The 576,716-nt window shown below is 41.7% G+C and overlaps 5 protein-coding genes, 1 long non-coding RNA gene and 2 pseudogenes across 38 annotated transcripts; 2 read left to right on the top strand and 6 right to left on the bottom strand.

The window, feature by feature from the left end:
- Positions 1-4,443: 4,443 nt before the first annotated feature.
- SLC15A1 (solute carrier family 15 member 1) lies at positions 4,444-48,589 on the bottom strand. 4 transcript variants are annotated; one of them, XM_036300245.1, is made up of 23 exons: positions 48,209-48,587; positions 31,572-31,588; positions 30,859-30,940; positions 30,616-30,757; positions 29,576-29,695; positions 26,931-27,030; positions 26,606-26,696; positions 24,811-24,894; positions 21,990-22,072; positions 18,957-19,043; positions 18,309-18,398; positions 16,637-16,681; positions 16,459-16,491; positions 16,286-16,374; positions 14,688-14,769; positions 12,893-13,012; positions 11,442-11,588; positions 10,020-10,069; positions 8,757-8,864; positions 8,524-8,629; positions 7,547-7,690; positions 6,351-6,458; positions 4,444-5,383 (listed from the first exon to the last, which is right to left on the bottom strand). In XM_036300245.1, the coding sequence occupies exons 1-23, from the start codon at positions 48,210-48,212 to the stop codon at positions 5,189-5,191; spliced, it is 2,127 nt and encodes a 708-aa protein (XP_036156138.1). In that variant the 5' UTR covers positions 48,213-48,587; the 3' UTR covers positions 4,444-5,188. The 4 variants fall into 4 exon arrangements, with proteins under 4 accessions (XP_036156138.1, XP_036156141.1, XP_036156139.1 ...); XM_036300248.1 differs by lacking the exon at positions 12,893-13,012 and having other exon boundaries at positions 48,209-48,589; XM_036300246.1 differs by lacking the exon at positions 18,309-18,398 and having other exon boundaries at positions 48,209-48,588.
- A 40,853-nt stretch (positions 48,590-89,442) lies between these two features.
- On the top strand, positions 89,443-90,615 carry LOC118650116. Its single transcript, XR_004965872.1, has 2 exons — positions 89,443-89,513; positions 90,411-90,615. It is a non-coding gene; the product is annotated as an uncharacterized LOC118650116 (long non-coding RNA).
- Positions 90,616-95,083: 4,468 nt separating this feature from the next.
- On the bottom strand, positions 95,084-357,333 carry DOCK9 (dedicator of cytokinesis 9). Of its 27 annotated transcripts, none has more exons than XM_036301868.1 (56): positions 356,918-357,333; positions 232,213-232,329; positions 213,685-213,774; positions 210,079-210,161; positions 208,370-208,439; positions 206,217-206,312; positions 205,102-205,236; positions 199,147-199,321; positions 198,065-198,132; positions 188,217-188,291; positions 186,805-186,945; positions 186,318-186,521; positions 185,878-186,000; positions 182,348-182,430; positions 181,590-181,712; positions 178,515-178,594; positions 178,243-178,430; positions 178,043-178,108; positions 176,776-176,868; positions 175,089-175,212; positions 174,626-174,747; positions 173,433-173,519; positions 172,955-173,044; positions 171,547-171,662; positions 171,234-171,303; positions 170,248-170,373; positions 169,604-169,675; positions 162,642-162,788; positions 162,337-162,420; positions 161,594-161,705; positions 157,938-158,116; positions 157,615-157,728; positions 155,392-155,512; positions 148,724-148,857; positions 146,584-146,698; positions 142,869-142,935; positions 141,198-141,245; positions 138,281-138,417; positions 132,051-132,166; positions 129,950-130,087; positions 129,651-129,833; positions 127,576-127,689; positions 127,241-127,456; positions 125,964-126,021; positions 124,869-124,943; positions 123,478-123,584; positions 113,734-113,856; positions 112,923-113,036; positions 112,707-112,712; positions 112,219-112,254; positions 111,267-111,413; positions 107,478-107,688; positions 102,235-102,425; positions 98,670-98,770; positions 98,396-98,534; positions 95,084-96,379 (listed from the first exon to the last, which is right to left on the bottom strand). In XM_036301868.1, exons 1-56 carry the CDS (start codon positions 357,044-357,046, stop codon positions 96,257-96,259), a joined length of 6,402 nt encoding a protein of 2,133 aa, XP_036157761.1. In that variant the 5' UTR covers positions 357,047-357,333; the 3' UTR covers positions 95,084-96,256. The 27 variants fall into 27 exon arrangements, with proteins under 27 accessions (XP_036157761.1, XP_036157767.1, XP_036157758.1 ...); XM_036301874.1 differs by having other exon boundaries at positions 138,281-138,348; XM_036301865.1 differs by lacking the exon at positions 356,918-357,333 and adding an exon at positions 286,356-286,691.
- Positions 357,334-397,632: 40,299 nt separating this feature from the next.
- Positions 397,633-399,517, bottom strand: LOC118649879 (annotated as a pseudogene).
- Positions 399,518-429,015: 29,498 nt separating this feature from the next.
- On the top strand, positions 429,016-576,210 carry UBAC2 (UBA domain containing 2). The gene is given in 13 exon segments (XM_036296846.1): positions 429,016-429,239; positions 463,332-463,459; positions 467,064-467,183; positions 468,367-468,476; positions 548,821-548,944; positions 552,527-552,574; positions 556,568-556,639; positions 572,749-572,994; positions 573,164-574,432; positions 574,434-574,554; positions 574,557-575,393; positions 575,396-575,464; positions 575,467-576,210. Coding segments are annotated over 13 exon segments (3,393 nt in total). The 5' UTR covers positions 429,016-429,208; the 3' UTR covers positions 575,685-576,210.
- LOC118649601 lies at positions 435,721-436,654 on the bottom strand (annotated as a pseudogene).
- Positions 473,888-477,719, bottom strand: GPR18 (G protein-coupled receptor 18). The gene is made up of 2 exons (XM_036296847.1): positions 477,441-477,719; positions 473,888-475,054 (listed from the first exon to the last, which is right to left on the bottom strand). The coding sequence occupies exon 2, from the start codon at positions 475,022-475,024 to the stop codon at positions 474,029-474,031; it is 996 nt and encodes a 331-aa protein (XP_036152740.1). The 5' UTR covers positions 475,025-475,054; positions 477,441-477,719; the 3' UTR covers positions 473,888-474,028.
- Positions 530,518-543,406, bottom strand: GPR183 (G protein-coupled receptor 183). 4 transcript variants are annotated; one of them, XM_036296848.1, is made up of 4 exons: positions 543,267-543,406; positions 540,357-540,520; positions 532,614-532,637; positions 530,518-532,150 (listed from the first exon to the last, which is right to left on the bottom strand). In XM_036296848.1, the coding sequence occupies exon 4, from the start codon at positions 532,130-532,132 to the stop codon at positions 531,047-531,049; it is 1,086 nt and encodes a 361-aa protein (XP_036152741.1). In that variant the 5' UTR covers positions 532,133-532,150; positions 532,614-532,637; positions 540,357-540,520; positions 543,267-543,406; the 3' UTR covers positions 530,518-531,046. The 4 variants fall into 4 exon arrangements, with proteins under 4 accessions (XP_036152741.1, XP_036152742.1, XP_036152744.1 ...); XM_036296849.1 differs by lacking the exon at positions 532,614-532,637 and having other exon boundaries at positions 530,518-532,148; XM_036296851.1 differs by lacking the exon at positions 540,357-540,520 and having other exon boundaries at positions 543,267-543,386.
- Positions 576,211-576,716: the final 506 nt, after the last annotated feature.

Here is a 576,716-nt window from a genome sequence, read left to right as displayed (position 1 = left end):
GCTCATTAAGGAGCTCGTTAACTCAAATTACTCTATCAACTGTTGTAGGAGCCTCCTATGAAATGGAGACCTACGGGAAACTTCACTGACCCAGTGCGTAGGATGAGGCAGTGCCCAGGCACAGCGGCCTGCAGTGGGGACCAATCCTCTGCCTCCCCCACAAGTAGGAAGCTCTTAGGGCCCCACACTGGCCTCCAGAACATTCAGCCTTAAGAAATACAAGGCTCGTTGTTCCAGGATCACCAGGATGGTGACCTAGCAGATCTGACCCCTGTTCCTTTTGAGCCTTTAAACACATGTGTGGATTCTGCAAGTCTCCTTAGAACAAGCCAGGTGTTCCATCAATAAAATCTCTGGTGGCTTTCATTGCCAGAGGTTAGTAGAATACAGGAAAGGGAGATGGGCAGCCATCCTGGTCACACTGCAGTGGATGGAGTAAACTGGGGACCTTACTCACATACCTCAGGGCCCCGAGAGGCCTGGGCTCTCTCGTTTATTGCCTTTGATCAGGTTGGAGATGGAGCCCCGGACACACAGGGCTCCCTTTGACATCACATGATGAAGGCAACTGGAAGGAGAAGTGCTTCTTGTTTCTCTGGAGGCCCGGGGTAGGGGAGGTGGGGGCGCAAAGGGAATGGGGAGTTGGTATGAAGTTTCAGGTTTGCAAGATGAAAACAGTTCTGGAGATGGATAGAGGTGATGGTTGCATAGCAACGTGAAGGCTCTTAATGCCACTGAACTGCACACTGAAAAAATGGCTACATGGTCAGTTTTGTTATGTATATTTCACCACAATTAAAAACAAAATGAAAGGGCTTGCACTTCTCTGCTGTCCTGTGCGGGGGACCTCCTGCCTCCTTCCTTCTCCTGCACTGCCATGGCCACTCCTCCTCACACCCACCCCTGCCCTCAGCCAACTGCCCCTCAAGGTGAGACACTGGCCTCTGCATGGCAAGCGTCAGAGCGAATCACCTTTAAGGAGCCAGCACTGGGACTCCCATTGGCAATGGGGATGTGCAAACCTCAGACCCGTGGGGCGGGGCTCCACCATTGTCAGGACGTCAGAGGTCCTTACAGGAGGCCCTGGCTCCTTCTAACATGGTAAATGTGTTGAATCTTTTCTGTTTAATCCAAAGAGCAGGACTTACAGCCTCTCCTCCCTACACACAGCTCCTCTTGTCCATCTAGGCCAGCCCTGGGGTGTCCACCATCGCCTCTCTGAGGCCCTCCAGCATCCATTTTGCTCTTGGTCCCTTTACCTCACTCCCACCATCACATGTTTGCCTTTCACTGTACGAAAGGAGACAGTATAGCCTGGTGGTTAAGAGACAGGCCCTTCTGTTCAGACATGCTTAGGTTCAAATCCTGCCTCAGCCAACTACTAGGTATATGGCTTTAGGTAAGTTGCTTAAGCTAGGTGTTTCTCAGTCTTCATATCTTTAAGACGGGGGTAATAAGACCTCCTTAGTGTTATAAGGATACAATGGGGTTAAACCACACTGGCAATTAAACATTGGCATCAGGAGGCAGGTTTGTGGAGTGACTGGCAGCCTGGGCTCGGGACCTAGAGCAGTGATGGCGAACCTTTTGAGCTCGGCGTGTCAGCATTTTGAAAAACCCTAACTTAACTCTGGTGCCGTGTCACATAGAGAAATTTTTTGATATTTGCAACCATAGTAAAAGAAAGACTTATATTTTTGATATTTATTTTATATATTTAAATGCCATTTAACAAAGAAAAATCAACCAAAAAAAGTGAGTTCACGTGTCACCTCTGACACACGTGTCATAGGTTCGCCATCACTGCCCTAGACACTACTTGGTTTCTCTGTGCCTGCTTTCTCCTCTGTGGGATGAGGATAATAATAATGATAGTGATCTATATTGCAGAGCTGTTACAAGGGTTATATGCTTATAAACTTCATGCAACAGAGTGTGTAACATGCTATCTACACATACTCAGTATCCAATAAGTGCTAACTACTATTGTTTGTCATTAAAAAAATGAAGCTGCAAAAAAAAAAAAAATCCCAGAATGCATGGCAAAATCTATGGCTAAAATGTCAACAAAAATCAAACTTGAACATACATTTAATAAAGTCATTTTATGATGCCTAAGATAGACTGCAAAGCAAATATTTTATTACCCGGAAAGAACTAAAGAACACCCACAAAATTAAAAAAAAACTTATAGAGAAATGTGGAATCAAAACAAGAACAGGTTGATATGAAAATGACTCATATGAACATTATAAACACTTCTCACAATGCTCTGGCTTTTTGGTATAAGCAATGAAGCCCTGCTATTTTCAATGAAAGCATTTCAATTCTCTCCAACCCATGTTGAATTGTACTTCAACAGTCAGCCAGTCTTTCACGTGTACTATTTTTGTTATACACTGATCAGCCCAGAACTTAGAGAAAGGCATCAAACACCAAAAAATGGGGGCTGAGGAAAGGGAAGAAGACCAGAAGTTATTGACCTGGCCTCACGCGTCCCTTCCACCACCCCTACCCCATGACATTTGCCATTGTCTTATGTCTCACATCTAGAGCACCCATGTTGGCACCCATCAATCTTAATTATGCTTGGAAGTGGTCAAATAATAGCCAGAGGGAAGATTACTCTGAAAACTCTACCCTCATGACCTAAGTGCCCCAGTTCTCCTCTGTGCCTTTATCATATCGTTTAAAGGCCTATGAAGATGATATAGGAGTCATTCCCATCCATATGCAAAGCACTCTATAGTGTTAACGTCAGAGTCCATACAGGGGCGGGCCTTCATTCAAATATTTGGAAGCCCATTGTGTGCCAGAAACCCTCAAACAAAGGATTTTTGAAACTCAGATCATCTAGGGTTCTGTTTCATAGAAGAAAATGAGATCTAAGAGGTCCAGAGGTGCTCAAAGTTACCCTGAGGCTGCAAGAAGAGTTAGAAGTAGCATATCTTTCAATTACTGACAAGGAAAGAAATGAAAATTGAGTGCTCATCACTGTTAGCTTCCCCCATCAAAGGCATAAAATAGAAGCTAAAGAACAGAAATCATCAGAGAGGCAAAATTAGCCGTCCTGTATACCCAGTCTTTGACACTGGACTTCATTAATTAGGCTCATTCAAATCAGTACTGAATGTTAAGTTCTTCATCTCTTCCATCTCATTCCTCCAGCCCGAGGTTCACATTTACTTGACAGATAGAGGCCTACTGTGTTCTGGAGAATGAAAGCAGAACAGGGTGCATGCAGAAAGCTTTAGTCTAGGGAAAGCTAGATAGTTACAATACAGTGGGGGGGTGTGCTGAGAGACACCTAAAGGAGACACAACCCAATGCAGGGGAATGGGGGCAGGGAAACTCTTGGAGAAAGTAGCCTGAATCCTGAAAATGAAGAGGACCGAGCCAGACGGAGAGGTTGAGTGAACAGTAGGTAGAGATTAAGTGTCTCAGGATTTGATTTTTCTTTAGCCTTTGACCTGGAAGTGAGAACCTGATGCATTCCTGATGCATTGAAGAAACTCAATGTTGGTTAGATCATAGTGAACAGAGAGTAGAGAGCTATGTCCAGAGAAAAAAAAGCCTCATGGGCCCAGTTAAGGAATGAGCACTTGATCCTAAGGGTGGAGAAGGTCTTCAGTGAGGTGTGATCATCTCATGTGCATTTCTCTCTGGATTTTGAGTCCTCCCCACTTCCCCCACCAGCTTCAACCTGTGCCCACAGTGCAATGACAAGCCTCAGGGATCCAGCATGGGCTCTTCCTGCCAATCCAGAAACCAGTTCCAGCATTCAGGGCTGTGTACAAGTTTGTGTAAGAACAGTGGCTTGTTTTTATAAGAGTGCTAATGTAGACTTGCTTTGGGTCTGAAACCTGGGAATGATTAAATGAAATATATCTATAGAATGAATTAGGCATTCAGTGTTTATAATGGTTTAGAAGAATTTTTATTTAAGCAAAAAATGCTTTAGTATTGAGAAAATCACTTTGAGATGGTACATAAATATGCACATAGAAAGATCTTAGTAATAAAAGAGAAAAAAATATATATACTAATAAAAAGGTAATATGCTAATTAGACTGGACATCTTCTGGACATCCTTCCGGACAAAGGCATGGTGGCGGGGGCCGAGGCAGAGGCAGTTAGGGGCAACCAGGCTGGTGGGGGAGTGCAGTTAGGGGCAATCAGGGAGGCAGAGTGGTTAGGGGTGATCAGGCAGGCAGGCAGGTAAGCAGTTAGGAACCAGTGGTTCTGGATTGTGAGAGGGGTGTCCAACTGCCGATTCGAGCCTAAACCAGCAGTTGGACATCCCCCCAAAGGTCTCTATTTGGAGAGGGTGCAGGCCAGGCTGAGGGACCCCCTACTCCATGCATGAGTTTTGTGCATGCATGGAGATCGATAGATATCTATCTATCTCCCTGGGGAGAATAAAACCAGGAAGAAACAAACCTCCATATTTCATGTTCCTTTCATTTATTAATGTGGTCATTTCTTTTGTTCATGCTTTTATCAACCTCTGATGAAATTTTAACATGTGTATAGCTTTAATACTCAGGAAACATGTTAAGGATTACTCTACCCAAAGACATGCAGACATTTATTCTTAAGAACAGGAATTTATTTCATACCATTGAGACTCTAAAAATCATTATTGACTTTTACCTGAGTGGTTTTTTAAGTTACACATAATTTAAAAAGAGGTAGGGACTGGAAAAACAAAACAAAACAAAAAACAAAAGGTAAAGGTATCAGTTAATACTAGCTTATCATATACCATTCATAAGCCTATAAATTCACTTTCACATTGTCTCTGGACTCGTTTAACATTGTTTCCATATAGTGTTAGAATGCAAACCATATGGAACTTGGTCACTTTTTCCAACAATTAAGTTAGTCCCAAATAACTTCATTTGTGTGACAGGAAAAGAGTTGAATGCAGGGAATGCTCATAGTGCTGTAAAAATGTGTATGTGCACACATGCACACCTTAAATAAGATTTCTCTTTAAAAAAAAAAAAAAAAGGCTTCTTCCAGAGTTTTAGGTTCATTGAGGACTGCTTAGAAAATTGCTTTCTTGGTGTGGTTCATAATGCTGACATCGTCCCCATTAGAGGCCACCCAACAGCATCCTGCCACCTGGAGACACAAGTCAGGGCATACTCTGGGCCCAATTCGTCCTCCACTGGCTTCCTGACATTCACATCTTTGTCTGCAACGTCTGTGAGGCGGAATCTATTTCGGCATATACGGTTTCCGGCTTCTTCTTTTTTTCATCCTGATCAAACTGAGCTTCAATTTCCGCTGGATTGATGTAAGTGTACAATCGAGCCATGATGGCAAAGATGATGCAGACAACCAGAAGCAACGAAGCAAACAGAATGTACTCGGCCCACTTTGAAGGAATTGGAGTTGGAGCAAGGAAAAAAAACAAAAACAATCCCGGTTATAGTAGTGGATATAGCGCATGTATATTTTCTTGCTATGCCCAGATGGGAGGTACTTTGAAATTAAATTGTGAGGGAAAATCGGTAGGCTTCTGCCATAGACATAGAATGGCCAGCAATTGTCACAGATACAGAAGGGCCAGCTTTCGTGAATGCTCAAGTATCAAGATAACATTCTTTCTTATAGCACCAGAAAGTAGAAACACAAGACTTGGGGAAGATGAGGGAAAATTTCTGAAAAACCCAAGTCATAAGGCACATAGCTGGGCCCTGGGAGACCAAAGAAACACCAGGCAGTACTCTTGAAAGAAACAGAATATGCCAAGCTGTTTGAGGGAAGAACCCCATGCTATCCTTTGCAGTACTTCGAGCCCATGAGCTCGCAGCAGTAGCGCATGCTCTGAGGGGACCGGGTAGGGGAAGTAATGAAACGGATGGGGCAGGGTACGGGACAACCCCCTTATGAGGATATGCTGATGTGCTGAAGGAGGGAGTTTACTAGTAAGTATCATAGAAAGCCCTTACTTTATTTTAGCCGGAGAAATTACAACCACTTTTAGGATGCCTTTAACTTTAGGAATAATGCCAGTTTCTGGATAACATGCCTAGTTTGGGGCCATTTCGTTGCATTCACTGAAGCCAGGACAGAACTTTTCTTTGATAGTAAACGGCATCAGGGTGTATGTATGTGAACTCAATCTGGTGATTTTTGTTGTTCCTTTTCAACTGTATAGCCCAGTGGACGTAAGAAGGATCAGCACACACTTGGCCATAAGACCATTTGGTAACCGCCCCATCTGGCCGGCCTGGCAGTTTATCCAGCCGCTCACTGAGATGACCGTGTATATCTAGGAAGGGTCACCGTGATGACCACTGATGGGTGAGACAAAGGTAGCTCTCCTCTCCCACCCCTACCTGTTCCTTGATCTGGCCTGCTCCTGCCACGATGAGCACGATGATGTTGCCCACAGCCACTGTCAGCAGCCATCCTGCCTGCAGCACCGACTTCATGTTGGAAGGAGCCTGAGGAAGCAGAGAAAAGAGGATGCCAATCTGGACCTCAGCCTCAGCAAGAGAACACAGCCAGCGATTTCTGTATGTAAGCAGTCACCCTAAACATGCACATGACAGGTCAGGCTGGTTTGAATGTAAAAGGGATAATTGCTTGGGTAGCAAGATACCCCAAATCTTCAAGTGGCACAAACATACAAGGAAGCCTTGTTTTTCACTCTCAAAGTTGCCATCCTAGTTAGACAGACAAATGTACAGGCGAATGGATCCTATTTCTACAGAAGGGCTTCCAAGCAAAGCCATCCAGCACAACACCTTCACGCCCCCCACCCCCTTCCCCCATGGAGGCTGCGCTCTGGGCGGTGAGCTTGCTCTCCTGTGAGCTTCTCTGCCACGTCACCAAAGGCTCTCTTCTAACTTTTGTCACCTATGTTATATCATCTCCTGTGAGGTCACCACAGAAAGGGATCATCCAGCTCATATTAACGATTGTTACTGCAAGACTTGAAGGTACTAGACATGATGGGCATACCCTGACTATAACTGTAGCTTTGATAAAATCATTCAGAAATTAAGTTCTGAGTCAGGTATCGGCAAACTTTGCCTCATTAATACACTAAGCAATGTTTGTTTGTTTTTTTTAATTTTTAAAAGCTAGGCCCTAATCTGTGTGTTTACTAGGAGCTATAGAGAGACCACGACTGAACCATAAAGATAATGAGGACACAGGCCTGGAAGTGAGCACTTTTATGAATCATTGATACCATTGGTTTGTTTCAGAAAGAAGAGCCTTCTCACTCTCATGACCCTGGTGACCGTTGTTAATATAGTTTTTCCTACTTAGGACTCTAAACCTCTGAGTATGACTGTGGGAATATAGACACAGGTGATATACACACTCACAAAGCTAAACAGTAATGCTACCAGTCAATAAAGACAAGGCGTGGTGACCTCAACAACCTGGTTTGGTGGAATATACCAGAATGCTTTCTAGAGCTTTTTAAAACTATAAATGTATAGCTAACACAGATTGAAATGAAGTCCCAGCAGTGTTTTGAAGGCAGGGTAGAGGAAGAGTGGTAAGAAAATGAACAAGAAACCTGAGAATATGAGAACTCCAGTCCGGTGACAGAGAAAACCACCTCGCCGCAGGTCATGAGGAAATACTGTGGGATTTGCAGGGCCATGTTAACGGTGTTGGGTGGAATATCTTCAAATGCATCCAGTTTAGGGCATCTACCACTCTAAACCAATAAGGCAAAAGTGAGAAAAATAAATGAAAATCAAGACTGCTGCTAAAGTAAAAATTGCTCAAATTGGAAAATTAAGTTTTGACTTCTAGAGTTACGTCAAATGATTTACCAAGTAAGTACACATTTTCTTTTCTTTAAAAATTTATCTATCTGTCTATCTATCTATCTTTATTTATTTACTAATCCTCAACTGAGGATGTTTTTTTCCCATTGAATTTTAGAGAGAGTGGAAGGGAGGGGGAAAGACACAGAGAGAGAAACATTGATGTGAGAGAGACATCAATTGGTTGCCTCTCGCACGCTTGGGGATCAAACCTACAACAGAGGTACATGCCCTTGACTGGAATTGAACCTGAGACCCTTCTGTCCACAGGCCAATTCTCTAACCACTGGGAAAACAGGCTAGGGCAACTAAGTACACATTTTCAATGAAAATATGCAGCATTGTAATTTGTACTCATGATGAGATAGCTATGGTGGGATTTGGAAATATGTTCCCTAGTGTATTCCTTTTAAATAAGAGAGTAGATTGGGAGTCAGATTTGTTTCAAAGATTGCCATCTCTGTGCACTAAGAGCATCAGATACTGGTCAATGTGAAGTTTTGGTGAGAGTATGTCAGTCTGCTCAATGTTATTCTAACAGTGGACTTAAGTCAATGACAAGTTAAAGACTTGGTGGTGAACGTGATTAATTCTAAGCCCATTTAAAAATACAGATCCTAATATTACTCTGGTTAAAACATGACTATGTCCTAAGTGTCTGTGAGACTCAGATGAGGACGGTTTGAGAGGCGCTTCTGGCTTGATGGAATGGGCTACTAACCTTGGTGATTACATATGTATATGCACTACCGAATCCAAAGTCAAATGATTTAAAAGAGTTATTGCAGCCTTCTGGAATCTCTAGTGAGCTCAGTGTGATGTTTTTTCTATGGAAAGAAAGAATAATATAGGTTAACATTCTGGGTATTAGAAGAGAAGTTTCAATGTACTGTTTAAAGAATAAGACTTGGAATCCATAAACTTTGGAACAAAGTATTCAGTATAGGTACTTACGTGCCATAAGAAAAAAACTGATATTTGCTGGCATTGTAACTGGTAATGTCTTCATATAGGACCCCATCCACTGTGACGTTCAAGCTCTCACCAAAAGCATTTACAAATCTGAAACAGAAAACCATCTGTCTTGTGGCGGGACTAGGGAATGATTTGCTCTCAGTCACAGCATTTTGCACCTGAAACTGGTCTATGCTCCCTATCAGAGGGAACTGAAGATTTCTAGAGTAAAGGCAGAAGGTAAGCAATCCCAGGCTCACCCACTCACAAGGACACACCTAAAGCAATTTATTTAATACAGTTAAATGCCAGGAACTGTTCTAAGTAAGTTTTAATGAGGAACAATTTCAGTGATGTTTGGGATATTAGGGACAGGCTGAAATAGGTGCCGATCCCTTCCCCTTTAAGAAGGTAGCTATGCCTTTGCATTCCTTGCTTCAGAAGCTTTAGAGCTAACGCGGTGAAAGACCAAAAGCAGAAGTTGCTGAGAATGTATGAATTAAACTCAGGTCTGACATCCTTAAGCATTCCACTTGGTGTAGTTTGATAGGTGATTAATATAGAAAGTGGCAGCTGGTGTGTGTCACCAGGAGCCTAATAGATAGAATGAATACTGCTCCAAATTGTCAAAGCTGCTTTTATCAAAGATTAAGATGAACCATTCAAAAGCGAGACAGTGGGCAAAATATAAAGTTAGGAAGTGGACACTTGGGTCTGGGTAAGAAAGTTCCCTTCATAGTTTGCTGGGAATTTTTCTCAGAAATGGATACTGAATTTTTTTTTTAATATATTTTTTATTGATTAAGATATTACATATGTGTCCTTGTCCCCACGTTACCCTCTACCCCCCACCCCCCCCCACCCCCGCTCATGCCCTCACCCCCCCGCTGTCCATGTCCATTGGTTAGGCCTATATGCTTGCATATAAGTCCTTTGGTTGATCTTTCCCCCTTACCCCCACCCTCCCCTACCTTCCCTCCAAGTCCCGACAGTCCAATCAATGCCTCTCCGTCTCTGGATACTGAATTTTATCAAATGCTTTTTTTCTGCATCAATTGATATGATTTTATGGATTTTCCTCTCTAGTTTATTAAGATAATAAATTATATTGGTTAATTTTTTAAAAAATTTTGAACCAGCATACCCTCTTGGGATAAATCCATATTCTCATTTTATATCCTTGTTACAGTTGGACATTACTATGGGTATACATTACTTCCATAAGAAGCTGATACAACTTAATTTTTAAAGGCATACACATACCTGATTCCATTTTGTCCTTTTTCTGGCTTCTTGTTAAGGCCATCCTTTATCTGAGAAAGAAAACATGTTAAAATCGAATCCATTAGAATACATTTAGATGACCATTTTAGCCTCTGAGAGGAATGATGTTGACATTGATCCTGGGAGCTAAGGGCATGATGATTACATTTGCAGGGCTCCATCCTTCAGTCCTAGTTTTCCTTGAAGTTAACATGTGTCTCTACAAGTTTTTTTTTTTTTTTTTTCTCTCTACAAGTTTTGATGCTTGCTTCCCAGTGGTTCTGCAGAACACTGTGCTCCAAGAATTCAGAACAATCCATTCAACAGCTCCCCAATTAAACACATGACTCAGAGGTCTTAATTCAATATTGCAGTTCTATAGAAGCTCACTTACATGCACCTTGCAGAATATCTACAACTCCCTCATTTAGTTCAATGACACCTTCACAGCTTCTTTATATGCTAAATGGCATATCTAGATCCTATACTTTGTCATAAAATATTTTATATGATTTTTATTGCTTTTACTTGATGTATTCACTATACTTTTTTTTTATAGAAACTGCACCAATTTTTCAATTATTCAGGGCAAGATTTTAAAATTAATACAATTAAAGATATATTTTAAACTTTATTTCAAAAAGTCACTGAGAATGCACACACATACTCTGTGTGTCTTATGTACACACACACACACACGCACACACACCATGCTCAAAGGTTCTTTTTTAAAAAAATCCTCACCCAAGGATATATTTCTATTGAGAGAGAGAGAGAGAGAGAGAGAGAGAGAGAGAGAGAGAGAGAAGAGAGAAACATTAAATTGCCTCTCATATATGCCCCAACTGGGGATCAAACCCACAACCTGGGTATGTGCACTGATTGGGAATCGAACCTGCAACATTCCGGTGTATGGGATGATGCTCCAACCAACCAAGCCACCTGGCCAAGGCACTAAAAAGTTCTTTATACATTATTTAATATTAACCATTCACATCCACCAGTCAAACTTTTATTGGAAGGCAAATGACTTGTGTGATTGAAGAAGCAAGAAATTGAGGGCTAGCCCTGGCTGGTTTGGCTCAGTGGATGGAGCGTCGGCCTGCGGACTCGGGGGTCCCGGGTTTGATTCTGGTCAGGGGCATGTGCCTTGGTTGCGGGCACGTCCCCGGTGGGGAGTGTGCAGGAGGAGGCTGATCGATGTTTCTCTCTCATCGATGTTTCTGGCTCTCTATCCCTTTCCCTTCCTCTCTGTAAAAAAATCAATAAAATATATCTTTGAAAAAAAGAAAAGAAAGAAATTGAGGGCTCTCTAATATATTATGACATAGAAGTAAAAGTCACACCACTAAAAGACCATGTAGACCATGTCTCTAATAGCACATCTAGTAAAGAGTCAGCTGCAGGTGTCCAGCTACTTACCACTCGATAATCATTGGGGCCCCACACTAGAAGGGTATGGCGATGGCTCTGCTGAAAATCAGGAGTTACTGGAGTGACTGGTGATCCCGGAGAAGAAATGTTTATGCTTGTCAATTTGTCCAAATCAAAAGTCCTAAATTCATTTGTCTGTAGCAGGGGGAAAGGAGTCATAGTTAGCACCTCAGAGTCTTGCTCTGCACTGTGTAACTGAACACTGTCGTGGCATATTACTTGACATTCCCAGTGCACATTCATACACATCAAAAAGTGCCTTGGGGGAGCTGGCATGTCTCAGGCCCCATCCTTACAGACTCTACCATGAAGTTGTTTAGTATTACCAAAGGAGTTACACTTTTCATCCAGCATTTTACTATCGTTTTCATTTATGAAGATACATGCTATAGAAATCATTTCTATCATTGGGCAAAGAACAGCATCAGCCCTGGAGATCATCAATACTGGGTTGCCCCAAGCATTAGGAGTCAAACTTTTTTTTTTTTTTTTTTACTTCAAGATTATTAATTTGGCAAGATCTAAGGTAGTGTTTCTCAATGGTGTCTAAATAGGAATGAACAAGTTCAATCAAAATCTATGGAGGTGGGACCCAGATATCAGAATTTTCAAAGCTCTCCAGGTGACCAAATAAGGACTCAAGATTGACAACTTTAATCCAGACCAATGAATGTCCACATTAGGGTTTTCTAACCTTGGCACTATTGACATGTGGAGCTAGGTAATTCTTTGTTGGGGGGAGGGACTGTGTGGTGGCACCCTGGCTTCTACATAGGAGAATAGCACACTTCCAGTTGTGATAATACAAAAATGTCTTCAGAGATTGTCAAATGTCCCTTAACTACAGAACACCTGATTTCTAGGACCTGATCTTAGACTAAAGGCATTAGGAGTCAGTGTGGCTCCAGTGTGGGTTCAACAGGCATGTGAATTAGCTTAGAAACTAACCATTATTAGAAGAGTTAGAATACAAAAGGGAAGAAGTCCATAAAAAAGATAATTTACACACTTTTGAAGTATTTTGTGAGTGCCGAATTTCTTTTAACTAGATATTTTAGGAGTTCATAAAAGAACAAGTTTTATAAGCTTCTCTCCCATTATATTGCCCCTGGTGGAGGACCACCGACGCAGATCTTGCTATTTAAAGTGTGGTTCATGCACCAGCAGAGCAATATCACTTAAAAGCTTGTTAAAATGGAAGGTTTCAGACCTACTGATCAAGAGTCTTCGTTTTAACAAGCTCCCCAGGTGATTCATGTGCACATTAAAGTTTAATGTGCACTGGTCCAGATCGAAACCAAAAGGAGATCATGATATTAAGACATTTCCCTTCTGGCTTATCTTGGAATTTATACCAGGACCAAGAAGATCAGATTCTGGAAATCCTATTATCACTCAGGCCAGATGATAAAAAATAAATTTCTGTTTCTTCTACTTACTGCAGATATTTGGCCAACGTGCACCGTCTCTCCAGGAAAATATATAGTCATGTTATTGCTTCCTACATTCAATACTTTAATTTGGACTTGGTTTCCTTCGGGGAAGACTGGAAGAGTTTTCTGAACAAAATAAAAGACAATTGGCGGTGAGGTCTTCAGTTTGTATGGAATATACCTTAACCAGAGGCATAGAGTCCCCTTCCCCAGCCACGGAAAGCTGTGCTGGCTGAGGCACACCACGTACTTAACTAGCCCCCAAAGCCTCTAATCACTCCCTTCATGGCACCCATAGAAAATGATGTTTGTACAGAACATGGAAGTAATCAGAAAGAGGCTTTCTTGCTCTTACCGCCAGGCCAAGGGATAGTAGGTTACGAGGCCTAATAACTGAGGGGGTCAGAGAAACCATAGCTTAAATGAATGCGTGTCTTGAGGCACCTGAGAGCTGCTTGCTCGGGTGCCTCCCCTCCAACTCTGGACGTCCAGACCTCAGCCCTGGACATGGTGCTCTAAACAGCCGCTCACAAATGTTTTATGCCCTCCTGCCTCCACACCTTTCTCAGGGTTTCTGCCTTTCCCCTACATGTCCTCTCCCAAACTCCACTGTCACTGAAGTGATCCATTTCTACTTCAGCTCCACAAAGCTAGCTATGTTCAAGAGAAACTGAGTACACCCATGTTCATAATAGCATTATTCATAATAGCCAAGAGGTGGACAACCTAAGTGTCCATCAACAGATGAATGGATAAGCAAAATGTGCTATATCCATAAAACAGAATATTATTCAGCCTTCAAGGGCATTCTGACACATGCTCCGCATCGATAAACCTTGAGGCATTATGCCAAATAAAATAAGTCAGTCACAAAAAGATAAATATTGTGCGATTCCACTAGAATATTCAAAATCATAGAGACAGGAAGTAGAATGGTGGCTACCAGGGGTTGGGGGTTGGGGAGGAGGAATGGGGAGTTGTTGTTGAATGGATGTAAGGTTTCAGTTTGGGAAAATGAAAGCATTCTAAAGATTGTGTGCACAATAATGTGAATATACTAGTATTTAGCACTGCTGAACCGTACACTTAGAAATGACTAAGATGGTAAATTTTGTTATGTATATTTTTATCATAATTAAAAATATAAATTAAAAAAGAGAGAAGGAAGGAGTGAGGAAGAGAGAGAGAGAGAGAGAGAGAGAGAGAGAGAGAGAGAGAGAGAGCTCTTCTACCTCTTATTTTACGTACTACATAACACCAGGTTCCTAGGACCTGATCTTAGACTAAGGGCATTAGGAGTTTAGTTTAGCCCCATTGTGGGTCCAATAGACATGTGAATTAGCTTGGAAACTAATCATTATTAGAAAAGTTGGAATACAAAAGGGCAGAAGCCCATTAAGAAGACAATTGACAGAGTTTTGAAATACTTTTGAGTGCTGAACTTCCTTTCACTGGCTCTTTAAGGAGTTCATGAAAGTACTAGTCTCATGAACTTATCTCCCATTATAAAAACTGCAAAGGAAGTTCCTTATGTAAATGTGGTCCAGCTTTTCTCCTAATTAAGTGTACCTATCGACCCTATTCCTAGCTGCATCCTTTGCAGAGATAACACCCAGCAGTCCATGCTGTCAGAAAGGGACTATTTTGCCCCTGGGTGCATTGTCCATAGTTCCAGGACAGTTTATTAGCAAAGATCCTGGCCTCCCCTAATCCTTTCACTCTTGGAGAAAGAAGACTTCTGAACACCCCACCAGAATGCCTGAGCCAGGAAAGGCCACTGGAGAATCAGAGGACAACTCACATCAATTTCCAACTGCACAAATGCAGCCACCACGAAAGACATGGAAGCCAGGAACATGCCGACTGTCATCTTCTTCAAAGGGCTGATGGGATAAGCAAGAGAGTGACTCCCAACCAGTCTCATACAAACAAGCTAATTCTATGCCCCCCAAAGACGCACTCCTCTCCCACCATCCCCAAACAGACTAACTTCCCTTCCAAAACACATGCGATTGAAAGCATCTCTTCATTTGTTATTCATGACCAAGACTAGGGACTCTAAATGTAATAGCCTCATTTGTGTTTTTACATTTACTTTATAGAAATTATAATTCGGGTGATACTCCGCATGATAGTTAACATTTTATCATCTAGATAAGCGGTTCTCAACCTGTGGGTCGTGACCCCTTTGGGGGTCGAACGACCCTTTCACAGGGGTCGCCTAAGACCATTGGAAAACACATATATAATTACATATTGTTTTTGTGATGAATCACTATGCTTTAATTATGTTCAATTTGTAACAATGAAAATACATCCTGCATATCAGGTATTTACATTACGATTCATAACAGTAGCAAAATTACAGTTATGAAGTAGCAACGAAAACAATTTTATGGTTGGGGGTCACCACAACATGAGAAACTGTATTAAAGGGTCACGGCATTAGGAAGGTTGAGAACCACTGATCTAGATTATGGGGGAGGAAGAGATTTTCCTCTACCCTTCTAGGTTCTTTCTGTTGGTCTGATAATTAAATTGACATGAGATAGATTAACAAGCGAAAGTAACCAAATTTAATTGCATATATATGGATGGAAGCCCCACATACATGAGAGGTTCAGAGACAGAAAGGGAAAGTGGGCTATAGATAGCATCCTTAGTCAAGATGCCTTGGGCTTCAGAGGGGAGGAGGGCAGCTTGTAAGATAACAAGAAAAGCAGTTGTTCAGTAACGTGGATGTTTACCCTGCCATTTAGATAAGTCATAATAAGTTATTTCTGGTAATGACTCATTATAGGCAAGCCCCCCCATTTAAGTTCTCCAAGGGAGAAACAGGCAGTTTTTTTTCGTGAGCCCACAGGGTCTAGATTGGGTTCAGCTCAAAATACAAAATACTCTCTGAGCCAGAGTGGCACATCCTGGGGACACCTGTTCTGAACAACCTTCAGCATATCTGAGAGAGCCTTCCTCAGAGGCCATTTCAGGCTGCTGGTAATAACATTGTATTTTAAGGGAAAGTTTTCAGGAACAGCACACCGACATCTAATTCAAATGTACTTCTTTTTTTTTTTAATCCTCACCTGAGGATATGTTTTTATTGATTCTAGAGAAGGAGGAAGGGGGAGAGAGAGAGAACATTGGTCGGTTTGCCTCCTGCATGTGCCCCAACTGGGTATTGAACCCACAATCTTTTGGTGCATGGGATGACACTGCAACCAACTGAGCCACTTGGCCAGGGCTCAAATGTATGTCTTTAAAAGCCCCATCACATAGATGGTGTTGTGGGAGGGGAGACAGGTTCTTTTTTCCATGGAGGCCTGGAAGCTGAGGGAGTGTAGCCTAGTTGCAAAGTCCTAGGACTAACGGAGCCTCCACCCCACCCTGCCGGTCACCTACGTGAAGTTGAAGCCACATTTTGCAATCAGGGGATACACCACAGCGTCTACGATGGGGACCATGACAACGATCAAGATGGCATTCACGGTCTGCAGACGAAGTGGAGATGGACTGTTACCACTGGCTCACAGGTGACTTGGATCTCTGAAAGCAACTTAAATGTTGTCTCTTACCTGCATCTGATCTGGCTGAATGTCAAGAAGTCCCTAAAACAGAGAAGGGGGAGAAGTCTCATTGATAAGTTCCCACAGGTGATCAACTGGGGGGTTGGGAATGTCATGAAAACGAAGGAGAAAGGGGGCAAAGGGACTAAAACAAAGGAACAGTGACCAGGGGATGTCTTAAACTTACAATTTTCCCATTCATCGTTGTTGCTTGCAGCGTCCACCTTGAGCCCTTAAAAACAAATAAATTCATTGCATCATTTGGGACCATGGGTTTTCAAACATTTGACAAGTCAATGTTGATTTTTTTTTTCCAAATCAGGAATGAGGTCTGAAATGTTATGGGATTTAAAATTTTTTCAAAGCCGAGTTCATCTCCCAGCTCCATGTAATACTGGGTCAGGAGAAACAACTTGGATTTCTGCTCTGCAAGTTAACATAACATATAATACCCTGACCCCAACAGAGCACCTACACAGCTCTGCTCTGAGATATAGCTGCCCTGAGGAAAGACAAAAATGCATTTCTGAGGTTGGTGAGACATTAGCTGCCAGGTGAAAGCAGCTTCACAGCCTGAGGATAGTCTATATTCACTAGCACCACAGTTTTGAGAGCATTGTTATGGCTCAGAGCCATTTTGACAGCCCAAGCTGTCCCAAAATGTGCTTCCATGAAGAGAGTGACAAATTTAAACCTGAGCGGCTTCGTTATGTTAAACCTATTTCATAGGAAAAGGTGACTCAGGACTGTACAAGTATCATTATTCCCACAGAGGACTAAAGATGTACATGTTTCAACGTAACCGATCCCCTCCACTAGGAGGACATCAGAGTAAGTCAGGAATATGGCACCGTTCTAATTCTTAATACAGGGGTATATGCCCTAGTTCTCCATGTTGATCCCCACAGCCTTGCCGCGGGTTACTATCCTTTTAGCAGGGCTAAGGGATCACCTCAAGACACACAGCTACAAGGTGGTGAGTGTATTTCTAGTGCAAGTCCACATCCAGTAGCAGGTTTGAATCAATGTGCAAAACTGCCTTCTTGGTGTTTCAAATGCTGTTCTCGATTTCACGCTTACCAATAAGGAGGTTAAATGTGTACACTCAGCTTTCTTACAAGAGATGGTTTACCCATACAGTAATCCTCCCTGAACCATACAATTACACATGTCTGTGAACTTTTTAAAAACTTCAGTTTCTAAAAGGAATAATAACTTATTCCTTTGACTAATAGGCATCACGCATTCAATTATCTAACTCAACGCTGAAACATTCCTAGGCCAGCATCTTACAGCTGTGGGAGAAAGAGCAGGTGACAAGGCAATGACCGGGGTCTAGTTCCTGCTCCAGAACGACTTCGGGCGTCATCGTGCATCCCTGGATGGTGCTTCTAAACCACGTATCCCATATAGATGGAAAGATGTCAAGTGCCTGTCAGGTACAATATTCTGTGGATCCCATAAAAGGGACTGCATCTGTTTACCATGATGCATCAATGGGAAAACGCTTTATTCTCAGTGTTTAGTTTTCTTTTTTTCCTCAGTTTTTCTTTTCTCAATTTTTCTTTATTCTCAGTTTTGATTCGAAAGAGTGTTGGACACTCTGATCCAGTTTTTCCTAAGTCTCCTTTACTTGATCACACCTAATTTCTTCTTGTTTTGCAACAGAGATGAGGCTAGAACCATCTAGAGTTGGTTTTTTAAAAAGAAACTCAAATGTGATTAAGTGATCAAATAAATGAATAAAAGAGAAACTGGAAGAGAACGTTTTAAAGAACCAGATCCTATGGCTTGGTACATGGTAGCACCCAAAGAACGTTTGCTACATGAAGATGTACGAACACATAGTTTCCCATTACCTGCTGGTCGAACAAGGCCCAGAACATGGGGAGTGGGATATACAGGAACATCACCTTCGTCACCATCTTAATTTGAGAGATAAGCCGCTCCTGTGGTTGGAGTGAGGGAGGGACTAATCAGGCAGGATTATGTCATAGTCATCAGCAATGTTAGCTTCAGTGAGGACTTATCTGCATCTGGAGACAAGCTGGGAGGTGATGAACAATTCCAAAGAACCCTACCCCAGTTTCCTTTTGAAAACGAAAACTTCCTAAGCTATTTAAAATATGAGTGAAAACGTCTGTGTAGGAGGTAAATGGCTCAAACTTATATAAACTATTAAATGTACACTCCACCACCATCACCATTTAACTCTTCTAGATTCAAACTAAAGTTATGTGATCACAATTTCATATATTAATTGGCAGATTGTACCAAATGAAAATCTATGACAAGATAATATTGTTCCGAGGTACATTATATCTATTGTTAATCAAGTTTGTCTCAATACGAAACAATCACACTCCCAGAGTCTTAGTTAACACGCGTTAAAGGTTCTGAGGACACAGTTGGTGATCTCATCCATGAAGCCTTAAGAAGATGAGTTGTAACTGTGGGCGCTCACTAGAGAAAGGTTCCTGGGACACTGCAGCAATATGATCACTTACGTCATACTTCTCCTGGGCCCAGTCCAGCCAGTGCTCCCTTTTGGGAAATTCCTTACTCCGGTGCCTAAACCTATTCTTGATGGCAAACTGAAGGAGGGAAGAAAAAGCAAATTTCAGAACAGAACTGGTTACTTTATCAGGGAAACACATTTCAATTAAACTCCTTTTAATGGAAGACTTGTGAGACACGCAAAATATAAAATTGTATACACTAGTATAATGACATTGCTAAAAGGCATGATGCATTTATTTCTAAACTCTTGCTATCTTCAAGTGAGTTGGGGTAAACAAAGTCACACTGTTACTACTGTACTCTACAAAGTGGCAGTCAATAGAAACATAACCTGTAACATTTATATTTTCCCATAGCCATATTAAAAAGCAATGGTGATTTATTTCAATAAATAAATAAATAAATAAATAAATAAATAAATAAATAGCTCCAGAGGTGTGATTCAAAGAAAAGAAAGAAAAGCAAAAGGGAAACAGGTAAAATTAATTTTAAATATATATTTTTAACCCCACAAACCTAAAACATGATCTTAATATGTAATCAATATTTTAAAAATTCATAAAAAGTTTTACATTCTTTTTTATACTAAGCCTTTGAAATCCAGGGTATACTTTACTCTTACAGCACATTTTAATTTGAGTGCTACATTTTTATCAGGAATATTTGATCTGCATTTATATTTCATAAAATTTATGTTTGAAAAATTAGAGTTAAATACTTAAGTTGTTTCAAAGATACTTAAAAATTTTCCAATAACTGAATTAAGTATTGGTTTTTAGATTTAAAAGGACCCACTCCATAGAAATACATATATAAGGAATTATATAATTTAAATTACTTTAAGGGAAATTTAAAATTCTGTTCCCCAGTTGAACTTGCCACCTTTTATTTTACTTTTTTAAAATAATTATTTTTATTGATTTTTTTTTTTTAACGGAGAGGAAGGGAGAGGGATAGAAATATCGATGAGAGAGAAACATCAATTAGCTGGCTCCTGCACACCTCCTACTGGGGATGTGCCGGCAACCAAGGTACATGCCCTTGACCGGAATCGAACTGGGACCCTTGAGTCCGCAGGCTGATGCTCTATCCACTGAGCCAAACCACTTAGGACAAACTTGCCCCATTTTAAATGTTCAATAGCCTCATGTGGCTGGTGGCCACCATATTATACTGAAGGTCTATAATAAATGGTACAGCCATATAAAGGACAGTGAGAACCCACTACACAGAAATGGGTTTATAAAAAGTAATGGCTACAGTTAAACATATTTTAAAACACGGTAACCCTGATTAGAAAATATGCTGACCCACCATCATACAATTAGGGGCTTTTAGGATTCCTTGTCAGTAAGAGGCCTTCCGGAAAAGCCAAGTGCACTGTAACTATGCAGCAGCAGAGAAGCTGGTGGTGGGGAAAGTTGGGGACATGCATGACTGAAAGGCAGTAACTCAAAGCTGTGGGCTGGTTTTGGATGCAGGGTAATACAAGTCTCATGATTCTAAATAGCATGAAGTTGTTTTGGAGTTTGAACTAAGTTGTCAGTTACTTGGGAAGGAAGGACTTGGAGAGAGCATTGGTAAGATCCCCTCCTGGCTTGGAAACAAATGTGTGATGGGGATCGATGTCATTAATGTTAGAGGAAAGTATGGAAGGAAGAAGGAATAGCTGAAAGGGAAGAGAACAAAAACGATTCTGAGAGGACACGTTAATTTCACAAAGTAAAGTGCCCATATGTATTTTAATGCAATAAAGCCAGGCAAAGAGAAAGAAAGTGACCCAACATTATCTTTGAGGATTTTTTTTTTTACTGATGTTATTTAGAGAGAGAAGAAGAAAGGGAGAGGGAGAGGAAGAGGGAAAGGGAGAGGGAGGGAGAGAGAGAGAGAGAGAGAGAGAGAGAGAGAGAGAGAGAGAGAGAGAGACATCAATTGGTTGCCTCCTGCACAAATCCTGACCTGGGATGGAACTAGCAACCTTTTGGTGTATAGGACGACCCTCCCACCCACTAAGCTACTCAGCCGGGGCCTAACTTTATCTTAAGGCTGCCTTTACATCCAAAAAACTATTCACAATTATTTTTTTATAAAGTGACACATTTCCCCCTGATTATACAATGTACATAGTCACTAAAAACATGGGGCGTAAATAGGGGAATCAAGTTATTTGACTCCATCACTTATATCCTGACTTTAAATGTGCCCGTATGTGCAAAGGCCATGTAGCTATATGTGGAAGAAACCATGTTCTGCATGTTCTCATCACCAAACAGTCTCTGAAGACGAGACTTCTGAGGGCTGCGTAACGCGGCACAGACGCCAGTTAGCCGCTGTCCTCCCATTTTTGGTGGACTTATATGTTTGCTGCTGCAAATATTTGTTTTGTTTTGTTGTTTCTGCTGTTGTAAACATTACATTGATAATCTTCACATGTGAATTTGTGCTGGTTTTTAGCCTTGATTTGTGTCCAATTGTCAGACTCCTGACACGCAGCACCAAACCACGCCTCTTTGCTGTCACACTGCTGCCCAACAAACATCAGACACTGCCTGCCATTTTGATAGGTGAGGGGTTGCTTGGATTTGATTTTTCATGTCCACTGATCTCATTTTGTAAGTTCAAGAGTCATTTCCATCCCTCTTTAGTTGAGTTCTGTTTTGTGTCCTTTTCCATGTGATGAATTTTATAAGAAAATTCAATTTGTCAAAATACAGGGGTGGGCAAACATAGGTTTACAGTTGTGAGCATGCAAAACACAGTTTATCCTTGTATTATATTTATTAATTATTGTACTGTTTATTTGTGTTATTATTATTGTTTTTATTTCGTATCCTTACTTGTGATTTACCTTTTAGGTAATGGTGGCTGGTAATTTAGCCCACTTCTGCCCACCCCTGTAGTAAAGAACACTAATACAACGCTCAAAGGAAAGTCGACACTTCATCGAATTCTAATTTGAAGGAAGTGAAAGGTCCTGGGGTGACCCAAGGCCACTGAGAGAGAGCGACTGAGATACTTACCCCAATGCACTTGGCCACGTCACCCATGATGTTCCCCTGGGGCTGGTACTTCGTGTACATGCTGCTGCCAGCGATAAATACAACTGCAGGGCAAAAGGAGATGGGTAACAGGGTGTTGTCAGAACGACCTGGGACCCAGAAGATGTGTTTTTATTTGAGTTATAACCTTGTTTTGGATACACCAGGGTTACTCTTAGAATGGGGGTACCGCCCTCTCTCCCAGTGAAGAAAGTGGTTTTGATTCTAACAAGCGGAGGAGCTTCTGAGTCTGTTATATCTGTGTTCTCACGTACAAACAGTGACGTCTACTACTATCTACTTCCCAAAACTTGGGGCCGCTCAAAGACTTATAAAGTGACACATTTCTTAGTTCAGCTATTTAGGCACAAGTTCTATCACTATGTAAAGGGAGACAAAGAAATAAGTGCTTTTACATATTAGGTTAATGTATTACTCTATAAAGACGAAAATTAGCTTTAATTTTTCAGTTGCAATGACAAGAAAAAGTTCTTTTTTAAAAAATATAGTTTTATTGATTTCTGAGAGGGAGAGAGAGAGATGATAGAAACATCAATGATGAGAGAGAAGCATTGATTGGTTGCCTCCTGCATGGCCCCTACTGAGGATTGAGCCCCCAACCCGGGCATGTGCCCTGATGGAATCAAACCATGACCTCTTGGTTCATAGATCCATTCTCAACCACTGAGCTACACTGACTGGGTAAGCTCTTCTTTTAATCATCAGAAAAAAAATAAGGACTATCTGTTGGAACTTTTACTTACTCACATTAACAGAATTTATTCTGTGGTCATTGTACAGAATCACGGTTACAATTATTTGTATCTGCAGCTCCAGTTTTACACAAGTAAAAGCACTTTTACAATGAAGCAACTCTTAGGAAAGACATATTGTAAAAATAATGCAGGGGAAAACAGCATTTCTGGAAGAAACTCCGAAAACACAATCCCTATACTAGGATTTCTGATTATCCAATATCAGAATTAAAAAATTTTTAAAACACTAATTGATCATCTGAATTACACTTTTTCCCTCAATTAAGAGAGGGCCTAAGATTTTTGATAGGTGCCAACTCTCAAGCATTATCTCCAAGTATGTGCCTTATTATAGGTGTTCTTTATAATTAAAGAAAGGAGAATTTACTTATATTTTAACCCAATGCCAATTGTCCTTAATCAAACATGGATGGAAGAAGTGCCCAACAGACTAAGTCTACACTTTTTAAAAATATATTTTTCATTGATTTCAAAGAGGAAAGGAGAGGGAGAGAGATAGAAACATCAATGATAAGAGAATCATTTATTAGCTGCCTCCTGCACACCCCTTACTGGGGATTGAGCCCACAACCCGGGCTTGTGCTCTGATGGGAAATCCAGCCGACCTCCTGGTTCGTAGGTCAATGCTAAATCACCGAGCCACACTGGCCAGGCCAGTACATTTTTTTAATTAGCTAATATTTTAATATTTAAGCTTCTGATTAACTGAAGCCTAAGTCAAGCATAAGATTGCTGCAGATAGAAGCTTCTAGAGAGGGTGTTGATACACAGGATTTGGCTTGTTCTCAATTCCTCCACAAGAAAAAGCATAATCTTTGATGTAAGAATGACTCATACAGACTAAATGACCATTTACCTAATGACAACTTATAGTGTCCAGCCTAAAACAACAGTTTCTGAAGTCCTCTCTACCTCCATTTCCTCACGCAGAATTAGAGAGAAAAGGTCTACATGAGCCTTTCAGGGGAGTGTGGCTGTAGTTAAACAATTATGGGAGGAAATGGACATATCCGAAGGGGAGAATTCTGAGCCTGAGATGGCAATTGGGCTCTGTTTCCTTCTTGTACCCAAAGATGTTGAAGTCCTCACCCCCAGGACCTCAGAATATGGCTTATTTGGAAATAAAATCGTTGCAGACAATCAAGGTAAGGTGAGGTCATTATGGTGGCCCTACTCCAATACGACCGGTATCCCTATAAAAAGGGGACATTTGGACACAGATGTACATACAGAGGGAAGGCCATGGGCAGACTGACATTATGTTGCCACAAGCCTGGGTACCACAAGAGGGAGAGAGAGGCCTGGAAGAGATCCTCCCCAGGGCCTTACGTGGGAGCATACTCTTCTGACACTTGATTTTGGACTCCCAGCCTCCAGAACTGTGAGACAATAAATAAATTTCTGTTGGTGAAGCCATTCAGTCTGTGGTATTTTGTTATCGCAGTTCTAGGAAACGAAGACCCTCATCATCTCTCAAGCCAAACTATCCCATGTAGAAATCTCTTCACACTTCCTAAAAAGCCAGTGCCAAGAACTCATGTGTGAATGAATGCATCTAGCACACATATATTCATCCTAGAGGGGAGATATTCTAGTAGAAACATTTTGAGATGCTACACTATGGAACTCTAGATGGAATTGGAAGTATTTAAACAACTGGACCAGGTTGTCATATCTTCAAGTTGTAGGTGAGCACATGTTGGTAAGAAGGAAAGCCTTCAGCTATGGGTTCAGCTAGTCCAGCAGATTCGCCATCTTCATCTCAATCTGCCTAAATAGTATCACATGTTTAGATGTCCAACTCAGTTGATCCCTTTTCCTGCAAACACTTTTCTGGTCTTATTCCTTCTGAAAAATGCCAAGTCTACATTCTTTGACTTCTCATAGCATGTTTAACATGGGTTGGCAAGTCTTCATACTATTTACCATTACAATTTGTTACATGACTTTTTAAAAAGTGGTCACAGTGATTAAGTAAAGACTTGATCTGATCATAGGATTGAGTTAATTCAACTGATTCTACTTACTCAGAGCAACAGCCATGAGAGCAGCAGGAACCCCAAACGCCAGTGGGTAACAAGCTTGCTTACTGTGAATTCCACATTCTTGAACTGGGGAGAAATTACCAGATTAAAATTCATTATGGCATTGGTAATGCCCATACAGTTCCCATTTTCTAAAAATCCCTAACTGGTTATTACGTATTGTTTTTCACTTAATGTTTGAGACATGTCCATTTGCCTCACTGATATCAATGCCAGAGGAGCAAAGCAGCTTTGTAGTAGAAAGAGCAGGAGGTGGAGACAGGTTTAACCCCCGCCCCTGTGTAGATCTCTGATACCGGTCATGCCAAAATCAGTTCTTACATTCAGTGGGTTTTCTTAGTGGGGGAGATAAAAATGACCTGAATACTCAGTAAATAAAATCAAGAGTGGCTTGGAAAATTAATCTCGTATGTCCCTGAATTTAGGCTAATTTGAAAATACTTAGATAACACAGGGCAGGGGTCAACAGACTTTTCTGTGAAGAGCCAGAGAGCAAATATTTCAGGCTCTGTGGACCATTCAGTCTTTGTCCTAGTGACTCAAGCCGGCTTCTGTAGGATGAAAGCAGCCATAGACAGCACACAAATGGGTAGTCTTCTCTACATTTCTGGATTGGGTTTAGAGGCCAGACTTTGCTAGCTCTCAAATCCTAGGGTTGGTATACAAAAAATTAAGACATTAAGGGGCAACAGAGAATTCTGGAAATCCTCTTAATGGAATGCTGGAGCCTCCAGGAATCTGATCCTAAAGGGGTTTTAACTTTGTCTTTGACCAGTTATTTCACAGTTCTGTAGAGAAAGAAGTTAACTAGTAGAAAACATGCAATGACTTCTGTTCATGGCAAAGCAAAATAAATTCCTGTTAGTCAAATCCCTATTGGCACTGACTTGTAGCTTCCAGTTTCCTCATTTATTATTAAGTTATATAAAATCATTGTCACATTCTCATTTCATATTTGTGTGAGAATCATGATTTCACCTTTAAAGATGTTATCCTGTAACACATTCTCTAATGCACCACATGCATAGTAGATATTCTAGTAGGTGGGGGAGGTGAGAAAACATAACATAAGAATGAAAACTACTAAATTTTTATACAAAACAAGTTGGAATGTGTTTTAAGTATCATCTCCAAACTACTAGTCTATGCAGAAATACAGAAACCCCCACAAAATATTTTATGTCATAATTTAATCTGATCCCATGGTCTAATTTGACCCCAAATATTCCCTTCGATGTGGGAAATCCACAAACTCTCAATGGATCCTTAGCAAGCACAAAGATCTGAGTGCTGTTGACAGTTGCTGTCTCATTCTCTTTCTTGGGGAGTTCTTTTTGAAATATCTGAGATGATAGGAAAGCAAAAAGTAAAACCTTGCCCACAAAATTCTCCCTAACTCACTGACCATTACCCGGGAGCAAAGCTGGAAGGCAAAAGTGTGTGTTTTTCAGAGCTTCTACTGTCTTATCTCCTACATGAATAAGGACTTTGCATTAGTGATCATTTAGAAAAAGTGGCTGCTGTGCTAAGGATGCTATAGATCCTCCAGTGGTCATTAGGATAAGGGATTCTAATAAGATTGAAGAGGAGATAAAACTGGAAGGAAAAGAAGCTCATACTCTGGATGTCAATGTGTCCTCTGTTATTTGTCTGGTGGCTGAAGTATAATGGAGGAACAGAGGACAGAACAAGCAAAGCAAGGACAAACTTTCCACGTGATTTTTCTCCCCACAATTAAATAAAGAAAAACAGAAGCCCCCCTCTGACATTTTTTTACCTCTGAGGATGGGAGTGATGATAGTAGAGAGCAAACTTCCAGCATTAATGGCCAAATAAAAGATGGAAAAGAATCGGTTTCTTTGTTTTTCCTATAATAAGAAGGATAAAATTAAAGTACAATGAAGTTGTCTATATATCAACTGATTGAACCTGATTATATAGCTGATAATCTGACCTTGCTTCAAACTTAGTTTTGGTCAGTATCTCACTTTCAAGTCTACTTGAAAAGAATCCAGTGGCGCACAGGCCTTGTGTCGGTGGAATTTGATTCCCAGAAGTTTAGAGTCCATTTATGTGGTTTCTGTGAAGGCATGAGCTCTTACCTGGCCCTCTTCAAACTGATCTCCACCAAATGCAGACACACAGGGCTTGATTCCTCCAGTGCCGAGAGCTATCAGGCCCAGGCCGATCATGCACAGCGCCCTAGAGGAAGAAGGGGGTGAAGGTATTGCTGAAATGTGAGATCTCAAAAGCAGGAACCTCCTGTTTCTTAGCTTCCCTCAGCAGAACAGGTGCAGCGGTAAGCACAGAGAAGGGACAGCAACCTCTATAAAGTGGTTCTCAACCTTCCTAATGCCGCGACCCTTTAATACAGTTCCTCATGTTGTGGTGACCCCCAACCATAAAATTATTTTCGTTGCTACTTCATAACTGTAATTTTGCTATTGTTATGAATCATAATGTAAATATCTGATATGCAGGATGTATTTAGGCAACCCCTGTGAAAGGGTCGTTCGACCCCCAAAGGGGTCATGACCCACAGGTTGAGAACCGCTGCTCTCTGAGAAGATAATGGGCAGGAATGCAGTCTTGGCAGGTGAAGGGGACTTGATCTCATGGGCTTCCATGTGTATACTGTTATCTAATAACTTACTAGCTAGAAAATGTAAAGCAATAGCTTGAATACTGAACAAGGATTTTTGTATGGGGTTCTTCTGCAGCCTTATGATTGTTAGCAAAAGACTAGGTAAGTGGTATGTTTAAGCATTGTCTCTGTATAATCTTAATAGACTCATAACAGTCATTAAAAGACATTAGAAAAAATGATTTAATGGCAAAGCAGAATATCAGGTTAGTTAATATGATCTTAACTTATTTACAGAAGACTGGAAAGTAAAGGAAAATGTTTATTATAATCTTTTACAATATTAAAAAAGATTATTTATAATAATTAGAAGGGATTAAGGATCATTTATTTGTATTTACTTTTGCATTATCCAAGTTATCTGTGTTTTATTTTCTGAATTGAAAAAAAAAATCACTCATAGAATTTGCCAACCCTCATTTGTAGTTTTGTTAAATGATAGCAGGTACTACAAATTTTAGGTTTTATGTGTGCATTTTTCCATATTGCTTGATTGCTATGTTGCTTTAAAGTGCTAAACAATATTTTCTGAAACAAAATCTAGAACTACTATGTGTAGAAAGAATCCTTTAAAAAATCACATTCATCTAGCTGAATTAGCTGGTTGAAGCACCTCTTTCCTTGTTTGCTTCTTAAGAACTTAAATGCTGTCACTCTAAGCATTTTAAAAGACAACAAAACATGGCCAGTTGCATATAACACACCCAGCAATCTTGTGAGAATTGTGGGTATGCCCTAACACAGTGATGGCGAACCTATGACACGCGTGTCAGAGGTGACACACGAACTCATTTTTTTGGTTGATTTTTCTTTGTTAAATGGCATTTAAATATGTAAAATAAATTTCAAAAATATAAGCCTTTGTTTTACTATGGTTGCAAATATCAAAAAATTTCTCTATGTGACACGGCACCAGAGTTAAGTGAGGGTTTTTCAAAATGCTGACACGCCGAGCTCAGGTTCGCCATCACTGCCTAACAGGACCCCCATGAGAAAGAAAAGTAGCTAAGCTTTCCTGAGCCCTCGTCACTTGCCAGGCAATGCTCCAGGTGCTCCATCTGGATGAACACACACAGTCCTATCTGAGGGAGGTGCTATCACAAATGAGGAAACTCAGGCCCAGAGGTTAAGAAACAGCTAGTAAGGAGCCCAGCCAGAGTTTGAACCCACAAAGTCCATGTTCTTAATCAATATTGTAGATTAGGAAATTGAGGCGTGGAGAAGATAAGTTGCCCCAAGCCCTACAGCTGCTCTGTGGAAGGGCTGGGGGTCAGAAGCTGCCAGGCTGAGCTTATAGCCACTGTCCTCGACCAGCAAAGTTTCCTGTGGGCACCATGGGCGTTACAACAAAGGGCCTCGTCTGGGCAGCAACCTGACTGATGAACAAACCAGAAACTCGGGGGCTGCAGATAGGAATTTAAATGTCTTTCTTTTTTAAAAAATATATTTTTATTGATTTCAGAGAGGAAAGGAGTGGGAGAGAGAGACATTTCAATTATGTTTTCCCAACCGATAAGGTAGTTTACTTAGAGACCAAGGAATCGAAGCACACGAAGAGGAGACTAAATAAATCTTGGTAACTTGTCTACTAGACCAGACTGCAGGGAAGGGAAATCAGTCTCACAGAGGAGTACTTGTCAATGGCAGCGTCAATGGCAGCGTCCATCAAGGACTCAGAACGTAGGGCTCGAACAGATATTTATGAAACTGAGTTAATGGGAACTCAGTAAAAGTGTAGTACCAGACAGAAAACCAAAGGTACAGGGTCTTGAGGAAACCGGCCCAATTGAGGATCAAGGTCAGTGGCAGTACCGTCTGTCCCTCCAGGGAAGATGACGATTAACATAAGTATCCCATGCACTGACCATGCGCCACATGACATGTACCTCAGACAGCAAGCCTTCGAGTGAGCAATGACTCCAGACAACTGTTAGGATGGCGACATACCAGTAATGAAGACCCAACACTTAAGTCAATTAAACGGCTTTCTCTCTATCGCTGTAAAGGCCTCCTTACACTTACGGTGAAGTTCAAGGTGAAACATTGGAGCACCAAATAAGCAACCAGTGGGAGGGGGTAGGGTAGCAGGTAACATCAACTCACACATGTAAAGGAAGATTGTTGGGGGTTCCATCGTGGTCAAAGTCTGAGAGGTCATGAATGGAGCTTACTGCGGTGACTGCCTGCCCAATTGTGTAGACGATGGATAGTGACACGATGGTCCTGTGTTTGGAGGGGTTAAGAAAAATCCAAGTTAATTGTACAGTCCGCTTCCTACTCCACCACAAAAAGGCCCCGGCTTCAAACTTTTGAGAGCCTGGTCATGAATGTACTTGTTTCTCAAATTGAGTAAAACTGGTAACTCTTAGAAAGGCAACCTGCTGACGAACCTGTTGCCCAGCCTGCAAGCCCAGAGCAAAGACTTGCCCAGAGGAGCCGGAGCAAGGGGGGAGATGCGTTTTATCTTCGAGCTCTTTGTAAGACCCAGTGTTTTTTGTTACCTAACTGCTGAAATCGGTACTTGTCTCTTTAGACAACGAGAGATTCTTACCTGATGCCTGGTAACAACATTTGGCCAGGAGTGGACCACTGCTTGCTTGTGTATTGAGTTATTTTGAGAGAGTGAATTTTCCTGCTTCTGTCCACATCATGCCTTGGCCTGGCAGAACCTTCACTTCTTTGCTGATTAAATCCTGGGGACTTCCCGATAACCCCCTCTCGAGTGCACTTGACCAAGGGCTGGGCGGGTGCCCCGTGTCCTCTCTGGCCATGGAGCAGTGTGAGCCTTTTGGCTGCTGGGACATCAGTTGGGGAGCTTCTTTGTTCTCCCTGCCCTTAACTCAATGCTTCCCACATCATTAATGATAGATGGTGTCCCTGCTACTATTTCAAGATGAGACAAAGATGTTATTGCTGCTTGAAGGAGGAAAGGAGAACCTACAAACGCCACTTGCACTCACTGCTAAATGCCAGGCACTGTGCCACGCTCTGGGGGTACGCGGAAGAGCAGAAACAGGGCCTAGCATGCTCTCCTAAGAGTTTTAGGTTTCTGATTCTTTGCTCCCCGAGTCCACCATCTCAAACCATTAAGCCAATAATTACTTTTTGGCTTGCCTGGGAACAAGGAAGTTGCAACTACTCACGAGAATTTTCCCAGCCAGGAGTCGGCAATGAGAGCACCAAGGATAGGCGTCAGGTAGCAGAGGGCCACAAAGGTGTGGTAGATGGCGGTGGACAGGTTGTCGTCCCATTTAAAGAACCGTGTGAAGTACAGAATCAGGAGTGCTTTCCGCAGCAGACAGGGCAAGGGAGGGAAAAGCACAGTTAGGAGTGGCCGCGGCAACTGGCGCTCTGCACGCGAGGGGGTGGGTGTCGAAAATAGTTACCTTTCATGCCATAGTAGGAAAATCTTTCGCAGAACTCATTGATCACGATGAAGAAGATGCTCAGGGGATAACCAAAGCAACTCTGACAAAAACAAAACAGTCCAGGGTTAAAATATGCTCCCTGCCGGCCCATTTTCACAAATGAGTGCTAACGGCATGAAAAGTAACCTGTGCCTATTAGTAACTTGTCAGTGACTATCCAGAGGTAGAATCTTAGAATTAAACATTTTTTAGAATTAAAAATTAAAATTTTTTTGTTCCCTTACATTCCACACAGAGACAACGATGAAGCATCTAGTTTTGTTAGCCTGAGAAGGGCTGCACAAAGCATTTCCTAAAGAGAAGGAACGTCTCATACTCAGGACTGCCCTCTCATGAATGATAGATGCATGATGCACATTTGTTATGAGAATGAAGCACAAATGTGAACATTTTGGAGCAAAACAGACTAGAGTCTATAACAGCTGTGGGCAAACTACTGCCCGCGGGCCGGATCCGACCCGTTTGAAATGAATAAAACTATTGAAAAAAAAGACCTTTTATGTAATGATGTTTACTTTGAATTTATATTAGTTCACTCAAACACTCCATCCATGCTTTTGTTCCGGCCCTCTGGTCCAGTTTAAGAACCCATTGTGGCCCTCGAGTCAAAAAGCTTGCCCACCCCTGGTTTATAAGGTGAAGCTACACAGAAAAGAAAAAGGGATACTTACATATGATTTGGACGTCCCTGAAAGAAAAACAAAAATGCCACTATTAAAGTCAAATAATTCAAATGCTTTCTGCTGAGTCTAAACTCAGGCCCTGTGACTTTTCCTGACAGTCAGATGTGTTACCCAGACCGCTGCAGCCATCTCCAGGATCCCAGCCCTAGCCATGCCTCCTGTCCAGAGTCAGGCCTGGAAGCTGCATCTGCTTTAATCAGCTCCAGACAATTCTCCTGTGGGTCAGAGTAGAGAACCAGAGGCACAGAGAACGGTGCCAAACCCCTTTCCTCCTTAAAGCACTTCAAAGGCTGCCCGCTGCCCACAGGCTAAAATCCAAACTTTTAGCATGTTCTTTGCTATCTCACAAGGTCAGCAGATTTGGTGAGGATTAAATCATGGAAATATAAAATGCTTAAGGGTACTTAAAACACAGTGAGGGTTCAACCAGAATTCTCGCCACCTGGGCCCACCCTCCTTCCAGCCTCTTCTCTAGGCAGAGAGGGCTCCACCATACCCAGCCATTTGTTCACTGAACCGGTAAGTACCCCCCCAAAGTCCTTCGTGCACAAAACAGCAAATCCTTTGCCAGGAATGCTCCTTGTATGCCCTCCTTTCCTTCATGAAGCCTTCTCTGACCTCCTATGCTGCCTCAATGCCATAACAGCTTATATTTCTGCCTCCACTTTATCGGAAGAATCACCACGTGCTGTTCATCTCCACTTTTCCAATACCTACCAGTGCAGGGCCCATTGTTAGAAGAGCAAAAAGACAAAGGGCCAGAATCCAAGTGAGTTGGTACAAACCACGTGCCATTGACCATCTTCTAAACTTAGTGCCCTTCACCCCTGTTGCCAGTCTCTGCTCCTCTGTCTCCCCTGAATTTTGACAAGATTTCACCCAAAGTCTTGTCTCAAGTCTTAACATTTTCTCATGCTTCTTTCTATACTAACACATTGCCCAGTGTTAGTATAGAAAGAAGTCTGTGTCTGTTACATGCTAGGCCCCTTGCCATGGGGAATCATCTCCCTCCTCCTCTCAGTCCCCATTGACCACATCTTAGAGTTCTTTGCTATTAGGGTCCCCTGAGCAGTCCCCTCCTCCTCTATTAGGAATCAGTGACCCCCCCAGTAGTGGTTCTCAAACTGAAGTGTGCCTCAGCATGACCCTGATGGCTATGAGAACTGGTTGCTGGATCCCACGCCCAGAGTTGCTGTCTCTGTAGGTCTGGGATGGCCCATTGAGTCTGCATTTCTAACAAGTTCTAAGGTGATGTTGCTACTCGGGTCCAGGGACCCCACTTTGAGAACCACAGGTGAGCTGTGATGTTGAGTTGCCCGATGGATCTGCACAAATAAGTTTTGCCACTTCTCTGGCCCTGAGACCCAGACAGATCCTTCTGTGCCAGTTCAGAGCAGGAACTGAATACAGAAGCTGCTCAACACGCAGACGTCTCCACCAAGCCTCCCCACCTCACACTCTCACACAGTTCCCCATTCAGGGCCCTTCCTCTCCCATCTGCCACCTTGTATTCTCATTATGTGCAAATCCAGGGCCCGTCCCACAAGAAACATAACTGTGGATTCTGCCCTTGGCCCAGACCCACGTGGTCTTGCAGACCTTCCCCCGCTCATCTGGGGGGGCCTTCCTTCCCCATTCTGGTCATGCTGTGCTGTGGGCATTTGCACTTCTCCAGGTCAGCACGGCCGCACACCAGATGGTCTCACTTTTGCCCACATAAGAACGGTGATGCTATTTTAGTCCTTGTCCCGAGACGGGAAATAAACTGTCTGGTCTCATGGGACTCCAATTCCGAGCTCTTCTTGCCCATAACCGTTCTGGAAGGAGATTCCTCAAACCCAAAAGACTGTTTTTTTCTCCTCAGTTAGACTTCCCTGTGGGGATGGGCTGCTTTGAGGGGCATCGTGTGAAGAATGCGGGCATGGGGCCAGACGTGATTGAATCTCTGTCCTGTTGCTTTCCAGCTGTGACTTTGGGCGAGCCCGTCTTTCCTCAGACAGGCTGCCTATCAGATGAAGATAAGGCCACCCACCTTACAGGACTGCTGTGAGTGCTCGCCGGAAAGCCCCAGCCAGGCTTGACTCGACATTCAGCAGGAGATGCTACTACCTAGGAATCCTTAGCACCTCGCGTGCTGCTTTCCAGGGTGGATATTAAATGTTTGTTGAATGAATATGTCCCCCAAAGAACCAGTAGTATCGCGCATCAAGCACCATGTTCAGATCCTGGCTCTGCCACTCGCTCGTTCCATTGGCCCCTCCAGGCCCGCTAGCCACCCTCTGCCCATGAGGCTGACCTGCACGGATTTCATCCGTGTCCCCCCATCCTCCTGCTTCCCCCATATGGTTTGGCCCGTGGGGAGCCCCAGCAGGAGATCAGAAGATCAGGTGTTCCTTTTCCTGGCTTCTTCCCGGAAAGGTCACCTGAGACTGCTGTGTCCTCAAGCGACCAATACTGCTCCTCTGCAGTTGACACTTCCCACGTGGCTCTCTCCTTCCAGGGCTTGGTCACTGTTTTGACTTTCCAGGGGTGGTAGCAATGGGGTCATGACTCTGGGTTCCTGCACTATCATGTATGGTCCCCACAATCAGTCTTTTCTAATCAGTCTTTTTAAACAAATGCTCCTATTTTGAGAATGCCATTTGTTTCCTGATGGGACCATGACTGACACAGCCCACAAGTCAGATTTCATCACCAGACTGGGGAGAGCGCCACTCCCCAGGGAAATGAAAGGACCGGTGCTTCTGTAAAGCCCTCTGGCCGTACTCGGAGCCCAGTTTCATTGCAGTGGTGCCCGGTCTGCTCGAGGACTTGGACGCGGACGTGGCAGGACCGTACCATGCTCCGCCTACTTAGACCTCATAGAATGTGGTCTCCCCACGGTCTCCCACAGACCAGGCATGGCAGGGAGTGACACCACATGGGCTCCAACCTTCTCTAGAAAAGCAGGAGGGAGGTATGAACCCAAACTCAGCAGAGAGAGCCTGGGGCTCCCCTGCAGTCCTTCCTTTTGCAGATTTCTCAGAATTTTGGTTTCCAGGGAAAGACTTTGCTAAATATTATTTAACACTGATTACTGCTAAATAATACTGGCAAAGATTTTGTTTACTTCAAACATAAATAGTGTTAGAGAAAAAAGACGAAACAATCAGAGGGCTTAGGTCTTGTTGCAACCACTGCACCAGAACTACATGATGGAAAATGGAATTCCTAAAGCCACACAAGAGAAAATCTGAGTCCCCAGTCATCGCTTGGGAGGCTTTTCATTCCCTGGCAGGTGTGCATTCCAAAGGTGCGCACTGCCGGGCAGAGGTTGGCAAACTCTTCTTCTGCAGAATCCGGGACTGTTTACTGGATGTGATACTGCAGTCAGCATTTTTTTTTTTTTTTATATCTTTATTCACCTGAGTCAACAGGATTGCTCTCTTAGAAAGTGGACGTCGTGCGTAGGGTGAGTCTTAAGTCTGGACTCAAATTTCAACTCAGCCACAAGAGTCTGTTTACTTTGGTACAATTGTGTCTGTTCTTGGCATCAAATCAGCAGAGTGGAGTGGTCTGATGTTTCTAGCATCATTCACGGGTCACCTGGATTTAACTGCTGGTCTGAGGAAAACAGTTTAGAATCAGGCTCGCCATGAGCTCGCTTGGTCAGCACGGGGCACAGAGCAATCGCCGAGTCAAGGCCTGTTCTTATTGTTTCTAGGCCCAGCAGTGCCTTTGTCTTTTTCCTTTGGCTAAAGAATCTAATAAAATAAATGTACACGATGGATTTCTATGATTACTGACTTGGGGGGAACAGTAGGAAAAAAACAAGAAAGACAGTCTAATCACTTTCCATTACTTAATAAAATCTCTCATTACGGTGAGTATTTCCTACTGTCTAACAAAGCACATGCCATATTTTGAACCATTTAGGGATGGAAATACGAACTTATGGTTTGTTACCTAGACATTAAGAACACCTTCAGCACCACGATGGGTGTAAACAGTGGGTTTCTAGCCCTTGGACGTGGGAAGAGAAGGGATGAAGCACTTTGCTAAAGTCTAAGCGAGGAGAAAAGTGTTCCCTATCGTTACCAGCAATGAAACGGAGGGAATCCTGTAAGCGTTGCTGGGTGTGTTAGAGATGGTGTTTCTGAAGTTGTAGGGTGTGGTAGGCAGAGCAGTGGTGCCCCCGAGCTGTCCATGTCCTACTCCCTTAAACTTGTGGCCCTGTTACCTTCATGGCAAAGGGACTTTGCAGATGTGACTCGTTAAAGACCTTGAGATGGGGGTTCATCCTGGGCTGGCTGGGTGGCCCCAGTGCGATCATGAGGGTCCTTGAAAGAGTCAGAGGAGGAGATGTGAGGAAGGAAGCCGAGGCTGAGCGGTGGCCATTGCTGGCAGGCCACCACGACAAGGAATGTGGCGCCTCCAGAAGCTAAAAAAGACAGGGAAATGGATTCTCCCCTGGAGCCTCCCGAGGGAACTCAGCCCTGCTGACGCCTTGGTTTTAGCTCAGTGAGACCCATGTCGGCTTCTGACCTCCACAACCGTAAGATAATAAATCTGTGTCATTTTAAGCCACCAACTTTGTGCTAATTTGTTACAACAACAATTGCAAATAGCACATGGGTTTGCCTTAAGCTTTGTAAACAGGTTTTTAATCACTATTTACAAAGAACCAAGACTCAGACTTCCGAGCAGTTTTATTTGTTGGCAGGATGCCCTTTTAGTAATCCTACCGCCCCCTCTCCCGCCCCCCCAGCTACATTTTCTATCTGGGGCCTTGGAAGTCCCTATCTGGCGACTGCCTTGTTGATGCGATTTGGCAGAACCTGTATGGGCGCTGCTACCTTCTGCAGGTTACTGACTGTCCGCTCTCCATCTCTAATGCGGGGCTGCTGCCAAGCAGGAGTGGTCTGCAAACGGTTCCATCAACCGGGATTAAAATAGGTTGATCATTGTTCCTTTAGGGCAGGGGTGGGGAACCTTTTTTCTGCCAAGAGCCATTTGGATACTTATAACATCATTCTCGGGCCATACCAAATGATCAACTTAAAAGTTAGCCTGCTATGTTTGGTCAAACATCTAGTTAACTCACCCCTAACGCCTTGGCAGGGCCAGACCAAATGATTTTGTGGGCCTCATACAGCCTGGGGGCTGGACATCCCCCACCCCTGCTTTAGGCCACGCAAGTGCCTTACAAAGTAGGTTATGTGAGAGCCCAGAGAATGCGGTGGCTTCTGCTAGAATATAGCCTCGCTCTTGGCCTGAGTGGTTTCCGTTAGACACATTGCCCCTGTGTCTCAGAGGAGGAAGGACATGGGCCTTGGAGACAGGCAGGCTGAACCGCAGCTTGGAGACATTCTTCCTAGTCACGTGGCTTTGTTCAAAGCACTTAACCAGGGGACCCCCACTCCTTCACCCAGAGAGGCCAGCACCTTCTTTGCAAGTGGATTTATCAGGCAGAGCCTACATGAGGTTTGTTATTCACCGAGTGCCATCAAGACCGCTGGGTAGGATGGATGGGTGTTTGGAATGAATTGACTTAAAATGAAAACATGGCCCCGACCGGTTTGGCTCTGTGGATAGAGCATTGGCCTGCGAACTGAAGGGTCCCAGGTTCGATTCCGGTCAAGGGCATATGCCTGGGTTGCGGGCACATCCCCAGTAGCAGGGGTGCAGGAGGCAGCTGATCGATGTTTCTCTCTCATTGATGTTTCTAACTCTCTATCCCTCTCCCTTCCTCTCTGTAAAAAAAATCAATAAAATATATTTAAAATGAAAACATGGACAAGAATTTCCCATGGAGAGGCTTGGCTGGGGTGAGAAGGCTCTCCAAGAAAGATGCAGTCCCCTCCAGGGTTGCTCACCTTCAAAAGCAGAAGGCCCTCCTGATGTCACCTAGGGAACTTCAGGCATGGAGATTAGGACAGAGAAAAGCCAGTCTTCTCAAGTACAAGCCATAGCATCAGGCGCAGCTTCTCTCAATCCAGCTGCTTTTCTGATGGGCAGACCACAGCCTGTAGCTCCTGGGTAGCTGGAGGGGCTTAAGGGTCATTTTTAATTCCCAGGGCAGTGGTTCTCAGAGTGGGGTCTCTGGACCAGCAGCTATACCTGGGAACTCATCAGAAATGCAAACTCTCAGGTCCGTCCCAAACCCTCCTAATTAGAAACTCAGAGGGCGAGCCTGCCGATCTGCATGCTATCAAGCCCTCCCGGTGCCGCCCCACGGGCTGTGGTTGGGCGTTTGGGAGGACTCACTGCTCTGGAGTGACACTGGGGTGTAAAGAAAAGGGCCTGAAGTGAAGGTGTGCACACCAAGCGGGGACTCCTATCCAGGTGATCAGCTCCTCTGAAGTGATTCTGCTATTCCGTCCTGCTTTCCGAGGCTCTGTCTTATCTTACCTTCCGGTCTCCTGTCCACCCTGAGCTTCCCAAGATGGAGCCCTCCAGGACTGCCCTATAACCTGGCTGGCTCCCTGCTGCCTGCAGGGTCAGACCTGCTGCTCATCACAGCAGGTGAAGCCCTTCGGCTTCTGCCTTCCGCCTCCCTGCGCCCCACACGGAGGAAGGCACAGGACTTCCCGCTCCACGCAGGCTCTTCACAGCTGTCTGCACCACAGGGCAGTCAGCACCCCCCGCCCCCTCAGCCTCCCAGATACTCTCTCCCCACTCTTGGGTCTCTTTAGCCTCTTTACAACTGCCCCGGCAAAGCTAGTGGTTCTGATTTTTGAAAAATGTTACAGAGCTGGGTATACTATTTTTCTTTTTTTGAGAAAATAGTGTGTACCACTTCAAAAAGAGCCTACCAGGATATGCCCGAGGCGTGCCTGTGGCTGACCTGAGGCGAAGTGACTGGACAGGGGGAAGAGGAAGGAGCTTGGGTGCCTTGTGCTGCACACTTGGTTGGATTCCTGCTCCCTTCCCAGCCCAAACACACACACACACACACACACACACACACACACACACACACACACACACGATCAGCTTTGATTAAAAGGAGAAATGTGCTTTTCCCCCCTCAGATCAGTAGTCAGGTTAACTCAAGAGCCAGTTCTGGGCTTGTCACCAGCCCCTCGTTCTGCAGTGGCTCTCCTTGAAGCTGTTTCTTGCCTGACTTGGTGAGTTTCCGCCCTTATGTGAATACTTCGCCGCATTTCCCACCCCCAGGGTTCCTGCTAGTCCATATGGCACTTTTCTATGCATTAGGAAACTGTGATCTTGCAGGCCAGCTGCTGCCCTGGGAGGTGGGGCTGACGAGTGGACAGTGGCTTGGCGCCAAGAAGCAAAAGTGCCCCGGGTGGATGCATTGCTTGGCAATGGAGCAAGGACTGCATCCCAGGCTGTGCTGGGCTGCATATCTGGCGCTTCGGCCAGGCGGGGCACGCTGTGCTCTCTGTTCCTACAACACATAGATAGGAAGGTGCTGGCGCTTCGGCCAGGCGGGGCACGCTGTGCTCTCTGTTCCTACAACACATAGATAGGAAGGTGCTGGCGCTTCGGCCAGGCGGGGCACGCTGCGCTCTCTGTTCCTAGAACACATAGATAGGAAGGTGCTGGCGCTTCGGCCAGGCGGGGCACGCTGTGCTCTCTGTTCCTAGAACACATAGATAGGAAGGTGGTCACTGTACTGATGCTGTACTGTGTCAGGAACAAATTGTGTAAACACGGCTTTGTAAGTAACTTTGTGGTTTTTGCAAATAAAAACGCTGTAATCCTGTAGTCGGCACTGCAGCTCAGCCTTTGCTTCGGCAGGGTGCTGTAACTGTAGTCGCTGGCCAGCTTAATAAAGGCTCCTAAATCTTGATCTGAGTCCCTGGTGGTCGTCTCCGCGGGTCACCCCATTACAAGGTCCTGGGGCCCCTCTATGGACCGTGACCCTGCCCATCTTTCAATTGTGAGTATGTGATTTTTTAAAAAAAATAGAAATAAACCCCTTTCCTCAACTACCTTCTTCCCCACCACAAGAGAATCTATTTTTTCCTTGATACATCAACAAGTAGCTACATACACAGGGAACACACTGGTGTAGGGTCATCAGAATGCCCCACTAATCCGGCCATGGGCTGTCTTACTGCACCATGGCTGAAAGCAAATGAATGATCAGTCCTTTGAGAACGAAGAGTGTCAGCTAAACCCCAACAGCGTGAAGCTACTTTAGAAACGTGGGGAAATCAGTGTTAATGGGACAGCACAGGTTTTATTATTGACTTTGGCATGGTGCCACTGCAGGGAGTGGCTGGGCTCTGGGGCACTGGTGACCTTGCTTTACCCACGCAGGCCATGCGGGCAAAGGGCGCGCCCTGCTGAGGAGGACAGGGCTCTCTGTCTTGCACCCTGAGAAGACAGATACAGAATATAAATCCATTTGGCTACAGTCTGGCATAGGCTTCTCAGCAATGGGGTATCTCATGATGTGTGCCGCCATTGTCCTTAGCCGTTGTTCTGGTGTTGCCCTTTTGTTGTGGGAATAGGGCCCACAGGGAGGTGGCACCATTGCCCAGCCTTCCATTGCCGTGTGAGTAACAAGCTGCCTGAGTGTCTTTCGCCATCCATCGGCCAGGCCTGGCCCTTGTCTTGTCCTGCGTGTGTCTGGCAGCCATGCCTTTGCTTTTCTTTAACCCACCTCGTCCCTCAGCTTGGGGCCCACTGGGCAGGACTGAGGGAGGCAGCTCTTGGTCGGCACATGAGTTTGCTGGGGCTGCCATAACAACGTACCACAAATGGAGTGACTGAATACAATGGAAATTTATCGGCCCACAGTTCTAGAGGCTGGAAACCCAAGGTCAAGGTGTGCGCAGGGCTGGTTCCTTCCGAGGGCTGTGAGGGAGAATCTGTTCCAGGCCTCTTCCCTGGCTTCCGGGGCTTACTGGAGAACTTTGACGTTCCTTGACATGGAGGAACATCGCCCTATCTCTGCCTTCATCCGCACAGGCCTTCTCTCGTGTGCCTGTCAGTGTCCAAATTTCCCCTTTTCGCGAGGACACCAGTCACATTGAATTACCGGCCCACCAGTCACATCTGAATTACTTCAGAATGACCTCATCTAAATCGATTATATCTACGATGACCTTATTTTCAAACAAGGTCACATTCTGAGGTACCAGGAGCTAGAACTTCAGCACATGAATTTGGGAGGCTGAGGGTGGGGGGCATAATTCAACCCATAATAGTCAGAGAGCACCTGTAGTGCTCAATATATGGCTGTGGTTATAGATATTCTCCTTTTAAAAAGATTTCTACACAATTGTCCAAAGTGATAGGCTTAGAGGCCCATATAGCCACCTCTGATAGTTTTATAAATAACTATGACTTTTATCATTGCTTCCGTAACCAAAGGTGTGCATCACTGACCGCCATATCTGTTCTCTTTCAGAAAGAAATGATCCTTACGGGCCTCAGGATCCGACTGGCTTCGGACATGCCTAGAGATGGTTTGTTCCTCAATTCAGGGAAAGGGCAGCCAGGCTAGAGGGTGCTAGGAGTTCATATGCAATAAGCTGTCATGCAAAACAGAAAGATCCAGGCACAGGCTTAAGCTCTGCCTCAGTTACTTCAGCGAGATGGGTGTTAGGAAGGCAGCCCTCACTCTCCAAGTTATGTCCTTTATCTACACCTGGACATTCCTTCATTCAGAAGAACATCCTTTATTCTGAACTTCCAGCTAGTCTCACTCTAAATGCTGTGACTGCTGGGAGCGAATAAACAAATCTACTCTCAGGTTAAGGAGAAGCCAGACATCCTCAGAGCAGGCTCTGAAAGGGAATGAACGAACAGAACAAGAAGGGAAGCAGCTGTCAGCCTCCCGAACAACACCCTCCCGCCACAGCCAGCTGCACACACCCAACACACAGTACGAGCAAGGGAATTATAGCAGCCCTGGTAATATTGTTTATTGGCAGAGAAAACAATACCAAGATGTCACTAAATCAAAAGGAACGGCTCTCTTGGTCCTTTGAGGGGAGGGGTTGTTTTGGAAGCAATTCAGTTGGAAACCCTAAATATTAGAGACAAAGATTTTTTTTACACTTAGATGTGAAATCGTGGCTAGAAAATTTGCTTTATGATCACAGTAAGGGGGAAGTTAGCTACAAAGCTATGCACGAAATGTACATTTCTCCCTAGCTGATATTTAGACTGCACATGCCTCCTTCCTATCATGAGTCTTCCTATAAGACATTTCTAGAAGCAGAATGCATATTTTATTTTGTTACATATTACCTAACAACTCTCCATAGAAGTATTAGGTGACTAATTTTTTCCAGTCTTGTAATTTTAAAATGAGCATACGTAGAAGAAAAAGCTATAAAAAAGTTTAAATATTATCCATAGCTAAGTGTTGCCTGGAAACTTTATCCACAGATGCGCACTACAATTCCAATGGAGCGTGCACATAAGTTTTAGAATTAATTTGAGGTAAATTACCTGAGTCTATGACATCGTTGTGAGCATTTCTGATTCACCTACTATTACACATGGTGGGGGGAGTGTTTTCCACACACTTATTATGTCATTAAACGGATTGTTGTTTAGGATGGATCAGAACTATGAGCAGACAAGTCCATCTGCCGTGCCGGGGGAGACACCAGGCACCAAACGTAGCCCCAAAGCAGAGGGTGCTGCCGCAATGCGCTCATCCTTACACACTAAGAATGTTCCCTACCTAAAGTTACGTGTAGGTGATGCACGTATTTCAGAGAGAACCTTTCTATTACCATGTGTATGGGTTGGAGAGGATGTCCCCCCAAAACTCACCTCCTTCTCAGAATCTCAGAACATGACCTTATTTGAAATGCGGTCATTTCAGGCAAAGTGAGTTAAAATGAGGTCATCCCGGAGTAGAGTGGGTCTTTAATCCAATAGGACTGGTGTCCTCCTAAGAAGACAGCCATATGAAGGCAGCTATGCATGGAGGGGAGACGAGGTGAAGACACAGGGACAGGAGAAGACACAGGGACGGAGGCAGGGATCAGAGTGGTGTATCTACAAGCCAAGGAATGCCAAGGATGGGCAGCAACCCCAGAGGCCAAGAGGAAGGCCTGGGAACTGATTCTCCCCTGGAGCTTTCGGAGCCAGTGCGGCCCTGCCAACACCTGGATTTCGGACTTCCAACCTTCAGAATTACGAGAGAATACATTTCTATTGTCTTAAGCCACTCCATTTGTGGTACAATTCTTACAGTAGCCTCAGGAAACACCACTTGAGCTTATGTGTGTTGACTAATTGGGAAAAAGGTTTGTTCCTCCGAGAACGTCTCAGATATACCTCCTATGTCCTACTCGCTTTTATAACAAAATTGTCCCACCTGAGGCAGATTGTAGGCGTTTTAAATGCTTGGCCCGAGAGCTTCCAATGACTTGTGTTATGTAAGTACGTTTTGCGAATTTTCCGATCTCAAGTCTGATTCTCAAACCACATTTTCCTTTGGTTATGTGCTCAGTTTCACAAGCCCCACACATTAACCGATGGCTTTACACCCTCACCCAATGACAAGCTCCTTTCAGCAGCCCAGTGGGAGGCCTTGGCTGGTTTCCAATCTGGAGTAATTAAATCTTCCTCTCATTTTAGGAGCATCTGTGAAGATCCGATCCCTTCCCCTTGACGGTGGTTACTTCCGACCGCTGAGACCGTCCTTTATCTCTGTGCTGCCTGTGGACTGTAGCTGCACTTGCACCCAATCTCGGCAGTGAGCAGAAGCATGGCCCAGCCCGGCCCGTGTGACACAGCCCTGTTCGCATCAACCGCATGAGGCGACCCCGTGGTTTCCTCAGTGATATATTTCTGGCCTCTGAAGCCAAGGCATGAAGTTGCAAAACAATGATTCTCTGGTTCTTTGTGTTGCAACCCCACTCTGAGTCAACGTTCTCATCTGCTGACAATACTGCTTTCCTTCTTTCATCACCCTCACGGAGGAACGTGGAACGTTCCTCGGATTTCACCCTTGTTTTTATTTCCCTATCAGCTCACCTGGGACACCTACCTACTTTCTCTCCTGCCAGGGCTGAAATCAAGATGCAACTGTGTCCTAGAGCTCCCCCGAGAGGGGACCCAGCCGGCTGTGGAGTCCCAGTCCCGTGCTTCCATTCATTCCCTGTCAGCCGTCCCTCTCACTAGCGAGCTTTCCTGCTGGCTCAGCTAGCCCATTGACTAACCTCGCCATCTGTTCTCTGCTTTTCAGAAACTCAAAGGGCAGCAGGAAAATCATTCATCAAAAAATCTGAGTAAAGCAAAAATGGAATAATTCCACCCAGGACATTGTGCAGAGGTATGAAGGACTATGGAAAAATTTAGCATTAAGGAGGCAAATCCTCCAACTCTGGCAAGCCACTATTAGCTGCTGCTTTCTCTGGTCTTATGATACGTCATGCACCTCAACTGTAACACAGTGTGGAAAAATGTGTATGGGCGAGGGTGTTCCTACGCCTGAGGATATGCGTTTCTACAAGGCAGGACTATTTTATACCTGCACATGACAATTAAATACCTGCACACATATTTAAGGAATGTAGGCCTGCCCCCTGCAGCCTGTGCTGGGCCACATGATTCATCACCTCTATGCTTTTCTACCCTATGTTCTTAGCCTCTGCAAGCTAATTTTCAAATTCTAGCTGCTCATTTACCCCAAACTTGATCACCCTGGGCAAGCCAGGGGCCAGGCTGCACGAGCCATGATTTCATTTGGGGGCACCGTGGCAACGTTTGGATGTGGGGAGAGCCTGTCATTTAGAGCAGTGATTCTCAAAGCGCGGTCCTGGCCCAGCAGCAGCTCCTGGGAACTTGTGCAAACACTAACCCTTAAGCCCTGCCCTAGACCTACCGACGCAGACTGTCTAGGGCAGTGGTTGGCAAACTGCGGCTCACAAGCCACATGCGGCTCTTTGGCCCATTGAGTGTGGCTCTTCCACAAAATACCACGTGCGGGCACGCACGTACAGTGCGATTGAAACTTCGTGGCCCATGCGCAGAAGTCGGTATTTTGTGGAAGAGCCACACTCAAAGTGCCAAAGAGCCGCATGTGGCTTACGAGCCGCAGTTTGCCGATTAGTGGTCTAGGGATAAGGCCGGGCAACCTGTCAGAATAAGACCTTACTCAGGGGATCCTGATGCATGCTGCAGTTTGAAAACCACGGACAGTCATACCAGCATGGGGGAAACAATGCCAGTCCTCTCTTTGTGTGTCTGGGAGGGAGGTTCTCCCAGGGATCAGAGGCCCAAGGCCACCTTTGGCGTGGCGCTATCTCAGCGTCTAGCTGTACATGTGCCACCTGTATAGGAGTGCCAGCTCCCCTGTGACCTCAGCATTGTTCTTCGGTTTACCCAAGAGCCTCTGGGAAGAGGAGAGAATGCGGAAGGATTTATAAATGACCAGGTTCACAGCACCCTTCCGGTTAGTCCATCATTTTATGCTCAGGCAGGAGGCCCCTTCGCAAAACTCACCAGAATCCCATGCAAGGCCAGCAGGAGGCTGGGGGTTAGGGGGACAAGGGGTGCGAGGGGCAGGAACATAACAAAGTATCCTTCATTAACTGAGAGGATTTCTCAAATCAGCCTGGAGGCCCTGGGAGAGGGAGACAGGAGTTTGCTTCATAGAACTAGAGTCCTCCTCATATTTAATTTTCAAAGTTAAATATGTGTCAATGGTTTTTCAGACCAAAGTAATTTGCTATAGCAACAACTTGAACTCTGGGTAAGGGAGTGGGGTGGGGTGAGAGGAGGGATCGAATATTCGAAATCTTCAATCAAAGCATCTCAACGCCCACAAAGGTCTGCTAGGTGGCTCTCAGTCACTGGAGAGGTTCTCAGCCATTCTGAGACCTGACTGCACAAGACAGCCCTTGGGAGACGGACCCTCTCTCCACCCTCAGCTCCGATCAGCACACCCATACTTTATTTTTTTTAAATATTTTATTGATTTTTTACAGAGAGGAAGGGAGAGGGATAGAGAGTTAGAAACATCGATGAGAGAGAAGCATCAATCAGCTGCCTCCTGCACACTCCCCACTGGGGATGCGTCCGCAACCAAGGTACATGCCCCTGACCGGAATCGAACCTGGGACGCTTGAGGACGACGCTCTATCCACTGAGCCAAGCCAGTCAGGGCCCCATACTTTATTTTTTTTTTAAATATGTTTTTATTGATTTCAGAGAGGAAGGGAGAGGGAGAGAGAGATAAACATCAATGATAAGAGAGAATCATTGATCAGTCGCCTCCTGCACGCCCCCTACTGGGGATGAGCCCGCAACCTGGGCATGTGCCCTTGACTGGAATCGAACCCGGGACCCTTTAGTCTGCAGGCTGATGCTCTATCCACTGAGCCAAACCAGCAAGGGCTGCACATCCATACTTTAAAGCAAGGGTCGGCACACTATCGTTTACGGGCCAAATCCAGCTCACCACCTGCTTTTGTACGCTTGCAAACTAAGAATGGTTTCTACATTTTTAAATGATGAAGAAACAGTTTTTAAAGGCTATATTGTGACACATGAAAATTACATAAAATTCAAATTTCCGTACCCATAAAGTTTTATTAGAACACAGCTCCTCCCATTTGTTTACATATTTCGAACTACAAGGGTGGAGTTGAGTAGTTGCCATGGAGACTGTAAGGTCCCCAAAGCCGAAAATATTGACTCCTGGCCCTTTCCAAGAACGGTCTGCCGACAAAGCGTTGGTTGGCAGTTTAAGATTCTAACCAGATCCTGCAGCCAGGTTTAGCTATGTATCCTCACCCCCAAAGCAACTTTCTATCCAGTTTATTTTTGTGTATCCCTGTGCTTATGTTACTAAGTCTAACGAATGCCTCAATGGTACAGTTCTGACTCTCTTCGCATCCCTCACTTTCCTATTCGGTCATAACTCCTGCCCCTCCATTTCCAGGGCGAGTGAAAGAACTTGGTGTCAAAATTGTTCCAATGACAGGAGAGGACATCAGCTCGAAGCAAACATTTTTCTCTGCACCGTTTCCTGCTTCTCTCCCTGGGGCGCTCACCAACTCTTCCAGCTCTTCCCCTTTCGGTCACCAGGGGATCTGAAACAACGTGGCGCAACCGAAGCACCAAAGATCTGTTCTTAAGAGGGGAAGTTACTGCTAGCTCTTTACTAAAACCATTTTCGAATGATCTGTGTCACTTACTAAACCCAGATACTGAAAATTTAGGACTTGAGTAAACTGGTGTCTGCATGCCAACATTTTGTAGCTGCTCACACACTATGCCAGACTCAGTTGCAAAAAACACCCACTTAAGGACCAATTTGCAAACTGGAAAGAGTCCATTCACTGGGGCTACACGTCAAAAGCTGCGTTTATCCCCCAACAATCAGCTCTCCTGATGGGAACTCTTAGGGAAGTTGTCCTGCAGAACAGACGCTTCGCAGGTAGTAGCCATCTACAGATGGAAACAAACGCTCAGAGCCACTCCCAGAAAAGTTTACACGGACTGGACTGACGAGCGAATGGTGATTCAGTTGGGATCCAGAACTCTAGCCCAGGAGGCAGCGGCCTGGGAAGTGCACCGGCTGACGGCCTGCACCTGAGAGCCACAGCCTCTGGACCAGATGTCAGCCACAACCCCACGCCCCACGCGGGAAGCGCTCGGTGCTGCTACTGCAGAACCATGGCACTGCCCGGACAGTGCGCCTCTGGGAGCCCACGCCGGTGCTACGCTCTTACACACCTCAACACAGCCATGGGGGCGGCACTGATGCTTCTATTTGATGGCTGAAAATTTCGGCCCAGAGAGCTTACTTGACTGATGCAAAGTCACAGAGGTAGCAAGTGGTAGAAGGAGAACATTGGCGCAGGCAGGTGGAAGTCCGACTCCCAAAGCCCCCCTGTCTGCCTGGGCCCTCGCACGGCCCCACTTAGGGGCCATCACTCGACTTGCTCCCCATGTTGGAGGGAGAAGGGGGCTGGCTGATGTCTGGCCTCTTCCAGAACCTGCGCTCTCGCGCCTGCAATAGTTCCAGAGCGCTTTGTTCTGAAGCCGGCAGCGGGAACTTGTTTGCTAGCTGTTCTGCTGACACTCGGTGCCTATGGAGAAAAGCCTCCCTCCTCGGTGCCTTCCCTTGGAGCTTAAGGAGGGTGGCAGGGTGCTAAGAGGGGCCCCAAAGGGCCAGCCCCAGTTCCTCTCCGGCCAGGCAGCACTCCCGGGGGATAAGAGAAGAAAAGCATATTCTATCGCCTGAGCGCCCACAGCGGATGAAGTTTCTGCGCGCCCGATCGAGCGCACCACCCAGTCAAGCCCGCGCGGAAACCCAAGGACTGAGATTCCCAACCCGCGCGGGCTGGCAAAGTGACTGCATTCATTCCAGCAACCTCTAAGTCTGGGCGCGCGGGACCCTCGGCCTCTGCAGCGAGGAGACCGCCCGGCAGAGCGACGCCTCGCCCGTCCGGTAGCTTCCCCGGAGCCACGGACTCCCGGGTCGCTCGCAGCCCGGGCGCCGCGTCCCTGCCCCGCGCCCCGTGCCCGCCCGCGGTGCCCGCCCTCCGGCTCTGCGCGCAGGTCCGCGAGCCGCCGACAACTGCGGGGACCAGCGTCGCAGCCCGGCTGGACCCCTGACATCCCCTTGGCAGCGCCCCGATCGCGCAGCCCATGCTCCCCGACGACCCCGCCCCAGCCCGGTCACCCTCGCCTACCCATGGTGGCGGCTCCGAGGGCTTCCAGCGACCGGCGAGCGAGGAGTCCAGGCGGGAGGGACTCCTGTCCTCTGACAGCAGCCCTGCCTTCTTCGCTCACTTCTGGCTCCTATGACTTGGTTTCCAGGCCCTGCCCAGCCACCTGCGCAGCTGGAGGTGTGCAGACTGGGCGGCCGGACTCCACCCTCGGGGCCGGGCGGTAGGATAGCAGGGAGCAGAGGTCAGCGCCCCTTGCGCCGCCGCTGAGAGGCACCTGTCCGCTGTCCGTGTCCAGCCCGGGACTCCTCAGTTGCGCCGAGGCCCTCGGGGGAGGGCCGGGGGCAGGGCCGCGGGCGGCAGCGAGAGACCTGGACTAGGGACGCTCCACCGTGAGCACTCATCCGAGTCACCTGGAGGGCTTCTTAAAACGCAGGTTCACCGCCTCTCCCCTACTGGCTGAGCTGCTAGGCTGGGGGTGGGGCCCGAGAATTTGCATTTCTAAGGTGCTGCTGCTGCTTCCCCGGGTCACCACCTTGGAAACCACTGCGCAGAGAAAACACACTGCGGGAGGGGGAAGCAAAAGTGGGCGGGACGTTGACCAGTTTCACGTGCGTGCACGTGAGGCTTTACCTGGAGCCTGAGCCCAGGAAAGCATTTCTGGAGGGAGGATTCTACCTACCATTTGAGGGAGGTGAGTGAGAAGCTAGGAAAGTTGCTTGGCATGTGGAATGGGGAAACTGAGGCAGACAGCTGCAGAAACTGGTTGAGCCATTTATAGCGGATACAGAAGGTCACCAGCGCGGCAAGCCCAGTGCCTAACAGCAGGCAAAACTGGTGTGGGACCTCCCCCCAGGTGGCCTTTCCTCCATGGCAGATCGCTGGCCACGTGATTTAGACCCCCCTGTCCTGGTGCCGGCCAATCAGAGGAGACCACAACCCTGGAAGGGCAGGCCTGGAAAAGCTGGTGAATCTTCTCAGATCCTCACCTGAGACTTCTTCCCCTAAACTCACCGTCTCTAAAACCTTCCAGATGAAGGGCCCAGGGCCTGCTCTCTCCACCCCCAGACACACCCAGGCCTTTCCCTCCTCCTTCTTATTTCCCCAATGCTGTGCATCCCCTAAACTCTAGGGGACCCAGGAGACTTGCAATCAGGGGAGCAATGGGCAGCGGCAGCTCTTCTGGGGTAGCCCCCGAACCTGTCCCCAAGGCCCCTTTCCTCTGACAGCAGCCCTGCCTTAGCTCACTTCTTTCCCATAACGTTTCTGGAGCGAAAGCAGCCCAGCTAATGTGGAACAACAAACGGATGTTTCTCTCTCCGCCCACCCCTTCCTCTTTCTCTAAACATCAATCAATAAATTTTGAAAAAATAAACAACAAAAGCAGCCCAACCTAGATTCATTTCCCCACCTGGTCCCTCTCCAGTTGCTTCTTCTGTCCTGAGCCCTTCCTTGTTCCATCTTTAATGAATGTACTTTCAAAATCACCTGGACTTAATGTTATGCAATCTTTCCTACATGAAGTCAAGAGCCTACACACTGCTCTGGGCCTAGTCCCCTTTCCAGTAACACTTTCTTTAAAATAACAAAAACAGCCCTGGCCCATGTGGCTCAGTTAGTTGAGCACTGTCTCAGGAACCAAAAGGTCCTTGGTTCAATTCCCCATCAGGGCACATGCCCAGGTTGCCAGGCAACCCATCACTCTCTCTCTTTCTCCCTCTCCCTTCCTCTTTCTCTCTAAAATCAATATAAATATATTTTAAACACAAGAAAATAAAAATAACAGTGATATAACAATTATCTCCAGATAATTTGTGTTTTTTTTTTTTGTCTGACTTGATTTGTGCTCTACAAAAACTGAGAGGAACATTAAAAATGGAAATGAAGGTGAGTTTCTATTGCCTTAAGAAAATTGTGGTAAAATATACATAACATAAAATTTACCATCTTAACTATAAGTGTTCATTAAGTGCCATTAAGTATATTCATATTGTTGGGCAACCATCACCTCCACTCATTTCCAGAACTTTTTCATCTTTTCAAATAAACTACCCATTAACCACTAAGTCTCCACTCCCTTCTATTTCCTGTCTTCATGAATTTGACTACTCCAGGTACCTCATATAGCTGGAATCAAAAAGTATTTGTCCTTTTGTGTCTGGCTTTTTTCACTTAGCATAATACCTTCAAGGTCCATCTATGTTGTAGTGTGCATCAGAATTTCCTTCTTTTTTAAGGCTGAGTATTATTCCATTGAATGCACCTACCACATTTTGTGAGTATCCATTCACCTGTCTGTATTAACTTTCGAGTCTTAGCAATTCCCCCAGCCTGACTGGAAGACTGTGGTGTGGAGGGAGAAACCCGGGCAGCTCTCGACAGGAGTGCCTGGACCTGCCCTCCTCAGGTTTTCTTCAGGAGGAGAAACCTCATCATGCAGTGGCTTCATTGATACACCCAGGGCTGCAGCTGATGTTACCTAAAGGCATGGGGCTACAAGTAGAAAGGCTGCATCAAGTAGAAAAGTGCAGCATTGACTGAAGGAAAGAAAACTTGCTCTTGAAGGGTTGGAAGCATGCTTCATAGTTGTTCTGCTATCAGATAAGCCAGCGGGTAGAAAGGGAAAGTTTGTGCCCAGCTGGTGTGGCTCAGTGGTTGAGAGTCAACCTACAAACCAGGAGATCATGGTTCAATTCCCGGTCCCCAGTGTGGTGTGTGCAGGAGGCAGCCAATTGATGATTCTCTCATCATTGATATTTCTATCTCTTTCTTCCTCTCCCTTCCTCTCTGAAATCAATCTCTTTATATAAAAGCCTAAGCAACCATTATGACTGAATGACCAGAATGACCGGTTGACCAGTCGCTATGACGTGCACTGACCATTAGGGGGTAGGTGCTCAACGCAGGAGCTGCCCCCTGGTGGTCAGTGCACTCCCACAGCCAACCTCCCACGGTGGGCCGGTGGCGTTGGCATCCAGCATCCGTTTCTTCCGTGCCCAGTCTGGCGACCGTTGCCTCCCCTCCTGACCCCTTTGGGCCCCAGGCTGAGACATGGAACCGGGGGTGGGTGGTGGCGGACATGGTCCTTTCCCAGGGGGGCTGAGGGCCGGCTCCCTCCTTGGGGCCAGCAGCCAACCTCCCACGTCCTTTCCCTCCTCCCGGATGGCAGGCCCCAATCGGCCCAGCCCTGATCAGCCCTGATCGCCCAGCCAGGCCTAGGGACCCCACCCGTGCATGAATTCATGCACTGGGCCTCTAGTAAGGATATATTAAAAAATAATAATAATAAAGGAAAGAAAGGGAAAGCTTGTGATAGTTTCTTTTGATTAAAGTTTTTGCTACAAGGTGATATTTCTGTTGTTGAGCTCATGAAGCTTCGAATCCTGGCACTCTTGTTCTAGGCCAGTGGTTCTCAGCCTTCTGGCCCTTTAAATACAGTTCCTCATGTTGTGACCCAACCATAAAATTATTTTCGTTGCTACTTCATAACTGTAATTTTGCTACTGTTATGAATCGTAAATATCTGATATGCAGGATGGTCTTAGGCGACCCCTGTGAAAGGGTTGTTTGACCGCCAAAGGGGTCGAGACCCACAGGTTGAGAACCGCTGTTCTAGGCCATGTTATCCCTAAAATAAAAGGTGTCTTTCAAAGTGAGAGACACCAAGCATTTATTTGAGGTCAAACAGCTATGGGGAAGCACTGATTCAGATAGAAGCCCAAATACTGTTCTGATTATCAGACAAAGGCAATGGGTATTTGAGAAAGGGAAGGGGAACAATTACATCAATAGAAGGAAGGCATTTCTGTTGGTGCAAATGAACTAACTAACACAGCAATGCTAATTCCAAACAATGTTTTAACTTTCACTCCAGTAGTCAAAATAACTGCTGTCTTGTTATCTTTGCAAATGGTCTTTGAGGCACAATGTTGCTTTAGGTTCAGTCCAAAGGCCCTGCCCCGCTTTGACATTCTAAAGACTTGAGGCCTAAGACCTGCAAGGTAGTTCCTCTGGGGTGACAGCTCCAGCTCCATTTTAAGTGGTTCTCAAAGTGAGGTCCCCAGACCAGCAGCATCAGTATTACCTGGGACTTTGTAACAAAAGAAATTCTCAGGCTCCACCCAGATCTACTGAATCAGAAACTCCCTGGTGGGGTGTAGCCCACTTTTCAGTGGTCAAGAGGGAAATGCTATTTCTTCCATAGGTTTATTCAAATTCTTTGTTACTGGCTCTGAGTGGGTCTGCCTAGGACAGGAGTGGGTAACCCCTGGCACACATGCCAAACATGGCACGCCAGTAACTTTTGCTGGCACGCGAAACCCTCTCTTATAATCTTCCATTTACAATTTTTTTCTTAATATCGACTTTTTTATTTTTCAGATAAATTCAGTGTAGGTGCATCTTAGATAAATAAATAATTTTACATAACATGTATACATTAAAAAATAAATGTATTTTTCATCATCATATACTGTGTTTTTGTCGCTCGAATGAATTTTATTATTTCTTCAAGGTTCTTCACATATGTACATCTTAAGAGATATCAAGTGGGGGTAATATGTTCTCAAAAAATTAGGGTTGGCACGCAGAAGAATTTTGAGTCAGAGATTTTGCTGGTTTTGGCACGCACTGTTGGAAGGTAATTGTTTATTAGTTGAATCATGACCACAAAAAGGTTGCCCACCCCTGGCCTAGGGCCTGGCAGTAGGGTGTAGGTTCTTGATTTCATGCAGGAAGGATTTCACAACACGAATCCAGATGATTTTGAGAGGACATTTATAAAAGCTGGGGCAGTGAGACAAGGATAGGCCTAGAGTAGAAGAAGCAACAGGAGAGAGACTAGGGGGGGAAATGAGCCTAGGCTGGGCTGCTTTGGCTCACTAAGAAGTCAGAGAAAAAGGGGCCTTGGGGACAGGTCAGGGGTCAGCCCAGGAGGAGCTGCCGCTGCCCATTGCTCCCCTGAGATGGGTGTTTGTGGAGGAAGAGGGAGGGGGAGAAGAAGGGGGAGGGAATGGCAGGAACACGCCTCCTCAGAGGGAGAGGCACAGAGTCCTTTGTCTGGAGGGCTTTATCCCTTTCAGGAGGGAATCTTAGGGGAGGCCTCAGGGGAGGGTTTTTGCAGAATATTCATCAGTTTCCCAGGTGTGCTCTTTCAGGGTCATGGTCTGTACTGATTGGTCAGAACGCATCGCAGCTTGTCATGGCATGTTGTCCTCCTGGTTTTGCTGCTTTTCTGGGCCTGGAGCTGAAATACAATTGAGGCCTAAATGTTATCTCTAGGGAAGTGACCTTCTGTATCTGCTATAAACTGCTCAGCCAGTTTGTTCAGCTGTCTCAGTTTCCCCATTCCACTTGCCAAGTAATTTTTCTAGCTTCTTATTCTCTTGCCTTACCTTCATTCAGCCACTATTTATCACCTCCAAAGGCGAAGTATTGTGCTAGCGACAGTATTGTGCTGTCACTGTTGGAAGGTAATTGTTTATGATTTGAATCATGACCACAAAGGCTCATATTGGCTTGTTCTTGTCTGTCCCAGCTCTGCATTCACAGAGCTTATAGTTGTTATTTTTTAAGCACGACAAGAAGAAGCATGTTACTCAAGATGGAGAAGCAAAAATGAAGAACAAAAACTGAGGGTACAGAGACAGCTCTGCTGACCCTGAGTCCATCGGCCAATCCCTCGAGCCCACTGGAATTCCCAGGGTTTTCTGGACTATGAGGCGGTGCTCTCACCGGATGCACCCTTGTCTGTGGTGTATGTAGGGAGTACCTTGGACTTGGTGCTTCCACCTACTCACCTGTCTTGAGTGAGTAACACTCTGTCAGCCTCTATTTAATTCCTCCCTTCCCCTCAGCCCTCTATGTCCTGACTTCCTGAGGCTGCCATGAACAAATGACCACAAATTGGCGGCTTAACATACAGATATTTATTCTCTCACATTCTAGAGGCCAGAGGTCTGAAATCAAGATGGTGACAGTGCACTCCCACTGAAGGCTCAAGGGGAAGACCCTTCCCTGCCTCTTCCAGCTTCTGGTGGCTCCAAGTGTCCTTGGCTTGTGGCTGCATCACTCCAATTTCTGTCTCTGTCTTCATTTCCTCTTATGCTCTGTGTCTCCTTAGGGCACTTGTCATTAGATTTAGGGCCCACCCTAATCCAGGAGGATCTCACCTCAAGATCCCTAACTCCATCTGCAAAGCCTCTTTTTCCAAATAAGGTGAGGTTCTCAGGTTCCAGGAGGACGGGTCTGGGGCAGTGGTGGGGTGGGGCATCAGTGACCCCACTACACATCGCCGAAGTGCCCCATATGCGGAACTTGAATGTGCAGAACTGGCAAGCTTGTCCTGGGTACACAAAACTGTCACTTGGCCTCAGAAGACTGTCCTCGAAAAACTACTGGGGAAGAAGTGAATGTTAGTGATAACGATGAGATCAGCACAAAATGGTTGCATTAAGATCATTCAATCTTAGACCTTTTGCCGGAACCAGTTTGGCTCAGTGGATAGAGCGTCGGCCTGCGGACTGAAAGGTCCCAGGTTTGATTCCGGTCAAGGGCATGTACCTGGGTTGCGGGCACATCCCCAATAGGAGATGTGCAGGAGGCAGCTGATCGATGTTTCTCTCTCATCGATGTTTCTAACTCTCTCTATCTCTCTCCCTTCCTCTCTGTAAAAAAATCAATAATATATATAAAAAAAAAAAACAAAAAAAAAACTTAGACCTTTCATTATTATCTTTTCCCAAAGGCATGGACAGAGGTTTCACGGAGTTTATTTCAGTAAGAATGCTACCTGGGAAGGTGGCTTGTGAGCTTTTTGGAGTGATAAGAGTATCATTATCTCCAGCGCTGTCCCTCAGATTTCTTGTAAAGACCTTTCAATTTGGTCTCAGAAAAAAATTGAGTAGAAGTTTTGCTAATAAAGCAACTGGAATCAAAACAGAAATAAACAACAACCACAAAAAAGTGGGTCCCACTGCTACCTATTTGAGAAGAGCCGGAGATTCTGCGAAGTGGCCTGGGATGGGGGAAGGAAGAATTTGAGGTCTGAGGGTACACTAAGGGTCATTTGGAAAACAGGTTCCAGGAAAAGAGAATCAGCAACCAGCTCCTATTGATTCAAAGATTCTTGTTGGGTTTCGTGACTCTTACCATTTCTGCACACGGCTGCTGGGACTGTTCTGCGGAGCACCTTGCTGGCAGCATGGGAGGCATGCACAGATGTACCAGATTTCCTCTTTAGACTTTAGCTACATATATTTGTATCTGACCAAACTCGGTTTTTTTCTTTGTTAATCCTCACCTGAGGATATTCTTTTCATTGATTTAGAGAAAATGAAGGAAGGGATGGGGGGTGGGGGGAAGAGAGAGAGAGAGAGAGAGAGAGAGAGAGAGAGAGAGAGAGAGAGAGAGAGAGAGAGACATTGATGTGGGGAAGTATATAAGGCATTTCCCCCTGATCTGAGGGGGCTCACACCCAGTGTGCCCATCCACCCTGACTGTCATATAGAACCCCTTAGCACCTGCCATGCGGTGCAGGGGATATCTACACGGTTTTGGCACCGCCCAAGATGCACCTCGTAGGTAAGTTTCCTTAAACTCTTAATGTAACCAACCATGGAGTTGTCAGCCTCTTTCTCTTGGCCCCAGGAAATTTTACATAAAAGTCCTAAGTGTACATAGGCCTTCAAATGCAGAGGACCAACACTTCATTACTTTCCTCATGTGGTTAGAAGGAGTACACATCTCACTAGGAAAGAAGTAAGGGAGAAACTGGGGAATATTTAAAAATTGTGGTATGAATATTTACAAGTTAGATCCTTTGTTATTATTGGAGTCATTACCTAACCACCTTAGAAACCCTTTGGGAATGTTAAGAAATCGGTAGCCAATAGAAATGAGCAACCAAAAAACACTGCATCTAGTTTTAGTTTAAAATGTCTCTCCAGGGCATTTATCACAAAAGGAAAAGCAGCCCTAACCAGTTTGGCTCAGTGGATAGAGCGTCGGCCTGGGGACTCAAGGGTCCCAGGTTCGATTCCGATCAAGGGCATATACCTTGGTTGCGGGCACATCCCCAGTAGGGAGTGTGCAGGAGGCAGCTGATCGATGTTTCTCACTCATCGATGTTTCTAGCTCTCTATCCCTCTCCCTTCCTCTCTGTAAAAAATCAATAAAATATATTTAAAAAACAAACAAACAAACAAACAAACAAAAGGAAAAGTAGTAACTGCACAGTAGAGCAATGCCACACATACCACCTTGACCACGTGATCAAGGTCAACATGCACCAAGAAGACATGTCAACATCATGAACCCCCAATATGATGCACTGAGATGAGCAGGACATCACTTCTGTAGAATTCTTGCAAAGAATGCATGACTTTATGATGAGAAAACATCAGACAAACCCAAACTGAGTGACATGTTACACAATAAGTGACCAGCATGCTTCAAAAATGCGGAGGCTCTAGAGAACAAGGAGGACTGAGGAACTGCCATAGATGAGAGGAGGCTGCAGGCTCAGATGACTGAATGCAATGTGCGATCCCGGGACAGAAAACGGGTGTTAGTGAAAAGCCAGTGAAATTCCAATAGGTCTATAGTTTTAATTAATAGTCTTGTATCATTGCTGATGTCCTGATGTCACTCTACCATCCTACATAATAAAAGGCTAATATGCAAATAGGCCGAACAGCAGAACAACCGGAACAACCAAACAGCCGGTCGCTTTGACGTGCGCTGACCACCAGGGGGCGTGTGTGGAATATGGCAGGCATTGGCTGCGGCAGGATGGTGAGCAGGGGTGCCAGAACAAGGCAGGGTGCTGGTCACTATCATTGGGGTGAGCCTCTGGTGGTTACTGAAAATTCTTTGCTCCCGCACACTGCATTCCCACCCAGTGCTCGCACCCACTGCCAGCGCCGGCCCCACTCGCACCTGCAGCTGGCACTGGAGTCACTGCTCGCACCTGCTGCTGGTGCCTGGTGCTGGTCCCAATCACTCAGCGCCATCAGTGGGTGTGAGCACTCAGCGCCATCAGTGGGTGTGAGCGGCGGCAGCTGGCCCTGATCGCCCCTGAGGGCTTCTCCACCTCCCCCTGCTCCTGAGGGGCAATTGGGGCAGCAGCCGCTGCTCACACCCACTGACAGCGCTGGCCCCACTTGCACCTGCTGCTGGCGCCTGCCCCAATCGCTCTGCACCGTCAGCGGGTGTGAGTGGGGCCAGTGCTGTCAGCACGTGGGAGTGGCGGAGGTGAGAGTGGGATTACTGGTAGACAGGGGACGTGGGGGCATGGAGAATGGGTCAAGACCTGCCCCTGGGCCTACCACAGCCTCTCGGCCCACAGTTCCTTTCAATGCGCATGAATTTGTGCACTGGGCCCCTATTGGTTATATAAGATGTTAACATTAGGGGAAATGGGGTAATAGTATATGGGAACTCTCTGTATTATTTTAGCAATTTTCCCATAAGTCTAAAATTATTTTAAAGTAAAAATATTTTGAAGATATGACATCTAAATTATATATTTTTGATAGATGGTGGCAATTTAGATATTTATGTACTATAAAATACATTTTTTCTTTTATATTACATTGCCTCAGCACTCCGGGAGATTTCTTTATCTTTCATCCTTAAATTCTTATTTAGCAAAAAGTATTTTTTTAAATTCTAAGAGCTCTTTTTATTACATTTAAAAGTGGACTGTCTTCTTGAATCTCGCTGAAGATACATATTGAAATTTCAAAATCAAATCCCCTCCTGTCTCTAAATCATCCCAGCCCCCATCCAGGGTCTTGTCCACTCATCCAGGGCTCCTCCTTCAAGCTGCTGGATTTCTTCCTCCGTTCGGCGAGCCTTCTTTTTTTGTCCCTTAAAAGAATGAAGGAATAGGTAGTCAATTGTAGGCATCTGGCATGGGTTTCCCCTGCACTTGGGCCGGTAGATGCATGTCCTCAATGGGCCTTCCCTCGGAACAGAGAGGCTGAGGGTGGCAGCTCTGGAGTGTGAGCAGCAGTGGTGCACTGGGCTGGACCCTGAACTGATTGCGCGTATCTCTTCCCAACTCCACCTTTAGACTTCAGATGGGTAGCTTGATATCAGCCATGGTGGGAGCATTTACACCAAAGAAATTGGCAAATGCTACTCAGGACTGTCCCCTGTCCAGAGAGCTGATTTTTATCATTCTACATGATTTATATCATTATAAATACCAATTACACAGTTTTTATGTATCAGATTATCTTAAGACCATATGTTTTTCTGTTTCCTTTGTTTTGTTTCAAATGATATAAAATCTATTATTCATATTGAATTATACACATATCTATAAAAACCTACTATATTTAATATTGTTCTCTATTATCTGCTTAGACTTTATTATGTAAATTTATTTCTTGAAAAGGAAAACAGAAAGTGAATGATATGAACCTAACAAGGGTACAAAGCACTCACAATTGCTGTATGAATCAGCTTCCCAAAGCTGCAACTTTACATATCAAGCAGAAAGAAAACTGTATGTAAGGTTGTAAATGAGTAATGTGAGAGGTGGTGCTATTTTGTTACAAGGGTCATGATACACGTTTCTTGCTAATGATTATACAAATCCCATGGTCACAAAATTATTTATGAAAATGTGTTCTTTATAAAAACTATGTCCTTCCAAAATACCAATGTGCTTTAATAAATGTTTTGGAGCCTTTCATTGTGATGACACGTTATCAAGGATAGATTAATATGACTGCATAAAATTGGGTTTTGATTCTCAGCTTCTGCTACATGTAGTCCATGGACTTGGGCAGGAAGAGAGGAGGCAAGACTATTGTTAATTAGGTTTTTCAGTCTTCTTAAAGCCTTTAAAGAATTTCCTTTAACTCTTCTGAATGTGAGAAACTGTCCTTACAGTCTTTTTTCTTTTTTAAATAATTTTATTGATTTCAGAGAGAGGAAGGGAGAGGGGGAGAGAGAGATAGAAACATCAATGAAGAAAGAGAATCACTGATTGGCTGCTTCCTGTACACCCTATACTGGGGACTGAGCCGCAATCCGGGCATGTGCCCTCACTAGGAATGGAACCGTGGCCTCCTGGTTCATAGGTCGATGCTCAACCACTGAGCCACACCAGCCGGGCTGCCCTTACAGTCTTAATTTTCTACCTTATGAGCAAGGCTTTGTTTTGTATTTCCTTTGTTTGTTTTGTTTTTCTTTGAAAGAGTATGTTAATTACCACAACTCGGTGGCTTAAAACAATCGAAATTTATTCTCTCACAGTTTTGGAGATCAGAAGTCTGAAATCAAAGTGTCAACAGGGCCATGCTCCTGGAGGCCTAGGGCAGAAGCCTTCCTTCCTCTTCTAACTCTGGTGGCCCCAGGAGTCCTTGCCTTGTGATCACATTACTCCAATCTCTGCCTCTGTCTTCACATCACCTTCTCTTCTGTGTGTCCTCAACTCTCTCTCTGCCCCTTTTTATAAGGATACTAGAGGACCAATGCACGAAGACTCATGCAAGAATGGGCCTTCCTTCCCCTGGCTGCCGGCACCACCTTTGTTCCGTCTGGAGCCGCCTTTCTGCCTTCATTCCAGCCCAGAGCCGCCTTTCCGCCTTCCCACTTTGCCCAGAGGCCCAGAGCAGCTGGGGCGGTGTGGAACGCAAATTAACCCACCATCTTTGTTGGGTTAATTTGCATACTCATGCCTGATTGGCTGGTGGGCATCATGAAGGTATGGTCGATTTGCATCTTTCTCTTTTATTAGTGTAGATATGTGATTGCATTTAGGGCTTACCCTATAAACCAGGCCCATCTTAACCTAATCACACCTACAAGGAGCCTGTTTCCATATACTTAACATTTACAAGGTCCAGGGATTAGGACCTATCCTTGGGGAGGCCATTCGTCAACCTACCACATTTACGGGTCTATTTTCTTTTTTACTGTTGCTGGTCAACCTCTAAGACCCTCTCCTCCTTTGGGCAAGGTCATTGGTAGAACATATTTCACCTCAATGAAACGTGAGAGAGGTTGCCACATCTGGCATGATGGATATGGTCTCAGAGTCAGTCCATGGCAAGGAAAAATCATCCTTAGTGCAAAACTGTGTGATTGGAATTGAATTGAACTGATGAACTGATCTTTCTTTGAAACTGGAGATGCTCCTGAAATTTCCAAATCCCAAAATATTTACAATATAAGTATATTGATAAACTGGACAGTTGCTCATCAAAAGCTCATGTTTACACATTTGCAAGTATGTGTGTGTATGTGTGTGTGTGTGTGTGTGTGTGTGTGTGTTTGTGTATACTTCATTCAGGTCTGGCTACTTAATTTGTGGATGTGGGTCCAGTGTAAAATGAAAACAGAGGCCTGCCTCTTGTTCAAAAAGCAGGACAAATGTGCCATTGAAGGTGCTAAAATACATAGTTTTTTCTTTCCTCCAGTTTCTCTCTTGACTTGTCATACTGTTCATTTGCTATTTAATGTCATTTTAAGTAAAGAAAAAATGTAAATTATTAGCCTCAATTTTACTGTTCATCTTTATATTCTGTGATGCTCGTTTAAATGCAAGTATAAGTACATATAACCCATATTCAAAATCATCAAAATTGTATAATTCATATTCCATAGCTCACACATGCATGGGTGCTTTGTTCTCACCAGAAGAGTAGAAACACTGGGAGAAACTAACTTACTGTTTTTTTTAAAAAATATATTTTATTGATTTTTTACAGAGAGGAAGGGAGAGGGATAGAGAGTTAGAAACATCGATGTGAGAGAAACATCGACCAGCTGCCTCCTGCACACTCCCCACTGGGCATGTGCCCACAACCCAGGCACATGCCCTTGACCGGAATCGAACCCGGGACCCTTGAGTCCGCAGGCCGACGCTCTATCCACTGAGCCAAACCGGTCAGGGACGGACTTACTGTTTTTATTTCAATTCTTGCCACACACATATTCTACCAACACTCTTGAACTTTGGTTTACTGATGAGTGAGGAGATCAGAAAGGAAAGGGAACTGAGTTACCCTATCTTCCTTTTTCCTTCTATGTCATCATTTTCAGTATAAGGCAAGGGCTAACAGAAAGTAAGAATACAAGTATGCGGGATGATATGAGAGAGTACCTTGGCTGTGTTTCTTTTTTTCTGTTTTTTTTTTTTAAATAAATCTTTATTGTTCAGGTTATTACAGTTGTTCCTCTTTTTCCCCCCATAGCTCCCCTCCACCTGGTTCCCATCCCACCCTCTGCCCTTACCACCCCCCGCTGTCCTTGTCCATAGGTGTACAATTTTTGTCCAGTCTCTTCCCGCACCCCCCACACTCCCTTCCCCCCGAGAATTGTCAGTCCACTCCCTTTCTATGCTCCTGATTCTATTCTATTCACCAGTTTATTCTGTTAGATTTTTTTATTCACTTGATTTTTAGATTCACTTGTTGATAGATATGTATTTGTTGTCACTTTGTTGTTCATAATTTTTATCTTTACCTTTTTCTTCTTCCTCTTCTTAAAGAAAGCCCTTCAGCATTTCATATAATACTGGTTTGGCGGTGATGAACCCCTTTAGCTTTTTCTTATCTGTGAAGCTTTTTATCTGACCTTCAATTCTAAATGATAGCTTTGCTGGGTACAGTAATCTTGGTTGTAGGTTCTTGCTATTCATCACTTTGAATATTTCTTGCCACTCCCTTCTGGCCTGCAAAGTTTCTGTTGAGAAATCAGCTGACAGTCGTTTGGGTACTCCCTTATAGGTAACTGTTTTTCTCTTGCTGCTTTTAATATTCTCTCTTTGTCTTTTGCCCTTGGCATTTTAATTATGATGTGTCTTGGTGTGGTCCTCTTTGGATTCCTTTTGTTTGGGGTTCTTTGCACTTCCTGGACTTATAAGTCTATTTCTTTCACCAGGTAAGGGAAGTTTTCTGTCATGATTTCTTCAAATAGGTTTTTAATATCTTGCCCTCTCTCTTCTTCTGGCGCCCCTATAATTCTGATGTTGGTACGCTTGAAGTTGTCCCCGAGGCTCCTTACACTATCTTCATAATTTTTATTCTTTTTTCCTTTTGCTTTTCTGGTTGGGTGTTTTTTGCTTCTTCGTATTTCAAATCTTTGACTTGATTCTTGCGATCTTCTAGTCTGCTGCTGGATCTCTGTATATTATTCTTTATTTCAGTCAGTGTATGCTTAATTTCTAATTGGTCCTTTTTCATATCCCTGAAGGTCTCACTATATTTCTCGGAGGTTTCTTAAAGATTCTTGAATAACCTTATAACCGTGGTTTTGAACTCTATCCAGTAGTTTGCTTTCCTCCATTTCTGTCATTTGTGACCTGTTTCTTTGTCTCCGCATTTTGGCTGCTTCCCTGTGTTGATGGAGTGGCTTTCTGGGCTAGGTGTCCTATAGGGCCCAGTGGCTCAGCCTCCCCAATTACCTGAGGTGGACACTCTTGGTGCACTCCTTTGTGGGCTGTGTGCAGTCTTGTTGTAGTTAAGCCTTGATTGATGTTGGTATCACTGGGGTGAACTGACCTCCAGGTCAATTGGCTGTGAGAATCAGCTGTATCTACAGTGGGAGAACTTCTGTGCTGGAGATACCCTTATGGGGCAGGACTTGCTTCAGTGGGGCTTTGGCACTCACTGAGTCTGCCCTCTGAATGTGTCTCTTATGGATGTGAAGAGTTGTAATCTTGATGGTCTCACTCTGACTACTGGGGTGACTGGTTCTTGGATCTCCAAGGAGGTGCAAAGTCAGCCACTGCCTGAGGCCACCCAGCAGGAGCTACAGAGAAATCTGCAGATTCCTTCTCTTTGTTTGGGGTTTGGAGGTGCCCAGATGAGGCGCAGCTGTGAAGTAATGCAGGCTGCTGACGAGCCTTAGGCCTACTTTTAGAAGTTCTCTGACCCAGCTACAGTTTGACAGGTTTTTAGGAGGAGAAAGGCCAGGCCATTGGTATGCAAAAGCCTCGGCGTACAGCTTGGGTGGGGTTGTAAATTGGGTGGGGTCTCAGGGAATCACCAGGGCAGAGCAAACCACAATGGCTGCCAGTCTGCTTTCCCTCGGAGAGATCCTGGGGTCTGTGTCCCATGGCCCCGGTCAGGAACAATGAACGCTGCAAGCACCTCTGTGAGAAAGCTGCCCTCACGTTCTGGCCTGATGACAGACAGGACAGTTTCTCTCCGTATGAGTCTGGGTCACCAGATTCTCACCTGGAACTGGATTTCAGAACTGGATTCGGGAGCTTGTTTCTCCCTCCCAATTGAAAAAGATAGCAGTGTACCCAGCTGCCAGCCCCTTTCGCACGCATCTCCATACTCCACACTTCCACACCTCTGCACCTCCTACCGGACTCAATACGCTTTTCTCTTTCCTTCTAGTTGTAGAATTTCCACTCAGCCAGCCTTCCCATGGTTCTGGATGCTATTCATTTTGTCTTTTAGTTGTAGTTTTAATGTGGTTGTGTGCGGCAGCAAGTTCAGGTGTTTACGCATGCCGCCATCTTGGTTGTCTCCCTTGGCTGTGTTTCTTGGAAAATCATTGCCTTCTTTCTGCATTGGAAGCAACTTCTAGGTAGTTGGAGTGGAAAGTGTGATCTCTCATGGACATCAGTGCCCCTGCTTACTAAGTTGTAGATATAACTCTTTGCCTTGCACTCGCTCTGGATCTTGCTGAACTCACACACATCACAGGTCTATTGGGATCTCATGGACCACTGTGAACGCAATAGGCCAATGAGGCAGTGGGGAAGGACAGAAGACGGTACTTATGAGCATATCGCCACTGCTCATGCTCCAGTGTTTCATCAAACTTCACTTACAAAACATAAATGCAAGGATAATATTATTAGGAGTTTCAAGATGGTGACACAGAGTATTAAATGAGTACAGGGCCCTTCTGAGCTCGTGACCCTGGGTGACTGTATGGGTTGTTGGCCCATAAAGCCAGCCTTTGCAAAGTATAAAAAATGTTTAAGGATTGCTGGTTCAGTTTAAGTTCTTTTATACTCTCCTAGCCCCAGATTTTACTAATGTCCCTGTTAGTGACACACTGGAAATCCCTCAAGCTCTGGAGTCAGACGTACCTGATTTGAGATCTCAGTTTTGTTGCTTATCTTGTGTATAATTGGGCAGGTTGCTTAACAAAAATGAAAAAATGCAGATAATGATACTTAACTGATGGTGATGTTGTGGGGATTTAGGGCATATAAAATGTATAGTCCCAGGAGTCCCATAAAACAAGGAATCACTCACAATTGGAAGCACTATGGGTAATAATAAAAGTGTAATATGCTAATTAGACCAGACATCCTTCCGGACAATCTCCTGGATGAAGCGGGGGCTGTGAGGGAAGCCTGAGTCCCGGATGCTGGAGGAAAGCCTGGATTCCGGGTGCCAGAGGGAAGCTGGTGCTGGCAGCTGGGGGAAGGAAGGCCTACTCTTGCACGAATTTCATGCATCGGGCCTCTAGTTTCTTATAAAGAGAGAATAATTTGCATAAGTATACCTACAATCTGCTCCCTCTTAGTTCTTCCTGAGAAAACACAGTGTTGAGGAAATGCATGGAATGAGTAAATCTGAAAACCGAGGACTGATTTCTGCTCAATTAAATGGTAGCTATGTGAACTTGGGTAAGTCCCCATTAAGTTTCATGTATGGGTTCCCTTTTTGTAAAAGAGTAATAAAATTACCTTTCTCACAGGAAGCTTAATTAAGATAGCATACATATAAAGTAAAATAAGCATCCAATCTTATTGTTGAGGGTGATGGATGAGGATCATTTAATAGAAGCTGGACTGAAGAGAGACACTTTGCTCATCCTTTTATTTCCCATCTTTCTCAATCACTTTGTTTTGCACATGTCTCCTGCAAACAGCATAGAGTTGAGATTTGCTTTGTGAGCCAAACTGAAACACTTTTATTTAATAGGTGAGTTAATCCATTTATGGATGTTTGATTTTAGTTCTGTCATATTATTTCATTTCATATTTTATGTTTTCATAGTTTAAGACTTTCATTACGTGGTCAATTTCTTTGCAGTTTTAATTTTATAGAGATATAATTTATACAACAAGATCTGTCCATTCTAATGTGCAGTTTGTTGAATTTTAGATCTTTGTATTTTGGAAACTCAGTTTTTCCTGACATTTAGGGAAGAAGACTTGTATTTTTGTACAAGTGATCAGCTTATAATTATAATCTTATGTAATACCCTTAATTATCTATTTCTTTAGATATTATCAAGTGTTCCCTACTATGAGAAATAACATGAAAATATTTCTCTTCCTCTTGAATTCCTTTCCTTCTCTTTACCACCCAACTTAAGGGAGTTCTCTTTCTTGGTGTTTGTGTTTGTACTTTTACTTGATTTGTCAGCTGAAGGAATGTTTTTGACTCCCAGCTAGTATAGATGAGGCAACCAACAAACCTACTCTCCTCTCCACCCCCATCCCATCCCTCTTTCCCCAGCAAGTTTTATCAGTTGTGTCCTTTCTAGCTTCCCAAGGCTCAAAACATTTACACTACGACCTGTTACATTTTTTCCCCCCACATTTGTTTTCATCTTAATTTTATTTTTAAATATATGCAGTGCTCCCCACTGGTCCCTTTACCAGAATTTCCCAGTTATCTTTTGGTGAATACATTTCATTCATTCATAGCTCCTGTATGGTTCATGGGGACAATATTGCCTGAAAAAATATTCTTTGAGCAAGGTGAACTGTATCACTTTAGTGGGGGCAATATGAAATCAGAAAGCATACTTTTCCTTTCATGCAAGAGTCTGCAATTAGACAAGAAAAGCAGCTTCAATGAACTGAATGTGCTACTGATCTCTGAAAGTAAGGTTTTCTGGGACAAACATTAGTGTCGTATCACTTTGGGGGTCCTACTTTCTAAAAGCTGACCGACAAGCAACAGGGCCAACACAGTGGCCAGCAACTCAAAGAATAAGTTCACTGATTTTATTGAGCAGGCAAGCCCGGAGGAAAAGAAGTAATTCTCTGCAGGGAAGTTTTCTTATCTGTAAAACAGACTAATAATGCTTTCTCATCGTCCAGGAGAGTGTGTCCTAAGATCACCGTGTGTCCTTTAGTGAGAACAGACTGGATCTGCAGAGATTAGATATGCTTTAACCCTCCCTACCTCAGTCATTCAGTAAGGAAAGTTTGCTCTCTGCAGTAAATGTACTGGGGAATTTTTGTTTTAATCATAGTTTCTTTAAACCTACTCACCGAGAAGAGCTAACATTCTTCCTGAAGATAAGAAAGTTATTCCCATTGTTGTAATGTACCCCAATAATCACAGAAGGACACCTCAAGAAGTCGAATTAAAGAGTCACATTTATTGCAATCCGGGACTATGAGGGGCCATTTTGCTTTCCCAAATCTCATAGTGATAAGATGGTGGCAAAACCAAACTAATATAGGCAAAGATCACAAAAGTATTGATTACGTCTCAAGGTTTGGAATGAGGAACCTGGTTTGCAAAAAAGCAGTTTACAGAAGCAGAAGCAGCATGTTAATTATAGTTTGGGGGTCACAGAGTTGCCACGAACACATTATCTAGAGCCCTCGGGTCTTGAGACCACTGAATTGCCAGGAGCACATTGTCTAGAGCCCTCGGGTCTGGAATGAGGAACCTGGTCAGACTTAAGCATGTTATCTAAATTACAGTTTTTGTTTTGGGTCTCCGGAACACTGAGTCAACAGGGACACGTTAACTGGAGCCCTCTGACCTTGGGATAATTGTGCTGTCCTTCCCAGGTAAGGGAAAATGTGCTTTCTAAGACTAGTATAACCACAACCCATGGGATATTCACATAATCAATAGGGTATTTAATCAAATGGGATGATTTATATAATTCAGAAAATCAAAATAACCTGTCTATTGTTAAACAAAGCAAATAGGTACATAATCCAAACAGCAGGGTTAAAGGTAAACTATAGTTTCTACCTGAGATGGTTGCTACCATACTTCACCATGATATCAACAAAATCAAGGAGACGATTTTTTATTTCTTCTTTACACTCTGAATATAAAAGTAATACATCTTCACTATAAAATTTGTTGGAAAGTTCTTAAAAGTGTGTCCAAAAAATCTATATATAGTTAAAACTAATATTTATTGTACTTTTCTGTAGACTTTTTCTTTGTACATAAATTAATAAACTCGGCGACACTGGATCGTATTATGCATGTTGTTTATAACCTTCTATTTTCACTCAACCTTATCTCCTGGACGCTTGCCCATGGAGTCTTAAATTATTATTGTTTTTAATGGCTGTATTTTATTTTAAGTAGATACCAAAAATAATTTACATTTTTCCCTTTTATTTGGGCCTCTAAGTTGGTTTCTGATTGGGGCTTTTTTTTTTAACAACACTGCAATAAAGACTCTAGTACTGAAATAGTTGTGTGTCTCTGCAACGCTTTCCCAGTATAAATTCCTAGAAATTGGAATTTCTTGGTCAGAGGGTATGGCAACAATTTTAGGCTCTCTCTAAACACATCGCCACGTTGCCTTCCAGAAATACTCTTCTCTCCTCAGCAGTGTATGAAAGTAATGGGCCAAATGTATTGAATGTGGGGGAAAATCTCATAAACATAAGGAGAATATTTAACGTCATTGCTTCTTTAGAGGATCTGTTTCCAAGACTGCTGCGGGCACCTCCGGATGGGGACTGCCTGTGCCGCATTTTATAGGCACCTGGCCAGTGGTTCGCCCACTCACTCAGGTTAGAATCCCTCCGCAGCCAGGTGCGGCTCTGCGACCATCTGCCTGCTTCTTCCTTCCTCCTGCTCAGCCTCGGGCATCTGCTCTGCGCCTACCGGCCTCCCTCTGCTCCCCCCCCGCCCCCCCCAGCCTCCCCCAGCCGCACCCCCCCCCCCCCCATATGCAGCCCACACCGAATGTTAATGAGTTGTGCACAGCACACAGCTGTAGCTACATGTGTCCTCAGATTCGGCTCTCAAGCTGGTAACCTCAGGACAGGTGGTAAATTAGTCATTACTTGCTGCAATAATATATGACTAAGGCTGAGGAAGGGAGGACTCTGGTGGGAGGACTTCAGAGGGAGCCCAGGTGTACCCTTGGGCCTCAGGAAAATGTTTTAAAATAAGACGGAGAAGGGCAGACGAATGGTACGTTTGGCTGGAAGGGGAGCACATAAGCAAGGCCTTTTTACCTCATCTCTCTAACCCTTAGTTTCTCTGTTCTGTAACCAGAAAATTACCTTCTTGGTTGTTATAAAGAGGAGAGGCAGTCTATGTTCGGTGTGTGGCCCAGTGCATGAAAATCTATAATAAGAGCTCGATCGGTACTGTTTTGAAGAATTGTCATTAGTTGAGTGACACGAATATCCAGAGACCCGAGTGTGTAGAATCTGAATTGAGCTGAGCATCAGTTTTTGGAGGAACTGACCTTCTGAAGGCCTGTCCTTTTGCCGGCTGGATTTCACCAAATCTAAGATGCCAACTATCAGGAGCAGCTCCATGAATTACTAAGGAAGAAAAAACCACAGCTAACTGATGACACAGGCTTTCTTACTGGCTATCGGAGACATCTGATTTCAGAGATGTTTACATGGGAACACACATCTTAGACTCAGTGAATGATGGTTTGCTGTGCTTCATCAGATAAGCTCTGTGACCCCTGGACTCTACCTGGGCAGGGAGCAGGGGAAGGACTGGGCACGGGCACAGGCAGGTGAAGAGCCTCTGAGAGTACAGTCAGGACCAGAGGGTGGGGCCCGGGAGGACTGGGTGACTTGTAACCCTTCGCACGTGCATGGATGTGCCTGGGCACAGGCCGAGGATACACAGGTTACTTAGACACTAGCTACACTTCCCAGTGACACACCTCAGAGAAGGCTGTGTGCTCAGAGATGGAAGCAAGAAGCTGTCAGACAACTTCTGGAGATCAGAACATTTTGTCTCAAACTTCCTGACTCTTAAACCATCAAATAGGGTCTCTAACCTTGTGAATGTGTTTTATGTCATTTTTCAGGGTGACCTGAGGAAATACAGATTTTACAGCACAGTGCAAAGAGAAAATATTCTGAGGAGAATTAACTCTTTTGTTCAAACGTATTTACTGAGCACCTATCATGTGTATCCTATTAAAAATTAGAAGCTCTTCCTCTCATAAGATTTCCAGTCTTGTGGGACAGGCTATGCACACTAACAAGTGACCTTTCTTTTTTAAAAAATCTGTTTCTTTTATTGATTTCAGAGAGGAAGGGAGAGGGAGAGCGATAGAAACATCAATGATGAGAGAGAATCATTGATCGGCTGTCTTCTGAATGCCCTACACTGGGGATCGCTCAAGACCACAACCTGGGCATGTGCCCTAACCAGGAATTGAACTGTGACCTCCTGGTTCATAGGTCGACACTCAACCACTGAGGCACTATGTTTTACTGGCATTGTCAGTATTGTGTCTGTTGCAATTTCTAAAGCAAGCTCTTAGAAAATAATTTAAAATACGTAGTTAAAAAATCAACAGGAGTTAAAATGATATGTTATAACATACTAGAGGCCCGGTGCATGAAAATTATGCACTGGGGCGGGGGGGTGGGGACCCTCAGCCCCGCCTGTGCCCTCTCGCAGTCCGGGAGCCCTCAGGGGATGTATGGCTGCTGCGCTCACCCAGCTTCTGGCTGAACCTGACCACCAGGGGGCAGCTCCTGCATTGAGCATCTGCCCCTGGTGGTCAGTGCGTGTCATAGTGACCAGTTGTTCTGGTCGTTCTGCCATAACCGTTGCTGGGCTTTTATATATATAGATTTGTTTAACATGAAAGAAGGCAGTGATGATTAGAAAGAGGAATAAAAAAGGACATGAGATATACAGAAAACAAAAGCAAAATGGCAGATGGAAATCCAATCGTATCAATAAGCACATTAATGGGAACTGAATATCAACACTCCAATCAAAGACCAGAGATGGTCAGATTGAATTTTAAAAACAGGATCCTCCTGTATTTTGTCTACAAAGGACACATTTTAGATTAAAATCACAAGTAACTTCAGAGTGAAAAATGAAAAGAATATATGTCTTGGAAAATGGAAAAAATATAAGAAAGCCCAAGTTGCTATGTAAATATCAGACAAAATAAGTTTTATGACAAGAACTATTTCTAGAGGCAAAGAGGGACACTTCATGATGAGAAAAGGCTCAATACATTAGGAACATATGTATAACGATTATAAATATATGCACCTGTAATAATGGAGTTCCAAAATATATGAAGAAGAAAACCAACAAAGTTCAATACAAAATAGATAATTTAACAATTGTCGATGAAGACTTCAATATCCCACTCTCAATCACTTATGGAACAAAGTTAGTAAAGATATAGAAGATATGAACAACACTGCCAATCGACTAGACTTAATTGACATAGAAATAACACTACACCTAAAGGCAGAATATCAATTGTTTTAAAGAGCACAGGGAACACAACACACTGAAGGTTATGGGATGCAGCTAAAGCATTTCTTAGAGGGAAATTTTGTAGCTGTGAATTTCTATATTTAAAAAGTGGAAAGATTTCAAATCAATAATTTAAACTTACACTTTAAGAAATTAAAAAGAGAGCAAACTGAATCCAAAGCAAGAAGGAAGAAAGGAAATATTAAAACCAAAGTGGGAAAAAAATGAAATATAGAAAAACAATAGAGAAAATAAATGAAAACAAAGTTTATTCTTTAAAAAAAGAAACAAAATTGACAAATCTTTAGACAGAGAGAAAGGGGACAGGGGAGAGAGAGAGAGCGAGAGAGCGAGAGAGAAACTCAAATTACTAAGATCAGGAATAAAAGAGAGAAGAACCCTGGCTGAGTAGGTCAGTTGGGAAGAGCATTGTCCCGATACACCAAGGGTGTAGGTTCGATCTCCAGTCAGGGCACATACATGAATCAATGAATGAATGCATAAATAAGTGGAACAACAAATCAATGTTTCTCTCTCTCTCTCTCTCTCTCAAAATCTATAATAATAAAAGCATAATATGCTAATTAGACCAGATGTTCTTCCGGAAGAAGCTGGGGCTGCAAGGGAAGCCTGGGTCCCAGATGCCAGAGGGAAGCTGGTGCCGGTAGCAGGAGGGTGGGGGGTGGGGGGGGGGAAGGCCTATTCTTGCACAAATCTTCTGCATTAGGCCTCTAGTCAATAATAAAAAAAGAATAAAAGAGAGAGAGCATCACGATTGACCTTACAGAAATTAAAAGGATTATACGGAAATAACATACAATTTATTAGAACCAGCTTGATAATCTCAATGAAAAGGACAAAGTCCTAGAAAGACACAAAATGCTGCTACTGATTTAAAAAAAAAAAATCTGCATAGACTTATAACAAATGAAAAGGTTGAATTAGAAAATAAAAATCTTCCCCCAAAGAAAAGCCTAAGTCCAGATAACCTCGTGAGTAAATTCTACCGAACACTTAAAGAAGAATTAATGCCAAACCTTTATAAACCCTTTGAAAAAATGTAAGAGGAGGAAACACTTTGCAATTCGTTGTATGAGGCCAGCATTTCCCTCATGCCAAAACTAAAAACATTGCAAGAAAAGGTCAGCATGCCTTATGAATAGAAGGAATTTCTCAACAAAATACTAACAAACTGAATCTACCAATATAGAAAAAGCATGATAGGACATAACTAAGTCGGATTTATCCCAAAATGCAAGGTTTAACTTAGAAAAATCAACATAACATGCTATACTAATGGACTCAAAGACAAAACCACATAATCATTCCAATAGACACAGAAAAAGCATTAAACAAAACCCAACATCTTTTCAGGTTAAAAACACTCAACAAACTAGAAATAGCAGGGAACTCCTTCAGTTTGATAAAGACTACATTTCCCCTAAGATCAGAAACAAGGCGAGGATGTCTGCCCTAGACACATCTACTCAACAGGCATCCAGCAATTCTACTACTAGTTAAATCAGGAGAGAACTGAAAACACAAACACTTGTGCTCAAATATGCACAGCAGCATCATTCACAAAAGACCAAAAGTGAAACAACCCAAGTGTCCATCACCTGGTAAAGGATAAACAAAATATGGTAAATCCAGGCAGTGGAATATTACTCAGCCATAACAAGGAGTGAAGTAATGACACAGGCTACAACATGGATGAGCCTTGAAAACGTTATGCTAGGTGAAGGAAGCCAGATACAAAAGACCACATAGTGTATAAATCCATTTAAATAAATGTCCAGAATAGACAACTCCATAGAGAGAGTAAATAGATTAACAGCTGCCAGAAACAGGGAGGAGAGGAGCTGGGAGTGAGAGTTAATGGGTACAGGGTTTCTTTTTGGAGGGATAGAAATGTTCTGGAATTAGATCACGGTGATAGTTGTTCAATAAATATACTAACTAATGAATTATTTATTTTAAAGGGTGAATATAATGTATGTGCATTATATCTCAATTTTAAAATCCATGAGTTAAAAAAATTGTGCCTGCCGAAACCGGTTTGGCTCAGTGGATAGAGCGTCAGCCTGCGGACTGAGAGGTCCCGGGTTCGATTCCGGTCAAGGGCATGTACCTGGGTTGCGGGCACATCCCCGGTGGGGGATGTGCAGGAGGCAGCTGATCGATGTTTCTCTCTCATCGATGTTTCTAACTCTCTCTATCTCTCTCCCTTCCTCTCTGTGAAAAATCAATAAAATATATTTTTAAAAAAAAATTGTGCCTGAGATTCTAACCAGATCATAAGCTTGAGGAATTTTCACCCACATGAGTGCATCCACGTAACCATCACCTAAGTAAAAATAAACAGCCCCACATTCCCAGAAGCATGCCTGTGCCCCCTCTCATCACTACCCCACCCCAAAGTGACCACTCTTCTACCTGCTAATACCAAAGGTGAATTTTGAACTTCATACAGATGGATCATACGATACATACTCTCCGTGTCTGGCCTCCTTCATCGAACATTACATTAATGAGATTCATACATCTGGTTGTGAACTTGAACAAAGGGCATCACCTGCCTGGAACCATGTGGACCACACCTCCCTCCTTCGGCCTCTGCAGTTGACCGTGTCATTGTGAAGACAGACTTCCAGGTCTTCTCCTGATATTAAATATTTTTGTGTTAGCTGTGTCGGTAGGTAGTATTTCTTATGTAGGATATTCTCACTGTGTTCAGTTAATCTCCCCGTGTTTATGGGGCCCTGTTTGTTTTGATTTTAGCACCATGTTAGGAACCATGAATGATCCAGGAGGGGTCAGATGACATTTCACCCTTGGGACTAGCAGCAAGTTGTGATCAGGAGAGCTGGCTGGCAGAGATTAAGTAGCCTGTGGATGGTGATCCAGTCCCAAGTGTCCCAGGAGAGCTGTCTGACTGGAATTTCTATGTGGGCCACATCCCTGCCCTGTTCTCTAGAGATGGAGAGCAGACAGAAAATGCCACTCTCCAAATAGGTGTAAATGAAGGCGAACCAGATGCATAGACAGAGAAACATTTATAAATGTGCACTGGTCCAAACAATCTGAAAACTTCTTAGGGAGGAAATGGTGATGTCTTTTGAGAGTCCACCTGGGCCAGGTGCTAGGGAGGTGGCTTCACAGACTCACATGAGCTGCGTGTGGGGCGGGAGCTACCACCTCCATCTTCCAGGTGAGCACATGGAGGGCAAGGACTGTTAGAATAGCCAGTTGGGACTCCTCAAAAGAGGACATTGTCCTCCCCCACCCTCACCCCAGCTTTACTGATGCCAAATTTACACACAACAAAATTCTCCCATTGTAAGTGTGCAGTATGATGACTTCTAGAAATTCTGCTCTAGGCTTCCCGGATAGCCATGCCAAAGAAATGTGCACGAGATTAACTTTCTTTTTTAGACCTCACACATTTATTGAAGGGCAATTACATGCCAGGCACTTGCATAGGCTCTGAGAGTACAGATGCGAACAAATAAAAATGGGGTTAATATCTCTTGCAGTTCACGTGTAATTTTAAGAAATACATGAGACTCTGTGCAAAATACCTCACAGAACCCTGGCACATTCCAGGCCCTCAGGAGGTGCTGGTGGAATTGAAATTTGAAGAAAAGTGAGAAAGGCCCATAAAAAATGTAAATGACCTGGCAAAGGCAGTGGATAGTACCCAGTGACTTCCCCTCTTCCTTGGGCACACTGCTGCCCGGAATAAAGACTACATTTCCCAGCCTCCCTTGCAGCTGGGTGTGAGCATGTGACTAAGTTGTAGGGGGGCTGTATGTGGATGCATGTGGTGGTGGTGGTGGGGGAGTGAATAATAGTGGAGGTGGGGTAATAAACATCTATTTTAGTCATCTATTTAAGCAGTTACATCTTGAATAAACAGCAGATCTTGGGAGAGCAGGGACTCTAAATAAAATACTTGAAAAACGAATTTTCCTTGATGCACTGTCTATTACAATAGTTGAACTAGGGAACCTCTTGAAGACAGAATTGCCTGGTCAGGGGACCAAGTGAATACTCTGCAACTGGTAGCCTCCAGTTAAATTAATTAGAAGAAATATTTTAATATCACATCCAGTTCAAGGGTTCACTGACCTTTGAACCCTTCTGTTTTGATACTTAACAGTGTTACATTTGCTGTAACATTTCAGTCACTCAATTCAAGACCTTCTTTTCAAGTGTAAAGCTTAGGCCTCAGTTTTCATTTTCAATCATAAAGCTGGACTATTTCTTCATCTGATAGTCAATTTACAGGATGAGAGCTCTCTAGAATCCTAAAAGGCATACTCAGGGGTCAGTTAGTCTGAAAATAAACTCTAGAACAGAAGTATTTTACTTTTTAGATGACCATAACGTCTTTTGGGATGGTTATTACAACTAATCCATTCCATAAAATGACTCAGGTGAAATTATTTGAAAGTCATGATGGATCCAGCCCACAACCCCTCTCCAATCCCTCCTTTGATCTGCTACTCAAGTTATGTTTCAGACCTCAGAGCTGGTCATGTCTCCCTCTTCCCCATCCACCCACCACCTAACAAGACCTTCTGGGACTTCTCACGGGATAAATTCCAAATTCTAATCCTATATAATAAAAGGCTAATATGCAAATTGTCTCCTTGACTGGGAGTTCGACCAGGGGGCAGGGCCAGCTGGCGAACCACTCGAGGCCCCTTCCCCTGTCGGGCCCTGCCCCCATCAGCCCACCTCACCCTGATGGGGGCGGGGCTGGCCGGCCAACTGCCTGTGGCCCCTCCCCCTGGCTGGCCCCACCCCCAATTGGCCCTCTCACCCTGATTGGGGATGGGGCCGGCCTACCAACCTCCAGCATCCCCTCCCCCCAGCTGCCCAGCCTGATGGCCCCAATTGGGGTGGGCTGGCCGAACCTCACCCATGCATGAATTTGTGCACCGGGCCTCTAGTCTATATATATAAAAGGCTAAGTGATCATCCAACTGGCTGACCGGCCAGTACCTATGATGTGCACTGACCACCAGGGGGCAGATGCTCAACGCAGGAGCTGCCACGCTGTGGTGACTTGGCAGCAGCGGTTCTCGGGTGTCGCACCCCGGAACCAGAGAGGAGGAAGCCTGATATTAAAATATTTCTTCTAATTAATTTCCTTTCAATGTGCACAAATCTGTGCACTAGGCCACTGGTAGGCACATAAGAACCTTCAACTCCAACGCCAACTTTGTTTCCAGCACTGGTTCCTGTCATCTCAAACTCCATGTGTGAAGTTTCCCAAACACAACTGTGTTTCCTAGATCCTTATAAGAACACAGGCTGCTCTTTCTGCCCGAAATACCCTCCTCTACTTTGAAATGTCTGCCTTTGTTAAGTTGGCCCAACTCTCCCTTGGTGCTGTATACATTGTTTTGTTTCAACACTGATGACATGGTATTGCCATGAGGGTTCCCCATAATGCAGCACAGGGCATGGCACTCAGGGTTTGGCCAGCATGTGCTAGTGTAATGAGTAAGAGGACCAGAGGGAGATTTCTGTCAACTTTTGGTCAACTTGTGACCGCTTTAGTATGGGTGGTTCAATTTTACAAGGACTCAGGTTTGCTTCTCCTAGCTTCCTTGTTTGCTTTGTGAGAGGGTAGAAAGACAGGAGAGATGCCAGAACAGAATGCATTGATTTCAGAAGTGTTCCTCTGGCCTTGATCACAGAATCATGCTTTCCCAAATTACCAAAAATGGTGAAAACTTTCTGGGTTAGTTACCACTCATTAACGATAAGGTGTGTCTCATAGCTGCCCAAGGAACTATGAGCTACTCAAATAGCATGACTTAAAGTAAATGAGTTCACATCCAAAGTCACAAATTCAATGACCACGATGGCCTATAGCCCTGCCAAAGTTTTACTGGGTTACCTATTATTTATGCAAGCCCAAGTAAACAGAAGATTACACACAGTGCCATGTGCTAAGATGGGGAAGTCCAAATGCATTGGTGGCCTATCAGAGGAGCGCCTAGCACAGACTCATGAGTCAGGAATTTCTGTTCAGGAGAAGCAACATTTACATGACATATACTTTCAAGAGAAGGAAAAGTGGCCAGGCACCCAGTGACACAGCTGTGTGGGGCATGAGGGCTCTGTGTGAGGAGGTAAGGAAACCAAGGGCAGAATGGAAGATGTTGCCTATTTCCTTAAAGCTGTTAATAAGGAGTCAGCTTTTCTAAAAAACCAGGACACAGCATGGTCATATTCACATCTTAGAAAACAAAGGCAGCTATTTACAGAATGACCTGGACAGAGGCAGCTTGGAGATAGGGAACAATTGTAATATTTCAAGAAAGTGGTGGGGAGACTAAAAACAAAAGTAGGGTTCATGAGAAGGAAGAAGAGGGATTCTGGAAATATAAACGAGACAGAAACGACTCGATGGGATAATCAGGGAGAGGAGGACTACGGAGCCATGGACAGGGAGGTGATCCAGTCTTGCTAAATCTTTGTTTCTCTGCTACTGATCTTATTAATTTGGTTACTTTGGGCAACAGGTGACAGAGACCTAGACTGAAATGGACTTAAACAATGAGGACATTTATTTTCTTGCATCAAAAGGAGTCCAGACAGAGGGGCTGGTGGTTCTCAGGGCTCGGCCCCACTTCTCTGCATCTCCTGGCTCTGCAGGCATCTTGGAGAACTTGCCCCTCAGTCTGGGATCAGGCCAATGGCAGCTATTCCAGATGAACAGGAAACTTTTCTGGAATCTCCCAGCAGCCTTTCTCTTGGGTTTTACTGGACAGAATTGGGTCACATGCCCGTGCCTGAAGTCCTCACTGGCCAGAAGCCTGGCATTGGTATGAGCAGTGTAGACTAATCATGATCCTCCACCCAACCAGGAACAGGGGTGGTGGTCCTGTTTGGAGGTAGACCTTTGGTGATTCAGGTCTACACGTGAAATGAACCAGACCTGCAGGGATATGTGCCAGACTGTGTGGTGGTGCCCTTTGTAGAACTGCTTTATTGAATTGCCCTTCCATATGCCACCCTTGGCTTTTTGATATGAGGTCTACTGGAAGCTTGTTGTCAAAATGACCATTTTTTAGGGACCCTAAGGAGAAGTTCATGTTCTATCTCCGTTTCAAAACCACTTATGTTTTCCTTCAGCAATTGTCTTAGTCATCTATTGAAAACTGAATTTCTTTTTCACTGACAACTAAAGATCCAAATGTGTGCTTTCCTGTGGATAAATATCTGGGTCTTTAATTATACACATTTTTGTCTCAGTCCCACTTCTTGCCTCTATTTTATATTCCTGGCCTGGTTTTCTTTTTTCCACACACCTTCCACTTTCCACTGAAGTTATTTAAGGGACAATGTGAAATACAAATAAATTAGTTAAACATGTTAGTTTTAATATTACTAAGAAAAGGGGAGCTCTCTTTTTCTGCCTTATCATCTCTTCAGCAGCTCTATGAGCCTCTGCTGTTTGTTCTGGCGCAGGGAACGCTGGCATCAGGGACTTGGAGTTTTGGTCCTGACTCTGCCAGCAAATCACTGTACCCTTTGAGCCTCCTTTTCCTGTTATGGAGCTCACTGGGAAGTGGTGAAGAATAATAAGATAAGCACCAGACACATGGGCCAGGTGCTTTATCAGCACAGTAACAGGCATAATTGTGGTGAGAGTTCTTCTGCTGAAACGGAACAGCCCTTGGGTTTCAATGGGCAAAGAAGGGCAATCAAGAGAGGGCAGACAGCTCAAGGGGCAGGTCCAAATTCTTGCTAGACCATGAACTCCTGGCCAGTCAGGGAGATTATTATTCCGGAAGTGATGTGTTGTTGTGGGTAGAGAAGGAGAAAGCAAAGGCTTCAAACTGATGACTTTCTGGTAGAAGAATATCTGGAAGCGATTCTGAAGCCGGAGAGGGGACTGGTGGGAGTTGACAGGCTCTGGTATCTCACTGCTTTCCTCAGCCGCCCTTTGATTGGTCAGGCTGACCGCCATGAGAGTTATACTTCAGGGAGTTTCATTCTCCTGGACTTACAATTCTAGTCCCGAGTGTCTTGTGGAGGTGACCTCTCTCTCTCCTCCCTTCCTTCCTTCCTTCCTTCCTTCCTTCCTTCCTTCCTTCCTTCCTTCCTTCCTTCCCAAATTTAACCAACCATGATTGGATTGAAAATATTCAGAAAAAAAGTTGCATTGTTGCTAGACCTACGATGGTTGCTGGGTTCATTTGTACTGAACATTATTGACTGTTTTCTTGTCATCATCCCCTAAACAACACATATAACAATTATTTACATAGCAATTATATCGTATTAGGTATTATAAGTAATCTAGAGATGATTTAAAGTATATAGGAAGATGTGCACAAGTTATATGCAAATACTATGCCATTTTATATAAAGGACTTGAGAATTGGCAGGTTTTGGTATCTGAGGGGCTCCTGGAACCAATCCCCTGCAAATACCGAGGGAAGATCATATTTACTAATTGCCCAGCACTGTGCTTGGCAACTTCCTTGTGAAGCCATTTTCTGGGCAGGTTATTCTGATACTTAGGAAATAACAGGGGGTGGGAGAGTGAATGGAGGGTTTCAAGACTGCACCCTCTGTAAATGACCAGCAGCTACTCAGACCAAGAGCCTTATGGGAGCTTCACAGCACTGGAACATGCAATTGAAATGTTTGTGGGATCTTCTTATTTTGAGATTAAAAATCAAAATTATTGGACATAGACAATAGGGTGGTGAAGGCATGGGGACAGGCTAGAAGGGTCAATGGGGGGGAAAAGGGGACATATGTAATACTTTCAATAATAAAGATTAAAAAATAAAATCAAAATTATGGTGGCATCTGTCTTCACACATTATACAGTATATATATATATATATATATATATATATATATATATATATATATATAATCTATCTCCATTAGGCTAAATCCGTGGTTGGCAAACTGCGGCTCGAGAGCCACATGTGGCTCTTTGGCCCCTTGAGTGTGGCTCTTCCTAAGCCTTAGGAGTACCCTAATTAAGTTAATAACAATGTGCTTACCTATATAGTTTAAGTTTAAAAAATTTGGCTCTCAAAAGAAATTTCAATCGTTGTACTGTTGATATTTGGCTCTGTTGACTAATGAGTTTGCCAACCACTGGACTATATCATTCCTTAAAAAAACACCTTGAATTTGTTAGAAAGAACTGGCTATTTGGACAAAACTGTCTACATTTTTGTAGGAGATTTGACTTTTGCTATCAGATCCCTCTTGGCACTAGGCTAGAGATTGGAGATCATGTAGAGCAGTGATTCCTAAACTTTAACAGGTCTTGTTGCAATGTAGGTTCTGATTCAGGAGGTCTGGGGTAGAGGCCAAGACCCTCTATTTAACAAGCGTGTGCACTGTCTGCTTGAGGCTGCTGGTCTGTAGACGACATCTTGACCAAGGGTGGATTAATTAGATCAAGGCCTCTCAACTGTGGCACCACTGACATTCTGGGCCTGGCAATTATATGTTGAGGGGACTGCCCTGTAACATTAGAGACCATTAGCAGCATCCCTGGCCTCTGCCCACTAGATTCCAGTAGCACCCATACCCCGAAGTGTAACAACCAAAAATTGTCTCCAAACAATGCCAAATGTCCCCTGAGGGCAAAATCATTCCCAGTTGAGAACCACTGAATTCGATGACTTTCAAAGATGCTCCCAAGTCCACGTTTCTATAATCAAAAGTCCCTATCAAAACTTCTCACTTTGAAAACACACGTGTCACTAAGCCTGGAAAAGATGCCCCCAGGGCTGGTCTCATTGTCCTTATAAAGGTATAAGGTCACAGAGAAAACTGTCTTCATCACAGCCACATGCAGCAGCAAACCCCCACCCCGACCCCCAAGCACAGGCTGGGCGAAGTGGCACTTGCACCCTGGTGTGTGGTGTGAGTGTGTGGGGGTGGCAGGGAAGGCATGCCTGTTTTACCTGCACAGATGCTCCCTGACCAGGACAGATGTAAGCCTACCTACTGGAACAAGTGCCCTTCACCCTGCTCAGCAATGGAGCTCTTCCTCAAGAGGCAAGAAGGCAATTCATCTAAATCAGCAGAATGCGTTCCTTTCTTTACAAGGGGACTTTGCTCCCATTATCTGAGGGACCTAGCGGGTGTGTGAGGGCTTTAAATGGGACTGGATGAGCGGCCGATTGCTCAATGCACATCAGGATCCTGGCAGAGGTCCAACAGTAATTGAAAGACAGGCACTTGGGTCCCGCCCAGGATGGTGGAGAGCCTGGAGATTGAAAACCACAGCAAGAGTGAGCAGAGAGGATGATTATGAATGGCTATTGTTTAATTGAAAATGCGCTATTAGCTTTTATTGCTCTGAAGGAAAGATGAGACAGGATTTCAACAGCTGGATAAACTACTGTGCTTCCCACGTAACGAAAACAAGTCTTCAGGTGGCAAGTTCCCTGTACAATAATAGAGGAAGCTTCACAGAGAGCCCCAAGTGGGAATAGTGTGCGTGTGTGTTACGCTGAAAAAAATGGGAGGATGATCTCAAAGGCTTAAAAGGGTGTTCTTGAAGGAGAAGGAAAGACTAGAAGGGACAAGCATAGAAGCTAGACTTCTTTAAATATGTCTCTTTTTTTTCTTAGATATTTGACCTTGGAACTGTGTGAATTAAAAAGATAACAGACTTTTAAAAAATATATATTTTATTGATTTTTTTACAGAGAGGAAGGGAGAGGGATAGAGAGTTTGAAACATCGATGAGAGAGAAACATCGATCAGCTGCCTCCTGCACATCCCCCACTGGGGATGTGCCCGCAACCAAGGTACATGCCCTTGACCGGAATCAAACCTGAGATCCTTCAGTCCGCAGGCCAACGCTCTATCCACTGAGCCAAACCGGTTAGGGCCAGACTTTATTTTTTAGAGTAGTTTTATGTTCACAGCAAAACTGAGGTGAAAGCAGAGAGTTTTCACATACTTCCCACCCACTCCACACAAGTACAGCCTCCCCCATTTTGGACATCCTGCGCCAGAGTGGGACAACTGTCACACGCCATGATCCAACATGTCATTATCACCCAAAATGTACAGTTCAGAGTGGGGTTCACTCTTAGTGTTGTATGTTCTATGGCTTCTGATAAATGTAAAATGACATGTATCCATCATTATAGTATCATACAGGATAGCTTCACTGCCCTAAAATGCTGCTATGTTCTGCCTATTCATCCCTCCCAGCCCTGGCAACCACTGGTGTTTGTCCAGAATGTAAAATAGTTGGAATCACACAGTATGTATGCAGTCTATCAGGTTGGTTCCTTTCACTTATCAATGTGCATTAAAGTTTCTTCCATGTCTTCTGTTGCCATGTAAATATTTTACCAAGTCATCAACAAGATTAAATTTGAAAGGAGAAATCTTTACAAAATGAACAAACAAAATGGTACCAATGAACTTAACTTTCCAAGTGACTTTAAAGCACAGCAACTTGACTGGACATCCCAAGTTGGACAAACCCTAAGGACAAAATAACTGCAAAAAATTGTTTTTAACAATTTTCAACACTTGCTATTATATAGTGTGTGTTTTTTTTTTTTTTTTGAGGTAGTGTTGGTACTGTTATTCGGAGGTTGTCAGGTATAGAATGTGGAGTAAAGCAAACAGGTTATTAGTGATAGTCTATCCTTCCTGATGTTCTGAAAGCCAGGATTGTCAGTGTGGAAGAGAGGGGGTAGAAGTAGAAGATAGGCGAGACTAAGTAAACAATTGCAATTCCGGATATAAGTTGACAGTAGCATTAGGAGCTCATGGGTTAGGAAGTATTTTATAGATGTGTATTTCCTAGCTGTCCCACCATAAAAGCCTAAAGCCAGTGACCAACTCAGAGCAATGAGCATCCCTGGTGTCGACACTATGATTTGCAAACTTCTAACAAAACAAAACAAAAACCAGCCCAGGGATCCTTGGAGAATGGGCTGATTCCACATCTGTCCCAGGGAATGTACAAGGTGAGTCTGGAACATGTCATTATAGCAAATAGGGAGAAGTTACCAAGTTTGAGGTCATGACAACAGGGCTCTGGTGCAGCCCAAGGAGGCACCACTTGCCGAGGTGGGGCAAGCTGAACATCAATAAGAGTAATTACTGCAGTGCAACATCAATTACGTTTGAATCTGTGCATTCAGAATGGCACTAAAACAACAAAAAACTGGTCACTGTAGGAGGATGGAGGCAAGTGATCTAAGTCATTATTTTGAAATATTGTAATTAAAGAAGAAGAGTGAAGTATTTAACCACTTTTCTTATATGAACTGTACTGAGGGCTAATGAAATGGTGGATGAGGAGCAGTGTTTCTTATTAGAGGAATTCCTGTGTGTAAATAAAGAACATCACCATTTTGCAGACTCTAATCAAGTAATGGAATTCTCAATAGGCCCACAAGACATTATCTACCTCAGGATGAAAGAACACACTGCCACCTGCAAAACAGTCTCACCAAAAAATAAAAATAATCCATATTATAAATTGATCAAGGCTCTGGATCTCAATTCCTACTGATGGGCCACACAACGGACAGAGGAACACATTAAGGGACATTATAGGAATGCAATCTGTAAAACCTAGTGGGAAACTTCACGGGACAAATGCCCTCTTTCTTCAACAACTACATTTCAAGGTAGAGGAGAAACCTACCAATGAAAAAGGCTCGAAAGAAATGTCTACTTCTCAAAATGTGGATAACACTATAAAAACTACTTTAAGAAAGCCTGACATTAATGAGACAATGGGAAATAACACTGACTGGGTATTTGATGATATTCAGGAATAATTGTTAATGTTGAGGTATAATAGTGGGACCTTTATCTTTTAGAGATACATCCTGAAATACCTGGGGATGAAAGGAGACGTGCCTGGACTGTGTTTCTAAATAACACAGGAGGGGAAAGCGGTGGGGGGTGAAGTGGGGGGTGAAAGTGAAACAAGATTCGCTGTGAGTTGGTTCATCGTTGCTAAAGCTGGGAGAGAGTTCATGGGGAGTCACTGAACTGGTTTGTCTCTTGTATATGTTTGAAGCTCTCCATGACAAAAAAAGGGAGGGGGGGAATAAATGTGTAGGTGTGGGCAACATAGGTCTACAGTTGTAATACAAATAAAGAAGACAATGATTAATAAATAATAATACAAGAATAAACTCCGTGTTTGGCACACTCACAAATGTAAGCCTACCTTTGCCCACCCCTGCACGTCAGAGTCCAGTGCATATGGAAACCACAGGCCCCAAAGGAAGAGGTGTCTTTGCCTCTATATTCCATTTGCTTTCAGGCTCTCACCATTCAGTACCTGATCTGTAACGGGGGTCTGGATGGAGCCTTGAGGATCATTAGTAATGGTTCTCGTTCCGCAGAACAGCATGATGGTTAAGAGTGTGGACTTGAGCCGGGTACATTGCTCCAAACACCAGATCTGCCATTCCCTCACTGCGTCATGTTGCACCAATTAGTCATCCTCTCTTACCCTCAGTTCCCTCCTCTGGGAAGTGAGGCTAATAGAAATACCACTGTATTGTTGGTTGTCGGGCAGATTAAATAAGCTCACATTTGTCAATCACTAAGGCAGTGCCTGCCACATAGTAAGCACTGAATGTGTGTTAGCTTCCTCTCTTGTTCTTTCACTATTTCTTCAGCTCCAGCTCAGGGCGAGGAGAGTAGAATAAACAAGCGCTAATTAAGCACAGAGCACTATGTGGGTGTACCTCTGCTAGTGCAGGGAGTGGGGGTGGGCCACACCCTAAAGGATGCAACAACTAACCAGCACCCACAGTATGGAAAACTGACCCACAAAGAGGGCTGTGTTGGGGCAGGGCCTCCCAGGCCAATGCTATTTCATGTGCAAAGGTGCAGAACCCTGCAAGGCTGGGGCAGAGCTCAGTGGGCCATAGCGGGACAGAGCGGAATTCCATGGGTCCCCAGGGTGTTTCTGAAACTGCACCCTCTGGGCAGTGCAGGGACAGATGAAAAGGCACCTTTCCTAAGAAATTACTGGGTGCCAGGCCCTGTTCGCATGGGACTGCAGCAGCCCTGTGATGTCGGCAGGGTAAAAGAGCATGAGTCATCGGCCCAAAGCTATGCGGTTAGTAAGTGGCTAAGCTGGAATTAGAACGCACAGGCCTGTGTGATTCCAAAACCTTCTAGAGCAGTGGTTCTCAACCTTCCTAATGCCACGACCCTTTAATACAGTTCCTCATTTTGTGGTGACCCCCAATTTCATTGTTACAAATTGAGCATAATTAAAGCATAGTGATTAATCACAAAAACAATATGTAATTATATATGTGTTTTCCGATGGTCTTAGGCGACCCCTGTGAAAGGGTCATTCAACCCCCAAAGGGGTCCTGACCCACAGGTTCAGAACCGCTGTTCTAGAGGTTTGACTTCTATCGGATTCTCCCTGGCTCTGGGAAAGTAAAAAACAAACAAACAAAAAAACGTTGATGGCAGTGATCTGCAAGGAGCAGGAAGGACTACAGCTATTTTGATTCTCATTTATATTTTTCAGTATTTTATACATTTTCTACTAGGAGCAAGTATTGCTTTCATACTTAGAAAAAAAAAAAGAATAACTACATTTTTAATAAAGAGAGGAGAAAAAAGTTTGTTGGATTTGCCTTCACATGAGACTGTGAAGAGATTAGAGATTCATTCATCTCTTCTAAGCTAAATAAGTTTAGAACATTTAAAAATGTTTAGAAATGTAGGAAATTTGAGTTTAGAACCTAGGTGGATTCTGTTTTTCATGACTGCACATTGAGATAAATTATCATTTTAAATACTGTATAAAAGAGTTTTTAAAAATACTTTAAAAGAGTACAACAACTGAAAAAGCAGTATCTTAAACTTTATAGTTTTCTTTTCCCTACTGTTAAAATTCTCTTTGATTGATTTTTAGAGAGAGAGAGGAAGGGAGGGATGGAGAGAGGGAGGGAAGGAAGGAAAGAGGGAGAGAGAGAAACATCGATTTGTTGTTCCACTTATTTATGCATTCATTGGTTGATTCTTGTATGTGCCCTGACCAGGGATTGAACTTGCTATCTTAGGGTATCGGGATGACACTCTAACCAACTGAGCTCCCCAACCAGAGTCATTTTCCTACTTTTGAAAGTGTTGTACTTTTTCTTTTGGCCGCCAAGATGCTCAAAGCTAAAAGTTTAGGCTTAGTCCATGTTGTGTAGTACAGACATATCTTGGATATAGTACGGCTTTGGTTCCAGACCACTGCAATAAAGCAAAGTATTGCAATAAAGCAAGTCATAAAGTTTTTGCTGGTGGAGGGTCTTGCCTTCAATTTGTAAAAATATACAACATCTGTGAAGTACAATAAAGTGCAATAAAATGAGGTATCCCTGTAAATATCTCCTCCCTCTATTCCTTAATTGCCAGTATGGTATGCTTGCTTGGATGGTTTTGTTTAGTATGTCTTTATAATAATTTTCCTACTATCCTTTTGGAGAGGGTATGGGTATAATATTAATGATTGCTCTGATTTGAGGGGAAACCTCTGTGAAGTCAAGAGGACCAGGATTTTTCTCATTTACAGATGATGAGACTGATGCTCAGAGATGGTGATATAACCTACACTTACTGCACTTGAACTAGAACCCAACTTTTCAGACTCCTCATCCAGTACTCCATCACTGTGCCAAGGTAACTAATGGGGCATTAAGATGGCTCCCTGGGACACTTGTCAGGGATGGTGACAGGAAGGGCTATATGCTGCCCACTCCTGGTAACTCCCTATCTGAAAAGGTGCAAACTAGACCAGGTGACATACCCACATTGCTGTTTATCGACTCCTAGGAAGCACATTAGGAACCAGTCAAACAAGACTGCCAAAGTCAATGGTGACAATTAATATTTCCCAATCTTGGTTTCAGAGCAAGGGTTAGTTCCTCCAAACACTTACTGCCCTCATTTTTGTCCTGTTTCAGTGACATTTTGTATTCAAACTGCTGGCCCTCTATAGGTCCCAAGTCTCTGGTACATGTCCCTGGGGAAGCCTTTGCTCTGTGTTCCCCCATGGACCGGTATCTTGCTGCGCTAGTACCACAGACTGGGGCTTATGCAACAGAAATTTATTCTCTCACAGTTCTGGAAGCTGGAAGTCCGAGATCAAGATGTCAGCAGGGTTAGTTTCTTCTGTGGTCCATCTCCTTGGCTCATAGATGCCATTTCTCCTTGTGTCTTCACACTGTCTTCCTTCTGTCCAAATTTCCTCTCGTTATGAGGAAGTGCATCATACTGGATTCAGGCCCACCCTAATGACCTCATTTTAACTTGATTATCTCTGTAAAATAGGTCACATTCTGAGGTGCTGGGGGTTATGACTTCAACATGAGAATACTGGGGGATACATTCAGTCCATAACACCTGCCCTTCTGAGGTTTGGGCCATAGCTTCTGCAGAGGTCTGCATTGCCAGGTGGCCCCAGGCTGGCCAGGGTATACCCACTCTTCTTCTTCTTCTTTTTTTTATACCCACTCTTCTTGAGCCAATAGCTGACCAGCCAGCCAGTCAGACAAATTAGAACCCCAGCTCCACCACTTGCTAGTGGTGTGACCTTTGGCAATATCCTCCACCTGTCTGAGGTTTGGTTTCTTCATATGAAACCACCACCTACTTCACAGGATTGTTGTTAGGATTAAGAGTGACACGTCTGTAAAGTGCTGGTACCTGGGAGGAGCTTGCTGAGAGGAGGCTATGGTTGATACTTAAGCAAATCACCAGCTTTTGCAAGGAGATGCCAGGCCTGTTCTACCTCTGAGCTGGTGGGTCAGTCACACATAAAACAAAATTTGTCCAAAACAGTCTTTGGGCCTCCTCCTCCAACATTCTCCAAGTTTCAGAGCTCAGTCCAATGTCTATGTTCAAAGAAAGAAGTTCTCCGCCAACTTCTCTCCTGCCTAGTGACTTCAAATCCTAATAGTGGGTTTAGGCCCGGAATCAGGAGTAATGCTGCTCCGATGTCTAAGGCTTAGTTAGCAACTCAGTCTCATTTCTTCACCATGGTTCCCTTCACAGACCATAGGTGTGATGGTTGATTTGTGTGTGTGTCGTTCCAGTTTCACTGAGCCATAGGACGCCCAGATACTTGGTCTAACATTCCCCGGAATGTTTCTCTAAGGGTGTCTGGATGAGATTAACATTTGAAGCAGTAGACTGAGTAAAGCAGGTTGCCCGCCCTAATGTGGGTGGGCCTCATCCAATCGCTTGAAGGCCTGAGTGGCACAAAAGGCTGACCTCCCCTGAATAAGAGAGAATTCTTCCTGCCTGACAGCCTTTGAACTGGGACATTGGCTTTTTTCCTGCCTTTGGACTCAAATTGAAACATGTCTCGAGCCTGCTGACCTTCACACAGAACTACACCATTGACTCTGCTGGGTCTCCTGCTTTCTGACTCACCTGAGATCTTGGGACTTGCCAGCTTCCATAATCTGTGAGCCAGTTCCTTAAAATAAATCTTTATACTCTCTCTTCTCTCTCTTCCTCCCTCTCTCTCTCTCTCTCTCTCTCTCTCTCTCTCTCTCTCTCTCTCTTCTCTCTCTCTCTCTCTCTCTCTCTCTCTCTCTCTCTCTCTCTCTCTCTCTCTCTCTCTCTCTCTCTCTCTCTCTCTCATGAACCCTATTGGTCCTGTTTCTCTGGAGAACCCTAATACAACAGGCAAACTCCAGGTGACTACCTCCAGCATACCTGTAGGTGCCACCACCTCCATCTCAAGCAGTGAGTCCACATTCCAGCAAATTCTAATTGACAATGACTTTAAGGAACTATTGTAGATATTGTTCTCATTTCTTCCAAACAAGAGGAGGGTGCTCCTTCTCAGCCTTGATGGTCCCCTGTAATATGCACAGCACCCCCATCTGACGTGGGAGATGACATGGCTTTCCCTTGACTTATAGAGGGCAGTGCAGAGTGAAAGATGAATTTGCTCAAGTTACATGCAGACAAGGAAGGAGCATGCTCCAGACTTTTGTTCCAAACCTTTAGCTCTTCAACGTCCGTGCAGCATGACAAGCCCCAGACCCTTGCTGGACATCAGGCTGGTCTGTGACATGCCCCTTCATAGATCAAGAGCAAGGCTCAGCTAGTCTGGGGCGGGGGGGGGGGGGGGAATGGCAGGCAACCCTCTTCCTCTTCTGCCAATGTGAGTCTTACCTCACTGCATGGGCCAAGGGCAGCAGCACATGACTGCCTAGGTAGAGAAGTGACGCTGCACCTGTGCTCCTGACTAGAGCCTAAACAAGCATCTCAGAGCCACTTCTCCACATGGATCTGGGAGAGAGAGCAGGGCAGAAGATGATTTCATGTGGTCAAAAGGAGCAGTCTCAGAGTACTGAAGGCATGGCCTTGGGTCCATCAGTTGGTGAAGAGGGAATGGGAAATGATGGGCGGGCTGGCCAAGGGAACTGTATGGTTGACAGCAGGACTCAAGGCCAGGCTCCTCAGGCTCTGTCCCAAGGTGTGCATTACCCAGAAACCTGGGAGGTCAGATGGGACTGACATGGTCTCAAACTATACAAGTGCCAAGAGAATGACGAATGTGCACTCCAAACTCTGTGGGGAACCCCCTTCCAGATTCGTCACCATGGGGACATGCATACAGTTACGAGGAAGAAGACTAGAGAGTGAGTCAGGAAAAGGAAACTTCATTATTTTCACACCATGTGAGACCAGCTTGCTTAAAGTGGCATTACACTTCACTGAAACACTGGACAGGTATTTATGACACTTTCAGCCGAGCCCGGTCACACCCACTCTGCTTGATGCTCAGCTGTGGTCTTGGCTCAGACAATCCCCCTAAAGGCGACACAGGCCGTCCCAGCAGTAGGAGCATTTGGCTGGCAGGACAAGACAGGCAGCTTCGGGTAAACATCATGCTACCTTTTTACAGCCCCTGGTTTCCTCCCATCCTGTCTCCTCTCTAATCCCTGACAGCAGTAACCTCTCAATTTCTATAATCTGTCATTTCAAGAATGGAATCATACCGTAGATAACCTTTTAGGACTGGCTCTTCTCACGCAGCATCATTCTCCAGTCACAGGTCGTCGCGAGCACTGGCTGTTCCTCCTACCTTTCTGCTGAGCAGCACTGCGGGGCCTGGATGCACCACCAATCGGTTTGCCTGCTGGAGAGCATCCAGGCTGTTTCCAGTCTTGGGCTACTGTGTATAAAGTTGCTATGAACATTGATGAATAGGTTTCTGAGTGGATATAAATCTTCCTTTCTCTGGGACAAATGACCAAGAGTGCAAATTCTGAGTCACATGGTTTTTACATGCTTAGCTTTTTAAGAAACCGTCCAAGTTTTTTTGCAGAGTGGCTGTGCCACTTTACTTTCCCAGGAGCAATGGACGAGTGATCCAGTTTCTCTCGCCAGCGTTTGATGGTGTCACTCTGTGTGATGTTAGTCATCCTGACCAGTGTGTGTGTATGACCTCTCATGTAGTTCTTTTTTTAAAATTTTTTTTATTTTATTGATTTTTTACAGAGAGGAAGGGAGAGGGATAGAGAGTGAGAAACATCGATGAGAGAGAAACATCATCGATCAGCTGCCTCCTGCACACCCGCTACTGGGGATGTGCCCGCAACCCAGGTACATGCCCTTGACCGGAATCGAACCTGGGACCTTTCAGTCCTCAGGCCAACGCTCTATCCTCTGAGCCAAACCGGTTTCAGCTCTCATGTGGTTCTGATCTGCCTTGCCTTCATGGCGAATGATGTTGAGTACCTTTTCATTATGTGCCACCTGTCTTTCCTTTCCAGTGAAATGTTCAAGTCGCTTGCCCGTGTTCTGAGTGGATTGTCCAGAGAATTATGCTGAGAAAGGAGAGCCAGTCCTAAAAGTAAACATTTTTTCTCTGAGAAGACCCTGTTAAGAGGATGAACAAGCTACTGAGAGAAAATTTTTGCAAACCAATATATCCAACAGAGGATGAGTTACCATATTAAAGTGTACAGTTCTATGTCATTAAGTGTATATACATTATTGTGTAACCAGCACCACCATCCATCCCTACATTTTCATCTTATCCAACTGAAACTGTGCACCAGCTAAACACTAACTCCCCATTTCCCTCTCCTCACACCCTGCAACCACCCTGCTGCTACGACTGTAACTGCTTGAAGTGCTTCCTATGAGTAGGATCATGCAGTCTTTATCCTTTTGTGTCTGGCTCACCACACTGAGCACAATGTCCTTAAAGTTCATTCATGTTGTAGCATGTGCCAGAATCTCCTTCTTTTTTAAGGCCGAATAATATTCTGTTGTATGTACACACATTTTGCTTTTCATTCATCCACCCATGGACACTTGGGTTATTTCCATCCTTTGGCTACTGTGAATATTGCTGCTATGAACATGGGTGTACAAATATCTGTTTAAGTCCCTACATCCATTTCTTTGGGGCATAGCCCCAAAGTGGAATTGCCAGACCCTGGATGTCTGGTAAGAAAAGATGCTCCAGACTCATTTTGGACACCTGTTGTCCTAAATCTCGACACAGCCATCCTCCAGGGAGCCCTGGATGCTTTTGGTAGGAAGGTATTTAGAGAATAGGATTTGGACATATAGGGGTGGTCATTAGCTACTGGCTTGGTCATTGTTTTTAGGCCTTTTCAGTGAACCAAGTTAAGAAATAGTGTAGATGTTTAAGAAAAACTTATGAGTTCAAATTGGTATTTCCGCATCAAATTCAAAACTAAAGGGCTTTAATTTAACTTTTTTGGTCTTATAATAAATTATTTTTTTAATATATATTTTATTGATTTTTTTTACAGAGAGGAAGGGAGAGGGATAGAGAGTTAGAAACATCGATGAGAGAGAAACATCGATCAGCTGCCTCCTACACACCTCCTACTGGGGATGTGCCCACAATCAAGGTACATGGCCTTGACCGGAATCGAACCTGGGACCCTTCAGTCCGTAGGCCAACTCTCTATCCACTGAGCCAAACTGCTTAAGGCTTTTTTGGTCTTATAGATGCAACTTTGTTTTCTCCCATGACAAAAACTTGATTTCCAATGATATCAACCTAATTACTCACTTACTTTCTCCAGCAATAAACATATAACAGTCTCAGAATAATAATACAATCTCACAAAAACAAAACACTACTTCCACAAACAAAATGATTACTGAAAATGGTTTTATTACTCGTTGGTTTATTTCCACTACTTTTGTCCTTAGGGTACATCCCACTGGGATGCACAGAGAAATTCCTATAAAGTCATTCGAAAAAATTCTTGTGTATTTGTCACCAATCTTCTATTGGCTTATGTTCATTTATTTCATCTGCCTTCAATTTTTAGGAATTAAAAATAAATATTATGGAAATATTCGCATGATTCTAAAGGTAAGTATATAAAGCAAATTATATTTGGACAGGTTTATCTTCTAACCCTGTCTCCTATATCTCATTCTCTATCCCCCTATAGGTAAGAACTTAAAACTTTTTTTTTTCTCTTCCATCTAACAAAATAAATGTAGCCTGGCCAGCATGGCTCAATGATTGAGCGTTGACCTGTGAACCAAGAGGCTGCAGTTTGATTCCTGATTAGGGCACATGCCCAGGTTATGGGCTTGATCCCCAATGCAGGGTGTGCAGGAGGCAGCCGATCAATGATTCTCTCTCATCACTGATGTTTCTATCTCTCCCTCTCCCTTCTTCTCTGAAATCAATAAAAATATATTTTAAAAATTTTAAAAAACCAAATGTGTTTATTTCTATATCCCTCCTTTCTTAAATAATGGGGAGCACGCTATTCACACTTTTCTTAGTTTTGTGTTTTTCACTTACAGTTTCTTGAAGATCACTCCAAGCAGTATACAGAGATGTCAATTCCTTTTTATAGCTACACAATCCTCCACTGGGTAGATGTACCATAGTTTATGCGAACGATCCCCTGTTGATGGAAATCAAGTATTTTTTTGAATGGTGTTTTTATACAGAGTAACTGTCACATGGTTAAACAAATCCTCCTGGTCATTTCATAAGTTACCTTTCAATGTTCCATCCTTAGTCTCCGCAGCTTTCTCCCTGCCAGGGGCTGGCTCTGTTTATGTGTACTACCTAGAATTAGTTAGTTCCCAGGTAGCAGATATGCCTGATGAGGTACTAACTGGAGTTTTATTATTTGTATCTTTATTTCTATTGTTGACACTGTTACAGATGTTCCCATTCACCCTCCCTTTGCCCACCTTCACCCAGCCCATGCCCCACCTTCCCTCTGACCATCACCACACTGTTGTCTGTGTCTATGGGTTATAAATACACATTCTTTGGCTGGCTACTAACTAGAGTTTTAATTTCAAAGTTATTTCAAAAACAATTTTCCCAAAGGGGGAATAGGCAGTTATTGTTTAATGAATATGAAGTTTCTGTTTGGTATGATGAAAAGTTTTGTGGATGGATGGTGGTGATGGTTGCACACAATGAGAATGTACTTAATGCCACTGCACTGTGCACTTAAAAGTTATTAAAATGGTAAATTTTATGTTATGTATACTTACCTCAATTTAAAACAGAATAAGGCTTATGGGAAACACTAAAGAAATTACTGAAAAACAGCCATAAATATTGTTTTAAAAAAATATTTTTATTGATTTTAGAGAGGAAGGGAGAAGGAGAGATAGAAACATCAATGATGACAGACTCATTGATTGGCTACCTTCTACACACCCCACACTGGGGATCGGGCCCACAACCCAGGCATGTGCCCTGACTGGGGATCGAACCACAGCTCCTGTTTCATGGGTCAATGCTCAACCACTGAGCTACACCAGCCGAACATAAATATTCTTTAATGTTAAAAAATTTCTCCAGTACATTGTTACTTTAATATATAACTTTATATTGAAATTAAATTTCAATACAAAAACTAAATGAGTTTTTTTTCTTGTTGTTGTTAATCCTCACCTGAGTATATATTTTTTTCATTGATTTTTAGAGTGGAAGGGTGGGGGGGGGGGAAGAAAGGGAGGGAGAGAGAGTGAAACATGGTTGTGAGAGAGCCACATCAATTGGTTGCCTCCTAAATGTGCCCTGACCAGGAGCTGGGGAATCAACCCTGCAACCCAGGTATATGCTTTGACCGAGAGAATCAAATCCATGACCCTTTGGTACACGGGGCTGATGCTCTAACCACTGGGAAACACCGACCAGGGCTAAATGAGGTTTTTAATTGATATGAATGTGTGTCATTGAAGTCAATAGTAGATGTCCTCAACTTAGAGATGGCTCCTTTCTCCACTGGTATAATAAATGAGGGTTGGTCACCTTCCAAGCGGAATCTTATCTGACAATGACATTGGTACAGATTACTCTCCAAGTTTAATGATGAGATAGCAAGTTAGCTCTGCCTAGACTTTTATTTATGTTACTACATGGTGACTTGAGTTTTATGGCTTCTATATGAGGCATTTATGAGTAGGAAATCCAGCTCAGTGACAAAGGAGATAATATCTTATATCTATTCCTGTTGATGTCAGAGTCCAGGGTGGGGATGTTAGACCCTCAGGGCAAACGAATATAGAAAAATTTCTTAGGCCCTAGATCTTGATCCACCAATGAAGGGGCTGTAGCCTCTGGTGAGTTCCTATAACACTTCACCTTCTCTTCATGACCTGTCTCCATCTGTGAAATATAGCCTTACCACAGAGAGAGAACATTTCAAAGACATCAAAGGATCCTGGGCATCTGGGTGCTCGAGATGTACACACCATCACATTTCCTCAGCTGGTTATGGACAAGGACAGCCTTTAAAACCCTTCAAGTAGGAAAGCCAGCCATTTCACTTCTTGTGGGAAGAACCCTCTTCCTCCACCGCTGGAGCCACATGGGGCCGAGTGACAGGGCGCTGACTCACCTGCTGGGCCACCGGGCACGAGAGGCAGGCCTGGCCCCTGCAATCTGAGCCATCACTTGACTTGGGTTCAGTGTTTGTGATAACACAGGGCACAGGGAGTGTGAGCACATGTGGCCAGCGAAGCACGGCCGGGGCAAAGGACCGCCTTGTCCCAGAGTATGCATCTTGAAGCAGCAAGGGTGATGACACAGGTGAGGCCTGGATACAGTTGAAGGGGAAAAGCCAGAGGTAATACGGTGTCTACGTACACGTGGGGAACGACAGAGCCAGACCACGGTGCGACAAAGCGTTTATCCAAATTCTCCGGGAGGTCTGTTCCTCACACCTACCTGCCTCTTGACATCTGTATTTCGGAAACTTACACAAAGGCAGAGAAACCGGTATAAAGATTTCCCGTATACCCAACCTCTGCCTCAAGAATTACCAACATTTGTCAGTCTTGTTTCATGTACTTACCCTCTTTTTCCCCCACTTAGGTATTTTAAAACAAAGTTCATATACCACCTTTTTTCACTCCTGAGTATTTCAATATCCTGTCCCTCCCACGGCTGTTAAACAATAAATACCCAATATTCACTACCAGAAAATCAGCATATTTTTAATACAGATGTGGTACAGAATGTTTAATTACAGCAGGGCAGAGATTCCAGTTAAATAAAATTAAAAACCTTTATTTTCCCCAATATAAAATTACTAAATTAATGTCTCAAAAGAAAATATAACATGGTGAAAGCTTTAAACCACACCATTGTTCACCACAGGATTTATGATTTACCAATGACATACTCCACCACTTTGGCAAAAGGATGAACTTTTCAAAAACAGTTTAAAAACCTAACATAGCAAAGACTGTGTACATCTCCATATTGCACTTTTTTATGTACAAGAATAAAACAGTAAAGTCAAGTGTCTTGCATATACTAAGAACAGCACAAATCTGTCACAATTAAATTTAATGCAGAAGCTCATGTGAGGAGTATTAAAAATGTAGAAACGTAACACACGTATGTACAGAACGCCGAGACTGTATTAACAAACTTTATGTACATGACAATACACTGCATTACTTTAAACTTTTTAGCATAGTTGTGTTTATTAATAGAGGCCTTTGGTTCTAAACTGCTTGACTAGTTTGAAGCTCACATAGTTTCTTAAGCGTTTCTGGTTTTTTTTAGACGCAAGTAAGTAAGTATAAAAGCACTAAACCTTCTTCTGGTTCACTGGTACAAAAATTACAGCGGTCAGATCCCTCAAGTCATCAAAAACTAGTCACAAAAATAGCTCTTGTATTCAACCTGAATGTGCCACAGGAAAAAATATTTTCAAGATTTCCCAGCTTAGCCTAGAGGCAAAGGACTACCCCAGCCTCAATTTCAGTGCTATGTCCCTGCTATGTTCATTCCAGAACACTCGTTTTCTCTAGGCCATTTATCTTAATACTACTCTGTAAGGAAGAATAAAATCTAGCTTCAGTGTATGAGGGTCCACCACACGCCTCTGTTAAGACATCATGAAAACTTGGAATATTGCCAGAGAGACTTAAAAAAAAATATGTGCCCTCTCCTGACTCCTCTAGAAAATCTGCTATGAAAGAACAGTTCTCTGTTTCCTCCCTCTCCCATTCCCCTGATTTCTCCTTGTGCTCGGTCTCCCCGTGTCCTGCACGAGCCCAGTGATTAGCTTTGGAAATCATCCTGAGTTTGCAAATGACAAAGCAGGTCCCCACACGCGGTCCATGAGGCGGATCACAGAACTGAGGACGAGCTGGTCATCCCGTGAACCATTGTGCTTGTTGGAGTCCCACTGATGGCATTGAAGATGTGAAGGGAATTCGGCAAAACGCTCGTCTTCTCCTCCAGGGGGCAAATCTTGAGGCACAGAAACACAACATTACCCAAGTGCAATGCCCTGAACAGCATTTTCCAAAATGGTGCGTTTCATGCAACCCACAGGGCTTATCTCATCCAGTGGTAAGTGTTCCTGCGAATGATGGTCTGCTTAGATAGATAGCTTGGTTTTGGCAGTTTTCAGAAGGATTGTGTCGGCTCATCTAGTGAATGATGTTTTTCAGATGAGGATTATAAGGAGAAAGTCCAGAACAAACATGTTTTTGTCTCCTTTACAAGTTAATAAATGGAGAGCCTTCTAGACTCACCAGATGATAAGGTGGCTTGAAGTTTATCTTACACATACTTGATGGGGACATGACCTAGCCTTGTTCCCTGGAAAAGTCTTTTAAGATGAATCTGGAGCATCTATGTTTCTCTACTGGCTCCTTTTCTCGGGGTCCTATAGATAGGGGCTGCCACTTTGACCCTGAGCTCGTCTCTTTTTGCGTTCAGTAATACAGGGAAGGACCCTAAGGGCGGGAAGTGACCTACTGCTAGACAGAAACTGAGAAGGTCATACACACTCAGAGGCTCCCCTGGAAAAGCCAAAAGCAAGTCTACTCCAGGTTATGACCCTTTTTCTTTAAGCGTTCAAAGGAGTTTAATCTTCATAGTTGTTGAGATAATGGAAAGTTCAAGTTTAGAGCACAGCACTGCATCAAATGTCCATACATACAATCTAGGAGTTTATTTTAATATTTTCAGCCCATAATTTTTTTCCTACTTTCATCTTTTCTAGTGCCAAATGCTGGCACCCACTGATCAAGCTCTCCATTCTACAGGAATCTGGAGGCCCATGGAAAAGACCCTGAGTGTTTTCCAAACACGTGTGCTCCTGAGGCCCTCACATTCTGGTTAGTTATTCACACTTATTTCTTTAATCGTTTCCTACTTTTCCAAGTGCCCAGAAGAGGGTTGCCTTCTTTTGCACATGCATTTGTCCTTATGCCAACATCTGCAGCTGCCCAAACTCAGGAATAACTTTATGTGAGTCAGTAAATCAAGTTTTAGAAAAATAAAATTAAAAAAATGACATTACCATCCCATCTGATGTGTGAGCATGAAGGAGAAAAAAAAAAGCAAGTTAAAGCTCAGACATTTGCTTTCCTACAACAGAAATTTCCTAAGTAAATCATCACATGACATGTTAACTGACACAAATGGTCCTGGCTTCGGTTTTGCCAGGCTGAGGCAACAATGCGGGGAAGAGACAGAAGCAGTTCTGTGTTAGCAAGGTGCTAGCACTACCTATAAAGATGGCTCTGCGACTCGGAAGGAGTCACTATGGTTGAAGGAGAGCGGACCTCTCTGCAATTATGTGGAAGCTGTTCTTTGACATTTACTGGGTTCCCTGGGCAACTGTCCTCTCTGATGACTACTGGGCCCTCATCCACAATTCTCCTGAAAGGAATCCATACAGGAAGGCAATGATAGCAGTACAATCAGAAAAGATCCCATAATGACAAGGAATATAGAAACAGCCAGGGATAATCTACTGGGGCACCCAAGTCAGCTTTAAATAGTTAAAAACTGAATCACCCTATTTTTGTAAATGGCCAAAGACATTTAATACAACAGGTAATTCCTTAAACTGATGGGTAAACCCTGTTCTTTCAAAGGACTGGGTGAATAAAGAAAATTCTACCAACAGTATGGGTATTTCTTCTTTATGTGAGAGGTTTTTTGTTTTATTTTGTTTTGTTGTTGTCACTGTTGTTTTACGCTAGATTGGGGTGGGGGAGGGGCCACCCCCAAGAGTGTGGAAGAGGAGGTAGGAGCTGCTCTCCTCTGGTCACATTAGGTACTAATAGGTAGGCAACCTGTTCCTCGAGCTATTCCTCAATAAACTGTGGTTAGACAGTGGCAGCGGCGTAGAGTGCGACATTACTCTCCAAATCCTGGAAGGTTGTCAGAAGGCGTAGGCCATCACAGGGTGTACTGAAGACCCCAACCAACGCCTGCTTCCCAAGCATGAGAACTCCAGGTGGCACTTACCTGCTCATGCATGATTTCAGAAAGCTCTTTTGCCATTTCCCTGTAGTTGGCCTTCATTTCTTCCTGATACTCTAACTGGTCTTCCTTAATCAGACGTTCATTTACCACTAAGGCTTGACCGCAAGCTTCCACAAATTGCCTGAAGTGGTAAAGGAGAGGAAAAAAAGGATGTTGAGGACAAAGAATGAGTCCAAGTGGCAGTGACTCTTCCTTGATTGAGCTCTGAAGGTGTTCATACTTGAAGAGAAAAAGACATTTCTAGTGTGTGCTTTACCTGAAAACTTCTTTAAGCAACTTCACTTTATTGTCCGGATATCTCTTTGTGTTTGTGTCATCTAAGAAAGCTCGGGCATATGCCAGTGGACCAGCATTGACCTAAATAAAGAACAAAGTTTTAAAATTATGTTATAAAGAAAATGGCCTTTAATTTCAGTTAGTATGTGCTAAAAATGATGCCTGTAGTCATGACCCCTACCCTCCAGGAACTTACAACCCAAAAGAGGAAACCATGAAGAAAGCTACATGTCATTTAATTTTACCACCTCAGCCATCCTCAGGGCACTGCTGATGGTGGTTCATTTTATGTAGGAAGAACCAAAGCTTGCAAAACATAAGGGCCTATTCAGCGTTGAACATCCAATAAGCAAAATACCTGAGATCAGAGCCCAAGTCTTCCTATTGATAACTGGCTACACTATACTCAACCTGATTAGTTCAGTGAAAAACTGGAAAAAAAAAAAGTATGTATGCCAATTGTTTAAAAACCAACTGTTCACCTCACTGAATTATATAGACAGCCATGGACAAACTGATTTGCTATCCTTGAATGGAGTAACCATCGGAGGTATGCGGCAAGTGCCAAACATTAGGGGCATTTAGCAATAGGGTATGTGAACCAGAACCCTGCATATCTCAATTAGCCAAGAAGACTTCTCGGTTGGGAAGGTCAACGTGGGAATGTAGATAAAAAGAAAGTTAGACATACTGGATGGGAAGGAAAAAGTCCCAGGCATCCGAGACAGCTTGGGAAAGGACTTTACCACGTGATTCCTGCATAACTTCTCCTGGAAGATCTAGTGGGCTTGGGGGGTAATTAAGTAGGGAGGGCTGTTTATCTTTTTTGTTGCTGTTGGTGAAAGAATGGGCTATGGTTCTGATCCATGGTGTTCAGGACTTACACGGCAACGGCAGGAGATCTGCAGTGTGGGAATTCACACCAGAGGTGGGGAGCACTTTGAGACAGGAACCGCTAGCTAACCTTCTGTGATGACTATGTCATCACCCTGGATGTGTGTGTGTGTGTGTGTGTGTGTGTGTGTGTGTCTGTGTGAAGATGACCAAAATGACTGATTATCCAAAATGATACAATTGGCTTTCTGTGTCCGATAGTTCTGCATCTGCAAACTCAACTACCCACGAATAAAAAATATAGTTAAATAAATTACAGTTTGGTTGGAGCACTGTCCCATGCACTAAAAGATTGTGGGTTTGATGCCTCATCTGGATGCGTACGTAAGGCAACTGATGTTTTTCTCTCACATCAATGCCCCCCCCCACCAACATATCCTTGGGTGAGGATTAAACAAAACATTACATTGTTGTTGATATGTACTATGTAGTTAAGCCTAAGATGGTTGTTACTGTTCTGAACATGCACAGACTTTTTTCTTGCCATTATATCCTAAATAATACAGTATAACAATTTACATAGTATTGGGTATTATAAGTAATCTGGAGATGATTTAGAGCAGGGGTCCTCAAACTACGGCCCGTGGGCCACATGCAAATACAAATATTGTATTTGTTCCCGTTTTGTTTTTTTTTACTTCAAAATAAGATATGTGCAGTGTGCACAGGAATTTGTTCATAGTTTTTTTTTAAACTATAGTCTGGCCCTCCAACGGTCTGAGGGACAGTGAACTGGTCCCCTGTTTAAAAAGTTTGAGGACCCCTGATTTAGAGTATACAGGAGGATGTATGTAGGTTATATGAATGAAAATACTACCCCATTTTATGTAAGGGACTTGAGCATCCATGGATTCTGGTACCCTGTGGGTTCCTGGAACCAATCCCCCAAAGATACTGAGGGACGACTCATTCAATTTTAAGAAAATGCAAAGGGGAAAGTTGATGAAACGTCCTAAGGTCTAATGTAACAGGGTCTTGGAGTGCAGCGCCATGGAGCCAGCCAGATGGCTCTGTCTGCACAGCAGCAGCCCCCGTGAGGCTCTCGGTGAAAGAATTAGAGAAACGCACAGATAAATCGATACAGCGCATATCCTCCGGCTCTAACGCTGTGTTAACGTTGGTGGGTACACATGTATGAAGTTCATCTTACTTCATCATGCAATTCTTTGCTTTTTAAGATGATTGAGCATCTGTAAACTCTAAGGTCACAGTCGAATGGCAGGGTACATTTTGTTCTTTAGAAAGCTCAACCAGTCCAGCCCCACCTTTTACTGGCGCCCACACCCTTCTGCTGGCCTTTCGATAGAGGCTGGAGGCTCCTGGGTCACGTTGCTGAGTGGTTTTGTTGCTAGCTGCAGAAACTGGCCTCTGGCCCCGTTATGTAATCACTCACGTTGCTGGAATGATTATCATATTCACTTGATAACTTATTTTTGGCGCATAAGTCTTTTGGGCCATAAGAAAAGAGGTTGAAAACATCTATAAATACTTTTGTGGTGAATGACATTTAGAAAAATGTTAGGCAGCAGCTCAACATGAATCTCATAAAAAGCTGACAAAAAATGATTTCAGAAAATGAACCAAGGAAACTCCAAAATCTATATGTTACAATCTACATGTAACTTTCATAAACACCCTCCTTGAAAGTGAAAAAATATTACAGATACATATAAACACACACACATAAAACATGTGTTTGAATTACTTATATACACTTAAAAATATCAGTGCAGTAACAGGCATACTGCTCACTGGAAGGAGGTGATTTAGCATTTACCAATTTCATAGGAAACTATGTAAGAAACCTTTTAAAAATGTATTTTTGAAGTGTAATATACACAGAGAAAAGTATACATAATGTAAGTGTATAGCTTGATGAATTTTCATACACTGAATATATTTGTATAATCATCCCCTAAATCAAGGGTGATCTTTTTCATAAATGGTGCACACCACTTGGATAGCTATATGGAAAAAAATGTGTTTTGACCCCTGTCTGCTACCACATACAGAAATCTAGATGGACTGCAGGTCTATATAGGAAGGTTAAGCAAAGAAGGAAAATATAAGTATGTTTCAAAGATGTTCTTTTAAAAACAGATTTCTTCAAGTGGACATAGAAAAAGGCTACCAGTAAAGAATAAATTAATCTATTGGGCTATATTAAAATCAAGATTTTTTATATTAATCAAAAAATACCATTAAGAGAGTAAACTTAAGGTACTTTTTCAGATAACAAATGTTATAGAAATCAGACAACAATAGTTTTATAAGAAAATCTAGAGCTATTCTTTATATTTAGAAGAGTCTTAATGGTTCCAATTAGGCACCCAGAATCCCCCAAATTACAAACAAAAACCCAGATTAGTGTGGAGACCTGTCTCCTGCCCCGGGCAGACAGTTTAGTGAGAATGATACTCTTGCAGATGGGGGAGAGTGGAGATTGAGGGGTAGGGTGGGGTACCCTATGGTTACTGGTATTAGGAGAAACTGCACAGACACTGGGGGCAGGTTACGGGAATCACCTGGTAAAGCCAGAGATCTACACTAGACCTTGCTGGTGCAAATGACCTGAAATATTCCCAAGGTCTTCAGTAAGGAGTCTTCCCCTCGGTTGCCCTGTGGTTTGCTCTGCCCGGCGCCTGGCTCACCTGAACACTCACGCTGCCCTGGAGTTTCAGCTGGAGTTTGATCATGTCCACGTCAGCCGAGGAGCACAGCTGCCGCAGCTCAGCCACCTTCTTACTCATCTCGTCAATGGCCACTTCGATGGGGTTCAGGTCGGTGTGGTGCTGGTACATGATGGGGATCCGCTTCTTCACGTAAGGGAAGCAGTGTATCGCTGCGGAGGAACGGGTCCCAGAATTACTCCACGGTCTGCATGATCTCTACTGCTATCGAGGTAGACGTCACTATTATTCCCATTTTACAGAGGAGGAACGAAAGCCTGCCAAAGTCATACGTCAGTACTTCATGGAACCAGAATACGTATTGTCCTTCTGTATCACTGTGGATGTCTGATGACAGGCTGTATCATATAAAGCAACGGGAGTCGGGTGTTTGTTAACGTTTACTGTGAGAAGTGTATCTTTGAAGAAATTGCTATATTGTTCCCTCCTCAAGTTTCTCATCCATGACTGCCTTGCCTTCCTTGGAAGTTGAGAGATCTGAGTGCACTAGCAGATATAAGGTGGCTTTGGAAATATAAAAAAAGACGGAATAGTTTAAAGATATCACATACAGCTTAAGTCCAGAAAAAATATAAGAAAATTCATTTTTATCCACAGAACAACTTTGAATCAAAGTCTGCATAAATCAGAAAAATGAAAAATAAGAAGTGAAGATATATTTCCAAGCAAAATATTTTATGAGCCAGAATGGCAAAAACTGTTGAAGTAGCAATAATAGAGATATTTTAAAACAAATAAAAAAACATAAGTAAAAATATTTACTATTTTTTATACATTTTTAAACCAAAAAAATCAATACTGTTTTCATTTATCTTAATAAGACACCAAAGAGTTAAGTTTAAAAATGAGCAGAGAAACAGCTGGATCTACTTTGGGTTGTTTCATGTTTCTACTTTGCTGCTTTATATGGTATATAAATACCTGGACTATTCTCATTTAACACAGATGTACTAATAGATCTTTAGATATATGCTTTCTTATTTTTTAGTAAGCAAAAATAAGGCAAGGAGAGTGTGAGTTTGGATTCATTATTATTTATTAAGTGGCTGGGGGTGGGGAATTACTCAGAAAGGACTGGTCACAAGATGAGAAAAAGGCCAGCGACACGGAGTTCCCATGGGCCACGTCTGGACAAGGCTGGAGAGGGTGTTCAACCTGACCAACCTCCTCTGTCACACACAGGCCTGTTCTAGTCTCTACATGTTCTATCAACCTTAGTCCAAGAGTCTGTGTCTCCTGTTTCTTTTGTGTTCCTCGCGGGCAGTTTCTAAGTCGCAGCACTGGGATGGGTAAATCCGATTAGAACCAAAGGCTCCTCTGAGAAGGTGACCTGACCTGGGCGCTGCTGCTTGCCGGCCAAGGACACGGGAAACGATCCTGGGAGCAGAGGTGCACCTGGATGGGGCAGACTGACAGGTGTATGGGGAACGACAGCTTTCTCATTTGTAAGGAAGAAGCACGTGTGGAAACGTCTATGCAGCCACGGCCATGTTAAAACACAGGCCGTTGTTCCGTCACAGTGCTGAGGGCTATGGTGTGGTGGCACCACCATTTCCGAGAGAAAAGCCAGCTCCGAGGATGTGTATATGTCCATGGATTATACTGATTTCGCGTAGCATAAGAGTCCTGAGTCACTGCTTCTTGCTTCTTGCAATGATAACTGGAGACTTAAAGAGGCGAAGAAGAGTACAGTGTGGGGCAAAAGTAGGCTTACCGTTGTGAGTATGTGAAACACAGTTTATTCTCGTATTATTATTTATTAATTATTGCCTTATTTTTCCGTATGAACAACTGTAAACCTACTTTTGCTCACATATATAATGATACAGAAAACTCAGTCTGTGCAGGAGCCTACCAGTTCCATGTGATCTGGGACTTCCCCCCCCCCCCCCCCCCCCATGCCCTGCCTTACTTGCTGGCCTCATCTCTCCTCCTCTTCCTCAGCTCCATCACAGCCCCCTGCTGGCCGTCCCCTGAATATGCAGGGCATGAAGACACCTGCCCTTGGCCTTGGACTCAAAACGTCACCTCCTCAATGAGGTCTACCCCATCACCCTACATAAACCACAGCCCACCCCCTAAGCCCCACATTTCCAATCTCCTTTTCCTTTTGTCTGGAACACATACCACCTTCCAACATGGGTATATTTATGCATTGCTTTCTGTTTATCATTTGTCTCCTGCTAGCATCTCATCTGCACAGCCGGAGCTTGGTTTTGTTACCATGCCGACGTGGAACACCACCTGTACGCAATCAGTTTTGATGGGTTAATGACTGTATTGCTGCCAAAATGGCTAAGTGAAAGCGCAAAGTGACTCCGAAGGTGGAAAATTGACAGACTCAGCGAGCCATCTCTAGTGATCTGCAGCTCTTTAATAAGGAAGGTGAGGAAGAGATGGCTGAGAAGTGACTGTCCATCTGCTTAGACTGAGTAGAAGATTCCAACCTGAGTGGGAATCTAAGCATGATTTAAGAAAATATGGAATAGTGATTGGAAGGAAACTCCAGTGATTGGGTAAAAATCATTCCTAATATAATTCTGTATTTGTTAGGAAGTTCTATGAAAAAAGAAATAAAGGGGATCATGCTGGGAGGGAGGCTCAGAAATGCACAACAAAGGAGCCAGGTGGGTGATCACTGGGTTTTTTTTGAATGATCACAAATGTCAGTTGACTGGACTATCCTGAAAAGTGAGTGTTTGCTGGATTCAGAGGGCAGGGCGGCCTAGGGCTCTCCCGTATCTTGGCAGGCTAAAGGTCAGGTTTGAAGCAATGCAATGACAGAACCTAAGAGATTAATAACATGAGGGAAAACTCTCAAGTTCAAAGTCTTTCAGGATATTCTTTATCTAAAGGTTGTATAGAATTTACATGTTTTTAGTAGCATTTTTATCTTTTTTAAAAGTATTTTTTATTGATTTTAGAGAGGAAGGGAGAAGGAGAGAGATAGAAACATCAATGATGAGAATCATTGATAAGCTGCCTCTTGCACACTCCCCACTGGGGATCAAACCTGAGCATGTGCCCTTGACCGGAATCAAACCTGGGACCCTTCAGTCGGCAGGCTGACACTCTATCCACTGAGCCAAACAGGCTAGGGCTTTAGTAGCATTTTTATGCTACTAAATCTCTAAATCTTTACACTGCCCAGTAACTATCTTTTCAATATTCTTAAGACTTTTCATGGCAACTATTGCACTCTTGTTTTTGTGCTTTATTTACTGCAATCCCCTTTTAGTCATCATCAACCTCAGAGGCAAAGTGAGATTTAGTAAAATGAAGTTCATTCTTTCCCCTCCTGGGCATGATATACAAAATGTTTAATATGAGATGGAAAGTATAACTTTCCTTTTACAGAGGAAGAAACCAAGGCACAGAGAGGTGAAGTGACCTGCCCAAGGTCACACAACGAGGATGTGACCCGGTCTGCAGGACTCAGGCTTTGCACTGCCCACACTTTCCAGCCTCCAGCTGTGTAAGGTGGTTATTTCCCAAGCCAGCAGCACACGTGTCTCCTCTGCCTCTCCTGCAGTGGAGTTACTCTTGGTCCCCTCTGTTCCTGCAGGTACAGAGCTTTGCTCCCTTTGTTTATCTAATCTAAAATACTTCTGTGGCCAAGTGGTAACCCTCGAGGAAATCTGCCCAAGGAAAACACCTGGTAATAACTTTATGAATCAGAATGCCACCTGAGCGGAATAATCATAATAAAAATCCTGACCCTGACTCATCAGGGAATGAGGTTTATTTAAAGCAGCAGTTCTCAAACTTGAGTGGCATCAGAATCACCTGAAGGGCTTGTTCACCACAACTCGCTGGGCCCCACCCCCACAGTGTCTGAGTCATAGGTCTGGGTGGGGCAGGAGGATTTGCATTTCTAACAAGTTCCCAGGCAATGCTGATGATGGAGACCCAGGAACAACCTTTGATAAGCACTGATTTTTCACAACAACAGTGACAAACAACCTAAGTTGATAATTCCCATAAAATGACTCCGTTTGGAAATGTAGTTATCTTGTTTACTAAGAAGCATGTGCTACTGTGTCCCTTAGAAAAACAATTCATGACATATGGGAAGAGACAATATTGTTTGTGCTTTACATGTTAAGTTATTATTCTAAGAGCCGGGGTAGAAACCCTTTCTTTAAGAAAGCAGATTTAAAAAATTTTTTTTAAACTTTTATCCCAGGTCCCTTGTAGAAAGAGTGAAAAATTCTCTGCAATATGCTGTTCTGAGCTGTTTTGTAATGAGCTGTATTCTTTCTTTAACGGCTTTACTGAGATATCAATCATATCCCACAGAATTCACCCACTTAAAGTGTACACTCCAGTGGTGGGGGCGGAGCCTCACCCGCGATGCAGCACCGTACAGTGCTCTTCCATTATTACTGCAATGTGCACGAGCTCGCCCAGGTGGGGCACTGGGCAACACTGACTCTACACACAAAAAGTGGGTGCTTCCTGGCTCAGTTGAACTACGGCCACCCTTTGGAAAACGTGCCTCGGCAGTGGACACAGACATACCTGGCCTTCTGAAAGGGCCTCCCCACTGATTTCTTTTAAAAGTCAAGAAAGTGTTTATTTTAGGTTACTGCAGTCATGTTGCTGACACTAACCTAAGAAGGGATGAGTCAAGCTCCCTCAAAGAAGGTAAAAATCATTCCTAATATGATTCTACGCTTGTTAGGAACTTGGAAATGGTGCAAAACACATTTTTGAGAATGGGTTATGGGTGGTAAACAGCACCAAAGGATTAATTAAAACTCGGCAACAGCTGAACAGGCGGCCTCTGACTGCAGCGAGGACCCTGGAACTGGAGCTACCCAAGCGGAAGCTGACCAACGACTCTCAGAGGCCAGGTGGGAGGGATGCAGCCTCAAGTCCCATTTATTCACTCAGCTATACATCTCTGAGCAGGTCCATGCTGGGACCTGTGCGACCGAGATCACGGGGGTCTCTTCCCGTGAGGAAGAAACGGTCCTGAGTGCAGAGGTTCTTGACCTGGGTGCCATGGGCCCAAGAGGGGTCCATGTGGGTTTCAGAAGGAGTCTGTAAATCTCCTAAAATGGTGTGCAAAAGCATCCTAAGGAGGGAGGGGCCCACTGTTTTCATCAGAGTCTAAGAAGGGAAGTGACCTGACATTGGATATAAACTTGTGGTCTGGGAGAAGTAGAATCATGTAACTAGAAAAATGCCATGAGCCATACCTGTCAATATGGTGCGCCGTTTGCACTGCTCCTCGACCCCGCCCTGCCTCTTCCCAGCCTGCGTGAAGGGCATCTCAAACATGAAGCGGCGAATGTTATGAGATCTTTCAAACTCCGTTTTCCTTTCTTGCAATTCTTTTTCATCAAAGAATGGGGTGACGTGAGTCACCTGGATATACGCATACTTGGAATCCAGATCCTTGGGGTTGACCTTTAAATGAATCATGAAATGGAATATTGGTGCTAGTTGTCAAAGCATGCCTATGTTGTATTTTCCCACTTTCTATTAGTAAAAGTTTTGGAAAAATTCAGAAAAGTTGGAAAAAAATAGTACAAAGAATACCCACATACCCATCAATTAGAGCAACTGCTAATACTCTGCTGTATTTGTTTTAAATATACACACACATACACACATACATATAGACTTTTTTTTACCTAAGCCATTTCAAAGTAAGTGGTATACATCATTATACTTCAGCCAACATCCCCTAAACATGAGGACATTGTCTTCCTAACCAATATACATTATCATATCCAACAAAATTAACACTAATTCCCTAATGTCACCCAATACCCAGTCTGTATCAAAATGTCTCAAATGTCCCCAGAATGTTATTTATAGCTATTTGTGTTTGAACCAGAAACTTATCAACAATTACATTTTATATTTAATGTTATGTCTCTTTAGTTTTGTTTAACCTAGAATTTTAATTTCCCACTATTTTTTTATGACATTAAATGTTTATTTTACTAAAAAGATTTAAAACCTAGGTCCCCAACTGCCTTGTCTGGGCGGCTCAGTTGGTTAGAGTGTTGTCCCAATTGGACAAGGTTGTGTGTGGGTTTGATCCCAGGTCAGGGCACACATGAGAATCAACCAATGAATATATAAGTAAGTGGGACAACAAATCGACGTTTCCCTCTCTATTCTCTTTCTCTCTGTCCTCCGCTCTCTCTCTCTCTGTAAAGTCAATAAATAAAAATAAAAAAACCCAAACAAACTAGTTCCTGAAATTATAATTAATCTGGAGGTAGATTAGATGCAAACAGATGTAGATGAATCAATTTAATACAGGCACAGATTAATCTAAAACTAATCTAACCATAAGTTTAGTTCCTGATCAACTTAGCACATAACTAGTTTCACAACAGTTCTGGAATTAGTGGTGCTCCAACTTCTGGGACATGCTACAAAATTAAACATGGGCATTTTCCATAGACAATCAACAGCTAATTTATTAGGGAGTCAAATCAATTTTGCACATATCAATTGTATCCAAGCTTCTTAGAAAAATAAAAGGGGACATGACAGAAAGGCATAGAACTTGGAGACTATACTGGAAGCAGGGCAGGCAAACGAATATGGCCAAGATAGTATTACTGGTCTCAAATTATCATCCCCACTGTTCTCCTGGGGATGTTTGTGAAGAGAAACGAAAACCAGGTGTGAAAGCGCCTTAACCTTTGGAAGTTAAGGAAATACAGAGTTGTGAGTTACTTCTATTTTAGAAAAGGCCATCTGGCCAATCACTACACTAATTGCATTCAAACCTATTAAACTTACCTTCCTTTAGCAGAAACCAGTTAGAGCAGGGGAAACAAACACTCCTGACCATTGTTTTAGTGGTGTTTCCCTGGTCTGCATTTTCAAAGTTGCACATAAGTTCCTGCAGAAGGAACGGAGGCCTGGTGTTTAGGGAAGAGAAGATCTAGAAAGTCTCTCAGCCGGTACATCAGGGACTACATGTGACAAGGGGAAGAATGCATGAGAACCTTGAGAAAAGGCTTTAATGTTCAAGTCGCAACTTGGCCCAGACAAAGGTTTCAGTTCCAGAAAGAAAGGCAAATTGGGCCTGAGTAATTTGGCCTAGGAAGGAAGTAGGCCTTAATACGGTTGTATTGACGTTCCTGGTTAAAAGTGGACCAACAACATGTGTTTATCCCTTTCACTTTGTGCAATCTGTTAAAATGACAGTACAGAATTAACAGGAGAGGACCAAGAAAAGAGGATGGCAGACAGCAGTGAAGTGGAGGGTTTACAATTTCTGGAAGGTAGGCGAGCAGAGGTGTGCTATCTGATTCAGCAGGGCGAAGAAGTTCTAATCCAAGTTCCGACAGAGAAGGGTAACAGGTGACTCAGAGCACCCCTGAGAAGCTTGCTGCTATAGACTGTATGTCTGTGTCCCCCAGAATTCACAGGCTGAAAGCCTAACTTCCAATGTGGTGACATTAGTGGGATGGAGGTGATTAGGTCATGAGGGTAGAACACTTATGATGGGACTAGTGCCCCTTATAAAAGAGACCTCACAGAGCTCCCTCGCCCCTCCCACCCTTAAGGACATCACCAGATAATGAATCTCCTGGCACCTGACCTTGGATTTCCCAGCCCCCAGAACTGTGAGAAATAAATCTCCGTCGGGTATAAGCCACCCAGTCTATGGTGTTTGCTACAGCAGCCTGAACGGACTGATATTGTAGAGCACCAGCACTAGGATTGGGGTGACCAAGAGAGGGGTGGGGCAGAAACTAGGGCGGTGGCCCAAGTCTATCTGGAGTGGAGGAACCCCAGGTTCCTTCCCTAGTCCTTGCCCCACAAGAGGAAAATGCTCCTTGGAGAAACTGGTCTGGAAAAAGTCTAAGTGGGGCCACCAGTGTCAGCGGAAAACAGGAGTGAGGTACAGAGTAGAACTCAGGGCGAGCAGGTGAAAGGTTGCAGGCCAAACTCGGATGTCAGCTTGTGCCTGTCTCTTGCATCTAGAAGCCAGAATCGCGCCCCCCCCCCCCCCGCCCCACCCCTTTTCGTTTCCCCTCCCTAGCACTGGGCAGGAGACTGGAAGATTATTTTCTGGAGAAAACAAAGGGCCCCAAGATTCCAGACACTGGGGCTCAGGACAGAAACTGCACTAGGGAGCCTCCTAAAGGGCTTAGGAAGAGGGAGAGCTTGTCATTGCTGCAAACTGGGCCGGGGAAGCATTTTTAATGCCAAGAACAGGAGCTCTACCCTGGCCTGAGTTTCAGGAAGCAAAGTGATAGCCCACTTCCTGGAGACATCCTGAACCAGTGGGACACATAAATGTACCGGGAAAACAAAGCAGGTTCAGAAAGGGTCTTCATGAGAGCGATATGGCAGAGGACAGCCTCTCTAGACAGAAGGTAGGTCTCATTCCTATAAACGTGCTGGCTAGTTAGTCCATTCCTTGATGTGTCCGTCTGCTGGTCCATCTGTCCCTACATCCACCAATCAGAGTGTCAGCTAATAGATAACCCAGTGTGGGGTGCAGGGGAAAGTGCTACGAGAAACAGAGCCTCAGGCCCTCCTCTTACAGAGTTTCTAACTTTCTGGACTAAAAAAGTTATATTCTTTCAGTGTTATTTTGTAAATGAATGTCTCTTTAAAATTATAAAAAAAATCTGCTTAATAAAGAATTTCTAGAAAGCAAACGAAGGTATTAAGAAGAAAAGAAAGAAAAAAATACACACACTTGCCACTCAAGGCCAACCATTCTTAATTTTTCTTGGGTCTTTTTTTTTTTCTATACACACTTATGAATATACTAGAGGCCTGATGCACAAAATTCATGCAAGAGTAGGCCTTCCTTCCCCCAGCTGCCGGCACCGGCTTCCCTCTGGCACCCGGGACACGGGCTTCCCTCACAGCCCCGGCTTCATCCGGAAAGTCATCCGGAAGGACGTGGGGTCTAATTATTAGTATTATATGATATGATCCATTATGCATAACCAAAACAATATTATATTGCCATAAAATGTTTCCAAACATGGTCCTACCTTTCCAGAATCCTGTATCATTCTGACATTTTCAGAACCAAATTTATCTGAGTAAAGTTTAAGGAGTCTCTGAGAAATTTCGGATAGAGGTGTGAGTTTGGGTTCTTTGTAAATATACTCCTTCCCGTCTTCATCTTCAAAGAATCCCTGTGACATAGAGCGCAATTAGAGAGCTATCACTGAATACAACCCCACAGCTACCACCCAGGAAGGATTATAAGGGTTAAAAAAAATAAAATATTCTAAAATAAAATCCTAATTAAACAGGCTTTTCAAACAGGAAGGAAAATGATAATAATATGAAGTCTGGGTGCAAAGATAAAGTTAAAACACAAAACTGCAAACGCGTTCAAGAATGCTGTCATTAAGTGCTGAGTGAAATGAGAGACTGAGGATTCAAGACTGTGTTCTCTCGGTGAAGTCTGATGATGGGCTTCAAGCCTGTTTCACATTCCCAAGAAACAAATCAACGGGGAGAGACTCATACAGCACTTTAGGGCACACGAGGAAGCTGTTAGGTCCGGGGTAGGTTCAGCAAAAACTAAGTAAAGTTTGTGTAAATTCTATTTTGTTTTACTGATGGAAACATATTAAAGGGCTGTAGCATGATATCAGAAAATATTTTCATTATCACCAGTCATATCTCCAATATTTCCATTATCATAATATTTTAGCACCAATCATGCCTGAATAAAACAAGGCTTAGAATTGCATGGGAAGTGAAAAAGGTTGAACATTTGAAAGTCCAGATTGGGGTTAATATTTGAAATAAATTAAAACAAAACATTTTTCATCTAAAATAGAGAATGCCAAAAACATAGTATATATATATATATATATGTAAAAAAAATATACAGGCTAACATGAAACAGAAAACATCCACATCAAACTAGGAGTTTAGATGCAGTACTTTCACTACATAATTTGCTTATTAAGCTTTTACTGTAATTACCTCCACATCTGTTTCACTGTCTGTAAACTGGTATTGCTATAAAGTTATAAAAGACAATAACAGGATAAATTGAAGGTTATATAATGTTCATAGAAAAACCACATGACCTAAATAAATGGATTATAATTTATATCATCTAATCATGTTAGAGTCTTGGGAGGTTAAACATTCAGTTAAATTTAAGTGAACCCTTTTATACGGGGTTTCTGAAATATTACAATGGTAAATATACTGTGGAGATGATATATTACAAGAGGTAGAGATACACATAGACAAAAGAAACCAGGAAGTCTTAATTTTTGTTTAAAACATGCAGTATAAATGTATGAGCAAACAGATGATTTACTTCTGTAAATGACATAAAATGTTAATGTTTTTGGAGTCTGTGATGACTGGACAGATATACATATAGACTTGAAAAGGAAACTTGCAAATCATATGAAGTACCAAAGATGCCACTAAGAAAGTCTTATGGAGGGAGAACTTACCGCTGCCTTAAGAAAGTAATAAATAAAAAACAGGAAGAAGGAAAAAAAAAGAAAAGCAGAAAGTTTACTACTGAGGAAGAATCATACTAAACATGACAAATTCATCAAATTAGCATTTATAGAGAGCAGAAAATTGACAAAATACAATTTTATAGAGTTAAGAAAAAAAATAAAAAAGGGACTGGGGCCAGCCTACAGAACAGAGAAGAGGCTCACCTGCCCGAAGAAGGCCACTCGGAAGTAGGTGCCCAGGAGCCTGCGGCCCGAGTGCATGACCTCGGTCACCTTGCTGTAGGCCCGGTGGAGAGTATCGTACAGATGGGCTAGCCTCTGGAAAGCAGAACAAAACCCAGTTCTCTCTACTTGCAACGCGTACAACCAGTTTAAAAAAGCAAATGAGATCACGTGGGTGAAAAATCCTTGGACTTGAGTTTTTAAAACAATCAAGACTATATTTGGATTGCACAACTGGTAGTGATCCTTTTTGAATTGTAGTGTTTCCTTCCCAAAGGACCAGTGTGCATATGAGAACCCATCAAATTTTCACAATGCAGTAAGCAAATTCTGCCTTCAAGTTAACATGAAATGTCAGAGATGATAAAGTCCTATGTTGATGTTTTCAGTCCTTGATCTCCCCACTCCATCTGATATGCTAAGAGAAACTGGACGGCTTCCCAGGCCAGGAAGCATGGAAGGGACCCTTTTTTCCCAGGTAGGGGGAGCAGCTAAGCGTCCTGAGAAAAAAAGGCACCTGGTGATTATAAAACTGTTCCAGGCACCTTTCAAAAGTGGAGTGTCAGAACTAATTATATTTATAAAACGAGATTTGGGGTCTGCCTAGAGGTGGGGTCTGGGTGTGGGATGCCTGATGGCTTAGGGTGGTGACCCGCCAGCCCCACGTGGAGGGTCAGAGGCCACATGCTCATCTCTGACCATGGCCTGCTTGCTCTCTTTGCATGTAAGGAAACCTGGGGTATATGTCAGTTCACTGTCCTCTACATTGGAAAAAAACAAATAACTCAGATACCTCAAAATCTCTCCGCTTCTCATAAATGGGGATGATGAGTTTATAGATGTCGGCGATCAGCTCGTAGCGTTCGGCCTTCCAGAGTCCATCGGCACACTGCTCAAGGAGCTCCATGAGCACATCCTGACCAAAGAAGGCGGCCATGGGCCAGAAAGGAGTGTTACTAAGGAACAAAACAGCGTGTCTTTGCAGAATGCATAGCTGGTTAAGATGGCTAGGAGGAAAATGTTAAAACATGGAATATTTTTATTTATTTATTTATTAAATTTATTGATTTTAGAGAGGGAGAGAAAAAGAGAGAGATAAAAAGAGAGAGAAGGAGAGGGGAGAGAGAGAGAAACATCGATGTGTTGTTCCACTTATTTATGCATTCATTTGTTTATTCTTCTATGTGTCCTGACCAGGGATTGAACCTGAAACCTTGGTGAATTGGGACAATGCTTTAACCAACTAGGCTACCTGGTCAGGGCCAAAACATGGAATATTTTTAGACACTAACATACATGCTTGTAAATGGCTCATTAAAAAATACCAGGCATGTTTGCAAGCAGAAACGAAGGGTCACACATTGTATGACTCTGTAGTGAATTGCAAGGAAGAAACTGACACTAATAGCCTCTCATAGGCTCTCAATTTTTGTTCTTAGTTCTCTTTTTATAAATATAATTAGAAATTTTTTTTCCTTTTTGAGGAATGATAACAATGCTGACACATGGGGAATTACTAAGCATGACTTTAACCCAAATTAAACATCTCAGAACAATTCAGCAATGACATGTAGTAGGCATTATGCCTGCTTCACCAGCATCCTTTCCACCTTCCCTTGGAGATTTCTATTTGCTGAAGTTTGCGTAGTTATCTTACCTCCTTAAAATTTTTAAACTTTTGAGGAAGCTAATACTATCCATGACAGGGTTGGGGCATGTGGCTCAGGTTTAAAGTAATCAGCATAAATCTATTACCTGGCCGAAACTGGTTTGGTTCAGTGGATAGAGCGTCGGCCTGCAGACTGAAAGGTCCCAGGTTCGATTCCGGTCAAGGGCATGTACCTGGGTTGCGAGCACATCCCCAGTAGGAGGTGTGCAGGAGGCAGCTGATCGATGTTTCTCTCTCATTGATGTTTCTAACTATCTCTCTCCTTTCCTCTCTGTAAAAAATCAATAAAATATATTTTAAAAAATCTATTACCTGGCCACAGGCATTGTTCCATCATGGGTGGACATGTGACCTAAATCAGCCAATCAGGGTAAATTATTGGATAGCTTGGGATTTGGGGACAGAAGTGCTCTCACCAGACTGGACATAAGAGAGGCAGCATGGAGTGTGATTGGGGCTGACATCCACCTCATGAAGAGTCAGGGGCCTGTCACCCTTAGTAACAGAGTGGAGGGCTCCCCCTACCTCCCAAAGCAATAGCGTTATTAAATGCTTGGATTGATTGCTGCCAACCTCTCTGTGGAATTTCTGAACGGGAGCCAATTTATTTGACCTTTCCTGTTTAAGCCCATTTGAGTGGGTTCACGAATGGTGCTGAGTAAATTTTCACGTGCTTACTTGCCATCTGTGCCGCTTTGGTGAGGTGTCCACTCAAACCTCTTGCTCAGTTCTCCACTGGGTTGTTGACTTTCTTACGATTGGGTTTTGAGAGTTCTTTATCTATTTTACATAAAATTCTTTTTTTTTTTTTTTTTTTTTTTTTTTTTTTAGGAGAGAATATTTCCTCTTTTTTTTTATTTTTATTTTTTTTTATTTTTTTTATTGCTTAAAGTATTACAAAGGGTATTACATATGTGTCCATTTTATCCCCCCGCCCTAGAGAGTCTGCTAGCCTCCCCTATCCCCCAATGTCTTATGTCCACTGGTTATGCTTATATATTTTACATAAAATTCTTGACCAGACATGTGAGTTGTAATTTTCTCCCAATCTGTAGCTTGTCTCTGAATTTTCTTAACAGTGTCGTTTGAAGAGCAAGAGTTTTCAATTTTGAATTAGTTCAATTTACCAAGTTATTACTTTCTGGATTGTCCTGTCTATATTATATCTATTTAAGAAATCTTTATTTAACCCAAGTTCACATATATTTTTTCCTATGTTTTCTTCCAGAAGTTTTATATTTTACATTTAAGTCTATGATTCATTGAGTTATTTCTGAATAGTGTAAAGTATGTGTCCACATATATTTTTTCCATATGTAGGTCTAATTTTTCCAATGCTATTTGATGAAAGACTGTCTTCTTTCCATTGCATTGCTTTTAAATCTTATTAAAAAATTAATTGACCATTGTGTGCAGGTCAATTTTTGGCTTCTCTATTGATATATGTCTATCTTTGTGCCAATACCCCACTGTTTTGATTACTACGGTAGCTCTGCAGCGACATTTCTGACATTTTGGGCCAGACAACTCTTTGCTCCTGTGCATTACAGAATGTTTAGCAGCATCCTTGGCCTCTACCCACTAGATGTCAGTAGCAGGAGCAACTCCTGCCCCCACCCCCAAACAAAAACAAAAAACACCTGTGACAATAAAAAATGTTTTCTGATTTGTCAAATGTCCCCGGGGGGAGAAAGGGGCAAAATCAACCCCGGTTGAGAACCACTGCTTGAAATCAGGTGGTGTGACTCTTCCAACTTTTTCAAAATTGTTTTGGCTAGTCTAGTTCCTTTGCCTTTCCATTTAAATGTTAGAGTCAGTTTGTCCATTTCTACCAAAAGTCCAGACGGAGTTTGACTGGGACTGCTTTGAATCTATAAATCAATTTAGGAACAATTGGCATCTTAACAACATTGAGTCATCACTTCATTTATTTACATTTTCTTTGATTTCCCTCATCAGTGTCTTGTTTTGACCATACAGATGTACACAGATTTATACCCAAGTTTCATGTTTTTGATGTTTTTATAAATAGTAGTGTCTTTGAATTCTAATAATTTATTCTTTTCAAGGAAATAAAAGTTTGGAATAAGACTGAAAGTCATCCAGTGTATTTGTTTGTAAAAACTATATAAGGTAATCATTAACGATATAGTAAAACTATGGCATAAGGGTCTCTAAAAAGAAGGTTGATTGATTTTGTATATTGATCTTTTATTTTATAATTTTGCTAAATTCACTTATTAGTTTTAGTATTTTCTTCCATAAATTCTTTGGTATTTTCTCTGTCACAGAGACAACTGCATCTTAGGTTAAAATAGACAGTATTATTTCTTTTTCTTGCCTTACTACATTGGCTAGAACCTCCAGCACAATGTTGAAAAGGAGTGTTGAAAACATTTATTCTTGTCTTGTTCCCAATTTTAGGGGGAAAGCATTCAGTCTTTCACCACTAAGTGTAATATCAGCTCTAGATTTTTTGTAGATCATCTTTTTCAGGTAAGGAAGTTCCTTTCTACTAGTTTTTTTTTTTTTTTTTAAATCATGAATGGATGTTGATTTTTTCAAATGATTTTTCTGCATCTATTGAGATTATCATATGGTTTTCCTTATTTATTCTGTTAATAGTTATATTTATTGGCTTTCCCATGTTGAACCAATGGGGTGCTTCCAGGGTAAATCCCATGTGGTCATGATGCATTCCTCTTTTTTGTATACTCTCAGATTCAATTTGCTAATATAATTTGGAAGGGTTTTAATAGTTGCTTTTTAACATGTTTGATCCTCTGTCGTAGCGTCAATGAAGGGTAGACACTGAATTAAGAGCAGCAGGGTTTTTTTTATGTAACAGTAGTCAGTGTGTCTCTGGGTGAGTACTGGGGAGGCCAACCATCAGGTAAATGAAGCATTTCCTGCTCTCACTGAGCTGAGGCTATTGTGGAGACAGCTCCATAAAGAGATTATAAAAGATGGTGGCAAGTGTGTTGACAAACACATGTGCAGGGAATCAGGGATGCAGAGCGGTTGGGCATCCATCCAGTGATGAGAAAAGGGGTGGGCAAGGCAGGTTGCAGAAGGTGACCACTGACTGAGTGGTCAGGAGTTAGTGAGGTGAAGGAGAAAGGTGGGAGTGGACGTCAGAAGGATGAGAGGGGAGACATCCCAGGGAGAGGGAACCGCAAAGGAAGACACAGGAGAGGGCAGCAGGTGTAGCAGGAATTTACAAGCAATATGAGGGGCTGGAGTATAAAAGCTGAAACAGAGAATGGCAAGAGATGAGGCCGGGGAGGTGAAAAGGATTAATTAAACAAAGGCTATACAGTAGGGCCTTGACTTACGAGTGTCCTGACTAACGAGTTTTTTGAGATACCAGCTGTCCCTTGGCTGATTTTTTGCATTGAGTTGATAGAGCAATTTGAGTTAACGAGCTCGTTCTGGGAACGAATTAAACTCGTAAGTCAAGGCCCCACTGTATTGCCACACTCCAAGTTTTCTATGTCAAACATAAATTAATAATTAAATGTCGATAATTTTATGAGACATGAAAATGCATACAGACATACATCAACTACCACAACAATGAAGTAATATACAAGACAGATGTTAGTTGATTTTGAAATGATGTTCTGTCACCCTAGCTGGTTTGGCTCAGTGGATAGAGCATCGGCCTGAGGACTGAAGGGTCCTGGGTTCGATTTTGGTCAAGGGCACATGGCTGGTTGCAAGCTCGATCCCCAGTAGGGGGTGTGCAGGAGGCAGCCGATCAATGAATCTCATCAATGATGTTTCTATTTCTCTCTCCCTCTCCCTTCTTCTCTGATATCAATAAAAAATATTAAAATAAAATAAAATGATGTTTTGTCTTTCCAGGTAAGGCATCTGTGTATGGCAGCCTTTCAGGTATATTTTTAAATGGCCCTAGATTTAGTCACTTAATGAATATATATAAAACAGAGTTTATGTGGGTAATCTCCTGGGCCAAATTCTCCTAAATGGGAGACTAAGATTTGAATACTATTTTTACTCTTGTTTAGTCAAATCAAGAACAAATGGGAAGTTTAATAACAGTGAAGCCTGAATTTAAGTAGCAGATCAACACTATAGACAATTGAGCTCATTATGCAAAAACTCTGCCATATTTGGTACAAAAAGATGAACTTCAACCAGGGAAACTGCTCAGAACGGTTGGAAAATGGGAAAGTTTGATAAAGTGAACTGAGCTTAGCAAATAACTTTGCAATAATTATTATGATATGATGGTAATCAAAACTTGGGAAATGACACATCATCAACTTTCATATAATACTGGACATTATTTTTATCTTTTTTTCTAATTCAGGAGGCATTTCTAGAATCTATGGTTTATCAGTCTGAATTCACAATGAATACTATAAACAGCAGAGTCCATGCAGATTTTATCCAATAACAAACTAAAGATGGCTTTTATAAAAAGGCAAGTCCTTCTCTCAGAAAAGTAGAGTATAGGTTACTGAATATCAAAGCTAAATTTGGTAAGGTACGTTATTCAAGATAACATCAATGCTACACCTAGACTTTTAAGGCTGGTGAAATCAAGTAACAATTCTTTGAACAGAAAGAACCAGTGATCACAGGTAAGTTAGAAAGACCATATGTCAACAACACAAAATTTTTAAGTGTCATAAAAACTAAGACATCATAGTAACTAAATAATGGAGCACAGAAATCAGTAGGAATTCCATGTATTAGCTGACTTTGAATTCTTAGCAATCACTGCACCTGAAAACCAGAACTAATCCAGACAATGGTCAGATAGTAATGACTTCAAAAGGCAATCATACAGAAAGACTGATGGTTTTACCACCTTGTTCAAAAGTTAAATGCCAAGATTTTGTTTTTCTAAATTGTTGATATACACTAGGAACTGTAAGTAATTATTCATGGGGGGGGGATCCCTCAACAAACTCTATGTATTGGAAAAGTATGTATTTTATGACTAGTCTTACAAAGACCTCAGTGCACTGAGCTCATGAGCCAGCCATTGCGGAAGCTGTTTAAGACGCAATCAGCCAGCCCCATGTGTAAGTGTGCCACGGTGATGCGGCTGAGGGCACTCACAGTCTCTCTGTGGCAACAGCACACTAGTGCTGTGTGTGTGCAGCTTATTCAAAACGTTTGTATTTAAATGCCATTTGCTCCATTTTAGAATTAATTTAACTTTACCTTTCCTATGAAGCTAGTTACTAGTATTGTCTCTATTATCGGCCACTTGGGAATAACTGTGAATGGGTGACTTCGCTTGGACAATGTTGTACTTTATGACATAATCCCTATTACCAACTATGTTATTATTTCTCAAGATACAGTTGAAAACTCCTTGCATTAGAAAAATCACCTGGGATGCTTGTTAAATACAGATTCCCAGGTGCCACATCTACCCAGCTGTGTGTGTGTGTGTGTGTGTGTGTGTGTGTGTGTGTGTAGAATGGGAATCTACTAGTACACTTGTAACAAGAATACAAGTAATTTCTAAGCACACTAATGTTTGATGACTACTGCACTGAGTGAAACTTTCTGAGGCAGGCAATTCACTTGTATATCCCAAAGTTAGCACATGGCACACAGCTAGTTTATGGAATGAATACAGAAATTTCCAGGTCACAAAGAACTCAGACACCTTGCAATTCATATTCTAAGGGACAGTGGCTTAGGTGTTTCTCGTCAATGGGCAGAAAGCATCAAAAGCAGTAGAGCTGCTCGGACAGGGACAACATCTTGCTCACCCTTGTATCTCCAGCACCTAGCTCAGTGCCGACGAAGCTCAGCAAGTATTTGCACAATGAAGCAGGGGCATATCTCCAGATATGAGTCAAGGGTAGAGCATTAGACAAGCCCCACGGGTCAACACTCTACTCCTACTGCTATTGTTTTTGCGGAATCATTATAACTTTTATGGTTCTAAGAGCACTCTGGGTCAAGGAAAAGTGGATGGTAAGACAAATTTATTGGTTACAGACAATCAGCAAGCTTGGATGAGGTGTAAATAGAGGAATCATCCAATATGTTGTTAATGTATTTATCTCTTGAGATGCTCTACAGATGTAAACATTTTATGTTGGTTACTGGCAGCTATTTCTGAATAGAAACAGTTCGGTTGATATAAGCCAGAGACTTGTCTGGTTAACTTCATGTTTGCTATACCCAGTGGTGATAGTTGCTACTCTGTGAAACAACAGCTGAGTGTGCTAGATACAGTTGATTCTCATTCTCATGATTCATGGTAATGACACTGTATAAAGCCACCATGATCAATGAATTAGTGAAGACTGAACCACCCCTCCTTCGGGAAATACAGGGTTAGGTTCCCAAGAGCCTCTGGCTACAAAATTTTTGAGAACCAATCAGTACGTAACCTTGTTTTACAAGTGTTTCTGTGTCAAGACACCTACTGTAGTATATATTGTTGATTCATTAACATTGGACTCATGAGCCAAAAGTACTCACGCCTGAAAAAAGCTCATTGTCCACAAGCATTTTCTCTATAAGGTACATCACAGATGTCCTGTGCCCAGAAACACGAGACAGCACTACACTTGGGGGCCATTTGAAACAGCAAAATCACAAACTAAAAGAACAAAGATGTGCAAAACATGGCACTGAGTAGAATAGGACACCTGTTTAAAGCACGAGAGCCAGACCAAGAGGCAGAAGGTTACCCTCTGCCTCCTCAGCTAGGAACAGGCAAGCTCAAATTTTTTGCTGCTCTATGCATGTCCCCAATGACCACACAAGCACCTCGATGAATACTGATTTTGAGGGTTACAAAGAAATTTTAGCAACTGGACTGCAATTTCCACTCTCCCCTCTAGAGTCCCGGTCAGCCTTGCCCTCCCTCGCTCTGTGTTCTGGGAGGTGGATGCACTAGAACGTCTGGCTTGCTCCCTGTCTTCTAGCTCCTGGCTGACTCGGCCAATGGAAGGCTCAGGTGCAAACTGGAGGTCAGGAGGAGAGTGAGGGTGGGGTGGCTACTTGATGGCTCCCTCCCTGCAAGGGTGCCGGGACTGTGCCCGCCCCTAAATAAAGCCCACAGTTCTATCAGGCAGTCCCTTGGTGTAGTTTCTCTTTCTCTCCAACCTTAGTCCATAGGTTGAGAGATAGTAACCCAGCTGCTGCTAATCTCAGGGAATTGCAATATTCCTTGTTGGTCTCCCTAAATCCTGTCCAAACTTTCAAAATAAGTCCCTTTATTAGACTTTTCACAATTTCCTCCTAGCATGCCCCCTACTAGTATTTCCTTCCAGAACCCTGCCTGTCTGGCATAATGCCGGAGGGATTGCAAAACCACATGGGCTGTGAGGAATTTTGACACCATAGAGGATTCAGAATTCTGTAGTCTGCACAGAATCCAACTTGTGAAACAAAATTACAAACAGAAATGGGATGTTCCTTCCTTTTTATCTAATCAAAAGTAGCCGGGAGGGGGCGGGGGGGTCTGCCCTGGCGATCAAAGTCAGGAAACATGAACTGTGACCAACAAAAACTCATCGGAGGCCTGCTGGGAGGAGCATTATGTATTTTTAGGTAACTTCTCTAAAATCATTTAGGAGATCATTAAAGGCATTCAAATATATCTAATAATGCAGCTTAAAAGGACAATGATTTTTAAACTATGTGTTATACACCTATTCCCTTCTCCGGTAGAGATTTTCAACTTTCTCTTTTTCCGAAAACATCCCGATAGCTAAAGGAGAAAGGTAAGTGGCAATGTCTGTTTTCCTGGCTTTTCGAACACATTATCCTTTCCGTTCCTGACTAGCTTCAATCTAGATGTGCCCGGCTTGCGCAGGACTTTATGATCCTGATGTGTCACATCCTAATCATCACAGATCATGCCCTATGGACCTTGTTAAAGATTTACCAACTGCATGCTTCAAGGACAGGGTGGGCAATCCATATTCTGAAACTGACTGATAAAGCTATCCCTATCACGTGTTTGGCTCTTGTGCAGAGTAGGTGCCATTCACAAATTTCCCCAATAAAACCTGTACTTTATTTCACTGGGTAATTCTCTAGGCAGTAGTGATTATTCCAGCCTCGTATTTAATCAGATGAGCAAACTTGAGCTTTACTGTATCATCCCTGCGGGACAGGTTCCTGAGAATTGTTTACTTTCAAATCTTTCATTGTTGTTGACATCACTGTTTTCCTTACTGAATTCTAAACGAAAGGCTGCACCCCAAAGGTCTGACTTGGCATGGGGGACAAGGGTGATTTCTACAAGGGGAAAATCCATTCAAGCTTCTTCTCTGGGAAAAACCCAGTTAAAACTTGCCTTGAAGTGAGTTCAAAGCCAAGAACACATGGGCCCTGTAACCACAGTGATTTCAAAGTAAAAAATTAACATCTATCCAGGCATTTCAAGGTGTGGAGACTGCTGAACAGTTAATGCCATGTAATAACCAGCTTGCTTTTTTATTTCAGGATGCTAATAAAACTTTATCTATTTTGGTTAAAATTATTTTAATATTTAAATATGAAAAACACTCAATATATTATCCTCCTTCCTCATGTGTTAAGTTAGAGCGTTGAAACTAGACATTTTAGGATAGTGATTTTTAAACTTTCTTCACAGAGTTTGACCTCTCAGCCTCACTTCACTACTAACCAGCTCCTCAAACTCTCCTTCGGGAGTCCAGGGTGGATTCCCAGGAAGGGAGATGGAATGGTAGAGCTGTCCGCTGCTCTGTTCCGGGTGTCTGGAGCATTACATTAGTTAGACAAAGTGTGTCAACAGCAGCTACAGAGAGAAGGGCCTTTGTCCCACGCACTGGCAGGGTAAACCACAGGGCGGAGGTTCTCGTCATTGCAAACCGCACGGGCCGGGACGCTCACCTCGTTGAAGTGGACATCCTGCATGCCAACGTCTTCCATCATGGAGGCCTCCTCCTCTATGTTTGGGGTGATCACCCTGAAGGCTGTGCACCCCTGTCTAAACATGCCTAGAATCGAGACAGCAGGGAGAGAGTGAGTTGTTAACCCGTAAGTGGATGAACCGTGAGGGTTCCTCCTGCCCTGAATGTTTCTGTATTGAATGAAAGAACCGACTCTGAAATCCCCTGGGTCTCGGGCCAGCACTCCCGTGGGAGCCTGGGGAACACTGTGTGCTTTTCTTCACTCGCTTCCTCGATGTTTCTTTTTCTCACCCTGTTTTATTTTTCACCCACCTTTACTAAAATGTGTGCAATCTTTAAACTGTAAATGAACTGAACTAGGTATTGAATCAAATTAACTATAAAATGATGACCAATAAACAATAAATTTGATTTGGTAAGATGATATATGCTCAGATACCAAGAAAAATAAAGAAGCCAAAGCCAATCAAGGAAAAATATTGGATTCAAAGATAACTATATTTCCGTCAAGCTGCCATCTCACCCACTCTGGCTGGGGGTAATCCAGAACCTGCCCTTCCTGCATGAAGCAGTCTATAAAACCAAGATGTAACTCAGCAGCCACAGTGATGAGCCGAGAGGCTGTCTTAGCTGGTTCCACATGGGCTGTCTAGGGTAAGGAGAGGCCTCTTTCCCCCACAGCTGGAGAGCAAGAGCACAGAAAGCATGAGTGCTTCAGGGGCCTAGGCACTCAGCTCTCTAAGGGGGGATGGAATAAGGTTGCAGCTGGGATAAGGTAATAGTAAAAATGACCCATTTGGGGTCTCTGCAAACATAATCAAATGAAGGACTTGAAATGTCTTTTACTCTATTTTGTGATCATTGTTTTCAATAAACCAAAACAGAAGTCAAAACTTGAACTCAGACCTTCCATATTTTGGGAACAGGAGGAACACAGAGAATTTTGAAATCAAGTCTTAAAGGAGTAGGACCTAAAGCCAGAGATTTTCCTACTGGTCATCGTTTCCACATGAGACTCTGCCCCTATCCTAGTCTAGACCTGCTTTTGTTTAATGGAGACAAATGAAAGCCCTAATCCAGGAGCTTCAGATACATTAACGTACAAAAAGCAAAACTGCAAAAGCCAACCACCCACTTTTAGGTGACAGGGTACACTGGAAGGTACAATTTAACTCCAGTGGGACAACTACAGTGGTGGCCAGAGGACTTTCCTCTCCTTGCCCACTGAACGGAGAGGCAGGAACAGAAGGAGAAAGGAGAGCCAAGGCCAAGGCCGTCCAGGCAGAGTTGAAAAAGAAAGTCCCCACACCTCTGAGTGTCATGTGGATGGGACGGCTGGGGCCCCATGGACCGGGCCGACCCCGGGCTCACCTCCCTGGCGCCTCCTCTGGCAGGTGCTGTAGCTGTGGGGGGAGAGGGTTGGCTCCCGTCGGACTATGTCTGCTTCTAAACATGAGGAAATGTATTACCTGACAATAGGTCTCAAAAGGAAAGCGTGCTGGTAGTAAGAGAATATGGAGCTCTTCTTGAATTTATTTCTCTCTCAGGCTCTGATGTATGGCAAGCCTAAGACTCACTTAAATTTCATTCCAAATAGCCAGCTGCACCAGAAATATAGACATTCGCTGGCCAGGCATCTGTGACTTCCTATCATTTCTCACTCTGTAAACACTCTCCTCATTAGCCAGACCTGGAACTGCCCGTGCTTGTCACGTGCACACACGGCCAGATTTTCTAAGATCCTCGTGCTCCAAAAATAAACGCCGCCATTGGAGGCTGCACTGATTTTGCAATGGAAATGAGCAACTGGTGTTCAACCAAAAGGAACACACGAGAGGATTCATGGCCTGCTAATCTGGGAACAGATATGAAATGCACAAATGGGCACCATTCACTCATTGCCCTTTCCTTCCACGGGGAGGCAAGGTTTCCAGCCAGCAAGCTGCCTCCTCACACAATAAAGCCAACTGGGCCCTGGTCCAGAAAACGCTGTCCGATGAGCTCCCGTTACAACTGTCTTTTGATAGATAAATAGTTCCAGTGGGAACTATCTTAAGAGGAAAATAAAATCTTTTCAGCTCAAGATTGGCCTCACTTCACTGCAAAGCTCATTAACTAGTCTTTGGGTGACGGAGCCATTAGCAAGAGATGTCACCCACTTGTCTTTTTGATGTTGGCATTTCTGCTGTGCCTACCAAGTCAAGCAAATGTCACCCCCCACAAACAAAACAATGAATAGCGTACACACGTACACACACACACGTACACACTCACACACACATACACACACCACACAACCCCCCACCTCCAAATCTTTCTCAACAGCTCCTGCTTATCTTTGCTGGTTTGTACAGTTTTATCACACCATACAACCCCCACCTCCAAATCTTTCTCAACGGCTCCTGCTTATCTTTGCTGGTTTGTACAGTTTTATGTTCATTTCACAAAACACAGGAAACTCCTCACCTTTCCGTGTGAGATATTCTGCCACCAGGGCTGTGACATGGACATAGCACATTGCCGCCTGCAACAAGAGACACATGCCTCAGAATCACCATTTATACAGCATGTCAAAATGCTCGTAGACAGAAATCTAATGACTGTGTGTTCTTATGTTAGATCCCAAGGCACCAACTCATGTTCCTAATAGTTGACAAATTTACCTTTGGAAAGAAGTGGAACAATTGTCAAACAGAATGGACTCCATAAAAAAGTTACAAACTTTTTTTCAGATACGGAACGTAATTTTACTAATTTAAGCAATTACAGAAGTTTAAAAATAAAAGCATGCTTCTTTGTTAATTCCATTGATCATGCCTACATGCCTTAGCACAACCCTAAACACAGTTTTCATGGGAATAAGAGCATGCCTTATAGCGTACTGTTTTCCTTATTCCATTTTACAGATGTTATCGACACACAGGGGTTAAAAACTGGCTCAGTGTTACAGAGTCAGTAAATGTTGGATCTAGGATTTGGCACTTTCCCGGAGCACACACCCAACTGCTCCCCACACTATCTGCTTACTGAGACATGGCAGCTCTGGACACGAGGGGGCGCTCTAGCATCTACCAAGGCCACAGATGGCAATGAACAACCTCAAAAGGGGTAAAACCTATGCCCTGTCAATACTTTAATAATAGGAAAATTTAATTTTCTCATAAATAGAGGAATTTTAGAACTATAGGGGATGTTGGATGCAGACACTGAGTGCACTTGAAATAGTAGGCATCTGCATGAACATGGATGTTTTCTAAGAGCTTTCAAACAATGCCCTTTTGTGACATACATATCCCTTTACAATTTGGTAAATTATTAAAATGCTTACATGACTATGAAGTAACCCTGAGCCTACACTGTTTAAAGTATCCCATATTTTTAATTGGCTTCTTTTTTATTTTATTTTTGTTAATCCTCACCCGTGGATATTCTTTCCAGTTTTTTAGAGAGAGTGGAAGGGAGGGTGGGAGGAGTGAGAGAGAAACATCGATGTGAGACACATTGATTGGTTGCCTCCCCCAGACACCCTAACCTGGAAGGAGACTGAACAACGGGGTTGCCCTTGATCGGGAATCAAACCTGAAACCCTTAGGTGTGCGGGCCAATGCTCTAATCACTGAACACACTGGCTAGGGCTAATTGGCTTCTTTTAATTACTGGGAAATTTTTCTCAAAATTGGCTTTTTTAGTGAATGGGGCACACTTTTCTCAAAAAAAGCCAGTGGGAAGGCTTGCAGGGCTACCTCGGAGAGATCCCCGTTTTTGACGTGGATCCTGGCCATGCTGTCCAGCCACGTCTTCCGGAGCTCTGGGGTGCTGGCGTAGGACTTGGCCAGACTGTACTGGAGGTCCACCAGCATCTCAGGGTCGTTCTCGTGCTCCTTCATCTGGGCCGTGGCCATCAGGACCGTGCGTATCCTTTTGGTCAAGTCCTTCACGTCTGAGGAGAAGGTGGTGTGCTGAAACAGGAGTGGGAGAAGGACACGTGGTTTTCAGCTGTGTTCGGCCTGTCCACGTACATGGTAGAGAGGAGGCAGAGTCTTGGGGGTAAGAAAGACAAAGGGACCAGACCACCCACCTTGATGAGCCTGTCGCTGTTGGCACAGTTGTTGATGATAGACAAGGACTGCTGGAATCTGGTTCCCCCAATCCCCACAACATCTGCTATCAGCTGGCTGACGGAAATAATGACCTTAGGGACACACAAATGTGAGCAAATCAATTCACCTTCAAGTGACTCCTCACCTGGGATCAGCTCCTGCCTTCAGGTAGGTTGTGCATGAAGTCAGGGCAAAGGGGTAGTTCCGAGCGGGGATCACTCCAATGTAGGAAATGATGGCTGAGTGAGTTTTCAAGAAGTATTCCAGAAGGGGATTATGCTATCATTAAGTATTTTATTTGCACAGAAAAATGGTAATAAGAGAGTGTAGAGCAGTGGTTCTCAACCTGTGGGTCGCGACCCCTTTGGCGGTTGAACGACCCTTTCACAGGGGTCACCTAAGACCATCCTGTATATCAGATATTTACATTATGACTCATAACAGTAGCAACATGACAGTTATGAAGTAGCAACGAAAATAATTTTATGGTTGGGTCACAACATGAGGAACTGTATTTAAAGGGCCAGAAGGTTGAGAACCACTGGTGTAGAGGCATGAGAGGGCAGGGGCAGGGGAGTGGTTTGGAGAGGTTAACTGGGGAATTTATATGCATACATGCCTACCCCATGGACACAGACAATAGTGTGGTGAAGGTCTGGGGATGGTGGATGTGTGGTGGAGGGAGTCCATGGGGAAAATAAAAAGGGGGACGTCTGTAATACTTTAAAAAATAAAGGTAATTTTTAAAAAAAGAGAGAATCAGATAAGCCCATACCATTTGGACGGTTACCTATCACTTTCTCTAATAAAAAGAGAGACCTTAGATAAATACTATGCCTTGGTTTTTGGTATGAACTTTCAATAAGTGGACTGTCCTTTGCATTTTTTGTTAAAAGGTATACATATTAGCTATGCAATAGGGAAATCTTTCTTTTTCGGGGGTCAGTGAATAGCACTGGCTTTACCCAGTTACTCAAGCTAAAATGCATGGATGCCATCCTCAGTCCCTCCTTTTCCTTCACCGCACCCAAGCGCAGCCAATCACAAAGTGCTGTCACCTCTACCTCCTCTTCCTTCTCACCTCACCACGACTGGTCCAGAACACCAGCCTCTCTGGCCTATATCGGACTGTGGTTTCCCCACGGTCTCCCCAGATAAGGTCTTGACTCCCCCAATCCACTCTCAGCACTGGGGTCTGGGCAACCCCTCCAAATAGGCAATGATGCCTCCTCAACTTGTTCTCACCCACATTCTCACTTCACTGAGGACCTTCTCCAGTTCCCTGGATGGGTCCTTTCCCCTGGGTTGCTAAGCAGCGTTCCTCCTTCACACCCTCTGGGAGCTTCTTCCCCTCCTCGCCCCGGGTCTCCAGCCAGATGCCCCTCCTTGGGGCACTAACATGCCTCTATTATAGCCCAGGGCACACTGCACTCCGAGGGTGTTGGGGATCCAGCGGGACGCATACTCCGTGGGGGCCAAGCGGGGGTTCTGTTTTGTCCATGGATCCTTGTGTGTAGTTTGCAAACAATAAATACTTGTTTAAATAAAAGAATAAATACAGGGATGAAGAGGGCATTCCTCTATATGTTTGCAGAAAAAGAGTCTCTAACAAAAATACGCATGACTTTTCAGTATCTGGCATGGTTCCCAGAGCAGAGAACTTGAGACATTTTAATACTTGAGAGACAGGAGTATATTAGTAGCTGGAAGACAGACAGGAACAACTTTGGACGTTTTGTGTCTTACCTAAGATGGTTACCATGAGGCATCCTCACAGGGATTCTAATAAATCTCCATTCAATGGAATTTAGGTCAGTCTCACGTTGATTCAACATGTAAATATTAATTCACTAATAGAAACACATCCTGGGCCTAAATCTTACAATGTGCAGGATGAAATAAACCACACCTGTCAATGTGACTTTGAATATACCGCCTCCAGGCTGACCTCACAGTACTGACGCAGAGGTAATTCAGCACACGTGACACACAGTTTCCCTGCCGGAACAGAACTTCAGAGTACGCTTGTATGGGAAAGCTAAACTATACTCACTTGCAAATGCGTCCGGACAAAGGACTTCTTCCCAGTGTAGTCAAAGTTGTTCCTCATCAGGAAGTAGAGCAGCTGGGAGGCCTCGTTTCTGATGGAGCTCAGCTTGGAGTTGCAGAACTTCAGGATCTCGTAGCACAGAGCGGCACACATGTCAGCCCTCCCTTCGTAGAACGTCGAGGGAAACTAGGTGGAGCACGAGAGAGCAAGCAGCCAAGTCACGGTCAGTGTGCCCCGCCCCTCCGGGTGCAAGAGGAAAACGCAGGACAGTCGATGATGACCTCCCCAGTGAAACAGCTTACCTTATAAATTAACGACCTCAAGGCAGTGAAGACGTTTTTCAAAGCCGTTTCAGACTGATGTTTTTGAAGAAAGCACAGGTAGACGTCAAAAACTTTTTTCATGAGAGGATTATGTCCATGGTCAGCCAGGAGCTGGTTCTAAAACACACAAGGACGGCTGCATCAGTGAGGCGCACCAGGCACCCAGGAGGTCTCACACCATTTTGAGGCTCAAAGGTTCAGTTTTCCAGGTACTAAGGAAGACAACTTTAACTCTGCCATGAATCCTCTAAGAAAGCACAGAATCCTCTTGTCTTATTATAAATAAGCCTGTTAATAAATTTATGTTTCGGAGAGTTTATTTTTTTCTATAAAAAGAGGAATTATAAAACTTCCCAGCAAACTGTTACCACATCTTATTGTTGGAAAAAATGTAAGGGATGTTTGTTTTGTGTGTTTTTTTTAGTGATTCACAGATGCACCCACAGCTGGTAGGACACCTGGAAATCACAATGATCTTTATATTATGCAACACCAAAGCACAGTATTGAATTCCATCATGAGAAGAAGAAGCAATCTAATGAGCAGGAAGCGTGTTTTAATTAACTGAATATTATGTAATTCTCAGCCATGAGCAACTGTTCAGCAACCAAAAATAAAAAGGCTGCTTCCAGCGTTCGGGGAACTGCTTACATGGTTTGTTGTCTGCGAGCACCACTTTCCCAGGAACCACAGTCCTTCCTAATTATGGGTGGAGTAAGGTCTGGGCGAATCTGGATGTGAGCTTTTATTTTCTCAGCGCTCTTTGCGCTGAGGGATCCAGAGGAAATGGTTCACAAACATTGCTGAGACCCCGTTCCTGCTGTCCGAATTGTTCCCGTCTCTAAGTTGCTCCCTCCGGAGTTGAATTATTTTCCCTTCACTCTCTCCGGTCAAGGTGCTGCTTCCCGTTTTCAGGATTTAGTCTTCTTAGGTTCTGATCTCAAAAGTCGCTTGTGAGAGTGGAATTAAAGCCCACTTACACAAGATATAAATAAGCCCTCACTTAAGGGGAAAAAGGACCTTTTATCCTAGGAACACCCCCCCCCCCCCAACCCCGCCCCCACCACCAGCAGCTGCCTTCCTTAATTTTCTAATCAATTTCTGCCTCTCTCTCATTAATTAGAAAGTCATAGACACTAAACATAAAGAGTCTGGAACATTCACTAAGGCCCACAGGAACGGAGGCTCCCTGTGAAAAGACACTTATTCTGTTAGGATCTTTACATGTATTACTTCATTTAATCCTTCTACAGCCCTATGAAATATGTACATTATTAAACCCCCTTTGCAGATAAGGAAATGGAGGACCGGAAAGGCTAAACAAATATTTTTACTCTAAGAAAGAAACGAGCTTTTATGAGAAGTGGAGATAAGCAAAGCAGAGAGTGATTTAGGTTCTGTCTTCCAAACACCCTTGCAAATAAACTGTTTCGAGATTCACAGCATATTAATATTCATGCAGTTTCTCCTTTCTGTGCTGGAAATGGAAGCCATCATTTAGCAAGAATGGGAAGCATTTGGTTCCTAAAAACAAGAGAATGCCTGAAGAGACCCTCTTCATCTGCCTGAATATTATTTCCCAAAACCCAAACATCAGACCAAAACAACCTTTTCTATCCCTGAAATGCTCCTACTATTTAATTGAGTAACAGATTTTTTTAAATTTAAGAAGGTGAATGCGTTTGTACTCTCATGCTTCTTTATGGATAAATAACTCGTTTCAACCGCTACCACACTGAGACTGGTTTAAGGAGGGGAGAGGCAGAGATGCCTGGTACGTGCTCACGTTTATCACCCTGGAGGGCACAGCAAAAGCCTGTTTCCCAGGTACACGGCGCTGTTTCCACCGCTCACACACCTGTGGCACGCCCTGACCAGGTAAGCTGTATTATAGTTCGGGGAACTCACGTCATTAACTGGGGAGCAATTTCATTCAGGGCATTGAAGGATGAACGGTTTCCTTGCAGGGGCAACAACAGTGAAGTAAAAAGACAACACAGAAGGCCTCGCTGGCCCAGCTGCAGCAGCACACGAATGTAAAAGGTGGCGTTCTGACCACGAACAGCCGTTCAATACCAACCTTAAACGCCAGTGTAAACAGAGAGAGAGTGTCCAGAGTCGTGAGGCACACCTCAGTGGCGATGTTGGCTTCAAGTAACGACTGGTGAAGCACGTCTGCGTCCGAATGGCCGTAGCCTGCGTGAATTACAGCACAAGGTCACTGCGGGGGCTGCGCAGAGCAGCGCGGCTGGCGGGATGGTGCAGTCAGTCAACTTTTGATTATTTATAGAAGGCTTACTTTTTTGGGGGTGTGGGGGGGGCTGGTAGTTAATACTGTTTGCATTCAATTATAAGTCCTTTTCAACTCCAGAAGGGAAGTAATAGCAGCAAGCATCTATTGTGTGCTTGCTATATGGCAGCCATAATTCTATGAACTTTACATGTATTACTTCATTTAATCCTTCGACAGCCCTGTGAAATATGTACATTATTAAACCCCCTTTGCAGATAAGGAAAATGGAAGACCGGAAAGGCTAAACAACTTGTCTTAAGTCACACAGTTAGTAAACAGTGGAGCCAGGAAGGCCCCCGGACCGGACTCCATCAATCTAGCCACTTGGCTGAGCTGAAGGACGGCGAGAGTGGTGAGGGAGGTGCAGATGTCCAAAGCTTCCCACACAGACACAGGCAGCGCACAGCACGGGGGGTAAGAAGATGAGCCGGGCTGCTGGTCCCTGAGTCCAGCTTGGCCACCTGCTAGCTGTGTGACCTTGGGCAAGTCATTTGACCTCTTTATCCTCATCTGTAGAATGGGGATAATAACAGTATGTATCTCAGAGGCTGTGGTGAGTATTAAATTCGTTAATATTTGTGAAGCTCTGAAGACAGTGCCTGGCACAGAGTGAATGCTATGTAAGCGTTAAGTCAATCATGTAAAGAGCTGTGTTATCAGCTAGAACCATGCTTCATAATCAAGAGTTGACTGTACTGCTAATAGTATTCTACTTGCTTTAATGAAAAGCACAAAAGCCAGTGTGTCTGAAAGAAATGTTTAAGAAAAGGAAAGAACTTGAAGAATCATAATTTAAGTACAAACTGATATCTTCTTATGTGGCTGTAAAATCAATTTAGTACCAATAAAAATGGAGGTCGACATACAATTTGAGATATTAAATTATGAATGGTATGCATTAGCAGAAAATATAGAGATGCAAAGATGTTACAGTATTGATCTAGATTACAAGGAAAGATGGCAATATAATAAAACATCATGTAATGTCTTTCTCCAAGGAGCAAAAACAAATCAACACTTACTGTGTAGGTAATTTTCTTAATACTCCAGAGAGGAGGACATTTTGTACATGGATCAGGAAAATGAAGTACAGAAAACTTATAGAATTCTCTTGAGGCCAGAAGTGGGGGAGAAACAGAAACTACACTGCAAATTCCTTATGGAGGTCACTGTATCATACTACACATTATGAGGGTAAAATAAGGTAACTAGCATGATGTTATTCTGACTTTCATAAATGTCAGCTACAGGATAATTTTTAAAAGGTACAAAAAAAAAAAAAGCTTTTCAAAGCTACCGGTTGCTTTTCAAAACATGATAAGAATACTACTGTGTGCTTTCATCCGAATCTGCTTGGCTTTTCAAAGGTGGAGTCCTGTGTTTGTGGACTGCATTGTTTTCACACTGCGGCACAGTCCATGTGCCCTTAGGGACCCCATGTAACACACCTGGCACCATGCTAGTTCTGCTTCTTTTTATTTCTGCATTTTCGGTAAGGAATCTCCCAGAGACAAGGAAGATGGCTATTTTGGGGACTAATATGTATTGTACTGCCTCCGTAAGCCAAGGCATGCCCTCATTCAGTGAGGTTTGTTTGGAAAGATTCAGAGACAATGAAAGAGGAAAACAGAATGATCACAAACTGGGGCAAGAAGGAGCAAAAAATTACACTTTTTATTAGACCAACCAAAACTATCACAGCCCAGAAGGGCCCTTTACTGAGGGCTGCCATTTACCCCACATAAAGTTTTACAGAGTCTGGGTTAATCTATAACAAGAAGCTTGCTTTGGTGATTATTTTCATTCTTTCTCTGCATGGAATTGTTTTTTTTCTTTCTTTCTTTCTTTCTTTCTTTTTTTTTTTTTTTTTTGAGGTAGATATAATATTAAATCCTACAGATAAATAGCAATCACACTAAAGGTAAATGGCACTTTGCCAAATGGATGTATTCTCCAAAATGCATTGGGAAGTTACAAATCTTTTGTAAAAGTCATCATTTTTTAATTTAAATGTTTAATTGAATTTATTGGTGTCCTTTCTCTTTCCAGATAACACTGGCTAAGGGTATCCAGGTGATGATTATAGATGAGGTGGCCTACACACTTGAAGAGTCCACACAGAATTTACCTAATTTTGAAAATGCTGGCAAATGTGCAAAATTACATTTCCAAATCAAAGTAACATCTCAGAACCCAGGAAATGTGACTTTATAGTATTTTATTTGCTATCTCGAGTATAGACATTTAAAGTATCCAGCCCATTTCACCTATTTTTAAATATATATTGTCCATGCTTAGACTTTTGAAAAATACTAATTTTACTTCAGAGAATATGCATTCTCTGCATTTTTCATATTACTTCAATACTCTGTGTAAGAAAGAAATTTAATGATCATGTATTCATTTCCCTATTCTCAATTCATAAATATCAAAGAATTTTGGGGTAAGATGAGTTCCCATATGATCAGGTGCTCACCCTGTCTCTGTTTTCACACCTGCCCACACTGGCTAATGGGCATTTCAGGTAGAAAATGCTTTCCCATGTTGACCTGAAATCTAAACTCTGCAACTAAATCCAGCGATCTTAAACTCTTACGCTGAATTACAGGAAATACAGGTTTTCTTCAAGCATTCCTACCGCTTGGCTGCTCTTTCCCACCCCAGTGGGGAATATGAATTAGCATGCAAGTTAATTTAATATATTCCTCGAATACTGTGGAACATCAAAATAAATACAAAGTTTATTTTCTATTATTTCTGCAAATGTATCTCTTATTTGCAAACATGTTTCACGTCGTTTCTCCCTCATTACCTGGTTTATATAAAGTATTCTACATATAGCCATCACTCTCAACTTGTTACTTGGCACAAATCTCTTCTACTGACACACAATGAGTGCACTTTACAGTAAACCAGTCAATGTCTTAATGTTGTAAACATTTACCTTTCATGTACCTGGGCAATGACCCAAAAAACAAGCCTCTATCCTTTGAATGTTTTTAAAAGTTAAAAGTATTGTCCATCAGGGGATTTTCCATTTTCATTATATTCTCTTAGAATCTGAGAGTAAAGTTAAGTCCCGGCTAGAGTGACATGTGTAGTGCCTATGATGTCTTTTCTTATGTTCTAGTGATGGGTGATGGGAAGGTATAACTTGGCCCCATTGGATTAGTTTCTACAGTCCTCTGCTGCTCCCTGCTGGTCATGCTGAGGGCTGACAAAACCTTTCCTAGCAGGACAGAAGAGAAAATAATAAATACAAGTGTAGAGGGGACTCTTCCTGTTTTAATTCTTCTCTAAAATAAATTCATTTTATACTCTGGCATCCTAGAAAATATCTCACATATTATATATACTTCATATTGATTGGCCCAACAGAAAGTACTGTATTCACTGTTAAATAAGATTATTTTTTAAGAGACATATATGGCTATAAATTTCCCATAAAATGTCTAGGTATAGATGTAAACAATCATGTGTGTGCATATACATATACATGATCACACACATACACATGCATACATATGGTACATACTCCCTTCTCTTTGGTTTTTGGCCGACTTAATCATTTGAATCTCAAAAAGCTAAAAAGGGAAGGGCGAAAGCCACCCAAATACATATAACCAGGATTAGAGCTATAATGAAGACTGAGACCCAGGGGAAGATGCAAGGACTATGAGACATCCACTTGGGAATGAGCAGGAATTGTAGGAACACAGGCAAAAGGTAAAAGAATCGCTACACGCTGTGTATTGGGAAGGCAGAAGAAGAAACTGATTGAGGATTAATGTCACTGAAAACGGACTAAAGAAAGAACTCCAGGGTGAAGAAGAAGAAAGGCAAGAAGGCCAGGCTCTCTGTGGGCAGCAGGAGGACAGAACAGAGATCAACTGTGTTAACAATGTGTTTTTTGGCAGCAGAACCCAGCCAGCTGTCTCTGGGTTCAAGCCACCACCAGAAAGTCCATTCATAGTGGGAGGGGCTGCTGCACATCTTAGCGGATTAGTTATTCGCCTGTTGATCTCTTATTTTTGTTTGTTTTCTGCGTTTCCTAAATGATTATCTCTGGAGGTGGGGCCTTCGTCTGCTTATGATTCTTTTTAAGACATGTGTTAACGGTTAAATATTTATGTCAGCTGACAGGGAGGCAGTCCCTGTGTTATAAATGGTCGGGGCTAAGGCAGTGGAGCAGGTCCTGCAGCTTAGTGGAACTTTAATTTCTGTTTGTTAACTAGGAAATGAAAACCGAACATAACAAAACTCCGTGTTTTGTTCGTTCCAATCCCTTGTCTGCAGAGCTAGGGAAGCCCGAACAGGCACGATGTTGGACCGTCAAGGACGGCAGCTGTAGCCGTGTCACTAATGCACTCTCGACAGGTCAGAACGCAGAACTAGCGTTTGCAAGCTACCAATGCAGTATGTGGCAGACACAATCCCGACTTAAATTAAGCCTAGACTTTTATAAAGAGAGACAATGCCCATTACATTTAATGTGGTCAGGGGAGGAAGAATGGGAAGCTGCTGTATTTTGATTGCTCAGCTTTCTTACTTTCACCTACAGCTGTTCCTGGAACAATACGGGTTTGACCTGCATGGATCCACTTATAGGAAGATTTTTTTTTCCCCAATAAGCACTGTAAATGCATTTTCTCTTTCTTACGATTCTCTTAATAACATTATTTTCTCTAGATAACTTATTGTAAGAATACAGCATATGCTATATAAAATACGTGTTAATGAACTGTTTGTGTTACCGATAAGGCTCCCAGTCAACCCATTTAACTACTAATAGGCTATTAGTAGTTAATTTGGGCGGAATCAAAAGTTATATGAGGATTTTTGACGGTGAGGGTGATTGTGCTCCTGGCTCCCATGTTGTTCTAGGGTCAGCTGTATTATCAATGTGATGTGATGGGAATGTTGTCTTTACTCCTGGCCTACATTAAGAAAGAGGTATGGAAGTCACAGTGAATGGAGCTCCTATGATTAGAAATGATGAGGAGATATTAATAACCATGTATTAAAGACGTTACTTAAAATGAGCACAAACATGGTCCAGATAGAACAATAACTAGCTATGTCATGCTTGAAGAAAAGATGGAACAATTCAGAGAACACACCACTAACGGAAATGGTATTTATCATAAATGATCACGTTAGTTTTCAAAGTGCTGCATGGTTGATATCTTTTAGGTTTTCTGCTTTGAGAAACCCTTAAGAAGATGAAACACTTAAATTTTAGGAACAGCACATCCCCTCTGGTGACGGAAGAAAGTAAAAAATAGGGGCCCACATTTTGGCAGAGTCTCTACTGTGCAGTTAGAAAGCACCAAAGTTAGGAAGGCAAGATGAACAAAAGGTCTCGATTTGCAAGTGAAGCAGCCTTTGGAAAGCAGACTTCAACCTGATTAAATCTTACCATTGTCTACAGAAATTCCAAGCACACTTGATATCTTTCTCACACTGAAAACACAGAAAAAGTCACTTTGTTATTGGCTTTTCCACACCCTCACAAATTGATTCACCGGCTTTATGGTTTCACAGCAGTTAAACATACATTCTAAGCTGGAATGTCAGAATGTGGACGCTGATCAATTACATGCGTGGGATCAGGGCGAACAACATCTGTCCCAGATGTTCTCAGACATTGCGGGGGTTGGGGGCGAAGGGGGAGATCAATGATAAATTGGTGACAGGCAATGAATCCGAATATTAAATTAAAAATATCATAGAATGTTTGGCTATTGAACCTGCCAAATGTTGTTTTAAAAACACAACCAGAGAGGTTGGGGCCAAGGGGCTATCTCTTTTAGGTCTGGTGTCGTAGTTGACCGTGGTCCACATTGTGTCATTCTCCTCCGAGGAAGGGAACTGCGCCTTGAGCTCTTCATCCTACTTGCTCTGAGCTGGAAGAAAAGTCAGGTTGGTGATGTGGTGTGTGGTGTGGCCTGGGGCTCTCCCCTCTGAGCTGTCACATGAGATGGCTGGCTGTTACGATGGTATGTCATGGGACTTACTGTGGTTAAAAGTGAGAGAGTTATCCAGGCTGCCCAGCTGCTGCAATCTGGCATGCATCATTCCTGTTCTGTTATGGGAAACAGGCAATGTCTGAGACTTTCGATCATGAACTATGGGTCCCAACCCTTCCTGGTTCCTGCAACATGAGTGAAATGGGATAGAAGCAAAAGTTAGACTTGTTACACTGCAGAGAGACCGGGAGCGTTAGTGAGGCGAGGACACAGTGGAGAGCAGGCAGGCCACGCGAGAACCAAGCACAGAGAGCCTGTCTGTGAGCCAGAGACACAGAGGGCTCACAGCAAAGCACCAATGACAACGGAGACGCGAAAACCAAGCCAAAGCAGAGAACTTCTCAGTTTTAGAAAGTACTTTAGAGATGCTACTTAAAAAGAAAAAAATGGAGCCCAGCCAGTATGGCTCAGTGGTTGAGCATCGGCCCATGCAGCAAGAGGTCACAGGTTCGATTCCCAGTAGGCGTACAGGAGACAGTTGAGTGATGATGTTTCTCTCTCATTGATGTTTCTATCTTTTTCTCCCTCTCCCTTCCTGTCTCTCTAAAAAAATCAATTAAAAAAACACATTAAAAATATTTTTAAAAAAGAAAAAAATTGAGCACCAGTCCAACATGGTGCTAAAGTCAGCGTTCTGTCAACTGCCAAAACACCACAAATCTTTTTGAATTATATATGCTGTTAAAGAACAAAAAAAACTTTTTAAAATTAAAATAATGCATTGGAAGAAACAGAGAACAAACATGCAATGGGAAGGGTTATATGAAGCAGTTTTAACACCTTTATTCTTACCCAGGCAGGAAGGAGAAGAGCCACACACTTTGTTAAACTTGTCAGCAGTCAAGTAAAGAAAATAGAAAAGTGATCTGGGTTAGCAATCAAACAGCTAAATTCCTGTTGTGTACCACCACCAGAGCAGAAGAAAAATGAGACCAGTGCTGGAATGACGCCTGTCCCCATCCCTTAGCCAGCCGTCTCCCTCATTGTGTTATCGTGTGGAGTAGAACAGGGCATGCATGGGATCTCATCGGGCAGCATGCTGCTGGTTGATTTCAAGGTGACACAATGAGAAGGCGCAGTACTCATTAAACCAGACCACCGTGAACAGCAAACACTGATGACGTTTAAATCACCGCTCAGAATCGTTTTCCCATGCAGAGACCGTGGTGATTTTCTACAAAGCATGGTGTGTCTTTCCACAGAGCACGTGACAAAGCGCCACACCCCCCCCCACCCCCGCCCCCAGCCCTCCACTATCCCCTGCTCATCCATTTTTAAGGTGGTCAAAAGATGCATACTTTTATATGCAAGTATATACAAGGTACTTATGAAGTTGGAGGATTTTCTTTTAAAAAATCAAATGTGTAGTCACTGAAAAATAAGTTAACAGTTTCACAAAACCCAATTTTAAAATATTTTGTTGGGGCAGAAAAATGTCAGCTTCCCACATTCACCATGTTCAGCTCTGAGGCATTTTATTCTATTTTGCACATTTTCCTAATGTCATCTTGTGACGTAGGTCACAGTTAGTGCAGGAAGGGTGGGAAGCTTGCCTGGTTCAGTGCCTTTTTGTTACAAATACACTGCCCATCTCCACGGGACAAAGTCAAAGGGGATATACTGTATGTGGATACCTTGTGTATACTTGCATTTGGTACTCAAAATCTCAAATGTAAAAATTACTGTTATGATAAAAATAAAAGAATTAAGATTAGAGAACTTTAAGTGCCAACCTATTTCTATTAAAAATAGAAAATATTATAGGAGGAAAGCATAAAATATTCTCTCTAAATTTGGCCTTTTTAAAAGAAAACATGTACTTTTACTTAACATAAAACGTAATTCTGAAAATTTCTCAAATATCCCAAGAGAAGAACAACATTAACATAAAAAGCAAAATTTTCATGCAGACAGAAAACATATTAAAAATCTCTTTCCTATTTCATTACTACTAAACAAAATTATAAGTAAGAGAAAAATAACTCAATTACAACTAAATTTTAAAGATTTTCTTAAAACAAATGTTTACTGATAATTAAACTATTAAAAACAATAGCATTAGAAAAATATGATATTTAGACCAGGACCCCGTAAGTACATTATCACAGAACACACAGCATGGAATGAAACACAGACACACTGAATGGCTACAGGGCAGGGGTAAGAGCTTGGTAAGAACAAGATGTGCTCCGGGAAGTACCTCCCAAGAAGGAGCTGCCTGGGTCCCGTCAGCAATGGGTTTCTAGCTCTCCCCAAACTCAGGGCAGAACCAAGCGCTTATTGTGGGACAGGGCAGTGTGGGTTTATGATACTCCACACAGGGCTCTGGTTGGGTAAAAACGAAAGGCCCGGGGAGCTCACTCAGAAGCAGAGGAGAAAGGCTCAATTTTAGAGTTTGTGCGCAAGTCCAAACACATTTGAGATGGACCGAAAACATTCTCTCATTAAGGAAAAAGGAATGTGGTTAGATGAGAAATTAGTGTCTTTGAAGTTGGAAGACGGAATGGTTAAAAAAAAAAAATCTTTGAAAGTAAAACAGGGAAAGAGAAATAATTGGGGAAGGAGAAAAGAGCCAGAAGACACGCCAGGAGGAAGTGGGAGAGGAGAAAAAGAAGACAGAAGGAACAGGACGTGAGGGAGAACTTGGAAGCGAGGCTAGAAGTGTAGCAACAGGCCACAAAGGAGGATCTTTCCAAGAGATATGCATGAGAAAAACGAAACAGGAGGAATGTAGGCGAAAGATGCAAACAGATTTTATGGTAGCAGTCCAAAGACCTGCCAACTGCCTTCATGGCTGTTTATGAGAATCCCAACTGCCAATCACCACAGATGACAATTCCCACACATTCAGATCCAAGTAATACAGAAAATGACATAATACTTGAAACTGAAACCCCCACAGTACCTGGCTATATATCGCTTCCCCATGTACTGGAACTGGTGCAAGCAGACTCTGCAGACAGGATGAAAGATTATCAGGGAAACACGAAGATAAAATTATTTTCAATGCATTGGTTTATTTAAGCCCATCAACAATAACACATTCAATAAATTCTTACTAGCCCAGTGGTCGGCAAACTGCGGCTCGGCAAACCGTGGCTCAAGAGCCACATGCGGCTCTTTGGCCCTTTCAGTGTGGCTCTTCCACAAAATACCGGCTCTTCCACAAAACACCGACTTCTGCGCATGGGCCACGAAGTTTCAATAGCACTGAACGAGCGCGCCCGCACGTGGTATTTTGTGGAAGAGCCACACTGAAGGGGCCAAAGAGCCGCATGTGGCTTGAGAGCCGTGATTTGCTGACCACGATACTAGCCCCTTACTTCGGGTTGTCAGAAATTCTCTGGAAGGCCCCTCTAAACCAAGATAAAATTTCTAACCTGCAACAGAGGCCCCATATTATGCTGCTGCCAGAATTGTGGTGGGCGGTGAAAGCCACACAGAAGAAAGGCTTAAGACCCATAGGCCTGTCCATCCACTCAGGGCTCAGATGTTGACCCAGGCAGTGTGCCTTAGAAACCACCATGGAAACTATGCCTTACTGCACTGCTCTGAGTTGCTTATCCGTGCTCATTCAAGTCTATGTAAGGAGCTCTCTCTTTTGGCTTAAGTAAATAGACTGGCCCCTTACAGACATCATTTTTTGTTTTGTTTTAATATACCCACAATATTGATTTTTAAAAAAGCATATAATTAATAAGAAGCAGTTAAAATAATGTCCAGTAAGTTCTTCTGATGCTGAATTCCATCTCACCAAGTGACAACTCCCACCTTTAATCATCAGAGAGAATAGTCATGAGACTATGAACCAAACGCACAAAGCTCAGAGCACCATAGGGTTCCAACTGAGTTTGTGCAAATTCATTTGGCCGTGAATCAGGACCCCATTAACAAACATAAAACTACTTATAGTTATGATTTACCCAATGGTTATGAATAATGACAGTACTGAGGAATAATTTTTAACTGCAGAAACAGTAATGTGTTTGACCGTGGGTGTTGCCTGAGACCCTGCTGAGGTCTTATGGAGTTTACTCTATATGCAAATTTTTCAAAAATCCAAAAAATTCTGAATTTGGAAAATCATCTGGCCCCAGCAGTTCTGGATAATGGATTATGGATTCGTGTAATGATCTTAAAGAAACCAGAAACTTAAACTAAAGAGAAAAAATGAGATAACATATGTAATATGTAAGATTTTACTTATCTTACATTTAAAAATTATAGCAATTTTTCTATCTCAGTTTCTGCATCTATTGAGATAGGTTAGACTCAACTTAATGCAGCATCCACCCAACTCAGCTAATACATTTTCTATTATTTTATTAAAATGGCTTATACTCAAGAGTACTAGTAGTTACCTCTTATAACAACCTCATGTCTAATAATTTAAGGTTGGTCACTGACCACTGAGTCATAAGCTCATAAGAGCAGGTGCTGGGATCAGGTCCAGGAGAAATAGCTTAAGAGTATGGATATGAATATCTGCATTCCTGGTTCAACTACACAGTATTCTTCACACCTCCTTACTGGCCAGGGAAAATCAAGAGGCAATTAACAAAACAAAACTACTCACTCAGATATTGTAAAAAAGTCCATAAGTTCAGATGTTGAAGCCTTGTTCCAATACGTAAACAAAGCATCTAGAAAATAAACATTTATCAGGTCAGAATCATGATGCGCATTCTGTACATTTTGAGATGGGACGAGATCTCAGAGTATAGGCCTCCAAACCCTGCCCCCTTTTACAGCTAATCAGAGGACGAACCACAGTGACCCATCTGGATAACACATACAACGGGCTTATTCAATCTAAAGAAGCTATGTTTGAACCTTGAGGTTTAATTTCTTTGTACATCATCTAGTGCTATCCTATATAATAAAAGCCCAATATGATAAGTGTCTGGTTGTCTGGTTCAACCAATCAAAGCATAATATGCTAATGATACGCTAAGGCTGCTCAACCATTGCTGTGATGTGCACTGACCAACAGGGGGCAGACAGCTGACTGGTCGACCAGTTGCTATGATGTGCCACCAGGGGGCAGATGCTCCGACCAGTAGGTTAGCTTGCTGCTGGGGTCTGGCCAATGGGGACTGAGGGAGCCAGGCGGGACATGCCCTGGAGTCCTCCTACAGTCCCTCCCTGGCCCCAATCTTGCACTGGTGGGGTCCCTTGGCCTGGCCTGCGCCCTCTCGCAATCCGGGACCCCTTGGGGGATGTCAGAAAGCCAGTTTCGGCCCAACAGCGGAATGACCGGTCGCTATGACGTGCACTGACGGGGGGTGAGGGGGGGGGTGGGGAGGGGGCGGGGAGAGGGGGAAGAGGCAGGGGTCAGATGCTCAATGCAGGAGCTGCCCCCTGGTGGTCAGTGTGCTCCCACAGGGGGACTGCCACTCAGCCAGAAGCCAGGCTCACAGCTGCCGAGTGCAGCAATGATGGCAGGAGCCTTTCAGTCAGACATCCCCCGAGAGCTCCTGGACTGGGAGAGGCCACAGGTCAGGCTGAGGGACCCCCCCACCCCCACCCCCCAAGTGCATGAATTTTGTGCATCGGGCCTCCACACACACACATAGAAGCATGCATAGTATACTACACACACTGTTTTGCCCTTTGAGTTTTAATTCAATAATATGGCCTAGATCTATTTCAATGTTTTTCAAGCTGCATAATATTCCACTATAACTGATTTAGCCAGGCTCTTACTGATAGACACTTACTTGTTTCCCCCCTAATCTTATGCTATTATGAATTGTGCTTCAACGAACATCCTTTCGCATGGGTGTCTGCACACCTGTCCAACTACGTCTACAGGACAGATTCTTAGACGTGAACTAGCTCTGTCAAATGGTATGTGCATTTTCAGCTTCCACAGCTACTGCTAAATAGACCTCCGAACAAGCAGTGCCTGCTCCCCCACACAATGCCGCACTCCGCTCCTAATGGAGAACCCACACTTACTCTCCATTGAGACCACCTGTACACTGTAATTAAGGCAAATTCTACAAATTTATTCGCAGGAAGTATGTTCTGTGTATGACCCTTAACCATTTAGCACACTCCACAGACTGTTACCATTTGATAGTTAAATATTCGTACATTCTTATAGTACTTTACATTGAGGTGAAGAGATTTCTCTCTGAGACATTGACTTGGGAGCCTGAGGTTGAGTGAGAAGGTGGCTGTAGAGAATGCCAGTGGCGCAGGAAGATGCATGGCCTGTTCCTCTGCATTGCCAGGAACAGTGACATATGGGGAAGCCAGGGGATACAGATTGAGAATCTGTTATGTGCGGGCACTGTGCTAGGTGGTCTCATGATGTCACATACAGTATACCACCAAATTCTCACCACAATCAGAGGCAGAAAGTTCCAATTTACAGAGAAGCTAATGAAGGCTCAGGAAGTTAAGTTATTCTCCAATTTAGTACACCTGATTTTAAAAGCTGTATTTGGCCTATTGGGCCAGTGACAAGGGTGGGTCAGGGAGCTTCCATTTTTCAGGGGTTTTGAGTTTAGATTCCAGAGTGACAGACTCTGGTTATTTGAACCTGGTCATCCTGGTGTTGTGAGAACCCAGGGAGCCAACTGAGTGCTGGTGGGCCTCTCCAGGTCAACTTGCAGACATGTGTGGCCAGTCAGTGGCCAGGCTACTGGCTGAGAAGAGGGGGAAGAGCAAGCCAAGCTCCATGAAGAAGGGAGGAGGCACAAGAAGGTGCAGAGCGTGAGGGCCCAGCATGTGGAAGGTGCTCATTAAGTGTGGAATAAAGGAAAGAATAGACACAGAGTTACACAATCGATTTTTGTTGTCTGTCTGGTCAACTATGCTGAAGAGTATTTCTCCCCTACCCCACTCCATACACGAAAATCCATTCTCGGTAGTTAAGCTTTAAATGTGAAAATTTAAATAATAGAGCTTTTAAAGAAAATATAGGAGAATATCTTCATGATCCTAGAGATAGTTGAAGATTTCTGAAACATGACACACAAAAAACTCTAATTATAAAGGAAAGAAATGAATAACTTCAGGTAATTTAAAAAATACTATAAAACTCTTTTGAAGAGGTTGTTGTATCTTAAAATCTGTGCATGGCCTTCCAAAGGGCCGACTTTAAAGGATAACTTTCACTTGGATGAAAAATTTCTGGTATTTGTCTTTAAAAAGCAATTATGTTATAAACCATATTTATTATTTGAAACTTAAAATATTTTAAAAAATCATTCAACATAGGAAAAATAGGATCATAGCTGGCTAAAAGTCACTACCATAATCGAAAGTTTAGAACTTTTGACTTAATGAAAAGAATTTCAACTTTATAACCCAAATATCAGAATAAGTGCCCAGTGCTCTTGCATTTGGTCATCAAAGAAAATCTTGTTTGTTCTTTTTTTTAACTAGTTATTTAAAGGTAACAAACTGACGGAATAATGAAACAATCCAGTTCTGAAGCACTTTAAGGACAGGTATGCTATTCCTAACATCTGAGTTGTAAGATCAGGCTGTATTGCTGCTAAAATGGAAGCTTGATATAAAAGGCACACCCTGGCCGTTGTGGCTTAGTTGTTAGAGCATCAGCCCACAGACCTACGAGTCTCAGGGCTGATTCCTGGTCAAGGGCATGTGTCTGGATTTCGGGTTTGCCCCCTGCCTCTGAAGGGGCACGTGCGCGAGGCAACCAATCAATGTATCTCTCTCACATCAGTGTTTCTTTCTTTCTCTCTCTCTCTCTCTCTCTCTCTCTCTCTCTCTCTCTCTCTCTCTCTGTCTCCTCCCTTCCTCCTCTCTGCTCTCTCTGAAGGGCAATGGAAAAACTATCCTCAGGAGAGGATATTTCAATAACACGATTTGCTTCCGGTAAAGCCAGCAATGTCACACCCTCTAAATGGAAGAGATGCTGAGGTTCCCCAACACTGTATTTTCTAATTCAAGAAACAGACTAATCAAGTTGTGTAAGTTGCCAGTATGTTTGTTTAAACAATAACATTTAAAACAAAATCAAAAGGCTGCTTTGCTTCTCTGCAGCTGCCTCCTTTAGTTAAGATGGTAGGTCTGAGTTAACCATAAATGTATAAAATAGTCCCATTCACATTTTAGGACTCATTCTCTAGAATAAAACAATAAAAATACTTTTCCAAATTAAGACTTTTATTTCTACTCCACTTAGAAAATCAACATGTATTTCAAACAAGGAGGAAAATTGTTTTAAATCCTTTCAACCAATTATAATCTTTAAAAAATAACCCAAACACCGAAACAAGGAAAGTAAAGCAGATATCTCCATTTTTACCTACCATCAGACATGCTTTTCAAGATGTAGAGGAAACACATCAGCAGGCTCTTAATCTCAGACTGGTCCAGTTTGTCACAGCGAACCATGGCGTTCCCCAAAGTGCCACTCTGTTGGTGCTAAAGAAAGGAAATATGGGTGGGTTTTTCTCCTTCAACAGCAGGTAACACAAAATCAGCTTCACTTTTCTACCTTGGAAGAGAAAGGTTCTTAGAATTGAGCCCAATCATTCCGACTGGAAGGCAGAGATAATTTGTCAACACACATCAGGCGCCTTCCCCGAATACACACACATGCTGATCCACACAAGCTCTGGCTCGTCTCCTGCGCACACTCTTCTAAGGGACAAGCCAGAGGCGCCAGCCTTTCCCACTGGATGGCCATCGTGGAGCTACCAGCTTAGTTCTGAAATGCCAAGTAAAACCTCATGCAGAAAAGCAGGAAAGATGATTCAGACGACACTGCAGAACCAACCACATCCTCAGGAAAGTGTCCGTGGCTGAGACAGCAGAAGTCTATGGTGCTGCTGAGTGCCAGCCACAAAAGCCTGGGGCTGGGTTGCTGCCATTCAGTTACCTCATGGGGCACCCTTGGGGAAAACCAGGGGCAGGCGCCCGACAGGAAAAACTGGGGTCACCTCAGCACAGCACGGCCAAAGACCCTAAGCTGATGAGGTCACTCCATCATCAGCTTAGCTCAACACCGCAAATGCCAGAAAACTCAGGATGCAGGGCGAGGGCAGTTTTGCCACTAGACAGCAGGTTCACAAGTTCAAAGGGTTCACATTAAAAAAAAAAAAAGAAAGAAAGAACAAGAATCGCATCTCATGTTAAAAAACACAGAAGATTTAAAAATCCTCAAAGTTACATTTCTAACTGAAGTCAGGGAAATTTTTTTGCCAAATACCAAAGCAGAAAGATCAGTGAAAAACTATCTCTCATTCAAGGTATCAGTGGGCAATTAAAAAAAAATATGATAAATAGGTCTAATTCATAACATCCATGAATATTTGTAGACAAGGAAGAAATATGGGAGCTGTTAGTGGCAAAACCGGGGTGCAGATGCATCACCTGGCCCACCCACTTCCTCAGAGCCGCTGGGAGGACTCCGCGCTTCCTGCAGCGGGAGGGAAGGTGCCGCAGGCAAGGTTTCCTCTGGCAGAGGCGGGATGGTGAGAAGGGAGAAGTCCACAGTGACCCGGTGTTTCCTGGCTGACTGGCCACTCTCCTCCTCCTCCTCCTCCTCCTCCTGGCCAGCGCTGCGTAGGACGCAGGCGGAGTGCCTCCTGAGCAGCTTCTCCCTCTACACGCGAAGGCATGTCAGGGTCAAGGGAGAAGTTCGACAGGTCATGACACACCCCACACTGCGATGCACACACCTCTACACACAGCGGTTACAGACAGCCATGTCAATGCCAGCCACAGAAACGCGCGATGAGATGACAAAGCTGGTGCCGAGGAAGGATGTGTCCCATGTTTCTGAGAGCTAGGAACACATCCCTAAATGGTTCACATGTTTATTCAAGCTTATTACATGTGCTTGCCTATACCTTGAAATAAATTAGGACAACAGTGGCCAAGTGAGACCAACCTGTCACGGTCTCACGTTTAAATCCAAGCTTTATCTATTCCCACAAAGTCCCAAATAGTCAGCCTTAGTCATTTCAAGACAGAAGGTTTAATATGAGGAAGATCTGCTGGGCTGGGGTTGGGCAGTGTGAAAAAGTGATTTGAAATGAAGCCTTACCCTGGAATCACCCGTATGGTCAATTCATCTTTTCTGGAGCTGGCTTTGGAACCAATGCCCGTGTGTATGGACAGCTGTGTTATAAATGGTGTTCTCCGGCATACAGACCACAGGGGTTCTAAATGAGTGGCATTCTGATTTCCCTAGTTGTCCAACCTACCAGAACCACTTGCCAAACTGTAAACACTGCCCGAATCTGGTATTCTGGAAACAGGAAGCAGGGGGTTCCAGGGAATGGGCCCCATTCTTAATTACTACTCTGATGATCTACTCCAGATTAACTGAGGTTTCTGTGGTTTTGTTTTAAAGGTCACACAATGAACACTAGAACATGAAGTATGTTTACTTTGGGCTAAATCTATTTGTTATAAGAAACACATTATCTGAAAAGAAATTACCTTATCCAGGGAATTGCTCTTCTCAATATTCCTTTCTGGAAAGCTGTTCCCTGAATCGGTGCTAATGAGGGATCCTCTCGAATCAGCATTTTTCACACTGTTGATGTTTGGAGTCGAAGTTGTATACGGAGAAGCTAAATGAGAATTAAGCCAAGAACAAAGTTTAGGTGAGACAGAACAAAGTACAGATAAGCACTAAACAAAGAAAAATTACTTTTATGGCACTTATTTTTTTTCTGTTAGGCATTTGGCCCAAGAGTTGCATTCAATCACCTATCAAGTAGATAAAAACTAACTTTAATCAGAAACATTCAGCCATAGCTACCAATTCACTTATGAGAAACCACCTTTGATGACGAAGACTAAAGGAGCACATACTGTTTCAGAATGGGAGAGAATGAAGACTTTTAAAAATATTTAAGAGATAAAACCACCTACAACTATCAAATAAAAAAAAAATTAAATCATGCAACACACCCACCGTGTTCAAACTGTGTGCTGAGGTGCCCTAGAAAACTTAGAGGGGTGTCCTGGGATAGTTTACAACGATACCTGACATCTGTCGGAAACTGTAGTTTCAGCATTAGATCATGCTACATTCCTTTCGATGATGTCATATATTTGTGAAGCGGGGTATTTTTGGCGGCTGCTATGATAAAAAGCAAGTACCGGGCAAAAATCAATGTGGAACAAAACGAGGAGGGCTATGAGCAGCCTGATTCAAAACTGGAGAAGCTGGGCAGTGCCCAACAGACACACACATCCCATTAGTAAGAGTTGTGGTTATTAAAAATAATACAGATGGTTTTCTTTAAATTTATGGGTATTTTTTTTTCAAATGCCTACTAAGCTGTTAGCATATAAGTACTTAGGTTACTTGGTTCTAAGTACTTAATAAACAGTCCTTAGGTGTTTCTTTTGGCCTGAGGACTCCATGAAAAAATTACCGTGACAATATGAGTGATGTGAACTGAGGATTTGTGGGAAGCTCTGCAATAAACAGTGACAAGCAGACAGGAAATCTAACTTGGACATAAAATTCGTGACATCCGATAAAAACAGCATTTGAAGGCAGAAATCAGCACCCACCACGGTGCTGTGCAATTTTTCAATGTGACTGATTGACTTCCTGCTTAGATAAGATGTGTGTAAATCACATAATTAAAACTGACTCTGAGACTCGTACATCCTGTGCTGAACCAAAACGCACGCCTCCATCGGAAAGGCCTGGCTGGCTGTGCAGGGGCACGAGGAGCCTTTTGGCACCACTCTAGCAAGCTGTAAGCACGGCCTCCCATGCCCAAGCTGAGGATGCCTCTACCTGGTACCTCACATGGGCTGGCCATTTCAGGTTTCAGCATGCAAACTAGCTGCCATGGACTAAGACACTTCTAAATTAATCCCTCCCCCGACCTAACACTCGGGTTTATCCACCACCATCCCCGAAACCGAATCAGTGTATTAAAAACAAGAAAAGAAGAGCCAGAGGAATTAAAAGATGTAAGTGAAGGATGGAACATGTGAACCCCTGCCACAGGAGGCTCCCCAGAATAGAAACGATGTGACTGATTGTCACAAGGAGCAGGTGAAAACCCTATGAAAAAACTATGAGCCCTTTTCTAGAGTGAGAGAGAAAAGAAACACACATTATGGCCAAATTATTATTATAGTCCTCCTGATATACTTGGGCTTCATATATAATGTAGAACACAGAACTCAGGAGAAAGAGGTCCTCAGTAAAATTAGGTCCTAAATTCTCAGAGTTTTAAGCTCAATTCCAGAACTACCGTCCTAATCTGAGGAAAACAGATGGAAATGCAATAAATCTAAATCAACACGCTTAGTAGAATTATGTTCCTATATGTTATGTGTGTGTGTTTATACTTTCTATCCTGGCCCAGTGCATAACTTTTAAAAATCTTATACAACATGTAAGTAAAATAAAAAGAGGTATAGTCCACCTCTCTCCCTCTATACAGACATCCCAGGGCAATACACTGAGTAGGTGATAAAAGGAACCCTGAGCCTAAGAAGGTGTGCCTTTTAAAATCTCAGAGCAGGGGTCCTCAAACTTTTTAAACAGGGGGCCAGTTCACTGTCCCTCAGACTGTTGGAGGGCCGGACTATAGTTTAAAAAAAAAACTATGAACAAATTCCTATGCACACAGCGGCAGCAAAAACACCCAGCAGGCCGGAAAACTAAGATGGCGGCATAGGTAAACACCGGGAAATTGTCGCCTCACACAACAATTGAAAATTACCGCAAAGGACTGAGCAAACATCATCCAGAACAACAGGAAGGCTGGCTGAGTGTAAATTCTACAACTAGAAGGAAAGAAAAGCACGCTGAGAGCCAGAGGCGCTGCGGAGGTGAAGTGCAGAGGTACGGGGGCTCGTGCGCGCGAGGAAAGGGGGTGGCGCCTGAGGACGCGGCTGTCTTTTTGAATCACAAGCTCCCGACTGCTCTGAACTCCGGTTCCGGGAAGTCTCTGGGGACCCAGGACTCATACGGGGAGAGGCTGGTCTGTCCGGCAGCGGGCGAACTTGAGGGCGGCTTTCCCTCAGAGGTGCTTGCAGCCGTTACCAGGACACTGAGACGCGCGACTCCGGGCGGAGAATCGGCCATAGCTGCTTTCTCCGCCCTTTGATTCCCTGAGACCCCGCCCCACCCAGGCTGCGGCAGAGGCTTTTGCATGTGAATGTACCTAACTGCAGCCGAACCAGGCAGACCCGGAACTTCCAAGAGAAGGCCCAAGGCCCTGAAGCGGCTTGCATTGCTTCACAGCTGAGCCTCTTCGTGGCTCCTGCTGTGTGGCCTCAGGCAGAGGCTGAATTAGCACCTCCTTAGATCCAGGAGCCACTGTACCCAGTGGTCAGAGGGGGACCATCCAGACTGCAACTCCTCAGATCCATAAGGGACACACTCAGGGAGCAGACTCAGTGAGCACCAAAGCCCCACTGAAGCAAGTCTTGCCCCAGAAGGGTGTCTTCAGCACAGAAGTTCTCCCACTTTAGACACAGCTGATTCTCACAGCCAATTGTCCTGGAGATCAATTCCTCCCAGTGATTCTACAACAACCAAGGCACCAAGAGTGCACCAAGAGTGTCCACCCCAGGTAACTGGGGAGGCTGAGCTACTGGGCCCTACAGGACACCTGGTGCACAGGGCCACTCTATCAACACAGGGAAGCTGCCAAAATGCGGAGACAAAGAAACAGGTCACAAATGGCAGAAATGGAGGAAAGCAAACGATTGGATATAGAGTTCAAGGCCACGTTTATAAGGTTTTTCAAGAATTTTATGGAAACCGCCGATAAATTTAATGAATCCCTCAATAAGTATAGTGAGACCATGGAGGACATGAAAAAGGACCAACTAGAAATTAAGCATACACTGACTGAAATAAAGAATAATTTACAGAGATCCAGCAGCAGACAAGAGGATCCCAAGAATCAAGTCAAAGATTTGAAATACAAAGAAACAAAAAATACCCAACCGAAAAAGAAAAAAGAAAAGAGATTCCAAAAATATGAAGATAGTGTAAGGAACCTCTGGGACAACTTCAAGCGTACCAACATCAGAATTATAGGGGTACCAGAAGGAGAGAGAGGGCAAGATATTGAAAACCTTTTTGAAGAAATAATGACAGAAAACTTCCCCTACCTGGTGAAAGAAATGGACTTACAAGTCCAGGAAGCGCAGAGAACCCCAAACAAAAGGAATCCAAGGAGGACCACACCAAGACACATCATAATTAAAATGCCAAGAGCAAAAGATAAAGAGAGAATCTTAAAAGCAGCAAGAGAAAGACAGTCAGTTACCTACAAGGGAGTACCCATACGACTGTCAGCTGATTTCTCAACAGAAACCATGCAGGCCAGAAGAGACTGGCAAGAAATATTCAAAGTGATGAATAGCAAGAACCTGCAACCAAGATTACTTTATCCAGCAAAGCTATCATTCAGAATAGAAGGTCAGATAAAGAGCTTCACGGATAAGAAAAAGCTAAAGGAGTTCATCACCACCAAACCAGCATTATATGAAATGCTGAAAGGTATTCTTTAAGAAGAGGAAGAAGAAAAAGGAACTCTTACCATTTGCCACAGCATGGATGGAACTGGAGAGCGGATAAATACCACATGATCTCACTCATTTGTGGAATATAATGAACAACATAAGCTGATGAACAAGGACTGATCCAGAGACGGAGAGGCATTGATTGGACAGTCGGGACTTGGAGGGAAGGTAGGGGAGGGTGGGGGTAAGGGGGAAAGATCAACCAAAGGACTTATATGCAAGCATATAGGCCTAATCAATGGACATGGACAACGGGGGGGTGAGGGCATGAGCGGGGGGGGAGGGGGGGGTTAGAGGGTAACGTGGGGACAAGGACACATATGTAATATCTTAATCAATAAAAAATATATTAAAAAAAACAAAAAACCAAAAAAAAACACCCAGCAGGCCAGATAAATGTTTTTGGCGGGCCACATGTGGCCCGCGGGCCGTAGTTTGAGGACCCCTGTCTCAGAGTGTCTGTATCCAGCAATAAATCAGTTTTAGAATTTTCATGCAGCATATTTCAAAGACATCAACAAACACTGCTGAAGGAGCATTCTCAATATTCATGAAAACAGGATTTCTTCTAAATGGAAAAGTAAGGAGAAAGTCTGCTCTTAAAGGATAGGCACTAGATCTAAAGTTAACTGCAAACTCCTTGACGACTAAAAGAAGAGCTGCTAAAGCTACCAGAAAACAACTGGTAAACCCAGCTCATAGGTGGGGCTTCCCTGAAAGGCATTCCTTGGGAACAAGAATTTAAATCTTTAAAGATGAGGGATGGGGGGTGGGGGATAGATAAAGCCTGGATTTAAATAAGTCTGTTGTGGTGAATTCCTATGAAAAGTGGATTCAGGTCTTGAAATGCAAGAAAAAGTGAAAAGACACTAAATCAGTAACTTCACCATGAGCACAGAGTACTGAAGGCCATTTATGCCATTTGAGTCATGCTGAAGACACCCAATGGTTCATCTTTACATGCTCAGTGCATCCCAAACCTAACAAGGTGCATGGGGAACTGGAGAATAAAGACAGGGTCAAAACAACACCTCATTCTAATCTGACCATTCCCACAGTTCCATGTAAGTGAAAGATGGAACAAGAATCCTACAGAGTACTGGTCAGGGAATTAAAATTTCAACCCACTCCTAGGCCCTAGGAAACTGAGAGTATATCACAAAGCATTAATAATGCTAAAGAACTGTGCTTATTATAACAGCAGTCAAATGTTCACACTATGCCTACCACGCCAAGCACTGCGCACATCGTATTAGCTCTTTATCCCTCACCGTGACTCTGTTTTGGAGATGTGGACACTGGGTAAAGAGACGAGAGATACTGCTTGTGGTAATTAGTAAACGGTGGAGTCTGGATCCAACACCACATCTGTCTAACTTAAAGCCACTTCTGTGAACCACCACAGACAAGACCCTCTGAAGAGAGCCCCTTCTCCAGCCTGGAGCAGCGGCTGGTGTGTGCGCAGAGCAAGGCACAGACAGAGCGGAGGTCCCAGGAGAATGGCTGACGGGAACACTGTGTGCAGGCTCTGCTCTGTGTGCATGAACTAACGCATTTACTCTCTGATGCCAAATGAGGTTAAGTATAACTATGAAAAACATACATGAACATAAGTAAGAATAAGGATTGGTACTGGTATTGTAGGATAAATTCCAGCATTAATATGAGGTTTCCAGTTCTGTATTCTGTGCAGTTTCATCACCTACATGAAATAGCATGTTAACAAGAACAACACAAAATGAAAGGACATAAACTCAGAATGAACAACAGTCCTGCAGATCACTCAGCTAAAAGGACTGCCCTTCATCCTGCCCTGAGAGTTAGTCCCGTTATTGGGTGGTCTAGGCACTCGCCATGGCAAGATGTTTCATTTATTCCCAGTGTGGTATGAGAGAAAGGGATAAAGACAGACCAGGAATGTGTCTGTGACAATTCTGTGAAGACGTACACTTTTTGTATCATTTTCTGTATGAAGGAGCTGGCACGGGGGCTCAATTGTTCAGAATATTAACAAGCACATTTCTCAGGCATTTTCTTTTGGAGAAACGACTCCATTTGGATCTTGATTTATGCCATCTGTTTTCCTCCTCATGGGGGCTGCTGTTACATTATTTCAGATAGAAATATATTCCAGGAAAAGAAGATTTAGAAAACCACTCTCAGGATCGTTCTCTAGCCATAAACCACTCGCCCCTGCGGGAATTATCCTGTCACATTTCATCTAAATTGCTAACACTACAAATAAATCCTACCACTCCTCTCGCACGCACCTGCAGAGATTTTCCTTTTCTAAAAGCATAAACACTCCAATTTACAGATTTAAAATGATAAATTAACTTAGGCATTAGCAAAAAGCCAACAGTACGAATATGTGATCAAGTGCACCAAATTCAGAATTCACGAGACGCTGGGATCTCTTTTTCAGTGCGGAGGTGGGGGGGTTCAATCATTAACTATTCAAACCAGGAAAAACAATATCCAAAGCAGAAACACAGACTTCAGAGTTCTAATCTGAAAGCTCACTAACGACTGGATTAAAGGCACCTTCGGAATTAAACCAGAGTGAAGCCCAGGAGAGCGCCGAGCATTACCGATGCCAGAGATGGCGCCAAAGAGATCTTTGTGCAGGGTGTTGTCCAAGGTGTTTCCAGACTTCTGTGGTGTCACCAACGGGTTCACAGTGGGCAAGGTGAGCGTCTCCTCTTTCGCAGTCTGCCAAAGGGGAGAAAGAGAAGAAATCATCAAAGACGATTTAAAAAGAGTCACCAGCTGATCTTGAAAGTGTGAGGGCAGGTGTTAGAACGAGACGGCACAGCCTGACAAGTGACATGTGCCCGAGTGGGAGGAGCAGCCACACGGGACCCCAGAGAGAGAGGGAGGTGGCGGGTGGATCACGGAAAGAGCAGGGAGAAGGGAGCACAGACTATTTAATGGGGGGCGAGGGGCAGAGAAGTCTTGGCTCATAGAGTCATTTCTCTCCCCAGGAGGTCTGGCACCCTGCCCGATCCAGAGCGCTGATGTCCAACAGTGCTTTACATTATTTGGTATGTTCTTTCCTTCAGAAAAAGCCTCATGTGCTCTTTCCGAAGGGAACACCGGCTCTTCTCTCATGTCGGAAACTCTCCCACACGAGCAACAGGGACTCACAGGAGCACCAGCGAGACGCCTCTGCCAGCTCGGAGCTGCATGTGCACCCTCGGTCAGGGGAGAATCTGCGTTAATGCTGAAGTGAGGTCTCCAAGGGATTTTACTTGCTGCAAGCCAAGGAGAGACCTGTGTTCTTTTTTCTCAGGACTGAAGCATTACAGAAAGGGTAGCATTATACCCTGAATTACTTATTCTGATTAGTGAAGGTTTAGAGAATACACCTGTGAAATACAATTTGTATAGATAGGGTGAGATTAGCGTGGTGCAGTTTATGTAAGGACAGTGAAAGTTTAAGCCCTTTAGAACTATAAAAAACATTCTATAAGTATGGCTCTTCTCAGGGCACCATTATTTAGCTGTATTTGGAGGTGAAGAGTAAAAAAGTGCAACAATGTATCACTATTTGGGGAAAAGGGACAGAAAGATCAAAAGAAACTCCCCAAGTGTACACTGGATGACGAAGTGGCAAGATGAACATCTGAGCTGGTTGAGGAGTCCAGAATGAAGAGGAAAAGGAAATTGCTGAACTCTGCCCAAATGAATGGCAGTTGGCTTCCAATTATAAAGCTTTGAGATAATTTCTGGGATCACCCTTCAGTCAACTTAATTTCCAATCTACAGATTTAAAATGATAAGTTAACTTAAGCCCTTTTAAATGAATGGACGAAGATAATATAAATTAAGGTGGTCAGTTCTTGGCGGTGGGGCCTGGACTCTCTGACATCGGCTTGACTTACTGATTTTACAGACAGAGACTTTAGCCCAGCCGTGGGCAAACTACAGCCCGCGGGCCGGATCCGGCCCGTTTGAAATGAATAAAACGAAAAAAAAAAAAAAGACCGTACCCTTTTATGTACTGATGTTTACTTTGAATTTATATTAGTTCACACAAACACTCCATCCATGCTTTTGTTCCGGCCCTCCGGTCCAGTTTAAGAACCCATTGTGGCCCTTGAGTCAAAAAGTTTGCCCACCCCTGGGTTAGAACTATGCCTCTTTTTCTAACCTCCCTCCTCTGTAAAGATTTGTTGACAACACAAAGAAGATCTTAATGTTTTTACAAGATATCAGGGCACTAAGAAAGCATGATTTTTATAATGATTTTTAACAAGACAGGTTTACTGACCCCCATCTTAGCCAGAAATGCAATTTACTAAGTACTGTGTATCATTATTGTTTTAGTGGCAAAAAGAGAGAACAGGTATGTACTGGGTTGAATTGGGGAACTCCCAAGTTCATATCCATCCAGAACCTCAGAATGTGATCTTATGTGGAAATGTAATTAAGATTTAAGGCGAGACGAGGTCCCTAAATACAATCCATCACTGGTGTCCTTATAAGAAAAGGAGAGGACACCAGGCACCAGAGACACAGACACACCAAGGAGGAGGCCACGCAAAGATGGATTAAGGCCAGAATGATGCGGCCACAAGCCAAAGGCCATGGGATTTCAGGAACCACCAGACGCTAGGAGAGAGGCAGGGCTCAGACTCTCCACCCGGGGCCTCCAGAGGAACCCGCCCTGCTGACACCGTGATTTTGGACGTATGGCCTCCTGACTGTGAGAGTAAATTTCTGTTGCTTTGGGCCACCCAGTCTGTGGCACTTTGTCAGGGCAGCCATAGGAAACAGGCGCGGGCTGCGCATATGTGAATATGCTCACGTACACTGCCGGGGTTCACGGGGAAGGGCGACACCTCTCTCACGTTGATCCGCTGGACATTTTCAATCAGCAGACCAAACAGAGGCAGGTAGAGCGTGGCTATCCGTGCTTGATGGCTCTGAAACAAAGACACGCAGCACATGTTTACCCCAAGGTCTGAGCCGGCACTAGCCGCTTTCCTGAAAAGACCACCATGAGATTTTACTGCACAAACAGGGAAAAGTCTTAATGCTGTTGCACTAATTTTATAGTTGGTTACTTTCCTTGTAGTACTTAAAATAAAGGACATTTATCAATTCATGTTTTCTTTCATTGGCGACCCCTCACCCTGGAAGCGTATCTGTCATCAAACGAATGCTTTATCAGCAGGTTCTTGAGCACGCTGATGGCGATCAGCCGGACCTCCCGGAACTCCTGGAGGGCGGTCCCCACCTCCCTCAGTAACAGGCCCACCAAGAAGTGGTTTCTGCAGAACTCATCGGTTAAAGAGTAGTCGAGCTGGAGATCTGAAATGAGGACAGAAATTGCTTTCGTTAGCAAGAATGTGCCGCTCTTTGAATAAAATAAAAACCAAACCCCACCCTCTACATTCAGCCCACTCTGGGTGTGGCTTCCAATGGGAAAAGCTTGATTATCTAAAATACTGCTCTACTTCCTAACACCCAGGGCTCTTATATGAAAACAAAATTTAAATACAGATAATTGCACTGAATTTTTATTTTCAAGCATATTACACCTATATAATTCAGTAAGTGAATAGTTTTAGTGCCAATTTTTATAATATAGAACAACATATATTATGTTACAGATGTAATATTGTTATTGACATGAAGTTAAAAAAGTTATCGTGCTAATGACAGTCTTATAAAAGAGTGGTCTACGGATAACAAATATGTAATTAAAGAAAGAATAAATACACATGGTTTATTTAAATGTTCTTTACTAAATGAGTTCATTTACCCATTTCCTAGTCATTAATGCCTATATATGCCCATTAAAATCCAATGTGTTTAAAATGAACAAGTTAGAATATAACCTATTTATTTTGCTATCACTAAATGAAGAACTTATTTAATGCAGGATTTTAAAAATATACTCTTAATACTTCTGCACCTTTAAAGGTGAATAAACTAAAACAAAAGGGACAAAACACCAACCCAGACTCATAAATCATCAGCAGGCTAAATGACAACACTAAAAGCTCGTCTGGAAAAGAGATAGAAGCAAATGTGAAATCTCCTCAGACAGGGCAAATAAAAGCAGCCAAGCATCACTCAGAAGCTGAAACACACCTTTTCAGTAAGCTGCAGTAGGATTTTAATTCTCATCCTTAATCTATTATTAGAGGAAAATCTATTGACCCCTCCTTTGACTTTAGTTTCATATGAGCTACTCCTAAACCTATCCAAAATACTAACCCAAGTCCTATGAAGCCCTTTAGCAGATGCAAGAGAAAGATTATTTGTCTTTTCAGAATAATCATGTCCACTCTTTACATTAAGCCCCATATATCCAAATGACAGTTTACAGCTTAAATTCACAAAACCCCTTAGAAGAAACCTATGGGTTAACTGTGTGTGTGTGTGTGTGTGTGTGTGTGTGTGTGTGTGTGTGTGTGTGTCAGTGAAAAGGGAGAGAGAAAAAAACACTCATTCCTGTCAATGCAAGGTAAACTATCTATAGGTGACCCACCCCTATCTGCCTGGGCAGTTGCTCTTGTCACCAAATACCCAGCACTCCGCTGTGAGTTTGTGCCAATCTGCTGGGCACCTGAAGGGTTTCCACTTTGCTCAGTTCTGCAGGATAAGCAATTGGACCTGCTGGGCCAGAGCGGAAGGCAGGCATCAGCACACGGTCCCCGCCCAACCATTGGGTCTGAAGAGCTGCCCTTACAGGGGAAAGGAAAAGACAGTCACGGTCCCCAAGTCCGGGGGGGGGGGGGGGCTGGCAACAGACTGTGAGGTGAGGGAGGGTGTGATGAGGCTTTAAGTGCAGGATGGAGAACAGTCAATTCCAGTTGGGTGCTGGGAGAGGGTGAGGAGGGGACCTGGCAGGCACCATGAAGGAGGTGCTGAGTGACTGGCTGGGGAGGCCGATGAGGACTCCCCCAGGGAGGTGGCTATTTGAGGTGCAGGGGGAGTTGGGGGTAGGCGTGTCACGGTTGAGGAGCTGGGAGTAGCAAGTGTGTCTGAAATATGGGACCAGTGGGAGGCGAGACCAGACAGCTGGCAGGGTGGGATCAAGGGATGCTGAGTAACCGGCTGCTACCTCAGCCCAGAATGTTTTCCCCGGTGTATGCACAGCCCCCTCACTTTCCTCAGATTCCATTTCCTGGTCACCCTGTCTCAAATGTCACCCCGTTTCACACCCTTTTCTTGCTTTGTTTTTCTCTCTTAGCAATTATCACTCTCTAACATTTTATATATAAATCTCCCTTAGGTAAAACAGCCGGGGATTATCATCCTTGTATGCATGAAAAAGGGGTTCTGGGGAAACCTCACAGGGTGATCTGATCACAAATTCCCAGGTCATGGTGGGTAGTGATGCCCAGGCCTATCACTAGTTTAGTAAAAGGTTTATCTTTGTCTTAAGCAAGACCTATTGTTTTTGCGCATTTAGATTACATTCCTTCAAAATAAGAGTAACTACCCTCAAAAAGAGCACATATTCTTGTTAACTATCCTATAATATCCCCACCTTGCTTTCTCCTACCTTCATGGAATCTTCCTTAGGTTCCCTTCTTAATAATTCAAAATGCATAAAGGAAGCTGCTGACTGCCATTCCAAGAAGTGTTTGAGGTCTTGCTTCCTGGCAATTGTCATCAGTTTTGCTCAAATAAAATCTTACAAAAATTCTTCACAGGTCCAGACATTTGTACATGGACACTTGTCCACAACTGTATCCTGAGGCTAAACATAGTTGGTGCTGGATAAATATTTGGAGAACCCCTGAATGGCCAACTCTAGGGCCACAATCCCTCTTCTCATTCCTTCAAAATCAGTCTGAGTCTGTTTGGGGGGAAGGTATTTATGTCTCTGAATGAATGCCTTTGTGTATTTCTCTCTGAATTTCAGAGTCAGTTGATTTAGGTGTTATTAATAGTTTGATGGCATCCTTCCACTTTCTTCTTTCCTTTAGTGTAAATAATCCTGAACAAATACAGGCACCAAACCTAGTAAAGATCACCCGACAGACCTGGCAGGCTTCATTGATTTATTCAGTGAAGATAAAGAAATCAATGTGAGCTGAACTGAAAGAGGACACAGGACAATGAGTACAGACCCAACATGCAAACGTAAAAGCATGTGGAAAGCCATGTGGCTTGTGACTTCGGCGACTGCCACCACTATGGGCAAGGTCTGTGAAAATGGTGGAATAATACACTTTTGGAGTGAGCAGGCTCTTTGTTTTATCCAGGAGCAAAAAGCAAGATGCCTCCCTGGGATGTTACAGCAATGTCTTAGCAACAGTGAGAAGACATTCACTGGTTTATCATGAGTTAAGAACTGACAGAAGTATATGAGAAATGCCTGGATGAACTGCATGTGCAAGCATTTCAGCAATCACTTGCATTCTTTATCTATTAAAGGAGGAAAATGCAAGACAGCAAGCGTCACACCCCACACCTACCTACAGGAGTGTCATTTGACTCCACAGCTGGTGAAAGAAAAGCTAATTCATGAGAAAAAAGGAAAAGTGAAACCAATAAAAATAAACTACAGTAAGTAAAATGGATTTCTAGTGTTTAAGCAAAGGAATGTTTCAATGAAAAAGAGTTACACTAACATGATATAGTCTGGTAAGTTTGCGGAAAAGTAAGTTCCCATAGAATATTTTATCAATATTTTAAAATGGAAATTTTACTAGAAAATTTTTTTAAAAAAATTCGAATGTCATGTTGGATTCAGTTCTCTCAGCGTATTAAAAATAAATGACTCTAATAGTGAAAAAGCTAAGTAAATAAATATAAAGGTAAGATTACCTTGGTATCTTTGAATTCTGCCTTTTCCAAAGGGCATTGGTAAATTCAATGGGATATAGTGTTCATGATTGCACACCACACGGAGAAATTCAAACTTGTATTCAAAGAGGGTCTGCAGGGGAAAAATATGTTAGTCCTAAGTTAAATACCTCACTGGATACTTTATCCAGCATCCTAAAAAGCCTGTAAGAAATAACAGACCCAGTCTTTAGCTTCTTGACCTTCTTGGAACAGCAAGCTCTGTGCTATTTTAGATTTCAGAATGACTGCAGGGATTTGTTTGAAAATTGAGAACACATTTCATTAAATGATGTTCTCCACTGACTTTTAGGGCATTTATGGCTTATGCTCCTCCTACTTCAATAAAGGATTTCAGGCAGCTTACAGTTATAGACACAGACTGAATACAATCAAAAAGTTGAGTGAGAGAAAAGGCCTCGGTCACTTCTATTACCTTGCTAAATAAACTGTGACTCCCAACACGCATACTTTCAGTTTTGCAGTGAAGTCATTTCACGTGTTTATGAGAAAATCAAATAGATATGTTTATTTCACATTTGGAGTTCCTGTGTCCCTAACATCTCACACATTAATGCAAACGAGTGCTATTTAGTATCTTCAAGAGGGGAGTGAGTCATGCCTCTGGGACTGAAAGAAAATTCTGATGTGAACCAAGAGAAACAGGTGAGTTTCTGGAAGTGAGTCAGCGAGCAAAAAAGAACAGGGTGGAGCACACACACTACCTTCGGGTCTCCGGGAGCAAAGCAGCTGGTGTAGTTGTTGATCTGCTTGAAGACGAAGCCCCGGTCCATGAAGGTGAAACATCTCTGTGGACGAAACAACCCATAACGTCAAGCATCTAGGCCCAAACATTTTGGAAAGTTGGGTTCTAATCTGTCTTTACTGTTAATAAGTCTGTCCTTCAGCATACAAACATGCCACTGATGCTCACTGAGCAACTAACTGTGAACTACTACAATACTAGTGACTCCTCTAGAAAGGACATTTCAGTCACTTAGCAGACGCCCTCTCGCCTGGCGCTCCCCACCTTGATGAAGACAGCAAGGCTATGATTCGCATTCTTAGATGCCTCTGGGTTATCTCGAAATTTCTGAGTGATGTGTGGCATCAGCATATTCACAACTGTTTCCACTGCATGATGATAGGACGCAGGAAATCTCTGGTTTCGTAATACCTGGAAAGAATTTAGAGCGAACGTTTATTAGTTTTTAAGTTGCAACCCTTTGGGGGAAATCTCTCATCTGTGAGTCCATTTAAATAACCCAGCATTCTAATCTTATTTATCTGAAATTAGATAAGTTATTCTTTCTTCTCTCAAGGCACTGTACAAGTATTCTAATCCTCCAAAGAAGTTCTGTGGATTAGACCTGAGGTTTCAGACTTGGGCGAGATAAAGGCCTGCCTGGAGATGTTGACAGAAATGTGGAGATGTGCCTGCAGTCAGACACTGATGAGGAGCTGCGCTTTTACCCAGTACTTCTGGTGATCCTAGCCTGAACCTCTCAGGGAGCCCCTCAGAAAACACCGCACGCATTAGGTTTAAGCTTCAAGTATTCAAGCTGCCAAGACCAGTTGAAACTGCTTAGAAGCAGTCCTCTTCGAATTAATTTTAAATTCTAATTTTTCCCTACCGGGAATGCTTACCTAAGAAATCACACTCAGACCATTCAACAATTAGCTACCACTTGCTGTAGATCTTTGACATGTCAGGAACTGCACTAGACATTTTTATGTACTTTTCATTGAATTATTATAAGATCCCTTATGAGTTTAAACCTCATTTCACAGGGGGTCATGTTAAGCAAATGTGTCCTCAGCCACACAACTATCACCCAACAAAGATTCAAATCCAGGTCGACCATAAGGAAACAGTCAGGTATTGCATGCTGAAAAGTCGCTGTATTAGTCAATACTGTCCTAACTAAAAGTGGGACAACCTGATATTGTATGCCGCCTGGTGTGGTGCAGTAGTGCACGAAGCATCCTTGGCAAAAAGCAAATCAATCCTGCATGGGGCTGAGCCTCTAGATATCACTACAAGTTCACAGGAAAGAGGGGATACAGAACCATGTCACAGAAAACTGTGACATTACCATCAGCCAAATCTAGAGTGTGGGAAACTCTGATAAACTTTGTGGAACAGAACCCCTATAACTAGCTTGGACTTTCATGTGGAAGAAATAAACTTTTTTCTTAGGTTACTGTTATTTTAGATCTCTGTCACGTGGCTGAACCCTCGGCCCTGAAGCTTAAGATATCCCAAGCATAACTCATCATGTCCTGTCTTTCCTGGTAAACCATGTCCTAATTATCTCTCAAAAGCTCCATTCTTCTATGCTCTCAAACGTAATATCTAAGTGTCCCCCACCCCCCAAAAAAACCCTGACTTTACTATGTTCTGTTTAAATCAGGCTGTGTAAGGTTTAATTTACATATACTAAAATTCACCGTTTTAAGGTATACAGTTTGCTAAGTCTTGACCAGTGTATACAGTTGTGTAACTATCACCACAACCATTTCTTTCACCATAAAAGTTCCCTCGGGTCCCTCTGAATCCCTTCCCTCCACCTCAGCCCCTGGAGACCACTGCCCTCTGTTCTATCCCTGTAGTTTTTCTTTTCCTAGAATGTCATAAAATGGGCTCATTCACACTGCGTGAAGTCTGCATGATCATCACAGTGACTTCCTGCACTTAACATAATGCCCTTGAGATCCATCCATGTTGTTGCAAGAATTAGTAGTTTGTTCTTTCTTATTACTAGGTAGTATTCCATTGTATGGAGTTACCACTATTTGTTTATCCATTCACCAGTTAATGGACATTTGGTTGTTTCCAGTTTTTGGCTATTATGAGTAAAGTTGCTATGAACATTTACATGCAGGTCTCTCTGAGAATATGTTTTTTAAATTTTATTTATTTTTAGAGAGAGAAGGAGGAAGAGAAACATCAGTTTGTTATTTAATATATTTATAAATTCATTGGTTGATTCTTGTGTGTGCCCTGACCAGAGATTGAACCTGCAACCTTGGTCTATGGCAGTGATGGCGAACCTATGACACGCGTGTCAGAGGTGACACGCGAACTCATTTTTTTGGTTGATTTTTCTTTGTTAAATGGCATTTAAATATATAAAATAAATATCAAAAATAGAAGTGTTTGTTTTACTATGGTTGCAAATATCAAAAAATTTCTATATGTGACACGGCACCAGAGTTAAGTTAGGGTTTTTCAAAATGCTGACATGCCGAGCTCAAAAGGTTCGCCATCACTGGCCTGTGGGGACAATGCTCTAATCAACTGAGCTACCCAGCCAGAGCCTCTGTGAATGTTTTTATTTCTTTTCACTAAATACGTATAAGTAGAATTGCTGTATCAAATAATTAGTTGATTTAATATTCTCTCTTATGTATTTATAATGCTTTCCATCCTTATCCTCAATCCCACCTCATTCCCTCCAATGCTGGATCTTCGTCAGCATCACCCTAAAATGTCATTTCATATTATTGCAGTTAGAGAGCTAACATGACAGGTATGTTCATCTGCTCCATAGGCTAAACTCCAGGGGGACGATGCACTCATTGATATAAAAGTTTCCAAGCCTCTCTGCTGACATTTATACGCTCTTCCGTCTTGTCATTTCTGCTCAAGAACCTACCTACCTCTCTATGGGCTTTACCGAATCATCGGCTGCCTGGCCTCAAAGCCCCTCAGAACCTCACTGTTGTTTCTGGGTGGATCTTGTTTTTCACCCTTTCCCTCTACCCTCAGCCTGAGCTCCGCCACAGAGGCCTTTCCTGGGCATGAGCTCTTCCCTGTGCCCCTGCTCGTGCTCTTCTCGCTAACGCTGGCCTTTCTAGGCCCAGGGAAGGCTCCCTCTCTGTCTCCACACTCATCTCCTGTCATTCTGGAGCTCACACATACACCTTCCTGCACTCTCCTCCGACTGTTCCAAGCTGAATGTCTTCATCAGCTTCCAGGCTGAGGATGTGTCCCCTACTCCGCGTGCATGTCTGCTCAATGCTCTCCACAGAGCAAACAACTGTTCAAAGCATTTATTCATGGATGAAAGCACGGATATAAACATCCTGCCATCGCCTGGGTACAGGGTTAACAAATATGGTTTAGGGGAAGTCCGAACAGTCCATTTAGAACATGAACCATACCCTCCTCCTTCCACTTTTCAAATGAAAGCTCTTGCCTTGCTCAATTAAGCCTGAAAATGGTTGAAGGTTAAATAAGTAACATTTAACGGCATATAGTCATCCTATCCTATGCCAGGTTTTCCAAGTACACCTGTGGAATGCCAGCAATTTGCTGGATTCGATGTGGGAGGAAAGGAAATGCAAAATGAGTCTGCTGAAATTATAGCTGCTAAATATAAATGATAGAAAAAAAAAAACCTACCTAAAATATGTTGCCCATTGAGGCACAGTGGGGTTGGGGGTTTCAAACTTAGTAGGTCTCAGACGTCTATTCAAAAGCCACTTATTAAAATTCCAAGCGCATGCCACCTACGAAATACTCGAGTCTAGCAAAGAAATTGCTTACTTTAGATGCTTGTTCAAAGACAGGCTGTGATCCACAGCCTTCCTCGGCAAATGTAACAAAGAGTAGTTGATTGGCTGGGGGTGGGAGGGTGGGCACATGTGGCCACCTCCATCTTCAGAAAGACTGTGGCATCAGAAGCAGGCAGAGCAGCGTGCAAACTTCTCCCTCCACATAAATGTGCACAACCCCAATGACACAGGGAGTGTGCACTGAAGGCCTCGGCTAACATACGCCCTGTCCCCAGGGGCCGATTAATGCCAGGTACTTTCAACACCAAAAGCATGATCTGGCTCTGACACGGATCATGGCCCAGGCGTGTGCCTGGTCATGACATTTGAAGAAAAACTTGCCAATGAGGAAGGAAATCAGCTTAGAGTTATAAATATATTGGATGATATTAATAATCTTCAGTCAAAAATAGAAAAACTCTGAGGGGATTTGATCATGATTTTGGAAATCATCAGTGGTACAGGAATGGCAGTCATGAACTTGTTCCTCAAATTCAGAACACTGGGACCAGGGACTCGGATAAACAATTCTTAAGATGTAAGTATAAGACAAACATAAAAATAACTAATCCAAACACATAAAACTCATTAATCCTAAAATATAAGGCAACTGAATGAAGGCTTCAAAAAATGAGAGAAAAGCCAGCACCGGTTTGGCTCAGTGGATAGAGCGTCGGACTGCGGACTGAAGGGTCCCGGGTTCAATTCTGGTCAAGGGCATGTACTTTGGTTGCGGGCACATCCCCAGTGGGGGGTGTGCAGGAGGCAGCTGATCGATGTTTCTCTCTCATTGATGTTTCTAACTCTCTATTCCTCTCCCTTCCTCTCTGTAAAAAATCAATAAAATATATTTTTTAAAAAATGAGAGAAAAGTTTCTAGATTAACAGAGAAGGTCAGAGGAGAGCCTTCCAGAATGAAAATGTTCAGCTCTCCCAGGTGGTAAGCAGGCATTTGGGACTCTTTTTATAGTAAATTATGTTATAGTTAAGTTTTCTCCTTTAGGATGCTAGTGTTTATTTTTTAAGCTGGATAACAATTTTAAAATAAGCTACTTCCAAAACTCTCTGAATATTGTTTTAGGACCAAGACGCAATTAACTTCTGGAAAAGCGTGTGCCTGGTGACCTTTGAGTGGTTTGTTCCACAGAGTTCCAAAAACAAACGATGTCCCAGGGGCCCTGGAGAACTAGGTTATGAGGCGGGACATGGCGGAGCATCTGGGAAAGACTGATTCTGACTCCAGCGTAAGTCAGCTCTTGGCTCTGCTCAGCTGGGTAGCCCTGGGCAGGCTACTTCATGGGTCTGTACTTCATCTCACCCGCTGTGACATAAGGGAGAAGCTGGACCAGAAGGGAGCTCTCAGGTCTCTACCATCCCTAAAGGTCCATGGTTTAATTTGGCCTCTGGAGTAAAGAGCACATACAATTGAGTTTCTTTATTAACCTATCACAGGTCTCAGAAAGAGATCATGGACACTTGATTTTAAATATACTTCTGTGAGTGTTTTCAAACTGTTCATTACCTCCCTGACCATCGCTGCCATGGTCTAGTTGTACACTTTCCCACCTAAATTCGTGAGGGCACAAACCACACTACATCTAACTTCGTAACCCTTGAGTCTGCATATAATAAAGGGCTCAAAATATAACAAATCAGTTATATTTTTAAACATAAGCAAGTCATCAATCTTTCTGAAGTGATTATATTGATTTAGAGCAAAAAATAATAAAATATCAAGTGGGACCTTGTTATGGACTGAACTGTGTTCCCTGAAAACTCCTATGTTCATGTCCTGCACCTCAGAATACGAGGGAATTTGGAGACAGAGTCTTGAAAGAGGTAATTAAGTTAAAGCAAGGTCATTCAGTGGCCTTGCTCTAACAGAGCTGGTGTCCTTATAAGAAAGGAGCAGATTAGAACACAGAAGGATAGTATAAAGACGCAGGAAGCCATCCACAAGCCAAGAAGAGAGGACTCAGAAGAAACCAAACCTACAGACATCTTGATCTCGAACTTTCAGCCTCCAGAATTGTGAGAAAATAAATTTCTATCGTTTAAGCTGCCCAGGCTGTGGTAGTTACAATGGCAGCCCGAGCAAACTAAAATAGGCTTAAAGCCCATCCTGCATATGACAACATTTTTATTTATTTTTTTAAATTTATTTAACGACAACATTTTTAAGAGAAAGGTAATATATCCAAATAACCTGCCCACGTGTGTGTGCGTGCACATGGGTGTATGCATGCGTATATAAGCACGTATACTAGCAGCACACTGCCAAGTAGACAGTCTGCTGGAGTTTTTCCTTGGAAGGCTGTCCTGGCATGATTCGGATGGTGCGTTACTCGGTGGAAGGCAGGGCCCACCTCCATCTGGCATCTCCCTGTGTGCTAAAGCTGGATTTAAAAGGAAACCATCTGGTCAGGCACCCGCGCTGGCACTACTAGAGGAAACTACAGCTTTAGGGTCTGAACCACCAACCTTCTGCCTGACAAAACCCACCAGCCTTTCCCAAGGCTTCCTCCTGGAGTCCAGATGGCCCAGATCCTGACCCTCCCTGCCTGGGACTCCGCCCTCCTCCCCATATTCATTTAGAGAGACTTCCTGGCACCACAATGGCTGCTCCCTGCATAAGCACCTTGGGCTCTCACCCAGACCTCTCCAGCTCCCACTTCTGCGACGATGTGGCAAGAACTCACAGTCACAGCAGCAACTGCAAGACTGTGCATTTCAGGAGCTCTGCAGCATGCCACCTGTGCTTACTGCCTTAGGACTTTATAAAAATTCATCTGTGCTCACACAGGCAGCAACCAGTCATACCTCGGCAGGCAAAAGTCCAGACGTGAGCCTGGGACAGCACGGAGACCCAGAGAGTCTTACAGGCACACACACAGCACCTCGGAGAGGTAGGCCTGGGGGAGACTATGTTATCTGAGTCCATTCATTGGCTACAGAGGACGTGAAGTAGCATCAGACATGCTTCTAAATCCCTGAGAAATGTCTAGGATGTGCAAGACACTTAAGAAACACCAGGTAAATGTATTTTAAATGAATTCTTAAACTACTATTCCCATTTCAACAAACTGGGAGATTTCTAAGCTAGTCAAAGGAAAGGATTTAAGAACACAGTGCTTGAGGAGAATGGGCCTGAGCCAGAGTGATCTCAAAACCTGGCTCCCTCCATCCACCAGCAGCATGGCCTTGGGCAGGTAACGCAAGCACCCAGGCCTCAGTTTCTGCACCTGTAAAATGGGGGTCAGACTAATACTCCCCTCGCCCACATTAGGATTGTAATAAAGCTAAAAGGCTTTATCACCCGAAAGTAATTAGAGCAGTACTGTAAGCAGCACACAGGAAGCTTAATAAATGTTAGCCACAAACACAATGAAAGATACCTTTCCCTAAGAACCACCACACGATGGAGCGACATACCTTAACCTTGGAGTTCTCTATCAAGTGCTGAGCCATGGATTTTATCAAAACATCGAAGAAAAACCATGAGTACTGAAAGAAAAAGAAGGATTCCAGTAAGCAAAACAACCAGTGGGAAGAGACGTTCATTCTCTTAGGCCAGCAAAGTCACTGACATAAATCAAATGTGACCAAAACACCACGGCTGAACCTCTTGGCAAATTATTACCGGGCCAGAGGTTCTGGCAGGTGTTCTCCTGCTTTCACATGTCTGACAATAAGTGACTCCATCCCGCCAGGGAACAGGGTACATAAGCTCAGCAGCCCACCAAGAGGCACCGCTCGATGACATACGCAACCTTTCCTCTCGCCTGCTGACACTTGCCTGTAAAAGCCCTAACTCACGGTCCTCCAATTATTCAAATATGACTTACTAATACCTAAGAGGCCATGAAGCGTTGAGTATAATAATAATTTGCAGCTTTAATAGGAGCACCGGTACAAGGGGCAATGTAGGTACTGAAGAGCTAACTCTGTCACTGCTTTTTAGGAGGTGATGATCATCTCTAAAAGCACACAAAAAGGGTGAATTGGTCTAGCGGAGGAGTCTGAAGTTTCCTTAATCAGTTTCCATACTGCAGAGTCACACTGGCCTCCCACCGTACCTTAAGTAGTTTGTTGCTGGTGAGAAAATCGGCAGAAGGCTTGAGAATTGCGGTCATGGATTTGGCCAGTTCTTCATGCACTGTCTTATATTCGGCGGCAATATACGGCTCAGCCTTGTACGCGTACTTTGAAGAAAAGGGAAAGATGCTTTAAGGCACTGGTTCTCCAAGCTGAGCTGAAAGCTGAAGAGGCCCCAGAGGAGGAGGATCAGGGACCCAGGTACAATCACATGGGTGGGGGAGGAAGGTGTGGAAATGGAAGGTGGGAAGGGTTGTTGTCATGTGACAGAAAGAGGGAGCTCAGGCTGTCTTCGGGGACCCACCTAAATAAGTGAATCACCTGACTCAAGTCAGTGGTCCTCCAGCCCACAGCTCCACCTCCTAAGGACTTCAGGAAACGTGTCACATGACACTGGGGAACTGATTCCCTGAACAACCCAAACTTCACTTTTTAAATGAACACATAGCTAAAATTCATACTATCAAAGATTAAATGGAACATGTGCAACTGTTTAGAACAATCACAGCCACCATGTTTACTGAATATTGTCCATAAATGAAGACCTTGTTGATATTTATCCCAGCATGTAGATGGAGGCGAGAGCTAACCTTCCTATCTTGGGAGAAGCAGTATTCCTGGGAATTTTAGGCTTGAAAAAGAAAAATGAAGGCAAGAAGCCATGCCAGAGGCCTAGCTAGGAGTGAGTTAATACTCTTCTTTAAACTTCCACATCATGTGCAGCACCCATAAAAGAAGAAATGTAGTTGACAAAATGATACTAAGTAAATAAATGAAAGGCTGCCCTCTTTGGACTTCCCCTCGTCTAGGTGGGAGCACTGGCTATGTGATACAGAAGAGAAAGCAGAGGTATTAAGTTTCATCCCCAAATATACCCCCAAATAACTAGATTTTTTAAAAATAAGTTCTTAGAAGGAAAATTGGAGAGCCACAGATTTAAATGATTGGGACAGTTTATTTTACATACCTTAACATATGACCTCAAGTGGCTCTCCAATTCTTCCTCATGGCACTGGGCAACCACATGAATAATGACCCTACACACCATAGGAATGAATAAAGCAATGAATAGTAATGTGAAAATGGAAACATTTCATTATTATCACAGTAGAACAATGATGATGCTATTGGCACCACAGGAAACAAAGAATTAGATGAAACCTCTACATACGCCTTAAATATAATGTTTAACACACACTAGCATCCGGATATGTATGATTATGCTCCAGATGTGGATAGACCGAAGGGGAAGGAGAGTATCCACCTTACACCTCTCTCACCGTGTCACGTTGACGGCGACTTCCTCATGAGTTGCTCTGGTGAGGACACGGAACAGCTGGTTTAGGATGGTGGGCAAGAAGGCGATCATCACGTGGCCTTCCATTGCATGCAGGCTCTACAGGCATGGAATACCAAAGTCCGAGTTATCCTTTGACATTAAACCAATTTTCACTGAGCAACTTTCACTCAGTTTCAAGTAAGGATGGAAGAAGTGCATCTAAAGCAAAAGGGAGGCAGTAGCAGGCGGGATAAGGGACAAAGAAGTCCATGTCTGTGAACATGTTACATGGCAAGGGGAATTAAGGATGCTAACCAGCTGGCCTTAAGATAGGGGACGCTCCTGGATTTAGTCAGGTGGGCCTGATGTAACCACAGAGGTCCTTAAAAGTGGAAGAGGGAGGCAAAAGAGGAGAGTCGGGGGAGATGTGTCTAAGGAAGAATGGTCAGTGGTGCAACCTGTTGGCTTTGAGATGGACGAAGTGGCCACAAGCCAAGGAATGAAGGCAGCATTTAGGATAAGAACCCAGATTCACCCCTAGTTTCCAGAAAGGAAACTCATGATTAATAACACCTTGGTTTCAGCCCAGTGAGGCTCATACCAGACTTCTGACCTACAGAAGTGTAAGATAATAAATTTGTGCTATTCTAGGCCACTGAGTTTGTGGTAATTTCTTATAGAAACAATAGGAAACCTATACAAAGGTTCTTCTTCAAGTCACATGGCTCTCTCTGAGGCAGCCCAAAGGTGATTGGGCACAGCAGTGATTTCAGGATTACCCAGTCCAATTTCTTTGCTTAATCCAAACAAACTTCTGCAGTCAGAAGTTTGTCACCTTTCTTACATTTTGTCCCCATGCCTAGAATGCCCTTTTAGTTACTTTCCTTTTAAAAATGTTTCTCTAGAATCATGTTCTGGATGTAACTCCCTAGAGAAACCCTGCTTGCTCCCATGTGCAAGGACTCTAGGAGGGTCCCTGGCCCTGCACAAGGCTGGGGTTGCTGGCATGTGTTATCTGTTTTGTTTTGAACCCACCTGCTATGCATTCTCGAAGCTTGTGTTATCTCCTACAATGAACCAGAAGTTCCTTAATGGTAAGACTACAGTCACTGCTTCTACGTGCCTGATTCTGCGCTGTGAGCCCAGTGAGTGCTCAACACAAGCGGCCTCTGTAAGGGAGGGGTTTCCTATGCAGGGAGCAGTGTGTTTCAGGTCTGGCCGGAGAAAAGTATGCGTGGGAGTAGGACGAAGGTAGGAGGAGCGCTATTTCTGAGTGCCCTTCTTAGCACTATCTCAAACCATACAGAAGCTGATGGTGCGAGAGTACCTAGCTAAGAGCACCACCAAACAGAAAATCCAATCAACTCCAAACTCATTAAAAAAGGGTCACTAAGAAAGCTATCTGATACCTTAAGGTACTTCACAAGTTCATTCCCTAGGGCTTGGGCTCCAGATTCAGTTTTCTGACAGTACTGGAAAAAATTATGCAAATGCTGATCCTGGGAAGGAGAAAAAAAAAATTTATTAGCATATCTGCTATAGAAATAGAAGTATTTGCTTCTTACAGCATGCATGTTTCATTTAGACTATGAAAACTGATCATATAAAAATGCAAATATCAAAGAGATAAAAATGAAAACAAATTTTAAAGAACGTTTCCAAAGATCCTCCAACAAAAGAGGAAAACTGTTAAAAAATGTTACTTGTGTTCTTCATTTATTTCAGTACCAATGAGCACCTTATCTGTACTTCCTTTCTTCAAAAGAGGACTTACAGAGTAAAAATATATCCATAGAACATGTCAATTAGACTTTTGTTTTGAAAAAAAAAATTATACCAACTCATTCAGAGAGCAATCACTGCTAATTTTAATGGACTAGCGCATACCTGAGTATACACCGTAGAAACCAGATGAGTTGAAACTTTCAGCAGTGGCTTGCTTCCATCGACCCATTTAATTTCTGGACCACAATGCTGAAAAATATGCGGGGGGGGGGATATCCCAACAGATGAGTGATCTTGGCTTCAATCACCATCCTGAATAAGGGCCCTGATGAGGTGCGGAAGCCCCAACAGCTCTGGTGACTTGAGAGTCATGCCTATGCCTGGCTAACAACAGGATGAAACCAACACTAATTCCTGCCCGCTTTCTTTCCCCAAGTACAATGTTCTTCTTCCTGGATTTTATAAGTTATCTTTCCTCTTGAGCTGCAGCTGTAAGGATTACTGTCCATTTGAGAGGGAAAGAATCCTATTCCACCAATGACTTAACCAAACTCGAGCTCAGGACTCTGAACGTGATGGCACAAGGTACCAGATAAAGCGAATAGGACAGGAAGTGCTCCTGGCACAGTCAAAGGGTCAGTATCTGTTTGTGCCTATTTTTAGTTTCAGAACCCTTCATTTTTCTCATGTTCAGATTAGGAACTATAACTGAATGTTACATGATTTAACCTTATTTTGGAATATTTTAACTATCTGCTCATAATATGGGCCCACACTTGTCTCCATTTAAAATGCAGAGAAACATTAAAAGCCATTCAAAAATGAAAGGAAACAAATACCTTTTCTGAGCATCTTATAAAACTGAAGTCTGTATAATCTAAGACAGCTTGAAAAAATGCAAAACCAACACACCAATAGGAGGAATCTGAGACAATTCAGGCATTAATGAATCAGAACGAGCTACCATGTGGATGAGATATTTGCTTACTGGACTTATTACATTATGTTGGAAGATAATTCCTAACCATTTGCATGACCCTAAGAATGCATCTTTATTTGAGCATGGCTAGTTCGCAGAGATTTTCTTCCTTATCCAATATCTCCAAGTCTTCATGTCCTTGCTGAGGCATTGCTACTTCTGGGCTTATACTAAAATGCCCGAACTATAATTCTACATTGTGACACTGTTAATATCACTGTTTCCCAATGGCCTAAGTTTACTTGAAAATGAATAACGAAAACCAAGATGCCAAGACTGGGAAAAATACTATGTGCTTTTTTTGTGTCATGGTTGCTTTAGCTGATCTTTAATGTTTTGTGAAGGAATGGGATAAATCAATCTTAAATTCCGATACCCTGCCCATCCCAAGCTCCTGGTAGCCAAGGTAGCCAGATGGGAGATTGGCTGAGACAGGAACGTGCTGCTCATTGGTCACCACCCTTCCATCTTTCAGAAGAGGAAGCCAGGAATATCCAACTGTTGAAACAAAGAACAAAACAGATTCACTGTAAGTGTACGAAAACTGGTGAAAGAAAGCCAATCTTACTAAATTACCCGATCTTCAGGAACTGTTAATATCAATCAGGGTTAAGAAATTGAAGAGACCCTGAAAACAATCTCTGTAGAATATTGACTGCTTTGGGATTAGAATTCTAAAGTGACCTTTTATAGAAACTTACATATACAAACCAGGCATGCTGCCTTCACGAGCATCATCTAAAAACTCCTTTGCAAAAGAATGCAAATTCATATCAAAATAAAATCTAAGAACCTAATGTTAAGTTATCAAAAATCAAAGGGATAATGAAATTTCAAACCTTGTGTTTCAACAACATCCTTCTTCTTTGTGCTTCCTTTGTTTGAATTATCACAGCTGACATGGAAAAACGTGAACAACAAGTGGTGCTTTTCATGTAGCTGGGTGGGCAATTCTATTTTAATCTGCAAGGAAAACAAAGCAACAACTTTTCTAATATTCCTGAACAACAACATTTCTTGGTGACAGCAGCCACACAACGTGTCACCCAATGCCTAAGGGTGCATTTGGTCTCCAAACTAATAGTAACATTTGTAGTTAAAGAAATCTGAGACTGTAAATTGTGCTAAGGAAGAAATGGATCCTTGATACAATGTTATACTGTTATGGGCTGAATGTTTGTGTGTCCTCCCCTCTCCCCACAACCCCTTCCCAAATTCACATGTTGAAATTCTAACCCCCAAAGGTGATGGTATTAATAGGGGCTTTTGGAGGTGATGATGTCATGAGTGTGGAGCCCTCATATATAGGATTAATGCTCTCATATAAAAGAGATCCTACAGTGCTCCCGAGCCCTTTCCACCATGCGAGAATACACCTGAGAACCTGCGACACTGACATGCTGGCACTCTGACCTCGGACTCCCAGCCTCCGGAACTATAAGCTATAAATATTTGCTGTTTATAAGCCAGTTAGTCTGTGGTATTTCGTTATAACAGCACAAACAGGCTAAGACATGACTGACCCAAACTAGAAGAGTCCATATTTAAATTCCAGAAGGAGCTGGAAAACACATGAGAGAAACCACTACATTAACTTAACACCAGCCAGGCATGGTGAAAAACCAGGGTAGAACATTTACCAGTAGAATTCATATAGTAGTTTTAATGACCTACATATAATTTTACATAAGGAAACCCAACAATAAGGTCCAACAGATGTAACTATACTTAAGTATGAATTTGAAAAAAACTATATCAGAATTATTAATTGTGGTAGTGATAGAGGAGGGATTTTTAAGTTTTTCTTTTCTACATTATCTGCATTTTCCATGTTTTAATTTTTTACAATAAATACATTACTTTTATAATTAGAAAACATTATGGAAAATAGATAATTCAACATTTATTTTTTTTAAATCTTTAAATTCTTTATTAGTTAAGGAATTACAAATGTGTCCTCATTTCCCCCCCCTCCCCAACTCATGCTCTCATCCCCCTGTTGTCCATGTCCATTGGTTTGGCTTATATGCATGCATACAAGTCCTTTGGTTGATCTCTTCCCCTTACCCCCACCCTCCCCTACTTTCCCTCTGGGGATCAATAGTCTGATTGCTGTTTCTCTGTCTTTGGATCTGTCCCTGTTCATCAGTCTATGTTGTTCTCTATATTCCACAAATGAGTGAGATCATGTGGTATTTATCTTTCTCTGACTGGCTTATTTCACTTAGCATAATGCTCTCCAGTCCCATCCAAGCTGTTGCAAAAGGCAAGAGTTCCTTCTTTTTTACCGAAGCATAGTATTCCATTGTGTATATGTACCACAGTTTTTTACTCCACTCATCTGCTGATGAGCACTTAGGCTATTTCCAGATCTTAGCTATGGTGAATTGTGCTGCTATGAACATTTAGTTCTATCACTGTCATTTCAGTATAGTATGCACCTCCCCTTGAATTTTGCTTTACTAAGCAAAGAACTTGAGTTTTCCTTAAAATGGGTTAAACTGGGTTTTCCCTTGAAAATCTTACCTCATCATAAAATTCTGGGTTTTGATGATGGTGTAAAACGGCAGCAAAGGCGCTTCTTGTGAACACGGGCCCACCAGGCCTGCCGTAAATGCACTGAAATCAGAGTTAGCAAGGGAAACACCAGCATTCAATTAATAGAGTAAGAAATCAAACTCAGATGTGTTGTAAAGAGCACTCTCACAGCACAGCTTAGCCCTCTCTGATGGATTTCTTCTGCCTGTGAGACTCCAGACCCACAAGCCCCTTTAGTCCTGGGCCCAACTCACCCTCCAGCTCCCCTCCCACCCACTGAGCTATCTCGGAACCAGACGTTGCTCACGGCTCCCTTTCCCACTGCCATGCCTCTGCTTATGCCATCCTCTCTCCCAGGGATCTTCCCTTCTCTGTGCCCCAAGCAAACTCTCATGCATCCTTCCAGAAATGAGGAACTCCTTCCTCTGTGTCCCTTCAGCATTTTTCTGTTCTAATTACTTAGTTTTGTAAAATAAACCCTTTCAGTACCTTCTGTATGCCAGGAGCTTTTTTCCCCCCTAACTGTCTTTTCCCACCAAACTACACAATTTCTTGAGGGTGAAACTAAACTACATTGTTCTCTGCAACTTTGTCTCCTTCCCCTCTTGCAAAGTCATTTTCATAAAGTTTCAGTAAGGAATTTGGGCTCTGGGGCCAGACTGCCTGGGTTTGAACATCAGTTCCCCTAATGTATGACCCTAAGCAATTTATTTAAATTCTGTGCATTAATCTCCTCATCTAAAAAATGCAGATATTCATAGTACCGAACTCAAAAGACTGTTATGAGAATTACAGGGGTTTAGTACCTATAAGGCTCTAAGAGCAGAGCCTGGAATATAATGAACACTCAGTAAGCATCAATAATATACTACTATTATTATCATCACACTATAATAAACATTTAATAAATGTCAATCTATTATTATTATTATTATTTATATTATCAATGTTATTAATATAATTCTTAGCATCCATACAATGCCTGCCTCATAGCAGGCGCACAATGTGCTTACTGAATTGAACATGCATAACAACCCTTCACCCCTAAAATGTATAACAAAAAAGAAATAGTGAATTAGGAATAAGAACTCAATTATTCCATATTCCATAAGGTTCAGCATGTGTGGTTATATGTTGTGATGTCATGTATTTGTGTGTTTGTGTCAATTAAAATGTGCCATATTCCTTTAGTTGTGCCATAGACGCAACTGCATTATTAAAGTGGGAAAATGGGAATATACATAAAAAAACAAACCTTCAAAGGCTGAGAGTCTTCTTCATCTGAATCTTTGAATTCAATGCAAATAGCAATATTTCTGGCCTGCAGTATATTTAAAGAAAAATGGGGAAGAGGGGACAAAAAGCCAGGATATATAAATATTTATAAAAGAACATGAGAAGCCAAAACCCAAGAGAATTTAATACCAAAAATGAAACCTCATTCTTTATACTCACCTTGGCAAAAGACTTCTGACTGTCATATTTCAAGTACTTGGGATAAACATAAAGGTGGTTATTGTAGGTGGTGTACGGCTGAGTATATTTTGCTAGGCAGGGCACAAATTCCTCTACTTCAAACATGATTGGAGTTTTAGTACAGGTTTCAAATTGCTTTGTGGGAATGTATGATGAATTGACATAATCTGAAAAATTAAAAACAAGCAAATTTGAAGTAAAAAACAAACAAACAAAATTTTGTCTGTTTATTACACAGAACTTACACTTACTGGGAAAGTCTGAGGAAACATTATCGATTGTAATGTCTAGATTGCCCAGTATCACTGGGAGCTTAGCCATCTTCTCAGGTCTACAAACAAAGAAGAGAAAAATCGAACATTTATAAGTTAGATGAGCTCCAAAACTTAAATTATAGAGAGCACTTCCCAGAGAAATATAATGCAAGCCACAAAAGTAGTTTTAAACTTTCCAGTAGGCACATTTAAAAAAGTAACAGGTAAAATTAGTTTTAAGAATATAGTTATTTAACCCATTATGTCCAAAATATTATATTTAAATATATAATCACTATAAAAAGTGCATTCGAATTATTCAAAATCAGATGTGTATTTCCATTACACCTCATTTCAGTTTGGACTTGCTATTTTTCAAATGCTAAACAGCCACATGTGGTAGTGGGTACTGCGTTGGACAGCAAAAGTCTAGTTAAGAACATCAGCAAAATGTTAAAGTTTTCCTGAACCATTCCACCCTCACCATACATTCTTCGCTCATTTAGAATCATGAAAATTCAGAAGCAGAAGTCATCTTAGTCTCTGGTGTCTAGCAAAACGCTGGGTACGAAGCAAGTACTCAATGAAATGTACGGTGTCTGTATTTGGTCTGATTCAATCCATTACAGGAATCTCCTCTACAATGTGCCTGACAAGCACTGCCAATGCTTCACCCTTTCTAGTCGCAGGAAACTTTCAGCACTCAGACTGCTCTTCCGCATAGCAAGGGAAAGGCAGCTCTCTGAAACTTCCACTCATCAAGGGGCTTGGTTATGCTTCCCTATGGAACACCTTTCAACCATCTAGAAACAGCCTTCGGAAGTCTTCCATTCTCGGCCCTTCTGCACCTTCCTCCAATGCCATTTCTCTCCTTGAAGAAGGTCCCATTTATATTGTTGCACCCAGAACTGCATAGATCAGGCCCAATGGCCTGAGCAGTGAGGGTAGGATAGCTGTCTGTTTTTACTTTATCTTTTATTGATTGATTGAGAGAGAGAGAGAGAGAGAGAGAGAGAGAGAGAGAGAGAGAGAGAGAGAGAGCAGAGAAAGAGAGGGAGAGAAACACTGGTTCGTGCACTCATTGGTTTATTCTTGTATATTCCCTGACAGGGAACTGAACCTGCAAACTTGGCATATCGGATGACGCTCTAACCAACTGAACAACCCAGCCAGGGGCATAGCTATCTGGTTTTGAATAATACACTCATCTATTGATGCTATTACTTTTAGGTAGCCACGCCTAGTGATTCAAATGAAATTTACAACCACCTAAAAGCCCTAAATCTTTGTTCACATGCTTTACTATCATGCCAATCTCTCCATTCCGGATTTATACAATTATGTTTTTGGAACTCAGAACAGGATTTGATTTTTGTCTTGATGAAATTTCATTTCTTTATATATTTTGAGGCATTTCTAGTTTATCAAACCCCCCCTAAATCCAGGTATTAACATCTAATGTATTAGATATTCCTCACGGCTTTGTGTTGCGAAGACATTTCACCAGCATGTTTTAGTCTCTTATAAAAGTCACTGATGAAGATACTGCACAGATATTGCCATGAACAGGTTCCTCTCAACCCTCTCGATGCCCATCGCCAGACTGACACTAGCCTATGCATCACCCTTCTTGGCATCCGGTTACTCCAGCCGTTGAACATCTGTCCACTCAAGTGTACTACACTTCTCTGACTTGCTCATGGGACATCTTGGGATATACACTTGTCAAAGGCTTTGCATTCCTGTTGTACCAGCTTAGCAGCCCAATTAAAGAGAGAAGCAGAAATGTGATTAGAATGACTAGTTTGACATGACATGACTTATTCCTAGAAAACAGAACAGTTTCGTGGTTCTTCATACGCCACCTGTTTAATAATGTCGTTTAGATACTGCCAAGAAACATCAAAGCTCACTGGTCAACAGATGAAGCATTTGGTTTTGTCCCCATTTGTTAAAAGTTCCTAACTCCTGCTTTTAAGATTCCTTTGTCAGGAAGGCAAATCAATAATTTTTCACACATCCTGCCTCCTGTCAAAAAAACTTATGGCCAAAAGATGCCCAGCAAAGGAAATCAGTTTTTATAAGTTCAGAAATGAACTCTTCAGATTCTCAGCCAGACTGACTTCTACCATTGACCAACCTCTCTTTATCACATTGTTATGGGCTGAGTTGTAGTCCCAAAAAGATATGTTTAAATCTTAACCCTAGTATCTGTGACTGTGACCTTATTTGGAAATGGAGTATTTGCAGATGTAATCAAGTGAAGATGAGGTCACTAGGGTGAGCCAATATGACGTATTCTTGTAAGAGGAAGGATGTTAATCAGACACACAGGAAGACAGCCATGTGAAGACAGGGGCAGAGTTTGGGGTTATGCTGCCACAAACCAAGGAGGACTCCAGCTGCAGAATTGTGAGAGCTAACTTCCACTGTTTTAAGTCATCCAGTTTGTGGTACTTTGTTATGGCAGCCATAGGAAATTAATACACTCATTAATAGATATAAAGCATTTAGGACTATAAACAATAAGTACGATATAAGTTATCCTCCCTCCCCCGCTACCCAAATCACCCATTCAGTTAATAGTACCAGGAGCACTCCACTGTGTAAGTCAGAAACCTGGATTTATTTATCTGCGACTACCAACCATTTTTTTCTCTTTCCACCCTAATGTCCAATCAGGAAACCAAGACCCAGTAATTGGGCCTCTCTGACATAACTTGAATTAGTTTCATTCTTCCTGTTTCCACTTGTAGTGGCTTTGCTGAAGCCCCTCCCACTTCTTACAAGGTTCCTCAACTGCCTCCTTCTTCCCCAGGTTCATCTCTGCCCTCAACCCACCCTTAACGGACCCACCAATAACATCCTTTACAGAATTCAAATCAACTAGGTCACTCTTCCAATTTTAAACCCTCTCTTCCTTCCCAAGGACTTGAGGTAAAGTTCCATGCTCACCCAGCATGCCCCGGGATGTCTGAGTGGAGCAATTTAAAAGACTGCTCCTGCTTCCTCCCTCCCCACCAAACAATTTCAGTTCTCAGAAGTGGAAATAAGCAAGGCCTGGAGACTCACTTCCGAAAGTCCGCCAGGAACTTGAGCATGTCGTCATTGGAGAGCTTATTGCTGTCTTGCTTGTAGAGAGCAGAGAATCTGGCATTCTTGTCAAGGTTTCCAGATGTATCCCTAAACAACGTCCTGAAATAGCAAAACAACACTTCCAAACTGAATTTCCAAAAGACCAAAATAAACCCACGACTTAACTCTGGTTTCTATGTGAAGACTAATTATTATTCCATTGGCTGTAGCCAACAGAAATCTCATTACCTAAAAACCTGGAAGATATTTATGAGGATGAACAAAACTAACTCAATTTACATAGGCAACATTTCCAGCAAATGGCCTGTGCTTGGGAAACAACATACACAGTCGAGTTCTTAAGAAGCAGAGATCGAAAAATAAAGAGGACCGGCAGACCACACGGGAAGTCGCCCATGCCCAACGGGAGACACGTGGCTGGGACCTGGAATACCATCTCTGCAACACAAATTCCTGCTCATCCTGCCAATGCCACACAGCTACCCTCCAACCAGCATCTTTCCTTTCTGTGACTCTAATAAATGATTATTCAGATACAGGGCTTACTTACTTTTCAACTTTACACATTTAAATCCTATTCATCTCTGGGCAATAAAGAGAATAGGTTGGTCGATCTATAATTCTGTCTGTCTGTCTATCTATCTATCTATCTATCTATCTATCTATCTATCATCTATCTATCTATCTCCATATATCTACACCTATATCAAAGATATAAAAGATGTTCCCCTTACCTTGCTGCCCAAGCAAATGGCATCCTGTACTGTCCAAGCCTTTGGCATGCCTGCTTGGCATTCTTCAGCACCTTCTGAGCAACCTTGAAGACATCAGAATAAAGCCATGAGATGCCGAATCCCACTGACAGAAGAATTATCATCTAAAGAGCTTGTGCAGAATCCCATAATTTGGGGATAAATATTCATTATTAAAACATGATAGGTGTTGTTAGGGCAAAGTTTTAATTTTTATATTTTTGCTTTCTAAGTATAAATTCTGCTATTTTCACTTCCTAATAACTAATTTTGGCTTTTTGTGGGTTAACTGATTAACCCTATAATACAGAGTGAAGCAGATTTGCTTTTAGCTTATTATGTACACATGGCAGGTCTATGAATCAACTATACACCATCGCTAAAGCAGATGACACTTTATTTTCCAAAATTTGCTTGTACTGGGATATGGCATTGTTACCAATGCAAAGTCTGATTCATTCAGAGTGATGTGTCGAAGGGCTTTTCACATTAGTTAAGTACATCCAAGACAAACCAAGTTTAGGAGAACTAATCTAGTTCCTGTGAACCGGTGTGTGCTCTGCAGACTGCAGCATCAGCATCAGGGGGAAGCTGTGAGGGATGCAGAGCCCCAGGCCCCACCCCAGGCCTCCTGGGTCAGAACCTGCATCTGACCAGACCTCTGGTGGCCTGTGTGCACTGGGACTGGGTTTGAGAAGTGCTCATCTAGAAGGCTCAGAAGTAGAATGATAGAGCTGTCTGTCTCTAAGTCAAATTGAAACCAGCTGTTTGAATCTATAGGCCATTACACCTCTCTAGGTTCCACTTTCCATACCTTAAAAATGAAGGGCTTAGTTTATACTTTTCATTACAGAACATTATGATTCTGCCATAATCAGGCTGTGGGAATTGCTGCCTTCATGAGTGAACTGGAAAACACATCTTGATTCAAACAGATGCCAGAAGCTCAATTAGGCCCTCCCTTTCTTCTTCAAGAGGGGTGTATTCATGTGGGGACTCAGGGGGACACAGTCGCAGGGTAAAATGGCCTACTTTCCTGGGATGGCAATTTGGGGAGAAACTATTATTTTTCGGTTTAACAATAATGACTATATTGTGGAGTAAAATGCAACATCTGCATAAAACTTAAAGCTAAAACACAAGGCTTCAAGTAAGTTTCACTCTTCCCTGCAGTGAATGAGGACTGAGTGCTCAGACTTCCCAAAAGTGCAAATGGATCATAATGTAGCGAAAGTCAGAGTGAAAAATTCATATTTTCCCTTTCGGTTTGTTTCTTTATTCCTTTTCTTTATTCCTACCTTCCTTCCTTTCTTTCAAATCTGTTTGTGATGGGCCTACAGAGACTTCTCATAAAAATTTTCTCCAAAACAAAAATTTACTCCAAAAGATGTTCTACACCATATTGGAAAACACAAAGAGACCATTTTTATATACAGGAAAAAAAAATAATCCCTCTGTCATCTCTGCCAAACCTTTCATGCGGATGTAACACAGTTGAATGTTAATCTCTGCTTTACTTCGCTACCTCGGAGGTGTGACTAAATGGGACAATGTGCACGTGGTGGAGCTTTTCGTCGTAAGTGATGAAGACAGACATCAGCAGATGCTCAGTGGACACTGGGACGTGTGGAGTGTAACGGCCAGCCCACAATGATACGGCTTTTGCACCAACATGGGCAGCCACGTTTCAAACGGTGCGTGTGGCAGACAGAAGTAGCAATGGTGCGTATGGGCCTTGGAAATGTGTCGCATGCACAGTCAGGGAGTAGATCTTATCTTGGGCCTTCGCTGATTATCAATCAAAGCATCAAAGAGCTAAAAGCGCTCTCATCCTCATTTTTACAGATTTGATTTAAAAAATAAAATAGTTTCTCTCTAGAGACCAAACTTTACTCAGCTTTTATCAGCCAGAAGCACATGCCGTCTGAAGCAATGCACCTGGTAAATGGGCTTTTACTTGACTGGGGCTGTCATAAATGATAACGAGGTCCTACATGGGTCAGTGGTTTGTGGAGTCCATATCAGCACTGTCTTTTACATTGTTTGATCCTAGCACTGTCCCCGAGAGAAAGGTATGAGCAGGGAGAAACATTATCCTTTAACTACAGGATTAAATATCTGCGGCTCAGAGAGGTGATATGATTTGTCCAAAGTGCCCAGGCTAGTTAGGTGCTCAGCACTTGCGTGTCTGACTCCTAGGACCTGTTCTTTGAGGGCCACCCTGCGTCCTGGTGGACACACTTGTGATGTATGGGTGTGGCCACTGAGAGGGAGAGAGGAAACTGAGTCAGCTCAGCAAACCTGTTGGAGCCTCTGGGTGTCCCCTCCTCCTGCTGACCAGTCCTTGGTCAGTATATTAGGGCAATCTTCAAATGACCGTGTATAAAACATTTTTAAAATAAAAATACTATAAAACTGGCAGGACAGCACTCAACAGCTTACTCTAACCGGGTAGCTCAGAGTGCAAGCAAGTGACAGTCAAGTGTCCTTTGGCCCCTCTAGCTGTGGGACACTAAGGCGGTAACTAACCCTTTGAAAACCTTAGTTTTCTGAATAGGAAAGGAGGTCTTGAACTAGATGACTTCTAATAAACAATAAGTCTATGGTATGTCTGCATCTACACATTCCCCAGGTAATAAACATTACTTTGCACAAACACCAAACATATATCTTCTTGTTCCCCTTCCTTATTCAACCTAAGGTCGTACTACCTCTGCCACCACAACCCTGTCCCCCCTGACAAAACACAAATAGACCTGAATCACCAATCCTACTGGCCATACCACCTGAGCAAGACTGTCTCCCAGTCTTGTCTCATTTTTAAGTATAAATGGACCCAAATATAATTCCAGAACCTGAGAGAGACACCAACAAGTGAAATAACCTATCTATATATATAAAAGCCTAAGTGGCTGTTAAGATCAAATGACTGGATGACTGGCCGGTAGTTATGATGCACACTGACCCAGACCTTGCTGCTGTGGCCCTGACAGCCCTGAATCTGGTTCACCCACACCCCAGACCCAGACAAAAGGGAAGAGGGAGCCTGATTCCTTGTGGAATCAGCCGTTGATTAGCTTGCTGCTGGGGCCAACCTCCCGTAGTCCCTCCCCCCAGCAGGCTGCAGGCCCCCCCCCCCCCAATTGGCCCCAATCGCCAGCCAGGCCAAGGGACCCCACCCATGCACAAATTCGTGTACCGGGCCTCTAGTTTGAATATAATATGTGAACTTTATAAGGACACAAATCTTACTATTAAGCTGGTAATTCCTCTGCAAATTGTTTCATGATGTTAGGATCGTCCAGCCAAATGAAGCATTTTATTTACACATAGGACTACTTTTCATTGAAAATTGAACATATAAAGTTAAATATAAATCTATGTACAGCAGTCTACATCTTTTGAAATATAAATATGGTTCAACTTTGACTTCTTTAAGCATCTCTACTTCAATGGAAAGCCTTCTTTTCCGATTGCTATTTATCTTCACAAAGCACACAAGTCATCCCTACCTTAGAAGAGTCTGAACTTTTCATGTATGGCTCCGCGCCGTGCGTGATGCTCCCCTGGAGGACCTTTTCGATTCTAGCCACGAGAAATATATCTGGATGAGGACAGGTGACTGAAAATATTCCCTAGGGGACAAAACATTTTCTTTAGTAAATAGAATTCTCAGCCACATTACACAAATCCCATGAATATTAAAGGTTCTAAAGCAGCAAAGAAGGGTGAACCTGTTTAGCTATTAAGAAGCACCCAGTGCCAAACTGGCTAACTGATCAATAGTTCATCAACTGCTCAAATAGGCTTTTGGTGGGGGAGGCAGTTTAGAAAAAAGAACTGAGAAATCCAAAGCCACTTCTCTCAGCTTGCTTTTACAAAGTCTCTATGTGTTTACATAGCATGTGCAAGCTACGGCTTGGTATCATGACCGCTGGGCTCAGGTCCCCACCTGCTTCGGATACTGCATGGCGGCTTCATGGAGGATGTCCGGAAGGGTGGGCGAGCTCTGCCCGCTGCCATTCATCAGAGCCGAGGACGGAGTGGCCAGCATCTGCCTCACTGAGAAATGGTTCAGGTCCACGTGGAAATCGGCAGAAATCTTCCGGTTGCACTTTATGTCAAACAGGGATAGAGTGACAAAGAAAGGCTCTACCTGAGCAAAACAAAACAAAACAGTCCAGACCATCACTCAGGCTCAAAGAAGAAATGGCTGAACTTATTTATGATTGTGGCTATAAATTCCCGCTAAAGAGAAACAGACTCGATCTCCATCCTTTGTGACAAATATTTTGTCCCCACAGGCTGAACAAGCCCCCACATCCTAACCTAAACATTGTATCTCCTTGATACCAAGACCTAGAATTTCATGTCTGCACTGTAATGGGAATAACTGAAACCTCTGGGTTTTTTTTAAGGAAATCTTTTTTAAAAATTACATTTGTAGTGGGTCCTTCTTCATTTTCGGCAACACAGCATTGCAAATTGAAAGACAGATCATTGCACTTGACAAGAATTCTTTTTCCAAACTTCTCTTCAAATGGCTTCACTTCTGGTTCAGCTGATGGTAAATCAAGCTTCTTAAAAAAAAAAAAAAAAGAAAGAAAAAAAAAAGCAAACATGTAAATACATTGCGCTTGCAATAAAAAAATCCCATAATAATTGTACCCTAAAGAAACTGCCATATGGAAAAGCCATATACATGATTACTCACAATAGTGTTACTATTTTATAAGTTTATACAGTTTATAAAAATGGTCAAAAATGATGGTATATCTACTTGATGGATTATCATGCAGAGTTTAAAAATTATGGTTATGAGCAACTCAGTGTCCATCAACAGATGAATGGATAAACAAAATGTCATATATACATACAATGGAATAGCATTCAGCCATAAAAAGAAATAAAATTCTGACACAATCTACAACATGGACGGATCATAAAACATTAAGCTACGTGGAATAAGCCAGACACAGAAGGATAAATATTGTATGGTTTCACATAAAAGAGGTTCCTAAAATATGCAAGTTCACAAAGACAGAAGGTAAAACAGAGGTTACTAGGGGTGAGGGGAAGGAGGCCTGGGGAAGTCATTGCTTAAAGGATAAAGAGTTTCTGTTTGGGATGATGAAAAAGTTCTGGAAATGGATAGTGGTGACAGTTGCACAGCACTATAAATGTTCTTAACCCTAAACTGCACATTTAAAAAGGGTCAAAATGGTAAATTTCATGTTAGGTATACTTTATCACAACAAGTAAAATATTGTCAAAATATATATGGTTATGAAGCCTGTGAAGAAACACAGAAAAACATTTATTATTAAAGTTAAGTGGGGGGAAAGAAGTTATATAAAAAGACTATCAATGAAGAGGGGGAAATATAGAAGGAAATACTGCAGAACCATTGCCCCCCAGAGCCACCCTACTGTGGGCAGCCCTGTGGTCCTCGCCACACTGTGCCCTGGATTTTGCTGGGACACCGATGTGGATCACACGCACTACAACTTGGGGTTGAGCTTCAGCAAGTCAGGAAATATCACTGTCTGCTGGGCATCTGCAGTGATACCTGTTCTTTTCTGACTATTATTTTGTGGGGTGAATCACATGTTCTTTGTGGACCTGAGAATGTCTTTGATAACTCTCAATTTTCAACAATCAATTGAATATCAAATATTCACAATGGTTGGGCTACACAATGAGATTACAGCCTGTTTTTATTTTTCCTTTTCCCCTTGAATTTTCTATATTGTTGTTATATTGCTTGTCAATCCAAAATAAACAAATAAATAAACAACCTGTCAAAGGCTTTATTTTCGAACTTGGTTTTAAACATTAAAATAGTTCCTACCTGGGCATCCGGGTCCAAGTAAAAAAGTTTAACTCTGCTTTCACTTTTCAGTTTGATTTCTGCTTCTCGGGTACTCTGGTAACAAGATAAACAAAAAAATATAAATTACATTTAAAAATAGCCCTTTTCTGACAGGGGTGTCCAAGTTTGTTTGAAAGCCACCCCCTCCTGAAGCGCCAGGCTGCCAGACGACTCTGCCCTCAGCTTGGAGAGTCTGCCTGTCAAGGAACCAGGATGGAGCACACAGTGAGAGTGCGGCGGGGGAGAAGGGGTGTCAATATCTGATCCCTGACCTTATGAAGCTGACAATCAAATGGAGAGCCAAAAACAATACAAAGAAAGCAAAAGAGAATAATTAAGCATTCCTATCAAGCAAGGCTTCACAATGTAATTGAATAGGGGCTGGGCTTTGAACATAGCGGTGGAATTTAGATAGCAAAAGGGAGGACAACAAACATTTCCGGCTGAATGAAGAGGATGCACAACATGGATAGACAGATCCTGTCTGTGAAAATGAGCCCAGGTGGCGGAAAAATTTAGGGCGCACTTAAGACCGAGGGTACAAGCAACGGAAGAGAAAGGAATGCGTTTTGAACGGCAGGATGGGGAACACGATGGCAGATACTGAGGGGCAGCCACAGGTGTTTGTGGCAGGGAGGGGGCACTGTTGATTCATTAAATAAATATTTATTGAGCACCTATTGTGTGCCAGGGACTACGGACACAAATACGAATGAAACAAAGTCCCTGCCCCTAAGGAACACTAGCTGGGAAGACAGGATACACATAGGCAATAAAAATGGCAAAAGAAAGCATAGGGACAGTGAAATCTAGCCTGGACTGGGAGGAGGCAGTCAGGAAAAAGCTCCCGGAGGAGGACCCATCTTGAAGGACCAGAACATTTGGGTAGGAAAAGACGGAGGAGCATTCTAGGAGGAGGTACTGCAAGTACAAAGGTGCAAGTCATAACTGCGCAGTTACCAAACCATCTGTTATGACGGAATGCGGGGATTTGTATGTTAAAGACTGGAGACTCCATTCAAAATCCAAATAAATCCCATAGCATTTTAAGCAAAGAAATAAAATAACCAGTTCTGCATTTCAGAAGCATCCCTCGGGGAGGGCTGAGGAAATGGACTAAAGAGGGAAAGACCAGGAAGCCACATGATCTTTCCTGAGCATCACAGCCGCCCCTCAGTTGCACAGCAAGGCCCATAACCAACTCCAAGATCCTAGCCTGAGAAGCCAGTAACTAAGATGGATAATTCAAGAGGAAGAGCAAGTCTGTGGAGAAGGAGATGAATTAGAGTTCGAAGATGTATCTGGGATTTCCAACTGGAAATACCCAGCAGACAGCTAGAGATGAAACTTGAGTACAAGGTCGGGATAAAGGCTGGAATCACAGACTTGGAGAAGTGGCCATTGAGACATACGGTGGCAGAGGTGGGGACTGCAGAAGTGGGAGTGGGAACAGAAAGAAGAAAACTCTAACATTATCACAAGACCTACGTCATCTCCAGCCACATTATTTCTCACACCTGGTGCCTCTAATCTGTATTCTGTTCTTTTTGTTACTCTGAATCTCAATGGTTAAATCTATACATTTACAGAGTCAGAATAGGATGTCCTCTCTCACGTGCTCCTTTCTGCAAAAACCACAAGTCACATCGTCACACCTCAGCATGGGAGGGGAACAGAAAGAAGAAAACAGGATGCAGACATATAAAAGAAGAAAATCAACAACCTGCCCAAAATAGACTCAAAGCATTCTAATGTTGCCACTAATATCCAAGAGATAGAGTCTCCACTGGAGAAACCACTGAAAGAAGGGACCACTTTAGAGGTAAAAATAACCTAAGAGTTTATAATCCACCTTACATACACTGACAGCTCTGCTATGAGACAGATGAAAGCAAACTCGGCTTCTTAAAGTGCCTCCCATCCCTCCCAAAGCCCAGGATGTGTTAAACAGAAAAGATGCCCGATGAATAGTGTTGGAAGAAATTACCAAGTAAAGCCTAGACCGTAAGAAAATGAGGCTTGGGAGCAGCAGGGCTTTTCCCCTGAGCCAGGGAATAATAAGTATCTGGAAGCATCATAATGATAAAATGCGTATTTATTGATAATAGCAAACATCTCTATACTGGGTATCATTCTAAGTGCACATTTAAATTGTTTTTTTAATATATTTTATTGATTTTTTACAGAGAGGAAGTGAGAGGGATAGAGAGTTAGAAACATCGATGAGAGAGAAACATCGATCAGCTGCCTCCTGCACACCCCCTACTGGGGATGTGCCCGCAACCAAGGTACATGCCCTTGACCGGAATCGAACCTGGGGCCCTTGAGTCTGCAGGCTGACGCTCTATCCACTGAGCCAAACCGGCCAGGGCCACATTTAACTTTGGTACAAACTTAGGAGGCGGGCGCTATTACTGTCCTTGTTTGAAAGAGAAGACGCCGAGGCTTCTGTGGTAAACGCTCTGCCTTGGAACTCACAACATCGAAGGAAGCCGGATTCCGAGGCTGACTGGCTTCAGAGCTCAGACTCTCAATAGACAAGAAAAAAAAAACCACACAGATAAAGAATATGAACAGGCCCGTCAGAAAATAATGTCAAGAAATAAATATATGAAAATATGAATAACATCGCTACCAAGCAGTGAAATACAAATCAGAGCAGTGAAACATCGTTTTTCACTTTCTCTGGTGAGGATGCAGAAAAGTGGGAATGTGACTTATTTCAGCCTACGGGGAAAGTAACCTGTCAATACTTAAAGTCTTAAAGATACAATAACCTCTGACCCAGAAATCCCACTTTGGGGAATTTCTCCTACTGAAATAAGAGTGCATGTATTTAAGCTCATAAATATATTATAATGTTTATTGTGTACTGTCTGTAGAGGCTAAAAACTGAAAGTAACCTAAATGTTCGTAAATAGGGAGATGGTGAAATGAAGTGAGCAATATCCATATCTGGAATATCACGCAGCTATGAAAATAAGTAAACTAGATTCAGGGGTAGCGATGAAATGTTTCTAAGTGATACAACAAGTTGCAGAGTAACATATAGATCATGAGCATATTTTTAAAAATAATTAAAAACACTACCCGGGGGGCAGAAAGGGAGAAAAATGTGAGACATCTGTAAAACTGTCAACAATAAAAAAAAATAAAAACACTATGTTTATGTGTATGTTTCTATGAGCAACTGGTTTGGTGAAAGGAATTACGACAGGTTAATAACATCGGTGTTCTCAGGAATGTGGCAATGGAGGACGAGGGAAAAAGTTATCTTTTCTTTATATAACTTTGGATATTTTTATTTATGATGGCAAGCACAGTTATTTTTACTTAAATTTTTGGTAAAGACAAAATAAATTCCTGTCATGTACTCTTACAATATAAAGGCCTACAAAATATAGCTATAAACAACAACAACAACAACTTATCCCACAGACTATGCCATCCTGCACTTCTCAAAGGGACAGAAACCAGCTCTGCTCTTAAAATAACCTGTGGTTAGCTCCTACTGTGAGGTAGGAAGAACTGGACTGGCACTTCCCCAAACCCTGTCGCTGCCATCCTACCCAGAGCCCATCTAATATTCAGTCTAGAGGAAAAGGAGAGGAAAATGAAGAAAATGGACAATGACAGAGCTGTTCTCTGTAAAAACTGACCCTTGCTCAGAAGTCAAAGAAGAGAATGATTCCTCTATTCTTCCCACTTCTGTATACCCTAAGTTTAATCACTAATGACACCCTGACAATGTCCTCCCCCCGCCCCCGGCCCTTGTCCTAAGAAATAATTATGGACCAAACATAATTATGGATCAAACATTTCAGAGTTTCAGGGACTGCTGTAGGCCTACTTTATGCCCTCAGTTTACCTCTGAGCAGACAAAACAATCGGAGGTCAAAGACTATGGCCAACAGCGTTTCATTTTCAGAATTAGTTATCAGAATTATACTGTGTTGACTGTTGGCTCATTTAACCAAAATGGATTGGAATAGGAAAATTTAGCAAAATCCCTGGAGACCAGACTATATACTTTTAATTTAAAGAGCTGTCATGATTTGTTTCCACTACTTCCAAGATAGCCAACTCCCTGGGACCATCACCTGGTCCTGGGTCACAAAGCTGCAGGGGAGCATTTTAGAACAAGGAGGCCCAAGAAACGAACGCCAGCTGACCTCACAAACACAACCCTGGCCGAGTCCTTTGCATCATAATACAATCACACCGTTTTCTGGATTCGGAGGCAGAGAAGGCAGCATCTGTCACTGACCTTAGCCAAGGTGTCTGTGAAACTGTCTGGATTCTGACATGGACTGCTGCTTGGCCACCTGACCCTTACTCAAACTCGATGAGACTGTAGAGTCTGAGACACTATACTTTATTCTGTGCTCAACTGTGGAAGATTTATCCAGAAAGGTAAGTTCATTGGCTAAGAAGAAGCTATACGGTATTTGGATATGAACAATTTTGGGTTAACATGAAACAATACTTCTCTTTCAGAACCATATGGGGAGATCAAATTAAGATGAGTTGCTGTTCTCTGAGGGGGGAAAAAAGATCAAAAATAGGAAAGCTGTGGAGGAGAGAAATATAAGGTGGAAGCATGAGGATTTTCTTCATTCTGTCTTTACACAAGGCGGGATATATGTCCCTATGTCACCTAAGAAAAATATAACCAGAGAAAGAAATTATTAAATAAATAGTAAGCAGGTTTACTAATCTCAGCATATTAACCCTAGACTTTGAAGGGTTAGCTAACTTTATGTTTATATAATCAATAAAAATCTTTAAAAGAGTAGGTACTCTGATACTATAAATGCCGTTATATTTACAACAAAGATGTTTGGTGCCATATTAGACAACAGGAAGAAAAGAACAGGTATTGGGGTAAATGCAGCATGCCGCCTAGTAAAACAAGAATAATGTTTTATTCTTGTTCTAGTCCCCCATTGTTCTAGTCCTTTCTCTGAAATCTAAACTGTGTCCTGATCCCCTGCTGGGCCCTTTCTTGCACCTTCCTTCCCTGGTACTAATTGTCTAAACAACGTAAGGGCCAAGAATACACAAAATATTCTGAAAACCTAAGTTCATATCGTCACTACCACATGCAAAAGGCCCCTCCATTATATTCCAGAAGAGACTTCAGTTGTTTTTGTACTAGAACAACTTCCTGTCACTCACATCCTCTTTGGTCATGTCTCAGTCACAGTGGAAACAAAAGCCGGGGCAACACGATAAATGAAACAGAAAGAGGAGTTGACCAGAGAGGACCTGCCATTAAGTTACACCTTTAAGGGCCTTCTGCCTGCCCCCATTGTTCTAGTCCTTTCTCTGAAATCTAAACTGTGTCCTGATCCCCTGCTGGGCCCTTTCTTGCACCTTCCTTCCCTGGTACTGACCTCTTTCCTTCTTCAGCTCCTGATTAAACTCCCCTCCTTGCTCAGCTCTGCTTTCCGGCCTCTCTATCCTTCCCACTCCGTACTTTCATCTCAGATTCTCCCCTATGGAATCCATTCTTTCTAAAATTAGTTATTGGCTAACTTCCCTGCCTTTTTTAACAGGTATGAATGATCACACACACACACTGAAGGAGGTTGCGAACAGCCAAAACCACACTCACACTCGGGGCCCTGGGCTGTAAAGGAGCTGTGAGCGGGCACAGTGGGTGCCTGGGCCCCTCTCACTGTGCACCACAGAGGCACCACCTTGGACCCTGCCGCCTGCGAGCATGATGGCAGCACAATGAGTGAATGATAATACATTTCAATCTTCTTTATTTTCCTCTAAAACAGCTGTTCTCAACCTGTGGGTCACCAGCCTGTGGGTCGTGAACCCTTTGGGGGTCGAACAACCCTTTCACAGGGGTCGCCTAAGACCATCGGAAAACACATCTATAATTACATATTGTTTTTGTGATTAATCACTATGCTTTAATTATGTTCAATTTGTAACAATGAAAATACATCCTGCATATCAGATATTTACATTACGATTCAAAACAGCAGCAACATTACAGCTATGAAGTAGCAACGAAAATAATTTTATGGTTGGGGGTCACCACAACATGAGGAACTGTATGAAAGGGTCGCGGCATCAGGAAGGTTGAGAACCACTGCTCTAAAAAGTTACCTTTTGCCTCTTTCTCCCTTCTTACATCAAAATAGCTTTAAAACACTTGAGAGCCGTGGGGGAGAGGAGGAAGCAATTAAGCCCGTTACGCTGCTGCATTTTTCAGGCTTTGACCATGACCCACAGTAAAAAATACATTTGCATCACAACCCAATGCACACACAACATCTGTATCTATACCTATAGCTATAAAGTAATGTCTATCATCATGAAGGGAAGTGTACTTCCATATTCTCTATTCAATTCTACCCTTTAGAAAAAAGAAAAATCTGGGTCACAAATTCTGAGCTGAAGAAGCCTGACACAAAGCTGCACACTGTAGGATTCCATTCCTAGGACGGTCTAGAGTAGCTGAGACCAGCCTCCAATGACAGAGGTCAAAAGAATGAGAAAGCCAGCTGGGAGGGGTTACAAGGCAGCCTGCTGGGTGCTGGAAATGTTCTCTGTATTGAGATCTGGGCGGTGGTTATGTGTGTGCACAAACAGGAAGTTCATCAAGCTGTATAACTATACTTGAGAATTTTACTGTATGTAAGTTCTACTTCAATAAAAGAAAATTAAAAATACAAATAAAACAAATTGTAAGTAAGAAATGGAGGGAAGTTGAAACCAATTAAATTGATTTTAGCAACTAAAATAGCTTCAGTGAGGATGGTTTTTACCCACAGTTTGAAAATAGCTCCAAATATGCTATACACATATTCTAAAAAGAATACATATGTATTTTCATGTCAGACTTTTTTCTTTCTTTTTTATTTTATTTTTTTAAATATATTTTTATTGATTTCAGAGAGGGATGGAGAGGGAGAGAAAGATAGAAACATCAATGATGAGAGAGTCATTGATCAGCTGCCTCCTTCCTGCATGCCCCACACGGGGGATCAAGCCTGCAACCAGGGCATCTGCCTGACCAGGAATAGAACCCTGACCTTCTGGTTCATAGGCTGATGCTCAACCACTGAGCCATAGCAGCTGGGCCATGGCAGACTTCTTTAGCTCAACATTATGTGACCCAGATTTTTAAAAAAATGTACATATGTATTTTATTTTTTTAAAAATCTCCCTAGGTCTTAGGACCAAGGCATTCTAAATTGTGCTGGCTAGGTAGTAGTATGCAATGAGAGAAGAATGGAGAGCACAACTCCTGTATGTCTTCACAGGAAACGATACAGATTTCTAATTAATCAACATTAGGCTCAAATAATATGAGTCTGCTCCTAGGGATCAATTGTGTTCACCCAGTAAGTGTAGAAAGTTGTGTTTTGAATTCTAGATTGCATTGCATACATTATCTGTTTCCACAAAGGTTTTGCTTTGAGAAATTATGAACCTCCAAACATTTAGAAATAAAATAGCTAATCTCAATGTGAAAAATATGATACATAGAAATTCATAACTCAAAAAAGCAAACACACACACCAAACTCTTTCCAGCCTAAAAGGTGGTTACAATGGTGGCACTAAAATTAGCTTTAATAGGCAGGTGCTAAAAAGATACTGTGGTAACAGTCAAGTCCTAAGAAAAACAATATTCTAAAATCCTAGCCAGGGAGGGAGGTTTTAACATTTTAAAAGAACCATGTTGTCTGAAGTAAAGGTCAGTGCTGAATGCTAGTCTATTTATAATTGTATATAGATAAACCACGTTTTCTATTATAGTGTTTAAGATGTGGGTGTGTGCAGTCTCTGTTTCATTGTATTTGAGAAAAAAAGAATAGAAAGCCAGTAACAGAGTAACAATATAAAGAGTTAGAGAAAACAAAGATAGTTCTCTCATTTAAAAAAGAAATCATTTGTAGATGCACACAAGGAGACAAATACAAGAATACTCACAGTAACACTGAATTAGAAAAACTGGAAATAATAGAACAGCTATGATAAATGCTTACGCAATACAATAAAAAAATGAACTAGAGCTATACATCAACTTGGATGGATCTCAAAACAATGCTGAATTGAAAATAAAAGCAAGGGCAGAATAATACATTACCATTTATATAACATTTTTAAACACACAACCATATATATCATTATAACAGATACTAGTGGCCCGGTGCATGAAACTCATGCACATTAAAAGGGAATTAATTAGAGGAAATATTTTAATTGCTATTTGCCCTTTCTCTATAATAGAAGTGTCAGAGATGAAAGAACATTAGTAAAATGTATATGAAAATCTCGCTCCGGTCAGAGTCTGAGGCGCGCCGCAGGACCCAGAGTCAAGTCCCCACCCACCCACCCCACCCACCCACGTGAGCCTCGAAATTGCACGAGGCCCAGACCCGGCCGGCCCCACCCCCATCAAGCCCCACAGTGCAAGGTCACAGCCTCAAGTGCCCTGGCCCGGCACCAGGCAGGGGGTGCAGCCTCAGGTCCCCTGGCACCAGGGCAGGGGGCACGGCCTCAGGTCCCCTGGCCCCGGCGCAAGGGTGTGAGGGTGTGATGACCGTTTGCATATTAGCTCTTTATTATCTAGGATATTGGTAAAGATATGAAAGTAAACCCAGAAAACTCTTAATAGTGGTTGTTTCCGGTTGAGGTTGCAGGAGAAGAAGGGAATGAAATAAGTATAATGTTTTAAAAAAACCTTTATAATGTATTTTTTTTCTTTAAAAATATGGAAGCTAAAATTATAGTCACAGGTATTGAATCTGAGAGGTGGGAATACAGTTGTTTTGTTCTTTGTGCTTTTCAGTAACTTGTAAGTTTCTCAAAATTATAAAAAACAGGTGTAACTTCTTTTCTTTCAGAAAAACCCATGAACAATTAATAGAACACAGGCAACCCCTCTTTGGTTTGGTGACAAGATTCACATGGAACCATCATCTTTGGAATTGTGTCTATTAACACATTGTTTGCGGGTAGTTTTTATCGCGCACTAACAGGTGGCGCGGGCCATTTTTGCTAATTTTTTGCGCAAATGGCAATGTTCAGTAAAATTACGATAACTTTAGTTTACGTATTTATACGTTACCCGCATTCTACTGCTGGTCTATAAAAAAAAAACAAAACGTATTAATACGTGTCCCGCGCTCTACTACACTGCTAGAACGTATAAATACGTAAAACATATAAATACGTTTCCCGCATACAATGTGTTAACCTGAATAAGAGCTGCATAAGTACTTTGTTCCCTTGGGAACATTTACCTGTGTATTTCTTCAATGCTTGTAATACGATATTAAATATTATGGAGGGGAAAAAGACTTAAAGCAGTGATTTTCAACCTTTTTCATCGCATGGCACACAGAAACTAATTACTAAAATTCTACCGCACACCAAAAAATGTTATATTTTTCTGTCGATGTGACAAAAAAAAAGGGGGTATAATTTGATTCAGTCACACCAGAGAGCTATTTTGTATTGGCTGTTGGAGATCAGTGCCCCTGACTAAACAGTCAGGTATTGGATGTTTTAAAAGTTCTTGCGGCACACCAGTTGAAAATCACTGACAAAGAGTAATAAAAAAAGAAAATTTTTTTAAGGCACTTTGTAAGGCACTTTCTGGAAAACAGACTGAAATCAACTCAGGTGAGCAGTGTCTTTCACCTCAGCAAATATTCAAGTTAGAAAAGAGCGAGCAGTAACTACAATGCCATTTTAATGACTGCCTATAATGTAACTGCTAATCATTTCAACAGATGCAGTGAGAATCACTCCAGTGTCATTCTATGAAGAGCAGAAGACTTAAGATGATGTTACCTTGACAAGTTCAGGCAGGTAGCTATCTAGACCGGAACCAGAACCTTCCAATTTGCTTTGTTCATCATCTGAAATGGCAAAACAGATAACCTGAGTCACTTGTAGTTGAACATACATATTTTTTAAAATAGGAGGAGGAAGGCCATTTTTCTACATGCCCTGGAACACACTGAATTTCAACCCTGGATGCCCGTTAGAGACACTTTGGAGCTTAAAACACACACACAACTCTGATGCCCAGGCCCACTGGTGAGAGTTCAAGATTTGACAGCTGGTACAGCATGGGCACTCTCTGATTAGAACAGATACTAGAACAGATAAAAGCCATGAACAGCCCACACGCCACTCCCATGAGGCATGCTAAAAGTCAGGCCTCCCGGCACCACCCCAGGCCAGCTAAGTCAGAATCTTTGGTGGGACAAAGGAAAGAATATATTTTAAGAGTTCCCAGGAATTTTTAAGACATAAACAGGTTGAGAATCACCTGTCTAAAGAACAACAACAACAAAAAAAAACAACTGAACATATGAATTGTCAAGAAAATAGATTTCCCCCATCAATTTAATCAGAGGCTTCTCTGCCCATCCTAACCTAGTCTTGGAAGTTCCAAACAATATGATTAATGATCATGGTAACAACTATAGCTAGGATTTTAAGTGCTGACTCTATGCTAGGTACTAGACATACATTATCTTATTTAATCTTCCCATTAACCAACAAATTCCATTTTTTATTCCCATTTCACAGGTGAGTAAAGCAACACTCAGAAAATGTAAGCAGCTTGCCCAAGGTCTCACAGCTGAAAAACTGTATATATTGCTGGGATTCAAACTCAAGTCTTCCTTTCTGCTTCCAAAGCTGTGGTTCTTCCAATCACATGATTTCCTTATAAAAATAATGCCAGGGTAATAAGTTGCAATGTGACAAAAACCTTTTTTTGGATAGGCCGTCTGTAAAAAGCTCACATCTGTCTGACCTGTCATTATGGATGCAAAATATCTGTCTACTTTCCACACCTTCTGTCAAAAATACAGGACACTCACAGAGTGTGCCTGTGCCCGGGGGAAGCTGGATCTGCCTACCTTCATGAGAGTCTCCGTTTCGCCTTTCTTGCATCGCAGCTTCGAAGTTGAGCTGGAGAATCTTGTTTAGAATTGTGATCCATTCTTCCATTTCCACTTCACTGTCTGCTGCCAAAAGATAACTACTTTTGTCCTGCATCTTCAGCTCAAAAGCAAAACGCCTGACTTTGTTGTTCTGAAATGGAAAAAAAAAGGGTAACGAGACATATGTTAAAAGAACTGGAACGGCCTTTGTGGGGCGCGGCTACAGTGTTTTGGCCAGGTTCAAGCCTCGGACTAATGAAAGGACAGGGTCCTCTCATTGCCACGTGCAAGTCCCAGATGGAGGGCAGGGCCCTCCCAGCACAATCATAGCCAACGGCTGTGGTTGTAAGCTTGAAACTATGGTCCGAACACGTGGCGCACGTGCCTTGTGACAGAGTTCGGGTGCATGTAGTTAAGTGAGGATGAAACTCACGAGAATGCTGTAAACAACGTGATCACGCCCCCACTTTGCCTCGTGGCATCTGCTATAAAATAAAGACACGGCTTGTGGGCGCTGGCGCTGTCTCCTCATCAGGGAGCAGCGTCCCACCGAGACCCAGCTTTCATTCTCTTGTCTGTCTTTTCTCAATCCTTTCACCCTCCCACTCGGGGTCACTGAACCAGGCTGAGCTGGCATGGCACATAAGGCGCCCTGGGGCTGAGTGTGCCATGGCCGTGCCGGCTCCCCACAGGCCTTAATAAGTTTTCTCTTTCTTATTTGCTGGTGGATGCTATCACATTGGCATTTGCGGACAAGCCTCCTCCCCATAAAACCCCTACTATCCACCTTCCCTGCTTTCTTTCCTCCATAGCTCTGCTTTTCCATCTGACACATTCCCTAGTTCACACAGTCATCTGATTTGCTGTCTGTTCCCTCCAATGAATGGAAGCTCCTCAGGGCAGAGATTTCTTTTGCTCAGGGCTACATCCCCATTTCTAGAATACTGCCTGGCAAATAATATAGGCTCTTGAAAGATATTTGAACGAATGAAATTTCACTGAAAGTTTTCAATTCCCTTAGCTCCTATTTTTTTTTTTTAAATGAACTAGTGGGTGGTATTACATTTTTAAAATCAAGCCATTACCTATCAATATGCTCGATTTCCTTATCTGGAACTTTCTCATCACTGATGAGTCCCAAAAAGTATTGGGGCACTTCCCCTTCCTTCATGCCTGTGGTTTTATGCCTCTGAAAGGGTGTCTGACTCTAAGTATAAAAACAGTAGTCCATGTGCATTAAATGATGAAGGATGAACATGCCAGGGTTTTTCCAGCTCTGCACTACTGATGTTTGGGGCTGATCATTCTTGTGTGGGAGCGTCCTACACATTGTAGGTGTTTTATTAAACGTCCCTATTCGATGCCAGTGGCATTCCCCTCTAGTTGTCAAGATCAGAACATGGCTCTAGATATTACCAAACACCCCCTGGGGGTGACTGCATTAGATAGCGATCAAGCTCTAAGGACCATGGCACAAGATTCCTTGTGGGTCCAGGCTGAGAGAAATCACAAACTCCTGCCACCTGTTCAGGGCAGAGCCGACCCCTCACTCACTAAAATTCTAGCTGGTTAGCTGCAGTCCCTGTGGGGGCTCCTGAATGCAGGTCTCAGGGACAGGGCCACCATTCCAAAGGCATCTTTGTGCAGTTCTCAGAAATATGAAGGAGAGAGCCGCTCCCGGCAAAGCCACACAAAATACTGTGCACAGACTGCACACTGTGGGCGCCCTAATTGCTGCCCTGGACCTCACTTACACTTCACTTCAAGGCAAGAATCAGAGTCCAAGTCTGGAAGAGAAACGAGTTTTCTTTCCCCTACATTCCTCACATACTCACAATTATGAAAAGTTAAAAGGGGGGCGGGAGGAGACATTAGGCCTTGATCCTGGATTATTCCTGTTTCCTTATCTATAAAACAACTATAATCACTCCAAGCTTCTAAAATACTTTTAGGGCTTAACATTCTAACCTGGATTCCATTCAGGTCCATTTTAAAAAATTATTTTAGGCATTTCTTTGAATCATGGCATTAATCAACTAATTTTGCAATAATATCCAATAGCAATATATTCTTTTAAAACCCCAACACACTTAAACCACAACTTTTGGAGCTTAGTTTACAATAAATGTGAATGAAAACAAGCGCTTTTAAATTTTTGAAGCCTTAGATACAATTCATTAAATGAAAAACACCATCAGCCATTTCTGCAAAAAGAGTATGAAGGATGAGATGTCCACTGAAATCAGAACCTTCGATTCTAAAATGACTCCATAATGAATGATATAGCCCAGCGTGCTGTGCTTATAAATAAATCATTTATGCACTGCGGAAGACGGGCACCAAAACTCCTATAAAACCAAGTAATTACTTCCTCCTTTCCAAATACCAGAAAATTCAACTAAAAAGTAACTTGAAAAGTCTCTCAACTTAAAAATATAAATCAAACTCCTACTTGGGAGTCCCACACAAGAAGGTAATTTGCTATCACTGGCGATTTTCTCTGGCACTTCTTACTATACACTCTGATTAAACATACTTTGATATAATTTGGTTTCTACAGTGGCAGCTTTTAGGTGAAGGTTGGGTTACCAGCCAGGAGATATCCACATGCCAATTAGCTGATGGCGTACAATAATTTTCAGTGAACGTTGAGTGATGCTATCCTCTTGAACCAGGGCCCAAATACCCTTTCGCGTATTCCACCCCATCCCATTTTATTATTTTTTTATTTTTTATTTTTGCAGTTTTTGTTTTTTAAATTAGTTAGCAATAATTAAGAGCACCAAGGTTTAACTAAAATTCTGTATTTTTGCCCTTCTTGAAAAAACCCAATGGCATGGCAACCCTGAGCTGGTATTTCCACCCAGCAGTATCAGTCCTCTTTAAATGGGACCACCTGCCCCCAGTTTGTCACAGTCCCAGTATTCCCTATTGCAGTGATGGCGAACCTAGGACACGCGTGTCAGAGGTGACACGCGAACTCATTGTTTTGGTTGATTTTTCTTTGTTAAGTGGCATTTAAATATATAAAATAAATATCAAAAATATAAGTCTTTGTTTTACTATGGTTGCAAATATCAAAAAATTTCTATATGTGACACGGCATCAGAGTTAAGTTAGGGTTTTTCAAAATGCTGACATGCCGAGCTCAAAAGGTTCGCCATCACTGCCCTATTGCTTCACAATCAGGCCTCTTCTTTCACTTAATTACCTGCTTAGCCCCTGAAAACATCTGAGTTTAGGCCACCAACTTCTACTGCTGGCCATGATGAAGTAACAGAGTCTGGACGTACTCTCCCATTATAACTACTAGAAAACTGGACAGAATAGAGGGAACAACTGTTTTCAGATATTTGACAACAGGGAGGGCAGGCCTAGGGTCCCTGAGAGAAAGGAAATAAATGAAGTGAGCCTCAGCACCACCTCACCTTTCTGCACGCGTACCTAGAAGTTAATGAAGTGCCTTCAAATTCTAAGATAAAATTTACCTTGAAAATCTTCATCCAGCCAAACTATTAGTCAAGTATAAATGCAAAAATAAAGATAGTTGCAGATATGCTAACCCTCAAAAAATTAACATCTTACACACGATTCCTCAGGAAACTACTGGAGGATGTATTCCTCCAAAACAAGAAAGTAAATCAAGAAAGAAGACAACATAGGATTCTCAAAACAGGGACTCCAATATAGGGACGGAGGTAAAGGGAATTTTCAGGATGGTAGCTGTGCAGAAGCTAAAAAAGCAATTACATTTGATGCTTCATTAACATGGGTTTGAACTGCACCAGTCCACTTACATGCGATATTTGGGACAATGTGAAAAAACTTGCAGATGAGCTGCATATCCTAAAATATGGAAAGTTAAGAAAAAGGTAGCTATATCATAAATGAATAAATTATATATAGATATTAGTCTATTTTCTAATTTACTACTATTGAATATTCAGAAATCTATTATACAAAGTTAAAATTTATAAAAAATTCTGCACACGCTTAGAGACCATACATGGCACCATTCGTAGTTGAGCAAAATGTAAACAAACATAAAGATGCAGTATATATGTATAACACACAAATATGTGTTAATCAACTGTCTGTGTTATTGGTAAGGCTTCTGGTCAACAGCAGGCTATCACTAAATATTGAGGGAGTCAAAAGCTATGCATAGATTTTAGACCCTACAGGCGGTCGGCGCCCATAAACCCAGTGCTATTCAAGGGTCAACTGTAGTCCAGATTAGAGCAGAAAGGAGGGTGGCAGGAGCTACAATCTCATCACTAGCACATAATGTCCACAACTGATGAATGAAGAATACAAACACTCCTTACCTAGCAATATAAAGACAAATCCAGAAAAACTAATGAAAAGAGTTGAAAATGATCATTTTAGGAGAGTGGAGAACGGGGGAGTAGGGCTGATGCAGGCAGGAATGTGGCTTTAGTGTTACCTTTCTGCACTGTCTGACTGTTTACATCAGATGAACAATTACTTAGATGAAAATGTAATTTAATTTTAAGTAAACAAGTATACCTGAGGGTCAGACCAGAGAGCTATGTGTCTAACCTTAACCACACTGGTTCCACAAAACAACCTTTCTTATAGAACTGAGATTCAGGCTGATGTCATTAGGCAACACTGAGTCATTTTAAGGAAGACTCCTCTGATAATGGTGACTGTATCTATTGTGAGGAGTTGTCAAGGAGACTGTTCATTAATCCCACAGTGTGCCCTCTGTATGAGCGCCCCCAAGAGAAATGCCTGAATGATCTTCATTCTGAGGCTGCTCAGGCAGCTTCTGACTAATTAGATTGTATCTATGGGTGCTGTGCGACTGCATGGGTCTCCTCGCTGGGAAGTATAGGGTCCAGTTGGTTGCCCACCTAATTAGGTCTTTGTAACATACTTTTTCCTTAATTCCACTTTATCTCCTCCCTACCCTGACTCTTTGTTTACCTTTCTGCTTTCAAACCCACTTGAAATTGATGGTGTTCTGTGTTTTATGAATCCTTGTAAGTTGCTGCCTGAAAAATGGCAGGGGGATGGCTGGATGGATGGATAGATGGGAAAACTTCCAAAGACAATTCTATAAAGGTATGGAAGGAGAATGCCAAATTGGTAAAAGCAGGTCTTTGGAAAAGGGAAAAATTGGGGTCAATGAGGACTTCCACATTATCTGTATTGCCTGATATTTATAATATGTACATATTCATATGTTATATATAATTTAAAAATTCTAAGAATAATTCTACAAGTGCAGCAGAACTAGGATAAAAATATCTAATACTAGCTGCTGACTGTTTGCCATGTGCCAGCACTGTCCTAAGCTCATACATCTATTAATTAATCCTCTCAGAAACCATATTCAATACTATTAACATCCCTATTTAACAAGTGAGGAAACTGAGGCACAGAGAGGTTACGTAGTATCTCCAAGGTTACAGAGTGGGTAAGTGGGAGAGCAGGGATTTGAATGCAGTTTGAATCTTAAACTAATCTCTTGACCAATACACTACTCTGCCATTGGAACTACGATAAAAGTCATCACTGAAGTGCTAAGAACTGTTCTAAATATTTTCAAGGTTGCTCATCCAATCCTCCAATTTACCCTATTCAGGAAACATTATCACTACTTGAATTTTGCAAATGAAACAACAGGTAACAGCTGCCCAAGATCACACAACTAAAAAGTGGCTGAGCCAGGTTTAGACACAAGAACTCATGCACAAGAGCATTTGTGGCTACTATAACGTAATTCTGCCTCCATGTTACACCTGCCGCCTGTTAAAGTGAGGAAAACAAGCCTTTTCTCATTTAAAGTCAGCTATTTCTGCCACAAAACTGCCATTTTTGGAAGTGTTTGCTTCGATCTGCTAATTCACAGATGGCACCTATACAAATAAGAAAACTTGATAAAACTCTTTTCATATTTACCTGAACCACACCCATACAGGAATCCAAAAATATCGATCCTTTTGGCTCTTTGGAGATCTTTTCATCTTTGTAAAAATTCAAATTGTAGGATCCATCACCAAGTTGAATCAGGTGGAAAAACCGTCTTTTAAATGACTGAAAGAAAAACACATACACAGCTATTGCTTCAAAATGAAAAGAATCAAAATCTCTCGCAATTACTCACAATTCAACACATAGATTAAAACCAGTTCAATTCTCCCAAAATCAAATCTCATTCTGGCCAATGCCCCCAGGTAACTGGGTGAGTGAAGATTCTCCTTTACATCTAGTAATTTCACCTGTAGATGTTAGGAGGTGGTTCACCTCACATCTACAGGTCATTTTTCTCACCCACAGAATTTGGGATTTTTATATAACCATCCAAAAGCAGTGCAGTGAGTTCCGAATTGGGATGCAGCCCAGAGGGATGGAAACTTTCTCAAATCCCCAGGGTTTCTGCTCACACAGCACAGAAACCATTCTCTGCCTCGTGCCTCTGAGCGATTTCCCAGCCTCAGGACTGAGACAGTCGGCATTTCCCCCGATTTGATATCTCCCTGTCTATCCTACACCCACCCCGTTTCCAGTGCTTCTTTTCTCCTTATTATTATCCAGGTCTTTCTCTGGCCCTATTTCTGTCCTGGGTAGTTTTTTACTCTGGTTTTACTGTCCTCTTTGCAACCTTCTCCCAATGTAACCATTTTGCCTTTAGTCCTCAATTTCCACTTCACTTGACTTTGTCACAGTAGACCTCTGAAAAAGTGCTTAGGTTTAGCTTCTCAGTGACGTTCTCTGAGGTATCAAGTATCATTTTTGTAGTCAATACAGAGAAAAAAGCCTGTGTTAGCCCATCACACCTTCATACCAGGTCAATGATCTCTTCACACTGGTGGTGAGAGGGTGACGGGTAAGTGGGTGGAAGGGGCTGTACGAATGGGGGTCAATCTTACTAACCAAAGGGAGGCATCTTACTAACCAGACAACGTCACTTTTGTCAGAAAGAACAGCAAGCTCATTCATCTTGGGCATTATTCCTAAGACCTACAGCAAAAAACGTTTAATCAGAGGGGACAACAGGGCGTGGGCCTCCTTACCCTCATGGTCACGCTTATTGCACTGTTCATGTTGCCTTTGTACAGCCACCCGTGCTTGGTGATCCCGCCCTTCTGAGAGCCGAGGGAGGCAGCATCCTGGGAGCGAAGGAAAACATTGCGATCAATCTCTGTTATTTGCTGTGAGTCTGGTCAGTGGAACAATCATTCATTTGGTTGCCCCCTGCCCCTTTACTGGAGTCACCATCTGACACTAACACCTACAAGGCACTCTAGAGTCCACTTAACAGGGAAAGAGAGGGGCAAGCATACATTTCTGAAAGCCCTAGCCCATGAAAAGGCAAAGCTAGTTCCACTACAAATTTTTATTTTTTAAGTGTTTAATGAGCCACAGAAAGTACATACCATACTTGACCACTCAAGTTCTAAGGTCTTGACTGGTTTCATGAAAAATGTTTTCAAATGACACTCCCCTATGACTGAAGGACAAAAGCAAATTCCTGGAAAACTTCCCAGAGGCTTAGTTCAGGGGAAGGTGAATAAAGAAAGGAAGGAAGGAAGGAAATGTGAGGCAATAAAGAAATAACAGGTAACACGGTGGGGCAACCAGAAAAACAAGGAAAGAGGGAAGAATGCAACAGGGATAGAAGAAAGAAGGAGTTAGAAAAGGGAAAGGAAACAGCTAGAAAAGTAAAGAAGCAAGTTCTGACCCCAAGCTCTGAGATCCGGGTTTAAGGGGGTGGCTGCTAAACATATAGGCATATATTTGTACACATAATAAACAGACCGATGAAATATATACACACAAATACACAATCCAGCAAGTCTTCCACCACACCCTCGCACACTCTTGAAGAGGGCTCCCTTATGGCTTCTTTCCCCCTTTAAGGCTGTGCTCAGTGTACCCTTCAGGAGGTCCTCTGGGAAGAGAAGGCCACATAGGGTCAGCCTGCCCAGCTCACACCTCCTAAAACTAGTCTCTAATTACGATCCTCATTTCTGTACAAGCAGACGACTGCATAAAGGCCCATTTTATGCCATGTGTTAGACCAGCTCAATATTAATATTAATATTGGTGGTTTTACTGTTGTTATTATTAGCAATAATAGAAATAACTTATCTGTCTAGGATTTTACAGTTTGTTTTGTGTGTCCTTGCATGCATTATTTTACTTGGTCCTCCTCTTTCTATTAATCAGCACCACATTCTTAATATCTTGCTTTTCACTTTGAATGACTACCTCCTCTTCTCAGAATTATTTTTTAAAACGCAGTTTCTAAAATAATTTGCTACCAAGGACATTGTTAAAGTTCATGAGGGGCTAGTGTTACTGGCTTAGCTGACAATTTAAAAAGAAAAGAAAAACTAAACTCACGATGAGGTACCCAAAAGTGAGTAGGGGAGAAAGAGAAATACAGAGATGGGCAGCACCATCTTTTAGTAGGCTTCCCTTGCTCAGTGGACATAGTCCCCTTCATGTCCTGCTGTCTTTGTACACTTCCCTAGCCATTATCATTTCTCCAACAATAGGGGAAGTGGTTGTTAACATCAGAGCTTCTGGGTACTACTTACTTCACTCAATGCAATCACTGAAAAACAGCAACTTAAAATGTACTGGCTACCAGATTGTTTTAAGACTTCCTGTTGAAAAACAACATAGTCCTGGCTGGTTTGGCTCAGTGGATGGAGTGTCGGCCTGTGGACTGAGGGGTCCTGGGTTCGATTCCAGGGGGAGGGGAGGCACGTGCCCAGGTTGCGGGCTCGATCCCCAGTGGGGGGGGTGTGTGAGAGGAGCCGATCTGTGATTCTCTCTCATCATTGATGTTTCTATCTCTCTCTCCCTTCTTCTCTAAAATCAATAAAAATATATTTTTTTAAAAAAGAAAAGAAAAACAATATAAACTTAAGGTCTAAGTAATCTTGATATCTTTTAACAGTGCAGCCAAATCTTATCCAGGCCTTTGAAAATGATCTCAGAACAAATAAACAGGGCCAGGAGACATGCTGCGTATGCTAAGTAGTCAAGTTGAAACAGAAACTTTATTTCAATCAATCAAACAACACATTTAGTAAAATTCTTCCCTGTTTTAAGAAACATTCCAATTGCTGTTTTGGGTAAATGTTGGTAATTTTCTAATTAATCTTCTAAGTCTGTAAAAGAAGTCAATTTTAAAATCTGTGAGTGATCATCCTACCTCGTCTTTGTCAACCTCCTCATCAACTTCATAGACATGAACTGGAAGTTTATCCAACTTGGCCCCTTTGCTTTAAAAAGAAGAAAAGAATATGTTTTATAATTACCTGGTCCCTGGAGAGATGCTGCATTTCTTCTCCCATCAGAGGAACCAGCATTTAACAAACCCCACATTGGCCCACTCACATAAAGATAAAAACCATCAGTGCCATTGCTTTTCACAGTGGAGTTAGGAGAACCCCGAAAGCTATCCATAGCTTGTTGGGAGCTACATAGGTATTTTAAAATGGGAAAGCTATTAATAAATAAAGACTTGGTAGGCATTAACAACAAAAACATGACAGTAACAATAGCGGCTAGCATTTATTAAACAATTACGTGTTAGGCACTGTGCTGGGTACTTCACGTGTTTTCTCCTTTAGTCCTTTTGATGCGGGGACTGGTGTGAAGACCATTCACTAGTAATAGATGAGGAAACTGAGGCTTACAGAGAGCAGAGTAAGTAGATGACTTAGGCAGAGATAGAAGAGAATCTATGTTCTTAGTCATTGTTACAATCTTCCCTCTCATGCTCATCACAATAACCAGAAACTCTTATTTATGCCAAAAAGTGAAGTCTACCAGCAGTAAAAGTAAAATATCATATAGGAAGTACAATATATCTCACAGTCTATTCTCTTTTAGCCATGAGAAAAGTAGGAACAACACTATCAGTGAAGATAGGTTAATCTGGTCAAATGGGAAGAATTAAAAAATCCCCACAGAGTACAGAGTGAACATAGAGCTAAGAAGCACACCCATCTGGAGAAGATAATGTTGGAGGAGAGTGTTCTCAGCTGAGGTTTAAAAAAAGGCATCTGGGAAGCTGGCAAAACAAGCTTAAGGAGTGGCTGAACCACACAAACAGAAAAAACAAATAGCGAGATCCATCAAGAATAGTATAAACAAATCAAAGGTGCAACAAACACAAAGAAAAACATATTAATAGGATCTCAAGTAAAATTTTCATTGGCGATGGTTACTTTTGAGACACAATCCATCATTATTTGCTTTCAATTTTCATACTGAACTCTATTTAAATTTGCCAACTGCATCATTTATGGGTGTACCATTTTATAACAGACATCCTATCCCTGGTTTACTTTAACCACCACTAATCAATCTAAATGTACCTGCTTTTGGTGTATTTTTAGAATGAGTTAATACTTTAAAGGAGGTAAAGAAATTTGTCTGGGGAAATGCTTGTTCTTTGATATACTTTTAACATAAAATTTATTCGGTAGAATTTTTTAAATTTTCATTTATTCAATATAAAATAAAACAAAAACATTTTTGTTTCTTAAAATATTCTTTTTAAGATAAAACACATTGTAGCATATTTCAAAAGCCTTACATTTTCTTCGTTTTTATTTCTCACTGAAAAAATTTCACCTGCTTGTGTTTTATCAGTGGCACCCTGAAAAGAACCACTGGAAGTAATTAAACCATCCATGTGTTTATTACCACCTGCCAATCCCAGAGTACTGGGATTGAGTCCTGTTATCACATGCCCTGTAAACAACAGCTATCCCATATCATACAAACCACGTAGAAATAGTTTCTCCGATTACTCTGATTGCTAGAAGGTACATATCTCCCTAAACATTGTAAGTACAAAGACTTTTCCCTATGCATACAACCCCACCTTGTGTGGTCTGCCCATTTACTTACTTTGGAAGCTGTCGAAACTCTCCTGAATAATCTTCATATTTATAGTTCACAAGATGCCAGTCAGAGTTATAGGTTTTGATGCACTATTGGGGGTAGATTAAAAAAATAGAAAGTGTATGAGAACAATAAAAATTCTTTCCCCTTAATGCTCTCGCGCCTGAAATTCCATCATCAGAGATTCCCGTGAAGCTGAAGAACCACTTAAACATCGCCCTGGGGAGAGGGGTGGCTTTAAGTGTGATCTGAGAGCAGATTTTACAGGAGACACACATCACCATCTCTTGCTACATATACATTACAATGCACAGTTTCTGACTTAAAAGCATTTGATTCTTAAGAAGTTGTGTGGCCTCTACTAGAATATGAAAGTGAACAGAGAGTGTGAACCATAAGACAGTTTCATGGTATTTACTAATATTACAACTGGCTTTGTTAGTCGATATTATATAAATCTGTCCTCAGTTTTTTCTTCTATTTATAAGGGACAGAGTGAGGTATTAGGAGGAAGGATTCCATTTCACAGGGGCACCATGACATCTCCGTGTGTACGTGCATGTGTGTATAGAATGCACAACGTATGCAGCGCTCCATTGCCAAGGATTCTATCGGTGACACCAACCTGCAGAGGCTGCATTAGACTACCTCCTAAAAGACAGACTCAACGGGCCAGCATGGTGTCTTTCATTCATCTACACAGAAGGATCCACTGAGTAGCACATACGGTCTTAAGATGATAAGATCATCCAGATCTTCAAATATGAACAAGTCGAAATCTATAGGTGAAGTCTTTGATTTAGCTACCATCAGCTTAGCCCAAATAATTTTTCTGTGTGATCAGCTCTTGACTACATGTGTGTAGACTTCAGTATGGCAAAAAAAGTGAATAAGTGAAAACATAGGTAGATAAATGCATGTATGTATTACCGAGTTGATTTGATGCTGGCTATAAATAACATGAACAAAGTCTCTTTTCGGCTTACTTCTCTTCATTGTTTAGTTGTGAACCTTTTTATCTATTTCTTAGCCTACTGCCAGAAGGCCTTTTGAGGCAAACTCTCCTTCACCCCAAAATCATGAAAATAATTGCAGCAACAACAGCAAGTGCTTCCCCTGTGCCAGGCTCTCTATAAGCACTTTACTGGCAAGGTTGTAGAGGGAAGGCAGTGTAAGCTTTGCTATCATTAAGGTAAGATAAATAGGAGAGGTGGGATAAATAGCAGAGAAGGGTTAAGAAGAGGGTTAGGTGTGCGAGCTAAGCAACTTTTCAATTTCTCTTCTCTGTACTTACAAATGTTTTTAAATACTATTTCATTCTTGTAAATGCTTTCAAAAAATTTTCAAAGCATTTTCACCTTTAGAACATCAGATATCCACACTTAAAATTACATTCCCAAACCAGTATGATTTCAGAATTATCCTTAGATTTGGATTTTCCCACTACCGTCTGTAGGTCCATTATCACTAAGTCAAGTCTGACTGTGTATTATACAGTCTCATGCACAAGCCCCTATTCTCTTTGTTCTGGAAGCCAGATCGGGGACATCAGCAGCACTCAGGGCCATGGTGGTTTTGCATAGAGCAGGGCCACTGAAGTTGTGCCACCAAAGTCTCTTGCAGGTCATTACAACCATTCTGAAGTATAAAATGCACCTGCCCAATTAAAACATACACAAGCACAGACAGACATGATCGCGTGCACTTATGAACGGAATACCAGAGTGCCCAAATTTTTGATATCTTAGATAAAACTAGTAAGAAACATAATCATAATATTTAAATATGTTAAATTATAAGGAATTGCAAAAAGCATCGTTAGCCAGGTTAAGCAGCCAGAGGTTCATTCATATAATAAGCCATTATTGATTGCCCACACAGCAGGCAGCTACTAAATTCCAAGGTAGAAACAGAATAAGGCAAGCAACACCCATCCCTCTGGGATGTGGAAAGTCTAGGAGACAATGGGTTCAATCAGAAATCAGTATCCACAGACCCATATCTCTAAAAGCACAGAGATCTGATTTCATGACTGACCTTTCAAACTTGTGAAATTCAATAATATTTTGAACTTCTACTGCAGGTTTTTTGAAGTTGTTTTTTAAAAAGCCATTAGGTCATTCTCCTCGGGACGAGAGGATGGAGAGGAAGTGCTGTTCCACTCCACCCAAGGGAAGGCTCTCCAGAGGGCTTAGTTATGTTGGCTCCCACAGCAGAGGATGGAGCTGCTATTGCTCAACCTGCAGCGATTAAAGAACTTAATGGAGAGCTGCCCTTCAAAAACCGTATTTTTTAAGCAATTGGGAAAACTGAATTAGTAATTAATAATTTTGCTGCAGGCTTTAAAACAGGAGACAACAAACTTTTCCTGAAAATGGCCAGACCGCAAACATTTCCAGCTTTGTGGGACATACTGTCTCTGTTGCAACCACTCACCTCTGAGCTGTGATATAAAAGCAGCCAAAGGCAATAGGTAAACAAATGGGTGTGGCTGTGCTGCGACAAAACTTTATTTATAAAAACCGGCTGCAGGCCAGAGTTTGCCTGTAGGTCACAATTTGCCTACATCCTGTTTTAAAATAAACATTTAAGATCATATAAACATACCTGGCTGTATTTGTCTAGAATTAATTTTACTAATATAATAGCAAAGGAGGCAAGATAAAAAGTTACCTTTTCAGAGGGATGAGAGGACATACTTTAAAAATTTTAAATACATACTGAATTTTTAAAAAAATCTCCATGGAAATTAAATTGTGTTATTTTAATTGGTCTTCACTTATAAAAGCATAATTTCATTATAGTGGGCAAATTTAGCAATAGACATATTTATCATCTAGAAAATGAGGATAAAAACGGCCCCTGCTTCTTTCTGGATCAGGGGCCAGTGGCCACGCCCAGGAGCCCTTCTGCTCTCCCAGTAAAGCAGCGGCCCACTCAGAGAGCCCCTAACTCCCCAGGTACTTCAATGAAGGAGCACGTCAAGAAAGAACATTAAAACACCTAATTAGTTCATCCTACCTAAAAGCACCTGGAGGAAGAAACTAACACCCCAAGGTGTGTGTGGGGTGGGGGGAGGGGAGGCGGGGGAAACCAGCAATCTGAATGCAATAACTTTTCTTTCCTCATGATGATCATTGCTTGTATGTTAAAACAAAAGTAATAGTGACCACACATTGATCAGGGATCGGCAGGCTCAGCTCATTTTCACCTGCCACTTTATAAATATTGAAATTGAACTGGTCTTGAAGGTAAGTTCCAAGTATAAATATGTAATAGTGTAAATGATTACATAAATGTGTGTGCCGAGTCTCCATTAAATATCCATGACGAAGCCTCTGACATTACACCCAGGGGCTTTATCTCATAAGCTCCCGCAGAATTTTCATGTTCTGTTGTCAGAAATGACCCCCTTTGGCATTTCTAAGTTTTGGATTCTGAAAACCGCACGTCATCCTCTGATTTTAACTTCCATTATAAAAAAATATATAATTACTTCCCTGACACTGTCTTGAAAACATCATTAAAATGTAAAGAAAAGGGGGTGGGGGAGGCCGGCCTTGGGAAAAAAGGACTAAAATAACGTACATGAATGCAGGAGAAACACATTACCTCTGTGACAAACAAGCTCTGCGCTTCCTCCTGTGCGTGTGCGGGAACCGTGGAGCATCTGTAGCGGCCCTGGCGTCTCAGGATGGCGGTCTGCGAAGGAAAGCACCAGGCAAGGGCTGAGTGAGGTGAAGAGGGGAGGGCAGCCTCCAGCTCGCAGGGCCTGGCATGGACAGTCACTTCAGTCTCTACCAGCTCCTCCTCAGGTCACACAACAGAGCCCACTTGACACCCTACCATTCAAAAGTCATGCAGGGCCACGACCCTGCTTCTTTCTGGATCAGGGCCCAATGGCCGCTCCCGGGAGCCCTTCTGCTCCCCCGAGTAAGGCAGAGGCCCATGCAGAGAGTCCCTAACCCCCCAGGTACTTGATCTAGTCCCATTACACTGCTTTTTACTTGCCCCAATTATCTTTCTGTATTGTAGTTAAATAGATATGACATAAAATTTATAATTTTAACCATTTTCAATTGTACAGTCCCGTGTCATTGTACATGTACACTGCTGTGCAATCATCGCCACTATCCATCTCTGAACTGCCCTTTATGTCTGTGTTCACTACCACATCTCCAGTGCCCAAGAGCAAGGTAACCAGAGAGGTTGAAGGCCCTTAATCAATATTTGCCGACTGAATCTATGAATTGTGAATTCTACCTCCCCTCCTATGAACCTTAGAACTATTCTTGTTTCATGAGGCTTAAATGCTTATTTTAAATAACAAAATGCCTCAAGACTTTAGGCAGATGCACATCTATTCCAATTAACATTGTTTGCGCGGAACAGTCATGTCAATACAGGAAACAGGACCTCAGACTTCAGAAAGATTTCCTCTCCCACGGACTACAATCCTTGGAACTATTAACTGATTATAAAACAGCATACATGAAACATTTTGCTAACGGAATCTACCCTGTTGGCTCTTCCTGGTAATTACTAAGCTGGGGTCTCCCAGCACCTGTCCCGGCTGTTTCTCTTCTTCCTTTGATAAGAAGCAGCTTTGGGTCAAATTTGTGATCTCCCCCCAACCTGTAGAGGTGGAGAACCCCAGGGCATATATTTTATGTATAACTTAATTTTATTTCCTGCCCACATTTTCTCTGTGTTGTGTTTGATTCACCTATATATATTCTCTTATTGCACTGTTTCCATCTTTGAAATTAATCTTACCTCCTGTTTTTTAGAATAAGGATCCCTTAATTCTACAGGAAGGGAAGGAAGGAACTCTATTCTCCACCAAAGTTCTTCACAGGTGAATTATTAATTCATTCAGCCACCAAGAGGGCTTGTAAGACCCTGGGTGTCTTGGTTTCTTTGCGAATATCTCAAACAAAGGGTGATTCTCATTACTCACCTGTTCACATGAAATGCCATAGAGATATGTGACTAATCTTTGCAGAGGCACAATCTACTTAAAAAGCTTCAACATAACACATAAATTATAAGAGACTGTCAAAACTAATATTAGTAAAGGGGAATTACCTAAGAAATTGTGTATGCTCCTTTTTTTTCAGATTCTATTTATTTTTTATATTTTCCCTTCTCTTTTATTTTTTTTAAAATCTTTATTGTTGAAAGTATTACATATGTCCTCTTTTTCCTCCATTGACCTCTTGTGTTTGTGTAAACTTCTTAACATTCTTACTTATTGTATCCTTATCTTGATTATTTGGGTCTATCAAGATTTTATAAACTAATGATTATACTTTCAAAAATGTTCAGGAAATGGCTCAGGCTAAGAAACAGGACTATTAGGGTCATTTCCAGCCCATTTCCCATCACAAGACTAAGAAGAAAGAAAATGTATTACAAAATTTTCCCAGTGAATTGCCAACTCAAGAAACTTTAATTATGTAATACTTTTCTAAGCACCCCTTTAAGAGAAAAATAATAGCAAATGAGTCTTTTTGATTCTCATGGACCAAAGTACCATTATGCTCTCAATTTAAAAGAAAGCAAAAATCATTAGAGACTTGTCCTTTACCAAATAATTAAAGCAATCATTCACGTGTTTATTGCCACCCACCAATACCAGAATGCTAGATTTGACTCCATTACTGATGAAGTCCTAACTATGATCCTCATAGTTCTTTTTGTATGTCTGTTTTAGATCCTCTTTTTTAGATGCCTACTATCCTTCCCTATATGTTCATGCTGTTCCTCACACCAAAAGGTGGAAACTATTTCCTCTTCCCTTGAATCTGGGCTGTTTAACACAGGTAAAATGAGGTAGAAGGGACCTTGCGCCAGTTCCAAGACTAGCCTTTAGGAGAACTGGCAGCTTCTGATTCTTCCTTCTTGAAAGACAACGAGCATATTAACAGATCCACTACCTGATATCACCATGCTGTGAACAAGTTCAAGCTAGTCATATGGAGAGGCCGTATACAGAAAGATGCCCCACCAGCCTCCAGCTGGTTCCAGCTATCCTGGTCGAGTGAAGAAGTCATCTTGGACATCCCAGCCCCCATAGACTCTAAATAAAGCAGAACTACCCAGCTTAGCCTTAACCAGATTTCAGAATTATGAGAAACAATAAATTATTGTCTTACTAGACTTTGGGGTAATTCAGCAATAGATAACTGTAATAAGACTGTAAGAGGCTAGGAACATCTCCTGATTAAAGTATTGGAGAATACTGCCATTTTCATGGAAATATCTTTCAAATGTGAATCACACTATAGGTTAGGACAGAAGCATGGAGGGGATACACTGCAATCTGGTTTCCATACTTACCCTCTATTCAATCAGTGTCCTAAGCGCAGGCAAGTAAGAGAAAAATGTCTGCTAGACCTAGAGAATAGACTATGGTGGCTTCTCTTCCCAAAGAACAGTCTACTGATCATGGAAGGCTCAGTATAAATATCACTCCATCCATCCATCCATCCATCCATCCATCCATCCATCCATCCATCCATCCACCCATCCATCCATCCACCCATCCATCCATCCATTCCATCCATCCGTCTGTCAGTCTGTCCATCCATCCCTCTTTCCCTCCCTTCTCTCCCCCCTTCCTCCCTCTACTCAGTCCTACTTTTTACCAACAGACAATGAACTAGCACTGGAGACACCACATTAAATAAAATGTAGTTCTTACAGAGTTTACAGTCTGATGGTAGAGGAAATAAATTATTAGATTGTGATAAGTACTGCAGGAGGGTATGAGAAAAAAGAGCACAGATACACCGGCTGGTAAGAGAGGAAAGAGTAGGGGAGTCTACATTTGACATGGAGGAGAAGGGGACATCAAGAAAATGTGTACTGCCTGGCCAGTATTGCTCAATGGTTAGCATCAGCCCATGAACCAGGAGGTTGCGGTTCAATTCTGGGTCAAGACACATGCCTGGGTTGCGGGCTCAACCCCCAGTAGGGGACATGCAGGTGGCAGCCGATGTATGCTTCTCATTGATGTTTCTATCTCTCTATCCCTCTTCCTTCCTCTCTCTAAAATCAATAAAATACATTTTTTAAAAGATGTGTCCTGAGGCAAAGATGCTTAAGCTAAACTGTACTTGTACTGCATACACTTGAAACTTGGAGAGAAGCTTACCCTTGGAAAGTTAAAAGGACAAAATCAAGACATAATAAATGTGGTTAGCTCTTTGCACACACACAAAGGAAACAAACCCATTAAATCCTAGAACTGAAAAATCATTCTATGTCAAAGGAAAAACTTCCTAGAACTCTAAATTTGAATTAAACAACACTAAAACCCCACCAACCCACAGGCTAGTCAGTGGTTTTAATTCATCTGGGGAAAGAATGAGCCAACAGAAAGAAACGGGCTTTGAACCAGAGCACTTTTCTCAGTATCTTTAAAAGAAAAGGCTGGGATCCATCAGGCAGGGACCCACGGGGGGCTACAGGACTTGGCACCAACGAGAAGTCACCGTGTAATACCACCAGTTGCCAAGGTCTCCCACTCATTGCCTTGGCTCTAAGTCCAGCCTCAACAACCCACTTGTTTATAAGTGATCCCCATTTAGACTTCACTAGTTAGAGAGAACTCACAGCCAATGAATACATCCTGATTTGCTTATTAATTCCAGTTCTAAATGCACATTTTTAAATATTCTCTTGAGGGCTTGGCTACCACAAGTGAATTCATCCAAGCCCAAATAATTCTGGTTATATTGTCCAAACCCAGTCTTTGGACTTATAAAGTAAAAAACTGACCCTAGACCAGTGGTAGGCAAACTGCGGCTCACGAGTCACATGCGGCTCTTTGGCCCCTTGAGTGTGGCTCTTCCTAAGCCTTAGGAGTAGCCTAATTAAGTTAATAACAATGTACCTACCTATATAGTTTAAGTTTAAAGAATTTGGCTCTCAAAAGAAATTTCAATCGTTGTACTGTTGATATTTGGCTCTGTTGACTAATGAGTTTGCCGACCACTGCTAGACCATGATGGCTTGTCTGATAGCTCATCATCTCTGATTCCATTATACAAAAGTCTCTTGCAGGCACATCTTTTTTTGCCCTACCAGACTGTGGATTCCTCCGAGGGCAGGAGATGCATCTTTCTATTTGTACCTCTGTGCCAAGTACTTAATAAATAAATGAATAAAATAGACAATGGAGAAAGAAATAGAAACCTACCAATAATTATCCATTACTTGCATATGTTTTTTTCTATTACTATAAAAGTTCTCTGATCTATTATGAAAATTGACAAGGGAAGTCTACAGCATAAGTGAATTCTCTGTTTTAATTTCTCCATACATTTTTATGTATTAAAAGTTACATTCGGGTAATAGTCAACTGTATGCCAAATCAATTCACGTTAAATTTCTGTAGTTTTATTTATCTGGTTTATAACAGAATTCAAATCAATACCAAGATATACTCCATGAACATTAAAGCCCTTCTTTAAAAATTAGCTTAATTTTCTTTTTCATGGTTATGGTATTCTTTTTTTTTTTTTACTTTTCTATCAGTTAAAATCATATTCCTGCTAAAAGATGGGTCTGTGTCCACTTTATATAAATCAGTATCAAGGTTGGACATTCATAGACTATCAGTTTTATTTTTATGTTTGGAAAGATACGATTTCCATTCTACTAAGAAAGCTTAGTAGCTTCTGACTAAGTAACTTTCTACATTTGCAAGTGGGAAGGGAAAAACATTTCACATTATGAAGTGTTATAAGACCTGAAAATTAAATCTAAACATAGACAGACAACCATTAGGATATAAATCTCACAGCACAAAACAATTTGAAATGAAAAGCCCTCTTCTAACTACTATAATAATCTAAAAAATCATCTATATTTGGTCAGTACCATTACTTAGGTTAAACACTGGTGGTCTTTGACACAGAAATCCTTAATTACCATGGCCAAGTATGGGCAGGAGTCTTATGAGGAATTCCACAAAATTTTGGAGTAATTGAAAAGGATAACTGAACTGCTAAAGAAGAGAAAGTAAGGGGTGAAGTCCTCCCCCAAAGGCCTTATATAATGATGCACAAACACCTGAGAGCCCCAAGTAAATCCGTATAAGACTTTTCTTCTCCAATGGAATGAGATGAAGAAGTACAAAGTTGTCCCCGCATCCCCGCCCCCCCTCACCCCACCGGAATATGAAGAGTAAAATTTAATAGTGATCTGAAAATCTAATTTGGAATAACAAATTTCAAATAGATGCTTTTTTATTTTAAAAACTTTTATGTTCTCTTGGTTCAAATGACTGCCTCCAAAAACTGAGATAATTTGATTGTCTCTGAGCCACATCTGGATGCTTACCCTTGGGAGGCAGAGCCATGGGCCGTCTAAAGGGAATGTACAGAGGTATCAGGCCTCCACACCTGGGCCTTCCTGGCATTTCCCACCCCTCTTCTTCGTCACCCATTTCTCTTCCCTCATGGCCTGCTGCAACCCTGTTTCTTCAGCTTCAACTTGGAATCCCTCTCTACTATCAAAATTCCTGACCCTATCTGGTCAAGGCTCTGTCTTCCTTCCGTCAGTGCTAGACAACACACTACCTTGACCCCTCTGAGGCTGGGATACGAAGAAGCTTGTGTTTCAAACCACGAGCACCATGAAGCACATAATTTAATTAAGCTTCCTATGGAAGAATTTGAGAAGTGATATTGGAAAGCGGTTTGGATTGAGAGCCAGGAAACCTGAGTTCTCATCTGAGCTCTGCCTCTAATTAACTGTGTGATCTTGGGGGAAAGTTTTAACTTTCCACATGCATAAAATCAAGAGGTTTTCAGGATTTCCAGGTTTCCTTTGTGGTTTAAAAATTCCACAGTTCTGTGAACATGGAATTCTAAGTCTGTCTCACACGAATGGTTTATGTTAGTGCTATGCATTGCTCAGTGAGCCACCAGAACATAAAAGACATCCAGGAAAAAAAAGTAATACTGTAACAGCTCTGATTTATAGTCCCCATTTATTTTGTTTAATAAAAGGAATTGTCAGATTAAAAGGAGGGAAGATTCACCATAAAGACTCAAATAAATAGAGGTATGAATGTTAACAAAGACATGCTTTCTTTATTTCATCATTTCTTTATTTTTCTAACCCTTGAAACCCATATGGCACTGGATTTTTTTTTTTTTTTTATCATTTTACCATAAGCATGAAACTATAACAAAACAGCCTTCTTAACTCCTGATGGGAAGTACTCACATCCACTGGGTATTTAAACTATCTTATTTTATAGGGTTTTGATTAAGAGACTGAAACAATGGCCCTCCCTGCTCCTGGGACCACATGAACAATGAGCTAAAGACAATATTCCAGAGAAGTGGGTGGGCTGCAACCTGAGCCAGCTGTGTGGATCCACCACAGACTGTCTCCCCTGTCTCTCCTGTTCAAAGGAGCACAGGGCTGGGAGTGTCCTGCCTCAGACAGAAAACAAACATCGCGGGGCAGCCAGAAGGAGTGCAGGCTTTGAAACAGGGAGAGATGGCTTCTAGTGTCCTAAACAGAACAGCTGAGTTAGATGAAGGAAGAGGGTCCTCTTCTAACTGGCCAGTAGCCACATGGCTGCAGAACAGAGTGCAGGGAAATGTCCTAGGTGCCTGCTGCCTTACCTCTAAGGTGCAGATGGCCTGAAGTCAGAGAAGAAGGCCCAAGAGCCATTCTGCTGACCTGCTGGACAGAGAAGCCCACAGATCTCAGAGCCTGGTCAACCCCAATCTACCCTTAGGCTCAAACATAGACTATCTTCCCTTAGCAGTCAACCCCTCCTGTTTGTAATTCCATATAAAGCATCGGCACTAGTGTTTATTTTTGTGTTTAATGTATTTAATAGCACTATCCCTTCAAACCATTGAGAGCTTGATGCAATCATCTGTCAGGAGAAGGGCATCCTTGCAGCAGGGGTAGGAGGGGCCAGAGCTCAGTGCCGTGAGGGAAGAGGATGCTGTCAGAAATGAGAGCTCAGGTGGGCTGGGTAAGACTGAGAGCTCTTTAGGCGGCTTCCCTCAGGCCTGGCCCATCTCCCTCACTAAAGATTAAGCTCTGAGTTGAATTTTTACTGGGCGAACTGGGCCAAATGGATAGTGTCCACTTCAATGTTCTAAAGTTACCTCGGATTTTCAACTACTCCCTGTTAGAGAGATGGCTCCCAACGCCTCCTTCCTTTCGTCTCTAGACCTGAGCCAAACCACAGGTGCCTCCCTTGTCTGTGGAGTTGGGTCCCTTTGATGTCTGCAGATACACTCCCGGCTGGGTTTGCCTGTACATTAAAGGTTTTGTATCCAGGGCCACATTAAACATGACTGCGACTTACTGAGCACAGCAGTAAGGACGCCTTCCCAAATATCTGGCAGATGCGTTGTTTCAGAGCAGATGACTTGCTTTGCAGAGGGCGCAGTCCCACACGCGGCTGGGAACTGCAGTCCACACAGGGTGTGCCCCACGGCTCGCTGCCAGATCACGTCTTGGCAGCTGACCAACATGTTCTATTAAGATCAGACACTTCCAATTTCAGGCAAACAGTTTCCTGAGAATTTTCAATGTTTAAATCACTAATAATTAAGAACATGGACAAAGCATGGGACAAGGGAAGGGTCTACAGCTGGAGAAGGAATTCTATTTGGGTTTCTGAGGGATCTAACAACAACAACAAAAAAACAAAAACAACTCCCAAGGAACTAATTAAAGCCATACAAGGGCCGAGCCTTGAATACGTGCAGGGAAACGGACATCTCTCTATCTGTTTCTAACAGCTCCTCTTCACTGGCTCGTGCATGGTCCTGAAGCTTCCATCTGTAACTGCCTCTCTCCCTTCACTCAAGTGTCATCCTGTGAGGTCAACGCCTCTCTTTGCTGTACATCCCTATGACAACACACAGAATGAGGGTGCTCTTGTATGAACCTCAGTGCAGCACCCTCCCTGACTGGAATGCCCGCCTTCCTTCTATCATCCCTCTTATCCATTCTCTGCACAGCTGCCAGTCATCTTTCTAAAACTTTGATATGGTAGCATCACGCCTCAGATTAAAAGCTTTCAATGACTCTCACTGCCACCAGAACAAAGTCCAAACTCCTCAACAGGACCTAAGACCTTCCAAGATCAGCCGTACTGACGTTTCCTGACTCTTCTCCTGTCCTTCTCCACCCCTCGAGCACACGGGGTACTTCTGACTCGCCCCTCCAACACGGGGTACTTCTGACTCCCTAATGCACCGACCCCACTGCCCGGCTGCAGAGCTGCTCATACCAACCTCAGGACTCCTGCAGCCACTGCCCTCAATGAGCATGTGTGTCATTCTGCTGAAATTAGTCAAAAACCTTCCTGTATCTCCTTTTAGACTTGAGAACCTCCGATTATACTATTCACCTTTGCTTCTCCAACACCCAGCATAACAACATCTGGCACCACATAAATGTCTGCTGAGTGAATGGGCAGATTTTTTCTAATGGAGATTATTCTATTTAGTTGTGCGATCCCTTGAGGTTCCAAATTAGACAGGGCTTCAGCAACTGGTGAGACATCACGGAGCTTCTGCATAATGTCCTGTTTCCTAAAATATCATGTACATTTAAAAATTTCAGTAGACCTTTAGGAGTCATAAAAAATTTATTCTGCTACCTTTTCAAACCCACCAATTATCCTATCTAATAAAAGAGAAACATGGTAATTGGCATACGACCGCTACCCTTCCCATTGGCTAATCAGGGCGATATACAAATTAACTGCCAGCCAAGATGGCGGCCAGCAGCCAGGCAGCTTGAAACTAACATGAGGCTTCCTTGCTTCAGTGATGGAGGAAACCAACGTTCCCCACCTGCCTTGCTGGCCTCTGAGCCTGCAGTTTGAAACATAGTTACAAATATAGAAGCTAAACAAAACCCCAGAAACCTGCTTTCAGAGAGCTGGGATCTCAGAGCTGGAGTTATACATTGTTTCGATTATAGAACCCAAACACACCAGATACCTGCTTTCAGCAGCAGAGGCCTCAGAGCTGGACCAGAGCTAAAGCTGGCCCAGAATAAAAAAAAAAAAAGAAAAAAAGGAGCAGTTGGGAGCTTCCGTCACCCACCAGTCTGAAAACAGCCCTCAGCCCCTCACCCAGACTGGCCAGGCACCCCAGTGGGGACCCCCACCCTGAAGGGTATGTGACCAGCTGCAAACAGCCATCATCCCCTCATCCAGGCTGGCCAGGCACCCCAGTGGGGACCCCCACCCTGATCCAGGACACCCTTCAGGGCAAACCAGCCAGCCCCACCCATGCACCAGGCCTCTATCCTATATAGTAAAAGGGTAATATGCCTCCCAGCACTGGGATCAGCAGAGCCGCGAGGCCTCCAGGCACCAGGATAAGTGTGACAGGGGGCAGTGCCCAAACCCCCTGATCACCCTGCGGCTCTGTGTGTGACAGGGGGCAGGGCCACAACCTCCCTATTCGCCCTGCTCTGTTCATGACAGGGGAAGGCGCCCCAAACCCCTGATCGGCCCTGCTCTGTGCCTGATACGGGGGAGCTCCCCAACCCCCGGATTGCCCTGCAGCTCTGTGTGTGACAGGGTGCGGCGCCCCAACCCCCTGATCGGCCCTGCTCTTTGTGTGACAGGGTAGAGCTATAACCTCCCCATTGGCCCTGCCCTGAGTGTGAGAGTGGCGGCGCCCCAACCCCCTGATCGGCCCTGCTCTGTGGGTGATAGAGGGCGATGCCCCAACCCCCTGATCCGCCCTGCTGTGTGTGACAGGGGGCGGTGCCCCAACTCCCCTATTGGCCCTACTCTGTGAGTGACAGGGGGGAGCTCCTCAACCCCCTGATGGGCCCTGCTCTGTGCGTGACAGGGGGGAGCTCCCCAACCCCCCTGATCGACCCTGCTCTGTGCATGACAGGGGGCAGCGCCCCAACTCCCCAATCGGCCCTGCTCTGAGCCCGACCAGGGGCTGCACCTAGGGATTGGGCCTGCCCTCTGCCTCCCGGGAACAGGCCTAAGCCAGCAGGGCGTTATCTCCCGAGGGGTCCCAGACTGCAAGAGGGCACAGGCCAGGCTGAGGGACCCCCCCAAACCCCCCCGTGTGCACAAATTTTTGTGCACCGGGCCTCTAGTATATTATAATTGCCTGTTCAAATGCAGTAAACCATAACCAAATAAGTTCAATGTTCAGAACCCTGAGTGAGCAGACTCATCCTTTCAAAAGAGATTACCTTTTGGCTTATGTTTGGTTTGGTATTACAAAGAAGCTTGTTTTTAATCTCTTCATGAATACCACTGCACAAGTGAGGAGAGTGTGTTTTGGGGGGTGGTATCCAGAAAACCAGGAGTGGCCTTTGGGTCATTCAGAGGACAAGTGGCAGGCCCAGCTCCCTAGTAAGGGGCTCAGCCTGTTCCATATGACATGGCTTTGCAATTAAAACTGCTATCCTCAAAAATAAAACTATGTTACCTAGAACAGAGGAAGAAGGCTGCAATAAGAACCCTAGCCCCTCAGCTCCCTCCCAACAGGAGGACATCAGCCAGGTACACAAAGAGCTTTCCCGAATGGTCAGATCTCATTGGATTCTCATCCATTTGTGATGATCCAAATTTTAGGGCAAACATTGTCTCTGAATTACCAATTAAGAAAAGTGACTTTTAGGAGGGTTTATTGCTACTCCAAATAGCCAGATTAGTAACCGACAGACCTGAGGCTAACATCTAGGGTCACATAACTAAGTCTTGGATCTTGCCACTGACCCTATCACCCAGAGCATCTACCATCCCTCTGAGTCATCTGCATTCCACTCGGCAACATAACCTTAAGGGAGGTATGAGCAAGCATAGTTTCTTTGGTTTTCTAGTTGTCTGTGTATGGTGCTGTATGTCTTTAGAACGCAATTCTAGTTGCTAAAGAGACCATACCTTTGTGTGAATGATTAGCATAGTGAAAATGCTTCATGTTAAACCATGCCCACTATTTACATATTGCAATATGTATACCAATGAACTTTCCTTTCAGAACGCACACTCCCCCATGTGCCCCTCATTCATGTGTAAGGTTTCACTGGTGCATCCAACAGCATTTCACTCAAATCCCATGCGTTTACCAGCACAGCACCGCGCTGGTCTTGTTCAGAGCAGCATTGCCGCTCCTGGGATGCCATCCAAACTCTTATTTTAAACACCACGGAGCAGAGATTATGCTTTGCAGATAAAATGCTAAGTAGATGGGGAAGGCCTGATTCGAGGGCTTCTAACATCAGGGGACCTTGCTGAACTTCATCTGTCTCCTCTGGATTTCATGCACACACTCAAGGTGCTACTGACACCGGCTGCTCAAACCCACGCAGGACACACTTGGCAGTGGCCAGGCTCCGCCACGCAACCCTGGAGGAAAAAGGCAGAGGTGCGGACACAGCAGGACCCTTGCAGGTTGTGGGACCCATGAAGATTTTGTACCTGGTAATATGTTAAATGGCATCTCATAGTTCTGAGGCCAAAGCCTAGATTTTCTTTTTCTTTAAGGACTTTTGTTTTTTGTTTTTGCATGCATACATATTGTGTCTCTCCTCTTCTACTCCCCTGATCTGCCACCTTGATCTACGCTCTTACAACCTCAAAGGCAGCTGGTGCCAAGATCCCAAACCATCCATTTCTTCAATACATATTTAGTGCCCACCATGGATAAAACCCTGTTGTAGGAACTCTAGCAAATGCAGAGGTGAATTTTCAAAAAACGATGGTTTGTAATAAAAACAAAATAATTATGGTTTGCTACTCTCATAGAGATTTTATTTTCTATTTGGGGAGAAAATAAAGTCTTATAGTTACAAATAAGTTATAATAAAGAACAATATTCAATGACTGCTATAGATACAGTATAAATACATCTCCACCTGCTTAAGCTATCTCTGTCATAAGATATCATCTTGGTTTACTTCTTCCTCTATCTGTGTGGCATTCACATGAATGAACAATAAACATGTAAGTAAGTATGTTAGAAGCAGATAGGCAATACAGTGAGAAAAATAAAACCAAGCAAGGTAAAGGGGCCCCTGTTTATGCCACGACACTGGTCACATTCTCTTCCTTACTACTAATATTAATTACCTCCTCTCCTAAGTTCTGAGCAACTAGAAAGCAGAAACTGTATCATATATTTATACTGCTAAGCATCTCCCAGCTGAGCCCTCTGCACCAGGAGAATAACCATAAACTATAAGCTAAACCAACACACTCTTCAACTCAGCTGATCAGTGCTATCTGAAAAACATGCTTTTCTTTTTTAAGGCATATTTGGTTATAAAAGAACGATCTGCCCCTGTTTTCTGTAAATGGCATTAGACTTGAATTAAAATTAAAATGCTCATCTCCTGAAGCTCTGGCCAGCATCAATTCAGAAATATTACTTATCCAGGTTTTTCAGGAAGGTACAGTCCTGGGCATGAATATCCCAGAAAGCACAATGTTCACAGAAAGTTACATTGTTGGCCACTGAATTCCGACTGATGAAAATTTCTAGGAATTTATTTTTAAAAACCACTTTCCAATCAAAAGCTCAAAACAAAGTATTGAGGTAATTTTTTGGCAGCATATAATAAAAAGTGAGGACAAAACACCGTAGAAAAAGAAAATTCATTTCAAAAAAACAGATGGGAAATGAGATCAGAGACTTCCAGACCCTTTGTCAATAGCGGGGCCTGGCTTCCTTTTCAGGCCAGTGGTTTGTAGATCATTATCAGCCTCATGTAAGTCGAAGAGGAAAAGAAACAGAAGAAAAATTAAAATCAGGATGTTATTTAAAGGGAAATGGATTAACCACACTTTTCTATACAATGCTGAGAACATGAGGATTCGCCTGTATCCAAACATTTTCAAAAGTGAACATTTCTAGGATTGCCAATTATTAATAATCTTTGCCTTATACTCCTATCTTTCCTTTAAAATTCTTTTGCTAAGAGATTTGACGTTGATAATACTCTATGAAGTACCAGTAGAAAGAGCACCTTAGAAATCTCTCCTCATTTGACTTTACACACAGCTTTAAGGATGACAACAATTTCACATCCACATAGCACAGAAATCCCATAACATGCTCTTAAAAAACACACACACAAAACCTGTGCTGAAACGTCCATATAATATAAAATTTACCATCTAAACCATTTTTAAGTATACAGTTCAGTGGCATTATCATTGTTGTACAGCCATCACCACTGACATTCCACCGAACTCTTTTCATATTGCAGAACTGAAACTCTGTACCCATTAAACAATAACGCCCTACTCCCTCTCCCCCAACCCCTGGCAATTGCCATTCCACTTTCTATCTCTATTAATCAGAACCTGTATAAGTGGAATCATTCAATATTTGTCCTTTTTTGACTGTTTTATCTCACTTAACATAATGTCCTCAAGGTTTACCCATGTTGTGGTATATGTCAGAATTTCCTTCCTTTTTAAGGCTATATCTTATTCCACTGTGTGCATCTACCACATTTGGTTATCCACTCATGCATCAATGAATATTTGGGTTGTTTCCACCTTTTGGCTATTGTAAATAATGCTGCTATGAACCTAGGTGCATAAATACCTCTTTGAGTCCCTACTTTCAATTCTTTTGGATATATCCCCAGAAGTGAGATACAACATGTTCTTTTATTCCTTCCATACAAACAGTATCCCTCGTTAGTTCATATCACACACCAAAGTCTAATATGTATACAATATAAATGATATCCATAAATTGCTTCCCAACATACTTTTTTACTATTTACTACCTTCTCCATATTCCAACACTTTAATAACTACACAAACATTAGTAAGCTATGCAACAACCCAGGATGCAAACGCTCAAAAAGCCAGCTGTAGATTCAGTGAATTGATGGCAACAGTTAAGAATGTCCCAGCAGTAGCAGCAGCAGCATCTGGCAAAGGACTTCCCTTGAAGGAGAATGATGATTGGAAATCTATGCGCAGACCCACACTGAATTCTATGTCTCTGATAGGAAAGGGAGGATTCCTGGGCCTTACTTTCAGTTATATATAAAGTTGTCATTTCGTAAGCAACAAATCAACTTATATTTCTTGATCTAAAACATTTTAACCAAAAAGGTTATCATCTCTATCTAACTTGCCCAATAAAGTTTACCTACAATGTACCCACGGAAAAGTAAGTTCTCAGAATAAAGGTTAGTAAGCTATCGGAAGATATATGCCTTTTAAGACTGTTTCACCTCCATTCTTTTATTTCAGAAATTATCCAACTTCCACCAATCCAAATCACTGATCAGGCAAAAAGTGTTACGAATCTAGTTACTGGCATTTCCACATGTGCTCAATGATACTCATATTTACTTCCTGAATCAAAGAAAACTACCCAATATTTACAATAATTTTACTCATTTTAGGTGAAGCTAAAAGTACCCAACCCTAGAGCCCAGTGTGCAGAGGTTATGTGGATGCGGAGGTGGACAGGCAGGAGGGAGCCTAGAGAGGCACCAACACTGTGCCTGAGCCTTCCTCAGGGCCACAGCACAGTGGAGACACTTGGACACAGTATGCGTAAGGAGCCATTAGTGAAAAGCCCAGTGTACTTAGGTATCAATGTACACAGTGTAAGGCAGTAAGCATTAGGGGAAATAAGAGAGTGGGGGGAGGGGAGAATTAAAGTGGCCTCAGAAGGTGAGATGGTTTTACAACAGGGGTGGGGAGCCCTTTTTCTGCCAAAGGCTATTTGGCTATTTACAACAACATTCATGGGCCACACAAAATTATCAATTTAAAAATCAGCCTGCTATATTTAATTAACTCACCCCTAATGCCTTGGCAGGGGCAGACCGAATGATTTCTCCGGCCTTATACGGCCTGAGGTCCAGACATTCCCCACCCCTGTACTAGAAGGATGGAAAAGAAGAGAAGATTTTGTTGGCAAAGAGCACCCCGAATCCAAGATAAGGAAAGAACAGAACAGACCCCAAAATACCAGGGTCTGATTCTGAAAAAAGAAGTGTAGCAGGCTAGTAAGGGCCATGTTAGGCATAGCATTCCTGTCTCTGGCCATGGCTAATAAAACCTTACTCATAAATATTCTGATAGCTGAAAATTGTTCTTTTGTTTTTTAAAATCCACATTTACTTCGTGTCTCTTAGGTTTTATTTTTCCCCAACCCTTAGGCAATTATATCCCACAAACAAATCTCTCCGTAAGACTCATTTTAGGAGCTGACCAATACCAACATTATCCTCAAGAACGGTACAAATGTATCATCACTATCCACATTTATATTTTAGTAAACTAGAGGCCCAGTGCACAAAAATTTGTGCACTGGTGGGGGCAGGTCCCTCAGCCTGACCTGTGCCCTCTCACAGTCTGGGACCCCTCGGGAAATAACTACCTGCTGGTGTAGGCCCACTCCCCAGGTCGCAGATGGCAGGCCTGGATCCCCCGCTGGGTTGCAAATGGCAGGCCTGGAAGGCAGCGGGGCAGGCGGCAGAGCGTGTTGCCCTGCCCCGCCGCCCTGGTCACACACAGGAGGTCCGGATGGCAGCGGGCTGGTGGGCGGCAGCTCGCGCTGTGCCACCCCGCCTGCAGTATGCAAATTTAATGGCCATCTTTGTTGGGTTAATTTGCATACTCTTTCTGATTGGCTGATGGGCATAGCAAAGGTACGGTCGATTAGCATCTTTTTCTTTTATTAGTGTAGATTATTACCCTGAATATATTTGAAAGAACTTCACATAATGTTCTATTTTTTTAATAGTTACCGAATATTGTTTAACTAGTAAGTATAGTATTGCAAATCAATCCCCAGAGTGCAATTTGCTCACTATATGGCCCATTTGTTATCCAACTTGCTATCTTTTTCCATATGAAATAAAATACTTTCACCTGATTTAAGTTGCTCCCTGTCTCTAATAATACAATAGTAATTCTACTCTATACTGCCTAAGGAAATAAAAACATGGACAGACATAAGGAATCTGTGACATTGCTAAGACATTTTGCTTATTCAGCTAACTAGACAGTTACTGAAATTACCAAGACAAACTGGCAAGAAAGCACAGTGCAAATGGCCTTACTTATTGGAAAATAGGAGTTTCCAAGAACATAAATAACACCATCCAAACTTAAATAGAGACCATCACAATTACTGTGGTGGGGATCAAAGCTAAAATTCAAGCTCCTTAACCTTTGGATAAACTTCCCCAAAACAGAAAATAACACTTGCTGGTTCAGTCTTGGCCAGCAAAACATCAGTGAGTTTCTTTGGCCTTTCCGAGAATATTTGTGCCTGGTATCCCGAGAGAAGTAGATACAGGTGAAAAGGACAAAGACATTTTTTCTCAAAGTTTCAATTACTTGATTCTACAACTGCTTAAACATTTATGTTCCTTGTTTCTGGGATAAAAGATGAAATTAAATTAACCATGTCTTATTTCTTTGGTTTGTTTGCTTCTTAAGCAACTTTATCTCAAGGCTGCAAATACAACTTTTCATTCTAGGCTACAAAACTTGAAATAATGTTGTTGCTCTAATTAATACCAAGAATAATACATACTTCATGCTCAGAGAAACTTGAGATAACCTTTAGCTTCCTCCGAGCACACTTCAGGAAAAATATGTCAACATGGATTGCAATTTGTAATCAACTGATTAACGTCTCATGTTAATTTGTTGCCAACATCACAGGCAGGAGGCATGGTTTTGAAGTTTCCTTTTATTTGTCCTTTAGCTGGGTAGTCTATGCAGTGAAGTTTCCAAAGCCTCATCCTTTTAGGCGTGATTTGAAACCATTCATCAGTAGAACACATTTTGGCAGCAGCATCACACTACGGTACTTAATGGTCAATTTCATTTCCATGGCAATCCTTACTTTCCAGGGAAGATCTAAAGGACAATAATTTTCTCCATATGCACTTCTAAAAAGTTAGAAAAAGTGAACATTTGTGAAAATTCTCAGCCTTGTTGTAAACTGAAGTCTCCTAAATTTGGTGGGGAAAGAAAACGTTAAGGAATATAATTCAACAATTATCATTAACATGGAAGTTTCTAAAGACAATTCAGTATGCACAGAATTGTATATAATAGGTTTTCTGAGAGTGGGATTAGAAAGAAGGTGGTGGGGGAGGCTTTTAATGTCAAGTATTCCAATAGTGTCTCTTTGTTTGTTTACAAGTATGTAGTACTTTTAAAATTAAACAACAAGGCATCAATGAAGTTGTTAAAAAACTAAGGCAGCTCAATTCACACAAGACAGGGCTCAATAATAAAAGAATCAGATAGAGAAGCCTCGAGGTAGAGAAGGCGATTAGGTTCCAGGAGAGCGAGGTAAGTAACCAGACCTCCAAATAGACTGAGGTAAGTCCAGGTTACGAGGTATCTAACACCACTGTATGGGGTTCCTGGGGGAAGAATGTTCTAGCTCCTCACTACCCTCAGAGTTCCTGTGAGTCACTCAGCCGCAGGCCATAATCTGAAAGGCTTCTGGCAACAATCTAGAGGACAGCTCAGAGCAGGAGCTGTGCTGAGTCCTCTGCTGGCAGCTACTAAGCTCCAAAGAATAGCACCTGCCACTGCACCGGAGAGGTAGACGTCAGGACACACCTGTTACCCCCAAACCCTTCTTTGTGAACTCACACACAGTTCAAAGCCTCTCTCATGGCACTTCCCTAAAAGGATGCATGACAAAATCCTGTACTTCTCCCCAGCAAATCTCAACCTTAAGACTCTAAGGCACTACGAAAAAAATCTAAATTCCTCTCCAAATAAATCTCACAAGACATAGCAGGCACTTGCCCATTAAAGCAGCCCACAGAATAGTACTTGTATTCAAGATAAAACACACACACACACACATATATATGACATCTATGTTGTATATATGCTTATGTTTGCATACATACATATACATACATATATAACATATAAATTCACATCTGCATATATATGCAAAAACAATGCCATTAAAAAAATCAACTCATGAAAGAATGCCTGAAGAATATAATGACATTTTCCCCTCTTAAATAACATCATCTTTTCATCTTTTAAAAATCCTAAATTAAATAATAAAGCAATAGATAAATGATAATTGTAAAGATCAACTGCATGATTCTCTTTACAGAAACTGAAAAGTTACCTACCTGAAAGTCATCATAAGGGAAGAGCAGCATCTCCCTTAAACAATCATTCAGGATCTGTGTCTTCTTCTGGACGATGACATTTTCATAGTCAAGGGGCTCAATCAGCTTTGGCTTGGCCTGGAAAGTGAAAGATAAGGACTTGAAGCAATATTTTTGTTTTGTTAATTCTCAACATGAGGATATTTTTTCCATTGATTTTTAGAGAGAGGAGGGAGGGAGGGAAGGAGGGGGGGAGAGAGAGAGAGCGAGAGACATCAATTCAAGAGAGACATAGTTATTGGTTGCCTCCCTCATGCCCCTGACCAGGGCTTGGGATCAAACCTGCAACCCAGGTACGTGCCCTTGAACAGGATTTGAACCCTTGACCCTTTGGTGATTGGACCAACGCTCTAACCACTTAGCAACACTGGCTAGGGCGGAACATTCTTATAGACACAAGCAATTTCTTAAGATTAAAGAACTCTAAATTCTACTGTATATGTGTTTGCATTTTCCTACTTTTCTATAATTAGAGTGTGTTAGTTTCGCTACCAGGAAGAATCAGGACCGAGAGATAAAAGTTGTTTTCAAAGAAAAAGAAGGCACTTTGTGGCACTCTGTCTATATATAGTTGTCCTTGCTTAATTCTTTAAACACAAAGGAGGCGATGGATTCTGGTGGAACTTCCAGTCATGTCTTGGGTCACCCCTGGCGAGGTCAGTCCCCTCCCAAGCTTTAGGCTCTGCCAGAGATGCCCACTTAGGGCTCTAGCCATGGTCTGGCAGTGGAGGCTGGATGCCCACAGTGGCTCCAGCCATGACCACCTTTCCTTGGCTCAGGGCTGAAAGCATCCACAGGGCTCACTATTTCATATAAGACTCTACAGAACTCATCTCTGAGTCTCAAAATATCCCTGTCTATCCTGAAATATTTACAACTTAGCTATGTAATACCTAAACATAGAAAAACCAGGCAAATAGCGCCTCAAAAACCAGGGGAGAATAAAAGCACTACTTAAACCAGTGCTTATGGGTGAACCTCATGGGTAGAGATGGCCATCCCTACCAGGCACTGAGAAGGGGAAAGAGGCAACAGCAAGTGGGGAAAGAAAAGAGATAACATGCCTTTTCTAACTATTCCCAAAGTTATTCTTCTCAGGAAAAATCTCTCTCATCTTTGCCAGTCATTGCCATAGTGTTTACTGGTCACTTCCCATTTGCAAGGCACTAACGGTGAGGTCAGGGATAGAGATATGTAATTTAACTAACTATATAACGCAGTATGTGAAGTGGTAAAATAGGTACACACACACATACACGGAGCAAGATTATTTCTGAAAATATTAATAAAAAAGCATCTAATATCAATAAATGCTTTGTATATTATAATGATAATTAATAAATTAATATAAGAATATATGAAAGACATCTGATATGTAGCATCTAAATTAGATATTGTGACTGAAGCTATTACCTGTTCCCAAAATCTGTCTCTTTTCCTCCAAATACAGTCGGACTACATTTCCCAGCCTCCCCATGGTTAGGTGTGGCCATATGACTGTCTTCTGGCCAATGGCATGTGAGTGGAAGGGATGTGGTCATAAAAGCCTCTGCCATAGACTGAATGTTAGTGTCCCCTCAAAATTCCTATGTTGAAACTTAATCCTCAATGTAATGATATTAGGAGGTGGAGTCTTTGGGAGCTGATTAAGTCATGAGGGTGGAGCGCTCATGAGTGGGATTAGTGCCCTTTTAAGAGAGACCCCCGAGAGCTCTCTTGTGTCTAGTGCTAAGGGAGGATACAGAGAGAAAAGGACTGTCTATGTGCCAGGAGGGGGCCACACCAGAAAAGGAATGTGCTGGTGTGTTGACCTTCCTTTACAACAGCCCCAACCCCAAGTCCATAAAAGAGTATTGCCCTCCTTTGTTTCTCTGGACTTGCATGTGGTTCGCTATTGGACCGCATGTCCTGAATTGCAATTCTTTGTTGTTCCCAAACAAACCCATTTTTATGGAGAAATATCTGACTATTGGTTTAAGGTCAGCAATGTATTTAGCACACCAAAATAATGTTTTTGTTAATTAGATAAATTAGTTTTTGCCTAAAGATATCTTGGAAGTATTTAAGGACAGAATATAATGTTGTAGGTATTACTTTTGTGTGTCAGTATGTATCGTTCAATAACTTGCATATTTTCACACAGGTGATCACACTTAATCCACTGTTAAACTAATTAAACAGGAAGACCATTAGACCAGTGGTTCTCAACCTTCTGGCCCTTCAAATACAGTTCCCCATGTTGTGACCCAACCATAAAATTATTTTCGTTGCTACTTCATAACTGTAATGTTGCTACTGTTATGAATCGTCATGTAAATATCTGATATGCAGGATGGTCTTAGGCGACCCCTGTGAAAGGGTCGTTCAACCGCCAAAGGGGTCGCGACCCACAGGTTGAGAACCGCTGCATTAGACAGAGGTGCTCTAAGGCCTGGCAGCCTATGTAAGCAACCCAAAATCTAAGCCTGTAAATGCCTCATGGTTACAAAATCAAACCACTAAAGACAACTAATCATAAACAGCCAACTAGACTTTAGGCTATAGGCAATCAAATAATTTCTTTTCTTTGTTCCTGCCCTTTATATAAGTCTCTCCTCAGCTTCTGTCAGTTGAATGCTACTAACCATTTCCAGTTTGGTGCTGCCTGATTTGAACTGAGTTTTGCTCAAATAAACTCTTAAAAATTTTAATATGCCTCTCTTTATCTTCTAACACCCCTTAATGCCAAAGGTAGGCATGAAACCATTGCTCTGTTACTGAGGCTGGAAACTAAGGATGACAAGTTGAGTTAATTGCCTAGAGTGCCCCCACCCCCCGACTCTCCCAAGTAACAAGCCGGGTTAGAAGGCAGTCTTCATCTGCTGGAACTCTTTCTTCTCTAGGCTGCCCTGTTATGATCTGGGATCACCACTATTCAACCAGAGTAAATTGTGGAGAGTTTATTAGCAACATTTCTGATAGAGATGAATGATGCATGTTAACCAGGAAAGCCTACAGGATTGATTTCAACAACAGAGAGACCTCATGGAAGAATGACGCGTCTGTCTTCTTCAGTCTCAAGGATTATGAAGATCTGAAACGTGTACAAACCCTTAGGTCACTTAATGAAATGACTCCTTAGAGACCTGGTTGGGCAGAGGTCTTTCGCAGTAGCAGGGAGCACTTTCCAGGACAAACCACTGACTCCACAGAAAAGGGGTCAACCCTGAGTGACTCACCTGCTACTTAAGTTAAAAACAAGGCAAAAAGCTCTTGCTTCAAATACAAATAATTGGCACAATGCCCCCCTTCGACACGTGGCCCTGAGGAAGAGGAAATAAGTTGTCAGAGGAGATAAGGCTGAAAAGGGAGATTGGTGAGGGAAGAAGATGGGAGGAGAAAGAGGCAAAAGAGATAGACACCTGCAGATAAGGGAGGAAGAAGATGCAGAGATGGAGGAAACATCAGAGGAAGATGAAGAGAAAAAGAACATATAGAAAGAAGTAACAGAAGTGAGGGGCCTGGGAGACTTGAGGCGGGTCCATGGGCGGTCACATCATCTACCCACTAAATTATTGGTTAAGAGTATAAACGCCTATTTTCTACTCTTCTTTAAACCGATGGTTCAATGGTTAGAGCTGTTCACTATTCTTCAGCTTCACTAAGCTTTTCCAAGTGGTCACATGAGCTGGGGGCAGCCCACAAGGGTAGGGAACTGACTGCCCTAAAGCAACACTGGTGAAAAGAACGTCACCTTCACAGTAAAATGAAATTAGCCTGGTTACCAGACAGCCAGTCCCCATCCCCCACTCCTGGTTTAGAAGAAAGAGGTTTGGCACAGATCTGGCTCACAGCCTTGGTTTTAAAATCATCTCAACATGCTTAAGGTCAATCTTTCTCCATGTGATAGAGCTACAAGAGCTAAGTTTTGATTTTCTATCAAAAGCAAGATTCTGTGCCCAATATTACTAAAATTGGCCAATGGTCATGAATGGAGCTGCTCCTAGGCCATCAGAAACACCATGTTTTATAACCAGGAGAATTCACCAGTTTGAATTTTAAATATTCAAGGACACTGTGTTTTCCTAAGCATGATGCGGTTCAGCTATTCTGAGTCCATGGCATCCAGAACTGTCGCAGTGCGTAATGATGCTGCTTTCATCGTGTGTGAAACATGTAACTCGATCTACATACACAACTCCTTCAGATTTCTACCCAGTTTGGGAGGTTAAAAGTCCTTATCTATGGACATTCATTTATCAGGTTATTATGAAATCAGAAAGGGAGAGGACGTGGTACTTTCCACTTACAGCAGACTACAACAATGGTTCTCAAACTGGGCCCAGGGGCAGCAGCATGGGCATCACCTTGTGCACTGACACAAAAGTAAACTAGGGCAGAAACTCCAGGAGTGGGGACCGGATCTCTGTGCTTAAAGCAAGATCTCCAGGGGATTCTGAAGAAGCCCAGGTATATAATGATGTCCAGGAACTATGCTGGAATTTGTAAATTCAGGGGGGGAACAAGCCCAGTACTGAGCTTCTTAGCCTCCTTGGGGTTATAGTCTCTTTTAAAAACGTGGGCCCACGCCCTCCCCCAAAATGTATAGACACCTTAGTTTCCAAATTTTAAATACAGTTTGGGGGGAAGGGTTGTCACTCCCTGGAGAACAGCCATGAAACTGAGTTGAAGATACCCTGCACAGGCAGGCTCATAGACACTTAATTCAATACAGTGAGGAGCGGTGCTGGCAGAAGTTACATACAGAGTCAAGGGAGAAGGTGGAGCCAACAGCCGCCCACGGGCTGTGAAGTTTTTTCACATCACCACGGAAGGGACACCCTAAGAGTGCTGAGAGAAGAATGAGAATTCTTCAGGTGGGCAAAGTTTTGAATTCCTTGACAACACAGCTCTCCTTGGCTAGGCTGAAGTGCAGGTTCCCGTCACCCATCTCTAGCCCTGGGATCCATGACATAAGCAATGCAGTTCACCATTTCTGACATGAGCCTGCCGCTCACACCTCTGCACCTGTCATGGTCCTACAGCCCTTCAGACAGTGGTCTACGAAATTTTTATTTTAGGAGTAGAATCCTTCCTCTAAAAAACAAATATGCCAAAAACGCTAAAGCAGGGTTGTTCTGGCCCAGGGCATGTCGTACTTGGCCATAAAACTGGGGCACCACCTCCCTTAACCCATTAAGAGGTAGCCTTTCTCTTCTCTGACTACTGCATCCCTGGGCAGTAGCAGTCCTGGGATTCGGTTCATTCTGCTTGGATTGAATTGGCTCAGGATCAGCTTATCTCCCCAATTATTAGTGCCCTGGGACAGGGCCGGGTCTCATTATCTGTATCCCCGGAGCATCCAGCCCAGAACCAAGAGACATATTAACTGTGCGATTAATAAAACTTAATGCCCCTCACTTGCACAGACCCCTCTCCAGGTACCATGTATGTGTCAAGTTCAGCATCTTGTCTTATTAGGATGATTTGTAGGAACACACCCACTGTGTCAGTCTACCCAATGTCCTGACTCATGACACGGAAGTGCAGAATGAGGGCCTGGATATATGGCAATACAGACAGATCCCAATTTGCATGGCCCCAGAGCTGCTTGGGGGCATTTAAGATAAGTTATTGTACAAACTGAGAATGCCCCCAAATCATATAGCTCATATAAGAAAGAAACCTAATAGATATTTTTCCAGTCCTAAAAATTTGTATGATGTTACCTAATGTGAAGCTAGAAGGAACTTTACTAAACTATGATTAATAAAATACAAATTTCAATTAATCATACTATGGGAAAGATTAAATGATCTATCCTTGCGATACAGAATGATAAAACAAAATCATGATCATATGAAGAGATGATCACAGTATAAAGCCAAAAAATGTAGGGAAGGAAGTATTCCTGAGTTGTGTCAAGAGGTTGATTAAAATTTATTGTTTTCCTATATTTCTGACGTTTATGGTTTGAGTTAGCTTTTTAAAATTTGTAATTGTTGTGATTTCTTTTCAAATTCTAAAGAGTCACTTCCATGCCTTATTTTGTATTGGTAACATTGAATCATTGTTCTTACACAAGGTCCCCCAAATTCTAAGCTGCATTGCTCACAAAACCTGGATCTGCCCTGATAGGGCCATAGAGCCCACACTTATTAATCAAACTGAAGGCAATAAAGCGGTTAAGACAGCTGAGCTGTGCAGTTACATGCGGCTATTATTGGGCTCCATTGAGTTAATGCAGGTAAAACGCTTGGCAGAGCTTGGCAAACTGTAAACACATAGTAATCATTGCTATAATAATAATAATAATAATAATAATAATAAATAATAATAATAATAAATGTGTTGCTTGCATGACAGTGATCTTAGATTTTTTTGAGTGCTGCACGTACAGTTTTACCAATCTGTTTACAAAAATTTTCCTGCACCCTCCAGGAATGTATGAAATAAAACAGACAACAATGGCAGGGGCATTCACAAAAGAGGAAAAACAAAAGGCCAAAGACAGAGGAAACTAACTGTACAATAATAAATAGAGATGACACTGGAGTTCAGGGACTGAGCCCAAAAGAAACATAAATAGATGCTTAGATTATGAACTGAATTGAGGAGTATTGACCAAGTTTGTGTCAGGAAGGATTGAGAAGAACAACAGTGGTGGGGCGTGGGGGTCAGGGTGTATAGAGAAGCACTTAGACCCATTTCCAGTAGGCAAGTTGCACCAGAGCAGCAGGACCTAAGATTCCGGAGGAGGAGAGGGGGGCAAGCAGTAAACCCCAAGGGATGCTGCTCAGAGGGTTCTGTGGCAGAAGATGGAGACAGACTCAGCTGGGGAGTCTGGGGGACCCAGGACCCACAGATGGTTTTCTAACAAAGAATCAAAACCTTGCCTTCCGTGGAGGAGACCGACAGGCCAGGCCTGAGGCCAGGGCCATGTGATCAGAACACTGAAGGAGCTCCATCCCAATGGACAACATGTGCACAGGTTAGCCCCTGATATGGAGGCCGCCCCCGGCCCCATCTACTGGTCAAAGCAGCAGGCAGCATGGCAAGCCTCCAGTGATCATGCGGATCTCACAGGTGCCAAAGAGCACGACTCACATGCCCTCCCATTAGCCTCCCTTTGAGGCTCTCTGAACTCACTCTTTCCTACAGCATCTGCTGCTGTGGGTCTGGCTGCTCAACATCTATGCAAATTGAAATTCCAGATCCACAGGCAATCAGAAACCAGGGAGTCTTCTCTATGCCAAGAAAATGAGATTCCTTAAGAATCCAGCACAACTGGAAAGCATCAGACCACAAACGAGTTCAATTTTGGCCAAACATGTATGAAGCCTAGAATACCATGGGAAGAGCTAAGCAAAAAGGCTGATTCCACCCTGGCCAGGGTTGTTCAGTGGTTAGACCGTTGGCTCACACACCAAAGGGTCATGGGTTCGATTCCCGGTCAAGGGGATGTATCTGGGTTGCAGGTTCGATCCCAGCCCAGTTGGAGTGTCTGCAGGAGGCAACTAATCAATGTGTTGGGCTATTATTCCTCCCTCTCACTTTCTCTAAAAGTCAATGGAAAAAATATCCACAGATGATGATTAACAAGAAAAATAAAAAATAAAAATGCTTACTGATTCTATTGCTCTTCTCTCTGGCATGAGCTTCCTGTGACCTTTCTAGTCATTTCTTCTTGCCTATATGTCTCTGATAATTAAATGTTAACATAAGCTGAAACCCCAAATGCCACTTCTTGAAATAGCAAATGAAGGAAATGGCAACTCTGTGAGCATTCTATTATAAGAGAGGAGAAATTCATCATTTCTGCTTATGAAGAATTTAGGACTTTCTTGACTTATCTGCATGGCTATGAAAGCTACTTGATCACCTGAGATATAAACCTCCCATGGAACTTGGTCCCTTTTCAACCTTGCCAACAGGACACCAGTGCTGTTGCTGGGGAGGGGGACAACGAGCCTGCAATGAGAAGGAGGGGCTTCTGAAGCCAAATAAAAATCAGTGTGGCCCCACGAGGCTTCCTGCACTGCTCTACTGTACACACTCTCACTATATGTTCCCACCAAGAACTTTGTGAAGTTATCAGATTTGAAGGAAGAACCTTCATCTATAATAATAAAAGCCTAATATGCTAATTAGACTGGACGTCCTTCTGGGCGTCCTTCCTTCCGGACAAAGCCACGGTGGGTGGGGGCAGCGGCAGAGGCCCCGCGGCCGCCACAGTGGCAGAGACCAGGCCCTTGCATGAATTTCATGCATCGGGCCTCTAGTTTTCCTATAATTAGAGTGGGCACAGGAAATTAGCAGCTGCCTCCCTTCCTCACTTGCAAATGTTACTAGCAGTTACGTGTTTCTTCTCTCCAGACTTTTACCCAGCCTGTCCATGTGCACGGTGCCAGGTCTTTGGGACACCAGGATAAAAAGGGCATGGCCCCCACCAGAGAGCTCACAATTCAAACTGGAGACAGATGTGTGAACAGTTACAGTAGGATGACTGACAGCAATGGGAACCCATGAGTGACATCTGACCCACCAGAATGAACCTGACTTCTCCCAACTGGACTACAAGCTCTACCAAGGCAAAGATTTCTCTACTTTATTCACTACTTTCTCCAGCACCTAGAAAAGCACCTGGCATAGAACAGGCACTCAATAAGACAAGTTGGATGAGAAAAGGAACCCAACGACATGGAATGCTTCTTAAAGGAAGTTGTCAGAGCTGAGTCTAAGAGAAGAACAAGTTAGCCAGGATTCAGGCTGGATTGGAGACTCCTTGCAAAGAAAATGGAGAAGCCAGAGAGCATGCTCATAGATGGAACCAGATTTTGTGGGGCCTGAAATCTGTATAACTGGATGGAGGGGTGTTAAAAACATATAAACTTATGAATATGAAGCTGCTGGAGTCCCTCCCAGGGCCTTGGAAGGGATCCTGAAACTGAAGCATCACCAGCTTCAGGACAAGTCCTCCTCTAAGCATGGTGAGTTCAGGAAGCAGCAAGCAGATCACAACCGCTGGGGCAGAGTTGCATAAAGGGTTCGGGGTGGCAGCAGGCCAAAGGCTTGGAGCACAGTCTCTAGGGGAGCTACAGGATCACTGGAAATCCAACTCGATGGAGGAAACCACATTTATGAGAACTCCTATCTGAAAGGGTACTCTATGTGACTGCAAAGGTGAACTAAGCGAGCGCAGATGGACGTGCTTGACAAACAATGGATGGTCAACCTTAGGGCCTTCGTTTCTCTGGAGTCAGAGAGGAATGGCTTCATACAAGGGTCCCTGCTGCACCTCTGCCCTAAGCAGCCTTCAGTCTCTCATCTAAAATAGCATACAATTTGAATAGCAACCATTTGAGGGAGCACCAATGATTAGCTCACCTGGTATGCCACATGTCTCAAAGCCACCCCTGGCCTATAGCCTGTGGTGAAAGATGAGGCCAGAGTGGCAGGTGGGCTATGTAGAGATGGGCCCTTAGGAAGCCAGCAAACTGGTGAAGGAAGAAGAGGACTGAGACAAAACGAGACCCTGTATCATCCTCTAGCCATGAAAAATGATCTCTCACCACCTTGTAATAGACATGTTCTTCTTTCCTTTCCATAACCCAGGACATTAAAACTTAGGAGACCCTGATAATCAGAATAGCATCACATTCCTTTTCAGTAGTACATGTTCTTCTCCAGGCTGTTCATCAGCTTGAGAGGAACATCGGTCTTGGCAGCTCTTCAGAAGCATGCTTGTTTCAAAGGAGCTGGGGGTTCGGTAACATTAGAACTCCAGTTGTGCAAACATTGGAACCTGAGATTATCTGGTCTGGCCCTCTCGTCTTACAGACAGGGAAACCAGGGAGCATGGGAGTTAAGTGACTGTCTTGGGTCCCAGGAGGGGTTGCTGCAGGACTGGGCCTAGATCCCAGGTCTCCTGGCCTGTGGTCCATGCTCTTCCTCTCATGCTCTGCGTTTTAATTTTCGCACTTTCTTTGACAACATGCACAAGCAAATGATATTTTAAAAAAGTGGAGAAAGAGAGAGCCTTGGACTTAGAAGCAAGCTCAAACCTGAGCATTAAACCACAAGTGAATGAGTTCGAGAATGTTTGGAATGTATGATGACCACCTATCTCAGACATCTAAATATATTTCTCACACTGAAATGTGGGTTTATCCTCAGAACCCCAAGAATGACATAATTGTTAATCTACTTTTTTATCTTATAAACATGGATAGATGTTGAATTCCCTTTTTATACAGCACTTTAAAAAGCATTCAAATTAGAGAACTTGTCACTGAGTGAAGATTTTATTTAATTAGGCTTGGCAGCATTAGCAAAACTTGAACACTCAAAATCAATCAATCAGAAGGAAAAGAGTTTTGGGTTTTGTATTTGTCAATTTTATAAATAACTGGTTTTCCAAAATTATTACCGTATTACTAAAATGAACAGAATTAAAGACTGCAAAAAATGTCAAATCAATAGTACCTAGAAAACGGTGTAAGAGAAACATAATAATGGAAATTGAGCTAATAACAGAGATAATCATTCTGATTACTGAAAACCCCCCAGATACTCACACTTAGTTCCCTCAATGGAGATGCCACTGATAATGCTAATGAAGAAAGAAGGGATAGCAAGGACTTAGGGGACTTTCTCCTCACCCATGGAACACACAAGCAGAAAGCTGAGTGGAATGGAGCAGTTGCCCCTGCAAACACAGACTGGAAGTGTCATCTATCCTGACAGAGATACGGGCTAAGAAAGGCAAAGGAGGTGTAAGGAGAACAGAGAGAGAGATAACAGACACAGAGCCAGAGTGGTTGGTTCAGCATGTGTCTCTCACACATACAACCATCCCAGCTTCTGCCTGCCATGTTTACACATGTGAAAGGAAAAAAGAAAATGATGCACCATGATAGTTGTATACATAATTCTATCTTAAAATTATACTACAGATTATTTTCCGGCCAATAACCACTGCCCCCCACCTCACTTTGTAGCATTATGGTCTGAAATTCTTAATTCTTCCTATGTCCATCAAAGCTATTTTTAGAACTGAAATGAGGAGGTCAAGTAATTAAGCTAAAAGGCTCTAAAAGCCTGATTAAGTCAGATTTCAAAACAACTTACCTTAAGCTACTTATGTGAAGATATTGAGGATGGCGATGGAATATTCATAACGTATATGATTCACAAAAGAGTTTCTACATACCTCATGGCCAGGAAGGCAGTTCAGAGACCAGTTAAGGGCAGATGTAGGGAGTGAGGATTAAAATCCTGGTCCCAAAAATGTTTACTATTATTGGAGGTGGTGACAGGTAGCTGGGGGTTCAGAATGCCAGACCCATGTTTCTTAGTGTGGCCCAGACTAGCAGCACTAATTTCTGCAAATTCACGCCAGACCCACTGAATCAGAAATTCTGGGGATGGGGCCAAGCATTTTGGGTTTTAACAAAGCCTCCAGGTGATTCTGATGTTCACCCATGTTGAGACCCTCTCTACTAATCTATCAACTTCTGTGTATGTCTGAACATTTCATATTAAAAGTATTTTCAAAAAAAATCCTGATTCCACTGATTATTGGCTATACGGCCTTGGGGCAACTTATCAAGTCTCCATATCTGCATCTGAAAGTGGGAAAATAACTTTTCTTATAATCATCACAGGGTTATTGAAGGGTTTCAATATATAATGCCTGTAACAGGGGAGGAAATCAACAAATGGTGATTATGGGGATCATACATAGTTGTGTCATTCAGACATAAGAGAATTTTAGCCCCTATAACATACACATGACTTTAAAAAAGTGTTTTTAAATATGTTTTTATTGATTTCAGAGAGAGGAAGGAAGAGGGAGAGGGGGATAGAAACATCAAGGATGAGAGAGAATCACTGATAGGCTGCCTCCTGCATGCTTCCCTACTGGGGATTAAATCTGCAACCTGGGCATGTGCCCTGACCGGGAATTGAATGATGACCACCTGGTTCATGGGTCAACACTCAATCACTGAGCTACAAGGGCTGAGCCCACATGACTTTGCTGGATCACACATGTTCTCTCATTAAACTTCTCCCATACTCTATGGTTGTTGTATCACCACTTCAGAGATGAGGAAACTGAAGTTCAAAAGGGTTATATGAATTAATGAAGGTCACACAGATGGTCACCCTTGGATCTCCTGGTTCCAAGCCCAGGACCCTTCCCATAAACGAACAACTGGCAGTAATGATGCAATTTCAGTTCTAGGACAGGAAACGGTTGCCCAATCCCTCATTTCCCTTTGTGGAAGAACTAAATAACACCACTCCACCACTCTGGGAGGACAAAAGTACAAGACTCTGCTCTCTGCCCAGCTCAGATACCTGGAAACGTAGGCCACACTGAACTGCCCAGGCTCCAAGACCTCACCAAGGAAGAGAGAAAAGGCAGAATCCTTTTCTGAGGGATACTCATTTTGTCTCAAGAATATTAAAAATCATATCCCGAAATACTAAGTCTTCCTGTAGAACCAAGTTGGAATGTTGGAATACATATGAATGCCAATAGGTCGCACTTAATTTACTTTGCCAATAAACAGTTCCAGGATATGGTGGTCTTTGGAAGGAAAACCTAACCTTACACTGTTCCACAGAGAATCAATGTGTTGGAATGCTGGTAATAAGGCCACACAATGGTTTTTCCAAGTGTACTTCAACCATTACAGGCGATGTTATGGTTTCAGATGTGGCTGACGAGGAAGAGGTGGTACTGATGACAGAAGGGGTGCTAAGAGGAAGAGAGGAAAAGCTTCTGACTTTGGCCCCTTAAGTTTGCACTTCTGTACCCAAGCACGCACATATAATGTTATTTTTAATTTAGGTCAACAATAACAGAAGCACATTCGAACTTGATGGCACAATACCCACAGCATACTCAAGCAGATTCCTCGGGGTGCATCTATTTTTTTAACCTTTTTTTTTTTTTTTTTTTTTTTTTTTTTTTTTTTTTTTTTTTTACAATTCAACACGTTTGGATATTAGTGGTTAAACCTTTGAAGGTAGAAGAGGGAAGAATAAAGGAGAATTATCCCCAGATCTAGTCTTTCCTGGAAGCACCTTTCTGCAACCCATTTTTGCCAATACATTCTGCAAAGAGTGACCAGGATCATGTGGAGAAGCAAAAAAAAAGGGGAGGGTGGGGGAGTGGGAGCAGGTAGTTTTGACTTTATGTCAGAGATGGAATACAAACAAAGGGATGTAAAGCATAGCATAAGGAATACAGTCATTAAGACTGTAATAACTACGTATGGTGCCAGGTGGGCACTAGACTTATCAGATGTATCACTTGTAGAATTATTTAAATGTCTAACCACGATGCTGTATACCTGAAACTAACATGAAATAATATTTAATATCAACTGTACCTGAAAACAAAAACCATGGCTCCTGCTAGGCATACCCTCCCCGTACTAGTGAGGGAGACTAAGGTATAAACCTTAGCAGCAATACGGCAGAGATGCATAATTAACACACCAGGACAGTGATGCCATGATGGGTCGGCCACAGGAGCACGTGGTCTATGAAAAGGTTTCTTGGAGGAGCTGGCATGTGAGCTAGGACTTGAAGGGTAAAAGGAAATGGGCAGGCACATGCCAGGCAAAGGGAGTGGTGCCCACGTGCGGAAGCATCTCCACTGGAAAAATATAGGGCCCAGGACAGGAAGAATTTTGGAAATTGCAGGAGATGAGGCCAGCAAGTAAGTTCAGGGCCAGCCGCTGAGGGTCATGTAGGTAACCCATGCTTTGCCTTCTCTGTACAGAGAAGGCATTTAAGCAGGAAGTTAATAACGTTATCTGTGTTTTGCAACACACACACACACACACACACACACACACACACACACAGTCAGGTGTGCTAGCACGTTGGAGTGTGGCTCAGAGTAAGAAAAGACTGAATGCACCGGTAAGCTGACCTGGGCAGTCCAGATAACCTTTGGAGATGAGGCGTCTAGAGGGCAGACACTACTCCTATCTCCATCTGATAGAAACACAATCTTGGCTTAGAAATGTCAAACGGTGTTTAAAAGACACAGGGCCCAGGGCCCCTTTGCACCACTCACTTCTACTTCTCCCACAGTAGGGATAACTCTCCATGGCAAGGCGACTCCAAAACAGAACTACAGGCCAGCTCCTCCCCAAGAACCTGGCAAAGCCCTCAGAGACCTGCAAGGTAAGTGGCACATACACTTGTCTGGAAATCAAGCACTAAAAACGTCTAAAGTGTCAAAATGTCATGCTTAGAGAAATGCAGGACTAGCTATATCACATTACAGGGATATTTCAAATTCTGGAAAGTTGAGAATGAACTATAATTTCCAAGCCTTCTTGGTCCTAAAATTATACTCATAGTCCTATGTCATCTGTAGGCTTAAGTTGGCTTCTTGCCTCTCCTGTGTCGTATTCCCTGCTAACTCCAAATTCCGCTGCTACTTTTACTTATTTCCAGGTTGGTCGACACATTCCACTGGTGTTACTCATTTACACTGGGTGAAAAGCCAATATCCCGTGTTGCAGCTGCTACAACTCAAAACCCAAACAATTTTGGATAAACTAAGCTTAGAACCTAAAACTAAAATTGCCAGGGTCTTGACCTGACTCCATCACAGGTTATTCCAGGATCAATGCTAACAGCCCTGAGACATTAGCCCCAGAAGAGATCTTAGAGATTATTTATTACATGCTTCTCATTTTACACATTTAACGGCTTAAAACAGTGTCTGGCACAGAGCAAGGCACTATGTATTTTTTTCCTATTGTATTATTACACCAAAAAAAACCAAAAAACAAGAATACAATTGGCATTACTGTAACTTCCACATCGGTGACAGATATGAGCAAAGAACCATGCCAGAGCTCAGTGGACTTTCATGTTCTACACAAGCAAGAAGCCCAGAATGTAACAGTGGCTCAGCACGGCCTTGGGATAGTGACCCGAACTATGGAATCTCCTTCTGTGAGACAGTTTTCCATCCTGGCAAAGTTATTAAATTCACACCGACACTATCTCCGAAGAGTCCTTCCACGGACCACTACACAAAGTCTATGTGCAACTCTGGGGGCCCCATTCACACAAACTGTTCATATGAACAGCCAGGGGGCCCTGTGCCTTGGGAAAAGCTGGGCTAGGCCTGCTTTCGGTGCTCAAAAATCAAGAACGTGTGCTTGCTGGGGCCAATGATGATTTAAATGTTGTCTGTCTTACCGGGAGGGGATGGGTGAGAGTAACACTCACTTGTGCCTAATGAGCACCCTGTGAAAAGCAGGAGGAACAAAGCTCCTCCTTACCCAGACCTTGTATTGGGGAGATGAGGGTGGTTGGTCTCACTGACCTGCCTCCCCAATGCACTATACAGTAAGTCTAGCAAATCTCCATGCTTAGAAATGTGGGTCTAATGAACAAAAGAATGAACAAATGAAGGAGAAAACCAAAAAGCATGGTGAAGGCTTGCGGCTCTAAACAGGTAAAATGTCCGTGTCCCCTGGGACTATGTCACTACATAAACCTTGCAGGAACTTCCTTCCTCCGCCACTCACTATTTTAAAAACAACGAAACTACTTGTTAAGTATCACCAAGGTAGTTAATATTCTTAATTATTTCTAAAGACATCAAGAGGGATGCAGGAAAACCTGTGGGCAGAGAGGGTTAGAAGTATAACGTAATTAACTCAACCACAGACATCTGAAGTCTTACAGGATATCATGATCATGGCCCATAAGCCTGTACTTCAGGGCTTGTGCCTCAATTCACTTCTTCTGCTATTTCTAAAGTAAAGAGAACTTGGGGAGAGAAAACGTTTTCCCAGGTAATGCACTGACTTGACTCTCCTGGGAAGAGTGGCTCGGCACTGCCACGAGGTAGTGACTCGAGCTGTGGAAGCTCCTCTGAGACAGCCCTCCAGGCTGGCGAGGTTATTAAATTCACCCAGAAGCCAGGCTCCTCCTCCTTTCTACATCGGCTCACATGCTGCCTTCTCACCCAGTCAGTGAGCTAATCATCTGCTCATTCCGACATCAAAGGAGGAAAGAACTCGGGTTCCGTTTTTAACACTTGAAGATCCCAGAAGAATAACATAAATAGAAAAGGTGTCTCTGAAAAGAAACTTGCCAAAAACTACCTAATGAGTGTTTCTAACATGAAAATTCAGCTATTTTCTATCTTCACATCTTTCAACCTTCAAAATCCCCCACCTAAGACCTGTGCTGCAGTCCTGACCTGCGTTGTGAGAGTAACCCAATGAAAGGACAACACAAACGACACATCCCCAGCCACTTCTGACTCTTTGAGGCCGCACCCTTTTCCTCTAAATTGTTGGGCAGTGACGATTAGAATAAATTATTTCCAGGAATTACTTTAAACTTTGGGGGGCAAAAAAATAGGTATTCAAATGTAAGCAGGGTAGCTAACTGGGAGACATCGAGAATACCCAGATTGTTCCCCTGTTAGTCATTCACAGTCCACAAAGGCATTTTTCAATGGGGCTGGCAGGGAGCCTGGTGGATAGGAACAGGGGAGTTTCACCATGCACTTCCTCCCCCGCTTACCATCACAATGAGAGGACAAGACCTACGTAGGTGCCCGTAAGTTGAACACTGCAGCCTCTGAAACTTTATAATGTCCAAACACATACTTCTCTTATAAACACTGATTTTACTTTGCACAGAACAAGCAGCCACTGCTAAGGGCAACCTTAACCTTGACCAAGGGGAAAGAAACATCATTGCCAATGAATGCCCAGAGGAGACTTCTGATAGAAGTTTTATAGAATTAGTACTTCTGACTTGATAAGTACTAGTACATTCACTGTTAGTCACTCACAGTCCACAAGGTCATTTTTCAATGACTGTACCTTTCAATAATTGTAAAGAATTGGAAGCAAGTTGAATAACCATTGAATTATGGTACAGCTATAAACTGGAATAATATACAGCCATTAAAAAGAATGGCATAAATCTACATATAGTGACAAAGATAGATGTTCTTGATATGTTCTAGGAGAAAATTAATGCAGAAATCTATAGCACTAGCACATTTTTACACACACACACACACACACACACACACACAGAGCTATACTTTTATATGCACAGGAGAAAGTCTGGAAGTATATACACTAAATAATACTGGGCACTCTATTTTTCCATCTTTCTACACTATTTATATTTCTTATTATATGCATTAATTACTTTTATGCTTTCTAAACTATGCAATATTTCCCCGCAAGGACTGATTGTGTACATAACTAAAACCAGCAGAACTTGATTTCAAATGTTATCTCTGGAATAAAGTAAGGTATTCACATTCAAACGTAATAGACCTGGGATTTTCACTGAACATGTGGGCTACTGACATAATAACGAATAGCACTACAAGAAATAGACCTCATGGCTGTGCGGGCATACTGTTTCAAAACCATCTTGGAAAAAAGTTGTACTCCAAGCAGTTTGTTGAATTCTCATTTGCTGTGAGCAGCGATGATCACAGGTAGGATCCGCCCTGGGCAGAGGCCCTACTTAAATATCGTTGCTTCTCTTATCTGATACTAGTTAGCTCTTTTTATCTTGCTCACCCCATGGAAGAAGAGAAACACTATCAGATAAGGAAAAGTGTCTTGTTGTATCACTGTTGCCTTCACCTCTCCCTCACACCTCCCTCTGCAGGTGCATAGAGCCAGAGCTCTCCGCGCTGCCAGAAGCTTCCGAGCCCTGGTGAGCATTCCCCCCAGGCGCAGCTGCAGCCAGCACAGCCTTATCCATTGCAGTGGGAGAAAAAACTCCCCGTGGAAATGCCTGGAGTGAGATCTGACCTAAACAAATAACTGGGATATGAGCGGCCAATTTTTTTTTTAATTTTAATTTTTAAGCACTAGAAAGAGAAATAATTTTAATAGTCACTTGTGGAATTAATAATAAACCACAACGCATCTTTCTATAGTGTATCTAATCATCTGGACACATATTTCTACACTTCTGAAGAATCACTGACAAAAGATTTTTAAGAAAATTCACAAGGGAACCCAAACCACACAACTTCCTCCATGAAATCGTAAGCTACCTCAGCGGGGAGCTGATTAAATCTATATAACAAGTAAGCAGGTCAAACGACTCAGTAAATAAATGAACTATTATGCTAGCAGGAAGGATTCCAAGATAATGAATAACATCTCTAAACAATGTACCAGGGTGGGAGCCTAAGTCTCTCAGACGAAAACCTGCAGTGAAAAGGCCCATCATCCTTGATGGACTTTCTCAGTTCAGTTAGCAATACAATTTTGAAGGCAATACAATATAAGGTAGCCTCACACATCAGAGGGAAGCAGTTTAATTCAAATCAAATCCACCATAGGAAAGTTAAAATTCAGATTCTTAAGGGCATTAGAATGTTGAAAATTAAGTTAATTAACCAAACACTTTATGATAATGGCAATTGGACCTCTGTTTTTTAAAAAAATCACTCTATAATATCACTAAGTACTAGTTTAATAATCCCTTTAGCAGCTCATTTGAAAGGCTCAATTGTCCTCTTTTGCAGTGCGTGTTGGTGGTTTTCTTACAGTTTGCTTAAAAAAAATATGTGCTTTTATTGTACTAAAGAAATTCCGAGAGAGAAGCACAACCTACTCATTGATGCTAACAACACAACCATTTTTCACATTCCTCCCTTACAAAGTCTACCGAAGCACTTGAATTTATCAAACTGCTATGAGTTTAGCTAATGCTAAGAACGGAAACTTTTCTATCAATTGGTTCAAAATAAAGGTTATTTCTAACTTTGTTCAAGGCAAACCTGTTAAAGTGAGTGAGTGAGACCACATGTAACTTCAACAGTTATGTCCCTTAAAACCGCCTAGTGTCATCTTCATCATTTTCACAATAACGTACGTATATTATGTAAAAATTGTTTTAATTTTACAAAGGACATCTTTTTCAACCCTACAGAAGGAATTAAAAAGTGCCTCCCTGGGTATACCTTTGGCAGCCCTGCAGCTAAGTGGGACATAATTTTGAACAATGCATGGTTGTTCTATACAAAGAAGCCTCCTGGAAGCCACGATCGCCCACAAAATGTCAACACATCTTTCCTCACAAAGAAAATCAAAGTGGAGCCGAAAACAATCGACAGGAAAAGAGGGAGAGGAGAGTTCACAGGAGACAGGCAGAGCAAGTTTTACAATCCCACAGAGGGCCAGAAGGCACGGAGCATGCACACAACACAAGCGCTGTGGGGAAAGGCAGCAGGGTTGCTGAGGGTGAGCCCCTTACCAGCACTGGCCCCGGGCTCTCTGCTTCCACTTCTCCCTGAGCTGCATCCTTGTGTTGCAGGGGGGACTCGATCACCATCTCCTTTTTGGCACTTCTACTACTTGTCCTGTATTTATCAGCCTGCATTCTCGGCTGAAAATGCAAGTCAGAACGTCTGCAACTTGGACAGCTGTGAGTGCCCAGCTGAGCAAAGCACAAGCATGCCAGTGGCCCAAAGCAGGAGAGGCAGCTAGCTGGCTTCCCAGGCACCAGTGGTCAGCTCCGCGGACTGGGTCGGTAGAGCCTGCTGGGGTGGGAGGGCATGCCTGCGAGGGCCAGCCTCCAGGGGTGTTACTACTGCTGGAAAAATGGGAGGTTCCCGCTCGCAGGCCAAAGGAAAACAAACCCTGAACTGTACAATACACAGTGTACTGCCTCTCTGATAAAGACCGGCCTCATTGTGTCTGCTCCACACGGGGTGGGCCAAATGGACACGAATCAATATAGTGCAGTGTTTAAAAGAAAACCACTCACAGTTAGACTCCTTCGTAATTCCTTCAAATCTAAAGCTCCTGGAGCTGAAGAGACAGACAGCTAGGTCGTCTGGATGTTCCAAAATTCTTAGGTTTTGGATGCTTTCCTTTATGTTATGGCTAAACACCAAATGCTTGGCTGATGATCAATGCTGGTAAGAGCTACCAGCAGGAGATTCCGTAGCCTGCACCTCAAGGCTGCAGGTGTAAAGAAAGAGTTTATCCCTGCACGTTCAACTTAATTTATGTGTTATTTTGTGCAAGAAAAACAAGGTCATCAAACAGTTTCATGGGCAACCATGTATTGTGGTAAGTGTTCTTATTAATCAGGATGTTATTTTAAGTCCATCAACAGGCAGGGGTCTCTCCCTGCAAGCAGTGTCAGAGCTCCTTGAGAAGGCGAGATGAATGGACAGCGTAAGTGACAGATTAGCATAGTTAACAGAGATTTACACAAAGCACAAGAAAGGAGCTGAGTCACCATCCCATGGTTCAATGGGGATCGTACCCAAAATGTGTTTTTCCAAAAAGGCTGCTATTTTTAGTATTTCCTAACAATAACAGTGGAGTAAATTTTAAATCATTTTAAAATCGTCTCTTGGGAAAAACTAAAACAGAAGTGTTAAAGGATTTATTTAAAAATTCATGGGAAACGGGCAGTAAGATGGAATTAAATATTAATCTGCACTTCCTGGGCTGCTGCAGTGCTTCTCCCAGTTAGTTATTATTCAGCTTATTTTCTTGAAATCGGAGATGATCTGCTTACAGAAGATACCAAGCAGTAGTAGTAAAGAAACAATGGAAATGGGTGTCATTTAGCAGCACCAGGTGCCATAGAAACTACTATATAAAATATAGGTACAAATCTCCCACTTTCCAGGCCAAGTAACTGGCTGGGAGGGCTTGGCGGGGGGGGGGGGGGGGGGGCACTGGGGGAGCAAAGATGTCACCCTATGCCTGCCTGTTCTTCCTCCCACCAGTATCTCTGTCACTCAAACACCAGCAATAATAATTTAGATAATAACTTATTTAATCTTCATAACAACCCTATGAGGTAAGTGGTGTGGTTATTGCCATTTTATAGATGAGAAGACAGATGCACAGAGATGTTATATATGTGCAGAAGGTCACACAGCAAGCAGTAGCCATATGGACCCAGTGTATACACACTTAACCCATGATACCATGCTGAACCAGTTTTCTATTCCAACTGCTAAGAAGTATAAATATGTAAAAGATACTGATCATCAATTAAAGATAAAGGCAGCATCTGGGTTTAATTCCACAGAGATAATTTGGTAAAAAGGTGAAAATGGCATAGCACAGTGTCTGGTATATAGTAAGTGTTCATTTAATGGTAACTACTGTTATTGTTGCTGTGGTTATTGCAATCTGAAGAAATTTACCTTCGTCCTGAATTCAGGACTGGAGCTGTGTGATCTAAAATAACAACTCAACCAAAGTGTTGCTATAACACTTTACACAAAGTGCTTCAGCAATTTAAAATCAACTGTTCTTCCCTCTTTGCTGCTCAACTATGACAACTACCTTCAAACAGTTTACTTGACATCCCTGTGCTCATGCCATGAGCCAGGCCTCTTCTTGAAGTTGTTCTATTTTTTTCAAAATTTCAGCAGTGAATTTTTATATATCTTTTGTAACCAAGGGGAAAAAATTGAATTTCCTCTGAGCTTCCAGGTAGCCAGGACAGAAAGGCAAACATAATTCATATCATCAAAAAAAGAAAACAGACAAGGCTGTCAGGCAAGTGAACTTTTAAAAAAGTTTCTCACACAGAGATTTACGTAAAAAGGGACTGATTAATGTACGAGACAAGGTTCTCAACATATTTACTGGAAATGGCAGCAGCCAAATTCACACAGCTTTCTCACCATCATCTCAGAGCATTACACTTAAATCCTGGATAAAATAAAGCAATTCTGAGAGCAAGACAGACATTTAGTCTATCACTTTCAAATGGGTCCAACTTATGGAAGAAGAAAATTCTCACAACCTAGAGCAATGGAGACGCTATTGTGAGCCTTCCTGCTACTTAACTTCTCAGGCCACGCAAGGTCTTTGTTATATTCTGCTCACTTAGGACCGGCCAACACTTTAGAAATCTGACAGGCAAGGAGAGTTACATGGTACAGCAGTTAACTCTAGGACCTAAACCTCAGAGTAGGATGTGGTTTCTCTAGGGGGTTTATGAGATCGGTGTCTGAGGACAAAAGAATGACATCTGGTCAGAGCAGCCACAAGAGGAAATGCCGTCGTAGACGGGCAGGAAATAGGTGGCCACGGTTTCCTTTACACCATTTCACAAAACAAGGTGTATGCTAGACCTCTGGATTCAAACCCACAAACATCGACTGAGCTCCTACTACCTGGCAACCTCAAGCTCCTTCACACCTTAACTTGTCTAACTCTTACAATAACAAACACATCCATGAACATGTATTAAGGGTATAGAGTTTTACTGTTAAAACAGAATGGAGTAAACCCCTTGAGGAAGTGGGAACACTTCAGAGGTAGGATGGAATGCTTCTGTACATGGGTTTCAGTTCTCAGATTTTAATACGCATACAAATTATTATACAGGACCATTAGGTACACAAAACCACAAAAATATTATGGGAAATTTAGAGGATTTTCTAAGGGTAATTTATTTTATTTTTTTAATTCTTTATTAGTTAAGGTATTACAAATGTGTCCTTATCCCCCCCATTAACCCCCATCCCCCCCCCTCATGCTCTCATCCCCCTGTTCTAAGGGTAATTTCCTACTATAAGGAAGGCAAACTTTAGATTCTAAAAGTCCCAATCTTCCCCTTCACACTGTACAATGAAGTTCTATCACATTCTGAAGGACCTCTCACCCAGAGGACTCCAATGCATGCCTGAAGAACCAGTTTAGATAGCACCTTCTCTATGCAACTCCCTTGATCCTCCTAGCCAGAATTAATTAGCTCTTCTGTTAAACTTTTATTTACCTCTGCTTTGGAGCTTTTCACAATCTACCTTTTATTAAGTTTGTACATGTCACACTCTATGGTGAGACTGTAAATTCATAAGGGCAGGGACTATATTTTCACCACCTTTGAGTCGCCAGTGTCTTGGGTACTGCAAGCACTCAAAACATATTTGCTCAACTTAATGCTTATGTCAGTTTTATGTCACGAGTTATCTTTAACCCTGAAATGAAATTTAGTAGTTGTAAAAATATGCAAACATTTTTATTTGTTAATAGCCCAAAGCATTCAACTGTTCATAAACTGAAACCCAACAGACCATTCACTAATAACTAAAATGTTCCAGCCCTGACCAATTTGGCTCAGTGGATAGAGAGTCGGCCTGCGGACTGGAGGGTCCCGGGTTCGGTTCCGGTCAGGGGCGTGTACCTTGGTTGCGGGCACATCCCCAGTTGGGGGTGTGCAGGAGGCAGCTGATCGATGTTTCTCTCTCATCGATGTTTCTAACTCTCTGTCCCTCTCCCTTCCTCTCTGTAAAAAAATCAATAAAAATAAATAATAAATGTTCCTTTTTCCCACCTAAAAATATTATACTGAATAACTTGCTCTAAGATACAAATATAAGCCGTTAGAGTGCATACAAAGTGTATTTAAATACATAAAGTATATAGATATATAGCACACATATACATATTTTGGAATAGAGCCTTAAATATATACATATAAATATTAAATATATGTACATATATGCCTCTATTCCAAAATAATCATTCCTTTTCTCTTATTCTGGAAAATTTTGAAACAATAAGTAAAAATTACTAAGAAAAACTGCAAAAAGGAGCAAATGACTAAATATTTTCCACAGTGTATTATTATTGGTCAGCCTGCCGGCCAAAGAAAAGAAAAGGTGTCAGAAAAATGACCTGCCCTTCTAAGAAAAACAGAAGTATAGAACATAGGAGGCACAATAAGCAGCAAAACAGAGCAGAACAGGATTAGAGGCAATGAGCGACGAACGGAGGAGAGATGTGGGGGCAGGTGGAGGTGAGAGAGGAGAGAGGGTCTCTACATCAGACCCTGAGGGCCTCTTAGAAGAATTAATATAAAAATACATTCTGAGATAAAGTCTGATGCTCAACTCAATTATGTCATTAGAGATTTAATCCAATAATCACAAGAAATAGAATACGCATTATTGTCTAGTCTAGCGTTTCTTAGCCGGGAATCCAAGGCTGAACTTGTGGGGAAAGTGGCCCATGAATCCTTTCACATTACATTCAAAATTCTGTGTGCCTGTGCTTTTTCTGAGGGGAGGCCTCTGGAATTCATTTAGTTCTTAGAGAAGGGACCAAAGGAAAACCTGCTACTCACAGAATAAGAGAACTGAGGTCCAGAGAGATAAGCTGGAGAACCACCCAAAGGTTGAGGATACAAAGCTCTTCACTTTAGCAGGTTTAAGTCTATTCAAGTAGAGATAACAGTAATTTAAACACCAAGCCCCTGTTAAATAAATAAGCATCAGATGGCTATCAGCAGTGTCAACACCCGCAGTCTCCTCACTGGTTGATGGATGGCCAGGTCAGCAAATGGATCATTACATGAAGTCCAATGCCCAGCAGATAATCCAAGGCCAATAAATCATGACTCCAAAACAGGATAAATAATACAACCAATAAAAATTATGTGTTCTGCCGAAACCGGTTTGGCTCAGTGGATAGAGCATCGGCCTGTGGACTGAAGGGTCCCAGGTTCGATTCCGGTCAAGGGCATGCACCTGGGTTGCGGGCACATCCCCAGTGGGAGATGTGCAGGAGGCAGCTGATCGATGTTTCTCTCTCATCGATGTTTCTGACTCTCTATCTCTCTCCCTTCCTCTCTGTAAAAAATCAATAAAATATATATTTAAAAAAAAAAATTATGTGTTCTGAAAACTTTTAACAACATTGAGAAAACGCTCACAATTAAACACACATACAAGACGAACAAACAAAAGAGCCCTAGCTGTGTGGCCCAGTTGGTTAGAGCATCAACAGCATCAACCTGTACACCAAAAGGCTGTGGGTTCAATTCCCAGTCAGAGCGTATACCTAAGTTGCTGGTTTGATCCCAGGTCAGGATACATATGGGAGTCAACTGATCACTGTTTCTTTCTCTATTCTTTCCTTCTTTCTTTTTTCTTTTCTTTTCTTTTCTTTTTCTCTTCTCTTCTTTCTCTCTCTCTCTCTCTCTCTCTCTCTCTCTCTCTCTCTCTCTCTCTCTCTCCCCCTTTCCTCCCCCATCCCTTCCACTCTCTCTAAAATCAATAAACATATCCTCAAACAAAGACTTGTAAAAAGTGACTTCTGATTACACCTGGTTTGTGAGACTATTACAGTGGGGCCTGTAGTGATTTTTTTTCTATAAACTGTTTTGTTTTCCAGGTTTTCTTCAAAAGCACTTATTAGTTCTATAGTCAGAAAAAAATGAAAACAATGGACTACTAGATAATGGTACAAAAAAGCTCACACTGACGTTTTAGCCCACACTATGCCACTCAAAAGTTGTGTGATGTTAGAAAAGTCACTTCACCTCTCTAGGTTCCACCTCTCTGGGTCCTGTAAAATGAAGGACTTAGACTGAAAGATCTTTCCAGCTCTGCATACCTAACATGTGAACTATCAAAACTTCCCTTATTGGTGACATTTGGGGGGAAATAAATCACCTCAATGGAATGATAAACATTTCCAAGTCATATACACACAAAAGAAAAACACAAAGACATAGTTCTAAATGTGTCAAATCCTCATTTCCGACAGAGCAGGGGAAGAGCTGAGAGGCTGGCAGGTGTAAAGAACTAAAGGATGTTCTATTGATAAAGAAGGGTCAAGGGGGAGGCCTGTCCCCACAGTGCTGGGACGGCGGGGGAGAAACCATGATGGGCAGAGGCCTCCCACTGCTAGAGATGGCTCTCTGATACTGGCTGTGTGAATTTAGGACAGCGATCCGGACAGCGACCACACCACTCTGGGGTCCCAGCTCCCTCATCCGGAAAACAGGAATTAGAACGCCCACCATTACAATCCTAGCTAGATTCTGTCCGTTCCCAAGGTCCAGTGGATAATGGATGTGTCCCACTGTGAGCAGGAGCACTACCTGCAGCCTCGTTCAAGGAGCTTCTCAGTAAAGACAGCCACTGCCTCCTGGGAGAGCCCCTTTCCTGCTTCTTTTTCTATAGCCTCTATCACCATCTGGGATTCTCTATCCTATTTTTCTTATTTGTTTAATGTCTATCTAACCACAACTTGGAGGAGGAGGAGGGGAAGGAGGAGGAGGAGGAGGAGGAGGAGGAGGAGGAGGAGGAGGAGGAGGAGGAAGAAGGACAATAAGAACAAGAAGAAGGAGCAGTAGCTCCACAATGGCAGGGATTTTGTCTATTTTGTTCACTGCTCTACTCACAGGATAGGCACTCAAAAAGCATTTCTTGAGTGAATTTACTGAAGGGTCAGGATCCCCTCAATTTGGATATAGAGTTTTTACACTACGGACATCAATAGTTTTTCTGTAAACTGTCCCTTTATTTTCATCACAATAATGACAAGTCAGGCAGCAGTGTCCATGATTTGTTTTAAGATGGAAAATTACAAAGCCAGGGAAAACATAAGGTGCCTGGGATTTTTCTGAGGAAACAAAACTCCCAAGCTGAGTTACCGAAGCCTGGCCTGCCACACAGGCTCAACCTTAACTGGAGGGATCCCAGCATGTTTTATTTCCCCTCAATAGCTCTGAACACTGTGTGTGTGTGTGTGTTTGTGTGTGTGTGTGTGTGTGTGTGCAGGTGTTGGCACACATGTGCATGCACACTCTATGTACTGTGTACACAGTAGGCAATCCATAAAAATTTGCTTATAGAATGAATGATGAAACTGCCTCATCTTGGTTTGATTTATCGCACCCCCAAGCCTCATGGGAGTCCACATGGAGCAGTTTTCTAACTTTCCTCACTACATGACAAATGTTGAAGTTAAGGGCCAGAGAGTAAATGCTTGGTGAGAAAAAAGATCACAACCTTTTTATAAAGTGCTAAACTGTTTCTTTCTAAATAAAATGCCTCGTTCAATTATAACTGGAAGACAAATTCTATTCTTCCTCTTCTTCTCATATCCACCTCCTAAAGCAACCTAATGAAAAATGCAAATAAATACCCTCCAAGTTTATAGCTTTTGTAATATCTTCGTTGGTGTATGTTAAAGTTACTTAAAGCGAGTTATTTCAGTGTTTATAAAGTGTAATACCAGTGGGCCATCTAGATATATAGATGACAGAGATGGCAAAGCTGGCAAATGTCTCACGACTCTGGCTGCTCCCAGGTATCAGAGTTCATGGCCTTCAGCTACCTAACATGGGGAAGGAGAGAGGACAGGCCTGCAGGAAACCTCAGGGCACCTTTTTCTGTGAAAAGGAAACCACCCCCAGGCTACAAGGGGAAAGTCTGCTATCAGGAAACTTTGCAAAGGGGGTTGTGGACTCTCCCCTGGCACCTCTGGCTTAATATAGCATGTATTTAAAAGATGATGTTCATTTACAATAACACCAGGTCCCCTAACAATAACTGGGAAGTTCCCTCTTTTAAAAAGCCGTAGATTATGTGCTTTCCATATGATGAACTCATCAGCAGCAAAGATGATGTATCCCCTCTCATCCTGCTGCCTAAATGAGGGCCTTCCACTTCTTCCCAGCTCATTGTGACTGATTTCCTATATGAAATCAAGAGGCTGCCAAGGAGTAGAAAAAGAAGCCAGAGAGTTGAGGGAACTCAAATGTTATTCCTGGACAACACATCCTGATAGTCACACTTTCTCCCTGAGTGCCTATAAAAATGTGTAACCAAGCTAAATGACTTTCTTCATAGATTCTATATAATAAAAGCCTAAGCAACCATTTCGGCAGAACAACTGGTGGCTATGATGCACACTGACCATCAGGGGGCAAACGCTCATCGCAGGAGCTGCCCCCTGGTGTTCAGTGTGCTCCCACAGGGGTAGTGTGGCTCAGCCAGAAGCCAGGCTCACGGCTGGCGAGCACAGCGGTGGTGGCAGGCGCCTCTCCCGCCTCTGCAGCAGCGCTAAGGAGCAGCGAGCAGGCAAGCAGTAAGGAGCAAGGGGTCTCGAACTGTAAGAGGGCGGAGGCAGGGCTGAGGAAGCCCCGCCCCCTCCCCCGCCCCCCCCCCCCGCAATGCATGACTTTCATGCACCGGGCCTCTAGTGCTACCATAAAGGTGCCAGAGCTGGAGATCCAAACAGGGTAGGTGGAGAGGGTGAGTGTCAAAGAAGGCCATCAAAGCTTCCTTTCTCTTCACTGCCAAATCGAAACACATGCATCATGTGACTTAGAGACCAATGATGATGGTGGTGGTGACAGCGATGGGGGAGCTGCAGCCACCTTCGGTCCTTTACTAAAGGTTGTTGCACAGTCCAATGTTACTTCTGTTACATTTCTAAAGCATTACACATGCGGCACAATAGGCTTCGCTTTCCCCTCTCCAACAAGGGGAAAAAACTCTTCCAGAAAACATGTGGTTAAGAGAGAGGGTGATGTTTAATCAAGCTCTGAAAACTGGCTATGAATATTCATTCCACTGGCCCATGCACAAAGAGGGGCCAGGTCTTAAAAGTCCTCCGTTGATTCAAAAATAGCAGGTTAAATAATTACAAAATAAACAAGGCTTCCAATGTTACATAAAGCATTTGGGAACTCCCCAGGCGCATTCCCCATTTACGCTTTGCCAAGACCTAAATCTAGAAATCAATATTTATTTATTGTTTTTATTGTAACTGTCATAGGGGAGTTTCAACACAGAAGGGGAGAGGAAAGGGAAGAGAATGAATGGCAGAGGTGGGCAAGGGAAACACTTCCCAAGTCCCTACTATGTCTAGGCATTTGACATGTTTGCACATTTCATTTAGATCAATTTAACCCTTTTGACAAAATAAATAATAACAACACTATAATTAGTTATTTTGTTTCTAGAAACTTGTGTTCTTATGAACTAAATAGCATAGCCTAAGTTCATATAGTTATTATGCTTTGGAGCTATGTTCCAAAATTAATCTTAAACCTGGTAATTAAATAGATCGGAATATTTTAAGTTTTATTTTAAACATAATGTTCCCTCCCTTTTGAACATATATCTCTTTAGGGGAGCCACAAAGAATATTGGAGGGTTTTCTAGGGCCTGAAAATATTAGAATGAAAGATAACAGAATATAAAACCCAAAGGTTATTATTAATAGTGGTTGTGTCTGAAATATGGAATGGAGGCTTTTCTATTCCCTGCTTTCAACTTATCTATATTTTTCAAACTTTCCTTAATAAGCATAAATTGCTTTAAACTAAACACATTTTTTTAAAGTTTTAAAACCATTTACTACTATTTGGGAAATTTTAATAATTAATGTCCACAAAGTGGCTGGTGCACATAGTGCATCCGCCAGGGTTGGAATTGGGGGGAAGTGAGTGAGGCATTCAATTCAGGAACAGAATTTCAGAGAGCCCAAAAACCTCAGTGACCAACATAAATACCTTAATGAAATACTCAAATAAAAATCAAAATTAATAGCAAAAAGAAAACTATGATAAACAAATCAAAACTTGAAAGGGAGACAGAATCAGTATATTGATTGATTGGGTGTTTGTTTTTTGCCTCAGACTCCAATATGGCTCTGCTCAGCCTGGCCTTCCTCTGTGCCAGGCACCGTAATCAGCGGTATATTTACTTCCCCACCAATCCCGAGGTAGGTGCTCTTATTTTATGCAGATGAGGAAACTGAGGCATGAAAGTTAGGGTTTTAGTCCAAGGTCACAGAGCTGTTATGTGGATAAACAACTTTAAACAGATTAACAGTCATTTTTATTTGCTTTGACCATAAAGATAAAATCAACATCTATTTTTAAAACTTGGTCTACAAGTTGATCAGATCTTCAGGTACCGTGCACAACTTAAAAGATTTAAAACTCAAGTTTAACATAAGTTCTTCCTTAGAAGATTAAGTAATATGAGGGCAATTGGGGTAAAGGACCCAAACCTCACTCTATTAAAACCCTTTTATTTTATTTTATTTATTTAATTTCGTTTTATTGTTCACACATAGGTGAAACCTCCTAATGGTTCAAAGTGAGGGAAAGAGGAAATGCAGAGGTGAAGGCGAAGACTTTCTTCTCATTTTAATTCCCCAAAGGAAGGAATGAAGGAAGAAACAAACAGTAAGCCCTGGAGATCTGGTTCCCAGGGCAAGACAGTCTCTCCATGTGATCACTTCCGTGATCACAACCCCTCATCCCATGGCCCTCAGGGTAACAAGGCACGCAGAGGTTTCATCCTCCTCATCACCCCGTCCTGAGCTTCATGCACAAGGAGCACTGACTGTATTGCCTCCTCCAGCCTTACCTTCAGGCCTCCAAAAATGCTGCCCATCAACCTGGAATGTTCTCCCTGCCACCTCCTGATCTTAATCTGTCAAATGCCTGCTCACCTCTGTATGGAACAGACTCCAGGACCCCACCCAGAACTTCTGAATTGGAATCTTGGGCTGAGACCCAGTGAGCTGTATTTTTCACAGCTCCCCAGGTGATACCTATGCTGCAGTCTTTCATCTATCGATATCTGAGAATCACTGATCTTGACCTAATAATTTAAAAGATTCAGGAAGAACACTCGCGATGTTTAAACCCAGATCCAATACAAGGACACACGGATGGGTTCCCAGATATGTTGCTGCTCAGGTATGAGAAAGATGACTGTATTGGGCTGAAAGTTGAGGGTGGGTTGGGAATGAGACCAAAGAGTTTACTATCCTCCATAGGACTTTAGCCTGGTTGGCAATGCCATGGCAAGTTTTGACTTATTAATGACTAATCATTTCTATTTAGCTGGACTTTTTGGAAAATCATATCTTTGTGGGTAGGTTCTTCCACCAGAATTACCATTCACCCACCTCCCTTGCTCTTTTCTCCCCCACCTCTGCCAAAATAAAATGCCTTTTAAGTCAATATGAAAGGATCTACAAAACAGTACAAGCCTCACACATCTCTCAGATATTGTTAAGGGTGTGATCGTGTAATTAAACACTTGCTTAGCACTATACTTTCTAAAGACAGTGAAGAATAAAACCAACAGTATTTTGTTACCTACAATCCCTTCACAAACACCTTACTTGTTTGCCAGCTGAGTTGTAAGCTCTCACTCAAGTTCACATGTGTGACCCATGTCCCTAACTAAAAGCAATAAAACCATCTGTTTAGAGAAAGGCACCATGCATTTCTAAGGATTTCCTTTTTCCCTGCCATAAGAGGAATAACATGCCAAAGTTACATCCGCCATATGCATCCTCCACAATTCACTGCAATTAGGCCAGCAATGGAAAAAAAACCACCCATCCAATATGGCAGGCCTACTATACTATTATTTTCCTTTTAAATAGAATGTCTTACTCAGATTACACCTTAGATTGATATAGTTTCATCAGCTTTCCTAGTCCCTGATTTAGGACTTGAAGAAAAGCCACTAAAATAAACAAAACAAAAAATCTTAAACAACTTTTGTTGGCAGCCTTTTAAAACTGAGTCTATGTTACACTTTCTACAACATCTCATTTTGAAATAACTGGCATATCCTACAATATGTGTTCATTAACTTAGAAGAAACACAGGACTTCTACATTTATTGCAATAGAATTAAATCAACCAAAAGTATCCACAGAGTCAGCTCCCTAGAGCTGATGTGCAACCTCCAAGTTTCTATTTGACTGGGAGAAACAAGTCCATCCAATGAGAACATCGAAATATCTGATGGTCAAGTTTCTTTCACCTCAAACTTTCTGCAATTCAGTGATTTCATATTAGTTCCACCGTTAACTGTGTTTGCTTTATTCTTCTACTGTGAAACTAATTTTGTCATACTCTGTGCAACCAGCACTCCACAAAAGAAAACATCTTAGAAACTTTCACTAAGTAATCAAAAGAGCCAAGAGGAATGTTCTTCTGTATTTTTGCATTAATGCCTTGCCTGCTCAAACCCTCAGCAAGTATTTCTTAACCGTAGGGTACAGTGCAAGGAATGAGAGGTAAGCAACACACAGAAATTAGGTGTAAGGAGTACACAATCCAGTGAGGGAGTGAGATGGGAAGATGGAAAGGAGTGATTTCAATACCAAGTGAGGCAGGGACCTGCTAGACCTGTGCTGTCCAATATAACAGCCGCTAGTCATGTGGGGTCACTGAGCATTTGGCATCTGTCTAGTCTGAGACATGCTCCAAGTGAAAAATGCACACTGGATTTCAAAGGCTTTGTATGAGAAAAAGAATGTAAAATACCTTTTTCGTACTTTTTTATTGATTACATGCTGAATAATACTTTGAACATACCAGATTAAATAAAATATATTATTAAAATTAATGTCATCTGTTTCTTTTTACTTTTTTTTTTTAATGCAACTACTAGAAAATATAAAAGTATACATGTGGCTTGCATTGTTTTTGGTGGGTTTTTTTTGTACAGTGCTTGGCTAAATGCTTCCTAATACTCTTTCTTCCTCCTGGGCAGAGAGAAAGACCACATTTCCCAAACTCCTTGACAGTTGTGCTGAAACTATGTGACTCACACTATGTGACCACGTTCTGGCCAAAAGAGGCCTCTGAGGGGGTCCTGGGCAGGAGAGAATTCAAGAATGTGAGGAAGCCAGCTTCCTAAATCATCACATGAAAGACCACCTGATGTGTGGGCAATGAGACCTTGTCACAACTTACCTTGTTAAGCTATTGCCATTTGGTTATAGCAATTAACATACTTTGATTAATTAATGCACTAAGACAGAGTGCTTTGACAAGAGGGATGACTACTTACTCAAGAACTGTCAAAATAAGCTTCAAAGATAAGGTGCCATGTAGGTGTCTACATGTGATGGTTCTCGAACTCCATTGCTCAGTATCACTCAGAGAGCTTGTAAAAACACAGGCCACTGGGCCCTCTTCTAACCCTCTCTAGGATGACCAGCTAGGGAGGGAGGTCTGTGTGAGAGTGCTGGCCCTCTAGGAGCACCATGCCCCCCACTCCTCAGAGCAGAACAGCCTCCCTTCCCCCAATCCCTGCAAGCAGCAGGTCTGGAGCACAGCTGAGGATCTGCATCTCTAACAAGCTCTCAAGGTGCTGCTGATGCTGCCAGTCCAGGGAGCAATATCTTGTTAAAAGATGAGCAATCTTTTGTCAAACTGTGAAGAGAACAAAAGGCATTCAAGGGAAACAGAGATCTCATATATAGAAAAGTTTGGAGGGTTGGAGGAGCATGCTGGGCTCCCAGGAATAGCAAGAGTTCTGGTGAAGATGCACCACAGGGGGTGGAAAAGGAATTTGGGGAGAAAAGGGAAAGGCAGACTGGTACTCAGCAGCCAGGATTCTGACTTCTGCCTCTTCAATGAGAACTATGAAGCAGAGCTTTCCTTTCCACTTACCCTAAAGTAAATATGAATACTGACTAATTCGTATACTAATTCTTCGATTACCTACAAAATTCCTGGGAAATGACAGGGGTACAGCATGATAACTTGGTCATTATGGACCAAGAGTGAGACTCCAAAAATCCTAATTCTTGGATCAACCACCCATTTATTATAATCTTATGTGACTTGAGAAACAATTTAACTGCTCTGTGCAGAACAACATTTCCCTTCAATCTTCTTCATAGAAACCTTGGGAGATTAGATGTGGAAAAATAAAGAAATGTCTTCCTAGGAAAAAGTATATAATTTACATGCAAAGAGTCTCTATGATTTTAACCAGGTACTACTCAACCTGATGAGATACAAATGGCTAATTGTTTTGGAGAGAAACTACCAGAACTGATAAAGACCACAATGGAAGACATATGGGCTTGTGATGGTTAGGGAAGGCAGGGACTAGGAGGAATACCATGAGCTCACTAGGAATCCCTTCCAATAGTAGGATCCTGAATGCCCTCCTTCCCACTTTTCAGGACAGACTGGGGAAAAACAAAAACAGTTCTTAACTCATTCAACTGGATTAAAAACCAGATGTTCGTGTCTTCTGAATAGCTGTGAACAAGATTCTATGAAATCACAGCCTAGTTTATGACTATACTGAATTTCCATCCCTACCACAAGTGTGTGTGTGTGTGTGTGTGTGTGTGTGTGTGTGTATACCATAACAAGTAAATGGTGAAAGTAGGTTGCTAAGTAGGTGCAAGATGCTGAAACAGGAGTGCTAACTGTACTGCATCCAAATGAATGCTGGGGAAAATATTTTAGTGTCTTTCTTTCTAATGACACAAGAAGAGTTCTGTTTGAGCTAATATATTCTTTGCTCCGTATGGAAATCTAATGGTCCCTTTATGATCATTTAGAGGGAAAAGAAAGTGATCAAAATGGTTTGCTGACAGAAAACATTTATTAAATGTTTTTTTCTCATTGTAGTTACAATTAGATGAATAATACATGGAGCCTGCTTATGTCAAAAATTCAAGGACGTAAACTGGTTTTACCTCAAAGAGAAAAAAATTTATGATATTACTTCCAGCACCATGCCTTAATATTATCGAGCTACAAGATGAGAGGATACCTTTTTGATAGTCTCCATTCACATACAATTTTGTAAAAGAAGTGTCACATATATTATCAATTTATTTTTATCAGGGCACTGTCATAGCTTTCCAACATTTATTTTGCCAAGTAATAACACTAAAATACAAAATCCAAACAAACAAAACCAAATAATATTAATCACTACCATTGTTTTGTAAAGAAAGTCTATTAAAACACACAAGCATACATGCTTGAAATTAGGAATGGCAATCTCAGAATTTTTTTTTAAACTAAGAGTTCACCACATTTTCCTATTTTTCTCATTTCCCCACACGTTAAAAAATTCACAGGAATTGATGGGTGATCACCTACCTCCTTGCAAAGGTGGTTTTGAGTTAGCTCTTAAAGAATAGTTAAGAGCTGGGATGATGCTTCAAGACTTTTTAAATTAAATCAGTGAAATATATTTCCCTTACTTCAGGGAAGTCCAGAATGAAATGCCTACTGTAAGTGGAAGGCTGTCAGCATGAGTCCCAACAGAAGCGGGGCATGCCCACCATCTCCCACGATGGGGCTCTGATGTGGATGGACACCCGCTTCTGCCTGTGTTGGGCTTTTTTGGGGCACTCACCCTTCAGACTACAGACTTAACCTGAAGCATCAGATATTCTAATCCTTTGGTTTCAACTGGGAGCAACTTTGCCAAGGGATATTTGGCAGTATCTGGAGACATTTTTTGGTTGTCATGGCTGGGGCCAGGGATTCTAACCAGCTTACAATGTACCAGACAGCCTCCTACAACAAAGAATTATCCAGCCCAAAATTTTAATAGTAATAAGACTGAGAAACCCTGTACTAACCCTATCGGAGACATATCATCCTACCCTCAAATGTATAAATCTTCTTCTGCAACAAGGAAATGCATGTCCAAAGAGTTTAGTGTATTCATCCTATAATTATCTATAATAATAAAAGTGTAATATGCTAATTAGACTGGACCTCCTTCCAGATGACTTTTCAGACGAAGCCAGAGCTGCAAGGGAAGCCCGGGTCCTGGGTGCCAGAGGGAGGTTGGTGCAGGCAGCCAGGGAAAGGAAGGCCTACTCTTGCACGAATTTTGTGCACCGGGCCTCTAGTATCCTATATAATAAAAGAGAAACATGTAAATTGACTGTCCCTCCACTACACTCACCAGTCAATCAGGAGTGAGTATGCAAATTAACCTGACAAAGATGGTGGGTTAATTTGCATACACAGGTGCCAGGTGGAGAGCAGAGTGGGAGAGCTGGCAGCTTGCGGGGATGTGGTTCCCTCGGTCGCTCCCCCAAGATGCCGGGCAGAGAGCAGAGCAGGAGAGCTGGAGGCTTGGGGGGATGTGGCTCCCTCAGTCGCTCCCTCAAGCTGCTGGGTGGAGAGCAGAGCAGGAGAGCCAGCAGAGAGTGGAGCAGTTTGGGGAACTTGGCTCCCCAAGCCACCAGTCGGAGAGCAGAGAGGGAGAGCTGGTGGCTTGGAGGACTTGGCAGAGTGAGAGGCCATGGACGGAGACAGAGCAGGAAGGGAAAACCAAGAGCATGGAGAGCACCAGGAATTCTGGGAATCGTAGTTCTGGTGGCAGCTCCTGGACCTGAAGCAGAAGCCCAGAGCACAGGGAGCACCAGGAATGCTGGGAATCATAGTTCTGGTGGCAGATGAATCTTCTAGACCTGTGGTCGGCAAACTGCAGCTCACGAGCCACATGCGGCTCTTTGGCCCCTTGAGTGTGGCTCTTCCACAAAATACCATGTGCAGGCGTGCATACAGTGTGATTGAAACTTCGTGGCCCATGCGCAGAAGTCGGTTTTCGGCCTGGGCGAGTCTATTTTGAAGAGGTACTGTTGATATTTGGCTCTGTTGACTAATGAGTTTGCCGACCACTCTCCTAGACACTAGAGCAAAGTGAGCCTGGAGCAAGTTACTGTTGCAGTGGGGATGGAGGGAAAGCAAAGGTGAGAGACATAAATAAAATCAGAGTGTCTAGGAAAAATTAAAGGGAAGATAACCTAAAACTTCCAGGAAATCTCCACCAATGAAGCAAAGGGAAAAAAAATGCCTCTAATATTCTGTGAGAAACAAACCAAACTGGGTTGGGGGTCTCAGACAATTCGCTCATATGATTGCAAAGACAGACAGAAACTCCCAGATTGGAGAGGGTGCAGGTCAGGCTGAGAGACCCACCCCCAGTGCACGAATCTTCGTGCACCAGGCCCCTAGTTTATATATAATCATATAATTATGTTGCTAATCAAGGTCAATTAATTCATTGTCTTTGTTCTTTCCTCTCAATTGTGCTCTTAATGTAATGTCTTTTATTCTGTATATAAAGCGGTAGTTCCTCTTCCCTTTTCTTTCCATATAGTCTTTTGTATGATTTGGGGGAGGTAGGATTTGAAACATGCTTAGCAAAAATCTAGGCCTCACATATAATTTTTTGTGTCAAAATTATATCATTATTACATTTTAGAATAGTACATCCCAGAAGCCCAAAAACATGAAACACTGAGTGTGATGTTTCTGTTTAAATTATAAATAAGTAAAAAAAGCTGTAACAAGTTAGTGAAGTATAATTACTAACATTTACAAATAGGAAACTGTGTAAATGACCCAGGTGTTCTAAAGAAATGTTTATACAGAGAAAAGGTCACTAAGATCTAAATCATGCTCTTGGAAGTCCATCTAGGTGGTCGATGGCTCTCAGCTGTTTGGATCTACGTGCAGATCATCAGGCCGTGAGGACACCAGGCTCACCATTACAGAAACACCTTTTCTCAGAAAGGCCCTTGGGGTATCTATGAATATTTTTCACTCACATAAAGCTAATGCCAGGGTACTGTTTGAACTACTAACATTACAAAGGTTCTTCTTTTATGCCAGCAAGTGGGCTGGGAGAAAGGCATAAAGGGAGACGTGTTACCTGTCCAGGGTTTCTACAAGCATATCCAGAGGTCAATGGAATCAGCTAGTAAGCAACTAGCAATGTAATCACTCGTTTATTTGCAACTGTGATAAGTGCACTGAAAGAAAAGTAGAAGATGCTTTCAAAAAGTAGAACCTGCAGTCAAATAAGCCTTCTCTGAGAACTCTTGAGCTGTGGCTAGAAGGAAGTGTGAAAGACAAAATGGCTGAGTTGGTAGTTAAGGGCGGGGAGGACAGCAAATGCAAAGGCTCTGAGGCACAAAAGAGCTTGTTCCTCTTGTGGAGCCGGAAGGTGGCCCAAGTGCTTTCAGTGCAGTAGTCCAGGGAGAATAGCTCATGATGAGCCTGGTGTGGTAAAAACAGGGCCGATCGTGCTGACAGGCGTAATAAGGAATGCCTGTTTTAGCCTGAGCTCAATGGGAAGCCATTAAAGGGTTTTAAGAGAAAAGGACACATAACCACACATGCATGGGGATGAGAACAGAGCTTCAGATGCAGAGAGAGTGGAGAAACCACATAGAGGCAGGTGGTGGCTAAACAATGAAAGTGAATGATATCACCCACAAAGAGAATGCTGGCCCAGGACGGAGCCCCCAATAACACAGGCGCTACCAGTGATTACCACAAACCCCCTTCTTACCCACATTGCATCCGTGATATAAACACAACTTTTTCCAGATCCTGAGTACTAATAGCAATTCATCATTAGCTGACTTATGTTATACCTTCCAGAGTCATCCTGAGCTAACAGCAAAACTAACGTTATATATTTAATCTTCCGTGTATTTATATTTCATACTCCAACTGGACTGTGCTTTACAGTTCCCTGATGGTCTATATTTATATGTATATATGCCAATAATCTATTTCAAAGTCAAAGAATTTCTTACCTGGAATGGATAATCTAATGCAAACTTTCCCCTTACACACAAGAAAATAGTAGCTTAGGAAAACTAAGCAGCCTGGCCAGGTCTCTCCACACTGGTCATGGGCTATATTGTTTTCAGAAGAATGACCGTGAACACACTGCCTAATTTCCTATGTAAATTTGTTTATGTTTTATTGTAATAATAATTTGGAATTAAACTACTCTGCCAATGGGAAGGCAAACAGCACTAGCACACTGTTTGAGTGTTCTGAAAACCAGATACTCCATCTGTTCTAGGCCCAATCAGTACTCATTTCTCAGCTGGTTTAACAGAAAGAAAAGCAGGAAGATGAGTGTTCCCCTTTCCACAACCTCTGAACAGGAAAAGAGGCCTGCACAGCGCACTCAGTCCAGAACACACCTGCTTAACGGGACGCCTGCCCGTGCAGCCCGAGGGGTCACCCGTCTCAGTAATTTCAGGAAACAGACAGTGAAACTGCTTCGCTGAGGCTCTCCATAGAAAACATCACACTTTCCACTTGTTAATTAGGCACAGTTTCCCACCCCACCTCCAAACAGGAGCGATATAAAAACTTGGGATAAAAAAGAACTCACCAATTTGGCTCAAATTTCTAACTAAAGCCTTCTCAGTCATGCTGAAAAAGACTAATTAGAGTTGCTCTGCCTATAAATTTCTAAAGAGAACCTCTCTCAAGGTAAAGAACCTCTCTCTTTGATAGCATGTCTCCTGGCTGACCACTAGATTCCTATTTGCCAAACCTAAAGTAAAAGCAGACCAGTAACAATGGGCAGTAAAGTTTGTCTTTAACCCTTTGAGTGCCAACCAATATCCTAGGAACTATGCTAAAATTGCCAAGGCATTTTTGCTGATTTTACAGCAGTTTAGGAAAAAAATTATGAATTGCAAGTAAATGAAGTTACATATTCAAAAACTTAAGGAAACCTTTACTACATTTGTTTTCATCTCTGATATATATTGTTTGCTGATTGTATTATAAAATACTAGTAGAAAAAAAATATGAACAAAACATATAATGTTAAAATAGAAGGACACCCTTCTCCAATATCTTCCACAAAATCGTCATCTTCACAGCAAGAAATGACATACTTAGCAATATCATCATCACTAATAAAAGCAGACTTAGAACTGGACACCATTTCGAAGCTTTACAAAATCTGAGTAAATTTCATAAAATCGTAGTACCTGTAAAAAATTAGGCAGATAAATGCCAGTGGTCAATTTTAGAACTACAAACATTCGGCATCATAAGTAACCTGCACTTGGGTGCCATCTGTCAATAAAGAGTGAACTACATACTAGCATCTAATAGTGACACTGCAGGAGGAGCGCAATAGCGCTCCCGGCACTTTTGGCGAAAGACAGGAGGAGCGAGATCGCGCTCCCCAGCACTCTAGGGGTTAAATCTACCCACTTCTCTGACACCCTTCCACCTTCTCTCAACACTTCCCTGCCCCACCCCATCCACAGGGCCCACCTCTCTATCTTCAAACTATTTTCCAGGGATGGGCATGCTCAGCCTTCACTATTTCTTCCTGGAAATTCACTTTCCCTCTCTGGGCACAGCTGATCAGGACTATATGTCAAGTCCTGGGTTGACAAGGAACACTCCAAAGACCCCCTGACTTTGTGCATCTTTGTTACAGAATAGAAAACACTTCCATGTAGGATGTTGGGGGCATGGTGAGAAGCACACTGCTTTCCAACCTCATAATTAAAGGAGGGTTTTGTTCTGTGTAGGTGTGCCCAGTCCGCCCTCTGCCAACGTGACAAATCCCTGTTAAATCCCCAGAATCCTCTTTGCTAAAGCCCCGAGAAATTTCACAGACTGTGAGGCAGAGGCCAGTATGCTATTCTAAGATGTGCTGCAGGCCCCAGAAACATCTCAGAAGGTGGTAAAGTTACACGGTAGTGCCCAACCTGACACCCTCCCCTGCTTCTCCTTTGCACGTGGTGGGCCTCCCATGAGTTAAGTCACAGCCGAGAACAGCTAACTCAGGACCTGGGTGCTAGGCGGAGCCAAAGGGTGTGCTGAGGGGATGCGTCACAGAGAAAAGCCACACCGAGTGTGACAAAGTTAAGGTCGAGGCAGCCTCTCACCTCTGCCTGTGGACCTCATCTCGCCAAATGAAATGGAAGTCCCTGGAGGTAGGACCTACCCCACCTTCATGGTGCAAGTTGTGCTCACGCCCTGGGTATCAACTATGGGCTGATCTGTTGTCCAGGAAGACAGACAAATGGAAAAGGCCTGTCACCAATTATGTGATGAGTCCTTTTTAACCTCGAGTGCACTTACAGCACTCCTGGCCTTGGTTTCCATCTGAGTCATGTAGGCAGAGTCCCAAGACAAAGTGCCAAAGTATTTTACAAGTTTCCGATCTAAGAGACTTGGTAAAATCCATAAGGGAATGAGATGTGGTCAGGACGCATGGTCTTGGTCAGCACCTCCTCCTTCCAGACCAACTTCCGTAACTTGCCACCCAGGTGAGCTCTTCCCAATCTATCTCCTACCCACTAGGGTAAGAGTAACACCCAAAGGGAGGTTACAGGGCTGCTAACACTGCAGCTTAAACTCTAGGCGTATAATTTCTTCTCAGTCGTTCGATTACTCTCCATTACTTCCAAAATAGTAATGGAGAGAGGTGTTGGGGCACACTGTCCAGCAAGGTAGACAATCCAAAACCATCTATATTTGCCTAGATGAGCAACCAGATTCATCGTCCTAATGTTTCATTCGGGGCTATTATCAAAATTAGTTTGCAATTCCAAGCACACAGTGAGTGGGTGGTGGAGGAAGACAGCCACAATGTCTCTGTGGGGGGAAGGAGAAGGAAAAGGGGGAATGGGCTACACGCTTAGAATCACAGTTTTACTATATAAATCATCTAACCACAGATAACAGGGTGGACAGGAAGTCAAAGCTATGCATCAACTCCCCCTTTTACTTTTGTGACCTAATCCAGACTCAGTTTGGCACTTGACGCTCATACACTGTATATTTTGGAAATAAATGGCCAAAGTAGTCTCACAAAACCTAGTATGGAAATTCTCTTGAGTTCCTCCAACAGACTTTCCAACTAATTAATCTTGCTGTTCATACATAGGCTCAAAGGGTGTCTATGCGTCCTGGAACAAGGTTCATCGGAGCAGCTTACGAACACCCCCCCACCCCCACCCCCTCGTCCCCAGGACACACACATGCTGGAAAGAGGCCTAGGAGCGGATAGCAAAACAACTGTTTTTAATATGAAAAGTAAAAATAGCTTTAAGTTTTGTTGTTGTTTTTTAAAATTCATTTCCCAATAGAAGGAATTCTTAAACAATGAACTCTCTTGCCTGGTTCAAGATCATCTGGCCTTCTCCTGGATTCTCTAATTGCCTGTTGCCAGCCAAGCCCTTCATGGCTGGGCCTGCAGGACAGACAACATACGCAGTCCCAAAAACCTATCCTCAATGTTTCTTCTTTTGTGTGTTCTTTTTTCCAACAGAGGGTGATTAGAAATAATAACGAAAAGTTTTAAGGTTCTGGTGCAGCTAGGGGTTGTTTTTAAAATTAAGAGCATAACTGCCTGCTTTCCCTTTGGACAGAGCCGTGTGTGTGTGTGTGTGTGTGTGTGTGTGTGTGTGTGTGTGTGTGTTCAGATAAACACCCATCTGCAGAAACTATCAGAGTTTCCACATGTTTTACAACACCAGTCACAAGAGAGTATGACTTGGATAGTGGCCTGCATCCTCTTGTAACACAACAGCCCAGTCTAAAAGGTGATTGAATTACAAGGGTGAAAAGTGAAAACGGAAATTCAGCACTGACTCTCTTGCATTGAAGTTCCCAGACACCATCCATGCACCTGTATTTGTTAATCTGGCAAAGAAAAACTAGTGCAATCCTACTCTTTTTAGTGGAAAAGGGAAACCAAAAATAAGACAATGATGTCTACTTTTGGGGTGGCTAAAATGTTCATGGCTCTGCCTGACTTCAATACCCCATCCCAACCAACCCCCCAAATCAGATTTATAAAAGCAGGAAAACCTGGTCTGACTTAAGGCTCTGGGAGAGAACATAGAGGAGGCTTTAGGTGATAATGTGCAACACAGACTCAAGAACACCAGCCAGTCATAGATTCAAACAAAAAAGCAACATCATGGTGCCCTGTCTTTACAAGGCCCAAAACATCTGCAGATGTTTTTGGCTCACGAGAGCAGCAGCCAGCCTTCCCAAAGCAAGATGCAAGGTTCCCAAGCTCAACTTTCAGGAGGCTTGGGAGAGGAGCTGGGCGGCTTGCAGGTGGCAAAATACAGCAGGGAACACCACCAATAGAAACCTCATGCTCTCCCCAATTAAACATTTGAAATTTGCTCTAGATAACTATACACAGAAAACCGTGGCCCACTTAGAAAACAAAGAAAAGGAGGTAAAAAAAACATTCTCCTCCTGCCATCAAAACAAAAACCCCAACTCACACAAGAGAGACTCAACTGGCTTACAAATGCTATTCATTCTGCAGTTTGGGAATAAATGACAACCTGCTCCAAAATCTTCCATGATCACCTGCAGTGCTACCCTTAGCAAACGTCCCTCTAAAATGCAGACTCCTTGGCAGATACAATTCTGTTAGCTGTGTATACCATGGTGTGAATGTTTTCATCACACAGGAGCCTTACGCCAGCTGAGATCATTCGCACGCAGAGACCGACAACAAAGGTGAAGAGGAGCGAGGGTGGAATTCTGGAGCACCGAGGGAGGATCAGCCACTCTAGCAGGGGCTCCGAAGGCCAAGCCGCAGCAGGAGGACAGAGGACATTTTACCCAAATACAACCTTGTCCTTGGCGGTGCCTGCAATGACCTCCCTGCAAGGGGAGGCTTTTCAGCAGGAGCTATCCCAGGCAGACTAAACCACCGTTCCAGTGCTCCCATTCCCATTCTGGAAGTATTCCTGGGAGGCCTATCTAAATGTGCTGCCTTCCATTTACTATTATGAAACCACTTTCAATCTATTTGGAAACCATTTAAACTTGGTTTCAAAGGTTTTATTTAAAGTGAAAGGTTTCAGGTAAAATGGTTCCCCCCCCCCAAACTCTTTCCTAACAGGAAGAGCTAGAAGTGCTTCAGTTCAATTTATACATAGCTCCTAATTCCTGGGGATAATCTAAACAGAGAGAGCATGCCTCAGAGCATAATCCTCTTTTGGTTGTTGGTATCAATACTAGACTGAGCCGCTCATTCCATTCAAGCTCTTTGTGGCATTTTCTTTCCATCTCTCTGGTACGTCAAAAAGACAGTGGAGGCAGTTAGCTTTTCTGCAGAAAAGTCAGAAGGCATGGACTCCTCTGGACACCACGTTAAGGTAGCCCTTGGATTAACCTTAATTATCTCTGACAGTCTAATAAACAAGATGGTGATGAGCTTGAGGTTGGGAGGAGAACCCAGGGAGCCTCCGACATCTGCCATGACACAGACCCAGATTCCCCAGAAGTTAATGAAGCTTAACACATTAAGCACCCTGTCAGTCACAGGTAACTGACACTATACTTCCCTTCCAGAAGACAAAACTGGCTGGGCGCTTAACGTGTTAAGCTTCAGGACCCTTCCTTGTGGAGGCCCCTCCCAAGGTCCTGCACCTACTTTGGCGTTGGTCATTTTCTATCAGTTTTCTTAAGGAAGGACTAAATTGTAAAAGCTTCAGGGCCCACAAAAGCTGGATCTGACCCTGATCTGAAGGCTTCTCAGGCATTCGAACTCAGCACGGCCAACAGTGAATTCATGATCTCTCTCCTCCTTCCCCTGCTCTCACACCAGCTAGACTTTCACCTGCCCTCCCCTTCTGTGCAAGCATTTGATTAATGGCATCACCACCTCCCAAGTCAGAAGACTGGGCATCGTTATTCCCTGTTCCCAGCAGAGAGGGAAAGTAAGGAAGTTGTTTCAGGGTTCTCTTCTGATTGCTCTTCACAATAAATAAATCATAGAGAAAAAAGAATAACTTGTAAGACTGATTCTTTGATGATGCGGTTGCCTATTTCATAAACCTAGAAAATATACAGGGAATAGCAAAGGAGGGTAAAACTATTTAGTATATAGGACTGCCACCAAACCCACATCTTAGAATTCTAAAAGCAAACTCTAGGCATGGAGACTCTGTAAAAGGCAGAGTCTCCTCCAGAAGAGAAGAGGAAACCTCAGTGGGCATCAGCTCCATGTCCCTCTGCTTAGGTTCACAAGTCACATCGACTTCAGTTTTCTCAGATATGGGTTTTTCTTTGGCAGGGAAACAAATGTTTATTGAAATGCATCCTAGAATAGAATAGAGCCTTGGACTGTTCGTTGACATGTGAAAAAGTACCCCTTTATCCAATATTCCAGTACTGAGATGACAAAAAACACACACAACTACACACAGTCACACATGCATTCACACAGACATACAGATACCCAAACCACACACACATAAACTGTAGGTAAGGAGGGAACTAAATTGTATTTGAAATTTGATAAGATACATGTAAAAAGAAAACTAGAATTTACTCTCCCTCTATTAAGAAACAGATGTGTTTCCTGCAGACACAAATACACTTGTTTTGAAAACTCTGGTCGTACTTCTGCTTATATTTTGCTAGAACTCCTTTTGTTAGCAAAGACCGGATATACACAAAATGTAGATTCACATCAAGGCTACTTGAGGATGCAGCTGTCACACTGGAATTTTTCTTTCCTCAAAATGCACCAGAAAGTCCTTATCAGGACAAGCTTAATCTACTTTATGAACAGGCTATTTCACACAGAAACAGGTTTATAATATGTGCTTTTTAGACTACTTAATTCAGCAACTTATACAATATATAGCCTGCAGAATTTATGTTTTTCTTTCCAAATTGTTCCTATTCTTACTAAATTGCATTTGAATAGACAACTGAATGAGCACTTTGCTTCTACAATGGACACAGAGTAGCACCATGACAAATCCTAGTATATGAAAAAACACAAGATATAATGAAGGAAGGATCACAAACCAGTGAATAAGGAATGGATTATTCAACAGCAGGATTGGCAGGGGGGGGGGGGGGGAGTGTTGCGCTAAGGAAGAAAACAAGTTAGGGCCTTGACTAAGCTGTATATCCAAGTAAATTCTAGATTGACTAACGCAGGGGTCAGCAAACTTCCTGTAAATGGCCAACTAATAAATACTTTAAACCAACTAGTAAATATCATAGGTCTCTGTTGCAACCACTAAACTCTACCACGATGAAAGCAGTTATAGACAACATGTAAACAAATAGGTGTGGCTATGTGTTAATAAAACCTTTTTTATAAAAACATTTGGACAAAGGAGCAAAGTAGTAAATAAATAAGCAAACAAACAAATAAATTCCAAAAGAAAATACTGGTGAATGTATGATCTGAGATAGGCAAGAATTCCTAAGCATAAAAGTAAGGAAAAAAAATCTGAGTTGCTTATCACCTACATTTAAACTTGTCAGTAAAATAAGTACTATAAAGGAAGTAAACAAAATTAAAGGCAAGTGAAAAAATGGAGAAATATTTGAAATGAATATTACAAAGTATTTGGAGTTTGAAATTTCTCCAATTGGCAAAAATGATGCTGGAAATCATTTTATAAAACAAGATTAATTATAACTGGGAATATAAGTTGGATCAATCAAAAAAATGCCTTAAAAGGCGCATATATATATATATATATATATACATATATATATATATATATATATATATATATATATATATATATTGCTTTGCTGATTTCAGAGAGGAAGGGAGAGGGAGAGAGAGATAGAAACATCAATGATGAGAGAGAATCACTGATTGGCTGCCTCCTGCCCGTCTCCTACTGGGGATTGAGCCCACAACCTGGGCATGTGCCCTTGGCTGGAATTGAACCCAGGATCCTTCAGTCTGCTCTATCCACTGAGCCAAACTGGCAAGGGTCTTAAAAGGCCTTTAAAAAATTCATCCCTGCCTTACCAAGTTCATGTTTATGAATCTGGCCTATGGAAATAAGTATAGATCTATAGAAAGATTTTAGGGTAAAGATGTCCTCTATAATCTTAATTTATAAAAACCTGAATGCCTAACAACAAAGAAACATTTAAACAAATTCTAGTGCATACATTACAAATGTAGTATTATGCATCTAGTATTAAATCATGTTTTAGTGGAACATATAAAAGTGGTCATAAAAATTATAAGTGGAAAGGGCATCAGAATTATTTATGAAATTTTATATCATTTTTAATATTTGCATAAGTAGGGGAAACTATTAGAAAATACACACTAAATGTTAAACAGTGATTATTTCTGGACTGTGGGATTATGGCTGATTTTTGTTTTCCTCTTTATTCTTCTCTATAGTCTATAAACTTTCTGTAAATAATTATGTATTCTAAATATGAAAAATAAATGTTACTTTTGAAAAGCAAAATCAGTTGTTGCTTCTCACTAAATCTGTGGAAGAAACAGGAATCAGCAACTTTGGATATCCAAAACGTAAGACTTGAGGCAAAGCACTAACAGCTTTACTCATCTGTTTCTACTCAGTATTTCTGGGGCTCTTTCCCACTTCAGTCTCCTTGAAATAGCTCTTCCAGCTCCAAAAGGGTAGAGACCTCCCAGAACAAACACATTCCAGCCCCCACATGGAACATTTCAGAATTCTCTTGGGATACTTAAGAATGCTAGTGATCATGCTTCCAGAAGTTGAGGCAAAATTAGTGCTAATTTGAACCCCAGTATAACTAACTATGTTACTTGCCTAGGTATACAGCATCTAAGTCAATGTTATTCTGTTCAGCAAACAACTTTGTCAATAGCTTAATAAAGACGAATACGGAGGTAAATTGCTTGAAGTCACAAGGGGAGAAAACAAGTTTTCTTGTCTTTAATTTTTAAAAATCTCAAAATAATCTTTCTGGTGGGCAATATAGCTATATATATAAAAATTCTATAAACAGTAAATAAGGCCCAGCTGGTCTGGCTCAGCTGTTGAGTGTTGACCCAGGAACCAAGAGGTCATTGGTTTGATTCCCCATTAGGGCACATATCTGGGTTGGGGACTCAATACCCCAGTAGGGGGTGTACAGGAGCAGCCAATCGATGATGTTCCTCTCTCATCAATGTTTCTATCTCTATATCCCCCCCCCCTTCCTCTCTCTCTAAAAAAAAAAAAAAGTAAGTAAGACTGACCTGTACTCTAACTTTAGAAATCTGTGCCCAGAAAACAATTTAACAAGTGTTTAAAGTACACATGAAAAGATATTAATCAAAGCATTTACAATTGTTTTTAAAAAATGAAATTGTGGATATAGATTAAATAAAATGTCACATCCTTCAATGGACTGAAAGTCTATGTCCCTTCTAAATGGATATGCTAAAACATAATGCAACAATGTGATGATAATAAAAGGTGAGGCCTTTGGAGGTGATTAGATCATGAGGGTGGGTCCTGCTTGGATGGAATTAGTGCTCTTATAAAAGAGACCCCACAGAGACCCCTCCACCATATGAGAAACATGAGAAAACAGCCATCTATGAACCAAGACGTGGGCCCTCTCCACACGCCAAATCTGCAGATGACTTGATCTTGGACTTCTCAGCCTCTGGAACTGTGAGACATAAATGTCTGTTGTTTATAAGCCACCCAGTTTATGGTGTTTTGTTATAGCAGCTTAAAATAAACTAAGACACATCCATACAATGAAATGATGCCATTAAGAATGAGACATAAATGTAAACTCACTGACATGGAAAGATGTTTGTGATATATTATGAAGTATCTTTAAAGCAAGTTACAAGACTATAAAACAAAATAACATACTTATTATACTTATGTATTAGTCAGCTAGGGCTGCCATAACCAAATGCCATAGACTGGGTGACTGAAACAACAGAAATGCATTTTCTCACAGTTCTGGAAACTGGAAGTCCAAGGCTAGTGTGACAGCACTGTCAGTTCTTGGTAAGGGCTCTGGTCATGGCTTGCAGACAGCTGCCTTCTTTCCATACCTTCACAATGGAGAGAGAGAGAGAGAGAGAGAGAGAGAGAGAGAGAGAGAGAGAGAGAGAGGAGAGAGAGAGAGAGAGAGAGAGAGAGAGAGAGAGAGAGAGGATTTATTCTTATAAGATCACAGTCCTATCAGATTAGGGCTCCACCCTTATGCCCTCATTTAACTTTAATGATTCCCTAAAGACGCTATCTCCAGATGCAGTCACACTGGGGGTTAGGACTTCAAAATACAAATTTTGGCAGGGCACACAATTCGGTCCATAGCAACCTGTTATATATACATGTTTTTTATGAACCATGCTATACATGGATGAAATTCTGAAAGGTTTTGTCTCAAAATGTTTAAAGCAATGATTACCTCTGGGTAGTGAACATGCTTAGTTTCTACCATAATTATTTATAATTTGACAAATATTAAAATAAATGAATCCCGTGGGTGAGTAAATGGTAAGTTTTAGTAAAGCACTGGGAAAGGTGCAGTGTGCTCTTGTGCTAGCAGCTCACACTGCCTACACTCACAGAAGCAGCGTCAATCGAGCAGTGCGATCTCAGGAGACAGGAAATGGATCTAGGGATGACAGCAGACTGTTCCTTGAAAACATCAGCCCAGTTTGCTGTTGTGATCAAAATAAACGGCAAAGCCTTGGGCATCATTAAGAAGGATAGTAGAAATAAAATGTAAAACACCACCTACCCAAAGCCATTGTCCTGGGACCAGACCTGTTGAACCAAAGAAGTGTTCCAGAAGGCAGCCAAGCAGGTCTCTGCTTTTTTACCTTTTTCAAGACTATTACAACAATGCAAGAAACACTTATGAAGAGAACACCTTGAAATAATCAAGATCCAGCTTGTACTTTCCTAACTGTCTTAAGCTGACAGGTATTATGGCATTTTTCACTGACCACTTGTCATTGATTATACCGCCATCTCCCCTCTCCTCCTCCACTCCACGCCTGCCATCCCACCCATTCCCACGCCCCGGCACACACAGACACAAACAAGCAGGACCGTAGGCTCTTAGGGGCCAGATATCATATCACCTTCAACTCTTGTTCCCTTTGCAAATATTCAATGAATGATTATTAAATAAGAAATGTGATAAATCAAAGGATTTTCACAGCCAACAGGTTTTTAAATTACAAATAACTGTTTAGCCTGGGGAGAGTATAGGTGATTGGATAAAATTCTATACATACAGTAGTAAAGGCTGAGGACACATTGATGGTGTGTAGCAAATATTATAATAGCAGAACCATGAAAAAAAACTCCAAAGCTCTAAGGAGGTAAGGAAAAAAATAAATATTAATTTAAAATAGGTAAGATATCGCTATATTATTCTTAACATGGCACACACACAAAATTGAAAAGAAAGTTTGCTTTTGCCCCGTGTGACTTCCAGCAGTTTGCTTTCATTATTGCTCTTATCAGCTGCCAACAGGGTCCTAGCAGCTAGGCTGCTGTCAAAGTTATAACTGAGGGACTTCTTCCGCTTCAGGTACAATCGGCAGAAAGAGACATGGGGCAGGATAATCCCACAGCTCCTCAATTCTTCCACAGACATGATAAGAGAGGGGATGATTAGATGACTAGCTAGAAATAAAGCAGGCCAAGTCCTAGCCACTAAGGCAAGGCCCATCACAAACCTCCACAGACAAGGAAAAAGGAATTTACAAGCATTTCATCTCAGCTCAAGCCCCTCCTCTTGGAATACACCTGGGCTGGTGCCTTCAGGCCCTCTAGCAAACAGTGCCCTGTGAGACCTGTGAGCTTCCTCATCACTTCTGTACATCCAGCACACAAAAAAGCACTCAAGTAGTTTCCTGAATGAGGCAAACTAATACATTCAATTAATTAGAAAAAGGAGACTTTAGGAAAAATCTATACTCAGGAATAAAATCTATCCCAACTCAGCCTTGCCCTTCCATTGCAGTAGAATTACTCGTCAAAATTTAAGTGCAATTGCACTTGAAATTCGGTCAGTCCACAATTGCCACATAAGCCCATTTCCCAGAGGACTACCCACCATGGGGCTGATTCATGCCATTTAGATATAAAAAGAAGCTTCCTGTACAAGACTGCCTTACAAAGCCAAAGTCTGCACTCAGCACATCTGGTTTTTGCTTTAGAGCCAAATTTAATGTTGTAGACAGGCCTTTTCTTCACTGTGTAGTTCTCTATTGGCTTATTAATTTATACCTTGCCTTTAAACCCCAAAGGATTTAATGTGATTTACATGAATACATACAAAATAAGATTTAAAAATATTTTTAAAAGAAGATGAGAAAAAACAGACTATAATAAAACAGTAATGCAGGAAAAATAAAAAGCAAAGTTAAAGAGGAATATAAAAAAATCATTTGATAAAAATTAAGTAAAAAAGAAAAAATCATTTGAAAGTCTAATTATCTGTTAGAATTGGGTCATAAGTTTGGAACTAAGCTTTCTTTTTTCTTTTTCTTTTTAATCCTCACCCGAGTATATGTTTTTATTACTTTTAGAAAGAGAGAAAGAGAAAGAGAGAGAGAGATCAACTGGTTGCCTCCCATACCAGCAACCTAGGTATGTGCCCTGATCTGGAGTAGAATCTGCAACCAACCTTTTGATGTATGGGATAATGTTCCAACCTACTGAGCCATCTGGCCAGGGCCTAAGCTTTCTTTTACTAGTCAAATGAAGAGGTGGCTAAGATATATTTTCTGATATACTGCCTCGGGCAAGGGAAACAAAAGAAAAGTAAACAAATAGAACTACATCAAACAAAAAAGTCTTTGCACAGCAAAGGAAACCATCAACAAAATGAAAAGACAACCCACTGAATGGGAGAACATATTTACTGATACATCTGATAGGGGCTTAATATCCAAAATTTATAAACAACTTATAAAACTCAACACCAAAAAAAAAAAACCAACCTAAAAATCCAATTAACAAATGGACAAAGGACCTGAATAGACACTTCTCCAAAGAGGACACTCAGATGGCCAACAGGCATATGAAAAGATACTTAACATCACTAATCATCAGAGAAATGAAAATTAAAATCACAATGAGATATAACCCCACACTTGTCAGAAGTGGCTGTCATCAATAAATCAACAAACAAGTGCTGGCAAAGATGTGGAGAAAAGGGAACCCTCATGCACTGTTGGTGGGAGTGCAGATTGGTGCAGCCACTGTGGAAAGCAGTATGGAGTTACCTCAAAAAATTAAAAATGGAACTGTCTTATGACCTAGCAATTCCACTTTGGGGAACATATCCAAAGAAACCTAAAACATTAATTTGAAAGAATATATGCACCCCTATGTGCATTGCAGCATTATTGACAATAGCCAAGATTTGAAAGCAGCCCAAGTGCCCATCAGTAGATGAGTGGATAAAAAAGCTGTGGTACAGCCCTAGCTGGTTTGGCTCAGTGAATAGAGTGTTAGCCCATGGACTGAAGGGTGACAGGTTCTATTCCAGTCAGGGAGACGTACCTCCGGTTGCAGGCTCGATCCCGGCCCTGGTCAGGGCGCCTGTGGGAGGCAACAATCGAAGTGTCTCTCTCACATCAATGTTTCTCTGTCTCTCCCCCTCCCTTCCACTTCTTCTAAAAATCAATGGAAAAATATCCTTGGGTGAAGATTAACAACAACAAAAAAAGCTGTGGTACATTTACACATGGAATACTATTCAGCCATAAAAAAAGAAGGAAATCTTACCTTTTGCAACAGCACGGATAGACCTGGAGACCATTATGCTAAATAAAATAAGCCAGTCAGAGAAAAACAAGTACCATATGATTTCACTCCTATGTGGAATCTAATGAACAAAATAAACTAACAAAATAGAAACAGGCTCATAGAGAACAGACTGACAGAGGGGAGGGGGATTGTGGCGCTGGGTGAAAAGGGTGAAGGGATTAAACAAAATAAATCCAAAACTCACGGACACAGACAACAGTATGATGATTACCAGAGGAAAAGGGGAAGGGGAGGCAATAAATGGCAATAAATGGTGATGGGAGGAGACTTGACTTAGGTGGTGAACACACACTACAATATACAGATGATGTGTTATAGAATTGTACACCTGAAACCTATATATTTTATTAACCAATGTAACCTCAATAAATTCAATAAGAAAAAATAAAATTAAAAAAAAGAGTGAACCCTTGGGTAGAAGTGTCCCAGGAGAGAACAACAAGGCAGCCTCAAAGGCTGGAGCAAAGTGAGGAATGAGGAGAGAGTGAGAAGTAAATGAAGAGCAGGAGGAGGAGGTGGAGGAGGAGGAGGAAGGCATGCTGGGGACAGACCTCGAGGCCACTGTAAGGATGCTGGATCTGATCTGAGCAGAGAGAAAACCATCTGACTTTCCTTTTCAAAGGAAGGCCACTGTCTGCCACGTGGAAAAGAGGTCATAGGGTCAAGGCCAGAAGCAGGGAGACCAGTTCCGAGGGTGCATCTTTCACATGTACGAATGCTCATACAGCTTTCCCGACCTGCTGATGCAGGCGAGGGCAGTGGGCAGAGAGCATCTGACCCAAACACACAGGAGCAATGTCCCCAAATCCAGTCCAGAGCACCAACAAAGCCCCCGAAAGGTTACTGTTTCCTCGTGCAGTAAAACAAAAAGAAAAACAAGCCGTCTCTCAAAGGTGGGTTAACTAAAGACAAGTTAGCGTGGCCGGAGGGAGCAGACGCTAGTGGGAGAGGCGTTGCCATCGCTAGTCAAGCCATCCCAAGGCTGTCATGGTTATGGATCACACTAATGGGACAGACTGTAATGAGCTAGTCCTTCTCATTTCTGATCCCAGTTATTCTCAAAAGCCCATTCCTAAATACATTAGGGTTTAAAATATTTAATAGTTAATACAGCACCACTTAAATCCCATACCCACACATAACACTGCTTTCCAAAATGCATCTGATGCTCCAGTGATGTGATCCTTTTCTTCCTCCCAAGTATTTAGAGAGCTCAAGTCACATAAGCCCCTCCACAAAACACACCCTCGTAGGGGGCCCTGCAAGGCTGGGGCGACCCAATCTGATCCCGAGAGTCATACGGCACACCAGCACTCCCTTTCAATCTCAGAGGGCAGCCCAATAACCAGGAAAGGTTTGGGGTTTCGGCACACCTCGCCCTCACCATACTGAGTAACTGCTGGCTAGACTCACCCACAGCAACTCTCACATGTTCTATTCTTACTCATTTTGACAAAAACTGTGATAAGAACAGAAGGAAAAATGGCAAGGCATCCTGAGGGAGGAGGAGAGCCATATGTAGCTTCCTCATGAGCCTGGAATTTGTTGGAAGGCGGTAGCGAGGCACACCCATCTGTGACCTGACACCTTCTTGAGCATTGTAAAGGGAGTAAAACATTGCATCCAAAAATAGTATATATATAGTTGGATGTAAAATAATAAAGCTATATTTGTCTTACACCCATTACAGTTTCTTTCTAGCTCCCCTTGAATGACTCCCCCGAATCAAAGAACTAACCTCAAGCCATTAGTAAGAAAAACCTGGCCAAGTAGAAGATTAAGATGTAAAGGGACTGAACAATTCTCTACCATTTGAAGAGGGTTCAATATCTAATGCCCTAAATATACACTTTACCAAGTATTATTTCTGGGACGGTACCAAGATCATGTAAGCTCATAATGCTAACTTAGAAAACTGTTCTGCAATCAAATATCTGACTCCAGCTTTTCTCTGTGTGCCTTTAGCTTTAATACCTAACATTCTCACACATACCAATGGGCACCTCCTCATTTACACTGAAGGCCACTAATGACCCATTAATACCACACAAACTATACATATATAGAAATAAATATAGTTGCTTTACAAGTAAAGACTAGGTTTTTTTTTTAATACTACCAAACTACTTATAAATTAAGCAAAACAGCATTTACCAGACAGTAGGAAATCAATAGTTCTGAATCTTCTTTTGTCCAATTGTATGCTGTATATTCAAGGGCATTATTCTCTCCTGGCTGTTTGCACATATAAGCACAGTTTCTTTCAAAAACGGTGCGGATGCCTTTAAACAGAATCACACTAGTAGTGCAACCCATCCCCGAGGTGTGGATGCTCAGATTTCTAGCAGTCTCTACTCCATTTCCACATCATCTTCCTTGGCTCTTCAGAGCAGGCTCCCACTGTACCGTCTTCATGACAGGCAGCTGCCGGCACCGGAACAGAAGGGAAGCTCCGAGCTGTAGCACTAGAATCTCCTCCTGCCCAACAGCCTGGCAAAAAAAAAAAAAATCCAGGCTCCGAGTGTAAAACAGGAGGGGTGGTGCAAACGCAAGATGACACACCTCAGATGCACCAAAATCTTTAAAGTATCGCTTTTTCCAGTGGATTGCTTCACTGTTAATACCAAAAAGCAAATAAGCAGATTTGCATGTGGTTCCTGGGAAACTGCCGGCTCCTGTGATTTGCTCGGGTTGTTCTGAACCTCAGAACCTGCCCAAAATGAAAAAGATGGGACCAGACAGCCACTCTGCTGCAGATACCGCTGGAAGGCACAAAGAATGTTCATCTGCCGCAAGAAATCACACTCCCAGAATGCTTAGCCCAGCATCTATATTAGCAAAGATCTCTTTCCTTGACCTAAATATGCTGTTTGTTTAATCCTGCATCAGCAAGGAACAGAGAAGCAAAAGCCGGGGGGGGGGGGGGGGTGCGGGGGGGGGAGTCCAAAAACGAGTGAAATCACTAAGATGACTGCTGCTATGGAAACATGTGTAAGCCCACTTCAAACAACCATTTGCCTGTGTGGGTAATAGCTTGCTGACAGCAAACCACAAGGGAATACAAAACTGCTGTGTCGATCTTGACTTCTGTCCACTTCTACTCTTTGCTGGAGAGAGGGCTAGCAAGTTTACACTGCTTAAAAGGATTCTCCCATCTCTGGTGCCCAAAGATGCAGATGAGAACATGGATAAAGAGTATGCAAATGAGAACATGGATAAAGAGTATGCAAATGAGAACATGGATACAGGGTTACCTGGTCCTTCTTTCTGAAGCAGCACACCTCAGTATGCAATGGTAAATACACACTCAAGTCCCACAGACAACAAGGTTATAATTGTTGTGCATCAGTAACCCAGATGCTTCCACTGCAGACTGAACTCACTGACATACAACCTTATGTATATCTTTGGGGATGGCTAATTAGAGAAGCTTGTCATTAATAAATACTAGGTTGACTCTTGCCATTTTCCTTCTAAAAAATGAAGGGAGAAGTACGTAAAAAGACACAGGTCAACCCCTTCCACCTATGCCATGCATCTGGAAAGAAGTGATTGCTCTTTTAAGAGCTATTCTAATAGCCTTCCTTATTTTATAAGGCAATGAGGGTTTCTCATTTTCTATCTATAGATTTCGAAGTTAGAGTGGATTGGAATGACTGAGTACCTACGGTCAGTAACAGAAACCTGTGGAATGTAGTCAAAGCAGCTCTTTTGAAAACACCATGCAGGCGGTCACATAACCCCCAAATGTGTTTCCTATGGCTGGTTACCGATTAGGCTCCACAGATAAGCAAAGATCTAGGCTTTGTCTATCTCCTGCATTTTTATGCAAAAATCTAATAGCCACAGGAGATCAAAGGAGTAGAGATAATGGCCACATGAAAAAAACAGAGGAATTATATGTTACCTAGAATGTTCTGCTTCAGAATGGTAACTCTGTTATACAGAGCAACAGTGTTCAAGATTACACCCAAGACCTAATATCAGAAGATATAATCTTCATGCAACATCACAATGCTGGCATATAAATATATGGAAACACATCTACACAGAAACTGAACACTAGAGACTATAAAACACTAAACACATAGGGTAAATTGTCTGTTTTGGAAATTCAGAAAATTCACCAATTAACCTACCTTCTATATTACAAGAGAACCCATTTACAATAGTTCATTGAATATAAATAAAGATGGTACCTAGAAATTAAAAACTTAATGTATTATTATTACCCATTTTACACATCCTGGGTGTAAAAGCTAGGGAACATTATCTGAGATGCAAAAGATTATGTTTGAACTTACAGAGCAGTATAAATGATAACCAAGCAAATTTGAAGCTATTGGTATATATCTGATTTACTTTAAAAGCTCTACGTTAATATTTAAAACAATGGGACAGGATGGAACAATTTTCTAACAATCATTCAGAGGAAAAGGAAATGTTTCCTAGAGATGCATTAATAAGTATTTCAGCAACTGTACCAATTTTAAATACTAATCATTTTCAAACCAACAAAATTTGTGGGCAAGAAAAACATCAGAAACTATTTAGAGCAAAGGATTCAACAAGGCCAAAAAGTGGGTTTCATGCTAATAGGAGCATGACAAAATAAATCACTCAAAATGTGTGTTTGGTTTTGCTGATTTTTCTGCATCAGAATGATCTTAGATTGGTCTAAAATGATAATGAGCATGAATTCCATCAGGGGACAGGAACGGATGAATGCTATCTATTGACAACCAGTTCAGTCCCCTACAAAGCACATATTTCAATTTAGAGATCACGTTTACTCTCACATCTTTAAATATTATCTTTAATTTATACAACTCCCAAGACTTGATGTCCCCCCTTCACTCCCTTATGAGATCCAAGCCCATGTCTTCCTCTCCTAATGCTCCCATCACCACACACTCTCAGATGGTCCAACTCAACCATCTTGTAGTATGACAAACTAGTACAGCCACACAATGGAATATTATTCAGCCATTAAAGGGAATAAAGTGCTGATACATGTTACAATATGGATGAATATGAAAAATGTCATGCTTAGTGAAAGAAGCCAGTCACAAATGAACTCGTATTATACGCTTCTATTTCAATGAAATGTCCTCAACCGGCAAATCCAGAGATTATAAATAGATTAGTGGTTTCCAGCAACTGAGGGAGGAGGAAATAAGGGCTGGCTGCTAATGGATACAGAGTTTCTTTCAGGAATAATGAAAATGTTCAGAAATTAGACAGTGTTTCTAACATCTACATTATCTATACACAATATGTAGTCTATGAATATACTAAAAACCACTGGATTGAACACTTTTAAAAGGTGATCTCACTTATTTATGGAATATAATGAACAACATAAATTGATGAACAAAAACAGATCCAGAGACAGAGAAGCATCAATCAGACCATCAAACCTCAGAGGGAAGGTAGGGGAGGGTGGGGGTAAGGGGGAGAGATCAACCAAAGGACTTGTATGCATCATATAAACCTAACCAACGGACACAGACACCAGGGGGGTAAGGGCATGAGTGGGGGGGGGGGGCGCAATGGGGGGCATAAGGACACATATGTAATACCTTAATCAATAAAGAAAAAATAAAAATAAAAAAGAAATTAAAAAAAATAAAAGGTGAATGTTATGGTGTGTGAATGTAATAAAAACCTGACTCCATTTTTGGTGTTTCACTGCTGAGAGCTTTTATGTCGCTCCCTCTCTCTTCCCCTCTGTCCCACATCTGCGCACGCTGAGAGGAAGTTCCAGGTGCTTCCCTCCTGTAGTGCCAGCAGGAAAGTCAAACCACTCACCCAGCCTCACCCCTCACCACCACGAAACCCCCAAGCCAGTCTCCTTTCCCTGCTCTTTTAAGCCATTTTAGGACCTGCTTGGGAACATCCCTGCTCTTCCAAGAGAGTTTCATTGCATGAGTAACAAACTTTTGGACAGGGGGTGTGTGTCTGTGTGGTATCATTAGTCTCAACATCCAAAGAAAATGTTGGGACTAGATCTATCCAGTTTCTGTGGTGGCCCCAACAGTGAATAAAGCTGTTATTAAAAATGGTAGGGGGGGTGGGGGGAAATCTACTCTACCCACCTCATAAGATTGTCAAGTTCAAATATGATAGATAACGGGCAAGAATTCAACCAAAAATTGCTATAAACATGTATGTAGCTATTGTTTTCTACTTCACAAAGGATTTACTGAGTAACTCAAAACGGCCTCTTTGCTTAATGAATTTAACAATCTCTGAGTGTTGATTTGGCCCCACTTTCTCAGGGATACACTCAGCAAGTAACATGGGAGGTGCCTGCCTTGGGGGCACGCATTTTAGACCAGGCATAATGGCCCCTTGCTGTACAGACCACCAGAAAGCCTGTACAAAGAATAAGTCGAGGGTAAGATTTGCCGGCCCACTCAGTGGTTGCAGCACACCTCAGCCATTTAGTCACAGAGACCTTAGCAAATAGGTCTGAAGCTCTGAGCCCCCACAAGGCGTGTTTGCCTAGAGATGCTCCCATCTTCAGCTCTTCCTCTGCCAATGTCTTTCTGTTTTAAATATCAACTAAGGGTCAGACTCGTTTGGTAAATTTGCTGACTACTCTCCCAGGATAATGTGGGTAAAAACGAATCTGACGCGACCCCTAAAAATCTAGAACTACAAACGAAAAGTAATATTGTATCTCAAACAGATATGTCTTCTGTCTAGGTTAGACCTTGGGTCCTACCTTAGGAAGCCAGGATGGAAGTGAAATTCTGTCCGTTCTGCAGTGGCTGAAATGAAGACCTCACGTTAAGATAGTACATCACACATGATATAGCCACACTCACAAAACCCAAATGAATAGAGCTGGTGTAGAACTCAATCTAACATGTCACTTATTCTATTTAAGTCCTACGATGATGGCCAGTCCATATGAACAGCTTATTCTCACCCCTGACAGTACATATTTTATATATTAATGTAGTGAATTCTGCTGAATAAAAATACCTGATGTAAGGTGGCCTGTCAATACCCTATCCATTTTATATTCAACCAGTATAATCAAAAGTAAGTAAAGTGTCTAACATAGGGCCTAGTATACTAATATACCACATGCTCAATAAATGTTGGTCTCCCTTCCCCCTTTTAACTTGAATTAAATATTTTTCTTCCTTAACATTAAGAGTAAAGAGTGGCATAATTCAAGGATATGAGAATTTCAGATCTAATAAAGTCAAACTACAAAATACTTCTATTGATAAAAATGGTTAAAACAGGGAAATGCTGTATTAGTGGGGGAGGGAGTTAAGATGATGAAGAAGTAGAGCTTTCAGCAATGATCATTAGAATGTATTTTTTAATAAGGGAAATTAAGGAAGTATTATTAAATAAGGACGTTTAAAAAGATAAGGAAAAGGGGAACTCTTCTATCATTGTGTATTTCAAGAATATAAACCTCAAATTTTGATGAGGGGAATAGGATGGATAGACTTATGCATATCTAAATGTATCCATCATTTATCATCCCCACCTCAAAACACTTTGAAATGCCAGGGCCAGTGGCATCTCTAAGTGAACAGAGATGACGGGTAGCCCTAGAGGACTTTGGTACAGACAGGAGTCTTAGACCCCTAGGAGAGCTAAAGTTTGTATCCCCGTCTACCCCTGTAGTGAAGCAATTTAACTTTGCTAAAAAGCATATCTCTAAAGTCATGAGCACATAAAATACTGAAGTCAGGTCTACTGCTAACACAGTGGTAGTTAAATGTTCTCAAAAGTAGAGAACGCAAAGTTACACAGGTGTCTCCATGTTGGTGCTGGAATACAGGGAGGCAACCAGCCCCTGTGGGGTGCTCTGACGCCTGGCACGAGCACTGGGTGAGACCAAGTAAAGGGAGTGGCAGCAACAAAGTGGGCTGCACAGAACTGAGGGGGGGTGGTCTTCCCGAGGTGCTCAGTCTTACAAAAGTAAGGAGAATCCTTCCCTTTTTTTGGCATTAGACCAAGTTAAAAGCTTTTAAAATAAAACAGCTCTCCTAAGGGAAGAAAAGTTCGGGTTAGGAAAACCACCTTACTTACTGGTAGGAATGTAAATGGTGCAGCGGAGTTTGGTGATTCCTCACAAATTAAACAGAGAATTACCACGTGATCCACCAAGTCCACTTCTGGGTAGGTACCCAAAAGAATGGAAAGCGGAGTTTTGAAAGATATTTGTACCCATGATCACAACAGCATTATTCACAATAGCCAAAAAGGACACAACTTCAATGTCCATCGAAAGATGAGTAGATAAACAGAATGTGGTATCTACATACAATGGATATCATTCAGCCTTGAAAAGGAAGGACACTTTGATACATGCTACCACATGGATAAACTTTTCAGGACATTATGCTAAGTGAATAAGCCAGTCACAAAAGAACAGATACTATATAAGTCTATTTACATGTTACCTACAATAGATAAGTTCACAGAGAAAAAAAAGTAGAAGGGTGGTTACCAGGGCCTGGAAGGAGGGAGAAATGAAAATAGGGAGTTGTTTTTAATAGATATAGAGATTGTTTCAGAAGATGAAAAAAGTGTAAAGTTACTTAACACCACTGAACGATATAAATTATAAATTTCATGTAATGTAAATCTTACCACAATAACAACAGAAAGAAAGAAAGAAAAAAAGAAAGAAAAGAAAAGAAAAGAAAAGAAAAGAAAAGAAAAGAAAAGAGGGAGGGAAGGAGGGAAGGGAGGGAGGGAGGGAAGGAGGGAAGGGAGGAAGGGAGGAAGGGAGGGAGAGAGGGGAGGGAGGGAGGGAGGGAGGGAGGGAGGGAGGGAGGGAGGGAGGGAGGGAGGGAGGAAATCCACTTACTGGGCACAGCTTTACTATGACTCCCAGGAACAAGTGATGTAAAATAACAGAAAACCAGGAGAGTAACTAGTCTTTTCTCCCTTTCTCTCCCCCTACCCCTCATAAAGGGCAGATTAGCCCAAGGAATTGGCTTCATAATATTTATTTTCCTCATAACTATTTCTAATATTTATATTAGATTAACTTATGTGCTATAGTTTACATAATTATAACTAATAAGTATTTCATCATTCTGCCTGGTAATGCACTTGTTTAAAAAAACAACAACACCTTTGAACTGTGTACCATCACAGAAAAAAGATAGCTGAGATTTAAATTCCTGATTCATAGGCAACTTCCACTTCTTTCATTGGAGCTATAAAATGAACAAACCAACAGCATTTATCCAATTTATCCCTCAGCTGCAGGGAATGTCAGAACTTCAATTACTGTTATGAGAGGTCATGAAACAAAATCACGGTTTCTGAGGGAGCTCAGTTCTTTGAAGAGAAAACAATAAATCCATAACTGCTGATTCTATGTCAAATATGAGGAGTTACCCAAAGAGGCCACCTATCTGCAAAGCTTTACATTCCGTACAACCATCTGTAGGGGAGGAGCAGAGTGCAGGGAGCTGATGGCACAGAGATCGAAATGAATACTGTTAGCGCCTATGTCCAACGGAAAACAAGACACTAAGTGAAAAAGCAAGGAAGCTGAGCAAGCTCACAAAAGCATAATGAAATCAGAGCTCACAATGACCTCTTCTTGGCCTCCGCCAGCCTCTTCAAGGAAATTCTATTTTAGGAAGACACATCTGAAAAGATCACTTAGCAACAAGGTACACTGTCTTTAAACAATAGAAGAGGTACACAGCATAATTCATGTGCAAATGCACCCATGAAATGGTTTATGTGCTTCAAATATGGAGTTAAGGCTGCAGGAAAAATGTTCTTTCACGTGAAGAGAGACTGATATTCAAATTCTATACCTCAAGAACTTGTATATTACCTTTTAGCATTTTAAATTTTTTCCTCTCATTGTGTCAGTAGAGAAATATCATCTCCATGTGGAGAAGGAAAGGAAATAAATAAAAAGGAAAGCATAAACATGAAATTTAGTTTGCCAGTTTAAAAACTATTACAATATAGTCAAATTTTCAATTAGATGAATGAAAAAGTAGTAAGATATAGATACTACAGTAGTTACCTACAGTAGTTACCTCTCCAAAAAACAGAGGAGGGAAAATGCAATCTTTAAAAATATCCTTATGGTTTAAAAAAAAAAAAAAAGCACAGTGAAAAGACACAAAATAAATTATGTACTCCTTTGTCCAGGCTTCCAGTCAGGTCAGAAGGAACTAGATGTATCACATGTCCCCACTTATGGAGGCTCACAAGACTCCCTTCTCTCCCTGACTCTTTACCAAGTTTTCATTTCTTTTTACAACAACACAAGTTCAGAACGATTGTAAGATTCTCTTTATAAACAGCCTATGGCTTTACTATAACTGTGTTTTAAAAGGATGGTTACTTCACCCAAACATTCCCTGATGCATAAGTAGATTTCACTAGGTCAGAGAAGTGGGAAACGATTTGGGGAAACCACTCTCCATATAAGAATCGGACAGATTACAGACATTGCCATCCGTCCATGCCAACTAAAAACAGACAGGACCCAAAGAAGATATACAAATGGCCAAGAAGCAAATGAAAAGCACTGGAGAAATGCAAATCAAAAGGATGAGATAGCACTTCGTATCTCCTCGGATGGCTAAGATAAAAAAGATAGACAGTAAGTGTTGCTGTGGATGTGAAGAAATGGATCATTCGTATACACCTGGTGGGGGTGTAAAATAGGGGTTTATTTTGAAGAACAGTCTTATTGATGCTCCTCAGATGGTTAAACATAGAGTTACCATATGATAAAGCAATTCCACTCCTAGCTATACACCCAAGAGAGTTGAAATTTTTGTCCATACAAAAATTTGTACATGAATGTTCTTAACAGTATTATTCATAATGGCCAAAAAAGTAGAAACCCAAATGCCCATTAACTGATGAATAATTAAACAAAATGTGGTATATCCATATAATGGAATTATTATTCAGAAATAAAAGAAATGAAGTATTGATACATGCTACAACATGGATGAACCTTGAAAACGTGAAATGAAAGAAGTCAGTCACAAATGACCACGTATTATATGATTCTCTTGATATAAAATGTCCCGTATAAGCAGATCTATGGAGACAGAAGACAGATTAGTGGTTGCCTATGGCTAGGGCACTAAGTAGGGTGGAATTGGGCAGTGACAGCTAAGGAGTACAGGGTTCTTTGATGGCTAATAGAAATGTTGATTATAGTGATGAATGCACAACTGTGAAATACTGAAAACCACTGGATTGCACACTTTAAACAGGTAAATTGTATAATATCTGAATCATATCTTGACAAAGCTGTTTAAGAAACCGATAGGCCATATCAGGGGCGCACCTATAAAACACTGACTTTCTCCTGAAGGCACTCTATCCTCAACACAATGATCTCTCCACAACATACCAACTTCCGATACAGTGAATTTCCAAAAGCATTCCCGGCACTGTATATGTGAAAGGGCGTACAGAAGAGAGTGTAAGATGATTTCTTCAACCAGGGCCAGTGATTCTGCTTTATATTTACAGAGCACTTAAGGGAAACCTTTTGTCTGGTCAATAACTTTGACTCATTCATTTTTTTAGACAAGATCTGGGCCTGAGAGCTGAGTATTCTATCCCAATTCATTCTAAGGAATTAATTTTGCAGATCTTTTCCCACAAAATTTCCATCTCTGCTTTAACCACAACGCTCTCAAAAAAAATTTTTTTTTGTAGAAAAAGTCAGAGGAGGGGTGGAAAGAAATTATTAACAGAGGATCTGAAATTTTATTCAAAACACAGAACTTTCTCTATTTAGGTCATTCTAGAAGATTTATACTTTGAATATCAATTGTATTGTAAATTTTAAGAAAAACATTACTTAAATAGTGCTAGGCACATTTTCAACAGTGTCACATGGACCTAATTCCTGCTACATGCCTGACACTGAACAAAGAATTCAGCCACATGGTCTCTTCTGAACAACTCTAAAAGTGAAGTTTTATAGGTGATCTCACTCATGTTTGCTCTTCTCTGACGTCGTTTCAAGTACACAAGATTTCCACAGAAACCCATGCTTGTGTGTGGGCCCACGGAAAGACTGAAACCCACATAACATCAGGGGAGTGGGACTGATAAACCCTGGGGATTGGAGATGAGTAACCCACAACTTCAAATACCTCCTTAGACCAGTAGCTTTCAAAGTATTGTCACCATGAATTATATGAAGAAACTAATTTTAAGTCACGATACAGTAAATCTGTAGAAGAGTATTTCCCCCAAAATATGTACCCTTACTGGTTACACTATTTTATTTTCTACTCCAGCCTCTCCTGTCTACTCTAGTTCATTGAACGGAAGGAAAGAAGGGAGGGAGGAAGGGAGCTGGTCACAGCCCACTGAACTGTTCTCAGGACCGCTGTGGTTCATGGCCTACAGTTTGGAAAACAATACATGTGCCAGTTACTAAGTAAACTCTGTCAACACTTGGAATTCACCGTTCTCGCCACATATCTCATTACCTACAAGCAGCTGGCCCAACAGAAGACAGGAATGGTGTACTAAAGACAACAGCTGTAAGACAACATTCTGAAAGGATGGAGTTCTATTTCATACAATATGGTATATGCTTTGAATCAGTTGCCTCTCCCAAAGTCAGAAGATATTGACTTTGAATCAAGGGGCAGAAGAGGAGTGGCTCCTCTCCCACCACCCTAATAACACATTCAAAGAACTTTTGTTTCCAGTCCTTGCTGGTATGGAGGCCCGGTTTTAAAGGGAAGAATGGTCCCTTTAAAGGGAGACAACATTTGTACAGTGAATCCAAAGGTGAGACTGTCACCAGGCCATGCTCACTTCCTCAAACCACTGAACCAAGAGGCAAATGAAGAGGATACTCTACCAGCTGGAGTAACAGGAAGTAGGGTTGTTGCTTCCAAAAGGGTCAGGAAGGACTATGGCTAGAATTGAGGGTGGATTCTTCAGAGCATCAGTTAGTGCTCTATCCCAGATAATAAAAGTTCAAGCAATCCCAAGAAAGGCAGGACCACTGAAAATTCAGCCCTTCAGGTGAAGAAAGCTAATCAGTCGAGGTCCTGCCTGAGGTAAAGGAAATGAGTCATGAGTAATAGGAGGATAAAGACATAAACATCAAGTACGTGTGTGTGTGTGCGTGCGCGCGCACACACACACACCAATTTCTTCTCCTTCCTCTTATATTATTTTACACAAACATTGTTGTTGAAATTTAACTCTATGATTTAGACTTTGGGTAGCATATATCCATGCAACACTGCAACTGAATTTAAGGATTAATTAACAAGCCCAGAGATGAATAATGTGTGTCTATTTCAAGATGGCTACAATAACTAATGAGACTGTGACTCCTTGTTTTGGGGAGTCAGCAGTGAGAACACCTTCCTTTGCATGAAGAGTATCTGTCTTCTGTTAGGCTGAACCATAGTCATTGTTGTTCCATGGAAGTTCAAATATGTGTGGAAGGTAGGTCTGCATGCTGAGTAGTCAAAGGGGAGGACCGTGCCAGTTATTAAGCCATTGTCCCCCCTCCCCCCCGCTCCAACCCCACCCTTTACACACTCAGTTCTGTGATGCTGGTTAGGTCCGGCACTCTGACAACCACACTGTGTTACCAGCTGGCTCTCCGCTTAGGCTCCCCACAAGGGCGCCAAAGGGAGACGGAGAGGCTGAGGCAGGAGGAGGAGCTTGCTCGTTGGTGCCTGCTTCCTCCGGCTTTGGTTCCTCATTTCACCCAGCAAGATCCTTCACCCTGGCAGTAGCAGAGCCTTCCTGTGCAGCATCTGAATCAGGCTTGCAGTTTTTCCAGCACTTACAAAACCATCCTCCCTGCACCCCTCAGAAACACCATCACCAGCCACCCAGCATCCACTCCTCACACTCCTCAGAGGTCTGCGTTTCAGCTCCGTGGGGCCCCTCCTCTAAGTTTCTAAGATTTAATTACACAATCTCATCCCTCAGTCCAGCCAGCCCCAGGGCTGCTGGCTGCTTCCTGCAGCTACTGCTTCTATAACATGTTAATGTTCTCTTCTTATCTTTTCAGTTCCCTATTTAAATTCATACCTAATACCAACTCTTTATATTTAATTCTCTCTATTAAAATAAGTGGCGTGATTTCAGTTTCCTGGCTGGAACCTGACTGCTATACAAGGTTCTAAACAGTTCCAAAAGACTAAGATCACCACATAATAAGAATGGCCACTTCATAGATCTAGAACGAACTCTCCAAAAATTCATCTGGAATAAAAAAAGACCCCGAATAGCTGCAGCAATCCTGAAAAAAAAACAAAGTAGGTGGGATCTCAATACAAGATATCAAGATGTATTACAAAGCCACTGTTCTCAAAACTGCCTGGTACTGGCACAAGAATAGGCATATAGATCAATGGAATACAATAGAGAGCCCAGAAATCGACCCGAACCAATATGCTCAATTAATATTTGACAAAGGAGGCAAGAACATACAATGGAGCCAAGATAGTCTCTTCAATAAATGGTGTTGGGAAAATTGGACAGATATATGCAAGAAAATGAAACTAGACCACCAACTTACACCATACACAAAAATAAACTCAAAATGGATAAAGGACTTAAATGTACGACAGGAAACCATAAAAATTCTACAAGAATCCAAAGGCAACAAAATCTCAGACATATGCCGAAGCAATTTCTTCACTGATACAGCTCCTAGGGCACTTGAAACTAAAGAGAAAATGAACAAATGGGACTACATCAAAATAAAAAGCTTCTGCACAGCAAAAGAAACCATCAACAAAACAATGAGAAAACCCACTGTGTGGGAAAACTTATTTGCCAATGTCATACCTGATAAGGGCCTAATCTCCAAAAATTTATAGGGAACTCATACAACTTAACAAAAGGAAGATAAACAATCCAATCAAAAAATGGGCAAAGGATCTAAATAGACACCTTTCAAAAGAGGACATTCAGAAAGCCAAGAGACATATGAAAACATGCTCAAAGTCACTAATCATCCGAGAGATGCAAATCAAAACAACAATGAGGTATCATCTCACACCTGTCAGACTGGCTATCATCAACAAATCAACAAACGACAAGTGCTGGAGAGGATGTGGAGAAAAAGGAACACTTGTGCACTGCTGGTGGGAATGCAGACTGGTGCAGCCACTATGGAAGACAGTATGGAGTTCCTCAAAAAACTGAAAATGGAACTCCCATTTGACCCTGTGATCCCTCTTCTAGGAATATATCCCAAGAAACCAGAAACACCAATCAGAAAGGATATATGCACCCCTATGTTCATAGCAGCACAATTCACCATAGCTAAGATCTGGAAACAGCCTAAGTGCCCATCAGTAGATGAATGGATTAGAAAACTGTGGTACATCTACACGATGGAATACTATGCTGCTCTAAAAAGGAAGGAGCTCTTACCATTTGCAACGGCATGAATGGAACTGGAGAGCATTATGCTAAGTGAAATAAGCCAGTCAATGAAGGAAAAATACCACATGATCTCACTCATTCATGGATAATAGAGACCATTATAAACTTTTGAACAATAATAGATACAGAGGCAGAGCTGCCTCAAACAGATTGTCAAACTGCAGCGGGAAGGCCGGGGAGGGTTGGGGGACAGTAGGTAGGGAGGTAAGAGATCAACCAAAGGACTTGTATGCATGCATATAAGCATAACCAATGAACATAAGACACTGGGGGACAGGGGAGGCTAGGGGACTGTCTAGGGTGTGGGGGGGGGGGGGAATGGACACATATGTAATACCCTTTGTATTACTTTAAGCAATAAAAAAAAAATTTTATAAACAAAAAAAATAAAAAAAAATGAAATAAATAAATAAAATAAAAAGTTTGCCAAAAAAAAAAAAAAGAATGGCCAATAAGCACATAACAAGATGCTCAAGATCATTAGGGAAATGCAAGTTAAAACTTCAGTAACATCCACTACACACCTATTAGGATGGCTAAAATTTTAAGATGTGGAGTAGCTGGAACCCTCATACATTGCTCATAGAGCCCCTTTGGGAAACAGTTTAACAGAGCCTAAAAATGTTAAACAACGTTACTATATAACACAGCAAACCCACTTCTAGGTATCCACCCAAGAAAAATGAAAGCACATGTATAAAAATATTCACAACAACATTATTCATTGCTGGGAGCCGGTCCATGCTTGCTGTTTCAAGGGACCTGGCATATATGGCATACTGTTCTTAATATGTTTGCTCACCTTCTTGGCACTATGTGTTTTAACCAAGGTCTCTGAGAAAGGTTGTTTCCCCAGGTAGGGATTTTCCCCTGAAGTTAGGGAGGGAATAAAACCTCTTAACTAGTGCCAGGTGGGTAATTAATCACTTTAACTAGGACAATCATGCTTAAGCTACATAATCTTTACTCCCTGGAATGGAGATAAGAAACGCCCTAACCTTTGTAATAGAGATTGATAGGATTGAATCAACTGGTATAAATACAGATGTAATAAGACAGCAAGAGACAGAACTTAGAATACGGAACCAAGAGAGACAGAACTTAGAATACAGAGCTTAGAACACAGAACCTACAGACAGAAGAACTTCGCTGGAGAGAACATGGCAAAAGATCCTGGACTGAACCTGACTACAGAAATTGGCAAGAGAACCTGACTAGAACCTGGTGACTGAACCTGGCTGGAGAACCTGGACAGAACCTGGCTGGAGAACCTAGCAAGAGAACATGGCTACAGAACCTGGCTGGAGAACCTGGAGAACCTAGCAAGAGAATATGGACACAGAACCTGGCTGGAGATCCTGAACCAGAACTTTCTTGGAGATCCAGACCAGAACTTGGCTGGAGATCCTGGCTAGGCTGCTGATCAACTGAACGCTGTCTCCGTGTCATTCCTTCTTCGCCGACTCCGTCTACACCTTTGGGGACCCCTGGACCTGTTGGGGTTGGACCCCAGCAATTCATGATAAACCAAAACATGGTAAGTCTATCAACTGGTGAAGAGATAAATAAAATGTGCATTATTTATGAGGGTTGGGGAACGTCTGGCCTGCAGGCCATACAAGGCCCAGGAAATCATTTGGTCTGGCCCCACCAAGGCATTCGGGGTGAATTAATTGTTTGACCAAATATAGCACGCTAATTTTTAAGTTGATAATTTTGTATGGCCCACGAATGGTGTTATAAATATCCAAATGGCCCCTGGCAGAGAAAAGGTTCCTCACCCCTGTTCTGGACAATGCAATGGATTACTATTTTGCAATAAAAGGGAGTAAAGTACTGATACATGCTACATCATTGATGAACCTCAAAAATATTAAGCTAAACGAAAGGAGCCAGACACAAGGCTACACACTTACTTATTCCACTTACATAAAATATTCAAAAAAGGCAAATCTATAGAGAGAGAAAGTGGATTATTGGTTGCCTGGAGCTGTGGATGGGAACCAAGAGTAAATGCAAATAGACATGAGATTTCTTTTGGAGGAGATTGAAATGTTCTAAATTTAGATCACTGTGATGATTGCACAGGTCTGCAAATTGACTAAAACTCACTGAATTGTACATTTAAATTTTAGAGTGAATTTTATGATATGTAAATTATTCCTCCATAAAGCTGTGAAACAAAAGAATAGAAAAAACATTTGAAGAAAAGCTAGTGTCAGAGGCAAATGAAATAAATCATGATAAGAAACCACAATGCACTGGTAAGTAAAATGAAATGTTTGTGTCTGGATATTCATATAATTTCATGTGATAAATACAGCATGCTTAAAACTAAACACTTTCAGTAAATGAAATGTCTTTCTTTCAAGTGCTTAAGAACAGGTCTGGAATGAGGCATTAAAGAAATGCCCAGCTTGAATGAAAGATGGTTTGATTGCTTCAAAACATAACAAATGGGATAACACCAGCATTCAGATCTAGCTAATGTCAATAAAGAGGAAGATACTGTTTTAAAGTTGAGAAAATTCTCTCATTTGAAAGGACAGGCTTTTTTGCCCCTTAGGAATGCCTCTTACCAATGACAGTGAGGTTGACAAGGAAGACAGATTGATGATGCCTCATTACAAAACAGGAAGACTGACTGTCCATAGGCATCAAATGTTGTTATCACTGAAATTGTGCTTGACTTTGAAAATAAACTTGAACTCAGATACCATTACAATGTAAAAGCAAGGGATCTCTAAAGGTGGAAACACTTGCTTCACTAGAGAAATCATTCAGACAGGCAAATACTTTTTTAATGAATGGCTCAGATTTTGAACTCATTTGTTGATTCCTAGATGATGAAAAATGTCCATATAATATATCCAAAGTTCATATTTTATTCACATTTTACATTCATATTTTAAGACAACTCCCCCCAAAATCCATGTAAAATATCTCAAAAAGGAATACATTGATAAAATAGATTTTATAAAAAATATTTTGTTTTTTGTAATTAATGTTTTAAAAAGCAAGTATTTATTGTGACTTTTAAAAAATAATCTTTGGTAATTTTATGGTATAAAATTATTTTCTGTAATAAAATCCAAATAGGTAACACTGTGCCTAAGGGAAATACATGCTGAATTTAAGAGATATCTCTTTAACTGTTATCTAGGAACTAGTAACGAGACATGGGTCACCTAATCAATCCCATTACAGACGACAAGACCGAGGCTCAGCTAACTAACTTGACCAACCGCCTGGTATGTGAGATATGAACCAGGGCTCCCTGGCTCCTAAGTCCCTGCTCTTTCCTGCATGTCACAAATCCCGTTAACAATCACGATGATTACACAAGGAGGGGTTAAAAATTTTAAAGTTTTTAGCCCTGGCCGGTTTTCCTCAGTGGATAGAGCAGTGAGGGCGAACCTATGACACGCATGTCATAGGTGACACGTGAACTCATTTTTTTGGTTGTTTTTTTTGTTTGTTAAATGGCATTTAAATATATAAAATAAATATCAAAAATATAAGTCTTTGTTTTACTATGGTTGCAAATATCAAAAAATTTCTATATGTGACACGGCACCAGAGTTAAGTTAGGGTTTTTCAAAATGCTGACACGCCGAGCTCAAAAGGTTCACCATCGCTGGGATAGAGCGTTGGCCTGCGGACTGACAGGTCCCAGGTTCAATTCCTGGTCAAGGGCATGTACCTTAGTTGTAGGCTTAATCCCCAGCCCCTGTTGGGACCAGTGAGGGAGGCAACCAATAAATGTGTCTCTCTCTCTCCCCCTCCCTTCCACTCCCTAAAAATCAATGGAAAAAGTATCCTGAGGTGAGGATAACAACACCAAAAGTTATAAAGTTTTTATACATGTAAAATTCTGAGGGAGAACATGAACTTCCAGGTCTTTATTTAGTTACATTAGTTCATTTAAACAGAGCTGGTCCTCTATTTGAGAAACCTAAGATTGGGGCTATGTCCTTTCACCAACTGAAAGGGGAGGTTTACACCCCAGAGCCAGAGGGCATCAAAGAATATCCTCAGTAAGTAGCCAGGTGTCACTTTTATTATCCCAGACCTCCAACAAAACTTCTAAAGCAGCAAAGATGTTCATGTAAAGCATAAAGTCTCTGTATGAAGGGTCTCCTTCATTTTCTACTCAGAGCACAATTTGCTCACTTCCACAGCAGGTGAGGAACTGTTTTTTCTGTTCGTGATGAGAACCACAGGGAATTCAGGGACTGATGCCACAGTTACCTGCTTAAAACAGTCCCTCAACAAACCTGTGATGTGAGGAAGAGATTAGAATCCTCCAACTTCCACAAAAGAACAACCTCAAGGCCACTCTGTGAAGACATGCTTCTTAATTTCATAATATCCAATAGCTTTACTGTACCTATTAGGTGATCAAAGAAATACCTTGATGATTGAATATTTCCTGGGAAAAATTTCTTCTTTTAACTTGTCAGAGATACCAATGTAGGTCACGAACTGGAAATCACCAGGAGATAAGGGTTCATCCTTACGCTAAATGGCCTCAGTCCAAGAAAGTTTCTCATTTTTTAGTTTTCACACAATGCACAGGAAAATGGCCATATATACTGTGTTACCTCAGTACCAATGGAGATTCAGTGGGGATTATATACCAATGTTAAAACTGATTCCAAAATCAATTTAAATATATGAACCCCTAAGACTCCTCTATTTGGGAAAGAAAAAACTGAGGCCAGGCCCTTTGCATCAACCAAAGGGAGGCACTGTAAATGTATGAATGTGTGTGCTGTAAATTAAAGTGGGCTTGTTGTTTGGTAGCTTTTTCACTGAGGATACCACACCTGTATAATTTTAAAGAAATTCTGCTTCCAAATACCACCATCTCTTTTGTACTTGGCAATAAACAAGAATGTCAACTTATGTGAACGCCTTTATTCAGCAGATGTCTAATTATGAACAGAAATTACAAATGGTGAAATTACCCATTCCCATAGAAAGTTCAAAGCTGCGTGAAAATGAAAGTGTTTAAATGTCACTTCATTAAACAGTAATAGCATATTCCAGTGGTCTAAGATATCATTCCTTTTAGGAACAAATGTGTCAATAATTTTTAAAGAACAGTTCCTTGCTATGAAATCTAAGAATTTTAAGATATATGATGTTTTAATATTGCTGAGCACAGATAAAAGATTTAAATATAACTGGCTACTTTCCTACCCATTAGGTGAGAGCTAGAACTGGGAAAGATTTTGATGATTTTTTAAAAATTTCTTACAGATCATTTAATTCAGGCGGGCCCAGTAATAGAGAAGGCAAAGACAAACGCTCCCTCTAAAACAGAAAATCTGAATATGAAAGACATTAGATTTACAAGAACTGGGCTGCTCTGGAAAGACCAATATGTAAAATTCTCTAATCACCAGTGTTAGGAGTCCACATAGACTAAAATAGACTAGCCTATTTGGGAGGAAATGAAACTGCTGCCCCACTGTGTGCTCGCCAGGTGAATGACATTGCAATGGCAAATAAACTAAATTACCTCAAAGATCCTGTTGGGTCCTATGATTTGATGGGTTCTCCACTCTATAGATTATTGGCTGTGAGTGTACTTTCAGTAAGACAAAAAAAAGGGAGCTCGGGTGTCTTTGGGAGCTGAAGGGATGGTCAGAAAGTCCCAATACACCTAACATGTATGAGGTGCATCTCACATATCACCTAGTACATAGTCATATTGCTCAGTTACATGTGAGGACACTGAGGCTCAAAGATGACATGACCATCTGACCGTCTGAGTGTCTGAACTAGAACATCTACACCCCTCACCCCCAGACTTGCAGCTGAGAACTCTTTCTACTCTACCATGATGCTTCTCTGTCAGGCCCCCAAAGAACCTCATATATTCCTTATACAGAGAAGTACTAAGGAAAAGAAAAAATTATATTTACTGAGGGAAACACCCACAGATCAAAATGCCTGACCAACATCAGGGGTTCTGCAATATGGCTCTAATGTGAAGATCACATCTTTTCTTCCCACTTCTTATCATGAAATATATTCAAAGCATGTGCTCCATCTAGTGGATTAATGGAAGATCCTCAGGATTAGGGAAATGCACATTTATAAACCCTGACGCATGCATTTGCTATACCATACCTCTACCCAAAATAGCTAAAAAGGAGATTATAAAGATTACAAACTTTCAAGAGTTGAGGATGAATTCATTCCAACTCGTTAAAACTGTACTCTAAATTTGTTTTCTCTCCCTTGTTCTCGTGTTTCTCCAACATCGTACAGGGTCAGTGAGGTAGCTCACTTCACAAGTAATCAAAGAAGGAGGTCTCAGGTGGCATATGCCCAGCAGGTCTAACTCAGACCTGACTTGGAAGCTCACAAAGATTCTATAGCCCCTTGATATTACTCCAGTTACTAATCTTCATCTTAAATCCAAGAGTAGATCTTCCTCTCAAAAGAACATGAGGTAGTGAGAAAAAAACTAGGTTCAGAAGTTAGCCAACATTCCTAGTCCTGACAAGTTTCTGAATGTTGCAACCTTGAGTAAGTCATTGAACTTCTGCCCCGGTTCCTCCTGTGTATCACATGGACGATAGTATGCCCCAGTGGAGTTCTGAGAGAATGAAGAGGGATGGCCGATGAGGAGCACTTCACACTCTTCCTGGAGGACCAGAGCACTCAATGAATGGCAGAGACACACAGATGGATCTAAGTAGGCTCACTCCTCCAGTTTTTAGGCCCTTTCTCTCCTTTTCTTTACCTCCAAATTTCTATTTTAAAAAGGTAAAACAAATGGCAAGCTGAGTTGCTGGAAGACAGGGAGATACATAACAATGAGGAACAGTCAAGAAACTGTCTCTTATTCAGTGTGACCAAAACATACGTGGTAAAGGTAGATGCCAAGTTGGGGTGAAACCAGAAGGTGGGACCTTGTATACCATATTAATGTGCTTGGATTTCACCCAACAATCCATGGGGATCCACCAGATTATCTTTTCATGACCCCAATCTGTCACATTCACACACTGCTCTCAAACTCTGTCAACCTATTTCCTAAAGAATAAGGTAAAATGTTCTTAATAAGGTGGCTTTCTAGCTTATGACTCAGCATCACAAGGTGTATGTCAACTTTCCTATACAGGTTCACCCAAGACTTATGTTGTAAGTGCTGAAAAAAGATCAAATTCAGTAACACCAATTAGGAATCTTTTGTTGCATCATCACTCTCAACCTTTCAAGTTTTGAATGAACATTTAATATTAGCAGTAAAACCCTCAACTCCAATTAAACTTTTAACTGTAACAAAAAATACGAATGAACACTGTCAGGAACTGTTGGTTGCCTCCCTGGCTCCAATACCTATCCTCCCTTTCAATATAATAATAGAAGTATTCATGAGCTTATGACCATCCAGCCAAAGATTACATTTCTAAGCCTCTCCTGCCTTGGGATGTAGGCAGAAGTGCTGTGTGCAACTTTAAAGTCATGCACTTAATGAGAAAGAGAATACCATCCTCTCACCATCTCCTCTTCCTGCTAAACAGAATATAGACAAGTCAGCTGAAGCTGAAGTACCAATGATCTAAAACTACAAAGAAGAAAGATTATGTGGAAAATGGCAGAACAACAAGATAGAAGGAACCTGGGTCCCAAAATAGTAGTCATCAATTTAGCCCGGGATGTATAGATTTGGACTATTAGGTAAGAGAGAACTTAACTTCCATCCTTTGTAAGCCACTGCTTTTTAGTCTTTGTAAAAGTCAAATACTAACAATATTGAAACAACTACAACCTGAAAACAAAGATTTTGCCCATTCAACAAATATTTATTGGAAACCTACTACGTGCATGTGCTAAGCATAGTATAGACTCTAGAAATACAAATGAGAATAAGATTCAGTTCCTGCACTCTAAGAGCTCACACTCTGATGGGCATTTTCAGACTTTGGACTAAAGTATTTAAAAAAATAAGATAATGTGAATGTACTTAATGCCATTGAACTATACATTTGAACAATGTTTAAATAGTAAACTTTATGTTATGTATAGTTTACAATAAAAATAATGTCAAAAGAAAAATTCAGAAAAAAACAAATTTTAACTCAGTGACTTAAGATTTTTAAAATATATATCTAATAAAGGACTTGTATCTAGATATATAAAGAACTTTTGAAACTCAATGATAATAAAAATCAATTAATAAACAATTTAAGTAAACAAAAGATGTATAAAATACAGTACATGAAAAGATGTTCAACATCATTAGTAATCAGCAAATTTTATTTTAAAACTCACCAAGCTACCTCTACACATTTACTACAATGGCTTAAATTAAAGACTGACCACAGCAAGTGCTGGCAGAGATGTGGAGCAAAGGAACTCTAATATACTCTGATAACGCTGTTAGTGGAAATATCAAATGGTATAACCACCTTGGAAAACAGTCTGGAAGTTTCTTAAAAAGTAAAACATTCAGGAAACATATGACCCAAACATTCTACTGTTAGAAAAATTAAAATATGCACCCATACAAAAACTAATACACAATATTCTTGGCAACTTTATCTGTAATAACCAAAAACTAGAAACAACCCAAATGTACAAGTAAATTGATTGTCTGACTGATAAATTTCAGTATATCCATATAATCAAATACTATTCATCAATAAAAAGGATTGAACTACTGAAAAATAAAACATAAGTAAATCTTGAAATAATTATGCTGAATGAAGTGACATCAAAAATAGTTTGTAACATCTGACTGCATTTTTATAAAAACTAATTTATAGAAACAGAAAGCAGATTTGTGATTACCTAGAAATGAGAAAGAAACAAGAGGAATGGATTACAAAAAAAGCACAAGGAGACTGGGGTGATGGAAATGTGTACTATCTTGAATATGATGATGGGTTTTTTTTGGTTTTTTTTAAAATATATTTTATTGGTCCTCTCACAGAAAGGAAGGAAGAGAGATAGAGAGCCAGGAACATGGATGAGAGAGAAACGTCGATCAGCTGCCTCTTGCACAACCCCCACTGGGGATGCCTGCAACCAAGGCACATGCCCTTGACCAGAATCGAACCTGGGACCCTTCAGCCCGCAGGCCGACGCTCCATCCACTGAGCCAAACCGGCCAGGGCTATGATGATGGTTTTATAGATGTCAAAAGTTATCATATTTTACATTTTAAGTGTGTGTAGTCTAATGAATGTCAATTACCCTCAATAAAGCTATTTAAAGAAAAGGACTTTATGGTAGCATTTTCATACAGACATAAATGTACATTCTCTTGTTTTCGCTTGGGGCCAATCTAATTCAGACTCTGCTCTAAGTTATCAAAATGCCTTATTATTACTAATTACTAAGCTGAAAAGCTGACATTATGCCATTTTTAATTAAAAATAAAACTAGCTTCTGAAAAAAAAAAGGCAGAAGAACATACATTTCACACTGGCCTTTGAAAGTAAGAGAATTTCAGTTTTTCCCCATACCATTTGTGGCTTCTCCCATGGGAAAGTACATTTACACTCAGTGTGTGCACATGTATATTCTTCAAAGGTGGGTTAAGAAAGATAAGGATAAGTAGTGCCTAGGAGTTATCAAGCATTAGTAGATGAACCAAAGTTCTCCTAATTCCACTAGGAGAATTTCTCAAAACAATGAAAAACTCATAAATATGTGATATCTATTGGCTATCTAGAAAGCTATACACATTTGGTGCTTGATAATTATTGTTCCACATCATCCTCTGAATGACTGTAAAACATGAAAATAGTAATTTAACTTTATAATCTACTTGATTTATATTTACTTCCTCAGAGAGTTTCTAAATAAAAATCTGTGCTATTGCTTTTGCTATACCCAGCATGAAGTATAAAACTTTTCAGGAAACATCTTTTATAGATTAATTTTTATTGCATTATTTTAAAAACAACATTTGTTTGGGCAATAGATCCAGTAAATAAAACACTTTACTTTTTGAAGTTAAAAAAATGTATTGTTTTGTACACATAATAATTATGTTAATAAAGTGTCCAATAAATAACACAGGATCTTAAAAGTCTTAACATTCCAGCTCACAAAATAAACCCTATAATTTATGGGTGTTAAAATGGCTCTACAACCTAACTTTTAAATGACATTATTGTCAACCATGACTCATGGGAAGAAAAAAATGTTTTTTATTTCTTAACACTTGGGAGTTGTTTTTATTCTTAACTACTAAAATAGAATAGAACCTCATTCTCTCAAATGAAAATGTGGGGAAAATGTTACAAAGAAGAAAACTTGGTAGAAAGTCATACATGTAATACTTTAATTGAATATTATTAATAATAAAGCATAATAGCTATTCGCTACAAAATGATGCTATTCTTTCAACAAGCATTATGCTTGGTGTAGGAAATACAGTGAAGAAGAAGTAATTCAATCCCACAAGGGCCTCTGTCTAGTAGAGAAGTTTTCTACATAACATGGGAAGACCAGCCCATTCTTGGTAACAGACTCTGTTTCCTCCTCCATATTTGCTCAATCATCAGCACAGCAACACCTTCAAGGAGGCCAAGTGCCATTATACTCCTTTAATTATAAATTCTGCCTGGACTGCCTAATGGGAGTTATATCTTTTGGATAATACTAAGAGGGTGCTCAAAATCCAGGGGGTCTCTGGAGTCAGAAAGCCCTGGTTTGAGGAGTTCCAGCTCCACTCCTTTCTGAACAAGTTACTTAACCTCTCTAAGGTTGTTTCCCCATCTGTTAATGGGGACAGTAACAGTACCTACCTTAGCACAGTAAGTACTTCATAAAAGCTAGCTATCACTATACAGTTCTTTTTATATCACACTCAGCAGGAGGGACATCTACAAATATCGCTGAGACCTGAGTGGAAACAGAAAAAACTTGACATTGATTCTCTAAGAAGCCCAAGATAACATAGTCAGAAATAAATAAATTTTAGAAAACTATGTGCACAGTGATTGTGTAAATCAGGGGTGAGGAACCTTTTTTCTGCCAGGGGCCATTTGGATATTGATAACATCATTCGTGGGCCATACAAAATTATCAACTTAACAATTAGCCTGCTATTATTTGGACAAACATGTAATTAACTCACCCCTAATGCCTTGGCAGGGCCAGACCAAAAGATTTCTTGGGCCATATTAAGGCCCATGGGCTAGACGTTCCTCACCCCTGATGTAAATAAAGCATTCTACTTCAAAATTCAATCCAAATATTTAACCAGAGATTTAGTGGCAGCATAAAATATTCATGAATCTCCAGAAATGAAGTACTCATTCACCAAACATGTATGGTGCTCCAGACAGGAGGGAGAGGAGACAGAAGGAAGACCTGCTACCCTCCTAAAGGAGATGGGGAGATTAGGGGGAGGGAGTGAACAGGGAGGTCACAACTCACAATAGAATGTACTGACCAACCCTTTTCTGCCTTGCTGATCCACCCACAATCCCCAAAGCATTCCTACATGAGAAGATCCTCCCTGCGTCAGCAGCGTAACAAAAGATGGCTTTATTACTTTAAAGCAAACGACAATGAAAACTGGTTTGGTAGTCCACACAAATGTTTGGGGGTCAGTTTCCCTGTTCCCAGGCATTCTACTCACACCCAAGGTGGGTCCTGCAGAACCCTTTGTCCAGTGGCATCTAAGAGCTATCAAGTAACTGTGGGGTTACTGGGTGTGAGGGGCTATAATAGTCTGCTCTGGCTGCCATAACAAAGTACCACAGGCTGGGTGGCTTACACAACAGAAATATATTATTCTTCACAATTCTAGAGATCAAGGTGTTGGCAGGGTTGGTTTCTTCTTCCTGTCTCCATATGGTCTTCCCTCTGTGTGAGTCTGTGTCCTGATCTCTTCTTATAAAGACACCAGTCATATTAGATTAGGGCCCACCCCAAGTATCTCACCAAGTATCTCATTTTAACTTAGTTACTTCTTTTAAGACCCTAACTCCAAATACCATCACATCCTGAGGTACTGGTTAGGGCTTCAATATACGAATTGGGGGGGCAGCTCAGCCTATAACAGGAAGGACTGAGCATCTACGGCCAGAGCATCTTTGAAGGGGTACAGGGAGGCATGAAGATGTTCAAGCAGGACAGCAGGTGAGAATACACTCCTTTCTCCTACTCTGCTGGAGGAAGACATGTTCTGCTGGATGGTACGTTGTTTTGTTTTTTAAATATGTCTTTATTGATTTCTAGAGAGAGAGACAAGGGGGAGAGATAGAGACATCGATCAGTTGCCCCCCACGCACCCCCACTGGGGATGAGCCCACAACCCAGGCACATGCATGACCAGGAATCAAACCAGTGACCTCCTGTGCATAGGTCAATGCTCAACCACTGAGCTACACTGGCTGGGCTCCTCTGTATGTTTTAAATGTTCTACCATAAGCTAAGAATGAACTACCTTGATGTCTAAAAGTACCATTCCCCTCAGAGTTAGGCACCTAGTGCAGACCATGGGGTGACCCTGGTACACTTGCTAGTCATCAAGATACAGATGGAGATTATACTGACTTGAATGATAGCCCCCAAATGATATGTTCATGTCCCAACCTCCAAAACCTGTGAAGAAGGGTCTCTTCAGATATTAAAACAGTGGTTCTCAACCTGTGGGTCGCGACCCCTTTGGGGGTCGAACGACCCTTTCATGGGGGTCGCCTAAGACCATCGGAAAAACACATCTATAATTACATATTGTTTTTGTGATTAATCACTATGCTTTAATTATGTTCAATTTGTAACAATGAAAATACATCCTGCATATCAGATATTTACATTACGATTCATAACAGTAGCAAAATTACAGTTATGAAGTAGCAACGAAAATAATTTTATGGTTGGGGGTCACCACAACATGAGGAACTGTATTAAAGGGTCACGGCATTAGGAAGGTTGAGAACCACTGTGTTAAAAGGATCTTGCAATCAGATCATCCTGGGCAAGTGGACCTGAAATCCAAAGCCAAGTGACCTTAGAGGAGACAGAAGAAGAGAAGACCAGACCCGGAGGGGAAGACCATGTGAAGGCAGAGGCAGAGATCGGAGTGATACAAGCTGAGGACACCTGGAGCCACCAGACGCTGGAGGGGCCTTCCGAAGGAGAATGGCCCTGTCAGATTTCAGACTCTGGCCTCCAGAACTGTGAGTGAATATGCTGTTTTAAGCCACCAAGTTGGGAATAATTTGTCATGGCAGCCCTAGGAAACAAATACAGAGGCCAATATTATTAATACAAGAAAATGTGGAGAATTTTCTGGTGGCCTTCTATTGACAGCCTATGGCTAGGCAAATTTATTTCTGTTGTAGCCAATAATTCTAACACACTGCAAGGTGGGTATTATCTCTGTTCTGAAAATAGTCCCTGATGCACCAAAAGTTAACTTATTTGAGATCGTGCAGCAGCATATAGCGGAGCAGCATTGCACGCCCCTGAATCCACTAAAGGTGGTCTTTTTCCTATACTTCCATACCTTCCATCAAAAAAATGTGTTTAAGTTTGCTGCACTGTCCAGCCTCCTCCTCCTGTCCATCAGCTACATGCCCCCCACCCCTCGCCACCCCCGCACCATCCTAGAGGGCAGAGTGATGCTTCCCAGACTTTTAGATTCCCTGTCAAACAAGGAAGCAACCTGGAAATGTTTAAAGTTGGATTGAAATATGTTAACACCAATGAGTTACTACTCCCCAAGCGTTTACATTTTTAGATGTTTTACTTTCAACTGTGGAACTAAAAGATTTGTCGCCATTATATAAATGGGTCAAAGACTACTTCCGTACATTGGCCTCTCGGTACTTTATTTCTTCCCTACAGGCTGAGAGTGGTTAGCTCGAAAGCCCGCCAGTACCAAACACAAAGTGTTACACATCCAATTATTTCTAAAATGGCACAAACAAGCAGATTTTTAAGCATTTAGCCTGCTTTACATAGCCTGTGAACCTCACCTGACATTGATAAGATAGGGTCTTATAGATAAAAGGCCCTAGGCCAGTGGTTCTCAACCTTCCTAATGCTGTGACCCTTTAATACAGTTACTCATGTTGTGGTGACCCCCAATTTCATTGTTACAAATTGAACATAATTAAAGCATAGTGATTAATCACAAAAACAATATGCAATTATATATGTGTTTTCTGATGGTCTTAGGCGACCCCTATGAAAGGGTCGTTCGACCCCCAAAGGGGTCGCGACCCACAGGTTGAGAACTGCTGCCCTAGGCCTTCAGAGTTCACCTAGACACGAGCCCTCTCCAGTCTCCTTGACCCAGGAAGTCCCCTGCCCTCCTCCCCTCTGAATGGAGGTCCATTCACTATAAGCCTCTGGCTGGCCTTATACAACCCTTCTAAACACCATCTAATAAAATCTGTGTTACTCTGATCTCTTGTGGTTGTCCTTTTTCCTTTGATCAGCTTCAAATCTTTCGAGCCCCCTACATCACACCAACAGGACTTAAAAGCAAAAGAAAGAAATGGAAGAAATCATCCTGTCTTTTCCTTGCCTTGGAAATAGAACTTTCCTTAGAGCTGGCCCCAAAGACAACCCACCCTCAGTTGCAGGCACCTGGGATGTGTGGTCTTGAGGGACATACACCCATCCCTGTGCCCCACACCTCTGAGGGGCCTCCCTCACCCAGCAATCCTGGACAAGCCTCTTTCCCCATGCACAGAAGGCTCATCTGGCCTATTTCTCTAGTCTTGTGTCCTGGGGTATCTACCCCTCTAGTTTCACATCACTTACAATACGATATTCAGGAGCATGCGACTCAAGGACTCTACAGGTTCATGGAAGAGAGAGGTAGGCAGCCAGCCGGGTGCACAAACAGGGCCCAAGAACAAAGTGAGATAGACAAGGTGTAGCTGCAAGGTCTGTCTCTATTCCTAATCCACTAGGGGTAAGGAGGGAAGCTGAGGACACCCAGAGAGAACTAGGGTTTCAAGTAGGCAGTGTAATGATGGAGAACTGACTCCTTTACGGGAATCATTTGTCCATAGCCCCACACTCAGCTCAGCTCCCGTCTTGCCCTCCAAGACCACACACGGCAAACTGGTGTTTGCTCCCCCTTGCCCCCCACCAGCCTCCGTATGTTTCATTATTGTAGCTGGGACAGCACTGGTATGACCATCCTCCTCCACACTACCTGGGCACCAGAGGCCTCTAGTAAATGTTTGCTAAATGAATGAGTGTGAGTGTTTACATATCATTTACACATAATTACCTATAATTCTCATTTCTATGACACACTAACTTTGCTATAAAGTTATCTGCTAACAATAGCTCAGGGAGGTTCAGTCATGGTTTGCTGGTCACAAAGCATGTTCAACTGCTCCAGCAACATTGCTGAACATTCATTCACAAGTGGAAAACCAGGGCTGGCCCTGACTGTTCATTGCCCCGAGTTTTAGTAAGCAAATTGATCTTAAACACAGACACCGAGAGAAACAATTGCCCAACCTTCTTACAATTATTTCTGTTGGAGTCACTGACTCAATAAACAAGAACCCTGCAGGCAACTCAGCCACTGGTAGTGGATCGTACTCAAGTTTTGTTTCCTCAGCAGTATGCAGGATGCCTGGTATACAGTAGGGCGTCAATAAGTGCTCACCCTGAGGTTTCCTGCAGCAGCAGATGCTTCCTACAGCTGATGTGTTTCAACCTCTGGAGATAACAAATGTCCCCTCACCTGGCTGAGGGCCCCTGCCAGACCCACACCACTCAGGATGGTGATGTGGCGGCAACTGGAAACAATAGACCATTAGTTATGAAAACCAGGATTACTTCCTACTTCTTTATTTTAAAGTAATACAGAACAACTACTCACTGATGCTTTATAAAAGTGCAAACTTTGTCACAAAAAGGAGAAAAAAATAATTTGGAAATCCGAAAGCTTAGAAAAAAAAATTGAGTTATCTTAAAAGAAACATATTTTGGACTCCTTTAGAAATTGTTTCCATACTGACAATGGATTGAGGACAAGAGCAATCATTTTCCCCACAATACAGTTTTTAAAACCATGGGGTAAAAGTAAAACTAAAGAATTATTGCCTGATTATACTAGTACATGCAGCTGCTTAAATCACACATGTATGTGTTCCTTCATTTCTTCGTATGTGTTTCAGGGACAGGATGGGATTTTATCATACTGAGAGAAAAGGTGAGGAGGGGACTTCCACCCTAATTCCAGCCCATAAAAGCATCACTAATCAACCATTTAGCAGCAGGCAGACCTTCTGCAAGAGATGCCTTGGCGGGAACTCCTGTTCCAACACCAGCAGAGTCACGCTGAGTGAGATGAGTGACTACTCACTTGGAAGACAGGAGGGTGGAACACTCCTCAACAGGTTCTGCTGGAATAGGCCCATGGGCTCTGAGTAGGAGGATCCTGACCTTAGGGCCACACACATTACATAACTACAGGCTCAGCGCTGGAGATTAAGAAAGGAAGTAGTTTGTTGGTTTTGAGGTTTTCAAAAGGAGGAAGGATTTTACACCCAGTGTGCTAACCCCATTGGCTCTATTCTGGAAAACAGCAATTAAAAGGTTGCCCAACTTTAAGGACCTGTCTTAGCAGCAAACACCCCATAGAACTTGCCAGGTTATTAAGAGAGACTGACCTCACAAGAAAGTCAAGGGCCTGCAGAGGGGGTGGTCCTAAAGAGCCACTCTGAATCCCTGCTTGTTAAATACCTTGAGTGTGTTTCATACACACCCTTGAAACCAGTTGTATTCAGAGTATAAACTTCGATACCGATTGTCTCTAACTCTATCATTTACTTTATTTCATTCTTATATTCAACTCTTGACCTCTAGCTCTCCTAAAGATGGTCCCAGAAATAGGTCATGCTTAGCTTCACACGTGCACTGATGCTACAAAATGTAGCTCTGAATGCTTCTTAAAGGGTCCTGTTCAGGTTATACTTCAGGTGAAAGTCCATCTTGAAATTTCCTCTCCCACAGGCTGAATGTGGAGAGAGAGAGAGAGAGAGAGAGAGAGAGAGCGAGCAAACATCAGGTAAATCAAAGTTTAATCTCTTGTATCCACAATAATTAATAGATAAAATAGTTATTTAAAATCATGCAAAGAGACACTGAAATATGTGCCATTTTTGGATTCACATATGGGGACCAAATAAATAAAATGAACCAAGCCTATCATTAAACGTTTCTCAATGGTAAAATGTCACAAGATGATAAACTATAATTAAAATACATTCAAGTTGACCCTGGAAGTAACATATGGCCTATTTACCCAAGAGAATTTTATATATATATATTTTTTTAATCCTCACCTGAGGATACATTTTTATTTTTATTCTATTTTTTTTTTTTTTAAGAGAGAGAGAAACATCATTCGGTTGCCTCCAGTACGAGGCCCCACGGAGGATTGAACCCACAACCTAGATATGTGCCCTGATTGGGAATCAAACCCAGAACCTTTTGGTGGGATGACACTCCAACCAACTGAACCACCTGGCCAGGGCCTACATTCTTGATTTCCTCAGAACACACAGTCTTTCCAATTGGATCCAAGATGAATGACTGTAAAGATTCCAGACCTCCCTAGATGAGGCAGGGAGCCACCGGACTGAGAAATGCGGGGCTGGACATAGGCCCTGCCATCCAAATACTCTGGTTTCAAATGAGCACTTCTGTTACTGTCAAGGTCCTGAAATTAGGTAAGAATTAGGGATTTTTTTTTCAATTTTTAAACTTTTTTTTATCTAAGAATGTCTTCTTTGTTGCATTGTTTTTCACTCCTGGGATGTTTGAAAGTAATCAAACAAAAAATTAAACATGAACTTCATAGTCAAACTTATTCTCAGAATTGGTTTTTCTAAGAAGCATTAGCCTTCAGCAACAGCCTTTCCTGCAAAGTGTCCCTGGACACAAATTCAACATTTCGCTCCCCCTTCCTTTTCCTCGCCTATTTTGGAACTCATTGTTTTCCCGTTTAGTACTCCTCAATAACAGAGCTTCTACTGGTCAAATAAGTGGCTCTGACAAAGTTTTAGCCTGGCAAGGCCCTTGTCAGTGGGAGGCACCTGGGACCACAATGGCAGCAAACGCATCAGCCAACACTGGTGCTCAGTATCAATGCTCACTGATAATATATTCCACTGGCTCCAGAAAATGTTCACATGTGTTAAAAATGATTCGCCATTGTCCATTTCTCGGTTGACTATTTTTTTTGTTTGTTTTGTTTTTCTTGGTTCAAAGCTCTGGCAAGAGTTTCACCAAACTGATTTTGGGGAAAGAAGCAAACCTGGAGACAGCCTATGGGGCGGGGCAGGGGGGCGGGGGGGGCAGGTCGCCCAGGACTCTAGGCTTTCCCGAATTCATTCCTCACTCCCACAGCTTAATGTTCACCACTCTGCTACTATCTGGTACCTACCTGGGAAGAGAAGATAAGGTGGAATTTTTAATATTGAGTATTTTATGTTTATTAAAGTGACATGTACACATATCGGAAAAATATAAATATAAACAGAGGGCTTCTAATGAACAGCAAATGTAGCCTGGCTCACCCCACTCTACTCCCAGCCTTGCTCCTCAGAGGCAGATCCTTTCAATGATTTTAGTGTTTCTCTTGGTAGCTCCCTCCATACCTCTAATACATGGATTTTCTAAATTCACTCTTTCTAAGCATTTCCAATCAGCTTTCTACTATGAGAGGTAGGACAGTCCACAACAACACTCCCATCCTCTCACAGTGTCACTATTTTTAGGTCTCTTTAGTTACCTATGTATCTTTAAGTGATATACTTTATTATACTAATCCATCCCTGACAGGCAGTTTCTCATAACTTCCCACGTTGTAAAACTATCAGTACTAGAAAGTGAAAGCTGAGTCACTGGAATTTGGTTTTGCTACTGATAATCAGCTGATAAATTATGTGGCTGGGAATGGAATGAAAAGGAATAGTTAATGTTTTGGTATTGTATGTGCTTCAGTAAATCTCTGCTCCCTCTTCCCAACTGGCAGTGTCATCAATGGCTATTCTTATTCAATTCATTTATTACTTAAGAAGTTTAGAGGTGACGCCCAACTGTGAAGCAAAAATTCATAAAGAGTGACCCTGAGTTCATCCGAACATGTTTACAATACCCGCCCCCTCACCTTCCAACTTCAGGGTAACTGGCTAAGGGGAGGTTACAGGTGATGGCAAAGGTTTCTCATCAGAGCAGGTGGCTTGGCCAACCCCGAGCTCCAGGAAGCTAGTGATAGCTGTGGAATAAGGACATACTAGAAAAAGACAATCTGATTTGAGGGGGCCAGTTAAAGGCTACTTAGGAAACAGATAAAATTTTTGAAAGCATGACACATACTACATGGCCAGGTAATGATTCCTAACATATAAAATTAAATTTCAATAGGAAATTATTGACCTTTCAATGTGTCAGCACTCCCTGAGACCAACAACTTCAGCATACCTAAAAATTCAAGCAGCAATTACAGTATAAACAACAACAAAAATTTTAAGCCAATATATAAATATATTTAAAATAACTGTGAAGTTTTCAGAGTTAATAGAAGATATGTAGGATCCACCTGATTACATGTTGAATCCTGTCTGAAATTTCAAACAGGAGACAGCAGGCAAAACAAATCAAAAACTGAAACACACATGGAATGTGTAGGTTATGTACATCACAAAGCAGAAGATAAAACTTCAATAATGCTTTAATTATAATCCATTACCTACAGCTCATCTGTATTTCAGGCCTATAGGAGCAAAGTAAACAAAACAGCTTCCCTAGGGGTAATGCACCAGTAGAAACATTTGCAAGCAGGAATATGAATCAACAACAGTTGATCCTGAATGACTCACTTACTTACTCTATTGTCCATTCAATAAACATGTCATAAGCACTCATTACGTTCCAGACACTGACAAATAAGCCCATAAACTATTCATCTATAACCTGGAGCAGCTGCAGCCTTACCCACTCTAAGGTGCCACTGGCTCTATAATTAGATTCCACTTCATACACATGACCTCCCCAAATGCTGGTTCCCCTTTGACCCAAAGGTGCCTGACTCTCAAAATCAATGATCAAAACTTTTGAGACAGCTACCAGTATGGAAAGCCAGGCATGATAAACTCACTTCCCAAAGTGGATGTAAGCGGGATGGAGAGGCAGGTAGGAGACTCTTCCTCCAGCACCCACCCTCACACTCAGCCCCCTCGCACATGTTTGCCAGGATCCCTCCATCCAGCAAGAGTGGGTGTGAGGACTACCGCCCTCGGTGTGACTTACAGCCCTCTGCACTATCACCTGAAGCACAGGGGAAAGAATGAACTTGAAAAGGCCAAAGCGAAACCTGACCCAGATTTTTGCACTTATTTGCCAGATCAATACTTTGCTAACAGTGAGCTAGCAATTGAAACTGTAGACTTTCCCAGGCTACCCTTCCCCCCTAACTTATCAGGTTCAAAGCTCAATTATTGCTTTTTAGTTCACTGATTTCCACACACTCACTATTCATGCACACCACACCTGCAACCTTTTTCAAAGTCCCTAAAGACAGAGCCCAAGGATACACATCTCATTCAGGGATTGGGGCCAAGGGCCTACAGACGTTTCATCCTCCCCCTTCACTCCCACCCCATATCAGGAACCTGAAGCCTGCGCTTTCATGCCAATGAAAATAGCACCCAAACAAGAAAACTGGTTTTCTAATACCCAGGACTGAAAGTTATCAGAATGATTTACAAGTCACCCATGGACAGATAGGGAGCAAATTAAAGAAAGCACAATATGAATGACGAAGACAATCTAGAGGACTTGACCTAGCTATAGAATTGAGTTTTTCACCATCATCACATTCATCCTTATTACCTGCAATGACCTCAATCCACTGACAAAAAAATAGTAATAACAATAAATGGTCCTAGTTGCTATAGATGATCCACAATGTACAAAAACCCTCTCAAAAATCATCAAATAAAAAGTATGCTTCAGTCTGGAGAAAAAGAACATGTTTCACCCCTCTAGTGGCTAAAACAAAAAGTCAGAACTGAATCTGCTGAATTTCCCTCATTATCAAGTTGCCCACAAAAACACAAGAACCACAGGAAACATCTCATAGAAAGGAGAAATGAGCTGGCTTTTTGAAAATAGAGAAGAAATTCAAGGAGCAACAGAAGCCAAATTGATATTCAGCCAAGGTATCATTCCTGTTTAAAGATTCAAAACATCCTTAATAACCATAAGTCGTCAGCTCTTGGCATCCGAGCATGACCATTTTCTCCATGGAAATGCTTGGACACCAGCAGAACGAGGGTGATGGGCATGAGCCCACCACTCCACAGCTCTCGAGGAAACACTGAAAGGCGTGCCAGGTGTCGCAGATACCCAGCAAAGGAAGGAGTGCGCCAGGATCCTCTCCTCTACAGGGACCCCTCCCCTGGCCCACCCTCTACTACCTGGCCATAAAGTAGGATGGGAAAATCTCATGTTAAACATGTGCCGGTACACGGCTTACTCCCCATCTCCCCAGATTCCTTGAAAGCATAATAATCAACAAAATATCCTACTACCCTAAAATATTCCCAAGTATCAATTTCTCCAATCACTCCTTGCCACAAATTTCCAAGGAAGAAAGGCTATTAAAGAGAGTAAAATTGTATTATTAGTTACTGATAACCACTAATAATATATTATTTTTAAGAAGCGTCATAAATTCAATGCCTACCATGCATCAAAGCTTAAGCCAGATTTTCTATACACATCATCATTCATCAAGGCAGACGAGAGTATAAAATCAGTGACAGAGAAAAGGTGCTCTGGGTCATTGCTGAGCCATTCTTGCCAGAAACAGCTGCCCTGATAGTGAAGTTTCACTTGTTCAAAATTTTGTCACTCATACGGTGTTCAAACTGCAGCAATGAGTACTATAATCTTATTGCTAACTTGGTCATCAACCAAGGCCAAGCTGGTAGGCTTATGACATAGCTCTCCCATTTTGCGTTTTCCCCCCACTCTGTTCTTATGAGGTCAGTTACCTCATAAAATACTTAGTTAGAAAATATCATAGAGAAACATATTTGCACCAAGATATTGGTGAGTTAAGACATTATTGCTCCCAGTGATATATACTCAATCAAAGGAGACCACAGGAAGGCAGCTGTGCTTAACACAAACAAATGAATTACTAACGGTAGATATTCTTCAGGTCTCAATAATAAGGATTACATGGTGGGATGAAGTCTTTCCCATTAACGTTCAATCAGACCCTTTCTAGCACCCTGTTTCTCAGTTGTCTCAAGGAGCCCAGTTTCTAAACAGGCCTGGAAATACCACATCTGAGCAGCGACCTCTCCACTGTGCCCAGCCCCCACAATGAATTATTATTGACATCACCGCTACTCCCTCTCCTAGCTCGCACTGTGTTTACTCTCTTATTGTCCTTCTCTTTTGAAATATGTTGATTATAACTTAAAACTACATAGATAAGTAGGACTTTATTAAATGAGAAATGTAAAAATTCACGTGCCTATTAAATTTGCAGAACCAAGAAGATAAATTTTGTCACTTGTGTGTTGTTAAACACTACAGCAACGAGTACTATAATTTCCCCTATGTATCAGAGTTGCTGAAGAAAAAACTACAGCAACTCTGATATGTATTTCCAAAATATTACATTATGCTTTTAGAAAAAACTAAGAAAAAATTTAATTATTCAAATTAAATATATTTCAATTTAATTATTCAAATTCGATTTATTCAAATTTAATGTAATTAGATTAAGTGAGTTGTTTTCAAAGATATTTTTTCTATAAGCCACTTGAACCAAGAAACCCACCTGGTTTTATTTAAGGGCAATGGTAAGAATTTCCTGAGACAAACAGAAATCTCTGTAACTCAGATAGTTGTACAAAGGAATAAAGATATAAAAACAGGGTCCCAGCTTTCAATAAGTACTAGAGGATATCGCTTCCTGCCACAGCCTGGAGTCAGGTTCAGTTACTGTAACTAAGAAAACTCAGGCTGTTACCTGCTCCCCAGTGATAGATAGTACAGCATGTGGCCTGGGCCAATCAGATAGCACAGACTCCGAGGGCTATTAGCAAAGGGAGCAAAGCACCCCATACCTCCCACCTGCACTCACCCACCTTCCTACACCCAAGAAAACGCCAGGTGGTTCTGGGAGCAAGGTTAACTTTGCATTGTAAAAACACACAACAGATAGAGCTGAGATGTTTCAACACCACCTCTCAAAGAAAAGTATCTGCCCTAACACATTAAACAAGAAGGAAGGAATCATGGGGAAACCTAAGTCAAAATCTGGGGTGAATTTCTATATAGTTCATTTTTACCTTTCTCCTTTCCTACCATAAAAGATGTTATGATGCTTTGCCATATGTCAAAGGATGAGACTGTTCTGGTGGCTTGCTCTGAAATCTAGTTCATGAGGATTATCCAGGTCTATTTATAAACCCCAATGGATGCAAAATTACAAATATAACTGCTCTCACCTAGAAAAAAGAAGTCTCTGTTCTAGAGTAACTATAACATAGAAATGTGATTCTCCATTCCGTGAGGCCCTAATGGGACTTAACTTTTGTCCTAGCTGAAGATTTGAGAAAAGTCGGGCCACACGGCCCACTATTATCTAGAACTCTAGTCCCAAGATAGCTTAATCGTAATCTTAGTACATCCTAACAACCAGGCGTAGACCTGAGTTCACAATAGCAGAAATAATACAAATCATGGTGAAGCAAGTTTTACAGGATAACTGGAGAAACCACACAAGCCCACACAATACAGTTAAGTTCCTAACTGTGGCAAACCTAAAAACTGGGCTTTTCTTGCTTATTGCTTTGTTGAACAATATTTGAGGGTAAGTATGAAAGAAGCACAGGCACAAAATAACATTAAATTTCTTTTATTGCTATTGTTTTGCCCCAGGCATAAAGCACCAAGGTTTGATGAAACCCGCACCTCTTTTTACCTTTGCTACGTAGATTCTCTCTCCTCTGCTAGGAGACGCTTCACTACACCGGTATCACTCACAGACCAAGTGCAATCAAAGACACCACCATTCTGAAGGTAAGGGATAAGGCTAAAGGAGAAAGGAGGAACCCTCAAACCACCTTTCATCTGAGCTTGCCTTTACTATGAGCCATTTTTAAAACCAATATCCCACAAAGAAGATGATATCTCATAATGATGCGGTGCCTTCTCCATTTACCTTTCCAACTCAGAAAACAGGTTTTCATCCAACCATTTTATGGACCAAGAAACTAAATCACAGTTGTGACTTGCTATTAGTAAATATGAAGTAGGGAGAGAAAAGTTCTCATCCATTTTTTATATAGAAAGCCTCTGTTATGAAAATTTCTGAATGAACATATAAATGAATGGCTCATTATGCCACTACTTGGGAATTCAGTGGCTTAATTGATTCTGTTTAACTTACACAGAGAATGTGATAAGAGAGTAGAGGAATAATTCCCCTCCCTAGGTATAGACACAAAGAAACTGAAAGCCAGGACTAGAATAGATACTTCTACACCAATATTCACTGAAGCATTATTCACAAAAGCCAAAATGTGAAACAACCCAAATATCCACCAAGAGATGAATGGATTTATTTAAATGTGGCATATAACTATAATGAAATATAATTCAGCCATAAAAAAGAATGGAATTCTGATACATGCTACCACATGAATGAACACTGAAAACCTCATGGTAAGTGGTAAAAACCAGAAACAAAAGGATAAATATGTATGTACGATTCCACTTATAAGGACCTATCTAGAATAGGCAAATTCATAAAGATGGAAAGTAGAATAGAGGTTACCAGGAGCAAAGGAGGAGGAATATAGAGTTATTGTTTAATGGTTACATGGAGTGATGAAAAAGATCTGGAAATAGTGACGGTTGCACAACATTATGAATGAAATCAATGCCACTGAACTGTACACCTAAAAATCATTTTAAAATCCTCGAAAATTTAAAAACATTATTACCACATGATCCAGCAATTCCACTTCTGGGTATATACCCAAAAGACTTGAAAGCAGAGACTTGAAGATATATTTGTACATCCAAGTCCACAGCAGCATTATTCATAGTAGCCAAAGCTGGAAGCAATCCAAGTGTCCAACAGATGAACGGACAAACAAAAGATGCTATAGTCAAACAATGGAATATTATGCAGCCTTAAAGAGGAAAGAAGAAAATTATGACACATGCTACAACATGGATCAACTTTGGGGGCATTATGTGAATGAAATAAGCCAGTCACAAAAGGACAAATATTGTATTATCTCACCTATATGAGGTACCACAAAAGTCAAATTCATAGAGACAGAAAGTGGAACAGGGGTTGCCAGGGGTGAGTGGGGAGTTACTATTTAATAGGTGCAGAGTTTCAGTTTTGCAGGATGAAAAGGGTTCTCTGAATAAATGGCGGTGATGGTGGCACAACAATGTGAATGTACTTTATGCCACTGAACTACACCCTTAAAAATGGGTAAGACAGTAAATTCACATTTTGTTCACATCCTGCAGGGGAGTCAGCTGGCTATGGCCAGCCTGGGCCCTCCATGCACTCTCTTGGAAGGCTCTTGAGAAGGTCTGGGCAGAATCCAGGAAAGAGTGAGTTGTGTGGCTCCAAGGCAGGGTCCATTTCTCCCTCACATATGCTACCAGCATACCGTTCCTGTGCAGAGCCCTCCCTTCCCATGACCAAATGATGGTCTGTTTGGGCATGATGAACTCCGATGGCCTCACTTTGACGACTCCCTGAGACCCCACATCACCACAACGGTCGCAGGCACCCAGCAGGTGGCAGTTGGCCTTGGTGTACCCTGAAACTTTACTGAGTGGCCTCAGAACCAGTACTGGTGCTGAATTTGAGTCGGTTATCAATCAGGTGAACACCACTCATCCCTACCTCATGACTCACTGAGAACCTACCTCACCGCACGAACTGGCATATCACCAGAGGATCTTTCAGTGGCTGAGCCTAAGAGGGAGCTAGCAAGAAAGGCCGGGGTGCCCTGGGCCTTTTGCTGACCTGTGCCTGGACTTGGTGCTGGTGAAAGCCAGCCTTGGTGCACAACTTGGCCCCTCCCATGCACACCCAGGCTGATCAGAGGAAGCTACAAACTGTGGATTGCAGTGTAGTGTCAAACAAGTAGCCCAGGGCTGGTCACAGGCAGTGCCTGATGTTGGTCCATACCAGAGTACCTCCAAGAGGTCCCCAAACCAACACACTAGTGGTGGGGCTCAGACCATATCACAGTACAGCCCAATCAACTCCACAAGCAGCACACCCTGAGGGAGATCTCAGTAGACACCACACATGGCTGGGGCAAATTCCTCTTCATGGAGTCAGTCTCTCCATGCAGCATATACACTAGAGTCAGGGTCAACCCTCATACTCAGCTAGTCTGAGAATCAACCCCACCCATGGGTGGGCCAGCAGCAATCATGACTCAACTACAACAGAAGGATTCACATGGCCCACAAAAGGGACATTCCTGGAACACCTAACTTAGGTGACCAGTGAGACAGTGCCACTGAGCTCCACAAAACAGCAACTACATAAAGCCACCATACCAAGACTGGGAGGTATAGGAGATCTACCTAATACACAGAAACAAATACAGACAGGCAGCCAAATGGGGAGAGAAAGAAACAAGCCCACACAAGCCCCAGGAGAAATCCCCAGGAAAAGAACTAAATGAAATGAAGGCAAGCAAGGTACCAGATACTGAGTTCAAAACAATGGTCATAAGGATGCCCAAGGAATTTAGGGGAAGAATAGATGAACTCAGGGAGAACTTAAACAAAGAGAAAGTTAACATAAAAAAAAAAAAGAAATCATAGAAAAAGAACCTGTAAAAATGAAGAATAAAATATCTGAAATGAAAAAATACACTAGAATGAATCAGCAGCAGGTTAGGTGAAGCAGAGGATTGAATCGGCGATTTAGAATCTGCTACCTTTAAGTAAGGTAGCAGAAAACACCCAAACAGAGCAGCAAAAACAAAAAGGAATTCAAAAAAACGAGAATAGTTTAAGGGACATATGGGACAATATCAAATGTAACAACATCCACACCAAAGGGGTAACAGAAGAATAAGAGAGAGCAAGAGATTGAGAACCTATTTGAAAAAATGATGACTAAACATTTCCCAAACCTGGTGAAGGAAATAGACACACAAGTCCAGGAAGCAGGAAGCATCCCAAACAAGATAAAACCAAATGCCCACGCCAAGACATATCATGATTGAAATGCCTAAGATTACAGACAAAAGAGAGACTCTTTTTTTTAAATATATTTTATTGATTTTTTACAGAGAGGAAGGGAGAGGGATAGAGAGTTAGAAACATCAATCAGCTGCCTCCTGCACACCTCCCACTGGGGATGTGCCCACAACCAAGGTACATGCCCTTGACCAGAATCAAACCTGGGACTTTTCAGTCCGCAGACCGATGCTCTATCCACTGAGCCAAACAGGTTAGGGCCAAAAGAGAGACTCTTAAGAGCAGCAAGGGAAAGACAATTATCTACATGGGAGTTCCCATAAGAATCAGCTGATTTCTCGGAAGAAACTTTGCAGGTCAGAAGGGATTCACATGAAATACTAGTATTCAAAGTGATGAAAATCAGCCAGGCTATCATTTTAAATACAGTTCATTTTTTATTGTTTTTTGTGTGTTTTTTTTTAGTGAGAGAGGGAGAGAGAGGGGGAAACATCGATGAGAAAGTAACGTCTATCAGTTGCCTCCCGCAAACCCCCTGCTAGGGATCAAGCCTACACCTGGACATGTGCCCTGACCAGGACTTGAACTGGTGATCTCTGGATGCATGGGACGACACTAAACCAACTGAGCCACACTGGCTAGGGCCAGGCTACCATTTTAAATTGAAGGAGAAACAAAGGCCTTCCTGGACAAGAAAAAGCTAAAAGAGCTTATTAACACCAAACCAGTATTACAAGAAATGTTAAAGGGATTTCTTTAAGAAGACGAAAGACAAAGAGAAACATAATTATAAAGAATAAAATGACAATAAATACATACCTATGAATAATCACTTTAAATGTAAATGGATTAAACGTTTCAATCAAAAGACATATGGTAGCTAAAGGGGGGTTGGGGGGACACAGGACCCATATATATGCTGCCTACAAGAGACCCACTTCAGAACAAAAGATACACACAGACTAAAGTGAAGGGCCAAATGGATACTTCATGCAAATGGGAATGAAAAACAAAAAGCTGGGGTAGCAATACTTATATCTGACAAAATAGACTTTAACACACAGGTTATAACAAGAGGTAAAGAAGAACATTATATAATAATAAAAAATGTCAATCCAATAAGAGTATATAATCCTTGTTATGCACCCAACAAAGGAGAACCTAAATATATAAAGCAAAACTTGAAGGACATAAAGAGAGAGATGGACAGTAATACGTCATAGTAGGGGAGTTTAAGTCAGTCAGAGAAAGATAAATGCCATATCATTTCACTTATATTGGGAATCAAAAGAACAATGTAAATGAACAAACAAAACCAAAACAGGCTCACAGATACAGAGGACAGAGTGATGGTTGCTAGAGGGGAAGGGAGTTTAGGGGACTGAGTGAAAAAGGTTAAAAAATTAAGAAGTACAAATTGATAGTTACAAAATGGTCACGGGAATGTAAGGTCCAGCTTAGGGAATACAGTCAATAATATTGTAATAACTTATGTATGGTACCAGGTAGGTACTGGGAATATTGTGGGAAACACTGTGTAAAGTATATGATTGTCTAACCACTATGCTGAACACCTAATTGAGAAATAAAATTTGTAAAAATTATGTCTCTGGGAGATATTCCAAAAACTATATAAAATAAATATAAATAATGGTTAAAATAGTAAGTTTTTTTGATATTTTAAATACAACCTTATTCTGATTCCAAACGAAAAGGAGTGGGAATAACAGTAACAAACAAGATTTTACCACTGAATATTGTGATGTGACTGCCGCAGGCTTATATTTGAAACTCAATAAGGAAACAACTGCTAAATCAGCTAAATATGCAGGTCCAAAACATGAAGGTATTTTTTAACTGCCACGTTCATTTTTCTCCGTCAGCATCCCAAAGATCAAGCACAGGTTCTGCTTAGCTTAAAATAGTAAATTTTATGTCACACTTATTTTACCACAATTTTTTTAAATTAATAAACACATCAAAAGCCATTGCACTGTACACTTCAAATGGGTGAATTATATGGTATGTGAATTATATCTCAATAAAGCTGTTAGAAAGAATTGGAGAAAGAAGGAACAGTGCTCTTTGGCTAGCTGTGGGCTATCACCCCAGCTGCAAAGCCTGCTGTCCCACTTCCGGGTGCCTTACCTTCCCGCTGACCCCAGGCCACACAGAACAAGGAGGGGTAGTAGCACCATGACCCTCTCCTCTCCCCACTTATTTCTGCAGTCTGGCACACAGAGGACACATGAGAAATGGCTTATTGAGTGAGTGAGTAGGAGAAACTCGACTTAGTAAGAAAGATCATAATTGCATTCAACCAGTTATTAAGGTTCTCACTATCACACTGCATTGGATGTTTCAAAGTATACAACATTAAATATTGCTTGACCATGAGAAGGCAGGGTTCTTTGGAAAAGACAATAATGCTAGGGGTGGCGGGGAGGAGGCAGCAAGAAAAGAGGAAGATCAAATATGAGATGGATTGACTCCATTAAAGAAGCCATAGGCATGAGTCTACGGGAGCTGAGCAGGGCTGTTGTGGACTACACATTGTGGGACATCATTCATTTATAGGATCTCCAGGAGTCAGAGCTGACTCAATGGCATGTAACACACACTCAAGCACACAAATACAAGACAGAATTTTTAAAAGGCCTAAAAGTACAGAGGAGCCTGGCTAGCTTTCCTGTACTCATGGGGTTTTAGAGTAGAGAAGAAATCATATCTAGTTAGGGCTTTTTCCGTGTACTTTTAGGAAGATGATCAATAATAATCCACCCTAACGTAAACAACTGGGGTTTCTAGATCAAGGGTATGAGGGACTTACTGATCCTATTGCCTTTTTGTATATGTTTGAAATTCGATAAATGTTCCAAAAAACAGAATAGGGGGGAAAAATGATTAATTTGCCCTCTGTGTAGGGCTTCTTCCATTAAAGACCAAAATTAAAGGGGCTTTCTAGAAACTTTCGATGGCAAACTCTGTGTCCCCTTGTAGAAAGAAGCAAAACAAGGAAACTCCCTGAGAAGAATCCAAAAGGAAAGAGGGAGCTCCTGTGGGCCTGGGAGATGGGACCTATGTTTGGACAGGGGATGTTCTAGTGAATGGAAGAAGGTGACTGCAGGACAATGCTGTCCCTGGTACAAGAAAGCTAGGCTCCGCTATCTAGAGCAGCGGTTCTCAACCTGTGGGCCGCGACCCCTTTGGGGGTCGAACGACCCTTTCACAGGGGTCGCCTAAGACCAAAACACATATATAATTACATATTGTTTTTGTGATTAATCACTATGCTTTAATTATGTTCAATCTGTAACAATGAAATTGGGGGTCACCACAACATGAGGAACTGTATTAAAGGGTCGCGGCATTAGGAAGGTTGAGAACCACTGGTCTAGAGAAATCAGTGGGAGGGGTTAGAAGAGAAGGGCAGCCTGGCAAGCACTCCCACTGTGGTCATTCAAAAATGCAGGGCAGAGCAGAAAAAGAGGCACAAGAAATCTGAATTTGGATTTTAATGGAAAAATATATGCAATTACATGGGCCATAAACTATGTAATTAATTACTACTGTGCACAGAGGCAACTTTTCTCTAAGCTTCTAACAGGAATAAGCCTGCACAGCCTCTCTCCAGCCTTGAATAAAGTAAGATAGCAAACTCGGGGAAGACAGCTCAGAACAGATCCTAGAAGTTTGCAGCAACTAGACCCAGGATCTGAAGCCTGTTATAAATCCCTAGCCCAAGGCATCTGAGCTTTTTCCGAAATAAGCCAAGCTTTCCAAAAGCACTGTCAGAACCAAATATCAGCTGCACTAGCATCACAGGGACATGGAATTTTAACAACGAAGTGCCTTTGTAGCTGAATGAAACAGAACCTCGTCTGGTTATTGTATACCACACCAAATGCTTTAAAGATGACAAATTAAAATTCCTAAGGTCTTCTTCCAGTTTAGTGAGCACAGTGTCTCCGTGGAAATATTTTCTTTTCAGATAAAAAGAGCACTAAATATATGTTGGGGTCATTTTTAGAACATACATGTAAAAAATACTTCTGAACACTTATTTGTGAGATGTTTTGCCACACAGACTAATGACAGGCAATTCAGCTTCCCTGGGCATCCAGTTACTTTCTTTTTTGACTGTTTTGGCACATTAAGTGGTCCTGATGAAGCTATTTTTGAGTCTGTCTTTTAAAGCAACAAATCTTAACGGAAAACATCATCGAAGGGAGGTTTAAATACTAAATATTCAGAAGAATTATAAAGATATGTTAGTATCCTTATGAAGGATAGCTAATATTACTTTGTACATTAACTATGGGTGGAAAAAAGCTGTCTGTAATGATTCAACTAGGCGTGGCCCAGGCTGTGTGCTGTGTAAAACCAGCTCCTAACCACCCAGAACAAAGAAATGAGCAATCAAAGTCATTTCTGAATGAATTTATGTTTCGGAGCAACAAACATCCCTCCCAATTCTGTCTTTCTAAGTTAAAATAAATTTCATGGCACATCTGCCCAGCACCTCCCTTTCCCCATAGACACCTTTTGTCTTAGATGTCCCTTTTTCCTTGCCCCCCACCCCCGACCCCCACCTCCATGGCAGTAGGGGTCACTGAACAGGCTAGGCTGAAAGGCCACCAAGGCCGGTTCTCTGGGGTGGAGAAGCAGTCCTTGCTCTGACAAAAGACAGTGACCCTATGGATTTATAGGTATAACAGTGGGGCTCCCAGAAGCCACATTCCTACAATGACCAATGATCCTAACCACAGCAGAGGGTTCTAAGGGTGAACATCATACCCAGATCCCCTCCCTGGGGTTTAGTTAGAGCCAGGCCTGAGAGAAGAACCATTCTCTTGCAGTTAGCCAGACTCAGAGAGCCATTTCCCACCATGCAGACTGGGAGCAAAAAAAAATAAATCCTCAGGTAGAAAAGGAACCAACGACAAGGACAACAGCAGAGATAAAGGAGATCCTTGGAGCCTGGGAAACCCCTCGATACACCTACCTGCATCTCTGCCCTTAGGCTCTGGGAGATACCCTGTGTTCTTTCCCCCCCTTTCTACTTAAATTACTTGGATTTAGTTTCTATTACTTGAAAACAAGAATCCAAATAGATACACAGAATCCCGAGCATCTACACCTAAAAACTGGTCTCACAATACTAGGAGTTGATAACATTGTGCTTGAAATCTGGCAACACATAATAGATAAGCGTGGAACAGAAATAAAAGGATATTTTTAAATCCGAATTTTTAAATAATCATCCTGACCCTCAGGAAGGGACGTCTTGGCTGAACAAGATGACCGGGCTTCATTTCACCTCTGATTTCTGTACTAATCACTGACGCAGGGTCAATTTTGCAGTTAGGGTACTTCCACATCTTGCTATTGCATAATATTTCCCAAATAAAATAATCATGGTTATTTGAACACCTAAATGTTTCCGTAACACTAATGTGCTTCCTTTAATAAAGAAAAATTAACTGTAACTTATAAAAGGTTAAACGTATAAATTATAAATTCAAAATGACAGTGCCGAGCGATCGAGATCGGTGCCGGGTCCAGCAGCAGATGCGAGCGGCAGCTCTGGAGCCGGCTGCGGGTGCGAGAGGGGCAGTCACTGGCAGAGGGTGGGAGAGGCTGCTGCCGGCCCCAATCGTCCCTCAGGAGCAGGGGGAAGTAGAGAAGCCTTGAGGGGCGATTGGGGCCGGCGCCAGCAGCAGGTGCGAGTACCCAGCAGGACCACACTGTGCGGGAGCAAAGAATTTTTAGTAACCCTCTGATGCCGACACCCGCCATGTTCCACGCATGCCCCCTGGTGGTCAGTGCACGTCATAGCGACCGGTTGTTTGGTTGTTCTGCCATTCAGTCTATTTGCATATTAGGGTTTTATATCGATAGATAGATAGATAGATAGATAGATAGATAGATAGATAGATAGATAGATAAGTGGAACAAATGAAGGTTGAAAGTATAAATGATAAATGTATAAGTGGAACAGCTTCAAAGCTCTTTGAAGCAGTAACTATCCCCTGCTTAAAGAACAGCAGTTTCAAAAACACAGATAAGCAGACCCAGAATTCCAGGCCGGCTCAGAACAGACTTAAAGACCAGCAGGCACTCTGTTTATCTGTGTTTTTGAAGATACTGTCATTCGCATTGATTTTTCTTATCCAGATAATTCACTGTAACTTTGTTATGCCGAAAACTGATGAGACCTAGATTTACAATTCTAAGAGAATTGCGTAACTTTTACTAGACAATATTTCAAAAGGCAAAAGAATGTGCCAAAACCAGGGGTGGGGTGAAGGTGGCTATTACTTCCAAGTGTTTATGAAGTATTGCTCTAAAAACTGAGCATGACCAACAAGCCAAGAAAAATATGTAATACCCCATCTTCAAAAACCCAGCACCTCAGTGATTCAGACCCACCACACAGCAGTCCATATCTTGACATAAACAGTGTGGGGGCCAAGAAGTGTTGGGCTCTACTAGGCCAAGTGAAGAACCAGATGGGACATCTGCTTGTTTCAGGGGCCCTGAGGTCCTCTGGCCTAATGCTGCATCTCCACTCCCCCTCCAAGCTGTGCGTGCCCCATATGCCTGGATCACTCACCAGGGTTCCCCCCTCAGACCCTGGTCAAGCACTCAGGGGCAATTCCACAGAGAAGGCTGTGGAAGCACATATTGTGCTATGAGGCCACAACCATCGGAGGGGGCAGAGCCAAGGAAAACATGCTGGATGGTGCTGCCCATCAGCACAAGAACTCCACCTTTGGGGAGCCCAAGGGTCACATGGGGCATCCCCAAACAAGCTCTGCTCTGGGGACATGTCTGCATTATTCATGGCCTTTACCTAAGGCACCATTTGTTGGTGAATCCAATGACACTTTGCATCTCTTACCTCTCAAAGCTTAGGACACCTTGGACTCTTCTTCACTTTGAAACACTCTTCCCTTAGCTTCCCTGACACCCGCCCTCCGGGATACCTATACATATATATCCTGCTGGTTCTGTTTCTCTGGAGAATCCTGATTAATACATCCATGTACAAGTTTTTGTGTGAACATATATTCTCAATTCTCTTACTTACATACCCAGGAGTAAAACTACTGAGTTATAGAGTAACTCTATATTTAGCTTTTTGAAAAACTGCCAAACTGTTTTCCAAAGTGTCTACAGCATTTTACATTCCAACTGGCAATGTATGAGAGCTCAAATCTCTCCACATCCTTACCAACATGACAATAACAGATATGCCTGTATTTATATAGTAGCCATCCTAGTGGGTGTGAAGTGGTGTCTCATTGTGGTTTTGAATCACACTTCCCTGATGACAAATGATGTTGAGCAGATCCACTTGCACATTTTCTTTAAAGAAATGTTTAGATTCTTTGCTCATTTTTAATTAATGAGTTGTAACAGTTATTTATACATCCTGGGTAAGTCTCTTTATCAGATATATGATTTGCAAATTTTTTCTCCCATTCTGTGGGTTGTCTTTTCATTTTCTTCATTGTGTTCTTTGAAACACAAAAGTTTACATTGTTGTTATACTACTGTTGGTAGCATATCTAACAAACCCTGGCCCAGTCAATACAAGGTTATAAAAATACACACACACATTCTTTTTCAAAGAGTTTTACACTTTTAGGTCTTACATTTAGATCTATGATCAATTTTGAGTTAGATTTTATACATGGTATGATGTAAGGACCCAACTTCATTCTTTTGCATATGGATATCCAGCTGTCCCAGCACTATTTGTTGAAAAGACTTTTCTATACCCATTCAATGATCTTGGCACTCTTATTGAAAATCAATTGGCTATAGATATATGAATTTATTTCTGGACTCTCAATTCTAGTCCACTGATAATCCTATCTAATAATAGACAAACATGGTAATTGCCCATACCTTCACTACGCCTCCCATTGGCTAATCAGCGAGATATGCAAATTAACCCAACCAAGATGGCGGCTGGCAGCCATGCAGCTGAAGCGAGCAAGAGGCTTGCTTGCTCCAGCGATGGAGGAAGCCAAGGTTCCCCGCCTGCCGCAGCCCAGCTCTGAGCCCGAAAGCAACAATGTTTCAATTATAAAAGCTAAACAAACCCCAGATACCTGCTTTCAGCAGGCCGTGGCCTCAGAGCTGGAGCAAGCAGGAGCCCGGCTCTCAGCTCCAGTGACGACAACAAAGTTTCAATTATAGAAGGTAAATAAATCTCAGAATTAAACAAAAAAAAGAACAAAAGGAGAGGCTGGGAGCTTCAGTCGCCAGCCAGGCCTGAAAACGGCCCTCAGTCCCTCACCCAGACTGGCCAGGCACCCCAGTGGGGACCCCCACCCTGAAGGGGTGTGACCAGCTGCAAACAGCCATCAGCCCCTCACCCAGGCTTGCCTGGCACCCCAGTGGAGACCCCCACCCTGAAGGGGTGTGACCAGCTGCAAACAGCCATCAGCCCCTCACCCAGGCTTGCCTGGCACCCCAGTGGAGACCCCCACCCTGAAGGGGTGTGACCAGCTGCAAACAGCCATCAGCCCCTCACCTAGGCTGGCCAGGCACGCCAGCAGGACCCCCACCCTGATCTGGGACACCCTTCAGGGCAAACCAGCCGGCCCCCACTCGTGCACCAGGCCTCTATCCCATATAGTAAAAGAGTAATATGCAAACTAACCCTAACAGCAGAAAGTGGGAATGACTGGTCACTATGACACACACTGACCACCAGAGGGCAGACGCTCAATGCAGGAGCTGCCCTCTGGTGGTCAGTGTGCTCCCACATGGGGGAGCTCTGCTCAGCCACAAGCCAGGCTGATGGCTGCCAGTACAGCGGTGGTGGGGGGAGCCTCTCCTGCCTCCTCAGCAGCGCTAAGGATGTCTGACTGCAGCTTAGGTCTGCTCCCCGCTGGCAAGTGGACATCCCCCAAGGGCTGCCGGGCTGCCAGAGGGATGTCTGATTGCCAGCTTAGGCCCAATCCCCCAGGGAGCGGGCCTAAGCCAGCAGGTGGTCATCCCCCAAGGGGTCCCAGACTGTGAGAGGGCACAGGCCAGGCTGAGGGGATTCCCCCCCCTTCAGTGCACAAATTTTTGTGCACCAGGCCTCTAGTGTGTGTATGTGTGTGTGTGTGTATGTATGTGTATGTGTGTGTGTGTGTGTGTGTATGTGTATATATATATATATCTCCATCTTATGCCAGATCACATTTTTTTATTACTACAGCCCTGAAACAAGTTTTGAAATCAGGAAATTTAAGTCCTCCAACTTTGTTCTTTTTCAACATTGTTTTTGCTATTCTGGTTCCCTGCATGTTCATATGAATTTTAGGATTATCTTGTCGATACCCACAAAAAAGGGAGCTAAAATTTTGATAGAAATTGTGTTAAATCTATAGATAGATTTGGGAGTACTGCCATCTTAACAATAGTAAGTCCTCCAACCCCTGAATATTGGATATTTTCCACTTATTTAGTATTCTTTCATTTCTTTTAATATTTTTTGGTATACCTGTATTGTACTTCTTTTGTTAAATTTAGCCTTAAGTCTTTTATCCTTTTTGATGGTATTGTAAATGGAATTGTTCTTAATTTTATTTTGTTTGTTCATTGCTAGTGTATAGAAAGACTACTGATTTTTGTATTGTGATCTTATGCCCTGCATTTTTGCTGAACCCCTAAGTTCACACATATTAACATGCTCTAGAAGACCCTTCATGTTGGGCCCCAGCTCACCTCCTCAGAGCCACACTCACCAGCTCTTAGATCCTGGGTGATTCCATGCTTTTTCTTGCCTGCAAGCCTTTACACATGCTACTTCCTATGACTAGAAGAGAGTATCCCCTTTTATCTGACTCATTTCCTCTTATCCATCAGTTCTCAGCCCAGATGTCACTCCCTCTGATCCAGAGTAGGTGCCTCTCCCATGTTATCACAGGAAACCCTACATGTCTCTTTTCGGAGCTCTTCTCCCACTATATTGGAACTGATTATCTACTCATGTTCTGATCAGACTTTAATGTCTGTGAGGTGTCCAATCTACAGTTCTATAGCCAGGTTCTGGCCCAGTGGTGGTATGTAACAGTACTCAATGAATATCTGTTATTTAACAAGTTACCAAAATCAACATATTATCCAGATCAAGCTTCTACACTTTCCATGTGACATGTTAATCCTATATTACTCATAACAAAATGGCTGGTGGATTTGGTGATAAATATGTTTTCACACATAAAAGAAAGCCCAAGACAATTTAAGCCTTATAAGGATTTCTCTCACCCTATGAGGTAAAATTGATTGAAAGTGTAACCTCTGACAGCTGCTTGGTGATGTTTACTGACACAATTCAGTGGAATGTACATTTCCTCCTCCTCCCCTGCCCTCCTCAAAAATTTATTTTACTCTTCTTCACCTTCTCTTTAATATAGTTAATACATTCTTTATCTCCCTTATACCCAAAGTTCTCAAAGATTCTCTCTCTCTCTCTCTCTCTCTCTCTCTCTCTCTCTCTCTCTCTCTCTCTCTCACACACACACACACACACACACACACACACACACACACACACCCCACTCACGGATATACTAGTAAATCTGTCTCTTCAGAGAATCTCATTTAGCACTCCTTCTCCTTGACTGATAAGAGGTAAAATGCAGTGAGTTAACTAGACTTTAGTTTTCTAATTCTAAACAACCTTGAAATGGTCATATCTAGACCCGTAGCAGACTGGGGAAGCCAGCCTTAAGGGTATGAAGTCATCACTGAAGGTATGGCATGCAGGCAGGACAATCTCCCTGGGGGTTCTAGGAAGATGTTCCCTGTCTCTGTCCCCATCTCCACTGCCCCCAGAAGATACTGGTTTTCCCTCCTTCACCACATGGCTCTAATTTCCATTTCCATGGCTTTCCAGCCCATTCCCAATCTGTTAAATTGACTGTATGTGTTTTCTAATTTCCTATAATAAACACGTATTGCTCTTGTAATAAGAGAGGAAAAAGTTAGCTCTTTTTTGAAAGTACCAAAAAATGATCCCCTAAGAGTATACTAGTATGACAGCCATCTTATAAATCTAACTCAACAAGAATTTGCCATTTTAAGTGATTTTTAAACTTAAAAATAAATAAAACGTGGATAGAGTTTACATTTACTTTTACAGTTCATTGCCCCATCCCAGGCAAACTTAAAATGACCTCATGGGAAACAAAAAAACTGTTTTGGTTTTCTAATTTGTCATATGCTATACATCTTTGAGTCTGACAAGTTTTTAAATCACAAAGAATAAACATAACCTTCTTATTAAGCATCATAAATAATAGGAAACTTTGACTCGGCCTGCAAAGAGATTGATTTCCTCTCCATCTCCTCCTATTCCTTAAAGACACAGAAAAAATGAGGTGCATTTGTCTGCATTCACTCCCCCAAGCCTTTTCCAACAGGATATGGCCATCCGCTGCTTGCTTTTTGTTCACTACTCGTAACAGGAAAACTCGCTTTCCTGCTTTCTCAATACCAAATGGGTTAGTCCTGCAAGGAAAAACATCCCCCTCAGAACCCACCCCAAGGCTACAGAGAAAGCAAGAGAAACAAAAGCTGGTCCATTCTTTCCCCAAATATTCCTCTGGCAGGCAGCCAAGGATAGCGCCAGCCCAGTGGTTTAATATCCTGTCTTTTTGAAGGAAAAGATAGAATTATGAAGTTGCCAGTCAGGGTCCAGAATCTGCTCTGCTGGTGATAATATCTGCTGAGTATCCTTCATGACATCACCTTTCACAGAAAGAAAAATCGTTCATTGCCAGACGAGTGATAGAATTCAGGCCAATGGAAAGGTACATGGCTTAGAATCCAAGAGGTCCAGGAAAATTATCAACAAAGGGAAACTTTCTTCATGTTGTAAGAATTTTAAGGGTTTGAGGAACACAAGAAAAGAATCACCATTAAGGCTTGTGCAATATGTCTAGGCAGAGTCAAAGTAGGAAAGCGCAGGGACAAATCAAAGATGAAAGCAAGCTCAGGGCACACAAAGATGTGATACCCTAGCATGTCTAGTGAGTCAAAACAACATGTTGTACAAGAGCCCTGGCCAGTGGGGCTCGGTGGTTAGAGCATCACCCCACACACCAAAGGGTCACAGGTTCGATCCCCCATCAAAGGCATGTACCTGGGTTGTGGGTTCACTCCCCACCCCCAATCAGGACACGTACGGGAGACAAGTCGATGTATCTCTCTCACATCGATGTTTCTCTCTTTCTCCCTCCCTCCCACTCTCTCTGAAAAGCAATGGGAGAAAATATCCTCAGGTGAGGATTAAAAAATAAACAAGCACTACTAGAGATGATCCAGAAACCCCTACTCAGACCTCAGGGAATCGCTTCCAGCCTAGAAGGTCCTGCCAGCCGGGAAATACAAGTGGTTCCCTCCTTATCCACAGTTCTGCTTTCTTTCTGCAATTTTGGTTACCCAATGAGGTCCAGAAATGGTAAATGGGAAAATTCCAGAAACAAACAATTCATAAGTTTTAAATTGTGCACCGTAATGAGTAGAGTGATGAAATCTTGCGCTGTCCCACTCCACCTGCCTGGGATGTGACTCCTCCCTCTGCCAGTGTCTCCATGCTGTGTGTATACACTCCCTAACCATTAGTCACTGAGCAACCATCTAGGTTATCAGATCAACTATTATGGCATTGCCATGCTGTGTTCAAGTAACCCCTATTTTCTTTAATAACTAGAGGCCCAGTGCATGGATTTGTGCACCGGTGGGGTCCCTCAGCCTGGCCTATGGGGATCAGGCTGAAACCGGCTCTCCAACATCCCGAGGGGTCCCGGATTGCGAGGCTGTGATTCTCAGGTGATGCACAAAGGAATCGGGCTCCCTCCTCTCTGGTTCCGGGTGCGTCACCTGAGAACTGCAGCTTCCAAGTTACCACAGCTCAGCAGCTCCTGCGTTGAGCATTTGCCCCCTGCGTCAGTGCGAGTCATAGCTACCAGTTGGACAGTCTGACGGTCGCTTAGTCTTTTATAGATGGCCCCCAAGCACAAGTGTAGTGCTGCTGGAAATTTGGAAATGCCAAAGAGAAGCCATAAAGTGCTTCCTTTAAGTAAAAAAGGTATGTATGTATAAGAAAAAAATAATATATAGGGTTCGGTACTATCCATGGTTTCAGGCATCCACTGGAAGTCTTGGGATGTATGGCCCACGGGTAAAGGGAACTACTATATATACATTCCTACCAAATGCTGGGGCTGGGCCTCACCTCGGTGTGGGCACCACGTGTCCAAACACTGTCCTCCACCCCCAACTCCTTCAACTCACCAGACTCCATCTCACTAGGGCCTCCTTTCCCTTAAGAGCTACCCAAACCAACCACTTCAAATAAAGTTACCATCTCCACAACCCTATAACAGGCCTTTTCAAACTACTTGTGGTGAAGGTCCACTTCTTCCCACAACCCGCTGCGGGCCAATACTTGTATAAAATACAAAATAAGAACAACAACAACTAATAATAAATAAAGACATAAAATGTAAGTCCCAAATTATTATTAGATTCAGCAGACTTAAAATTGCCCTCTCAAATTGTTAAAGATTTCTAAATTCTTATCCTCAATTTCTGTACGCATGTCATCATAGGTCAGTTATACACAGTTCACGAATCCCTGTGCATGGATTTTATATTGTGTAGCACTGACATACGGCAAGAACTGGAGGTTCAACACCTTCACATCTTCACTTTCTGCTGTGCTTCTCTACTCTGAAGTCTTCCACTAAGACCTGTAGATCTTCTCCCATTGGGGGAAGTTCTCATTTATCGTCCTCCCTTTTTACTCATCATATTCCTTCACCAACTGGCTTTCTCCCGACCCTCACAAATGTCTTAGTCAAGGCTGGAAATAAAGACATGGGGATGAGTCCTTGAAATAAAGGTAGTAGCTAAACTCTCGGAAAGGTGGCAGAAGAGCAGCATCAGATTCTCATTCTTCTGAGGGACGACTAGAGTAGGAAGCTGAACGGGAAAACAGTGAAAGAGAAAGACATGAAAAAATAGTTATCATTATTACCATGATCACCACACTGATTAATAATCTGGCAATAATAACAGCATTTGAAGACAGAATCCCAAAGAAGAGTGATTTGTGGCAAAGAAATCCAAGAGGAGGAAAACCGAGAACACTTTTCTATCTGTAATTTATCAATCCATGTAGTGGCTTAGCTTGTACTTGACAATGTTAAAGGAGCTCACATCCAAAAATGAACTGGGGCTCCTATTGTACGAAGCAGTCACATGTATTTTCTCTTACCTCAAACAAGTACACAATAGAAATGTGTACACAAAAAGGTAACAAAATTAATTACCTAGCTCTCTTATCTCTAAATAATTGTTTATGAACCTACTATTTTAAAGGCTTCTTTAATTTTTCCCTTAAAAGGGAGAGAGAGGAAAGTTCATCCTAAAAAATCGATATGAAGTCAGAGCGGCAGCCTTGAAGACAGTGGTGGAAAAAGCAGCTGATGGGGCTTCAGGGTTTAGCACACACCGATCATGACTATTTTAAAGAGGACTAGAGAGATGATTTTTAAAGCTGCCTGCTCTACCCTAAACACTCTCTAAAAAATGAAGGTCCCTAGCAACTCGCTGCTAATCTTTCTCTGGTGGTGGTTTATAATGGGAGATAAGATTCTAATCTGTCTGCAACGGTTTATCTGAAAGCTGGAGACCAGATAAATTTACTCTCAAGGCCTGGTAACCCGGGTGGGTGTTCTCAGATTTCTTTATCACCACCTTCCAGGTCTTGCAGGGCTGAAACCAAAGGCTGTATTTCATACCTCCAGCTTTTCAATCTCACCTAGCCAGGAAACACCCACCTCATCAGGGTGTGGGGGGGACGAACAATTATTGATAAATCCTTATCAAATAAATAATCTAATTTAATCAGGTTCAAGTACCCATACCTGTTATCCCAAAATACTTCTTATGCATAACTTCTTTACTTCATGACCTCCTTATTAACTGCTGCCTAGACTATGGCAAAGGTTTTCTACCCAAAATCTAAACACCCAGCTCTCTGCCCCCATCAATGCCCCAGCCACTAGGCTCCAACAACACAGTCACCTATTTCCACAGCAAAGCTCTGATTTAGGCGCCTTCCAGCTCAAAAACTCACAACACAGAGTTAACACTCCACAACCTGGCCCTTGTCTACTCTCCCCCTCCATGGATAACTCAGATCTGTGTACCCCTAACTCTTCCTACACTTTATTCCCCAGATACACCCCATAATTTCCTTCCTCCGGGCTTTGGGTCACACAGGTCCCTCTATCTAAAACAATTGTTATCTCTCAAGTCTGCTTTCAACTCAAAATGCCATCTCCTTCATTAAACTGTTTCTGATTCCCTGGACAGAAGGCACTCTCTATCCGTAGGTCCCTTTAACACTTTACTTATAACTCTCCAATGACACTGTCTTCTATGTAAATGTGCATAAAGCTTATTTTGCAATGTATATTACAAATGTACAGATGTACAATATAGATGTTCTCACAGCTATAAAATACACGTGCTTGCATATTTATTTGTCAATCAAATACTTGCTTGTTTCTTTTCCCATGGGATTATTAACATGACCCACACATGTGTTTACTGGCAGGAAGTTAAAAAAAGATAAAACTGAAAACAGGGTAGTTCAGTTGGTTAGAGCATCATCCCAAAACACCAAGGTTGTGGGTTTGATATCCTGTCAGGTCACATACAAGAATCAACCAACGAATGCATAAATAAGTGGAATAACAAATCAATGTCTCTCTCTCTGTCTCTCTCTCTCTCTAATCAATAAATAAAAAGAGATAAAAACTAAACAAAAATCAAGCCTCAATCAAATACATGAACTTTTACATAAGAACCAGTTTTAGTATTTACGAATGAAGATGTTTCTTGGCACTTGAAAAGCGATGCTTTTCTAGAAGCAATGGCCAGTACCTTAGTTATGCTGTCATTAGCCTACCTGCAATCATCAGGATGTCACCTTGCTTATAAAAAACCCCATGCTAAGTATTCGGTATCTTTTACATTCACTTAAAAACCCAGGAAATAACACCATGCAAATCTGTGTTCTGTGGAGCTTAAAGTCTGATGATTTTACATTAAAAAAAGTAATTTTCTTTTCTCACACAGTTATCATAATTAATTCAGGTTATTTTTAAATTGGAGCCTCACAAAAATCAGTTTCATTTTCAGCTCTGAAGAAATCAGAGGTTTTATAGTCGTTGTACCCTCAAATATAGTATATAAAGAACTACAATAATATACTGCATATTATTTGATATTAGTTTAAAATGCCAGCATGATACTACATTATTTAACATACATTTTATATGTTACTTCTAGGGTTAATTAAGGACATAATTGAGATTTAAATCTTTGCAAATTTGAGGGTCTTTGCACTAGGGGACATATTCTAGATGCCAAGAGAAATAAATCTTTTAAATGCCCCGTTATTCCCTAATTAGCTTGAAAGTAAAGTACATGCATATAACTAAAAATCTTAATTTTAAGTCTCTATAGAATGTTATTAGCTACATTACCATGAAAATAAAAAGCCTTCCCTCCAACTTTCTAGACTATTCTTTTGAGCCCTGATCCACAATCTTCATTGCACTCTTATCACTGACGTCAGTTTCCTTTATCCCTATCCAGTATCTTCATGAGAAAAATATTCTATCATTACTCCTACAATGAACCAGCACATGGTTTCCTGGGTCTCACGGAAGCAGAGTAATAGATGTAGAGGTCCGGGTATGTTTCTACTTCCCAGAAAGCTGACCTTAGTCTCAGCACCCTCCTATGAACTTGGTAAGCACTAGTCACACCTTCCTTCTTCCTTCAAGGATGCAAAAGAACCAAGAGGTAGAGGACTCTCATAGAGGACCCAACCCAAAGGCTCCCTGGGTCCCATATATGCTCCTTTTTCCCTCTAGATTATATGCTCCTTGAGGACAAGATCTATGTCCTAACCAAATGTTTGTCCTTAAGTGTTAGAGTAAATGAATGACCAATGACAACTGGGAAGCTACTGAATACTGAAGCATGGAAGCTTTAAAACATTGCAATAACACTGCATTTTTATTGGTAATGTCATTAATAAGAACTCAAAAATGTCTCAAGACCTGCTAAGATCCTGCCTAAAGTTAAACAAGAGAACACTGAATCCTCAGAAGACTCCCAGGCACAACACCCGGCCTGATAATGTGGAAGAAGATCACAGGGAAGCTGGAGCAGAGACGACTAGGCTCCATCTGGCCTCTGGCCTGTGCCCTCCCCTCTCAGAGGTCACTGCTGATGGAAACAAGCTCCAGGGCAGCACCAGGCCTCCTACAAACCAAAGGATTTGGTCAGAAAGAAGTAGCTTAAATCCACTCTGGGCTGGTCAAGGCCTCCCCAACTGTACAGGTGACACAACCCAGGCACCAGGCCAACACCACAATGCAGTAGGCATCCCAGGCAGAACCCAGCTCTCTTACCAGGAAATGTACTGCTCACTGGAATATGCTAGTAGTTCGTGGGTAGGGCTAATGTGGGGCTTATGTCTCAGAGTAGAGGACAGCCAAACACCACGACTCCATATTGTGAAGACGGAAGTGAGCCTTCTGTTTGACAATTTATTGAAACCATGGGAAAAAAGACATCTGTGATTACCTCAAGTCCTAGAAGCTGTTCTGAAACCCCCTTCCTCAAATAGAAGTCCCCATAATATCTACACCAAAGGAGCCTATTCCCACCACCCATCCAGTGGGGTCTCCAGAGCCCATAATCTTCAACCTCCTCCTCCCCAGCTTTGAAACTCCAGACCTTGATATCTGACTTATAAGATGTGACTGTCCTCAATTCAAGAAACCATCATCTACGACTGGTCATCACTCCTCTCCCAGGCTACCTCTTACACATTATGAAAACCTCAACACCAATGTGTTTACTCAAGTCTGCCCGATATATTAACTATTCCAAGAGAAACTAACACAATGCCAGGAACCTTTGCCCTCTCAATTTTAAGAGGTTTAAGTTCCTTTTAAAACTTGATATATTAATAGGGTTTTTCACAAAATTACCTTAAAAAAAGTCAGTTGAGCACACATAGTCTTCAGTTGAAAGAAAAAAAAAAACCATGTAACAGCAGTTACTTCTGATCTTTTAGAAAAAAAAAATTATTAGCATTCTCCCAGAAGGTTTTCTTAAAAGAATAAAGAATATAAAAATGGATAAATGAACATATTGAAAGGCCTAGGAAGAAAAAAGTTCACCTAACAGATTAAATATCCTGTAAATTCTAGCTAGTACAACAGTTTACAAATGAATCTAATATACTATAAATATTATGGCACCTCTGCTATCACCATAGGAACTCTGCTTTCTACTTAAGAAAACAGCAATATGTTAAAATGACAGCTTAAATCAATTCTCTAAACAATCTTAGAAATGCAACTCTTTCTGTAATAATACAATTTGAACAAAATTGCCATTTATAGCAGAATATTTACTTTAGCCAAGGCAAAGCAGCTTGCAAGGTAAAATGAAATAGATTAACAGTTTATTCTACATTAAAGAATTTTAGGTTAATAGGCCTGGGAAGGTTTTCTCTCAAGCCACATAATTATTTTAACCAAAGTATACATAAAATCTTGATTTTTCCATCCTTTAAATAACTTATTTGATTACTAAATTAATTCTTCCTTCTTCAGTAAGTTTATTTTGAGATATTTTTTAATCCTGTAATTCTTGCTTTTTATTTCTTTCTCTCTTCCCACCTAATACCCCTTAAATAGAACTATAGAATTCCTTTTTGGCTTTGTGGGAAAATGTATTTCAATTTCACCTACAAACTGGCCTAGGCCTAATGAAATATATAAGCAGGGAGGAGATCCATGGTGCAAAGAGATGTTTCATAGTCTGATATTATCTGATTACCATGGTCTGTAAAAATACTTGATGAAAGTGCAAGTGTAAACAAAGTCAATTCAATTATTTCCTGTGGTCAGTGGAAAATACATTGGACCAGGAGTCAGTAAACTAGATTTTGTTCTTGTCTGTAATACTAACTAGCTGTATGACCACAGACAAATTGAAGACGCTACTTACTCATCTGCAAAATTAAAAAAACTGAACCAAATGGCCTCTAAAGATACCTTTCACCTCTAAATAGCATGATTTCATTTCCACGTCACAAATTTCTGTCAACCCAGAGAATTCATGGTACTTTCCAGAAAAGTGCTTGAATTTCCAAGAAATTCAATTTTTAAATTATCTTTTAGACAATCCCAGCCATCTGAATGGGGAGGAAATGTTAACTATTATCCAGGTGACCTTAAGTGAGTTGAAAACCAGGGGGGGGCGGAAAACAACTATCCCTGTTTGACCAGATTTTCCAGAGGCCCAAGCAAGATTTTTTTTTTAAAGAATTTTTATAAAACTGTCAAATGCAAAGTTTCATTATTTCACATGGGCTTCCTTCCTCTATGAGCATTTAATGAGCAGGGCTCCTAACTAGTTGACAATATTTTTGCAATCAAGATGCACGCGTATGTCCCACTTAGGAACACATCTGACATTAAGAAACACACCTAAGACATACAAGTGTAATTTTCAAAGAGTACTAATGTAAATGTCTTATATGCCAAAATTACCCTTCTATATCCAGTTTTCTTTTTCTTGATAGGTTATTATCCATTCACTTCTTTTACAAGTAAAACAATCCTATATAACATCCTATATAATAAAAGGCTAATATGCAAATTGTCCCCTCGACCAGGAGTTCGACTGGAAGTTGGACCAGGAGTTTGACCAAGGGGCGGTGCTGGCTGGCCAACCTCCCACATCCCCTCCCCCGGGCCTGAGGGCCTGGATTGGGGTGGGCTGGCCAGATCCCACCCGTGCATGAATTTGTGCACCAGGCTTCTAGTTAGAAACTATTAGACTATGTAAGGGAAAATCATATGCCTACCCTTTCATGTATTCCCTTCCAACATTTTTCTTAACACACGTTATTTTTTACACAATTGTGATCATACATATTTCCAAATACTAAGTGTCTTTTTCACCCAACATTGTAATTTTTCCATGTCATAAATCCTCTCAAAGCAGGACTTATAAGGGTTGTATGGTATTCATAAATAACAAAAGCTGGCACTTCTTGGGTATTTACTGTGTGCCAGACCCTTGTCTAAGTGCTTTATGTGCATCTGCTCACGTAATCATCACACAGATCTAGGGATAAGTGCTATTACAATTTTCATTTTCAGGGTGAAGAGCTTTCTCAGAAGAGCAAGGTTTAGAACCTCCTGAGAGCAAGTTCTTATCAACTATACCCTATTGTCATTCCTAGCAAGAAAATAACACTTATTAACAGAAACTTGGTTAGATCACCATATTTTCTATGTCTGAGAATTCAGGAACTAAACATTTGATATTTAATGTATTCCTGAAACAAAAAAGAATCGTTTACTATAGCATCTGTAAAATCACAAAACTTTTTCCTCAACAAAATACTGCTTATACTTTTTTTTTTTAACATGAATCATTCTGTATATTTATAATTTTTTAACTTAGCATGGTAAACATCCTTCCTTAAAACATTACTATAACCACATGACAAAAAATGTATTTTCTCTTGAGACAATGTATTTTCTGAAAACAGAGTAAGTGAATCTCTAAGTACATAAGAGTTTGAGAATAAACTTCAACTGGGCAGTGGAGACCCTTAGTTAATTCAGACATCTGCTTTCAGATGCACTTTCAGATTAACATTCAATAAATGTCAATGGATAATAAATAAGTGGGCATGTCTCTAAACACATGCACTGACCCAGCCAGCCTCCCAAGTAGACACACTCAAGCACTATCTTAATTGAATTATCCCTGCCAACTTCAAAGAAAAGAGCAGCAGGGAGATTCAAACAAACCATTTGGCATTACAGAATTCTGATCAGATAAGGACCTTGCTACCAATTCACTGATAAGGACCCAAGAAGTCCATGAGAGAAAAAGTGACAAAAATGTAAAAGAAATAAAAACAACTTCACTATCCAAGTAAGTGCTACTTGATGGTTTGCAAACATATGGTTTAAATGAATAAAAAGCAGCTCCAATAGTTTTTATTATTTGTATATTTGTTTTACTTGTAGTCCCGCCCCCCCCCCCCCCCCGAAATTAATGAGTTACTAAATACCTAACAGAAGAGATAGAGCAGTGTTCTTTTACATACTTGATTTCCGGAGAGTTGTGAAAACAAATGGTCCTAAAAAAGGAAATTAATGTTACTTGAGTCAAAAATGTGTGGCTGTTTTCAAAAATTATGCAAAGATTATGCAGATATACTGACAACCTGACCAGCCTTTTCTAAACTATTGCAAACACAAGGCCAGTGCCAAAGTGATACGTGCGAGAATACCACCAATTTATCAGGTGGCAATGAAAAATTAATTACATAATGGAACCTGTGCGTTAGGAAAATTAATCTGGCAGAGAGAGATAGGATTGAATGAAGTAAATAGAAATGGTGTAGAGGAGAGAAATTAGGGACATTGCGGAATCAAAAAAGGATGAAAAACGGAAACATGTAAGGTAGAGTCTTCAGGATGCATTCATTCATCCACAAAATATTTATTGAGCCAGACACTGAAGAAATCATGGTGAACAAACATTCCAGTGGGGGAAATACACACTGACAAATGCATATACAAAGAAATGCATAACCATGCTAAGTGCTACAAATAAAAAGAGCAGGCAGGGCATGTTTGGGTTTGAGTGGATAGGCAAGGCCATGTTAGTACAGTTCCAGAGACCAAGGGGAGTGGCCTGCCAGATGATGAGGCTGGCCAGGGGGTGATGATTACCCCAGGCGGAGGTAAGAGCTTCTGCCAAAGGCCTGAGACTGGGTTATGAGAGACTCCAGAGCATGTTAAAGCTGTGCCAGTGAGCAATGAGAGGGTGGTGCCCAATGAGGAGAACACCTTACTGTCCAAGGGAAGATGCTTCCACTCCAAGGGCAGAATTGAAGCCTTAAGGACAGAGTAAGAATGACAGCAGAGACAGATGGGCAACCCTATCCTCTACTACTACAAGGACCAAAATAAGGGCAGAAGACAGAGGGGAGGGACTTGCAGGTTGCAGCAGTCATGAGTGCTACTCGCCAGAGAGTTCTCTCTCCTTCCAGGCATACAGATGGGGCTGTACTTCCCCCCGCCCCTTTGCCTAAAGTATGGCATGAGACTTGCTTTAGCCAATGGCACATAAGCAGAAGTGGAAGGTAAGAGCTTATGAGGGAGTCCCCACACTCTTTCCCTCAACAGGGACACACTACATTCAAGATGGTGGCCGTTTCATCAACCCAGGATCCAGGACATGGACAACATGGTCCCCAGCCACCCTCAATGGAAAGGAAGAGTGGTGGGGGGGGGGGGTGTCAGAATAAAACCTTTCTGTTATGAGCCACTGAGATTAGGAAGTCATCAGCCCATACTGACTGATGCAGACATAGGACATAATGGATGTAGTGATGATGGAATGAGGGAGGCAAGAGGAGATGAACAGGAGAGATAAAGGAGGAATTTGAGATTCAAAGTTGGTGGCCATGAAAATGATGCAAGAATGCAAAAAGGTGGCTGGTTTGGGAATAAAAAGTGACAACTTGTGCTTCATAGATGCTGAAGGTAAAGAACTGGTAGGACAACCAACTACACATCGGGCAGGTTAGCAGAAAACCAGATCTGAGCTGGGAGAAAAATCAGAACTGAGATAAAGATCTAGAAATTGCAATAAAGGTTTTCAGAGCAAAGGGAGGAGATTAAATTCTATGAACTACTGGTAGGGAAGAGACCCTTTAGGAAAGCCGTTGGGGGGTGAGTGCAGCAGGGGGACAGAGTAAAGAAAACAAAAGAGGAAGGAAAGCCACAGAAGGGGATGGAGGAGTACTGACCAGTATCACGTGCTGCAGACATTTTGAAGACAAATTCAAGGAGGACTGAGAAGCCAACCTACCCAAAGGACAGAAGCCAGGCTGCAGGGTTGCAACTGGAGGTCGCACTGTGGTTAGTAACAAAGACTTAACAGAACCCAGGCAGCCAGGCCCAAGTCCCAGCCTTCCAATACTGTAAAGAAAGAATTCTCTTAAGTCATTATTCTTCTAAAACAAAATTTAATGGTATCATAAATGGTCCACATTCCACAATTTTTTTAAACTACGTTAAGACCTTTAGATAGTTTGCAGTTGGTCAGCATTTTACATTTTCTACCCTGAAGAGTCAGCACTGTGACTTAAGACACTTTATACACATTTCAGGCTAGTCTTTAGGAGACATTCCCACAAATGTAAGTATTGGGCCAAAGAACAGGAGCTTCTCAAAGTTCCTGATACATATAGATCAACTGCCAAAAGGTTATATCATTCACCATCTTATAATATATAGGAGACAGGATTCTCATAAAATACTATGCGAATGGGGCCCCTGGAGTTGTGGAATGGTGTAGCCCTGCAAATAAGTGTGCCCAGTTCACCCAAGCTTGCAAATTTTCAAATTATCAGGCTAAACGGCACTTTATTTTAATTCATGTTTCTTTAATTATTAGCAAGACTGCACTTCTTTCTAGCTCTGTATTGGCTAATTGCATTCCTTTTTTCAAGGAACTGCCCTTTCCCATTTTTCTGCTGGAGTATGTTTTTTTAATTAAATTTCAAGAACTCTATATAATTTTAGAAACTTAATACTATGACTGAGATATAGATATAATAAACAGAGTGCAAATACTGTTTCTAAGCCTATTGTTGAACTTTTACATTTATGGTACTTGTGACATACAGAACAGAGGTTTGTTTACATGGGAAGGCAGTAGGCAGAGATTAAGAACACACGGTCTGAAGCCACAGTGCCCAGGTTCGAGACCCAGACCCTCCACTTACAGCTGTGTGACCTGCGGATGACTTACCTTCCCATGTGTAAAGCCATAACACATATTCTATGACATAGCAAGTACTCAATTAATGTGGGCTCCAGATATGTGTAGTCAAGATCAGTTTTCCTTTATTAGCATAATACAAGCTTACATTTGTTGAGCACTTACTAATAAGCACTTTACATGCATTACCTTATTCAATCTTTTTTTAAAAAAAAAAACCTCTCTAAGATAATAATACCTAACAATCCCAATTCTCAAATGAACAAACTAAGGCTTAGTTGAAGTAACTTGCTCAGAGGTCTTAGCTCATCAGTGGCAAAGCCACGGCTCACCTCCCAAGCCCAGGCCAAACTGGTTTTTTTCCCCTTCATTTCATACTTTAAAAGTCCTTCTTCAACCTTACATGATTATTCACCCATGATTTATGCTGTTCCTGTTATTTGTTTTATATGTAACTGTTACCTTTAGTTATAATTTATTTCAGGACATGATTTAAGATGGGGCTCCAACACTGTTGTTGTACATCATTTACTGAATGGCACACTCACTATATTTGACTCCTCCCATGATACCCCCTAAATGCTTACACACAGAGATATTTCTGGGTTTTCTCTTCCATACCACAGACCTCTACCCTGTGCTTGGGCCTGCATGACACAAACTATCACATTTACCCCAAGATTACACTTAGGGGAAGATCACTCTAAGAAGCATATGTTCATAGGGTGGTTTGAACCTCTTTCCTAAAACAGATTTCACAAAGACAAGAAAAAGTATTTTATGTGTTCTCAGCCTATCACAGAAATTGCTCCCAAAATTGGTAACTGTATTTCTCAAAACTTCTCTACCTCTTTACTAAAACTTGCTCCTTTGTGCCCAAGCTGCTTTCGTTCCCCTTTGCCTACCTGGGCATCCTAAGCATTACTCAGTCTCTCATTCTTTTCTGGAAAAAAAAAAAAGTCCTTCTTATGTCTGTATCTTCCAGGTACAGTTCAACTCTTCATAAATCCTTTCCCTATACACCAGTTCTGTCATTTCATCTCCCTCAATTTTCGGAAGCAACCATTTGACCCTTTAAATTTGCTCCTTTGTGCTATTATCCATCTTTTTATAGATGACTGACCTTTCTACCTGTTTAGATCATAAACCCTACAGGTCAAGGGCCTGCTCTAACAAAATAGCATATCTTTAGCACCCAGCAAAGAATCCTAGCACAAAGCAGGCACTCAATAAATGTGGATAAAGATTTCACAATTCCTTCCTTCCCTTTTCAAATTCCAGGCCCTCCCATCTCCTAGTATTCAAAAAGACTAGAGGCCAAAGAAATAGAACCTGTTGTTGATTATCTAGTTGGAGATGGGCCTCCACCCTGCTTCCTGTATTTTGGGACATTTCTGTTTGTTAGAACTCCACCAGAGGGTGGAGAAAGACAGTGAGGTGAAGCTCAGGCCAGTTCAGTTGCTGATTTACTAACATATCTGATTTAAAATTACAGCCAAAATGAGGTTTTATGTTACCAGAGCATTTCAAAGAACACCACTCGGGTCTCACATTACCTCAGATAATACTGGAATCTTGAGCTGACTAAACTGGGAGGGTGAGGAAGGCCCAAGCACATACTCTGAGAGATTATCATTCCACACCTTCTGTCCATCCTCCTCCAGTAACACAAAGGAAAACTTAGTAATGACCTGACTTGGTTCCATTTCATTTTGTTTCATTCCATTCCATATTGTTAGATCCCGGCAGGGGCTTGCCATGGAAGGAGAGTTTGAAACTGAACATACTGAGATAAGATCAGTATGGAAGCCGGCAGCCAGATGACTTGGGCATCAATACCCCAAGTGCATACAGTCGGCAAACGAACGAAAAGAGCTGTGTCACAATACTTAAATCTTACAGAGAAAGGATATTTTTAGGCCTTGAGGGGTATACTGTTATATCTAGGCCATTCTGATGCTATCTTTAATACAATGAGAGACCCAAGGTAAAATGCCTTCAGGAACTCCAAAAGCGGTCACAACTCAACTCTGCTCTGGGAATTAATTCTAGTTTTTATTCTGAGCTTGCATATTTTGAGCATGCTGCCCTCCTGATGATTTTAAATCATGGAAAGCTCATTCTGGGATCTGTAAAGATTCTTCTTTCATTACCCAAAATCATAAATTACCTTTCCCGCAGTAAATATTACTGGAATGTTACCAGTAGTACATCTTCTACTCTTATAGAAGCAGCCGGTTAGTGGGGAAAGGAACTCTAGAAACAATTCTGTAAAGCCCCCTGTTTAATAGAACAGGAGCCCTGAGGTTCAGAGAAGTTAGGCAATAGCACAAGGTGAGTTAAGTAGCTGGAAGAGCATATGCCAAGCACTAAGAGCTTCACCTATATTGCTCATTTAATCTCCCAATAGCCCTATAAATTAAGTACCATTATTATCTCTACTCTAAAGATGAGGAAACTGAGCACAAAGTTAAGCTATATGCCTAACACTGCATAGCTGGTAACAGGTAGAGCTGGGATTACAACCCAGGAGTTGTGTCTCCAGAGCCTACGCTCTGAACTACCAAATCTCTGGGATTAAAACCTGAGACTCTTGGCCCCACCGAAGGTTCACTCCATTATAAATCATTCTAAGGCTCACAAAAGAATAAACCACATTTGAAAAGGTCTGCAAACCATGTTGGAGCCTGATTAGAACAAACTACTAATCAAATTAGTAGTTTCACCCTAGCTGGTGTGGCTCAGTGGATAGTGCATCGGCCTGCAGACCAAAGGGTCCCGGGTTCAATTTCAGTCAGGGGCACGTACCTTGGTTGCAGGCTCCTCCTTGGCCAGGGCCCTAGTCAGGGCGCATACAGGAGGCAACCAATCGATGCGTTTCTCTCACTCACATTGATGTTTCTCTCTGTCTTTCCCTCTCTCTTCCACTCTCTCTAAAAGATCAATGGAAAAATATCCTCGGGTAAGGATTAAAACAAACAAACAAACAAACAAAAATTAGTAGTTTCTTAAACAATCTGGAAAAACTGAATAGTGTATCAATAGATTATTAACTTTATCATAATGGCACTATGTAATTACGTAAGAAAATATCCCTATTTTTAATAATACATACTACGCACATAGGGGTGAAAGGACAGGAGGCTTGGAACTCACAATCACACAAAAAAAGAAAAAGAAAAAGAAAGAAAAGGAACAGCTGAAACAAGTCTGCCAAATCTTTTTTAAAATATATTTTTATTGATTTCGGAGAGGAAGGAGAGAAAGAGAGAGAGAGAAATATCAATGATGAGAGAGAATCATTGATCAGCTGCTTCCTGCCCACCCCCTACTGTGGATTGAGCCTGCAACCCACGTATATGTCCTGACGAGGAATCGAACCATGACCTCCTGGTTCATAGGTCTATGCTCAACCACTGAGCTACGCTGATCCGGCTGGCAAATCTTCATAATTACTGAATCTGGGTGATAGAACATGAGGGTTCATTATACTATTCTCACCACTTTTTGTTTATTTTCAAATAAGTTCATGTAAAACCATTTTTTAAAGTCCACAACCTAAACATATAAAAAATAAGCTATGAAGCAATGAAAAGTTTATGAGCATATCTCACTTTTACATTTTAAAGTCTGTTTGTTAAAAGGCAGCCTTTATAACCCACTGAACTATTTAATTTTGTTGTTTCTGAACTCACTACCAGCCACTCATCAATACTAGAAGCATGGGAGGAGCTAGTTAAATCGATATCCTGTTCATTTTTTCTTTTAGTCCATCTGCAAAACTGCTTTATTAGTCAGCTAGTTAAGAATATTTAATGAGTGTTTATTATGCTGGAGGCATTGTATTAGCACTGACACAAGTCGTCAAAGACAGAGCAGAGTAATATTTCCATCCAAGCATAGATCAATGGACCACAGGATTCCAAAGCCTGGCTTGGTTGTGGCTCCGCTTCCTGCATGGATGAGAATTACTTTCTTAGATCCTCCTAGCATAGCTGAGCCAGAGCCTGTGCAGCAGATGCACCTGCTGTAGCTTCCTGGCAGACACTGGGGAGTAGCAAGAGGGAGGCAGAGTACCTGGCATGGGGGGAGGGAAGTGAGGTTTATGGGTAATTTTTAGTATCTGTAAGCTACCCCAAATTCCTCCTTCTGCAATGCAGAACCATTGCAATGCATTTCCCTTTCAGGGGGAGTCTTGCACTCACCAGAATAGGCTCACCTACTTTTCTGCATTTTACGTTTGTTTCATCAGACAAGTGATCACAGATAAACAACCCTAGGGACTGAGACAACAGCCAGGCTTCTGGCTGTTCATGCTTGAGGGTATCCAGGGAAAACTGATCTATTATTAAAAGTGTCATAAGGTAACACAGTAGAAGTATGTCACACACAGGTATGAGCACTAAGTCACTATCAGTAGGCCATCCTTCAAAAGGAAGAGCAGATATTCAAGGACTATGGAACATCAATAATTAGCAGTGTTGTATCTCTGTTGGCACTTCTGTGCTCAACCTAATGGCTTATTAAACTAATACCTCCTCTTCAATCCTGGCCTTCAGCACTTTGAAAATTATGGCACAGTCATGTTTCATTTACTCTTCTTTTGCCTCAGATCCCTGATGCAGACAGTAGCCCCCAGTTTAAAGAACTAAGTCTCGTGTGAAAACAGAAAAGGTGCCACAGATGTTTGTGGGCTTTATCCTTAACATATACATTTTGGCTGAAGTTGGGAAGATGCAGACATCCTACTTAAAAGCCAAAGCAACAGAAGTTAGTTCCGATTATGGATGAGATGCCAGGTCATGGTCTTTTGCCAACTCCTGCTCTGCTCCTTACCATCAGCAGATCAACTTCAGTAAAACAGAAAAAAAGCAATCCTTATTTATTATCGAACAAATGGGAGTTTACAGAATCTGGAGTGAGTTGGCAGAGCTAGCAATTGAGAGAAAAATCAAACCAAGCAAGCTGAATCTGGCTATCAGCGAAACTTCATCTCCAATCTCCGCAAACATCATCCATGTCATCCTGGGTCTGCCCAGGAAAGGGATCTATCTGCCATCATAAAGATGCCCCAGCCCCTGTGTTAGGAACCTGGCACTCCATCCTGATAATACCCCACACACAGAGCCACAAAGTCCAGAGAATCACTTCCAAGGCCCATCTTCTTGCATTGTTCCAACCAACACCACAAGGCACCCACCCACAAACAAGCCCCTTTCAAGAAAACAAACAAAAGTGACAAGGCAAGTTGCTATTAAAAGTTTCCAGCTGCCCCGGACTGCACATTGCTGCTCAAACGTCGCTCCTCTCCCGAACCACGCAAGTGATCAGGCAGACTGCATTTCCAGATACAGCAGGGCCAGCCCTGCCTGTGGAAGGTGATTTAAAACTTCATCTCCCTCACATCCACGCACCTGTTCTCTAAAGACCTTCTGCTACAGCCAGGTTAATCTCGGAGTTGCTTGCTTCAAACTTCGTAGTAATTTACACGAAACTGAAATTACCAAGGGTTCCTTCCCCTCACGCCCCCTATCCCTTCATAAGAAGAGGCCAAACGTCAGGATGCCGGCTACAAGAAGGGGATGGAGAAAAGGATGAAGAGCCCCTTCCCTACTGGAGTTCGGCCCATCCAAAGGGTCCGCCGGGCCATCTCCAACCCTGGGTTGCGGACTGGAAAAGAAAGCCCCCATCTCCACGGCCCTGCGCCCCTCCAGGCTACAGGTGCCAAGCCCCTCCACATGCCGAGGGAAAAGTAGGTGTGGGAGGGCTTGGGGTCTGGGGGAAGGAGAGTCATTTCCCAGGTGGCAGAGGAGGTAAACTGCCCGGGGGGTGGGGGGGAGGGAGTGGCGATCTCCCCCCCAGGGAAGGGACAGCAGTGGGAGAGGACCCCGGACACAGGGTGGGGTCTGGAAGTTACCGCCCCTCCAGTACCGTCCCTTCTCCCCTGTCCAACGCCCCCGCCCCCTTTCCCACCACATCTTAATCTTAAGACCCAGCAGGGTCGGCTGCTCCAACTCAGCCCGACCCACTTAGAGGAGCGTGGAGGGGATCGCCGCCCGCCCACCTCCCGCGTCCTCGCGTCCCTGCGCCCCTCGCCCCGCACTCACCAGGACCACCGAGCCGCGCACGACCTCCGACACGCTCTGCCGCAGCTCGGCCGCGGTGCCCGGCTTACTCAGCGCCCGGGTGAACTTCCGAGTCTCCGCCGAGGCGGGGGGCAGCGACAGCTGCGACATCCTCGCCGCCGCCGCCGCGCCAGCTCCCGAGGTCCGGCCGGGCCGCGCCGCCGCCAGGTGCGCCCGGGGCGCCCCGCCCGCCCGTCCGCCCGAGGCTCCCAGCGCCGCTGCCTGCTTCCCCCGGCCGCGCCCTCCGAGCCCCGTCACGCTCCCAGGCGACCCCCTCGGCGTCCGCAGCTCCCCGCGTCCGGAGCAGCGCCTGAGCTGGGTCACCGTGCCTGTGGCCGCAGCGGCAGCGGCTCCCCCATGCCACCAGCCTCCCTCCGCGGCCGCTCGCCGGGCCGCCTCCTCGGGGCGGGGTGTCCGGCGCGGCGTGGGGCGGGGCGGACGGAGGAGGGGCGGGCGCGGCGGGGCGGGCGGGCCCCGCAGGGCTGTCCGGCCCGCAAGGCACCGCGCGGGAGCAAGGCAGCTGGACGCAGGTAGCGAGCCGTGCGGGCCGCATGCGGGGCAGGTGGGGACCTCAGGGGGCGCCTCCTTTCAGGTCCGATGCTCCCCAAGCCGCACGCCCAACAACCCAAGGCAAGGGCCGCACACGCTGGAGAAGGGCGAAGACCCGGGAACAGGCGCTTGTGCCCTGGGACTCTGGGGTCCCTGCCCGTGAAGACCCCCAGCGTCCTGGGAACTGCAGTCAGCCTCAGGGTCCAGGTTCGGGGGGCACCACGCCCCCCTGTGCGCCTTGGGGGATCGGAAGTTTCAGGAAAGTGGCCTTTTTGCAGCACCCAGGGAACACTGGGCCATCCAAAGCTGTGGCGGTGGGGAGCCGGACGGAGCGTCCCAGGCACCTCTGGTGGCGCTCCTCGGCCTAAATCCACCATTTCACCCCCGAGGCGTCGAGCGAACCGTGGGCAGCCTGGGGAGCCTAAGGCGCACCCCGGGATGAGGACGTCTTAGGCCGGGACAATTGCTATAGAGTCACGCAGACCTCCGCCGGCCAGGGCGACCTGCTGCGTCACCTTGGATGGGATCAGAACTTCTGAACCTCTCCTATTTCTTCTATAAAAGAAGGCCAATAATCTGCAAGAGGCTTAAATGACACGATGCGCCTCTGCCGCCCCTCCGTGGCCTGTCCAGGCTGCAAAGCGCTGGGCCCAGGAAACCCTGAAGCGCGGGGTCTGCGAACCCAACGTGACCCAAGAGCTGGCTGCTGCTAGCGACAGCTCCCACTCTGAGGATGTTCTTCACATAGCCCTTGCCGCATTGCCATCCCAAAAGGCACCCACCGCCTTTCCTCCTTTTTCCCCTTTTTTGAGGACACTCAGCAGCCTAACCCTGACCCCGCCGCGTAGGAGGTGCGCTGGGAGGGAAAATTTGCGCAGTGCCCTAGGCGCATGCTCAGTGGACTGGGTTTGGGTTTGGGTTTGGGTTTGGGCGGATCCGGGGCAGGGAACCTCTTTAAGAGTGGTTCTGATGATTGGCCAGTCTGCGCAGGCCGCGCCCACCCCTGCTGATGGACAGCTTTTTACCTGCCAGATCGGCTTACGGGGCGCGCGCGGTGGCAGCTCGCACCCGGCGTTCAGGGGAATCCTGGCCGCTCCTCCCGCCCGAGTGTCCAGGGGCCTCGTAGCCGCTGTCACTGCGGGGAGGGAGGCCCCATTGCGTCCCACCCTGCCAGAAAACCAAACACTGGCCTAAAGCGGAATCTTAAAGTGGTAGAGAAAACTGCCAATCCAGTGCTTGAAACAAAACACCGCCATTCAGGACTTAATGGGCAGGTCTGGCACATAAGACTGAAAGTCAGGCATGCAATCAGCACTCAATAAGCGATTGCTGGATTGGACTGTTTTCCTAGTGAATTGGAACGAAGAATGTGGCACTGAGTGAGCCTGACAGACTGAGGGATAAACAAAGCAAATAATGTGTGGATATCAAAAACAATCACACAGTAACCTATTTCCGCTATGAAATCAGGCAATGGCCTAGAGCAGGAGTGGGGAGCCATTTTTTGCCAAGGGCCATTTGGATATTCATAACATCATTCACAAGCCATCCAAAATTACCAACTTACAAATTAGCCTGCTGTATTTGGTGGGGTGGTGGGGGGTGGGGGGGTTGTTTTTCTTAATTATTATTTTTTACAATATACCCAATAAATCTATTTAAACATTAATATTTCAAGAAAAATCCTGCTATATTTGATCAAACATTTAATTAACTCATCCCTAATGCATTGGCAGGGCCAGACCACATGATTTTTGTGGGCCTCATACAGCCCTCGGGCCCAATGTTCCCCACCCCTGGTTCCCAGGCCTCTTCTGTTCCAAGAGTAGATTGGGTGACCCCAATAGTATAGGGAGGTACAGGCCAGCCCCACCCTGCCTTTCATGGGGACCCTGTGCTGTTTTGTATGACCAGCCACACCCCAACTTTACACCTCTGAGCTACACTGGTGTACGTTAGCTCACTTCTTACCAGAACTGCCAGATGCTAGTCTGAGAATTCTAAATTAAGATTTCCCTTTGAGTTTCTGACTTCTGAAGAAGTCCCAAATGGCACAAACCTTTATCCACTATGCTAACTTGGGTCACTAATCAGTATCTAGATAGATAGATAGATAGATAGATAGATAGATAGATAGATAGATACTCTCATATTTTATATATGTATATAACAACAACAAAAAGCACACAAGGTTGTGGGTTTTCTTTTTTGTTTTTAAATTTTAGCTATTGTGGTTTGTTTTTAATTTTTTTATTTACTGATTTGAGAGAGAGAGAAACATTGATTTGTTGTTTCACTTGTTCATGCATTCATTGGTTGTTTCTTATATGTACTCTGACCGGGATCAGACCCACAGCCTTGACGGACCCCGATCACACTTACCTGGTCAGGGCCTTTCCCTTTGTTTTGTTTTGTTTAAGAAAAGAGCACAAATAAGTGGAAAGTGAAGAGCTCCACAACCTTCTTTTTTCTTTTTTCTTTCTTTTTTTTTTCCCCGTTTACTTCAGAGAGGAAGGGAGAGGGAGAGAGAGATAGAAACATCAATGATGAGAGAGAATAATTGATCGGCTCCAACCTTCTCATTTCATCCTCATCTCTACCAGCTCTAAATTCTGTGCTTGCTAGCTGGCTCGTTATATTATAGAATGGGCAGATTTTCATTTAGAAAGCTGGGGATGGCATTGAAGGTGCTGACAGGAGTCACTGGCAGTGTCTAACCAACTGCAAGCTCTTGCAGTCAAAGAAGGAGGCATGGAAATGTAAACTAAGCCCGGAAAGACTGATGTTCCCAGCAACCTAGAGTTGAGACCCTCCTTCCTGGTAAAAGTGTGCTGTTAACAAATGGAACATTTCTCATGTTTAAGTTTCAACAGAAACTTGGTCCTGTTATGGGTTGAATTGTATCCCCTCAAAATACATATTGAAGTACTAGCCCTGGTACCTGTGAATATGCTCTTATTTGCAAATAAGGTCTTTGCAGATACCAAGTTAAAATGAGTTTATACTGGACCAATATAACTGGTGTCCTTATGAGAAGAGACACAGACATAGACACACAGGGAGAAGGCCATGTGGTAACAAAGGCAGAGATTGGTATGATGCATCTACAAGTCAAGGAACACCAAGTATTGCTGGCAAACACCAGAAGCTGAACCAGACAAAGGATTCTCTCCTTGAGCCTTTGGAGAAAGTGTGGCCTTGTGCTGACACTTGATTTCGAACTGTAAGAGAATAAATCCTGTTGTTCTAAGTCACCCAGTTTGTGGTACTTTATTACAGCAACCTTTGGAAACCAATACACTTACCAAAGACTATTTTTTTAAATCCCCACCTGGAATTGTGGGAGTTCTTATTCCTGGAGAGAGGCAGTCACACCTTCACAGAAGGAGCAGCAGCTCCAGGCACAGGCACTTAGTGGAATGGTTAGTGTGTAAGGTGTGTTCAAAGATACGTACATCCATCCACTTTAGCTTGAGGAGTAATCCAGTCTTGGTTTTCCCAAAACTATAACAAGAAAGTTTTCCTTTAGTTGAGGATGAGACCAGTAGGTAGTGGAGATGAGATACAACTGCAGCCTGTTTTGAAAATATGCATATAAATTATTGCACTATGCTCAAATATTTGTAGTTCAAATATTATGTATGTTTAAATAGCCACTTACTGCATTGTTTTCTTGTTTGGGTTGCTATAGGACAGTGATGGCGAACCTTTTGAGCTCAGCATGTCAGCATTTTGAAAAACCCTAACTTTGGTGCCGTGTCACATATAGAAATTTTTTGATATTTGCAACCATAGTAAAACAAAGACTTATATTTTTGATATTGATTTTATATATTTAAATGCCATTTAACGAAGAAAAATCAACCAAAAAATGAGTTCACGTGTCACCTCTGACATGCATGTCATAAGTTCGCCATCACTGCTATAGGATTTATATGTGTCTTAATGATACATAATTAGTATAAAATCTTTTCCAGGCATATCTTGAAAGAGTACATCTGTTTTTAGCATAAATATAAAGTAACCTGTAAAGATTAGTCAGGCTATGGATTGTAGCATCCAAGGAAGTGCAGAGGAGGCTTTCATGCTTTATTTTATCCTTACATTAATGCAAATTTAAAATAAGCATCTATTAATTTTATACCTCATTTTTTCCTATGAAAGTTAAACCTATAAAAAAGATGAACTCTGTTGTATACAAGGCATTACTAGAGATAAAAATGTATAATAATAAAATCCTGAAGTTTCTTATAAGCTAATGGTAAATAGACTTGGGGTCTTTATTGTGGTAAAATACATGTAATGTAAGGTTTACTATTTTAACCATTTTTAAGTATACATTTCAGTGGCATTAAGTACATTCGTATTGTTGTGCAACCATTATTAACATCCATCTCTAGAACTTTTTTCATCATCCCAAACTGAAATTCTCTACCCATTAAACAATGATTCCCCCTTTCCTCAGTCCTGGCAACCACCATTCTATTTTCTATCTCTATGAATTTGACTACTCTAGGTACCTCATGTAAATGGAATCATACAATATAATTCTTTTTGTGTATAGCTTATTTCACTTAGCATTTGTTGGAATTTCCTCCTTTTAAGGCTGAACAATATTCCATTGTGTCCACACACCACATTCTTTTTTTATCAATTCATCCATCAATGGACACTTGGGTTTCCCCTTTTGGCCATTGTGAATAACATGGCTGTTGTTATAAACATGGGTGTGCAAATGTTTGTTCGGGTCTCTGCTTTCAGTTGTTTTCGTATATACTCAGAAGTGGAGTTGCTGGATCATATGGTAATTTTATGTTTAATTTTTTTTTGAGGAACCATTACACTGTACTTCATTTTCTACATGTTTCATAGTATCTGTTTTCTAAGAACATTGGTTAATTTATTTTAGAAAGCAAGCTTTTTAAAATGTTACTAACATCAATAGAAGACACAACCTTTTCTTCAAAATAAGGCATCTGGGGAAAGGTATGCAATTAATCTAACACACAAGTTTACAGACACCATTTAGGGTTAATAGTATTGGAGGAATATAACCCCCTCTTTCACTTCTATTTTAGTCAGAAGAGATTCCTAGAAGAGATGAAATATGAGGCCTTTAAACGATCATTGAGACCAGGGCCTCTCACACTTTATAAGGCATATAAATCATCTGGAGATCCTGTTAAAATGCAAGTTCTGATTCAGAATGTCAGGCGTGGTGCCCAAAATTCTGCAGTTTTATCAAGCTCCCGGGTGATGTCAAACTCTTCACAAATGCAGGTGGTGCTGGTCCGCAGACCACACTATGTGAGTGGCAAGCATTTAGACATCCATGTCCAGCAGTAGGGCAAACTGCAGACCCTTAAAAATCCTCCAGCTGGCTCCTCCTCCTCCAACACCACGGCAAACAGGCAGCAGTTGGGTGAGCCAACTTTGAGCTGAGTTGAGGGGGAGGTGGGCTGGGAGTAGGGACCTCTGCTTCCCTCTCTAAGCCTCAGTTTTGGCATCTAGAATATGAGCACGACAACCCAGTTACTGGCTCCTGTCAAGCCAGGTGCTCAGGAAGCCAAGGCCCAGGCTGGACTCATTAGCAGGGAAGGCCCCGGGAGTTAAGAGTTGGGGCTGGGTTACATGAAATTCACTGGTGATAGATTAGGGAGTGGGGAGAAAGCAAAAGGGGGCGGGGGGGGGTTAGATAAATAGTGGGGGGGGTTAGATAAATAGTGGGGGGGAAAATCCTCCAATTGACCTTTAAAATTTAAGGGGAAAGAAAACCAAACACTCGATAGGAAAATGGACAGAACTCATAACCAAACAATGCACAGAAAAGATATAAGATGACTGGTCAGCACTACCCTGATAAATACCATTCTGCTTTTTATATTTAGGGTTGATTTAAGCCCCACAAATTAGGCATTGCTATTTTTGTTTGATATAGTCACTATTTGGTTAGATATGCTCACATATTTATTAGTTTATTTGTTTACCATTCTTTTTTCCATCCCAAGTTTTTCATTTGGGATCACTTTTATTTTACCCAGAAATAAACCAAATGGCAATTTAGGTTCCTATGTAGTTTATCTCTTTACTAAAGGCCCGGTGCACAAAATCTGTGCATGGGAGGGGGGTCCCCTCAGCCCAGCCTGCACCCTCTCCAATCCGGGACCCCTCGGGTGATGTCCGACTGCCAGTTTAGGCCCAATCCTCTCACAATCTGGGACTGCTGGCTCCTAACTGCTCACCTGCCTGCCTGCCTGATCACCCCTAGCTGCCTCTGCCTGCTGGCCTGATCACCCCAACTGTCCCCTCCTGGCCTGGTCATCCCCTACTGCCCCCCTCTGCCAGCCTGGTCATCCCTAACTATCCCCCTCTACCAACCTGGTCACCCCTTACTGCCCCCCCAAGCCAGCCTGGTCACCCCTTACTGCCCCCTGCTGGCCTGGTAGCCCCCAACTGCCCCTCCCCCCCACCGCCAGCCTGGTCACCCCACGCAGCCTGCTGTTCAGTTGTTACTGTGATGGTGTCCCGGACAATTTGCATATTCCTCTATTATTAGTATAGATAAATTTCTAAACATGCAAATTCTTCCCTCATTATGCTGTATCATGAGTGCATGGAAGAAGTAAAACAGTCACTGAGCTATTGGTGTCATAACCAGGCTTCCTGTCCTAATCTGTTCTCTCTGAAAAACTGCAGGCAACTTGGTTAGATACCCATTCTCAATACTTCTGGCATCCAACAGGCAAAGATAAAACTCCAGCTGCATCAACAGTCCTTCTGAATAAATGAAATTTGCCATTAAAGTAAAGGAATAAACTGTAATATATAAACAAAATGTAAGGCATTGTTAGTAAAAGGATTATATTAAATTATAAAGATTGTTTTTTAAGTAAGTGATCTGGGGACAGAGAACAGGGCAACCACGTGATATTTCTTGCTTCAGATTTTTTCCTTTTATCCTATTTTGACTCTTCTTTTCTCAGTCATTGAAATATTGCTTAGATAATTTAGAATGATCTGTCTTTTTCTAACATCAAAGTACAAAATGAAAACATTCTATTATCTTTCACATAAGGAATGTTCTTAAAATGACATTTAGAGAGAGCATTAGGAAATACTCAACTCTGTAAAACATTAAATTTATCCTCATCTTCTGTTAATTGACACAAATTTATTCAGTCAACAAATATTTACTGAGAATCCACTATGCACTAGACACAATTCTTTGTACAGAAGATATAGCATGATTTTTAAAAGATCAGTTTTCTTTGTGGAGCTTACCTTCAGGTGCAGAAGACAATCCATACAAAGTCAAATAAGCAAAACGTATTTTGACAAAAGCAAGAGTTAAGATAACTAAGCCAGGAAGGGACTATGATTTATTTTGGATGAGGCGGATTAAAATGTAAGTAGTATGGCTGGGGAAGGTCTCAAAAATAAAGGATTGGGCTGAAACCAGCTCTCCCACATCCCCCAAGGGGTCCTGGAGTGCAAGAGGGCACTCTGCAAAGTTCTGCAAAGTTGTTGTCATACTTGGTGTGGAACACAAACGCAAGTGTGCAAGAAATTAGATTCAGGGCCAACAGTGCCCCAGCAACAATATAACCCATGGCCAAAGGTGGAATCGGGCTCCTTCCTCTCTGGTTTCAGGATGCATCACCCAAGAACCGCCGCTGCCAAGTCACTGCAGCTCGACAGCTCCTGCATTGAGCATCTGCCCCCTGTGTTCTAACTATGACCATGGAAGTAGTCATGAAGAGAAGAATTGAGGCCCTGGCCAGGTAGCTCAGTTGGCTAGAGCATGTTCCAGATGTGCCAAGATTGCAGGCTCAATCCCCAGTCAGGGCACATACAAGAAACAACTGATGAGTGCATAAACAAGTGGAACAGTAAATCGATGTTTCTCTCTCTCTCTCAAATCAATAAATAAATGAAAAGAGGGGGATTGATTCAGTGATACTGTGTGCTTGCCCAGCAAACCCAAATCCCCAGCCATATCTTAAAAATATATTAAGGTTTCACACCCATTAAAATGGCTCCTCTTCCTCCTCCCCCCCCCATCCCCCCCCAAAAAACATCCAGGAAATAACAAATGTTGCAAAGAATGTGAAAAAATTGGAATCCTGTGTACTGTTGGTGAGAGTAGTGCAGTTGCAGTAGAAAAAAAAAACCAGTATGGTGGGGCCTTGAAAAATTAAAAGTTGAACTACCATATGATCTAGTAGTTCCACATCTTGGTATATGTACAAAATAATTGAAAGCAGAGTTTCAAAGAGATATTTGTACACCCATGTTCTTATCAGTATTATTCACAATAGCCAAGGGGTGGAAACAACTCAAGTGTCCAATGATAGATGAATGAATAAGCAGAATGTATTCTATACATACAATGGAATATTATGCAGCTTTAAAAAAGAAAGAAATTGGACACATGCAATAACATGGATGGACTTTGAGGACATTATATTAAGTGAAATAAGCCAATCACAAAAAGACAAATCCTATATAATAAAAGGGTAATATGCAAATTGACCCTAACAGCAGAACAACCGCTGGACCAGTCACTATGAGGTGCACTGACCACCTCTTGGTCCCTTTCCCTGGCAGGCAGGCTCTGATCACCTGATGGCCACTCGCAGCAGGGGCAGGGTCGGCAAGCTGGCAGAAACAGCCGACCTCTCAGTCCCTTCCTCTGGCCATCAGGCACCAATCACCTGATGGCAAATGGGGAACCAGGGGTGGGTGGCAGTGGGGGACAGGACCAGCTGTGGGCAGCTGGGGAAGATGACCCTGATCTCAGGCCAGGCCTAGGAATCGTACCCGTGCACGAATTTCGTGTTCTGGGCCATTAGTGCATCTATAAAATGCCTTTTTTCCTACAATTTTTGTTTGCATACACCCTGATAGTCTTTTCAAGACAATGATTTTTGTAATATTTTTAATAGAAGGAATAGAAAGAAAATTCAGTCTTTCTTTAAGCACCCTTAATTGAATTTTTATTAATAACTTAGAAAAGTTTCTTTTAACTTTGCAATAAGTTGTTAGTAATGTCTTGTAAAACTTTCTTGGATTTTGTCAAATTTCCAAGAAGTTTCTTTCATAAAAGAGCTGTAATATTTCAGTGCATTTTAAAGTTTGTTGTCAATGTCTTCCAACTGGCAGTATTCAATAGCCAGTTTGTCACTGACATCCTCGTTGTGTTGGAGTATTAAGAGTTTTATGCTCTTATCAATGTCAATATTTCCTGTTTAATTCATAAGAACTTAAAATTCTTTTCCAGTTAGTGATTACAATTCACAGTTTTCAAACAATCCAAATACCATCTATTTCTCCTGATAGAATGTCCCTTCTGCATAGTGAATGATTGGTTTTCGTATGATCTGAAAGTTTTGTGTTATGTTTTCCTTCTGATCCCAGAAAGCTTCTACTGACTTCATCACTCCTCTTAACTGTTTTGTTTCCATTAATTTTAAGAAATGGAAAATAAGCTACTTTTATGTACATTTAAATAGTTTATAGTTTCTCATTATTTCATTGAAATGTTCCAAAACATCTTTCTAAATTGCAGTTAAGCCCTAGCCTGCATAGCTCAGTGGATGGAGCATCGGCCTGCGGACTGAAGGATCACAGGTTCGATTCCAGTCAAAGGCATATGCCTGGGTTGTGGGCTTGATCCCTAGTGGGGGGCATGCAGGAGGCAGCCGATCAATGATTCTCTCATCGTTGATGTTTCTAGCTCTCCCTCCCCCTCTCCCTTCCTTTCTGAAATCAATAAAAATGTTAAAAAAAAAAAAATTGCAGTTAATATGGTATCTTCCCAACTTAACTTTCCTTTAGCAAATCTCAAAACTGTCCATGAAGGAGATTGAGATGGAAAGACACTGTGGGCTTAACAGCCTGCAGTTAAAATACCGTGCTTCCATAAATTTTTAAAATGTAAGACCATATGAGTACATGACTAGGACTCCTTCCAACGCATTGGAAAGAGCAGTACACACCCGGGCCCTCGGAATTAGGCAAACCCACTTCTGCCTCCAGCCCCAGTAGAGCTGCACCCTAGAAATAATGTCCAGAGAACCAGGCCAGCAGTTTGCTAATTGTTGAGCCATTTTACTGTTTTATGACTGCCTCCTGTCAAACTCCTCCTACTCCTCCTATAATTGGGTGTAAGGAAGACTTCTTCCTTTCTTCCTATCCCTCCTCCTCGTCTTGCTGGCTGCCTTTCCACTCCTCTAGCATTCTGGGAAATCATGCTCTGGAGCCCTGCGGCTGCTGACAGATTTCATTAACCTGACGGAAATGTTTCTCCCTCCTTTGGCTGCTGCCAAATTCCTCTCAGCCTCCCAGGGTGCAGTCTCGGCTCAGGTCTACACTGACCCAGAGCCGCGGTGGCCAATGTGCCCGTGAGAGCGGGTCGGTGGGTGACAGTCAATGGAAATACAACCCGTACCCCGCACGCCCGCCCCTTTAGTTCACACAAAGAAAAATCTATTTTGACCAATGAAAATAACAATACAACTTAGGATGCCCCAAATGTGATCTCTATTTTCGGCCACTCTTTGCCTTTCCGTGTATCTTTGATATCACATGAGTGAGCTGAAAACTCAGGAGCATGAGGCTCTAAAATGAGGTGACATTCAAACTGTCAGGTGCATTATCGGCACCTCATAATTACAGTTTTTAGCATATGTAAAATAGAATTGCACTCTCAATACTGCGAAATGATCATTTCAACCAGTAGCCTGCTCATAGAACTCTTATTTTTAAAATTATTTTGCACTTTTATTTATTGTTTTAATTTTAATTTTTTATCAGAACAATTTATTGATAATGATTGGTCAGCATTTATTGTTGTTGTTAAATATATTTTTATTGCTTTCAGAGAGGAAAGGAAAGAGAGAAACATCAATGATGCGAATCATTGATCAGCTGCCTCCTGCACGCCCCTTACTCGGGATGGAGCCTGCAACCCAGGCATGTGCCCTTGACAGAAATGGAACCTGGGACCCCTCAGTCTGCAGGCTGCCGCTCTATCCACTGAGCCAAGGAGGCTAGAGCTGGTCAGCTTTTCAATGCACAAGGCACCAGTAAGTAGTCTTTAGTGAGCAGGAGAATTTTTAACATGAAAAGATAAGACTGAACAAGATCAGGATCCAAAGACAGTGGTTTACCAAATCAACCAGCTCCTACAGTAGCTGACTGTGAATCACATTGTTTCTTCCTAGTATCATCCTGATGATGATGATAATAACAGCAGCTAAGAATTTTATGTGCGTTTTCTCCTCACAATAATTCTACCATTTTGCAGACAAAGAAACCAAAGCTTAGATACTTCAGTGAACTTCTTGAAGGTTTCAATCTAATAATTGGTGGAGTGTTGGTCATTTGTGTCTAAGTTGTCGAATTTATGGGCATACGTTTGTTTATAATATGTATTATCCTGCTAGGATCAATGGAATTTGTAGTGCTATAACTTTTTTCATTCCTGTTGTTAGGCGTTTGTATTTTCTCTCTGTTTTTCCTGATAAGTCTTGCTAGATGTTTACCAATTGTATTGATCCTCTCAAAGAGCCAGCAGTATTTGACTTCATTGACTTTTCCTCTGTTGTTTTAGTTATTGTTGTTGTATCAAATTTCACTTATGTTTGATCTGATCTTTATTATTTTCTCTCCTCTCTTATGTTAAGTTTAATTTGCTCTAATTTGTCCAGTTTCTTAAGATGAAAGCTGAGATCACTAACTTGAGACCATTCTCCTTTTCTAACATAGGAGTGTAGTGCTGTAAATTTCCCCCCAGCATGCTTTAACAGCGTCCTACAAATCCTGGTGTGCTGTTTTCATTTTCATTTCTTTTTTTTATGTTGTTAGTCAATTACGGTTTACATTCAATATTATTTTGTATTCATCTCAGGTCTACAGCAGAGTAGTTAGATAATCATATACTTTACAAAGTGTCTCTCCCCAGTATTTCCAGTACCCACCTGGCACCATACATAGGTGTTACAATAGTATTCATTTGTTTATGTATTTATTTATTTTTAATTGAATGTATTAGGGTTATAGATTTCATTAACCTGATGAATGATTGTATGACTCTATAATACATCATCTGTACATTGTATTGTGTGTTCTCTACCCCAAGTTGTCTCTTTCCATCACCATTTATCCCTCCTTTACCCTATTCTACCTCCCCCAGCCCCTCTCTCCCTCAGGTACAGTATTATTGACCATATTTCCTATGCTGTGCTTTACATCCCTGTGGCTATTTTTTAACTACCAATTTTTACTTCTTTTTTTTTTTTAATATATTTTTTATTGATTTTTTACAGAGAGGAAGGGAGAGAGATAGTGAGTCAGAAACATCGATGAGAGAGAAACATCGATCAGCTGCCTCCTGCACATCTCCCACTGGGGATGTGCCCGCAACCCAGGTACATGCCCTTGACCGGAATCGAACCTGGGACCCTTCAGTCCGCAGGCCGACGCTCTATCCACTGAGCCAAACCAGTTTCGGCCCAATTTTTACTTCTTAATCCCTTTACCTTTTTCACCCAGTCCCCAAATTCTCCCCTCTGGCAACCATCAATCTGTTATCTGTGTCTATGAGTCTGTTTCAATTTTGTCTATGTGTTTATTTTGGTAGGTGAAATTATAAAGTATTTGTCTTTCTCTGACTGACTTATTTAACTTAACGTAATTCCCTCTAGGTCCACCCATGCTCTCTTGTTAAGCTTTAACATCAAGTCTGCTGAGTTGAGGCCCTGAACAGTTTCTGGAGAAAGATGAATAAACTTATTTTTACTAATGTGAACTAACTCTAGAAATGAATAGGATAGCATTCATTAGACTATAAGTCTAATGAAGACTATAAGTGTGTATTTTATATAACTGTCTTAAGATAGACAAGATAGTCAAAAGGCTATAAGACTGGAAGTCAGATACTATAATTTGGGAAAAGACTTCCTAAGTCACATTGTCCTCAACTATAAAATTGAGAAGCTAGTTAAGGTTCCCCCAATTCTAACATTTGAATTCTATATTGCTCTATTAATGTCCACAGTGTTCATCTTTTGTTGTTAATCCTTACCTGAGGATATTTTTCCATTGATTTTTAGAGAGCATGGAAGGGAAGAGAGAGAGAGAGAGAGAGATTAATGTGAGAGAGACTCATCAACTGGTTACCTTCCACACACACCTGACCCAGGCCGGGGATTGAACCTCCAACCCTTGACCAAACCAGTGACCCTTGGGTGTGCAGGCCAACACTCTAACCACTGAGAAACACCAGCCAGGGCTCATCTTTCATCTTGTCACCTTTCTCCTTTTTTGCATTAGTCCATGCCTCTCTCCTTCTGCTTTTACATACCACAGGAGGGAAAAAAAGTAAAGGCCAGGCCTACCATCAGGTCTAAACATAGCTCAAGAAAACCCCTTGGAATAGGAATGGGAAATTCCATCCCATGGTCATAGTCCTAGGATCGATTTTTCTAGAATCTTCAGGCAACAATTTTCAGTCTTTGCTGTAATATAACTTTTCTTGTAAAGGACCATGTAGTAAATATTTTATGATTTGTGGACCCTATGGTCTCTGTGCAACTCTGTCATTGTATTGCTAAAACAGCCATAGACAATATGCTAATTAATGAGCATGACTCTGTTCCAATAACACTTTATATGCTTGGAAATCTGAATTGTATATAATTTTCACTTGACATAAAATACTATTCTTCTAACAGCATTTCAAAAATTTCAAAATCTAAAAATCATTCTGAATTTATAGGCCTTAAAAAACAAATGACCCTGCAGATTCAACACAATACCTATCTAAATTCTAGTTACTGTTTTTTCAGAAATTGAAAAGAAAAGCTGATTCTAATTTCATATGGAAATTCAAGGGCCCCAAAATATCTAAAGTAATCTTGAAAACAACAAAGTTAAAGAACTCACATTTTTTAATTTCAAAACTTACTAGGAAGTTACAAGATTTTTTATTTTATTTTTGTAATGTGCTTGTCTGTCCTTATGCCAAACAAGACTGTGTGGTATTGTCATAAGGACAAACACATTGCAAAAAAAGAAAACTAAAGACCACTATCCCTCACGAATGTTGGTGTAAGAAACATTTAAGAATAATGGCAAAGATAATTAAACATTGTATGAAAAGACTAAGCCACTATGACCAAGAGAGGTTTATTATAGGAGTGCAAGACTGGTTCAATATTCGAAAAATTGCCGAGACCGGTTTGGCTCAGTGGATAGAGCGTCGGCCTGCGGACTCAAGGGTCCCGGGTTCGATTCCGGTCAAGGGCATGTATCTGGGTTGCGGGCACATCCCCAGTGGGAGATGTGCAGGAGGCAGCTGATCGATGTTTCTCATCGATGTTTCTAACTATCTCTCTCCCTTCCTCTCTGTAAAAAATCAATAAAATATATTAAAAAAAAATATTTGAAAAATTATCAATATAATTTATCATATTAACAAAATAAAGAAAAAATCAAATGATAATACCAACTGACACAAAAAAAGTGACAAAATTCAACACCTATTCATGATTTTAAAAAACACTCTCAGAAAAATAGAAATAGAAGGAAACCTCCTCAACTTGTAAAGAATATCTACAAAATACTTCCATCTAACATTATGCTTAAGACTGAACGCTGTTTCTATAAAATGGGAACATTATTCTAATGGCTAATGGCTTTAAACATCTTTTTCATATACTTTTTGCCATCTGCATATATCCTTTTTAATGAATTGCTCAAGTCTCTTGTGCATTTTCAAGTTGGGTTGTTTTCTTACTATTGTGTTTTGAAAGTTCTTTACATATTCTGGATATAAATCCTTTGTTCAATATGTTATTTAAAAATATTTACCCCAAGTCTGCTGCACACTTCTCAGAACAGTCTCCATGTCCAGGACCAAGAGGTGGGAGGACAGAGAGAGGAAAAACATTGGAAACTTGTACCCCCTCTTGAGATCACAGCTCCTCTGATTAAAAAAGGAAGTCTCACTGTCCTAGAGTTTTAGATACCTGCAGACTCCTACTGCTGCAGCAAAGACTGGGATTGCTTGGGAATTAGGACTCAAGAAAATGGGGGTGGGGGAGGGAGAAAAGAAAAGAAAGGGAAGGGAAGGGAAGGGGAAGGAAGGGAAGGGGAGGGAAGGGAAGGGAAGGGAAGGGGAGGGGAGGGGAGGGGAGGGGAGGGGAGGGGAGGGGAGGGGAGGGGAGGGGAGGGGAGGGGAAGACGGGCAAGCTCCTGCCAAATTCTGATGATTAGGAGTTCCCTTTCTAGTCACGTCAACCAGGAGAGCTCTTTAAGTCCATGACTGGGACCCACTTCCAGCTTTCAGACTTCCTGAAATCCAGGTATGGAAGATACAGGAGGGGCCAAAAATATTCCTATTCACTTCCACTTCATTGGTAGTACAAATTCTGGTCTTCTTTCTCAATTCATCTGCTCCATTTACTCTTCAGAGTCCTCAAATAACTGCACCACACAGATTTTGTAGCTGCATTTAGTGAGAGACAGGGTAGAATATGCTTTCTCCATCTCACCTAGGACCAGAATGCCTAAGCACACGGCATTTTTATACTGTTTTAAAATATACTGAATTTTCCAGGAATGCACCTAATGTGTAAAATCAGGAGGTATTGTATTTGAACTTGTTTAGAACTATATAGAAATGTGTTCATGATCTTCTAAAGTCACCGAAGGCAACACTACCCATGGCATTTGGGTTGTGCTGTTGGCCAGCAAAGCACACCCATATGAGCCTGCATTTGTAGTTTTGTATTCTCCAGTGATTCTTCAGACATGTACATTCTTTTTTCTGACTATTACTTTGTGCTTTACCTGAGGCATTAAAATATTGAAATAGATATTAGTTTATTATAAATTGTTTAACTTTTCTTTTCCTTTACACTATAGCTAGAGAATCACAGTGATATTTTTTAAATGATGTGCATTGCTGGATTAAAGAGGCCTTTAAATCTTTTGACACGTCTCTTGTCTAGAAGTGCTTTGGGGGCTGGTCAGGCATCTCCCTTTTCATGTAATCTCAGGGACTCTCTGTGTATTCTCTGGAGCACGTTGGCCTCTTACATGGCAGCTCAGGGCTCCATGAAGGATCCCAGAGCTCCAGAACACAGCTGCAAGAATTCCTACAATCTAGCATTGGAAGTCCCAAAGGCCATGTTCCATTGATCAGGCAAGTCACTGAGGGCCAGCCTGGGTTCAGGAAAGGTCAAAGCAGGAGCTGCTTAGAAAGGGCTGGTGCCAGGAATGGCTTGTGGATAAGATAACGACTTGGACAGCCAAGGCTCCCCAAACTCCAATCAATGAATAAGCTGCTTAGCATTGAGTGAGTCTTGATAATTCATAAAACAAATAGAGAGGAAAGTGCCTTTCATTGGGTGAATTTGCATGTAGTCCACATGGTATATTTCTTGTCCTTGAGCAGAATTACCAAGGATGTCCTTTGAATACCTATATGCACAGAGCAATATCTATTTACTCAATATCACAGTGCTAAATATGTAGGTGATACAGTTAATAAGTCTCTGCCCTTCAAGGTTCCAGTGTTATTGTAAAAACATGTATACAAATATTAATAAATCGGTACACAAAAATTGCCAATAAAAAGGTTGTTGAATTCAGAAAAGAGAGTTAACTATTTTCACCTCAAACCATATATCTGCTATTTCAACCCTGGCTTCAGGGAAACCATTCACCTGGGGAAATTTTTAAACATACTACACCACCACCACCACCACCCCCTCTCCCCACCCCCCCACCCCTCCACCCCTGAGATTATGATTTAATTGAGGGGTAGGGCCCAGGCATCAGTATTTACAAAGAGCTCTCCACATGATCCTAATGGAAAGCCTGAGCTGTGACCAATGCCTGGCCTCTCCCTACTTTCGTGATGACAGACTCCATGCTGGGTTCCTTTGTGAACTGTATCTCTTTCCCCAGGAGCCAGGCATTCAGCAGGTCTGAGTGAGACCCGAATTTGTAGTCCAACAATTGCCCAGGTGATTCTTGTCATCAAGGACGTTTAGTTAACAGGGCTGTGTTCCAATCCCTTCCCAGTGTTTAATGCAACTTCCACTCTGAATCTAAACTTTCTTTCAGTCTCAAATAAAAAGGCTGTCCCAACCTCAAAGCTCTAACTCCAACGCCAGCCTTATACAGTATTGAAACCTAGCCTAATGATTTACTTCAATTGTCACCCTATCTCCTACCTCAAATTTTAACTCCCCAATCCAATCACTAAGGCCTCTGAGGAAAAGGCCCCATTTTAAACTCTATTTTCTTATTCTTTTCTCCACCTTTATTTCTATCAGCTTGATTAATCCTAAATGGGAGTCACTTGGTACTTTAGCTTTAGAGACAGGCTGACCTCTGCTTGAATTCCAGCTCCACTTTCAGCAAGTTGCTTGATCTCGCTAAGACTCACCTTTCCTTATCTGAAAATAAGGATGATACCTGTTTTATAAGATTGTGTGGAAGAATTAAGAAACTGATGTCTGTAAGTCATTTAGGGTTAATAGATGCATTAACATTCTTTCCACCTCTGTGATGACTCCATTCCAGGCCTCAACCCCAGAAACCTCAGTCGAAACTCCTGCTTTAGAAAATCTAAACATGTATTTGACCTCGTGGTCAAAGAAAAATCTTATCTTACACAAAAAGAGTCAGAAAAATGATGAGATAAGAATGGTTTGCTGAGATGTCTGATCTTTCCCCCTTCTGCCTACCAGTGAAAGTTCAGAGAGCAAGTTTTAAAAGTTTAGATCTATTTAATTGGGAAACTTTTACTAAATGCACTAAAGGCATATTAGCAACAGATGTTTCATATTCTTTCTTTTTGACCTCATTTATATATCTACCATAGTTTACTCTGTTTATGTTTTTGAAACATTTGTTTTTCCTTTTAAACAGTCATTACATTTTCTCTAGGATTTAAGTTTCACCATAAATCCACACAACTCTAAAGGAAGCAAAATCCTGTATAGGGATAATTTCAGCTTTGATATTTTCAATATTTTAGAATATAGATAATGAAAAATGACTTTTTTCCCACCCCCTTCCATGTATTCCTTGCCATACATAGGCTCTCTTCTAGAAGTAGGACATAACCTACTTTTATGTCAGTTATTAAGAAGGATCAAGAGAAAGGAAAAATATATTTTAACCTAACTTTAAAAATGGTTCCTTCTTTGGTAAGTTGGAAATGAATGGAAATGGAGTTCCCCATAAAAATGGGAAAAGAGCCCTGACCAGTTTGGCTCAGTGGCTAGAGCGTTGGCCTGTGGACTGAGGAGTCTCAGGTTCGATTCTGGTCAAGGGCATGTACCTTGGTTGCGGGCACATCCCTAATAGGGGATGTGCAGGAGGCAGCTGATGGATATTTCTCTCTCATGGATGTTTCTGACTCTCTATCCCTCTCCCTTCCTCTCTGTAAAAAATCAATAAAATATAAAAAAAAAAAATTAAAAAAAATAAAAATGGGAAAAGAAAAAAGATCATTTACTAAAAAAATATAGTCACTGTTAGGTTTGATCAAATAATTGAATCGATACCCCCCCCCCCCTGGGAATTGACCTTTAGGCCACTTCACAATGGACATTTTACTTGCTTAGACCACATTCCACTTGCTAAGACCATTATCTCTCCCCTCTGGACTTTCCCAGAATCCGGACATGCGCAGAGAATTCTCCATCCAGAAAAAGCCCGCCTAGAGTCCTTTAAAAACCTCTGACTCCCCGTCTTTGGGGGCTGGCACCATTTTGGGGCTCAGCCCATCTGGTTTTCCAGATGACCTAATAAATTCATAATTCTTCACCGTTTTTGGCCTTGTGTGTTTCTCCTTTGGCAACTCTAACAGTCACATTGAATACACATACAGTCAGATTCAGGGAAATGATATTAAGGTAAAGAAATAGAGAAAGTGTTTCTCTATTTATTTATACTTAAATTGAAGGAGGATTTGTGTGTATATGCAAATTTTCTAGGTTTAAATTTTTTCATTTTTCTCAAAAATTCATAAACGTAATTAAAATGAAATAGAAAATATTTAGCTCAAAAGACACAAGGTCTTTTAGCCAAACTTTTCAATTCCCTTCTATAACTTCTAGGTTAATCTAATTATCTCTTGTCAGTAGTTGGGTGGTTCTACAAAGCAGAGGTCTTGATTCAGTTTTAAAAGGAGCAATGTTTCGCCCAGTCAGGGTGGCTCAGTTGGTTGAGCATCAACCCATGGAGGTTGATGGTTCAATCCCAGGTGCTTAGGGCACATGCCTGGGTTGTGGGGTCAATCCCCAGTAGGGGGCATGCAGAAGGCAGTTGATCAATGTTTTTCTCTCATCGATGTTTCTATCTCTCTCTCCCTGTCCCTTCCTCTCTCTGGAATCAATAAAAAAATAAATAAATAAATAAATAAATAAATACATAAAAGGAGCAATGTTTCACATCCTAATTAGGATGTAAGAGTATCATTTATACAAACTTGCCGAAGTGACCCCAGGCAGACTTCCCAATATGTGTGCATCATTGTCATTCATTCTTAAATCTAAAGCTTTAAGTTTCAGACAACATAAAATGAATCAAAGCCCTTCTCGACCCATAGGTTGACAGGGTAGCAAAATATGTTTCTTTCGATGAGAGACAAACCGAACAAATGTTGAGTGACTTTACAGTTCTGCAGGAGGCTGAGCACCGCAATGAGAAGAAATCCCAGTGATGGCCTATAATGGCAGACCAAAGGGAAAGGGGAAAGACATTGCTGTTTGAGCAGCGCCTTGAACTGTGAGCCTGGAATGGCAAGCAGATTAGAGACAGGAGGCGGGCGGCAAAGCCCTACGTGTGTCCATGGCAGAGTTGCTTTCCCTGGAAATATGTGGAGTAGAGCAGTCTCGCCCAAACGAGGGGAGGGGATATTAGCCACAACGGTTTTGTCATAACCTTCCTAGTATCTCACAAAGCACAAGCACCGACCCGAATGGGAGCTTTTATTGGCTGCCATGGGCAAGGCACTACATTGACAAAAACTTTCTTGGACTGATCAAGGAATTTCAAATGACAGCATTAGGACCAAGGAAAAGTTCAAGGGAGGTACATGTCAGTCCAATCCAGAAAAAAAAAAAAAAGTCCTAAAAACTGGAGTGCTTCACTCCAAGCTGCCTTATCTTGGAAAGTCATCCCCACCAGCCACAGCAGCCAGAAGCACCCCTTAATGATTTCTGACTTTGAATGAGTTCGGCCCATACACCTCTCATAATCCAAACAATCTATAGTCCCGCTGAATATTAGTTACTCCTCACTGCAAGCAGGTGGTCTTGGGCCAGGCTTGGCATCCCTTGCATGGCCCTAAATAACTGGTGTTAAAGAGTGCCAGGTCTAGTGAAAATGTTGCAGTCCAAGCCTTGCACCCTCCATGCCCCTGATCAGCCTGGCCTGCTGGCCCTTCTGCCCGGCTCCACGACACGTATTTTCATCTAGCTTTCCCTAAAGGAGGAAGAGCTGGAAGCCCTGCCCAGCTCGCCTATTTCCTTCTACCTCTTTACCCGGTTTGGCTCTGTGTCAGGTTTTTCTCCCTAAAGGAACATCTATATACTTCAGCCAGACAGCTGCAGGAAGGCTGGGATTTCTATGTCATTCCTGACAATTTCATCATTGGGGCCACTAGCAACTACTCGTAGCCTGATGTCACCTGGAATTGTTGTTGTCACTGTTCATCTTCACCCCATTATGACTCAGGTTTTCTACATACTCCCTCAAACTTGTCACCTCCATTGCTGCAGTGTTTTTCCCCTGTTCACGTGGACTCCTCCCCCTTGGATACTACTGGATTTAAGGAATGAATGTCAGATTCCCTCCTTCAGGTTAAAAGAGGGGGGGGTCTTAATTCTTCCTACTATAGCAGATGTTCCTTTTGGATTCATTTCCAAAATCAAAGGCTGCTTATAGCTAAGTCCTGAAAATCTCCATTGAAGGCTTTCTCTGGCCTTGGGAACACCGTGCCCCTGCGTGGGGAAACCAGAAATGTCACACATTGAATTACCCTGGAAGCACCCTGAACCAATGGAGAATTGCCCCTTGGCTGGATTAATTCGGAGCCATGGTTTTGAGAGTTCCCCACTACGACTGAGCTCTCTTCGTCCACAATGGTGACTCGCTTGATAATGAACGCTTTGTTGCCTTTCATCCCTTCCCTGACTTATGCCCATGATTCATTCCAGTGTTTCCTGGGACCCTCTCTCAAATAAACTACTTGAACGTGAATCTTTATCTCAGGGTCTGCCAATGTGTGAGGCCTGGCACAGTGTCAAAGCACACAGTAGGCACTCAACAAATAAATAATTAATTAATCCTTGGCAAGTCATCTGTCAATGTTGTAGATGGGATTTCTGCACTGGGAGAAAGGCTACACTATACGACCATGAAGAATTCTTCCAGGAGCAATAATCTGCCTGCATAGAAATAAATGTCTGTCCAATTAGGAGAACTGGAAAAGGAGCTGTAAGATGAAAACATGTGAAAAAAGAGACTTTTCTCCTCTCTGTGCCAAGGTGCTTTCAGATGTGCCAATGTGCTCTCAGGAAAGGGGAAGACAAGCATCACAGGTTAGGTATGAAATCATTTAATTTCTCGAGCCAGCACATTGCCTTTTATGGGCACTGCAGTCCGGGGTACGGTGTAGGGAGATTTCCCATCATGGTCTATATAGTTCAGAGCTTCTAGTCACAGCCAGCAAAGCCAAAAATAATATAAGATATTCAAATCCAAAAGTATTAGAATATAAATACATAAGGTCAAAATGGTATGTGAAATAAAATTTTAATTACTCTATGACCAGAATTCTCATAACACTTTTTCATGGTTGGTTGGCACTGCATTAGAATGTCTGTGCTACAAATGAGGAAATGAGTCACAAAAGCCATAAAAAGAATGTGCTGAGGACTCTCCGGCTACTGTCTTAGGAGAGCTGGAAGAAAATGTTCCTGACCACTCTTCTTACACGCTCAAGCCAGCATGGGCTTTTCATCGCAGTTTCAGACTCTCCCATCTTTCTGATAAGAGAACAAAAGCTTGTGGTAATGAGCTACATAAGAGACATTTGTGAAGGGGAGCTTGATAAAATTATATAATTTTGGAAGTAAAATGAGAATGTGAAAGTCAGATTATTTCCCCCTATAACCAGTAAGAGTTTAATATGGTTGAGCAAAATCAGATCCGTTTTCATAACTAAGAGTTCAATATAGTTGAGCACATGCAAAATGAGGTCCTCCTCTCCATGGAGCTGCCCTGCTGGGAAGTCTCTGAACTCCACACCCCTTCTATCAGACAGGAGCTTAGGGACAGAGTGGATGGGATGGGACAGGACAGTCCAGGAGGAGTCTGCATGTGGAGTCTAGACATGCTCATGGGGCAAAGACAGATGCTTAGAGAGTCAGACAGCATATCACCTGGTGAGAGGACTGTGGCTGCAAATGAATTGGGCAGTGCTCAGCACTTCCCAAGTCCAGAAAGTAGTATGTTGGTGTTTGCAGACCACTGAGGCATAGCAGCAGGGAGAGGGTAATACAGACAGGTAGTAATGCCTAGCAGCCACATGACTGACTAAAAGCAGCAGTCATTGCTCTGGTCAGTGTAGCTCAGTTGGTTAAGCATCGTCCTATGCACTGAGAAGTCAATGGTTCGATTTCTGGTCAGAGCACATGCCCAGGTTGTGAGCTGGATCCCCACTAGGGGGCATGCAGGAGGCTGCCAATCTATGTTTCCCTCTCATCAATGTTTCTCACTCTCCCTTCCTCTCTCTCTAAAACCAATAAAAACATACCTTTAAAAAAATAAATAAAAGCAGCAGTCATTTGTTGGGCTACAAAAATAATCTTGGAAGTCAAGAGACAGTGGAACTGAATACTAAGTAGGGCAAGGCAGGGTGTGGAGGTGATCAGCCACTAGGAGAACCAAGGTGTAAGAAAACCCATGACATGGTAGACTCAATCAGGACTTATCTACTGATATACACTTTGAAGTCCCTACAGCTAAGGACACAGCTGGCCCCAAGGGTGGGGGGAGCTGTTTACTGACCTTGTGTGTGGGCTGGGGGAGAGGGAAGAATGTTAGTTTATTAGACCGCAGGGACAGGTATAGAGGCAGGGGATCTGGCAGACCATGCTATAAGTAATCCCCAAGAAGAAAAACTTTGATTTCTAAAAAGCAAAGGGAAAAGTGGTACCCCTCTTTTTAAAACTGAGACCCATGATGAAAAGGCCTCCAAGTTCCTCAAAGGAGAATGAGAACAAAAGTAAATTTATTATTTAAAAATAGGGCCTTGGTAAAATGAGGGATTAAATGAAAAAGAGGTGGGGCTCCTAAAGAGTTGGTTTCTGGAATGCATCTTTGGCTTTGATCTATTTTATGTATTTATCAATGTCTTAGATAAAGACATAAGATGCATAGTTATCAAATTAGAGAATGGTAAAATTTTGGGAAGCTAGTAAAACTCTGGACTATAAAAGCAGGTTAAAAAAGAATCCTGAAGCCCTGGACAGTGTGGTTCAGTTGGCTGAGCATCATCCCATGCACCCAGAAGTTGCCGGTTTGATTCCTGGTCAAGGTACATGCCTGGGTTATGGGCTTGATCCCCAGTGGGGGGCATGCAGGAGGCAACAGATTGATGTTTCTCTCTCTCATCAATGCTTCTCTCTCTCTCGCTACCTCTCCCTTCCTCTCTCTCGCTAAAAAGAAAAATGTATCAATAAAACATACTTTATTTTTCAAAAAGAATCCTGACAAAAATTTTGAGAAAAAGCTGTCTTAAATATCCCCAGGTTCTACTCCCTTCCCAACTCCAATCAACTCAGGGGGAATCTAGAAGGTGAGAGGAGAGCCTTGGCCTCTGCCACCTTCTCTTAGTCAGCCCAGGACTTTGCGTCACTGGATCAGAGAGGAGCTATGGGACCAATGGCCAAATCCTGGAGAAAAATCAGAGAAGCCTTGGAGAGGGTTTGGCTTGTGAAGATCTATGGACCCATAACAGTAGGGTTCTACAGAGAAATGGAACCAATAAAATGTGTGTGTTAATATATATTGAGAGAGGGATAGACAGATTGATTTTTAAGGGATTGGCTCATACAGGTGTGTGTGTGTGTGTGTGTGTGTGTGTGTGTGTGTGTGTGTGTGTCTGGGGCGGGGGGGGGGGGGGGGGCGGAGGGGGGGGTGCTGGCAAATCCAAAACCTGCAGGGCAGGCCAGCAAGCTGGAGACCCATGAGGAGTTGGTGTTGAAACTTAAGTGAAGGCCATCTGGAAGCAGAATTCCCTCTTGGGGAATCTCAGTTTTTCCTCTTAAGACCTTCAACTGATTAGATGAGACCCACACACATTATGGAGGGTACTCTGCTTTACTCAAAGTCTACTGATTTAAATGTTATTCTCACCTAGAAAATAACTTCAAGGCAATATCTACATTAGCCTTTAACGGCCCGAATATCTGAATACTGTGGCCTAGGCAAGTTGACACATGAAGTTAACCATCATAGACCCTTGAGTGAACGGGTAACTCCAGAAGAATCTACTGGTCTTCCTGAAGCTGGAAAAGCATTTCATGGAAGAATGGTTCATGTCAGAGAGAGAGATCATTATAGAAGCAATTGGGATCAAGTAGAATGGTAAAAAATTTCAGTCTTGCCCAGCACATGATCCCTCACAAATATTTGCCTTAATTAACACATTTATACCTAAAAATTTTAGGTTATGGTTTCTTGTGTCCTTTGTGGACACTTATCAAAAACCCCAAGAAGTTTCTCAATAAAAATATTTAAACCACTGCAAAAAAAAAAGCTAGAGAAGGAGACAAATGTGTCTTTACTGCTGAGGCTGAAAACCTAAACCCATTTAGCTGAGAGCCTAAGGGGTCAGGGAGCTTTTCTCCCAATGTCACAATAGAGAACTGATGACATGTTAAGTGCTATAATACAGGCCCATGGGGCAAGCATTGTCTTGCTTTTGTCATTCAAAGAATGACTTCAATTTAAGTAATGTGGTAAACAGAATAATAACCCTCCCCCAAAGATGTCCACATCCTAAGCCTTGAAACCTGGGAATATGCTATGTTACAAGGCCAAAGGGATACTGAGATATTATTAAGTTACAAGTCTTAAAATAGGAGAATATTTTGGACTATCCAGATGGGGCCAACATGACTACAAAGATCCTTATAAGAGGGAGGCAGGACAGTCAGTCAGAGAAACCGAGGTTGGAGTGAGTGTTTTGAAGATAGAGATAGCGCCACAAGTCAAGGACTACAGGCCCTACAATCTGGAGAAAACATGGACATGAATTCTTCCCCGGAACCTCCAGAGAGAAACAACTGTTAGAGTACTTTTTCCCCTTTTATTTCCTTTTAAATTTTTGGGGGTGACATTGGTTAATAGGACCATAGAGGTTTCAGGTGTGGATTTCTAAGTTATAAGATTTGTATATTGCACTGTGTGCCCACCATTCAAAGTCAAATCATCTTCCGTCACCCAGAGTATTTGTAATATGAATTTAGGGGGGAAAGTTGTTGGAAGGGACAGACAAAAACTTGAAGTAAAGTATAAGAAGAGCACGTAAGATTTAATCACAACACACACACTCACAGACTTTCTGGAACTAAAAGCAATTTGAGAAAAATACAGAGGAGGCTCCAAGATGGCTGCAGAGTAGGAAGTTAGACTCACCTCCCCCCAGGTCCAAACTGGAATTACAACTAAATTCTAGAACACTCAACCTGTATAACCAACAGAAGAGTAGCTGAACAGAAGTCTTCTACCCAAGGATTTACAAAAGAAGCCACATTGAGGCTAGTAGGAAAGGTGGAGACCTGAAAAGCAGTAGCCCCGCACCCACACATGATTGTTGAGCATCTGGAGGGACAGCTCAGCTGCGAAGATTCCTCCTGAGGTGTGTGGGTCTCAACCCCATGCCAGGCTCCCCAGCCTGGAGCAACAGACCAGAGTGAAGACCAGCTGGGATTCTGTCAACCCGGGAGAGATGGGGGTCTCCTAGAAACCCAGGTGCCCTCTTACAAAGCTGACACACAAAATCTCCTGTGTGGCCACTCACCCTGGGCTCCAGCAGAGGAAGGGCGAATCGGAGCAGACTGGAGTCCTGCAGGGAAAAACGGGGTTGTATGGCTTCAGAGAGAGAGCTGAGGGAGCAGCGGCCAGGGTCCCTGCGCTTAGTTCTCCCACAGATGCCCCCTTTTCTGCGTTGAGCACTCCCCTCCATACTGCATTAGCTTGGAGAACTGACCTAGCCTCACACTCCCCGTGGCCCCGCCCTGCCAAGCTCACGCTTGAGGAGGAGTCAGATTCCTAGGCCTGTGGGGTAGACTTTCTTGGAGGGCTCTTGAGGGAGAACTCATGGGTGTCAGAGACTGAGTTGTGTGGCCCTGGGGTGGGGGCCATTTCCCCTCCCTCTTCCCTTGCAAACCTGCCCAGGAGATCCATTAGCCCCGCCAAGGGAAATCCGCTATCCCCACCTTTTCAACTCCTGATGGCTCCGCCCTGCCGCCTCCAGCTCTGCAGTGTTGGCAGCTGACTGTGACAAGCCTGGACTAGCAGTGCAGGCTCTTTCAGAAGACTCTCGAGAAGGTCTGGACAGACTCAAGAAGTGACTGCATTGTGTGGCTCCAGGGCAGGAGCCATGTTCCCCTTGCATGCCTGACAGGTGCCACATTCCAGCGCAGAGCCCGTCCTTCACACAGCCAAATCTTGGTCTGCATAGGCCTGATGAACTCTGCTGGCCTCACCCTGAGACCCCGCCTCACCACAAAAGTCCGTATGCACCCGGCAGGTGGTGGCTGGCCTTGGCGTACCCTGAAACTGACCCAGCACTGACACCGAGCTTAAATATGTATGAATCCGATGAACACCACTATCCCTACCTGGGTACTCACTGAGAACCTACTACACATAACTCACAATCCATGTACCACTAAAGGTTCTTTCCGTGACTGAACCTAACAGGCAGTCGGCAGGCAGAGGTGGATCATGGGCCTTTTGCTGACCTGCACCCAGGCTCAGTGCTGGTAGAAGCCAGCCTTGGTGCGCAGGTTTTCCTACATTCTCCCAGACCCAGCAGAGGCAGCCACAAACTGTGCATTACTTTGTAGCTCCAAACAGATAACCTGGGGCTGGTCATAGGCAGCACCTGACAATCACCTGCATCGGAGTGCTCTCCAAAAGGCTCCAGAACCAACACACCTGGTAATGGGTTTCAGACCACATCAGAGCACAACCCAATTAACAACACAAGCAGCACACACTAAAGGAGATTTCAGTAGGCATCAGACACTTCTGGGCTGAATTATTCTTTGTGGGGTCAGCCCACACACAGCAGAACATACACTGGGGTAGGATCCAAAGATAGGCCAACAGCAATCAAGACTCAGCTATACCAAAAGGATTCACATAACCCACACAAGGTACATTTCTGGAACACCTAGCTGAGGTGATCAGGGAGACTGTGCCAATGAGCCCACAGAACACCTACTACAAAAGGCCACTATATCAGACTGGGAGGTATAGGAGATCCACCTAATACACAGAAACAAATACAGAGAGGCAGCCAAATGGGGAGACAAATAAACACACCCCAAAGGAAAGAACAGGAGAAACCCTCAGAGAAAGAACTAAATGAAATGAAGGCTAGCAAGCTACCAGGTACTGAGTTCAAAACAATGATTATAATGATGCCCACGGAATTTAGGGGAAGAATAGAACTCAGTGAGAACTTAAACAAAGAGATAGTTAACATAAAAAAGAACAAAGAATTCATAAAAAAAGAGCTAGTCAAAAATGAAGAATAAAATATCTGAATTGAAAAATACACTAGAAGGAATCAGCAGCAGGTTAGATAAAGCAGAAGACTGAATCAGTGATTTGTAAGACAAGGTAGCAGAAAACATCCAATCAGAGCAGCAAAAGAAAAAAGAATTTTTTAAAAAATGAGAATAGTTTAAGGAACATCTGGGACAACATCGAATGCAACAGCACCCAGAAGGAGAAGAGAGAGAGAGCAAGGGGTTGAGAACCTATTTGAAAAAATAATGACTGATAAATTCTCTAACCTGGTGAAGGAAATAGACACACAAGACCAGGATGTGCGGGTAGTCCCAAACAAGATAACACCAGAGGCCCACACCACGACATATCATGATTGAAATGCCAGTTGTTAAAGGCAAAGAGAGAATCTTACCAGCAGCAAGAGAAAGACAGTTACCTACAAGGGAGATCTCATAAAACTGTCAGCTGATTTCTCAAAAGAAACATTCAAGGCATGAAATTGGCATGAAATTTTCAAAGTGATAAAAACCAAAGACCTACAACCAAGATCACTTTACCCTGCCAGGCTATCATTTACAATTGAAGGAAAAATAAAGAGCCTCCCAAACAAGAAAAAGCTAAAAGAGCTTACTAACACCAAACCAATATTACAAGAAATGTTTGAGGGATTTCTTTAAGAAGAAGAAAGACGAAGAGGAACATAGTTGTAAAGAGTAAAATGGCAACCTATCATAATAACTTTAAATGTAAATGGATGTAAAGCTCCAATCCAGGACCCATATACTAGTATATGCTACAAGAGAACCGCTTTATACAAAAGATACACACAGACTAAAGTAAAAGGGATAAAAAGATACTTCATGCAAATGGAGATACAAATAAATGGAACCATATACCGTTCTTAGGATACAAGTAATTAACATCATTTACATGTACATTTGACCCAAAGCAATCTATAAATCCAATGCAATTCATATCAAAATACCAATGGCCATATTTCACAGAACTAGAACAAGTAATCCAAAAATGTATATGGAACCACAAAAGACCCCAAATAGCTACAGCAATCTTGAAAAAGAAGAACAAAGCTGGAGGTGTTATACTACCTGATATCAAACTATACTATAAGGCCATAGTAATCAAAACAGCATGGTACTGACCTTGGCTGGATAGCTCAGTTGGTTAGAGCATCGTACCAATACTCAAAGGTTGCAAGTTCCATCCTTGGTCAGGACACATACAAGAATCAATCAATCAATGAATGTATAAACAAGTGGAACAAGTTGTTTCTCTCTCTCAAATCAATATTTAAAAAAAAAAATACACACAGCATGGTATTGGCATAAAAGCAGTCATAAAAATTAGTAGAATAGAAGAGAGAGCCCAGAAATAAACCCATACATAAATGGTCAATTAACATTTGACAATGGAGGCAAGAACATAAAATGGGGTAAGATAGTATATTTAATAAATGGCATTGAGAAAATTAGACAGATATATGAAAAAAATGAAACTAGACCACCTTCTTACATCACATACAGGAATAAATTCAAAATAGATTAAAGACTCAAAACCATAAAACTCCTAGAAGAAAATCTAGGCAGTACGATCTCTGACATTTCTCTTAGCAATATTTTTCCTGATATGGCTCCTTGGGCAAGGGAAACAAAAGAAAAATAAACCAGTGGGACTCTGTCAAACTAAAAAGTTTTTGCACAGCAAAAGAAACCATCAACAAAACTAAAAGACAACCTACTGAATACAAGAAGATATTCACCCAAGATATACCTGCTAAGGGTTTTACATCCAAAATTTATAAAGAACTCAGACAACTTAATACCAGGAAAAAAAAAACACCCAATGATAAAGTTGGCAGAAGATCTGAACAGACACTTCTGGAAAGAAGACATACAGATGGCCAATATGAAAAGTTGCTCAACATCACAGAAATGCAAATGAAAACGACAATGAGGTATCACCTCACACCTGTCAGAATGGCTATTATCAATAAATCCATAAACAACAAGGGTTGGTGAGGATGTGGGGAAAAAAAGAACCCTCATACACTGTTGATGAAAATGCAGAGTGGTGCAGCCACTATGAAAAACAGTATGGAGGGTCCTCAAAAATTTAAAAATGGAACTGCCTTATGACCCAGGGGTTCCATTGCTGGGTATTCAAAGAAACCCAAAACACTTATTCGAAAGAATATAAGCCACTCTATGTTCACTGTAGCATTACTTACAATTCTTAAGTTTTTGATGCAGCTGAAGTGCTTATCAATACATGAGTGGATAAGAAAATAGTGGTACAGCCCTGGCCAGGTGGCTCAGTTGGTTGAAGCATTATCTGTACACCAAAAGGTTGTGGGTTCCATTCCCAGTTAGGGCACATACCTGTGTTGCAGGTTTGATCCTAGCTAGTTAGGGCAAGTGCGGGAGGCAACAAATCAATGTTTCTCACATCAATGTTTCTCTGTCTCTCTCTAATAGTCCATTAAAAACATATCCTCAGGTGAGGATTAAAAAAAAGTAGTGATAGAATATATATAATAGAATATTACTCACCCATGAAAAAGAATGCAATCTTACGATTGCAACAGCATAGATGGAGCTAGAGGGTAATATGCTAAGTGAAATAAGTCAGTCAGAGAAAGACAAATACTATGTGATTTCACCTATATGTGGAATCTAAAGAACAAAATAAATGAACAAAGAAAATTGAAACAGACCCATAGAAAATTGAAACAGACTCATAGACACAGGAAACAGATTGCTGGTTACCAGAGCGGAAGGGAGTTGAAGGACTGAGTGAAAAAGGTGAGGGGATTAAGAAGTACAAATAGGTAGTTATAAAATAGTCACGGGGGTGTAAAGTACATCATAGGGAATATAGTCAATGATATTGTAACAACTATAGTCATATAAAAGTACATGACTATCTAACCACTATGGTGTTCATCAAAACTAATACAAAATAATATTAAGTATAACCTGTAATTGAAAAATAAAATTTAAAGTTCTTTTTAAAAATACATTTTAAACTAAATTATTAAAAGATTAAATAGTCATGGTTAGGATCCAATGTAGTGGCATGAAGACAAGCAGAAAAAAGGCTTACAAGACAGAACAAATATATAAAGTAATGGAAATCAAGAGAGGAAAAAAACCCTCAAAAAGCATGAGTAGAAGAAAAAAACCAAGTAACAGGATTATAGAAAGGTAAAAAGATATGGGTTTGCTAGAAAGTCGTCAGATTTTCTGTGCTGACATGTTCATGGGGAAGCAGCAGGGAGGGAAATGGCAGAGAAGGAGGAAGAGTGGTTACAAAGGGTGTTTGGCCCTGTCCTGACGGGTGGTATAAGCTACTGCACCTCATAAAGGCTTCTCAAAACACGAGAAATTCCTCTCCAGCTCTCATTGGTGCGCTGTCTCTCATTGGGGACTCCAGTGACAAAGAACGTTAGATCATTGGGTATTGTCCCTCAGGTGCCTGAGTCTCTGTTCACTTCTTCTTTCAATCTATTTTCTGTCTTTCTTGCTATCTGATCTTTGAATGCATGGTTAATGGCTGATGCCCATTGTGCCTGCTTTCAAATCAGCATTTGATTATATAACTGTCCTTATTTGTGCCTCAGCATTTCAAAAGAATGGAGCCTTGGAGACATGAGTCACAAACAAAATATACAAATGGTCAAAGCAGCCAATGTCTAAATAAATAAACCATCAGATTGAAAATGAAAGCTGACCACCAGGAGACTGACGATAAAATGTCCATCATTAAAAACCAAATCTTTCCTGATTTGATTAGCAGACACTCACTAAATTATTAACAAGAGGAGTAGAGAAAGGTAACAGATTCGTGTATCAAATGACAGTTTGGGACACCTATTTCTATTGTTGTTTTGTGGTTTACAACATTTTCAAAGGGAGAAAAACAAGTCTGGTTCATCTGGAACCAAAAAATCCCTCATCCCCAAGGAACTGTGCATGGACTTTTTGCCAGTGCTCAGTCTGATGGTATAAAGTTCATCGTAACTTTAGGTTCTCCTGGCTCTCGAGCCAGAGGAGGCTCGGAGTGTAAATATGTGACACACTGGCCTGAGGAGAGCAGAGCTGCTGCCATCCACCCCTTACTCCCTCCTACCCGCTCTCAGACGACAGACCTGATGCTGGAAAACTCAGAATGACTGTGACTCGAAACGAAAGCCCCAGAAGTCAGAGCTTTGGCAGCTAAAATGCAGGAGAGCTCTTCTAGCCAATATGAAAGGGGAAGTGGGGGAGAAACGAAGAGGTGCGACAGAGTTTAATAAGAGGAAAGAGGTATTAAGTGTATTTACTTTACTTTTTAATTACTGTTTGACCCTTTGCTCTCATATCCAAAGCACTTTTATGAAAAACAACCTTTTACTTACTGGATCCCACTTGCCTACAGGCAAAGTTCCTCAGGCTGGTCTAGAACCTGTGACCAATGGTTAAATCTACCAATAAGGTAGGAGAGACTATTGCAGGGGTGGGCAACCTTTTTGTGAGTGCGTGCCAAAACCAGCAAAATCTGACTCAAAATTCTTCTTCATGCCAACCCTAATTTTTTGAGAACATGTTACGCCTACTTGATATCTCTTAAGGTGTACGTATGTGAAGAACCTTGAAGAAATAATAAAATTCATTCGAGCGACAAAAATACAGTATATGATGATGAAAAATACATTTATTTTTTAATTTACACATGTACACTGATAGTCCGACAGAAAACTTTATGACTCCTTTGATATTATCAGTGGGACTTTTGCTGCTGCATCACTGATGACAGAGATTTTACATCAGGTTTATATTTCATGGCCTTCAGAGATATGCACGAGCTACTACTTTCATCCGTCAGGCTACTCCTTTTATGAGACTTAACAAAATTCATCACTGAGAACAAAGATTCACAAGCGTATGTGGATGAAACCAAAACACTGGTCGGATCTAGGAAGGCAGGAAGAGTTAAGGCAGAGGCATAGAAATTGCTCTTCCCCTCTCTCGTCAATCCATGTCTATGGCCTTTAAGATAACTTGTTATGTAAAATTATTTATTTATCTAAGATGCACCTACACTGAATTTATCTGAAAAATAAAAAGGTCGATATTAAGAAAAAAATTGTAAATGGAAGATTATAAGAGAGGGTTTCGTATGCCAGCAAAAGTTACTGGGGTGCCATGTTTGGCACGCGTGCCAGGGGTTGCCCACCCCTGGACTATTGCAATTCTCAAGGTAGGAGGGTGGGTTAGAGTGATGCTAGTGGATGTGGTGATAAGATGTAAGTTTCAGGATATAGATATTGTGCAGCTAGAGCTTAGCTGATGTATTAAACATGGTAGGGGGGGTGGGGAGGGTAAGTGGAAAATAGATGATGACTTTGAGACTTTTGGCCTGAGTAACCAGGTGGACAATGATAGAATTGATTGAAATGGGCAAGATCTTAGGAGTAACAACTCTAACTTGTTTTATAAACATGCTTCTACGTGCCTGGTTTCATAACGTCCACTCATTGTCTACTAAGATTCTTTCCATCAAAGTGAAATGCTGAGTCAAGCCATATAGTCAACATGTCAGAAACTGTCATTTCTATGTTGCGTATATTCATAAGTAGTGACTTAGAGCCCAAGAGAGCTAACATAATACCTGCAAGGTCATCGCCTCACCCAATGTCTGCTTGTGACCTCTTTCAGGAACTTGAACACAAGTTATGCTATAAATGGGAAACACTGACACACCTCTGTGTATGAATTGATTTAAATAAGTCTGACTAGTTTGTCCTGAATTTACAATTTAACTGATGAATCTAATCAGTTTAGTGACGTGGCCTGGGAGCCCAATAGCAAACAAACAAACAAAAATCAGACCAGTTTGTACATGTCCAACGGGCCATGGTCTGTGAGCTCAGTTGATGGAGGTGGAGGGTTGATTTTTTAAGAGACTTTGAAAATTTAAAATTCCACACAGATGATTAATACTTCTATGCAACCTAATGGGTGTTGGCAGATAATGGGAAGAAAATCTTATTGAAAGAGAAAAACAAAATAAAACAATGTTGTGGGATGATCTCCTCTGGAAATTTAAGCCAATCTCAAGGAAATTTCTGAAAATCTGTTTCAATCTCTTTTTTAAAATATGTTTTTATTGATTTTTTTTTTAGAGACAGAGGAAGGGGAGAGGAATAGAGAGATAGAAACATCAATGATGAGAGAGAATCATTGATTGGCTGCCTCCTGCATGCCCCTACTGGGAATAGAGCCCACAATCCAGGCATGTGCCCTGACCTGGAATGGAATTGTGACCTCCTGGCTCATAGGTCAGTGCTCAACCACTGAGCCATGCTGGCTAGGCCAGCTAGGCCAATCTCTCTCTTTTTTTTTTTTCATATATGCCTTTGACAGTAAAATTATTGGAACATGCCAGAGAGCAGCTGCCATCTAACAGTTTAGTTCAGTTACTGGGGTGAATTGTTAACTCTTTTGCTATCATTTTGCCCATCATTATTCTCATGAAGTCTATTTTACTTCCTGATATGCAGTAATATTTGAGTAAGATTAAGTTTATTAGTAGCCATGTGACTAATGATGAAAAGAAGCAGCCAAGCCTACCTTAGGTCAACAGGACAAGTGGTCTCCGGCAGATTGCAATGTTGGGAGCATAGGGGAGTGATGAAGACCACATTGAGCAAGACAGCCCCTGGCTTATAGCTATGGTCTTGCTTAGGAAGGAAATTGGAAAGTAGGAGTCATGCAGAGAAAGGAAACTAGAGAGTAATCAGAGGTAAAAGGTTTATAAATAGATCATCATGAGTCTGAGGGAATAAAGCTCAGGAAGAGACAAATAGTAGAGGACAAGGGTCATCCAAAACTTAACTCAGGATCTCTTCCCAAACCTGTGTCCTTCCTATTATTTTTCCCACCAAATATCAAGGATCTTTTGGCATGGACCAAATGTCTCAATGGATGTTTTGGACAGGATCAAATGTCTGCTAATTAGATAGATAGATAGATAGATAGATAGATAGATAGATAGATAATAGATAGATAGATAGATAGATAGATAGATAGATAGATAGATAGATAGATTGATTTTAGGGAATTGGCTCACACAATTGTGAAGACTTAGTGAGTCCAAAACCTGCTGAAATATCTGCAGGCTAACGATTCAGGGAAGAGTTGTAGTTTGAGTCCCAAGGCCATCTTCTGTCAGAATACCTCATGCTCAGAGGAGAGTTAGTCCTTCTCTCTTAAGGCTTTCAACTGATTGGATGAGGCCCACTCATATTAGGGAGAGCGATCTGCTTTACTGAAAATCCACTGATTTAAATGTTAATCTCATAAAAAATTCTTCATAGAAACATCCAGAATACTGTTTGACCTTTACTTACATCATTTTTATGTAGGTATTTTTATATAAATAACATACTTTTTTCCCCGTTTGCTTGGTTATTTTATAATTGACTATTTTATGTATAATTTTTAATAATTCACTATTTTGTAATGTATATATTCTGAGATTAAGTACAGTATCTTTATTTTACTGGGTACCACGGCCCAGCCAAGTGGACACATGAAATTAATCAGGATACCTCCATACCCACAGGTTGCATATAATTTTGTGCCAAGTAGACACTTTGCAGGGTAGAAAGTGGAAAGTGCTGGGGGTAGCTTAGTCAGGGGCTGCCAGTTACAACTGCAGGAAGCCTGGTTCTGCCACAGGGCTGCAGAGGTCAAAGGGGAGCCAAGCTGTGAGGCTGTTTGTGCTCATGAAGTTTCGAATATTACTCTGTGTCATATTTTCCTTTTCAACACTGAAGAAAAAAGGTGTTTGAGCCAAAGCAAATAGCTCCATTTGCCTAAATTTACATTTGGAAGCTAAAATGGAACATGTGTACAATTGTTACACATTTTCAAATCAAACTAAAATCGTTCATTTTTTAGTAAAACTAAACTACCTCTAAAAGAATTCTGAAATTTTTAACCATTTAACTTTAGCCATTTGATTTGATGTAAAAAAAAACAAGACAGACAAACAAACAAAACGTGTGCTCCTTCCAGCAGATACTCTCTCATAGGTACTGGAAAGAACCAAGACCCAAGTATTTCACTTTAACAATAGAAAAGCTTGGGCTTCTCCTTTTCTAGAGATTGGAGAAATGCCAGAATTCTTGGGATATTTCCCTGCACCTGCGAAGTGAAACATCTTCAGACTCCCAATGGCACTGACCCATGTTGATGAAGAGGTGCTGTTTTTACAGGAAGAACCGTTTATTTATTTTTTAATGTTTAATTTTAAAAAAATGTATTGACTTGAGAGAGAGAAAGGACGGGAGAGAGAGAGAAACATTGATTTGCTGATCTACTCACTCAAGCATTCATCAGTTGACTCTTGTATCTGTCCCAACCGGGGATGGAACCTACAACCTTGGTGTGTTAGGACTATGCTCTGACTAATTGAGCCACCCGGCCAGGGTGATGAAGAGTTTTGATACACATACAAGTTAACTGATTTCTTCTCTGCAATCCCATCTTGATGGGGCTGGGAAAAGATTTATCTAGGCTTTTGAATAAAGTAGCCAGTTTGCTTAATCTAAGATGCTTAAGACATAGAATACATGAATTTTTAAAATAGATTATTTTAAAATATTTTGTGCTTGATTCTGTTTATTTGCGATATCTAGAATAATCAAATTCATAAAGACAGAAAGTTGAATGGTGGCTGTAGGGGGCTATGGGAAGTGGAGAAATGGGGAATTATTGTTTAATGGGTACAGAGCTTGAAACGAAGAAAATGTTCTGGAGATAGTGGTAGTGATGGTTGCACAACAAAATGAACATATTTTATGCCACTGAAATGCCATTAAAATAGTTATAATGTTAAGTTTTATTTTACATTTATTTTACCATAATAAAAAAATATTTACTGCAGAAACTTAGCTATAATGAGTGATTCGGGGGGTTACACCACCTCCTTGGCAATGACCAGACAATGAGCTTGATGATTAGGCCTGACTGACTACAAAAATCAACAGCTTCAAGGAGTATTGCAGTGGTTTTTCTTTTCTTTTTTTTTTTTTAATTAAATCTTTATTGTTCAGATTATTACATTTGTTCCTCTTTTTTCCCCCCATAACTCCCCTCCTCCCAGTTCCCGCCCCACCCTCCGCCCTCACTCCCCACCCACTGTCCTCATCCATAGGTGCACGATTTTTGTCCAGTCTCTTCCCACATCTCCCACACCCCTTTCCCCCCCAAGAATAGTCAGTCCATTCCCTTTCTATGTCCCTGATTCTATTATAATCACCAGTTCATTCTGTTCATCAGATTGCAGTGGTTTTCATGATAAAATATAAGTCTATTTTCTTTTTTTTAAATTGAATTTATTGGCGTGATATTGGTCCACAAAATCATTCAGTGTTCAAGTGTACATCATCTGCACACTGCAGTGTGTGTCCATCGCCCCAAGCAAAGTCTCTTTCCATCCATATCACCCCCTTTACCGCCCCCCCCCCCCCCACCTACCTGCTACCATCCTTTCTCTCTGGCTATCACCACACTGTTATCTGTGTCTATGTGGTGTGTGTGTGTGTGTGTGTGTGTGTGTGTGTGTGTGTTCTGCTTAATCCCTTTGCCTTCTTTTATCCAGCCCACCAACCTCTCCTCCCTATAAGTCCATTTTCTGACTTACTGACAGAATTAGGAAGAATGTGATTAAGGGAATGCTCTTAAGGATAAGAGGTCAAAAATTTGACCTGTGCCCTATGTTAGCAATGGGAAGCATGTAGGGCAGGAAAAGAATTCTTCTCACAGAGCAGGGATTCTCTACAATTTCTTCTTAAAGACTAGTACTTAAAAAAAAAAAAAATAGTGAGTAGTCATGACCTAAGGAGAAAAATACACAATCTACAAGTAATACATTCTTTGATTTTATTAATTGTTGCCCTCCCATCATTTTGACTAATATGCACTGATATTTTACCTACCAATGTATTTTAAATCAAAATCTTTTTTAATTAAAAAATATGAAATTCCTAAACATCACTCTACCTAAATAGAAAAGCTATACTTCATTTCTCCTGAAACTTTACTTAATTTTGGAGCTTATATCTTACAAATTAGTGAATTGTTAAAGTAGCCAAATACAAAATTATTATAAAATAGCCAAGCAAACTAAAAAATATATATAAGTATTATTTATATAGAACTATCTACATGACAATTATATAATGCATAAAAAGTTCTTAAGACAGGGTCTAATACATAGTGAAGTGCTTAATAAAAGTTGTTTTTTAATTTGGCAATGTTAATGTCTTTAATTTGCTTGATCTTAAACCCATGCATATGTAATAAATATTTAGTGTATTTTTATAAGGTAAAAGTCATCTTACAAGGCTATATGGGGGAACAGAACGGTGAAGGAGATATATACACCATTGAAAGAAAGATGAATTCTTCTAGGGGGAGGGGAGAAAACAATTACACTAAAAAAACAAAGTATTTCACTTAAAAGAAGGTGCCCAAGAATATAGAGATTCATATAGGTCAGGGGAAATTTCACAGAAGAAGAGGTATTTCTTTTGGACCTTGAAGAATGGCCGAGATTTCCGCTTGCAAATATCACAGAGGGAGGTGAGAAACATTCTAGGTGGAGGGAGTGGGGAGAGCACAGCTGCAGAGAGTGAGGAGTGAGTGCAGGAACCAGATTTTCAGGTTTGTTGGGAACTCAAGATGGTGGCAGGAGAGTTCTTGGAAGTTAACCTGGGAAGCCTGGTTGGGGGAGGAGCATGGAGACCTTAGATTCTGAGAATCCCTCAGATACTGAGACAAGGAAAACCCTTGAAGGTGTTTGTACATGAGAGAACATGACTGGAAGCAGTTTTAGGAAGATTGATCTAGAAGCTTCCTGCTTCTGCTGTGTTGATATAAAAAGGAAAATACCTTTTATATAGGAAAATGGTTAGTTCTCATTTCACAGATGTGGCTACTGGCTTGTCTTGGGGCAAAACCCATCCTTGGTTTTCAGACTTGAGGGCCAGTGTTTTTTTCTATTTCTGCTTGTACAGTGGGGACTTGACTTACGAGTGTCCCGACTAACAAGTTTTTTGAGATACCAGCTGTCTCTCGGCCGATTTTTTGCATTGAGTTGATAGAGTAATTTGAGTCAATGAGCTCCTTAACGAGCTTGGTCTAGGAAGGAATTAAACTCGTAAGTCAAGGCCCCACTGTACTTTAAAAGGTCTACTTGCCACTACTACAGTATCTGCATGGATCTGCAGGCAAGGTAGCCCAGTGGCTCATGGGCAGGCTTCCTGATTGAATCTGAAAAGCAATTAGTAGAATCTGTGTCCTTTGATGCCCTGCAACAGCACTGGCTGCTGTTCACCCAGCCCCTCCCCTCCTGCGCCATGCAGCACACCTCAGTATTCTGGATGGGGTGAGAAACAGGTGGTCCTCTTTGGGGGTGTCCCGCACAGCTGGAGAAGCCAGGTGCTCACTCACATATCCTCACTTTCTTCAGGAGAAATCACCAGCAGAAAAGGTCTTTCTTGGCACCCAGCTGTACAGCATTGGGGGCAGGGTGACAAGGATAAAATGAAACTTTATTTTCATTTACCATCTTCTCTTACCATCTTCAATGCATTCAGTCCCCCACCTTCCCTCCAGAGCCACCCCTACCCCCCAATGATGTGCTGGAACTTCTCTATGGTACTCCTGGACTTCCAAAAATATACTCTCGCCTGTGGGAGACCATCAAAATTTAGAGGAAAGACAGTAGTGTCAACAAAAGTTTGCTGCCAGCAATCTAATATCAACAGGAGTCTCCAACCTGGGGTGCAGGAAGAGGAGAAAGTTTATTCAGGTAAACAGTTTGCAAACTGGGGAAATATAGCCTCTGATGGAAACTGAAAGTGTGCTCCACTGAGACAAAGGTGAGACCAATTTGCATAAAGTCCTGCCCTGACCCTTGATTGGCTCATTTTATGCAAATGAGGAATCCAAATTTGCACAATCTGATTGGTCCAAATAGCACTGTCCTAATTGGTTGGAATTGCATGTTCTGATTAGTCATTATGGAGCTGCTCTGGTTGGTCAGTAAAGATGGTTGCAAATAGGATATTGCTATGCAGTTCCAATTGGATAGGGCAGGGCTCACCTCATTAGTTGAAAGTTGATGCCAGCAACTTTTTTTGTGTGTGTACTTAAATGTGTGTTTTTTTAAAATTGTTGATAGTATTACAGATATCTCCTGCTTTCAGCAACTTTTTTTTTTCTTTCAGTGTAACATTTTTATATTTAGAATTAGGCAGCTGGACTCAGTTTAGATGATTCCAATTTTGTTGGCAACATCCAAAGCCTCATAGTCAGGAGCCAGTCGAACATATGCCTTCTTCTTGCCATCAGGCCTGATCAGGGTGTTGACCTTGGCCACATCAATGTCATAGAGCTTCTTCACAGCCTGTTTGATCTGGTGCTTGTTGGCCTTGACATCCACAATGAACACTAGTGTATTATTGTCTTCCATCTTCTTCATGGCTGACTTGGTAGTCAGGAGGAATTTGGTGATGGCATAGTGGTCAAGCTTGTTTCTCCTGGGTGCGCTCTTCCGAGGGTATTTAGGCTGCCTCCGGAGCCTTAGTGTCTTTGGCCGTCGGAAAGTGGGTGACGTGCGGATCTTCTTTTTTTTGTGTGGCTGTGGACGCCTTTCAACACTGCTTTCTTTGCCTTCAAAGCCTTTGCTTTGGCTTCGGCTTTGGGTGGGGCAGGGGCTTCCTTCTTAGCTTTCGGCGCCGTCTTCGTAAAAAGGCTCAGCAACTTTTTTATAAAGGTCAGCTCAGCTGACAGGAGCACAGTGTAGGAGGCTGCAGCTTAGTCTGTGGCTTTTCTCTGAAATGCACTACGTGTGTGAGAGGCCTTTAGTAATGGCTGCTAGACTCTGGTTATGATTTTGAATGCAATTAACCAGGAGGAGTCCTCGCTGGCACATATTTTCCTTCTCAGGGTCAACAGTAGGAAACTGTTATTCAGCCATTTTGCTGATGTCACTCCACAGGTCCCCTTTAAAAGAATGAGAATACACCTGGGAGATTAATCTATCTTTGTTCATTCAGACCTTGCAAGAATTATTTTATTTATTTATTTTTAAATATATTTTTATTGCTTTCAGAGAGGAAGGGAGAGGGAGAGACAGAAACATTAATGATGAGAATCATTGATCAGCTACCTCCTGCACTCCCCATACTGGGGATCGAGCCCACAACCCAGGCATGTGCCCTGACAGGGAATCAAACCATGACCTCAGATGCTCAACCACTTAGCCACGCTGGCCGGGTGAGAATTATTTTAGTTATACTTTCTGCTTGTGTAAGATCTAAGCAATTCAGGGCGTTTTCTTTAGAATCAAATATTGAATTGAAGGGTATCAATAGTATTCAAATGATGGATAAATTCAATCCTTTGTGAACTGGTTTAAACCAGGGTGACTATGAAAAAATGAGCTTCTGTGCTGTCTCTGAAGGAAATTCCAAGAGAATTGGTCTAAAGAACATTTTTTAAAACAGACAGCACTACTTGAATTAAAAACATGGCATCTCATAGAACCTGCTTTGAAGGTCAGTCCTGTGTTGGCTTTTCTTAAATTGAACACATTTGTTTTCAAAACCGAACTTCATTCTTTTATTAGTTGTTTGTAACAGAGGCTGCTAGTGTTCACCAGTATCAAGCTTTCCTCTCCTTCCTGGTCACACAGCCTGACTGTGCCTCCCAGGTCCCTGTGGTCTAGGGGTGTTCATAAACTAGTCTTGGCAAATAAAAGGTGGAGAGAAGTAATGTGTGGCATTTCCAGATGTGGCCCCTAATCCTTCCTGGATTCTCCATGTGTCCCTCTTGCCTTGTCTGTTGGCTGGATGCAGAGAATCTTCTGAGGACTCCAGGGTTCTAGAGGATAGAAGGGTCACTAGATGAATGAAGCCTGAACCCCTTGCCTGACCCCAGTCTATATTGGATTGTGACTTCTTTCTGTGAAGCCAATTAGATTTATCTATTGTAGGTTATTCCAGTGAGCTTCTCCTGAATTATATACATCACACCTCTTACATTCTGATGGAATTGCTAAGACTCTATAGGTGACACCTACCTGGACACAACTGCTGCTCTTGGATCTGTCCGACATTGGCGTTGTGCTCTTTTAGTGCCCCAGGCAAGCCCCTCCTCTTGATTTAGTTTTGTTTCACTTTCAATCAGTGTCAATCAGTCTAATGACCTTAGCAGGAGATTTCCATGAGGACAGTTAGCTCTGTTGCTGATAACAGGCATTGACTTTCCAGGGTTCACTGCTTTACAGTTTGTCACTCCTGTCTTCACCAGCCCTATTAGCGGGCCTTAGAACGTCACCAACCGCCACCCCCGATACACACACACACTCTCACAAAGTGCCTGGAATCTTTCCCACATTTTCTTGAACATGGGCTTGGAGATTATGAACTGTCAGCACACGGGGCCATAACTTTCAATGACATAATCAGTCCACCAAATTCCCAGAGAATCAGAAATCTATTTTAACATCAAGTTCTCTTCTTGTCTCCTCAGGGAGAGATATGAACAAATTCATTCTATTTGTGTTGTGGAATGAGTCAGAGTGCAAACTAGTCATTTGACACAAGTGACCAAATTCTCAAGTATTAAGCTCAAAAATCCTCAGTAGACCTAGTAAATGAATGAATTTTGCCAGCTACTCAAATTTGCTAAATGTATATTTTTATGGACTTAGCTACATAGACTAACTGGCTTAATGCAATACAGACAGAGGTCTGGATATTGTTGTCTGTACATCTCCTGGAGCGACCAGATGCAAAGACCATGTCTACTAGGTAACACCGTATGTAAATGTGGACTGTGATTCTGAGTGTTAGTTGCTGATAGTTGTGGTGAATAAGAATGTTTTATAATATTTTGCTTCCAGCAAAAATGTTTATGGTTGTATAAAAATCCAAGTAGCCCATGGTTATGTATTTTGGTTGAAAAGAAATGATTGAGAACCACTAGTTTAAATAGCCCTGGATTTTTTTTAGACTAACATTCTAATGAATTTGAATTGCTTGTTACTTTTCCAGAACTACATTCCTTTTATGTGAACTAAGTGACAGGTTGCATGGCCTGAAATCATCTAAGAGAAGTTATACACCTCATAATGCATAGAACTGGGAATAAAATTAAGGGTTCTTGGTAAAAAATTTTAAGAGGCCTCTAAAGGAGATGTTATTGCTCTGATGTTCACAAATGTAGGCAAAATCACACCTCTGAGGATTAATCTGAAACATGATTGTATATAAAGATTCTATATAAGCTATGAAACACTATATTAAATGACAGTTATCATTGCTTCTTTTACTAGACATGTTTATTATGCATCAATAATATTGTAAGCCAGACACTGTTCTCACTCAGTTAGATGTATCAGGGAATAGTTCAAAGTCCATGAATTATTACATATATTCTAGTTCTAAGCAGGCAATATAAATATAATAGTTTTTAATAGAAGGTCAAGAGGTGCCTGATGATGCTGTGATATAAACTAAAGCAAGGTACATGTATAGAGAGTTACAGGGGCTGCTATTTTACTTAGTATGGTCAGGGGAGGCCCCTCTGTGGAGGTGACATTTGATGGGAGCCCTAAGAGATGGGATGGAGTGAACCATGTGGGAATATGGGAGGGGGTAAAGATATGAACGTGAAGTGTTCAGCCTATGAATGTTATTCACAACCATGGATTTGGATGAGATCACTAGAGAGAAAATGTTGAGAGAAACTAGATAGACAAGGGAAGAGAGGCACCCCCAAATCACTTCATCATTTAGGATTCAAAGAGGAAAAAGAGCCAGCAATAGAGACCAAGAAAAAGCAACGAGTCAGGTGGAAGGAAAACCTGGAGCGTGTGATGCCCCTGAAGCCAGGTGAAGGAAGTGCTGTACAAAGGGGGCCTGAGCAAGTGCTTATCCACACAGAAACAAGCATTATAAAGAAATCCCCACCTTCCCTACATTACAAAACAGGCTCCACTTAGACTAAAGTCCTACGGATGAAAGCAGAACTTTAAACGTTTTTGAAAAACATATATATGTAGATATTTTTATGACATCAGTCAATGGAAGTATGTCTTTGAAAAGGAAATAAATAGCACATACCACAAAGAAAAAAACGAATACATTTTAAATTTCTCTTCATTAAAGAACAGTATTAAAAAATAACATAGCCCTAACTGGTTTGGCTCAGTGGATAGAGCGTCGGCCTGTGGACTGAAGGGTCCCAGGTTCGATACCTGTCAAGGGCATGTACCTTGGTTGCGGGCACATCCCCAGCAGGGGGTGTGCAGGAGGCAGCTGATGGATGTTTCTCTCTCATTGATGTTTCTAACTCTCTATCCCTCTCCCTTCCTCTCTGTAAAAATAAATCAATAAAATATATTTAGAAAAAAAATAGCAAAAAAAGCACACACTGAGAGAAGACATTTCCAGTATATATAATTCAGAAATATAAAGAACTCCTACAGATTGATAAGTCACATAACCCAATAGAAAAATGGGCAGATGACATAAATAGGCATTTTTTTATTAGGGGAAGCCTGAATAGACAATAAACATAGGAAAATATGTTCAACCTCATTTAGGAATTTGGAAAAAATGCAAATTTAAATCTGCAAAAGATATCATTTTACACCTACCAGATTGGCATAAATTTAAAAATATGACAATATCAAGCATTGACAAGGATATAGAGCAAGGGAGACATTGTTCATTGCTGGTAGGAGTATAAATTGGTACAACCATTTTGAGTCAATTTTGTTGTTATTTAATTACATTTGAAGATCCACAAACCCTGTGGTCTGATAATTGCTTTCCAGAGAAACTTGATCATGTGCATCAAGAAGTCTGAAAAAGAATGATCATAGAAGCATTTATAATAATAAAAACATAATATGCAAATTGACCGAATGACCAAACAGCAGAAGGACCATCTGGACAACCTTCAGGATGACCTTCCGGACAACCATGCTATGACACTCACTGACACCAGGCCAACCAAGGCAGGTGCAATGCGATTGGTCGGGGGCCTGGCCATTGCCCCAGATCGCCCTGCAGAGGGAGGCCCAGGCCACCAGCCAGCAGGGCATTTGATCAATTGAGGGGCTCCATGATCACTCCAAAGAGGGAGGCCCAGGCCACCAACCAGCAGGCTGCAGCTGATGGGCAGGGCTTCCCTCTGTCGGGGTGATCCATCGCAGAGCCCCAGTCAGATAGGCGGGCCTACCTCTTTGGGGTGATCAATCGTGGGGCTCCCGGACTGTGAGAGGGCACAAACCGGGCTGAGGGACTCCCCTCGCCCCTCCACCTGAGTGCATGAATTTCGTGCACCAGGCCTCTAGTTGTTTATAATAGCAAAAAAGAAAAGAAATAACATTAATGTCATGAACATGAGAGTAGATCAATAAATTGTGATATAGTCATGTGGTAGCCAGCCTCCAAGATGGCCACTGGGGTCAAGTTTTGGTATTCATGTACTTTGTGTAGTCCCCTCCCACACCAAACAGAGCTGAACTGTGTAACCAATAGAACAATTTAGAAATGATGTTAGGTGACTTCCAAGGCTAGGTCATAAAAGTCAGTGTGACTTCTGCCTCGCTGTCTTGGATAACTCTCTCTACAAGAAGCCAGCTGCCATGTTGTAAGTATACTCAAGCAGTGCTGTGGGGATAGCCACATGGCAAGGAACCAAGACCTCCTTCCAACAGGCAGCACCAATTCTCAGTCTTGTGAGTGAGACATAATGGAAACAAATTATTCAGCCCGTCAAGCCTTCAGACGACTGCATACTTAGTCAACATCATGACTGTAAACTCATGGGAGACCCTGAGCTCGAACAACTCAGCTAAACCTCTCCCAAGTTGCTGACCTATAGAAACTGTTTATCATTGTTTTGAGCTGTTAAGTTTTGGAGTAGTTTGTTATGCAGCTATAGATAACTAATACAGGCATATAAAAGAATACTACTGCACAGCAGTGAAAAGAAACTATGGTTACAAGTAACATCAAAGGTAAATCTCATAAAAATAATGTTGAGAGAGAAAGGTTACAAAGATATGTCCACTATGTTATCATTTATATAAAGTTCATAAAATGAAAACTAAATAATTCATTGTTAGAGATTACACATATATAGTGGAACAAGGCAGGATGGCAAGGGAATGATAAGCACAAAATTCAAGAGAGTAGTTACATCCAGGAAGTAGGCAGGGACAAGCAATCAGAGAAAGACACATGAGAGTTTCTGTGGAAATGTTCTACTTTTTAACTTGACTGATGGGTACAACTGGTATTTATTATATTAATATTTACATCTTTTTAAAAATGTATATTTTATTGATTTCAGAGTGGAAGGGAGAGGGAGAGATAGAAACATCAATGATCAGAGAGAATATTTGATCAGTTGGCTCCTGCAAGCCCCCTATTAGGGATTGAGCTCGTAACCCAGACATGTGCCCTACCAGGAATCAAACCTGTGACCTTTTGGTTCATAGGTTGATGCTCAACCACTGAGATATGCTGGCCGTGCTATATCTTTTGAATGTATGAATAATGTCATATTATTTTTTTTTAAAGATGGGAATAATTGACTGTCTAAAGGTGCCAAGAGGTTACTTATGCTAAGGACAAGGACTGACCATTGAATCTCTCTAGGTAGAGGTCATTGATTATCCTAATGAGCACAGTTTCACTGAGTCAGGGGTGAAAAGCCTCCTTCAAGTGGGTTAAGAAGAGAATTAGGAGTTAAGAAATGGACACAGCAAGTACCACCAATTCTGAGATTCTTTGTAAAAGGGAAGAGACAAAATAATATGAACACAAAAGGGTAATAAAAAGATACCTATTTTTGGACAGGATATATTTTGAAAATCTAATAGGAAGTGAAAATAGTTGTTTCAGGAGAAACAAGTGAAAATTTCATATATTCTTCAATAGTTGAGATGATGAGCTATAGTTCAAACATGAAGAAGTTGACCTTAGACAAGAGTACAAAAATTGCCCTAGCTGGTTTGGCTCAGTGGATAGAACATTGGCCTGCAGACTGAAGGGTTTCAGGTTTGATTCTGGCCAAGGGCACATGCCCGGGTTGCGGGCTCAGTCCCCAGTGGGGGGGCATGTAGGAGGCAGCCGATCAATGATTCTCTCTCATCATTGATGTTTCTATCTCTCTTTCCCTCTCCCTTCCTCTCTGAAATCAATAAAAAAATATTTTTAAAAAGAGTACAAGAATTGTATATTGATATAATTCATAGACTAGTGGTAGCACCAAGGCTGGGTGGGCAGTAGTCTTCATGCAAGAGAATAGAGCACACAGACTTTCATTGTGATATTGGTGATGTGGAAGACATCAATACCATCCCTGAGATCTTAGGACAGGGATAAAGACAAAATTATGGAGCAGACACATTGTTTCCAGGAGCCACCCTTTGATTCTTCTTTTGTCCTTATGGTCCTCTCTCCTTTTTCTTCAGATTCTCTTCTCTGATTCAACCTTTCAGAATCTGATATCAGACAACAAAATCACACTGAAGTATGAGAAGTTAGCAAGTTCACATGGCTCCCTTTGGGGAAACTTTGGCACTTTAATTCAATTCCATAGTTGAAGTTCTGAGTTGGAATATCTACGTGTCTCCTCCCTCAAACATGTGTGACTCCATGAATTTGAGGTCCTGAGGACAAGTTAGTGGACATGTTCTCAACCCAATCTCAGTCAACTTGGAAGGCAGGTATTAATATTATACTTCATGGTGAAGTGCGAGGTTGGTTATGAAGAGCCACCCTTCTTTTATTGTATAGGTGTAAGTTATATTGGTACTCCATTTATGTCATGTGGTCAAGATGTTGTAAAATTTGACCAATACTAGAGCTGGATCCAACCATCTCTATACTTAGAAACCACACCTGAGAATGGAAAATAGGGGAGAAAGGTGAATCCTTTAATGATATAAAATACCTAGGAGAAAAGTGTATCTTTCCAACCAGAAACTAGAATCTGAAGGGAGGCCCTGAATGACAAAAAGAGGCCTTTCCTTTTGGGTTTAATTATGAAGAGGTAAAGGTGTCCAGGAGGAATCTGGTGATGAGAAATCAGCTGGGACCATCTAGGGAGACAGGCCAGGAGTACTCTTTCTTTGGGATGCCATGTGCAAACAGAATGGACCATGAGCCTTGAAGACAAAAGGAAAGCTATGGTGGCATTAGAGTTTTATTTCTAAGACAGGCTTATTCATAGTCCTCATATTCTCCATGGTTAGTTGCCTGTTCCTCTCCACTGGCATCCTATAAAATCTTGCTAGGTCCAGTCTGTCTCAACAATAATAGTTTCTAACAGTACTGAACACATACTAAGTGCCAAACATTGCATGAAGTCACCTGACCATGTGAGAGACCACCCCTGGGTTAGGGAATACTCAAAGGATAAAATTAATGCCCTTAGATCAGCTATCCTGATGCACCAAATTCTAATTCTGGTACTAAACCTCGGTAGCACTGGTACTTCCTTACACTGGAAACGTCCAAATGGGAGAAAATATTGAACCTGGAAATCAAGAGAAACAAATGAGGTCTAAACTAGGAAAAACTGTGGCGAGAAAAACTGTGGAGAGTTCAAGAAAATGTAATCAAAGAGAGACAATGAGAAATGCTGCTGAAAACAATAGCTACAAGAAACAAAGAATGGAGAGAGGATATTTATGAAAGGAGTGCTCTATACGTACAGGTAGAACAGGTATTATCTTTCTAATGGCTTTAAGTATTTGAAATTATACATTGGTCGCCTGAATCTTATTTATTTATTTATTTATTTACTTACTTACTTACTTACTTATATATAAATTCTCACCTGAGGCTGTTTATTGATTTTAGGGGAGAGAGAGACAGAAAAAGAGAGAGAGGAACATTGATGTGAGAGAGAAACATCTATTGGTTGCCTTCAGGACACCCCCGCCTGGGGACCCAACACAACCTGGGTATGTGTTCTGACCAGGAATCAAACCTGCAACCTCTTTGGTGCATGAGACAATGCTCCCACAAACTAAGCCACCTAACCAGGGCTGAATCTTTTATTTTTAACTAGAGGCCTGGTGCACAAAATTCGTGTATCGGTAGGGTCCCTAGGCCTGGCCAGCAATCAGGGCTGGTCAGGTTCCCCACCTCCCTGCCTCCCCACCTCCTGCTTCCTTCGCTCCCTCAGTGCTCCGCTGCTGCCTCTGGTCGCCCACCATGTTCTGCGCTGCCCCCTGGTGGTCAGCACACGTCATAGCGAGCAATCGAACTCCCATTCTGGTGGAGCTCCTGAGGGGACACTACATAATAGCCTTTTATATACTAGTATATATAGAGATATCGAATCCACTGTATTTCAATCTAATTTGGAAGTGGCTTCTTCTACTATTTAAAATCCACTGCCTTGAACAAACAATTCTGCATTCCCCAAACCAGTTTTGGGGCACTGGAAACATTTTGCTAGCTATATGGTATTTTAGAAGGTTTTTTTTAGTATAGTTCTTGCAGTCAGATCCTTTATATCTGTGTTGCCTCAAATTCATCTGACTAGAATCTGTTCCAGTGCCCTAAAATGAAACAAGTTCAGTCTATGTGAAATTATTGTCCTAAAGTTTCTATTCTTGTTCTGTTAGTGGGGGGTTTGAAGTGTGGGGACCTGTGTGCTAGGTTTTTTTTTTGTTTGTTGTTGTTTGTGTGTGTGTGTGTGTGTGTGTGTGTGTGTGTGTTTCATGTCCTAGGTTAGAAACCATAGCATTTTTCTGCCTCTGAGGCAGAGAGAGGAAAGAAATGTGACATGAGTTTGGCCCACCCTCCTGCACTGAGGGACAGGTCATTTCTCAGCCCCAACGTGTATCTGGTCATGTTCCTTCAAGGCGCCCTCTAGTTGTGCCTCTTTTGAAATAGGGAAGAGATGACCAGGGACGGGGTGAGGGTGGTAATGATGTTTTCAGACAGAGAGGGGTGTGGGAGCAGAATTCTCAGCCGAAAATCTGGGCTGGGCACCTTTGCTAAAGCTGGTTCTTTGCAGGGCAAAGCACTCCTATGTGAATTCAGGTTAATTGCTGCTAAAATTATCCTGGGTTTTCTTTTCTTTTTATTGTCATAAGAAAAAATCTAGGAAATTCTGCAATTAACTTTTCATAAAAAAATGTCTCTCCAGGCATTAAAAATCCGCCTTATCCTCCATGGCAAAGACTGTCAATTGCCTACCTGATATCCATTCTCCCCTTCTTCCTCACTAACAGAACCCTGTTTTTGTTAAGGAGAGCAATGTTCCCAACAACTGTATTTCCCACACAGCCTTGCATATGGATTGACTGTGTGACACAGTCCTAACCAATGAGATGTGAGCGGAATCACTGGGTGCTGCCTCTGGAAACGCTCATTCAAAGGGGTGCAGAGTCACTGGACATGCCCCCTTTTCTTCCAGCTGGGAAGGGATCACAATGTCTGAGGGGCAGGAACCATGTACCTTAATGATGGCAGGTAGAGAAAAGAGGCCCTGAATATGGTGGGGCTATCATATCAGCTCTGGACTGCTTGTCTCCTGACTTGTGGCTATGCAAGGAAATATGAACCTCCTTCTATTTGGCACAGCTACTGTGAGTTGAGTTTTCTGTTATGTGTAGGCGAATCTCTTCCCCATTGATAAGCCTGGACTTCTGCTTTCCTTATCTCTTCATCTCACACTGGTACCGGTGGGTCCCAGGTGTCTTCGTTGCATAGCAGAGTGCTCAGCATACCACACAACACACTCAACATATATTTGTTGACTCTGTAATTCCCAGGTGAGGTTTTATGTGCCTCCTACTATGAGGCAATAAGAAGTACAAAACATCATCTAGAAAGGAATCTTGCCAAAATTACTTAACCCGGTTCTAATCATGAAGAAACTCCCGGACAAATTCGGCATGGAAGACAATCTTAACTCATCTGGAATCTTCCAAAAAGTCCCATGTGACCAAAAAACACAAAACCAAACAAACAAAAAAACACAGCACAAAAACGCGAGGGCAGGGGGAATTACTCTAGATTAAAAGAGATTGAACAAACATAACGGCCAAATGCAATGTGTGAACTTCAGCTGAGTTCTGGATCCAACAACAAAATGTATCCGCATCACCCAGTACACCCACACTAGCTGCCAGAAATCCTGAAGACATCCGCAGTGCCCTCTGTGGTATAGAAAAGGCACTTCTCATGAATAGATCCCCCACTTAGAACCCCACAGAGACCACTCAGATCAGTAGAGAAACTGGGAGAGTTGTTTACCCCTATACTCATGTAGCTGGGAAACAGAAATCCAGGAGTTTCTTCGCCATTCAAAGGATCAATACAGTCAGAGAGGCTTAGGAGAGCTCTTACATCGGTCAGAGGTGCCCCTGCAGAGAGTGACAGGGCTGTTGTAACCAACACCCATTAATCCTGCACAAGCCTTGGAAGGCACCAGGGATGCTGCTGGGAGGTGAGAATCTGTGCCTCTCATAGGCGTGCAGCAAAACCCAGCCACTGCTGCCGCTTGCCGCGATGCAGCCAGTGTGGTGCCAGGGCTGCACGACTGTGAAATGACTTCTTGCTGAGTGGGAAAGAAGTGGGGGCCTCTACCCGAGTCCTGTGTTGGTGAGACCAGGCAAGACTAGAGGATCCACTAGGGGGCGGTGGAGTACGGAACTTAAGGGCAGGGGCTCTGAGTCGGAGCCAGATCTGTCCTAGCTTCTCCACTTTGCAGATAAACGCTAGTCACAACCCCTCTGAGCTTTAGTTTCCTCAACTATAAAATGGAGATGAGAACACTATTTACAACAGAGTTTTGTTGTGATTAATACATGTGCCTGACATATTGGAAATATTCAATTACTATGAGCTATCACTATCATCCACTGAAATCATGTATTATTCACAGGAAAACTAGAGGGTAAGGCTGCCCCTGCACATACATATACATCTTGGCCGGGGGGGGGGGGGGGGGGGGTGCAGCAGAGAAAAAAAGGTCACAAATGCAGTGGAACTTATGAAGCAAAGCCTGGAAACTGCTGCTCATGAAGGTGAGTTGAGGGATGAATCGCTATGGGAACATGGAGATGTGACACATCAGGCTAGGGGTCGCCCACCCATATCCTCCACCTATAACTTTTGTTTAGTTCCTTTAAAAATGTTTAAATTATGGTAAAATACACATAACATATAATTCACCATCTTAGCCATTTAAAAATATGTTTTTATTGATTTTTAAAGAGAGGAAGGGAGAGGGATAGATAGAAACATTAATGAGAGAGAAACATCATTGATTGGCTGCCTCCTGCACCGCCCCTCCGCCCCAACACACACACACCACACACACACACACACACTGGGGATTGAGCTAAAACCCAGGCATGTATCCTGACCAGGAATTGAACCAGTGACTTCTTGGTTCATGAGTTGACGCTCAAATATTGTTGTGCAAACATCACCACCATCCATCCACAGAACATTTTTCATTTTGTAAAACTGAACCTCTGTGCCCATTAAATAACTCCCCATTCTTCCCTCCCCTAGCCCTTGGCAACTACCATTCCACTTTCTATGAATTTGACTACTCTAGGTATCTCTTATAAGTGGAATTATGTAGTCTCTGTCTTTTTGTGACTGGCTCATTTCATTTGTCATAATATCCTTAAGGTTCATGCATATTGTAGCATGTGCCAGAATTTCCTTCATTTTTAAAGCCATACAATATCTCATCATATGTATATATATCACATTTTATTCATCCTCTCATCCTTCCATGGACACTTGTAACCCTTGTTTAGTTTCTTTTGAACCAGGTAGTCCATCGAGTATTTCTGGAGGAGGTTAAGCCACCAAAGAAACCAGTGGCTGATTCCTGGAATGAGGCAAAACCTGCAATAGTGCAAGGGCCTAAGAGAACAGAAAGGGAGGAAAGCAAATTCAGCCAGTATAGAGACACACATGTGTATACAGTCCCTAAATGTCACTCACACAGTTGAGGGCTTTGTGTAGTCCCCATGACAGTCTCTGCCTCTCAGCTCCAAACCCATGCTTCTCTATTTAGCTTTGTCATGCTAGGCTGAGACCCTGCAAACCCCATGTTGGGCTCTGTCAATGAGGGATGTCAACCTCCTTTCCTCTTGTGGTTCTTCTGAGCAACACCCCCAGCAATGCCTCTTCACCCAGGAGGGGCAAGGCCTTCCTGTAGCAGCAGCTGAATCCTGTTTTCAGTTGTAGAGACGGTTTCATGGCTCCTGGCCATCACTAGTCAGCCTGCAGCCCCCCTCAGAGGTCTGGGCTCCACGCCCATGCGACCACTCTTCTAAGTTGTAAGTTTCAACAATTCCAGACACTGGCCTTGTTTGCCCAGCTTGAGAGGGGGTAGCTGTTTCCTCTGTGCTATTTTGTAACTCTCTCTCTTTTTAAATATCTTTTTAAAAAATTTATTTCAGAGAGGAAGGGAGAGGGATAGAGAGATAGAAACATCAATGGTGAGAAAAAATCATTGATTGCCTGCCTTCTGCACGCCTCACACTGAGGACTGAGCCCACAACCTGGGCATGTGCCTTGACCAGGAATTGAACCATGACCTCTCGGTTCATAGGTCGATGCTCAACTACTGAGCAACACCGGCTGGGCTGCAATTCTCTCCTAACTCTCATGCAGTTAATAGTTCTTTATATTTAGTTCTCTCTTTTCAAGTTATTGCTGTGGTTTTGTCTCCTGGACGAATTCTAACTGATACACCACCATTTCAACCCTTTACTGTTCTCCTAGGCAGCATGTTTAACCCCAGTCCCCCCACTCTAGCAAGGATGACCTGGCCTCCAGTTTTATCCCTAAAATTAAAGCTGTTATAGGTGACCATAAACATGCCTTCCTACCACCCAAATTATAAAAATGTTTATAGCCAATTTGATTTTCTTCAGTCTGAAATAATAAAACATTTTCTCCCTGTGTAATTCCAAATCTTCCATAGGTGGTTTTGAGTCTATCCCCTTCCCCCCCATATCTTCTGAGACCCTGTTCTGTCCCTTATACATATCCTCTCCCAATGTTTCACATGCTCTTTTCTATTGTCTCTGACAAAATACAGGTTAATGGATTGGTAGGGACATCTTTTCCTCCTTCCTGTTAACCCAGAGGTTCTCAACCTGTGGGTCGCGACCCCTTTGGCGGTCGAACGACCCTTTCACAGGGGTGGCCTAAGACCATCTTGCATATGAGATATTTACATTACGATTCATAACAGTAGCAACATTACAGTTATGAAGTAGCAACGAAAGTAATTTTATGGTTGGATCACAACATGAGGAAGGTTGAGAACCACTGTGTTAACCACATCCATATTTCCCCCATAGCATAAACATCCCCAAGTCTGAATTTCCGGAATAGCTCTGCGTTCCCAGCCTCAAGCACAGTGCCTGGCAGGAAGTGGCACTCAGTAAGTATTTGCTGAATGGATAAAATAGGCAGAAGTCACTCTTTACCTGCTTGCTGAAGGAATCAATGAATGGACAGGGAATCTGTAGTTAGCAGAGCTCACAGCACTCCCCAGGTCACATTTTTCACAGCATGGTCCTTAGAATTGCTTGGGGAGCTTGTTAAAATGCTGATGCAAAGCTCACATTGATGGAGTATGTCAAAGACACAGGAGCCAACTGAAAGAGCACCCAGTGCTCAAACTGGGACAAGTTGAGCAAGAAAAAAGTAGTACATATTAAGTTATAACCCAAAGTATAAAATAAATATACACGAGTCCATACTGATAGAAATGAGTCATTGAATAAGTACATGGGACACAAACCTCCTGTGCAGAAGACCTCCAAGTAATTTATATAGATACCCTGTCCTGAGAGGACATAGCTCCCCTCAGGCATGGGCTGCACCTAGTAGCTTCCTTTCACAGAGGACAGTATGGGGGGGGGGGGCAGTCATTTTACAGGAAAGAAATCTGACTAACACTGCCTGAGCCAGGAATTCAAGGTCAACATGAGCAGTGATGAGCCGGGTTGATAGTATGCACATTTGATATGATGTGATGAAAATGGTATTTTACTTCTGTGGTCTTCCAACAACCTGTAATCTTGAGAAAAACGTCAGACAAGTTCCGATAAAGGAATACCCTACAAAATCTACACAATATCTGACCGGGACTCCTCAAAAGCCAGGAAGGTCTGAAAAACTGTCACAGCCAAGAGGAGCCTGTAGACATGACAAGACATAAAATGCAATGTGGTCCCCAACGTGGGATCCCCAAACAGAAAGAGGACAGCAGGTAAAAACTAAGGAAATCTGAATCAAGTATGGACTTTAATTAATAATAATGGGCCAGTATTGGTTTATTAACTGGAAAATATAATACTACTAGAGACCTGATGCACAAAATTTGTACACAAGTAGGCCTTCTCAGCCACAGTGGCTGCCTGGATCCCTCCCTCGAAGCCGAGGCAGCTGCCTTGATCCCGCGGCTGCAGTCCTGGCTTTGTCCCAGAAGGCCGTCCGGAAGGATGTCTGGTCTAATTAGCATATTATGCTTTTTTATTATTATAGATGAGATGTTGATAACAAGAAAAACTAGGGGTAGGGTTTATGGGAACTCTTGGTATTATCTTCTCAATTTCTCTGTAAATTGAAAACTTTTCTAAAAAATACAGTTTACTAAAAATGTTTGGGTTTTAGTCTTGTTTTTTCTTAGTTAGTATGTTTAATTCACTGAATGCAAGATTAGATTGATGCATATCCAGAAAGGCTATTGCAATGCTTTTTAGAGGATAGTATAAATGTCATAGTAACATTATCTTTAGATATTGCCTAACACAAGACTTTCCCTGAGGTGTAAGCATCAATTAACTTGAATAGCTTTTCACATCAGCTCCATTAAACAGTTTATTACAACACTACATCTATTGTAATCAAAGTGGTGCTGTTTACAGGCATTTATCATATGAAAAAAAGTTTGGTTTTTTAAAAAAATGTAAACTCCTGAGCTTCCCCTCAGAATCCCAGGTAATGCAATCTAAACAAGCATCTTAGTAGTTTTGTGCAAACTAAAGTTTAAAAAACAGTGTCTTAGAGAATCTGCTCAGGCACATAGAGACTCCTGACTTACTGTGGTTTGGACCCATGCCACTGTATTGCACAACTCCGGAGTCACCATTGATATTGTGTTCAATTTGCAATGTTAATGGCACCCCATGAGCTGTGGAGTGAGCCTTCCTTGGGCATTATTTTGATTGATCTACATACATCAGTATGAGCCAAATTCTTCATTCAAGCCCAAAGCTCTGGGCTGCATTTCTATATCCTCCAATACCTCCTGACGTTCCTGTGAGGTGGCTCCACTCTTCAAATAGGATGTGTGCTGATCAGTTCAATACATTCTCTACCACTCCTTATTGTCCCTAACACTTTAGGGGCTGCTATTATGCCTGTATTGTTGACTTTTTATAGGAAAAACAACAACAACCAGTTTTCTGTATCTGGGTCACTATCCAAAGTGGGAAAATGAAAGAGTAATTAAGCAATCCTGTATTTTCAAAAACTGGGAGAGAACACATTTATTTGTGTAAGTGGGAGGATATTACTGGATGATTGACATGCCAGCTAAGTATGTCTGTTGATTGCTTATACCCAGCCTGCTTCCTTCAGTGATGGCCCATCCGAATCTCAGGCCAGTGAGAGTAGCTGCAGTGATAAACAGAACAAAGATCGACTCTTCAAGGAGAAAGGAAGAGAATGAATCTTCTCTCCCCCGTGCTTCAGCATACCCTGGGGACACTATGGAGGCCGTAGCTCAGCTCCCGGGAATCAGCATCTGGTGGAACTAAGCCAGAAACTGCATTCCGTGTCCTTCATCAAATTGCATGATCACTCTTCTGGTTCTTCATTTCTAATCATTACTTTAGGAACAAACTGTCTCTTGAGTGTTCTGGCACAAATAGACAGACTTGATTTTGAGAACTGTTTTAGCCTCCTTGCCAATGATCAGAGTATAATTGCTAAAATGATAATAATAAAAGCAAGAACTTACTATGGGCAGGACTTGTTCTTAGTGTCATATATATATGACACTAGAGGAAGGGAGAGGGAGAGACAGATAGAAACATCAATGATGAGAGAGAATCATTGATCCGTTGCCTCCTGCACGTCCCTAGAGCCCAAAACCTGGGCATGTGCCCTTGACCGGAATTAAACTCAGGACCCTTCAGTCCACAGGCAGATGCTCTATCCACTGAGCCAAACCAGCTAGGGCCTTAGTGTCTTTTTTTAAAAAAATGAATTAACTAATTTAATGCTCAAAAGGCCCCTAGAGGCAGTATTATTATTACTGTCATCCCCTGTTTATGGATGAGGAAATGAGGTACCCAGGAGTTAGGCAGACCTACTTGGAAGTCTACACTAGTGGAGAACAGAACTGGGATTTGAAGCCAGCCTCCAGGCTCTGAGCACTTCACCACCACACTACACTACCCTGGCTCTCCCAGAAGTTAAACAGATGCCTAAAGTTGTTTAATTCTAACAATAGTTCAAGGTGCCATAAAAGACGCCGAAGACGATTACCTATTTATATTTTATGTACACAGCACATTTATGTTCACATTTTAAGGTGATAACAAACATATAATATATGGTAATAGTATATGAATCATTTCTTTTAAATAGAATTGTTGATAAAAGCCTTTGCCTGTTCGTAACTGGCATGATGAGCTGTTAGCTGGAATTGATATCAACTATTGGGGGAAATGTTGTTCTGCTGTGAACTTATTGGAATACTTTTTAAAATGATACTTTTAATCTTAAAAATCCAGGGAGGTTGTTTTCCTTATCAATCCAACTCTTGGCTTTGTTGGCAGATTCTGTTAGTGTCTCTTTTCCTTTCCTTTAGGAAATCTGGAGTAAGAGATTTGATGTTGTCAGTTATTTTCACAAATATATCATGATTAATGATATTTAATGCCTCTATGTATATACCACTTAAACTCCATGGTGTAAGAATAATATGGAAAAGTGGAGAGTATTCAAAAATAGAATCTCTATATATAAAAGCCCAGCGACCTGAAGGGCAGAACAACCAGAAAGACTGGAACGATCGGTGGCTATAACACACACTGCAGCAGCCAACCAGCCTGATCTGGGCCCCGATCGGCCCCTCCACTCTGGCTGGCCTGGCCCCCTATTGGCCTCCAACATGCCCTCAGCCCCTCCCCCCCACCAGCTCAGCCCGATGGGCCCCCATGGGGAGGGGGGAGGGGGGCTGGCCAGACCCCACCCATGCACGAATTCATGCACTGGGCTTCTAGTAAAAATAAAAAAGGATTGAAAAGTTACAGCAATATTTAATCTGGAGACAAGGGGCTGACAGTATTTGAAAAACTCACTTCAAAGAGAATGACAAATCAGGAGAATATTAAACAGATGTTCTAGTAACTGGTAGAGCGGGTTTGGTTAAGAATATTACATCGAGCAACCATAAGGGAATAAAATAGGGGCATGAGCACCAGAGATCAGGGTTATAACCAACAAAGGGCATGTTTTTGCTGGCAGAATGGTAGGAGCACAAAGGCAGTGGTTTATTAAACATTTCTCAGCCACAGGGACATATGGTCTCAGGGACTGTCCAAGGTCAGTGTCAGGATCCCACCACTACTGTGGGTGTACCTTCCTCCTTGGAGTCTGGCTTCCTCATGCAGGGTCCACCTGAGTGCCAGTCTGTCAGCCTGGCATGTGTGCACAGGGTAAAACCTCCTTGGCCTGCACATGAGGACAGACTGCTATCAGCTGGTTCAGAAAACCCAGGTGGTTATTCTTTCATTTCTTTTTGGCCACTGGTGGGCTCCCATTGCTGAATAATTTTCTTATAAATAAATACTCCACTTCCAGCCGGTGTAAGGACATAAATAATTGCCAAATCAGAACAATCACCTCACTGTTGAACCAACCTCAGTTTTTATACATTTGTCACTGAAACAACATAAAGGAGAATATTAAATCCCTCTGTTTATGCAGCTCTACCAGCAGACTTTCTGAGTCTATCCCAGAACATAATTTATTTTACAATGCTTTTGGAAATCCTTTGTCCGTACTTGGTAGGGGAAGGTGAGTGGAGGGTGAGAAGGTAGGGAGGGAGATGGAGTTGTCTTGAATTGTACCTGGGATTTGTTTCAATCAGGTATGGTGTGATGAGAGACGTGGAGACAATTGTCTATGAAGAAAAGTTTATTAACTATAGTTCCCAAGACGAGGAAGCAGGTCAGGCCACACAGGGTCACATGGGGAAGCACCAGGGAAGTCAGGAGGCAGAAGTGAGGTGAGATCATGGCCCAGAGCCTTTATTGTGGTTTCTGCAGGATTGAGTGAGCGAGGAAGGGTAGACAAATTTAAGCAAGTTAAGGATTAAATAGTTTGAATAATTTCCACGGGATCTGAGCTATAAGGGTGGTCTCTAGTTGTCTGGGACCTGGCCCTGAGTGATTCAGGGCAGAGGAATACTGGCTTGGTTTTTGAGAGTTAGATAAAGGATTGGTTGATCTATATATGAAAGGCATGTTCACAGGCAAGTTGTTTACTATCTCTAGAAATTAGCTAACCCTGCAGTCTCTCCAGGCCTCAGGATGTGAAAGCACCATAAAGTATAGAAAATAAATAAATAAACAAACATGACTAATACAGAGGTCTCATGTTCCAGAACCAGATCTGAGTGACCACTGTAAAAGGCCAAGGGCAAGTATAATCAGGCAGGCTGCACACACGATCTAGGGAGTGGTACAACTGGCAACAGGGAGTGTCTGTCAGGGCACATGGCGACAGGACAAGGACCATCTGTCTGTGAGGGAGCTGATGAATCTGGCATTCTCAAGCAGGTGGTTGGTACGTGGAAGGGGATGGGATGGTGTATTAGGGTTCTCCAGAGAAATAGAATCAGGAGAATGTGTAACTATATATTTACTATATGATTATCTACCTCTCCATATCTATCTATCTGTAGATTAGCTTTATGGAACTGGCTTATGTGATTATGGGGGCTTGCAGTCCAAAATCTGCAGGGTTGACCAGCAGGCTGGAGACTAGGGGAAGAGCTGATATTGCCGTTGATTCTGAAGGCCATCTGCTGGCAGAATTCCCTCTTCTTCAGTTGAGATCTTCTTAAAGCATATTCTTTCTGTTTTGTCATGTCCAAAAGAAGTCACTTACGTAGCATTGATGGCTAGCCACATCCATCAGAAGGAGGAAAATGCTGGTCCCACAAAAATGTCCTTCCCTGGGACCAGGTGTAAGAGGACAAGAGGACTTGGCAATTTGGACTCAATTCTTTCTTTCCACTTTCAGCAGATGCTGCTGGTGTCCCAACCATGCTCTCTTCACCAACCCTGGAGGTCACCTAGCTTTTGCAGGACAATTTTCATACAACCACCCCTCTGCCTGAGGGCTTCCTTTAGATGCGGAAGTGCAGGGCAGTGGGGGTTGGAACACCCAGAAGCAGCCTTCATTCAACGAGGGAAGGAAGTTGGTGGGCAAATAGCTCAGCTTCCTTGCCCATTGGTGAGATAGTTTTGAGGTGTGTTCTGCTCAGTCTCTTAGAGGGCTCTAGTGCAGCAGGACAGTATGAAGTTAGGAAAATTCCTGGGCAAGTGGAATGGGGATATTGAGACAAGAAAATTAAACAAGACCAAACAGTTCAGGCAGCTTGCAAGACCTTATCTCCCATAACCAAGGACACTTGAGAGCAAATGGTGTATACCCTCCTCCCTAACCAGAATATATGTAGCTTAAATCACCCTGGCCTGGGAGAATAGAGAACAAAGACCAAATTAATGCCATTTGTGCCAACTAAATCCAAGGACAGATGAAGTTGGGAACAAATAACAAAAACTCCATTAAAACCAGGCAGACCAAGGATAAAAGTAAAACAGTAAAACAGACCAAAGGATAATCCAAAACTCCTCTATATGCTCACTTTGATGTGTCAGCATATTAAAAATGCATCTGGAAAGCTAATGAATATTTTACTGAAAACCTCCCCTAAGATTCTCACCTGCAGGGGGGGAAAAAAAAAAGGATTAAAAGCCCTCAGAACAAACATTCATTGTTGGGCTCACTTTAGAGCACACCCATGCCCCTTTCTGGGCATGAACTTTTTATGTCTAAGGGTCTCCAAGAGACTTGCAACCAGTGGAGAGTGGCAGCTCAACCTGTGCTCACCCCTGTTCCTGTCTCTAAGACCCCCTTTCCTCTGACTTCCTGGTGAGCTAAAGCAGCCCCACTTTAGCTCATTTCTGTCACTGTGACCTTCACTTCCCGGTGAGCTAACTGCAGCCCTGCCTTGGCTCACTTCTATAACATTTCTAGAGAGCCAAAGCAGAGCACCGCTGCTGTTTCTCCTACCCTATTTCTTCTTTGTTTCACTGTCCCCAGCATTACTAAATGTACTCTCAAACCCACCTGGACTTGTCTTGTGAAATCTTTCCTACACGAAGTCAAGGCCCCATACCCTAGCCCAGCGGTTCTCAACCTGTGGGTCGAGACCCCTTTGGGGGTCGAATGACCCTTTCACGGGGTTCGCCTAAGACCATCGGAAAACACATATATAATTACATATTGTTTTTGTGATTAGTCACTATGCTTTAATTATGTACAGTTTGTAACAATGAAAATGCATCCTGCATATCAGATATTTACATTACGATTCATAACAGTAGCAAAATTACAGTTATGAAGTAGCAACGAAAATAATTTTATGGTTGGGGGGGTCACCACAACATGAGGAACTGTATTAAAGGGTCGCGGCATTAGGAAGGTTGAGAACCACTACTCTAGAGGCTGACCCAAGGCAGACCTGCTGCAGGCCGGCCCCTGTCCAGTAACACTAGGTGCCCACAGCTGTAACCCACTCATTTCTGACCACTCTCTTTCCTGTCTCACTTCCCTTGTTCCTCACTGTGCTTCCTGGGATCACCTCTCAAGTAGAGAGATGGGATTTGCACCCAAATCTTTCTTTGGAGGAACACAATCAAGTAGTACTACATCCACTATCCTCTACTATGAGGTGTATTCAATTTGTTTAAACAATATGTAAGGGTTAGGAAATGAGGAATGTGGTATTGACATGTCACACTGGAAGGCTAGGAATCCATTCCACTTTCATTACTATAGCAAGATCCTGTCCACTTGATCAAAATTACTCTTGGGAAATAAAAATGAATAAGGGATGGAATAATCCTATTTGTGTGCAATTATAAATATTCTAAGCAATGACCAGTGTTATGGAAATATGTATGCCCATACTGAGATAATTAAAAGCTCCTGCTCACCCCCAACTGCCCCCCACTGCCAGCCTGCTCAACCCCAACTCCCCACCCCCCCGCCAGCTTGTTTGCCCCCAACTGTCCCCCCTGCTGGCCTGATTGCCCCCAACTGCCCCCCCCAGCCTGATAACCCCCAACTGCCCTCCCCTCCTGGCCTGATTCCCCCTAACTGCCTCTGTCTCAGCCCCGCCACCATGGCTTTGTCCGGAAGGATGTCCGGAAGGTCTCCCAGTCTAATTAGCATATTACCCTTTTATTAGTATAGATATTCTTTAATTCTGCCTCTAATATCCTAAATGAAACTCAAAGAAAATATGCTATACATAATTTAAATAAGCAATATAACACCCTTACTCTGGTATAAAGAAACAAAGAAAATAAATTTATTTTAAAATAATACATATTTTGATCTGTAAGGTGTTTAGACTACACTAGGAGACAATGCATGCATGCACCTATACATATATATCAGTTTGTACATAAAACCAGTAAGAAGATCTGAAGTGATGCCACAAAGAATGTATGGAAAAATGAAAGACCAGAATACAAACTAGTGTAGGATGAGTGAGTACATGTGTTGTACCAACATACCAGACATGTTTGTATGTGACATGAGAAAGAGAAGTAACTTTAACTTAGCCTCCAAGAAAGAGCAGATGGTCAGGGTGAAGAAGATGGGGAAGTGTGACTGTCTCATAAATGTGACAGGCTCCAGTTGAGTGGTTTAAAAATACTTCCCCATGTTTTAAAGGGGTAGTGATAAAGTTTGTCAGAAAACAGATCTTCTGTTCTGAAATCCCACCACATATGCCTCATCTCTAGAACACAGACCCTGGAGACCACATCCTTTGACATGTGATAGGAAACAGAGATGAATCAGAAGAAAAAGCCCTAGAGAAATGATGTGATGGGCTTCTAAGGTGGGTCCTGAAGGAAGACTGAACAACAAAATGCAAACCAGCCCCATCACTTCTCTAAAAAAATCCCCAAACCATAACCCCCACATGTAATTTTCTCAGCATAGCCTTCTCACTGTGCTATGAAACCATAGGCAGGGTGATGCAGGCGATACTGTCAGCAATCCTGCCTTATCCCCTGAGTCAGGGCATACTTCCCAAATGCAGCTCTTTGCCTGTGGGCTTGCCCTGCTACCAGAGTCTCTGTCCACGCACATTGGGGGCTGAAAGTGATGGGAAATTGTACTGCTTGGGGGTAACCTTCAGTGATTGATAGGAGCCAGTGTACGTATACTCCAGCTGCCTTGCCCTCTGGTGGGATGATGCTGGGTACTGGCTCCAGTTACCCTGTTAGCACTGCATCTGTTTGACAATTCAGCTCTCCTGTCTTCCATCTTTCCTTTCCCTGTCTCACTTCTCCATTCTCACACTGGTCTTTCTTAGGACCACTCCTAGAAAACTTGAAACTTTGTCTTAGAGTATGCTTTTGGGGAGACCCAAACTAAAACATATGATGATAATCTGAAATATTTTTAAATTTTTGATTGATGAGATTTAATGAGGTTCTGATTCTGATAAAAGAAATCTCAAATGTTCTGTTACATTTTGTTGGTTTTGCAGGAATTGCTTCACTGCACTAAATCCTTTTCACTAAATATGCAGTTGGAAATACTGTCTATAATAATAAAAACTTAATATACTAATTAGACCGGACAGCCAAACGACCTTCCAGACATCATTCCGGATGTCCTTCTGGATGAAGCCGCAGTGGCAGGGGCTGAGGCAGAGACAGTTAGGGGTGATCAGGCAGGCAGGCAGAGGCTGTTAGGGGTGATCAGGCAGGCAGGCAGAAGGCGGTTAGGGGCGATCCAGCAGGCAGACAAGTGGTTAGGGGTGATGAGGTAGGCAGGCAGGCCAGAGGTTAGGAGCCAGCAGTCCTGGATTGCAAGAGGGATGTCCAACTGCTGGTTTAGGCCTGATCCCGCAGGTGTCTCAGATTGTGAGAAGGTGCAGGCCTAGCTGAGGGACCCCTCCACCCCCATGCACAAATTTTGTGCACTGGGTCTCTAGTACTAAATAATGTAGCTCCCATGTTAAAGAAAGATGAATGAAAATCTTAGCCAAATTAAAAACTTTTTGTACTTAGATTAAATGATACATTTTGTTGCCCAAATCATGTTTTATCCCAATTAACATTTCCTGCAAACATTGACTAATATGTTGCATAATTTTCAAGTGTATTAATCACCTAATCTGATATTATAAATCCATACTGATCTTTAGATCTAATCACTGTATGTTTTTAAATAGCATCAGAATTAGCAATATAATACAAAACCAGTAATTTACATCTAATTTTAACTGCTACAGATAAAACAACTGTAAAAATTCTGGCCAAGAAAGCTCTTGAAATGATGCAATTTGTTGAAAAATCTCACGATAATCCTTCTTTAATAATATCAATATCATTTGCTTGCAATTTAAGGACTTCATTTAACATTTCTAATACATGTGGAATATGTATCAAATCACTTCATAATACTTTGCTATCACTATTTAATTTTTATTGATTGAAACAAATGTTGCATGTTAGTATTAAAGAATACATTAAATATTTAAAAACTATTTTCTTTGGAATGCTATTTAAATTCCATATGTAGGATAAGGCAAACCCCTTTTAAAGTCACAGCAAAGATTACAAAATGATCTTTTATAAAATGCATACATTTTAATTTTATTAGTAGTACTGATATTATTCATTGATTTGTGGGCTTTGCGCTAAAATTTTTGGTGACTGAGGGTGTTAATGAATAATTTAATGAGTTGCAAACATGGCTGTTGTTACTCTTGTCACTAGCTGACCATGGTTGCTGCTCCATCTGTTGCATGGTGATATAGAAAAAGAAAAAGTTTTCCTGTAAAATTATTTTAATAATTTCATACTTTCACAACTCTTAGTATCCATTGTCTGTACATATGGAAACCAATTTTATGCTCAATGTTTTATTCCCATGAATTTTACATTTGTGGTCAGCAAAGTTCATTATTGTATGTACAGGTTACTTGCATTCATTTGCAACAAACATTCTTCTAATTGCAGATTATTTCATAGCCTATTTTCTACCTCCTTGGATTTCTCATACAATGTGAATGCTCAGCAGAATAGAAGAAAACACTTAACTCTCTTACTATTGTAATAGTAACCTCTTTTACAGCTGGTAAAATTTTCTCTGCTATTGTTTGGATTTGACTGCTATTATTTGTACTATTCTATACAAAATGATACCTTATGCCCTTCAGATTTGGTTTAAAAGAAACATTTCAGGGAAAGTACTATGATTTTCAAACTTTCCTCAAATCTCTGAAGTTTCTACCTTTGCAAACTCTATCTTTTTAAATGAAATATTCATTTAATCTAGATGAATTAAAAAAACACTTTGTCAGTATGGATACTTTCAAATATCCAACTGAATGTTCTCAACATCTTTTCTTTTTTAATTTTATTAAATTTATTGGGCTGACATTGGTTAATAAGATTATATAGGCTTCAAGTATACAATTCTATAATACATCACCTGTATAATTGCATTGTGTGTTCACCACTTAAAGTCAAGTCTCTTTTCATCACCATATATTTGAGCTTCTTTACCTTTTTTTTTTTTAAATATTTTTATTTATTTCAGAAAGGAAGGGAGAGGAAGAGAGAGAGAGAGAAACATCAATGATGAGCCATTGATTGGCTGCCTCCTGCATGTTGGACCAAGCCAACAACCTAGGTGTGTGCCCTTGACCAGAATCAAACCTGGGACCCTTCAGTCTGCAGGCCGACGCTCTACCCACTGAGCCAAACCAGCTAGGGCTCTACCTTTCTCTTTACCTCGCCCACCCTGCTCCCTCTGGTAACCACCATACTGTTGTTTGTGTCTATGAGTTTCTGTTTTTCCTGTTTGTTAATTCATTGCTTTCAGTTTTATATCCTACCAGCAGTGTATGAGGGTTCCTTTTTCTCCACAACCTCTCCAACACTTATTATTACTTGTCTTATTGATAATAGTCATTCTAACAGGTGTAAGGTTGTATCTCATTATAGTTTTGATTTTCATTTCCCTAAAAGGTAGTAAAGTTGAGCATCTTTTTATACATCTGTTGTCTATTTATATATCTTCTTAAGAGAGGTATTTCTGTTCAGGTCCCCTGCCCATTTACTTTATTTTATTTTTTTAAAATAATTATTTGTTGTTGAAAGTATTACATATGTCCCCTTTTTACCCCCATTGACCCCATCCAGCCCGCCCCCACTCCCCACCCCAGGCTCTCACAACCTCATTGTCTGTGTCCATGGGCTATGCATATATGCATGCAAGATCCTTGGTTGATTACCTCCCACCCACCCATCCTCTCCCGCCTTCCCTCCGAGATTCCACACTCTGTTCCATGACTCCATGTCTCTGGATCTACTCCATTCATCAGTTTACTTTGTTACTTAGATTCCACATATGTGTGCAATCATGTGATACTTGTCTTTCACTGACTGACTTATTTCACTTAGCATGAAACTCTCCAGATCCTTCCATGCTGTCTCGAAGGGTAAGAGATTCTTCTTTTTACTGCTGCATAGTATCCCATGGTATAAATGTACCACAGCTTTTTTTATCCACTCATCTACTTATAGGCACTTGGGCTGTTTCCAGATATTAGCTATTGTAAATTGTGTTGCTATGAACATAGGGGTGCATACATTCTTTCTGACTGATGTTTCTTAGGATATATTCCTAGAAGTGTGATCACTGGGTCAAATGGAAGTTCCATATTTAATTTTTTGAGGAAACTCCATACTGTTTTCCATAATGGCTGCACCAGTATGCATTCCCACCATCAGTGTACTAGGGTTCCGTTTTCTCCACATCCTCACTAGCACTTATCATTTGTTGATGGTAGCCATTCTGACAGGTGTGAGGTGATACCTCATTGTCATTTTAATTTGCATGTCTCTGATGATCAGTGACTTTGAGCATTTTTTCATATGTCTCTTGGCCATCTGTATGTCCTCTTTGGAGAAGTGTCTATTTAGGCCCTTTGCCCATTTTTTAATTGGATTGTTTGTCTTCCTTTTGTTAAGTTGTATGAGTTCCTTATATATTTTGGATATTAACCCTTTATCAGATGTATCATTGCCTCCCATACAGTGGGCTCCCTTTTCGTTTTGTTAATGGTTTCTTTTGCAGTGCAGAAGCTTTTTTTGATGTAGTCCCATTTGTTTATTTTCTCCTTAGTTTCTTTTGCCCTAGGATATACATTCGTTAACATATTGCTGCAAGAGATGTCTGATATTTTGCTGCCTATGTTTTTTTTCTGGGATTTTTATGGTTTCACAACTTACATTTAAGTCTTTTATTCATTTTGAGTTTATTTTTGTGTATGGTTTAAGTTGGTGGTCTAGTTTCATTTTTTTTGCATGTATCTGTCCAATTTCCCCAACACCATTTATTGAAGAAACTCTCTTGACTCCATTGTATGCTGTGGCCTCCTTTGTCAAATATTAATTGAGCATAATGGCTTGGGTTGATTTCTGGGTTCTCTATTTTGTTGCATTGATCTCTATACCTGTTGTTATGCCAGTATGTTTTGATTACAGTGGCTTTGTAGTATAACTTGAAATCTGGTTTTGTGATTCCTTCAACTTTGTTTTTCTTTTGATTCCATATAAATTTTTGGAGTATTTGTTCCAGATATGTGAAATATGTTGTTGGTATTTTAACAGGGATTACATTGACTCTGTAGATTGTCTTGGGTAGTATGGACATTTTAGTGATGTTGATTTTGCCAGTCAATGCACACAGTATATTCTTCCACTTGTTTATACCTTCTTCTATCTCTTTTTTCAATGTCCTATAGTTTTCGGAGTACAGTCTTTTGCTTCCTTGGTTAAGTTTATTCCTAAGTTTCTTAATTTTTTTGTTGCAATGGTAAATGGGATTTGTTTATTTCATTTCTTTTTCTGAGACTTCATTATTGGCATATAAAAAAGCCATCAGTTCTTTGGGTGTTGATATTGTATTCTGCTACCCTGCCAAATGCATTTATTAAGTCTATTCGTGTTTTTTTTTTTTTTGGTGGAGTCTTTGGGGTATTCTATGTCCAATATCATCTGCAAATGAGAGTTTTACTTCCTCCTTTCCAATTTAGATGCCTTTTATTTCTTCTTCTTCATGTCTGATTAATGTGGCTAGGACTTCCAGTACTATGTTGAATAAGAGTGGTGAAAGCAGACATCCCTATCTTGTTCCTGTTCTTAGGGGAAATGGTTTTGGTTTTTGCACATTGAGGGTGATGTTCACTGTAGGTTTGTCATATTGTTGTAATATACCCCGCGAATCACACAAGGACGCCTTAAGAAGTCGAATTAAGGAGTCACATTTATTTCAAACCTGGGACTATGAGGGAGCATTGTGCTCTCCAAATCTCGTAGTGGTTAAATGACTGCAACACCAGATTTACATAGGCAAAAATCACAAAGGTATTGACTACATCTCGGGATTTGGAATGAGGAACCTGGTTTGCAAAAAAGCAGTTTGTTACAGAAGCTAGATTGAGTCGATTAGTTATCTACAAAGATTAATTTTAGTTTTGGGTCTTGGGACCACTGAGTCAATGGAAACACATTATCTGGAGCCACTGGGGCAATTTAGAGTAATTATGCAGTCCTGGTCTCCAGGTACAGAGGAATGTGTTTTCTAAAACCAGTATGACCACAACCAATGGGGTATTCAAATTACAATCAATAGGGTATTCAATCGAACGGGCTGATTTATATAATTCAGAAAATCAAAATAACTTTTCTATTATTTTGGCAAGCAAGTAATGACAGAAGCCAAGTCAACAGGGTTAAAATATTAGACAGCAATTCCCACCGAGCATGGTTGCCACCATGCTTCAATATATGGCCTTTATCATATTAAGATATGCTCCCTCTATTCTCATTCTGCTGAGAGTTTTTATCAAAAATAGGTGTTGGATTTTGTCGAATGCTTTTTCTGCATCTATTGATATGATCATGTGATTTTTGTCTTTCAATTTGTTTATGTGATGTATGCCTATTTTTCATTGGATTTGTTTTTGTTGTTGGTATTGCTCAACACCTTTTCTTAATATTTAACATTATATATAGTATTTTAAAAATAAGGGCTAAATTAGTACATCTTTATGAAAGATGTAGAATCACTAAGAATGCACCAGCCACAATGTAAACTGATATTGGGGAGTCAAATGTAATGATCGGTGTTAATGTAGATGGTATGGTTTTTTGAATTGGTGAACAACTCTTAAGTTCCAAATAACTAAAATAGTATAATAGTTGTATTCCTGGAAAATTCAGAGTGAATTAAAACTCTGCAAAGCACACATGTTTACACATAAAATGGAATTGGTTTTAGACTCAAATATAAACAGGCTATTACGTACATAAGAAACATAAGGTGGGAGACTCAAAAGCTGGTTAGGAAAGAGAACAATTCTATTTTTGTAAAAGGATTGTGTCTGGCATCACTAGACACCATGTAGTATCGCCCAACTCATTGTGACAATCAAAACTACTCAAGAATTTCCAAAATGTCCCCTGTTCAGTAAACATCTATTATGAATATTATTGAATCAGTAAAAATGTGTAACTGCCCTTTAAAAAGCTTCCAGACCTATTGTCTCATAAATATTAGTTTCACAGATGTTATATGCTGAAAGTGCATTTGAAGCAGTATGAAGGCTATTTTATCCAAGGATTGACCATCAACCCTAGTCATTATCTACTGATTCCTAGTCTAAAAGATTGCTGATAGAATTCCTGGGACTTTAGAAAGGAGGCCTTCAGTCAGAATGTGGAAAAGGAAGTGGCCTATAAACTTTAGGCACAATAGCTGTCATCTGTTCAGAACTCGATACTTTGGATGTTTGTGATTCTTATTTTTGTTGTTGTTGATCCCTCTACTACTTAGTAACGTTTAGGAAAAATTCTAGTCTATCTCTGCTATATGAAAGGAACACTGCGCTAAAGGAAGGGTTAAATATACAAGAAAGGCACTTGTCAAGCATGTTGGTCAGCAACCTTCTCCCAGGACTCACCTGGAGATTTTTCTTCTTGTGCCAAAACCTTAGAGATGCTGTGCTTTGTTTTATTAAAGGAAGGCAATGCTTTCACCCCAAGAAACTAAAAATGGGATACATTTTGTAAGACACGTTCCCTTCTTGTTAAGGGTTCATTCACCCTTATAAGCTACCACTATTACCTCAATGTAGAAAGCAGATTCAACAAGACACAGCAAGGTAAACGATGATTCCCAGTAACTGATAGGATTAATTCTTCATAACACAATTATAGAAAAGACAAGGTGGACCTATAGGTAAGGACAATAAAAATGACATACACTAAGAGATCCGGGGCTGCATGATAAAGGTTGGATGAATTACACTAGTGTAAGGTTGACCTTCTGGGTAAGAGAATTCTTCATTGTGGGAGGCTGCCCTGTGTATTGCAGGATATTTGCAGCATCCCTGGCCTCTGCCCATTAGATACCAATAGCAGCCCTCTCTCCCAAGACCAAACTATCTTCAAACATTGGTGTGTCCCCTGTAGGCAAAATTGCTCCCTGTTAAGAATCACTGTACTAGTGGTTCTCAAACACCTAATGTGCATACAAGTCAGCTGGGGGGCTTGTTAAATGGTGATTTAATAGGGCTGGGGTAGGGTTTGGCACTATCTAGTCCTGTGGTTCTCAACTTTGGCTGCACATTAGAATCACCTGGGACTCTTTTTAAAATCCTGATTTCTGGGCCTCATCCTCCGGAAATTCTGTTTCTTTGTTACTAATGTTGTGGCCCCACCCCATAATTTAAATAATTTAAAAAGTGAAAAAGAAAGAATGTTTGCAGAATTGAACATGAATAAATGTCTTTTTTTTCTTTGCCTTTTTAAAACTTCAGAGCGCTTTATGAACAATTACAGCAGTTCTCAAACCTTTGGGTCTTGGGGTCACTCGAACACTTAAAAATAATTGAGAACTGGAAGAGCTTTGGGGAGCTTCCTAGGAAAGGCTGAGCATGCGCAGAACACCCCGGGCGTCCCGTCCAGGCCGAGGGTAGAGGTCACGGGGAACCCGCTGCCCTGGCGGACCCACCCGGCGGGCAGGAAGGCAGAGGTGAGCACTAGTGGGCGGCTCCCGGGAGTTACACCTTCGCCCCTCCCACGCCATCCCGTTCGTTTTCCAAAGGGCGCCCACAGCCATCGAGAAAACCTGGAGAGGCGGACCCAAGCTCTGCGGACGCACTTCCCCTCGCCGGCAGGAAGGGAGCGGGGAGGACGGAGCGGAGCGCTCCACGGGCCGCGCATGCGCTGTACGCAGCAGGCCCCCGGAGTGGAATCCAGCGGCCGGATTCGCCGCCCCCGCCGGGAGTGCGCCTGCGCGGTCGCCAGTCTCTCCACCTCGGCTTCCCCTCCCCCTGGTCCCCCCGCGGGGGCTCCGGGTCCGGCGGGACCATGTTCAGCAGCACCGGCTCCAGTGGGCTCTGTGAGTACCGGCCGCCGCCATCCTGGCTGTCCCCTCCGCGCCCCCCTGCGCACCTCCCTGAGGAGGCTGGAGGCAGCGGGGGCCCTCGGGGTTGCTGGAGGTTTGGGGGCCGACCCTCCGTGCCGGCCCCCGCACCTTGCTGGTTCCTGGCCCCGTGGGAGGCGTCGCCCTCACTTCGGCTTGGAGAGGCGAGCGGTGACTTCGCCCCGCCGCCGGCCGGGCCCCCCGCCTCCGCGCCCCAGGTGCGATGCTCAGGTGCGCCGGGGCTGCCGGCGGCCGGCCGGGGTGCGGGGGTGTCCCGACCCGGCCCCTGCCCTCCGCGGGGCGTGTGTCAGGCCGGACGGAGAGGCGGCCCAGGTAGAGGCGATGGTGGGAGCCGCCCCCTTCCCTTCCTCGTCACCTTTGCTCCATTCATTGAGGCTCAAGCGGGACCAACTGGCTCGCCCCCTGATGTCAGTGCCCACCGCTGGCCCAGGAACCGACTTGTCAGTGTTCCCTCGCTGTCTCTCCTCGGTCTCGCTAAGAGTTTTTAGTAAACAAAAGCGGACTAAAGTACTTTTAAAAGTGGAAGGAAGTTCGGGAGTCGTGCGGGAGGAAGGCGTGGACCTTGCGGCTGGATGTGGCTGTGATGTTTTGCCGGAGTGTCCGCGGGGGTCGGCAGCGGGAGGGCTGAGCGGCACCGAGAGTCTGTTAAACCAGGTCTCACTGAAATAGGCTACTGCAGCGGTTCTCAACCTGTGGGTCGCGACCCCTTTGGCGGTCGAACGACCCTTTCACAGGAGTCCCCTAAGACCATCCTGCATATCAGATATTTACATGACGATTCATAACTGCAGCAACATTACAGTGATGAAGTAGCCACGAAAATAATTTTATGGCCCTGACCGGTTTGGCTCAGTGGATAGAGCGTCGGCCTGCGGACTGAAAGGTCCCAGGTTCCATCCAGGTCAAGGGCATGTGCCTTGGTTGGGGGCACATCCCCAGCAGGAGAAGTGCAGGAGGCAGCTGGTCGATGTTTCTCTCTCATCAATGTTTCTAACTCTCTATCTCTCTCCCTTCCTCTCTGTAAAAAAATCAATAAAATATATTAGAGGAAAAAAAAAAAAGAAAATAATTTTATGGTTGGGTCACAACATGAGGAACTGTATTTAAAGAGCCAGAAGGTTGAGAACCACTGGGTTAATGGATTGGCGTTTGGTAAGGCGGCCTGAATGTTAACTAAACCGCACTGAGATGAGGCACAGAGACAGCAACAGTGAACTGTTGGCGCAGGTGTCCTTTTGCAATTGCTTGTCACCGTTAGAACTGCATCATTTTATACTTGTCAAGTTAATCTTGCCAGAGTCCAGGGCAGTTGACATTTCCGAATAGTAAGGGTCCGTTGTTAATGTTAGGAATCGTTTTTTTTTTTTTGAGAATACATGTCTTAGCGTGAGAGTGAGTTAGTGTCAGAGCCACAGGCATAATTTTAAATGTTTCTCACTCCTCAGAGTCTCAGGTTTTGGAAGTGGGCTTAATTAAGGTTTCCCTTGTTTCATAATTAATTTGATTTATGGGATCTTTCAAGCATTGGCCTCAGAGTACATTACAACGAAGTATTAGCTAACTAATTTTCTCCGAACTACCCTTTGGATAAAGAACATTATGACTGTTGATGAAACTGAGAGTCAAGAGGGTGATGTGATTTTCCTGAGGTCCCACGGTGAGCCGCACACTGGTGGATATAAAATTAACGGTGGAATTCTTCAATTTTAGTTCTTTCAGTATTTTGAGGTACCCTTCCTTGCTGACCAAAATATATATACAAAATTAAAGAGGCAAGTGAAATCCATTATTGGTTACTATACTGTATTAACCATTATATTGGCCAAGTATGCACCAATTTGATACATGGTGACTCTGGGGGAAAGTAATACTTGATTACCCGTGGCACAGGATGGATGAGTATTGAATTCTAGGAACCAAACTGCTGCCCAGGGAGAGACCTAGGCCAAAGGCTCCTTAGCTGTCTTGCCCTGTTTCTAAAATAAGTTTATCCATAGCGTAAGAGTTGATGGGATGGATGGCCATTCCTCAGAAGACCATGTCTTAAGTGCTTATTTAACAAACATTCTGGGTATCCCCTTGGGTTAGAAACTACTAGATGCTGGGAATGCAATGTTGAACAAGTCTTGGTCCCAGTGTTGACAGTGCTTAAAGTGGAATTTAGGCACAGTTTTTCCAAGAGTGGTCTTTTGGCATGTCTGGGTGCAAGCAGTTACCCTGCTTTAAAATCTTTCTTTGCAAGGTTACCCACTGAGAGGGAAGTGATATCCTTTAGGTAAGAAGTGTGGCTCTTCGGTAAGTCAGAGTTCTGAATAATCTGCCTACCCTTGCCCCCATGGGTAGTGAACAACATTCTCTTTTTGAGAGAAAAATCCCTGCCATTTCCTACTACCTGGATATTTCCCACGTTGTGGGACTAGTAAGGCAATGGTATTTTAGTGTTACATTTGCTCCGCAGTTCATTTATTCATTCAATAAGTGTCTGTTGAGTACCCATACAAGCCACCCTGTTTGTGTACAGAGGATACAGTGGTAAGCAGGATAAAGGAGACCAACATCAAAGAGGTTAATAAATAAATCAATGTGATTTCACATAGTGATAAGTGCCATGAAGAAAATAAGAGGGCAATGGCAGGGACAGGTTATGGTGGACTTCTGCTTTAGCATTTGTGGTCAGGGAAGTTGACTGGGAAGGTGACATTTGAGCCGAGACCCCAATGGTGAGAGGGAGCCAGCTATATTAGTTGTTGAAAAACATGCATTTTGCAGAAAGGGAATTGCAAGCATAAACACTCTGAAACAGGCATAGCAGGGCATTTTCTTTCTTTTCTTTTTTAAAAAATATATTTCTTTATTGATTTCAGAGAGGAAGGGAGAAGGAGAGAGAAATAGAAACATCAATGATGAGAGAGAATTCTGCACATTCCCTACTGGGAATCAAGCCGGAAACCCAGGCATGTGCCCTTGGCCGAAATCGAACCTGGGACCCTTCAGTCCGCAGGCTGACACTCTAGCCCAGCCTTGGGCAAACTACGGCCCGCGGGCCGGATCCGGCCCAATTGAAATGAATAAAACTAAAAAAAAAAAGACCGTACCCTTTTATGTAATGATGTTTACTTTGAATTTATATTAGTTCACACAAACACTCCATCCATGCTTTTATTCCGGCCCTCTGGTCCAGTTTAAGAACCCATTGTGGCCCTTGAGTCAAAAAGTTTGCCCACCCCTGCTCTAGCCACTGAGCCAAGTTGGCTAGGGCAGCAGGGTATTTCCAAGGCACTAAAGAAAGCAGGGGCCACAAGGACAATAAACCCAGGGAAGGGCATTTTGATTTGCTCTTTTGTTATAAATAAAACAACTTCTTCACTATCTTTCACCACAATGACTCTGATCGCCAGACTCTTGATCCCCTGTCTCCAGTTTACAGCTCACTTCTGGCACCTTTCATATCTAGTCTGGAACCTATAGTTAATTTCATCAAGACTCAGAGACTTGGTGCTGCTGTCCTAGCAAAACCCCAACCTCGTATTAATCTATGGTGATTCTGAGCTGAGTCATTGGCATGATTGCTCAGTTAATTGGGATTTGTTCACCTCCATAGCTATGCTCTTCCTTTTTCATCCCTGTCCTCAAGACTATTCCTAGTCTCTACCCACTCACTCTTAACCCGTCCAAAAAATGACTATTACCTGGACCTAGCCTCTCCCTAACTTGTTCATATATCCACACTTTAACAAAATGTTAAAGAAGACTTCCCACTGTAGGTGGTAACTTGTGCTGATTTTTGAGGGATGAGTAAGAGTTTGTCAGATATACAAACTTTATTCCTTTCCCCCAATCTAAAAGAATGAAGTGACTGGCCAGTGTGGCTCAGTGGTTGAGCCTGGCCTAGGAACCAGGAGGTCATGGTTCGATTCCTGGTCAGGGCATATGCCCAGGTTGCAAGCTTGATCCCCAGTATGGGGCGTGCAGGAGGCAACCGATCAATGATTCTCTCTCATCATTGATGTTTCTATCTCTCTCTCCCTCTCCCTTCCTCTCTGAAATCAATAAAAAGATATATTAAGTAAGTAAGTAAGTAAATAAATAAATAAAATAAAAGAACAAAGCATCCTTTTCCTAACTGAGGCTCACCCTAACCTATTCTTAACTCATTCTTTGTTGCATTTTCTAGTACCAATGCTTTATTCTCTTGTAAGAGAATGAACCTGACACCTGGTTAGAGCTGAATGTTTTCTCCGGGGGTGCTTTACTGGGATCTTCAGAAACTCCTAGAGTATTTCTGATCCCTTACCTATGGAAAGGAGATAATATTTTCTGTATTATTGAATTGTTGTGAAGATTAAAAGAGTTGATACGTGTAAAGCTCCTAATCAGAGTTAATTTTTTTGTTTATTTATTGATCCTTGAAAGAGAGAGAGAGAGAGAGAGAGAGAGAATCATCGATGTGAGAGCGGAACATTGATCTGCTGCCTCCTGCATGCCCCCCCACCAGGGATCTAGCCTACAACCTGGGCATGTGCCCTGACCGGGAATCGAACCAGCAACGTCTAGGTGCACAGGATGATGCCCAACTAACTTAGCCACACTGGCCAGGACCAGAGTTAAATTTTTTAAATTGGATTTTTCTCCTTGAGTCTTAAAAATGCTGAAGCATAACACTTCCATTGATCCTATCCTGAATCTTCCCACTGTTGACCACTTTATTTCTTCTTCTTCCAACTAAGCTTCTTGAAAGATGATCTTTACTTTTTTTACTTTTTCACTTTCCTTTACTCTTTAGCCTCTGCAATCAGTGAGCTATTCTTTAATGGTCACCCACTGTGGCATGGCTCTATTCTTGGCTCACTTGTCAAGTTATTGATTTAACGGGTATTTAATGAGCACTCCTGTGAGCCAGCCATTCGTGCTTGGGATTCAGTAGTAAATAAAAGACAAAGGGTACCTTCAGGTAGCTGTAATCTTAGGTAATAGAAGTTATAAAACATAGACTCACTTTAAAAATTAAAAGTATCCAGTTCAGTATTTTAATCAACACTTTCGTCTTCACTCAAAGGTAAGACTTTTTCCCGGAAGACTTCTGGTTGGCAACCACCTGCTGTGAGAGAAAGGTGTGTGATTGGCTTCTGCTTAGATCTCTATTCCTTAGATTTCCCGTTTCTGACCTTATTGGCTTCTAGACTGGGTGGAGTGGGAGGAGGAAGCAATAGTGAGGAACTAGGATGATTCATATGTGGCTCTTTGAGCTTGGCACATGATTAAAGGTGACTCTGTTTTGTGGGCTCTTTAGAAATTCTTGAGAGACTACTATCCCGGCTACTCCCCTGACCTGGAGGAATCCTTTTTTTTTAATCATTAATTTTTTTTCAATTATTGTTGATATACAATATTATATTAGTTTCAAGTATATACCCCAGTGATTAGACATTGTAAAACTTAGTACATGGTCATTCTGAAAAATCTCATACCCATCTGACATCATACATAGTCAATGTCATTGACTTTATTCCCTATGCTGTATTTAGGCCCCCATGACTACACTACGACTACTAAATTGTACTTCTTTTTTTTCTTTGTGTACACATTTAGTTTTATTGTAACAAAGCAACTTGTACACTTTTAACGTTTAAAACTGAGCATCATTGGCAAGCTAAAAAAAACAAAAACAAAAACAAAAAAAGCCCTGAGCATCATCTTTCCTTTCCAGTGAAACAAGAAAATTTAAAAATAACAGGAACAAAATTACAATAGAGAAATGTCAATTCTGAATAAGATCCTACAGGTTCTGCTAATTTCTCCCATCGAGTGGCAGGGCTCAAGTCATCATTAGGAGAGAATTTTATTTTAAAAGTGTCATCTTAGACTGCAAGGACGTCCGTTAAATATCACGATTAAACATGTCAAAGGAGAAGCCATGTTGTCAAAATGCCCACTTAACCCATCCAGACATCTCAAACCCACCCTTTGCTGACCTTCTGTAACCCCCCTTTTAAAAGTTTTTTATTTTCATTTTTTAAACAAAAGAAAGTAGACAGATACATGTTGGTAAATGCTAATTGTCCATATTCACATAGAGACACAGTGTAATCTCTGAGCCCAATATATAGAGAAAGGAGGAAAAAAGCTAAAATTCTATGCACTACTACCCAGGGGCCTAGCAACCTCCAGCTCCCAGCAGAGCTAAGGGAGCAGAAGGTTTTTCTTTTTTCCCCACAGAGCACGGTGGTGTTGATTCCATTAAGTTTTTCTTGAGACAGGAAGGGATAAAAATGAATTTGGAACAGAAAGGGGCAAAGATTCTTTTCCCACTGTATCTGCTCAAGGTACATCCCCGCCCCCCCCCCCCCAAAAAAAAATAAGGTGAGAACCATAGTGTAAAGGAGAGAAAAGAGACCTCAAAAGCAGGGCAACTGAGCACAAGAAGGGGGGGGGGGGGAGTAAAAGAAAAAAATAAAAGACAACTTGTTCCCAGGGACTGGAGAAAATGAAAAAAGGTTGGAATCTATCAATGTTCATTAGTCATCTTCTGCTTCAACTTCCTCTCCTTCTTCTCCCACATCATCATCTTCGTTTTCTTCACCTTCATTCTCATTCCCTTCTTCATCAATATCTTTCAACCCTTCCTCTTCTTCATTATCATCATCATCATCTTCTTCTCCTTTCCCTTCTTCATCATCCGTGTCAGGAACCAAGTAGTACTGTAATGGATTTGGCCAAATGTCATCTTTGATGACTTCTCCTAACTCATCGGCACCTGCATTAGCATGGTCAGTAAACCAGGTAAAGAACCTCATGCTGTCTCTTCCTGCTATTCTGTGTTTGACTTGAATGTTTCATCAAATCCTTTCCAGGTTTCCATTTAATTTCAGTGGACTTTGAAGATGGATCACCACTCTCATTCATATGAAATTCTTTGGAGAGAACTTTATTTTCGAAGTAAGGATTTTCATCAAAATAAAAATCTATTCTGTAACCTGATTTAATATCTTCAAATTCTGTTACTTCAACTCTTGTCAAATAATGCAGCGCCTCTTCATCCTCTTCCCCAAGCAGTGCAGACACTTGTGGATGGTTGACAATCATTGTTACCCCAAAATTTGGGATTTTGGCAATCAATTCTGACCTCTTCTGAAAAAATGGTTGGCAGAGTTTGTTATATTTCTGTTCTGCGTTCAGAATCTTCTCACTGGCTTGTTCTTGAGTCTGTCTATTTTATTTTGTATTTCATCAATATGTTCAATCGCTTCTTTGCTGTTCTTTTTCCCCCTTTGGCACGTCCTGAGGGGTCAGCTTCTTCTCCGGCTTGGGGGTGGAGGCAGTTTTGGTTTCTTCATTTGAGGTGGGAGTGAGGACTGGCGTTTGGGGGCCATGCTTTGAGGAAAGTCCGAGGATCTGAACGCTGGGAAGTCACTGGGCTTGAAGGCGAGTTGAGCACTCTAAATTGTACTTCTAAATCCCTTCACCTTTTTCATCCTCCCCCCAACTCCCTCTCTTGTGGCAACTGTTCAAACTGTTCTCCGTATCTATGAGTCTGTTTGTGTTCGGCTTGCTCGTTTATTTTGATTTTTACTAGTAGATTCAATTGTTGATCGATACGTATTTATTGCCTTTTTATTGTTCATATGTTTTATCTTTTTTTTCCTTCTTAAAGAAGACCCTTAACATTTGTGTAAAACTGATTGTGGTGACGAACTCCTTTAGCTTTTTCTTGTCTGGGAAGCCCTTTATCTGACCTTCAATTCTAAACGCTAGCTTTACTGGGTAGAGGAATCTTGGTTGTATGTCCTTGCTTTTCATCACTTTGAATATTTCTTGCCATTCCTTTCTGGCCTGCAAAGTTTCTGTTGAAAAATCAGTTGACAGTTTTATGGGTGCTTCCTTGTAGATAACTAACTGCTTTTCTCTTGCTGTTTTAAACATTCTCTCTTTGACTTTAACATTTTGCATTTTAATTATGATGTGTCTTGGTGTGGGTCTCTTTGGTTTCATCTTGTTTGAGACTTTGTGCTTCCTGGACTTGTGTCTCTATTTCTTTCACCAACATCAATTTCTGTCATTATTTTTTCAAATAGGTTTTCAATTTCTTGCTCTCTTCTACTCCTGGCCCCCCCATGATGTGAATGTTGATATGCTTGCAGTTGTCCCAGAGGCTCCTTACACTATCTTCATATTTTGGGACTCGTTTTTATTTTTGCTCTTCTGGTTAGATGTATTTTTGCTTCCTTATATTCCAAATTCTTGATTTGATTCTTGGCATTCTCTACTCTACTGTTGATTCCCTGTAACTTATACTTTATTTCAGTTAGTGTATCCTTCATTTCTGATTGGTCCTTTTTTATGTTGTTGATGTTCTTAATAAGTTCCTTGAACATCCATATAACCATTGTTTTGAACTCTATGTCTGGTAGTTTTCTTGCTTCCATTTCACTTAGTGCTTTTTCTGGAGATTTCTTCTGTTCTTTCATTTGTGCCATGTTTTTTTTTTTGTCTCCACATTTTGGCTAATTCCCTATGTTTGTTTCTGTATATTAAGTAGATCAGCTGTGTGTCCTGGACTTAGTAGAGTGGCCTTTTTTAGTAGGTGTCCTGTAGGGCCCAGTGACTCTGCCTTCTCAGTCTCCTGAGCTGGGCACTCCAGGTGAGCCTCTATGTGAGCTGTGTGCACTGTCCTCTTGTAGTTGAGTCTTGGTTGGCATCATTGGGAGGTATTGACCCCCCTAGGCCAATCAATTGTGAGGATTGGCTGCGACTCTAGCTGAAGAGCTGCTGTGCAGGAGTCAACCCTATGGAGCAGGACTTGCTTCACTGGGGCTTTGGTGCTCACTGAGTCTGGCCTTTGAGTGTGTCACTCATGGAGGTGGTAGCTTTGTAATCCATCGTGGTCAAAGCTGATCACTGGCTGTACTGGCTCTGGAGCCTCCTGGGAAGTGCAAAGCCACCCAGGAGGTATCCTGCCTAGGGCTACCCAGCATGAGCTACAAAGCCATCAGCAGATGGCTGCTACTTGTATTGGTCTTGGAGGTGCCCAGGAGAGGCCAAGCTATGAACCAAGTAGGGCTCCCCCTAGTGCATGGCTTGGGGCCACTTATCAAGAGGTATGGGGCATGCTGAGGTCAGCTGCTGCTTGTTTGAGATATATTAGGAAAGTCCAAAGAATGAGGCAAGAGTGGAAAAGCCACTAGAAATGGCTTGGATGAGCCTGCAAGTAGGGAGGGGCAGGGCCTCAGGAATCACCAGGGTGGGGCGAAAAGTATGAGCCATGTTGATGGAGATTCAGATATGGTGCTCCACCTGCCAGCTCTGTCAGGAGGGCTCAGCAAAGGAACTCTGCCAGCACTTCTGTCTGGGAGAAAGCTGCCCCTCTAGCTCTCTCCCTCATGCCAGACAAATTAATTCCTCTCCAAATGTCCCAGGTTCCTTTCAAGTTGCTGCCCCATTGCTGGAGCTCAGAGGGAGTGAGTCTGAGTAAGTCCATGTGCAGGCTCTTTAATAGGAACTGCCTAGGACTCCTGCAGCCTTTGTGTCACTCAGCCACAGTCCCTTCAGTCAGAAGTTGTGGGGCCTTTTCTTTGGGGCACTGGAATCCTGGGCTGGAGGGCCTGTTGTAGGGCAGGGACCCCTTGCTCCTCAGGGACCTCCACAGCCAAGATATCCCTTCGAATTTTAAACTGCAACACATAGGTGTGGGTCCAGCAGTTCTGCAATTCTGCCCTGAATCTCCACCACTCCTACCAGTCTTGATGTGCTTCTTCCTTAATTCCCTAGTTGTAGGACTTCTGTTTAGCTAGATTTCAGATGGTTCTGAATGATAGTTCTGTATTTTAGTTGTAATTTTGATGTGGCTGTGGGAGGTAGTGAGTACCACGTTTACCTACATTGTTGTCTTGCCTGGAGGGGTGCGTCTTTATGCTTGTATGCTTTATTTGGTGATTCTTCCTTAGCCCCTAGGAACTTAGGTCCACCTACAATTTCCTCCTTCTGGAGTAATTTTGGCTTGTTTGGGGCCACTGTTGGACTGAACCAAAGGTGACCTTGTGTTGGGTCTTGTATGTAGCCTACCTCTGTTCTGCTGGAATTGCTGAATTTTGCCTTGGTTGTGCATTTTAATGTCAGTGATCAACATGGCTTTTCCTTCTGTTCTCTAGAGTTCTCAGGGTGGAAATCCACTGTACTCTCACCTCAGGGGTCACATATTTAGCTCACTGAATAGGCTCATGAGCATCTCACTCAGCTTGCTGTGAAGGCCTGGTCATACTCTCAGCACTTGGATAGTTCACTCCACAAATGTTAATTGCCGGGAGCCGGTCCATCCTTGCTGTTTCAAGGGACCTGGCATAGATGGCATACTGTTCTTAATATGTTTGCTCACCTTCTTGGCACTATGTGTTTTAACCAAGGTCACCTCTCTGAGAAAGGTTGTTTCCCCAGGTAGGGATTTTCCCCTGAAGTTAGGGAGGGAATAAAACCCCTTAACTAAGTGCCAGGCGGGTAATTAATCACTTTAACTACAAACAGTCATGCTTAAGCTACATAATCTTTACTCCCTGGAATGGAGATAAGAAACGCCCTAACCTTTGGAATAGAGATTGATAGGATTGGAATCAACTGGTATAAATACAGATGTAACAAGACAACAGGACACAGAACCTAGACACAAAACCTAGACACAGAACCTAGACACAGAACCTACACAGAACCTAGAGACAGAAGAACTTCGCTGGAGAGAATATGGCAAAAGATCCTGGACAGAAACTGGCCACAGAACCTAGAGACAGAACCTAGCGAGAGAACCTGGCTGAAGAACCTAGAGACAGAACCTGGCTACAGAACCTGGATAGAACATGGCAAGAGAACCTGACTAGAACCTGGTGACTGAACCTGGCTGGAGAACCTGGACAGAACCTGGCTGGAGAACCTAGCGAGGGAACATGGCTACAGAACCTGGCTGGAGAACCTGGAGAACCTGGCTGGAGAACCTAGCAAGAGAACATGGACACAGAACCTGGCTGGAGATCCTAACCAGAACTTCGCTGGAGATCCTGACCAGAACTTGGCTAGAGATCCTGGCTAGGCTGCTGATCAACTGAACGCTGTCTCCGTGTCATTCCTTCTTCACCGACTCCGTCCACACCTTTGGGGACCCCTGGACCTGCTGGGGTTGGACCCCAGCAGTTAATGTCCTCTCTTCACTGTAGAGAACTTTCACTGTTTCATTCACTCTTTTTATGTTTATAATCTGACTGAGAGAAGTCTGAGTCATGTGACTGCTTTTGATTAATTTTCTTTGTAAATTCTGAATTTGGTGTGAAACCTCTATTTGATATACAATAGTCCATGGTACCTTAGTGGAAACTATAATTTTATTATCTTGTTTTAGGTAGGTTTCTGTTTTGGGGGCCAAGAATCATTTGGCTGGCCTCGTTAAAAATGACTTTAGGGAGAAAAAGGAGATGTATGTAATACTATATGTAATACTTTAAACATATTCAGACACTTAGCACATTAGCCTTTTATATACATAGATTCGGTTATTTTTGTAGTAGTTAATGTGCTGTAGTTATTTTTGTTTGCATATTCTTCTTTTCCCCTTCTCTTCCTTTATTAGTCAAATTATCTTCCTTCTCCAACTTTTCCCAAGTTGTCTCAATATATTTTAGTAATGAAGGTAGAAACTACCTTAAATCAAGCTACTTTAAAAAATGCATTTCTATGGAATTATAATAGATACAACCTGAAAAAGAATGTCTTGTAGATAATTTACTCTAGCATTTTTTCAATTGTGCTTTGGTGTAACACTGGTACTGTGATGGTCTCCTTAAGTTTATTTATTTACTTATAAAAATATTTTTATTTATTTCTGAGAGGAAGGAAGAGTGAGAGAGAGATAGAAATATCATTGATGAGAGAGAATCATTGATTGGCTGCCTCCTGCATGACCCCCAATGGAGAGAAAACCCGTAACCTGGGCATGTGCCCTGAATGGGAATTGAACTGTGACCTCCTGGTTTATAGGTTGATGCTCAACCACTGAGCCATGCCAGTCGGGCAAGTTTATTTTTTAATTAAAAATTGTTTTATGTTTATTTTTAAACAAAAATTTGTTTTGTACAGTTTATTGTATTTCCCCCCCTCCATTAAGGTATAATTGTCAAATAAAAAATTGTATATATTTACAGCAGACTTGTGAAATGATTATTGCAGTCAAATGAATTAACATATCCATCACCTTATATAGTTATTTGTGTGTGGTAGATACATTTAAAATCTACTCTCAGCAAATTTCAAGTATAGAATACAGTATTATGACCTATAGTCACCATGCAGTACATTGCTTAAGTTTTAACCTTCATTTAAATTATGATTGTACATGAGCATTGTAATTTAGCCTTCATTTAAATTATGGTAATCTTTTCCAGACATTTTTCTCAAGACTTTATAAGTTGTGTTGCCATTGTTCTAATTTTTCATTGTTTATGTCACTTTAGTCCTTTGAATGTAGCATGACAGTGGAAAGAGGTATAGTAGCTACCCTTATTCACAAAGCATACTGTGCTAGGACCTCCTGTTGGATACCTTTGTTTAGTAAACAAAGGGTGGGGAATATCCAGCTCACAGGCCATATAAGGCCTGCAAAATCATTTGGTCTGGCCCTGCAGGGCATTAGGGGTGAGCTAATTAAATGTTTGACCAAATATAGCAGGCTAATTTTTAAGTTGATGACTTTGTATGGCCATGAATGATGTTATAAATATCCAAATGGCCCTTGGCAGAAAAAAAGGTTCCCCACCCCATCCAAGGAATCATAGATTATGCCAAAGCCAGTTGTCTTGCCACCACCAACATGTGTTCTGAATCCAAATACAGAGATGACATCTGGTGTGGTCGTACACATTTTGGCTAGTTTTTGCCAAATTTCTGTCTTAGGTGCTGTTACCTTCCCAGGGTGAAGGACGTCATTGACCATTTGTTTTCACTGAAGTAGTTTGTTGGTTATGAACTTCCTGGTCCAGATAGTTACTGTGTTGTTCATGATGTTGGCCAATCTTCAAGCAGCCAGGGGAAAAAAAAGACTATTATAACTTTAAATGATATATTTGTGCCTCTATTGATTTGTCAACTATAGATTCTTTTTGTAGATTAGATGAGGAATTTGCATATGTGCAGTGTGTGTTTACAATCTGTTCTATATTGATAATGAAGCCTTCCATACTTTGTCCATAGGTTGATTTTCTATAGAAAATCAAAACAATAGCTATATTTACATTATTATGGTGGTCTAATTACTGTAGAACCAAGGTGTGTGATTAGAGGCCTAGAAGAAAACAGAGCCCTAGGTCAGAAAACCTGTGCTGTTTCAGGGAGTCTCCCAATTTCTTGTGACATTCTTTCACTATTTTTCCACACACAACTACTGCTCTTTCTTGAATTTTGCATTATTTTCTTCTTGGATTCATCTTTGTTTTGTTCCCTGGCATCTCGCTGGAGTAAACTTTTTTGTGTAGAAGACACTGGTGGTCAACTTTCTGATGCTTGTTTGGCCATTCTTGTATAATGAAAGACTGAATTAGCAAATAGCTGGTGTGGGTTTCCTCTTGATTTGTGGGTAGGTTTTTGTCCTTAAGGGGCTCATACCTTAAAAGGCAGGGCTGACTGTAGACTCTTCTCAAGTTTGCAGAGCATGTGAATAGGCTTGTTTCCATATAGGGTGCAGAGGTGGGGGAAAGGTGGTGGGCCAAGGACAGTGAAAATCCCCTGCGGTGGCAAAGTGAGATGGGCTTGGCCCTTCTTGTGAATTTCACTCCTGAGTAAAGCTGCCCTTCTTCTTTTTAAAATATGCTTTTAATTGATTTTTTTTTTTTTTTTTTTTTTTTGAGAAAGAAAGGATGGGAGAGAGAGAGCGAGAGAGATCAATGTGAGAGAGAAACATCAATCTGTTGCCTCCTGCATGCACTCCGACCGGGAATCAAACCCACAACCTGGGTATGTGCCTTGACTGGGAATCAAACTGGTGACCTTTCAGTGCATGGGACAACTGGTTGGGGCACTTTTCTTACTATCCTCTCCCCCATTCCTCACCCCTCATTCCATGTTATCAAGGTTGTCATCTCCTTTAGAAGTTTAAAGTTGCCCCAAGTTCTTTATTTTTTCTTAGTCCTCCAACCCTCTGCATGTTCTCTATAAGTAGATTGTCCCCTTTCTTTGGAGAGCATTTCTTGGATTTTATTTTGGGGACCAAGTCTTTTCTTCAGCTGGGATGGTTGAACGAATGGCTCTGTGTGAGAAAGAATATGAGATTGTGTCAGGGGGTGTGGGTGGGGGTTTGTGGAAGGGCTGACTGGCCTAACTGTTATAAGTGCAGGGGTAGCTCTCATACTATTGGGGATGGTTTGAAGAAGATGTGGGCCCAACATTAAGTGCCATTGAAACAAAAGTAAGGTAATGACTCCCTTTTCTGTTCTTTTTCATCCTGATTGTATTAGAGAAAGTCTCAATTTGGTGCTAGTCTGAAATACCTCCCTAAAAGGAGCTAGTTTCCTGTTGTAACAGAATAGGAGGCAGGCCCAGATTTTTCTGTCAACAATAATATCCTGTGTAATAAAAGGCTAATATGCAAATCGACCCAACAGTGGAACAGCCGGTCGCTATGACATGCACTGACCACCAGGGGGCAGACGCTCAATGCAGGAGCTGCCCCTGGTAGTCAGTGCGCTCCCACATGGGGAGTGCCGCTCAGCCAAAAGTCGGGCTCACAGCTGGTGAGCGCAGCAGCGGTGTTAGGAGCACTAAGGATGTCTGACTGCCAGCTTGGGTTGCAGGCCGGGCTGAAGGACCACCAGCACCTCTCCGCGCCCCCCCCCCCACCCCCCCCCCCCCCGTGCATGAATCTCATGCACTGGGCCTCTAGTTAGAATATAATAAGGTGTGTTTATTTTTATAGTTACCACCTACTGAAGACAAAGTGACAATTTCCACTTACTATAGTGATATAAAGTTTCCTTTATAATATGTTAATTTAACTAAATCATAGGTGATTTAAAGGAAAATATTAAAGAATAGGGTAGGTGATACTGGGATATAGCGAAAATTGTGCTGTAATGGGAATGGTTGAAGTTTGAGAAATAATTTTGATGAATAATTATTTCTAATGAATCTAATGACTAATTTAGATTATTCTGATTGCTCATGTCCCTCCCTAGATCTTGGTATTTATTTATTAGTTTCCTGGACTCATTTGGAAGGAGACATTTCTCTGGTGTTTTGAGGATTCTTTTATTTCAATATGACTGGAAGGGGTACAAGGTTGCTGTCTTGAACTGTAATTTTATCTTGCTATCTTTTTTGTTTCATTGCTTTTATTTGATTATTTAACCCTTTCAGAATTAATTTTAGTGTTTAGAGTTTAAGTGAGGCTTTTTCTCCCCATCAACTAGGCAATCTCAGCCCCAGTGGTTAGAGATGCTTAGCACCAGTGGTTAGCATCTCTACTCACAAACAGATTAGGTGCTAAAAGGCCATGTGCACATCCAAACTAAAAAGGATTTTAAGCTGTTTTTATTATGTTTTTCTATCGAACAGGAGTGGAAGAGGTTCCTTAGTTCATCAAAGCTTTAAAATTAGACTAGGACTTCTACATTAAACATCTGCTGAGCAGATAACTCCCTGCCCTATTTTCTCACATGTTCTGGTGGATGTTTTTGTAGCTATCGTATCCTTACTTGTCAATCTACTTGGGTTGATTCAAGATTCACTGGATCATTGAACATACAGTACCATTCCTAGCTTCTCATGAAGCTGTTACCAACAACACTTCATCACTCTTGGCCTTACGATTCTTAGCCCTGTCTTAAATTAACATTGTTCTATTAAATATCTCAGTGATTATTCTCTAGGCCAGACTTTGAAAACTGACAGGCCACACAGATGAGTTTTGTTTGATCTATGTGTTGATGGTGAGCGTAGAGGGGTGGAAGGAGAGTTACCTTCCAACATTTTAAAGTTGGAGTATTTCAAACAAAAATCTAGATTTCTCTTATCTCTTGAGGTGACTATCTGGCAACACCAGGGCTGAATTGTTAGGTGACAAAAAAAATCTACTGATCATGCACTTTTGCCATCTACTTTCCCTGTTTCACTGATACCTGCCTAGCCCATTGAGGCCCTTGAATTTACAACAGATTTTGTTGCCAATAATCACTCATTTTACCCTTTTAAAATTACTTTTTCCCCCTCTTACAGTTTATCACATAGGTTTGGTACTATCAACAAGCTTCCTGATTCATCTTTTCAGAGTTGTTTCTACTGTTGAATAATTTATCCTGTATTTATGTGCAACATTGATAATTTTCTTCTTTTGGCTTTTAAAATTACTATCTATCTAATAATAGGATAATATGCAAATTGGTTGGGACACCATCACATAACGACAGATCATCAGGCTGCATCCCTGCTCCCTGCTCAGGCAGCTGCAAGGCCCAGAGTAGGTAGGATAGGATACGATAGGAGGGGATAAGAAAGGAGAGGGAGAGGAAGGCAGGCCTGCATGCAGACAGGCCGAGAGGAGAAACAGAAATACAGAAAGGGAACAAGAAAAAGACGCAGGAATGGAAAAGGGAAGGAAACGCAGGGCTGCATGCTGGGGGGGCTGGCGACCATAGGGGGGCAGAGCAGGTGCGCCTGGCGAGGGGCGGGGCGCAGGCAGCACAGAGAGAGGAGCCCCGCCCAGGAGCGGGAGGAGGGCGGTGGCCCCTGGCATGGGCCATTGGCAGGGAGGTGCACGCGGGTCTCAGGATGGAGGGGTGAACAGTCTGAGGCCTTCTGGGCGGAGGTGCTCCTCCTTAGCGGCAGCACCCAGGCTGCACAGGCCTTGGCCACCCTTACTGGGCCGGGCGCCCCGTGCTGGGAGGGTAGGTGCAGCTTAGCTGGGGTGGAGTCGGACACTAAGGAGGGTACCTCTTTCGTCCCCGAGGGCTGGACCCCGAAGACACTGGCCAGGGTTAGGTTGGTGGTGCATTAAGTGTACTTGGTTGACTAGAAGTTGGGGCATCCCAGGCAGGGAATGGGAGGAGGACGGTGGTGGGGAGGCCGGGGAATTGGGGGTGGTGAAGGCCTGGCCAGGGCTTTAATATCAAAGTACACTCAGGCGGGGCTGGAGCAGGTCCCAGAGAGGAAAGGGGAAGGTTTAAAAGAGAAACCAGTGAACATGGCAGTGGGGGGTGGTCGTTTGGGGGGCAATAATAGGGAAGGAAGGAGGGAGGCAGGGTTAAGGCTCACAAGGGAAAGGCGAATGGGGGGGAGGGAGGAGGAGTAAGAAGGAGACAGACAGGGAATAAAGGGAGAGAAGAGGAGGGAGGGAGGGAGAGGGTCCGCGGGAGGTTCAAAGGGAGGGAAGGAAAGAAAGGAAAGAGAAGGATGCTAAAATGGGGTGAGGCCAAGAAAATAAGTTAAATAAAAAGAAGAAACAGAATGTGAGAGTGAGAGGAGTTTAAAAGGAGGAGTTAGTAAGAAAATTAAGTACAGGGTGATTTTTTAAAAATGTAATCAGACATCCCCTGAGGGCTCCTGGACTATGAAAGGGCACAGGCTTGCCTGAGGCCACCCCCCCTCCCCACCCTGTGCATGAATTTCGTGCACCGGGCCTCTAGTTTCATTATAATTGTATCCCTTGTCTAATTAGCACTTTTTAACAATTACTGTTTTTTATGCTAAATGAAAGACTTAATCCTATCTAATAAAAGAGAAACATGCAAATTGACCATACCCCCAAACGCTTCCCATTGGCTAATCAGGGCGATATGCAAATTAACTGCCAACCAAGCTGGCTGCCGGCAGCCAGGCAGCTGAAGTGAACAGGAGGCTTGCTTGCTCCAGTGATGGAGGAAGCCAAGGTTTCCTGCCTGCCGCTGCCGGCCTCTGAGCTGCAGTCTAAGAAACAATGTTGCAATTATAGAAGCTAAACAAGCTCCAGATAGCTGCTTTCAGCCAGTCAGCCTCGGAGCTTAGAACGGCAGTGATGGCAACAGAGTTTCAATTATAGAACCCAAACAAACCCAGATGCCTGCTTTCAGCAGCCAAGGCCTCAAGCTGGAGCCAGCCTCAGAGCTAAAGTCGGCTCTCAGTTCCAGTGACAGCCATAGAAAATATATAAATCCCAGAGTAAAAGAAAAAGAGAAAAGAAAAAAGGAGAGGCTGGGAGCTTCAGTCACCTGCCAGCCTGAAAACGGCCCTCAGCCCCTCACCCAGACTGGCCAGGCACCCCAGTGGGGAACCCCACCCTGAAGGGGGTGTGACCAGCTGCAAACAGCCATCATCCCCTCATCCAGGCTGGCCAGGCACCCCAGTGGGGACCCTCACCCTGATCTGGGACACCCTTCAGGGCAAACCAGCCGGCCCCCACCCATGCACCAGGTCTCTATCCTATATAGTAAAAGGGTAATATGCAAACTGACCCTAACAGCAGAAGGACTGGGAATGACTGGTCACTATGACACACACTGACCACCAGGGGCAGACGCTCAATGCAGGAGCTGCCCTCTGGTGGTCAGGGCGCTCTCACATGGGAGGAGCTCTGCTCAGCCACAAGCCAGGCTGATGGCTGCCAGTACAGCAGTGCTGGTGGGAGCCTCTCCTGCCTCCTCAGCAGTGCTAAGGATGTCTGACTGCAGTTTAGGCCTGCTCCCTGCTGGCAAGTGGACATCCCCTGAGGGCTCCAGGCTGCCAGAGGGATGTCTGATTGCCATCTTAGGCCCAGTCCCCCGGGGAGTGGGCCTAAGCCAGCAGGTGGTCATCCCCTGAGGGGTCCCAAACTATGAGAGGGCACAGGCCGGGCTGAGGCACCCCCTGCCCTCTGAGTGCACAAATTTTTGTGCACCGGGCCTCTAGTGTTTGTATAAAATCTTTCTAAGAAGGATAAACTGGAGTCCAGCATAGCGGCAGGACCAAAATAAACGTATAGGTGCCCAATGCATTGTTGATAATTTGCAGAGGTGACACATTTTTGCTGGCACACAAGCCTTTATGTTAGGCTCTGTTTTAGAACTTCCTTTTACAGTTTTCAATTGCTCATCCTCCCCCCCCTAAATTTTTGTATCTACAAAGCAAGCCCTTTTCCTTCATGCCATTTTTCCCCCCTGGAAATTTCTTTGCCTTTTCTTTTGTTCATTCTCCTGATACAATTTACAGGGATTAGTCTAGTAACAAGTTTTTATTGGCTGCCCTCACAAGGCAAGTACTCTCCTCAGTTGTTTGGTGATTTGTGTGAGGAGCCATCAGTGTGGCAGGTGCCCAGTATCATTGAAGTCTCCTGATTTATTAGGAACAATGGCGGATTCATGGATGGCTTAGAACATTTTACTTTTAGACATCATAGGGAAGTGAGTATAAGTAACAAAAACAAACTTGGGACCTTTTGATTCCTGGGCAGTTTTATGGGAGTCTTCGTTGAGATGACCACCAGAAGGCACTCCCTCCTCCCTACTTGGTCACTGAGGATAAGTTTCATTAACTTTTTTTCTAGGGAGCTAGTAGGTCTGCAGAATAAATCATGGTGGGAACAGAAGGTATCCCTTGCGATGCATTGGTCACTGCACTTTTGTGAACTTCCACACTTATTTTTGGTTTAGCCTCTTTCTGATGAAAAACTTTAGGGAAATTATTTCATGAGACACCAAATCATTCCATTTTTGTGGGAACCCTGAGAAGTTTACAACTAGTTAAGTAGTCAGAAATAGAAAAACCGATATGGTAGGATATGGTGACTCCTCTCAGTGGTGTGAACCACACTGGGGTTTTTGACAAGTATATGTTTATATGGCTGACGTGTGGGAACAGGCGCTGTTGCTGGGTTTGCTGCCTTTTTCTTTGTCCTATCTCCACCTCCTGCTTCTATCTTCAGCTGCAATGCTTCTGTAACAGCCAATGTGGCTAATCTCTGCAAGACCTGTGGTGAGTGTCTTCATTGCATAAATGATGCATATTTTTAATCAGGTAAAATTCATGTGACATAAAATTTACCATTTTATCTATTTTAAAGTATACAACTATTGACTTCCAGTACATTTACACTGTTGTGCAATCATCACCAACCACTGTAATTCCAGACCATTTTTATCCCCGAAAAGAAACCTAGTACTAACTAAGCTGTCATTGGCCATTTCCTCGTCCTCTCTGCCCCTGACAACTACTAATCTGGACATTTCATGTAAATAGAATTGTGCAATATGTGTCTTTTTATATCTGGTTTCTTTCACTTCGCATTATGTTTTCAAGTTTCATCCATATTGTAACATGTATCAGTACTTAATTTCTTTTATGGCTGAATAATGTTCTATTGTAAGGATATACTACATTTTGTTTATTCACTTACCTATTGATTTGGATTGTTTCCACTATTTGGCTATTATGATTCAGCTATGAATATTTAGGTTTTTGTTTGAACATCTATTTTTCAGTTCTCTGGTATATAACTAGGAATGGATTTGCTGGGTCATGTGATAATTCTATGTTTAACTTTTTTGAGGAACCAAAAAGATACATGTGAAATACTAAAAAATAATGGTGAAAATCCCTTTAGAATGGACCATGATATAAAGACATCATGTTTCCCTGTTATGTATTAGAAAAACTTTTCATTAGGGTGAGGCAGAACGGAATTCAAATCTCAGCCCTCCTAATAACTAGCTGTGACCTTGGGCAAGTTAGTTAACCTTTCGTGGCCTATTTTTTACCTAGAGCATGCAGATAACTCATTGTTGCCACAGGGTTACTGTAAGTATTCACTGAGATGGTATTACACAGAAAGTGCTTTTTTTAGCACAGTGCCTGGCATAATCAACAAATACTGTAATAATTATTTTAGGATAATACACAGTCACCAAGCCTGATTGCTATTCATTGCTGCTACAGAGATGGCTGTGTACTTTGGTCATACCAAAAGGGAGATGACCCAAAAGGAAATGTCTTAAATTTTGGTGTTTTATGCTATCTTTGCCATGGATGTTTTGTATTTTTACTTTTGGATTAATGTATTGTCTGTTATCAAAATTTGTAACATCTCTTTTTCTAAGGTAAAAGGACCTGTTGCAGATGAAAATTGTTTTTAACTTTTCATTTGATCACTGATTGGGTTCTTCATGTATGAACCACTTTCTGGTTCCACTTATAGCAAGGTCATAAGATTGCTAGTGACTGGCCTTTTTTCAGTGCATAAGGATTTAGTAACATTACTGAGTTAGTAACTAGTCCAATAAAAATTATTTTTCTAATCCTTAAAAAATATTTTTATAAAAAAATTAAAATCTTCCATGAACAGATTATTTAGATTATCAGTTAATCTACACTAATAAAAGACAAAGATGCTAATTGACCATACCTCCACTACACCCTAAGCCACGCCCGCCAGCCAATCAGAGCTACTATGTACACAGGGCCTCTAGTATTTTTATAAGTGCTTAAAAAAAAAACACCCAGGAATTTATATACTACTTTTTAAAGAAGTAGTATATAACATTTTATTTATTTAATACAGCGATTTTTAACCTGTGTGCTGCAAGAATTTTTAAAACATGCAATACCTGACTCTTTAGTCAGGGGCACTGACCTCTTTTCACTTAGGTGTCAAATAAAAAAAAATGATAGAGCCAACACAACAATAGCCATCTGGTGTGAATGAATCAAAATTATATCTTTTTTTTTTCCTGGTGTGTTTGAGAATTTTAGTAATTAGTTTATGTGTCATGTGATGAAAAAGGTATTGCTAATTTACCAGAATACCTAATTACATATTAGAAATATTTTGCACTTATTATTTAGGAACATTTTTCCAAGGCATGAAATATTATTTCTACAACCTACTTCTTAAAATTGATGATTATTTTAATTGATCAAACATAATTTACCCATTTTCTTATTGGACATTCATGTTGTTTCTAGTCTTTTCCTGATCATAAACAAGGCTGTGATGACCATTTTTGTAGCAAAAAATTTATACACCTCTATGATAATTTGGGCTAAATTCCTAGATGCAGATGTTTTGGGGGCAGAGTATTTATATATTTTTTAAACTTTTTTTTTTTATCAGTTTAGCATTTAATAAATACCCACTCTGTGTTGCACCCTCCCAAGACTTCAGCTCTTTTATATCCCCATTCACAGTTGCATTTATTTTTGTTATACAGGGTACCACTTTGATTTCTGTGGTTGCTATTTGTGACTAAAAATGTCTTTCACTTGAAACCCTACCACGCAGGTGAAAATCACTTTGGACCATGGCGATCTGTGGCAATGCAGCATGAGAAGCAGTTTCATTTGTGGTCCAATTTTCAGGGTTTGAACTTGGTTCTGCCATTTCCTCAACATTACTTCAGACAGCGTTTTGGTGTGCTCGGTCTCACCTTTCATTCATTCCATCTGTTTCTCCAGCCTTGTTTGGTGTAAACCAGTCTGGTTTGGTAACGCTTATATCTCTATTCCTTCCATTGGAGCTTCTTTTCTTTGGCCACTCTAGATTATTGAGGGATGATGGATAAAATTGCTTTCCTGTGTCCTCCCTGGGTGATAGTTCTGCGAATACATTCACAAGCCTTCTCAGAAAATCCCCTGGGATCAAGCACTTGTCAGAAACATCAATCACTCATAGCAGTGTCCAACTGCTAATGAAACCGTGTGTTGACACTCCCTCCCTGTTTCACTCTCTGTGTCCTTCACTTCAGCTCCCTGGGATCACATTCCAAAGTAAACTACCTGTATCCAACCCTTTGTCTTACCTTTCCATTTCAGTGGAACCTAGGCTGAGTTGCAGTTTTTTCGTGTTTACATTTGGAGAAAATAGTGTCTACCTCATATAATTTATTTGTTCACCAAATACTCTGTGCCAGTACTATGTGCCAGGTGCTATTCTGAGGATGGGAATATAACAGTGAGCAAGACTGTTGTGTTCTGATGAGAGAGACAAAGAAGTAAACAGAGAATAATTTCAAATAGTGAAAAATGCTCTGAAATAAGCAGGGTGATGTGCCCCAGAGCAATAAAATCATGAGTAAAAGCCACTCTCAGATGCTATTAGAAAAGCCGACTGAATGATCATGATAAGCTGCATGTGGGGAGAACATTGGGGGTAGAGGGAGTAGCGGGTGTAAAGGCCTGAGGTGTGAGTGTCAGGAGTATGGTACTGTGTATGGTATTTTGCACTTGGAAAATGCTCAGTAAATGTTGATCATCTACACTAATAAAAGAGAAACATGGTAATTGGCGTACGACTGCTACCCTTTTCATTGGCTAATCAGTGAGATATGCAAATTAACTGTCAGCCAAGATGGCGGCCGGCAGCCAGGCAGCTTGAAACTAACATGAGGCTTGCTTGCCTCAGTGACGGAGGATCGTTGGAGGAAACCAACATTCCCCGTCTGCGGCTGCAGGCCTCTGAGCGGGCAGTTTAAGAAACATTGTAACAAATACCGCCGGACTTCAGCCAGCAGATTCGCAACATTGTAAGCAAAGGCCAGAAACCTACTTTCAGTGCGCGGAGGCCTAAGAGCTGGAGCCAAGCCTCAAGGTAAAGCTGGCCCAGAATAAAAAAGAAAAAAAAAGAAAAAAAGGAGCAGTTGGGAACTTCAGTCACTCCCAGCCTGAAAACAGCCCTCAGCCCCTCACCTAGACTGGCCAGGCACCCCAGTGGGGACCCCCACCCTGATCCAGGACACCCTTCAGGGCAAACCAGCCGGCCCCACCCATGCACCAGGCCTCTACCCTATATAGTAAAAGGGTAATATGCCTCCCGGCACCGGGATCAGCGTGACAGGGGGCAGCGCCCAAACCCCCTGATCGCCCTGTGGCTGTGTGTGTGACAGGAGGCGGGGCCCCAACCCCTTGAGCAGCCCAGCTCTGTGCCTGATAGGGGGGAGCTCCCCAACCCCCCCTCACGGGCCCTGCTCTGTGTGTGACGGGGTAGAGCCATAACCTCCCCATTGGCCCTGCCCTGAGTGTGAGAGTGGTGGCGCCCCAACCCCCTGATCGGCCTTGCTCTGTGGGTGATAGAGGGCGGTGCCCCAACCCCCTGATGGGCCCTGCTCTGTGTGTGACAGGGGGTGGCGCCGCAACCTCCCCATCGACCCTGCCTTGAGTGTGACAGGGGACGGTGCCCCAACCCCCCAATTGGCCCTACCCTGAGCGTGACTGAGGGTGGCATCACAACCTCCCAATCTGCCTGCTCTGTGCATGACGGGGCGGTGCCCCAGCTCCCCAATCGGCCCTGCTCTGAGCCCGACCAGGGGCTGCACCTAGGGATTGGGCCTGCCCTCTGCCACCCGGGAGCAGGCCTAAGCCAGCAGGTTGTTATCTCCCGAGGGGTCCCAGACTGCAAGAGGGCACAGGCTGGGCTGAGGGACCTCCCCCTTCCCTCCCCCCCCCCCCCCAGTGCACAAATTTTTGTGCACCGGGCCTCTAGTAATTAATAAGATTAGATCAAAGAGGTAGCCAAACATTGACTACACAGCCAGTAGCTTATCATTGACTACACAGTAAGTGGCAAGTTTTGCCTCATGAATTGACAAAAATTGGCTTCATAGAATAAGCAGATAATTGTGCAGGGTGTGAATAGAGTTATACAGTACATTTTTCTTCACTCTATTGATGTAGGGAATTACATTGATATATTTGCTTTGTATTCCTGGTATAAACTTCCCTCGGTCGTGATGTATTATCCTATTTATGTATAGCGCGATTCAATTTGCTAATGTTTTGTTGAAGAAAAATTTCATCTGTGTTCCTAAGAGATGTTGGTGTATTGTTTCCTTTCAATGTCTTTGTATGGTTTTGGTTGTGCCAAGCCAGCTCAGCCAAGGGTTCGAAAGCCTAAGTGAGGGTGGCGAAGGATGAAGAAATGACAAAGAGAATAAGCTGGGTCTAGGTGGAACTTCCTGTGCCTGGCTGAGGCCACAGAGAGAGATCCAGATAGCAAGCTGAGCCTTTATTTTATAGCCAGAGGTAAACAAGGCAGTGGTCACCATAGTTACAATGTTCTTGTGAATTTCACTTGTTTTGGCAGCACTTGCTGCACCTCTCACAGCCCATTAGCTACCTAGGAAGGATCTAGGGAGTGTCATAAGGTCAAGCCTAATTATGCTAAGAGGACTGTGCTCTCTAAGCTGGGACTTGTTTGTGGCTTTGCCAACAGGTCAGTCCGAGGCTTAACCCTATAGCCCGCCCTACATTTGGTAGCAGTGTAATGTTGACCTCATAAAATGATTTGGAAGGTGTTCTTTCTTTTTCTCTATGATGGAAGAGTTTGTGTAGAATTAGTATTCTTTTTCTCTTAAATGCTTGATAGAATTCTCCAGTGAAGTCATGAGGCCTGGATTTTTCTTTGTTGGAAGAATTTTAGCTATGAGTTCATTTCTATAGGACTATTCAAGTTATCTGTTTCTTTTTGAGTGAGCTTTGATAGATTATATCTTTCAAGGAATTTGTCTACTTCATCTAAGTTGTCAAATTTTATGGGCAAATGTTGTTTCCAATATCTTATCCCTTTAAAATATTTATTAGTGATAAAAAGTACGTACATAAAATTTACCATTTCAGCCATTTTTTAAAAAAAAATATTTTATTGATTTTTTACAGAGAGGAAGGGAGAGGGATAGAGAGTTAGAAACATCGATGAGAGAGAAACATCGATCAGCTGCCTCTTGCACACCCCCTCCTGGGGATGTGCCTGCAACCAAGGTACATGCCCTTGACTGGAATCGAACCCGGGACCCTTCAGTCCGCAGGCCGACGCTCTATCCACTGAGCCAAACCGGTTAGGGCACATTTCAGCCATTTTTAAGTGTACAGTCCAGTGACATTAAGTACATTTCACAATGTTGTGCAAACTCTTATTATCCTAATGATATCTGTGGGATCCATAGTGCTGTCCCCTCTTTTATCCCTGACACTAGTAATTATCTTCTTTTTTCCTCCTGATCATCTGCTACAGGTGTATTAATATTATTGATCCTCTCAGAGAATAAGCTTTTAGTCTCATTGATTTTTCATATATATATATATATATATATATATATAATTTTATTAATTTCTGCTTTGATTTTAATTATTTTTTTTTCATCTGCTTTCTTTCTTCCTAGTTTTTAAAAGCTTGTATCCTACATCATCATTTGAGACCATTTCTCTTCCTATATAAGCACTTACTAGTAATGCTATAAATTTCCCTCTGAGCACTGCTTTATTGCAGCCCATAAATTTTGGTTGTACTTTCACTTTTCATTCTATTTAACATATTTTCTAATTTCCTTTGTGACTTCCCCCCTTGACCTAGATATATTAAGAAATATGTTGTTTAATTTTTAGGTATTTGGGGTATTTTCCATCCATCTTTTTTGTTGTTTTTATTTCTAGTTTAATTTTGTTGTAGTCAGGGACACATTTTGCATGACCTTAATTTTTAAAAAAATAATTGAGTGTTTTATGGCTCAGAATATGGTCTACCATGGAGAATAAGCACTTAAAAAATGTGTCATTTGCTGTTGTTGGGTGGAGTGTTCTATAAATATCAACCAGGTCAGATTGATTGATATTGTTTTTTTTAAGTGTTCTGTATTCTTACTGATGGCCATTAACAACATATCAGAGATGGGGTGGTTTAATCAACAGAAATTTGTTTTCTTACAGGTCTGGAGACTAGAAGTTCAAGATCAAGGTGTTTGCAAATTTGTTTTTTGCTTCTCTCCCTGGGTTGTAGATAGTCATTTTCTCCCTGTGTATTCACATGCTCTTTCCTCTGTATGTGTAGATAGGGCCCCCACCTTTATGGATCTTAATTGAACCTAAATAATTTTTTAAATACTTATCTCCAAATATATTCATTGGAGATTAATTCTTCAGTGTATGAATTTGGGGGTGGGAGTGGGGAGGGGGAAGGGACAATTCAGTCCACAACCCCGATTTTCTGTCTATTTGTATTATCAATTACTGAAAGAGGAGCACTGAAGTCTCTAACTATATTGTAGATTTATCTGTTTCTCTTTTTGGTTCTATCAATTGAAAATTTTGGGGATCTGATTTTTGCTCATCTTAAGAGGAAGACTTAATAGTAGAATTATCTGATTTAAGTTATCAGCTCTATATTGTTAGGCTTGTGTTTAATCCTGTACAGAATTAAAATGGTTGTGTAAATGGGGCCAGTTATTAATTCAGTAAGGATTTTATTTATTTTAATTGTAATTTTTAATCATTATAAAATACTAGGGGTCCAGTGCATGAATTCATGCACCTTGAAAGGAACTGGGGGCCATGAGGCTGTGATGGGCACAGGGGCGGGTCTCAGCCCATCCTCTGTGCCCCTGCCCAGCCCCTCCCATCGCAGCCCTGGTCCCCTGTCTGCCCGTAGCCCTGCTGCCGCCACCGCCCACCACCACCGCCGCCACTTCCACACACTGACGGCACCGGCCTGGCTTGCACTCGCTGATGGAGCAGAGCCGACACCGGCAGCAGGTGTGAGCCCTGGGCGAGACCGTGGTACATGGGAGCAAAAAAATTTTAGTAACCACCAGAGTCTCACCCTGATGACAGCGACCAGCACCCCGCCTTGTTCTGGCGCCCCCACTCACCTGCTCCACTATCCTGCTGTGGCAGATGCCTGCCATGTTCTGCGCGCGCCCCTAGTGGTCAGCACACGTCATAGTGACTGGTTGTTTGGTTGTTCTGCCGTTCGGTCTGTTTGCATATTAGGGTTTTATATGTATAGACTAGGGCACCGGTGCACAGATTTGTGCACATTGAAAGGAAATTAATTAGAAGGTGGCTGGTGGCGCGGGACTGGGCGAGATATGCCGGACACAACCTGAAGCCAACTTCCTGTGGTTCCTCCCTGGCCAGCCACACTTGGGGTGGTGCCGCGGCTCGAAGGGCGTCTGTGGAGTGAGCGGGGTTCCTCTGGCAGGTGGGGATCCTTCACCCTGGTCTGTGGGGATCGGGCTGAAACCGGCTCTTTGACATCCCCCAAGGGGTCCCAGATTGCGAGAGGACTGTTCTTGGGGGACACACCCCAGAATTGGGCTCCCTTCTCTCTGGTTCCAGGGTGTGTCACCTGAGAACTGCTGCTGCCAAGACACCGTAGCTTGGCAGCTCCTGCGTTGAGCGTCTGCCCCCTGGTGGTCAGCGTGCATCATACCTACCAGATGGTCGGACTGTCACTTAGCCTTTTATATATATAGATACTTAACAATATATATATAGATACTTAACAAATTTTACCATCTTAACCATTTTTCTCCCCCCCCTCCATTTTTTTTTTTTTTTGTTTAATCCTTAATTGAGGATATTTTTTCCATTTTTTTTTTTTTTTAAGTAAGAGTGGAAGGGAAGGGGAGAGACACACACACAGAGAAATATGAACATGAGACAAACATCAATTGGTTGCCTCCCACATGTGCCCCAGCTGGGGCTAGGGATCAAGCCTGCAACCGAGGCACATGCTCTTGACTGAAATCTAACCTTTGACCCTTCAGTCTGCAGGCCTATACTCTATCCACTGAGCCAAACTGGCTAGTGTCTGTCTTAACCATTTTAAGTATACAGTTTAATGACATTAAATTGTGCATCTACTTCTAGAACTCTTTTCATTTTGCAAAACTGAAATTTTTACCCATTAAACAACTCCTCATTCTTCCCTTCCCCAGCCCCTAGCAACCACTATTCTACTTCCTATCTCTATGAATTTGACAACTTAGGTACCTCATATAAGTGCAGTCATGCAGTATTTATCTGTTTGTGTCTGGTTTATTTCTCTCAGGGTAATGTCCAAAATGTTTATCCATAGTGTAGCTTGTATCACAATTTCCTTCTTTTTTAAGAGGGAATAGATGTTCCAATGTATATATATACCACATTTTGTTTGTTCAGTTATCCATTGCTGGACACTTGGGCTTTTCTTCCATCAGTATTTATCAAGTCCCTTTTATACATCAGTCACTTTTTAATACACAAACACTTATTGACTGCCCCTATGGGTCAGATTTTGTTATAGGCATGGGGAATGCTGCAACAGTAAACATACTAGACTAAGTTGCTGCCTCCAGGGAGCTTATATTTAACTAGAGGCCCGGTGCACAAAAATTTGTGCACTTGGAGGAGGGGGGGTGCCCCTCAGCCCGGCCTGTGCCCTCTCACAGTCTGGGACCCCTCGGGGGATGACCACCTGCTGGCTTAGGCCCGCTCCCCGGGGGATTGGGCCTAAGCTGGCAATCAGACATCCCTCTGGCAGCCTGGAGCCCTCGGGGGATGTCCACTTGCCAGCGGGGAGCAGGCCTAAGCTGCAGTCTGACATCCTTAGTGCTGCTGAGGAGGTGGAAGAGGCTCCCACCACCACCACTGTACTGGCAGCCATCAGCCTGGCTTGTGGCTGAGCAGAGTTCCCCCTGTGGGAGCGCACTGACCACCAGGGGGCAGCTCCTGCATTGAGAGTCTGGACCCTGGTGGTCAGTGTGTCATAGTAACCAGTCATTCCCAGTCATTCTGCTGTTAGGGTCAGTTTGCATATTACCTTTTTATTATATAGGATAGAGGCCTGGTGTATGGATGGGTGCCGGCTGGTTTGCCCTGAAGGGTGTCCCGGATCAGGGTGGGGGTCCTGCTGGGGTGCCTGCCAGCCTGGGTGAGGGGATGATGGCTGTTTGCAGCTGGTCACACCCCCTTCAGGGTGGGGGTCCCCACTGGGGTTGCCTGGCCAGTCTGGGTAAGGGGCTGAGGGCTGCTTTCAGGCTGGCCAAGCCCCCCAGCGACAGAAGCTCCCAGCCTCTCCTTTTTTTCTTTTTTTTTTTATTCTGGGATTTATTTACCTTCTATAATTGAACCTTCGTTGCCTTCAGTGGAGCTCAGAGCTGGCCGTGGCAGGCGGGAAGCTTGGCTTCCTCCATCACTGGAGCAACAAGCCTCCTGCTCGCTCCAGCTCCGTGGCTGCCGGCTGCCATCTTGGTTGCATTAATTTGCATATAGTCACTCTGATTGGCTTGTGGGCGTGGCTTAAGGCACAGCAAAGGTACAGTCGATTTGCTTGTTTGTCTTTTATTAGATTAGATGGGGACTGAGGATGGAAAGATGGACAATACACAAACATATTTCTTGATTCTAAATGGAATTTTTTCACATTTTAGTGTTTCTGAAAGTGGGTGTACCTTATAATTTATGACAATTTAGAATTATATTTGTCAGTGTTTCTTTTTTAGTGACACCTAAAAGAATGGTGTATCTTACAATCAGTTTGAATGATAAATTTGATGAATCACTATTTAATAAGGCATTTGTTGATAAGTGCTATGAAAAAATAAATCAGAACAAAGGTGATAGTTACATGACTATTCACAAATAATGTGATATTTGAGCAGAGCATATGCTCAGTTCAGATGATATTTTTTTCATAGTTAGACTTCCTCCCTGAAGGATGTAGTATATTGGTTCACATTCTGACACAAACTTCACTGTGGACTGGTAGCAGCTTGTGAACTGGCTACTTTGAATAGCACTGGTGTAGAGGGGTGGAGTCCTGGCAGATGGAGGTACATGGGGGTTAGGAATCATTTTGCAAGACGGGTTCAGACCTTATAGGCATGGTAAGGGCAAAGGTGACAGAATTTTCCATCTTAGTAGCTGGCAACAGTTCTAGTTGCTCAACAAAAACTTTGGAGTCATCTTTGACTTCTCCATTTGCCCATTTTCTACACCCAGTCAGCCAGCAAATCCTGCCTGCTGTACCTTCCAACCATGTCCCAGTTTTGACCATCTCCACCTAAACCACTCTGGTCCTGGCCATCATCATGCCAGGATCATCATGATAGCCTCCTTACCTGTCTCCATTCTTCTACACTCCCCTTCCTGTGATGTCAACTTAACAACTAAAGTGGTCCTCTGCAAATATGTTTGATGATTTGATACTCCTGCTTTAAACCCCTCAGACTGATCCTGACACTCTCAGAGGAAAGATTAAAGTTCTTTTGATGGCCTACAGAGCTCTACACTATTTGGTCTCCCACATATTTGACCTTATATCCTACTTGTCTGCCTTGTGCTTATTCTGCTTTTAGCTGCCTTGGTGGTCTTACTGTTTTGTTTTTTTTAATCATGTTGAGCATGTTCCTGCCTCAAAGCATTTGATTTGTTGTTTCCTCTGCCAGGAATACTGTTCCCCCAGATATCTGCTTGGCCTACTTCCACAGGTCTCTGCTCAAATCTCCCCTTATTAGAAGGGCCTTTTACCAACCTATGTAAAATAGCACCCCTCTTTCCCTACTAGCACTGTGTTTTCCACTAAACCAGGATAAACTAAGTTGTGTTGCAGCAGCAAGCAACTCCACAATAGCAGGGGCCTAAACGACAAGGTTTGTTTCTCACTGATGGTATCCCTCTGTGGCAAGTCACCTGGGAGGTCCACTTCACACTGTCTTTAACTCTAGGATCTGGCTGATAGCATGGCCACCATCTTGAGTACTGGCAGAGGGAAAGTCCATTCACTGGCTCTTCAAGTATCTGCCTGGAAGTAATGTCTATTACTGATTTGGCCAAAGTGAGTCATGTTGCCATACCTAACTTCAGTTAGGGAGGGGGAATGGGTGTGTGGCAGTCCTATCATGTATTTTAAAAGAGACCAGGTAATCTATGATGGATGATATAGCCATACTCTTTACCCTGCTTAATTTTCATTTCTTTTTTGTTTTTAATATGTTTTTATTGATTTTCAGAGAGAGGAAGGGAGTGGGAGATAGAAACATCAATGATGAGAGAGAATCATCTATCGACTGCCTTCTGCACACTCCCTACTGGGGATCAAGCCCACAACTCGGGCATATACCCTGACCAGGAATTGAACCACAGTTGGTACATGGTTCTTGAGTCAATGCTCAACCACTGAGCCATACCAGCCTGGCCTGCTTAATTTTTCTATAGTATTTATTTCCATTTGACATAATGCATAGTTGCCTTGATTTGTGTATTTTCTTTTCTCTCTTGTCTAGACTGAAAGCACCACAAAAGGGGAGGGATTTTGTCTATCACTTACTGCTATACCCCAGGGCCTAGGATAATACATGGTCAAGAGTAGGTGCTTGTTAATTTTAGAGAATGACTGAAAATACTAAAGCATGTCATTCATTTATTCACTTGGTGACATGTAAGCCAAGTTGGGAGTGTGGAGCAGGGAGGTTTGAGGAGAGAGGATGAGATAGTGTGAAGTAAGTTGATGAGTAGGTTTACTAGAGAAAAGGAATAGAATTGCTGATCAGTAGAGTGTTAGCAGTTTGAGATTTGAGACTATGAACTTACCGTGAAATCTTGCGGCTTAGCGATTTGATTTTCTTCAGTAATGCCGAGTTACTCAGGAGCTGGCCTGGAAGAGGCAGCCATGAATGATCCTTGCACGAGCCTATTTCACAAGGAATGGTGGAGGCCCAACTTGAGGAAGAAAACATGGTTCCAGCTGCCTTACATCACCCCTGCTCCATCTTCGGTCCGTCAGAAAAATAAAGGAGCTTGCCTTTACAGGAAGCCCATTCTCCTGGGGTGATGTGATTGCAGTTGTAGAAGCAGTTTCCCCTATTTCATTTACTTCTCACAACACTTTTGAGGTAGCTTTTCTTATCTTCATTTTACAAGTGAGGAAAACTGAGGCTTAAACTGCTGGAGATAGAATTTAGGTTGATTAAGCTCGCAGCCATGGTGCTCTGCTATACTTTTGATGTATACTTATTGTTTCTTCTGTACTTATTGAGGCCATGGGGAACCTCTTATCTTGGGGATGGGAGCTCTGTTAGCTTTTAGATTCCATGGAGCCTTGATTGTGTCTCAGTCATGAAGATTGTATGCAACCACTGTACTAATGGTTCCAATTTAGATGTTGCAAGACCTTATCAGAGAGGAAACAGTTGGGCTATTTTTATATACTTAAACAAACTCATTACCAACTGTAGTTAGTAAATTCACTCCCAGGGAATTTCTTGTGAATACTCTTAAAGTGATCCCTGTGCGATCTGAGATTGTCTCCATCAGTGATATCTTTCTGTGGTCTGTCCTGTTGAGCTGAACCTTTCTTAGGTACAAGGGGTTGTGCTGGGCTTTATTGCTAATAGAGAGAAGAGAAAGCAGGTGGCCTTTGTTTAGAAATCTTTAATGTAGTTCAGAAGGCAAAACAGGTACAAAATCCTGAATATTCAAATAGTCCCTGGAAACGGGTGCAGAGTGAGTGGGGGGGCTCCTCGGGCTAAAATGCTTCACTGAAATGGACGAAGGGAAGTGGAAATGGTGTTGTAATTTGAAAGCTGCATAATGTTTAGAAAAGGCTCTAAATGGAAAACCGACTTGGGCTCCAGTCATACTCATGGTGGATAATCTCAGTAGGCCACTGCAGTCAGTAATGTTAGCACTTTTAACCACATTTTAATTATTCTTGTTTTTTAATATATTTTATTGATTTTTTTTTACAGAGAGGAAGGGAGAGGGAGAGTTAGAAACATCGATGAGAAACATCAATCAGCTGCCTCCTGCACACTCCCTACTGAGGATGTGCCCGTAACCAAGGTACATGCCTTTCACCGGAATCGAACCTGGGACCCTTTAGTCCATAGGCCGACGCTCTATCCACTGAGACAAACCGGTTAGGGCACATTTTAATTATTTTTAATGTGCTTATGTATGTGAATCCTGCCCATGCTCAAAAGCTAACCGGTCAATTTGATAGAAAGCATACTCTTCTCTCTATTTCTTTGCACTTCGGTGACCATGTTCTGAAAGGTATTTTATGGGAGTTCCTGGCTGTTGACTTGGTTTGGTCTCACATAAGAGCCAACAATGAAAACCTTGCCAGTAAATTCCACTTGTTTTCCAGTGCCCTTTGATCACTTACCTCTGTAGGTAAATGTTTTGAAATATATGTTAATTAGAACTAAGATCCAGAGTTTGTGCAGTTTACTTTCTTTTTGTTTTAAAAAGTAAATTCTCTTGCTTTGTTCACTCGTGTGCTTTTTTAAATCTTAGGAACAATAATTCTCAAAGCGGTTTTCTTTTTCCCTCCAGACAAGGCACCTCTATCTAAGAGTCTTTTACTGGTCCCCAGTGCCCTGTCTCTTTTGCTGACTCTACTCCTGCCACACTGTCAGAGGTTCTTCCTGTATGACCTCCAAGCAGTCAAGGATGACTTTCAGGTGAGCTCTGCTTCATTGGCCTTTGGGAAGGGAGAAGGCAAATTTTCCCTAGATTTGCCTTTTCTTTCTGCTACTCTTAGTCCCTCAAAGCCTCTAAATTTGTAAGAAATACTATTTATCATTAATATTATATTAACAAATTCTCTAGTTTTATTTATTGATGTTTTCAACAAAGCAGATTCTAATGAAGCAATTGCAGCACTAGACACTATCTCTTTTCAGTTACACCGTTTACACATGAAAATGCAGTTTACAATTTCAAGAGAATTAAAAACAATGTTAAATTTGGTTTTTAGTGATTAGTATGTATGCTTAACATTTTAGAAACTTGCATCAGTTTGAGTATTGATTGGATAATCTAAGCTCTCAGCTCTAACAGATTGTTGAATCTGCGAATTACTTTTATAGTGGTGGTTAAACCAAGTAGGAGATTTCTCTTGGGTTTTCACTGCTGAGAAGAGCAGAATTCTATGTTTTTCAAGACTTATAGGCTGATTTCATAGAACATGCTGGTGCTGGGTCTTATTTGTGAGTTGGAGTATTAGTGAAGATTGTGGTGTATAAACCTGCCACCTTTTCTTTGCTAAATACTTAATTATCCACAATAATCCACCTGTATGTCATAATAATGTAATTAATACCACTCAGGTTAATTTCACCAAGTTCCTGTGAAGGTCTTTCAGTTATTTTCTGTTAGAATATAGTATAGATTCTGTATTAGTTCAGTTGCAAGAATACAGTGGTTCTCAATTTGGCTGAGAACCACTCTTCTGTCCAGGAATGTGAATAGGCACACTCTCCTGCTAGAATCTCCTAAAAAGCTCTCACTTTGCTTTTATAAGAGCAGCTACAGAGATGAGTTTCAGTTCTGCCTTGGGAAATCTAAACATACACATACATAAGACATAAGTGACATGAAATCCTCAGGGATGATAAATGAAGTAGGGACCAGTATAGAATGGAGTAACTTTGGAGAGCCATAAAGATAGGAATTTTCCATTTGGTCTGAAGGAAGGGAAGCCAGTTTATTAGCAGTAGAGAGAGAAGAGCATTTTACTTCCCAAAGCAATATGTACTTCAAACCGTTAGGAATACTGTATAGGAGGCATGGTTGGAGACTAGTGCAGGGTTACGTTAGATGAGGACAGGAGGGACAGTTGGTGAAGGGCTTTCTTTTGCAAGTGTGGAATCTCCCACATTTTGACACTTAAGGCAGAGATCTCCTGCCTCTGCAGCCGTGGGCAAAGGGCCTGATCCGGCCCATTTGAAATGAATAAAACAACAACAAAAAAAGACCGTACCCTTTTATGTAATGATGTTTACTTTGAATTTATATTAGTTCACATAAACACTCCATCCATGCTTTTGTTCCGGCCCTCCGATCCAGTTTAAGAACCCATTGTGGCCCTTGAGTCAAAAAGTTTGCCCACCCCTCCTCTAGTGTGTTGCAGGTTGAATGCAGAAGTAGTGCTTTGCTGAGTGTAAGTCAGTGATCAATTTTATAAGGAGCAGGCACCTTATAGTAATCTCCAATTATTTATTTTTATACCAGGTCACAGGTTTTTGTGTCCGTAAGCATAGGACAAATTACAAAATTATTTAAAAGTGTGGTTTCTATTTTTATTTGTCATTAAAACAATTCTATAAACCCAATTTGTTAGATTTAAATAATTGTAAAGTCTTAATGTCCTTAATCCCCCAGATTTTCCTGGTGGCTCACAGGGCTTTGCCCTGAATAGAATATATTTTTAGAGTTTAAAATGTGGGAAATAGAAGACTTAGAGCTATTTTTTCATGGTTTCTGCATCTTGTTTTGCAAAGGTGACAGTCAAATTATCTTATATTTTAAAGCACTACATAGTTTACAAAGCATTCTCATTTGATCATGTTGATGGTCGGATATGCTGGCCTACAGATTCAATGTGATTCTGGTGCAGCTATGGAATTTCTAAGGGAGAAAAGAAATTTAGTTTAGAGGTGTCACCTGTGTTCCATATGTGTGCCCATTATGGTCATTGCTAACTGATGATGTTGCTGTTTCTCCTTAAACCCAGCTGTGACCTTAACACAGCATTATTGGCAGCCATCCCCATTTCAGTTAGATGGGCATGTGAAATGAATTCTAATGGCCAGCCCTAAACCAGTCCAGTGCCGTCATATTTTGGAGTACACTGATGACAAAGACTGTCTTGGTTGGAACTGAAACGGAAGTGAAATGTTTTGACAGTTGGTATAGTCTATATTCTCATTTATATTATGATTATTTATATTTGCAAGAATTTCTTTTGGCAAGGTCATATGCCTTAGACAAGTAAAACACTTTCTCTGTGCATATTCTCCTTATTTTAAAATAGAGTTAATCTTACCAGTGTTCATAATAGCATTCCTCACAATAGCCTAAAGGTAGAAGCAATTCAAATGTCCATTAATAGATGAATGGATTTTAAAAATGTAGTGCAGACATACAGTGTAATATTATTTAGCTATTCAAAGTAATGAAGCTCTAATACATGCTTTAACATGAACCTTGAAGACATAATGCTAAGTAAAGTAAATAAGCCAGACAACAAAGGACAAATATTATATGATTCCACTTATATGAGGTACCTAGAATAGTCAAATTCTTAGAGACATAAAGTAGAATAATGGTTACCAGGGGCTGAGGGGAGGGGAGAATGGGGAGTTATTGTTTAATGGATACAGTTTCTGTTTGGGATTGTGAAAAATTCTGGAAATAGTGGTGATTGGGGATACAACATTATGAATGTTCTTAATGCCACTGAATTATACATCTAAAAATAGTTAAAATGATAAATTTCATTTTATGTAATTTTACCAAAATAAAAACAATACAAAAGAAAAGGTTAATATTTTTTGTACCTATCTTATAAGGTAATTGTGAAAGGTAAATAATATCAGAATGTTTTACAAATGTCATTGGGATTATCTTTAAATATCTGGAAAATATTTAAGAAGTCTCAAATAAGCCTTTGAGTTGTTCTTTCTTCTTTGTATAGTTCCTTATATATTTTTCACACAAGGAGAAATTGATTTACGTAAATTAAAAGTTAACTTTAAAAAAAAAATTAAACCTAGTAATATTTAGCAACAGTTGCCATAATTTGCCTTGTATGTGGGTTGGTATGAAGTAGGTTGAGCATTAAAATTAAGCTTAGAAATGGATATTATTGGGTTTATTCCTAAATAGCTTTTCAGTTACACCTGTTTTATTAAATAGCATAAAAACGAACATTAGCCTTTCATTCTAGCTCACATATATAAATTTTTTTTTTTATTGTACGAAACATAGTCTTAAGATGTTTAACAGGAAATTTTCTGTTTTCTTAATGAGAATAAATTTTACTTATTATTATAATCAAAAAATTTTAAGTACCCTTTGTGCCGTTATATGAAAAGAATTTTAGCAGGAGACAGTAGAGCTTATTTCTTAGGAAAAGCATATATGTGTTTTCCTTTTCTGTATGCATCATTATTTTGCTTAGAGTTTAAAAAATAAGCAGTATAAAGTAAATGTAACAAATTTGCTAAGGAGCAACCTGAACAGATCTCACTCTTTATTGTTCTTTTTTAAATCCCCATCTAGATTTGGAGACTGATATGTGGAAGAATAATTTGCCTTGATTTGAAAGATAGTTTCTGCAGTAGTCTGCTTATTTATAATTTTAGGATATTTGAAAGAAGATATGGAAGCAGAAAATTTGCAGTAAGTTCTTATGTATTTTCTCTTTGCTGTTAGGTTATAGAAGAACATTTTTTGTTTTCTATTATATTTAAATAGTTTTATTTCGTTATTATTAACAATGATCTTTTAATTACATGATCCTTTATCTGAATTGGAACAGGGACATTAACCAAAGAAAAATTTAAATTTAAGTCACTAGCATAATAAAATAATGATGATGGTAATAGGTCATAATGTCAGGTATGAGTGGGTACTAACAATTTTTATTAGGATTTTGGCTTTAACAAAATTCTCATTACTTATTTTGCTTAATGGTTTGTGTGTTACTTGTTAAATCATCCTATTAATGTGTTTGGCCAATATAGTTTTATTCTCTCATTTTGATTATATATATATATACATACTAGAGGCCCAGAGCATGAAAATTGTGTATTGGTGGGGGGGTCCCCTCAGCCCAGCCTGCACCCTCTCCGGGATCCCTCTCACAATCCAGGACCGCTGGCTTCTAACTGCTCACCTGCCTGCCTTCCTGATTGCCCCTAATTGCCCCCCCTGCCAGCCTGATCACCCTTAACTGCCTCTGCCTGCCAGCCTGATTGCCCCTAACTGCCCCGCCCCCACTGGCCTGGTTGCCCCTAACTGCCCCCTCGCACCAGCCTGATCTCCCCTTACTGTCCCCCTCTGCTGGCCTGGTTGCCCCCAACTGCTCCACCCCCCCCCCACCCCCCCGCTGGCATGGTCGGCCCCCCCCCCCCACTGCCCCTTCTGCTGGCGTGGTTGCCCCCAACTGCCCCCTCCCACTGGCCTGGTCACCCCCAATTACCTCCTGCTGGCCTGGTCGCCCCGCGCAGCCTGCTGTTCAGTCATTTAGTTGTCCCTCACTAATCCCCCTGCCGGCCTGGTCACCCCATGCAGCCTGTTGTTCAGTCGTTTGGTGGCCCCTCACTAACCCTCCTGCCGGCCTTGTTGCCCCATGCAGCCTGCCAGCCTGCTGTTCAGTCGTTACTATTACTGTGATGGTTTCCTGGACAATTTGCAGTAGTATAGATAGTCATATATATATATATTTAAGTTTGTTTTTATTAGAAAAGACTATATATATATGTATATATATATATGTTATATATTTGAACTGGTTCTAATTAAGTAAATGTTAATTTATTTTTAGAAGACTCCTCTATATAATGCTTTGTTTTATTTTTAGTCCTTTTTGCTGGGTTCCTGGGTTTTGTCAGCCTTGGTTGACTTCATCCTCGTTGAAGCTATGTGGTATTCCTTTGGTATCACTGCATCCAGGAATTTGCCTTCTGGATTGTAAGTAACTCTCAAAGACTAGCTTATTTTGTAACTAATTAAATCTGATTTAAAGTAGTATTGTACATGAAAGTCATTAAAAGCATATTTTAAACTTTTAGAGACAGTAGAATTGATTTTATGTATTAAAAAAATCCAGTGTATACTTATATTCTCATTATGTTCTTGAAACAATTTATTTTACATTCGCTCTTTTTCAGCTTTGAAGTCCCATGTTTTAGGGAATTTTTAATGAATTTCCTGTTCTAATTCTGAAGATAGAATTAGTTTTATGTATTTATTTTATAGTGAAATTTTGTCTATGTAGTTTTGTGAACTAATTAAACACAAAAATACAAAGTTTAACTAATTAGATTAGATTAGGCAAAAATTAATTTATCTTAAGCTTCTGAAGAATGATGTTTTTAAAAATTGATATTGTTTAATACTTCCACCAAAGATAAAACAAAGTCAGTATATAAGTTATTTTTAGCCAATTTGCAATAGTCAATCTAACTCAGAGTGTATATGCTTTCATATGGTATTGATCTTCTTTTAACAACAAAACAAAAAATCATGTATTAGTTTATGAAATACTAAAGGCCTGGTGCACGGGATTCATGCACTGGTTGGGGGCGTGGCCAGCGGGGATTGGCCCATTGTGGGAGCGCCACTCATCCCAGTCAGCCGAGCAGCTGTGGACCTGCCCTCTGAGTGGCTGATGCCACTGTGAGAGCAGCTGCTCATCTATCAGCTGAGCAGCTGCTTTTGCTGTGGGAGCGCCACTCATCCTGGTCAGCCAAGCGGCTGCAGCAGGAGGAGCCGCTCATCCTGATCAGCTGAGTGGCTCTCCCATTGTGGTCAGTGTGCGTCATAGCAACTGGTCAAGCGATCGTTCTGGTCGCTCCGCCATTTAGTCACTGAGCTTTTATTATATAGGATTTAGGATCTAGGAGCAGAGTTGTTAGCACTTATAAGTGACCTTAAAGCATCATATTGGAGACTGCATTTGAGAGATACTTTGAAATTAAGATACCAGATATTTAAAGTTCTGTGTGTACTAACTTCAGCCTTATTTTAATTTTGAATTTGTGTTTTTGAGAACTATTAGATGATTGTATGTATTTTGACTCAAGTTCACTTTGGATCTCTATTTTAAAAATGCAGTTAATAATCTAATAGCTTTCACACTTACATTGTTAATTTACACTGTGGCTGTCCTTTATGAGATTTACTTATAGTGGGCATGAATATTGTTACTAATGTATGATTCTGAATAATAATTGGAGACAAAATCTTGTGTCGTAATTATCATGCAGTTTTTGTTGAGGTCCACAGATTATAATTGTAATGAGACTGAGAAGTTTGAGTTGACTATTCTGCTATTGTGGAAAAAAGTGTAGTTATCAGGAATGATTTCATATTGATTCAGGAAAGCAGCAACATTACTGAATCATAGGTTTTTCTCAAACATTTCTCATCCAGGCCAGTTATTTTTAGTTATCTATAAGGCCTACTGAGTTATATAGAACAGTATATACGTATCATGTGAGTTTGTCTCAGAATAAACTTTGGGCATGGATAGTAATATAGCTTTTAACTCGTGTTTAAAATGAGATAAGATTGTCCCCTTGTTTGATGACCTTTTTTCCTATTGCACAGAGTTGAATGACAGTTATTTTTTTGTATGAATGACATTTATTTCTTTATGAAATCCTGTTAACTGGTTCTTATAAGGAGGATTTATTCAGTTTTGAAGTTGGGAATATTTTTATTTATTCTTAAAGCAGGAATATTTAAATCTTGGTTCATAGCAAAAGTTGCAAATTTGAGTAAATTCAAAAGTTATAGGATCCCCTTTGAAAGAAATTACTATAAATGTTAATTCATCCATTCCCCTGAATGATGAATGTATTTCTTTTTCCTTTTCAAATCATGAAACATGAGAGTATGGCATTTTAGAATCTTGAAGCTTTCTCAGACTTCTTGGAACATAAATCTTTAATTCAATAAAGTGACTCTGGCCGGTGTGGCTCAGCAATTGAGCGTTTACCCAGAAACCAAGAGGTCACTTGTTTGAGTCGCAGTCAGGGCACATGCCTGGGTTGCGGGCTTGATCCCCAGTAGGGGGTGTGCAGGAGGCATCTGATGGATGATGTTTCTGTCTCCCTATTCCTCTGCCTCCTCTTTCTCTAACAATCAATAAGAACATATTTTTAAAAAATAAATAAACTTTGCATTTTGTAAATATATCTTTTATTTGATGAGAGCAAGGCTTCACAAACTCAGGAAAGGAAACTTCTCTCTTTTTTTGGTCAACATGCTTTATAATTTGCAGGGTTTTTCACATAATATCTTGTTACCTTTTTTTTTTTTGGCCATCAATGTCAAATTTATCTGCCCTTTCTATAATTCTTGACTTCGGATTTAATTCTCTCTCTCCCCCCTTTTTTTAACCTTACCACTTTTAAAATTTCTCTAATAAACTTCACCAGTATCCAATTTCTAAAGCCAGTGACTTATTTTCAGTTGTCTTTGACCTTTCAATAGCATATTAAATACTTTTGACCTCTCGTTATTTAATAAAATAACCGCCCCCTTGAGTCCTAGCATACTACGCTCTCCTGGTCCTTTTTGACCTTATTTACTGTCTATGCTCCTTTCTCAAGTTTATTTCAAGTGCTTCCTCTGGGCTGTCTTGTCCACTGCCATGACTTCAACTACAGTTAATGTCTGTGGTTTTGTTTCCCAACACTCTATTTCCAGTCCATATTACTTTCCTGATCTTTTTAGAGTCATATTCAGAAAAAGTAGCCATTAAGGTTTTGACATTAAAGATAGGTACATTCCAAAAGCTATATATATTAGGAACTTCCAGTAACCCATGCCTATCGAACATTTGTCCTTATATACCTATTATTTTTTAATTGTTAGTATTTACATGTGAATGTTACATTGTTTCCCAGAATCAAATCCCTCCAGAGAAGTGGAATTTTGGCTTTTTATATATCCTGTTTAAATGTATCTAATTACAATGCTGAGTAAAATTATTTTTAATTAATTGGTTTAGATTATTTATAATTGTATTGTGAGAACCATGACATACATTTTCACTTCGTTGTCTTTGTGGTAAGAAAGCCTTTTGTTGTGTTTTGTGCTCTCAAATTAAGAAAAGCTATTATAGAGAACTTGCCATTTAATAAATTACATAAGAGCAGATTAATCCATGTAGTTTAAGAGTATTTATGACTGTATTTGCGTACCATAACTCTACATAAACAGGAGTTATTTCCATTGTTTTAGAAGTATTTATTTGTTTAAAGATATTTATTAAAGTATCTTGCTTACATGACTATTCAAACTAAAAACTTCAAGTAGTTTTCTCTTTGTTGAGAAACTACATCTCAGTATGATCTTGACTCCTTTAGCTTATGTAGCTATGAGAATTTTTACATCCCATAAGCTTGTTTCCTTTTTATTATTTAAAAAAAAAACCTGGTGATTAACATGAAAAGAGACTGAATTTGCTTTATAATCCTCTTAGGACCTTAGTTTCTTTACATTTAAAACAACAGATCATCTAAGGCAGTGGTTCTCAACCTTCTGGCCCTTTAAATACAGTTCCTCATGCTGTGACCTAACCATAAAATTATTTTTGTTGCTACTTCATAACTGTAATGTTGCTACTGTTATGAATTGTAAAGTAAATATCTGATATGCAGGATGGTCTTAGGTGACCCCTGTGAAAGGGTCGTTTGACCGCCAAAGGCAGGGGTCCTCAAACTTTTTAAATAGGGGGCCAGTTCACTGTCCCTCAGACCGTTGGAGGGCCGGACTATAGTTTAAAAAAAAACTATGAACAAATTCCTATGCACACTGCACATATCTTATTTTGAAGTAAAAAAACAAAACGGGAACAAATACAATATTTGTATTTGCATGTGGCCTGCGGGCCGTAGTTTGAGGACCCCTGGCCAAAGGGGTCGCGACCCACAGGGTGAGAACCGCTGATTTAAGGGATCTTCTTATACTAAAATGCTGTTTTAGGCTCCTTTGTGTTTATTTTTTAAGAATATTAATTTATCCATGTTAATTATAGAAATCAAGTAATAACCAAAGCATTGATTTGATTTTAAGTCCTATTGGGAGATGATTATGTTAAGGATAATAAAAGTGATTTAACAGTGAGGAAGTTATAATTAACTCATTTGGGTACATATTTAGAATATAGGCTTTACAGATTATATAGTTCAGTAGAGGCCCTGGTGCACGAGATTTGGGCCTGTGCCCTCTCGCAGTACGGGAGCTCTCTGGGGATGTCCAACTGACTGATGGCTTAGGGGAGTGGGCCTAAGCTGGCAGTCGGACATCCTTAGTGCTGCCGCGGAGGAGGGAGAGGCTCCCGCCACTGCCGCTGCACTCTCCAGCTGGGAGCCCAGCTTCTGGGCTTCTGGGCTTCTGGCTGAGTGGCGCTCCCCCTGTGGGGGCACACTGACCACCAAGGGGCAGCTCCTGCGTTGAGCATCTGCCCCCTGGTGGTCAGTGCACATCATAGTGACCGGTCATTCTATTGTTTGGTCGATTTGCATATTACCCTTTTATTATATAGGATTTCCATTTCTTTTTAAATGGAGAAGTTACTTTGTTTGTTACTTTATTAGGGAAAATTAAATGGCAAGGTCCTTGACTAGTGCTTTTTATACTGTAACATATGACCTGGAAAAAAAAATTCAATCTCTTTTGTAATGTGATGTTTAATCACATAGGAAGAGCAACTCTTAATATTGGAGAAAGATATTTTACCATATAGCAGAAACATGTCCCAGGAAAAAACTTGGATTATTGGTCAGAAATAGGGTCTTGGGTTAGGTTTCCCCCATTGGTCTTAAGTAGAGTCTGGTGCTTGGTAGGCTCTCAATAAGTGTTTATTGGATGACGTTAGCCTGTTTCCAAAAGAAAATGAATTCAGAGTAGAGGAGGGCTGATGGCCATAGTCTCCACAGGCTCATTCAAATGCTTGCTCCCACTAATTTTGCTCTGCAGCAAATAACAGTGATGAGATGAACATAGTTGTTTTTGTAAGATCCTGGAAGTTTAACTTCAAACAAAAAAATGTTGTGTTTGGACCACCAATCCTGAGTATAAATTAAACCAAAGGGAGCTATATCTAGATGGAAAACACTTTCATCAAATTATTTTGAACAGTAGCTGGATTTTCTTTGCCTACTGCCTTGACATCATGATTCGCTTGCACATAGAATTAAATCCAAAAAGCTAAGTCAACTATACTAGTATATTTAGATAAGGCTTGAATATGAAACACATATTGGATGTTTTCTCCTAGTACTTCATGAAAATGTTCTATATAAGTTTTAAAAATAAAAATAATTAATGTATTAGTATACTTTAGAATATTTAATTATGTTGCCACAATACGATCACACAAAAGAGTTTTTTAGGTTTATTTTTTTTTTTTCAGGAAAGAAGGGACTTGATAATATACAAAATGTCCACTGACTCTAGGGTAATTAGTAAAGGGAATTTAAGGAGGTTGGAGACAAAAAACTTACTACTCATAACATGTCACTATTTATGTTGCTTAGTGACCGCAAACTAGCTGATCGGAAGCTTTTCCTGCGCACACTCCGAAGGTAATTGCGGTATAGCATGACACTAATGACTCGAGCCTGAAATTGTTTTGAAACAATGTAGTAGAGAATCACATCCAGACAGGTACTGAGGTTCATCAGGAAGGTGGTAAAGGCTCCCCAGGGATTGTAACTGTTCTCATCCCCTTCCAACATCAGGAAAGCAAAACAGATGTGGAAAGGCATGAAGCAGACGATCACCTGCACCAGGAGTGTGATGATGATCCTAATAGACTTCTCCTTGACTTTTGGTTTGAGCTTCGATGTCCTACCATGGAGGAGACTATGAATAATGACCAAGTAGCACCCAATCATGATGAACAGAGGAATCAAGAAAAAAAATATAAGTCGAGTGAAGTTCAATATGTTAATAGCTTTTAAGTGGACGATGTCAGAAATCTTGAGGCAGGTGGCAGGGCTGGAGGCTTTATCAGGGTCTTCATAGAGCAGGAGGAGTGGGATGGTGGTTATCAGGGTCATTATCCAGACTCCCACACATGCTAGCACAGCTTTGAATGTTTTTTTAAGTTCTTTGGCATATTTCGGCTGCACAATGGCCATGTATCTGTCAGCACTAATAAAAGCAAGAAGCCATAGGGCAATACTTGGATAAAACATTGTGAGTGCCCCGAGAATCTTGCAGAAGTGTTCGCCAAATGGCCATTCACCTTTTGCATAATAAAACATTCGAAAAGGTAAACTCATTATAAATATTAGGTCCAGCAATGCCACATTCATCATATAGATGGTTACAGTGGTTCTTTTCTTGGTGGAACAACTGAAAACCCATAAGGCAGTGACATTAACAAATACTCCAATTATGAAGATACAGCTATAGAAGACAAGGGCTGCAATTTTGTATTCATCTGGGTATGAACTATTAGAAGAGCCAGGTTGAGCTTGATTGTGAGAGGTGGTCATCTTATAGTTGGTGGGCGTGACACTTGGAAACTGTAAAACAGTTGCGAATATTAGGAGGAATAAAACCGTTGGCTGAAAAATAAATGTTAGCATTCTCATACTTAGCATGCAGTGGATTCTAATTTTGGGAGTACTTTATATTGTAGAGTCAATATATGTGTCTTAATACTTATTAATAAATACATTTCCTAGGTATTAATAACAATTTGTACTAACCGATGAAAGTGGTATGGAGTGTTGTAATTTGTACTGGCAAACTTATTCATTTCTCTTTCCCTGCCCATCTCTCTTCTCACTGAGGAATAAACTTTATGATTTTTTTTTTCCCTAAAATTGGGTAGCTATTTCTCCTATAATAATCATTCCTTGATTAGGACTAATTGGGAAAAGGTCATTCTGAATGTTGAATCTTACAATTTACTTTGCCACTTTTTAATCATCTTCATTCTGTTTAAATATTTTGTAATCCAGATTAATAATATCAAATAATAAATTTTAACTCATTAAGTACAATTTTAATCTATAAAATATGTGTTAGAAAACTAATAAAGAAACCATATAACTAGTTAACTACTGAATATTCACAGTAATTCTCATTTGAGATCAGAAACTTTCCCTTTTTACTGGTATATCCCCATAGCCTATTGAGTAAGTTGTAGCTATTAAAAAAGTAAACATTTACTGAATTGATGGATGAGTGAAGGAAGGAACCCTTGATGAGGTGACCCTCAGAAACTACTCTCTAGTTTGTCAATGAAGACTTGTTTAGTTGGCCATTAAACCGTGTTTTGTTTTTTTAAGTGGTAAATACTTCTTCATAGTATTAGGTTCTCTATAAATTTCATAGGTCTTGAGACAGCAGTGTGTTGTGCCATGGTGTACAGATTAAGAACTTTACTCTTAGAACAATAGATGAGCTAGTTTCTAATGTACAGTTGGGTGTGTCTAAAACTGAGCCTTCCAGATGGTGTTTACAAGTGTCTTTGAAGTAGATCTTACTGCTGTAGTGGTGCACAGAAGGCAACACCTTGAGAATGAGATATTGTTGGTATAGTAACTTTCATGTCCTCACTCTACAGAGATACAGAAGTGTAAGTATTATTTGTCAAATTAAATTTTAAAAGGGAATATTAAACACAAGTGGTTATTAATAAGACATCACTCAATAACTTTATGTGTATGCAAAAACTAATTCCCATCACCAAAAAAAAAGTTCATTTCTAATGGAAAGGAGTTTAGTGATTGTATATATCACGGATCCCCCACAATGTGAAACTTCGATCACCCATGATGCAATGCTAACACCAGGGATTTTAAAAATAGAGTCGCTACAAAGAAATGGAACCTTGTGGCATCCCCTTGAAATATAGAGGTGTAAGAAGAGTTTCCTTCAAAAATGTCACTTTGCAGAGTGGGCTGTCTCTAAGTCAGCCCTGTTGTGGGGGTTAGCAGTGTGGTCGGTGGCATCATGGGCTGTTGATAATTTAAAAATAATTTGAACACTTGCTGATATGAGTCTGTTTTCCCCCTCCCCGCTCTCTTCCCTCCCTCCCTTCCTTTCCCCCTCCCTCCCTTTCTTCCTGATTACAGCTAGTTTGCCAAATATTTAGGTGAAATATGATTTTGGGATATATTTCTATATGTTTAAACACCTGTATTAATTAAAATATCCAAATATTGATGTGACTAGAATATTAATTTCTATCAGATGAGACGAGTACTTCATAGAAAAACTAAATCTTCAGTGATTTTTTAAATAGTATCAATTATAATGTAAATGAAATTTAGTATCCTTTTTTCTCTTTTAATACTTCACCCATCCTCATCCCCAAATTTTGTCATATACATTCTGTACTTATAAACCATTTTTTGAGTAACGCCCTCTCCAATGGGCTCAAACTGCTTGTATGTCACCAACACTTGTATTCATTTGCTTAAGGTTGAAAAATTAAGCATGATGCATGTGTTTTAAAGGCATTGCCAATATAGATTGTGCTCTGCACATGCAGATATATTTTTGGATAAATATTGAAAAGCAGTTGGCTTTTAAGTCAACATTTAAAAAGCTTTCAATTCCATGATTATCTATGGTCTTTCTTTTCTTAAAAGCCTTTAAAGTACACATTGTGAAATATTGTAATTGAAACCAAGTGATGACTCTTAAGTATACTTATGATTTATCATTTCAACATCTTCCTTAAGTTGAACAAAATTACATTTACTATTAATGTAAAAATTGAAAATAAATGAAAAATCATATTAATAATTCAGGAAGATGACAGCATAACTCATTTCAAGGTTCTTCACCAGCACGGTTTCAGTAATCTATCATTAAAATATAAGAATGATTTTGAAATTCAGTAAGTACAGCATTACTTCAGATAATCTACGATGAAGTTAATTAAATGCAACTTACCTCCTGTCCATCAAAAGGCTGTATTAGAGAGGAACATTTTTCGGTATATTCAGGTCTATAAAAGAAGGATCCTTGAGTTGCTTCTCTTTCTGGAATTGATATACTTAAAAAATGGTATGTTTCTTTGTTTTAGGCTCTTCTGTTGCTTTAAAATGTCTCAAATATATTTCTTGGTGTAGGAGTTGTTACTCGTTGCTGCTTTTTCTCTTTCAGGAAGTACTCTCTGAAATAAGGCTTTTTTAGCTTTGACTGGATGTGGTTTTTCTCTTTCACAAATGATTTGTTTGTGAAGCTATGCTGAGCATAAACTTCCCTTGAAATGATACCATGCATTTAAGAGAGTTATACAAAAAGGGGAAAATATCTTCACTTTTTTGCTTTGATGCTTCAAGTCTGCATCATGTATTGAAAGAGTATGAGATTTGATGTTGAGTAGAATGGATTCATAGTATAGCTTTTTTATTTTCTAAGCTGTGTGACTTTGTCTGGTTACCTACCCACTCTGAGCCTTTGTTCCTACTTAGTTTCTATACAGTTAAAATAGAGATAATACCCATTTGATAGGGTTGTGAGGATTTGAAACCAGAAAAATCCCAAGAGTTTAACATAATATCTGGCATTTAGGTACTCCTAAACAGAGTTAATCCTTTACCACAAAGTTCCTAAAATAATAGAATATCCACTTTTTACTGTTAAAACATTTTTAAATGGTTAAATTGGGATACTTAGTTATTTACTTCTGCTTTCCATATACATAAATGCTTTATTTTTTTAAGTCCTCAGTGCTTTATATCCCCTTTCTGTCACATAGAAGTCTAAAAATAGTTCCTTTTGCATAAATATCCCTGCAAACTGCTAAGAAGGGACTATGGCAGTCTTTAGTGGAGTAATTTACATGTTAGGAGTATTTTAACCTAAGCAGGGAAATGAAACCAGCGGAGAGGGAAGTGAGCCATCCAATCATTGCCTGCCTAGTTATATTAAAGTTTTTACTTTCTCTTTTCTTAAAAAAAGAAATAATTTCATTTGGTTGTCCTAAAATTTTAATTAACTTTATATTTGGTTATACTTGACTAGTCTACTTCTGTAAAGTACATGAACTAAAATGAACTGTATTTTTATTAAGACAGTTTGAACGCCCATGCTTTTTGTTTTTATTTTCCCCCTCAGACAAAATTATAGTAAATCTTTGACTTACAAAATTTATTTAAATCTATGCCTTTGGTGATTACTTTGGATTGGGATAGCGTGTCAAAATAATGAATTTTAGACGTGTAGGCAACAACCAAAGCAACTATTTCTTGTGCAGATGAAGATTTGAGCTCAGAGAAGGCCATGACTTGCTGAAGAACAGCCCACAGGCTCAGCTTCTTCAGGTGCTGAGTTCCTCCCCTTTCTGCCCTCTTTGCTGTAATAAGTTCTCGTTATGAGGTGATTACATTGATTATTCACTAGACGGGATCTGTTCATTGCCAATTACATTAATCAGTTCTTTATGCATGGAGTTATATTTCATTTGCAGTGTAGGTGAGTTTGATAGGAGATGGGAACCTTTTATCTATAGAATCCAATCTTGTCATTACCTTAATTTCATTTAGCCTTTGAAAAGGTTTCAGATATTAAGTATTATTGATTAGTATTCCCTGTGCTGCTAAAATCAAGAGATACATTGATGGCATATTGTGTTAAGACTTGAGTCCTTTGTCATCCACAGGGAGATTCTTTCCTCTGACCTGCCAGTCTCTCAGAGAGAGGAAGGAAGGGGCCAGATAGGAAGTCCCCACAGCACAGCTTGAGATGGCTCGGCTGCTACTCGTTTCCCACTTCCTTTCCATTATAGCCCTTTGGGACCTTCTGCGTGTGCTCTTCTTGACCTTTCACATGCTCTTCCAACTGGTGACATTCCTTACCACTCATTCCCTTCCACCTCTTGGCTTGGCCAGCTGCTACTGATCCTTAAAGTTTTAGTGTCAATGATGCCTTTTCTAGGAAGTTTTCTCTGACCTTTGAAGCTGGGTTGCTTATTCACCCCTGTAAGGTTCCTTAGCACTTGGTACTTATCCCTGTAGTGGAGTGTGTTTGTATTATTATTGCATATTTACTTGCCTTTTATCCTGTAGTAAATTGAGGTCCTTGAGGGCTGGCATTAATATATATGTATGTGTATTATCGATTTTTAATAAATATTGCTTGAATGTGTGACTGGAAAAGTAGGTGAGGAAATGGAGGGTGGAGAGAGTCATGGACAAATTACTGAGCCAGGTGTCAGCATCAGGCACACTTTGACTAGTTATATGAGGGACCTGCCAATCACAAATCAGATGTAGAGACTTAGGCAAGGGGAACAGGGGCTGGGACCTTTCTCTCCTTCTCTTCATGCCCCTGTAGCACTTATTCTCTGTGTTCCTGGCTCTTCACAATAATTATTTTGTTGGAAAAGAATTGCAGTGAAAAAGATCTTCCCCAAACTGGCAGCAAGTAAACAGTGGATCAAGAATGAAACTTTTGTAGTGTCTATTTTGCTTCTTTAATACTTGAACCTCATTAATTTTTATTCAAATGGAAGAACTTAACTCATTTAGGGATCATTCATGAAGCTTTAATTTCCTCACTTATTTGGAATCTAGTGAAAGAGAAAATTTTCACCTTGCAAAAGAGGGATCTTTCATATTATGGGAGGCTACAGAGTTCCCTTTCCTTCATTCTATGAAATAACCTGTTTTAGCTCTATTTTGAATTTTGGTTTAGATGTTAAAAGCCCTAAGGGATTTTCATTTTAGTGTTTGAGCCCAGTTTGAGTGAATATAAAAATTTAAATTAGTTAAGGCTATTTTATATTTCTTAGAAAGGATATTGTTAATAGATTTACACAGTAAATCCCCATTAGAAAACATGCTCCTATGTTAGAGATTTGTGTATGCCACAGATAAAATTGTATTTCCCGTTTTTAACGTATTTCTCTCTCCACAGCAACTTACAGCTATAATCTTACAGCCCAGTTAGTATGAACCTCCTGTCCACTTGACTTCCTGACTTGTATTTCTCCTTGGCAATTAGCAAACAAGATGAACCCAGATAAGCAAAGTGATAGATAATTTAAGTTAAAATAGATCTAAATCAGCAATGAAAGTAGAGTTCCCTAAAGATATTAAAGATTCTCTCACTTAGAGGATCTTAGGAGAAGGCTTCTGCATGGCAGTGCAGTCAGCCCAGGATTCACTGAAATCTTATGGGACCCCAGGCCAACAATTTGCAGTGACGTTTCACTGACTGACTAATAATCCAGAGTCTCTGGGACAGGACAGGTGACTGAGTAGAGCTCTCTGGTTATTGTGATGTACATGGCCACCTCCTGAGGACTCTGGTCTCACAGTTAAAGGAGAGTAATATATATTATATAGCCTATCTAATAAAAGAGTAATATGCAAATTAACCATCACTCCATCACAAAGATGGCGGCGGCAGCCACGGAGCTGGAGCAAGCAGGAGGCTTGTGTTGCCCCAGCGATGGAGGAAGCCAAGCTTCCTGCCTGCCCTGCTGGCCCTGAGTTCTGCTCAAGGCTACAAAGTTTCAATTATAGAAGACAAATAAACCCCAGATACCTGCTTCCAGCTGCTGTAGACTCTGCTCAAGGAGCGTCTGGGAGCCTGGGTTGCCAGGGGCAACCCAGGATTCCAGCCAACCTGGGCTCCACTCAAGGCTACAAAGTTTCAAGTATAAAAGATAAATAAATCCCAGATACCTGCTTTCAGCCCACGGTGTGGCCAGCCTGCAAACAGCCCTCAGCCCCTCACCCAGGCTGGCCAGGCACCCCAGTAGAGACCCCCCCCACCCTGAAGGGGCTGTGGCCAGCCTGCAAACAACCATCAGCCCCTCACCCAGGCTGGCCACACCCCCATGGGGTGAGGGTCCCCGCTGGGGGGCTTGGCCAGCCTTCAACCCCTCATCTAGGCTGGCCAGGCACCCCATTGGGACCCACGCCCCCCTGACGGGGCTGTGGCCAGCCTGAAAACAGCCCTCAGCCCCTTACCCAGGCTGGCCACACTCCCATGGGGTGAGGGTCCCCACTGGTGGGCTTTACCAGCCTGCAAACAGCCATCAGCCCCTCACCCAGGCTGGCCAGGCACACCAGCAGGACTCCCCCATCCTGAAGGGGCTGTGGCCAGCCTGAAAACAGCCATCAGCCCCTCACCCAGGCTGGCCACACCCCCATGGGGTGAAGGTCTCCACTGGGGGGCTTGATCAGCCTGCAAACAACCATCAGCCCCTCACCCAGGCTGGCAGGGCACCCCAGCGGGACCCCCACCCTGATCCGGGACACCCTTCAGAGCAAACCAGCTGGCCCCCACCCATGCACCAGGCTTCTATCCTATATAATAAAAGGGCAATATGCAAATTGACCCTAACAGCAGAACGACTGGGAATGACTGGTCACTATGACACACACTGACCACCAGGAGGCAGACGCTCAGTGCAGGAGATGCCCCCTGGTGGTCAGTGCGTTCCCACAGGGGGAGCTCTGCTCAGCCACAAGCTAGGCTGATGGCTGCCAGCACAGTGGTGGCGGGAGCCTCTCCCACTTCCTCAGCAGCGCTAAGGATGTCTGACTGGAGCTTAGGCCTGCTCCCCGCTGGCAAGTGGACATCCCTCGAGGGCTCCCGGGCTGCAAGAGGGATGTTTGACTTCCAGCTTAGGCCCGATCCCCCGGGGAGCGGGCCTAAGCCAGCAGGTGGACATCCCCTTAGGGGTCCCAGACTGCGAGAGGGTTCAGGTTGGGCTGAGGGACCCCCCCACCCCCAGTGCACAAATATTTGTGCAACGGGCCTCTAATATAAATATATATATATATATATATATATATATATATATATATAGAGAGAGAGAGAGAGAGAGAGAGAGAGAGAGAGAGAGAGAGAGAGAGAAAGAAGAGAGAGAGAGATGAGTGTGTAGGGAAAAATACCTGGTAATGTGAGGAAGTAGCAGTTTAGAAGAAAAAAGTATTGTGGAGAGTCAGGATTGCTAAAGAAACACGTGTTATTGATTTACTTAAATCCAAAACCCTGTATACTAGTATGTGTGTGATTGAGGATTTTAGTATACAGGCATCTGTATACAAAGAAGTAACTACACGTTTGTGCAGTTGAAGGTTGTTGGTTTGAAAAGAGTTATTTAGGATTTTTTTCATTATCTCTGCAGTTACTCTTATCTGTATTATCAGAGGTGAATAATCGTCAGGCAGAGTTCTAAGTGCTTTAAATGCGTCATCAAATTTAATCTTTATGCCAACAGCAAAGTATGTTGAGGACACCATAGTAGTATGTATGTTGTAATCCAGGGCTACTTACTCTTGATTCTCAGATTCTAAGATTGTGTTATGCTCTATCTGTATTATGGTATTACTAGAGGCCCGGTGCACAAAAATTTGTGCACTCGGAGGGGAGAGGGGGTCCCTCAGCCCGGACTGTGCCCTCTCGAAGTCTGGAACCCCTCAGGTGATAACGACCTGCTGGCTTAGGCCTGCTCCCGGGTGGCAGAGGGCAGGCCCAATCCCTAGGTGCAGCCCCTGGTCGGGCTCAGAGCAGGGCCGATTGGGGAGTTGAGGCGCTGCCCCCGTCATGCACAGAGCAGGGCGGATCGGGAGGTTGCGATGCCACCCCTAGTCACGCATAGAGGAGGGCCGAACAGGGGGTTGGGGAGCTCCCCCCTGTCACTCACAGAGCAGGGCCGGTCAGGGGGTTGAGGAGCTCCTCCCTGTCACTCACAGAATAGGGCCGATAGGGGAGTTGGGGCACCGGCCCTGTCACACACAGAGCAGGGCGGATCAGAGGGTTGGGGTGCCGCCCTCTATCACCCAGAGGGCAGGGCTGATCAGGGGGTTGGGGCGCCGCCACTATCACACTCAAGGCAGGGCCGATGGGAAGTTATGGCTCTACCCCGTCACACACAGAGCAGGGCTGGTGGGGGGGGGAGGGGTTGGGGTGCCGCACCCTGGCACACACACAGCAGGGCTGATCAGGGGGTTGGGGCGTCGCACCCTGTCTCACACAGAGCCGCAGGGCGATCAGGGGGTTGGGGAGCTCCCCCTATCAGGCACAGAGCAGGGCTGATCAGGGGGTTGGGGTGCCTTCCCCTGTCACGAACAGAGCAGGGCGGATAGGGAGGTTGTGGCGCCACCCCCTGTCACACACAGAGCCGCAGGGTGATCAGGGGGTTTGGTCGCTGCCCCCTGTCATGCTGATCCCGGTGCTGGGAGGCCTCGCTGCTCAGCTGATTCCGGTGCTGGGAGGCATATTACCCTTTTATATAGGATAGAGGCCTGGTGCATGGGTGGGGGCCGGCTGGTTTGCCCTGAAGGGTGTCCTGGATCAGGGTTGGGGTCCTCACTGAGGTGCCTGGCCAGCCTGGATGAGGGGATGATGGCTGTTTGTAGCTGGTCACACCCCCTTCAGTGTGGGGGTCCCCACTGGGGTGCCTGGCCAGTCTGGGTGAGGGGCTGAGGGCTGTTTTCAGGCTGGCGGGTGACTGAAGCTCCCATCCTGTCCTTTTTTTCTTTTTTTTTTAATTCTGGGCCAGCTTTAGCTCTGAGGCTTGGCTCCAGCTCTGAGGCCTCGGCTGCTGAAAGCAGGTATCTGGTTTGTTTGGGTTCTATAATTGTAACACTGTTGCGGTCCTGCTCACTCCCGCTCTAAGATCCCGGCTGGCTGAAAGCAGGGATCTGCGTTTGTTCTATAATTGAAACAGTGTTGTGGTCCTGCTGGCTGAAGCCCGGCTGGCTGAAAGTAGATTTCTGGGGTTTTGTTTAGCTTCTATATTTGTAACAATGTTTCTTAAACTGCAAGCTCAGAGGCCGGCAAGGTAGGCGGGGAATGTTGGATTCCTCTGTCACTGAAGCAAGCAAGCCTCCTGTTTGCTTCAAACTGCCTGGCTGCCGGCCGCCATTTTGGTTGGCAGTTAATTTGCATATTGCCCTGATTAGCCAATGGGAAGGGTAGCGGATGTACGGCTAATTACCATGTTTCTCTATTATTAGGTAGGATACTTTGTTTTAGTAATTTTCATTGAAGTTGGTTGTACTTAATAGAGAATCATCAGAATAGTAATTTTATTTTAGCAAAAAGTCTGCAGAGGAAGTAGGCCATCCTTTCCCTGTTCCTCATTAAAGGAAATGTTTGGTAGCTGCATTCTATCAGCCTGTAAATTTAATTTTGGTGCCAGGGAAGATCTCTTCCATTCAGTAGGCCAAAGACATTTAAACTCTCAAAAAAGAGTATATCCAAATGGTTAGTAAGCATGTAAGTATGCTCATAAGTAATCAAGTTGACAAAAATTAAAACCATGAAAAGATATTACTACCCACATACCAAAATACCTACAATGAAAAAGACTGACAGCATGAAGTGTTGGTTATAGAGCAACTAAGGAACTCTTATGCATTGCTGGTGGAATGTTTAAATTTGAAGAATAGTTGGATATTAAGTACTACAATGAAAATATATGTGTCCTATGACTCAGATTCCACTTCTAGATAGAAATGCATGTTCCTGTGCACCAGGAAACATAGTTAAGAATGTTCCTGGTAGCATTATTTCCATAACTCCAAATTAGTAACAACCCACATGTTCAGCATCTGCAGAATGGATAAATTAGTTGTGGAGAAGACACAAAATTAAATGCTTTTCCCAAACAAAATCATATAGAAAGCACCTGCAACAACATAGTGGTAAGTGCAAAAAGCCAGCCATGAAAGAATTCATTTTGTATGATTCCATTTATATGCATTTCAAAAGCAGACCTAACAAATAAAATGTTTAGGGACGTATGCTCTGGTGATAAAACTTTTTGGTGGTTTGCAGGAGCTTGTAAGGAGGGGGCACCTGGGGGAAGCTTCCAGGATGCAGGCAAGTTCCACTATTGACCCAAGTGCTGTTTTCTCTAGTGTTTGTCCTGTGATAATTCTCTAAGCTGTATATTTATGCGTTGTCTTTGTATCTGTGAGGGCCTCAGTAGATAACCGATGGCATACTTAAGTTCGAACAATTCAAGAAGGACTTATTTATAAGGGTCGAATGACAAAAGAATGAAACCTAATGACAAAAAGGGAACCTTTGGCAAGACTGTTAATCTTGTTGCACCCACCATCATCAAGCCCAGGAAGATCTAAGAAGGGAGAGGTTACTAGAAGGAGGGACCCTATGGAAAGAGGATAATAAGCCTGAGGTTGCCTTGCAGGAGAGAACCTGGGAAATAAGTACCCTGGCCTCAGGCCCCTCCTCACCTGAACCTCCTCCGAGGCTCCCATTAGCAGAACTCAGTGGAAGCCAGGGGGGCTGTGTACCCTCAGCCTCTGGGACAGAGCAAGGTGGAGAAGGGAGAAGAAGCAAATGGGTTGTCCAGCATGCTGCACTTTTCTGTATGTGTTACATTTCATATTCAAAAAGGTTGTTGTTAATACAAACAAAAACAAACAACAGTAAAAACCACCTTTGGGCTTTGAGTTTGTGAAAACTGTGTTTATGAAGACTGCTTCTTTTAAGCTATTTCCATGAGTAATTTTTTTGAAACACATTCAGTCTCAGTTCTTATCTATGAATCATTGCACTATAGCTTGTGTAAAATACATGTTTTAGATACCATATATTATTTCTCCTTGTCTCCTGCCTGGTTTGTCTGTCCCCTTTTTTCTTTGCACCATATTTAAAATTTTCCTGAGAATTTTCAGACTAGGAACAGAAGCTCTGCCTATGCTGCTAATTAGTTACCTGAGCTATCTTTTGTAAAAAGTTAGTTCATTTCTTTGATAACCACTACCCCCAACTGGAAGAAATGGGAAGTTGGACGAGGCTTTCTTGAAGGGCTTCCCACCCTTCTAAGCATCTGCTACCATTGCAGCACATGTTTTATCTTTGTCTTTTTTGGAATTTGTGTAGGACTGGCGATGAGAGCTGTAGGATAGGACTTGGGACTCTCTGCCCTAACAGCTTCTGCGTGGAAACCTTAATGTATTCAGGAATCACTTAATGAAACCTCATCCCTGGGAGCCCTGAATGTGTGTGTTGGTGTTTGGGCTTCTTCTAAACTCAGTGTACCCAGAGCCCTGAGGGGTCCTGTTAGTTCCTGGTCTTCACTCTCCGTTCATGTCTTTTATTGTGCTGTTGTTCTTTAGTATGCATGTTTCACCTTATTTTTAATTTACTTTTATGTCAGTGTTTTCATCTTCATCTGTTTAAAACATTTATCCATTTCTGGTGGTGTTAGATTGTTTCAGCTAATTAGCCTACCTACTTTTAACTCTTTTTCCTTTAACCGTTACATTGATATATGGTAAGCAGGAAGTGCAACTGTGAGAATGGGCTGGGTCCAAAATGGTCCACCCATAGTCACTTGATCTCCCACAACCCTCCCAGGAAAGCTGTCACTCTTGGTGGCAGAGAACAGCTTGGAGACATTATAGTCAGCCTGCAGAGGAAAACAAAAACTGTGCGGGCTTTTTTCTTTCCTTGGTAATAAAACTGCACTGAGCGGAGTTAAGTTTATGACTTTAGATCTTACAGCCTTTTACCAGCAGCAAATCATGAAGTCTCAATAGGATTTTAACAGAAAAGGGAAGGAAGTAGGTAGTACCACCCTCAGACCTGCAGGGCAACCTGCTGGTATGTGTGTTTGGACAGAGGGACTTGTGCTTGGTCTGCTTTATCCTGCCTCTAGTATAGGTATTAATCTCTTAACATTAATGTAATTTTTTATTTAGGACCAGTAATCATAAGTTTTTAGAACTGGGAGTTAGAGGTATCTGTGACTTATCTCTTTTACAGTTGTATTGTAATTTGTCCCTTGAAAGTACTCTCATCTCTCATATTATTTTTTGCATTTTGTGTCTGTCGTATTAACAAGGAAGTAGCACATCTTCACTTATTTTAGTGCACCTAGCATAGAGCTTCACACAGAAGGTCTCAATAAAGAGGCTTATTGATTTGACTAATGTCTGTGTGTTTCTTTTTCTGTAAGAAAGAAAGCTGTGCCATGTCCCAAAAATGAATGCCCATGTTTCTAGGTAGATATAATTACAAAGACATCAAGCAGAGGAAAGACAAAGAAGAAATAGAATAGGGTTGGCCAGGTAGAGGCACAGATGAAAGTGCCTGGGCCAGATAAACAATTGTTGTATGTGTATTTAATGTAGGAGAACTACACAACTGAGCATGAAATAATTTTAGATTGCTCATGTGTGTTATCTAGTTTTCATACAGATTGACAAAGCTGCTTTGACATGACACTGTGCTTTTACTGCCACCTACAGGTGATTAGCCCTTCTGGGAACTCTGCCTGATTGGAAGTCTTGTTAAGATTAAAATAAATTTTTAAAAAACTATTAATTAGTGAAAGATAGAATACTGTCATTTTCTAAATATGTCTGTATTTTTTAGTATTTTGTAGAAATATGTCCTCATTCCTCTAAAACATTTTGGCTATAGACCATTTTTGCCTTCATTGGAAGCAGCCTGATTTTTTTAGGAAATCATTTTCCACTGTAGGACTCCATATTCCTGGGCTATGGTCTTGAGACAATTCCACTTTAAATTTTATTTGTGCCTAATATTCTACTAAGAGTTAAACATAAAGATGACCTTGGAACAAATTTGATATGGTTTGAAAAAAATTTTAATGTGATAAAAATACAACATAAAGTTTATCATCTTAACCTTATTTTTATAGTAGTGTTAATTACATTTATGTTGTTTTGCAACCAATCTCCAGAACTTTCCTCTTCCCAGATTGAAACTCTATACTCCATTAAACAACAGTTCCTCATCACTCTTCTCTTTCCAGCCCTTGGCATCCACTGTTCTACTTTCTGTCTCTGTGAATCTGACTACTCTAAATACCTCATTTAAGTGGAATCATAAATGTTTGTCTTTTCTAATTGGCCTCTTTCAATTAGCATAATGTCCTCAAGGTTTATCCATGCTATAGAATGTGCCAGAATTTCCTTCCTTATTAAGGCTGAGTAATATTTAAATATAGATATGAAATGTTTAAATATTTTATCCATTCCCCATTCCTCTGCTGATGGGCACTTGAATTATTTCCACCTTTGGCTATTGTGATTAATGCTGCTATGAACATCTGTATATAAATATCTCTTTGAGACTCTGCTTTTAATTCTTTTGGGCATATACCCAGAAGTTGAATTGCTGGATCATATGGTAATTTTATTTTTAATTTTTTGAAGCACCATCATATGGTTTTCCATAGTGGCTAAACCATTTACATCCCCACAGCAATGTATGTACAAGGATTCCCGTTCTTTATATTTTCTGGCTAATAACTTCTTATAAGGTGTATGATTTACAAATATTTTATCTTATTCCATAGTTATCTTTTTTACTCTGATTATGTCCTTTGATGTACAGAAGGTTTTTGGGGGGCATGGTTTTAGGTTCATACATTTATCATATTCTCATGATAAGGTAGAATTGAAAAGCTTTAAATTTTTAAATGTTTGGGTCGAATAGAATAGATTTATCTCAGCAAAATCTGAGTGTCCTTTAAGGCCTTTTCCCAATGACTTAATTTGCAGAATATTTAATTCCAGTGCTCAACACCTTTCCTACGTCCAGGATGGTGTAAAGTGGGGCAGGCAGAAGCAAGCTCTCTTCCAGAATCGACTCCCAGCCTTCCACTTACTAGTGCTTCTTTCTTATGCTCTGAAAATTGTTTCTCTCTTTTATTACAATAATATGACATGAAAGGATAACATTTACTTTTTATAGGGTTTTTTGTTCTCTGCTTATTCTGATGAATGTTTATCTGTGATTACTTTGGAAATATAGCGTGTTTGCTTATCAAAGTTGCAGATTACAAAAGCCATGAGGGTATTTTAGTCATGGCAGAGGCTACACTCTGTAACAAAGAAATCCTGAACACAAGTGGCTCAAAGAACACAGATGTCTGTGTCTCTTTCATAATATCCCTGGTGGGTAGGCAGACTCTGTCCTAGGAATAAATACATCAAGGATTGCGCTGGCTGGGCAGCTCTGTCATCCTCAACTTATGCCCTCCAAGCTGGCTCCCATTGTTTCTGCTTCCAGCCAACATGGAGGGATTAGAAGGGAAGTCTCAGATAAGGAATTGCTTTTTCACCAGTGCTTTGGAAGTTGTAAATGTCCCTCTTGCTCATACATTGGCAAGTACTTGGTCATGTAGACACAATTAATTACAGGGGAGGCTGGGTTCTTAGCAAGGCAGCCAAATCCCTGGAGATACGGAGAAATGGATTTGGGAGGAACTGCTAGCAGTTGCCTTCAAAGAGCAATAGCCATAACCCATTAGCTGGCTTAGCAGGCTGGAGTTATGGGTTCTGCAATCAACATATATAACACTGATAAGAGAGAGCCTCGAGTCTTTCTCTTCAGTCTCAAAATCAGCTATGGAGACACTGAACAGTGGAATTGTTTGGGCAGTCATGTGTTTGGAAAAGCCAGGAAAGCCTATGAAGTGGAATCATGATGCCACTGCCTGTTAAATGTACTTGTGGATGCCATAGGTAGTACTCCAGGGCAGCAAATCTGGATCTGGAAAGGGGCAAGATGCAGACCTGCCGCATGAGAAACAGTTGAGAGCAGGCAGTGTTTATCCTGGAGGGGAGAGGATGGGGCAGGAGAATAGTCTTCGACTACTGAAAGGACTTCTCTGTGAAAGAGGAGTTAAAAGTGGCGGGGGTGAGGGGAAATAGCCAAGGATGAATTAAGATTGCAGAGAGATGCTATAGGAAGTTATGGGGCTTGGTAAGGAATAACTCTGTGTCTCAAGGCTAAGTAATTTCCTGGGGAAGTGCTGAATTTCAGACACTAAAGATAGGCAAGCAGTGGCTGGGAAAGCGCCAGGCAGGGATGTTGTCTAGGAAATCCACACATTGGTTAGCAGCAGGAATGGCATCCCCGTGAAAGTCCTTTAGCCCCTGAGCATCTCAGATTCTATACTCTTCCTTACTCTGGGATTCACTTGAAGGCTTAGAGAACTTGAGAAATTAATGAGTCCAGCAGATTTCCCCAGGAAATGCTATGCAGCCCAGTTCCAATACAGCAGAACTTATTTTCCTGTTTTTTTAAATAACAAGGACATAAGTGTCCATCAATGGATGAATGAAGAAAATGTGGTATATATATAAAATATACTAGAGGCCCGGTGCATGAAATTCATGCACTTGGGGGGTGTCCCTCAGCCCAGCCTGCACCCTCTCCAATCTGGGATCCCTCTCACAATCCTGCTGGCTCCCAACTGCTTGCCTGCCTGCCTGCCTGATTGCCCCTAACCGCTTCTGCCTGCCAGCCTGATCACCCCCTAACCACTCCCCTGCCAGCCTGATCGACGCCTAACTGCTCCCCTGCTGGCCCAGTCACCCCCAACTGCCCTCCCCTGCCGGCCCGATCGCCCCCAACAGCCCTCCCTCCTCTGCAGGCATGTTAGCCCCCAACTGCCCTTCCCTGCAGGCCTGGTTGCCCCCAACTGCCCTTCCCTGCAGGCCTGGTCGCCCCCAACTGCCCTCCCCTGCAGGCCTGGTCGCCCCCAACTGCCCTTCCTTGCAGTCTTGGTTGCCCACAACTGCCCTCCCCTGCAGGCCATCTTGTGTCCACATGGGGGTGGCCATCTTTGACCACATGGGGGCGGCCATCTTGTGTTGGAGTGATGGTCAATTTGCATATTACCTCTATTATATAGGATATACACTCATTGGAATATTTATTCAGTCATAAAAATTAAGGAAATCCTGCCATTTGCAACAACATGGATGGACTTTAGAGCATTATGCTAAGTGAAATAAGTCATACAGAGAAAGACAAATTCTGTGTGATTTCACTATATCTGACATTTTAAAAACAAATCAAGAAAACAGAGCAAAACCAAGCTTATAGATGCAGAGAACAAATTAGTGGTGGTCAGAGGTGGGCAAAATGGGTTAAAGGGGTCAAAAAGTACAAACTTCCAACTATAAGTAAAAGTAAATATTTCCCAGAGATGTAATGTACAGCATAGTGACTATAGCTAATAATACTGTATTGAATATTTGAAAGATGTTAAGAGAGTAGATCTTAAAAGTTCTCATCATAAGGAAAAAAATTCTAAATATATCTGGGGATGGTTGTTAACAAGATTTATTGTGGTGATCATTTTGAAATATATACAAATAGTGAATCATTATCACACACTTGGAACTAATATGTTTTATGCTGATTATAAATCAATAAAAATAAAATAACTGGGACATAGTTCACTGCAATGTAGTTATTATACTAGCAATATATGTAAAATGAAGATATTTTATTTCTTCTACACAGTATGAATGATTGATTTTGCTTTCTTATGAGCAAAGGATATTGTAAAATCTTTGATGTATATACTTCTAGAGAATACTTAATAAATCCTTAAAGAGGAGCAAAATGAAAAAATCTTGACAACTTTAAAATAAGGGTAAGATGATAAGATCTAAATAAAGAAACATTTATAAAGTAAAGTTTCCAAAATAATTTATATATTTTTATATATTGCTAACAATTCTTATAGAATGTTAATGTGGACTATTTAAGCTTCCACAGCTCTTTTTCTCTTTCTGAATGGGCATATCAACCATTCAATATGATTTGCCTGCAGTTACACTGTGGACCACGAGATGGCAGCATTAGGCAGAACTTGATGAAAGCTGGGAACTTACTAAGAAAGTTATCAAATGAGGCTCAATCAATGAAATAATTTTGTAATGAAATGAATAAGAGAGAAGTATTGGAATTTTTGCTTGAACCATTTGGATACCTGTGACTATTTTTTAAAAATGTATCTTTATTATTGAAAGTATTACAGATGTCCCCCTTATCCCCCTCTCCCCCCTTACCCCCTCCTCCCCACCCCTGTCCCATCCCCAGGCCTTCATCCTACTATTGTTTGTGTCCATGGATTATGCACTTTTGCATATTAGTTCTTTGGTTGATCTCTTTCCTCCCCTTATCCCTCCCCTTCCCTCTGAGGATCCTCAGTCTGTTATATGCTTCCATGACTCTGGATCTATTTTGTTTATTAGATTCCACATTTAAGTGAGATCATGTGATGCTCGTCTTTCACTGTCTGGCTTATTTCACTTGGCATAATAATCTCCAGGTGTCTCAGTGTTATCTCAAAGTTTAAGAGGTCCTTTATTTTTACAGCTTCATAGTATTCCATTTTGTATATATACCACAGTTGTTTTATCCACTCATATACTGAGGGACACTTGGGCTGTTTCCAGATCTTAGTTATTGTAAACTGTGCTACTATGAACATAGAGGTGCATATATTCTTACTGATGAGTGTTTCAGGCTTCTTTGGATATATTCCTAGAAGTGGGATCACTGGGTCAAATGGCAGTTCCATATTTAATTTTTTGAGGAAACGTCACACTGTTTTCCATAGTGTTTGTACCAGTCTGCATCCCCAACAGCAGTGTACTAGGGTTCCTATTTCTCCACATCCTTGCCACTATTTGTTGTTTATTGATTTTTTGTTGATAGCCATTCTGGCAAGTATGAGATGGTACCTCCTTGTCGTTTTAATTTGCATTTATCTGATGATTAGTGATGTTGAATTAGTGATTTTTTCATGTCTCTTGGTCATTTGTATGTCCTCTTTGGAGAAGTATCTATTCAGGTCTTCTGCGAGAGGGCACAGGCCGGGCTGAGAGACCCTCCCCGAGTGCACAAATTTTTGTGCACTGGGCATCTAGTGCATCTATGAAAATTCTGCTACACGAAATGTCTGATATTTTGCTGCCTACGTTTTCTTACAGGATTTTTATGGTTTCATGGCTTTTATCCATTTTGAGTTCATTCTTGTGTATGGTGTAAGTTGGTGGTCTAGTTTCATTTTTTTGCATGTATCTGTCCATTTTCCCAGCACCATTTATTGGAGAGACTGTCTTTCCTCCATTGTATGCTCTTGCCTCCATTCTCAACTATTAATTGAGGATAATGGCTTGGGTTGATTTCTAGGTTCTCTTGAGTGGTAGATTTTAATAGCATTTAGCATTTCTTTTTTTTTTTTAATTATTGTTGAGAGTATTATAGATGTCCTCCATTTTCCCCTCTTTGTCCCCCTCTAATCATCTCCCACCCCAGCCAGGCCTTCACCTATCTTTTGACTGTGTCCATGGGCTATGACTGATTTGTACTTCTAAATCCCTTCACCTTTTTCACCCATCCCCCAACCCCCTCCCAACTGGCAACCGTTAAAATATTCACTGTATCTATAAGTCTGTTTCTATTCTGCTTGTTTAGTTTGATTTTTAGATTCAATAGTTGATAGACATGTATTTATTGCTATTTTATTGTTCCTATTCTAAATCTTTTTTCTTAAAGAAGACCCTTTAACATTCATGTAATACTGATTTAGTGGTGATAAACTCCTTTAGCTTTTTCTTGTCTGTGAAGCTCTTTATCTGACCTTCATTCTAAATGATAACTTTGCTGGGTGGAGTAATTTTGGTTATAGGTTCTTGCTTTTAATCACTTTGACTATTTCTTACCATTCTCTTCTGGCTTGCAAAGTTTCTGTTGAGAAATCAGCTGACAGTCATATGGATGTTCCTTTGCACATAACTAACTGCTTTTCTCTTGCTACTTTTAAGATTCTCTCTTTGTCTTTTAACATTTTGCATTTTAATTATGTCTTTTTTTTGTTTGTTTGTTTTTGTTTTTGTTTTTAATTAAATCTTTATTGTTCAGATTATTACATTTGTTCCTCTTTTTTCCCCCCCATAACTCCCCTCCTCCCAGTTCCCGCCCCACCCTCCGCCCTCACTCCCCACCCACTGTCCTCATCCATAGGTGCACGATTTTTGTCCAGTCTCTTCCCGCTTCTCCCACACCCCTTTCCCCCCCAAGAATAGTCAGTCCATTCCCTTTCTATGTCCCTGATTCTATTATAATCACCAGTTCATTCTGTTCATCAGATTATTTATTCACTTGATTCTTAGATTCACTTGTTGATAGATGCATATTTGTTGTTCATAATTTGTATCTTTACCTTTTTCTTCCTCTTCCTCTTCTTAAAGGATGCCTTTCAGCATTTCATATAATCCTGGTTTGGTGGTGATGAACTCCTTTAGCTTTTCCTTATCTGTGAAGCTCTTTATCTGACCTTCAATTCTGAATGATAGCTTTGCTGGATAAAGTAATCTTGGTTGTAGGTTCTTGGTATTCATCACTTTGAATATTTCTTGCCACTCCCTTCTGGCCTGCAAAGTTTCTGTTGAGAAATCAGCTGACAGTCGTATGGGTATTCCCTTGTAGGTAACTGAGTTTCTTTCTCTTGCTGCTTTTAAGATTCTCTCTTTATCTTTTGCTCTTGGCATTTTAATGATGATGTGTCCTGGTGTGGTCCTCTTTGGATTCCTTTTGTTTGGGGTTCTCCGCGCTTCTTGGACCTGTAAGTCCATTTCTTTCACCAGGTGGGGGAAGTTTTCTGTCATTATTTCTTCAAATAGGTTTTCAATATCTTGCTCTCTCTCATCTTCTGGCACCCCTATAATTCTGATGTTGGTACGCTTGAAGCTGTCCCAGAGGCTCCTTACACTATCCTCGCATTTTTGGATTCTTTTTTCATTTTGCTTTTCCGGTTGGGTGTTTTTTGCTTCCTCGCATTTCAAATCATTGACTTGATTCTTGCGCTCCTCTGGTCTGCTGTCGGGAGTCTGTATAATATTCGTTATTTCAGTCCGTGTATCTTAATTTCTAGTTGGTTCTCCAATATAACATCGAGGGTCTCATTAGTTTTCTTGTAGATCTCATTAAGTTTATCGGCGGCTTCTAAACAGTTCTTGAGAGACCTTAAAAGTGTGGTGCTGAACTCTATATCTTCCATTGACAATTTTGTCCTGTTTCTTTGTCTCCGCATTTTGTTATGCTTCCTTGGTGCACCCCCTAGTGGTCTTTGTGCACAGTCTTATAGTTAAACCTTGATTGTTGTAGCTAATACCAGGGAGGGTTTGACCTCCAGGCCAAGTGGCTATGAGAATCAGCTGTGTCTGCAGTGAGAGAACTTCTGTCCTCTAGGGAGGTGCTAATCTGGCGTTTGCTTGAGGCTATCCGGCAAATGCCTCTGTGCAGGGCTTGGGCGGGGCGGGTCGCACAGGATCAACAGGGTGGGCCGGAGAGAGCAGTTATGGTGGCTCTCAGTCCTGTCCCCAGGGGCTCTGCCTCTCTGAGCCCCAGCACCCGCTGCAAACCTCGGAGAGAAAGCTGCACTCGCTCTGACCGAAGCCAGACAGTCCCGCTTCTCCCGTTTGAGTCTGGGTCCCTAAAGACTCGCCTGGATCTGGAGCTCAGAGTCTGCGACTCCCTCCCGATTGAAAACGCCAACCGCGCCCTCCGCCGCCAGCCCGCTCCGCGTACTCCGCACCTCAGAATTTGACTTCAGCACTGCGCCTCCTCTGAGTGTCCGTATGCGTTTCTCTTTCCAACTAGTTGTAGGACTTCCACTCAGCTAGCGTTCCTGTGGTTCTGGGTGATGTCCGTTCCGTCTTTTAGTTTCACTTTTGAAGTAGTTGTTCAAGGCAGCAAACTCCGGCGTTAACCTATGCCGCCATCTTGGTTCTCTCTAATTATGTCTTGATGTGGGTCTCTTTGGGTTCATCTTGTTTGGGACTGTCTGCTTCCTGGACCTGTATGTCTATTTCTTTCACCAGGTAGGGGAAGTTTTCCATCATTATTTGGTTTTCAGTTTCTTGCTCTCTCTCTTCCCCTTCCAGCACCCCCATGATGTGAATGCTAGTACACTTGCAGTTGTCCAAGAGGCTCCTTATACTGTTGTGGCGGGCCAGCTCAGCCAAGGGTTCGGTGAGCCTGAGGGGCTGTGGCGAAGGATGTAGAAAAGACAGACAAAGAGAATAAGCTGGGTCTAGGTGGATCGTCCTGTGCCTGGCTGAGGCCACAGAGAGAGAGAGATCCAGATAGCAAGCTGACCCTTTATTTTATAGCCAGAGGTAAACAAGGTAGTGGTCACCATAGTTACAATGTTCGTGTGAGTTTCGCTTGTTTTGGCATCACTTGCTACATCTCCCTCAGCCCTTTAGTTACCCAGATAAGATCTAGGGAGATTCATAAGGTCAAGCCTAATTATGCTAAGAGTGCTGTGCCCTCTAAGCTGGGACTTGTTTGTGGCTTTGCCAACAGGTCAGTCCGAGGCTTAACCCTATAGCTGCTCCCTACACACTGTCTTCATAGTTTTGGATTCTTTTTTCTTTTTGTTGTTCTGATTGGATGTTTTTTGCTTCCTCATATTCCAAATCACTGATTTGATTCTTGGCATCCTCTACTCTACTGTTGATTCACTGTAAATTATACTTTATTTCAGTTAGTGTATCCTTCATTTCTGACTGGACCTTTTTTATGTTGTTGACTTCTCACTGAATTCCTTGAAGATCTCAGTAAGTTCCTTGAACATCCATATAACCATTGTTTTGAACTTTATCTGGTAGTTTTCTTGCTTCCATTTCATTTAGTTCTTTTGGAGATTTCCTGTTCTTTCATTTGTGACATGTTTCTTTGTCTCTGAATTTTGGCTGTTTCCTTGTGTTTGTTTCTGTGTGTTAGGAAGATCAGCTATGTCTCCCAGACTTGGTAGAGTGACTTTGTGTAGTAGGTGTCCTGTAGGGCCCAGGGGCTCAGCCTCTCCAGTCACCTGAGCTGGGTACTCTAGATGGGCTCCTGTGTGAGCTGTGTGCACTGCCCTCTTGTAGTTGAGCCTTGGTTGATGTTGGCAAAACTGGGAGGGATTGGCCCCCTCAGGCCAATCAGTTGTGAGGATTGGCTGTGACTACAATGGAAGAGCTGCTGTGTAGGAGTCAACCCTATGGAGCAGGACTTGCTTCAGTGGGGCTTTGGTGCTCACTGAGTCTGCCCCTTGAGTGTTTCACTCATGGTGGTGGAAGGGTTGTAATCCAGCATGGTAAAATCTGACCATCAGGTGCACTGGCTCTGGAGCCTCCCGGGAGTTTCAAAGCCAACCACTATATGTTCCCTGCCCAGGCTACCCAGCATGAGCTACAAAGCCATCTGCAGATGGCTGCTACTTGTTATGGGCTTGGAGGTGCTAAGAGAGGCCACGCTATGAACCAAGTTGACCTGCAGCTAGTGCTGGTCCTGGGACCACATATTGAGAGGTATGGGGCACACTGCGGTCAACTCTTGCTTGTTTGAAAGATTTTAGGAAAGTCCAAAGCCTGAGGCAAGAGAGGCCAGTTATGGAAAAGCCACTTGAAATGATTTGGATGAACCTGCAATTTGGGCGGGTCTCAGGGAATCATCATGGCAATGATCAATAGCAAAAATATGAATCAGGTTGATGGAGTCTCAGATTTGGTGCCCCATCTGCTGACTCTGTGGTGGGAAGAGCCCAGGAAAGGAACAATGGCCTCTGCCAGCACTTCTGTCTTGAAGAAAGCTGCCCCTCCAGGTCTTACCCTGATTCCAGACAAGTTAGTTCCTCCCCCAATGTTCCAAGTTCCTTGCAAGCTACTGCCCTAGTGAGTAAGTCTGTGTGTGGACCCTTTAAGAGGAACTGCCTGGGGCCAGTAGCCTCCATGTCACTCAGCCACAATGCCCACTGGTTTTTACAGCCAGAAGTTGTGGGATTTCTTTTCCTGGTACTGGAACCCTGGGCTGGGGGGCCTGGTGTGGGGCTGGGACCTCTCACTCTTCAGGGAAACATCCACAACCAATATATCCCTCCTGATTTTAAACTACCACATGTGGGTGTGGACCAGCTGGTTCCACGATTCTGCCCCACATCTCTGTCCCTCCTATCAGTCTCGATGTGTTTCTTCTTTAATTTCCTAGTTGTAGGACTTCTGTTCAGCTAGATTTCAGGCAGTTCTGGATGGTGTTTTTTTTGTATTTTAGTTGTAATTTTGATGTGGTTGTGGGAGGTGGCGAATCTGAAGGTTACGTACACTGCCATCTTGAACAAAACCAACTTTTCATAGCATTTCTATATCAATAGCAAAAGGAATAGGTATGAGTAATAAGTAGAATATTCTCAAATCCTGTAAACTGAGCAAGCAGGAGACAAAAGTTTATACTTAGACACAGTTATATAGAAATTGGTGTGGACATATGAGTTCTAAGGAAGGATAAAAATAAGGAACAGGAAGCTGAATTGTGAAAGGTGATTTTTACTATACTGTCTGTGTCCTTTTAATAATTTATAAAATGTACTAATTCTTTGTGGTAAATTATTTTTTGAATAGTCAGTGTTAGTCATTTTTTAGGAAGAGAAAGAAGAATTTCCACACTGGTGAAAGGAATATCTTGACACTTTCTTATGTAAGGTAACCACTTAGTAAATGTTTCGGCATGCGTACATGTATGAATGAATGAGAAAATTCTATCTCATACTTTACAAGAATGATTAACTCCCTCTGATTTCCTCTCTCTTCATTCAACAAATATTTATTGAGCACCTGCTTTATGGTAGGCACTGTTCTGTGCTGTAGGATCCCGCACTTGTGATCAGGACACAATCTTTATTATTGAATTTATATTATAATCGGGGTGGGAAGCCGTAAACAAGATAACATAATATACAGTATGTCCAATGATGATATATGCTGCATAAAAGTAAGTCAGCCAATCAACCAACCAATCAACCAGCCAGCCAATCCTCCAGTCAGCCAGGGAAGGGACTACCAATGTATGAGTGGGGTTGCAGTTTACGAAGTAGACAGGAAATGGCCTCAGTAAGCAAGTGACCTTTGAACAGAGACGTGGAAGAATCAAGGAGTGTGCCATGTGGTGATCTGGGGGAAGTGTATTTTGACATAAGGAGCTGCTAGCACAAAGACCAGTGCAATTGGATAACTGAAACAGAGTGAGCCGGGGGAATAGTAGGAGATGGAGTCAGAACGCAAGAGAAGTCACAGTGCTTTAAGGCCAGTGGAGAGCCATTAATGCAGTGGTTCTCAACCTTCCTAATGCCGTGACCCTTTAATACAGTTCCTCATGTTGTGGTGAACCCCAACCATAAAATTATTTTCGTTGCTACTTCATCACTGTAATTTTGCTACTGTTATGAATCGTAATGTAAATATCTGATATGCAGGATGTATTTTCATTGTTCGCGACCCACAGGTTGAGAACCGCTGCATTAATGATTCCTTGGGAGATGGAGATACATTGGTCTGTACTATTTTTTCATAATGGGTCCTTTCCTTTTAAAAAAGTATGCAATCATTTTACACATTTACACATTTTTCTATTACTTCTAGTTCTCAGATGATCAAATTCTCCTTCAGGGAAGTCTGTTGTTTCTTGTGGTTTGTGATTTTTTAAATTGTGAACTCATTTTCAGTGGATTTTGTTTGCTGTTGGGGCCGCCATGTCCCCTAGCTCATGAAAGTATCCCCACAGAGGGACTTTGTATTTACTGCTGGATCCTGAGGGATTTTTGTTGTTGTGGTCTAGTTTTTGTTATTTGTTATATTCTTACCTTAGAGCTCCCATACCATTCAAGTGGGATAAATCTTGACCGCAAATTTAGGTATAAGATAGGCCTTGGGTTTTAATTATCTGCTGGGACTGTTTGTACTTTTCTTTCACAAAGCCCTTCATGTAAGCTAAATTTCTTTACTGCTTCAGCAGACTAATGGAATATTTTTAGCTTTCTCTGTAAAAAGCAGAGGTCTTTGAGCATCTGGACTCAGTCCTAGCTCTTTCTCCTTTAACAGCTTGAGGCCTTGTCTTCTATCTCTGACTATGCCTAAATATCTAGCCCCCAACCCTAGCAGCTTAAAGCTAGGTCCAGTCCTGGGGGGTGGTGGGGGGGGGGGTGGTGGTGGTGCAGAAATCACTGAAGCAGCGCATGTTTTGATTTCTTTGTTCTGAAATTTGGGTTTATTATGGAAAAATTTAAGCATATATAAAAGTAAAGAGAGCACTATAGTGAGCCCATGTTTCAATATCACCCAGCTTCAACAATGATCAGCTCATGGCCCTCTTGTTTTATCTGTATCCTCACTCATACTTATTTGATTCTAGTGAAACTGTGATCGAATCTCTTTCGCAAATAAAGCCACAAGCAGAAATGTAAGGCCATAGGGGGTGAGTTGTGAGTGTGTGTGTGTGCTTCTTTACTCTCTATTCTATGCCATTGGCCCGTTTATCCCCATACTCTAATATCTTTCAATTATTTTGCTTTTTAGTCTAATTAATATCTAGTACAACAAATCACTTTTTTGTTCCTAACTATTCATGTACTTTTATCCCTCCATATACCTTTTAGAGTGACTTAATTATCTTTAAAAATTCAGCTGGAATTTGAGATGGCATTGAATTTATAGATTTATTTGGGGGAGAACTGATCCTTTATTAGGTTTTCCCATCCAAGAGCATGGAATATTTCTCCATTTATTTATAACATCTATGATTATTAGATTTAAAAATTTTCTTGTACAGACCTTTTGTATACCTAGATACCATATAGACTTTGTTACGGCAAACGATCTTATATTCACTTATTATGTTTCATAAGTGTTATTTTATTGCTGGAGTAAGAAAATGTTACTGATTTTTGTATGTTGATCTTGCATTTGGCAACCATATTGAACTCTCCCATTTATAGATTCTGTTCATTTTTCTAGGTGGCATGGTAAGTATATGTTTTACTTTTTTTTTTTTAATATATTTTTTATTGATTAAGATATTACATATGTGTCCTTGTCCCCACGTTACCCTCCCCCCCCCCCCCCCCGCTCATGCCCTCACCCCCCCCCCCCCCCCGTTGTCCGTGTCCATTGGTTAGGCCTATATGCTTGCATATAAGTCCTTTGGTTGATCTTTCCCCCTTACCCCTACCCTCCCCTACCTTCCCTCCAAGGCCCGACAGTCCAATCAATGCCTCTCCGTCTCTGGATCAGTCCTTGTTCATCAGTTTATGTTGTTCATTATATTCCACAAATGAGTGAGATCCTGTGGTATTTATCCGCTCTCCAGTTCCATCCATGCTGTGGCAAATGGTAAGAGTTCCTTTTTCTTCTTCCTCTTCTTAAAGAATACCTTTCAGCATTTCATATAATGCTGGATTGGTGGTGATGAACTCCTTTAGCCTTTTCTTATCCGTGAAGCTCTTTATCTGACCTTCTATTCTGAATGATAGCTTTGCTGGATAAAGTAATCTTGGTTGCAGGTTCTTGCTATTCATCACTTTGAATATTTCTTGCCACTCTCTTCTGGCCTGCATGGTTTCTGTTGAGAAATCAGCTGACAGTCGTATGGGTATTCCCTTGTAGGTAACTGACTGTCTTTCTCTTGCTGCTTTTAAGATTCTCTCTTTATCTTTTGCTCTTGGCATTTTAATTATGATGTGTCTTGGTGTGGTCCTCTTTGGATTCCTTTTGTTTGGGGTTCTCTGCGCTTCCTGGACTTGTAAGTCCATTTCTTTCACCAGGTAGGGGAAGTTTTCTGTCATTATTTCTTCAAATAGGTTTTCAATATCTTGCCCTCTCTCTCCTTCTGGTACCCCTATAATTCTGATGTTGGTACGCTTGAAGTTGTCCCAGAGGTTCCTTACACTATCTTCATATTTTTGGAATCTCTTTTCTTTTTTCTTTTTCGGTTGGGTATTTTTTGTTTCTTTGTATTTCAAATCTTTGACTTGATTCTTGAGATCCTCTTGTCTGCTGTTGGATCTCTGTAAATTATTCTTTATTTCAGTCAGTGTATGCTTAATTTTTAGTTGGTCCTTTTTCATGTCCTCCATGGTCTCACTATACTTATTGAGGGATTCATTAAATTTATTGGCGGTTTCCATAAAATTCTTGAAAAACCTTATAAACGTGGCCTTGAACTCTATATCCAGTCGTTTGCTTTCCTCCATTTCTGCCATTTGTGACCTGTTTCTTTGTCTCCGCATTTTGGCTGCTTCCCTGTGTTGATAGAGTGGCCCTGCGCTCCAGGTGTCCTGTAGGGCCCAGTGGCTCAGCCTCCCCAGTTACCTGAGGTGGACACTCTTGGTGCACTCTTGGTGCCTTGGTTGTTGTAGGGTCACTGGGAGGAATTGACCTCCAGGCCAATTGGCTGTGAGAATCAGCTGTGTCTGAAGTGGGAGAACTTCTGTGCTGAAGACACCCTTCTGGGGCAAGACTTGCTTCAGTGGGGCTTTGGTGCTCACTGAGTCTGCTCCCTGAGTGTGTCCCTTATGGATCTGAGGAGTTGCAATCTGGATGGTCCCCCTCTGTCCACTGGGTACAGTGGCTCCTGGATCTAAGGAGGTGCTAATTCAGCCTCTGCCTGAGGCCACACAGCAGGAGCCACGAAGAGGCTCAGCTGTGAAGCAATGCAAGCCGCTGCGGGGCCTTGGACCTTCTCTTGGAAGTTCCGGGTCTGCCTGGCTCAGCTGCAGTTAGGTACATTCACATGCAAAAGCCTCTGCCGCAGCCTGGGTGGGGCGGGGTCTCAGAGAGTCAAAGGGCGGAGAAAGCAGCTATGGCTGATTCTCCTAAGGAGTCGTGCGTCTCAGTGACCCGACAATTGCTACAAGCACCTCAGAAGGAAAGCCGCACTCAAGCTCGCCCGCTGCCCGACAGTCCAGCCTCTCCCCGCATGAGTCCTGGGTCCCCAGAGACTTCCCGGAACCAGAGTTCAGAGCAGTCGGGAGCTTGTGATTCAAAAAAAACAGCCGCGTCCTCAGGTGCCACCCCCTTTCTGTGCGCGCACAAGCCACCGTACCTCTGCACTTCACCTCCTCAGCTCCTCTGGCTCTCAGTGTGCTTTTCTTTCCTTCTAGTTGTAGAATTTACACTCAGCCAGCCTTCCTGTTGTTCTGGTTGATGTTTGCTCTGTCCTTTGCGGTATTTTTCAATTGTTGTGGGAGGCGGCAATTTCTCGGTGTTTATCTATGCCGCCATCTTAGTTTCCTATGTTTTACTTTTTAAGAAACTGCCAAACTTTCAGAGTTTTTGTTACATTTGCACTGTGATCAGCAGTGTATGAGCCAGTTACTCCAATCCTCAGGTCATTTTTTAGTATTAATGTTCAAAAAAGTTTAGCCATTCTAATGGATGTTGAGTGGTATCTGTCATTTTGATTTGTCATCTTAACCATTTTAAGTGTGCAGTTAAATAGTGTTAAATATATTTACATTGTTGTGCAACAGATCTCCAGAACATTTTCATCTTGCAAAACTGAAACTATATCCATTAAAAAAACCATTCCCCATTTCCTACTCTTCCCCAGCCCTTCGTAAACCATTCTGCTTTCTTGCAGAGCTATTGTAATGAAGTGTTTTCTTAGATCCCTTTGGATTTTCTACACAGACTAGAGGCCCAGTGCACAAAATTTGTGCAAGGGTAGACCTTTCTTCCCACCCCCCGCCCCACTGCTGGCACTGGCTTCCCTCTGGCTGCTGGCACTCCGTCTTCCCTCCAGCTGCTGGCACCCAGGACCCGGGCTTCCCTCCACCCCACGCCCACACCTGCCTTGGCCTGGCATTGCCCACGTCTGCCACCACCCTCCCCCTCTTTTCCCCCTCGATTGATTGCCCCGCCGGCCGGTGGCCTGGGCCTCCCTCTGTGGGGCAATCGTGAGGTGATGGCAGGGCCCCCCAACCAATCACATTGCACCCACCTTGGCTGACCTGGCACTAATGCGTGTCATAGCGTGGTTGTCCAGAAGGTTGTCTGGACGGTTGTTCTGCTGTTTGGTCATTCGGTCAATTTGCATATTACACTTTGATTATTATTGATATTCATATTGTCTGAAAACAGTGACATTTTTGTTTGCTCCTTTCCAATCTGTATGCCTTTTATTAATTTTTTTGACTTATTGAACTAGCAGGGACATCAGTATGATGACTTGGTGGAGTTGACATCTTTGTCTTGTTCCAGATCTTAGGGAGAAAACATTCATCATTAACCATGTTAGCAAATATATTTCTTAGATACTTTTTATCAGGTTGAGAAATTCTCTTTTAATTTATAGTTTGCCTAGAGTTCTTATCATGAATATACCATGAACTTTGTCAAATAATTTTTTTAATCTACTAATATGGTCTACAGTTTTTCTTATTTACTTATATGGTGAATTACATTGATTTTTTTAAAAATGTAAGTCAACCTTTCATACCTGTGATAAACTCCATGTAGCATAGTATCCGTTTTATATATTTCTAGATTTGATATGCTAATTTTTAAAAGGAAATAACATTTTAGGATTATAAAAGGAATATGATGATACACCAATGAATATTTAGGTGAACAGTTTTTTGATTTGTTAAAATTTTGTTGAGAGTTTTTTGTGTCTATATTTATGTGTGATATCGGTCTATAGTTTTCTTTTCTTGTAATGTCTTTGGTTTGGGCATTAAGATAATCTGGCCTGATAAAATTAACTGGGACATGTTGCCTTCTTTTCTATTTTCTTGAAGCGTTTGAGCAGAGTTAGAGTGGTTTCTTCCTTAGATATTTAGTAGACTTTGCCAGTGAAGCCATTTGGGCTTGGAGTTCTCTTTTTTGGTTTCTCTCTTTATGAATTTAGTTTTTCTTACATATTAATAACTATAGAGAACTATGGGGGTTTTACATACACGAAGATGTTTATATACATACTAGGGGCCCGGTGCACGAAATTCGTGCACTGGGTGGGTGTGTGTGTGTGTGGGGGGGAGTGTCCCTTAGCCCAACCTGCCCCCTCTCACATACTGGGAGCCCTCAGGCGTTGACCCCCGTCACCCTCCAATCGCAGGATTGGCCCCTTGCCCAGGCCTGACGCCTCTGACAGAGGCGTCAGGCCTGGGCAGGGGACCCTCATTTCCCCCATCACTGGTTCTGCCCCCAGCCCAGGCCTAATGCCTCTGGCCCAGGCATCAGGCCTGGGCAGGGGACCCCCAGACCCCTCCAATTGCTGGCTTTGTCCCTTGCCCAGGCCTGATGCCTCGGCCAGAGGCGTAGACCCCCATCACCCTCCGATCGCCTGATCGGCCCCTTGCCCAGGCCTGACGCCTCCGCCAGAGGTGTCAGGCTTGGACAGGGGACCCCCATCTCCCCCTGATCACTTGCTCTGACCCCCGCCCAGGCCTGAGGCCTCTGGCCCAGGAATCATGCCTGGGCAGGGGACCCCCATCTCCCTCTGATCGCTTACTCCACCCCCCGCCCAAGCCTGACGCCTCTGACCCAGGCCTGATGCCTCGGCCAGAGGAGTTGACCCTCATCACCCTCCGATCACCAATCACCGGATCGGCCCCTTGACCAGGCCTGAGGCCTCCGGCAGAGGTGTCAGGCCTGGGCAGGGGACCCCCAGCTCCCCGCGGTTGCAGGCTCTGCCCCTGCCCAGGCCTAACGCCTCTGGCCAAGGCATTAGGCCTGGGCAGGGGACTCCCAGCTCCCCGCGATCTCCCGCTCTGCCCCTGCCCAGGCCTAACATCTCTGGCCGAAGCATTAGGCCTGGGCAGGGGACCCCCAGCTCCCTGCGGTTGCAGGCTCCGCCCCTGCCCAGGCCTAATGCCTCTGATGTAGGCGTCCGGCCCAGGCAGCGAGGACCCGCAGCTGCAGCGGCCCTGCGATCGTGGGCTCCGCTTTAGGCCCAGGCAAGGGACCCCTAGCTCCCGGGACTGCCAGCTTCGACTGTGCCCAGCTCCCATCGCTGGCTCCACCCCTACTTCCTGCTATCACTGGCCAGGGTGGCAAAGGCGCCTGATTCTCCGATCATGGCTGGGGGGCAGGGCAAAGGCGGCCCTGGGGCCGCCTTTGCCCTGCCCCCCACCTCTTAGCTCCCCCCTGGGTTTCCGATCACTGTCAGTGGCAGGGGGCTTCTTCCTGCTTTCCCTTTTGCCTCCCTGCATTGTGCCTACATATGCAAATTAGCCGCCATCTTTGTTGGCAGTTAACTGCCATCTTAGTTGGCAGTTAATTTGCATATAGTTCTGATTAGCCAATGAAAAGGGTAGCGCCGTATGCCAATTACCATTTTTTTATTAGTGTAGATGAATGTTTATATCAGCTTTACTTATAATTGCCATCTTGGAAGCAACAAGATATTTTTTAGCATGTGAATGGATAAACAAAACTGTGGTACATACAGATACTAGAATATTATTCAGTGGTAAGAAGAAATTATTTTTCAAGCTATGAAAAGACAGAGAGGAACGTTAAGTGCATATTATTAAATGAAAGAAAAAAATCTGAAATGGCTACATACTATATGATTTCAACAATAAAACATTCTGGTAAAAGCAAAACAATGGAAACAGTAAAATCATCAGTGGTTGTGAAGGGTTAAAGGGGAAGGAGAGATGAATAGGCAGAGCACAGAGGATTTTAGATAAGTGAAAATATTCTCTGTATGATACCATAATGGTAGATAAATTTCATTCAACATTTGTCCAACCCCATAGAGTGTACAATATCAAAAGGGACTAGCAGTGTAAACTGTGGACTGAATGATAATGTTGTGTCTGTGTGTATTCATCAAATTGTCACAAATGTTCTGGTGGGAGATGTTGATGATGGGAGAGGCTATGCATGAGTGGGAGTTATTTTTGTACCTTCCTTTCGATTTCGTTGTGAACCTAAAACTGCTCTAGAAAGAATGACATCTTTAAAAGAAAAAATAAGTTTCAGTGATTTTTCTCTATTTTCTGTTTTCAGTGTCATTGATTTTTTGCTTTATCATTTTTATTTCTTTCTTTCTGCATGCTTTAGAGTTAATTTGATCATTTTATTGACTTTCTTAAAAGAGAAGCCTAGACCATTGATTTGAGACCTTCCGTTTCTAATATAAATATTCAATGCTATATGTTTCTCTTCAAGTACTGCTTCTAGCTACATCCCACCAATTTTATGTTGTTTTATTTTCAATTAAAATTATTTTCTAACATTTCTTTGAATTTCTCTTTGATTCATGAATTTTTCAAGTGTGTTTTTTAATTTCCAGTATTTCCTAAATATATTTCTCTTACTGATTGCTAATCAAATTCTTTGTAGGCAGAGAACCTATTTGGTGTGATTCCAATTCTTTTAAGTTTGTTGAAGTTTAGTCTAGTGAGTATACTATATACATTTAAAAGGAGTGCGGCCCTGGCTGGGTAGCTCACTTGGTTAGAGCATCATTGCAATACTCCAAGGTCGCTGGCTTGATCCCCTGTCAGGGCACATACAAGAATCAACCAATGAATGCATAAATAAGTGGAACAACAGACTGACATTTCTTCCCCCCACTCCCCTTCCTTTCTCTCTCTCTCTCTCTCTCTCTCTCTCTCTCTCTCATCAATAAATTTTTAAAAAGGAGTGTATTCTGATGTTGGGTGATATGTTCTATGCATATCAATTAGGTCAAGTTGGTTGATGTATTTTTTATGCCTTCTGGTTTTCTGTCTACTTGTTCTGTTAGTTACAGAATGAGAATGTTAAATACTTGAACTCTATTTATGGATTTGTCCATTTCTCCTTTATGATCATCCTTAATTTTAGCCCTCTGTCATTTCCTCCTTAATTTTTAATGGAGTATTTTCTCCTCAAGTATTTTCAAAGTTAATCTGTGTATGGTAAAACTCTGATTCCTTGTATACATGAAGATATTTTTTTCATTTGCTATCACTTATTTATAATAATAATAACTTGAATGTATAAAAATTCTAGGTTAAAGTTCTTTTTTCTTCAATATTTTAATGGTATTACTGCATTGTCTTATTAAACCCCCAATGGTTTTTAAGAAATCTGAGGTTGATCTTGTTCCTTTATCATTTGTTTATGCTTTGCCTTTGGATGTTTCTAGAATTTCCCCTTATCTTTCTTAAATATCACCACAGAGGTGTGCATATAGGCTATCTTTATCTAGACCAGGGGTGGGCCAACTTTTTGGCTCGAGGGCCACAATGGGTTCTTAAACTGGACCGGAGGGCCGGAACGAAAGCATGGATGGAGTGTTTGTGTGAACTAATATAAATTCAAAGTAAACATCATTACATAAAAGGGTACGGTCTTTTTTTTTCAATAGTTTTATTCATTTCAAACGGGCCGGATCCGGCCTGCGGGCCGTAGTTTGCCCACGGCTGATCTAGACTGTATGGCTAAGAGGCCTTTGATTGAAATATTTTTGTGTTCTGTAAGTGATTTATTTCTTTAAAAATATTTCCTCCATTTCCTCTCCCTGTTCAACCTTTCATTCTGACTTCTAGGAGAGTTTCCTAGTTTATTTTTCTAGCTTGGTAATTTATTCTTCAACTGTGTGTACCCCATTTGTTATCTTTTCCATACTTAATGTTTCCACATAGTCTGATTTCATATTTTTAATAATTTCTCTTGTCTCTTATATTAGTATTGTTATTAATATATATTGTAACTTGGGGTTTAGCTACTCTAAAAATTCTACTTTCATTAGTAATATTGTTCAGTTAGTGTTTCTTTTTCGTTGTGATTGTATTCTAAGGATGTCTAGTTATTTTAGACTCTGAATTCATGTTCCCCTAAGGCAGTGATGGCAAACCTTTTGAGCTCGGCATGTCAGCATTTTGAAAAACCCTAACTTAACTCTGATGCCATGTCACATATAGAAATTTTTTGATATTTGCAACCATAGTAAAAAAAAATATACTTATATTTTTGATATTTATTTTATATATTTAAATGCCATTTAACAAAGAAAAATAAAAAAAATGAGTTCGTGTGTCACCTCTGACACGCGTGTCATAGGTTCACCATCACTGCCCTAAGGCGTAGTAAACTATTTTGGCCATGTTAGGTCAGATAAGAAGGGGAGTGAGCCCCTTAGGGTAGAAAACCCCAGACACCACAGAACAAGTAGTTACCTACTCCTGTTTACTGTTGTTCCATCAGGCAAGTAGGCTAGTTGGGGATTCACCTTCAAATTCTTAGCAATAAGCAATATTGGAAAACAGCAGTTTCTTCTTATGGTGATTTCCCTGGGGTAGGGAGAGGAAAGGCATAGAGGAGGAAATAGTGGCGGGAATGCTAGCTACCTCTTGTCACCAGTACCAACTTCTCAGTCTTGCTGTTGACAAATTCAGTGGAGAGCTGATTGCTAATACTTTGTGACAGTTTGTAATGAGATGCATTGGACAGATTTGGGGGTTTTTTTGGGTCTTTTGTTTGTTTGTTAATATATTTTTATTGATTTCAGAGAGGGAGGGAGAGGGAGAGAGAGATAGAAACATCAATGATGAGAGACAATCATTGATTGGCTGCCTGTTGCACACCCCTCACCGGGGATAAGCCTGCCACCTGGGCATGTGCTTTGACCGGGAATCGAACTATAACCTCCTGGTTCATAGGTCGACACCAACACGCCAGCCGGCCCAGATTGTGTTTTTATGTCTTTTGGTTGTACACTTGGTGGGCCCTGTCAATCAGGAAATTCTTATATATATATTTTTTAATTTTTCCTGATTTCCTAATCATATTCCCTTCCATTTTCTTGGTTCTCTCTTTTGTGAGAAATCCCGTTATCTGTATGTTCAGCCTCCTTGACAGGTCTAGTTTTAATCTCTCTCTCCCTCCCCCTCTCCCCCTCCCTCCCCCTCTCCCCCTCTCTCCCCTCCCTCTCCTTCCCCTTTCCCCCTCTGCCCCTCTCCCCTTCTCCCCCTCTTCCCCTCTCTCCCTCTCCCCCTCTTCCCCTCTCCCTCTCTCTCTCCTTGCTGGGAGATTTCTTAAGCTCTGTCTTCCAACTCTTCTAATTAATATTTCTAAAGTAACTTTTTTAAAGTGCAACATGTACATGGGAAAGTGTGCATTTTCTAAGTTTAGAGCTCATTGAATTTTTACAAGGTAACACCCCTTTAAACACCATGCAGATGAAGAAATAGAACATCACCCACACCCTAAAAGACCCACTTTGCTGCCTCCCAGTCACTACTTCCTCCCCAAAGTCTATCCTGACTTTCAATACCCTGGGTTGTTTTTACTTAGTTTAAACTTCATGTAAATGGAAATGTAGACTTCTGTGTCTAGTGTCTTTCTCTCAGTGCAGTTTCATTTATGTTGCATGTCTCGATAGTTCATGCTTTGTCATTATTGTGATGTGTCTTATATGAATTCATCCTACGTTGATGGATATTGGGATAGTTTCTTATTTGGGACAATTACAAATACTGTTGCTGTGGACATCCTTGAATACATCTTTTGTTGTAAATATGCACACATTTTTGTTGGGTATGTACCTGGGAGTTGAGAGCTGAATTGTACAGTGTACATATGTTTGGCTTTAGGCGATATTGCCCATTTTCTTGTGGATCAGGAAGTTGGGAGGGGATTAGCTGGGCAATACTGGCCCAGAGCCTCTCCTGTGGTTGTCGTCAGAATGCCAGCAGGGACCACAATCATCTGAAGGCTCTCTTCCAAAATGGCTCACTCGCGTTACTGTTGGCGGAAGCCTCAATTCCTCACTGCGAAGCTGCTTGATTATTCACATGATATAATGACTAACTTGCCCCAGAGGGAGTGATCCAAGAGAGTTAGCAGTCCTTTTACTTTTAGTCATTCCAGTGGATGTGGAGTGATCTGTTACTGTGGTTTAATTGGCATTTCTTTCAGGACTGATGAGATTAAACACCTTTTCTTCTATTGCAGTGGTTCTCGACCTTCCTAATGCCGTGACCCTTTAATACAGTTCCTCATGTTGTGGTGACCCCCAATTTCATTGTTACAAATTGAACATAATTAAAGCATAGTGATTAATCACAAAAACAATATGTAATTATATATGTGTTTTCCAATGGTCTTAGGCGACCCTGGTGAAAGGGTGGTTCTACCCCCAAAGGGGTCCCGACCCACAGGCTGAGAACCGCTGCTCTATTGAGTTCTTTTAAAATATTTGTTGCTGTCCTACTTTTAATTTCCTGTGGTTCTTTTTTATTTTTTGAATATTCATTTCTTTTGGCATCCTGTGGTGGGTTTTTTCTTTTTCATGGATGCAGTATTTTTTCTTATATCTTTCATAATATTGAGGATACTCTCTTCTGCCTCCCCCAAAGGTTTTTATTTCCCTGAATAGTTTATTTCTTCTGAGTTTCTTTTTCCCCCCTTGTTTTCTGTTTTTACTGTTAGGGTTATTCCTTAAATATCTCTGAGCCTTTGGCTATCCTATCTAATAAAAGAGAAACATGGTAATTGGCGTAGGACCGCTACCCTTCCCATTGGCTAATCAGGGCGATATGCAAATTAACTGCCAGCCAAGATGGCAGCCGGCAGCCAGGCAGCTGACGCGAACAGGGAGGCTTGCTTGTTTCAGTGATGGAGGAAGCCAAGCTTCCCTGCCTGCCTTGCTGGCCTCTCAGCTGCAACTCTAAGCAACATTGTAACAAATATAGAAGCTAAACAAAACCCCAGGCTTCAGCCAGCAGGACTGCAACATTGTTTCAAACACAGAAGGTAAACAAAGTCCAGACCTGCTTTCAGCAGCAGAGGTCTCATAGCTGGAGCCGAGCCTCAGAGCTAAAGCTGGCCCAGAATAAAAAAAAAAAGGAAAAAAGGACAGGTTGGGAGCTTCAGTCACCCGCCAGCCTGAAAACGGCCCTCAGCCCCTCACCCAGGCTGGCCAGGCACCCCAGTGGGGACTCCACCCTAAAGGGTGTGTGACCAGATGCAAACAGCCATCATCCACTCATGCACCAGGCTTCTATCCTATATAGTAAAAGGGTAATATGCCTCCCAGCACCGGGATCAGCGTGACAGGGGGCAGCGCCCAAACCCCCTCATTGCCCTGCGGCTTTGTGTATGACAGGGGGCGGGGCCACAACCTCCCTATCCACCCTGCTCTGTTCGTGACGGGGGAGCTCCTCAACCCCCTGATTGGCCCTGCTCTGTGCGTGACAGGGGGGAGCTCCCCAACCCCCTGATTGCCCTGCGGCTCTGTGTGTGACAGGGTGTGGCACCCCAACCCCCCCCCCCCCCTGCATCGGCCCTGCCCTGAGTGTGACAGTGGCGGCACCCCAACCCCCTGATTGACCCTACTCTGTGTGTGACAGGGGGCGGTGCCCCAACTCCCCTATCGGCCCTGCTCTGTGAGTGACAGGGGGGAGCTCCTCAACCCCCTGATTGGCCCTGCTCTGTGCGTGACAGGGGGTGGCGCCGCAACCTCCCTATCGACCCTGCCTTGAGTGTGACAGGGGGCAGTGCCCCTACCCCCCAATCGGCCCTACCCTGAGCATGACTAGGGGTGGCATCGCAACCTCCTGATCCGCCCTGCTCTGTGCATGACAGGGGGTGGCACCCCAACTCCCCAATCGGCCCTGCTCTGAGCCCGACCAGGGGCTGCACCTAGGGATTGGGCCTGCCCTCTGCCACCCAGGAGCAGGCCTAAGCCGGCAGGTCATTATCTCCCGAGGGGTCCCAAACTGCAAGAGGGCACAGGCCGGGCTGAGGGACCCCCTTTCCCCCCCGAGTGCACAAATTTTTGTGCACCGGGCCTCTAGTCTGTTTATATTTAAGAGCCAGCTTTTTCGAAAGCTGATTGAAGAAATAGATTATGTGAAAGGGGCTGAATGGGGATGTTTTATTAGGAATTACCAATATCAGGATCTGTAAATTTATGTCTTTTTTTCTAAACTTCATGAATTGTCAGATTCCCCAGAGCATACTTTTCAATCCACTACCTATAGGGTATAAGTCTGGGTGTCTCAACATTTCTTATATGAACTTTCATTTAGTATATAACTTTGATCTTTAGTATTATATTTGCACTCTCAACTGTGCATAGGAGTCCCCCAGTCCCCAGACACTCCTTGTTACCTTTTCTAGATAGTAAGACCCAGTTTTCAGTGAGGGGATGGAGAGCATTAGTCAGTGGGTAGGCTGAATATGGGGAGGGGATCGGTGCTCTTACTGTGCCTTAGCAGTTCCAGAAAAATATAGTACTGCTAGTCCTCTAGCCCCTGGGGAGTTTGGGTGTTAGCCAGTTTGTTTCTCAGATTTCACCATTGCTGGTTTAGTATTTAGTTTTCTCAGGTTTGCCAGGTTTGTTACCACTCTACTCCTGCTTTCCAGCTTAGACAAATTTTTATAATTGTCAATTCTTCTTTACCTTTGTGGGGGTATGCCTTTAAAAAAAAATCTTTTAATGCCATTCTTACAAGGTTTTAGGAAAGAACGGAGGAGATAAGTACATGTGCTTAATCCGCCATCAAGACAGTATTGTTTTTAAAAGTGTGTGTGTTTTGCCCTGGCCAGTGTGGCTCAATTGGTTGAGCATTGTACCATGTACCGAGAGGTCACTGATTATGATTCATGGTCAGGGCATATGCCCAGGTTGCGGGCTCAATCTCCAGTAAGGGGTGTGCAGAAGGCAGTGAATGATGATTCTCTCTATTCCTTCCTCTCTCTTTCTAAAATCAATAAAAACATTTTTCTTAAACTGTGTGTGTGTTTTAAGAACAGTGACAATTGTGAAATAAAATTATTTTCTTTTCATTGATTGTATCAGATACCTCTACTAGCAGTCAATATTTTTATTAAGGTAATTGTATGTCAGGTAATACTCAAATAGTATTCTTTTAGTCAGAATAGACATTATGCAGAACATCTGTAATACTATGTCCTATACTCTCATATAAACTCACTTAAAAATAATAAAATAGACTTTGTAGTCACTATGCTACCTTGTCTTACTTCTATGAGCCTGTTCCTAGGTCTCTCAGTATTTCACTCAATTGTATCTCATCCCAGTTTTCACCCATTCCCAGCAACCATGAGCATCTCTTCAAGGCTCATTTTTTGTTTCTTTGCAGATTATGTTTGAGGCATCTATATACTGTTCTCTGTAATCTGCCAGAGTGCTGGCGGTGAAGGAAGCAAGGAGGAGTGTTCTTGGTCTCACGCCTACAGAAATTTAATGTTCTAATATCTGCAAATTCCCAACTTCCAGCAGTTGTTCTTGATGATCAGATTACATGTTTGACATAGATCTTGCTTTATCTAAATCTTCTAATTCTGCCTCTTGGCATTGCAAAGGGTAAAACTTTCTAGTACTAGGCACAGAGTATTTAGGAGGCTAAGAAACAGATATCATGGTGCCTCCGTAATTGTTTGGTGAACTAATTTGGTTATTTAGACCTATTTAAAAGAGTCAGTCACAGATATTTAATGTTATTCTTTCGTAATGTTGTAGCCCTGTGTTAGACTTCCATTTGGGCTACAGTGTTTCTGTAGCAACAGAGTTGGTGCCCAGAGGTGGTGTAATTTTTAATCTTGAAAGTGTTAAGGGATTAGGTTCTCTAGAGCTGAGTGCTGATTAGAGAGTAGCAGTGCACCTATAATCATCTGTGGTCATCTTGAATATCAACCGTTGGGAAATTTTAAGGGAAGTGGGTATTGTGGGCAAAGTTAACAATAAGTGTCAGTTAGCTTTCTAAATTTTTTGTCCCTATGGGTTGGAATTGGGCTAAATATTCAATATATAAATTATCACAGCCTGAATGATGATCAATGCCTTTAGAAATGAAGTGATATTTCTCAAAATAAAGATAGTCATCAGGGCCTCCAAATTTGAAGTGATCACATTAATAATGTATTTAGAATAATAGATTCGATGAGTTGAGCTACTAGATATTTAAATATCTTTTCTCCTTTGATATTTAGTTTTTAAAATACTCTGTGAAATTGGTATGATTATATCTAATTTACTAGTGTAAAATTTTATTCTCAGGGATGAAGAAATCCAGTTGACAGAGTTGGAATTTTGACCTAGAATACTTCATTCTAAAAAGAGCGTGCCTTTCCCTGGCCAGTGTGGCTCAGTTGGGCATCATCCTGAGCACTGAAAGGTTGCTAGTTCAGTTCCCGGTCAGGGCACGATTGTGAGCGTGATCCCCATTATTGGGTGTACAGGAAGCAGCTGATCGCTGTTTCACTCTGTCTTCCTCACCCTTCCTCTCTCTCTAAAAATCAATAAAAAAATAAATTAAAAAAGAGAGTGCTTTCCAGGCAAGCAATAGTAGAAGTTGACAGGTTGATGGTTCATCATGTTTATTAATATGCAGAGGATTGTTTCTCAGTATTGATCACAACAAATGTTTAGACTTTCTTTCCTTAATGAGTTCCTCTTTATAAAGTCTTCTGTTGTGTAGCTAAAAACTTTAGATTTTGAGCTTTCCTCTTCCACCTTCTTTCCCCACCCCACTTCTCTCCTCTTTGCCTCTCCTTACCCTTAACTTCTTCCCACCCTTCTCTGCTTATCCCCAGTCCTCTTTGCCCCTTCCAGCAATACCCACTGGTTTGGTTAGACCTATCAGAGATTTTAGTAAATAGGTACTTAAAGGTGACTGCACAAAGTAAAGTTGACTAATGAAAGAGGAATTTCTCAAAATTTTATTTAGGATATGGGGTGTGAGGTAATAAATACCCTGGCTCAAGGGCTTTAGGAAAAGCTTAAGGTCACTTCTTGCAGAAGCTTTCTTTGACCATCCCCAACCTCGGACTAGGTCACAGTGATATATTTCCTTAGAACTGTCTCATAGTACTTATCCCCATTGTGTAATAAATAGTTTAACATATTTCTCCTCCACTAGAATATAAGTTTTATGCAAGCAGGAGACCATGCCAGTCTTACCTACTGCTCATGCCCAGTTAGCATAGTGGCTCCCACATAGTAGGCACATGTTGGATGGATGCGTGAAGAGATGGTCAATGGACGGATAGAGTAAATTAATGAATGAAAAGTTATTGGTCTTTTGATTCCATTTCATCTCCTTTTGTTTGGACTATTGCAATAGCCTTCTAATTGTTCTCCCTGTCACCATCTCAAAGCTATTGTGTGCATTGTCCCAACCCCTTATTTTAACTCCAGAGATCTTATTTCTTTACTAGGGGCCCAGTGCACTAATTTGTGCACCTTGAAAGGAACTGTGAGCCGTGAGGCTGCAGTGGGCACAGGTCCCGCCGTGGCCCCTAGTTCCCTATCTGCCAGCAGCCCTGCTCCTACCGCCGCCGCTGCCACTCCCACACACTGATGGCACTGGCCCCGCTTGCACCCACTATGGCACAGAGCAATTGGGGCCAGCGCCAGCCGTGGGTGCGAGTGGGGCCGGTGTCATCAGCAGGTGCAAACGGCGGGTGCGAATGGCGGCTGCTGCTCTGATTGCCCCTCAGGAGCAAGGGGAGGTGGAGAAGCCCTCAGGGGTGATCACGGCCAGCAGCCGCTGCTTGCACTGGCGTCGGCAGCGGGTGCAAGTGCTGAGCAAAGAATTTTCAGTAACCACCAGAGGCTCGCCCTGATGACAGTGACCGGCACCCCACTTTGGTCTGGCGCCCCCACTCATCTCCACCATCCTGCCATAGCCAATACCCACCATGTTCCACATGCACCCCCCTTGTGGTCAGCGCACGTCATAGCGACCAGTTGTTCAGTTGTTCCGCCGTTTGGTCTATTTGCATATTAGGGTCATATATATATATACCTTCAGAAACCTGTGACTTCTTACTGCTAATTTATGAAGTTTAACTTGTTAGTGAGGCATCTCTGGATTGAGTCCCAACCAACTTTTTTAGCCTCATTTTCTATCACTCCCCTTTCTCGCCCCTTTGTACTTTACACACCAGCTAAATTGCATTATTCACCACTACCCATCACTCCTGTGTCATTTTACTTTCTCATTTTATTCATGCAGACAGTTCTGATTGCAACATCCTTTCTTCCTTTGTTTGGCTAACTTCTGCTTCTCCTTCAAGACTCATCTTGAATATCTCTGTTATATGAAATCCTATCCCAACTACAATTAATCACTCCTTCCTTTGTGCTCACTGATCACTTTAAGTTTTTTAAAAAAAATGTACATATAACATTTATTACTTGGTTTTATAATTATTTACCTAACTGATCTCTCTCTCAACTTGATGCTTTGTAAAGGGAGGATCTCTTTTGTAGCTCCCTCACCATGGAGCATTTGGGAGACAGCACAGAGTAATGAAAAGAGTATTTTTTAATCCAAAAGAGATCTGGCTGTGATTGAAATTTTGGTCTGACACAAGCTGGTTACTTCAGTTATTCTTTTGTACCTAGAGAGAAATATGTAATCCATTCATTTTTATATTCTCAGAGTATCTCTTCCCAACCAACAAGTTCTCAAACTTCCATCAGTTGGTTGTATAACACTGTGTGTGTAACATTATCTATTAGGAATTAGTAAGCACACATTATGTCCCAGGTACTCAGCGTACTGATGTCACTCAGAATAACCCTGTACAGTACAAATTGTCATCTCCTTTAAGCAAATAGGCTCAGAAACCTTGAGCAACATTTTCTGTAAAGTGGAAACGGAAAAATTATGACCTGAAAAGATACGTAAGGAGAGGAAGAGGCTTTTGTTGCCTCACTTACGAACTTGACATTGAGGAATGATTACTAAAAACAAAATTGCTTCTCAGTATAATCAAGGTATTAGTAATGTGTGAAGGCCAGTGTCTTGAGAATCAAATAAAATAGCATACAGAGTTTCTTACCCTTGGAGATTGCTGATTAATTGCGAAAGGACACTCAGGCTTTTCACCTGCAGGGATTTCGGTGCCAGTCTCAGTGGCCAGAGTGTTTTTCCCGGGGGGGAGATTGAATGTCTCCTGTTTGAAAGGGTCAGAGGATATGTGAAGCCACATCATTAGCAATTTTATATTTGAATGTGAAGGGCAGTGGCATAGTTGACTTAAACCAGGGTTTTCTCAACCTGGGTCAGCACTTTTTTTTTTTTTTAATTTTTATTTATTGATTTTAGAGAGAGAGAAAGGGAGGGAGAGAGAGGAACATCGGTTTGTTATCACACTTGTTTATGCATTAATGGATTGTTTCCTGTATGTGCCCTGACTGGGATCGAAACCACAACCTTGGCGTATCAGGACAATGCTCTAACCAGCTGAGCTACCCGGGCAGGGCTGGGTCAGCACTTTTGCCTACTTAGTTCTTTGGCATGGGAGGCTATCCTGTGCATTGTAGGATGTTTAGCAATGTCCCTGGCTATCCACTAGATGCCAGCAGCAGTGCCCCCACCTTCCATCAGTCATGACAACAAAAAATGTCTCCAGATATTGCCAGGTGACACTGGAGGACAAAATCGCCCAGGATGGAGGGCCAGTGATGTAAACAAAGCTTTTCCAAGTCTTTGAAATCCCATAATATACACATCCACGGTGCTGGGTGGCCTTGAAACAGAGCCTTGAAAAGAGTTAACCCACACCCTGAAGGAGCTGATGACCCATGAAGCTTGTTGAGATCTTTTGACTGATTAGAATATTTCTAGTAGCAGACTGAAATAGCTTGGGCTGAGGCTATTAGCAAAAAATTTGTTTCAGAGCAGTTTAACATCTGTTTTCATTTCTGCTTTTGTAAGTTCCTTTGCTACTCAATTCCTTTATTTTAAGCTGTCTTCCTCATAGAACTTAAAATATTTGAGTATATGTCAAAATGTCTAGTTAATAGAAAATATGTTTTATTCAAACAGAAATAAAACTGTTAATAACTTTAAATTAGAATAAGACGGTGGGAGTTTAATGTTGTGAAGTCAGGCGCAGACAACAGCAGAGAACATAATTGTGAAGGGAACTAGGTGTCTGGTTGTGTTTGAGATTCACTTCCTGTTCTTGTTTATCATTGGAAAGTTGCACCTTATGAAAGATTTTAGATTCAGATCATTGTATTATTCTAAGAAAAAAATTTCAGAATGCTAACCACGTCTTAGTAACCATAGAAAAACATACAACACATAAAAGTAATCTCATACCTATCTATCTTATGGTTGGATTTTTTTGTATATGATATATGTTGAGGTCTGAAGTATCTAATGTGCTTTTATTATCTGAGGTCAAAGGAAAAAAGGCTTTTTCAGTTACAAGAGCTCAGGCGTGCTTGTTAGCTGATGTAATAAAATGGACTCTGGCTTATTTAACAGAAAGAAGGTTCATTATTAAAATAGTTCAGAGAATAACTGGGAGGGCACAGAACAAAGCTAGAATAACACTCAAAATGATCCCCTCTCCTAAACTGATATTATTTGTTTACTTAATGGAAGTCATGAGGATAATTTGATCTGTATTATTTTCAGCTCTCATCCTGGTGCCTAGAGCAGTGCCTGACTCGTAGTAGGCCCTTAATAAATATTTATGTATAAATAAATTATTCGACCAAGGATATGTTTGTTAATATTGGCAACAGCATGGAGAAACAATACAGAGTAGCATTATAAAATGTTAATATTGTACATTTTATTTGGAGATTTTTTTGGTAGCAGAATTTACCCTTTCTCCCAAGAAATCTTGGTAGGGACATTTTGAAGAACTATTTTGTACCATAGAACCTTATCTTACATATGTTCCTGTTTTAGATGAACATCCACAACAGTCTTGCAAGAGTAGATCTTGATATCGCTCTGTCCCTTGTGAGAAAGCAGAGGTTCTGAGAATTGAGTCACTAGGATCACGTCTGTTAAGTGTCAGAGCCCAGATTAAGTCATGCCTGTCTGACACCTAGCTCAGACATTGTCTTTTGTGCAAGACAGCCTTAATGCTACTTCCTTTCTTTCCTTTTTTTTTTTAGGTGAAAACTCTAGTTCTAATGTATATTATACTAGAAATTAATTTGAGACTATAAACTTATCAAACCAAGGCTTCCTATGTACTCATTTTTTCAACTGCAGTTTTGCACATGTTCCTAAAAGTAAATGCTAGGGTATAAAGACAACATTATGACTGCATTCAAATTTTGCTGCTAAAATGAGAAGTACAAAATAATAACATTCTGCCAAAGATGTTCAGACGGGGGAAAATGCCTATAGAATGGTATCTGAAAAAGCACTGTCTACATGACCCTTCAGTTATTTAATTATTAATTTTTATTTTGACAGACAAAAGAAACGGTCCTGTTTCTCTTCAGAGCTTCCAATTGCTGCCACTATGTTTTATACTTTTTACAATTTTTGAAATAATTCAGGCTATAGAAAGGTTACAATAGGACAAAAGAACTCCCTTATACCCCACACCTGGATGCCCTAATTATTAACATTTTTTTACATTTGTTTTCTCTCTGTCTCTCGTATATATTTTTCCCCTGAATCATTTGAGAGCAAGTTGTAGATGTATGCTTCTTCACCCATAAATACATCAATATATATTATTTTATTCATATTTGGCAATTGTACAAATAATGTTCTATTTCACAGCAAAAGGGAAAAAACTATGGTCCATTCCAGAATTATATCTCACATTGTTATGTCCCTTTACTCTTTAATCTGGAACAGTCCTCATTCTGTCTGTCTTTTATTATCTTGATAGTTTAAAGGATATAAGCCAGTTATTTTATAGAAGATGAACCTTATTTTAATAATGTGGTAGAATTAAAATTTTGAAGATGAAGCATTAGATGAAAATAATTTGTACTTCCCACGTTTCTTTGGCATAACCCGTTAAAGCTTTTTATTATGAAAAATTTTAATCACAAAAGAAGAGAAAATAGATCTAATAATTAACATTATTACTATCCTTTCTTCTACTCCCCTAAAAAAAGTAAATATTTTTACTGTATTTTGAAGCATTTTCACCATCGTAAGGTTTTATTTAAAGTCCATGCTTTAAGTAAGCTGGCATTTCTTATATAACCATCAGAGGCCCAGTGCACAGATTCGTGCACTGGTGGGGTCCCTCAGCCTGGCCTGCGCCCTCTTGCAATCCAGGACCCCTCAGGAGATGTAATAATGTGAAAGTGGCTGGTAGCTGGGGAGGAGCCTGAACCCACACCCGTCCCTGCACCACTCCCGCTCATCTTGGCCCCACTGTGCCACCACTCACCACTCGGTAGTGCTGCGGGGGAGACTGGCGCCACCAAGTACAGCCGTGAGCCCAGCGTCTGGTGCCCGTCAGTCAGATGAGCATTACTCCCACTGTGGGAGTGCACTGACTACCAGGAGGCAGCTCCTGTGTTGAGCATCTGCCCCCTAGTGGTCAGTGTGTGTCATAGCAAACAGTCAAATGGTAGATCGGTCAAACAGTTGACTGGTTGCTTAGGGTTTTATATAGAGAGATAATATTACTTTACCTAACAAAATTATTTATATTTCCTTACTCTAAGGTACTACCAAAACTATATTTAAATTTCTTCTATTACTTTGAAAATGCCCAATTACATTTGTTTTTGCATTTGGTTGCCATGTCTGTTAAGTTTCTTCTTTATCTTTTTAAAATTAGGCATTTTCCCTTCCTTTTGGTAGAGTTTTTTTTTTTAGTATATTTTATTGATTTCTTTACAGAGAGGAAAATGAGAGGGATAGAGAACTAGAAACATCGATGAGAGAGAAACACTGATCAGTTGCTTCTTGCACATTTCCCACTGGGGATGTGCCTGCAACCAAGGTACAGGCTCCTGACCGGAATCTAACCTGGGACCCTTCAGTCTACAGGCCGATGCTCTATCCACTGAGCCAAACTGGCCAGGGCATGGTAGAGTATTTTCATGTTTTATGTGGTATGATGGATATGCTTAGATTGGCTTGCTCATGATCTATTCAGAGGTTGGAAAACGGAACACTCTTCTTAACTCTGTTGCATCAGAATTCTGGATCTGATCTAGGCTGCACCAATCAGAAGAACTTGTGTGGTGCTGGAGTTCAGTGTGAGCCAAGGCTGTAGCATATGAGATACCATTTTGTTGACCCAGTTCTGCAGACCCAGCAGGGTTCTGGGGCTTACTGTTCAGACAGCTTCCTGGCCCCTAAACTCTGCTGAAATGATCTAATGACTTCCTGATTTCCTAGGGTCTTAAATATGGCAGAGGAAGCAGTCTTCTGGGTAGATCAGTCCTTATGTGTTTTATTAGGAGTCTCCTCCTGGAGGCATAGACTGGATCTGCCCTTCTAGCCCTTCCATCAGTTTTGTAAGCAATCAGCTCTGTGTCAAATCTGTTTCTGCCCAAAATAACTTGAGAGGGTTCTATTATCCATAAATGAATCTTAGCTGGCAGAGCTGGTAATCAAAAGAATGTAACATCTATATTTAGCTTCAAATGTATATACATATAAAGCAGTATATCTAAATCTGAGATACTTACATTTGAACTGGAACAGGTTAAGGAAAAGGAAGTAGCCCTTTGTGTTAGGAGATCAGATTACTCAGGGAGCATTATGCCTGTGTGTGTGTGTACATAGTTATGAAAAACCCTGACAATCTTTTCATGTAGATTTCTGGTCTGTGTTCTTTGCTGGTGACTTTGTTACCAAAACCATTTCTTACTAGGACTCTTGAAGGTCTGTTGAGACTACCCTGCTGTGGGAGCTTAGATATGAATGTGGTCAGGTGTGTGCCTTCTCTGTCTTCTCATTTGGTTGGGATGGCTGCAGCTAACTGGTTAGAGACAGGGACTTGCAGCCAAGTGATAGCCACTGCCATCTCTCTCTCAGTCCTTTGTGAATCAGTCCCTGAATTTCTGCTTCCGTCCCTGATGTAACAAGAGTGGGAGAATGTTGGAGACTACACTCACCAGTTTTTAAATGTATCACAGACATTTTCATATATCCACAAATGCAGAGAGAATAGTATAATGCCTGCCATGTATCCATTGCCTTATCAACACTTTGTCAAACACTCAAACGTCAAATAATTTGACAACTGGATCCTAATGGGACACTTTTTTTTCTTTCCATTTTACCATTTGCTTCCTAAATTCTACATGACCAAGACCTACAGTAGCCTTAGCCCTGCCCCTGCCTCTGACTGACCAGGCTCTCTCTGGGTCTCTTTAGAGACCTGAGTACACGGGCACAAGCATAGTTATAGGCCATGGCTCAGGCAAGCCAGTACAGCTTGTTGGGACTAACAGGAACTGCTTTGATTTCTCGTCATATGTGGGTATTGTGTCTCTGGGTCTGTTTTGATGATGCCTTCCTCTTAACAGCTGTTCTTTAAGTAAAACCAATAACACTCAAACTCATGACCTTTTCTTTGCTCTTGTTCCCTTAATGGGGAAAAAATAGACAATAATACATGAGGTAGCATATGCAATACTTTAATTACTCTCTCAAATTATAATATATGATAGACCAATACATGATAATATAGTTTGTATTTATTTTTAAACCCCATATATTTGTAATATGTATATTTTTAAAAAGCAGTTGTTTCACTATAGGACTTAAGGGGAAGAATAATGGAATTACTGCCCTCAAATAATAAGAACATATCGAAATGTTGCTTTTTTAGAGTAAGATTAAAAATTTTTGTAGCCTCATTGTAGTTTCATTCTGACACAATTTTTTTCTTCTCAAATCTGCATCGGAAAAGTCTTACAAGATACAGACACTAAAAATAAATATTCTCACACTCTGAGAAAACTGATAAAAGCCAATCAAAAATTATCTGAGTTCTTGGTTTGGGTCAGTTGCAGTCGGTACCGTGTGGAACGTAGAGTAATATGGTTCCTGCCTATGAGTGCTTGCAGTTCAGTTAAGTAGACAAGACATCTAAAAAGCATTATTAACAATGAGAAGCTACATAGCAAGTGTGCTAATGAAGCGAAAGAGTAATAGTCAAGGTCTCTGTCCCAGGAGAGCCTCTATTTCAGTGGATGGATATAAGAGTAATGCACACGAAATAATAGACCATAGACTGTACGATGGTTGGCAGAGAGCTCACACATTATATAACACTGTTATTTCATTGCTTTAAAAACCCCCATAAATGCAGGAAGGCTAAAAGACTGAACAGAGGTGATATAGCTGACTAGCTTTCAAACCAAAACCAGGCCACAGGTTTTCAGGCCAGTGTGTCTTTTCTCTTCCTTTGTTGTAAGATGATATAATTGTAAAGTTAAAACTGTATAAAAGCCAAGTAAGTTGAGGAAAGAAAGATGAGTGGCTTTGAATAGTCAAAGAAGAATTAAAGAAAAAGGTACAGTTGGGATGTGAGTGTAAAAATAAATGGAGGAATCAGTGAGAACCAAATATTTGTTATATTCATGGGACAGAGACAAAATCAACTAGACTAGTAATTTGAACAGTGTGTGTTGGGCAACGGGGGGAAATTGGGTGGCTAGGGCTTGAAAGTATAGGAGAGGAACTCGGACTTCATGTGGTAGATCATGGGGAACTGTTCTCAATCCTTGAGCATGAAATGACACAATGAAAGTGGGATTAAGGAAGATGTGTTTGTTTGCCAGGAGAACTGTATAGTGTCTGCATTTTTCTTTTCTTACACTGTGTGTATTGGTCTGATTCATTCTAAGTAGGTTAAACACTTTATTAATCAGAAGGCTAGCTTATGTTGTAGCCACAAATTAATACAGAAATCTCAGTGACTGAACACATAAATGCAGCAATTTTCAACCTTTTTCATCTCATAGCACACATAAACTAAAAACTAAAATTCTGCGGCACACCAAAAAATATATTTGTTGCCAATCTGACCAAAAAAAGGTATAATTTTGATTCATTCATATCAGACGGCTATTGTTGTATTGGTTGTCATTATTTTATTTGACAATCTAAGGGAAAAGAAGTCAGTGCCCCTGACTAAATAGTTAGGTATTGCATGTTTTAAAGAATCTATGTGAAGAAACCTAAAACACTAATTCAAAAGAATATATGCACCTCTGTGTTCATTACAGCATTATTTACAATAGCCAAGATTTGGAAGCAGCCCAAGTGCCCATCAGTAAATGAGTGGATAAAAAAAAGCTCTGCTACATTGACACAGAGGAATACTACTTGGCTGTAAAAAAAAAAAAAAAAAAAAAAAGCCTGGCTGTCCTGGCTCGGTAGTTGAGCGTAGACCTAGGAACCAGGAGGTCATGGTTCGATTCCCGGTCGGGGCTCATGCCTAGGTTGCGGGCTTGATCCCCAGTGTGGGGTATGCAGGAGGCAGCCAATCAGTGATTCTCTCTCATCACTGATGTTTCTATATCTCTCTTTCCCTTTCCCTTCTCTGAAGTCACTTACAATATATTTAAAAATAATAAAAAAGAAAGGAAGGAAGGAAGGAAGGAAGGAAGGAAGGAAGGAAGGAAGGAAGGAAGGAAGGAAGGAAGGAGAAAGAGAGAGAGAGAGGGAGGGAGGGAGGGAGGGAGGGAGGAAGGAAGGAAGGAAGGAAGGAAGGAAGGAAGGAAGAAAGAAAGAAAGTAAAGAGAGAGAGAGAGGGAGGGAGGGAGGGAGGGAGGGAGGAAGGAAGGAAGGAAGGAAGGAAGGAAGGAAGGAAGGAAGGAAGGAAGGAAGGAAGGAAGGAAGGAAAATGTTACCTTTTGCAACAGCATGGATGACCTGGAGAGCATTATGCTAAGTGAAATAAGCCATTCCGAGGATGACAAGTACCATATAATTTCACTCATATGTAGAATCGAATGAATAAAATGATCTAACAAGCAAAATAGAGACAGGCTTAGATAGAGACAGAGTAGAGAGCAGGCTGACAACTGTCAGGGGTGAGGGCGGGTGGTGCTGGGTAAGGGGGTGAAGATACTGAGCAAAAAAGAAAAAACAAGAAAAATTCATGCACGTGGACAACAGTGGTGATTGCCAGAGGGTGGGGAGTTGGGGAAGGTGTTGGATGGAGACTTGGGATGATGAACACACACTACAGTATACAGATGATGTGTTGTAGGATTGTGCACCTGAAACCTGTATAATTTTGTTAGCCAGTGTCACTCTAATAAATTCAATAAAAGGAAAAAATAAATAAAATTAAATAATTCTTGCAGCGCACTGGTCGAAAATTGCTGCATAAGTGTATTTATTTTTTGTACCACTTAACTAAGGTGGATGGGATGCAGGCATGGGGAATTCAACATTTACTCATTCAAGGACCTATACTAACAAAGGTCCTAGAACATATCTGGTCACTGTGGCAGGAGAGAAGAGCAGGATAGAATATTCCTCACTGCTCTCTAATGTTTCAGCCTAAAAGTGGCATGCTACTTTTGCTCCCACCCACTGGCCAAAAGTAGTCACACATGCCCCTCAAGTGAACCTGAGGGTATTCAGTAAGCAATGTCTCTTCCAAGGCTCTCAGAGGATCTGGGTATAAATTCTACTTGTTTAAGAGATAATATAATGACTAAGAGTGTAGACCCTGGAATTGCCAGAATCTAGAGTCTGGCTCTCTCACTTACTAGCTGCATGACCTTGGGATATGCTCTAACTTTGCTGGGGAATGATTTTCTCATCTATAAAACAAATGGTAATGGTAAGAGCCTCACAGAATTATTGTGAGTTGTGAGGCTTGAGTGAGAAACACACACGCATGCACACACACACACACACACACATACACACACACGTGTTAGAGCACTGTACCATGTAATTGTTAGCAAGTATTTATTATTGTTATTATCATTAATCTGCTTGCTTCCAGTATAGCCTCTGATAGGAAGGCAAACATTTCTGATTCTAGTTGAGGGGGCCAGTGGGAAAGAAGTTGTAGTAATATGTCTGTGATGCCAGCGTCTGGACTAGGATGATGATATTGGGCAAATAAAAAGATGGGCAAGAGAGAGTGCAAAAGGAGAAAACCCAAGCAAGATTCACTGGCTAAATACTATGGATGAGAGAAGGATGGTCAGGTTTGGGTGACTGAGAGAAAGAAGCTTGAGTTTGCAGAGAATTGAGGGGGTCCCCGTGGGGAAAGAAGATGAACTGAAGTTCCAGTGTGGTGATGGGAAATGTCTAGGCACAGGAGGCCACAGCAAGTAGAGGAATACAGCCACCTCTTAATGGACATGTTTCTAGATGTGGTGACACCCTCCTTTTCCAAGTCAGGCTACAGGCACTGGGTCAAATGGCTTGGATTTAATTCTTGGCTCCACCTCTCCATGTGGCCTGGCACTCTAGTTTCTTCATCAGCAAAATGGAGATAATTGTACCCATCTCTTAAAGTGGTGAGGATTAAATGAGATAATACCTGTCAAGTGTTCCAAAAAGTGGCATGTAGTAAATGGATAATAATTGTTCCTTCTTGGCTAATTGAAATTTTAGTTGAAAAGAAATTTGGGGATTATCTTTAAAGTGATCAGTTTTTCAGAGTTGAATGTAAAACAGACTTCCATTGGCAGCAGTTCTCCGAGCGCATTTAGTCCTCCCAGGAGTCAGAAGAATGGGCCTGTTGTCACAGGTCAGCCTTTCATCTTTTCACTCTTACCTGAATAGTCAGTGAGCAAATGTTTTTAGCTTTTGCAAAGAATAACAAATTACAATGGGCGTAAAAGTGGCCAAAATAGACCATTTTAAGGGCTAATTTAAGATTGGTGCTTCCCCTTTTAAAATTGTCTGATTCTTTTTACTGATTGGTATACGTCACTACCTTTTGCTTCTTGAAATATAAAATTATTTCCAAGCAGAACATATTTCTGTATCTACTTGTTGGGCAGTTAACTCTATCTTTTAATAGGTCTAGTTTAAATTGCAGGGTCTTAGAAGATAACATATGCTCTAACATGTAATTAAGCATTTATAGAGTTTCTTTTCACTTCATTGAGACATGAAGAACTTCAAATATTTCAGTAGGACTTTAGAATATTGTTAGTAATAGTGCAAAACAGGTGCTGTCTGATTAGATGGATATTTGAGAACCTTCTGTATGCCAGGTTTTGTGTCATGCTGTGTATGTAACAGACGACATCGTCATCCTCACAAACCTACAGCCTAGCTGAGTTTATAATCTACTTACTGTTGGTTATTTGCCCTATTTAAGGATAGATTATCTACTGGTATATAATAAAACAAACCTTCTAATACTTTTTTGGTCTATGTGATTCGGTTCTGCATTCTTTCGGGAGTTAGGGTTATATTCCTTATGCTGCCTCTAATTTACCAGGTGCCTTTTCTTAGGATTATTTATAAAGTGTGGCCGATGCTATCTACTCATCCTGTTTCACAGGATTATGTAAAGGAAGACATTACATAATGTATGGACTATTTTGTAAATTACTGAGCTCTTCATATATACCTGATATCATTTCTGATATCTAACATTTACTATCTGTACTATCCTATACTATCTGTACTATTCTGTGCTACCTCTGAAGCATCAGTGCATTAAACTGATTTAAACTAAATAGTTTTGAAGTTTTTTTAAAAAAAATTAACCAAATGAGTCTTTTAGAAATAAACATACAATTATGAAAGAGGTAAATATGGTTAACTGCCATATAACTATCAGCTTGCCTAGATAAGTTTTTCTAACTACTTATTATTTTTAAAGTTGTTAATAATATATCACCTGATTCATATAGAAAATACTTATGGTGGTGTGATTTTCAAATAAGGCCACCTCCTTTGTTCTGTAACAGAATACAAAAATTATACAGCACGGTTCCTGTTTTCCTAGCTTACCTGTTTGTGAGGGAAATGCACAGGAAATAAATGTAAAGCCTACCTATTATACAAGACAATGGGAAGGTGCCCCATGGCCATGTGTGAACAGTGGCTTCATGAATGAAATAGGCAGTATGGGCCTTTTGAAGGAGAGCGAATAGCTGCATGTCACGAGCATAGACTTAAAAATGAGATTAGCTGGAGATATGTTACAATTTACCATTTTGGTAATATGGCTACTGGTGATTGGATAAAGTTATTTATATAGATCTGTGGTATAGTGGAGAGAGAAGGAAGAAAACTAAACAGATAAAAGAATACATAATTCCTTTATCAAGTGACATAGGTATTTACTTTTATGTTTCAAGGATCTTAAGAATTGAACCCATTAGCACTGAGAGGACTCTCATTTTCTATGAAGCAGCTTGTTGGTTCATATATACAATAGTGTATGCTCAAATGTAGCCATAGAACTGGTATACCATAAAGATACTCTGGAATTAAGGAAGCTTTATTTCTGGTTTTCCTTTAGCAGCTTTCACTATGTTTTTCTTTGGGGACCCAACTCAGATGACAGCATGCATAAAAATTTAATGTGTTGCTCTTTCTTTTCTTTCACTTGGGAAAGTTTACAGATGAAGGAAAGGCCCTAAGGTTCTGACTTCCATCCATGTGGTCTCACCTGTCTCCATAAAGCAGTGGTTCTCAACCTTCCTAATGCCGCGACCCTTTAATACAGTTCCTCATGTTGTGATGACCCCCAATTTCATTGTTACAAATTGAACATAATTAAAGCATAGTGATTAATCACAAAAACAATATGTAATTATATATGTGTTTTCTGATGGTCTTAGACGACCCCGGTGAAAGGGTCGTTCGACCCCCAAAGGGGTCGCGACCCACAGGTTGAGAACCGCTGCCATAAAGTGTTTCAAAGATCAGTGTCTGTTTTTGTCAGTGGCTATAAGGTCAGGCAGCTCTTTGTGAAGTTAATGCAATACAAATCTGAAAGCACTCAGCAAGTGGTGTTGAATCAACCATTAAGATTAATTTTCTTACAGGTTAAAAATTGAAAATGAGTAAGATAAGAACTTGAACTATTTTCAGGATATAAAACCTAATAAAAATTTAAAGTATGACTCATAATACAGCATTTAATTTCTTTGTGTTCCATTACCACAATTGATGTCATTGCTAACACAGATATTGTGTTGCAGTATTTCAGGATTGAGTGAAACAAATTTGAGCTGGCAGACAGCGTGACTGTACTTGCAAAGGTCATGCTACTCATACTAAGCCACTCACTTGAGCAAATATATAACCTTGCAAAGAATCCTGGGAAGTCTGCATTTATAATTTTGCATTTTACTCCCTATCTTTTGTAGGCAAGCAGCAACTCTACCACCACCTGCTGCTCATCCTTCCTGCCCTTTCTGATAACCCAGACCACTGAAAGGCACAGGGTATCTATGAATAAAAAAGAGAAATGATCCCCTAGAGACCCAAGAAAAACCAAGTATATTTGTATATTTTTTATTCCCAGAAGAATTTAGCAAGTGGACCCTCTTCCCAGTGAGTACCTCCACATAGACCCCTTGTCACATTCCTGAGCAGTGGCCCTTAAACACTATCGGGCTGTGTGGAGGACAAGCTCAATACTTTTCATTGCCTCTGTCAGTATCATCATGCACTATAATGTTGCTTTCCAAATCCATCTACTGCTAAATTATAGTGTTCTTGTAACTCTTGCTGTTAGTTGACAGTGACCACTGAAGAGCATACTCATAATTTTGTAGAATCCTGTTCTTTATTCCAAAAGAGTTCTTTGAAGTAAAATTTTATGACTCAGAACAAAACAAAAAGCTGTATTATTGAGGAAATAAAGTCTTAGAATAAAACAAAACATGGATTGAAAAAATACGTTATTAAAAAAGAAATATATTACAATATTAACATTTTTACACTGGCAATATACAATCTTAACAGTCTTTTTTCTTTTGCCAAATTGTTGGCAGGAAATGTTAATGATTAAAATTTTCATTTACACAAAACTTTCTCTTTTATACTGAGAGTTATTAAAATAGCCTTCCTTTTGGTATCACATTCCATTTACAAATTAGATCTTAGCTTTATGTCATTCTCTTGAGTGTAAAAAACTTGAGTTTACTTCCAAGTTGGAGGTGGGAAATAGTGCTCAAATAAAGGAATTTGGAAGAATCCTAATTGGATGTTGAATAATCATTTTGCTTTATAAAAAAACTAATGCAAAGTTTGTCATACAGTTTACTTTGCTATAAATCCAAGATTAAATTCCCTTTTATTTTTCATTTAAAGACTTGGAATGTATCATAATTTGAGTTTCTGTCATTTCACGTGAATTTTCTTCAGGGGCTGACTTCACAGCACTGGAAATTGATACACTGACTTGACGTTTCAGCATCTTCATAACCTTTCTTTTGTACCCTTTACATGCAAAGAAATATATAAAAGGGTCCATGCAGCAATTAAAGTTCATCAGGCATACAGTAAAGTGCAGAGAAATCTGGAATGACTGTCTTTGGCTACATTCCAGGAGATCAGGAAAACGAAGCTTCTTAATCATGTGCTGAATAATTGCTACATGGTAAGGTGTGAAACAGAGAATAAACACAACAATTATAAAAATTATTGTGTTGAGAGCCTTTTTGTTTATACCAGACTTCTCAGCTAGTGGGTTTTGCTTGGCAGTTTTAAAGAGTTTGCAACAGATTTGAGAATAGCAAATGAGAATAATTATGAGCGGAAGCACATATCCTATGAAACATGCACCAAGCAGAATCCAGGGAAGAGATTTTGTTTCTTCAAAGTTTGGGTATTCCATGCATGTTGTCCTTTCACTCTCCTGCTTTGACATAGATTTTATGAGTAGTGGGAGTGTTTGAGCAAATACTAGAATCCAGACAAATATGCAAATGCATTTTGCATGTTCAATTCTTTTCATCTTGTTGTATCGCAGAGGGTGTACCACGGCAAAGAACCTGTCAATGCTCAGGCAGGTCATGAAATTGACACCTGCATATGTATTGATGTAAAACACAAGAGCAGTTATCCTACACAAGGCCTCGCCGATTCTCCAGTCAAAGCCTAGGGCATAGTAGGCTATCCGTGTAGGCAAAGCAGTGGTGAAAAGTATATCAGAAATGACCAGATTTGTTGAATATAGGGTGGTAGAGTTGATTTTCTTCCTGTTTTGAATGATGACAACCAAGGCCAACAAGTTTCCCACGAGCCCAATTACAAAGACAATGCTGTAATGCAGAGGCATTACTATCCTGGCAGTGTTGTGGTGTGCGTAGAGGTCACAGTCACTTTCTGGAGAAGTTGTAGAGGCAGTAGTAAAATTGGTGTCCATTTTTATATCCATCAGCGGTGTTCAAGGTCTCTAGAAAAAAAAAACAAGTCTAATGAAAAGCAGATTTAACCCAAAGCAATGTAAACTACCTTTTTAGATCTAACTTAAAAATGTTAAGATTCATATACTTTTAAAAAATCTATGATTGCTAATATGGTTACATATATAGTAACAGGAAGAACAGAATAAGATTCATGTTTTTACATCACAATTTGGTGATTTTGGCAAAGTCCTGGGAAAGGAACTAGAGCCATTTAAATAGGACAAATTATTTTTTGTGACAAGGGGGAGTGCACTAAGTTTTTAGGCAGAACTTTCCCCTTCTTTTTGTGAATCATTTTCTGGTTAAGAATAAATTCATGTAAAGCACCCCACATTTCAGACGGGCATAAAACGCTGCTTTTAATGGACTTTCCCTCCCTACCCCCCAAGTGCATATCACTGCCAGGAAATGAAATCAGTCACACATTTATGTAGTGAAATGTGAACTTACCACAGTGATCTGATTTGTGTTAACCTAAAAAAGTATGAGAAACAAGACAAGGTTTTGTTAGGAACTAAAAGTTAGGTTTTCTTAAAAGAAAGAAAAAGATGATGAAGAAGATGACCACAACAAACATGAGAAAACTGACAAAAAAAGAAAAGGAAAAGAGAGAGAAAAAACTTAAGCTGCTTCAAGGGACAAATTAATTTTAAACTGTATTATTTCTCAGGTACCCCATTGATGCAAGTAGTATACGATGCAAGTAGTATACATTCTTTCATTCACACATAGTAGCAAGCATTACATCTGTGGTATTTTGTGTTCTGCTCTATTCATTTAACATGTTCCTGGATAAGTATAATCTATTTGTCTGTCATATGTGTAAATTTTATGTAGATATTTGATGGGTATTTTACAGTATAATTTGCTTAGCTATTCCCTTGATGAACATTTGGATTATTTCCAATTCTTGTTATAAATAGTGTTAGGATGAACTTTCAAGTCCTGAGTTGAAGAATAAAAAATTCCTACAATAAAACTCTGTGTATGAGGCTAGGCTGTGATAAAACTAAGGAAGAGTTGGGCAGTAAGTTCTGTGAAGTTATTTTTAGATGAAAATTAATTTTCTGGTAGTACTATCTATGTGCATGAATCTCTTCTGAAAGTCACCAAAGTTAAGGGGAATTTTCAGTGTATCAAGTGATGATGATTCTCTGTGTTAAAGGAAAAGGACTCTCCCTAGCCATATCGAGGCACTGACTGCAAATCCGCTTCTCTGACTGTGGTATTAAATGAATTGGATCTCTGCTAACTTATTTTTAACAATCTTGAAACAGTGATACTAACAGACAACCAGGTTACCAGAGGATTGCACTATTGTTACAGGTGTGCGTTACATAGTGTTGATAGGTTAATTGTTAAAATATGGAAATACAACCTAAACTTTTTAAAAGGGAACAGAAATGGAAGTAGAACTTATGAATCAACAGAAGACAGGAAAGGAGATTTGGGGTGAGGGGTGGAGGATAGAATGAAGATGGTCAATAAAAAACACAAAATAAGAGGGTAGAAATGTGTCACAGCAAATTTAAATGGATTGGACTTACACATTGAAAGACAGAGACTATCAGTTTGGATTTTTAAAAATCCAGGTCTGTACTACTTAGAAGAGATATAACTCAAAGTGATTCAGAAAAGCTTGGCAGAACAAATACCAAATAGTGTGAAAAGCTAGAATAGCAATATTAACATCAGAAAACATAGAATCCAAAGCACATTCAGCATTAATAGGGATAAAGACGGTCACTACAAAATTTAAAAGAGTAGTTTACAAAGAATGTAAAAATAATCATGATTGTGCATGTAACAACAAAATTTGACAGAATTTAAAGGAGAAATTGGCAAATTCACAACCTTAATGTGAGATTTTAACACATTTTTATTAGAATATGCCAGATAAGCCCTAGCTGGTTTGGCTCAGTGGATAGAATGTTGGCCCTCAGACTAAAGGGTCCCAGCCTCGATTCCAGTCAAGGGCACATACTTTGGTTTTAGGCTCTATCCCCGGCCCTGGTTGGGGTGCGTGCAGGAGGCAACTAATCCATGTGTCTCTCACATTGATGTTTCTTTGTTTCTCTTTCTGTGTCTCTCCCTCTCCCTCCCCCCCTCCGCCCCCCTCAAAAAAACAAATAAATAAATAAATGGAAAAATATCCTCAGGTGAGGATAAACAAAAAAAAAAAAGAATATGCCAGGTAAAAAAGAGATCATGGACTTAGCTTTACCCACATGACTTCAAAGCTAACAGAATTTGTGCTGAAGGCCCATGACCATTATTTGCAAATATGACTGTTACAAGGTCATCAGAAAGATCTCAGAACTTCCAGAAAAAGCATCATCTGGCAGCTCACATTTCCTGTGATTCTTGTGCAACTAAATTACAGATTCACAATAAAAAGATAAAGGATAAATTTGGAATCTAAAAAATATATTTCTAAGGAATGCCTGGGTTAAGAAATTACAATGCAAATTTTGAAGTGCTTAGTACTAAATGACAAAAATGCTACATGCCAAAACTGAGGGATGTGGCTAAAGAGTTCATTGAAGATGGATGCAAAGCGTTGAATATATTTATTTTTAAAAAGGTTAAAATAGGTTAGTTAAATATGTAGCTCAAGAAGCTAGAAAGGAACTGAGTTTGCCCAAAGAAGGTAAAAACAAATAAAAATAATTGCAGAAATTAATGAAATAGAAAAAAAAACAATAAATATGGACTTTGTATTTTGTACAGAAAAAGGTGAAGTGATTCTTGAAAAGGAAGTCATGGGAATTGCAACTGTGGAATAAATGTAGAAAAAAAAGCTTTATCCAGTTCGTGTGAGAAGTAACTTTCCAAGAACTAAGACTAGACACGAGGGAGAAAGGAAAATTCCAGGCAAAGGCTGCATCTTAGGAACAGCAGCAAGAGCTTCTTTTATTTTTCTACTTTTTATGAAAAAAAAAAATTGCTTTCTGAAAATCTTAACAGATACATGTTATTTTGAAAAATATTTCCAAGCACGTTCATGGGAACTGCTTTTTAAAATACACAATAGGGAAAAATACATTGTGGAGTCTCATCATTCTCCATGTGATTATTATTATAGAGACTAGGAAAGTTACCACTAATGTAAGAATCAAAGAAGACTGTGCTATTTCTTGTCAAGTTGTAAATGTGTGTTTACCCTCTATACTGAATTAAATATAGCATCCAGTAGAGCTGGAAATGGCAGGGGTTTCAAAACATTTTAAGTCAAAGCATGTTTAACACCATATTAATTATAAAGGTGAGCATCTGCAGTCAAGTTAAATGTCCACCGTTAGGGGGTTGGTTAAATATTTTATGGTATAGCCATATAGTGGAATACTATGCAGCCATTGAAAATAGCAGTGTACATGCCTATTTCTTGACAGGGAATAATGTTAAGTAGGAAACAAATTGCATAACATACCACTTTGGGGGGAGGAAAAGCAACTGTACACACACACACACACACCCCTGCATGGATATATATGTCAAATATAATTTTGTACAAGTAATTTTTAAGTTTTTTTTAATGTAGTCTAAAATTTTATCATTGAAAATGACTGTGAAATAAGTAAATAGATAAATATAGTTTTTTAATCTGAGGGAAAAACATTTTAATTCAGCTCTTTTTATGAAAACCTTGTCCTGTGACACGCTTTTCAAAGTTAGCCCTTTAATGCTCTTTAGTCAGCTTTGTGCATTAGTTTTTTTAGGTGCCTACCTTTAAGTCATGTCTCGAAGAACTCTCTTAACCCTGCAGGGTGAGTGTTGCCATCACCCACCTACTTTCCATGTGAGGAAACTGAGTGCCAGGGAGGTTTAAGGTCATGCTGGATCCTTCTCTCTGATGACTTGGCTTCAAGTCTCTTTCCCATCCTTGGCAGGGGCAGCTAATTCATCCTGCCCTGGAAATGCGGAGAGGTTGTGCCTTCAAAGTGGCCTAAGCTTTCATGCTATCTTTACCTGTAAATTAACAGCCTGGGCACCACGTGGCCCAGCTTCTCCTGAGTAGGGGAATGATTCTTCCTCAGGACAGCAGGGCTCCCACTTCCATGTGAGGTGTCTTTCCAAATGGAAAGCCAGACCTGCGGCCACCACCTTATAAACTGTGATGGAAGACTGTGGAGGGGCCTTGTACTACCCACCCTAGTCCTATGTCAATCAAAGAAAGGCCTTGCATAGTTTGGTCATGTAAATGTCATGCTTCAGAAATGCTCTTAGGGAAAGAAGGATCTAGGCTGTTTTGAAATACGTTTATTTGGATATTTACTAACCTGTTGAAGGTTGATTTCATTAGTCAACAACTCTATTATACTACTTTACTTCTTGCTTACATCTATCTATATTATTAATGCTATAGTTTTAGTTAATTTTACCTTTTCCAAATTGACAGAAAAATCCTTTCATGTATATGCCTATTGTTATCCTAGTCTTATATCAGTCATTCCCAATTTATTATCATCTTCCCTCAGAGACATTATTTTATACTTTTCTTTAATCATCTTAGAATTTAGGATTACCTCCCTGAACCTTGACTTACTCCATTTTTTAACTCATCAATAAGTGTTTTTAGTGCCTCTATATGCGAGGTCCTGGAAATACAGATATGATATCTTTTAATACCCGAGGGCCTAAAACTGAAAGATGAATGTATGATATTCAGAATGTGCTATTATCTGACTGAGGTGTTTTCTCAATATTCTCTGCTGTGGTTTCTTCTCACACACACCAGGGTTCTGCTTGCTCTTTTCATTATAGTGCTCCTTTACCAGCCTTTGGATTGCAGATCCCACTTTTAGCCATTCCTCTTTTATTCATAACTAATTAACTAACTAATTTCCTTTCTCTAATTTATTTACTTTAGAATATATTTTAAGTATTTCACATTTTCATAATTATTAGGCAACAGCTTTTGACATGTTATTTAGGATAGATATACCAAGTTGTACTTGAAAATACTATGACTTGTCATTTTATGGCATAGAGAAAAGCGTGAAGAAGTGTTTGTTCTAGGTATTTTTTCCTTAGAATACTTTAAGAATTATAATTTCCTCATAATGCTTTCTAGTGAGAAGATATGTGTGGTCCCTAAGCTATCATTAATGTCCCACCCCAGGGGACATAAATAAGGACTGCAATCTTTGCCCTGAAGGCACTGATAGTAACTAGGCTGCATGAGATGTGGGTCCTTAATTCAGGTTCCACCAGAGGAACACCTTTTCCTCCTGAAATTAAACTACCTGGCAGGTACTCGGGCAACAATCTATGCCACTTTTGTTAATAAGCAAAGGAAACCATCTCAGGATTGTCTCTATAATACAATATTAATCCTTTCACTTACTGTTATCTGAACATGCATAAAACAACAAGTTATTCCACAGGGAAATATCCTCCAAAGTATTTTTGCTTATGTTTTTCTCTAGAGTTGAGTTCATTACTAATAGAGTAGCTAATGTTTCTTAAGACACTATCATCTCATTTTTGCATAACCGGACATGTTGACATGAACTGGCAAGTTTTTTTCTAGCCACAGAAAGGAAAAAATAAAAGCCCCTCCCCCCACCCACCCTCAACTCATTCATTAATAGTTAAGAAAATTGTCTAAGTTCTAATGTAACCTGTATTCTGGAAATATTTACCCTAGACACCAACTTGGAGCCTTTTTGTGATTTTTCTCAGGGCACACATAGAAACCTTATGCAATTTCAATTTACTTGCTTGGCAATTATTTCCTTAGCTTTTATTTGTGGCAGAAACAGAATAAACCTTCACTATATTCAAAGATTTAGTAAGTGCTAGAATACCAGCTTTAATTTTTGCTTTAAGATTCTTGAAAAGTCACCATCACCCCCAGTATTTATTCTCTTAGTAATCATACACCTTAAATGAAAAGGGTTAAACTTCTGGTGATTTTGTTTATATTCAGGCCTCAGCAATGAATTGAATGGGTCAAGTCATGCTGAAATGATAATAAATAGGAGGTGATTTCTCTATAAGGTGAAGTCTGCTCAAGAATGTTTACACATCGAGATGCTCTGACTCAAAGTGTCCACAGTGGCATGCACCAAAGAGGAAGTTCAGGAGCACACTTTCAAAAACAACCATGAGAGCCACAGAAATGTGGATACATATACATATACATATACATATACATATACATATACATATACATACATGTATATATATGAATTATATTTGAATATTGTTAAAGAATAGTGTTTGGTCCAGTTCTTTCTCTAATTTCTGTTGATAAACTGTCCTTTGGCTATTTTAGAGATAAGATTGAGGGAAATATTCTGGAGTAAGGAACAATCAGATCCCTAGAAAAGGAGGGGGCCAACACAGGCTCAGAGTTACTGGAATAAGAAGGATTCTGTCGACTGAGGAAATAGGGCAGCACAGATGTATCAGGACAGCAGGCTGAGGCTGTCTAGTGCCCTTGAAGACACACATAACTCATGGAAGAAAGAAATCATTGCTTTTTTTCCTAGTTTTCTAACTATTTTCCAATTATTTGACAAAGCCTCCTTGAACTTGAAGCTGAGCCAGCAGGGACGTTGGAGTTCAGTCCAGTGTCACACATACTGGGGTCTAGCACTCAACCAATGATTTTTTTTTCATCTTTTTTTTTAGTTAAATAACTGAAATAGGCAGGTGGGAAATATCAACTCCTGATTGTGGGGAAGAAACCCAAGGCACAGACAGGCTGTGACCAGCACAGGCACTGCCTCTCAGCACTCACTTCTTTGGCAAAGTTGGACTGACATTCATAGCGTTGCTACTCAACTGCTTTAATAGTACACAGCCCAGTTAACTGAGTAAAATAAATCTTTCTACGCTATTAGGTGATTTTTTTTTTTTTCTTAACTAGCTCTGAGTCCTGCATTAATAGCTAAGACTGTGTCCTAGCTGCATTTTTTGGCAGGAAATAGGGAATATTGTTCAGAAAGGTGACCCACTGGCAGCTGCCTGTCCTTTCTCAAAAAGAACCTAACACGTGCCAGAGTGTTTATGGTCGAGAGTTGTCCCTGGTCAGTGTGTCTGAAGGGACCTCACTGCCCTGCCTCCCTGGAGCTCACTTTTTCTGGCTTGTGGAAATATGACCCAGCTGCCACCCACAGCATGGTATGGTTCTGAGGTCTGCAGAGGGCCATCTACAGGATGATTCACAGAGAACTGTTTCAAGGCCAGTGGTCGCCAGTCTGCAGTTCTTTTTGCCTTTATAGTGTCCTGAGCTCAGTGGACACTCAGTGAAGACCAACTCCAGCTTCTGTAAACGTTTACATTGGAATTGCTGGGACAGTGAAAGGTGCCTGACACTTAAATTATTTGGTTAAACACCCACTTGCACATCGAGGGTTTTACATGTTCCAGCTATTTTCCTTTCACCTTCCACTGATTATTTATTCCTTGTGTGGCTTTTGGTAACTTTAGCACTGACTAGGCTGCTATGAAAATTGTCAAAGATGAAGACAAAGGAGGTAGTAACTCTCAGGACTCAAATTCTATGACATAACATTTAAGAACTGTAAGAAACAAGAATCCCACCATAATCATTTCAGTGTAAGGAAGACAAATACTGTTTTCATGAGGCATGATTTGACCTGTGTGCAGGATAACTAGCTGTGTGATATAAAACGGCTCTTTATAGTGAAGGTCTGAGTTTGTATAATCTTTATCCTCTGAGTCAAACAGAATTAGTGTCCCTCAGTACAGGTGCCAAGTCAGGGACATGGAGGTGGCCAGGACTCTTGTGTCTCCCCCCCCCCCCCCACTGTCTCCAATCAGCCAGCATTTCCTGTGCCTGCAGCCTCCTGACCCTCCTCTGCACCCGTGTTTATGTCTGTCGTCTGCCTGTGTGTACTACTCACACCACCTCTGCCGGCCTTCAGGCAGCCCTCACTCCTGTTTGCAGCCACTGCAGCAGTTGCCACAGTGTGCTTCAGGTGGCAGACGGAAAGCTCTCTGTTGTGACACACTTTCCTTCATGACTGGGCTCCACTTCCCTCTCCCACTGCGTCTCTGGCCATCGTCCCTCTTCTGATGCCTTGGCTCCCGCCACACTAACTTCCTTGATGCCCTGTATTCTCGCATAACTCTGTGCCTTTTTGACGTCCTTCCTTCTGTCTTGGTGCCTCCTCTCCTCTTGTCATGTAATCTTAGTTTCTGCTCTCCTTCAAGACTTACTTCAAAATCAGCTGCTCCTGGAAGCTTCTCTGATTTTATTCTCTCCTGCTCACTCCCAGCACCCGCAGGAAGGCAGAGTCAGGTATCCTTGCTAGGGCACTGTTTTGCAATACCATGTGTTGTTTGGCTTCTTTTTTTTCTGTTTCCCACTGGTCAGTGAAGTCCTATGAGTAGAGACCATATTGTTAATTTTGTGTCTCTCCAGCTGACCCATAATTGATGTTCAATAAATACGCATTAGCCCTGGCTGGTGCAGCTTGGTTGGTTGGAGTGCCATCCCATGCACTGAAGGGTCAGGGCACATACCCAAGTTGAGGGTTCCATCCCTGGTCGGGGCTCATGCGGAGGGCAACCAATTGATGTTTCTCTCTCTCCCTCTTCCTTCCTCTCTAAAATCAATTTTTAAAAAAGAAGAATAGCAAAACCCCAGCTTTCTTGATGCTCCGTCAAGGGTTCTTTAGATTAACGTAAGCTCTTGACTAATAACAGTAACCAGTATTGTTAAGCACAGATTACTGCAGGCACTGCCCTGGCACTCTACATAAAGTCACATAAATCCTCACAAACTTTCACAGATCAGTTTGAATGGATGAAACAGGCACAGTGCACTTCTGTGAAGATAGAGTTAAGTGTTAGAATCAATCCAGGCAGTTTGGCTGCAGTAATCACACTCAGTGCCATACATTTTCTTCCCGGCTCCTATTTCCAGGATGATCTAATGTTATTGGTAGAAATAAGTAAACTATGAAGAGATCTCAAAACTTTAACGCAAGAGAGAAGAGGAGGGCTAGGGAGACAAGAAGCGAAGCGGGGGGAGGGAAATATGTTGCCTGGAATAAAAGAATTCATTAATTTGGAGCATATTTTAAAATTAAAAGCTTTAGAAATGATTTTAGATTTTACTATTTTTAACAATATTTCTACGAAGCCCTCTGGACTGAAATTTCTGTTGAAAGAAAAAGGTGGCTACCCAAGATAGCTTTTATGTTATTAATTTATTTTTATAGTACTTTTTAAGTATTTGCAGATATTTGACAAAATGTTTTTATTCTTCTCTTTGGGCTTTTAAGACACAATAAGGATCTTTGTTATCTCTACAGTGTTCACAGGATTTTCACATGCGTTATCTCATCTTGTGCTGAAGCCTGTATTTTGCAGACGTCTTGGGAGGTTAAGAAACTGAACAGACTGGGGGATACTACACATCCTCAGCACATACCACACCCTAGGGCCTGTTACCGCTCCAGCAGGCCTTTAACCGTAGCAGGAAGAACAGCATCATTTGTACATTCCTTTACTGGGTGCTCAGCTCTTTTTTAAAGTGTAAACTTCTTAAGGAGGATGGCTTTATCTTATACAACATTTTCATCACATAGAGTGTTTCAGAACTGTCCTATAATAGATATCATAAATGCTTATGGAATACATAACTGAGTGAAAGTCATATAGTGACCCGAGTTAATATTTATTCCATTAAACGACTGGTCATGTTATTACTGAAAAGTTCTCGGAAGCCAGTTAAAGGAAATTACCACCACCATTTGTTAGGTGAGCATGTATGTGAGGATGCTTTGTAGAGTGGTGTGCTCTCTGCAGTGTTGTGTCCAAAAGGACAATTAAACCCCAGAGAGAAAATGTGCACTGAAATAATACTAGCAAATGCAGAGTCCAGACAGTAAGCACAGTTAGATTTATAACCATACATAGACTCAGTCTGTGTGTAAAATATTCCATAAAGACCTGAAAATAGTTTAAAAAATCCTTCTCAGAGAAGTGATAGGGCAAGGAAACTTTGCCTGTTGGATTCATCCTTTAGCAGTTTAATGGGCAGAAGGAGGGAGAATAGTGATAGCAGACAGTTTCCTAGCAGTTAGTATGAGAGCCAGAGTTATAAGGACTTGGCGGTGGTATTACTCCACATTTTACAAAGGAAGCAACTAGTGCCAGAGATGTCAGATGACTTGCCTAAGGCCACACAGCTCAGGTTTGAGCCAGCCTCCAAAGCTGGGCTCGTAACCACTGCACTGTATTATGCTTAGAGCGACACCCCAAGAAAACTCAAAACCACACCCTCCTTTAGAGGAAGTTTCCTCACAGTTTATATTTTGTCAAAAGTTCCTGTTACCTTCATTCCAAACCTGGCATAAATATTGGCAAAACACTGCATATAATTCCTTGTTTTGTGGGTTTTTTTAAGCACATACAAGTTCTAGAAAAATATATGGAGGCATGTTTAACCTTACTAATCATCAAATGAATATAAAGCAAACAACAGATATTCTTTTCTTTTACTTATCAGATTAATGGTTTATATTTAGAGTTGAAATACTAAGAAACAGTGAAGCCCAGACTGCAACTGATCAGAGAGTAAATTGATAAAATGTTTTTATAAACCAAAAACATCAGTTTATATCAAAAGAAATAATACAAGTATATAAAAGACTTTTTGTTTGTAGATATGTGGCCAAATAGTAAAATGTTACAACTCTTCTTTTTGTGCTGAATAACTTTTATATATACAATACATTTAAGTTTAGGAATACCTTATCTTAAAATAACTTTGTTCCTTTCCCTTCATATTAAAGCATCCTGAAGTTTTGGCATTATTTGCCAACATTTACTTGATACTGTTCTTTTGTAATTGTGAGTTCACACAGAAATGCAAAGTAAGCCTATTTTTTGGCAAAGCTGTTTCTGGCACAATCCATTGCTTTCACCTAGCTTAATACTAGCTGGTCAGAACTGCCAGTCACTAGAGTTTAAACTCTATTAATAACATAATTTTTGCTAGAAATGTTTATAGCTTGCTATTGAGTAGATTCTTTCCCTTTACCTGTACCTTAAGTAGGCTTTCAAAGTTTTTCTTAACTCAAAAGATTTTGTTGCAAAAGCAAAATATGTAGCACTTACCCCTCGGTGACTTGTTCTGGCCCCTGTGTAGTCGTCGTCAGGATTTGACCAAACTGAAGTAGGTTAACCTTGGCATGTTGTTCTGAGAGAGATTATGCAGACATCCTTTTATGGTGGTGACTTTTTTTTTTCTGTCACCCTGTGACTGAGCATAGTAAGTTAACCTCATGTGTGCGTGCGTGTACACTTTTTTTAAAAAATGGGAAGTGAAATTTTTCTGTTAGTGATTTTTTTTTTAATAGTTATCCAAAAACCCCTTGGAATTTATGAATTGCTGATATCTGTGGAACTTTATAAATTTTTCTATAAAGATGCATTTTAAAAAATTATGTGAGAGAGACTAAAGCAGTAGACCTTGATCAGTAAAATCAACGAATCATAGTTACTGGTGATGTTATATCTATAATCTGTGTAAAGTATTTTTAAGTGTTTTAAGGGGAAAAGAATGTCAACTTTGTCAGTTTTGTCTACCTGGAAACTTGCTCAACAGCTTATAAGAAAGAAAAGTTTCTGTGGTGAGTGGAAGAAAGATGCTCTTTTGCATATATATACAGAGATTAGTTAATGTTTTTAAGCAGGAGGCTAACTTGACTGAATCAGTGGCTGCATGGACACAGGAATAACAAGGGAAAAGTTGATGGGATTTTGCAGCTAAAATTGAGCCTCTTGTGAAAAGGGTAAAGGAGACCTATGCTGTTCACCTTAGTTTTAGTTGACTGTTTAAATCAACAGTGTAACATGGCTATCTATCTGTAAGCTAAATTAAGTAAAATATAGTGCTCAAAACAAAAGAGGTGATATTTACACTTATCCAGGACCAATCTGGCTATTCCCAGTCAGCATTTTACAAAGGGCACAGATGACTTAGAGCTTGTGTGGGATCTGAGGGGTCTGGATCCTAGGTCTTAGGAGAAATGATTGAATAGACTGAGAATGTTTAGGCTTAGCAGGGATGTGATCGCTGTTATCATGCATTTGGAAGACATATTGTAGAAAAGGGTTTAGGTTGCATATGTCAGTCTTCCTAGCTCCAGCGAAGGAAAGCCAATAAAAAGAAACTACTGGAGATAATTTTCAAATCAAAATATGAGTTTAGTTCCCAGAAGTTAGCATCATAAAAACATGGATTAGGCTGTCTCTTATTTAGATGCTTGCGTAACCTGGATGATTCTTTTGAAAGAGTCTGTAGAGTATTGAATCATTTGGTAGGAATTTGTGGCTCTGTGACCCCAGAGGCCCTTTTATTTTAAGAGTCTGTCAAAATAGCCTCTCAGAGGTATTATTCAATTAGAAGCATATTAGGTTCTTCCTAGCTCTAAAATGCTGAGAACTGTGGAGAAACCTTGTCAAACAGAACACTTCTTTGGGCCTCTACCCCACAATTTATGAAATAAAAATCATTGAACTAAAAATGGTCAACACGATAATTCCCAGTTCAAAAAGATCCAATGAGGGGAAAGAAGAGATTTTATGATTTGATGGATAAATATGATAAAATATAGTTCCTTTAAACTTTGAATTGGAGAATACTTGAAGTTTTTGAATTTGTTGAAAGGCCATTCTGGTGGGATGTGTTGGTTTTTAATTTTTGAAAGCATTTTTATTAAGTAAAACATTGTTATACAATAAATAACTCATCTAGGTAAGGTAAATGTACCTAGAAAACTGGGTCTACATCTTTTTTGGTATTAGAATAGTCAAGTGTATAAAGAAGAGGGGATAGAGTAATTGTCCTGCAAGATACTATTGAGTTTCAGGGTAAGATAATTTCATGAGTTCACAAACCTTATTTTTATTGTTGTTGAAAGTTACCAGGATTTTTTTAGTTGTACTATAAAAGTACAACTTTTTCTTATACATAAACGTCCTTTTCTGTATAAGAGGAAAGGTAGACATTTGTGACCTGCACTGTTTCTGTTTGTTCTGTTGAGTATGGTTGTGAGTATATAGTAGATAACAACATATTAATGGAAAAGTGAATGGACTCTTTATAACCTGTTTTCCTCTTTTCTATACTTTAGCCTCACATGCTTAAGCCAGATAGGGCTTCCAGAAGTTAGCTATTCACGACGTGAAAAAGGTCAAATTGAATTCATTGTTGACAGTATAAAGAACAGATGTTGTCATAAAATAAGGAAAAGAAAAACTGGCCAATGACTAATAGCATGATATTTTGTGAAGTCTGTGTGTATAGAAATAGCAGTGGAAAATTTCTACAAAACAACCTATATGACCATGGTATGAAATGTGTGCTTTTGTATTATGGGTGTAGGTGGTCTGGTATTTAGTCATAATTGAAAACTACACAGTGATTAATAACTTCTAAGGAATTTTAAAACTTCTATTGGTATATAAGATATAAACTGTGGTCATTAAAATTCCCATCCATATTTTTTTAGTTTACATTGAAATATAACTTCAAACAAGAACTCTGCTTCAGATTTTTCATTATAACATCACTATTTACACTTTATTGCTGAATGTAAACAGAAGAATTTATATAACTTAAAGAACATGTTCTGTTGTGAGAGATCTCAAATGCAGCCAAAATAGAGTTCTCTTATTATTGCCAAGAGACCAACAGGCCATGTTTTGAGCATATAGATGAAACCATGTATTTTAATCCTATTAAAAACAATAAAACAAGGAAAGGGGCGTTTTTTTTTTTAAGCAAAAGGCAAATTCTGCTGTATGGTTTTACAATTTTAAAGAGGAATTCATTTATTCGTGAATGTTTATTGAGCAACTATTTTGTGCCAGGCAATGTTCTAGATTGTGGGGGTAAAGCAGCAAAAAAACCTGACAGCAATCCCTGCCCTCATGGAGCTTCCATTCTAGTCAGCGAGACAGATGAGAAACAAGTCACATAGCAGAGTAACCAGTTGTAGGTGCTATGGGGAAAGGGAAATAGAGCATGCCCAGTGGGGATGGGGCTGTGAGGTGTTGCAGGGGCTGCAGTCTGGAGTGGGGGGGTTGGGGAGGGCTTTTCTGAGAATGTGTTATTTGAGTGAAGACATGGAGGGTGGAAGGGAGTAAGTGATGTCCTTATCTGTGTGAAGTAGGCCAGGAGAAGAGGAGAGCGCATGCACACGCGTATGCCTAGTCCTGCTTGAGTGAGGTGCACCCTGGTCCCATGTGTCTGGATAAGCGAGAGTGAGTGGTAGGGAGACCAAGTAGTAGAAGATCAGGTTTGAGGTGGGACACAGGCCTGACTTTGGCTTTTACTTAACGGTGGGGAATCACTGGAGGATTTTAAGCTCAGGAATGGCTAATTTATACTTTTTAATGAAAAGAATGCATAGCTGCTTAGTCAACTGTGTTTGGGTTCAGATGATTTGAATTGAGGGGGGGAAGAGAGAGGGGAGGGAGGGAGAGACCAAACAGTTCTTTTGTGTAGAATTGAGAACATCAATTTAAATAAGTCTCTGCTTATTAAAATTGCTTTGTTAATTTATTTTAATCCAACAAATAATAAGGGTCTATATTAGGCACTAGGGGAGTATGCAACACTAAATAGAACATGATGCTTTCTCACAGAATTAATAATCTAATGGTAGTTTTTAAAGAACCTATATAGTTCAAGTCTGTATCAAACAGCTGTTCAAGAATAAGGATAATTTCATTGCCCCTAATTTAATGAGCTCCTATGCTCTGTCAAGCACTGTGCCAGATGCTGGGAGGACCAAGGGATGCATTTCCTTCCCTGCCATGGGGTATGCTCAGTCTAGAAGGCGGACCAGACGAGTGAGGCATTCATGACGGATCCGTTGTGCCGTCTCCATACCTCTGCTGCCCTATCCCTGCCGTCCTCCTCACAAGAATGCGAGAGGCTGCATCTTATGCATCTTTGTGTCTCCAGACCTGACCCAGTGTCTGACACTTGGGTGTTTACTGCTTGGGGTTTTCCCAGCATTTGTTGTGTATGCCTGTTGATGCTGCTGCCATTAGTCACATTTGCAGTATACATTTGCTTTTGTTTTGTTTTTAATATTAGAATTGAGAGAACAGTGAATGATTTTTTTAAATAACCCAATCTCTATCAATGATGAGCTAATGTACAAGAGGCCAAGAGGGTCCTGTGTTTCTACAAAAAGTGTAGTGAGGACATTTCTTTGTGGAAGAGAAGAATATTTCTTGTGTTTTCTTATGGTAAAGAAATAGTTCTTTATACTGATGCCACTCACCCCCAAAAATGGGAAAATAAAAAATTGACAGAGTAATTAAGCCAAGTGTTTAATGGAGAATGGGTGCTAGTGTGTGTCCAAACTCACTCATGTTGTCTGCCTAGCCCTTGTAAGAATGTGAGTTTGCTATCCTGGAGCTAATTCCTTGAGGTCAGCGACTGCTTTTTACTCATAGATATAGATGGAGCTCCTATACCTGGCCTGCTGCCTCTTACAGAGTGCCCAGGTGATTATTGAAACAGTGAAACTGGGGTGCTTTGAGGGCAAAGAAGAGAGCTACTCACCACCAAGAGGAACTGGAGAAATTGCTGAAAAGAGTTGAGTGTCCTCAACAAGAAAGTGAGAAGGACATTTAGGTTGAAAGAATAACCCATGTTAATGAATAAGGGCCTAGTGTGCCCAGGGAGCATCTTTGGGGGCTGGGAATGAGAGGGAGGGGCCAGGTTAGGGGAACAGAGAGGACTCAGTTGTGGGAAACTACACTGGAATTGGAGGGCTTTGCTACTTCATGCTAATATTTCACTTTCCTCTTTGGATACTGGGGGTCTGTGAAAGAAAGGGTTTTAAATAGGTGTGTGGCATGATTGGAGTTGTGTTTTGGGAAGAAAATACTGTTAACAATGTTAAGAGATGGATTAGAGCAAAGACTTTTCAGTCTCATGGCTTGTGATTTTTTAATATGTCCAGGTGAGGGTATCAAATTGAGTTTCATAACCAGGTGAGGGGACAGGCAGACAGTCTGGGACTCACTTCATTTTCTTAATTCTAGCCATGGAGGCTTGTGATTATACAAGGAAAGACTGGAGCAAGAAGAAAAGACTATAAGGGAGCCTTGAGAGGGTATAAGAGTGGTAGAAGAAGCATAGGGAGACCAGCAAGAAACAATGTTTAAGACAAATGAGGAAGGAATATGAGGAAAGTAGGGGGCAGGAGTGAAAGGGATGTCAAGTGCTGTGGTGATATATGGACAAAGTCTGAAATGAAGCTTTTGCACTTAACCACGACACGTTATCATGTGTATTGCTTTTGGTTTTCTTTCATTAGATTTTAAGTAATTCATGGGAAGAATCATAGGACCAACTTTACATTTTCTCACAATTAATGCCTGACAATTAATTAGTAGATGCTAAACCACCTTTTTGCAATAGGTCTGGGATAGTTGACAAGGATTAAATTTAAAGAATGTTATATACAGTGCAAATTATTTCAGATATGATGCACATTTAGAAGGCAAATTGTGTATGTGTATCTAGGATCATGCTTTCATACTAAAGTAAAATTAATCAGTGTTACATCAAATACATATTAGCCATTGGTATTTTTAAATGGAGTGTTATACTATAGTGATTTTTTTTTATTTGTTTGCATAGCCTGGCACCTGTGTTTGCTCTGTTTGTACCATTTTACTGCTCCATACCGAGAGTCCAAGTGGCACATATTCTGGGCCCGTTGTCCATCACAAACAAGACATTGATTTATATATTGGGACTGCAGGTATAGTATGCATTTTTATGTTCACATTTCTTTAACCAGATCTTTTTTTTCTTTTCTTTTTTTTCTTTTCTTTTTTTTTTTTTTTGGCCTTTTTCTCATTTGATCTCCTTGAAAACAATGTTTTTTCCCATAAGTTTGGCTTTATGATCTATATCAAATGTTCAAAGGAAGTGTTACAGAATGAGAACATCAAGGTATAGAAGGTACTAGAATACTTTCATAGCTTTTAGAATCTGATAAGAGCTTTCACTGTAATTCGTATCAGTGGAAAATATTTTAATTGTACAGTTGCGTATAAATATTTTCTCAAAATCATAGTATGAAGTGGAAACAAATGAGAAGAGTCAAAAGATGAAAAGTGGAAAATCACTGTCAAAATTAATTTATTGAATATGGTGTTCAAATAAAGCTCTGAAGAAGAAACCAGATATGCTTTACCAACCCAAGCTTTGGGCTTTGCTTTGTCAGCTTTACAACTTCTGTGTCACATAGGCATGACAGCAATGCCACCACCTGCTAAATGGTTTGAAATGAAGACCATTAGGGTACTTATTATTTGACTTAAATTGAAAAAAGTTATTATTACCAATATTCACAAAATATTGATTACTCTCTTCTGGGCTCCAGGCCCATTGATACCTATGATTTTCAGTTTTCTACCTGTAATACTAGTACTTGTCACTTTTCTTGCACTCACAGCTTTTGATATAAAACTTTTATTATGCTATTTTCTGTGGTACCATGTGTAGCTTGACCTATTGATCCACTGTTAATACTCATAACATTCCTTTTCCCACATATATCAAACCAGATAGTAGTGTCTCTGTAAAATGCCCTCCTCCCTCCCCTTTTAACCTTTAGCATTTCCTCTAACTTCTCTAGTCTGCTCTCATGTGTTATCAATGGCTCATCTGGGGTGGGTGTTCTTTTGATCACTTTTACAACCGTTTCTCATGAAATGTGTTTATTCCTCATCTCTCAACCTGCATAGTGTTACAGTCTCCCTATCCTTCCTAATATTCATATAATGTAATAGCTTATTTCTGCAGTTACTAGGATTTGCTGTGACATGTTTTGGGGTGTTTTTTTTTTCTTTTTTACAGTGTTACATCAGAAGGCAGAAAGCAGTGATAGAAGAGAGCCCTGGGCCTGGGGCGGGAAACCCAAGTTCTAATTCTCATGTGTCACTCACTAGCCTGTGACTTGGGTCAAGTCATAGAAGTCTTCTGAGCCTCATGTTGACTCTATAGTTCCTTCCAACTCTAATGTTATAGACCATCTTTGAGGGTGAAAAACATTGTTTTATTAATTATGGAGTAGAAATTCAATGGAGCATTGTGTAAAGTCTTTGGAGCCAAAGTGACTTGGTTTAATTACTTGCTCTGATAATTATTTGCTTTGTCTATCACCTTTCCTGAGCCCCCATTTTTCCATATGTAAACTGGGGATAACATCTAGCTTACCGGGTCATTTGAAAGATTAGAGATCATAGTATTGAGTGTTTAGGGTAATCTGAACAGATAAGAACTAAGTCCATTGGTTCTTACTAATTAATAATTTATGTCTCTCTAGCTACCACCTTTGGTGTTCTGAAATTATTTTGTGGTTTTTTTGTTTGTTTTGTTTTGTTTTGGTGAGGTAGAAGTTGGTATCAGAAAGTAGAGGTGAAGATGCCTTAGTGACTTTTTGATAAACTCTAAAGTCCTTAACATGAATGTTATCAGGGTTCTTCTTGCCTATCCAGTATCAACTCCCACCTCTCCCTGGAAGTGAGTATCAACCCCTTCTTCTCAAAGTTCTTATTTCCTCTCTCCCTCACCCCCCTCTAAAACTTTGCACATGTTTCTGTTCCTTTCTGTCTTCCACACCACAGCTTCTTGAAGCCACAGACATTTGATGAATGAATGACTTTAATCATTATCAGAAGAAGAAAAATGTTTGTGAAGAGTTATTTAAATATCAAATGGTTTGGGAGGCAGTCATGTAATGCTGTATGCTAGGGATGGGGAGGATGAAATGAAGTGAGTTGTGATAACCTGTAGTTAAGGAGTCAGAAAACATACACACTGTCAAAACATGCAGAGACCCAGTTGGGACTAAAAATGCAATAAAATGAGGGGTTGAAGAGTCCAAAGGAAATAATTTTTTATTAACAGAATTAATGATACATTCATCTTTCTCGTGTATGAGCCATAGTACAATGGAGCCATCATAAGCACAGGGCGGTTGAGCCAGACCACTGGGGTATATACTCACAGCTCCACCACCCACCAGCTCTTTGACCTTGAGCAAATTACTTAACCTCTCCGTTTTCTCATGGGTAATATAGAGTTAATAATAGAACTTACCACTCAGGGTGATTAGGAGGATTCAGTAAGTTTAATGTATGAAAAGCATTAAGATCACAACTTGGCACAGAAGTGCTATGAAAGTGTTAACTATTTTATTATTCTTTATATTTTTAGAAGAAAGCTACAGAAAAATATTTTCTTTTAAATAGAATAATTCTCATCCTTGTTACTACCAGTCATTTAAACTGAAAAATGATTCGTGGTAGATCAAAGGATTAAATTTTAGATCAAGGGATTAAATTTAAAGCAGCAACCAACGTTCATTTCTACTTAAGCTAGCAAGTGCAGAGCGTGTCAGCGGCCTTTGACTTGTGCTTTGTCATTGTTTACCTTTGTGTCTGTCTTCTTTCTATGTATCTTTTTTTTCCATGTATCTTGGTATAAATGTGTAGAACTTTGAGGTTTCCATCCAACACAGTGTCAGCAATGAACCTGGGTATCCTGCTTTTTCTGTCTGAGCAGAAGTACCTAAATCCTGATCTAAAGATCTAAATGTGAACAAACACTAGATTACAAATCTTTACTTTCTTGCAGGAATCCTTTTAAATGTCTTATGACTTTTTTTTTTTAACCCTGAGCACAACACTTGGATGTAAATGATTTAGAAAGCAAAGGGAGAGAGATTTCATGAGGCTTAATTCTAATTACTTTTGCCATTAATTAACTTTGATATCACTACTTAGCTTGCTGTTCCTTGGAGGAACTGGGATGAGAATATCAACAGTTACACAGAGTAGCATTGAACTTGGACCTATATACTTGAGATCTTCCCATCTAAATTTAGAGTAGCTGTGATGAGAAATTAAAATGAGAAAATTATGTGAGCTAATATTGCATATCATTTAACATCAAACTTTGGATGGTGACTACATATTTTTATATTGTTAATTCTAATAATTCCTTTATATGTGGTATTTTACTTAACTAATCTGCATTTGTAAATGAGAATATGCATGAATTTTACTTATTTTTCTTTGCATGGGAGTGGTCCAGGTTCAACCAGTGCATTTTAGCTATGACGAGGGGAGGTCTTGGTTAAAAAAGAGAAAAATTAATATATATTATTTTCTTTTAAATCATGGAATTGATATTTATTAATTTTCTATTTGTTTATATTATGATATATAAGTAATTCTTAACATAAATGGTTATGATTATAATTATGTAAACATTAATATGCTGTGACTGGCAGTTGAATTTAATTTTTAGTTGCCTTTTTTTTCTTTTATAGCTTTTCACCTCTGGTTCCTACATCTGGATTGTAGCCATAAGTGGACTTGTAAGTGTGATTCTCTCCCCTCCCTATTCCCTCTCTTTTCTGAATAAACTTTAGGGAAAATGTCATATTTAGATCATTGGTCATATTCAGTTTTCTCCAACATTTTTTAACCATATTGGGTTCTGTCTCAATGCTACTTCCTTAGTGGTAAAAAAAAAAAAAAAAAAAAAAAAAAAAAAGGCTGATTACATGGACAATTGAGGTGAAGGAAGCCTATTTTTCTTAGTTTTCAAAGTAACTTTGATGCAAGTTTTAGCTGAGTTTATTGTCAGTGTTATTTTAAAATTACATTACTAGTTGAACTCATAGTAGGAAAGAAATGACAGAAAAAGAAAATGAAGAAGTTGGGTTTACTAAAAATAATAAGAGGTATTCTTCTTGTTTTGTTAAGAGACTTTGTCATGCAAAGGAAAAAAACAAGGCCAAGTGGAAAGTCAGGTGGATTGGAACTGACAAAAGATTCATTGGGGTGTGCGGCCAGAGAGGGAGAAGTGAATGAGCCTGAGGATTGGAGTGGTGTCCTCATTCTTTGTGCTAGAATGTCTTCACCTCGTCCATCCCCATGCTGCATTTGTCTTAAACTCTACTTATGAGGTATTTAAAGAGACATCTAGAACATGAAATTCAACTTTACTTTTCATCCATGACTTAAATTTGAACCCTCAAATTTATATAAATATAAGTTTATAACTATATGGAATATAGTTTTAATTTCTTTCTTGGAAACATCAAATAAAATTACAAAATGGATTCATACTGATATATAGACATCAAAGAGACCTTTGGAAATAACTATGCAGTCTACTATAGACGTTTTCATTTTAAGTGATTTTTTATCACTATAACTGGTTTTCTGATGAATGGTATTTTGGGCTATGTGTCATTATTTTAAGCCTGCTCACTTCTCTCCTTCCTTTATGCTCTGTGTATTATTCCTTTGTGTTTTTTCTTTTCATATACAACTTAATCCTTCATTCCCCACAGTTTCCAGGTAAAATTCTGGGTATTGAAGTCACTTTGCTTCCCTCTCCATAAGATACCAGATACCTGATTTGCTTTAGGACCACAGCACTGAACTCCACTGTGAGGTCTTTGAACCATCTGAGCCACCTGGTATTCTTAAGACTTGTGGTGACTTAGAGACAGCCTGACATCAGAATGAGTCCATGGGCACAATTGCCAGGCTCTCCCTAGTCTAATGTCATTCCACTTGAACTACTAGTTTGATTGACAGCTACTTAACTAGCCTGTGAAAATAGCTCATTGCTTTCATCATTAAAGCAGCATGAGAATTTACTATTTCGTTCATGATACATTTTGTTTCTCTTCGTAGTGATGGTTTCACTCCTGTTTTGGATATTTTTCTAAAACATTCAAGAATTTGTGAAGTAACATATTGTATGCTATTTTATCGTGTTAATTTACTATTGATTGATTTGTTCTCATTATCCAAATACTTCTTTAATAACTCATTATGTGATTCAGTTTTAAGACATCTCATTGTCTTTCTTTAATTCTGTTTTCAGACTCCTGGTTTAAATTAAGAGCTAGCTGACACCTCAGATAGTTTAATTTTGTGACATTCAATACTCTAGAATTGGCAGTTGCATTTTTCATCTCTCTTATTCTTTTTAAAATCTAAAATACACATGTGAAGGCACAGATTTTTTTTTCAGTACACATGCTTAACAGGTAATAAGGTGCTATTTTAATTTTTTTAAGAATCAGAAGTTTAACAAATTTTTAACATAAAATTCCTTTTGTTTCAGAAGAATAAATAGAATTACACAGCATTTGGAATGTAATTTCCAGATAAATTTAGCATTTAAATAATCCCACTATTAATAAATACTTCTGAGCCAAATGAATCTTCACTTTTTACAGTAATTAATTCAGCCAATGTTATTGACCTCTCACCATGAACACAAATCTGATAAATCTTCATATCAGCCTTGTTTATTATTATTCCACCATAATCAGATGATACTATGTTTATTTCAAATGATTAATATTAGTGAAAAAAATCAGACCCAGTTTTTCTTCATGATGTACCATAATATCAGTGCTTGTTAAGAACTTAATGAATATTTCTGACTTTTTTTCAGGAAAATACATTTTATTATGAAATATTTAATATAATATGCTATACTTTAGATAAGTATAATTATAAAGGATATTAAAATTATTTGTGAATATTTGGTTTACACACCAATGATTATAGGATCAAAGTCTAAGATTCACAAAGCCACAGCTTGTCCCAGATGTCTGTTGCTCAACGTGACTTCTCCTCTCCCCATGTATATCAAGTGACTTCCCTTTTTTTGGTTTTAACACTAAATAAAATACTAAAAATAAAATAAAATTCTTACTACCAAAAAGAAATGCACAGATGGTATTCAGTGTTTGGGGGGGATGTTAGAAAACCTGTTGATGGAATTTCTCCTTTTAGCATTACAGCCATTAATTCTCTTAACATACTGTCTGTGTTAAGGAAGTAATTTTATTTCAATCTGGCAATTATGTGTTGTTTTTTTGAGAGAAAGCTTTTTTTTTTTTTTAAAAAAAAAAAAAAAGACATTTGTGTAAAACGTAAGTCATATGTTATCTGCTGTCATAGAAACCAAAAACTTTACTTATGTTTTCTGGAAAGCTGCCAGCTTTGAATTTAGCTTATTTTCTTTAGTTATTGGTGGATTACTTGGGTTAGGCTAGTTTTTCTTGCTCCTTGTGTCAGTTACTCTTAAATAATCATAAATGTTTCTTAAATGATCATAAATGTTTCTGATCATAAATGTTTTCTTGCTCCTTGTGTCAGTTATTCTTAAATGATCATAAATAACTTTAAAATGTCCCACTGATTAAAAGAGGAGGAGGTTGATAAATTGCATCAGTGTCATATTTTACTAGGTGTGATCCAACACTCTGTCTTCAGTGGTATCACAGAAAGAAATAAGGACTAAAATTTTTTCCTGGGTTGAGAGGGGAAAATAGTGGTTAACTTACCGGGAGCGGTAATAAATTAGTTTGCCAAGGACAGCTGTCACTCCAGCAGAGATTCCAGCTGCTACCTTTCCTTTATAGGAAAGGTAAGGACATTCAGTTTTGCTTAAAGATTACTTTGAGATTATTCACATGTATCACTAATAACATGTTTTTATGTTACATTGTTTTTATGTTGCACTCATTGGCAATTCTGGTTTTTAATACCAACATTTAATATTTAAAATACTACTGTTTTCATGAAACGTTGCAAAATTGTGATTGGAAAGCTTGGCTGTAGCAGCCAAGTGAAATATTTCCATTTAAGCAAGAAATTTAAAAACGTTAGTATACACCTATTTCCCTCATATTCTCACCATGATGTTAACTGTTCTTAATGTCTTTGGTGAGAGACCTTCAAAAATATAGGTGCTCTTTTATATATATTTTATTGTCACTAATCTTGTTACACATTAATATTTTTTCCTTTGAGAAAATATTTCTTACTTATTGAATTTTATAAATAAGTTCTGTTTGTGGTTCTGCAGTGAGACTTTGTCTGCACTATGTCTGCACTTCTTCATTTTCTACCATTTTTATGAATCATAATAGTGAGTCATTGCCACTGGGATGTACCCTAATTCTCAAAAACTGAAGTCTGAGCTGATTTTGGCATGATTAAAACAGAAAGGGCCTGCTTCTGCAGATTTTCTTTTCTTACAATTCACATATTTCTCATCATTCGATTTTCTTTCAAGATATTTGAGTGAATTAACAAACAGGCCTATATTTCTCAGACTCCAGGCTTCTCCCTTTCAGTATATCCCTTTACATTCTGCCCGTTTCTTGTGTTTGTACCTGTTTTGTACAATATTTTAGACTTTTATTTCTTGTGATTAAGCACCCTTAGTGTGAAAAAAAATCTGTCCTACCAAATAAAATTAGAAACATAGATTGATACCAGATTACCTAGAGGACTTTGAATGTGGTCTGAATTTGTATTTTTTTCTGTAGGTAGTGGGGATCTTTCAAGCTTTACAAACAAAAAACTTTGTGACGGTGCAGGATTATAGAAGTCTTACTAAGGTTTGTAATCAGAGAAGGAGAAGGGGAAAATGAGCAATTTTAAAGGAGTCAGAATGGCTCATTTGTAGGCTATGATTTGCTTTTGTCTCTACTCCCCCCTCCCCCGCGCCCCCCCCCCCCCCCCCCCGCCACAGTAGTTTTACAGACAACAAAATAAAACATTGTCCTGTGGTGTCTGTAAAAGAAAAAGCACCGAACAGAACCTTATGTTGATTGGCTTTCCAAGTCAAGGTATCACATTAAGGACTAGCATAATCTGTGGAAATCTGAACTACTTTGGAGTAAGTTTTGGAGCTCCCTTGGTGAATGAGAATGGGATGTTAGGTCCTCTGTGCCTTCCCTTGCTTTTCATGTCTTTCTCTTCTCTTCATGCTTCCTTTTCTTCTGTTACTTATCCTTTCTTCCCTTACATTTCTTCTCCAGGTTGACCAAAAGAAGGATACAGTGTAGAAGGTCAGATAACACATCTGATGCCCAGGGGTTTCAGTTGAATTTTAAGGATTGAGATTATTTCTAGCAGTTCATTGAAAATGAGGACAAACGCTGCAGAAGGAAGTCAAGGCTGTTTAGAGCTGTGAGGTTGGTTGAGCTTGTGAAGCTATTAGAAGACATTCATATTTAGAGATTACTTTCACCTTCTTATAACTAAAATAGTATATATAAAGCCAACACTGAATCAAGTGCTTATCAGTACATTGTACCTCCTCCCTAACATCGATTCACTCATACTTTCTGTCTATCCCCCGCCTTTCCTTCTTCTCCAAGTCCCCTTCCCTTATCCTGAACTCAGGTAGCCTGGCCTACTGAGAGAAACCTGTCCTCTGCCTTATCAAGGCAATTGCAACCCAATCCAGGGCTGACAAGGAATGTTTTATTAGACAGGGATTACAAAGGAAGGGAGTGACTAGTAGACTTTGATTTTTAAATGTTTAATGAAAACAAATGAAGTTACACCAATGTCTTGATAAAACTGGCACAGAAGTGCCCTATAAAATATAGCCATAAACACTTTTATTACTACAACACATCTTTAACCTGTAGTCAAAAACCTAGCCTCCTTTCAAATTCTTTCTAAATGTGGCCTCTTCAGGTACCTCTCTCACCTCTGTGTACCATACATATGATTTAGTGACCCTGAATGTTTTACTGTTCCCAAACATCTTGTCCTATATCAGGATTCTGTGCCATTGTGCAACCACTTTCTTTAACAAACACACTACATACCAGGCATTTGTAATGGATTATGTTATTTTTTCAAATACTCTTTGTTCAAAATATTTGATGCCCCCCTCTCCTGAGTCCCTCCATACAGGTCTTCTGCATGCCCCATTAGTATCAAGCTTTACTCCATGACTTAAATTAGACACAAAAATGGCAGCAGGAATGAACGCTTTCTAAGCAGATGTTTCAAGAGGCATTGCATGGTTCCACCATTCTTCTGTTCCCTTTGCCATGAGAAAACCTTGTGCCAGATAGAAGCCCAGATCCCAGAGTGAAGAAGACACATGCAGCAGGGCTGTGGTCAACATGTAAGATGAGCAAGAAATAAATCTTTGTGCTAAGCTACTGAAATTTGGGATAATTTGTTATACAATATAACCTAGAAGAAGCAGACTAAGATAGCTCTTTTCTAAGCACTTTACAAATATTATCTTAATTATTTCTCACAAAAGGCTGATGATGTAGGGACTGCTATCCCCATTTTATAGATGAAGAAACTGGGGCACAGAGAACTTTAGTAATTTGCCAAGAATATAAGATGATAAGTAGTGGAGACAGGATTCAAATGCAGATTCCCTAGATTTAGTGTCTGTGCTCTAAGAGATAGCTTTGCATAGCCACATGCAGTTTCTTTCAACTCTATTCCTTCTTTCATCATTAAGTCCCTTCTTTTCCAAGAAAAAAAATTATATTCATTTAAGTCCCGACTCTGAAGTTTTTTCTGAGTCAGCCCTGTCCTCTAGTTTAGCAGTTAGACATTATTTCTTATAATCCCTAGTGCCTAGCACAATGTCTGGCATTTTGTCTAAATTCTATACATAATTGTTGCGTTTCAAAATTCAATCTTATCAAAATAATCTCTGTTTTATAAAACACTGTGATACTATGTGATTGTCAGGATGCTTTCAAGGTGTGCTGCCTTCCTAGGTTCTTGACTCCCATCTCTACAGAGGTAGAGAACTGGGTCTTCCCATTTTAAAGATCAGGTTGCACAACTGATAGGTGATAGAGCCAGGACCAAAGGCCAGGTGCTCTCATCCTGGTCCAGTGCAATTTTCTTTTCTTTTCTTTTTTTTAAATATATTTTATTGATTTTTTTACAGAGAGGAAGGGAGAGGGATAGGAGTTAGAAACATTGATGAGAGAGAAACAGCTATCAGCTGCCTCCTGCACACTCCCCACTGGGGATGTGCCTGCAACCAAGGTACATGCCCTTGACCGGAATCGAACCTGGGACCCTTGAGTCCTCAGGCAGATGCTCTATCCACTGAGCCAAACCGGTTAGGGCTACAGTGCAATTTTCAAGGCTCTCATCCATGTCTGCTTCAACTTCAAGACACTTATGTACAAAGCTGTTCTTAGATCTTCCCTTTGCTATACCAGTGAGATGACGCCCTGTTGATCATCAGTGGAGATAGGAATCTGGAGAGAGATCCTGGATATGAAGAAATTTTAAAAGCACGCAGAGGTGCTGAAAGACACATGTCAATGAAAGCTTTCTGCAGCTTTCCCTATGAATTTTGTGGGCCAACCAATATCCAAGAAAACTTTGTCCCATTGGCAGCCTCTACTTTTAGCTATACTTTCTCTCCTAAGTTCATCAAGATATTTAACTAGTCCTCCTTCTAATGGATTAAAGATGCAGCTCAAACCTTACCTTCAACAAACTCAACAGTGTTTCTCTCATTGTCGTATATAAGAAAAAGAAAGTAAAGAATGGCTTTGAGAAAGTTTAAAGGATAATTTAAAATATATTTAGCTAGTTCAGTAGTGCTCTTGGTCAAAGGAAAAAGAAATAAAGATAGAGAAGAGGTTGTCAAGAAAACAGCCATCCTTTTTAAGTTTTAGATGGTTACTGGTAGATGATCATGTAAATTGCAGCATAGAGCATTTCCCCAGGGGTCTTCACATTGTTTTCCTACCGAGATGGAAAGCCTTGAACTAATCTCTTTAAACTGATTTTTTAAAAATGTGTCTAATGTTTCTTTCTCTTTGGGGCTGATTGTGTTGATATTTCTCTTCTATCTTGATAATAATATATAAGAAAGGACTGTGGTAAAATAAATACATGTTATTTGGAGTATACACGTTATTTATAAATAATAGCATAGCTTATCACAAAGTCTCCTCATGTTAGTTTATGTTAGCTGGAAATGTTTTCAAGGTATCAGAAGTTTTTGTTGGTAAAGATTGTTTTTAGTCTGCTAAAATCTTGCCTCTTTTATAGAATTTAAAAGATTAATGTGTCTAGAAATATCCAGATCTTTCTAGATCTTCACATTTGCTTTTTAATGAAAAAAAAATATTTTTTTCTGTTTATGAAAGTTTTATTTACATACAATAAAATTCACCAATTTTAAAGGTACGATTTCATGAATTTTTGTAATTGTATACAGTTGTATAACCACCACCACATCAGGATAGAAAATTGTCCCCTCACCCTGAACATTTTTTTATTCCTTTTGCTCTCTGTCCTCTCACCCCACAGCCCTCCCCATTTAACCTCTGATCTTCTTTATGTCACAATCTTACCTAATAATAGACAAACATGTAAATTGACCATCCCTCCACTATGCTCACCAGCCAATCAGGAGAGTATGCAAATTAACCCAACAAAGATGGCAGTTGATTTGCATACATAGGCGCCCAGCGGCCTGTGTCCCGGGAACATCATCGGCACCCAGGTCACTCCAAGGGAGGCCCCATGTGGGCCCTGAGCAGCATAGGAAGGGCCTGAGCCAGGGAGCTCCTGGGCAGGGGCAGAGCCAGCCATCGGAGCTGCAGGGGGCCCTTTCCCAAGCCTAAAGCCTCGGCCAGAGGCGTCAGACCTGGGCGAGGGGCTGAGCCGGCGATCCATGTGAACTACAGAGGAAACACCTTTTCTGACCGCTCATTGGCTAAGCTCCCTGTATGCCACTGGTAATAGTCTTAGTAACTTGGGTAATAAGAATCCAAGAAGGTGATGTAGGGTTTTTCCACCTCACTCCTGGAGAAAAAAACGAAGGTCTGCTGCTGGAGGGGCTAAGAAATGTCATATCCTATCCTAGCCGGTTTGGCTCAGTAGATAATGCCTCGGCCTGCCTACCACAGGGTCTGGGTTCAATTCTGACCAAGGGCATGTACCTAGGTTGCAGGCTTTTCCCTGGCTGGGGCCCAGGTCAGCACTCATGCAGGAGGCTACCAATCAAAGTGTTCCTCTCACTTTGATGTTTCTCTCTGTCTTTCCCTTTCTCTTCCACATTCTCTAAAAATCAATGGAAACATATCCTCAGGTGAGGATAAAATATAATAAAGAAATGTCATATCCTATGAAAGACATATCTTGAAAATGCCTAAAGAAAGTTGTCATTTTTTCATGATGAAGGGACTGGAGTCTGTGTTGATGACAAAAACCTTGCTGGCTGTGGTGACTGGCAGTGGCTGCAGCAGCGGGGTCATGGAGCTGGTGCCTTCCCTGATCAGCCTGGTCGCCTCCCACAAAGGGAGGCCAGACTGCGCGGCTTAGGCCCACTCCCCAGTGGGAGCAGGGAGTGGGTCTAAGCCAGGAGTGGGCAAACTTTATGACTCGAGGGCCACAATGGGTTCTTAAACTGGACCGGAGGGCCGGAACAAAAGCATGGATGGAGTGTTTGTGTGAACTAATATAAATTCAAAGTAAACATCATTACATAAATGGGTACGGTCTCTTTTTTTTAGTTTTATTCATTTCAAATGGGCCGGATCTGGCCCGCGGGCCGTAGTTTGCCCATGGCTGGTCTAAGCCGTCACTAGGACATCCCCTAAGGGCTCCCAGTATGTGAGAGGAGGAAGGCTGGGCTGAGGGACACCACCCCCCCCCCCCCGCATGAATTTCATGCACCGGGCCCCTAGTTTCATATAATTGGAATTTTATAGTATAAAGTCTTTTGTGTTTTACTTCTTCCACTTAACATAATGTTTTTAAGATTAATCTGTGTTTTATTAATACATCATTCCTTGTTATTGTAAGTATTAATTTATGGTATGGTTGCGCCACAATTTGTTTATCCATTCACCAGTTGATGAACATTTGGGTTACTTCCAAGTTTAAGTTTTTATAAATAAGGCTGCTATAGCATCTGTACACACATATTTGTGTAGAAATATGCTTTACCTTCTCTTGGGTACCTAACTACCTATGAGTAGAATTGTTAGGTGATATGATAATGTATGTTTAGCATCATAAGGTACTACCATATTATTTTACAAAGTGATTATACCATTTTGCATTTCCACCACCATGCATGAGTGTTCCAATTCTCCATAGCCTTGCCAACACTTGGCATTATCAATTGTTTTAACTTTGGCTGGCATGTAATAGTATCTTATTATTTTAATTTAAATTTTTCTAGTGACTAGTGATATTGAGCATGTTTTCATGTGCCTCCTGATCATTTGTATATCTCTTTTGTGAGGCTCCTGTTCAAATCTTCTACCCACCTGTTCATTGGGTTTCATTTGTCTTCTAATTGAGTTAAAAGAACTCTTTATATTCTGAATATAAGCCCTTTATTGAATATATTTTGTAAAAATTTTATCCCTGCATGCAACTTGCCTGTTTGTTTCCTTAACTGTGTCTTTCAGTGAGCAAAGTTTTTAATTTTGATTAATTCAGGGTTTCAGTTTTTTAAAGAGTTTGTACTTTTGATGTCTTATTAAAGAAAATTTTACTAATCCAGCATCACAGAGATTTTATCTTATATTGTCTTCTAGAATTTAATAGTTTTTGCTATTACATTTAGGTCTAACATCCAATCTGAGAGTACTTCTTATTTGGGTAAGGGTTAAGGTTTATTTTTTCCATATCGATAACCAGTTGTTTTATCACCTTTGTGTTACCTTGGCACTTTAGTTGAAAGTCAGTTGATCACTGAGGATCCATTTCTAGACTTTCTTTTCTATCCTAGTGACTTATATGTCTATCCTTGTACCAGTATCATGCTGTCGGGAGTACTTTTGCTTTATGGTAAGTCTTCAGGTATATAAGTCTTCCAACTTTGTTCCTGTTTTTCAAAACTGGTGTAGCTATTTTAGGAACATTGACTTTCCATGTGCATTTTTATTTTTAAATGTATTTCTTTATTGATTTCAGAGAGGAAGGGAGAGAGATAGAAACATCAATGATGAGAGAGAATCATTGATCGGCTACCTCCTGCACACCCCCCACTGGGGATCGAGCTCACAACCCAGGCATGTGCCCTTGGCCAGAATCAAACCGGGGACCCTTCAGTCCACAGGCTGATGCTCTATTCACTGAGCCAAACTGGCTAGGGCTCCATGTGCATTTTTAAATCAGCTTGTAATTTCTTTAGAAAAGGGAAAAAAAACAGTTAAGACTTTGCTTGCGATTGCATCGAAACTAGATCAGTGGAAGGATTGCCATTGTGATGACTTTAAAATATGCCCACAAATTGCTTTAACTTAAAAGATGGAGCTTAATTCCCTTTGGCACTCTTTCATTAAATGTATTCCAAAGGGTTTGTGGACTTGATACTTTTTTAAGTGGAACTTGTTTATGTAATTTTTGTTCCAATTGTTTGTTGCTAGCATATAGCAATTAAATTAATCTGGATATTACTATTATATCCTGCAATTTGCTTAATCTTATTATTTCTGATAGCTTTTCTGTGAATTCCTTAGGGTTTTCTACATACCATGTTATCAGGAAATGTTTTGCTCATATATTTACTCCTTCCTTTCTAACCTGTGCCTTTTATTTTTCTTGCCTTACTGCACTAGGTAGGACCTGTAGTACAATGTCAAATAAAAATGGTGAATGGACATCCTTGCCTTGTTACTTGTCTTAGAAAGCATTGAGTTTTTCACCACTGAATTTATTCTCATAAATGCAAGTTGTTTTAGATCTTCACACTCATTTTTAGTATATTATTTTTTAGTCTAATGTAAGAAACAAGTTTCAATATAAACATATTTTCCTCTTAATTTTTAGTTTGTTGAATCAGCTTATTAAAATGAATATAATTTCAAAGGGGGATGATCTCCTTGTTAAAAGAGATATTAAAAAGTACCAAATTAAGGCTTAATTCATATGCTAGAGAATTGAGTTGTCTCCCTGTGTGTTTTTTCTTAGAAACAGAACCATCATCTTATTTCCAAGTTTTCTTTGCATCTAGGTATAGCCATCGCACTAAATCTTGGCCAGTAGGCTGTAAACTTACATATTGGTGAGACTTCTGGGGAGGCCCCTTACAGTAGTAGCCTTTTATCCTTTTGTCCTTCCTTATTTTCTTCCTACTGCCTGGAATGCAATTAAGATAGTTGGAGCTTTTTTCAACATGAGGGAGAAATAAGCTTCTGTTGTAAATAATCCACTGTCATTTGCAGTTTTCTGCTTTATGCAGTTAACCAAGTCTTCCTGATATATAATTTTCCAAAAAAGAAAGCTTAGAGCAGCTTTCTAAGATAATTTGTTAGGAACAAATAGTCTGTGATTAGTCTAACTTTTGTCCCTCTTCCAACTCAGGTACCCAAGAATCAGAAGGATATCCAGTGTTTTAATTGGATACTTCAAATTATATTGTAAGAGATAAGAGAGCTATAGGGAGTAGAGAGTTCATCTGGGTCACTTTTGAACTTGACAAAGAACAAGATATTAAGACTCTTCCAGTAAGTGCTAAAGCCATATGATCCTGTTTGCCATGAACAGAATCATTTCATAATTCATCACAAATAGCAGAAATAGCTTCAGGCATTCCTAATTTGCCTACATATTCCAATGTTCCTTTCTTCTTTCTTAGGATTTCCCGTGAAGAAGAGTGATAGGAAAATATAAGGTCCATAAGAGCAGGGATTTTCTTTCTTTTGCTCCTGCTGCATCCCAGTGTTTAGAACACAACCTGGGACATGATAGATGTTCAGTAAGTATGTGTTGAATAAATAAATGAGGCTTCAGTGGATCTGGTTTCCTCAGGACTTGAGTGCAAATGAAATCTGTATAAAAGGGTCCAGGTATGAGGGAGCATTAATTCCCTTGGCTCCTCCTTGTCTTGAGAAGACATTACTTTGTCCCTTGGGAAAACAACCCCTTGTGTTTGTCCTAATAGGCCATTAGATGATAGGTTTCTTGAATGTTGGAGCGTGGCACGCAAGGACCCTGGCAGTGCAGTTTGCTCTGTGGGCTTTTGTTCAGCCACACTTGGCTGGAGAAAGAGATCAACAAACACCTGGAGTCATTGTCAGGTCATGATTTCTCATCTTTGCTAGCTGTGGTTTCACACTAATACTGAACAAGATGAGAGGACAGTGAGGTTTGCTCTCTATAATTAAGAGTGTTTTGCATTTTTTCTACCCAGCAAATTAACTTCTTTATTTGCCTGAGGAGCAATATTTCATGATTCCCTGTCTAAAAGGACTGATAACCTGGAGTAAGTGTGTGATTGACGTCCACTTTTATTAATGGCTAAAAGAAAACAATTCCCTTGTTTTACATTCTCAGTGACATTTGTGAGGTAATGGTTTCTCCTGTTGGCTTATGGGGAGCGCATAGCTCTAACCCAGAGCTGTGGCCTGGCTCTTTGGCCCAGGCTTTCAACTGCACATGGCGCATGACACTTTCTAGTCCTGGTTGCCCGCCCTCTGGGCCCGCTTTCCCAGGGGGGATTCCTGATCCCTGCTGCTAGAGGTTCTGGTTCCGGGGCCAGCTGGCCTTCCCAGACACGTGCCGCTTGTTCCTTTTCATTGTGTCTCGTCCTAAATCTGACTCCTGCCTGTCCCTGGCCACTGCCACTGCTGCTTCCCTTGTCCTGGCCTCTCAGCTGGATCGTGGGCTTCCCGGCACTGAAGCCCTGCCAGACCCGCTTCCTGAGAGCTCCTCCTAGCATGACATGCAAATCGGAGCAGATGGTCTATATTTAAAGCCTCTTTTTTCACAAACTTTGAATTTCTAGAAAACTCTCATTCAGAACTCCCACTATGAGAAGGGTTTATGAAATAATGGAAATGAAAGTAAAAAGTAATATGTAAATGTAAGGTAGTATATAGTAATTGATACTATCTCGAAGCTTTTGGTAGTAATGAGATATAACAGATAAAATTTAATATACTTATTCTTATCCCATCTTCTCATTGAATAAGATGGTGTGATTATCAAATATTTATAGAAAGGTAAACTCTTTAAGCTCGTTCTACTTTAATACTTTGTGAGTACCTAAAACATTTTACAATAGCAGTTCATTTATTTCACGACTTGAGGTCCTCCTGGGGTACCAGAGGCATAGACAGGTGAATGCTACCTTTTTGTCATATGGATCAAAACAGTGTGTCTCCAGGCAACGTTCCAATTTCCCATTAAAATAACTAAGATAACATATTTATCTTTGTGGAGCATTTATTTACTTGCTGTTCTCCCAGCCAATACACATGGGGGAGTTAATATGTGCCAGGTGCTGTTCTGCTGTTCTAGGCACAGAGGCCAAGTAGTGATCAAAACCAACCAAAATTCTTCCTCTTCCAGAGTGTATGTTCAAATAGGAAGCAGCTTTTAGGATCGAAATGTAAGCAAATAAGCACCAAAACCCTGTTTTATCCCTGCCAGAAGTTGCAGTAATGTGTGTTTATTACTGGATAGGATTTCTAATTCTTCATAGGATATAGTCTGACTAAAATTGAATGCACATTTTGTAAGTATATAGATGATGTGGGGGCAGGGGTAGATATGGGCAGAGAAGGGACAATTTTTAACCTTCATCAGTTTCTTGAGGAAATCTATAACCTATCCTTCCCCCCCCCCCAAAAAAAAATAAGAACCTCTACTAAACTGTGAACTCTTTTTCTTTTTTTAATTGATTTTAGAGAGAGAAAGGGAGAGAGAGAGAAAAACATCAATTAGTTGCTTCCTTCTCACATCCTGACCAGGAATCAAACCCACAACCTTTTGGTGTATACTGGCCAGGGCTAAATTGTGAACTCTGTAAGTACAAGCAGCAGCTATGCTTTTTAATTATTTTTTTCCTAATTTATTTAAAAGACATAATTGCATAAAGCAAAAAATAGCACTGTGTTGATGGATTTATTATGTATATAGGTATAATATGTAAGACAAAATAGTAGCACATCAGTTAAATGGAATTATATTCTTACAATATATTTTACTTAAAGTAATTCAGTATCAACTCTAGGCACATTGTGACAAATTAAAGATGCATTTTGTAATTCCCTAGAGCAAACACAAGAAAAAAATGCTTTCATATTACTAAAAAACAAATTTAAAATATTTATTTAACACAAAAAAGTTTTTAAAATAGAAGAGGGGGAACGAAGAATAAAAAAACAGATAAGACAAATAGAAATCAAATAGCAAAACCAACTATATCAAGATAAGAATTTTAAATATAAATACCTAATCACTTCAATCAAAAGGCAGTGTTTGTCAGACTAGATTTTAAAATATGAAACCGTTATGTGCTATCTATAAGACACACTTTGAACACAGACAGAAGAAGGATTGAAAGTAAAAGGATGAAGAAAGATAAATCATGGAAACAGCTTAAATGGCCATGTTAATATCAGACTAGAGTAGGTATCTATATGAGTATTACTAAAAAAAGAGATATATTTTTTACAATAAAAGGGTCAATTATAATGGTATATATGCTAATAGCTTCCACATACATGAACAGTTTCCAAATACATGAAGTTAAAAACAAACAGAACTAAAGGGAGAAATGGACAGGTTCACAATCATGGTTACATTCATACCTTGAGATGAAAATGAAAACATTTAATTTTTTATTTAATTCAAATCTCACTGTTCTGATCACTTTTTTTCATATTTTGTTGCCATTTTACAGCTCCATTTTGTTTTTCTCCCTACCCAGAACTTCAGAAAAGGAATTTCTACTTTCTCACCTCCAGTTTATTTATACTTTTTTAGGCCATATTTACTCCTCTCTCTTTTTTAAAAAAGGTATATTTGTTATAGGTAGTTCTACTTCACACACACCTCCTCTTCCCTCTCACCCTTCATCCTGCTGTTGAAGAAACCACTGTCCTTGGATCTGTACTCATATGTGCCCATAAACAGTAAATACTAGATTTTGAGTTTTGAAATTCTGTAAAAAGATGAATATAATATATATATACTAGAGGCCCGGCACATGAAATTCATGCACAGGTATGGTCCCTAGGCCTGGCCTGTGATCAGGGCCATCTTTCCTGGCTGCCCGCAGCCAGCCCCGCCCCCTGCTGCCACCCACCCCCAGTCCCTGTTCGCCATTGAGCAGTCGGAGTCTGCTAGCCAGGGGGAGGAACCAAGAGGTTGGCCGTTACCACCCGCTCACCAGCCCCGCCCCCGCCCCCGCCCCCACTGCAAGTCGCCCTCTGTGTGTGGTGCAACTGGTGGGGCGGGAGCCTTGGCCTGGCGCTGCCTGCATTCCCCGCCACTTACCCTGGTTCCCTGTTTACCATCAGACAATGGGATCCTGCCAGCCAGGGAAAGGGACCGAGAGGGGCCAGTGTGCCTCATAGTGACTGGTCGAGCGGTCATTCTAGTTATTCTGCCATTAGGGTCAATTTGCATATTACCCTTTTATTATATAGGATGGTACCTTTCTAAAAACTTACTAGTACATGTACACTGAGTTTACTTTAAGTCCTATTTAGTCTTCCATTAGATGACTAAACCACTGTTTAGCCATTTCTCTACTGGGGACACATTTCCATTTCTTAGCTGTTACAGATAGCATTGCAGTTGAATATTCCCTAAAACATACTTCCAGCTCTTCTAGGTGCAGTTGGCCCTCAGCCCTCCGTATCCATGGGTTTTGCATCTGCAGATGCAACCAACCACAGACCAAAAATATAAATAAGTAGAGAGAGAGAGAGAGAGAGAGAGAGAGAGAGAGAGAGAGCAAGGAAGAAGGAGGAGGAGGAGGGAGGGAAGGAAGGAAGGAAGAAAGGTAGGTCTTAGAATGTTCTGAAAATCAAAACATTGTTGAGCACTACAGTGAATCCACAAGAATGAAATGATGTGTAGGCATACCCAACATGGCCTGTATGCAAATGTAGGTTATGTGCCAATCCTACACTATTTTTTCTATGGGACTTGAACATTCTCAGATTTTGCAACCTGCAAGTGTCCTGGACCCAGTCCTCCTACAGGAGCAGAGGGAGGACTGTGTTGTCAAGTTGCTCTCCAGTGGCACTCTCCTTCCCCGAGGACTGTGTGAGTTCTCAGTTCTCATCCTCACCAAAACTTGATACACAATTTTTCAATTTTTGCCAAAAACTGAAAAATCTTATATATTGTTATATTTAACATTATTCATTTTATATTGTATTTCCCTAAAAACAGCTGAGAACAAACATCTTTTTATGTATTTGTTGGCCACTTGAATTTCCTCTACTGGAATTGCCATTTTGTCTGCTTTTTAAATTGGGTTGATTATCTTTTTCTTATAAATGAACAGAGTTGTATGTTCTGAACACTACCTTTGTAGACTACAAATATTCTAAGTACCTTTTCTCAGACTCTTGCTTGTCTCTTCACTTCATTTATGGTAATGTTTGGCATACTGTAACTTTTAAATTATAAAGTAAATGAAAGTATGTTTTCTTTTTTAGTTTGTGCCTTCTGTGTTTTATTTAAAAATCCTTCCCCACCCCATTGCCAAAAAGATGTTCCTCCTGTATTTTGTGCGGAAACATTTACAGTTTTGTAAATTACACTGTATTTGTGTCCCTAATCCATTGGGAGTTGAGATGTATGGTGTCAGGAAGGGAGCCTTGTTTGTCTTTATCCTTACATGTAGCTCATGTATCCTTTTCCCTCTGGTTTACCCATTTCTGCTGTATACCAAGTGCCCTGTACTTAAGAGTCTGCTTCTGTGTCCTTGCCCTTTAGGCCTGTTTGAGTAGCTCTACAAAGAGCCCACACTATTTTAAGTACTTAAACTTTATAGCATATCTTGAAATCTAATAGGCCTTATTATGCTTCTTTAAAATTACCTTGGCTTTTCTGTATCCTTTATTCCTTATTTTTAAATCTTTTTATTGTAGTATGTAACCCATACCAAAATGTTCATAAACTACAAGTGTCATGAAGCCAAACAAATCACTATAAAGTGAACACACTGTATAACCCCACACAGGATCAAAGAACTTCTCGCCCCCAAGGCTCATCCCTCCCATGGCTGCTCTCCTGGGACATGTAGTTACCTTCATGCTTGGCTTCATGGTTTTCCCACTCGATATGTAGTTCAGATCCATTCATTTACAGAAGGGGAATCATAGTGTATACAATCTTTATGTGTGGCTTCTTTCTCGCAGCAGTATATTTTTAAGAATTTAATCCTTAAATATCCCATATGAATTTTAGGATTGGCATTTAAGTTCTAATAACAACAACAAAAACCCTGTTAATATTTTATTTTTAATTATATTGAATTTGGTAAAAATTGGTATTTTAACAATTTTGCTCCTTCCCATTCATGGATGTGATTTCTATATTTATTTCTAGAATTTGGTTGTTTTGTGTGTTTTTAATGTCTCACACAGTTTTTTAGTTTTCTCTATGAAGGCCTTACATATTTTTGTTAGATTTATTCCTAAGTATTTTATAGTTGTTGCTTATGTAATTCACCTGTGGAGAGCCCTAGACCTCCCCTCTGGGCCTGCTCTACCCTCCTCAGAGCCTCCTTGATCCATGCCCTTCAGAGGTTTTATCTTCTTGCTGTAGAGGAAACAGAGGGTAGATACGGGCTGTGCTAAGTATGGGGAGGAATTGGGGTTGCTTCTTACAGAGTTAAAAACCCTCCACTTTGCTCTGGCCTTCCACAGTGCCTGTGCCTCTGATGCCTGAGCCTTGTCTGAGCTCCAGGGAATCCTCTTGCTGGCATTTGGATTTACCCTTCTTCCCATATACTAAGTGGTTTCCAATTATACAATGTGTTTTCCATTTTGTTAATGTGGGTCAAGATTACAGACGCTTTTTAGTTTCATCAAATGTGAAGTTTGTTTCTGTTTCCGATTTCTTTGTTGTTTTGTGCCATTTTTTGAGATAAGTGGCATGGATATGATTTGAGACCAAAAGTCCTCTGCAGTCACTCTTTAGCGTACTCCAGTATGTCCTCTGCTCCCACCACTGCACCAAAAGTGTTCTAACAAGGTCATCAAAGCTTCCATTTTGCCAAATGCTATGGTCCTTTTCCTCTCTGTCTCACTTGAACTCTGAGCTGCATTAAACATAGATAACTAGTATTCCCATCTTAAAACACTGTTCTCTTAGCTTCATTGATACTAACCTGTCCTAGTTTTCCTTCTGTTCCTTCTTGATTTTCTTTATTGCCTTCTCCTATTCTGTTCAACCCAAAAATATTGGTATACCCTGGATTCAAGGTGAAGTCCTCTCTTCTTTTTCTTTTTTCAGTCGTCACCTGAGGATATGCTTTTATTGATTTGGAGAGAGGAAGAAAGAGAGAGAAACATCAATGGGGTGTTGCCCATACACATCCCGACCAGGGATCCAACCTGCAACCTAGGCATGTGCCCTGACTGGGAATCGAACCTGCAACCTTTTGGTGTATGCACAATGCTCCAACCAACTGAGCCACCGAGCCAGGGCCTCTTCTCTCTTCTGTTATAGGTTCTCATTGCTTTTAATGCCATCAAATACCAGTGACTCCCAAATTTTTATCTCTGCTAATTTTTCTCTTGAGTTCCAGATTTGTATATTCAGCTACTCATTTGCTATCTCCACTAAGATTTCTAATAGATTCTTCAAAACTCATTCCTGCATTGCATTTATTGTTTTGCTGACTGAAATAGTCTTCTTCTGATTCGTCAAATGACTGATACCCCATTATCCTTAAGATCTCCACTCAGTGTCACTTCCTCTGAAGCTTCCCTGACCACCCTGCCTAAAGAAAGTCCCTGCTCCAAGTCACTTTTTTTTATTTCCTTCATAGAGCTTGCTTGGAGTTGCTTTGTGTGCTTGCTTGTTTACTGTCTGTTCTCCATATTGACCACCATTACCTCTGTAAGAGATAATTTGATCTTGATCTTGTCTTCTGCTGTATTCTTAAGTATCTAGAACAGTGCCTGGTGTATTGCAGATAAATTCTTTCCTAGTTAATTAATTTTATTAATAAAACATTAAAGTGTACTTTTCTCTAGACAGAAAGTTGTCAAATATACTCTAATTTGGTGTGAATAACTTCTTACCTAAGAATCAAATTCACAAAATTGAAGATTTTACAGAAGAATAGCCATACTCATTCATTTTCACCTAGAAAACCATAGACCATCTTTAGACTTCTTTTGCCACATATATTACCTTAAAGATGAAAATAGACTTGTTTGCAAATAGGATTGGTAATTGCTAACTATTGGCAAGGATTTTAAAAAATCAACAGAAAAATTTATTAAAACACTATGTAAATTTTACATTGCCTTTATTTTCTGATAAATTTATTATATGGCTGGGTCACATCATTGATCGTCAGAGTTGTTTTCTGCCACCCTCTCTCTCTGATGGCCATATGCCAATAAGAGTAACCACAGAGTTAGTGTGAAAGTATTTTGATAATCAGATCTTTTGTGGCTTTTTAAAAAATGAAAACATTGTTTTAAAAACATTTCACCTGTACTTTGAGTGTTAAATGGTTGGGATTTTGCTACCTCTCTCTCCTAACTTTTTTTTTTTTTTTAAAGCAAACTTGTTTACTGAGCAAATTAAATTATTTGTTGATTTGTACAGCTATTCTGCAACGTGGTAGGAGTTTTGGTTATCACCTAACTGCTAAAATGAAGAAAAATACCATCTGAAGTATTTTGTGGTTATTGATTTCTATGTTAAATGTGTTCTTTAAATTTTGATTACACTTAAACAATCCAGTTGGACTTTTTTCTTTTAGATTTCCGGTATCTGCTACAACAGCAAAATACTACAAGTTCATCAGGTGCTGTACATCCCAAGCTGGATGGCAAAGTTCTGTTCTTGGACGCTTGAGCCCATCTTCTCATCTTCAGAACCTACCACTGAAGCCAGAGTCGGGATGGGGGCCACAGTAGACATTCAGAGGCAGCAAAGAATGGAACTGCTCGATCGGCAGCTGATGCTTTCCCAGTTTGCACAAGCGAGGCGACAAAGACAGCAGCAGGTAAGCATAATAATAATCATTAAAAACTCAGAAATAAGCTGGGCGGTGCACCGGGACTGGCTGGGGAAACGAAAGTGTGGGAGGAGCTGGCGGTTCTGGCAGCAGCAGGGCCAGGCCCTGTAGTGCCGGCGGCAGCGGTGGCCTGACCCCCCTCTCCGCTCCCTGGCAGCTTGCCCTTTCCCCTCCGTTAACAATGAAGAGGAGAAATGATCCAAAATGCACTGCCCCTATCAAGAAACAGGAGAAAAGAGTTGCAGAGTTTGCCCTGAGCCTCAACTCCACATCTGATGATGAACCTCCCTCCTCTATCAATCATGCAGCGAAAGTATCTACCACGGGCTTCTGTGGGTCTGACAGTGAGACTGAGGGGAAGCAACTCAGCTCTGATGAAGCATTCAAAGCAGACCCTCTTGTGGAGGGAACTTCTTCCCGCTATTCCATGTACAACAGTGTCTCCCAAAAGCTTATGGCGAAGATGGGCTTCCGGGAAGGTGAAGGATTGGGTAAATACGGCCAGGGTCGGAAGGACATCGTGGAGGCCTCTAATCAGAAAGGTCGACGAGGCTTGGGTCTGACGTTGCAGGGCTTTGAACAGGAGTTGAATGTGGACTGGCGAGATGAGCCCGAGCCCAGTGCCTTTGAACAGGTGTCATGGTTCCCAGAATGTACCACTGAGATTCCTGACACTGAGGAAATGAGCGATTAGATGGTTGTGGGAAAGAGGAAGATGATGATTGAAGATGAAACAGAGTTTTGTGGGGAAGACCTGCTTCACAGTGTGCTGCAGTGTAAGAGTATGTTTGATGTCTTGCATTGGGAGGAGATGTGGCGAGCTCGGACCCGGGCCAATCCCTACAAGATGATTCAAGGAGTCTTCTTCCTGAACAGGATGGCAATGAAGATGGCCAATATGGATTTTGTGTTTGATCGCATTTTTACAAATCCACGGGACTCTTATGGGAAACCACTGGTGAAGGACCGGGAAGCGGAGCTTCTGTACTTTGCTGACATCTGTGCAGGCCCCAGTGGCTTCTCGGAGTATGTGCTGTGGAGGAAGAAGTGGCATGCGAAGGGCTTTGGAATGACTCTGAAGGGCCCGAATAACTTTAAGCTGGAGGACTTCTACTCGGCCTCCAGTGAACTCTTTGAACCTTACTACAGCGAAGGTGGGATCGATGGAGATGGAGACATCACCCGCCCAGAGAACATCACTGCTTTTCGGAATTTTGTCCTGGATAACACAGATGGAAAGGGTGTCCGCTTTCTGATGGCCCATGAGAGTTTCTCCATGGATGGCCAGGAGAACTTGGGAGAGATCCTCAGCAAGCAGCTGCTGCTCTGCCAATTTCTCATGGCGCTCTCTGTTGTCCGGACAGGAGGCCACTTCATCTGTAAAACCTTTGACCTGTTCACACCGTTCAGCGTGGGGCTCCTCTACCCTGCTGTACTGCTGCTTTGAACGAGTAAGTCTCTTTAAGCCGATTACCAGCCATCCTGCCAACTCAGAGAGGTATGTGGTGTGCAAGGGCCTGAAGGTGGGCATAGATGACGTGCAGGAGTACCTTTCTCAGTCAATATTAAACTCAACCAGCTGCGGAACACCGATTCCGATGTCACCCTTGTGGTTCCCTTGGAGGTGATCAAGGGAGACCATGAATTTACTGACTACATGATACGGTCCAATGAAAGCTACTGTAGTCTGCAGATCAAAGCTCTGGCCAAAATCTGTGCCTTTGTTCAAGACATCACCCTGAGTGAGCCTCGGCAGGCAGAGATCCGGAAACAGTGCCTCCGTCTTTGGGGGATCCTGGACTAGACTCGTGTGGCTCCTTCCTCCTCGGACCTGAAGTCTAAGTTCTTTGAGCTGATTTGGGGCACTGAGGTCGACATCTTCAGCTATAAGCCCACGGTGCTCACCTCCAAAACCTTGGAGAAGATCCGCCCAGTGCTCGACTACCGCTGCATGGTATCTGGCAGTGAGCAGACGTTCCTCCTGAGCCTGGGGAAGTCACAGATCTACACGTGGGACGGCCGCCAGTCAGACCGCTGGGTCAAGCTGGACCTGAAGACAGAGCTGCCCCGGGACACTCTCCTCTCTGTGGAGATTGTCCATGAGCTGAAAGGGGAGGGGAAGGCCCAGCGGAAGATGAGTGCCATCCACATCCTCGATGTCCTGGTGCTGAATGGCAGCGACGTGCGGGAGCAGCACTTCAACCGGCGAATTCAGCTTGCTGAGAAATTTGTGAAAGCTGTTTCCAAGCCTAGTCGGCCTGACATGAATCCCATCAGGGTGAAGGAGGTGTACGGGCTGGAGGGGATGGAGAAGACTTTTGTCAGGTTGGAGATGAAGATCATCAAGGGCTCCAGCGGCATCCCAAAGTTCAGCTACACAGGACGGGACAACGGCACTTTGTGCCCACTGGTCTCTACATGATCAGGACAGTGAACGAGCCATCGATGATGGGATTCAGCGAAGCTTTAAGAGGAAGTTCTTCTACAATAAGAAAAGCAAGATCTCTACCTGTGAGCTCCCTGCAGACGCCATTGCCCCATTTCACATCTGCTACTGTGGCCGGCTCTTCTGGGAGTGGGGGGATGGCATCCGTATACACGACTCCCAGAAGCCCCAGGACCCAGACAAACTATCCAAAGAGGATGTCCTCTCCTTCATCCAGACGCACCGCACCTGAGGGCCCGGGGACCCCCACTCCTACTGACACCCCTGCTGTTCAGTTAGGTTGCTCTACCTGGGCCCCTCTCGAAAGGGATACGGCAGCACAGCCTGGCCATGAGGGGTGGATGGTCTCCTCTCCATCGCCCCTGAAGAGCTCAGTCGGGGGCCATCAGAGGACACTCACATGTTCCTTCGGGACACCTTTTAGACTTCCCTCCCCGGAGACCTGCCTGGGAACTGTCTCCCCTGCCAGGACTCAGCCTGAAAGACGCTGCTCCTACGTGGTGTGCGGTCAGGGCCCAGGGCATGTGGGGCTGCGGAGGACGTGTCAGAGCAGCAGGGCTTTGGCTCTGCTCTTCTCTCCTGTGTCCTGTAGACTCACTTTTCTGAGTTCTGTCACTGCCCTGAGAGTATCCATGCCCCAGCTTTGCCCATCTTTTTACTGGGCCAACCCTTAGTGGGTGAGCCCACTGTCGGGAGCTGGCCAGGAGCACCTGCTGTACAAATCAAGGTTGTGTTTCTTTGAACTTGCTCTGTTTTGATGCCAGGTTGGAGAAGATTTTCTTGTCTTGTCCCCCCACCCTGCCTTGGTCTTCCCTGGAGCTCTCAGCCTAGACCTCTGACAGTCCCGCAGGCCGGGACAACACACCAGGATGCAGGTAGCACTGTCTGGTAGTGGATGTGACTGTCTCCTGGGGTGGTAGGGCCTTCCTGGGCCCCATCCCCTTTTGACCCAAATCTTGAGCAGCTCTAGAAGGGGAGGAAGCACCCTCGAAGCCCTGCCTTTTTCTGTGCCCCAGCAGCAGTGGCCCCACTGCAACAGAGGGTACCTCATTTGCCACAGCCACCTTGCTACCCTTCCTCCCCTTCCTCCCCATAGGGGGTTCAGTCACTTTTGCCATTCTAAGATGTTGGCTGAGGAGGAAGAGGGGAAGATGGGCAGTAGCTCTGGGTGGGGATGGCACTGATGGTTGTTTTTAATGGGAAATACTGCCAGAGACATTCATACAGGCTCCCTAGGGCCCCATCCCAGTGCTAGACTGGTTTC

The sequence above is a fragment of the Myotis myotis genome, unplaced genomic scaffold (assembly GCF_014108235.1).
Source record: "Myotis myotis isolate mMyoMyo1 unplaced genomic scaffold, mMyoMyo1.p scaffold_m19_p_3, whole genome shotgun sequence".
In the NCBI taxonomy this organism is placed as follows: Eukaryota; Metazoa; Chordata; class Mammalia; order Chiroptera; family Vespertilionidae; genus Myotis; species Myotis myotis.
This window is presented reverse-complemented; position numbering and strand designations above follow the sequence as displayed.

Coding starts and splice junctions, on each gene's coding strand:
- SLC15A1 (XM_036300245.1), bottom strand. Junction 18,399..18,956: donor GGGCCCAGGAGAAGTATGAC/GTAAGTGATCAT, acceptor CTCCAACCACAG/GAGCGGCTTATCTCTCAAAT. Junction 10,070..11,441: donor GCCCCAATGATTATCGAGTG/GTAAGTAGCTGG, acceptor TTTCTTTCTCAG/ATAAAGGATGGCCTTAACAA.
- DOCK9 (XM_036301865.1), bottom strand. CDS start 286,517: ATGGGTTGCACTACTAGTGTGATTCTGTTTAAAGGCATCCGCACCGTT. Junction 208,440..210,078: donor GAGTTTCGACAGCTTCCAAA/GTAAGTAAATGG, acceptor TTCTTTTTAAAG/CAAAGGGGCCAAGTTGGATA. Junction 176,869..178,042: donor AAGACTCTCAGCCTTTGAAG/GTTTGTTTTTTT, acceptor CTCTGATTTCAG/TGCATTTACGGCAGGCCTGG.
- GPR18 (XM_036296847.1), bottom strand. CDS start 475,024: ATGACCACCTCTCACAATCAAGCTCAACCTGGCTCTTCTAATAGTTCA.
- GPR183 (XM_036296848.1), bottom strand. CDS start 532,132: ATGGATATAAAAATGGACACCAATTTTACTACTGCCTCTACAACTTCT.